This window comes from Syngnathus scovelli, chromosome 1 (assembly GCF_024217435.2).
Source record: "Syngnathus scovelli strain Florida chromosome 1, RoL_Ssco_1.2, whole genome shotgun sequence".
Classification (NCBI taxonomy): Eukaryota; Metazoa; Chordata; class Actinopteri; order Syngnathiformes; family Syngnathidae; genus Syngnathus; species Syngnathus scovelli.
Genome location: NC_090847.1, coordinates 12,055,842 through 12,632,557, shown reverse-complemented (window position 1 = coordinate 12,632,557; position 576,716 = coordinate 12,055,842). Strand labels below are relative to the sequence as shown.

The following is a 576,716-nucleotide window of genomic DNA, read 5'->3' as shown; positions in this document are numbered from 1 at the left end:
TTCCATCTCAGAACAACATGACCTCTGACGAGACAAGGATTCAGAGTATTTGAATGCTTCCTCTGAAGCCTTCCTCTTCCCGGCTGCCTGCCTCGGGAGGGAAGCAGACGTGTGTGTGTGTGTGTGTGTGCGTGTGTGTTGCGCGTGCGTGCGTGCGTGCGTGCGTGCGTGCGTGCGTGCGTGCGTGCGTGCGTGCGTGCGTGCGTGCGTGCGTGCGTGGGTGTGTGGGTGTGTATAGTGTATATGTATTAGAACTGTTCATGGATGGGTGATAATTTGTTCACTTTTACAATTGGGCATGGCAAGTTAATAATAGAATAATTATTTCCATTCGTAGAGGAGATGGTGTGATGTCATTGGTGTTGAGTCACCAAGGTGGTTTAAAGGCTCCTTGGTGGCTGAAACGCCCAGTGAGGTGTAGCATGGCGACCAAATCTTCAAACGCGCCGAACTAAACCACTGCCCCTGCACAAAAATGACGATGAGCGAGGGAGGGAGGGTGTTTCCTTCCTGAAGATGCATTGCCAGGTCTTCCCTTGTATCACCGTTATTTGCTTGTTTGTGGACCTACAATTTTGTCTGACTCCTCACTCAGTAAAATGCATTCCTTATAAGCTCGGGCTTAAACCTTTTCTGGGCCAGAGAACATCCAGTATTCCATTTAACAGCCTGTAATTATCATCTCTCAATACATCGTCTTACTTGTATCAGCAGTCATGGCATCAGTAGAGTAAAGCTCTTTTCATGAGTAGCCACACATAACGCCACTGTGTGACTGATGATGTGGTTTGCTTTGATTTGATTTATGTATTTTGGCAAGTACATAATCATCACTTCTTTCATCTTTGTTTGACATGACTTGTTGAAAATGGAGGCGTGTTGCAGCAATTTTGTTTATCAGAAAATTGACACAGGATAACATTCGATTTGAATACTGCAATGACAGGTTAACTGGAAGTTTGATAACAGTTTGATAAAGGTTTGATTTGGATACAGCAATGACAAGTTAACTAAGTTATAACAGATCTCAACAGTTTAATTTGAATACAACAGTACCAATTGAATCAATTTTGAGAGATTTCAAGTCACCACCGTCCTCAGCACCATGCAGCAATTGCACTTTGGATTATGCTCTGAATCTTTTCATTTGGAGTCGAGATGACATCGCTTTTGTCAATTAAAATAAGATGATTCCAACCCTCTTTTAATGTTTTCTGGCAATAGATTATTTGGTTATGTGGTTTATTGTCAACACTGCATTTACAATAATGACGTCGTCTTTGATTGTTGACATTCATTTCTTGAATTCCTTGCAATGGAAAAGTGTCATTAAAACAGCAAAGCCAGTGGCGGCGTGCCAACATTTTTCTTTATATCTAATACATCAATCACTCCTTTAAGCCATCAGTTTCTCATCATAGCTTCTCGTTAGAGAAAAACACCCCGAAGACCTAATCCCATCAGAACAAAATGGAATTCTCATAAAGCTTTTTCTTACAGTTCAATCAAAGCGTGGTCTTTATCTTTTATAAGTATATATTTTTGGTTGTTAATAGTCAGAGCATGTACGTATGCCAAAATGATTACACAATACATAACACTGAGACGTTTCAATTTTGCGACTTGAAATGATTGGTGAAATGTCAAAATCTCATATGTGGAGCCGGCCCATCAATGATAAAGTTGGTTAAGAAGGTTCTACCAGGCTGCTGTCGGACGAAAAATAAAAGACCTGTCAACTGTTTACCAATTTTGCTGGAATGAAGGCATGGCTTCTTGATAGATGTAGGGACTGACACAAAAAGCCCTCCAGGCAACTTGCTCCATCCTCGAGGTGTGTAACTAGTGCCGAGATGTTTAAGGCCACTCTTGTACACACACAATATGTACATAGTATACAGAAAAATAAAACTTCTCTCTGTAAATATTAACTGATGTCATCATATTGTCATCACAAAAAAAAAACACTGAGTGCAAGAACAAGGTTTTATTTCCCCAAAATAATATTCAACATTATTGTAGGCCACTGTAACATTATTAGAACATTAACTGTTCGCTGCATGTAAAAGTTGGAGATTAAGTTAAACCGTTGTTTATGGATCAACGTTTTAAAAGAAAAAAAAAGATTCAATATAAATGCACTGAACTTAAAAGTAAATTACAACTGAAATGTACGAGGCATAGAGGTTGCATACCACTTGTGATACTGACAATCTACCTCTCCCTAATATTCCATAGAGAAAACCGCCCAAGTCTTATGTGCAAAACCTTTTAAATATGACTTTTAGATATGAGCTGATCACACCATCAGCGATGGTACTGACCTCATTACTCTTCACAACTTCAGAGCAACAAACCGAGTAGTATGTTTAACATCCGCCACATATTGCGCATATGTGCTAATAAGGCCAGCGTGACAGCCTGCAACACTCAGAACCAATTATTGTTTCCCGGATGACGATGATTGTCAGAAATGTCTCAGGGATCAGGCAGTCGTCGCTCCTGTTGTTTAATTTGTTCAACATCACAGCAAGAGCTTTGTTAAAATAATAAACAACTCAAAGTTGAACATTTTGAATGTTCACATCAAGCCAACTCCTGACATATTAGTGCTAGCTAGTCGGCTACAACAGTGTATTGAAATGTTTTATTTTTTAATTAAAGTCAAAACATAGTGCACCATTGACACTGTTTTCAAGCTGATCTGTCGGCTGAAATGTGATTATTCTCAAAAATCTCATTAGTTGATTTTGCATGCACACTGATGGGCAAAGATGCATTTAATCAGGGTACGTAAAGAGTTGCAAGGGGTAAAAAACATTTTTAGCCAATACTATATCTCTCCGGATCGGGGATGAGATCCTGCCCCAAGTGGAGGAGTTCAAGTATCTTGGAGTCTTGTTCACGAGTGAGGGGAGGATGGAGCGCGAGATCGACAGGCGGATCGGTGCAGCGTCGGCAGTAATGCGGACCCTGTACCGGTCCGTTGTGGTAAAGAGAGAGCTGAGCCAAAAGGCAAAGCTCTCAATTTACCGGTCGATTTACGCTCCTATCCTCACCTATGGTCACGAGCTATGGGTCGTGACCGAAAGAACGAGATCCCGGATACAAGCGGCCGAAATGAGTTTTCTCCGCAGGATGTCCGGGCTCTCCCTTAGAGATAGGGTGAGAAGCTCGGTCATCCGGGAGAGACTCGGAGTAGAGTCGCTACTCCTCCACGTTGAGAGGAGCCAGATGAGGTGGCTCGGGCATCTTATCAGGATGCCTCCTGGACGCCTCCCTGGGGAGGTGTTCCGGGCATGTCCCACCGGTAGGAGACCCCGGGGACGACCCAGGACGCGCTGGAGAGAGACTATGTCTCTCAGCTGGCCTGGGAACGCCTTGGGATCCCCCGGGATGAGCTGGATGAAGTGGCTGGGGAGAGGGAAGTCTGGGAGTCCCTCCTAAAGCTGCTGCCCCCGCGACCCGACCCCGGATAAGCGGAAGAAGATGGATGGATGGATGGATGGACTATATCTTATCTTACACTTATTCAGCATATCAGCACACATATATACTTTTTTTTTAAGTTATTGCCATTTAGGTGTCTTCGTCAAACAGTCACAGGTTAGGAAATAGACATTTTTAAATGTAGAGCTTGCACTTATTTTCTGTCATGGTCTATGTTAAAATGGTCAAGTTGATGCCCTCTCTTATGTTTTATGTGATTGTACATTCCAAAAAGTACGACATCAAACATTTTATTTTGGGAAATACTTCATTTTTAACAAGTCATGCTAGCAATGGAGCTGCTTCGACATGACGCCTTGCCTACACATTATTAACCTGGTGCAATTTTTTTAGGCAGATTGATCTGATAGTTTGATTCTCTGAGAGTAACAAGTGGTTTGCACATCTATTCCGCATGTGAATCTCGGCTCTGGCCCTCCTGTGTGCTGTTTGATTGTTTTTGTGTGGGTTTTCTCCAGGTACTTTGACTTCCTCCCACATTCCAAAAGCATATAAGTGAACTGAAGACTCAGAATTTTCCATTGGTGTGAATGGTTGTTTGTCAATATGCATCTTGAGATTGGCTGGCGACCTGTCCAGGGTGTACCTTGCCTCTTGCCCAGAGTCAGCTGGGATAGGCTAGAAGTATTCCGTAATAGTACAACAGTGACTGATGAAGCGAACTACTGGAACATTTTTTTGTATGATCAAATACTGCCTGCCTATTTTGAGGGCCTGTGCAATGATTGGGACAGCAAGTGGTAGTTGTGTTTATTGCAATAGCACAGCCATTGCTCGTAATGTACAGCAACAATGCGCTTCGGTATATTTATGTTGCTACAACATACTTTACCTTTTATGGGCTGTGTGCAACACTATTCATCTTCTGATTTGCTTTACCTCTCTGGCCACTTTATGTTTTGTGTTGCTTCTGTGTCATTCGTCATCCTCCTTTACTCACTCATTCTGTTGCACTTTTTAGATCTGTAAAAGAAGTGTTTTATGTGGAACAAATAATCGGGTAGCAAACAGCATAATGCGGTAGTCTGCAGTTCCATCTGATGTTCTCTTCGAACTGCAATGTTATGAATAACACAAATCCCATAAAAGAATTGTTAACTCTAGTAGAAACAGCAACAAACAGAACATAATTGTTTTGTTTCCTGCCCTGCCCATGAAACATGTCAGCATGGTCACTTGATGCTAGGCAGATTTCCGATTTCAGTTTTGGTGCTGCAGTGTTAAAATGACACATAAGTTCTAAGTGAGCTCATGGCTGCACAAGATGGTACATGGGGCTTCATCTGGGTTAAGGGAAGTTGGGACGTACCTATTTCATATACTCCTGTTGCGAAAGATCACCCAATTGCTCAAAGGAAAAATCCAATCGTGTTTTACCAAGTAATTGAAAACATTTCCCACTTTTTACTTCATCCATTCATTTTGGAGGAATAATGAAATAACTACTGCCTTGAAAAATGCCCACTTTTAATGACGAATATTGCCACCTTCCCTCAGTGTCTTGGTCACGGGACAGACCGATCACACTGCCCACTTAAAATAATTGTAAATACATCGCTAACAATGTTAAAATAACAGGGATCAACCAGCCCCAAAATGTATTTGGACATTTCTACTTAGGCCCACTTCAATTTCTGAAAACTTCATAAAACAATTCAGCTTTCCATGGCTGACTTAAAAGAGCAAGAAATGAGCAGCCTTCGTGAAGCTGAGGTGCGGTTTCTGTCACTTCTGAATGTTTTCTTTGCTAAGTCACCAAGATACGTGACAAAACAAGCCAGGAAACAATATGCATTACACTGTCTGTCTTCTGTGACTTAGACAGGCTTAGATGAAAAAAAAAAAAAAAAAGGAAGTTGAGCTCCAAAAGTGAGTGGGCCAATTTGTCATAAATCTCATCCCAATGAAGCCTTTAAATCGCTGCAGAATCTTTTGGTGGTGTGCATTTTTGTACTGACATAATTTACAACGCTTACAAATAGACCTATTATCTAAATGTTCAGCCCACTGGAGTGTCCTTTTAAATGTTGAGGTGTTCAAAATGGAGCAATTATTGTCTGGTTGTTGTTTTTTTATTGATTGTCAGTAGATTGTGTACTAAATCTTGTGGCCAGTGAGTGTGAATTGATTTTAACTTTACCATATCTATTTGTTTGATGACTATCCCGTCTTTCCATTCAGTGAGTCGGCTACCGCATCATCAACATATCGTTGATTTTAGTGAGAAGGTATTTCAGCTCACATTCACAACTCACAAAACATTAAGGATTTTTCGGGTGAGATTTTACTTTCAACCTAAAATGCACTCTGACCTCAACAGGAGACCTTAATTTAACATTTAAACATGTCCAACTGTTTAGTAGGCTACCTTGTACAACTTGTTCTTGAACAAGAAATAGAGCAGCAAAAATTACAATAGGTCTTTAATCTGCAATCAACCACTGAATTTCCTGGTTCAAATAGAATTGGTATTTTAACAGTTTGAGACCAAGACTTCACCGAATGAAGTGCCACTGTTACATGAATGTATGTGCACATTAATGTATGCGCATGCAAAGAGGTACATGTGTCCCGATTTCCTCGCTAATACCTTCATACAGAAACATTTTCCAGTTTTCTTACTTCTGTGCTTTGCTTTTAACTTAAGATCTTGTTTCTCTGTGTATTAGATTATTTGTTGTTTAATTACGTCTTGCACGGCTGGATTTCTTCAAAATGGTTCTTTAGTTGGGCTTTCTTTAATTGTGGTTTATTTATTCTTGTTACCGTGTCAAGCTTGTGTTCTCTGCATGCTCATTTATAACAGATAGATGGCACATATGATGAGGCAGCATGGTGCCACAGGACATCCAGACTAATGAAAATGCAAAAAAAATAATTTCAGTAAAAGTATAAACGGAACACTTTTGTGGGTGCAGATTTATTTCTTTGTCATTTCCAGAAAATTACGCTAAGGCCATTCTCTGTTAGCTGTAGTGGATCAACAGAAAATGTGTCGGAATCAATTAAAACTCTACATTCCTCATGAAGCAGCAAATTATTTGCGCTACTTACACAAGTGTAAACTAAATTCCTCACATATTTTCTGCATGTGTGACTTGTAAATTAAAATATTAAAATATAAAATATAATATTAGCTGAGGGCGGCTCAGTGGTACACTGGTTAGCATGTCTGCCTCACAGTTATGAGGATGCGGGTTGGATTCCACCTCCGGCCCTCCCTGTGTGGAGTTTGCATGTTCTCCCGATGTCCGCGTGGGTTTTCTCCGGGCACTCCGGTTTCCTCCCACATCCCAAAAACATGCTTGGTATGTTGATTGAGCACTCCAAATTGCCCCTAAGTGTAAGTGCGAGTGCGAATGGTTGTTTGTCTCTGTGTGCCCTGTGATTGGCTGGCAACCGGTCCAGGGTGTCCCCCGCCTACTGCCTGATGACTGCTGGGATAGGCTCCAGCACGCCCACGACCCCTGTGGGGAGCAAGCGGTATAGAAAATGGATGGATGGATGGATATTAGCTGAATCATCAATCATACTTGTAACCCAATATGAATAAGAAGATATATTGAGCCTGTCTTTTCCAATGATTCTGTTCAGATTACAGACTATTTAGTGTAAAACATTTTGATTGGCCCGATGTCTTGCCCATGTACACTATGCCCATGTACACACCTGAGTATCTTGTTCTGTGGTGGTCCTAATCAAATGTGTGTGTGGGAGGGGGAAGGCCTGCACCACAGCTCCTAATCAGCTAGTTTTACAGGGGTGCTAATTTTAATGGACGCGGTGGTGAGATAATCAAGTGACTAATTGCACTGTGTGTGAGATGCACCACTGGGGGTGACTGCAAAACTATATACACATTTCTTCATTTGTTTCCAAGTTAATCAAACTGTATTTTTGAATTAGACCAGCAATATCCAGCAGATAGAGCTGCCGTCATAATTTCTTTCTTTTGTCCAGTATGTAATTTAAAGAGTTTTTTTTTATTAGTATTTCAAAATTCAGTCATTCATGGGTGTGGATGGGAACTCAACAGAGTTCATTCAAGGTCATAAATCTTCGCCACATGGTCGCCAACCGTTGTAGTGATTTTTCTTCTCACCAAGAAATTTTGAATCAAAATTCCCTTGTGACAAACAAAAATCACCACAACCGTTGTCAAACATCTGCCGTACGTTTTGCGAACAATTGTGACCTTTAACGAACCCTGATGAATTCTGACGTAAAAGCAAGATTCTCTTCCTTCGAAAACCCTCACAATTGTTAGCCGCTTAGTGAGAGAGGGGTTTCAGCATACCACAAACTTAAAGCAGAGTCCAAAGAGTTGATGCTAAATCGACTAAACATTGACCCTTTTCGACAACTGAAAGACACGACACATGACGAAAAACGCAGCCATGTTATTAAGACACCTACAAATTGTTTTAAAAGCGCAAATTAGTATAATAGCTACAGTACAATGCATCACGTTTTGCCTCAGCGCGTTTTTGCAGTTTGGGCAAGTACACACACTCTGCTGACTTTCAAGGAACATTCTTTAACTTGTTTCTTTTTTTAACACTATTAAAGTCAGAAGAATAATTGGAGCTTTCTTGTTCATCTTTATTTTGTTTATCTCCAATTTGAAGCTTGGAGTGTAGTTCATGGTTCAGTTGTCCCCCCCACCACCACCACCACATCCCCTTACTATTTTCTTTGTCATGGATTAAGTGGATTAGGAATCAGAAAGAGAGGGAATGATGGCCGGAGAGCGAAGCAAGCACAAGGGAGATAATGAAGAAAACATGGAGGACAGATAAAAGGCAACAAGAGTGTAAAACGAAGCATGGTCCCTGACATGTACAATCATGCCCACCCAGTGTCATAGCATGTGTGCGTGTGTGTGCGAGAGAGAGAGAGAGAGAGAGAGAGAGAGAGAGAGAGAGAGAGAGAGAGAGAGAGAGAGAGAGAGAGAGAGAGAGAGAGAGAGAGAGCAGTCTTTGAATTTGTATTTTCTTTTTTACCGCTAATTCATTTGATGCCTTTAATGGAGGCTGCACATCTATGTAGAATTACAATTGACTTTTATTTAATCAAAATTCCATATTGGTGGGAAGTAGTGGTTATTGTTTAATAAGCCTCATAACTAGCTCAATTTGTCACACACCCACTGGCCACAAAATTAGGTACATCTGCACAGTGTGACAAGATCAGTAAGATGATGCTAAACTTCAAGATACAATCGGGAATTTAAAAAATTGTCTCAGATTATGTTTCAGTGCAGTTTCACCAGTGTCAACAAAAATGATATTAATAATCATATCACTGAATGAAAAGGTCTCGGTGTGTCAATAAAAACTTAACTCTTTGCAGCTCCCCGCAACGTGATCCCATCTTCTGATAAAAATAATTTCATCTTGTGAACACTCCTTGCTAATACTGGCGACACTGATAGTAACTTGAGGGTATTTTCATTAATGTTTCGCTTTTTTTCACAGCTCCCCCTCAATGTATTTTTAGATCAGCCTTGCGGATAGTAGATGCTGATGAGGAGGAGAGTAGCGCGCCTGCAGCCATGCAGGGAATGTGTGTAATAAACCGAAATTACTGGTGCACTCGTCAGATGTGTAAACAAAGCTTTGGGCTGTGATTAAATTTCCCATGTGAAAAGCACACTGTTCCAAAAAAAATCTGCCATTTTGTAATTGTGCTTAATATTTGCATGTGGATTTTATATGGGCTACTAAATGAGATGTCTGTTATTTGTTGTCTATAACCTTTTTTTGTCTCGAGCATTGCATCTTATTCTGGAACAATCAGCCGATTTTTGTTTCTTTTTTTTTTTGCACCCTACATGTCTGTGGAAAATGTGAGGGTCATTACAGAGTGTCTGCTCACCCTTCTGTTGTGATAGAACAGGTGCAAATGAATATGAAACAGACCACGGGAGCTTTTAAGGTGGGCCCCTTTTATGTTAGAAGCGTCATGGAAGAAGAGTATGCCTGGCTTCTTTGTGTCAATTAGCACTCATGTCAAATCAAATACACAGAAAGAGAGGGACAATATCACAGTATGATGGAACCACAAAATTGCAACACTTAAGAGGCCTTCGGTTTGTGGTTTTAAATTGGACCAGCAAATTATTGCTATTGTCAAGTCCAGCTTTTTTTTCGGCAGTTGAGTAAGGTGAAGAGTCCTTTTTTCCTTACAACATTTAGAAACAGTAATTCATGCCTTCATTACATCTCAGATGGATTGCTGTAATGCATTTCATTTTGGAGCCAGCCAGTCCTCCCTCAAGTGTCTCTAGTTGACTAATTCGGTGCTGCTCGCCTCCTAACTAGAACTCGTTGGAGGGGATAGATAACATAATTTTTGGCTTCGCTTCACTAGCTCAAAGTACATTTAAGAGTTCATAATAAGGTTGTATTATTTGAGTCTTAAAATATCTTAAAATGCTCTTGCCCCACCTTACCTGTCTAAGCTCATCCACTCCTCTGGCACTGGTGCCTCGGGTCAGCGTATCAGATGAAGGTACGGAGGACTAAGCGGAGGCTCAGAGATTAAACTTTTTCCATTGCTGGTCCCTCACTTTGGAATGACCTCCCACTAAAAGTTGGGCAAGCCCCCTGTCTGTCCATTTTATCCTCTCTGTCTATCTGATAACTCTGTCTATCCGATAACTCGTCTTGAAAGAACATTTGGCTCAGCAGGAGATTCTCCGTTGTTTTAGTGTTTTATGTTATAATTTTTTTAACAGTCTGCTTTTGTAAGTCTATTTTTTAATATAAGTACAGCACTTTGTATGAAGCAATGGTTGGTTTTAAAAGTCCCCAATGACTAAAGTTGAATTGAATTGAGGTTTTCAGCTGCCACTGTGTGAATGGTTGTTGACTATCCTGTATGTGCCCTGCGGCTGACTGGGACCTGTGCATGATGTACCCCAGGGGTGTCCAAACTCGGCCCTGGGTAGCTGTCCTGCCTGTTTTGCACGTCTCCCCGCTGCAACAGACCTGATTCAAATGATCAGATCGTTATCAAGCTTCTTCACAGCTTGCTGTGGTTTGCAATGCCTGAAATTGATCAGGATTGTTATCATTCTTATTCAGAGCTTGCTCTGATTTGCAATGCCTGAAATGCATGGGCGACTGGGGGCGGGGGGGTTACTGAAGAAAGCATGCTGGGAAATAATTTATGCATATATTTTTGAAGAGCAAATAAAACGCTCGGCGGAGCTACACAGATTTCTGACAGGGCTATCCCTGCTGAAACGCGAGCTGCGGCTCTCTCTCTCTTTCTCTCGTTCTCTCCCTGTCCGATTTGTTTTTCAGCAGTTTTTATGGGTGTTTTTTTTTTGTAAACTGAAATAACAATTCCATAATCACTGGACACGAAACCTTCCAGAATTTAGACTTCCTACTCCCTCTTATGATTGCAGCGAGAGGCATTCCCCTCCATGGCCCAGCCACGAATAGCTCTCTCAGCATCCTCTTGTTACTTTGGAGAGAGAGCATTGGAGAGAGCAAGATTTATGTCTACTTTGTGACTTTACTGTTGCACATCCCTGTCAGGTGACACGCCCCTCTGTGACACAGACATACAGAACAGGGCGAAGACAAGAGCAGTCGACCTGCTCTCCTCATTCGGAGCACTAATAGCATCCACGTCCCCGTAGTTGTGCTGCCGAGGAGCTTGGAGAGAGGCAAGATTGGCGTGTCCTTCCTTCGCGCTCCGTATGTTGCGCGCATAAGCGCATGCTGACTTGTTGTGATGCACGCTACGACGCACAAGAAGCAATGCGCGCGATCGCTCACCGAAGGAGCCTCAAGTCGGTTCAAGATCACCACTACAATTTTTAGTAACTGCGATTTCTACATACTGGTCGGATTCTTTGGTGGATAATTGTTGCTCCTGAAACCGGATCAAAGTGCAGTTTGGTAGGTGTTTCTGCGTTTTTTTTCCCTTTTAATCCGACCCAGATACAAATGGACTGTGCAGGGCGCAGCGTGCAAGCAGTCGCACAGCTGCTTCTTCTCAACGCGTCCTCGGCGTGGCTTGTCGGCACCCTACAGAAAATCGACAGGAATGCTGAGCCCGCATTTGTCTTATCCAGTATCACCTGTGACACTCCCAGCAGTGCGCAACCACGTAAGTCTTTCTCGTGACTATGGTCACTATTATTTTCGTTGTCATTGAGGTTTTGGTAAGGTAACATTTCATGAAGACACATACAAATCTAGGGCAAGGTCCTACTGAAGCAAACCTAACATTTGATTTCAGAGCCATGTGTGAACATTTTTGTACATAATTGTCATGAAGTTAACACTGACCTTGAAAAACACTTTGTTGTTTGATTTAATTTTATTGTAAGATACTTTTAAAATTGTCGTTTTTTTTGAGGATGTATTAATTGGTTTAAAGAAAAAATATATCTATATATAGTATATATCATACAACTTTAAAATGCTGGGTTTAAAACAACCCAATTTGAGTTAAACGTTGGACCGATTCAGGATGTTGGGTCAATTTGACCCAAGTTCCTGGGTTGTTTTGCCCCAAACAACCCAAAAATTGTGTGTGCGTGTTATTTTTTTTTAAAAACAACTCGAAATTGGGCCAAATTCACCCAACTTCCTGGGTCTGTCCAATTTTTAATCCGACAGTTTTAAAGGTGTGTTGTGTTTTACCCAAAACAACCATTTTTTTGTACAAAACATCCCAACTTTTTTTTTTTCTTTCTTTGCATAACAACCCAAAGTTAGGTCAAATTGACACAATTTCCTGGGTCGGTCCAATTTTCAACCCAGCAGTTTTAAGTGTACTGCAGAACCACTTGAGTGCTCCCTGTCAATCTGGGTTCAAAATTAATGATGTCTAAAAAAAAACTGAAAACATAACTAACAAATTGAACCAGGAACGGCGCTAGAATGGGCTTGGGAGGTATCAAAAATCTGTGTTGCTCAATTAAACCTGTGCATCATTTATTTATTTATTTCGCATCTTGATGTAGTAGTTATTAGCTTATCTGCCTCACAGTTTTGAGGTATTGGCTTTGAATCTTGTCTGGATTTTGCATGTTCTCCTAGTGCCTGAGTGGGCTTTGTCAGGGTATACTTAACCTGGCAATCCATACGCACTAAGAAAGTGGGTTTAAAGACCAAGCCCTTCACGGCAATTCAAAACAAATCAGTCAATCAAATTTGTTAATTAGCTGTGACAAATCCTTTATGTGCAATGTCACTCTTGGAAATTTGCTTGATCAGACTACCAGCAAGACACAATCGCTGGGACAGCAATAAATTGGAATTTCCAAGCTAGGATATACAGGCTTCCTCCCACATTACAAAAAACATGAATACTATGTTCATTGAAGACTCTAATTTAGATATTATTTAGGTGGTGCTAGGCCTACACCTAGTGGTATGCGAGCTCCCTCTAGTGGTATACAAAGAATCGCTGAATTAAATGTTGAAACTGTGCGTAATACAGTATCGCAATGCTTTCTGAATCAATTACAGCACTGTTTTGTTTGACTTCATTTATTTTTAACCTTTTAGAAATATTTAATTGGCACCTGGTGAATACATTTAATTGAATCATTATTTAAGTTCAGCTTTTATTTTATGATAAATAGACTTGCTAGGAATAAAACCTTCCTTGTGTTTGATGAACACTTAGGCCGAATACACTAATATATTTTCATGTTGGCCATGAGGATGGTACTTGGATAGCTAGGTAGTATTTTTAGGTGGTTCTTGGTGTAAAAGGTCTTTGTTAACCACTGCTCTAAATGATCTATTATCGTGAATGCGAGCATAAATGGTTCTTTATTTATACTGCCCTTCCATTGGCAAGTGGTCATATAAAGTGTATCATGCCTCTCAGTTGGCTTTGGATCCAATTTACATGAGCTGTAGCCTAATGAACACAAGCATTATAGAAAGCTGAGTAGATGGACGATTATAGTAGTTATAGTGAATATAAAATGGGTTGGCTTTAATAACCAAGTATTGTACTTTTTAAAATACCTATTAAACATATCAAAACCGTGAGCAAGATTTGAATATTTCCTCACTTCACTAATCCCTTGAGTCTCTGACCAAAGCCACACCCTTCATTTACATGTACGAGCGCGATCCTCAAACACGGCCAATAATGATGGCATGCAATTTTGAGAGAGTATAGTCTTGATGGGGTGAGGTGTGAAGGGTTTAGGGTTAGGCCTTTTGACAAACATTTGCAACCTTGATTGAACCATTCGCTGCCTTCGAAAATACTTGCAATTTTTCACCCCTCAGTAAGATTGGACCTTAAAACTGTTGTCAAACGTCTGGCAGACATCTTTGTGACTGTGAACTTGAACAAACCTTGAAGAAAAAATAAAATTTACTTACAATCCCCAACAGTAGCAAAACTTTGCTGCTCAGTGGGCTTAAATGTATGTGGGTTGAAGTCAAATGTTTTTGTAATGTACAATGATAAAACTTTGGTGTAAAAATTTTAAAGGTGATAAAACTTAGGTGTCGACAAGAAATGTTACTAATTCTGTATCTGTGACTCCTCTCGGGTCTCTGCTTCTCTATGTCTTATACCCAGTTGTTTGGAAACAAGGGATTTACTTTTTTTTTAAAAAAACATTCCACAATATGTTTGCTCAAGTTAACAAATGAGTCTCATTGGTCATTAGTATATGCTTTCACTCTATGCTTCTGCAAGTCTTGACCTGGCAGTTTCGAAAAGTTCCAATGACTGGACCAAAACGCATCCTTAAGCAAGCAATAAACTTTACAGAGAATTTCTAAAAAGCACTCTGTGTGTTGTTTCCTCTCACCCCCAGTCAGCCGGTGAGGCCACATAGGTCATGCTGAGACAGGTCCTCCTCAATTCCACCAATACGCCACACCTTGACCTGGTGCTCATGGCCCAGTCTTCTACAAGCACCGCCACCTCTGTAAACGTATCTCATGGGGGCTTGGTGAGCGTGGCCGCCCTACTGAGACCAACTGCGAGCCGCGGGGGAGGAGGAGGAGGAGGGCTTCGAGATGGCGAGCTCCACAAACCGGACCTGCTCACCTACATAGTCATGTGCCTCCTGTTGTTTCTGCTGGTGCTGATCATTGTGTTCTTCATTAACTGTCAGCTGCGGAACTCTTTCTTCGCCTCTATGCCGTACGACAGGTCATTGAGAGAGGCCCGGACATCGTACAAGTAGCCCGGAAGGGTGAGAACTTGGATCTTTATTGGACCATGGACTCCCTCTTCATTTCATTTCACGTGAACAGTGGACTGTGTGAATAAAAATCCAAAATATCAGCACACACATGATCAGCGAGGGTAATTTTAAGTCAAAAGATGCAATGCTTCTCTCTTTCTGTCATTGAGCAGACGTTGGTATGTAATGTTTGAAGAGTGGTCTCACTGTGGGAGTAAACCCAATTATCGATATAATCTCGAATTTCCTACTGGGTAATGTTGCGTCTCTGAAAGCTGAAAAACGCTCATTTGTTTGCAACTTTGCTTTTATCATTTTCTTTTGACACATTTGCCTGTTTTATTCAAGTCTTCTGAGATGTCAGAAATAACTCTCAACAACATTGTGGGCGACCTTGATGAGCTATTGTTTTGTTTGTGAATCCACAAATGAAACTGAATATTTTTGTGAGCCTTGATGGTATTTCACACAGAGATCAGTAGATATGTAGATAATTATGCTATACACTAGTTTTCATGCAAAGCTAATTGGGTTAACAGTGGCATTTTATATAATCAATTATATTATTATTACATTACTAATCATAATTTCAACAGTTGTGGGTGATGTCAAATTAGTACATCTCGATGAATTTAGGGTACAGTTAACCTCCCCTAATCCGCGAATTTGTAGTCTAAGAAAATTTCTGACCTGCCAGATTTCTAAAATTCAGCATTAATAGTGTTTTAGCATTGCCTTGAACATTCTGTTTTGCAGTATAGAAATGTCTGACTTGTGCAGTGTTGCGACCAAGTCACATTTTGCCATCCTTCTGTCGATTGTACAATAGTGATGAAATGGCAGACTGCAAAACTACACCAAGACATAAAGATTTTGAAAACCTCTTAGCAGTAAAGTCTTTGTGTCGTCTGATGAATGAATGTCAGTGTTTTTGTTAGAGAGGTCACTGCTGTGATTTAATACAGCCTCATAGGGCATCTTCTGAAAGCCATCTGGCTGCCAGCTATACCATTTTTCACTTTTAATTAACCTTTCCCCAATTCATAGTGTCAATGTCCTGAGGAAGTAAGGCTTTGAGGCTGAAGTACAAGACAACTTGTGTGCAATAAACCAAACTGCAGCGCTGTCAGCTTCATTGCCACCAGTCATGCTCAAATCCTCTTCAGACTTGTTGTTGGAAACATCTTTCACATACCATGCCGGATAAACGTGTCTATCGGCATAATCCGGCGCAGACTGGTGTGTGTGTGTTTTTCAGAGGTAAGGCACGTTTGTATTTGACTCTGGGGCTTACAGAAAAACAAGAGTAATGGGCTTGCTGGCTTTCAACATGTATCCATTGTGCATGATCTTAAAGTGAATTTCACCAAAGTGGAATTAAACATGCTGGTTATTTTTTGTGGTGTAGAACTAGAACATTCACTGGACTTTATTGGAAAAGTACAACAAAACACAATACAGCATATGTGACCTCATCTGAGAGCTGGATTTAAAATGACCACCAAACATGATTAGTTTGGAAAACCAGTTGGGTAAAACATCTCAGTGCACCCACAGTACCACACAAACTAAAAAAAACAATTCACTATGTAAATAAACAACATATTGGGCCTATTACTTCTCGCTCCAATTATATTTCACAGTTAGGGTGCCACAAACAATTTTGAAACATCTTAACCGTAAAAATTAGAGAAACCCCCACGTATATTGAAATCAATTGTGCTAGTAGCACCAGTCGGCTGGCTGTTAGCTTATCTGGTTAGACCGTCGTGAGACAGGTTATTTTTACCCTACTGATAATGTGTCGTCGCAATAGCAATTCTATACCACAGCAGTTTAGCAGATGTTCATCATGGCTGTGGTGAACTCTTCTTGTCATTCTCAATGTGGTGAATGTAGTGTGAGACAAACTTTCAACCTAATGAAGACATATTTGTGACCATTTGTGAACCTGGACGTTTGTGAGCAGTCGCTCTTTTATTTTGTTGGCCTAATCAGAATTGTTGCCTACGTCATCTATGAACCTTCAAATCGCTTCTTAATTGGATAGCAATACTGTTTCATGTTACAATCACAGAGTCTGTGGCTCGGACAAACTTGATGTTGACCCTGACTACAAATGACAGACTGCGCCATCGTAAATAATGAAAAGTAACATTTACGATTGTTGGGCCCGACCAATTTGCCAACAGATCAGAGAAAAAAAAAAAAAAAAAAAAACTCAGGATGAGCTTAGTAGATAACCAAGAATTGGGCTTTTGCTGTCCTTGACGATGACAGCAATGATATATCTGGACCGGCCTTGACAGGCTGTGCAGTCTACTATTTAACCACCTGGTGGAGGCTCAGGTCTTTTTGTTGATTGCCTTGTGTACAAATACTGAACTTTTGAGTGAACTTATCCTAAAGATTCAGTTCACTTAAAATAACTGGACTGCACATCACTAGTCTGAAAGTTGCAAGATTCAATCAAAAGTTCGAGTTCAAGCAGCACAACCAGGAAGCAGTTCAGGTGAAGTTGTCTGACGCTGTCTCCGCCCCCCCAAACGCCTCGGGCGGACTGTCAGAAGAAAAGTTCAGGAAGACGACTGGCTCGGTATTCAAAGTTATCTCTTTACAGCTGTCATGCAGGAATTGAAAAATTGATAGTTACAGGCATGGACAATCAAGTGGACGCCTCGGTGGTGCCACGGCAACACTGACGAGGCACTCCCATTGCCAATTTCTGGACTTTTTAGTCGGTTACTACACCTAGTGTAGCCGGCAAAAGTAGCCTAGCTCACGCTAACGCTAGCTGTGTTCGCTCTGAACTTTGGTGAATTTAACTTATTTCCTAACTAACTTGTGTTTACGTTACACTCTGTTGCCGGTGGGGCGACTGAAGTGGTGTCTATCTATATATATATATATATGATAAATATGTTGGAATGCTCCTTCTGTGCAGTTCCCGACGACAATCTGCAGTAATTTGAATTTCCCTCCTTCTGGAAGACAGGCAGGCAAGCGGCTTAGCAAGGAGTTCGCTCGGTGATTTTGGCTCGGGACCAGATCATTAGCAACTCTGTGCTAATTGTGGCTAGTTAGCCGATTCGCCAACTCAGGCCCAACGAGATTATTATCATTATTATGACTTGGCCTCTATTGTCTAGGTAGTTCGCCAGATCAGTCATTTGCTTTGAGCGAGTGTCTCCACGCTGAGACTATTTTGACTCCCAGTTGAAGGAAAAGGATTAACTCCACAACTATGGATCCATCCACGGGATACGCCGCCTCTGCTCCTGGTCCCAAGAAAGACAAGAAGTCAAAGAAGAGCTACGAGGATGGAGAGGGCAAAAAGAAATTTGTGAGTATTCAATTAGCGTTATTAGCTGGCAAAATACATGTAGTTTGCGGTCATGATTTCGCCGCTCATGTCGCTTGTTGTTTTAAATTTGCGTTTTAAGTGAGACTACAAAGCCACCAAGCTGCTGTTTTGAACGTTAACACCAGCTCTGTTTGTACATATTATTATATTTATCATATACAAGAGGAAGTTTCAAAATAAAAGGAAGTACCTTCCCCCTTCGCACTTTGTACCCAGGGATCCTGTACTTTATGAATGTCAGTTTCTGTAAGTTTTGTTTGGAGATGTGTGTGTGTCAAAATAGACAAATGCATTATTATAAACTTGAGATAATTTCATTGTGTTTAATCACTCAATAATCAATGTCACAGTGTGAAATGAACTTATATTGGCAAGGTTAAATCATTTGACTTTTCTTCATTACCTCGTGTGGAGTGAGCATGCATGTGAGTCACCTGAGGTGTCAACATACCAGGCAAGGCTCACTTGTGTTGTAATTCATAAGTCATATCTAGCAATAGGTGGAAAGTGATAGCACGCACACACTGACAATCAGTAACCATAGAGAGGGGACACATGATCGCAAAGTAAACAGTCGTACCAAATATGCATTTTGGACTGAATACTGTTTTTCAGAACACCACTCATCCTCCCGAAGAGTCACCTTTTATTGTGTCTTTGATAAATGCTCCATTGCAGGAAGTATTTTTTTTTTTTTACTCTGTGTTTCCATTACAAAATAAGAAGCTAAAGCTACAGACATTACAGAATGTTTCAGGAATGCCAACATGCGCATATTTTTGATAGAAGTACGAGTAAACATGAGTCATAGACGAAATCTGTTGGGCCCAGAGCTAACACTGTGTACACCAGTTTGTGTTTGCATGACTATGGTGCCCTCCACAGACTTGAGTAATGTCCTTGATGCTGACACACTGATGTTTGAATCTGCTCTGCTAGAATTTTTATTATGCAGCATGCGCGCGTGCATACAACCGCACGTGCGCGCGCGCACACACACACACACACGCACACGCACACGCACACGCACACGCACACGCACACGCACACGCACACGCACACGCACACACTGCACTGTCTTACTTTATGTACAATTTTAACATTCATAACTGTTATACAAGTGTAAGAACAAGTTAATCGACGTATAATACAACTTTAAAAACACTACATTGCATCATCACACTTTTAACTGAAATGTGGCAATCATACATATTTCATCAGCACCCTACCACTATGTTGCAATAAGTCACTTATTTTAGAGAACAAAAAATTGAATGAAACCAAGACAAAAGCTGAAAGTGTCACTGTAAGTAGTGAAATATTAGCTGACAGGTTCAAAACAAAATACTACAAGGATACTATTTACAATTTTTATAACATACATCAGGGGTGTCCAAACATTTTGCAAGGAGGGCCAGATTTGATAAAGTGAAGGGGCCCGGGGGCCAATACTTTTTTCAGACATTTTTTAACTACAGAAATTTCATGCAAATACATACTGTTATGAAACAAATTTCATTGTCCCCATTGTCTTTATTTTTTGAATGACAAAATAACCAAATATAAGCCACTCAGGCAGATGTGAACAACTTTAAAAACACAAATTCTGCCTTTCATTCATATCGGAAGAGTCAGATAACATTGAACAAACTGTATGAAATAATTTAATTTACAAGAGTTTAAAATTATTTTTGCCTCATGAACATTTTAAACAGGAGTTATAAGTTATGCAAAGTTGTCTGTTATTATTAAAACTTAAAACAAGTGAATTTTGCTCTTGTCATTTACAATATTTTTCAGAAAGTAATAGTTTGTGTCACGTCTACAGGTTCATAACTTCAACAGTATTAACATGGTCACGTCGTAATATTTAATAAGTAATTTTTACTTTTGATTTACTTTTGACTCACAGCCCCACCTGATGAATCGCTGTTGTGATGCCAGTTCAGCTTGAAGCTGCTTCACTTTATCAGAGCGGTCACTCCCTGTTAGCTTGTCGTATGTGTTAGCATGTTTAGCCTGATGGTGTCTCTTTAGGTTGATATCCTTAAACAAGGCAACAGTCTCTTTACGAATTAGGCAAACACAATTGCCTTGATTTTCAGTGAAGAAGTATTGCAATTCCCATTTCTCTTGAAAGCGACGGCCCTCAATGTCAACTTTCCTCGTTTTCTTTGCAGTCGCCATGGCAGAAATGAGCAGAGAGCGCTGGTGCTGCCACCTTTTGGTAACAGGAGAAATTACAGTTTCAAGTTTCATGATTTTTTATTTTTTTTTTAAATTCAGTTTGACAGTGCAGGCGGGCCATGAATAATACATTATAAGACCGAAGCTGTGGGCCGTATGAAATATGACCGGGGGCCGGATTTGGCCCGCGGGCCGGACTTTGGACATGGCTGACATACATGGTAGATTTTCAAACACTTTGGAAAATTGAGCATATAACATTTAATATATTACTGATATTTCTATTTATTTCCATGACTTAAAAATGTCTTAGGGTACCAAATAATAAGTTTATTATTCGAGTTTGGGGGCGTTTAAAATCTCATTGAATATTTACATTTGAGATCACAACCACTAAACTGAAAGATGCAAGCCTAGTTATATGCTTTGGGTTTTTAACATACGTCATTAGATGGACCATTGATTGTAATTCAGTAAAATAGCAAGGTCTCATCATCTCTGATATTTGTGAGCTTTTAAAGATTTCACCAGATTTCACGTTCTGCCTTCTGTGTGCAGTCTGACCCCAGTGCGCGCACTGTCGAGCACTTGCTACACTCTACATTTGCCATGTCTTGGCCATTGTGTGCTAGAGCATCGAGCCATAGTACTGTACAAAGTGTGATACTACCGGGCAAAGCAACCAACAAGTTTCTATATGAAACGTGCATTCAAAAGTACTTCTCAATATGCCTGTGTTGTTTTTTTTTTTTTTTCAAACATGGAGCATGTGGTTCAACTCAACAATGATTGCACCCTCTTGTCAAGCATAAAATCTTGCCAGAATGTGCCTTTGTGCAACAGTGCATCCATTTCCTGAGGGACCCACCTCAGCAAAAGCCCAATTTAACATAATGACTCAACAAGTTTCAGTGAGGAGGCCTAGATAAAATGTAAATACTGTACATATAAGGCTGAACACTTGCAGGAAATGATTGAATAATAATTTTTCTGACATATTTATGAGTTTCTTCAAACCAAGCTCAAGTACAACATGTACAGTAACGTATTTCCATACAATTGAAACATTACTTTAATATTGCTAATCATACTAAAAAGGCAATGTGAGGGAGGCGGTAATTTTTCATGGTTTTGAAAATAGTTTGATAAAGCAAAACCTACTGTGCTTCAGTTTACGTGTCAAAATTGCACTTTGCGCCTCATTAAAACGCATTAAATCACATTAAATATCAAAACTTAGACCACAGATTTGAAAGTTTTTTTCACCAAGATCGGAGTCTCCGCTAGGCTGGACGCATACACGTTAATGTGGTGCAATGTGCTTACATCATCTACGCTGGGACGTCAGAGGTCGGTGCTACTTAAGCCACACTAGCTATCAATGAGCTTTAGCTAGCTAGATACCGTAATTTCCGGTGTATAAGCCGCACCAGCAAAAATTCGGGGATATTTTAGTTTTTTTTTCTTACATAAGCCGCACCGGACTATAAGCCGCACGTGCACACGAGTTTTTTACAAAGAAAGACAGTACACAGAAAGCCTTTTTGAAGTTTGAATAACGTGCTTTAACATGTCTTCTAAACATTGCCTGTGACACAGCAGTAGTACCGCAGCAACACGGAAGTGTGCACGCGAGTTATTAACAAAGAAATACTGGACACAAAGCTTTTTTAAAGTTTTAATAACATACTTTAACATTTCTTTCCAAACACTGCCTGTGACGCGGCAGTAATACCGCAGCAACACGGAAGTAACACAGCACTAACAGGGCTGGTTAAAGTAAAAGTAAAAAAATAGCTTCATCGTCTTCATCTTGCACTGAAACCGTCGAAGTTTTCCTCCTCAATTTCCGATTGGAATAGTGTTAGATATCCTTCGCCACACACTTTCTCAGTATCTCTTTCGTCGTCGTTTTTATCCATTTCTTCTAGCATTTTCCATGATGAGGGTCTGTTCATGCTAATCTTATTCATGCATGAAGCGCTAAATTACATTAAACTAGCGAGCGACACGTATAGAGCTCCAGAGTAGACGGGACCACGAAATAAAGAAAAGGGTGCCGCAACACAATGTCATCAACATGGACTGCCTTTAGCTTAAAAGCGGCATCATATGCATTTATTTTGTCCCCCATAATGACGGTTTGTGTATAAAAGCGTCCTTTCAGTAATGTCCGTCTTGATCGCGTTCTGCGTGATGCGCGAAATGTTGTAAACACAAACTAGCACGTCTTCTTCGGCGCATTATCTCTTCTTCGCCTGTCTTGCGCTTGCTTCCTGCTAGAGCGCCCCCTGGAGGCCGTAGGCCGTAAAAATCCATAAGTGCGCCGCGCCGTCATTTAAGCCTCAGGGTTCAAAGTAACCTTCTGAATAAAATGCATTAAAAGTTCACATTCATTACAACTTGTTTTTGGTGAGCAAAATGTCAGAAGAATTGAATTTAAATGCTGATTGATTGGGTTTTAATACAATGCAGATGGTCCAAACAGCGCCACTGCTTTGTGTAATCTCTGAGTCACATGGCAGAGTAAGAGAAAGGGTTTAGAGCACAGGTGTCAAACTCAAGGCCCGGGGGCCAGATACGGCCCGCCACATCATTCTATGTGGCCCGCGAAGACAAATTGTGCGTCAAATTCGTATGTCATTACTAGAATTGCAAATTGTCTTCACTTTTAATATCTTTTTTAAAAAATATTTAACCAGTTTTTACTCGTCTGATTTGAAAACGAGTTATTTGTCAGTTTGTTTTGTAGCTTTTACTGTATATAATAGTGTTAAGAGTAAAAGTGATCAAGTCATCACAAAAATCACGAAAAAAAATCTTATATAAGCCGCACCTGACTATAAGCCGCAGGGTTCAAAATTTTGGAAAAAAGTCGCGGCTTATAGTCCGGAAATTACGGTAGTCAGCTCGACACCTGCAGTTGCTTCTAAATCCGTAATGATCACCTCTGTGGTGAAGAATAAGCTACACTTCTGACTGTATGACTGCTGACACTTCTGAAGTATTCTCATGAAGGAATGACTAGATTAACTATGTTTACATTCAGTCAATATTTAGATTAAGGTCAGAAGAAGATGGATGGATTTTTGAAAATTAGCAAGGGTGCCTGAACTTTTTGGACCAAAATGATGCTCTACTAACATCTTAACACTATAAGTAGTATCTTTTAACATACTATTTGTAGAATTTCTGCTCCCTCGTCTGACTTTATTAGTTGCAGAATAGGGTGCATAATATGCGTCATCATTAGTGTGACTTATTAGGCTGCTGAGGTTGCAGCAGCATCTAAGGGTGGAATAGATAAATATTGAATGGCCTTTAATGTTTTAATTAGGTCTGCCTTCTTCCTTCATTATATTTCAACAAAGGTGAAAAAGCTGGAGAAAGGGCATTTGCTCTGTTCTGGCCATGTCTACCTTATGTATGTCGTCTTATCTTTAGATGTAAATGTTACACTGAACAAAAGAAGAAAAGTGGTTAGGTGCCAGACTCAAAATGAAAAGTAGTAAAGAAGCTCATTATTTGTCCTTGCACTTTAATTCTATTTCATTTGTTCTAGTTATGAGTTTTGTGAGATGTTTGTTTATATTTTGAAGTTATTTAATGTGATTTCTATCAAATTATAAACAGGGATCAGGGTTCTCACAGGACACTCAGACTTGATTTGGAATTCATGAAAAGCCACTGTATTGAAATTAGATGATCTGTCTTTTGTTTTCAACTGAAAGTCGACTACAAAGCTGTGACAAAACGAACCAAAACCCCTGTGGTGATCTCACTTGTGCTGCACTTCAAATATATTCATAGTCCTTCCCTTCCACCTTAGGGATTTCTTTGTCCTCTAGGGTTGGAAATTATTGCGGTAATACTGGTGTTCTGCTGTGTCTAAAAATAGCATTGATGTCATTTTCAATTCCACGAGAAAAAAAACAAACAGAAAAATCAACTGCAGTCCATGATGACCTAATAATATGAATTCATATTTTTGATCGCACATGAATGTGTAGTTGTGTTTTCAACTTCAAGCTGGGAGATAATTCAATATCAATATGAGTCGTGTTGGACACGTGATCGATGTCAGTAAAAAAAATTCCTTCGACGTAATGTTTGATATATAAAAAGAAAATCCAAGCACAAGCCCTGATTGCAGCATTATGTTTTGTAGTCAGCGCGAAGCTGCCTCCAAACACGAAGCAGCTAAACCCCCCCAAAGAATGCAGCAGTTTTTTAAAAAAAGTGGCCTTCATTCTCTCATTCCAACTCTTAGTTCTCTTAATAAACGTAATGTAACCTTGTAACATACTATCTGCGTGTATCTACTGTGTACATCTCATACAGTGGTTCCTTCCGCATACTGAGGAATGTTTAGTATTCTGTGCTTATGAATGATGGCAGAGGCCTGTTTGGATTTCTTTAGTGCTTGTTCTGACTGGACGTGAGAGCAGTGTTGCGTAATGAAGGTGCTGTTGACCAATTTGTTTGAGGCATGCGCTCCAAGGAATGCAGAGTCAAGTATCTTTACTTTGTACTCTGCTTTACCTGGTTTATTCTTTCGATCAGTTACGTAATCTCCTCAGGTAAATATAGTTTAAAGTTGCGGCTTGATGTTTTTCTCTTTGAATGCTTAGTGTTGAGAAAATCCACCACCAAACATTTAGTAATTCTCGTACCCACACTTCTAAACAAAATTCAGTCGAATTGTTTTCATGTATCTTAATTAGTTCTTTTTAGGCTAGCATATGCAAATGAGACATTTTAAATGTGTTTTCATTTTGCCAGCATGCGTTTACTGTAAATTTGCTGACAAAACATGTTCAGACTGCATAGTTATATATTCAAATTATTTTGTTTATATTTACTTTTGAAAACCAACACACTTGCATCAGAATTGTTTGAAACTGAATCTGCATTTTGTGGAGAGGCGTTAACGACCGTTGGCACAGTAATCAAACAATATTTGTAATATACTGTAATATACAAAATGTCGCATGGCCACAATGATACAGTCAGAATTCAACTGAGCATGTCTTTGTTATTCAAGAAAAAACATTACACCCATGCAAACTGTAGCGAATGTTCTCTTATTTAGCTATTATATATATATATATATATATATATATATATATATATATATATATATATATATATATATATATATATATATATATATATATATAATCTATTTATATATATTTATATATATCTATTAAACCCACAACTTGTTAATGCTACCGGTGTTGAGACTACTTGTGTGTATTGTGCACACAAGATTACACAGGCGCATGCGATATGACTGTGTTTTGGAAGGCTGTGTCAGGAAGTTGTGCAAAAATAGCAAACAGGATACATTCTTATTCTTCCCCATTATTGAATACTCTTATTGCTCTCCACTTACCCGTCCCTTGTGCAACGAGGTACTAGCAGGCAGCTAATAAATATGCTTACACTCGTTCTCTAAACTCTGGGGGTCAGAATGCTTGGTGTTATGAATGGATAATGTTAAAAACGTAGTGGATAGTTTTAGTACTTGACCTAGCGCCGGTTTGGAACTTTGAGGATCATACTCCTTAACAGTATTACTTTAATTAAAACGTTGTTTTTTTTTTAAATGCAAAATGCAGTTATACTTTTTCTGCGACACACAGCACAAGTCAAATACTATCTAACTGAACAGAATTTTAAAATTTCGATAAGAACACTTAAACATGTTTCACTGCACAAAAGTAATTTTGTAAAGCAAAGTACAAACCAAGCTGTTCAAACTTGTATAAGAATAAGGCTTTTAAAAGGTTAGAGGAGAACACTGTGATACCATGACACCATGGTTTACCAACAAACTGCACAGAAAACCCTCACTATCCTCTTTGTCATTTTGTGTTAGTATGTGTATGTGTGTGTGTTGCTTGTGAAAGTTAGAATCCATTCAGTAAAGTTTGGCAAAACTGTTGAATGACTCTATTCAACTGACACGTCATAGATAATGATGAAATAAAAGTTTGCTACAAATTTTTGTTTCATTACAGTCCATGCTCATTTTGGCACCCACTGGTTTACATTCTTTTTTTTTTTAAATTTTGTTTTATCTTTTGTTCTTCCCCCCCATTCCCTGTTATTCTTGGAAAATGCAAATTGAATGTTCATCAGTGTTTTTTTTTAAGAATTTGAAGAGTGAGGAAAAAATCTCCCAGTGCATTTCAATTCAGTTATATGGGCCGGTTCGCTCGCTAGCCCTGTGAATAGTGGGGGGTCAACTCTCACCTCTGCACGAGTATCACCATCTGTGTACAACTGAACGGAAAAAAAATCAACCAATTTACCGATTATATTTACCAACGTTAGAAGGGCTCTAATCAGTCAGGCCCTAATTACCTGTTGATTATCTATTAATTCCGACCACTGCAAATAGTGATCCAAACCTTTTGATATTTTCTACACTGTTCAACGTGAACCCCCAAATGGGGCATCGCTTGGCTATCAAAAATACCTTTTGCTTTTTTAATATGTACAACTAAATTACTAAAGACTTAATTTATTGCATACAATTATGTAAGGTGTATTGTGCATAAACACTCAACTGGATCGACTGAGCCTTACTGATAATGCGTTTGTTGTGTAACCAAGGGAGGTATTAGGTGAGTTTCAGTCTCCGTTGGCCAGATTACTGCTAATCTGACACTGTTGTTTGTAACAACACTAAGCCTATCTACCACACTCACCCCATTTTAGCCCGTTTATATTTGAAGGGAGGGAAACTAGTTTTAGTTAACATAATTTCCCTTTCTCAGCTCCATGTCTGTCTTGGTGTTTTTGATTGCCACTGAGGGAAATCAAATCAACGCATAGACGAACGGACGGACGGACAGACGGACACACAGACACACAGACACACAGACACACAGACACACAGACACAGACACAGACACAGACACAGACAGACAGACAGACAGACACAGACAGACGGACACAGACAGACAGACACAGACAGACGGACACAGACGGACATAGACGGACACAGACGGACACAGACGGGCACATACGGACACAGACAGACAGACAGACAGACAGAAAACTGTTTGATTATAAATCTTTATAATCTGGGCTGTGCAGTTTGTTGCTGAGAGTGTGGTGCTGAGTGTTGATGGTATGTCAAATACAGGGACTGTAGTTGTCTTCAAGCTTGTGTTGAATTGCTAGCAAAGCCTATTTTATTCTGACTGAATCACTTGTGAAGCCTGTTGTCACAAGGCCAGTGAGCCTAATGATTTCCACTAAAGTGTCATTTCGACAAAATCCAATAAAGTCTGCAAATGTTTGCTCTATTGGGTCTTTGTTTTGATATATTATTATTTCTTATGTTCTGGTAATTTTAGTAATTTACATTTTATTTCATAACTATGCTCTTATATCTTTAACTATCAACGCTTTTAATTGTTATATTTGTAACTATGCGAAGCACAAGTTTGATGAACTGTGCAATAAAAAGATGCCTTTCCTGGTTTATGGGTTATGAATCAACATTTTTAAAGAGAGGCACATTAAAAAAAATGTTTAACACAAAATAGAAGTGCGCACAGAAGTGTGTCATTTCCTGCTGTTCGGTTTGTTGAGGTGTGGCTGCGTCAAACCGTTTCCCTTTGTGTGATGTAATTCAGCTCACAGTGTTGCCATGGGAACATGGTAAGCAAACGAAACCCACATGGTTAGCTTGATGGCACAGTGAATCACCACCAGTCCACCACCATCTTATTCTCAGCCACAATGTTATTCTCAGCCTCCATCTCTGTTTAGAGTAGTCACGCCTTCAGAACCAGCTGGCAATCTTGTGTTCCTTAAAGCTTCTCGTATTTATTTTAATTCTTTGCACTTGACTACATTGCACTGACTAAAAAGTTATAGATATAATGCCCTCCATAATTATTGGCACACCGGGTAAGATGTGTTAAAAGGCTTAAAATTCAATAGTCATTTTGTTTCATTTTGTTTGCAGAAGCATTCTCGAATACTGAACATTATACGTGTAAGTGGTTTAGCAGACACAGAACCAAGCTCCTCCCATGGCCTGCTCAGTCCCCAGACGCAACCCCATTGAAAGTCTGTCAAGTGAGCTAAAAAAGCGATTGCAAAAGAGAGGAGCCAGGTCACTAGATGATTTTAAGATATGTTCAAAAATCCCTCTTTCTATATGCTCCCATTTTGTCAAGCAATAGAAAATTAGGTACTGTTTTGTTGTCAAAAGAATGTTTTTACAAAGTATTAACATCAGGGGTGCGTATAATTGCGGCATACATGAATTGGTGTAAAATAATTATTTCTCTATGAGAGATTCCCCCCATCCCAACTGAATAAATGCACTTGAAGTAAAGGTTGAAAGTTCCTCTTAAATTATAGTCCGATAGCATTTAAAAAAAAAAAAAAAAAACCTCCCTGAATTTATTAGAAGCTCCAGAACCTTTCTTAACCAGGTGTGTCAAAAATAATGAACAATGTATTTCCAATGGTATTTCTTTGGCCATTGGATGTTTGTTTTATTTTATTTTTTTAAAGTAATTTTTCCTCATTATGTGTGTGTGATTTCCAAATAAACACAAAACGGATCTTAGTTGACGTTAATTTCATGTTATTTTAAGGAAAAATGCTTTATTGGGATATATTGATTTTTACGTTGTATACACACACGCACACGCTTGTCCATATCGAACACCTCTAAAAGATAATACAGTATACATATATTTTGGTCATGTGGTTTGCAAAGTCAAGCAGTGCTGGTCTACATTTGTATGTAAATTTCTTGATTTGGGGTTTGAGTAAATTTCCACAATCAAATTTACTAATCAATTCAAATTGGGGACATTTGAGGTAAATGTCTGCCTTGAGGGAAACGTTTGTGACGTCAATGAGGCGCAGTCCAGATGAACATTTGTATGTGTAGCCTGACACCCTGTGGACAGGATTGGTTATTACGCACACACAAAATGCCCCTAATATTAATTACCATTAAGACACTCGGAGATCACTCTGGTGTGTATAATTGCCATTTTTAAGATTCTTTACTGTAATTTCAATGTATTACTTTCTACTTATGACTGTTTTTTTTAGATTTAACACTAGTGTAACCCTGTCACAAAGCCTCCACCTTTCAATCACTGAATGACTTAAGATACGAGTGTTTTCTGTATTCTTTCCTCGACAACAATGAATTCTGTCTAGTTGAAAATTTCTCCTTCTCTCACTCAATATGCCTCCCTTGTTGTCATGGTTTCCTTCTGACATCTGTTTTATCTTTCTTATCTCGTTTTATGGTGATTTCCTCCCTTTTGCCCCATTCCTCGTCCTTAGACACTGAAACGCCTGATTCCAGATGAGGTAGGTTTTCTAACTATCTGGCACCGACACCAGTGTGCTTGCGTCATTCATCTTGTCGTCTGTGAATAAACAAACTCATCTTGCCACTGTTTGTTTGCCACAATCTAATCCACAATGTATTAACACATGTGTTCATCAACATACCTGTTGTCGAGTGTGCTCATTTTGGGTGTGCATGCTTTTGAACGTGCACTTTAACTACTGGCAAGTTGATACAACTAATTTCCCAGCAGTCAACGATGCATACACTGTGTGCACGCAAGGGAAATTAGTACTTGTGTTTATTAACAATTGCTCTGCACTTGCATGTTCTATCAGCATATTGATTTTATTAGGCAGTTTGACGTGGTCAATGTTATAATCCCTAATCAATTTACTGAAGTTATTGAAATAAGATCATAGTTGACGCACAAAACATCCAGAAAGTTATTTTAACACATTATTGATATTTTTTTTACATTTATATTTACTGACAAAGTCCGTTGTGACATCATAAGTTGATTAGGGATTGTTTGATGGCAGCTTTTCATTCCCAACTCCCCAATGTAACTTGTGCTATGTTGCCTGCCAATGTAGTTGGAACGCTTCACCAGCATGAGGATGAAGAAGGACAAGGAGAAGCTGAGCCATGTACCAGGTCAGCGTCATTCTGCAGCCGCCAACTATGAAATCCACGCTCCCAGCGCCATGCTGCACGACCACACGGATGAATATGTCCTGGAACTTTTTGAACAGATGCTGGTGAGAAAGCGTGCCTCAATGATAAGTGTACAAAAGCAGCATATGGTGTCATGAACTCTAGTTTGGTTTATCTTTTGTGTCTACTATCTTTTAATGTCTTTTTTACTAAAATGTGACACCACAGTGTCATGTGATTGATCAATCTTGTTTATGTTGTTTAGGTGGATATGAACCTGAATGAGGAGAAGCAGCAGCCTCTCAGGGAAAAAAGCATTGCAATTAAACGTGAAATGGTCTCCCAGTACCTGCACACCTCTAAAGCGGTCAGTAAACAAACAAAATCAATTTCAAGTCAATTAATTTAATCAGCAGCTCTTGATCATTAAAATTCAATACAACTCTCAAAGTTCATCCTTTTTAATTTTCAACTTTTAAAATTGGCCATACCTAATTTTATTTTAGTGATTTCTCACCATTATGCAAATGATTGTGTTACAGTGAGCATTATTCCTCATTAACAGTAAATAGAGCGCAATATGTTTATCAGAACAAGAACTGGCTTCCACAACTGCACGTCTCCGGTAGAGTAAACATTGTTGGTTAACTAAATAGACTGCCACTGTTAGTTAGAATAAATTGTCATACACATCCCAAAAGTAGTCAAGGACAGTCATAGCCGCTGTTGCGCTTTCAGTCGCTTCAATGAACCAACAGCAACCAAATAAACATTGCACAAGCTTGTTCATGGATGAGCTGAGCAGACAGCTGCCAAGGCTGTGTGCTCTTTGACTCACAGGTCACACAACACGCCAAGCTCCTCCTCACTCATAGTCAATGTTACTAACAACAGTGTTGAATACGACAATTGCGACCTCATGTGGACAAAAGGCATACTTGCACCTCAAACACATTTTGTATTTCCATTATGTATGTAAAATCCATGTTTATGCATTTAGTCTAGAATTGATGGGATGATCACGATAAAATCAACCCTAAAAGTATTCAATACCTAATAGAAAGTGTATACTCTTTAAGAGTATGGGAAACGAACAAGTGAGTGTGGCAATGGTCATAAGCATTGAAATATGTTATTCAGTAAATAATAAAAAAATGTTCCGGTACCGTTTCTGAGGTGTTTGTCTGTTGCGGGGAAAGGGGGTTTAGAACATAACCCCTGCGATGAATGCATGACTGTCAGGCAAAAAAAAAAAAAGCTACTAAATTGATGGAATTACAAACTTACACAGATCAATTAAGTACACTATGGAATACATGATTGGTTTAGCCATTGTAGTTGTGTAATACACTCTCTGCTGAGCTATAGAAGAACTTGCAGATCCAAATGATGCTTATGAAATAGCTCATCTAGTCTTATTAACATCATAAGAAAGAATTTACATGTCATTTATTGCTATACTTCAAATGACTCCGTTATTGTTGAAAAATGCAAAGTTCAACCAGTTAGAACATTTGAATACACTGGTCTCACTGTCTCTTTTCTTGCCGTTTGTTCATCAGGGCCAAGACCAGAAAGAAAGCTCCAAGTCAGCCATGATGTATATACAGGAGTTGAGGTCAGACTACCGGGACTCACAGTTGCTGAGTTGTCTGGAATCTCTGCGGGTCTCGCTCAATAATAACCCTGTCAGGTGATGCGCCTATCTATACTTTTTGTGTCCGGATTAATTTGGTGTTTTTAACTACAATATAAATAATTGGACAAATACACACCGTATGAAATAAATGTTGCGAATCAAGTGGTATTGTGTCCTGTAGTTGGGTGCAGAATTTTGGAAATGAAGGCCTGGCGCTTCTGTTAAATCTGCTCAGAAGACTGCAAGAGGAGAAGGACGATAACTCGTAAGATTCACAAACCTCAGTGAGTTGCAAGTGTTTATGCAAACATTGTATGGATTAATATGTCATCCTCCTAGATCGATGGGAGTGAAATGTCAACATGAGATCATACGCTGTCTCAAAGCCTTCATGAACAATAAGGTAAGACTTGTTGTAGTAGGGTTGGCCTTTAAGTCAATAGAAGTTTGCCTTGCTATGAAACCATGATGGAACAAATAACGGTTGTTCTCTCAGAGGTGTTGTTTGGCATTTCCTCCACTGGAAGGTGCGATTATTCCAAATATAAAAGCAAAAATGTATTCAACATGTTCTCAAACGTTCAAAAAGTATTTGACTTTCATGGTACCATCTTAATAGAAAGACCATTTAAAACGAGTCAGAGATTTAATTCTTGCATTTTTTTTAATAATTATTAGTGTAACATGCTGTACCGTTTGAACATTTACACTGCGCAAATAGGAAGAAAAAATGCACTTAATGCTTGAATAAACAAAAAAGTTATTCAAAATTGCACCTGAATCACTGTTTAAAAATCTTAATTGCAAATTGTATTGTATGTAAAAAATTAATGCTGTCCTGCACCAGATGAAAAAAAAATACCATGCAATCAACATTTAAGTCATTGATTCTTTTGGTTCCCACGAGAGGGAGACTGCGTACCAATTGAGAATCACTACATCAATTGAAATATCAATTTGGTTGATTTATTTTTTTTTTTTCACTTGAGCTATAGTATTGGTCAGTCTGCACATATAGGTGTTTTTTCTTTCCCCCCTCCCTTACAATTATCGACTTGCATAATGTGTTCATAATGCCTTGCTCTCTTGGACAATGCAATGTTAATGGTTGAACAAACATGCCGATTTGGTGAACTCTTGAACAGTGATGATTTTGTGGTTACAGGGATTCCACCCAACACCAGTGATATGCAAATCTATTGATTTCACAACTATTCAGCTATCTCATTTGTTGTCTCCTTCTCTTTAGTACGGTTTAAAATCCATGCTGGAGTCAGACGAGGGCATTCCTCTGCTGGTCAGAGCCATTAATCCCAGTTTGCCTCATATGATGGTGGATGCTGTCAAGCTGCTCTCTGCCATCTCCATATTGGAACACTCTGATAATCTGTAAGAAGTTTGTATAGTACAGTATACGCATATAACCACAGATAGGAGCAAAATGTTTAATGTTTATTTTTCTGCAGTCATGAGCGTGTTCTCGAGGCCATCACAGAGGAGGCAGAGAAACAGGACATTGAAAGATTCCAACTTCTTTTGGCTGGCATGAACAGTTCCAGCATTGCCCTGAAGGTAGAAAAGTCAGACTTGCTTGATAAATGGCAATACACCACACCATAATGCATCTGCTACGTTGTGCGTGTGTGTGTTTTTGAAAGGGTTATTGACGCTTCATCTCATTGTGTATTTTTTTTTCTCCCAGGGTGGATGCATGCAGCTAATCAATGCACTGATCAGTCGAGGAGAAGAGTTGGACTTTCGGATCCATATTCGCTCTGAACTTCTAAGATTAGGACTCAGAGACTGTCTAAAGGTACACAAAGTACACTCACTCACTCACTCACTCACTCACTCACTCACTCACTCTCTCTCTCTCTCTCTCTCTCTCTCTCTCTCTCTCTCTCTCTCTCTCTCTCTCTCTCTCTCTCTCTTCTCTCTTTCTCTCTTTCTCTCTTTCTCTCTTTCTCTCTCTCTCTCTCTCTCTCTCTCTCTCTCTCTCTCTCTCTCTCTCTCTCTCTCTCTCTCTGCATTTTAAGCAAAAGTTCAGTTTTGGTAAACACATGAAATAAAATAAAATGTTTCATTTGACTTCTTTCACCTCTGCTTTTACAGGAGGTGCGAACAATAGAAAATGAAGAGCTGAAGGTCCAACTGACAGTCTTTGATGAGCAGGCCGAAGACGACTCAGAGGACCTTAAAGCACGCCTCGATGACATCCGCATTGAGATGGAATATCCTTTTAGGTCCAAGTGGCGTCAGGGCCTAGTATTGACTTTGCTAACAAAAGAGAGATTACTTAATCCATGCGATAATTGTACTTGTCCTTACTTTTTCAAACTGACTGTTCTATTCATAGACCAATGCTTATAGGAGTCACACTTGCTATAATTAGTCTAGCATGCTTTTTTACATTTAAATTGAGTCATGACATTTGCCATCCTGCAGGCATGCATTAGTCATGCAGCTGACCTGAAAGCTCACTGCCTCAAAAGTGTTAATCCGAAATCACTTCAATTACTCTTATTCTAGAAAGTAGTCTCTTGAATTATTTCAAATGGATACTCTGCTAAAAAATGCAGTCAAATCATGCTTGTGCACGTAAATATTTCTTGTTGATGGCGTTTGCTACAACTGGCAGTTACAGTTTTCAGCACCAGGTGTCTCAAATGTTCCCTTTATGATCTTAACATTTTTATTATTGTTACTTATCGGACTGATTATAATCCCTAAATCTGTAATTCAGTTTACAGTGCTGTATTTTTTGTTGCACTCCAGACACAATGCATCACATGTGATAAACACAAATTTAACTAAGAAGATGTGTGTGTGTGTGTGTGAATGTGTGCGTGTATGCTTGTGTGCTTGTGTGTGAGAGAGAGAGGTGAGAGACATAGATTGGATGAAAGCTCGAGTTTACTTTTCATAAATTTATTGCGAGTAGATCCATTTGCAGAATGAGCGTCTGACGTGACAATATAGAGATGTAGCCTTAACTGGATTTGTTTTAGTGATGTGAGGGAAGTGTTTGACATTTTGGTCAACACAGTGAAGGACTCCAAAGCTGAAAGCAACTTCCTGTCCCTGATGCAGCACCTCCTGCTGATCCGCAATGATTATTTGGCCAGGTAGTGCACACGTATACACACACACTTTTCACGGTCATACTCTCCTTGTTCATAATATGGTTCACACATCTACATATTAAAACTGTAATATTGTCTTTGTGGTAGTTTTTTTTTTAAACAAGAAGCCAGCTTTTGAAATTTCAGTTTGGCATATCAAGAGATCTGATATGAAACGTGGAATAGTGTTGTCATATTGAGCTGGGTGTGATTGCTGTGAAATAAACAGGAAGATCACGGCAGAAGCAACAGATCATAATCTCTGCACCTGCCAACCACCTGCGGCTGCATATTTTTTCTTCCCCTTTGTGCTGTTCCATCTAATACTACTCATGACCAAGTGGTCTTGTTTGCTTTTGTTATTGCTAACAGACTATGGTGTTTATGTATTTATTTATAATCCATTTTAAATGAATACATGTCCCAAGAGGTTCAAATGTTTATTAGTAGTTTACTTCTAAACTAACTTATGTCGTGATTTGTTTTATAAATTAGTTCATGAATTGCACACAAGAATCGGACCACACCCATGCAGGCAAGAACATTCCTTTAAACATTCCTTTCCCCCCCCCCCAAAAAAAAAAAAAACTATTCGAACTTCATATCCTTCACTGGCTCATCACAAAGAATGTAACAATAATTAGAAAAAAAACATCAAAGCTTGTAGTGTGAGAAAAAGAATTTGAATTTGAAGAGAAAAAAAACCCATCTTTTTTTGGGCCGTTATTCTAAACGTATGAAATTATATTCCAATTCCATTATAATGCCAATGAGCACCTATACACCCCCAAAATACTAATGCTGTTCTCTCTTTTTCCGAAGCTCTTACAATAAAAAGGTAGGGCAAAGCAAGATATAATTATTGATTGACACAGCAGATGTAGATGTTTTATTGCTGCATGCACGAGTGAATTACCAACACAAACAATTAAATACTGTGATTGAAATATTTCCTTCCAGGTGGCTCAGTGGAATGTAGCACAGGTGGGCTATATATGCGCCTCAAAAGACGGGGATTTAGGCTTGCGGGTGGCAGCTGCTAGTGTTAGTTTGTGGGAAATATACACTTCTTAATTACATTGATGAAAACAAAGTGCAGGTGGAGTGGAAGTACACTGTAAGGCAGACCCTTGGGGAGGAATGTCAAGACAGATGTCATATTAGTGTGATTCTGATTCTAACTACAGTTTTCAAAAAATGACACTAGGTGTCTCTCTCGCTCCACGCTTAAATCTGTAGTTTTGCAGAAAACACACATACACCCACACTGAAGTATAGCCACGGAGTGGAGAATATGTCTTGCTAAGACCGAGTCAATAAGAAAGGTAGGCAGACACAATAAATAACATATGGCTGCATGTAATGGGGTCAAGGAATAAGACCCTTCCAAAATGGAGTGTTGAAGTTGAGCTGAGTTGATGAGACGCAGTGCCAGCAAACACACCGCCAAAAAGTATACATAAAGTGAAACTGTTGTATGGTGGCACATTTCAATTCCCATTTGAGGGCAAAAAACAAACTGACACCTACGTTTCGCAAATGTTTGTACTTGCTCCTTCCAAGTCTGCTCTCAATTTCTATTGTTTGTCTCCATGCAGTAACTAACGAGGCCATACTGGGCTTATGAAAACCATCAATTCCAATAATTGTCATGAGATGTAGCAGAATCATGTCCAATTGCCAGACACTTTTCTACCTTCCCCCCCTTTAGAGTCTTTCCATTTCTTCTAATCATTGCTTTGTCAATCTGTCACTCTTTCCCTCAGGCCCCAGTACTACAAGTTAATAGACGAGTGTATTGCTCAGATCGTGCTTCACAGGAATGGAGCAGACCCAGACTTTAAGTGCCGCAATATCAGGCTCAACATTGAAACCTTAATTGGTAAGTTGTGAGAAAATGCACCACAAAACCTGCTTCTCCCTAATACATTTCTTGGGATAGTAATTTGATGTTGATGAAATGGACCGAGAACTTCATTGGAATGTGTTGACTGGCATTTATGCGTTTTTCACTTGCACAGTCAGATGTGAAATAACTCAAGGTTTAGAGAAACCTCATCAATCTTGAATTCAAGGCCGATTTGCTCACTCCAACTGTGGTGTCACTGTGTGAATTGTGCAGCAGCTCAGACACACCACACGGTGACACCAGAGAGAAAATTCTGCCACCGCAACACTTCATGTACACTACAGGGAAAAGTCAGTGTTACACTCAAATATAGCATAACTTGGTGTCTTGCAGTATTACATCTGCGACACACCTGGATAATTGTAACAAAGTTGTTATTGCTTTTTTAAGCATTTCTTGTAAAATTCTTCTCGCACATGACATGATCTCTCATGTATTTTCCCGAAAGAACAACTCCACACTCTCAATTGTTGGAGCTGACCGACATACTACTATATTTATTTTTTACAATACGTGGCACAGAGTTTTCTTTGAGTTTGCCGCAGTGGTATCATTATCACAGTATTGGGAGAAAACACATGCAAGCACAAGGAGACCATGAATGCCTCTCATTGGGAATCCAAAGCCTTAGGACTGTGAAGCAGACAGCCCAGCTAATATTAAAAAAAAAAAAAATGGAGTGTCATTATTAGCACTAATTGAGTGTGTGATTGCCATTTTTCTTAAATTATAATTTATAAATGAAGTATGCAAATATTTTCTGTCATATTGCCTTTGTGACCGTTTCAGGTGGGAAAATGGCACTTTTTAAACATGGCTCCTCAATATGCTGTCGAGGGAGGGAAACTGTCATAGTCAACAAAATAAGTGCAGCAGTGGAGCAGGCGATGAGTTCAATAGTCCTTTATGAGCAGGTCTCAGTTGTTCACTGAAGAGGGTCTAATTGCATCGCGTCTAAATGCGCACACACACACACACACACACACACACACACACACACACACACACACACATACACACCGAGCCTGTCTGGCCTCCTTTAAGGCTGCCACAGTTATTATCAGTGGAAAGCAGCCCAATTCTGCCCCGCATGCATTATTAAGTGTTTTTCTTTGAACTCTGAAACTCAGCACAGTTTCCCTCCCTACATTCTATCTCCCCCAGTGCTCTCTATTCGAAGTTTGTCCCATTTAGCCTTGCCACCATGACAGAAGAATCCCTCCTCCATTATATATCCAATAACCATGAAAAAAGCGTGACACAAATGTGCAATCTGTTTGTGGGTTGTTAAATTATTGTGATATTCTGACAAAATGTGTTTCCCATTTTGCTCTACCTTACTTGCACTGGATTAACTTGCACAGTTTCTTTTTACCCGGAAGCCATTGTGTCATTGCAGAAACGCTCCCACATTATGCACTCCCCATTCTGCATGCTTCATTTTTTTGTGCATTTATATAATTTTCCTCTCCATTTGAAGTTTTTACAGCGTGTCTGTCATTACTATCGGATTCATCCAGCTGTCTTTGATCCGGCCCCTCTAGGGCATTCATTATTCATATTAATTAGCCCTTTTACGGAACTTGTTCAATAAGTCCTTGAGCACTGAACCACCTGTAGACCCTGCAATTTATTCTTAGACGACCCTGCAATTTATTCTTTGAGGACCCTGCTAGTCACCCAGTGCCCTTCTCACCTCACTCTATAATTTATTTATCTTTTTAGATCAATCATTACTTTGACTCATCCACATTTATGTTGTCAGTTTAGTTTACCTTACGGTAAAAAAATTCAGTTTTATGAATATTAACTGTATAGTCTCTAAATGACCACATATTTTGTTGGTATTTCGCCTCTCTCACCTCCCCCTTCTGTTTATTTACAGACAACATGGTCGACCAAACCAAAGTGGAAACCAGTGAGGCCAAAGCTATTGAGCTCGAGAAAAAGGTGCAATGCACACGCATCAATTCGCATTACGTACAAGCAGAAGAAAATAGATTTCCTCCTCACCAATATTGTATAGCAGGATTTAATAACATTCTGTGCGGCTAGTATTGACTGACATCGTCTGACAAATAAGGGGGGGGGGGGGCAGAAGATGATAAAAGGAATGGAGTGTGTGCTCGTGCACGCATGCATGCACGCTTGACAGCAATTAGACACAAAAATACACCTAAAGACTAACATCACACACACCCTCGCATAAGGGGCTAAATGCTTTAATTGCGGTGTGCTGCTACGCTAATGTTTCCGTCCCAGTGACGGGATAATTGCAGAGGGAGCTGAAACTAGCTCTCATTCAGACTGTCACACACTGGATCATATGCATTGTACAAATCCACACACACACAGCACACATTTTTGTCAGTGGCCACCCACACATATTAGCTCTAAGTTGTGTGTATGTGATGGGTAATTGCAGTCGGTCTTTGGCAGGAATTAGGCATGAGGCTGTCAGGAAACTGACGGCCGGCCTAAAGGATCTGCTGCCTGCAAAGTGAACAGCCTAAGAGTTCTAATATTTTCATGTTTTTCCGTCGGTATTGTATGAACAAAGTGTCCTAGGAGTTAATATAAACACGGATTCTTCAATGTTTACAATATTAACAATTATATTTATTGGTAAAATTATTCTGGTTGTATCTCTGTATGTTTCTGCTGAAGCCTCCAAAGTCATTATGACAGGACCTGGACAAACTGCAGCAATCAAAGTGCATTTCTGCCATAACACGAGGCCTAAAGACTGTCCCTATCATTGCCTTTTGTCATGTGCATTAGCTGGATGCAGAGTTGACCGCACGCCACGAGTTGCAAGTGGAGATGAAGAAACTCGAGGGCGACTATGAACAGAAGCTGCAAGAGCTGAGTCAAGAAAAGGAACAATTGGCGTCTTCCAAGGATGAGCGGGAAAAGGAGAACAAGGGTCTGCAGCTACAGCTTAGCACTCTGCAGCAGCAGGTACACGAGGGCTCACTGACCTTTGTTGTCTTCGAGTGACAGTGATGAAAATGACATTGGTTTGGGATTTTAAAAATATTTATGCCAAAATTCATTTGTCATTTCCTCTCAGTTATGTTTCCTCTCAGTCGTCCTTTGTCATGTCTCGGTTCACTTTTTTTGGTCGAGCTCAGTGGTTCTTAACCTGGGTTCGAGCGAACCCTCGGGGTTCGGTGAGTCGGTCTAAGGGGTTCGGAAGAGCCTCCACTGCGGAGGTTCGAACACACCTGATTTATCGTGTAAATTCGTGATGAGTGGTCTCGCAAAGGCAACAGCAGAAGTCACACTGATTTGCAGGTATGTAATTTGTTGTTGTGATTTCAGGCATTGTGTTGGTTTTGTTCTTTGAACAAGGTGATGTTCATGCACGGCTCATTTTGTGCACCAGGAAAAAACAAAACGCCTATATCTTGAATTCGAAAAAAACTATTTAATTTTTCACTAAAGAGGGGTTCGGTGAATGCGCATATGAAACTGGTGGGTTTGGTACCTCCAACAAGGTTAAGAACCACTGGTCTAGCTGAATGGTGGATTTTAATTTTAGAGTCACAGAAATCTGGCTGTAAATGCATTACAGTGGAGAGTAACCAACTACGATCAGCAAATCAGTTTGCAAATTAATCATTGTGGCCTGTGTGGCAGCAAATAAGCTACCGTACATTTCTGAAAAGTATCATACAAAGGGAAGATGAGAAAAGATGGAGAAGCCATGCTATAAATTCTAAGATAACCTAAAATTGCTATGGCTAGGTCATTTAACAGCGCAATAAGTATTCGGGTCATTTAGAATACTTCTTAGATGTCTAACTGGAACTGCGATAAAGCATCCAACTTTGAAGCGCAAACCAGGTAAATTAAGAAGATTATGTTAAATAAGGGACGACTGTGCAGGTTCCAGGAATAGTTTGCCTACGTCAAAATGCTGCAAGTTTCTTATGCTACTGAGGATAATGGAATAGGTCTTTGCAAGCGGAAGCCAAGTCAATGTTCTCCACTTAAATTACTTTAATCCCTAAATTGTGAAGGCCGTGTTTTTGTGAAACCTCTTAAGTCGAGGCTGAAATTCTACAATTCTGTTGCTGATGTTATTTCAAGTGCATTGTGGTTGGGCAAGATAAATAATTAACATTTCTTCGTGTCTTCATTACTCATAAATAATGCCACATTTGTGATTGTAAAAATCGAGATAAAATCAAAAGTAATGGAGAACACTTACTGTGAGGTACATCATTTCAAACAAGGCCCTTTTGAGCTTAAATATACGTACACCACCAACCAATGGTTAATTTGTAAGAATTGACACTTTTTTTGTGCTCAGACAGAAGTAATGTTGTCGAGCTGTACTATCTGCCAAATGACTGCACCCACCTAAGGAACGAGCGTCCCTGCGGTTTTAAATGATTTACTCAACAATGACAAGTTTCTCTTGAAGAGCGGGGGCACAGTGAGAGGATGTTTTGAAGAGGGCTAAATCCAGCTAATTACAAGTGATACCCATGGAACAAAAATTACTTTTCTATATCCATCTGAAATCTCATTTAATCTTCCATTGTGGTTATAAGAGTTCTCCTCACACCAACTATTAGTGTGGCATGACTTGTAACGACTGTTGGGCTGCAAAATGGCACTTATTACTGGACAATGTGTGAAAACTTTTTTTTCCTGGCTGTCACTACCCCGCTGCTCGACCAGCTGTATTCTGCTGCACTCTGATACCCAATCTAGAATTCACTAACATTGCCAGTGACCCAGAACAATTTGATGCCGTGCTTGTGTGTGTCACCACATAATTTTCTTCCAGTGTGTCATGCCTTTGTGAGCCTTTATATTTGGACTCCAAAATGAGATTTATCCAAGTTTTCAGAGCCAGCAGAATCATCATCATGCCACTCAAAAGCCCAAACACGTGCACATGCTCACAGAGTTGTCCAACACATCAACATCAAACAGGCTTCTCAAACTAAGATGGCTCCCTTTTATTTCTGTTTGAGACACTGCCCACCAAAGATATCTTCATATTCAGACATCCCTCTGTTTGATGCGACGCCCAACTCTTCATCTGCCGCTTCATTATGGAAGCTTGCCTCAGAGGCTCTTAAAGTCTGTTACTGTCATCTATTCAAAATCTGATGAAACAACACTCTTCATCAAGCTGCCTACATTTTGACATGCCTCACATTCTGACATGTAAATAAATGTAGTATCATGACTTTCAGATATACACACTTGATTTGTTTTAACCTTAATTTTATCATGACCACACATGGACATGCATATGAAATCATCATTGTTTAGAAAATGTATTGAGTTTGTTTTAATCAGGTATGTTAGCATATTAGGCAAAAAGGGTTATTATTTATTATCAATTTATATTTGTTTGCCACCACCACCCCAACTCTTCATACTTTCTTTGAGGACTTAATCCCCTAGCCGTTTTCTATGCCTGTCCTCCATTCTCCTCTCATCTCTCTACACCCTGTTCTTCCTAGACTTTAATCCCTTTACATGTCAACTCTGTTTCTTTCTTTTGTGCCGCTTAATCTAATCACTATATTGGCATGCCCATCACTTGAACGCAGCAGAATTTGCCAGGAATAAAGATTTAATGGACTATGAAGCAGACAAGTGATAATTAAACATAATAATACATGGCTTAATACTAATGGTATTCATGATGGAGCATTCTTCCTTTCCTTCAGATTGAATCACTCTCCAAAGATCTAGAAGAGGCGAAGAACAAAGTTGTCACAGTTACAGTTCCTGTGCCAATGCCTGGCGTGCCACCTCCACCACCAGTGCCTGGCCAGATAGGGGGTATGCCTCCACCACCTCCTGCCCCACCCTTGCCAGGCCATGCATGCATGTCACCACCGCCACCTCCACCTCCTCTACCCGGACAAATCGGCATGCCTCCTCCTCCGCCTCCTTTACCAGGCATGCCAGGCCCTCCACCACCGCCACCCTTACCAGGCATGCCAGGCCCTCCACCACCGCCACCCTTACCAGGCATGCCAGGCCCCCCACCACCACCACCCTTGCCAGGCATGCCAGGCCCCCCTCCACCACCACCCTTGCCAGGCATGCCGGGTCCCCCACCACCCCCACCCTTACCAGGCATGCCAGGACCACCAGGGCCGCCACCTCCTCCACCCTTGCCTGGGATGGGACCTCCCCCACCACCTCCGCCTCCAGGTGGTCCTGGTATCCCTCCACCACCTCCAGGTCCTGGTATGCCTCCACCTCCACCGTTAGCCATGGGAGCCTGGGGGGGAGCCCCTGCACCAGTTCAACTGCCATTTGGCCTTCAGCCTAAGAAGGACTACAAGCCTGAAGTGCAACTGAAGAGAGCCAACTGGAGCAAGGTCATATTTAAGTCATTTATGCAATATTTATACACTACAAGTGTGCCTCCAATTAATAATATAATTCAAGAAGACACTCTCACAGGGCAGTTTTGTAATGTTATTAAAATGAAATTTACTAACAACACTATGCTCGTAATAAAAGGGGCAATGCAAGTAAAAAGTTGAACATTCACTGGCTAGATGGTTATTGTCATATTTATTTACTCACGGGAAGCATGTTCAAGTAAATGAATTCAATCCAGACTTAAATTGATTCCATCACAACATTCCAAATTATGATAAAATTATAAAGAAAAATTGAACAATATACTGTGTAGAGTAATACAACTGAATTGATCTACATTCTGCATTCGGGTTTGAATTACTGATTTTTGTTGTGGTCAATGCTATAGTGATGATAGTAATTGCTCCTATTGATAGATATATCTTTCGTGTTTTCTATTTACTGTGTGCATTTTCGCCCTGAAAATCATCTTGCTCACTCACTTTTCCAGCCGCCCTCAATTGCACTGATTCTACCCATAGACTCCTTCACCCACTTACATTTGAATATTTTCATGTCTTCGCAGACAGTCAGCATTCACTTAACAATTGGAGGGTTGCTACTGTCTTCCATCATATAATAGTAGTACTGGCATCTACCAGAAATTCTAGAGAACAACTCATTTTCACATTTTCCTAAAAAGTCATCCAAAATTGTATTGTACATATGTACGTTTAGGGGTAAATGAAAATTGCTCACATTGTATGGACATAAGGGTTGTAGAAAAAGATGTACTAGTTACAAATAGAGCTAAGGACTAATTAGTATGTTCCGCACATGTTTTTGGAAGGGATAATTGACACTACTGTTTCCTCAACTTCTGTTTTTTTAAGCTCATGCAGGTAAAGCATGTACTTTGAAACATTAACATTGAGCATTAACAATGAGCTTGAAGAGTGCACAGCCTTGCATACTTGTTGTATCTATCTCATGACTATACTTCATGCTCTGCACCCCCCTCTCATCTGTGATGGTTAAAACATCAAAATGGCCCTCTGTCTTCCTTTTAGCCTCAAGCTACTGTTTAATGGCTTCAGCAGACTTCATCAATGTTTAGCTTCCCTCTCTCTCCCCCTCGCCGCAGCTTGCTCAGTCTGGCGAGTGTTTGGCGAGGATGTCACAGAAATTGCTTTTTAATAAGCCTTCTTCTTGTAACTGCTTCGCTGAAAGATAATTAAATCGCAGCTAGAAAGGACCGTATTCTTTTGTAATTTAAATTAACTTTTTTTTATGACTCAACCTGCTTCTTGTGTGCTCTGTTGCTTTTTTGTGAGATCCTTTTGCTCATCCCTGTATTACTTTCTCTCCCCACCATTTGACCTTTTCCATCCTACTGCACCCCCTTTCCCTAAGGCTTTGTCCATAATGAAACGCCTGATATCTGCAAATTTACTACCCGTGCTTTCACTCTCGTATTTTCGTTAAAGAGAACACTGAGAAAGCGATGGAACCACATACAAAGTTAATTGTAAATGGTGACCAGAATAGAAAATGAAAAACAGAGGGGGTGGAGGAAAAAAATGCAGCCCTCTTTATTTCTTTAGACTTGCAAGTGAAGCTCTGAAGTTAAAGCTGCTTTGTGGTGCAGACAGTGTGCAGATTAGAGAAAATGAGTGCTTGTTTCCTCTCTTCCTCCTCCTTTCAGTCTTCATTCCTCTGTACTTTCAACCCCCACCCCCCCTTACTACAATGCCCTTGCCTCCTCTTTGTTATAGCTTCACTGTTTCTAACTCACAACTTGGCAGGTGCTCACATAAAAACTATTGTGGAATGGGTTTCTGAAAAATTCATGTTATTTGCATGTGGTGTCCCATCTGTCTGTCTCATATTAGTGTCTTAACATCGGTTTCTCCTTTTAGATTGGACCCGAAGACCTTACTGAGAACAGCTTTTGGACCAGTGCCAAAGAGGAGAAATATGAAAACAATGAGCTCTTTGCCAAACTCACCTTGGCCTTCTCATCACAGACTAAGAGTGAGTGTGTGTGACTTAATTTACATATTTGCTGTCATCATTTATGTGTAATCAGCGACAGCAGTGTTTTTTTTCCCCTGCTTCTCACTTCTCCCGCATTGTCCTCTCTTTTGTCCCCTCTGACACAATGCGTCCATTTGAATCCTCCTGCTGCTCTTCTTTCATCAGCTACTAAAGGTAAGAATAGTCGGAACCAGGTGCTCATTTCATTTCCAAACTCATTCTCAGCCTATCTCACTATTCTCCTCTGCATAGAGGACACACAACACACATTTGCATAGGTCTTGAACAGCCTGTCAAAACAATACCCCACATTAGTTCATATAAAAGTCACACGCAACGTGGCTGCTTATGGGATCATCCTCTCAATGACTTGTGATAGATCAGATACATTTGGAATTCAGGGGAAAGATGGACTCTGTACTGAAGGTGAAATGAGAGATGAGGAGAAGGTCGCCGATGCCCTTCATGCCACCTGCTGTCCTGGCGCAAAGCGCTGACACAGGGCTCCCCACTCACACAAGCACACCTGTCTAATAGCATCACCTTGTCACAGTGTCACTTAGCCTTCTGCTCTAACTCCTCCATATTCATATCATAATGAAAACACTATCAGCTCACGGCCACTGCGTGTACGTGATGCTGTTTTTGTTGGCATTCATCTGACCTTCATCTACTATAGACACACACACAGACACACACACACATCATGAATAAACAAATGGACACCTGCACACGTGGCCAATCGTATCACCTAATGTCAGTTAAAATGTCACAATTGGCAGCTGTCCAAACTACATTCACCTGTACGGCAACTCGTAACGTTCCCCTGTCGCACCTTAATTTGATAATACCGCCCACTCCCATTTCCATGACCCACATAGCACCACTTCCATTTTTATAGGCCAAGACAGCCGCCTATTCCAGATGATGTCTAATACCCTTTTCTGAGAGCTGACTATAAAGACACTGTGCCCTTTTCATAAGCCCCCACCTGTCTGTCTTTGCGCGCGTGTGCACGGTGTTGGCATTCTACGGTCTAAGAGGTCAGAAAACTGGAACTTTTGTTGGAACCAAGAATCTTATAATACTTACGGATGGGTTCAGGATACGTTCAGTCAGTTTGTTGTTTCCCCAGGGAATGTCAATGTCAACAGTGCCACATTTGAATGCTCTTGCAATAGAAGGAGGGAAAAAGAAAGTCTATTGTGAACAGGAGAAATGCAAACAAGCTTTGTATCTGTCCTTTTGCCTTATTACTTTCTGAATTTGTGTGTCTGCCTTTGAAAATGTCTGGAGGTTTTATTGAAGCGATTGTGTAAACATCTTTATGTAGAATGTGCTTTGAGTGCAAATGGATTGCAACCCACACATTTTATTGGCGTACATGTTTGTGTGGCCCTATAAGCAAAGAGCTCCAGTTATGCAGAGCGACCCTTAACCCCCCCCATCTATCCTTCTCTTACTTAAATGTACATTCCAAGGTTTAATGCATTCTTCCTCGACCTGCTTATTCTCTGTATCCCTCACCTTTGGGAACCCAGCTTCATTCCTCTTTATCCCTTCCTTGGTGCCCTTTCTCCTGCTCTCGCGCTTCCCTTTCCTCATTATGCCGCAAAGGCAGACAGACACTACACCAAGCCATCGCTCACCTTTACCCACCCTTCGTTCTTTCCATCACCAGGCGAACAGCTCACACTCCCACGCAGACAACATGCATGCTGGGGAATACTGTGCTCGGTGCAAGGTTATGACTTATGGACTTTAAACCTTTTGGAAGGGCAGCGATGGGATGATGACAGTCATGTCCACCACCTGAAGAGGTCTTGATAGACATACCACATAGGATGTACATGTACTATATGCTCAACGTATTTGGAGTACCAACAAGTATGTTGGAAAAAGGCCAAGAATACATACATTTCTGCTCTGATCGATCCAAATTACCGTACTATCACCAGACACACACACACACACACACAGGCACGCACGCACGCACACACACACACACACACACACACACAGGCACGCACACACACACACGCATACACACACACACACTTGACAAGAGCAAAATGTTGACAACCTCTTAGGTCTGGTTTGCAACACTTAAACTCCTCAGAGGCACAGATCATCCATTATATGGTGCGTGTGTAATTATTCTCTGAGCATCTAGAGAGAATCCATCATCAAGCACTTCCTAAACGTTGCGCAAGTTATGTGCGGTATTATGTTGCTTTAATTCTTCATTTAAATTCTATTAATATGCCTGATCTCATTAAGCTGCCGCTGTTGACTTTACACATGCACACACTCACAGATCATCTCCCGGTGTTTTCCGCTCATTCAAGGATGGCGCTCAGGCATTATTAGCAATATGTGTTTTGTTCTTTGTCATTAAACTGAGTGAGGTTTGGGGAAATAACAAACGCAAACGACTATGCTCTTCATCGGGTGGTCTCGAACATTCTCAGACATAATTGCAGACTTCATGCAGGTTGCTTCTTTGTACATGTACTTTGTGTGACTTTGGTAAACAATATTTTCCTCTGCGCTTTGTGGGTGTTTTGGCCTGTAATCAGACACCTGGTGTGAATCTATGTAATGATAAACAGCCCAGCTCACATTAGTACATGTGGCTGCGAGGTTGGAGTAAACTATTATGTATCGAAAACCTTGAATTAAAATCCCTATGTTTGGGATTTTTGTTGTTTTCTAATTTGCTATTCTACTCTATGTTCCCCGCCTTTTATAATGACAGTTATAGTCATTAGTTATAACGGAGAAAAAAAAAAAAGACGGTTTATTCCAGTGTGTGGTTTTCCATTCCCTATTTGCGTTACATAGCTGTTACCTTTTGAAGTCTGGACCTCAGCCATCACTCTTACCAACAGAACATGCGCAAAAGAAAGTGGTAGAAAAGCAAAACACTGAACAAGACGATGGCTTGGCTGCAGAAATGTTGGTGATTAATTTGACTCGGGAGACAAAAGCAGAGAAAAAGGCCAGGAGCATGTTAGAGATTATTAATCCTCATAATGGGAGGATCATTTTCATATCCCAATTCTCCAGCCTGTACGCTCTTTTCTTTCTCGTTGTCTCTGTCTTAATTACTACATTTCTGTGGTCTGTTGCAGTAAGTTGACCTAATTTTTCTTCACTGGCAGAATATCGCAACTCGAACGAGGTTTTATACTATATGGTTTCACGTGCGATGACAGCATCCTACTGTGTAATGTATAATCCTGTACTATACTGTTCGCCTTTGCAACCCAAATGGGTTTATTACAGAAGAATGCAATGGTTATTGGTGGAGGGGGTCCGCATGTTTGTGTGCTTTGTTCAACAGAGTAGGCGGCTCAGCTAAGCCACATTTGCAAAACAATTATAATAAGCCTTTTGATCTCCCCGTGTCCCAAAATAAATAAAAAAAAAAAAACTCAAATTCCTGGTTTTGTGTTTCGTGTAGCCTACTTGGTTTTCCTTTCAAGTCTGCCCGATTCATTTTTCACATTGAGGCAGTAATTGATAAATAAGGGCCCTTGTCTGATTGCAGGTGCACATGTTTCCCTTTGGCTTATTGGGGGCTTTAGACCAATCAGTTAAGGGGATGAGAGATGCAGCATATTAAAGGTCAAGGCGGTATGGACAATTATAGCCTGGTGGTGTTGATTAGATCATTACAGCATCTTCTTAAAATAATTAGCATTTGTAGACTCTGAACTGTTAGTGCGCTGAAGGGTATTCTTGGTCAAAGAAGATCACTGCTAATTAAAGATGTTAAGCAAACTCCATTCCTTCTTGATGGTCTTTTTAAGTGCAACAAATGCAATGTGCGATTCATACTGAAACATCACACGGGGGGAGGGATCTTTGGTCAGTTTGATTGCCAAATAATGTTTTCCATTTGTTTTAGTCCTGACATATTTATGTATTTTAAATAACTGAAATGTCACAAAATGTGCTAATCCCCGGCGTTTAATTTTCCTCGATCACGATAGTACCTGTATCAGAAGATAAAGAATTTGCTGGGGGGAGACATGATGGTGGTCGGCAGTCGTCAAGCGCCGAATCATAATGGTCGAGGGGGGCGTGTTCGGTAATTATCAACAAGCGTGGGCTGAAGGGGGGTGGTGGCAGCAGTTGATGGCTGTGTCACGCTCAAAGATAATAGTCGACTGGGGAAGGGGTGTGGCCATCAGGACATGAATTTGCCACCTCTGCTAAAATGTCATCAGTTATCTTTGACTAAAACTAGACTAAAATAGTCATCGACAAGTCTAACTTTAATTGAAATAAGAGTAAAATGCTCAGACTTTTATTTGACTAAAACCTGACTAGACTCAAACAAGTATGAAACTAAAATAAAAGCTTGTGACAAAGACGAGACTAAATCAAGCCGCCAAAAACAACATTAAGTGGAAGACCTTGTGAATAAATCATGAGGCATTCAGGCTGGAACAGAAGAAAGAAACAGGTTAATTCAAAGGTCACAAATGCAATAGCTGGGAAAATATACTGCACTTGACTTTCTCTGTGATCTTTTTTTGCTCATCCCCTTAGTTTGCATATCATTTCTTATTCTCTAACACTACCATTGTTGATGTTGAAGCAGTGCTGTGCTCTGAGAATTCACAAATGGTTTGAAAATCTTCCTTGACCTTTTTTTATTTTTTATTGTTATTGTACCTTTATTCTGAACTCTTCCAACACAGGAACAACATATCCACACCCCAAGAAAAAAACCCCACAACACCTTCCATTTTGTGTCCTCCGCCATTTAATCATAGTTCGTGTAAACATCGCCTAAAAGTATGAAAGTTAGAGTTTGCTAGTCCTTAGCATTGTCCACTCTCCTTAAGCAAAATCAATCATACCAATTCTTTCTTGGAATGAAATCATATTTATTTTAGCTGATCCGTTTTGGCATTTCTTCTTGGTATCTGCAATGACGACAGTATTTCCAACAACTGGATTTTCAGTTGCAGGTGTTGGGATGGTGATGAAAGGTTTGTGGTTTATCAGGTGCCTTATGGGTTTGTGTACCCATCGAGGTGTTTGTGTGTGCGCTAGTGCTCAAGTTTAAATCCCAAGTATACTGCTTAAGCCCCCTGATCAGTGGTGGTGCATTATTAGATTGGCTTTGCCCGATCTCTAAGCCTCTGTGTATTCTTGGTGTCGCAATTGTGAGCGCTCTCCTGTTCACCATCTCGTTATGATTGAGGAAGAACCACAAAGCGCTGCTCATTCATCAGGCCTTATCAGGTTGAAACACATCTGTGTGCCCACACAGTCACCCGCTCACACGCATGTGCATACACATATAAGCACATACAGATACCCACACGTACAAACAAGCAATTTTTGTCCCAGTCGTTCTCTTGACACCCTCGTTGCATCTCGACTGCTTTACATGCAGTCAAACAAAGTTTGCTCCTGCTGCAGCATCACCGCTTTGTTCCTACTAATCCCCTTGCTGTTTTTGTTCCTCCTCCTTGGAGATTATGTTTTTGAATTAGAAGAGACTTTCTTCTCTTCACTACTCTTTCTCTTCTACAGTAGACAGCCGGTCAATCAAGCCAACCAGTTTTCAAATCTGCAACATCCATTAGCATTAAATGTATTCCACAACATGACAGTTTAACTGCAGTTAAGAGCGTATGTGTCTGTGTATTTTGTAATCTGCATGTCTGCATTACATTGAGGCAATGAGTGATAGGCACAAAATCTTGTTACCGATGCTAAATATCTGACTTGTTTGCTGTTCTGTGTATTCAATCGTAATTCTATGAAGGTAAAAAAAAATATGTAGGATGGTAGGATATGAGAGTCTGAAGGAAGAAATCCATACATACCTCCTTCCGCCCACTCCTCTTTCACGTTGCGTTCTTTTGGTCATAGCAACGTTTTCTTATTCCTCCCACTCTCTTTTTATTATGCATGCTTTTTTCTATGTTTGCTTTGCTGCATCTATGAGGCACTGAGTGTTTGTCAAGGTAGAGGTGTTTTCATTTTGATATTCATGGCGTATCAAAGAAAGCTAAGCCATCGGTATGATTAGAATGCTCGCTCTTCTAGATGATGGCACCGGTCGTATCTCACTTTCTACTCAAAATACCAACAACGCTGCCGCCTTCCGGCTGAAGATTATTTAAAATTGCAAATAAAACAACAGTGGCATTGCTGCTCTATTTTAGTGCCATCACCATTTGCCTAGTATCCCAGCACACCCATCCCTGAGAACGGAGGCTTAGAAATAGTGCTGAACGCACATTCAGGATTGCTGAACATGACCTTGTACTTTTATCCGTAAATGCCACATGTATCAGATGCAGGGCGCAGAACCCTCACTCCTTTTTCAAGCCTCACCCCCCACCACCACAACCCCCTGACACCCACCTACACCCATGGGGAAGGAGATTTCGGAGTCTTACGTGTATATGTAGGACATAGCTCCACAGTACCCAAACGTATCAAGGCTGTTTGATACGTGAACTCTTGATAAATACCATCATCTTAAAGATGCAGAGCAATCACTGGCGAGGAACCGCTTAAAACATTGCTAGATTGCAGGCATCAAGAAATTGAATGCTGCCCTATTCAATTTTACATGAACAGACACTACATACACATTTATTTAACACAAAAAGTACTGTGCGAGCATTATCAGCAATATGTGAATTGAACTATTATTTAATATTGGCTTTAATGGGATATAGTACGTACGTACATATTTTCATGCAGTTCTGTTTACTTAGTGTCATAATATTAGTGTCATATCATTGTATGGTTGAAGACTGTAGGACAAGCACACAATTACACACGCACGTACGTACACGCATGCACTCACACACACACACACACACACACACACACACACAACTTTGATGTCACTGATAACACATAAAAAAATGGAGCTTTAAACAGCAATAACTTTAAAGATAGGGTTGAAAAACTAGTAGCATTAAACCCCCATTTGCTTTCCTCCATTTCATATGTCTACAGATTTACTCATCTCTCTTCTCTTATCTCTCTGCCTGATAGATAGAGATTCATATGAGGAAAAAAAGATGATCAACAAGGAGGGATTTATATGAGGGAAAAAAAGATGATCAACAAGGAGGGATTTATTGAGGGTTGTCACGATACCAATTTTTTTTTACTTTGACAATGCAAAAATAAAACTGACAAACTTTTTACAAAAATATTATTGATTCAAAACATTAGGACATGCTTAATCAGAAACATTTTAGACATAAATACTATACTGGTACTGGTGCAATCCCGTGCAATACTAGATATATCCATTGCAGATTGACTGGTTGGGGCAATCAATTTGGTGAATAGTAGTTCTCAGCTACTCATTTGAAGTTAGCGACACTAGACTACACAACTTCTCCATATTTTTAGTTCCATATTCATAGCCATTGCAAGATTTTGTTTTACCAGTGACGGCAAATTGCGGTGTAGTTTCTTGTTTTGTAGCCCCTGCAGTGCAAATATGGGTAACCCAGTGGCATTTACACGAGGCTATGCTTGCTCCACTTTCTGCCCTTAATCTGCTACATTCTGCTTATGGCATTTTACCATTCCCTGGTGTTCTCCCATGCCGGAGTTCTTGTGTTGTGCATTGAGCCAGTGTTTTACTTGAATGCACACATTTTATGATTGCTATTCTGTTGTGTCTGTGACAGCTCAGTTGGGTGTGTATGTGGCTGGATTTGGAGACGAAGCCTTGTTCTATTACGCGCTATCTGCATATGTCATGTTATGTGAGATGTAGGTTCTGCTTTGCCCAGAAGGCACCTTAATTTTTCACCATTCTGCTACACTACCCTGCCCTGTATGGATGTGTACTTCCACACACTCTTCCTATTCATCGCCCACCCCTGTCATCATCGTACTCCCCCGCTGCAATCACCACCCACCCCTTGCCACACACGTGCATGCATAATCAAAGCAGGGCGCTCTCTAGATTAATACTTCACAAAACTCCCTTCAGACATTCTCATATTTTGCCCAGTTTCAGGTAGCGTCCCTCCCCACGCTCTGCTCCCTACTCACTCCCAGCTTTGAATTTTTAACCTCCCCTCTGAATAAGATATGCAGCTGGCCTCATGGGGAAAGCGAAGGGGAATGGCGGAGTGGGCATGTACCATAATGAAAGGAGGAGGTAGGTGAGGAGGCTGAAGGGAAAAGGTTTTCCCTAAACGCGCTTTCACATCTATCCCCGTAAAACTTCACTCTATGTTCAATAATGCATGGCCATTTCTCAGTCATACACCCACCACTCCCTTTTTTTTTTTTTTTTTTTTTTTTTTACTTATTCTGCCCTTCCTTCATCCTCATTTTATCAGTTCCCCAAGTGCTCATCACTGTAACCTAGCAGATTAAATGCAGGGTGAAACTGAGACTGACGAGGCAGGGTGACGGTAGCGAGGCATTGGGGGACTACTAGTGGAAGACGGACATGCCTAATTTGTCATCCTGGGAAACAAGTTATAAGTTTGAAACTGTGGGAGTTGGCTTTGGAGTGATAGCAGTTCAGCGGGGCGCAAAAGCTTCACTGATCTTGAAAATTGCAGTTAACTTTAACAGAGCTTTTTTTTTTTTTTTCTCAAAATTGTTTTGTTCTTTTTGTTCAGTGTGCTGGACTTTGGAGAATTGCTACTTCTGTGTTTCATTGGGAATACGAGACTGCCCATTTCTGAACTTGTGTTGTGTTCGAAGTATTGAAGCTCAAGTAATTGCCTCCCCACTTAGATTAATACCACGTCTATTTGATTTATCGTGTGTTTCTTTTTTAAATCAGATTTTTCTTTTCAACCCACTTCTCTTGGCTGAGCTTGCCCCAGGACAAAAGAAGGGTTTTGTTACAAAGATAAATAGCTATACCAAATAGCTATACTTTTTTGAGCTCATTGGTGAGGTTATTGTGCTGCTATATCAATTTCTGATGTTGTTTCTATAAACTTAGCTGAACTTTACTGCTGGGTAGAGCTGCACATGTCAACTTGTTTCGGTCGTGTGACGCGAATATTAAATCCACAAGCTTGCAAAATGAGTCAAATAAACAGATGGATTTGGAAAGTTAATTTGCAATGGAGAAAAGGCCCAGTGAGGAGTCAACACAAGAGCCTATGCCCAAGAAAAAGAAAAAAGGTGCATTTCACAGACAATACTAGACAACACATTTGAAACATGAATTCTATGGCCAAAGGTGATTACCACGCACAAAGCCCAATTTGCGACGAGCAGCTCTCCAATGAGTCAATGCCAATTGCTGTCTTCTGATTCTGAAAACTGATTCGTCCACAAATGTAAGTGGCTTGAAAGTGTTACACTTGGTGGCTAACCCACGTTGCAAAGGTTAAAAAGGCATTTAATAATGGTGAGAAAAAAACTGTGGATTCGCATTTATTGTTGTATTAAAAAAAAAAAAAAGAATAGGTAAATCTGCAGATGCTGACTTTGCGGGTTCAGTCTATATAAACCTGCTGCATTCACTTAGTTGTTTGAGCAATGTAATTTGTAAGAAAGTTTGTGTATTTAGTGTAATTTGTTAAATCAAGGAAGATACCTTTGAGAGCTGGCTGATTAAAATGTGTTTTTCTCATTTCGTTTTCTTGCCTGTAGCAGTAGGTCTTAAATTGGCGTACTACTAGAAATAAACACAAATATGTATATGTTGGACACAACAATTACCGAGTGCCTCTTGTTTGCTACTATTGTTGGACAATACTTATGTAGGGCACTACAGTCAGGCTAGCTGAATGCTTTGCTTTTTGACCTTTCCGTTGGTGCTTGTATGCTTTTATTGTCTAAGAGCTTGACAACGGCACTGAAAAGCATTATTTCCACCTCTTGTTGTTTGCCACCACTCCACTCAACTCCCGCTCTCCAAATAGGTTATTTAGGTCTTGGTACTTAACTGTACACAGTTAATGGTCAGGCAACATGTGCACACGCACACACTCTCAGCCAATAGGACTCCTTAGAGATTGCCTGCTTAATACTTCATGGCACTTAAAGGCATCAAGCAGCCCTGTGGTGCTCCAACGAGGCATAACGTGCATGAAAGCCTGTTAATTTTTCCCAACTCATTCCATCTTCCCCTTTGTGATGTCCGCTTGCCTCAGGAAACCAATGCATGCATCAAATTCCAGTCTGTTTTCAACCTACTCTTCTTTAAGTATATTTACTACTAATACTGATAGTACGAGTAGTTGTACCACTCGACAATATATTTCAGTATTTAGCCGTGTTCATAGTTGCAACAAATTCATCTCACGGTCACATTTCTTGAATCGTTACCCGGTTAGCTGACATTTTAACCGAGGGCGGTTGCTTATCGTTGTAGCGGATTCATCATCACGACGCCGTTGTCACTTTTTAGGAATGATGGTTCTTGAAGTTCTGCTAATCGCCACTGTGTGTTGTGAGTAAGCATCTAGTCCTGCTGAGTTTTCACTTAAAATTTGTCACCTAATGACTGGACTTAATGAGGACTTCTTGACGCATACTATGAGATTTTGGGGACTCTTCAAAACCTATGACCTAGGGACTTGGGTATCTGTGGTAGTGTGCGACTAAGAAGGCATTGTTGAAAAAGTGATTTTGTCTCAATTTAGTTCTCGAGTGTGCCAGCTTTCATTTTCCAAAATGATGTTAGTGAGGACAGGGGAGAAAATCAGAAACACATGTCCTTATACATGTGCGTGCGCGCACACACACTCACACAGTCATCTGGGTGAATCCTGGCTTTGTCATGCTCTGTTCTGTAATCCAGTTTAGGAGGATTAATTAGGAATTAAGGAGTGTAATGTTATTGGTACTTGATCCATTCATACACATGCTCTTTTGCGCACACGCATTCTGTGTTTGAGAGTGTGTAGATGTGCAAAACTTTATTCACAAAATTGAAAAGCAATTTCCAGGATTTGTCTGACTTTATTGCTTTCTAATTCTTCTTCCCCTCTGTTCCTTTTCTTGTACTTTAATCGGAGCTGTGGAGCTAATCGAAAAAGGATCACAATATTGATTTGCCTCCATACGACTGGGCCCTTCGTTTTCTATTACATTTTGGGGAATTGGTGGAAGTCAAAGCACACCGGTTCCAATGAGTGCAGTGGCAGAGGGGGTTATGTTTGCTTTGGTGTACGTAACCTTACCTTGTGCTTGTGGGGCAAAATATATTTCTGGCAACATATCGCATTATCTCTCATGCTACTGTTCAGCATCAGATATCACTATCCACGTGTTGTTTCATGATGACATGTTTTGTAACATTTGCCTGCTTTGCTTCTGATGTCTCTGTTGGTTTACTTTGAGTAAAATTCAAAGCATCAATCACATTAGCTATGTTCACATAGACGCATTTAATCGGATTAAAAACATGATCGGAATAAAAATGCTTCATGCACCCTAATTGGAATATTCTGCCCCGATCAAGCCCATTCCGATTAAAATTTCAAGGGGTGGTTTATGTCAATTGATTATCTGATCAGCGTGCATAAAACACTTATTCCAACAGTTTGGAACAAACCACCTTTATCGCGGACGTCTGTGACGTCAGTATAAGCATTTCTGTAATTCCAAGTAGCTAGTAGAATCAGCGAGCAAAAGACGTAGCGGGTGTAAATGTCCTCCCGAATGATATATTACAGCTCCATTAGGAAGTATTAACTCGATGTAACAGCGTAACGCTAACGTTTAAAGTAGGAATGGACAGAGCGATGTTTTGTTGACACAGAAGTCACTACAGTTTCTTCTTGTACTGCTATTTCCGGTATATTTACCATCTGTGCATGTCAGAATGATTTGTGTGACGCATGAACACACAAGTCCTAATCAGAGCAATAGTTTTAGTGTCAATGAAGCGTGTGTCCTGTCATCATTTTCATCCGAACTCTGATCTGATTAAAGAAATTGTGTCCGTGTATATCAAGGCAATGATAACAGAAATATTTTACAATTTTAAATGTTAAACATGCAGGTACATCATCCATCTTGGTAGAGGGGGAACAATGATTATTTCTTAAATCAAGGTTTTTAGATTTTATAAACCACGTTGCAAAATGTATTTTTCGATTCCCCCTACATCTTTTCTTTTTACAGCTGCACTTGCTGCTCCTCATTTCCCCTGGCACTACCGGCAGCCTTGTTTCGAATAGGCATGTGCAAGTCACCCCACGTTTTTGTGGAAGACATTTCACCCCTTATTGAACAGTTTTTTTCTTTTAATTTCTAAGCGTATTAGTCAGAGCAGATACTTCATTAGTCATTCCAGATCATTAGTATGCCTGCTACACCCAGCGAGAGGAGCGGTAGTCAAGGCATTTTGCAGAGAAAAATCCCAATCCAAATAAATAAATGCATTAATAAACGACTCGTTGACGACTCCAATTAATTTTGATGATATTAATCGTCGACGTTGTTGTGATTAGTCGATTAATCTTGACAGCCCCAGTATGAAGCAGAACAAAGAGTGGCTTCCTTTTGTCCTTGAGTTAAATCTTTCAAGTCGTGTATTTCTTTTCCATTGCTCCACTTATTTAGCTGCTCGTTTATGCTCTACCATGTCCATACTCGAGTACTAAGGCTTTGAATGGAGATGGATTTACAACAGGAGGGGGGAAATAAATTTGTTTATGCTCATATGTGAGTTCTCAAGCTGAAATGCTTTTTGTGCACCAGTCTGTCCAGAAGCAGTGAGGTATGTTGATATTTGATATTGTTTCCATTCATGGCTGATTACATTTGCAGTATGTGACTCATGGAGCACTCAGTGGTTTATAGCAGTGTCCCCCTCTTTCAGTCATCAGGGTTTTAAACACACAAATATACAAGGCTGCCTCTCAACTCTCTCCTCCATTTTCTCATATAATGAGCTACAAAACATTCATTTGAGCAGCAGTGGGTTTCCAATTTTCATTCTGGGTCCACCACCACACTTAGACAATATTATCCATCAATCTACTAGTTGAAGCTCTGTTTATTAGTCTCCTTCTAGTAGCCTGCCTCCAATGTATTTTTTTCCCTTGCACATTTCCGTCTCTGTGCTGCTCCCTATTTCCCTGGCACTACTGGCAGCCTTGTTTTGATACGCAAGTCACCCCACTTTTCTGTCGAAGACATTTTATTCCTTATTGAACAGTTTTTTTTCTTTATTTTCTACACGTATTATTCAGGGCAGATACTTAATTAATCATTCAAGATAATTAGGCATGGGTAGTGGCTTGACTTGTGTCTGCAAAAGCCATACTACAATCTATAATGATTGTAATATGCTCAGTTTTTCTCAGTTTTTTTCTTATCGGTCTATTATTTTTTTAAATAATGGACGGTAAATGAGAATACGTTATTATACGTGATATTTGGGTCGTGCCTACATTGGAACTTAAAATCATTCAACTTCTATTATTATAATATAATCAATAGCCACTTAAAAAGGTGCCTGATATGATAGTATTGTTGGTTTGAGCCTCCATTAATACATCTGGTGATTGGGTTGGATTGATAATTAGTGTGCGTGCGTGTGTGTGTGCGTGTGTGCGTGTGTGCGTGCGTGTGTCTGTGTGTCTGTGTGTAGTATAAGGACTGTGAGCCTTCTTTTTTAAATTATTTTTTGTCAACAGAATACTTTGTCTTTTCTCAGTGAACAATATATGATTCTTAGTGACTACTTTTTGCAAATGTTTTATATGGTTTTCTGAGGTGTATAATTTGGTGCTGCTTTGGAAAAGTGCTGCTTTGCCAGTGATTACCCTTGCGATGTGAAAGGAAAAAATAACAAATTCATGAGTCAGGCTGGATGTATTTCGTTAATTTATTAACATGTCAGTATGTCATTATAATCTCCAGGTGACAGTTTAAAATTCACAATATTGTATTATTTGAAATACATGACGGTATTTGTTGTTGGGGAAAAAGTAAAAAATGAGTGAACAAGGGCAGCTCTTCCTCCAGGCAGTTTGGCCTTGAACACTCACCAGCCTGCTGGTGCTGAAACAGAGAACCTTCTGGCCCCCCCTCACACACACACACACACGCACACGCACACGCACACACACACACACACACACACACACACTGAAATGCCAGGGGCAAGTGCACAAGCATACACAAAGAAACTTGCATACATGCTTTCATCACGCACACAAAAGTTCTGTAAATCATCCTTCCTATCTGGTACTTTTTATCATCGCATCCCATCTTCTTTTAGTCGTCTCTCCAATCTGGTTCTGCCTCCTACCGACACTTTCTATTCCCATATCTTGCCTCGGAGACAAACTCCGCTTTTTCATACTCTTTCATTCTCTTCATCCTTATCTTGTTTCCTCGCTCCTTCACACATCCAGAAGCTTTAGGTTACTTTGAGGATGGTTCTTGTTCCCTCTCTCCTTTTTCATTTCCTACTCTCTTTATACACACTCATACACACCCTCGTCTTTCTCCTCTGTGCCCCATGTCTCCCTCTCTTTTCAGCTTTGGTTTTAATGCATTATGAAAACGGACTGAGGCTATGAAAGTGAAACAGAACAAGTTTGGCTGTTTAATGTGGCTCCTTTCACTCCTCATGTCTGCCTCTGTGTGCGTGTGTGTGTGAGTGCATGGTCATGTGACAATTTCCATGCTTTCGTAGTGGTTTTAGAGAGTGTGTTGCCACATTTGCAACAGCCTTTTGCTTTGTAATGTGTGAGCGTGTGGTGTACGGCGTTTTTGTCAGTTGGTCTTCGCGCATGTTCCGAGACATTGCCACTGTTCAATCTCCCCACATGCATACACTCTGGCCAAGCATTAAACTGCATGAATAATACAATAGACAGGCACGTTGCGTGAAACACATGTTACCCTGAGATGCGTGTTAATGGATAAGTGTTAAGCCATGGGTGAAGGGGAACGGATGCAGGGAAGGAGTGTCACTTCTCCCTCGCAGCGTACTTTGACCCGCTTACATGTCAACTCAACATGTCTTTTGTGCCTTCGCAGAATGGATTTGGGTGACCTGTGAAGTCTTAACCTGTACAGAATCATCATACTGTGAGGCCCCTTATTAGAGAAGATGGCTGAAAAGATAAATGGGTAGAGCACCCACTCGTAATGCTTGTAATCCTAATTTACATCAATATTAAATTGCACAGCTTCATAGATATCCAACCATGCAGATAGTGGAATATTCAGTGTTGTAAGCAATCTATTCCAGGAGGCTGGTTGAAACCCACTTTGTTCAGATTTCAAAACTATGTATTGGAAATTTAAATAATAAATAAAATAATGAAACTAATGAATAACAATTATAATAATGATAAAATAATAACATTTACCATATCCCATTTTTAGAACTGCCTCGACATCATCGCAGTCATGTTTCTATATAAGATAACGATCTGTACATGTACCTGTTTGGCTGCGTAACCCTTCTGACCATGTGACCACATCACAAGAAATACATTGAGAACTACGTAACTGGCCCCACATGATTGAAATGTGGCTCTTGAAAGCCCAAGTACTGTGCACAAAATGTTAGTAGTGCCAAACTACATAAGGAGTGTACGTTAATCCGTCCATCTATTTCCCAAATTGCTTCTCAATCCCTCGATCAAAAATAAAATAAAGAGACCAATGTGACTGACACGACGATTTGATCATCGACTCTCCAAACACACCTCGCGGTCACGGGTGCCTCCCGGGGCTATGCCGAACGCCACTTCACAATTAATCAGGCGAGAGGAGCCTTGCCCTGCTTCCTTGCATTGCCCCAAGTGCAGACCCGTAGCCTAGATGGGAATGGCTGCCGATTCGCTCTGCTTCAAGTAGCCACGGCTCACGGCGGTCGCGGATGAGCCTGCCTTCCCGGTTTTTAGTTCAGTTCATACAAAACGACCAGGCGAATCTAAGCATATCACCCCATAGTGGAATAAAAACATTGTGAGACAATATCATTGTGGTCTGTGGTACCGAGACATATACATACAACACAGCCAGCTCCTTTTACTGCCCGGCACCAGGACGAAAAAGGAGCAGGGTTGGAGCAAGAAAGTTGACTTCGGTAGTGGATTGACTTTTTTGCGGCTGTTGAACTGTCAATCAAGATAGTGTCTAGCAGCCAACACAGCCCAGTTCACGACGATTCTGGTGACGGACAAAAACCCGCCTTTGCCAGTGCTTAGTGCGTCAGTGTTTTTTAAGTTTTAAGTTTTCCGTCGTTCACCTGTAAAGCAAGTGTCTGTTGTTGACTGACTGACGGAATGCCCAGCTCTTTTGTAGATTGGCCTGAGCACAAAAACAGCACATGGAAGAGTCAGCAATATGCAAGGCTCATTGTAATGAATTCATTACTAAATTGATCATTGATGAGAATTAGCGCCATTGGATGGAATGAAGTTTCGATCTATCGCTGTAACCAGCAGAGACATTGGTGATTATGTCTCAACTAATGTGCAGTTTAAAGAACAACGGCATAACTATAAGAAATTGAAGTTGACCAATGGCAACTTCTTTTGGCAAGGGGGATTGTACTCAGTACAAATTCTGGAATAGAACCAGGTGCTCAGAACATGCAGAAAGAGGTTCTTTTTTTTCAAAAGGAATCGCCAAATGTTTCCACAGTCGAGGAAAGAGGAAAATGCCCACCCTTAGATCAGATTGGGTAGCCTTAACAAATGAATGGCGATGGAAATGTAACCTTGACTGAGGGAAATAGACTACTAATTAGTTGGGTAAGAATATGTTTGATATGATGAATAATACATTTTTGGAAGAATATCAAGTGTGGTCATCCGGTTACTATGCAGTTGGTCAACAGTTTTACTCACTGTGAATGTAGCAAATATTTTCACATCATTAGCCCACTTGCAGGGTAACTGGTGTTTGGTGAAAGCTTTTTGTGAGCTACAAGTTGATAGAACTTGATAGAATGGAAACATTGATGTATGATGCCTTTTGTTGTTTCTTGTTGTTTTTTCCCCACATTCCAAGCCTCCCCCTTCTGGCTTCCTGCCACCTCCACTCTGTCTGATGTAGTGCGCTTCTGGTGGCTGATGTGTACGCGCGTGTGGCTGTGTGCATCAGGGTTTAATTGCGGTGTGCATAGAAACAAGTGTAATTAGCCGGTGCTCCTTCCTTGCTGCCCAGATAACAACCAGCATACCCTCTGTGTCTGCTTTCTCTCTTCTTGCCTTTCATTTTTACCCCCTCCCCGCCACCTTCTCTGCCTCTCTGCGCTCTCTCTCGCCATGTGCAGTTGCTACAACGACGAGCCCCACTCCACCATTGTTCCCCGCTGTTCACCAAGAACAAAGGACGAGGCTATTAACTCCCTGTGAGTGCAGTGGTGGAAATGGAGAGGGATATGGGAAGAAAAGACTGCTGTAAGGGTGGCCTGATGACTCTGAGAGGGGAAGAATGAGTGCAGATGTGAGGGATGGGAAGTGACAAAGTAATGGAGGAAGGAAACAAGAGAGGGGAAGATTTAAGCAGAGAGAGAAGAAAGGGTTGAACGGACAAACCAAAATTTAAGAGATTTACTGAGGAGAAAGAAAGAAGTCTTAAGTCTTGAGCTCTGAAGACAAAAGATGGTGTTTACTTGTGCTTTTTCCCCCAATGACATCTATAGTGCTCTTCCTCTGATTGCATGTGAGCTTGCATTGTGCGTAATGCCGGCCTTCTGAATGTTAACTGCTTACAACGCAAAACAGAAAGTGAATTTGGTTTCCTGAGTAGAATGGAGCAAATTACACTTTTATAGCTCTCTGCCACTATGCTTTGCTCCCGCCATTACTCACTGTGCGTGTCTAAAGAGAGGAAGACGACTGCAGGGAGAGAACAAGTGATTGGAAAGATGTCCTTAGCGAGAAACATGGTGGAGGTGCGGTGGTAAAACCTGTTTATGAGAAAATGCAGTTGCAGCATTCTAAGTAGAAGGATAACCTCTGTCTTGCGCTGACCTTTTTCCAAAGATGAAGCTCGGGGATGAATGCCATGAGCATCCCTGGGGATATTTGTCAAGATTCCCATCTGTGTTTGTACTTTATGATGATTACATCTTCTCATGTACTCGATAGGTAGGTTTATATGTAGGATTTCAAGATGCTCTTGATATGTACACGTTCTTGATATCAAATGAAAGACAACAAAGGAAGCGTGGATTTCAAACCTTATATATAGTATATCCATAGCTATCTATACATATGTATATCACAATGTGCGTGTGTGTGTGTGTGTGTGTGTGTGTGTGTGTGTGTGTGTGTGTGTGTGTGTGTGTGTGTGTGTGTGTGTGTGTGTGTGTGTGTGTGTGTGTGTATTCTAAAATGTCAGTTTTATTTCACAGCGAATGCATAAGATGTATGTATGTAGTTATTATACATAAAACTCTGAGTAAATGAAATGTTGAAATGTTAGGTATGAGATATTTGACCTTTAGAAGCACTGTGAAGCATGATGGCTCTCAGTTGTATTCACATTCACATGTGACATACAGCCTTTTCAGGAATTTCCCAGAATTCCCATCATTCTAAAGGTGACTTTAATAAATATGCCGACAAACGCAAAGATAGACTGCATTCTTGTCCATATATGTACAAACAATGGAATATTTAATGATATAAATATTTACCTTTTGAAAATTTTCTAACACAAACTCAGTATGGTCATTTAACAAAAGGCTGACTGCTGGAATCAACATAAAAGTATAGTCTGCAACCATTGAGTGGAATCCTCGTTTTTCCAATTCAAGGCAAAAAAAAAAAAAAAAAAGCGTCATGTTTTTTTGAGAGACTAACATTGTGTTGTCGAAGAGAGCAAGCCATTTTAAACACTTAAAATTGGTCAGGAATTTCTAAAAAATAACAAACCCATGTAGGGACTGACTAATAACATACTTATGAAAAATATGAAGTTCACCAACTTTGGATGAACTTTAACTACAGTCCTTTTCGTGATACTGGGCACATTAAAAAACTCAATCATTGAGATCAAATTTAGTTTGAATGATTGAGTCCAAACTGCAGGCAATGCAAAACCCCAATTCCAGTGAAGTAGGAACGTTGTGTAAAATGTAAATTAAAATGGAATACATGACTTGCAATTTTTTTTCAATTTATATTAAATTGAATATGCTAAACTCACATGATATTTAATGTTCAAACATTTTTTTCTTTTAAACATTGACTCATTTGGATTTTAAAACAAAATTCTGACATGCCAGAGTATCTTTGTCGTGGTTCTAAAGCAGCCATGGGCAAACTACGGCCCGCGAGCCACATCCGGCCCATGGGGTCGTTTAATCCGGCCCGCCAGACCTGAATAAATTGTATTGTGAAAAATTTGTATTGTCATTTTCCCTGCAATGACTGTGTTTCCCCAGTAGATGGGGAAACGCCAGCCCGCACATTTACTCCCGGAAGCCGTGTCAGAAAGGTCTTTGCACACTCACAAGTGCGTGTACGTACTCAGTAGTACGGACCCGGCGCACTCTGCGCTCTATTTCTATCAATGCCGAATTTTGAATGTGGGCTGTGACGTTAGCATTCTCGTAATTCGCATGCTGAGCTTTCAGATACAGTTTTACGCTAAAGCCACCCACGCACAAACTTTCCCCTGGAATCCTTCCATTAAAATGAGTGGCCCAAGGAAAAGAAAGGCGGACACTGAGTGCCGAGTGTTTAAAAAGAGTGGCCAATTTGGCTCGATGTACGCGACGTGACGTTCAGCCACATGAACATCAACAAGCCCCGTCACAGATCTAGGTTAACGGACCAACACCTCGGCTCTATCCTAAGAATTCCCACAACAAATTTTACTCCAGACTATGATGCACTAGCAAAACAAGGGAGACCAACAACACTGTTCCCACTGAAAATGAATGGGAGTTTCTCTAGTTTGTTGTAAAAAAAAAAAAAAAAAGCATTTTGAAAATAATTTGTACAAATAGCAGGGATTGAAACTAGCGACCATTCTCATTTTCAAACAATGTAGGATGTTCAAGGACATTGATGCACCACCTGTTTGCGACTAATCTTAACTTTTAAAGGTTTTAAGGCCGACTTTAAGGAAGTGTTTGCCGTTTCCTCACCTCTGTCACCAGGTGTTTGTGAGTTAAAGCTCTGCTCTGATTTTCAGATATCCGTCACCGTGTTGCCGTTTTGATTCTTTATTACTTTATTTAGATGTATTCTTTCAATGATTCTTCAAGATGATGTATTTGGTCGGAATGTTTGCCGTTTTATGTGCTTTCGCCTTATTAGATAAACATCTTTCATAAATCTGACCTGCAGCCGCTGATGAAGGCGGAAGAAACCGCCGAAACATGTCAGGTGAATAACCTAAAACAATTTGTTTGATATAAAAGAAACCAGTGAAGTGATTAAAAAAGGAAAAACAAAATGAACTTAGTACAATTAAGTAAACATTTGTGACGTGTCTGTGGCATCTGAATCTGGCTACATTTGTGTAGTCTGAGCTCTGTATCATTTTAAAGTTAATTGTCACAAGCGGAAATTAATGGTCTTATGTCAGTCAGAAACAATAACACTCTTTAAAGACCCGCTTAATAATAAATTCTCATTTATAGTTTTGAATGAGTTTTACTATTAATATTCACACTTGAGTATCATATTAAAATAGTTCCATTTTATGTGATGCACCATCTGTAACTTCTGCCTTTGAATGTCAATGAGCACCCAGATGACCCTAGGCTAACTTAAATAAGAAAAAGAACTAAATTCATTAAAGTTTGATTTCCTCATTAAGGTTGACACTGCTCTTGCCCCCTAACTTAATGCATATCATGGCTAATTAATTAGTAGCTTTTGCCAGGCCTTTTAACACTGTGGCGTGTTTAAACATTTAAGACAAAGGTCATAGGTCACCATCACCATAGAACTCTTGATGAGATGTGGCTTTTATTTTTGGGCTTTTCACTCGTCAGCAGTCCTCTGTAAACTTTTGGAGTTGTACCGCAATATCCTGCACTCGCTATGACATAGCCCTGCAACGATTAATCCTATAACTCGAATAATTCAAACACAAAAGAAAGTTGTTTCAAAATCTCTGCCCTGAAGCTTCGCAGGGGTCGTTTTTCTACTGGGCTAATGCAGCTACAAATACGGCCCACCCTGAAGAAATATGTTCACGTGAGGCAGAAAGTGTTCATATCAGAAAATACCCCAAATTTGGTATCTTTTCTCCCCTTAAATTGCACTTAGTAATATATTTTTTTTATTCACTGAAAGTTATATCCGGCTAATGCAATAGCACAACTGTAATCATGGACACAAGGTAAAATGTCTAGTAGAGTAGACATCGTCGATGGAAACGGTTCGCTAGTTAACAGCCAGCCGCTAGCCTTAGCGCACAACCAACTTCTTTATTGGCTGACACTCACATCACTCACCAAGCCAGTCCCTGTGGTTTAAACCATGCACACACATTCAAGGTCACAGGTAATACAGCCGTAGAATGAAGGGTGGCGGCCCCGACTGGATGCACTCAGAAGCGAAATTGTGTGCTTTAGCAAATGTGTTTTTATCCTCTTACACGATTAGTCGCTGGGATAATTTATAGAATAATCAAATCTAAAAATAGAGTCGATAGCCCTACATTGAAGGTAACTTGGTGACAAAAAGAGATGGTGGTGGTTTTGCATTAAGAGCAGAGTTGAATTTGAGGGATACCTCAGTCAAGGTCGGCTCAAGGGCAACATTTCTCAAAACAGGCACTTCATGTTTTTGGTCCACATGCACAGAGGTTCACAGTACATCCTTATCTGAGGATTCACCTACCTGACCTATATTCCCCCCAGGAGGGATCTCTGGATTTTTTTTTGTTCTCCCTTGCGGTGTGTTGCATCTGATCAACAAACGTATTATGTTCCTTCCTCCTGGTGGGCGGTGCCCCCTGTCTCATTCTGTTTCTATTCTGCCCACTTACCAACTTCTCCCTCCCTCAGTTCTCTTCATTTTCTTCCTCTCCCTGAGCTGACATTTGCTGTCAGATAGCCTTATTATTCCCTTCTTCAGATTTCTGATTAAGATTCTCTTGCTTTCTGTCTGTCTAAGTCTGCTGTCTCTCTACTTCTCTCCTGACCCCCTCACTGGCTCTCCCCCATGAAGAACTCCCTCCAATAATGACTCTTCTGCCTTTGACTTTTTGCCGCATTCTGCTCAGCATAATCTAATTCAGTCTGTCCCCCACTGTCTCATCTCCACCTCTTTCATTTCTCAGCATATTTTTGTATTAGTTTGTATTTTCAAAGGTCACTTTTTGCTTTTCATTTCAATTCCCTTCCCTTCCCTGTCCCTGTTTTTTTTTTTCTTTCTACAGTCTATCCCAAACATTGTATATCTTCCGCATTAAACACATTTTTACTTCTATGCCCTCGTGGGTTGAGTGATAGGTAAAAGTTTACTGCCACTTTTGCTGTTTATTTTAGCAACACATTTTTTTCTGTGTGGGGTTTTTCCCTCTACACAAGTAGCAGAGTTCATCATGCAACCGGACAGTGACGGGAACAATAGAGGTGTTGTCATGGTGATAACCGCATACCCACTACTTGCGCCCCATTTATTTTCTCCACAAGTCCACATCCTGTCATCCTCTTTTTCCCTTTCCCCTTATTGCATCTTTCTTTTCTCTCCCTTTCTTCACCTGTCAGTCAAACCCTTTTCACTTGTTTCTCTGTCTTCGGTCTGTCTGTTTTTTTTTCCCCTCTCTTCCTTATAATGTCTTCTTTTGTCTTGCTTTTTCATGCACGCTCACTCCTCTCTTCTGTCCCCGTGGTCCTCACCTCCTGTCCAGCCGTCGAGGGATAGACGGAAGGAAAGGAATGCTAATTTTATCACCACAGCAACAGTGTGAGAGGAGACAGATGGAGAAAAAGAGGCAAATGTCACTCGTCAGAGGAAATGAGATGGCCAGTGCACGCTCTGCATGCTCCTTCACAGAAAAAGATCAGGATGCCAGATGTACTTTACTTTTATTCCACCTTTCAACATTTCCCTTTTGGAGACATGCATATGTATCTCGTATTTAATTCATTTTTGGGGGGTATGATGGATGTGGATTAATTTTTTTTTATATCCAATACAAAAGCTGTAGTCAGTCTTTTGTTCTTCAAGTCAATCATTTATTGAACACACACACACACACACACACACACACACACACACACACACACACACACACACACACACACACATGTCAGGAATGTAATCACGTCCAGAGCCTTGCCAAGGAGAAGAGGAGGGGTAGAGCGGGTGGGAGGTACAAGCAAAGTGGCGAGGAAACTGGCAAGAAAATTTGACATGAGCGCAAGGATAAGGAAGAAAAAAAACATGCGTGTGTGTGTGTGTTCCCAATTACCACTCCAGCCAGCCCAAAGTCACCTTCGTGGGGAATGTACGCTAGAAATAGCTGCCTTTTTCCTGTGTGTGCTTGCGTGCATGTGTGTGTCTGTGTGTAGTTTTAAGTCGTGTCTGATTGCAGTTGCACAAACACTTGCTGATTAAGGCCCACTGATTTCAACCAGACTCTGATTAGGTGTGTGCGTGCGTTTGTGTCTGTGTGTATGTGTGCAGGAGTCTGATTCAAGTTTTAGGCCTTTGAGGACCTAAAAGAGCATCTGTTTATGCTGATTATTTATCTTTGGTACAGATAAAATTGAAAAAATTGACTTGATGTTGTAATTGGCTTTAGATTAATATTTGAAGTAGCAAGGATCGGATAAGGCACGAGATGATGAGGACGAATGCAGGAGCGTTTCAAAAGCAAGGGTCCTTACAAATGCAAAGCAATGCAAATGTAATAAGTCCTTGTTAAATGGCCATTTTCCATCTTGATTGGTAATTAAGAACCCATAGGGCTCCAAGCGCCACCCGCGTTCCCACACTTTATGGGCAAGGAAATGACGGGAACGGCAGGAGAGACATGCAGGCAGACAGCACACGAAGGCACCAAGAAATGAAAAAGTGATGTGCCAAAAAGTATTCAACAGAAAGGAGGTTGGATTTAGAAAGGACAGCAAAAGAATGATTGCTTGTGGAGAAGTGAGAAGCCGAGTCTGATGGGTACTAGTTATAGAAAGTGTGGCTTTAGAGCGTGGCTGTGGGGGGGTTAGAATAGACTTATGTGCTATGAGGCCCACTCACATTTTCCATTTCCACTGCTGAATTGATGTCACTCATTTCCATAGCCGCCCATGCATCAGGTGTGTGCGGCTTTCCGAGTCGTAATCTGTTCCATCTTGTTTCTTTACTTTCCATCTGTATAGGATCTTTCGCTCCGTCGCGCCCCATCCCTCACTATCACATCTGACAGACTCAGGGGGAGCGATTTGGTGTGTGTGTGTGCGCGTGTGCGTGTGTGCGTATGTGAGTGTGTGAATGCGTATGTGTGATGGCATACATGCTAGTATATCCTTGTCTGGCTGCTTGCTCTGTTCCTGCCACTTGCTCGCACTCTCTCGCTTCCTGCCTCCCTTGTCAGTGAGTGGAGAAATAGTGAGTTAAATTTTAATGGTGCTGCCATCTCTCACTAGCTGCTGAACGTGGGCCAATGCAGGCTGACGCACTCAGTGAGCCATGAGAAGAGACAAGACAGTCAGCAGAGCGATAGCCATCTTGACATACCACCACATGCTTGCTCACAAGTGCTAAGCATACACAACAGGTGGAATAAAGAAATTATTAATTTAGTGTAACAGGGAGAATTTGGCGGGAGAGTTTTCCAACAGCATGGCTTCCTTAAGAGTAATTCTTGTCACCATTTGGTTCGGGGTTGTGTTCAGATATCAACATTGAGACATCCGGTGCAATAAGAGGTACATATGTTCAAAGGTTCTTCGACTGGTGTCAGTGTGTTCTAGCCTCTTTCTCCCAGGATCCTCCACAGCTCCGTCTTCACAGCCATCTTGATGTCATCCCCGTCTGTGACACAGGTCACCATGTTGACCCCTTGAATTGAGAAAGAGGAGGATTTGTGGGATGCTCAGTGTTGTGAGCTGTTTTGATGAAGCAGCCATGATGCCCTGTGTCTTGTGTCTACCTGTGCACTAAACGAAGCAAACATCTCAGGATAAACTGGTTAATTATCAGGCCCACATTGAAGGGGAACTTTGTTTGGGTTTGAAATATATTTTGTAAACCCAGTCCTAGAACCTTTCTAACAATTCTAATATTACTTAATTCCATCCATCTATTTTTGGTTGCGGGCGTGCAGAGCCTATTCCAGGTTACTCCCTGAAATAGTTTGCATTTTTTTTTTGTTATGCTGTTGTTTGGGTACAATCATATTTGCTGGCCAACGAGTTCATTGATCCAATGTCCAGGAGGAATGTTTGGCGATTCCGGCTGTCTTGAGCATACAGCCATGATTAGCCAGCTCATTACGAAAGCCAAGACCAAGTAAAATAAGAACAGGAAAGGGTCTTTTCTAAACTGTCCCTGTGAAGTTAGAGGAATATTAAATTCATATTTTGGTATTGTTTTAGCGTTAGCATCAAGATCCAGGATGAATGCCGTCCTGCTGTAACAGCTAATTTCCTCCAAGTGAGAAAGGTGCAGGATAGTAGGCCTACTTAGTCATAGCGGTAACCGTACTGCAATAATTCTGAGCACGTGTCATTAAAATCTTGACGCGTTTGATGGAGAGGACATAAAGCAATATTTTTTTCTGTGGCTGTGCTACTCCTGACATCAATCACGTAAAAAAGTCTCCCAGTCACAGAGTCCCTGTAGGACTGCATTTTCTCTGACTCTGCTAAGTCTAGTTGGCATCGTGTGTATGAATCTGAACTCAGACATGCGCCAGCACACACACTTGTCTGCGCCAGCCTGTGAGCCATATTGTGTGTTCCTTGATTGTTTTCATTTGCCCACCCGCACATAGCTGTCTGATTGGCAACACGTTCCCCGATGGCTCGCTAAGCACATGGTGGGATTAGGTGTGTACTTGTATTGTGTGCCTTTGTTTGTGTTTTTGTGTGCAGGCGTGTGTATCTTTTTGTCGAGCTCGAACACAGCCAACTCCTGAGAGAGGGCAACAGACAGATGTTCTCGGAGAGGATTTGCATTTATAACTCCCTCTTTAAATATCCGATCCTCTTGTTTAATTTATTTTGGGTTTTTTTTTTCCCCCGCCACTCTTGGGTATGGGGTGAAACTGATTTCATAACCTAGAAACCCTGCGGCACACCTGAACCTCTTTGATGAGAAACACTTTTCCCCAGGGTCCCACATTGAGGTGCAAGTTGTCAGATGAGGGTTATCAGCCCCTCGAGCTACTTAGTTTGGCTATGATCCAGCATTATTGATGTAGTTCAAACACCTGCAGAGCTTTCCCGGTGGCATTTGCAATGACAGAGATTCACCGATGCAAATAAGGCTTCATTGTTCTCTGTGTAATAGCGATTCCAGATTCGGAACACTTTTTTTTATTGGACGTTGTAAATAAAAGTCACTGTAATGTAGTTCATGGGAAGAACTATTATACGGAATTGAGTGCGTCTCTACTCAGTGTGTAAATCACATTCATGACAAGCTATCTCCTTTCCACTCATTACTCCTGCTTTATTGACCTCATCTTTTACCTCGCCTCTGAACCTTTTTGCTCCTCAATCTTCCGCACAATAATATCTATCCCTCACAAATGCTCCATTTTATAATACATCATCTTCCTCCTTCCTCTAACACTTTTTCTCTTTTAACTTTCCTTCTTCCCAGTGCTTCTCTTTCATTTTACGAGGCTTGATCATATTAGCAACGTTGCCTGGAAGAAAAACATCACGGCGAGCACCAGAAATCAGCCTGATCTGTACGCCTGTAGACACATACAGTTTCTCCAAGTGTCTGTGTGGTTTTTCCCTGCAAGCAATGGCTGACATTATGAAGGGCAAAATTCCCTCCACCTCTCCAGTCCCTTCGGTGGCTAGGGGGCTCGCTCAAGGATTAATTAGACCAAGCAAAACTGGCCCTTGTTGTCATCTTTGCCACATGCACACACACACACCAACTTTTAAGCATTAGTGTGTCTGTACTCGCTCCCGTGTGTGTTTGCATGTGAGTGCCAATCCTTCCACCATGCGGTCAAGTCACAATTACTAATCAGGCCTGGAAGCCTTTGCCTGGAGAGACTAAGAAGGAGGGAATGAGAGAAGGAGGTAGCAAACGAGTGAGTGCTTTTCTTTGTCCTCTTCATTGAAGCAGAGATAAAGACGGCTAACGGGATGGATGGCTGGGGACGAGAGCACAGAAAGTCAGGGATTAGCAGAGGATGAGCATGTCCGCCCCGTTCGACAACGGGCTTTTAACTGTCCTCCATAGCTCCATAGCATGACACTGTGATGACGTCCACTTTTCTCTGTCCGCCTTTCATCTCGTTTGCTTTACATAAATCCATACTCCTGGCATTGGAAGAGTGGGCTAATTTTTGTGGCTCTCCCATTCACTGCTCTCTTTCCCTTGTGGTGATATTTTAAATTTGACAGCTGACAGGCTCGGAACACCTAATCCTTTTTGTTCAGGGCAAAATGATTCTCACGGGGTGGATGTCTTCCAGGTCATCTCACGTTTTAATTTCATCTTTCCCTCAGTTTGAAGGTTATCGGTTCTTTCACTGCACACATTTAAACTGGTGTGTAGGTGTAGAATGGAAAGCTTCTGAGTTCTTATTGCCTCTCAGTATAGTCACAAGTGTAAATGGAAATCTTATTTGGCAACCATATTCTTATACAAACATATTCATGTCACTCCATTCCAGTGCAAAGTCAAATATCAATTATCAAAATAAACCACGCTTCAGTTGCTATTCACTCTCCTCCCGCTAGAGGGAGCGCTCTTCAATGAAAGCCCCTGCATCAAGGACGTTGACACTTCAATAATAGAAAACCAAAGTGGCACATAGCCGACCAGGGTGCCACAACATCTCTGCTGTGTCCCCAACCGCCCCCCCCCCCCCCCCCCCTCTCCCTCTCTCTCTCTCTCAGCGAGTCATTTTGTTAGTCAGTCACCCACTCACATTTGAAGTCAGACAAGGTTAAATTTTGTGTGCTGGCTTTGTGTTTTTGTTTACTCTGCTTGTGGCCTGGCCGCTTGTAAATCACTCAAGGTCACTTCTTCATCATCTTTGTCCTTTAAACGAAGTTTTCTGTATCTGCTACCCCCTCCCTGCTTTATTTTCCTCCTGCTCTTTGATTTGATTTCCTTCCCCTCCTTGCACTCTAGTTCTCCATCCTTCTCCTCTGCTCTCTCTATCTTCCCGCCTTGTAATTAGCTGGTGTAATTGCTGTAGTAAATCTTTTTCTGCTTTCCCAATGAGACTGGCTGATATAGGACTGATTTAATAAGGACACCCTTGCAGCTCACCTCACCCTGTGTGTGTGTGTTATTTGGAATGGGGATTTATGGACTTTTTGTGTGGTTTCAGCAAGTGCGGATTTCGAGTTCAAGGTGGTGTTGTATTGCTACGTCAAATGTAGTTGACCTTATCAGCGATTCAGCCCGCATATCACTTTGTGCGTGCGTGTGTGTATTTGTGTACGCGAGTGTGTGCGTGTTAACGTCGTGTGTCATCAGTAATTCTATAATATCATGTGCGTCATAGCTGAGGACCTTCATGGCCAGAAGAGCAGAGTGAGGTCACAACGGCCCTGAGAGAACAACACACTCACACTATCCAATTCTGTGTCCTCTAATTCTCCATCCCAAACGCTTACGTGGATGCCCTTTCTTGTCTGCCTCCCTTATTTTTTACTTCACCGGCAGCCTTTTACCCTTCTCTTCTCACTCGCATACGTCTTGGATGATGGAAAAGATCGAGAGTGTGGGTAATAAACGTTGTGTCGTGAAAGAGAGGGTTGGCAGACATGCAGCATCTATTTGCAGTACAATACTGTGTCCAGTTGAGGGCACTGTGGCTCCACCAAAAAACTGCAACTCACTCTCTGCGCCTCACTTTTTGTCTCCTGTATTGGCTTTTTTATCAAAGAAATGCACATTTGGTGCTTTGATGAGAGAGACGTTTACAAAAAAAGTCATTTTGCAGAGGTGAAAATGCCAATCACTAATTAAAAACATAATTATCAAACCAGTCAATTTAATTGCATTTATAGGTGTGGGTTTTTTTCTAGATAAAAACAAACACAATTCAGATACATTTTAAATTACACATGCTTATTGTTAAAGATGTATTGTATTATATTGTATTGTATTGTAGTATTAATTAGGAATGAAAACATTTTTACAGTATGAAATCTGGAAATGTTAACATTTCCACTGTATAACAATCAACCACCAGTGAAGCACTAAATGATTAATACATATTTTGTAAGAACTCAGGTAATTATACATAGTATTTTTATTTCAAACGTGAATCCATACAAACATTAAACAAAAAAAAATCTGAAGCGTTGATACTGTTTTATGACCTTTGGCGAGGTCCAACAAGCCAAGTCTGATCATCAGTGGGTAAAAGCATTCATATTAAACTAAAGTCAAGTACAGTCACCCTTTGACATTAACTAGAAATGAATGTATACCAATTTATTGCGTCAATTTTTATGATATCTCCCAAGTTATTGTATTTGAAATTTTTGAACTGCAGTTGCGCTTTTCATGCGCCAGGGGAGCGCAAGGGAGCACCGTCTTAGCCCCTCCCATAAGCCGTCCCCCTGCATCCTGGCCCTCCCACATCCTGCCCCCACACCCCCTCCCCTCTGCCCCACCCTGCCATCTGGTCCTTTTCACACAATCACGCGCACGTACGCACACACACACAGTCCAGTCTTTTCTTCCCGTTTCCTTTCAGGGAGAAAAACAGGATGAAGGGTCTCTTTCAGGCTCACAGTTACCGTGGAAACCCCCTTATTCTTCTTCTGTCAAACACACTTAGATTGCAACATGCACACACATCTATAGAGAGTGACAGCATGTTGGATATTTAAAGTTTAAAGGACCCAAGACTACAGCTGTTCCCCTGTCAGCCCTACTTCTGGCCTTTTGTTTACTTTACACAAAGAATTTGGTGCCTTTTTTTCGAGGCGCAAAGTTAACTTAGCACACTCAAAAGCACAAGTTTCCCCTTTTTGTTCCCTTCAAAAAAATAGTTGGCAAAATATTTGTTTGTCTTTTTATTTTCCTGAGCAGATTTTTCCAAAGAAGCTCTCATTGCACATGCACACGCACACACACACACACACACACACACACACACACACACACACACACACACACACACACACACACACACACACACACACACACACACACACACACACACACACACACACACACATTGAAACTTAAAACCTTCTCCTTCGTCCCAGTTACGACAATCTCCAGGCCTGGAACGCTTTCACGAATGGAGGGGTTAGTTAGAAGTTATATAAGTCTTAAAGTTGTGTTTTTTTCCCCCCATTGTGCCTCCCGGGGGCTCATGGAAAACTTTGCTGTGCGGCATTCAGTAACGCACGTCATCTGAAAGCTTTTAGCTGGTTAAAAATAAACTACTGGCAGCAGTGATGAAATGACGAACAGACCTGGTAGAATAAGAGAAAAAAGGGAAGAGGCCATGAACATTCTTATACTGTTCATCCAACTTTGTCTTAGTATCAATATGCCCACTTTTTTTCCTTTGTTCACACAAAGCCTGGCTACCTTTTTCTCCTTTTAAGGATAGAGGAAGAGAATAGAAAGGGGGGTTAGGGGCACATACTGCTCTGCTGACTAACAGACTCCTCTTTGTGTAAGTGCGTGTGCACACGCACACACACACAGACATATTGACAGAGACCTCTGCATGACTTGGCACCTCGTGATGTTGTACATCTTTCCTTTCCTCATCCTGCTTTTTTAGTTGTAAGAAAGAAGTAGGAAGCAGAAATGAGGAATGTAGTGTCTTTTTATGGCCCACACACGCATGACCATCCACACATTCACTGTCTACCCCACCCCCAAGTGTCCTCCCCATCACTCAATGCCAAGCAGCTGTTAGGCCAACTCAAGGAGACAACAGGGGAGCGTTTCCTGGAAAAGGTGTCTTTCTGATCAAGTTCATTTACAATATAAATGTATTTCCCCATTTTAACTGTACATTTTAGTCTATTCTGTGCTGGAGTAACTCTGTTTCTCATCAGCCTGTTCCTCTCCTCCCCCACAGTGACTAAGTGCATCATGGCGCAGTGCTCCATAGCCGCCACTAGAGGTGCCATTGGCTTACAAATGGAAGATGGCTGGGCATGTGGAAACCACAGAGCAGCCATTTTACAAATTCTATTACTCCAAACCCCCATTTCATGAATCAGTCGTGATGTCAGCATGTCTCCCTCTCATTCGATTGGCTAGCAAGCAGTGGCACTGTCGTTGATGTAACGCACACGCATACAGGCACATGGTCCCTCATCATTTTTAACACATTGACCTAGTGACATGATGAAAAGGTCCCCTCTCAGATTAACAGGGTTGTTTGCGATTATAGGTCACCCAGATTAGATCCTCATGTGTGCGTCTTCAAAGTCGATTTATGTGCAAAGTGCCCTTAATAATGAAAAATATTAAACCTGAAACTATATATTTAAAATCTCATTTATCGTATACTATTTAAATTGTGTTTATTATTCAGTTTTTTTTCCCCTCTGTGTCTTGTCATGTTTGTCTTTGTGTGATGGCCACTGTACGAGCAAAACAAACCAAATAAGTTCCTTCCTCTCAGCTGTGCGGATGCTTTATATATATCTTTGGCTTTGTGTCTGTGTTTGTCTTCCTGTTTTGTCATCCAACTCTCAGTAGGTTTCTGTATATCACTGCATTAGTGACATTATGTTGTTGAAAATACTAAATTATATTGTACAATATGGAATTGGACATCTATTAATTGTTATATGGCAACACATACATGATTGTCAAAGTTTGATGACGGGAAAATGTCAGTGGACCCTTACTGAGAAGTCTGTGTCTATCTCTGTGGCCAAAAGACGAGTTTAGAAGCTCATTAGGAGGCCCGGACTGGTGAACTGTGTGGCCTCTCGGGAAACAAAGCAGCATTTGACTAAACTCATAATGGGCTTGCTTGCATGGATGTGACAGTATGTCTGTATTTGTTGTACATAGAGACTGTTGCTGTATGATTTTAAAAAGCTTGACTGGCAGGAAACAAATATATTTAATAAAGGTCTTTTCAAGGGAGGAACATGTATAGATAGTTTTCACTCAATACATAAAACTTGAATTATAATTGTACTTAGTTTCATGTTGTACATATGTAATCGGACACCCAGACAAAAAGATTTGATAAGGTCAAGCAGTTTGGTTTGTAAAATCCATTGACTTCGCCTCACTAAAGTTTTTGCATGCGATGTGGGAAAGTCCAATGTGCTTGCTCATCTTTCAGGCCTAATTTTTGTCCGCCCCATGCAAAATGACACATCCTTAGTCACAAATCTGACCTTGTCCAAGCGCGTTAACACGGACGTGTTTGTCAAGTGTGAGTGTGTCATAAAGCGTACTGTATCTGCAAGCCAATTGCAAAAGTTAACATGCCTCATAGCTAACAAATGTCCGAGCACATTTAGCTGGCCGCAGGGACTTTTTAGCCGACATCATCTCACACCATGGTCTAACACATAAATGTCAGGGTTTTTTTGTGCAGTGAAGTCCTGATGGAAAATGAAAAATTTGGGTGGTGTTTGTATAAAGTGAGTATTGAATGGCTCGGTGAGTTGACTCAAACTAAGTCCGCAAATTGAGTTGAGCAGTACATTTGTGATAGTTGTGGACAGTGCTGTGAAAAAAATATTTGCCCTATTTCCAATATTTATTTGCATAGTATTTATCACACTTAAATGTTTCAAGTCCCCTTACTAATTTTAGCAGCTCTTAAAGACAACCAAGTAAATAAGAAACGTTTGTAAATGATGGTTTTATTTATCAAGGGGGTCAAATCTATGAGGCCCTGTTTGAAAAAGTAATTACCCCCTGAACCTAGTAATGTTTTTGCCACCGTGTCAACAATAACTGATATTACGGCATGGAAAACTGGTTATGAGTGTTAAGATTTTTTTTTATTAAATCATATCGGAGGGGTTTTGAGTATGAACTGCCTTTTTCGTTTCATATCACACTATCTGAATCTGATTTAAATCTGGACTTTGAGTTGGTCATTCCAAAAGATGATTGCTATTATTTCAACTGGAGGTAGACTTGCTTTTGTGTTTCACTTTGTTGTCCTCCTGCATAAACTGAGTCGTTTGAGCTTCAGGGCACAAATTGAAATGTTAGAACGTTGGCCTTCAGGGTTTTGTTGTAGACATTGTTGAACCTGTCAAACATGACCACAATATTTAACTATTGTCAGGATCTTCTTCACTTTTAATTACTATCATGTACTAAAATGTGGAGAAAAATATTTGCACAGCCGAGCGAGCCCATGAATTCCATCTCACACTTATCTTTTTACAACCAAAACGTTTTTGAAAGTTCTTCCCCATTTATGGGAGAAGTTTGTGGAAAATTCCTTGCTGTTCTGGCATGACAGTGTCCAAATTAAACAAAGGTCCATAAGGTTTCTATGAGTTTTGTTGTGGAAGAACGTAAGACTTTCAACCATGCCAAACACCATAGAGATGAACTAGTCACAGCAGAGATTAACATCACCTAGCTCAAGATTTGAAGTGAATTGTGTTTCAAACAAAGTCATTTAAATTAATTACTTGTCTTTGTCCTCATCCCCAGCCAAAAATGAACTAGAGGGTGCAGACGAAAAGAAGCAGATGCAGAAGAAGAAAGTCAAGGAGCTGAAGGTTATTGATTCAAAGTCCTCTCAAAACCTGTGTAAGTCCAAGTAACACATGCGTGCGTGTCCATACAGTTTCATACTTGAACATATTCAACGACATTATATTCCTGTACATACAAACTTAACTTTTCTGTGCGTGTACCTGTAGCCATTTTTCTTGGATCATTCCGTCTTCCATATGAGGAAATCAAAAACTGCATCCTGGAAGTTAATGAGAAAGTCCTCACAGAGTCCATGGTTCAGGTACATTTTCCATTCTCGTAACCAAAGCAACCCATTGAAATGAAAAAAAAAGAGAAACAATTGACACACTTGTAGCTGTTGTTCCTTTTCTAGCATGCAAAGTGCAGTGACAGGACACTTGCACATTTGAATAAGAACTAATGCAGGAGGAGATGTATTAACACTTCTGCTATTTCCAAATTAACAGTACTTTTAACAAGGTGTAATCAATTCAACAATACTTATTATTGGTATTGTGCCGCTCTCCATTATACTGGACGTTTGCCAAAATATTAAAACAACAAAAACAACAAAAGGTGTGGGGTTGTTTGTCTTGCTGTGTAGAACCTGATCAAACAGATGCCCGCACCAGAGCAGCTAAGTGTCCTTGGAGAGATGAAAGATGAATATGACGACTTGGCTGAGGCTGAACAGTTTGGAGTGGTGGTAAGGAGGCCCGCAGCAATATACAGAATAGTGCTTTTTGCTGGGTACTTGTAAACGACAAGGCATATGCATGTGATGCCATATTAGACATAGAATATTATGATATGCTGATAATCAAGTAATACCCTTGTTGATATATTCGTCACAGTAATGTTTCAGCTTACAAAACAGATATTGTTTTGTTTAACTGTAGAAGATGTGTCTAATGCCCGCCCCAAGTCATGCAAGTCCCCACACATCCGTCACCCATATCTTTTCCCAGATGTCTAGTGTGAAGCGGTTGGGACCACGGCTTCAGGCCATCCTGTTCAAGTTACAGTTTGAGGAGCAGTTGAACAATGTTAAACCGGATGTGGTGTCTGTGACGGCAGCCTGTGAGGAGCTCAGGAAAAGTGCCTCCTTCGCCGAGCTACTGCAGATCATCCTTTTTCTTGGCAATTATATGAATGCAGGCTCCCGCAATGGCAAGGCCTTTGGCTTTTCCATATCATACCTATGCAAGGTAAAGAAAAAAGAAAGAAAAACAAGTGACGATAGTGTACAAAAGGCCAGTTTAACACTAGATTGCTTTTCGATGTGTCCGCTTCTCAAATGTTTTTTTTTTTTTTTTTTTTAGAAACGTACTACTGAAAAGATGTGATAATATGAATTGCTGCTTTTTTAAATTGTATTTTTTTCAATTGATTCATTTATTTTTTACTCAACTCTTAATGGGCATCTTTAGCTGGGTGTTATGTCTCTTAAAGTGTTTTACATTCACAGTTCATATTAGACTTGAAGGCTTTATAGGTAAGAGGGATCCAATTTAGAGGGAAGAAAATGCAGCCTAATTCAGTTTAAGAATTCTTTCGAGGTGAAAGCATGCCTACTGCGGTTTAACAAATGGAATCGGGCTCATTCATTATATACTGCATACAAGTTCATTTAAAAATTATTTTCTATTTTACAACTGTGGTAGCACCAGTGACTGGTTAGGATCAATTTATCATTATCAGCTGTATGAATGGACTCTTAACTATATTTTCATCCAATCAGCTACGTGACACAAAAACGGCTGACCTGAAGCAGACACTGCTCCACTTTCTTGCTGATGTGTGCTTGGAGCAGTACCCGCAAGTCATGAGCTTTCCTGATGAGCTCATCCATGTTGAGAAGGCCAGCAGAGGTACACTGGACATCAAAGTGATCTGTGTTGTTCTCCTTTCCCATTCATCATTTGAAACAAACACAACAAAATGATGAGTCATATGCATTAAAAGAAATTGTCTTTTTCTTTTCTCATCATAGTTTCTGCAGAGACTCTTCAGAAAAATGTAGAAATGATGGGTCGTCAGATCAAGAACCTGGAGAAAGACATCGAAACCTTCCCTCCTGCACAAAATGACAAGGACCTATTTGTGGAGAAGATGTCGATATCCTTGTTATCTGTTAGACTAATCATTCAGCAGTTGAATCAGTCCTGAAATTGTCATAAAAAGGTATGGGGATGGTTATTATGTTTTCCTTAATTCAGTGTATTTACAATTTTATAAACGGTGCACGAGAACAGTATGAGAAGCTGGATCTGATGCTTAAAAATATGGAGAAGCAATACAACGACCTGGGAGAATATTTTGTTTTCGACCCGAGAAAAATATCTGTGGAGGAGTTCTTTGGGGATCTCAACAACTTTAAGAACATGTTCCAGGTGTGTTTTTATTCATACAAAGTGCCATTTGTGTTAACTGAACAGAGGAAGTGAGTTTACATAAATTTGAAAGTCTTTCGATTCTGCATCAACTGTGTCTGAAGCTTATTAACCTACCTGTACATCCTAGATTTGAAGTGTTGTTTCCCAAACCAATCTAAAAATATCTTATTTCAAACAATCAGAGATATTCTATGTCGAAACTATATATATATATATATATATATATATATATATATATATATATATATATATATATATATATATATATATATATATATATATATATATATATATATATATATATATATATGCTAATATGTTTTTCACTGTCCTTCATCAGCAAGCAGTGAAGGATAATCAGAAGAGGAAGGAAGCAGAAGAAAAGATCAAAAGGGCCAAGCTGGCAAGGGAAAAGGCTGAGAGGGAAAAACAGGAGAAACTCAAAAAGAAACAGCTCCTGGACATCAACACAGGTGACTTTAGAAAGAATAACATACTGTCTTACCTTGTTATTTCTTCTATCCTCCAGTTGGGGGCAGTCAGAGTCCACACTTCACTTCAGCATTCTTGTGTGTGTCCATGTATGTGTGTGTTTGTGTGAGTTTGACAAACAGATCACAATTTAAAGACCAGAGATAATCTAATGTGAATGACTTACTTTAAAAAGTATTAATAAAGCTTTTCAGAAAGCAAGTTCAAAGAAGGGTACATTATAAGGAAATTGCTTGACCTATTTCTAACTCTTGCAAACAACAAAGCTGCATTCACACAATATGTTTTTTATGACAGAAAAAATCTAGTGTGCTAAAAATATGTACAGCCATAGTCATCCCTTTGTCCACAGAAAGAATCCCCCTTGGCACATTCATACAGATACTCTTTCTCCCACTCTAATTGTGACCTAGTTTCATTTCATTCTTTCTCCGTGGCTCCACTTGGGCATCTCCAAGGAGTCCATAATTCCTTATACACTAATGCCCATGTCCATCCTTTTTATATAAATGCTGTGAATATCTGTGTGCACATATTTGTTTTGTAGACATTGTTCATAAACGGTGAACAGTTCTATCGAGCTTCCCCTCACTTTAATATTAATGTACATTAATATATTAAAATAATATATTCAAATATATTATATTAAAATATATGAATATATTAAGATTATGTATTTTGTCTGTACATAAAATAGCATTTTTGTCATACATCTACATAGGAAGTGTGTGATTTTTTTGTGGTCCCCAGTAGCACTGATGAAAAATTGTGACCCTCAACATTTAAAATGCCCTTCCCTGACCTAAAGGCTCCACATGTGATGTCAGCTGTGCAATAGACATATGAGGCTAAGGTTTTATTGTTTAAAACAAGAGTATTAGCTTGCATTGTTCCTCGATCTAGCATGTGAGTGGCAAATAATAGAGCTTGAAAAGTGTGTGTGCGTGCGTGCGTGCGTGTGAGTATGAAGGTTGGAGCTCATTTAAATACAAGTGGCATATTTGAATTCCTTGGGTCACCTAACCACCCCCCGCCCCTTGAATTCAACCACACACAAATACACACACCTGCTCTTTGTGCTGTATTTGTTTATAACCCTCATACTGGATGGCTACGACACAATGGTTGCTTTCAGCAATGACACATTCGCATGTTCCCTTTGTCCTTGTTTCCTTCTATTTTTTTTATCACTCTTGTCTACTATTATAGTCTTATCTCATGAAATCACTGAATGTTCTTCTTTCACATTCACTCCCTATCTCTGTCTGCATAGCACCCCTGTTGTTGATTAAACCCTGGAAGGTCAGGTTGTGACTTTGGATTTGTTTTAACAGTCAAATAGTAGTGAAGGCTGTGGATGATGGTTAAAACACACACACACACCACATTTGTGCATGTGTGTGCGTGTAGCATATCAGTCCTCTAAATTATATGTACTTAAAGCTGATGAAAATAACTTCAGATCATATGTGCGCGGATCAGTACCAGGGAGAGTCCACAATATCGTCAATGCGCTGACATGGAACTTTCCACATGTTGTGGGAAAAACAGTGGTCTCATCCCAACATTGCAAATAGGTTGTGTCGTATTCCTGCAACTAGGTGTCAGTAGAATCTGCAAAAGCTACTGCATGGGTTTGAAAGGAAGGGGTGTGTGCATCTGTGACCTACACGCCTACTCAAATACTGGTATGGGAACCACCGCTGGGAGTGCTCATGCTCCACGCAAGAGCTTGAGTGGCCAGGATGGGGGAGGGTATGGAGAAGCGGAGATTGGAGCAGCTGCTCTGTTGAGGCTTACACACACACACACACAGATTTGTCTCTTGGTGTAGAGGTTAGAGGGAGAGGTTGAGGCGAGAACAAGATGAAGGCACGGGTGTAAAAGGGACTTTGATGACGAAAATCCCAATCACTCCACAATTTATTGTACTGTGCTATTCAGCTTGTCTCTGATTTTCACCAACTTCTGAATGATCGACAACCAGGGGTCTATTGCTCCATGCAGGACCCTAACCCTCACATTTTGTATGTGCTAGATTGTATTTTTGTCAATAGATTGGCTTCAGACAGTCATCTTTTACAGCTCTCGTGGACTAATGCTATTACTCAGATTAATCTGTATTTTGTTCTTAGCGGCCTCAGGCAGGATCTTAAGAACAAGACTTTTTTAGTGCATATGTGGACATGTAAAAAGCTTAAACTGTGGCCATGACTTTTTATAATCCCTCTTCTTCATGTTAACTGGATGGAACAGTGAATTAAAAGAGTGCATGTTTATTATCATGTACTGGAATAATTAGACCGATTGTTGACCCTTGAGAAAGCAAATAAAAGCCTCCATTCAGTGAAAGAAAGATGTCTTTATCTAAGAGTTTTGCTAAAGGCCAGACAGCGCCTAAACAACTGTGTTTACACTGCCATGCAATGCTTTTGCACTGGTGGTTTAAAGCAACCATGTGATTAGTCTAAGCAGACTTGTGTCGAATCTGCTTCCCTCCAAGGTGGAAAAACATGGCCTACATCACCATGAAGCATCAGTGTAGTTTGTGGCCATCAGCACTGGATGGTGTATGTGAGCCATTGAAAGGAAATGTGTGAGGCGTCCTCTGACGTGCCAGTGGAAGCCGCAAGCCATCTGCAGCATGGCTTATGGCGAGATTTGTGTGTGCATGTCTGTGTGTGTGCACGCATGCAACTGTGGGGGTTGGAGGGTGGCGACATAAACCTTTAACCCCACTGCCTTCTTCCTCTCGTCCTATTCAGAAATAATTTAAACCATCTGCCCTCCCTGCAGAGCTGTGCCACTAAATCCTCACACTGACACACATTTTTACACCGTTGAGGATCCGTCAAAAACACACACTCGCATACAGCCTGATTGAGATTTATTAAAAGATACAAATAAATCTAAATTGCATCTATGATTACTTTTCAGCCAATATTGTAACAAATGTAGACAACCCTTATTCCTTTCCCAGTGTTTAGAGCTTTGTCAGTATTAAAAAAAATATATATATTGAACTTTCTTCTACCAGCAAAATATATTATGAAGCTGCAGTTAGAGCACAGCACATCATTGAGGTCAATGCCTATCTGGGTTAATGTGGCGCATCATACAACATGGCCGCCTGGTTGGAAAACTAACGTCCCCCTGCCCACGTGGTTCCCAGATTACTGAAAGGCAGACAGCATAGCAAAACTCCTCAAAATTAGAATGTATTTGTTGTTTGCAAATGGGATGAATGTGGGAAAAAAAGTGCATTTCCTCAGTAATTTTTTCTTGATGCATAGCTCATGTTGGGTTTTGATGTGCTTTCAGAGGGTGATGAAACCGGCATAATGGATGGCCTCTTGGAGGCACTGCAGTCTGGCGCTGCTTTCAGGAGAAAGAGAGGACCCCGGCCAGCAGGTATACTTCTGTGCACATGCATCTTTTTGTTACTTTGTTTCATGGTTGTCTTGTTTATGTCTATTGCTGTTTTTATCATTTGTTATCTGGGGATCTTTTTCGGGTTTTTAAAAACTATTATAAGCACATTCAGGTTTTTGTGGATGTTTACATGGCCTTGCGCAGCCAATGTTACGTTTTTAAAAGCATTGTTGACTGCATATAAACGTAAAGTGTGAAGCGGCCAAAAAAATGTTAGTTTTGCGGCGAATTTTTTTTGTATTGTAGCATCTTTTTTGAGATAGCGAATGTTGCTGTAGAAACGACAGAAACAGAATTGCTCAGGCGTACACAAATATTCCGCCATTTTAGATTTGACAGTCAGCAGGAGTGAATGGATAAGATGGTGATTGCTTTAGTTCACGATAGCTGCACCAGCTCAGCAAAACATTGCTTTACATATCTTGTCACTACAAGGATCCAGCCTTTCTGGGTCTATAAGCACCAACACATATGAGAACATTGCCACCATAAATGGTGCTTTGCTGTATGTTCAATTTTTTTACACCGAACTTCACCACAAAGTAATTCTTCACCACCCGAATTATTAATGTGTACGTACAGGTCCTGTACCTTGGGTACCTGCATGTTTAGCTCTAAGCAGCATTTTTCTTGAGCTCATAATTTATATTTATGCTTTGAACAATTAATATAGACACATTTTATGACTTTTAGGGTCACATCAATTATTTGCACTGTTGTACTTTATTCTGAAGTTTTCGTCTAGCCATTGTTCAGTCTATAAGCCCAAAGTTAGCAAGCTTTGAAATATGAGTCATTAAGTGCCCATTGTTGAAAATAGCCCAAGTACTTGTGTGTGCGTGCGCGAGCATTCACACACACAATGGTATGAGTCTGTGCAACTCTATCCCACCGTCAATAAAAGCCAGATGTGAAGCGGTGCCTCAGTTGGAGGGTAGACTGCATTCTTTCAGCCTTCTTGTTTTGTGTGCTTAGCAAAGAAGAGCAAAATCAAAATGAAATGTACGTTAACATCACAACAGTTGCTGTTGCAAGAGTTTATTTGTTGTCTACAATGACAATTGGATAAGTTATTTTACTGAAAAGATAGCAGCCAACCTGACAGAAATGAAAAACATAGGGAGTAGATTGGCTAGCTGTATAGCCAGTCCCCCATAATGTTGTTTTGCTGCCTCACGTCTCACAAGAAAAAGCAGAATATGTGTAATAGACACAGAGCGTGCATAGCTGTGGTGGGAAGAAGAAAAAATTGTCGACGGAGATCACATTTCGTCTTAAACCCTCCCTAATTTCTCACTTTGACCGTGAAGTTTAACCACTGGTCAGTAATTTCCATGCCTTTATGGGGGCGGTGTTATGTGTCGGCTTTGCCCAGTGAACGTAGCTACTATTTTACAACAACTTGCAAGTACTTCTCATCTTGTTGACTGTGTGGGAGTTGCTGTTTACCATAAAGAGTAGGCTTTTCCTTTTTGGCTTTGGCAGAGTGCGGGTCAGAGCGCTTCATTTAGCAAAAGTGACTCAGGAGGTTCATTCGGTCTTTGGCTCAACTGATATGTATGGGACACCACCGGAACCACAGGCTTCCTCCCTCAGTAAACTTAAAAAGCTCCACTGTGTGCTTATGATCATGGAAATATGAGTATAAATATATTGTTTTATTGTGCACCTACAAAATACTTTGCCTCCTGTGCATACCCCTCTGCAACAAACATCCCAGTGTGAGGTTAAAAGACCTAAGTGAGGTCCCAGCACTGTGACTGAATGTGAAGCCATGAGGCTGTGCAAGCTATATAGTCTTCACCTTTGACCTGTACCTCACCTCACTGTGGGTATTTGTGCTGCTTGTATGGAAAGAGTGGGCAGCCTAGGGTACTCCCAGCTGTCTAACCCCCTCCCTCTGCCCACCGCTCAAACACAAGCAGACAAAACACACCCAGCAGATGTCTGCATGCCAACACAAAGAGACACATGTGTGTTGGAATACCAATAGGCCCTCTTTGTCATATTGCACAGAGCAGATACCACTGTATGTTTTTTCCAACTCTTATAGGTCTCTTCGGGTTGTTACTTCACGGTCTGTTAATGTCATGTGAATACCGACCTGCAACTTAATTTAATGCAATATATTAGCTATGTAGAGGAATGCCTCTAATCACTCCTCACCAAGCCATCTGCTCGGTCATGACCCGCATCCAATCAGTGCGGCGACCAGTTGACAAAGCACCAATCGACACAAAGCAGCACAGCCGATGCGGATGGCAACAATGGAGGCACACGCTGCCTCTGCACACTGTCTGGCCCTATAGAAAAGCCATTCTCTTTCATAGACGTTCACACAAGGGAAACAATCGAGTTCATTGGGGAGCGCCTTCATTGATCATCCCATTGTTAAAGCAGGCGTGACATCAGACACACTTTTAACACCCACTAACACAATCAGTGAATATACAGTGTTTATACAGTTGACGCATACCTGTTGAGGTTTTTTTTTATATCAAAGGGAAGTCACGTAAAAAAAAAAAAGTCTTGGCATGGTCAATTATTTACATTTTTAACATTTTCTGTCTTTTCTCCCATTATCGCAATTTCCCTTCTCTGTAAAACAAACGTAAGCGCGTCGTGCCACATTAATGACAGTTTCACATGTTTGTATGAGACAAAATATCCAATGAAAGTCTGTTTATTTCTAACTTTGAACTCAATCGAAAAACTGAAATGATGTGAATACATAGATATGCACACCATCTTTGTCTGAGAATATTTAGGATTGATTAATCAATCGCATTCAAACTTTGGCAAAATAGTAGCCGGCATACACCTGCCACCATTCAAAGTGCCTCTGATTAACGTGAAATACATTCCAATTATTCTAGCATGCGTTTACTATTTTTTCCCCTTTTTTTGTAGTAGAAGCCTAACGGTTTGTTGCATGCCAACACTGACAGGAACATATGTAGAACAGTTCATAATTCCATCCACCCCCCAGGAAAAATAGCACCCCAAATTTATTTGCAACATTTTAGTAGGCTGCCACCACATATTAGTTGTTTATAGTTGTTTATTTTTAATCACCCCCTCTAACATGTCTTAAATAATATACAAACATTTGAGTTGCGGAAGTTTCTCGGCCCCATTAATGGTAGAAAAACCTTTAAAACAATTGATCTTGGTCTACTTTGTTTGAGACATGACATAAGCCTAGCGTTTGAACAGGGGTGTGTAGACTTTTTATCCAAGCACATGCATGCACTAGCACTGACCATGTTTGCTGATGTCACTGCTGAAGCTACGTGTTACACAGTGGGGCCAGAGGAGGGGGCTCCAGGTCCCCGCTAAACTAGACATGTGTATGGACAATACATACTGTACTCAAATCTGACTCTGGCTTTACCATAGTTGCTGCTCTAGTACAGATGGATGCTTGTTTCCTTTTTTCAGATTTGGTAGTCTGAATATTGCAGTGGCTTACTTCACACCTCATCAGCACTTTATAGATATATCTTCTAATCTTTTTCCCCTCGCCTTGCGTCTCCCGGACTATAATGTGTTGCAGATGGTCTTTTCCCATTAGTCCCCTCCAAGCTACCCTTCAGTGTTCAGACAAACCCATATAGTGGCCGCACCCACATGTAGACTAATCTTTTGATCTGAGTCTCGACGTCCCAGTTCACGCTTGCTGCGCAACCGGGCGTCATGCCAAGTCAAAGCACCAGCTACTTTGGTGAGTAAGACATTCTGAGGACATCCTCTGTTTGTAGCGCCACTTGTTCAAAGATTTGGGAAATAATGTAGTACTTCATTCGTCCAACTATCCCCCTGACCCCACAGGAGGCGTCTAGACTGTAGGAGCACAATTATCACGCTGAGTACGCTCAACCTTTTGCTCTCATGTAAAATCAGAGCTAACATACTTTAAATTTTCCACTTGATTCTAAATGGTGTTTCATCAGTTCAGTCAATTCATATTGTATCTTCTACCATGTGTCCAACAGTGATTAAGCATCACTCAAAAATGGTGTTCTGAACAAGTGGCCTGTTTTGCACAAAAAAATACTAACATGATATATAATGTACTGCAAAAACCAAATGGCTGTCTCGCAAAATGAATTCTATCGTAATAAAGCTTGAACTTGAGCTGTTAATGACTTAAGCAAGTCAACTCTGAAGATGGCTCTCATTCTGAAACTTTCTGCTTTTAGGTGCTTCAGAATGAAATTGCACTTCCAACTTTAAATGCCACCTATCACTCAGGTGCTCCTGCTCAAGTTACTTGCTGTAATAAAAGACATTTTGCAAATCTACTCGCATTCTTTCACTTATCACTCTGCAAGCAGTTTGTGAATATTCTTCCCTTTTCCATACAGCCCTCTCTTCCCGAGTTGTATCCGCATACTCCATGGTGTCCTGTTATCATCATCTTTCTTGTGAGAGATGAAGAGGGGAGCAGAGTTTTGCTCTCCCCCTGGATTTTCTATCACTGACATGAAACACCACCCAAACTGACCCATACGATCTCTATTTTTTGGGTCATGCATATATATATATGTACAGTCTGGAGGAGAGAATGCTTTTTCAAAATGTGCTGCTGTACTTATCATTAGTAAAGTGATTTGTAGGGAGAAAAAGAGTGTATGAGGAAATAGACGCAGCTCAGTGATGACAATGAAGATTTCTATTTTGAAACATCTCACAATGCTTCTCTCCTCTTTCCTTCCCAGACTCCATAGTGTCTTTATCGCAGCTTATTCTGGAGACGTGATCGGTAACTGGGTTTTGTTATTTAACCACCATAGAGTAAAAACGACAAGTTTGGTTTTGGGGTGACGTCTGTGTTACCGTGTTTCATTTTGCATGTGGGGTTTGCATCGTCACAACACTGACAAGAGTTCCTGTGATAAACTGTGTGACATAAACAAATATAAACACTCCAATGCAATCTCCCCCTGACCTATTTAATTCAAAATGGCTGCTGCTGTTGCGCCGCTGCCCGAAGAGTGTGTGGGAGAGCAGGTAGGAGAAGAGACGACAGCTTTTCTTCCTCAAACTCGTTTCTAAACTACTCCCTACCCTCTGTCAGCTCTACAACGACTTAATTCTGTCATCCATGATGGATCCGCACCACTTCTCACTCCTTTTACTCTCCATTTATCTTTGGCATTAGTAATCCACACATAAAAGTGTGCCACTAAGCTTTCCGGTATGTGTTTCATGATAATAATGCATGTGCTAGTGTGTTGTCCACGATACTAAAACTCTATCAAAGCAGTTTTACAAGACTAGACAAGATATTAGATAGTGTTCTTTCTACTTCCAATTGGGAATAGGAATTAAAAAAAGACTTATTTTAAGTTTTAAAAAAAAATTACAATTACAGATTATCATCATTCAATTTTAGACTCAGTTAAAAAAAGTCTAAATTTTAAAAATGAGCCTTGAGGTTGACTTAATTTTACTATTTTATCGGTCGTATGATGAGTATAATAAAGCTATGTTAGCTTATTAGCCATTGCAGTCTGTCAACGGATACTGAATCACACAATTCCTTGCACACATTTGTTGAGAAGAATGAAAAGAATGTTCGTGATTTGCCCCAACTTCGCATCAAGTGACAATGCATGATTAGAAACATGCAACAAGCAGATTACACTTCTGCATAATATATTAATGAACATAATAAATTAAGTGCACTCTGATTGTGTCAGTCAAAACTGAAGTAAATGTTAATGTTGTAGCAACACCCTAGCATGTTTGCATCCACGTGTTTGTGTGTGTGTGTGTTTGTGTGTAGCGCATATGTTAAAATGTTGAGCAGTGAAACTGCTTGAACAGTTTGCAGTGATGAAAATCGTTTGTTTCATAATGACAGAAGACAAGGTGAATGTCGTTAAACGACACTTGTGTCATGCCTGCATTGACTTGTTATGACTTCAACAATAGTTCTCACGGCCTGCATGTTTTCTGATGTCACTCGCTCACGTCGTGTTTGCTGCTCTTTTTCAGGCAACCACAGAAGAGCCGGTCATGCGGTGACCAACATCCTGGCCAAAGAACTGTTACAGGAAGACGATCTTTCATCAAGCATGTCACCCATCAAGATGGGGAAGTTTGATGAGAAGGATGAGCACAAGATAGAAGCGGGGGATTCATTAGAGGAGCTACTGGAAGCTGCGTCTCCTCGCTCCAGTTAGACTATTTGGGCACATTTTTTCCTTTGTTTTCTTTTATGTGTGATTGTCACATGTATCTAAGCAAGTTTGCTTCTCATTGCTGGAGACTATATTGATGTAAAATCGAAATTAACCATCATCACACACTTGCTGTAATCGTATGGGATGATAAATGCCCCTCATTCTGCCAATGGAGTTTTGCCACTTTTGTAAAGTTTTTGATAACATACACCGACCCGCACTTGTCTATACATTTTGTTTCTTCACCGTAGTTCTTAATCACTTAATTCACAGCTCGATCGTTAAAAGATCGTCTCAGAGGAGGGATTCACCTTTATTTCCCAAATTTTCTCAAACAACGTCAGGCACATAAGAGCTGCTTCAAATGATTAGTTTTGAATGCGCCATGAATTGTCTATAATAGTTTTTGTAATCTTGACATGATTTTGCTGTATATTGTTTGATGTATTCTACATTGCTGTTTGTAAATGCCGATGATTCCACCGTGTTGCTGGAAAAAGTGCCAATGAGTTGGAGTCCAGTGTCATTTCACTCAGTCACAGCTTGCCCAGTAGCAGCTCTCACAGTTGGTGAATTATTTTGTTCTTTTTTTTTTTCTTCATGAAAAAATCTATAAGGGATGATGCACCTAAAGGAAACTAGCACAGTCGAATGATATAAACATTCCTTTCAATTTGCCCGCTGTGTTATTAAAGAAAGTTCTTGCACAGAGTAAGCAAATTCCAAATGTCTTTGCCTTGGCCACATTAGTTTGGAAACACCCTTTCAAAAAGCAGTTTACAAGCTCGTGTGCTTTTTTGACTGTGTAATGCGAATCTTCTATTTTGAGTTCCCACTTATGTGTGTTTGTGCATGTTTTCTGTAATTGTGGCACCCACCACTCTGTCATAAATTCCAGGTTGCTAATGATAGAATGATGAATGAATAGACACCACACCCAGCACTCGACTACTCACATTGAGACAACGGAAAATATGCAATGTCTGTTATATTCCTATGCAAACAACTACTGTAATGTACTTTTGCCATTTTCTGATGACTTCCAACTGGACGGACTGATATCAACTTGCTGATTCTAGCTCTCACTCCTCCACAAGTCAAAGCTAGTTTACAATTGGTGACATGGAGGAGTGGAGATGACAAAGGTGATATTGGTGTTCAGGTAGGTAATCCTTGTTGTGGTCACCTGCTGGGGTTCCTCTTATTTGCACACTTGTAATGATAATGACACACCGGGTCTCACCGAAGAATCTAAACCTGCACTAACTGGTGTTCAGCTCTACGTCGGTGTGTGTGCAAGATACTGGAATGTGGCTTGTTTCATCATTAAAGAGAGGGACATACAATAAAAAGGAAAGCATCACTGGAATGTATGTTTTGTTCTAATTTGAGTCCCCCTTACCTATTTTAAACAGATTTGTTGTTTAATTTTACAGTTGATTATTTTTTTATCTTGTGAATTACATGTGCTTTGCTTTTTTTCCCCAGAGATTGCTTTATGTATTTAGAACGATGCACATTTCTGTTTGCTACACAGAACAATTAAAATGTCTTCAAGTAATTCATGTTTTTTTGTTGTTTTTAATCCTACTTTGATTTAGGGACCATACATCAACAAACATCTTATGGTTGCTTATTTAACTTATTGTCAATTTCAACTACCGTATTTTCTGGACTATAAATCGCCGGGTTTTTTTTTCATAGTTTGGTATGACTTATACTCAGGACCGACATTGATGTGTGAAATTATTAACACATATAATTTCACATGTTATTTTCACACTAAACCGCAAGGGGACGCTCTAGGTCTGTAGAATAATTGGAACTGCAACTGACAATGAGTCTGACGGAAGCGTAAAAGAGCATCTTCTACTTCCGGGGTTAGCGGAGCTGTTTATAAGTGACACAGAGGATGAATATTTCGTTAGATTTAATGATTTGGAGTGACACAGATGGTTCGATAAACTTGTTCGAATGTTATTTATGCTACAGTTATTCGAATAACTCTTAATATGTTACGTCAGGCACGTTCTCAGTTTCTCCTTTGTGTTTATGTAATGTAAATGTTACATCAGGCACATTCTTAGTTCCATCCATCCATCCATTTTCTGAACCGCTTAGTCCCCACGGTCCTTGTTTATGTAATGTTAGCATACCGTACCGTTCAACCTGTTGTTGCCTATTCTATTTTTATTTTAAATTGCCTTTCAAGACGACATGTCTGTTCTTGATGTTGGATTTTTTTCTTCTGTATTATGTATTTTATGGCTGGTGCGACTTATAGACCAGAAAATACGGTAAATTCCACTTCATCTGGAGTCTTTTTAGTGAGGCGATCATGTATTGCTCAGTCTCCTCTAGTCGCCTCTAGTCATTTTGGGAGTGAAAATGGCAGAAAGTTACTGCACTCTGCAAAGCCATCATTTTATTGCCAGAAGACAGCGGAGGAATGTATAAACAGTGGAAAGTACTTTCACAGATGCATTCCAGGCTCACTGCAGCTCCAAAGATTCCAAATGTTTTTTCTCCAGCATGAACTCTCTTTCACTGGCATGTAATGTTATGTGTGTATGTTTCACTTAATGCTAGCATTTCTCTTCACCTTCATTCATCCCATTTACTTGCCTTTTTGTGCTTCCAGTTTGTGGAAGCCTTTTTAGAAACATGGTCCATTATAAATGTTACTTGAAGTATAGCTGTCTTCTATTTTCTTCAGTGCATATTTACATATTGCTGTGGTTGCCAAGTGTCCCAATACTTCTGTCCGTATCTGGGGTACAACTCACGCTCACTCATGCAAGTCAACCAGTCATTTCCTCCAAGGACTGAGCCAGTCTTCTTCCTGTCTTGGAATATGTCAGCAATTCCACGTTGTGTCACTGAAGCACTGCACCAGAATACCAGCAAAACCATCTGGAGACTCTCCCTGACCTCAATGTCAACTGAGGTAAGAATGCCTCAACAACTTTTGGAAGAGGGAAACTAGTCCGTGTTTTTAGCAAGAATAATTATGTTGAGGGAGGAAAGATGGCTCCCTGGTTAGCACACCTGCCTCACAGTTCAGAGGTGCGGGGTTTGATTCCGGCTCTGGCCTTCTGTGTGGGAGTTTGCATGTTCTCCCCCTACCTGCGTTGCTTTCCTCCGGGTGCTACAGTTTCCTCCCATATTGCAAAATGCAGTGGCCGATTGACCACTCCAAATTGTCAGTAGGTGTGCGTTTGAATGGTTGTCCGTCTCTTATGTGCCCTGTGATGATAAAATGAAATGTACATATATATTTTTATTTTTTACTATTTTATATTTTTGTTTATTATGAATCTTGGATTTTTTTTATATTTCCTTTCTAAGAAAAAAATTCTCAACATCAAAACCTTTAGATTTTTGTTTTTTCCAATGATAAAGGTTTTTGGTCATTCAAATATAATTTTTTTTATGTTTTTTGTTTTAAGAAAAAAATATAGAATAAAAAATTGAGAGAAAAATACAACATATTTTGATATATTTTAAATAGGGTGTTTTATTTTTAAAGATTGAAAAATTACAAAGAATGAAATAAAATGAAAAGTACACATCTTTAATATTACTTTAAAAAAAAAATTCCCAACATTAAAATCTTTTTATATTTTTGTTTCTTCCAATGAAAAAACAAAGATATTTGGTAATTCAAATATAAATTTTGTATGTTTTTATTTTAAGAAAAAAATTGAATAAAAAACAAAAAATCTGAGCAAAAAATACAAAATATATTTTAAAAACAAACAAAAAATGTGTTTTTTTTTCATGAATTTTCATAAAAATAATTAAATCCAAAACATAAGGGAATAAAATACATTTTTATGATTAATTGTATTTCTTAAATTTTTTTACGCAAAAAAATAAGAAAAAAATTAAACAAAATCAAAACAAAAAAGTTTTTTAATCATTTTTATTTATTGTTTAGTATATTTAGTATTTTTAGTAAAATCTTTCAATGAAAATGATTGAGAAAAATATATAAATAAACAGTTTATATTGTGAGGACACTGTTAAGTGAAAATTCTTCCCACAAAGATCACATGCATTCTTCGTAGAAGCTTTTGTTTTGAATCTGTTTATATTGTATCTCATCAAGTGTCCTAAATATTATGTCTAAAAACAAAGAATGTCATACATACTGTATAACGCTTTTTTTTTCTGTAGCAGTATTTCTGTTGAGAGATGGGTTTTGGATAGTGTACAAATGCTGATTTGTCCTGATGAGAAAATCTGATTAAAAGCAGTGTAATCTGTCTGTAACGTGTTTGCTAAAAGAGGATATGCCCCTCCTGATTTCCCAGAATGCACCAGTCTGATGTTGTTGTACTATATTCTGGGTAAATCTGTGTGTATTTGTATGCATGTGTGTGTCTGACCTTATAGTCTGGAAGGGATGTCTGAACAAAGAAAGAGGGGCAGTATTATGTGCCAGACTACACAATGACACGGCCATTGATAGCAGAGGCAGGTGACCAATGGAGGCGCACAATGATGTTTTTCTCAGCCTCTGATTGGTCGGCCTGAGCAGGCTGTCGGTCTCCAGGTAGCAAAGTGAACCTCTGGAGGAGGAGAAGATGGAGGGAGGGCAGAAGAGGAGACTTGTCCTCAACTGTGGATGAGTAAAAACAATAAATCCACACATCATTTAAATAATTTGGACCTTACTCCCGCATGTTTTTTCTTTCTTTTTCAAATTTATATTTGTGTGTACATACCTTTTTCCTTTCTTTTTAAAAATTATATTTCTGTGTAATTTTTTTTTTTTTTTGGTGTTGGCAGCAACTGTGATATAAAAGGTTTTGTTTCAGCTTTAACTTGGCTGTAAACTCCTGGACTATTCTCTCTCGCCTTTTCTCTTTCAGACAAGTTTGGATGCAATCCTGCCCTCATTTGTTCACATTGGACACTTTTCAACTTTCCAGCAGGCCCAGGGAAGAACACAGTTCTTTAAAAAGAGGCCCGGATACTGCCAATGGACTTTTATTCTTTATTGAGAGATACATAAGATGTGACTAAATAACTTAATTTGCTTCCAAGACTGAATGTATTCACACACCTGCTCCCTGGTCATCATATCTTAATGTTGTGCCCTTGATCAAATGACATGGCTGCTTGTATGACAACCTATGTGTGACATGCTATTAGACAATTAACACGGACAACCAAAGTGTCAACTGATCGGCTGTGCTATCACGCTGATAAGTAATGTCTCCATCACAATAGCCATGTTCCAAGAAATTTTCTGATGTTTTTTTTTTCTCTATTGCGGTCGCTTGCTGCAGTATGTCTTCTTATCTCTGGTTTACCATCCAAATGTATCTGTCATATTCTCTTCATGTCATCAGTAATTTGTACATGTACAATTTACCAACTCTGCTAGCCTGTACACGATTAGAAACACTGACCATTCACAGCCCAAATTCTGTGTACAGTAGAACCTCTGACTTTGAACGTCTCCAGGTTCGAACAAATCGGAGTTCAAACCAAAAATTCGAAACTCTTGAACCCCCGAAACCGAACAAAACACAAGACTCCAAACTGCTTTTCAAGCCGGGTCAAGGCTAGTCAATGACATCCCCGCATCCCTGAAGCAATGTTCGGTTCGGCTCGACAAAGCGCGTCTCGAGAGCGGAAAGCTCTGGAGAAGACATGACCCGGAACAAAAATGCTGAAAAGGATGACGCAACAAGATGTCATCAACAATAGCCCAGTGTCCTCTCGTGGCCGAAAGAAACCTCTACAGTAGCTGCAGCAGCTCTATTTTCTTAGGAAATTAGTTTACGAGAACAGCTAGATATTTTTTGCTTGGGTGGGGTTCATTGTCATTAAAATGTTGCATTTGAACAATGACGTGTAGACTTTTTATACATACCCAGTCTATGTGTAACATACTGAATCTCATTGCTTTCTTCATCTTTTGGATGTAGAACATTGGGTATCTTTCTTTGTGGTATCACCTACATCCAACCCCCGGGCAAATATCGCTGTCTGGCAACCTGACCCACTTCATGACATCATTCTTTTTTTTCAATGTTGAGATCTAGTTTTTGACGTTTGTTTGTGTGTGGGCCATCCCTACTGTGTCTGTCTGTCTGTCTGTCTGTCTGTCTGTCTGTCTGTCTGTCTGTCTGTCTGTCTGTCTGTCTGTCTGTCTGTCTCTCTCTCTCTCTCTCTCTCTCTCTCTCTCTCTCTCTCTCTCTCTCTCTCTCTCTCTCTCTCTCTCTCTCTCTCTCTCTCTCTCTCTCTCTCTCTCTCTCTCTCTCTCTCTCTCTCTCTCAGACTGATGGCCTCACTGGGCAGTAAACAGTCAATTGACCTACATCTTGATGAGCCTACAGCAATCTGATATCCTCTGGGAGCACCCCTCTTCTGTATTCCCGTGAGGCGAATACACGGAGGGGGTGGGCGAGGGTCATGCAAGATGCTGCATCACAGTGACATTTGGACACTCAAATTGCTTCTAGGAGACATTTAAAACTCATAAAGTGCTTCTGCTTGAAGAGATTGATTTTAATTGATAGCAAGGAGGTTCTGTGCTTGGTTTGATTAGGGCTCAATAAGTAATCTGAAGATGTCGCATCTGTAACAACTGTTTTTACTAAGCAGTAAAACATTTATGTATTTTGTCATTGAGAAAATAAAAGCCTTTTTTATGTATTTTTTAGATTTTACTCTCGAAGATTCTGACCCAAGAGAGTTCCCATTTTTCTCCTGGTGGGAGACAATAAAATGCTGAGGGTAAAGACAGAGGCAATGACATCATTCTTTTGCTCGGTTACCATGGTTACACTTCCATCCAGCTGGGGGGGGATGAGATACTTGCAGCAGCATTCCTGGATATTTTCCTCCTTTGTCTTATGGTTAAATTGAGGCTTGTTAAAACCCCACAGACCATCCACAGTCATCTTACAGATGTTCCTTTCAATCATGTGATTTCTATTCACTTTGGCATGCAGAATGGCAAATGTGATGAGAAGAAGGCGGGGCTAATAAACAAGGGCTGCACAGAGGAGAGAGGCACAGCTGCACAGTCCAGCCTAGCCTACTTGCGACCCCACTAAGACACAACATTAGGTACACCTTCACATTTGAACTCCTTCAAGACTGAATTCCTTACGAAAATAAGTGACACAGTATGTGTTTAATGTGGTGAGTGAGTGCTTTTGGCATAAGGGGTGAATTACTGTGATTGAAATGTCTTCCAGGTCGGAGATGTAAAGATGAAGATAAAAGGTAAAAGAGGCCATGTTGAATTAAAGCACTTTTAGCAGACATGCTTGATGGGTGGGTGGGGGTCTACCGATGGTAAATGGGGAGTAGCAGAGGCTATTGTGCAGCAGTATTAGAGTAAGCAGCTTATGGTGGCTATGTGGGGCTGCTTAGACAAACAGACAGGAAAGAACGTGCCTACTTCCACTATTTGGATTCCTTTTATTCACTATTTATTTCACTTTGATGATGCGTTTATTTGTTTCTTTTAATTTTCTATGTGACCCCCTGCTGCTAACTCAGATGCTGATGCGTCGCATACACATCTCCAGAGAGGTGCTGCTGCGGCTGCCACCAAATGAGTCGGGCAGGGGAGGGGGTGCGGATGGTGGTTTCCATGGAAACTGGCAGTCTGCTGTGCCCCGGTGCAGACATCATCTTTTGTTGAGGGGTTCTGAAGAGACGCATGAATATTTGACATTCATGGACACAGACACAGTGACACACATGATTGCTGACCTCCTCCTGCATTTCCCGAGTGAAGCGGGAGGAGATGATGAAGGAAGGAAGGAGTGGCAGACCTCTACATCTTTTTTTTTTTTTTTTATCTAGGACATATCTGGGTTGTACGACAGTAGTGCAGATGGAGTCAGTATGAGAGTAGGAGGTGGGAAAAGATCAAAAGTATTATTATATGTGTTTGCAAACTGGAGAGACAGAAATGTGGAGTGGGGGACAAAGGGGAGGGGGTGTAAAGAGGTAGACTAAGTTGTCATGAAAAGCTGTAAATCAGGTCACAAGCTTGTTTTCCTTTTCACTCCTCAGAACATTCCACAATATTTTCTAATTGATCATCACACTCACGTGTGTGAGACATGGAAGACTGAGCTTTTTGAAAAATGTGGTGTGATTTACATCCTGGACACAAACCATAAACACACCTTCCATGTAATACCAGGGAGAGTTCCATAGTCTAGTGGTTAGTGCTCTGGACTCTCTCCCCAGTGACTTTAGTTCAAAACCCTGTGAGACTGAAAATACTTTATCATGTAAAAATTTGCAACACAGTTGCTCATGTACTGCCCCATAAAACCAGACACTTCTCTAAGGTTAGGGTTGGGTCTAGGCTTAGGGTTGGGTTTAGGGCTAGGGCTGGAGTTAGGGTTAGGGTTACGATCCATTCACATCGACAAATATGCTCACATAATTCTCTCCATGGTCTTCACCACTATTTTCAAGCACAAATTCTATTCCCATTTGTGCCTCCATTGGCGGCACCACTAAAGATAACCCTTCAAATGGCTCTGTCCCAGAACCCGTACGACGTACCTCTTAGTGTTGGCTCGTGAGTGAACGATTCGATCAAAAGAACGAATCTTTTCAGTGAACGAGAGTGAACGAATAACTTAATAAAGTGATTCGTTCTTTTTTCAGTTCATATGACTTCAACCAGTAGGTGTCGGTAATGCACATCGAAGCTGGTGCCACCTCGCCGTAAAACAAAATGAAGAAGAAAATGACGTAACTTCCCGTTCACGAACGAGTCGTAAATTGCATTCCCGTTCACCAACTGAATGGATCCGTGAGTGAACGAGTCAGTGATTTGCATTTCCAGTTCATCGCGAGAACGGATCAGTGATGGAACGAATCCTGACTTTCCCGTTCGCGAACGAGTTAATGGGTGAACTGCCTTCCCATGCATCAACGGATCAGTCAATGAACGTGTGTTGTCTCCTGGCGTGAACTATGTAAGCCAGAATGTGGATTTACGATTTGCCAAGGAAAGAAAGAACCACTCACTGAAACACCACTTCTTTTATGCACGTTTTCTCCAAGTTAACGGCTAACTTTATTGCATGAAGGGATGCGCCGTTATGCAACAACGGGGACATTATGCTTCTCTTTGGGTAATCTTGATTTTATAACACTTATAGTAGTTTTTAAATAACATGTATGCATATATACGCCTAAATATTGTTATCCAATATATTTACTGCAATTTCACATTAGATTGCTGGTTTGAAATGTACTTTTATTACTATTATTTTAATAAACACTTGTTAAAACTTGTGTGGTGTTTTATTCCTTGTTTTTATATTCGCCAATTAAAATATAAAAATCAGACATTTGGTTAACTGCTTTATATGACAATATGTAGTATGTGTTTTACGTTGTTATATGAGTTGGTGTCCCCCAAAATAACAAATGTCGGCATAACAGATTTTTTTTTCCAACCTTTTATTCAAACACATTCGGTATAATAACACCATCAACTACAGTCCAACAAATAAAAAATTAAAACATCAATGTCGGCATAACGTGTGTCGGCTGGCATAGCAGCAACGCTGTCTGTCACGCACTCGTGAATCTTTGCGAACGAACCTGAAAATGGCGGTGTACCTAATAGAGTGTCCAAATGACGTCACAGATCAAACAGCCAATCAGAACGTGGGGGTGAGGGCGGGTGTGGCCAAAAACTTTTCACGCAGGTGCGCTTAAAAAAAAGTACACCGACATTTGTTATTTTGGGGGACACCAACTCATATAACAACGTATAACACACACACACACACACACATATATGTATATACCGTATTTGCCGGTGTATTGGTCGACCTTTTTCGATCCAAAATCGACCGAAAAAAATCGACCTCGACTTATACACCGAGTCATAAAATTTAACTTCGTATTCATCGCTTCAAATGTGATGGTAACCAAGGCCGTTTCTCATGCATCTCATTGTGCGTTGCACTTAGAAAATTTGAACCGGGCGGCGTGCGCGAGTGCGCGGCCCGCTGGAAGTCCAATGAGGCGCCGCGATCTCCTGCGCGGTGCTTATAAAGTGCCGATCCGCTCGGCTTGGAGCTATTTCCGACCTCCCGTTGGTGCCGGGCGGCGTGCGCGAGCTCGCCGGCCGCGATCTCCTGCGCGGTGCTTATAAAGTGCCGATCCGCTCGGCTTGGAGCTATTTCCGACCTCCCGTTGGTGCCGGGCGGCGTGCGCGAGCTCGCCGGCCGCGATCTCCTGCGCGGTGCTTATAAAGTGCCGATCCGCTCGGCTTGGAGCTATTTCCGACCTCCCGTTGGTGCCGGGCGGCGTGCGCGAGCTCGCCGGCCGCGATCTCCTGCGCGGTGCTTATAAAGTGCCGATCCGCTCGGCTTGGAGCTATTTCCGACCTCCCGTTGGTGCCGGGCGGCGTGCGCGAGCTCGCCGGCCGCGATCTCCTGCGCGGTGCTTATAAAGTGCCGATCCGCTCGGCTTGGAGCTATTTCCGGCCTCCCGTTGGTGCCGGGCGGCGTGCGCGAGCTCGCCGGCCGCGATCTCCTGCGCGGTGCTTATAAAGTGCCGATCCGCTCGGCTTGGAGCTATTTCCGACCTCCCGTTGGTGCCGGGCGGCGTGCGCGAGCTCGCCGGCCGCGATCTCCTGCACGGTGCTTATAAAGTGCCGATCCGCTCGGCTTGGAGCTATTTCCGACCTCCCGTTGGTGCCGGGCGGCGTGCGCGAGCTCGCCGGCCGCGATCTCCTGCGCGGTGCTTATAAAGTGCCGATCCGCTCGGCTTGGAGCTATTTCCGACCTCCCGTTGGTGCCGGGCGGCGTGCGCGAGCTCGCCGGCCGCGATCTCCTGCGCGGTGCTTATAAAGTGCCGATCCGCTCGGCTTGGAGCTATTTCCGGCCTCCCGTTGGTGCCGGGCGGCGTGCGCGAGCTCGCCGGCCGCGATCTCCTCCTTATAAACAGCCGCATGCGCACGGCCTCCCGGAATTTGAACACATTTCGTCAATAAATTTCGCATATTGAATTTTGAAGTTTAATATAATGCAACAATTGAGCTCGACTTATACAAAGGATATATCATAAAATCGTAAATTTCCGTCGAATTTTAGGGGGTCGACTTATACACCGAGTCGACCTGTACACCGGCAAATACGGTATGCGGGGCCGCATTCCAACATGTTTTCCAAGTGACCCTCGTTAAGCGCACCTGCGTGAAAAGTTTTTGGTTACTTTCATGTTCTGCAGGAACTAAAACTTTTCACGCAGGTGCACTTAACGAGGGAATCACATGGACACTCCATTAGGTACACGGCCATTTTCAAGTGTACCTAATAACAGGCCACTTTATTAGGGAAATATCATGGTCACAGGTCACAGGTGTCAAGCTCTAGCCTTGGGGCCGCGTTCCATCATGTTTTCCAAGTGACCCTCATTAAGCGCACCTGCGTGAAAAGTTTTTGGTCACTTTCACGTTCTGCAGGAGCTAAAACTTTTCACGCAGGTGCACGTAACGAGGGAATCACACGGACACTCCATTAGGTACACCGCCATTTTCAAGTGTATCTAATAACAGGCCACTTTGAGAAATATCATGGTCAAAGGTCACTGGTGTCAAGCTGTAGTCCTCGGGGCCGCGTTCCAACATGTTTTCCAAGTGACCCTCATTAAGCGCACCTGTGTGAAAAGTTTTTGTTCACTTTCACATTCCGCAGGAGCTAAAACTTTTCACGCAGGTGCACTTAACGAGGGAATCACACGGACCCTCCATTAGGTACACCGCCATTTTCAAGTGTACCTAATAACAGGCCACTTTATTAGGGAAATATCATGGTCAAAGGTCACAGGTGTCAAGCTCTAGTCCTGGGGGACGCGTTCCAATATGTTTCCAATATGTCCATTGGTTTGCTCCTCCAACTTGGGGGCAGGGCCACTTTATGTATTTACACATAAAAACTTACATTTGTTTGCATATGCATACAAACCAAGGTTCCAATTCTAAAAGCACATGTAAGTATATGCTCACACCTGGACTCGAACCAGGTTCTTAGCAAGAGAAAACCCGCGTCACTAAGCAGTCAGCTATTTCGACCTGGCAGTCCTTGGCAGTCTGTACTGTTTTGTACTAGTGATGTGCATTCCAGTTCTCAAGTGAACTGAAGCTTTAGAATCGGTTCGCTCAAAAGATTCGTTCAAAAGAATCGTTCACCGAATCGTTCGCTACACTTTCTTATTTATTTATTCTTTTTTTTTTTTTAACCTCGTGTAGTGTACCTATTGAAGTGTCCATGAGGTGTACCTAATCACAGGCCACTTCATTAGGGAAAAAGCTTAAGTGAAAGTGAAAAGTGCCACACCCGAATGAGTCGTGAATTGCATTTCCCATTAATGATTTTTCCCTAATGAACTGGCCTGTTATTAGGTACATCTGAAAATGGCGGTGTACCTAATGGAGTGTCCGAGTGATGTCACAGATCAACCAGCCAGAAAGTGGGGGTGAGGGCTGGTGTGGCACTTTTCACTTAAACCAGTGGTGTCGACCTCCAGTCCTCGATGGGCCGCATTCCAACATGTTTTCCAAGTGACCCTCGTTAAGCGCACCTGCGTGAAAAGTTTTTGGTCACTTTCATGTTCTGCAGGAGCTAAAACTTTTCACGCAGGTGCACTTAACGAGGGAATCACACGGACAGTCCATTAGGTACACGGCCATTTTCAATTGTACCTAATAACAGGTCAATTTATTAGGGAAATATCATGGTCAAAGGTCACAGGTGTCAAGCTCTAGTCCTTGGGGCCGCGTTCCAGCATGTTTTCCAAGTGACATTCAGAATAATAACACCATCAACTATATCCAATAAATCAACAAATACAAAATTAACACATCAACGTCGGCATAACGTGTGTTGGCTGGTATAGCAGCAATGCTGTCTGTCACTCGTGAATCATCGCGAACAACTAATCAGCAGCGAGCGATAGATGGAGGAGGGAATTTACGAGTCAGTGACAGTTTATTCCTTACACTGTCTAAAACCTTTTTTCAAAAACTCACTTTCATAAAGAAAAGAAATACAATTTAAAGAATATTTAGTATTTATTTTTATTCAATTATTCAACTCTCCATACATACCGTATTTTCCGGACTATAAGTCGCTCCGGAGTATAAGTCGCACCAGCCATAAAATGCCCCAAAAAGTAAAAAAAAACATATATAAGTCGCTCCGGAGTATAAGTCGCATTTTGGGGGCAATTTATTCGACAAAATCCCACACCAAAAACAGTCATGAACGAGCAACAACAGGCTAAACGATAGCAACAACAGGCTAAACGATAGGTATGCTAACGTGACAAACACAAACAAAGAGCTGAGAACGGGCCTGACGTAACATATAGAGTGATTAAGGACAACTATTACATGAATAACATGTTTATAAAACCATCAGTGTCACTCCAATTCATTAAATAGCAACAACAGGCTAAACGATAGGTATGCTAACGTGACAAACTCAAACAAAGAGCTGAGAACGGGCCTGACGTAACATATAGAGTGATTAAGGACAACTATTACATGAATAACATGTTTATAAAACCATCGGTGTCACTCCAATTCATTAAATCCATCGATCGTTCTTTGTCAACAATGGGTGCGCGCGACTGAGGGCGCTTGCACTTCAAAATATTCCACAGGCTCATATAACGATAGATAAACTATATTTCAAATAACTATAATATAAGCCAATAATATTATCAAACCATCCGTGCACTTTAAATCCATTAAATCCATCGGTCAAATTCCTCGTCCTTTGTCAACATCGCCGCGCGTGCGCCCTGACGTCAGCCTCGTCTTTATTCCACAGATCTAGTATATAACTATATTGTAGCGTTAACAAAGTACAAGGATAGACGTGGGTTTGGTATACGGCTCTTTATTAAACAAAACAAACTTCCAAGCGTGTGGCGGCGTGGACTTCCAGACACGAGAGCTCCATGGCATAGGACCGGGCGTGCGTAATGGCCATGTCCGAGCCCCGCGCACCGTTCAGCGGACAGCCACTCGGCCGAGCGTCGGCCCCCGACTCAGTAGAGACCGGGCGTGCGTAAAAGCCATAATAGTTTTTCAAACCTTCTATGTCACTCCAAATCCTTAATTCCTTCAAACTCTTTGTCCTCCGTGTCACTTAGAAATGATCACCGCTAATGATGGTAGTCCTTGTGTGGGCACGTTTGTATGTAAACAACCGGCGCGCCGCGCTACTGACGTCACTTGAAATAGTAATCCATTGGTACATCATGGTTCTCCAAACTTTCTTTCTGCTGCTCGATTACTGTTTTCAGCTGCATATTTTACAACTTGAAGTTTGTAACCTGCAAAATATGAGTTTCTTTTTGGTGCCATTTTTCTTAAGCCCACCCAGTTGATGAGTCACGGCCAACGGTAAAATTTAGAGCGCCCTCATCCAGTTTCGTCTGAAAATATAATTTTTTTTGGTTGTTTTATCAAAGTCAAAGTCTGCTTTATCGTCGATATATTTTTTTATATACTAAGACACACAAAGAGATTGAAATTACATTTCCACTATCCCTCGGTGAGATAGTACACATATGCATACAAGCAACACAAAAAAACCCCAAGAAGGCACTAACAATGAATAAATAAGAGTATTGAATAAATGATAAATAAACAAATAATAATAAATAATAATAATAAATATAAGAGGAGCAAAAATGGAGCAAGTGTACATACAGCAGACAGTGGACTTGGATATGGTGCTTTAAAGTGTTAATTGCTTTATTTGATGTTTTCTCTATTTTTTATGTTTTGAATATGTTCAAGATAAAGAAATAAAAGCATGTGAAGTGATCAACTATACTAAAAATAACATGGGAAGTGGTCAACTATACTTGTAAGTGATGTCTTAATGATCAAGTAAAAATTTGTGAAAAAAAAACATATATAAGTCGCTCCTGAGTATAAGTCGCCCCCCCACCCAAACTATGAAAAAAACCGCGACTTATAGTCCGGAAATTACGGTATATAGGAATAGAACTTTACGTCTTTTGTTGTAATATAACTGATTTTAATATAGAAGCTGGTGTAACACTTAACAGATTTTTGTTGGTGGTGTGTCTCGAGATGTTTTCCAATGAAAAGGTATGCCGTGAATGAAAAAAGGTTGGGAAACACTGGTCTACTGTATATCTGAGCCACAGAAAAGTGAAGGGGTTTATGCATGCTTACTGGTCCGAAATGTCCATGCGGCAGCTGCACCATTTCCGCGGCAACACCTGTCACCTTGGCACAGAGTTGTCCACATGCTTTTTTCTGTGTCACTGTCTGCTTGGCGCACAAGCACATTTTCATGGCTTGCATGGGGGAATTTTAGGTTTCCATGACAACGGCAGCAGTGAAGAGAAGCTGATGAGATACTTAGCACTGTACTGGGGGTGTGGTGGCTGCAGGGGCTGAATGTGTGTGTGTGTGTGTGTGTGTGTGTGTGTGTGTGTGTGTGTGTGTGTGTGTGTGTGTGTGTGTGTGTGTGTGTGTGTGTGTGTGTGCGTGTGTGTGCGTGATTGCAAGAGGGATTGGGGTTATTGTGTGTGGGCAGGGTGGGGGTAGAGAATGCCAAAAACCTTACTGCACCAGATGGACGGCCTTGATGCCCCAACACAGGGGTCGCCAAGCTTTTGTTGCATCACAGACCCTTCCCACATCAAACAATATTTTCCCTGACTGCATAAAAAAAAATCAAAAAGCATTATTTTATTTCACTCTTTCTATCTCACATTTTACTGTATTTTAGGATAGACTTGCAAAAGGTCTTATTTTTGGTCAAGTATTTCCACACGCTTGTAGCATTCATAAAGCCATATAGAATGCCAATGTCAGAGTCATAACGTTACAAGTCTTGCAATGTCGATGTTTGTTGTATCAAATATCTTGTATGTGTTTCACGTTATGCCAATGCCTTGGTCCCAGAATACTTAAAGCTAACAAGTCTAATTGTCATTCTCAGCCACAAGCAGCGCCTCCAGACTGGTTGTTGGGGACTATTGAATCAGCATTGACTTGCTGGAGAACAAAGAATATTTGTGTTGTTGATTTTTCACACTACCAATAGATCACGCGACTTTGTGCACACAATGTGACTTAGTATGCCATTACACCTTCAGTCATCCCTCTTTTGCTTCCTTGCTAGCTCTTTGCATGTCTCTCCCTCGTCTTTCCTGTCTCTCAGTTGCTCTCCCCTTGTCTGCTTTCCAAACTCCCATCTGTAAAATAAAACAGCGCAAGGGCTCTTGGCAGAGGTGATGAGGCCAGACGATGACTGCAGTAAGAAAGACCAGAGTGGGGCCTTTTCACATCTAGAGGGGAAAAGAGCTTTGAAAGGGAGCATTGTGCTCTTTACTCCGATTCAGTCCAGTCTGTAGCCAGCGCGTCACTTTAAATCAGGCTAGTTTTAGCCATAGCAACATTCAGGCTCCAGTGCTCCAGTTTAATTGGTGCCAAAGACAAATTAGTAGAATAGTGTGTGAGAAAGATGCTAAATTTGGTGATAATGACTAAACCAAGGATGTGAGGAGACTGCGGAACGTCCTAAGTCATGCCATGTGATACTTTCGGACAGGAATTGTTTTAACAAAATGATGATTCTTATCTTTTTAAATGTTATTGTAATGAAACATTATTTATAATAAGTGATCACTGTTTCTTTAAAGGAGTAACTGATGTCATGCAGGATTTTCAGAATCTATTTTTGGAGATGGCTCAGTGAGATAGGATAAAATTGGTTCTTCCTGTTAATTTTTTATGAAGTACATCCATCCAAAGAAATCGAGTGCATCCTTCATCTTCTTACTTGCAGTCAATGATGGCATTGCAAACAACACACATCAAAAAGTTATTCCATCGGATGAAGTCAGGTGTGTCTGTCGGGAGTAAATCCAGCACATTGAGCAAGCACAGAGAAGCACTGTGTCCTCCCTTCAACATGTGTGGAGGCACCATGACACACAGCTGCAGCAAAGCGAGGGGTGGGGGGTCAAGGGAAGGAAGAAGAGAGGAAGTTTGCAATAGAGTAGGCTCCTTCCTTTGTATAGGGATTGTAGGGAAGGAGGTGAGAAGGGAAAATGCGCCAACTTCCTGTCCTGCCATGACATCACATCCTTCTCTTTACTAATGAAAATCAGATGTTACCCTCAGTGGCGGGAAATGAGCTGCTGTTTTCTTTTTTTTTTTTTTCTCCTGTGGCTGCTGAACAATGAATGTAGAGGTCATTCATTTTGCTACACAGTGCTTTTGGCTTTGCTTATTTAACTTTTATGCAGTTAAAATAATTATAATGAAGGAGAGTTCTTTGCTAAGAAATAAAATACATACAGACAAGTAGTCATTTTCCAAAACAGACTTATTTACACATTCACATCGGTGAAAATTTTTTGAGTCCTTAATGATGGTCATGGATGTTTTTGGAAATATGGGGGAAAATCCAAGTACCTGGAGAAAACGCAAAAGCAGATTATTGAAACGCCACATGGGAAGGCCTGACCTAAGATTTGATCCCAGAACATTTTGACTACTTTTGCCTAATTAAAAAATGCTTGTAATTGTTCTTCTTGATTGTGTTTTTTATTTTCTGAGTAATGTTATTACAAGGGAAAGCGGTCACCTATGATATTGGATAATTCAGCTATATGTCACTGCATTTATTTGTTATGTGTTGCTGTGTCTAATGAGTGGGAATGTGCTTAATTAGGCGAGACAGAAGGGGGCTGTAAAAAGGCCACGAGAGAACAAGCGCTTCTCTATTCTCTGTTGCCACATTCAGGAACTTGGGACACAACCAGTCTCTGTGAATCATCATCTGATGAAGTGACTTTGAAGCTATACATTAGACGGACCACAATAAAGATCCTTTCTATCCCCCTTGTCACTTCATGTGCAACTCTCGTGTATGAGCTGCAGTGCTCATGGGTTAGGTGGACAGGAAATTATATTTCAGATTCAATTGTCAAATGTCATTCTGTATTGTGTGTGATTTTATTAACAAATTAGAGACACTGTTTTCATGTTCTGACTGCATTTAATGAGACAGCAACATGTCACTGTTGTTGGTTTACAACAGTTATGTAAAACCTGTCCATTTGTAGATTAACAAAGACCCACACATTAGTCAGTCAGACTGGTCATCCACTTTAACTTTACTTATTTTTACACACAGGTATGCAGAAAGAACAGTGATTTATAATCAACAAGCAACCATATAAGTTAAAGCAATAATTTCATGGGTAAGCGTTAATGGCATTTACACATGTTTGTTAGTCAAAATGTTATTTAAAAGTTGCCTGTAAGGCGTTAACATGGCAGTTTGACGGAGTAAAGACGTCAAATGAGATAAACTATGGATTTTCTTCCTTCTAAATCTGAATTTTAAGTCTAGATTATGCTACAACATCAACATTCCACAATACCAGTGATAAAACTAGGCCACAGTGCTTTACTATGTGTGATTCATCTGTGTGTGCGTGTGCATCCTTGCATGTGCGCCTTTCCTGTAGTTTGGGTCTTACTAAAGGTTCAATGTGTTTGTCTTCCTGCAGCTCAGCAGGACCACGCCAACATGGCTGCTGCAACAGATTTAATGCAGGGAGGGGAGAACGGCGTGCTCACTGGGGCTGACAGTTACCATGGCAACCACAGAACACAATGACAGAGAGGTAGGGAAAGGGAGCCAGGCATTTTGGGTATGCAAATGGATGTCTCTAATGTTCCTATGTTGTTGTTGTTGGTCTTTTTTAAAGCAAGAGAGGATACATTACTTTGGAGTTTCAGAAGATTTGTTGATATGAAAATGATTTTCATCATAGATGGATTTCTGTCTCTCACACTTGCTGACTTGCTCATTAGTGACTAATGACTGACTACTGCAGACTGTTGAGGTTGTTTGTGATAAGTGGGAAGTTGCTATGTAACTAACAAAGTGGATGAGTGAGTCAAGCCTGAGATAGGAGAAAAATATAGTCGCCAGAGTATAGTCCATGATTATGAAGGTCACGATTTACACGTGTATAAATGCAAGAATAATGCATCATTCAGGTCACTGAGATATTATTGAAGTCATATGAACCCTGCCATTTGTTTGTTCACACATTTAAGCCTTTTAAACAAGCCTTTTAAAAACACCTCCCTCACTCCACATCTCATCTGTGCTTCCATCCCCCAACATCTGCAGCATGCAGCAAGTCAGAGCCCGCTCATTTGCTCCTGCACAGTGACGTCTCAGGAGGCTATTTATAGCTGCCTATGTTATTGTGTAAGTCAAAAAGATCCTAGGAAGGTTTTATGCTCCTTGCAGTGGCCACCAAATACAATATGTGTATCTCTTAAGAATTTTCTCTGCATTATTAGGCTACATGGAACGCACAATTTGAAACTCTTACCCTACTTTGAAACCTCAACCCTACTTTAAAACCGTAGTTTGAAACCACAACCCGTTTGAAACCCTAACCCTAATTTGAGACCCTACTTCGAAAGCATAACCCTAGTTTCAAAACCTCAACTCTACTTTTAAACCCTACTTTGAACCCTAACTCTAATTCTAAACCCTATTTTAAACCCCTAATCCTAGTTTGAAACCCTACTTTGAAACCCTAACCCTAGTTTAAAACCCTACTTCAAAAACCTAAGCCCATTTTTAAACCATCGTTTGAAACCTAACCCTAGTTTTACTATGTCATTTTGTTTTCACTTGTCAATTATTACCTGGTTCTTTTATCACAAACAAGATGTTTAGGTTGAATTACCTGACATGTTTCGGCTTGTACTTCCGCTTTCATCAGTGTCACTAGTGTAGTTGTGACACGGCTTTATCAGCTGAAGGTGTGGCTCACTTGTCAGATTTGACAGGTGAGTCAAATCTGACAGGTGAGCCACACCTTCATTCATCAGCTGATAAAGACGCGTCACAACTACACCAGTGACACTCCGATGAAGGCGGAATAAAAATCACTAACCCTAGTTTGAAACCCTAACCGTAGTTTAAAAATGTATTATCAAACCACAACCTTTGTTAAAAACTCTGATTTGAAACTCCAAGCCCAGTTTGAAAACCTACTTTGAAACCGTAACCTTATTTAAAACCTTTATTTGAAACCCTAACTTGAGTTTGAAACCTGAAATTTTTGGGACAGGGAGATATTTTTGATTGATGAAGATAGAAAATCATAACCCTTTTTGCTCAACTTAACAGTCCCATATTTCACACTGAGTCAATTTGGCAGTAAATGTAGATGAGGTCATCAATATTTTAGTGTACTTCTTTTTTGAAACATTTTTGTTTAGTAGTGTGCCATAAGAATTTCCTGATGTAATGTGCTTTGGCTCAATGAAGGTTGTGAAACACTGTATTAGATGTATGGTAATTGCATAATGGTAAGAAAACAAGGCAAAGATAGCTGATTTCATAATCTTTTTATTTGAAATGTCAGTGTTCAAGAGAAAATAAAACAGCAATATAAATATTAGCATAAAAATAAGAGTAACACAGGGATAAAGCGTGGGGAGGGGAGGGGCTAAGCATTTGATAAGAAAGATAATACAGCAGGGTAGAGTAGTATTAATTCAGCTGCGGACGAACATACACATATATAATATTTATAGTCATTTGTTCATATGGACAGAAAGAGAATGCACGAGATCAAATCACCGCAAAAAGAACATTGAGAGGTTACAGAAGGATAGAAACATATTCATATTTTTTGTTGTTTCTTTACAGGGTGATAAAAGATCGAAGAGAAAATGAACACAAAAATATGCGCAACACATATCACAAGTTAACTAGTCTACGTGTGTCACTTATCTAAAGTTATCTTTTGTTTTATTTACACTGAAGAGTTAGTTGGCATGGTGCTTAGTTACTACATTGCAACACAAACTGTTGAAGAACATCTCAAATTTTCATTTATAATTTTTTTTTTTTTTTTTTAAATCTGTGGTTTTCTTAATTTTCTTGGAAAACAAAACGCAACACATTCCAGTAGTGAGCCACGCTTTTGTGGAGAAGGACTTGATTTTGGAAAAGGTTGGACGGCGGGAGTCCCTACAACACAAACACCTGGCTCATACCATCAACAGAACTTGTGTTTATTTACAAGTGAGCGGATGGGGGCGGGAGAGGATTTTTGATCGTGGCGAAGGACGAGTATGATGAGTGGTATCGCCTCGCTGAACCCTTGACCCTAGCCTGGGCCAGTGTATTTGAGCTAGTGGTGGGTGGGGCAACGGTAGGTCCTCTGTACATTCAGCGGTTGGAGTCCAGGTTGCCCACCCTGACAAGGATTTGGTAGCAGTCACCAAAACCCCCAATCATTCCCGCTGACCAGACGGACTTCATAGCTTAGGCGTACAATTTTTCCATTGCAGCATGCAAAATAATGTCAACAGCGGGGGCAAATACTTCATCTGAATGTGATTTACACCTTACGTCAGTGCAAAACTTCAGGGCTCTCAATGTCGGCCAGTGAGTGGTTGGGTTGGGGGAAGGGAGGAGCCAGCCGGACACCTCACATTGTGGATACATGCTCAGGTCATTACAGGAAGTTAATGTCTTACTTTTTGAAACTATGGTTACAAAAGTCATTTTTTGCCAGGTAAATGCTACATGTGCATTCTGTTTACCAGCGATTTGGCAGGGGGGGTGGGGGAGGGGGCGTGCCATCCTCCTCTTTTGCTTTTGCGATGCATAGTTAGCAAATCTAAACTAGAACATTGTGGTTTGAACCTTTAAAGAGCATGCAGACAAGTTTGTAATAGCGGTAAAAGAGCAGCCTTATCTCCGCAAAAGGTATGCTTGAAGATCCTGCAAAGGCCGAGCCTACATTGAAATATCATGGCGACTAGCGTACTCACAACAGCTGAATTTCCGCGTGAGGGAAAGAGCACAATAAATCCAACATGAGAGACAAAAACATTTCTCTGAATACATCACTTGTCAACCTTGGGAGGTTTCTTGTCTTAGTCAAAAGAAAAGAAAAGGAAAGGATAAGAAATCACAATAACCCCCCATACCCAGCCAACAAATATCGACTGATTACATGCAGAAGTATTCGGCATGTTCAGACTCCTGAAGGCCTTCAGGACACTTCCAAACAACCGTCAGAAGTGTTCATCATGCGATACTTCATGGTGGGGTGTGGGGGGTTGAAACCTCTCGTCAGACCCGATGGCGCAATCCTCCTCCTCCCTTTCTACTTCTTCTCCTTCTTGGTGGACTTCTTCTTGGAGGCGGGGGTCTGGGCGGCTTTCGGGGGCTCGGGCTGGCCGGGCTGGGGCGGGGGTAGCGCCTGCTGGCTGGCCTGCTGGGCCATGGCCTGCTGCTGCTGCTGCTGCTGGGGGTTGGAGGTGAGCGTGGCCGTGCTGCCGGGGATGTACACATTCTGCCGGTAGTCGGGCACGTGCTGTAGGGTGAACTGGGGGCTGTAACGGGTGCTCAGGCCCATCGTGCCGGGTCCGAGGGTACCGCTCGCCTCGCTCACTGAAAAGGGAAAAGGGTGGGGTGAGGGGATGGAGTGTTTAAGGGAAGAGGGAGAGGGAAAGGGGAACATAAAATTGTTTAAAAGCAATCATCCAAAAAGTGAGGGAAAGCAAAGATTTTTTGCTTTGTGTTGCGAGCCAACATTGGGACTACAAGTGAGCTTCAGATATACTGCCATTAAGGTTAACTGAAAAAAATAAAAGAGAGTGAGAGTGGCTGATGCACTTTCAACTAATTATTTTAACGCACAGACGATCAAACAAATACAAAAGGAAAACAGTCAAACGGAGCAAGAAATAATTTACACTGAATTAATGGTCAACCAGAGCTGCTAGGCCACACCCCAAAATACTTTATCTCTCTTGAAATTTCAATATAAATTAAAACAATCATGACTATTATTTTTTCCATAATTGCCCAGCCCAATTATGAACTATCTGGAAATGTACCAGAATTTACTGATTCATTTGTCCTCTGCTCTGTGTGCATCACTGCTCAGCTCATAATTCTTCCTCAGCCTCTGCAATGCAGAGCCACAAACGCTTGCCCCTTCCCCCAACCCCACCGATTCAGTTGCTCCTTTACGTAAACATGGTGGGAAAACACCTTGTGCTTACTTCCAGAATAAGTGCAACATCCCTCTTCCTATCAGCGATTTTAGAGATGACCTTCACCGTTCTTTTCCTTCCTAACGACATAGACGGGGCCACTCGAGCTTATTTTGTGCTGACGTGGGTACAGCTGAGCACAAGGACAGATCATTTTTTTCCACGCCACTGACAATGGGATGAAAAGAGCAGTTGATTTGAAAGCTTGTTTGCCAAAGAGCTGTTCCCTCCTCTGTTTCTGTTATTTTAATTAAAGCATTGCTTTTATAGTCCACATTAAGCTTATTTTCCAAGTGAGTCACAGAATGTGTGGGCTCTGTTTGAGTGCAATAGAGAGAGAACATGGGAAGTGCGGACGCGCAGACCTACCTTGACTTAGTGCAGTCTTAGTGTCACCCAAATGCTCCTTTTGTTTTTATTCTTTATTTGTTTGACTATTTGTCCTATTTAACAAACTATCTAAAATCGTTTTTTTTTTTTATTTCACTTCACTCTCACAGAACCTCTCTCGTGAAGAGTGTTTTGGCTCGCTACACAATGCAAAAAATAATAATAATAAAACAATCAGGTGAAAAATCATTAAACTCATACTCTTTATTTCTTAGCAATAGCTGCATTGAGAGAGGAGAGTTTCCAATGAGTATCTTACTCACCATTAGCCGCAGCCATCAGGGCCTGGAGCTGCTCAGCTTCAGTTGGGGGTTGGGGCCAGGGTCCGGTTCCCATGGCAACCTCAGGTCCTCCGGCAGCCCTGTGCGTGTAGAAAGGGGAAAGATGAAGGTAAGCCCGACTGTAAATAGGCAGTGGGTCATGCTTGACATTTTCTGTGTTGGTGACAAAAGCAAAGTGGAGTGGTGATGCGTCACAGTGGCAAGCGTGTTGGAACCTTAACACAAAGTCGCACACACAGTATGTGCATGCTTGCCGTTGAGCAACCATTGTTCAATAATGTTCAATTATGCTGAGGCCGTCGTCAGCATGGGTTGATGCAAACTGATCATTTCCATGTGGGCAAATTCCAGGCAGGCTTGTTTATTCAAAGAGTGCCATTTGCGTGTGTAGGGAACAGAGCAGACCTACCATCTATTACTTTTCACATAGTCACACTAGTGCCGCACGAACACAAGCTGTGCCATTAACAACTGGGTCAAGCTGATTTGTAATCTGGGTTATACTGGTGATGCACAACAACATACTAGATCTTCATAAACACCCCTGCGGTTCAGAAGAATTAAACTGAAAGAAGATTAACTTGGCAAAAAATGGGGCTTGTGCCCCGACACCTGCATTCCAAAATTCGACAATGTTTGTTTCGCCACCAGGCCCTGCTTTGAAGGGACCATCTCATCACTAAAGATAAAGAGCGAGCGCTTCATTTAGTCTAAACGAGCCTCTCACTCATCGCCGTCTGTGGCTGTTGAGCTCTTCCTGTGGTCAGTATTATCACTTCCTGTGGGCAAGATCGCGACTTGCGGTCCAGAGGGAGGACACCCGGCTCGACGAGGCCGGTGTTTATATCCTCGAGCTGTGTTTTATTGCCTTGCCGGGGACATTTTAGGCACATCCAGCCTCAGTCGGCATATAATGGCATGTTGACCTCAAGAGAGTTTCAAGACATATCTTATTGACTTTATGGCAGCCTTCCCTGCCGTCCATTTGATAAATTGCATGAAAAGCCACATGTGATACTGTTGGGCTGCAACCACAGAGCACACACAAACATTTAGGCAACACAGTAAAGCCTGAGGAAATTAGACAAGCTTTATTTTGTTTGGTTTTGCACACATATATATGGCACGACGACACTGCACGTAAAAAAAGTGCCACAGTCCTTCCTACGCCACAGCAGGCATTGTGGCCTAAAGGCACACAGCTCAACAAACCCCATCGAACTTTTAGGGAGACTAACACAAGCTCTATGAGGTATTAGAAACAGCTACACACACACTCAGCCTGGGTGCACTATCACAGGAAACTCTCCACCCTTCTAAACCAATCAGGCCCATTTCATTTTCACAATTGCTGGTCAGCTACAAAGGGCAGAGAGTGGCCAGTTTCTACAGTAGGTCTAAATTAGTACCTTGTGCCACTCTTCGGCGTCCATCGTATATGAGTACCGTATGGCATGTGGGGACTAAAAACACAACATGTTATACAGTCTGACAGACATGTTTACTTTGTGCATGTACACTTGCACAGTCCAATGAGGGCCTAGACAATGAGGGTTGCTTAAAAGAAGATAATATGGCTCAGTTTTCACTGACTGATTCATTGTGGTTGTAGCGTGTTGTGTTATGCGGTTTCTAATAGTTTTCAGTTTCTACATCTCAAGCAGTTGAATATTGACGTTAGGGCTGCCATTAACAATTATTTTAGTAATCGATTATTCTGTCAATTATTGTGTCAGTCGATGAATTAAAAAAAAAAAGGAATTTCCATCTCTATTCAGAAATGGGATATTACGTATTTCACAATGATAGTGGAGCAAACATGAAATATTATTTATTTTATTTTTTATTTTTTTTCCCAATGATCATCGTCACACACACATCTGGGTGTGGTGAAATTTGTCCTCTGCATTTAACCCATCCCCATGTGATTTTAATCCATCCCCTGGGGGAGAGGGGAGCAGTGAGCAGCAGCGGTGCCGCGCTCGCGAATCATTTGGTGATCTAACCCCCCAATTCCAACCCTTAATGCTGAGTGCCAAGCAGGGAGGCAATGGGTCCCATTTTTATAGTCTTTGGTATGACCCGGCCGGGGTCAATAATTTGGTTCGTCACATGTTAGAAAATAGTTTATTGGTGTGTGTGCCTGCGTGTGAGCGTTTCTATGTATGTGAGTATATGTGTGTGTGTCAGGGTGATCGGGTGCCATTAAAAGACTTCTACATTTGAACCCTGGTAAAATATTGTACCACAGCTTTTGCTAAAAAAAACATGATTCATTATTGCCATGACCTGGGTGGAATTACATGGTTCTACTTCATTTCAGAATAACTCATGAATCCTCAAGTCAATGTTTAGACCTACAAAAAGTGGAGATCTATAATGGACAATTCTTCGCTTAACTGTTCAGTTTTCATGGAGATCTGCTCCATTGTGACATTGTCGCTATTCTACTAAGGGCAGAATGTTTGCTCCAACTGCGGGTTAGAATCTTATCCGTGCCCATTTACATGTCAGGCATGGGAAGCAAGTTTTGCTTGATGTAGCATTTCTCTCAACAGCTTTCTCGCTTGTTTCATTCCCCCAGCTAGTCTTTTAAGGGCTAATACTGTACAGCACCGTGTTGTGCAACAATCATTGAGAAATGTTACCCATGACACGGAGCAATAACAATACGTGCCCGAAGGTGCAACCAGTAGTAATGATCGCCCGCTGTCCAAAAAAGCAGAGTTTGAGTGCAAATACATCCCTTGGTGTCAGCTTGATTAGAAACACGCTTCAGATGTCAAGAAAGGAGAAGAGAACAACTGCATCCTCTCCTTCCCTCCCCCACTAGCTCTGGCCACCATCGCTCATCTGCAGTACTGAAGCAAGCAGAGAGGAGAGGAACGCGAAAGGGAGGGGGAGAGGAGGCTGCGGCAGCCATTTTAGAAAGCAGGGATGCATCGCTGAGGAGTGTGTGAGGGTGAAAGACTACCTCCCGTACGTAACCACAAGGTAAAGCGTTATGATGGCATCCTGAGAACTATTTCTCATCCTTCTTCATCATTCTGTGAGTGTGAGTAAGAGGAGTGCGGGTTGACTCACCCGCTGGGTCCTGGTCTTGCTCCCTGGTTAAAACGCCAGTCATTGTTGGGTGGCTTTTGCTGCAAAGAGAAAAGAAGTTGCAACATGAACCGCACATTCAAGATCAACAAACCTGATGAGGTTTTCACTGGATTTTATGTGATGTTGCTTTTGTGGCTGACACATCTGTGCATATGCGTGTGTGGATATGTGTGTGTTGGCAGTTTTGCATCAAGACCAGACAAACATCTGTACGCTATGTAAAATGAGCAACACTAAAGGAAGCGGTATCTGGACCACCATAAACCCTCAGACAAAATGGAAAATCGTAATGGGAAAATGAAACAAGAAGAAGAGAAGACATAAATAAGCATCAGATGGAAAACTTGACAAAGCTCCGTTTTTTTCCTCATGTCTCTAAACATTCATGTGACTCTATTAAATGTTTCACAGTTAAACACGGTGGAAACTGAGTGAAAAGCTGAAGATTGTATTAGAACTAGAGAGAGACTACAGATACTCTGCTTCAACATTTCTGTGTCATAAATTGCATTTTAAGGGAGTTAGGAACATTTTCCGTTCATAATTGCAGCTTTTAAATCAGATGGGCTACAGCTTCCCTGAGACGTTGAACTGCAGTACAGTAAATGGATGGATGGCCGATTTTCTGTCCTTTACTTTTCATTCAAAATCTTATTAAATTTTGCATGAGAACAGGCCACACAGAACGAGCCCTCTAGTCTTGACTGTTGATTTCTTTCCCACCTCTTCCCGGCTTCTCTTGTTGTGCAATGATGCAGTGAACGGAGGCTGGCTGAGCTCCATGTTGTGTCCGCTTAATCGACACAAGAGCTTCCCGGAGCGAGAGGACGGGAAGGTGATGCGGTACATTATTAAAAGAGATGTTCAACCCGCAGAGTATGATTGAAAGCTAAAACATGGCCAGAAAAATCTTACAATTGGGACAGTAATGTTCAATTGTGACATTCATTGAATATGTCATTATGGTCTCCCACGTCATGGCAACAAATAAGGCAAAAATGAAGCGAGTTCAGCATCCATCCCAAAATTAAACCACATTATCTGTGAATGAGAGTAGGATGGTGGACCTCAACCCTCGGCCACAGCTTGGCTCATGATTCTAAAGTCTACTTCTTTCATTCTAAAAATGGATGCCTCTGCTCAATGTGGCATGTGTGTTTTTCTGATAAAAAGCGATTGAGCCACGAGTGAAGGCAAACATCCAGGAAGAGGCCCGGCATTCCAGCTGTGTGACCGACTCTGGCACACAATGTCGAGGTCATGGGTAAAAACTACGACTGTGCTTGGATAAAAGGCTTCATTACACATTGATGTGATATTCCAAAAGCATTTACATGTTGTCATAAAGTGGTATGAACACATCCTGCGCCAACGTTAGCTACACCAAAGCTGATCTGACAACTCGAACATCTCATCCAACCAGAGGGTGCATTTGACCTTTCATACCAGCGTAAAACACTTTTAATCTGCATCTGCCACATATTTGAGTGAGACAAACAAATTAGGACCTGCAAAGCAAATGAGAGCATCTGGCGAACATCTGTTTTGCTAAAATAAAACAGACAACATAAAAATACCGAAATACGTTTGTGATTGTGTATGAAGCATCATTCAACTGGTACAACTAGATTTTTTGTGCAGACAAAATATATTTCCTTCCATCTGGTGTTTTTTTTGTATTTTGGGAGGCACAGATGATAAACTGTATGATGGTTAAAATAGTTTGGCTGGACAGCATCTGGCGCTTTAACTGAAAGGAGGAAGTCATTTTTTTGCTCTGTTGGTCTGACAATCTCTCTCACACATATACAGAATAGGTTGTAGAATTTCTCATCTATTCCTGCTCAGCTCAATGGCTGCTGAAAGGAAGAACACACGCAGTAGGAAACGTGGCGTGCGTTTAATTTTATTGAACAAACACAACCGGTTAACTGACAAAACCCTAAGGACATTTTCCCACAACTGCATGAGCCAGTTTGGTACATGTAATGCTTCAATGTCCAAACGAGTGTGCTGTATTTGCCTAACAACCTGACTAGCCTGCACATAAACAAACTATGAACAGCTAACAAAACACACGACCTTGATATTGATTACTTTAACACTTCCAAAACGGGGATGCTTTCAATGGTGAGCAGACGAAAGGAAGGACATTCTATTTTTAAACATTGCTGAGGGCATATTCAACCAAGTGTTCCGGACAGCTTGTTACAAAAGAATGGCGTTGGAAGCGAGGGAACATTAGTCACTAGGGCTCACGGCTCATTTCTAAATATTTCCTGCTACCGTGGGGCTCTTTGTGTGTCCCACTTATCACTCGCAACCTCAAGCACGGCCACGCTAATGTGATGGCGGCCCTTCTAAAAGCATTAAAGAAAGCCCCGGCTGTTGCCGTGTGTGTAAAGCCACCCATCCCTTTTCTCTATCTTCTCCTCTTCCTCACTAGTTCTCTTGTCCTCATTGCAAGCACGTGTCACGTGGGAACACTGCGACAGATGGCACCCTGCTGACCTGAGGGCAAAGCTAATTCAGTGTAGAGGAAGAATGTCCAAAAGCTTCATGAAAAACGACATGGCTGCTAAAGCATATGACGGGAAGTACACATTGTTTTGTGCTGTATAGTATGACTTCACTTCAGGTTTAATGAACCATATTCTGAATAAGGATGATTCATACTTTTGAATCTTAAGAGAGGCACCATTTTGACCAAGGAAGTAAGAACAGAGTGCTGCAACTATTCATCAGCGGTCAACAGGAAGTCAGGGGCCATACATATGACCCCGTGACTTCCTGTCTGCACCATAGTGTGTTTTTTTCTTCCATTCCTTTGAGTATTTTTTTCCTTTGCCTGCCTTCCTCTCCTTCACGACCCATCTTTCTCTGTTGTCTTTTTCCTCTCAGCTTTCTCGCGACTAAGTCAATATAAGAGAAGCATTTCTCCTTTTTTTGTTTTTAATCTGATGTCTCGTTCTTACCATCTGCTAGAAGCACTCAAGATTCCTCAATTTGACACACTCTCTATTAACATGGTTGTTTAAAATATTGGAACCAGCTAGTAAAGACCCGAGGAGATTCCAAATTGATTAAGAAATGTTCACTAGCAAATCTAATACAATCCAACTAAAGAACCACAATTCTGCCTTTAAAAATAAAATGTTTTTTTAAAATTGTGCTACATCAGTTGCCTAACAACAGAGGTGCCACATCAATGGCTTTTAATTTGTTACACTGATTTAGTAACAATTATGCTAACACTCTTTAACTAAGATAATGGTATGTGGTTGTACACAATTTGAGAATTGTAAATGCTCTTATAATCTGTGAGTAACTGAAGCTCACCCGAATAGCTTTGCAACTATAAATGCCACAAAATGGCATCAAAACATTTTTCCCTATCTGATAAAGGTACAACCCGACAAAATGAAGCTCCTCCTGGACATCAACGTAGTTCCTTGGCCGCAAATCAAGAATTTCAATACTAGACATGTCATCTAACCATAAAAACAGCAAATCGTTTTTTTTCAGTAAATAACAGCGCATACATTGCCCTTAAAATATCCACAAATAGGCAAATTTGTGGAGTTTCACTGTAAAAATGCCACTGCCACTAAACGATTTGAATGAGTAAGGCAGATTTTGTAGGACAGGTGTGCCTAAAGTTGTGGCCAGGGAGTATAATCCGCTGAGAAATCTTGTGGTTCCCCCCCAAACCCAGTGTTGTCTCCTCACCTCACTGGCCGAGTTCATAAGGTGCTTCCTGCTGAGAGTGGTGTTGAGCGTGTTGTTGTGACTCATCATTGGCGTCTTCATGAACACAAAGTCACTCCTGCTGGATATGGTGGAGTAGCAGGGCCTGTAGGTGCGCGTGTGCGGATCCTGGGGGCCTCCCACCACCTCCATGTAACGGATGGGCCCGTCTGTGTTGAGCTGCAGGTGCAGGTCCTTGCCGGGCCTTTGGTGGTAGCGGCCGGACCGCTGATTACTATAGCAGCAGTAGCAGCAGTCCGAGTCGCCCATCCCGTGCCCGCGGTGCCTCAGGCAACGTACCATCAGGATGGCAAAAGTGATAAAAGACACACCTGATACACAGGCAAGAGAGATGATGAGGTACAAGGTGATGTCCGACATCCCACTGCGCGGCGAGAACGGCGTGTGGTGAGGTCTCGCCGGAGCATCATCCGCTACTCCCTTCTCGTCCACGGTGATCGTAATGTTAACCCGGCTGGACCTGGGCGGCTCACCATTGTCTTGGATGATGACCACAATGTCATAAGTGGAGCCTTCTTCCTCTTCAGCCCACTTGCGGGCTGTACGGAGGTCGCCAGAGTGCGCCCCGATACGGAACATGCCGGCATTCGGTCCCGGGGCGATGGAGTAAAACAACCAGGCATTGTGCCCGCTGTCCGCATCCACCCCCACAAGTTTGTTTATGAGATACCCCGGTCCAGCTGATGGGGGAACACTGAGCTGAAGTCCTTTGTCTGGTGGAAACGCAGGGTAGACTATCATGGGTGTGTTGTCATTCACATCCACTACAAACACATGGACAGTGACGTTGACGGCCCGAGGTGGCGTCCCAGCGTCACGGGCCTGGACTTCGATACGGAAGGCCTTCAGCTGCTCGTGATCCAAGGAACGCATGCTGAAGATTTGGCCGCTCTCTGGGTTGATGTAGACGTAGGAAGAAATGGGGGAGCCCTGCACCATGCTTGGAAGAATAGAGTAGGTGATGCGAGCATTGTCCCCCAGGTCCGGGTCAGTTGCAGAGACAGCTGTAATGGGGGCACTCGGGGCGTTATTCTCAGGGATGTCCACCGAGTAGGAGTTTTGGGAGAAGGTGGGGGCGTTGTCGTTGACGTCGGAGAGCTTTACCACAAAGGTGGTTTGCGAGGACAGGGGGGGCAAGCCGCCGTCGGTGGCCTTGATGACCACCTTGTACTCGGACTCAAGCTCACGGTCGAGCGGCCCTGCCGTGGTGAGGCTGTAGTGCATGCCAAAGGCTGAGTTGAGTTTGAATGGCAGACCTTGTGGAATGGTTAAACTAACCTCACCGTTCTTGCCCGAGTCCAGATCTCGAGCACTGATGAGGGCTATCACCGTCTCAGGGGCGGAGTTTTCTTGGATGGGGCTTGTGAGTGACGTCAGAGTGACCTCTGGCACGTTGTCGTTGACGTCGATGACGTCCACGAGGACGTTGCAGGAGCCCTCCATCGCTGGGGAGCCCCCATCTCGGGCCTGCACCGTGATGTGATAAGATGTACCTTTCTCATAATCCACCTCGCCGTTCACACGAATCTCCCCGCTCTTCGTATCCACGGTGAAAAGTTTAACGACACGCTCTGGCGTGTATTTACTAAACATGAATGATATTTCTCCATTGCGACCCGAATCCGCATCCGTGGCGTTCAGTTTCGTCACTAAAGTGCCCAGTGCCACATTCTCCAACAGGCGCACTTTTTTAACAGACTCCTCAAAAATAGGCGCGTTGTCATTGACGTCTAAAAGTTTAATGAGAAGCAGCGTGGAGCCAGATTTTTGCGGCTGCCCCCCATCCACAGCCGTAAGCAGCAGCTCAAACGAGCCCTGCGCCTCCCTGTCAAGGGGTTTGTCCACCACAAGCTCTGGAAACTTGCTGCCGTCACTTTTTGCCTCGACATTCAATATAAAAAAGTCATTTTCTGCGAGGTGGTATGTGCGTAGTGAGTTGGTCCCCACGTCGGGGTCGTGCGCACTCTCCAAGCGAAACCTTGTTCCTTGCGCGGCTGCCTCGGACACCTCCAAAGACACGCTGCTGGTGGAAAATTTCGGAGCGTTGTCATTCACGTCCACGATGTCCACCACGACTCGTTGGATCTCCAAAGGATCCGACAAAAGTATCTGAAGGTGTAGTGAGCAGGTCGAGCTCAACTCGCACATCTGCTCTCTGTCAATCTGCTGCTTAATCACCAAATCGCCGCTCGCTTGCCTCACCTCAAAATACTGAGTGCCTGATTCAGACACCACACGCAGACCCCTTTGCACAATGGCCCGAGTGCTCAGGCCTAAATCTTTCGCGATGTTCCCCACGATGGATCCCGGACTGAGCTCCTCCGACACGGAGTAGCTCAGCTGGGCGAAGGCGGAGGAGAGGCAGGCCAGAAAGCACAAGAGGCGCGACAGCTGGCTCCCTCCTGCGGGGCGCTTCCTCTGCCTCCACTCCATTGTCCAGGAAAACGCTGAAACTTCTTCCCTCACCGTTTTGTATCCATTATTGTTTTGGGTTAAGACGAGTCCGTCCAGTTCGGTTGGGAATATATCCGCATGGCGGGAGGGATGGCAAGTTTTGACGCGATCATGACCGCTGACTTTCACGGGAAAACGAGGCCGAAAAACTCAACTTCGCCCCCCTCCACTCCAACTTCGCTCTGGCTACTTTCTCTCCTGCCTCGCTCCACTCGTGGGCGTGGAGATGACACAAGAGGCCTCCCCCTCATTGCTGCACACTCACTCACAGGCGCAACAAACGTCTCTCACTCACAAGCACACGCTTCCCCGCGCGCACAAATACAGTACGCTGCAAACATTTTTTTCATTGACTCCCCTTTCACTAACTCAATAGAAAATAAGGACGTGCAAATATAGCCTACTATGTAAAAAATGGGGGTTCTAGTTGCGAGTGGTGGGGCAAAAAAGTTCGGAAAATATTTTCACCCATAAGGGGGAGCCATATCCAAACGAACCGACCTCACAAATTGTACAAGAATGCCGCACAAAATAATGCAGGTCAAAGTTTTTTTTTTTTTTTTTTTTAAAGTTGAATTTACTCCGATATATTTGGTCAAGTACTTATTCCACTCAAAATTGGACTTTTGGATGAACCTTTTTCCAATTTAGAGGGTCATTTTCGTATAAGTGAAGACCTGCATGCCTGATTAAACCTTACTTATCGAGGTTTGCAGTCAATTGGGATGGCTTGTCCCATCTAAATTAAGCCAAAAATAGATGATGTGGGGGGAATGAACAACACAGCCTAACGTAGCGCTTCAGTGTATTCAAGCATTGCCTGATTTTATTTGCTGCTATTATTGTGGTTATTATTTATCAAACAATCTACTGTGTACTGCTGTAACACGTTAATTGTCTTTTGAATCATTACATTACGCAAGTACGACATATTGCTTGATTATTTTTGCAGCAAAACAAAATAGCCTACCTGTGTAATATGTCAGACGGAAACGGTGCCATTTACTAAAATGTATTCACAACAATGACCTGAATTCTGAAATCATGTCACTTGATTTGACAGTTATCTGCTCACCTGCTGGCTCTCAAAGGTCCAGGTGCTGTCAGGCAAAGAAGCGTCCAGGACGCTGATAACCTCTTTAAAGTCAGTGGTGCTGCTGGGCTTGACCAAAGTGAAATCACTGTACTCCGACATGGGAGACATGCATGACCTGAAGGAGTGACTCTGAGACATGACGTCACCTCCCAGAACCTCCACGTACTTGATAGGTCCATCAGTGTTGAGCTGAATTTGGAGATTTCTGTTGGGCTTCTTGTCCTCGTCGGAGTTTGTCCGCCTCATGCAGCAAGTAGCGCCGCTCGCGCTGCTCCGCATGCATTTGACGGCCAAGACGAGCAAAGTGAGCAGAGACAGCACGGACACCGAGGCCAGAGACACAATCAGATAAAGCGTGATTGTGCCGCCTTTCTTGCTGGGCTCGGGCGCCTTGTATCTCAGCTCCGACACGAGCTCGCTCACGCCGTCCTCCAGCAGGATGGACAGCGTGACGGTGGCCGACTGGGCCGGTTGCCCGTCATCCTTGACCTCTATGATCAGCCTCTGAGAGGAGTCGTCATGCTCGGACACGGCGCGTTTAGTCCTCACCTCCCCCGTGTACAAACTGAGCATGAAGAGAGAGGTGTCCGTGGCCTCCACCACTTTGTACGAGACCCACGCGTTGTGGCCCGAGTCGGCGTCCACCGCCGTCACCTTGGTGAGCAGGTGGCCCGCCTTGGCCAAGCGGGGCACCCTCAGGTGGGTGGCGGCGTGGGGTGAGGGGTATATGACGGAGGGGGCATTGTCGTTTTGGTCCAGGATGAAAACATGGACAGTGGCGCTACTGCTGAGCGAAGGCGAGCCCTGGTCCTTTGCCTCAACTAAAACTTGAAACACTTTGACTTTCTCGTAGTCGAACGAGTGCATGCTGTAGATGCTGCCGTTCTCGGAGTTCACGTAAACATATGATGACACAGACACGTCGTGCACTTTAGAGTCCACGATAGAATAAGACAATTTGGCATTTTTACCGGCATCCGGGTCACTTGCGGACACCGAGTACAATATAGAGCCTGCTACTCCGTTCTCCTTCAAATAAACATTATACAAGCTCTGAGAGAATTGAGGAGGGTTGTCATTAACATCAGTGATGCTGACAGCGATCACTTTCTTGCTAGAGAGAGGAGGAGAGCCTGCATCAGTGGCTGTAATCTCAATGTTGTACACAGACACATTCTCTCGGTCTAAAGCGCCACTAGTCACCAGCGCATAATTATTAGAAAATGAGCTTTTTAGGGCAAATGGGCATCCCCTTTTCAAGTGTAACGTCACATTACCATTATTACCTGAGTCGAGATCACGAGCACTAATGAGGGCAACAACAGTTCCACTCTGGGCGTCCTCACGAACAGGCTTTGGCTGAGAGGTGAGGACAATTTCAGGAGTATTATCATTGAAGTCCATCACATCAACCTGCACTCGACAATGACCCTCCATCTCGGGGCTGCCTTTATCTTTAGCAGTTATGTCAATGCCATATGACTTTGCTGTCTCATAGTCTAATTCTCCCTTTAAAGTGATCTCCCCAGTAATGGGATTTATAGCAAACAAGGACAACGTGGAATCGGGAGTTGCAGAGCCAAATGAAAATTCAATGTCACCATTCAAACCTTCATCTGCATCTGTTGCTTTTGGTCTGACAATGACAGTCCCTTTTACAGCTTTTTCTCCCACGGTTACCTTGTAGAGATTTTTCTCAAATACTGGGAAGTTATCATTGTTGTCAAGTACATTTATGGTAATTTCGGAAGTGCCTGATCTAGCCGGACTACCCCCATCAAATGCAGTTAATAATATTTTATGTACAGCCTTTTGCTCTCTGTCTAACGACTTATCCAGCACGAGCTCTGGAACGGGTTTTCCACCCTCTATTTCTTTTATTCTAAGGGAACAGCAGTCGTTTTTACTGAGAATATAAGATTTTATTGAATTGCTTCCCACATCAGGGTCTGTTGCGCTCTTCAAAGGAAAATGCGTCCCCACAGCAGCAGATTCTGCTAATTTTAAAGATTGCTCAATAGAAACAAAATTGGGAGAATTATCATTAATATCTCGTATTTCAACCTCGATTCTATGCAATTGCAAGGGGTCCTCGATGACGACCTGCAGGGGGAGCACGCAGCTGGCGCTTTGTCCGCATAAAGCCTCTCTGTCTATTCTGTCGCTGACCAGCAGCTCGCCCTTCCCCGCATCCACGCTGAAATACTGCTTGCCAGCCTCAGCGGCGACACGCAGCTTGCGCTCAAATATCTCAGACAGACCCAAAGACAGATCTTTAGCCAGATTTCCCACCACCGAACCTTTTTTGAGCTCCTCTGGGATGCTATAACGAGTCTGTGCATGTACTGTAGTCCACAAGAAAAAATGCCACAAAAGAGCTTGCCATCTCCAGTCTCGGCATCCTATTGTCTTTGTCATCCCTGTCTCAGTAAAATGCATCACTTCCCATCCACAGAACACGATACCATAAGGACATAATCCATATTCCGAGGACGTGACACAATAAAAAAATATCCATCCATAGTCAGGAATAAAATAAAATGAAGTATAATGGCACTACATGCCAGATATACACCCTCTCCTCCCTACACTGAGCATTGTGGTTGCGGTGCTCGTTCGTATGGGGGAGGGAGAAGATCTCTTTGTACAGTTCAGATTGCTATTGGCGCATAGCATCCATCTGCTCGGCCAATCAGAGGCGATCACGGCATCACTGTTACACACCAACATTCTCATCTGTGTTCAATGGAGTCAATGGAGAGCAATTAAAGCGTCAGAGAGAATATATCAACAAATGGTTTTTTTTAAAAGAGGTGCGTAAAAATATTCCCTTTAAAAATATAATAATCAAATTTGAATGAAAGACAGAAAATGCTTTAAAATATAATTATTATATGGGTGTAGTGAAAAAAATGCAGAACTGCACTGTACCATATTAAATGTTTTTCTGCTCCCTTTAAATATAAATTTTAGTTATAGTGTACGTACATGGGGGAGTAAAAAAATGCGTCTCAGTGCATTGCAATCCATTGCGCTGGTGTACCTAATAATATGGCCAGTGGTATTTAACTACGACAGCACAATAGTCATTTTACAATGTGGAGGAAATACCAACCATTTCAACTGGCATTTGTCAGATTATTATTTTTTTTGTACATTTAGATATGTGAAAGCACACTGCACATGTATCAAAATATACTTCATGAGTAAAAAAAAAAATGCTGAGAGCCAACAAATTCTGGTTTCACAAGCACAAGTAGGTTTTTCCTATTCTGAGCTTTGACGTTGAAAATTATTCTTTTTTTGGAAAGTGCGTTATAATTCTGCTCACCTGCTGGCTCTCAAAGGTCCAGGTACTGTCAGGTAAAGAGGCGTCCAGGACACTGATAACCTCTTTAAAGTCAGTGGTGCTGCTGGGCTTAACCAAAGTGAAATCACTGTACTCCGACATGGGAGACATGCACGACCTGAAGGAGTGGCTCTGAGACATGACGTCACCTCCCAGTACCTCCACGTACTTGATAGGTCCGTCGGTGTTTAGCTGAATGTGGAGATTTCTGTTGGGCTTCTTGTCCTCGTCGGAGCTTGTCCGCCTCATGCAGCAAGTAGTACCGCTCGCGCTGCTCCGCATGCATTTGACGGCCAAGACAAGCAAAGTGAGCAGAGACAGCACGGACACCGAGGCTAGAGACACAATCAGATACAGCGTGATTGTGCCGCCTTTCTTGCCGGGATCGGGCGCCTTGTGTCTCAGCTCCGAGACGGGCTCACTCACGCCGTCCTCCAGCAGGATGGACAGCGTGACGGTGGCCGACTGGGCCGGTTGCCCGTCATCCTTGACCTCTACGATCAGCCTCTGAGAGGAGTCGTCATGCTCGGACACGGCGCGCTTAGTCCTCACCTCCCCCGTGTACAAATTGAGCGTGAACAGAGAGGTGTCCGTGGCCTCCGCCACTTTGTATGAGACCCACGCGTTGTGGCCCGAGTCGGCGTCCACTGCCGTCAGCTTGGTGAGCAGGTGGCCAGACTTGGCCGAGCGGGGCACCCTCAGGTGAGTAGCGGCGTGAGGGGAGGGGTATATGACGGTGGGGGCGTTGTCGTTCTGGTCCAGGATGAAAACATGGACGGTGGCGCTACTGCTGAGCGAAGGCGAGCCCTGGTCCTTTGCCTCAACCACAACTTCAAACACTTTGACTTTCTCGTAGTCGAACGAGTGCATGCTGTAGATGCTGCCGTTCTCGGAGTTCACGTAAACGTACGACGACACGGACACGTCGTGCACTTTAGAGTCCATGATAGAATAAGACACTTTGGCGTTTGCGCCGGCATCCGGGTCACTTGCAGACACCGAGTACAATATAGAGCCTGCTACTCCGTTCTCCTTTAAATAAACATTATACGATCTCTGAGAGAATTGAGGAGGGTTGTCATTAACATCAGTGATGCTGACAGTGATCATTTTCTTACTGGAGAGAGGAGGAGAGCCCGCATCAGTGGCTGTAATCTCAATCTTGTACACAGACACACTCTCTCGGTCTAAAGCGTCATTTGTAACAACCTCATAATTTTTGGAGAAAGATGGCTTGAGGGAGAACGGTGCACCCTTATTAAGATGTAAAGTTACTTTACTATTATTGCCAGAGTCAATGTCTTTCACACCAATCAGAGCCACCACTGTGCCAGATGGCGCATCTTCTTGTACAGGACTGGGTTTAGAAGTCAGAACAATTTCGGGAGCATTATCATTTATGTCTTCTATATTAAGCTGCAGTCGACAATGCCCTTCCATTTCGGGTACACCTTTGTCCTTTGCAATTAAATCAATTAGATAAGACGGGGATTTTTCAAAGTCCAGTTCACCCTTTAAAATTATTTGCCCACTTTGTTCATCAATGTCAAATATTGATAAAACAGCTTGTGGAGTACGAGAACCAAAAGAATATTTTATTTCACTGTTAAAACCATGATCAATATCCGTAGCTTTTACTTTCAATACATATGTTCCCTTTGTGCTATTTTCCTTCAAGGAAACTTTGTACTCCTTTTCATCAAAAATAGGAAAATTGTCATTATTATCAAGCACATCTATTATAATTCTACATGTTCCGGATTTTACAGGGTTACCTCCATCCAGCGCTGTTAAAAGCAACTGGTGAATGGAAATATTTTCCCGGTCCAATGATTTTTCTAATATCAATTCTGGGGCACTCATACCATTTTTTTCGTTTTTAAATTTTAAAGAGAAATATTCGTTTTTGATTAGTGTGTAACTTTTCAAAGAATTACCAACAACATCAGGATCATCTGCAGTCTCCAAATGAAAACGTGTACCTACTGCAACGGATTCTGGTATTTTAAGGTTTATTTCTTGCGTTGGAAAACGAGGGGAATTGTCGTTAATATCCTTAATTTCTACTTCAATTCGATGCGACCGCAAAGGGTTTTCAACCACCACTTGTAGCGGAAGCACGCAGGTGGCGCTTTGTCCGCATAATGCCTCTCTGTCTATCCTGTCACTGACCAGCAGCTCGCCCTTCCCCGCATCCACGCTGAAATACTGCTTACCAGCCTCGGAAGCGACACGCAGCTTGCGCTCAAATATTTCAGGCAGCCCCAAAGACAGATCTTTAGCCAGATTTCCCACCACCGAACCTTTCCTGAGCTCCTCTGGGATGATGTAACGAATCTGAGCAGTCACTGTAGTCCACAAGAGAAAATGCCACAAAAGAGCCTGCCATCGCCAGTCTCGGCATGCTATTGTCTTTGTCATCCTTGCTCCGTTATAACGCAAGCATCCTCATCAGCATCCTCTTCACGGCAATTGTAAAATCCAAACAAAAGGCGGATATTTCCACAATAAACACCTCAAGCCATATGAGCAGAAGTACTGATTTCGATTTGTTTAAATGGTTAAGAAAATATACAGCGGATTCCTTTCTGTCCGTGCTGAAGCGCAGTGCATTCTGCGTGTTCGTATGAGCTACGTGGGGGCTGGGACCCGATTGCTTTGTACAGTCTTCAATTCTATTGGTTTTCTGCCTGCGCTTCCACCGGCCAATGAGAAAGAATCTGATCTCCATTGCGTCTTAAAGTCATACCATCGCTTCACCTCCCTGGAGTTTTAATTGTTTCAGTGTGACATACAGACAACTGTTTGCCGCACTCAAAACAACATAAATGACAATTCCATAAGAAATCGAAAGTGCAAATAATCCTAATAATAATCCTGATAATAATCCTGATAATAATAATAATAATAATAATAATAATAATAATAATAATAATAATAATAATAATAATAATAATAATAATAATAATAATAATGATAATAATATAACAATAATAATAATAACACCGTAATAACAACAACCACTACTATGACCAATCATAATAATAATAATTTAGAAAACTATACAGTATTTTGTAACAACAGTCATTTGTTTAATGGAAACAAATAAAATTAAATTATGACATGGTGAGTAATATTTTAAAGCCGCTGTCCAGACTCAACGTGCTGGGTTTCTAATGTATGAGAAGTACTGAGTTAAAGTCTAAGACAACAAACACGTTTCTTTCTTTTAACACTGCTGTGGCTAAATGTCAAGATAATCACGCAATAGAAAATTCTCCGTATTTAATGATGGAATATGTGTTAATTTGGCACTTTCTGAGTAACATATAGATCATCATGTGGTCCTTAACACGTCCCCTAGATTACTTATTCCCAAAGTCACAATTAAACACTTGATTAGCCCGTTGCTTTTTGAGACATTGTAGTCTTTGACTTTTAAAAATATTTGGAATGGTAACTCGTGTTTCGAGTGTGTTTAAAAATAGGCGCCGATGTTGTGATGCTGGTTGAACGAATTCAGTTTCGTTTACTTAATGCTGTTTCGGCAGATAAATTAAGTCATTTCAATGCCCCCAAAAAATAATAATGCCCCCAAAAAATAATAAAAGTAACAAAAATAAAGGGGGGGGGGGGGGACTTGCGCAATGAAAGCGGCAAAATACGTAGGATGTATTTGTTAACACATCATAGAGAGACAGACACCGAGAACGGTAAAATATGTTTGTATAACTTGAAGCTCATATTATAATAAAATTAAGCCGTTTTCGTTTCCTGGAAATAAAGTTTTTTTTATTTTTATTCAGACGAGAAGGTTTTGTTTTTTGGCCGATGATTTACAATTTTGACTATTGAAAGCCTATGCATACTGATAAAAAGTTATGTTAATAGTTGTCCAATAATCATGCAATTGTATATTGAGGCATTGTGTATTGTAGCTACAGCACGTCGATCCGCTTGATAGACCTATTGATTGGACATACAATTTTCTACTTATATTGTTAGACGGTTCATACTTTCGAAAAATACCTAAAAATAAATTTCAGTGTATGCCTTCTTAATGGTTAATATAGTTTTGGATAATAAATAAATAAATAAATAAATAAATAAATAAATAAATAAATAAATAAATAAATAAATAACCCATATCACACTGTTGCATTGTTCCCGTGTAACACTTATGAAACAGTTTTTGACAAAACACTATATGCTGGACCAATAGCTACGTAAGAAAGCAAAAAAAAAAAAAAAAAGTATATAGGTGAAGGATTCATTCGAACACCGCTCATCATCCCATTAACAACTGCGCGATTAAAGTCACTGTCCGCTGCTGTGGTGCTGATGTTTTTTCAGCGTGACCGCTGTAATACCATACTATTCTGGATCAAATAGCTTATTGCAAATGCAACTTGAAGATATTTCAACTTTCAAAAGCTGAGCGTCACTGCTCGAAGACAATTTGTTAATAAGTGATCGTGTAATAAGCCGAATTTAAAGAATAAATCACGAATAGTTTGATAAAAAATGTGACAAGGTGCGCGGAACGAGGAGACAGAGTACTGCAATTTGTCCTTGAGTTTAAACAAAAGCAGCGCTCACCTGCTGGCTCTCAAAGGTCCAGGTGCTGTCAGGCAAAGAAGCATCGAGGACACTGATGACCTCCTTAAAGTCAGTGGTGCTGCTGGGCTTGACCAAAGTGAAATCACTGTACTCCGACATGGGAGACATGCACGACCTGAAGGAATGACTCTGGGACATGACGTCACCTCCCAGAACCTCCACGTACTTGATAGGTCCGTCGGTGTTGAGCTGAATGTGGAGATTTCTGTTGGGCTTCTTGTCCCCGTCAGAGTGTGTCCTCCCCAAGCAACAAGTAGTACCGCTCGCGCTGCTCCGCATGCATTTGACAGCCAAGACGAGCAAAGTGAGCAGAGAGAGCACGGACACCGAGGCCAGAGACACAATCAGATAAAGCGTGATTGTGCCGCCTTTCTTGCCGGGATCGGGCGCCTTGTGTCTCAGCTCCGAGACGGGCTCACTCACGCCGTCCTCCAGCAGGATGGACAGCGTGACGGTGGCCGACTGGGCCGGTTGCCCGTCATCCTTGACCTCTACGATCAGCCTCTGAGAGGAGTCGTCATGCTCGGACACGGCGCGCTTAGTCCTCACCTCCCCCGTGTACAAATTGAGCGTGAACAGAGAGGTGTCCGTGGCCTCCGCCACTTTGTATGAGACCCACGCGTTGTGGCCCGAGTCGGCGTCCACTGCCGTCAGCTTGGTGAGCAGGTGGCCAGACTTGGCCGAGCGGGGCACCCTCAGGTGAGTAGCGGCGTGAGGGGAGGGGTATATGACGGCGGGGGCGTTGTCGTTCTGGTCTAGGATGAAAACATGAACGGTGGCGCTACTGCTGAGCGAGGGCGAGCCCTGGTCCTTTGCCTCAACCACAACTTGAAACACTTTGACTTTCTCGTAGTCGAACGAGTGCATGCTGTAGATGCTGCCGTTCTCGGAGTTCACGTAGACGTACGATGACACGGACACGTCGTGCACTTTAGAGTCCACGATAGAATAAGACACTTTAGCGTTTTCACCAGCATCCGGGTCACTTGCGGACACCGAGTACAATATAGAGCCTGCTACGCCGTTCTCCTTTAAATAAACATTATACGATCTCTGAGAGAATTGAGGAGGGTTGTCATTAACATCAGTGATGCTGACAGTGATCATTTTCTTACTGGAGAGAGGAGGAGAGCCCGCATCAGTGGCTGTAATTTCTATTTTGTACACAGACACACTCTCTCGGTCTAAAGCGCCACTAGTCACCAGCGCATAATTATTAGAAAAAGACGGCTTAAGAATAAAAGGGGACCCTTTCGGTATCTGCAGCGTTACTTTGCTATTATTACCAGAGTCTGTATCACGTGATGTAAGTAGAGCCACAACAGATCCACTTGGTGCATCCTCCCTAACCGGCTGCGGTTCCGATGTGAGGATAATTTCTGGAGCATTATCATTAATATCAATAACATCAATCTGCACACGACAGTTACTCTCCATTTCAGGGATCCCTTTGTCCTTAGCAGTCACTTCAATTTTGTAGGATGAAGCTTTTTCATAATCTAAATCTCCTTTTAAAAACATTTCACCCGTTTGCAAATTTAATTTAAACACAGACAACACAGAATCGGGTGTGCGAGTGCTAAAAAAATATTCTACCTCTCCGTTTTGTCCCTCGTCTGCATCAGTCGCAGAAATTTTAAGTACAAATGCATCTTTTGCCACGTTCTCTTGTAAGGATGCTTTATATACATTTTTGTCAAAAACGGGGAAGTTGTCATTAATGTCAAGCACTATAACAGTAATCTGTGTAGTACCAGACATAACTGGATTCCCTCCGTCTAAAGCAGTCAGTAGGAGCTGATGAGAAGATTTCCTTTCTCTGTCCAGTGGTTTTAGTAACACTAACTCAGGAACTAATTTACCATCCTCTACCTCCTTCATTTTTAATGTGAAACAATCGTTTTTAGCCAAAGTATACGTTTTTACTGAATTACTTCCAACATCTAAATCTTCTGCGCTTTCCAAAGGGAAACGAGTTCCAAGTGCGGCTGATTCTGCTATTTTTAATGAGAGTTCGTTTGTATGAAACTGAGGTGAATTGTCATTAATGTCTTCAATGTCTATTTCAATCCGGTGCAAATTTAAAGGTTTTTCAACCACCACTTGCAGAGGAAGGACGCAGGTGGCGCTTTGTCCGCATAAAGCCTCTCTGTCTATCCTGTCGCTGACCAGCAGCTCGCCCTTCCCCGCATCCACGCTGAAATACTGCTTACCAGCCTCAGGGGCGACACGCAACTTGCGCTCAAATATCTCAGAAAGCTCCAAAGACAGATCTTTTGCCAAATTTCCCACCACCGAACCTTTCTTGAGCTCCTCTGGAATGCTGTAACGAGTCTGAGCAGCACCCACTGTCGTCCACAAGAGAAAATGCCACAAAAGAGCCCGCCATCGCCAGTCTCGGCATCCTATTGTCTTTGTCATCCTTGCTCCGTTATAATGCAAACATCCTCATCAGCATCACGACAATTGGTCCAGCCATGCAAACGGGGATATTTCCAAAGTGAACAGCTCAAGCCATCCGAGCAAAACAACAAATTTATATCCGTTTGAATGTTAAAAATTACCAGCTGATTCCTTTCTGTCTGTGCCGCAGCTCAGTGCTTTCTTGTGTTAGTGAGATGAAGCTGTGTGGGGGCAGGGACGAGATTGCTTTGTACAGTCTTCAATTCTATTGGTTCACGGCTGCATTTCCACCCGCCAATGTGGAGCCAGTTGATCGACATTCTCTCTTAAAGTCACAGTATTATCTATTTGAAAGCAGTACTGCTTTCACTTAGAACGTATTTATGATCTGTGAAAAAAATCATCTTTGTCTATAACCATGTTTTGACTCTAATTTGAAACGTGATATATCACGTGATATGATGTTTTTCTTGCATTTATTAGATAAAATATTTGTATTGACCCTCAGCACTGTCCAAATTTAAGTATACATATTTGGTTGTTTTCAAGGGCCTTTTCACTTTCAAAAAGAAATTAATTTAATCTAATTATACACCAGTAGGTGGCGGTAGTACGCCATTAATGACAAAAGCTGCTTTCACCGATACCGCCTTGAGACAGGAGTATGTAAAATATAATTTTCACCAAGACGTAAGGGTCATTAAAACAGAATCTAAGTCATACATTTCAGACAAAATGTCAATCTAATGGGAAGTATAAAAATATATTCAGAAAATATTCGTTTTAATTCAACAGACTGTTGACGCAAAAGTCGCTGACCATGGTGCTGAATACTTTCTATATAAGGAATTAGCGTGACTGACACACATACAGAAAGCTGAATACGCTTTGCGGGATTTTAATTTACCAATTACCATAATAAAAACTATTTATACTCTTAAAATGTAAATGAACAGAGCCTGTTTTAGAGCCAAAGTCATTTAAAATTTTGGAAGGACATTATGGGGAAACTACTATTTTTAAACCAAACACTCCGTTCAGGTACATTTCAAAGTTCTACACATCATTTTGTTTTATTGTTTCCACGAGGAGCCGAATGCAGCTAAGTAAAAACTAAAATTATTCCCAGTGACATTTTTTTCCCTTCCATTAATTAGTGCTGTGGTGACGGATATTGCAAAACCCTGCCCTCACTGTTACACCCTAAAACAAACTATTATATTCCATCATTGTTTGGCTGTACCTTAATCCGAAGCCACCATTCACTATCATTGGCCTTAATTGTAAGTTATTCACCTGAAATACGTGTGCAGTACATGCATTTAAATAGCATCACAATGTGAATACAGCAACCAAGAGGCTGATTAGCAAATGGAAAAACTGGTCAACTAACAACTGAAAACAATCAGTGACAAAGTGTGCATGACAAGGAGTCAGTTACACAAGTTGTCCTTGAGGTCAAACAAAAGTAGTGCTCACCTGCTGGCTCTCAAAAGTCCAGGTGCTGTCAGGTAAAGAAGCATCCAGGACGCTGATGACCTCCTTAAAATCAGTGGTGCTGCTGGGCTTAACCAAAGTGAAATCACTGTACTCCGACATGGGAGACATGCACGACCTGAAGGAGTGACTCTGAGACATGACGTCACCTCCCAGAACCTCCACGTACTTGATAGGTCCGTCGGTATTGAGCTGAATTTGGAGATTTCTGTTTGGCTTCTTGTTCTCGTCGGAGTGTGTCCGTCTCACGCAGCAAGTAGCACTGCTCGTGCTGCTCCTCATGCATTTGACGGCCAAGATGAGCAAAGTGAGCAGAGACAGCACGGACACCGAGATCAGAGACACAATCAGATAAAATGTGATTGTGCCGCCTTTCTTGCCGGGCTCGTGCACCTTGTGTCTCAGCTCCGGGACGGGCTCGCTTACACCGTCCTCCAGCAGGATGGACAGCGTGACGGTGGCCGACTGGGCCGGTTCCCCGTCGTCCTTGACCTCTACGATCAGCCTCTGAGAGGAATCGTCGTGGTCCGACACCGCACGTTTAGTCCTCACCTCCCCCGTGTACAAATTGAGTGTGAAGAGAGAGGCGTCTGTGGCCTCCGCCACTTTGTATGAGACCCACGCGTTGTGGCCCGAGTCGGCGTCCACGGCCGTCAACTTGGTGAGCAGGTGGCCCGACTTGGCTGAGCGGGGCACCCTCAGGTGTGTGGCGGAGTGAGGGGAGGGGTATATGATGGCAGGGGCATTGTCGTTCTGGTCAAGGATGAAAACATGGACAGTGGCGCTACTGCTGAGCAAAGGCGAGCCCTGGTCTTTTGCCTCAACCACAACTTGAAACACTTTGACTTTCTCGTAGTCGAACGAATGCATGCTGTAGATGCTGCCGTTCTCAGAGTTCACATAGACGTACGATGACACGGACACGTCGTGCACTTTTGAGTCCACGATAGAATAAGACAATTTGGCGTTTTCACCAGCATCCGGGTCACTTGCAGACACCGAGTATAATATAGACCCTGCTACTCCGTTCTCTTTTAAATTAACATTATACGAGTTCTGAGAGAATTGAGGAGGGTTGTCATTAACATCAGTGATGCTGACAGCTACCATTTTCTTACTAGAGAGAGGAGGAGAGCCCGCATCAGTGGCTGTAATCTCAATGTTGTACTCAGAGACACTCTCTCGGTCTAAAGCGCCACTGGTGACCAGCGCGTAATTATTAGAAAATGATGGTCTAAGAGTAAAAGGTGGGCCCTTGGGAAGATTCAAAGTCACTTCTCCATTTTTGCCAGAGTCAGGGTCACGTACACTCAGCAAAGCTACAACCGTTCCAATTGAAGAGTCCTCTGGTACCAAACTCGGTTCAGATGTTAATAATATTTCTGGTGCATTGTCATTTACATCTAACACATCAACAAGCACACTGCACCGACCTTCCATTGTGGGGAAACCTTTATCTTTTGCAGTAATTTCAATTCGATAAGAGGACTGTTGTTCATGATCCAAATTATTTTTTATTAATATATCTCCACTAATAGGGTCAATGTGAAACAATGCCAGCACTGATGGTGGTGTGTGTATTCCGAGAGAGTACTCTACTTCACCATTTGGACCATCATCTATGTCTGTCGCCTGTGTTGTAATGACAAAAGAGCCATTTGGGCTGTTTTCTTGGACAGATATTTTATATGATTTATGATCAAACAAAGGAACATTGTCATTAACGTCAAGAACTTTTATTCTAATTTTTGAAGTTCCTGATTTGACAGGGTTGCCACCATCAAGTGCTGTAAGTATTAAATTATGAACAGCTTTTTTCTCACGATCTAATGATTTATTCAACGCTATTTCGGGCATTTTTCTTCCATTGTCAATGTCTCTAACTTTTAATGTAAAACATTCATCTTTGCTGAGCGTATATGTCTTTACTGTATTGCTCCCAACATCAGGGTCTTCTGCATTCTGCAGGGGAAAATTTACACCAACAACGGTGGATTCAGCTATTTCTATTACATGTTCACTTTTGAGAAAACTGGGAGCATTGTCATTGACGTCTTTTATTTCTACTTCAATTCGATGCAATTGTAAGGGATTTTCAACGACGACCTGCAGAGGGAGCACGCAGCTGGCGCTTTGTCCGCATAAAGCCTCTCTGTCTATCCTGTCGCTGACCAGCAGCTCGCCCTTCCCCGCATCCACGCTGAAATACTGCTTACCAGCCTCAGCGGCGACACGCATCTTGCGCTCAATTATCTCAGACAGACCCAAAGACAGATCTTTAGCGAGATTTCCCACCACCGAACCTTGTTTGAGCTCTTCTGGGACGCTGTAACGAGTCTGAGCATCCACTGTAGTCCACAAAAGAAAATGCCACAAAAGAGCCTTCCATCTCCAGTCTCTGTATCCTATTGTCTTTGTCATCCTTGCTCCGTTATAATGCAAACATCCTCATTTACATCCTCTTCACGGCAATTTGTCCATCCATTGGGGATATTTCCACAAAAACATCTCAAGCCATCCGAGGAAAAGTAGTGAATTAAATTCGTTTTAATGCTAAAAACGCAAGCTGATTCCTTTCTGTCTGTGCTGAAGCGCAATGCATTCTGTGTCAGTATGAGCTGCGTGGGGGCTGGGACGTGATTGCTTTGTACAGTCTTCAATTCTATTGGTTCACGGCTTGCACTTCCACCAGCCAATCAGAAGCAAAGTGACCATCATTTGCTCTTAAAGACACATTACATCTTCCACTTTTCAACCATTTTAAGGGGTTTTGGGGAGGTATTCCAAAGATATCATCATACAGTATGGGCCTATGTTGATGTAAATAAATTACCCTTTAAGTCACTATAAATGCAACATGAGTAATCATCAATGTCTGAAATATTTAACAGATGTGTTTACGTTTTAATATCAGGCTGAAAAAGCCTTAGCTAAATGGGTTATTGCTGGAGTTCAGCGTCGCTGTCCACACTTTATGGTGCTGAAACTTTTCGGAGAGGATTACAACACCAAACGATCTACATTTGCTGCCATCAAAGCAGATGTAATGAGTGCAAAAAAAAAAAAAAAAAAAAAGAACCGAGAAGGGTATAGTCAAACACAGTGGCTCAAAAAATGCTCAGTTCTTAAAACATGCAGTATTTAAGATTTGTTCAAAACTACTACTAATGCAGATTAAGCGTTATATCAAGGGAATTGAGAAGTCATACAAATTAATAAAAACATAACAATAATAGTGTAAAGAAAGTGTAAATTCTCAGCATTCTATACGAAATTAAGGCAACACAAATGAGGCAAAAAGTCACCACAAACAACACGATTAATTTATGGGGTAGTTGGCAAAATATTAAGAAATCTTAATCATACTAAGGGAATGGAATAAAACATTAACTGTGTGTAATACTGTTGAATTATTCCAATGCACACAGCAAGCATATTTGAACGTACTATACTCCAACCACGATTGTGATTTCAACAGTAATGAGCAAACTTCATTAATTCACTGATGCATGTCAACCTAAAGTTGTTGATCACAGCTAGTTGAGCAAGGACAGTAAACGTTAGTAAGTGTTAATGGCGAGAAGGTATAGTGCTGCAAGTTTTCCTTGAGTGCAAACAAAAGTAGCTGCTTTATCATATAGGCTCACCTGCTGGCTCTCAAAGGTCCAAGTGCTGTCAGGCAAAGAAGCATCTAGGACGCTGATGACCTCCTTAAAGTCAGTGGTGCTGCTGGGCTTGACCAAAGTAAAATCACTGTACTCCGACATGGGAGACATGCACGACCTGAAGGAGTGACTCTGGGACATGACGTCACCTCCCAGAACCTCCACATACTTGATAGGTCCGTCGGTGTTGAGCTGAATGTGCAGATTTCTGTTGGGCTTCTTGTCCTCGTCAGAGGGTGTCCGCCCCACACAACAAGTACCCCCGCTCGCGCTGCTCCGCATGCATTTGACAGCCAAGACGAGCAAAGCGAGCAGAGACAACACGGACACCGAGGCCAGAGACACAATCAGATAAAGCGTGATTGTGCCGCCTTTCTTGCCGGGATCGGACGCCTTGTGTCTCAGCTCCGAGACGGGCTCGCTCACGCCATCCTCCAGCAGGATGGACAGCATGACGGTGGCCGACTGGGCTGGTTCCCCGTCGTCCTTGACCTCTACGATCAGCCTCTGCGAGGAGTCGTCGTGCTCGGACACGGCGCGCTTAGTCCTCACCTCCCCCGTGTACAAATTGAGTGTAAACAGAGAGGCGTCCGTGGCCTCTGCCACTTTGTACGAGACCCATGCGTTGTGGCCCGAGTCGGCGTCCACGGCCGTCAGCTTGGTGAGCAGGTAGCCAGTCTTGGCCGAGCGGGGCACCCTCAGGTGGGAGGCGGCGTGAGGGGAGGGGTATATGACGGCGGGGGCGTTGTCATTCTGGTCCAGGATGAAAACATGAATGGTGGTGCTACTGCTGAGCGAAGGCGAGCCCTGGTCCTTTGCCTCAATAACAACTTGAAACACTTTGACTTTCTCATAGTCGAACGAGTGCATGCTGTAGATGCTGCCGTTCTCAGAGTTCACGTAAACGTACGACGACACGGACACGTCGTGCACTTTAGAGTCCACAATGGAATAAGACACTTTAGCGTTTTCACCAGCATCCGGGTCACTTGCGGACACCGAGTACAATATGGAGCCTGCTACGCCGTTCTCCTTTAAATAAACATTATACGAACTCTGAGAGAATTGAGGAGGGTTGTCATTAACATCAGTGATGCTGACAGTGATCATTTTCTTACTGGAGAGAGGAGGAGAGCCCGCATCAGTGGCTGTAATCTCAAAGTTGTACTCAGATACACTCTCTCGGTCTAAAGCGCCATTTGTGATTAGTGCGTAATTATTAGAAAAAGACGGTTTAAGTGAAAAAGGCAAACCTTTAGGTAATTGTAGTGTTACTTTACTATTATTACCAGAGTCAATGTCTTTGACACTAATCAAAGCAACCATCGTGCCACGAAGAGCATCTTCTCGTACAGGACTGGGTTTAGAAGTCAGAACAATTTCTGGAGCATTATCGTTTATGTCTTCAATATCTAACTGTAACTGACAGTGCCCTTCCATCTCAGGTACACCTTTGTCTTTAGCGGTTATGTCAATTATATAAGATGCAAATGATTCATAGTCTAATTCTCCCTTTAAAACAATTTGTCCAGTTTTTTCATTAATTTCAAATGTTGACAAAACGTTTTCTAGGGTGCGGGACCCAAAATAATATTTAATTTCACTGTTAACGCCATCATCTGCGTCTGTAGCTTTTACACTCACTACAAATGTTCCTTTGGTGCTGTTTTCTTTTAAAGAGACAGTATACTCTTTTTCATCAAATATAGGAACATTGTCGTTAATATCAATAACGTCGATTATAATTTTACACGTTCCGGATTTAACAGGGTTTCCCCCATCCAATGCTGTCAGTAGTAATTGATGAGTGGACAATTTTTCCCTGTCCAGAGATTTCTCCAACATCATTTCAGGAACAGTTTTGCCATTTTTTGCCTCCTTGAATTTCAAAGAAAAATATTCGTTTTTAATTAGTGTGTATGTTTTCAGAGAATTGCCTCCAACATCAGGATCGTCTGCACTCTCTAAAGGAAAACGTGTACCCACTGCAACGGATTCTGGTATTTTAAGGTTAATTACTTGTGTGGGAAAACGAGGGGAATTGTCGTTTATATCTCTGATTTCCACTTCAATTCGATGCAATTGTAAGGGAATTTCGAGGACAACCTGCAGGGGGAGCACACAGCTGGCGCTTTGTCCGCATAAAGCCTCTCTGTCTATCCTGTCGCTGACCAGCAACTCGCCCTTCCCCGCATCCACGCTGAAATACTCCTTACCAGCCTCAGCGGTGACACGCAGCTTGCGCTCAATTATCTCAGACAGACCCAAAGACAGATCTTTAGCCAGATTTCCCACCACCGAACCTTGTTTGAGCTCCTCTGGGATGCTGTAACGAGTCTGAGCATCCACTGTAGTCCACAAAAGAAAATGCCACAAAAGAGCCTTCCATCTCCAGTCTCTGTATCCTATTGTCTTTGTCATCCTTGCTCCGTTATAACGCAAACATCCTCATTTACATCCTCTTCACAGCAATTTGTCCATCCACTGGGGATATTTCCATAAAAACATCTTAAGCCATCCGAGCAAAATTAGTGAGTTCGTTTGAATGTTAAAAACAAGCTGATTCCTTTCTGTCCGTGCTGAAGCGCAGTGCATTCTGTGTGTCAGTATGAGCTGCGTGGGGGCTGGGACCCGATTGCGTTGTACAGTCTTCAATTCTATTGGTTCATGGCTTGCGCTTCCACAAGCCAATGAGAAAGAAGCTGATCCTCACTCACTCAGTCAGAGCATCCCGTTTCAAGTGTTTTATGGGTTTTGGGGAGGAATTGTAATAATAATAATAATTATATATTATTATTTTTATTATATGTATTAATTATATTATTATTATTATTATTGACAATTAATTACTTACTATGCAGCACAAATAGTTATTAATACCGCAAATATTTTAAAGATGCATTTAATTTTCAAATAAGACAATATAACTCAGCAGTCAAAAACTGGGGCACAACTGCACCCGTGCACACGCACACACACTGATTTATCACAGGCTCACCTGCTGGCTCTAAAATGTATTTACAACAATGACCTAAATTCTGAAATTCTTGATTTGACAGTTATCGGCTCACCTGCTGGCTCTCAAAGGTCCAGGTGCTGTCAGGCAAAGAAGCATCCAGGACGCTGATGACCTCCTTAAAGTCAGTGGTGCTGCTGGGCTTAACCAAAGTGAAATCACTGTACTCCGACATCGGAGACATGCACGACCTGAAGGAGTGACTCTGAGACATGACGTCACCTCCCAGAACCTCCACGTACTTGATAGGTCCGTCGGTGTTGAGCTGAATTTGAAGATTTCTGTTGGGCTTCTTGTCCTCATCAGAGTGTGTCCGCCTCACGCAGCAAGTAACGCCGCTTGCGCTGCTCCGCATGCATTTGACAGCCAAGATGAGCAAAGTGAGCAGAGACAGCATGGACACCGAGGCCAGAGACACAATCAGATAAAGTGTGATTGTGCCGCCTTTCTTGCCGGGCTCGAGCGCCTTGTGTCTCAGCTCCGAGATGGGGTCGCTCACGCCGTCCTCCACCAGGATGGACAGCGTGACGGTGGCCGACTGGGCCGGTTCCCCGTCGTCCTTGACTTCTACGATCAGCTTCTGAGAGGAGTCGTCATGCTCTGACACGGCACGTTTAGTCCTCAACTCCCCCGTGTACAAATTGAGCATCAGCAGAGAGGCGTCCGTGGCCTCCGCCACTTTGTATGAGACCCACGCGTTGTAGCCCGAGTCGGCGTCCACGGCCGTCAACTTGGTGAGCAGGTGGCCCGCCTTGGCCGAGCGGGGCACCCTCAGGTGGGAGGCGATGTGAGGGGAGGGGTATATGACGGCGGGGGCGTTGTCGTTCTGATCCAGGATGAAAACATGGACAGTGGCGCTACTGCTGAGCGAAGGCGAGCCCTGGTCCTTTGCCTCAACCACAACTTGAAAGACTTTGACTTTCTCATAGTCGAATGAGTGCATGCTGTAGATGCTGCCATTCTCGGAGTTCACGTAAACGTATGACGAAACGGACACATCGTGCACTTGAGAGTCCACGATAGAATAAGACAATTTGGCGTTTTCACCGGCATCTGGGTCACTTGCGGACACCGAGTACAATATAGAGCCTGCCACTCCGTTCTCCTCTAAATAAACATTATATGAGCTCTGAGAGAATTGAGGAGGGTTGTCATTAACATCAGTGATGCTAACAGCGATTATTTTCTTACTGGAGAGAGGAGGAGAGCCTGCATCAATGGCTGTAATTTCAATGTTGTACTCAGACAACGTCTCCCTGTCTAATACTCCACTGGTGATCAGCGCATAATTATGAGAAAAAGATGGTTTAAGGGCAAATGGATATTTTGAATGGAGTTGTAATATTGCTTTGCCATTATTACCAGTGTCAAGGTCTCTAGCACTGAGCAAAGCTACCACGGTCCCATTTGGAGAATCCTCTCGAACTGGCTTTGAATTTGAGGTCAGTATTATTTCTGGAGCATTGTCATTTACATCTAGAATTTGAACATGGAGAGTACAATGGCCCTCCATTCGAGGATTACCTTTATCCTTTGCACTGACGTCTATTTCATAATTTGCAGCTGTTTCAAAATCCAATATTCCTTGTAAAATTACAGTGCCAGCTATATTATCAATAGTAAACAGAGAGAGGATGTGCTCTGGTGTGTGTGCACCAAAAAAATATTCTATTTCTCCATTTTGTCCCTCGTCCATGTCTGCTGCTTTTGTTTGCACAATTGTCGCACCTCTTTCAAGATTTTCAGGCACAGATACTTTATATAATGTTTTCTCAAAAGTAGGAACATTATCATTATTGTCAAGAATCTTAATAGTTATCCGGGACGTCCCTGATCTTACAGGACTGCCTCCATCCAAAGCTGTCAGTAAAAGCTGATGAACAGACTTTTTCTCTCTATCTAATGGTTTAGCTAAAACCAATTCGGGGACTTTCCTCCCACCGGCAACCTCCTTGAGTCCAATATTAAAGCATTCGTCTTTACTGATAGTGTAAGATTTTAGCGAATTAGCACCAACGTCTGGATCAACGGCACTTTCAACCGGAAAACGGACCCCTGTAACAGTTGATTCTGCGAGCTCTACTATGACGTCATTCGAGGGAAACCGGGGCGCGTTATCATTAATGTCCTGTATTTCTACTTCCACACGGAAAAGCTGCAAGGGGTCCTCGATGACGACCTGCAGGGGGAGCACGCAGGTGGCGCTTTGTCCGCATAAAGCCTCTCTGTCTATCCTGTCGGTGACCAGCAGCTCGCCCTTCCCCGCATCCACGCTGAAATACTGCTTACCAGCCTCAGCGGCGACACGCAGCTTGCGCTCAAATATCTCCGACAGCCTCAAAGACAGATCTTTGGCCAAATTTCCTACCACGGAACCTTTTTTGAGCTCCTCTGGGATGCTGTAACGAGTCTGAGCAGCCACTGTAGTCCACAAAAGAAAATGCCACAAAAGAGGCTGCCATCTCCAGTCCCGGGATCCCATTGTCTTTGTCATCCTTGCTCCGTTACAACGCAAATATTTCCCTCGATTTTGCATGAAAAATACTGTTAGTAGTCACCATTACGAGTAAGAATCCTTTGTACCATGGTCCACAATCACGGAGCATGGCTTTAGTGATTGTAAATAAAATAAAAAAATAATAATGAGCCGTTGCGCAGACACGCGCGCAGACCCTCGCTCTTGCTCCGTCTCCTCTTTCTGTTTGAGTTACACAAAGATGAAGCTGCATTGGGGCGGGGACTAGATTGCTTCGTGAACTTCTAAATGCAATTGGACCGCAGCAGAAGACCCTGTTCACCAATGACAGCGAGGCTGTACCTTCTCTCCTTCAATTCCATTCACCACACACGATGCAGGCACTTTTAACGTAAACGAGCAGTGTTCATCTCTAGACCGCATGGCCGAAAATCACTTGCGCCTTGATCGCTTTAAAGACAATTATATTTATACAGATCCGAAACACAAAATGATGCCAAGTTGGGGCGGGTGGGGGGTCGATATAGTATCGATATCGATATAGTTGCTTCTAATCCGGCATATTTCATTCATTTGGTTGAAATTGAATAAAAGTTATTACGTTAATATTATTATTATTATAATAATAATAATTATTATTATTATTATCATTGTTGTTAAAGCCCGGGATTTGTAGGAAGGTAATGGACGAAATTTGTGCATTTTCAATTTACCATTGCAGTAATCCGTTTGATGAGGTCCAATTTACAATATTTAATATATTTTAACCTGTACAACAACCCTATAGCTAAATGATCAATCATTACGTATATTTTGCAAATTACAAAACGGACTTTTTATCAACTTTAAATATGATAGCTTACGACATTTCGTTAAATTGGGGGCATCGTTCACATATTTAATTTTTTTTTTACACTTTTTCAAAGAAGTTAAGTTACTGTAGCCTACTTTTTGAATTAAAAAAGGGTGCGTTTTCCTTGAATATATTCGGGGTACACGAATCAATCCATGGCAGGCGATATAATAACTACAAAAACAGCAATAACTTAACTGCTAAAGAAAAATACGTAAATAAGAACCTTGGTCACCACATTAATTATTCAATAATTTTTCCATCAAACATTTAGAATAAAGCCGTCAAACGTCGACTCACGTTTGTTCAACAAACAGCCACTTGTAATGTGAGTATAAAAGAAAGTTTTTTTTCTACATGCATTATATATGCAGTATTTATTGACAACAAACGCGCACGAGCGCACACACGCACACTGCTTTGTCAATGGCTCACCTGTACGCGCGCGCGCAAACACACGCACACACATTCCTTTATCACAGGCTCACCTGCTGGCTCTCAAAGGTCCAGGTGCTGTCAGGCAAAGAAGCATCGAGGACGCTGAGGACCTCCTTAAAGTCAGTGGTGCTGCTGGGCTTGACCAAAGTGAAATCACTGTACTCCGACATCGGAGACATGCACGACCTGAAGGAGTGACTCTGGGACATGACATCACCTCCTAGAACCTCCACGTACTTGATAGGTCCGTCGGTGTTGAGCTGAATTTGGAGATTTCTGTTGGGCTTCTTGTCCTCGTCGGAGCTAGTCCGCCTCACGCAGCAAGTAGCGCCGCTCGCGCTGCTCCGCATGCATTTGACGGCCAAGACGAGCAAAGTGAGCAGAGACAGCACGGACACCGAGGCCAGAGACACAATCAGATATAGCGTGATTGTGCCGCCTTTCTTGCCGGGCTCGGGCGTCTTGTGTCTCAGCTCTGAGACGGGCGCGCTCACGCCGTCCTCCACCAGAATGTACAGCGTGACGGTGGCCGACTGGGCCGGTTCCCCGTCGTCCCTGACCTCTACGATCAGCCTCTGAGAGGAGTCGTCGTGCTCGGACACGGCACGTTTAGTCCTCACCTCCCCCGTGTACAAATTGAGCGTGAACAGAGAGGCGTCCGTGGCCTCCGTCACTTTGTACGAGACCCACGCGTTGTGGCCCGAGTCGGCGTCCACGGCCGTTACCTTAGTGATCAGATGGCCTGCCTTGGCCGAGCGGGGCACCCTCAGATGGGTGGCGGCGTGAGGGGAGGGGTATATGACTGCGGGGGCGTTGTCGTTCTGGTCCAGGATGAAAACATGGACAGTGGCGCTACTGCTGAGCGAAGGCGAGCCCTGGTCCTTTGCCGCGACCACAACTTGAAACACTTTGATTTTCTCGTAGTCGAACGAATGCATGCTGTAGATGCTGCCGTTCTCGGAGTTCACGTAAACGTACGACGACACGGACACGTCGTGCACTTTAGAGTCCACGATAGCGTAAGACACTTTGGCGTTTTCACCGGCATCCGGGTCACTTGCAGACACCGAACATAAAATATGGCCCGGAGCGCTATTTTCTTTTACATAAATGGTATAATGTGGCTGCGAGAAAATTGGTGGGTTGTCGTTTACATCTAAAAGTTTAACTATAATTATTTTCGCACTCGACAGTGGAGGTTTTCCATAATCAGTGGCACGGATCTCCACATTATATTGGTCATTTTTTTCACGATCAAGCGGCCCGTTTGTCACTAATGAGTAGTGGTTGGAAACAGGCGGATTTAATTTAAAAGGAGATTCGGGTGGCAGCCGCAATGTAACCTTGCCATTGTCTTTTGAATCGGGATCTCTCGTACTTAGGAGAGCAATAACAGTTCCAATGGCTGAATCTTCCGGCACCGGACTCGTTAGAGACGTCACAATTATTTCCGGCGCATTATCATTAACATCAATTATTTTTATTTCAACGCCACTGTGCCCCTCCATTTTTGGATTGCCCTTGTCTTTTGCTGTAATGTCAAACCTGTGTAAAGAATTAATTTCATGGTCTAACTCTCCTTTAACTGTAATATCTCCAGTAGCAGCTTCAATGTTAAATAATGATAAAATGGCCTCTGACGTTTGCTCTGCAAAACTATATTCAATTTCACCGTTTAGCCCTTCATCTGCATCCGTCGCTTTTACTTGTAATATTTGCACGCCCGGACTCGCCTTCTCGCTGACATTTGCTTCATAAAGCTGCCTCTCAAATTGGGGTGCATTATCGTTATTGTCAAGGACTGTTATTGTAATTTCGGACGTGCCCGACCGAACCGGGTCGCCACCATCCACAGCCGTGAGGATGAGATGATGGACAGGCAGCCTTTCTCGATCGAGAGGTTTTTCAAGCACCAGTTCGGGGATTTTTCGACCATCTTTTTGGGTTTTGACAGCTAATTTAAAATTGTCATTTTTACTGATAACATAAGAGCGTACAGAATTAGGGCCGACATCAGGATCTTGTGCACTTTCTAAAGGAAACCGTGCACCTGGATTAACCAGCTCTGCTATTTTTAATATTTTTTCCTTTGTGGCAAAACTCGGAGAGTTATCGTTAGTATCCAATATTTCAATCTCTACCCTATGCAATTGCAAGGGGTTGTCTATAACCAGCTCTAAAGGCAACAGGCATGCCGCTCTTTGTCCGCACAGCTCCTCTCTGTCTATTCGATCAGTCACCAGCAGGTCCCCCTTCCCGAGGTCCACACTGAAATACTGCTTACCAGCCTCTGACGTTATCCGCAGTTTACGCCGATGCAGTTCAGAAACGACCAAACCTAAATCCTTTGCGAGATTCCCCACCACCGAGCCCCGTTTTAACTCCTCCGGGATGCTGTAGCGGGTCTGTCCGTCTATTGTACTCCACAAAAGGGAGAAATGATGACACCAACAAAGCAATTGCCACACGGGCAATTTGTGCCACATTATTCCAATGAAATACAATATATCCAGCGAAATCCTTCACAGATGATGCTCAAACAGAAAAGTCTGAAATCCAGCGAAAAAACGTCCTCGCATTTATGAGCGCAAAAAGGGATAGTCATGCTTTGTGTGCACAAAGCCCTCCCCCGGCTCGACAGTGTGGAGGCAAGTGCGATGAAGCTGCGAGGCGACGAGATCTCTTTGTACACCCTTCACTATCATTGGTGGACAGTGAGAATACGTTAAAGCCAATCAGCAATGCCCCTATGGTACAATGACGTCACGCAACATGCACGCACGCAATGATTATGCCACTCAAATACATACTATACAACATGCAGTATAAGGTGTAATTAATGGCAATTGATATTTGTAAGAAAAACCAAACACACTAATGCATATTATAATATTATAATATATTATAATGCATTATTAACATACTACAACATACAAATCAAAAATAAAACATGTTTAAATATTGAAACGAATTAATACATTGTTTTGCTTGATTTTGATACATAGGTAATTGATACTTAACACATTTAAACGTGGTATATTACGTCCCAACGCCCTTCACAACAGTTTTATGTTATATTATTAACGAACAATGCCCGTTTAACAACATGCATCATGCATTTAAATATCATGGCAATTAATATTTGTACAAAATACAAAAATGCAGTAATGCATATTTTTTATTTTCAGCAGTGGATGCGCGATGATTTATATTATTTCTTCTAAAAACATATTTGGAAAAAATTGTAGGAAATACTCAAAATGTTATATTGACAATTATATCGAAATTATTTATTATTATATTGAAAAAAGGTTAAATTCGTATCCATCAATACAGCAATCCCTCGTGTTGCGGATAATTGCTTCCAAGACCACCCGCGATAGGTTACAATCTGCGATGTAGAGAAAATATATTGTTATAAGACTTTTATGAACCTTTATTGTATTATTAAACACTGTATTGTACTTTTAAATGCTTTTAAATAAGAAAATAAAGAAAATTAATAAGAGTAAATCCATACATTGTTACAATATCCACACAAGACCTTTATATTAACATGTTATAAAATACCAAATTAAATTGTGGAAATGACAAACATATTATCGAACAAAACAAATCGCAAAATCATTCATTTTAATATCTATTTAAAGGCCATTAATATTTACACTAAATACCAAATAGTGTATTTTTAATTACAACGGATACGAGACCAATTTTATAGAGTACAAAGACAAAGTATAAATTCTGAAAGTGAAAAAAGTGATAATGGATATTACAGTACTCTACTTTAATACATTTGTTCAATTAAATTGAATACACTGTAAATTCTGTTATATTGAAAAAGAGTAAAATAGATAAATACAAATTTGATATTACAGTACTTTTTTAAATTCAATATATGTATTCATAAAGACATTGTAAAATTGCAATTCAAACGTGGTACCCATCTACCCATTATTTAAAGTTAATATTTAAACAATTGCCATTAACACTCATTTAATTCTATTTATAGCACACACGCATCCTCTCCACCTCACATAGCTGATCATCGCCTTCCAGTGGCTCGAGAGAGTAAATGCAGCCTTTGCTCATCCTCGCTGCTTGAACTAATCCTGCCTGCCACGCGACCACATCAAATACCCGGATGTAGGTCTGTAGAGCAAACCAAAGGAAAGGGGAGGGGGGAGCTCAAAATGCGAATGAGCTATAAAGAGGCGTTTAATACTATTCTAAACGATACAATTATTTCATACTATTTCCATTTTTAAACACTAGTATGTATAATGTCAATTACCCACTTTGCGTCTCTCAGCTATACAAAGACTACAATGTCAAATGCAAACAGATCCGGATTGTGTTATGTTACTGTATATTAAATTAACGTTACTAAATATGGAGACTGTAGATAAGGTGCATCATCAAGACGTATTTTATTATTTTTCGTCTGCTACACAGCAATCTGGGCGAGAGAGGGAGATAAAGAGAGCCAGCCAGGGAACTGCGAGGGTGGTGGTGGGGAGAGTCAGGGAGCTGCTTTCAGCACCACGCGAGTGGACAGCGCCACACAGGCGGCCAACTGCTGCATCTACAACTTGCACCATTCAACAGGACAAATATCACCATGCTCGACGCACTGTTTAGCTGCGGTAACTGGTACTGCGGCCGTGTTCACTAAAATGTTATGATTTGTCTTTTTAACTAACTTTAGGGGAAACATTCATCGCTATCAGGTGATAAGTCAAAACATCAAGACAACGTGTACACTAATAGGTCACAACATTAGGTACATCTGCGCAATCCATTTGTAATCCATGAACTGCAACAGTAATTTAAAAAACATAGATCAACATTTACATTATTGTTGTAGTTCAATGTAAAATAAAAGACTATTCTGTATCTTGATTACTTACAATATAGCGGATGTACCTACAAGATAGCGGCTGTAGGATTTAAAACCATGCAGAAGGAGGAAAATACAATGCACTTCATCAAAACAGTTTATCATTTGAATAATAATTATTATTTGTGTTACTATTGAGTATTGCGTAGTGCTGTCCACCGTAATTGCGGCATAAATGCAGGTTTTAAAAAAATACATTCACAGCTTCTCGAACGAGATGTTTTATCATAGCTTCACAACATTTTCATCAGCAAGCATTGATGCTCAGTGATGAAAATTATCAAAAGGATCATGCGGATGGTACTGGTTAGTAAAATGATCCAAAACAATTTGTTAAGTGCTGCATCTTTTAGGCTGTCATTCACACAAGTGTCCTTTGACAAACATACTATTAAGTGAGTAAAATTTGATATTATGAGAGGATGTGCTGCAGACATTGCAGCTACAGTATCTGGGAACCTTGCTATTTATTAATAATGGAAATCTGGGGTTAACAGCAGGTAGCAGCCCGCCCAAGGACTACATGAGTAGCCCGTGGGCTGGTTCTAAAAATAGTTCATCATGGGCCAATGTGATTGTCTGTTAATGTTGTAGAAAGGATCATTTGAAAATGTAAACACTGGCAGTTTCATGGAAATAAAGTGTTGTATATTGATATGTTTCCTAAACACTGTGAGATATTATTAACTTGATGATTGCCTTCATATAATCATATAACAAGTAAAAAGGTTGGTGACTTCTGATGTAAATTCTGCAAGTTCTATATCACCGCATTTAAAGTCTCTCACAGTGGTTACTGATGACTTGAAAACCTTGTTGAGCACAGTTTTGATGGTTTCTCAACAGAACCCGTTTTAATAGGTATGGCGTATTGTGGTGTCTGTTCCATTCCATCACAGCTTGAACAAGACATGAAAACGGCCGACGCTGTTTCAGTGTCATGAAATATTTGTGAGGGATGTGAACAGATGTGTCAGCCAAAGTGGAAATTCAGAATAAATATGCTGCTAAAGTATGTATACAATTATCTACAGTAGATGTTGATGTGTCCATACTTTGTTTCTTTATGTGCTGCATAAGCGTGCGATAAATAAAGAGAAAGACTTTCTTACCTTATTTGATGAGAGATGGTTGAAAAGGAGTGAAGGGTGCAGGGATGGGTAGTAGTCAAGAGGAGACATGAAAAAGAAAAAAGACAAGCAAGAGAAGAGATATTGGTCAGCCTGGTCGTCAAAATAGTAACTCTGGACTTGGCAGGCTTGACAACCAACATACTTACCATGTGATTCACACAAAAGTGTGTCGTCATACGTGCTCTTATTGACACCAATGTGCTTCCATTTGTATCAATATTCGATATAATGAACTTGATATAAAGATTAACAGGCAAAGATGCCAATTAACAACACTGTATTCAACTGCAAACTAATACACATAATTATATGGAATACAACTCTTTGCGTGATTAAAATATATTAAATAGATAATAAAAAGCACATCCACATGCAAACAGTACTACTCCAGTACTAATGCATCATTGTGTTTTTTTTTTTTTAAGGGGGAGAATATAATCAGATGATATAAGTAATCTTGTACAGAAATACAGATACTCAGTTGTGACCAAACACAAAATAATGCTCATCATGACAATCAAAGTGAATATGTAAACAAACTACACACTCAGACATGTTCCAAGCATCCTCGTCATCCTGCGACGGTGGCTCACAAAATCAGTTCCATGAAACTGACAGCAGAGGGCCTCGAGGCGATGGCCAGTGAGAAATGTTTTATTAATGACATTGCTCACATGCCAATCAATGCTGACTGCCTTTTGTGCATGGGAGACAAAAAAAACCAACAAAAACAACAACAACAACAAAGCAATATAACTGAACATCACACTTTGGAATAGTGTGTGTAAAACATCAATTGAGATGTAAATATGTTTTTGTAAGGTAAACTAAACACATTAAACGTTTCACTGCAAACATCTCCAGGCAACTTAATCACTGAGGTTTGATGGAACTAGGACAAACTGCCCAAATAGGGCAGCTACAGCATCACTCAACAAATCTGAAAAAAAAAAAGGAAGCCATGATCACCCTCCCCCTTCCATCCTCCTCTTCCTCCTCCTGGTTATCAGCCAGCCACCCCCTACTGTTGTGAGAATGCTGCACCTCCCTGCCCCAAACAGGGGTGCCTGTGGTCCTCTTAAGCTAGGCAGCCTGCACACACACAAGGGCTGCCACTGCTGTTCACCCCTACCGCTCAAAATGGTAAAGCCCTGTCAGTGAGTCAGCTTGTTGCCATGGTAACACATCCAACCTCTTGCATCCCACCCTGTTTCCTATACTGGCTGGCAATCATGGCAGCGATGGAAAAACAATAAGGCAGATAATAATTGCCCTGGACAATGTGGGTGTCCTTCAAGACAAAAAAAGAAGGTAATCAACTATTACAGGAGAAAACTGGGATAAACGTCATCTACATTAAGCATGAAATGGCAACATATGGCCTTTTGTGTGTTTTACTCGACAAAATAGATGTCTCATCGAGCAATCTCCCGTTCTCTCCCTTTCTCTTTGCTGCAGTGTGGTGCAGCTGGAGCGGGGGAGGGGTGGGTGCAGAAAAGCAGATCAGGCGCACAAGGGGAAGGAAGGAAGTCTTTGCAAAACTAGAATGCTTAATGCACAGTGGCCATCCTTTACATTAAGATTGAGTGTAACCACCATCATCCAATCACTCGTGTGACATTCTAAATTCTCAATAACACATTTTATCACATTTGTCACGTTAATGCTTAAGATGAATGAAATCTGCCGGCATAATATTCAAAGAGATAAGAGAAGCATCATACCATAACAAATGTCATCTCTTATTCAGAATAAAACAAGCCTGTCAGCTAAGTAGAATCAAAGAATACCATTGTGTCATGTAGTGACTTAGCCAAATTAGAGTTATACAATTAGATTTGCCATATAAGAGTGTCTGTGTGCTTAACACAACTTGACCAGTGTCCCACATTAGACTGCCCTGGCTAATCTTGAATGTAATCCTGTGCAGTGGATGAACTCTATACAAATCTATAGCATCTACTCACCATCCCTGCACACAATAATAACATTTGCTACCTTCTCAGTGGCTACCCTACTGCAAATTAAAATTTAGTAAACATAATCACTTCTTATTGGTGTTAGCATATCAACATTTAGCAAAAACCTTTGACACAAAAATTGAATATTTGGCATGCCACATGAAATATGCACAATGGCAGCAGACAATGGCAGTATGGTAATAAGCCTATTGTCACCGAGCATGAGCAGACTGTAAACAAACTCATACCAGCGCCAATGACTGTACTCGAGTTATTTCCACACATTAGTTTTGCAGTCTGCACTGATTAATGTATTGGTTTATTAATTTATTAGCCATGTTGGCTGCCTTGCACTACTCCTTCTGTACTTTTGCGCTATATACTGACTGTCTGCTGTGTGCACAATTGCTCCGTTTCAACCATGTTGCTCTTATTTATTTATTTATCATTTATTCATTGCTCTTATTTGTTCATTGTTTGTGCCTTCTTGTTTTTACTTTTTGTATTGTTTACTTACAAGAATAAGAGCAATGAATAAATGATAAATAAATAAATAAATAAGAGCAACATGGTTGAAACGGAGCAATTGTGCATATATATATATATATATATATATATATATATATATATATATATATATATATATATATATATATATATAATATTTAATATGTCGTGTCACCGTGGGATAGTAGGAAACGCAATTTCGATCTCTTTGTATGTTTTGACGTGAAGAAATTGACAATAAAGCAGACTTTGACTTTAGTGTGTCAGAACAATAAAATAAAGCAAGGAACACAGCATGCAAACTAATTCTATATGCTCTTTAAACAAGTGGCAACAGAAAAAAGAAAATGAAGTACACTAGGTTTTAGGGGAAAGAAAAGCTAAATGTGATGCTTTCAACATTGATGACTCACTACCACACACAAGATCTTCCTACTTTTTTTTTTAAATCATCCATGTGGCAATACATTAGGTGGACCAAGTTCAAAATCATGAAGCATGATGAATAATACCAGCATAAACAGGTTTGAGGGCTTTCTGATAATTCTGTACATCAAACCTGACTGTATAAATTAAAAATGATTACTAAGGAACAAATTCATTAAACTATAAAGTATACAAGTCTGAACTGCACACTCACTGTTCTTGATAATAATGATATCCAATAGTTGAACTGCCTTTACAAATGAATGCTCAGTTTTATTTACATTTACAGCTGTCCATGTTTAGTATTATGAACACTGGGACATGGCTTTCACCCATAAAACTGAGCATTATCATCCATGTAACAACAGTTCCTGTATAACTTTTTAACGAGTTAGAGCCCTTGAGCATTTATTCTGAGAATATGTGTCATAACAGCAATTTGAGGCATCATTGCACCACACAACACTTTGGGCATAATGTCCACAGAAGTAGCACACACAGGCATCTTGAATGTGTTTCTGCCCAACACCTCACTGACAGCGTTTATGTGATGGCACATTCATCCTCCCTGCCCTAGTTTATACATCCACTCATATTTTGTTACATAACCTCTCTCCCTCTATCCTATCTCTTTGCCTTTCAGTCCACCACTTGAAATATCTCACACAGCCTCTGCCAATCACAGAGCAGGCAGCCTAATATAACTGTTGCCACGCACGCAACACATTTTCTCATTTCGATGCACAAAGACGACTGCGGAGCAAAATGGCTGCCGCGCATCACAAACAAGTGCTGGATGGTGGACCACACGCCTCGTCCCCTCCCCCGCTGCCTCCCTCTGTCTGCCTCTCCATCACTCAGCTTTCACGTTGCTCAATCCCTCCAGAATCAGCACTGACTCTTCTGTATACAACCACGTTAAAACAAGATTACATCACACTTTGCACTGTAAACTGCCATTAGCTGTGTCCATCCCTGTTCTTTTGTCACCATGTGTGGCTGCATAATGCATGCAAGGGAAATAGGTCACTGGAAAAGTAGTACACTGCATGCCTGCCTGTGTGTGAGGCATCAGTGGCAAGGTTTAGCAAGGATGGAAAGCTCATTTCACTAGAGAATTTGTATTGATTTAAAATCTGATGACGATGCTCTCTGATAGGAACAAATATGTGATGCGCCTTCTGAGATCGACGCAAGAATATGTCTGGACATAACTACACATAAGAAAAAAAATAATGTACCAAAAGCTGGATGGATGTAACTGAGAAAAGAAATACATAACTGATGTTCCCTTACAATGCAAATACTACAATAAGGCAACAGGTCGATTTAAGAGCACGTTTGACTCTAGAATGACCCTTGAGCACCTGCTTTTCTCATGCACGTAGTACACTTTGCTACTGTGTTGCATGTATCCCTACACAAGCTGTATCTTAGTGCAATTATCATATGTTATCATGATATTCTTATTTTGATGTACAATGAATGAGCAACTAAAGTTTCTCCAGTTCACAAGTATTTATTCATCAATTGAGACTTATGCAAGTATGAATGTATTAAATTAGATTAATTGTGAAAACTTTACAAACAACAACAAATGGAAACCAGTATTCATCTACACGGACTACAGTATGTTGATTAAGGAGATAGTGTACAAAATTGAGAAGAGCAACGGGACCGAGAGGAGGGATATATGCATGCATTAGCAGGACAATGTAGCAAATGAGCACTAATTAAATCATATTAGGTCATTCGCAATACATTGTTTTAATGCAAAGAAAACTGCTTTGGGGAGCTGTATTGACCAGATCTGGAAGAAAAAAAATTACACTTAAAGTTTGGGATTTTGAAGGAGCATAATAATGATTTGAACACTTTTAGAATGATGCCGCAATTTTTTTTTTATATATATATACGAGTCGTAAACACAATACATAAAGAAAGGTTGCGATACATTATTTAGGTTTTAGCAGGGCAAGTCTTCCAAGTGATGAGGTTGTGTTAAAAATAAAATGCAAATAAAGTCACTCTAGCCACCCTATGGTTGACACAATCATGAAAAAACAGGACACAATTTACTGACACTGGCTAATAAAAACAATGCCGTATATGTTGCACGAAATGCTTGAACATAAAGTGCAACAGAAGTGATGTTTCATACAAGTAGTTGGTAATCAGCATCTCAACAGGGGAAATGAATGATCGAATCTCACCTCTGCCACCAAGGTTTCTGCATCTGCTTTGGCCCTCAGTACTGTTCTACTATGGTCACCACTCAGGGTATTTTGATTGAGTTGGTGGGAAAACATCAGGTCGCTCTTCCTGGAATCGGTAGTTCCACATACATCATAGCTAAACGCTTGCTTCAATGTACCGGAGCCATCTACGTCAGCGTAAAGGGGCGGGTAATAAGGAATAACCGGAAGATTGCCATTTGATTTGAAAAAAAGGCGCTCTTGACGCCACTTGTACACTTTGATGGATATGATGAGCAGCAAGCAAGTGATGAAGAGGAAGGAGACCACGGCCAGAGCCAAAACTAAGTAAAACGTCAGCTTGTCATTATACTCCTTGTCGTGCATACTCAATTCAGTGAACTCCGAGAGCACTTCAGGGAAGCTGTCGGCCACCGCCACGTTCACAATGACTGTGGCTGAACGAGAGGGCTGCCCGTTGTCCTCCACCACAACAGTCAGTCTTTGTTTGACAGCATCTTTATCAGTCACTTGGCGGACTGTTCGGATTTCCCCATTGTGGAGGCCCACTTCAAACAGCGCCCTGTCTGTGGCTTTGTGCACTTGATAGGAGAGCCAGGCGTTCTGGCCAGAGTCCACGTCCACGGCCACCACTTTGGTCACCAGATAGCCCACGTCTGCCGAACGAGGCACCATTTCGGCCAGCAGTGAGCCGCCCGTCTGCACCGGGTACAGCACCTGAGGGGCGTTATCGTTCTGGTCCTGGATCAGGATGCGAACGCTTGCGTTGCTACTAAGAGGAGGGGAGCCTCCATCCTGCGCTCTGACTCGGATGTAGAACTCTTTAGTTTGCTCATAGTCAAAAGAACGCACAGCCAGTATCTCCCCAGTCTCTGCATTCACCGTAAAAAAAGCAGAAGCTGACATCCCATTAAGTTTGACGTCTTCAAGGAAATAGGAAATGCGCGCATTGTTTCCAGAGTCTTTATCGTTGGCTTTGACGGCAAGAAGCGGCACTCCAGGGGCGTTATTTTCTGTTGTGGAGGCTGAATAAGATGCCTGTTGAAACACTGGGGCGTTATCATTTACATCTGATATTTTCAATTGGATAGTCTTGTTAGTCGAGCGGGGCGGGGTGCCCTCATCTATTGCTGTTATTGTTATGTTATATTCCGGCACAGTTTCTCGGTCCAAAACGTCATCAGACACCAAGCTGTAGAAATTAAGTGATGACAATTTGATTGTAAAGGGCAAATCTTGGCTAAGAAAACACTTAACTTCGCCATTTTTACCAGAGTCCAAGTCTTTAATATTTAGCATGGCTATTGTTGTTTCGAGGGGCGAATCCTCTGCTATTGGATTGGACAATGAAAGGATGCTTATGACAGGTGCATTGTCATTTAAATCCCCCACTTCGATTAACACCTTACACGTATCCCGAAGCCCCCCTTTATCTGTTGCCTCGACGTCTATTTCAAACTGTTTGACTTTTTCGTAATTGAGCTCACCCATCACGGAGATTTCCCCCGTATTTTCGTGGATGTTAAACATAGACGAGGTCACGTCGCTGTTCTGCGAGAATGAATATACTACCTCCCCATTTGCTCCTTTATCTGCATCGGTTGCAGTAACTTGTAAAATAATCGTTCCCCTCGGTGCGTTTTCAGGTACAGATACTCTGTAACGAGGTTGACTGAAAACTGGTGCATTGTCATTATTATCCAATACAATGATGTTTATTTTTACAGAGCTTGATTTGGGAGGGTCGCCGCCATCATATGCCGTGAGAGTCAATTTATGCGCCTCCTGAATTTCTCGGTCCAATAAAGCATTAAGGATCATTTCTGCGTATTTGGTGTCATCAGGGCGAGAGAGTATATTTAATTTAAAATGATCTGTGGGGCTAAGTTTATACGTATGCAGAGTATTGGACCCTACGTCTGGATCTTTGGCACTATCGAGTGAAAAACGAGCCCCCTTAACAGCAGACTCACTGATTTCAAAATTCATTTCCCTCTTCGAAAAAACGGGAGCGTTATCATTTATGTCAAGAATTTCTACATCGACATGATGGAGCTCCATGGGGTTATTTAGGATGATTTGGAAATGCAGAGAGCAAGGAGACACTTTGCCGCACCTCTCCTCTCTGTCTATTCTCTGCTTAATTTCAAGCGTTCCTTTGTCCAAATTGAGAGCAATGTACTCACTGCTGTCCTCTGTAAATATTGTGGCCCGCCCAGATTTCAGTCTCTTCATATCCAAACCGAGATCCCGCACGATATTTCCAACAATAGATCCGACAGTCATTTCCTCGGGAATGGAATAACGAACGTGAGCGACGGCCACATCCGCGAAAAACAGGCAGAAAAAAAGCAGCTTCCAAAAGAAAACCAAAAGCCCCAACATCGTATTTTTTTAAATCCTTATACAAATGAAGTGGATCGAGTTTGTGGTTAAAGAAAGGAGCGGTTCTGTCGAGGCGTCTTTGGACGACACAAAATGAGAATGACTGAAAAATGCAGACTCTCACTCAGATGTTTTTCCCCTTCTAATCGGTAAATTGACTTAGAGCGGCACCTAGAGACAAAAAGAGGGATTTCACTTTCTGGACAGCATTTAAATGCATGTCGCTACAAAAATGTCATTTAAGAGAAGAGTGGCAAATATTTGACATTAAAATATTTTAAGTGCTCAAGGAGAGTCAGGTTTGTTCATGATGTCCCTCACCCACCCCACAGTTAAGAGCTTGCACAAAATCATGATCTCATACATTTTAGATTGTCAGAGAAATGATAAAGGATATAAGTTTGGATAATATTAATAGAGGCATCAGTAATGCAAGTGGGAGAAACAAAAGATGAAAAGGAGGCGCGTCGCTCTCCGCGGTCCTGAAACAAGTGACTTGTAAGCCCCCAAACACTACACGCTTAAAAGACCAATAGAAGTCGTCTAAAGTGTAAGAAGGCGGAATATCTTCCTCAAGAATAAAATCCACAATCAAGGAGCCCCTAAATTCAAACAGATGAGGTATGGAATAAAGTTAAGTGTTGATCAAAGCCACCATTGAAGAACAGGATCGCCAGATCAGACTTTGCTACAAACAAATGCCTTCAATGTTCTAGAATATAAATCTTTGAACGGACTCAACCATGGTGAAGTTTTAGAATGATGCACAAAGGGAAGCAAGAACAAGGGAAGTTACAGCCCATTTTTCAAAGGATATGGCACCATGTTTTAAAAAGCAATAAAGTTGAACTGCATTAAGATGTGTTAAATATGTTGGAGATATAATATACATATATAGATGTAATAATAAAGAATTGTCATTATATACATATTGTCATATATATATATATATATATATATATATATATATATATATATATATATATATATATATATATATATATATATACCAATAACAAAGTCTAACCTCTATAGGAGAATCAGGTTCATCCAGGATGTTTTTTTCACTTTGCATCTTCTGCATGGTCCCTGTAAAATGGGGATCCATTGCCATCACATTGTGACTAGCAGCTCTGTCCAATTTAAAGTCACTTTTTCTGGAGTCGGTGGTCCTGCACACCTCATAATTGTACACGTGCGGGAGGGTCCCTGTCCCCAAAGTATCCGAGTACCGTGGTGGATAGTACGGGATGACGGGCAGGTTGGAGTGGTACAGGACGCGAGACTGTCTCCACCTGTAGACTTTGACTGCTATGATTAGCAGCAAGCAGGTGATGAAGAGGAAGGAGACCACAGCCAATGCCAAGACTAAGTAAAAAGTCAGCTTGTCATTGTACTCCTTGTCGTACATGCTCAAGTCAGTGAACTCTGAGAGCACCTCAGGAAAGCTGTCGGTCACCGCCACGTTCACAATGACTGTGGCTGAACGAGAGGGCTGCCCGTTGTCCTCCACCACAACAGTCAGTCTTTGTTTGACAGCATCTTTATCAGTCACTTGGCGGACTGTTCGGATTTCTCCATTGTGGAGGCCCACTTCAAACAGCGGCCTGTCTGTGGCTTTGTGCACTTGATAGGAGAGCCAAGCGTTCTGGCCAGAGTCCACGTCCACGGCCACCACTTTGGTCACCATGTAGCCCACGTCGGCCGAACGAGGCACCATTTCGGCCAGCAGCGAGCCGCCCGTCTGCACCGGGTACAGCACCTGAGGGGCGTTGTCATTCTGGTCCTGGATCAGGATGCGAACGCTCGTGTTGCTGCTGAGAGGAGGGGAGCCCCCATCCTGCGCTCTGACACGGAACTGGAACTCTTTCAGTTGCTCATAGTCAAAAGAGCGCACTGCATGGATGACTCCACTTTCAGCACTAACAGACACATATGAGGAGACTGGCACTCCGTTAACTGAGGAGTCCTCTAGGATGTACGAAAGACGAGCATTCTCGTTCCAGTCAGCATCACTGGCTTTTACGGTGAATACGGCGAGACCTGGTGTGTTGTTTTCCACAATGTAGGCCTCATATGAGCTCCTCTCAAAGATAGGCACGTTGTCATTCACATCCGAGATGTGCAAGCTGAGTGTGACACTGCTGGAGAGAGAGGGTACTCCTTCATCAGAGCACGTCACTGTGATATTATACTCAAAGGACCTCTCTCTGTCCAAATCACCGTCTGCTACAATACTGTAAAAACTACTTGTGGATGTTACTTTAAAAGGTATATTATCATTAATAACACAACTCACTCTACCATTTTCTTCAGAATCTGGATCACTTACACTCATTACTGCTATCACTGTGTTGGCAGGTAAATCCTCCTCTACTGACGTGGATGACGAAATAATTTTAATAACAGGAGTATTGTCATTTACATCACTTACATCAATAATCACTTTGCAGGAATCAGACAGGCCACCTCTGTCAACTGCCTCTATATCAATCTCATATTTCTGTGCCTTTTCATAATCTATAGGGCCTTTTAAAACAAATTTTCCATCGTCAGTAATGTGAAATAATTTGGAAATGCTGCTCATGCTGTTTCCAATCACATAGCTCACTTCTCCATTAGAGCCTTTGTCTGCATCAGAAGCACTAACTTCAGTAATAAGTGTTCCTGAGGGAGAATTTTCCCTTAGGCTCGCTTTGTAAACATTTTGTGTGAAAACTGGAGCGTTATCATTAGCATCTAACACTTGAATTTGAATCTGCATTGTCCCTGACCTTTGTGGCTCTCCTCCATCATGCGCTGTTAAGAGCAATGTTAAAAAATCTTCCTTTTCTCTGTCTAAGGGCTTCTGTAAAATCATTTCCACTTTCTTTCCACCGTCAGACTGTCTGTGTAATTTAAGCATAAAATTATCATTAGGCTTAAGTGTGTAGCTCTGAAGCCCGTTTAAACCTATGTCGTGGTCTATTGCTTTCTCTAACATAAATTTGGAGCCGACAACAGCCGACTCGCTGATCTCCAACAACCTACTTTCCTTTTCAAAAACCGGATCATTGTCATTAATATCCGTGATCTCAACAGTCACGGGTAATATTTCTATCGGCTGCTCCAGCGCTATCTGAAAATGCAACGCACAAGGCGTTGTCTGGCCACAAATGGCTTCTCGATCTATTCGCTCCTTAATAAGCAGCACGCCTTTTCCCTTGTCTAGCTGGACGTAATCAGCGCTGTCTCCCGTGTGGATGCGAGCTCTGCCCGATTGTAAGCGTTTAACATCCAGTCCCAAATCCTGTGCTATGTTACCAATGAAGGATCCCTTGGCCATCTCCTCGGGTATAGAGTAGCTGATATGTCCGAGCACGGCTGCAAAGCAGAGCACGCAGACAAAAAACTCCGCTTGCCGTCTCATTGTTCAACGAGATGACTCCACCGAATCTTTGAACGGCAATCCTCTTTCACCGTTTGCAATTCAAGCAAAAATGCAACAACTCAAAGACCAATGTAATAAAAATATGCCAAGAAAATATTCCAAGGGCGGTATTCCATCTAACGTGCGTCGTGCGATACGTTTCTATGTCCTTGCTCGACTGAGCGAGCACAGGAGATGTGCTTGTGTAAACGTAGTATTTAAACTTAGACAAAGGGCAACAGCGGCCCGTGGAGTTCACACCATGCAACTACACGTAGTTAAGACAATTATTTTTAACCACACTTATTCTTTGAGCTCCCACCACGAAAAAATGAAATATAGTATATGGAAATAAGCATAGTATTATTAGTTAAAATATAACTGGTACTCATAGAGTAAATTATGATCGAAACAAACTATTGTTTTCATAACAAAAACAGAACTAACAAAAAGAACACTGTGCCTGGAATGTTGAAAGAATACAAAGCATTTCCCAGGCACTGAGTGTAGACGGGAGGAAAAGAGGCTTTTTGTCGCTCTCCATAGTACTGAAACGGGATGCAACCCACAGTACCGCCTCGAAGAGGGGAAACACAAAATAGTGGCATTTAAAATATTCAAACCTCTAAAGGAGAATCAGGTTCATCCAGGATGCTCTTTTCACTGTGCATCTTCTGCATCGTCTCTGCAAAGTGGGGATCCATTGCTAGCACGTTGTGGATTGCAGTTCTGTCCATTTTACAGTCACTTTTTCTGGAGTCAGTGGTCCTACACACCTCATAATTGTACACGTGCGGGAGGGTCCCAGTCCCCAAAGTATCCGAGTACCTAGGTGGATAGTACGGGATGACGGGCAGGTTGGAGTGGTACAGGACGCGAGACTGTTTCCACCTGTACACTTTGACTGCTATGATGAGCAGCAAGCAGGTGATGAAGAGAAAGGAGACCACAGCCAGCGCCAAGACTAAGTAAAAAGTCAGCTTGTCATTGTACTCCTTGTCATGCATGCTCAAGTCAGTGAACTCTGAGAGCACCTCAGGGAAGCTGTCGGCCACCGCCACGTTCACAATGACTGTGGCTGAACGAGAGGGCTGCCCGTTGTCCTCCACCACAACAGTCAGTCTTTGCTTGACAGCATCTTTATCAGTCACTTGGCGGACCGTTCGGATTTCCCCATTGTGGAGGCCCACTTCAAACAGCGCCCTGTCTGTGGCCTTGCGCACTTGATAGGAGAGCCAGGCGTTCTGGCCTGAGTCCACATCCACGGCCACCACTTTGGTCACCAGGTAGCCCACGTCGGCCGAACGAGGCACCATTTCGGCCTGCAGTGAGCCGCCCGTCTGCACCGGGTACAGCACCTGAGGGGCGTTGTCGTTCTGGTCCTGGATCAGGACGCGAACGCTTGTGTTGCTGGTGAGGGGAGGGGAGCCTCCATCCTGCGCTCTAACAAGGAAGTGGAACTCTTTCAGTTGCTCATAGTCAAAAGAGCGCACTGCATGGATGACTCCACTTTCAGCATTAACGGACACATATGAAGAGACTGGCACTCCGTTAACTGAGGAGTCCTCCAGGATGTAAGAAAGACGAGAATTCTGGTTCCAGTCAGCGTCACTGGCTTTTACAGTGAGTACAGAGAGACCTGGTTTGTTATTCTCTACAATGAAGGCCTCATATGAGGTCCTGTCAAAGACGGGCGCGTTGTCATTCACATCTGAGATGTGTAATGTGAGAGTGACGCTACTGGAGAGAGAGGGCAGGCCATCATCAGAGCACGTCACTGTGATATTATACTCAGATGCAGATTCTCTATCCAAGGTTAATTCTGTTACCAGACTATACAATCCATTCATTGTGTTCTGTATTTTAAATGGAATGTCATTATTAATGTGACATCTGACCTCTCCATTGCTGCCAGAGTCAGGGTCACTCACACTTAACATAGTGACAACAGTATTCTCTGCAGAGTCCTCTGAGATGAAATCTGACTTGGAGAGTATTTTCATTTGAGGACTGTTGTCATTTACGTCAATAACATCAATCATGATCTTACTTGAATCAGACAATCCTCCATCATCTACAGCCTCAATATCTATTTGTAATATTTTTGATTTCTCATAATCAATTTCCCCAATTAAAATAACATCCCCAGATGAACTATTTATTTGAAATAGATCTGATAATCTGAGTTTGCTTTTTGATATTACATAAGATATTTGTCCATGTGAGCCACTGTCCTTGTCCGAAGCACTAACCTTTATAATACTGGTACCTTTTGGTGCATTTTCCCTAATATTTGTCTTGTATAAGGTCTTACTAAACACAGGAGCGTTATCATTTGCATCCAATACATGAACAATAATCTGCATTGTTCCTGACTTGCGTGGTTGTCCGCCGTCAAAGGCTGTTAATAACAATAAAATCTTCTCCTGCTGCTCTCGATCGAGAGCCTTCTGTAATATCATTTCGACCTTCTTCTGCCCATCGGCTTGATTTTCTAATTTCAGCTGAAAATTATTGGTTGGGCTGAGCGAATAGCTTTGCAGTCCATTTGCAGCAATATCAGCGTCGATTGCTTTCTCCAGCACAAATTTGGAACCAACAATGGCTGATTCGCTGATTTCAAAACGTTTGCTGCTAGATTCAAAGCTGGGTGCATTGTCATTTATGTCAGTGATTTCTATAGTGATGCGAAACATTTCCATGGGATTTTCCAAAATCAACTGCAAATGCAAAGCACATAGCGTCGTCTCACCGCACAGCGTCTCTCTGTCTATCCTCTCCTGCACAAGGAGGAACCCTCTTTCTTTATCCAGCGCGATATACTCCGCGCTGTCCCCAGAATGAATGCGAGCTCGACCAGATTTCAGCCTTTTAAGGTCCAAGCCTAAATCTTGAGCCACGTTTGAGACTAAAGAGCCTTTTTCCATTTCCTCCGGGATCGAGTAGCTGACTTGTCCAAATACGAAGGGTGAAGAAAGTACCAAGACGAACAACAGCGGGACTCGTTGCAGCGTCATCGTTTTAAATAAATATTCTACGAATCTCATAAATCCATTAAAAAAACCTCCGTGTAAATCCAGTTTAAAGATGAAGAAGATGGACAACAGCCATCCACGTCCACGGTTAGCGAGTACTGTCTGGAAATGACTGCTTATTCTCGAAAGCGTCATTGTGTAAAAGGGAGTGACTGAAGCCCTGTCGTAGACTGCCACACTCTGGCCACAAGCGGCCTTTTCTGTTCTGCACGTAACAACAAAGTCTCGCACATATTAAACGAAAGTTAACTGGAAATGGCAAAACATGACTTTTGCTAGATCTCCTTGAAATAATATATACCTAATGTACTTTCAAAATGAGCAATGGATCTTCATGAGTTTAAATAACATATTTACAAACACAAATACGAAATTCACTTGTAGGCTTGCCATCCCATGTAGTATACTTACTGTACAGGACTTATTATTATTATTATTATTATTATTATTACTATTATTGTTATTGTTATTGTTATTATTATTGTTATTATTATTATTATTATTATTATTATTATTATTATTATTATTATTATTATTATTATTATTATTATATGCCAGTAGATAAAGTTTTAGATGTATACCGAACATTGCCTAACAAGAAGAATATTTGGGATTTCATTCAGTACAAATCAATCATAGCCTACTAATGAAATGAATTATGCCATTACTTATTTACTCTTAATGTCTCATAGAATATTTGAGATTTTATTTCTGACTTGTGGCGTATTATTATCATCATTCTTATATTATTATTATAAAGATGAGTTTTTATGGTTATTATGAGAATGATTGAAGAACTGTAAAATATAGTTTATGGCAGAATTTGTCACAAAAACCGTGAACAATGCGTTGTCGGCTACTCTTATTATTCCAAACTGGCAGTTATGAAAATTGTAAGATACCATTTACATTAACTGATTGGTTACTTTGATATTGAATAATTGTGATTAGACTTCCTGTAATGCCACTGGATAAAACAGATACGATTATGTAAATAATTGAAATGTCAACTTATTGTTGAATTGTGTATCATTTTGTATGTTTTTTTTAAGTTATATAAAACATGGCCAGTACTGATAATTGAAACACAGAACTTAATTTAGCTCATCAGTCACAGCATGGACCTACATTTTGTCCAAGGTAACCCTGTTCAATAATTGCAACTGTGAAGGTCCTTATTAAAAAAAAAGGGACCAACCTCTAGAGGGGAGTCAGGCTATTTGTCGCTCTCCATAGTACTGAAATAGGATACAACCCACAGTTCTGACTCGAAGAAGGGAAACACAAAATAGTGGCATTTAAAATATTCAAACCTCTAAAGGAGAATCAGGTTCATCCAGAATGCTCTTTTCACTGCGAATCTTCTGCATTGTCCCTGCAAAGTGGGGATCCATTGCTAGCTCGTTGTGGCTTGCAGTTCTGTCCATTTTACAGTCACTTTTTCTGGAGTCAGTGGTCCTGCACACCTCATAATTGTACACGTGCGGGAGGGTCCCAGTCCCCAAAGTATCCGAGTACCGAGGTGGATAGTACGGGATGACCGGCAGGTTGGAGTGGTACAGGACGCGAGACTGTCTCCACCTGTACACTTTGATCGCTATGATGAGCAGCAAGGAGGTGATGAAGAGGAAGCAGACCACAGCCAGCGCCAAGATTAAGTAAAAAGTCAACTTGTCATTGTACTCCTTATCATGCATGCTCAAGTCAATGAACTCTGAGAGCACCTCAGGGAAGCTGTCCGCCACTGCCACGTTCACAATGACTGTGGCTGAACGAGAGGGCTGCCCGTTGTCCTCTACCACAACAGTCAGTCTTTGTTTGACAGCATCTTTATCAGTCACTTGGCGGACTGTTCGGATTTCCCCATTGTGGAGACCCACTTCAAACAGCGCCCTATCTGTGGCTTTGTGCACTTGATAGGAGAGCCAAGCGTTCTGGCCAGAGTCCACATCCACGGCCACCACTTTGGTCACCAGATAGCCCACGTCGGCCGAACGAGGCACCATTTCGGCCAGCAGTGAGCCGCCTGTCTGCACCGGATACAGGACCTGAGGGGCATTGTCGTTCTGGTCCTGGATCAGGATGCGAACGCTCGCGTTGCTACTAAGAGGAGGAGAGCCCCCATCCTGCGCTCTGACGCGGAAGTGGAACTCTTTCAGTTGCTCATAGTCAAAAGAGCGCACTGCATGGATGACTCCACTTTCAGCATTAACAGACACGTAGGAGGAGACTGGCACTCCGTTAACTGAGGAGTCTTCCAGGATGTAAGAAAGACGAGCATTTTGGTTCCAGTCAGCATCACTGGCTTTTACGGTGAATGCGGAGAGACCTGGTTTGTTATTCTCTACAATGAAGGCCTCATATGAGCTCTTCTCAAAGACGGGCGCGTTGTCATTCACATCTGAGATGTGTAATGTGAGAGTGACGCTACTGGAGAGAGAGGGCAGGCCATCATCAGAGCACGTCACTGTGATATTATACTCAGATGCAGATTCTCTATCCAAGGTTAATTCTGTTACCAGACTATACAATCCATTCATTGCGTTCTGTATTTTAAATGGGATGTCATTGTTAATGTGACACTTGACCTCTCCATTGCTGCCAGAGTCGGGGTCACTAACACTTAACATAGTGACAACAGTATTCTCGGGAGAGTCTTCAGAAATGGAATCTGACTTGGAGAGTATTTTCATTTGAGGACTGTTGTCATTTACATCAATAACATCAATCAAGATTTTACTTGAATCAGACAGTCCTCCATTATCTACAGCTTCAATTTCTATTTGTAATATTTTTGTTTTCTCATAATCAATTTCCCCAATTAAAATAACATCCCCAGATGCACTATTTATCTGAAATTGATCTGATAATCTGAGCTTGTTTTTTGATATTACATAAGATATTAGTCCATTCGAGCCACTGTCTTTGTCAGAAGCACTAACCGTTATTACACTGGTGCCTTTTGGTGCATTTTCGCTAATAGTTGCCTTGTATAAAGTCTTAGTAAACACAGGGGCGTTATCATTTACATCTAATACATGAACAATAATCTGCATTGTTCCTGATTTGCGCGGTTGTCCGCCATCAATGGCTGTTAATAACAAGGAAATCTTCTCCTGCTGCTCTCGATCAAGAGCCTTTTGTAATATCATCTCCACTTTTTTCTGCCCGTCAGCTTGATTTTCTAATTTCAGCTGAAAATTATTGGTTGGGCTGAGCGAATAGCTTTGTAGCCCATTGCCACCAATATCAGCGTCGATTGCTCTCTCCAGCACAAATTTGGAGCCAACAATGGCTGATTCGCTGATTTCAAAACGTTTGCTGCTGGATTCAAAGCTCGGTGCATTGTCGTTAATGTCAGTGATTTCAATAGTGATGCGAAACAATTCCATAGGGTTTTCCAAAATCAACTGCAAATGCAAAGCACAGAGCGTCGTCTCACCGCACAGCGTCTCTCTGTCTATCCTCTCCTGCACAAGGAGGAGCCCTCTTTCTTTATCCAGCGCGATATACTCCGCACTGTCCCCAGAATGAATGCGAGCTCGACCAGATTTCAACCTTTTCAGGTCCAAACCTAAATCTTGAGCCACGTTTGACACTAAAGAGCCTTTCTCCATTTCCTCCGGGATCGAGTAGCTGACTTGTCCGAACACGGAGGGTGAAGAAAGAACCAAGATGAACAACAGCGGGACTCGTTGCAGCGTCATCGTTTCAAATAAAAATTCCATGAATCTCATAAATCCATTAAAAAAAACCTCCGTGTAAATCCAGTTTAAAGATGAAGAAGTTGGACAACAGCCATGCACGTCCACGGTTAGCGAGTACTGTCTGGAAATGACTGCTTTATTCTCGAAAGCGTCATTGTGTGAAAGGGAGTGACTGAAGCCCTGTCGTAGACTGCCACACTCTGGCCACAAGCGGCCTTTTCTGTTCTGCACGTAAGAACAAAGTCTCGCACATATTAAACGAAAGTAAACTAGAAATGTCAAAACAAAACTTTTGCTACATCTCCTTGAAACAATATATATTCAATAAACTTGCAAAGTTAGCAATGAAGCTTTATGAGTTTCAACAACATCTTTACAAACAGAAATACGAAATTCACCTGTGGGCTTACCGTTCCATGTAGTATACTTACTGTACAGGACTTATTATTATTATTATTATTATTATTATTATTATTATTATTATTATTATTATTATTATTATTATAAGCCAGTAGATAAAGTTTTAGACGTATAACGAACATTGCCTAAAAAAATAATATTTGGCTTTAGTTTCATTCAGTATAAATAAATCATAGCCTACTAATAATCCCGTAGATAAAGTTTTAGACGTATAAAGAACATTGCCTAAAAAAAGAAGATTTGGCTTTAGTTTCATTCAGTATAAATAAATCATAGCCTACTATCCATCCATCCATCCATTTTCTGAACCGCTTAGTCCCCACGGGGGTCGCGGGCGTGCTGGAGCCTATCCCAGCCGTCATCGGGCAGTAGGCGGGGGACACTCTGAACCGGTTGCCAGCCAATCGCAGGGCACACAGAGACAAACAACCATTCGCACACGCACTCACACCTAGGGACAATTTGGAGTGATCAATCGGCCTACCAAGCATGTTTTTGGGATGTGGGAGGAAACCGGAGTGCCCGGAGAAAACCCACGCGGGCTCGGGGAGAACATGCAAACTCCACACAGGGAGGGCCGGAGGTGGGATCGAACCCGCACCCTCCTAACTGTGAGGCGGACGTGCTACCCAGTGCGCTACCGAGCCGCCCATAGCCTACTAATAAAATGAATTATGCTATTACTTATTTACTCTTAATATCTCATGGAGTAATTGATATTTTATTTCTGACTCGTGGCAGATTATTCTTATTCTTATTATTATTTGATGATGATTTTTTTTTATTGTTATGAGAATGATTAAACAACTGTAAAATATAGTTTATACATGATTAGTCACAAAACCGTGAACAATGTGTTGTAGGCTACTCTATTATTCCAAACCGGCAGTTATGAAAATTGTAAGATACCATTTACATTAATTGATTGTTACTTTGATATTCAATAATTGTGATCAGACTTCCTGTAGTGCCACTGGATAAAATAGATACGATTATGTATAATTGAAATGTCATCTTATTGTTGTTAAAGTGTGTATCATTTTGTATGTTTTTTTTAAGTTGTATAAAACATGGCCAGAATTGATAATTGAAACACGGCACTTAATTTTGCTCAACAGCCACAGCATGGAACTACATTTTGTCCAAGGTAACCCTGTTCAACAATTGCAACTGTGATGGTCCTTATAAAAAAAAAAAAAAAAAAGTGACCAACCTCTAGAGGAGAGTCAAGCTATTTGTCGCTCTCCATAGTACTGAAATTGGATGTGACCCACAGTTCTGACTCGAAGAGAGGAAACACAAAATAGTGGCATTTAAAATATTCAAACCTCTATAGGAGAATCAAGTTCATCCAGGATGCTCTTTTCACTGCGCATCTTCTGCATCGTCCCTGCAAAGTGGGGATCCATTGCTAGCACGTTGTGGCTTGCAGTTCTGTCCATTTTACAGTCACTTTTTCTGGAGTCAGTGGTTCTGCACACCTCATAATTGTACACGTGCGGGAGGGTCCCAGTCCCCAAAGTATCCGAGTACCGAGGTGGATAGTACGGGATGACGGGCAGGTTGGAGTGGTACAGGACACGAGACTGTCTCCACCTGTAGACTTTGACCGCTATGATGAGCAGCAATGAGGTGATGAAGAGGAAGGAGACCACAGCCAGCGCCAAGACTAAGTAAAAAGTCAGCTTCTCATTGTACTCCTTGTCATGCATGCTCAAGTCAGTGAACTCTGAGAGCACCTCAGGGAAGCTGTCGGCCACCGCCACGTTCACAATGACTGTGGCTGAATGAGAGGGCTGCCCGTTGTCCTCCACCACAACAGTCAGTCTTTGTTTGACAGCATCTTTATCAGTCACTTGGCGGACCGTTCGGATTTCCCCATTGTGGAGGCCCACTTCAAACAGCGCCCTGTCTGTGGCTTTGTGCACTTGATAGGAGAGCCAGGCGTTCTGGCCAGAGTCCACGTCCACGGCCACTACTTTGGTCACCAGGTAGCCCACATCGGCCGAACGAGGCACCATTTCGGCCAGCAGCGGGCCGCTCGTCTGCACCGGGTACAGCACCTGAGGGGCGTTATCGTTCTGGTCCTGGATCAGGATGCGAACGCTCGCGTTACTACTAAGAGGAGGAGAGCCCCCATCCTGCGCTCTGACACGGAAGTGAAACTCTTTCAGTTGCTCATAGTCAAAAGAGCGCACTGCATGGATGACTCCACTTTCAGCATTAACAGACACGTAGGAGGAGACTGGCACTCCGTTAACTGAGGAGTCCTCCAGGATGTATGAAAGACGAGCATTCTGGTTCCAGTCAGCATCACTGGCTTTTACAGTGAATACGGAAAGACCTAGTGCGTTGTTTTCCACAACGTAGGCCTCATATGAGCCCCTCTCAAAGACAGGCGCATTGTCATTCACATCTGAGATGTGCAAGCTTAGTGTGACACTGCTGGAGAGAGAGGGCACCCCCTCATCAAAGCACGTCACTGTGATATTATACTCAGCTGACCTTTCTCTGTCTAAATCACCGTCTGTCACTAAACTGTAGAAATTACTATCAGTCGACTTGAGAAGGAAGGGACTATTCTGATTTATTCTGCATTCTACTTTGCCATTTTCACCATCATCTTGGTCTTGAACGTTAATTATCGTTACAACAGTTTCACTTCTGACATCTTCAAATATGACATTTGTCTTTGACATGACACTGATCAACGGGCTGTTATCATTCACATCCACAATGTCAACTACAACCTTGCAGCTGTCTGTTAGTCCCCCATCATCACTTGCACGCACATTAATTTGATAGTTGCGAGCTTTTTCGTAATCTATATTCCCTTTTAGAGTGACCTCACCATTGTCTTCATTTATATTAAACAAATGCTTTACATCATCCATTTTGTGTCTGATTGAATACTTTAGTTTACCATTGGCTCCGTGATCAGCATCCGATGCGCTAACTACAGTCAAGACGGTGCCTTTAGGTGCATTTTCTGCAACAGTAGCTTTGTATACGGGCTTTGTGAAAACGGGTGCGTTATCATTGGCGTCTAAGACAGTGATAATAATCTGCATTGTGCCCGACTTCTGCGGCTCTCCTCCATCCACTGCCGTCAACACGAGATGCAAATGTTCCTTTTTCTCTCTATCAAGAGCCTGCTTCAACACCATCTCAACACTGCGGGAGCCGTCTGCTTGATTGTGAAATTTTAACGCAAAATTATCAGACGGTTGGAGGAGATACGTTTGGAGACCGTTTATTCCAACGTCGAGATCCACCGCCTGCTCTAAATCGAATTTCGATCCTATCACGGTAGATTCGCTTATTTTGAATTTAATGTCACTTTTCTCGAAGGCGGGGGCGTTGTCATTGATGTCGACAACCTCCGCTATTATTTTGTAAAATTCGATGGGGCTCTCTAAAATAATCTGGAAGTGCAGTGCGCACAGCATAGACTGTGCACAAAGCGCCTCTCTGTCGATTCGCTCCTTGATGAGGAGGACGCCCCTGTCTTTATTCAGCTCGATGTATTGCTTGCTATCACCAAAATAAACTCGAGCACTGCGCGACTTCAGATTCTCCACGCCAATAGCCAAATCCTCGGCTATATTTCCCACTAACGAGCCGACATGCATTTCCTCATCAATGGAATAGTTGATTTGTCCGAATGTAGCACTGATGAATACGAGCGAGGTGAAAAGCGTTACTTGCCGTCCCATTGTTCTCCTTTCCCTCATGTTCAAAATAGAAAATCACAATTGGGCAGCATTAATAGAAATAAAAAGACAAAAATCCCACTAATGAGCAAATCAGCTCGGACGGTAATTCATCCAAAAATGTCACAAAATAGTTCCAACGAGAAATACGCTCCAGTCCAGACAGCCTCTCGTATGGTTTGCCTTTTTTCCCCTCTACGTATTAAGATGTACAGGACGCACCCCGACCGCATAAGGCACATCATGGACAATAGCGTCCCTGCGAGTTCAAAATGGAAACTGCAGGACGAGTGGTACAAAATGAATGGATGATTACAACAACAAAGCTTAATTTATAGTAACCTAAATGATCCACGAATCCAAATTGACCACGAAAGCATGACAGTGAAGCAGATAAAGTGTTTGACCGCTCCATACTAGTTAAATAATAAAATTATTTACAATAGTTGCCACATTAACATAAAATGTAATGCAATATATTGGCAATGTATCATTATGACAGAAAATTAGTTAAGCTTTATACAACGTTCTAAAAAAAAGTTAAAAAGGATTACATGTTGTATTGTACTGTAGTATTTGCATATTGTTGTATTTATTTTCCAAAAAGTTAAATTAGTGCCTTCGTAATGCAAAGCTTAGGGGTCCTGATGTATGATACAGTAAATATTTCATGTTCAAAATAAATCACCTTACCTCAAATCAAAGCACGGCTGAATAACTTAACTAACAAATAATTCTTCACATTAATTTAAAGACGACAGGTGAAACACACTTTAGTCTACATATAATGTCACTCATCATCCTCTTTATCTGTGGTGCTGAACCACTGAATCTACAACAAGGGACATATTATTGCATATATGATGAATGCATTCACAATCAAATTTTAATAAAGGCACGGAGCGTTAACTAAGAGTTTGTTACACTACAGTTGTGTAAACACAAAGACACTTTGCAATATGATGGTAAGATAAGTATGACCTAACTGGGAGTCATTTCAAGTGACCAACCTCAAGAGGAGAGTCAGGTTCATCCAAGATGTTCTTTTGAATGTGCATCTTCGGCATCGTCCCTGTAGAACTGGGGTCCGTGAACAGCACATTGTGACTACCAGCTCTGTCCAATTTACAGTCACTTTTTCTGGAGTCAGTGGTCCTGCACACTTCGTAATTGTACACGTGCGGGAGGGTCCCCGTTGCCAAAGTATCAGAGTACCGAGGTGGATAATACGGGATGACGGGCAGGTTGGAGTGGTACAGGACGCGAGACTGTCTCCACCTGTACACTTTGACTGCTATGATGAGCAGCAAGCAGGTGACGAAGAGGAAGGAGACCACAGCCAGCGCCAAGACTAAGTAAAAAGTCAGCCTGTCATTATACTCCTTGTCGTGCATGCTCAAGTCAGTGAACTCTGAGAGCACCTCAGGGAAGCTGTCGGCCACTGCCACGTTCACAATGACTGTGGCTGAACGAGAGGGCTGCCCGTTGTCCTCTACCACAACAGTCAGTCTTTGTTTGACAGCATCTTTATCAGTCACCTGGCGGACAGTTCGGATTTTCCCATTATGGAGGCCCACTTCAAACAGCGCCCTATCTGTGGCTTTGTGCACTTGATAGGAGAGCCAGGCGTTCTGGCCAGAGTCCACATCCACGGCCACCACTTTGGTCACCAGGTAGCCCACGTCGGCCGAACGAGGCACCATTTCGGCCAGCAGCGTGCCACTCGTCTGCACCGGGTACAGCACCTGTGGGGCGTTGTCGTTCTGGTCCTGGATCAGGATGCGAACGCTTGCGTTGCTACTAAGAGGAGGGGAGCCTCCATCCTGCGCTCTGACAAGGAAGTGGAAGTCTTTCAGTTGCTCGTAGTCAAAAGAGCGCACTGCATGGATGATCCCACTTTCAGCACTAACAGACACATATGAGGAGACTGGCACCCCGTTAACTGAGGAGTCTTCCAGGATGTATGAAACACGAGCATTCTGGTTCCAGTCAGCATCACTGGCTTTTACTGCGAATATAGAGAGACCTGGTGTGTTGTTTTCCACAATGTAAGCCTCGTATGAGCTCCTCTCAAAGACAGGCGCATTATCATTCACGTCTGAGATGAGCAAGGTGAGAGTGACGCTGCTGGAGAGCGAAGGCACGCCCTCATCTGAGCATGTCACTGTGATATTATATTCGCATGCCCGCTCTCTGTCTAAATCACTGTCGGTCACTAAACTATAGAAATTATTAGATGTAATTTTTATCGCAAATGGATTATTTTCACCTATAAAGCAATTAACCTGTCCATTAGCATCAGAATCAGGGTCACTGACACTCATTAACGCTATCACAGTTCTGGCTGGCGCATCTTCTGGCACTGAGTTAGATGATGAGATCATATTCACAATGGGACTATTGTCATTTACATCAATTATATCAATTATTATTTTGCTGGAATCAGAAAGCCCCCCTTGATCAATAGCCTCTATATCAATGTGATAATTTTTCTCTTTTTCATAATCTACTAGACCATTCAGGATGACATCACCTTCTCTAGTAATGTGAAACAGCTTCGACAGAGTATCCATGCTATTCCCGATCACATAGGTCACTTCTCCGTTTGATCCCTTATCTGCGTCTGTAGCACTCACTTTTGTAATAAGTGTCCCTATCGCCGAGTTCTCAGTGATGCTTGCTTTGTACACAGCCTTATTAAATACTGGCGCATTATCATTTGCATCCAGAACAGTGACATGGATCTGCATTGTTCCCGTCAGCTGTGGCTCTCCTCCATCCTCGGCCGCCAGAATCAAAGATACGTGCTCTTGTTTTTCTCTGTCTAGTGGTTTTTGCAAAACCATTTCGACCTTTTTGCTGCCATCTGACTGACTGTGCAGTTTAAGCACAAAACTGTCGCTCGGCTTCAGGGTGTATCTCTGGAGCCCATTCAGTCCTGTGTCAGCATCAAATGCTTTTTCCAGCACAAATTTAGAGCCCACGACTGTATATTCGCTTATTTCAAACCTTCTCTCCTCTTTTTGGAACACTGGCGCATTGTCATTAATGTCCGTGATTTCCACCGTGATGGGGAATAATTCCAACGGATTTTCAAGTGTTATTTGGAAATGCAACGCACAAGGCGTCGTCTGCTTGCAAAGTAGCTCGCGGTCTATTTTTTCTTTGATAAGGAGGACTCCTCGTTCCCTGTTCAGCTCGATATACTGAGCGCTGTCTCCCGTGTAAATGCGTGCTTTGCCCGCCTTCAGCCTCTTGACGTCTAAACCTAAATCTCGGGCTATGTTACCGATCAAAGATCCTTTCCCCATCTCCTCCGGAATGGAATAAGTGACCTGCCCTATCACGGAGCCGAGGCAGAAGATGAACATTAACAGTACTTGCCGTCTCATTGTCCGAGCTGATTCCCCAGCTGCACAAAAGACACGGTCCTATATTCCCTTTATGTAAGCCACTCCACTGAAAATAGACACCGCCCAAAAAAGAAGGTAAATGATTTTGAATCCAAATATGAGAATCGAGTTTAGACCCAGCGTGAAATATCCGTTTGCGATGCAGCGCTTCCACAAATGACGCGGATGTGCATAGACGAAGGGGGAGTAAATGTGACAAAAGGTTTGAAATGGCCAACCGAAAAATATTAGCCAACAGCGTCCCGTAGAGTTCAAATTGCGCAAGTGCAACTAAAAAAAAATGTTTAAAGCCATACAGTAGTCTATCTTATTTCAATATTAAATTGATCCAAAAACAGCATAATAAAGATAATAACAAAATATATTTAAAAAAAAAGGAACGGTAATACCACTGTCATTATGCTGACTAAAAGTGCAATGACATCATATAATTGAGAGATTTGGTCAAGTGATATTAATTTCTATTGCGGGCTATTGAGGATATTGCAGAAAAACAAAACAAAACAGGAACAACCGCTGAAAGCAAAGAGAGAGTTCCAGCTGTGCAGCAGTGGCCTAACTGTCGCTGTCCATGGTGCTGGAAACTCACACACCCCATTCACGCAGAGATGCTCTATTTTTTCTCGCAAAACACATGAGAAAACCTCCCACAAGAAGACGCCTTCATTTATTGGGGAGATCAGACGTCATAATTGGAAAGGAAACATATTTAAACGATTAAACACGTTGCTGCCCAAGCCACTGATGCAAGAGAATACGTAGCTTACTAATAAAAGAAACAGCATGGTCAAACTAATACGCTGTTAAAAAAATGCTGGGTTAAAAATTGGACCCAGCCAGGAAGTCGGGTCCATTTAACCCAACTTTGAATTGTTTTTCCCCAAAAAAAAAAAAAAAAATGAAATGAAATGGTTTGTATTCTGTAACAAAAATGGTTTTGTGCAACCCAACAAACAACCCAGGAAGTTGAGTCAAATTGGGTCTTTACAATTTTTTAAGGGCTTACTGACTTCTAATTCACTGACTTATTTAACTTGTTTTGTATTCTGAAAGTTACTTTGGGTTCAATAAAGTGTCTATCTGGAAGCCAGTGATAATATCCAGTAAATTTAATTGTTAGAAGGATGAAAGCAGGTGGCTGGCTCTAGTATGCAGTTACACAAACAGATGAAAAGTGCCTGCTGCCTAGTGGTTATGTGTTCATCAACAATCATGAATTTGCATTCATGTCAAATGTAATAATTTACTGCAGAGTGCAAATGAAGCACAATCGACCAACCTCAAGAGGAGAGTCGGGTTCATCCAGGATGTTCTTTTGACTGTTTATCATCTGGATGGTTCCTGTCAAACAGGGGTCCAGCTCGGTGTGATTAGCAGTTCTGTCAATTTTACAGTCACTTTTTCTGGAGTCAGTGGTCCTGCACACCTCATAATTGTACACGTGCGGGAGGGTGCCAGTCCCCAAAGTATCCGAGTACCGTGGCGGATAATACGGGATGACAGGCAGGTTGGAATGGTACAGGACGCGAGACTGTCTCCACCTGTACACTTTGACTGTGATGATGAGTATCAAGCAGGTGATGAAGAGGAAAGAGACCACAGCCAGTGACAAAACCAAGTAAAAAGTCAGCTTGTCATTGTACTCCTTGTCGTGCATGCTCAAGTCAGTGAACTCTGAGAGCACCTCAGGGAAGCTGTCGGCCACCGCCACGTTCACAATGACTGTGGCTGAACGAGAGGGCTGCCCGTTGTCTTCCACGACGACAGTCAGTCTTTGTTTGACAGCATCTTTATCAGTCACTTGGCGGACAGTTCGGATTTCTCCATCGTGGAGGCCCACTTCAAACAGCGCCCTGTCTGTGGCTTTGTGCACTTGATAGGAGAGCCAGGCGTTTTGGCCAGAGTCCACATCCACGGCCACCACTTTGGTCACCAGGTAGCCCACGTCGGCTGAACGAGGCACCATTTCAGCCAGCAGCGACCCGGTCGTCTGCACCGGGTACAGGACCTGAGGGGCGTTGTCGTTCTGGTCCTGGATCAGGATGCGAACGCTCGCATTGCTGCTGAGGGGAGGGGAGCCTCCATCCTGTGCTCTGACAAGGAAGTGAAACTCTTTCAGTTGCTCATAGTCAAAAGAGCGCACTGCATGGATGACTCCACTCTCAGCACTAACAGACACGTATGAGGACACTGGCACTCCGTTAACTGAGGAGTCCTCCAGGATGTATGAAAGACGAGCATTCTGGTTCCAGTCAGCATCACTGGCTTTTACAGTGAATACAGAGAGACCTGGTGTATTATTTTCAACAATGTAGGCATCATATGAGGTCCTCTCAAAGACAGGTGCGTTGTCATTAACATCTGAGATGTGCAAGCTGAGTGCGACGCTACTGGAGAGGGAGGGCTGACCATCATCAGAGCATGTCACTGTGATCACATACTCAGATGCAGATTCTCTATCCAAAGCTAACTCTGTTACTAAACTATAAAATCCATTCATTGTGTTTTCCATTTTAAATGGAATGTCATTATTGATATGACACTTGACCTCTCCATTGCTGCCAGAGTCGGGGTCACTAACACTTAACATAGTGACAACAGTATTCTCTGCAGAGTCCTCTGAAATGGAATCCGACTTGGAGAGTATTTTCATTTGAGGACTGTTGTCATTTACATCAATAACATCAATTAGGATCTTACTTGAATCAGACAGTCCTCCATTATCCACACCTTCAATGTCTATTTCTAATACTTTTGAGCTCTCATAATCAATGTCACCAGTTAAAATAACATCCCCAGTTGCACCATTAATCCGAAATAATTCGGATATGAGGGTGTTTTCGGATATTATATAAGATATTTGTCCATTTGAGCCACTGTCCTTGTCTGAAGCACTAACCGTTATAACACTGGTGCCTTTTGGTGCATTTTCGCTAATAGTTGCCTTGTATAAAGTCTTAGTAAACACAGGGGCGTTATCATTTACATCTAATACATGAACAATAATCTGCATTGTTCCTGACCTGCGCGGTTGTCCGCCGTCAAAGGCTGTTAATAACAATGAGATTTCTTCCTGCTGCTCTCGATCCAGAGACTTCTGTAATATCATCTCCACCTTTTTACGCCCGTCTGCTTGATTCGCTAATTTCAGCTGAAAATTATTGGTTGGACTAAGCGAGTAGCTTTGCAGGCCATTAGCACCAGTATCAGCGTCGATGGCTTTCTCCAGTACAAATTTGGATCCAACAATGGCTGATTCGCTGATTTCAAAACGTTTACTACTAGATGCAAAGCGTGGGGCGTTGTCGTTTATGTCAGTGATTTCTATAGTGATGCGAAACATTTCCATGGGATTTTCCAAAATTAACTGCAAATGCAAAGCACAGAGCGTCGTCTCACCGCACAGCGTCTCTCTGTCTATCCTCTCCTGCACAAGGAGGAGCCCTCTTTCTTTATCCAGCGCGATATATTCCGCACTGTCCCCGGAATGAATGCGAGCTCGACCAGATTTCAACCTTTTCAGGTCCAAACCTAAATCTTGAGCCACGTTTGACACTAAAGAGCCTTTTTCCATTTCCTCCGGGATCGAGTAGCTGACTTGTCCAAATACGGAGGGTGAAAAAAGAACCAATATGAACAACAGCAGGACTCGTTGCAGCGTCATCGTTTTAAATAAAAAATCCATGAATCTCATAAATCCATTACATAAAAAACTCCGTGTAAATCCAGTTTAAAGATGAAGAACATGGACAACAGCTATACACGTCCACGATTAGCGAGTACTGTCTGGAAATGACTGCTTTATTCTCGAAAGCGTCATTGTGTGAAAGGGAGGAACTGAAGCCCTGTCGTAGACTGCCACACTCTGGCCACAAGCGGCCTTTTCTATTCTGCACGCAACAACAAATGCTCGGACATAAAGTGTAGAATATGCAAATATTGCCATGAAAATGCATCTGTGTATCAAAGCACCACAAAAGTAATCCGATTGGTTTATTTTATATTTTTTTCGTGGCAAATCTGAGTTTGTTTTATGAATTAAAATATATAAAAGCACACGCAAATGAATACAGGACTTTTGATCACAATAGATATATATGCAAAAATTCATGTATTTTTTAACATTTAATTTTGGGCAGTTTATATGGCCATATTAAGATGCCCCAAAACAACGAAGTATGCTTAAATTTTAGCCATTAAACATGCATTGTCATTGGTCTTGTTTGCATTACCAATGAACGATTATAGTTCAGAAAACCAACTGGTCTGACACCTCACAATTATTATTATTAGTAGTAGTAGTAGTAGGAGTAGTAGAAGTAGTAGGAGTAGGAGTAGTCATAGTAGTAGTAGTAGTTGCAGTGGTAGTAGTAGTAGGAGTAGTAAAAATATGATGCAATTATTTTTATTAGTATTATTCTTATTATTTGGTCGTAAATCTTAAGCAATGCGTACTGCAACATAAATAAAGCAGATGCAACTTCCCTTTGCTTATCATATACAATGGTGATGTATGGACTCCGACATAAAATTGTAATTGTGGCGCTTTTGTTCACTGACAAGGGGAAAAGTTATCTTACAGAAAAACTCAAGTAACCAACCTCAATAGGAGAGTCAGGTTCATCCAGGATGTTCTTTTCATTGCGTCTCATCTGCAAGGTCTTTGTTAGACTGGGATCCATGACCAGAACGTTGTGATTCGCAACCCTGTCCAATTTACAGTCACTTTTTCTGGAGTCGGTGGTCCTGCACACCTCATAATTGTACACGTGCGGGAGGGTCCCCGTCCCCAAAGTATCCGAGTACCTAGGTGGATAGTACGGGATGACGGGCAGGTTGGAATGGTACAGGACGCGAGACTGTCTCCACCTGTACACTTTGACTGCGATGATGAGCAGCAAGCAGGTGATGAAGAGGAAGGAGACCACAGCCAGCGCCAAGACTAAGTAAAAAGTCAGCCTGTCATTGTACTCCTTGTCGTGCATGCTCAAGTCAGTGAACTCTGCGAGCACATCAGGGAAGCTGTCGGCCACCGCCACGTTCACAATGACTGTGGCTGAACGAGAGGGCTGCCCGTTGTCCTCCACCACAACAGTCAATCTTTGTTTGACAGCATCTTTATCAGTCACTTGGCGGACTGTTCGGATTTCTCCATTGTGGAGGCCCACTTCAAACAGCGCCCTGTCTGTAGATTTGTGTACTTGATAGGAGAGCCAGGCATTCTGGCCAGAGTCCACGTCCACGGCCACCACTTTGGTCACCAGGTAGCCCACATCTGCTGAACGAGGCACCATTTCAGCCAGCAGCGAGCCGCCCGTCTGCACCGGGTACAACACCTGAGGGGCGTTGTCGTTCTGGTCCTGGATCAGGATGCGAACGCTCGTGTTGCTGCTGAGGGGAGGGGAGCCTCCATCCTGCGCTCTAACCAGGAAATGGAACTCTTTCAGTTGCTCATAGTCAAAAGAGCGCATTGCATGGATGACTCCACTTTCAGCATTGACGGACACATAGGAGGAGACTGGCACTCCGTTAACTGAGGAGTCCTCCAGGATGTATGAAAGACGAGCATTCTGGTTCCAGTCAGCATCACTGGCTTTTACGGTGAATACAGAAAGCCCTGGTGTGTTGTTTTCCACAAGGAAGGCCTCATATGAGCTCTTCTCAAAAACAGGCGCATTATCATTCACATCTGAGATGTGCAAGATGAGTGTGACACTGCTGAAGAGGGGGGGCACACCCTCATCAGAGCACATCACTGTGATATTATACTCGCCCGACCTCTCTCTGTCCAAATCTACCTCTGTAACTAAAGTATAAAATCCATTCAAAGAGGTTTGTATCTTAAAGGGAGTTGCATCATCTTTGACACATTCTACTTGTCCGTTATTTTCTGAATCTGGATCACTTACACTTAACATTGCTATAACAGTATTAGGAGGTGAGTTTTCTAAAATGGTGTCGGATTTGGAAACAACATTGATAACAGGGCTGTTGTCGTTCATATCAATCACGTCAACAACCACCTTTGTTGAATCAGACAGACCTCCTGTGCCAACCACTTCCACATCCATCTGATAGGAAGTTGCCATTTCATAATCTACGTCACCTACCAGCGTGATAATACCAGTTTGCTGGTTAATATTAAATATGTCTGTCAGAAGGCGTTTGCCGGGAGATATTAAATATGATACTTCACCATTTACGCCAATGTCTTTATCAGATGCACTCACAGTTGTTACACTGGTGCCCTTGGGTGCATTTTCAAGTATCTTTGCCCTATAAATACGTTTTTCAAAAGTAGGTGCGTTGTCATTGGCATCTAACACATTAACAAATATCTGCATAGTGCCTGACAGTTGTGGCTCACCTCCATCAATAGCAGTTAATAAAAGCCTTATATAATCCTGCTTTTCTCGATCGAGGGGCTTCTGCAGCACCATTTCTACCTTTTTACTCCCATCAGCCTCATTCTCTAATTTTAAGGCAAAATTATCAGCAGGAGTAAGTACGTATTGTTGTAAGCCATTTATCCCTATGTCCAAATCGATTGCCTTCTCTAATATGAATTTGGATGCTATGACGGCTGACTCGCTAATTTCAAAGCGCTTTTCAGAGTTGGTGAAGCTGGGCGTGTTATCATTTATGTCGGTAATCTCCACCGTCACTCGAAACATTTCCATTGGATTTTCCAGAATGATCTGAAAATGCAAAGCGCACGGCGAGGTCTCTGCACACAAAGCCTCCCTGTCTATCCGCTCTTGGATTACGAGGACTCCTCTTTCTTTATTTATGCCGATGTACTCCACACTGCGGCCGGTGTACACACGAGCCTTGCCAGATTTCAGCCTCTTGGGATCTAAACCTAAATCATGCACTATGTTTCCAAACACAGAGCCTTTGGGCATTTCTTCGGGGATGGAATAGCTGACCTGGCCAAGCACGGAGCGAAGGCACACAGCCGAGAAGAACAACAGTACTTGCCGTCTCATTGTTTTGTCCGTGGAGCTTGTTTTCATTCAGCAATTAAAATCCTACAATCCCGACTCCATTAGAAAACATGCTCCGAAAAAAAGCAGAACTCCACAGTATTTTCTATAAAATCCAGTAGAATCGTGAATCCTCACTGTTTGCGTCAAGAGACGACTGTTTAGTATATGCTATCACCAACACAGCAGCGCAAAAGGCAGGGACAAAGAATAGAGGAGGAAGGGAAAAAAAAAAAAAAAAAAACAGCAGCCTTTAAATTTCACCAGGCATGCCAACAGCGCCACTTTGAGACGAAAAATATAAACTACAACAGAAAGTTAAAAAAAAAAACAAGGGGGGAAAAATAACACATGCCACCAAATCCAACTGGCAGAAACCAAAGTACTAAAGTTAAAATGTGACAACTAAAGCAGAACTAAAGCTAAAATATATGATGATTATAAAGTATGCATATATCATAAATGAATGCTTATTTTAATTATTTGGTAATCAGTAAATTACATGCAGATAACACAATGGATCACTTGCAGTAAATAGGGGCAATGCGCACTGCAGGTCATTTAGCCAACACGACTGCTGTCCATGGTGCTGAAACAGCTGCTTTGGAGCTGCTGTAATCAGGTCTAACTTCAGCCCAAACTTTTTGTTTTCTTGACAGTAATGGTCAACCTGTTCAGTGGACATTATTTCACGTTATATATTCATGCCGTTTTGTAAAGTTAAGCATTTTAACTGAAATATTGCAAGTACAGCCAGCATACACTGCATAATTATTCTCATATTTGACTTGGAAAAATAGCCACCATTAAGATATGAATGACAGCAAATTGCCATTTGATGACATTCAACTTTACAGGAGAAGGTAAGTCACACACTTTCACGAGGCAGCTGTATAGTATCAAAGCCAAATGGCAGATAACAGCTGGAATACATGGTGGCCATTTATAATCATGCATTTTTGCTATTGCCTGCATACCAATTTTTCAACATTTATAAGTTTCAAGACACCAACCTCTAGAGGAGAGTCAGGCTCATCCAGGATGTTCTTTTGAATGTGTAGCTTCTGCATGGTCCCGGCTGAACTCGGGTCCGTTACCAGCATGTTGTGACTGGCAGCTCTGTCCAATTTACAGCCACTTTTTCTGGAGTCAGTGGTCCTGCACACCTCATAATTGTACACGTGTGGGAGGGTCCCCGTCCCCAAAGTATCCGAATACCGAGGTGGATAATACGGGATGACGGGCAGGTTGGAGTGGTACAGGACGCGAGACTGTCTCCACCTGTACACTTTGACTGCTACGATGAGTAGCAAGCAAGTGATGAAGAGGAAGGAGACCACAGCCAGCGCCAAGACCAAATAAAATGTCAGCTTGTCATTGTACTCCTTGTCGTGCATGCTCAAGTCAGTGAACTCTGAGAGCACTTCAGGGAAGCTGTCGGCCACCGCCACATTTACGATAACTGTGGCTGAACGAGAGGGCTGCCCGTTGTCCTCCACCACAACAGTCAGTCTTTGTTTGACAGCATCTTTATCAGTCACTTGGCGAACCGTTCGGATTTCTCCATTGTGGAGGCCCACTTCAAACAGCGCCCTGTCTGTGGCTTTGTGCACTTGATAGGAGAGCCAGGCGTTCTGGCCAGAGTCCACATCCACGGCCACCACTTTGGTCACCAGGTAGCCCACGTCTGCCGAACGAGGCACCATTTCAGCCAGCAGCGTGCCGCCCGTCTGCACTGGGTACAGCACCTGAGGGGCGTTGTCATTCTGGTCCTGGATCAGGATGCGAACGCTCACATTGCTACTAAGAGGTGGAGAGCCTCCGTCCTGCGCTCTGACAAGGAAGTGGAACTCTTTCAGTTGCTCGTAGTCAAAAGAACGCACTGCATGGATGACTCCACTTTCAGCACTAACAGACACATATGAGGAGACTGGCACCCCATTAACTGATGAGTCCTCCAGGATGTAAGAAAGACGAGCATTCTGGTTCCAGTCAGCGTCACTGGCTTCTACAGTGAATACAGAAAGACCTGGTGTGTTGTTTTCCACAATGCAGGCCTCATATGAGCTCCTCTCAAAGACAGGCGCATTGTCATTCACATCTGAGATGTGTAAGGTGAGAGTGACACTGCTGGAGAGGGAGGGCATGCCCTCATCAGAGCACGTCACTGTGATGTTGTACTCACTCGACCTCTCTCGGTCCAAATCACCATCTGTGACTAAGCTGAAGAACTTTTTAGATGTACTTTTCATCAGAAATGGCATATTATCTCCAATAAAACATGCAACATGGCCATTTTCTGCCGAGTCAGGATCTTGTACATTAAAGATAGTGACCACCATTCCTGGTGAAGAATTCTCTGATATGGAACTGGTTTTAGACATGATATTTATAGACGGGGGATTATCATTTGTGTCAGTCACTTCCACAATAATTCTACATGAATCTGTCAGCCCTCCATCATCACTAGCTTGCACAAATATTTCATAGTGAGCCACCTTTTCATAATCTAGTCTTCCAATTAAAGACACGGCACCACTTTTTTCATCAATTTCAAAAGTAACAGGAACGTCATCCGCTGTGTTGGTTATTGAATAAGACACTCTTCCATTTGAGCCTTCATCTGCATCCACAGCACTCACGGTGCACATAAAAGTGCCTTTAGTGGCAGTCTCCATCACAGTGACCTTATATATTTCCTGCGTAAATACAGGAGTGTTGTCATTTGAGTCTAGCACCACAATTTCTACACGCATTGTTCCTGTCAGCTGTGGGTCACCCCCATCAGCCGCAGTGAGAACTAAAGAGAGATGTTCTTTAGCTTCTCTATCTAGAGGTTTCTGCAGGATCATCTCCACGCTTTTGCTACCATCTTGTTGATTTTTTAATTTTAGATGAAAATGATCAGAAGGCTTTAACGAGTAGCCCTGCAACCCGTTCACACCAACGTCTAAATCCACAGCCCTCTCCAGCACGAATTTTGCTCCAATAACATTGGATTCGCTTATCTTAAACGTCATTTCATCCTTATTAAAAGTGGGCGCATTGTCATTAATGTCATTAATTTCGACTGTCACCGTGTAGAATTCAATTGGATCTTCCAGTGTGATCTGTAGATGTAACGCGCACGGCGTTGTTTGTCCGCACAGCGCCTCCCTGTCGATCCTTTCTTTAACAACGAGCAGCCCTCTGTCTCTGTGCAGCTCCATGTAATCTGCATTCCCCTCCGTGTAGATGCGAGCTTTCCCAGATTTCAGCCTTTTCACATGCACGCCCAAATCTTGCGCTATGTTTCCAACCAAAGAGCCTTTGGTCATTTCCTCGGGAATGGAATAGGTGACCTGCCCTAGCACCAATCCGACGAAATACGCCCAAATGAACAATAGTACTTGCCGCTTCATTGTTCCATTCGATGTGCTATGGTCCAAATTAGAGATTAAAAACATGTAAATTCCTCTTATCCAAATAGGGACTCAAAAAGAAAAATATCGTGGGGGATGAGATGAATTTTTCCTTAAAAAAACAACAACCACTGAACCAGCAGATACGTGCGCGTTCCCTCTTCTGTTGGTTTAATGTCGATGTGGCTCATTGTGTGCAGGGTACACGGATAAAGATCGGGAACATTTCTGGTCAACAGCGTCCCTAAGAGTCCAAAATTGTGTACTGCAGGATATCATATCTAGGGCTCCGCCTAATGCAAAACAAGCGGGCCTATAATAAAAAGCATTTTCAGTCATCCACAAAGTCATCGTCATATATTAAGAGGGAAATTAGGGTTAGTGTTAGGCTACTTATTTGTTAGGGGCTCTAAAACGAACTCTAAACTACAAATCCAAACCAATTGCCAAACAATCATCTACTTGATAAAATATTCTACTCATCATTTGGACAACAAATGGAAAAACACACCCACCAAAAAATGTTTTTTTAAGAAAAATAAAGAACTCATGGAGAAGGGTGATTAATAGTCAATATATAATATCTCTGCAATATCCCTCAGTGATTCATCTATTTTGTTATTCCACATGCAGCAGCTGATTGCAACAAAAATAAATCAAGGTTATAGGCATTGCCATCCATTTTTCAATATGTTTCTACTATAAATAAACACTGAGGAGATTGATGATCTAATTACAAAGATGATTAATTTTCATTAAGGTGACGGCAGCACAAGTAAATATGTATAATCTCTTAGGTCGTGGACAATTACACAGACATTTGCTGGTGATTGAGCACAAGATAACACCAATATGTAGCACCAGTAGCACACACGTTGGCTACTTTTTGAGTCATCAAATTTCTCTAGTGAATAACTACAGTATTGACACAGCAGTAATATCTTTGGTAAAAACTATTTGACGTGCAGTCCCTGCAAAAGCATTTGCAATAGCAGAAAAAAAAAAAAATCCACTTCCGGCAAGACAAGATATAATTCCAGTCAAATGCTAGACAATGAAAAAATTATAAAATATGACAATGAGTTGCAGTAAGCACCATTTACAAGTATTTGTAAATGAGCTCTCCTTGCAACAAACAAAACGTGGCTTCAACAAAAGTCTGTGAAGTCACATGTTGAAAATTAACACTCCTGCTAAAAGGTTTACAAAATGCATTTGGTTTTGTCAATGTATTCGTGATGTCCATTTCTACTAAACAAATTCCATTCTGTCTTTCACATGACGTATGAATGACATCAGTGGAAGCCGCAAGTAAGGAGACACACATAATATCTTTAAAAGCGCCAACATGTGTAGAACCCATGCAAATGTCAGAGGAAGGTTGACACATCGCCGCCCAAAAACAATTTAATATACGCATTATTTAGTTATTTGAAACAATATGATTGTCTAATTTGATACTTAATCGAGTTCAATTTCTATAACTTAATAACGCTTTACAATCAAGGGCGCCTAAATTATACACATGCAGTTAAAAAAACACATTTGGTGTTTGGCACCCTTTTGTCTCTGACCATGGTTGTGATTCACATGGCATGTATTTTGCAAAGGGAAAATGGTTAATTCTAACCTCTATAGGAGAGTCGGGTTCATCCAGGATGTTCTTTTCATTGCGTCTCATCTGCAAGGTCTTTGTAAGACTGGGATCCATGACCAGAACGTTGTGACTCGCAGCCCTGTCCAATTTACAGTCACTTTTTCTGGAGTCGGTGGTCCTGCACACCTCATAATTGTACACATGCGGGAGAGTCCCCGTCCCCAAAGTATCCGAGTACCTAGGTGGATAGTACGGGATGACGGGCAGGTTGGAGTGGTACAGGACGCGAGACTGTCTCCACCTGTACACTTTGACTGCTATGATGAGCAGCAAGGAGGTGATGAAGAGGAAGGAGACCACAGCCAGCGCCAAGACTAAGTAAAAAGTCAGCTTGTCATTGTACTCCTTGTCGTGCATGCCCAAGTCAGTGAACTCTGAGAGCACCTCAGGGAAGCTGTCGGCCACCGCCACGTTCACAATGACTGTGGCGGAACGAGAGGGCTGCCCATTGTCCTCCACCACAACAGTCAGTCTTTGTTTGACAGCATCTTTATCAGTCACTTGGCGGACAGTTCGGATTTCTCCATTGTGGAGGCCCACTTCAAACAGTGCCCTGTCTGTAGCTTTGTGCACTTGATAGGAGAGCCAGGCATTCTGGCCAGAGTCCACGTCCACGGCCACCACTTTGGTCACCAGGTAGCCCACGTCTGCTGAACGAGGCACCATTTCAGCCAGGAGCGAGCCGCCCGTCTGGACTGGGTACAGCACCTGAGGGGCGTTGTCATTCTGGTCCTGGATCAGGATGCGAACGCTTGTGTTGCTACTAAGAGGAGGGGAGCCTCCATCCTGCGCTCTGACCACCAAGTCCACTTGTTTAATTTGCTCATAATCAAACGATCGAACGGCACTGAGAACACCGGTTTCAGAATTTAAAGAAACAAAAGCAGACACAGGACTGCCACTTATGTGTGTGTCCTCTAAAAGATAAGATATTCTCGCGTTTTGATTCCAATCAGTGTCTCGAGCAGTGACAGCAAATATGGAAATGCCTGGAGAATTATTCTCTGCCACATAAGCTGAATAAATATTTTTATCAAATATTGGTGCATTGTCATTCACGTCTGATATTCTAAGATGTAACTTTGTTGAACTAGAAAGTGGAGGTGTTCCAAAATCAGTGGCTGTAATTGTTATATTATATTCTGAAACAGATTCTCTATCAAAAAATTGATCTGAAATTAAATTATAATAGTTTGTTAGAGATTTGTCTAATTTAAAGGGGAGTTTTCCATCTATGGAACATTTTATTTGGCCATTTTTATCAGAATCTAAATCTTTGATGTTAAGAACTGCAACTGTTGTACCAGGAGCTGAATCCTCAGACAGTGGACTTGAAAATGACATTATATTAATGACTGGTGCATTGTCATTGACATCAATAACATCAAATATAACTCTACTGGTCCCACTCTGCCCACCCTGATCTTTTGCTTCCACCCTCACTTCATATTTTCTGTTCCTTTCATAGTCTATTTGACCAAACACATAAATGATTCCAGTGTTTTCATCAATATTAAATATACCTGCTGCACTTCCTTTCATTTTCGACAAACTGTATGTGATTAATCCATTTGAACCACTGTCAGCATCTGTAGCATTTACCGTAATTACACTGGTGCCTTTCAGTGTGTTTTCCATAACATAAGCTTTGTATTCTGATTGATTAAAAACTGGCCGGTTGTCATTTACATCTAAAACGTTTATTTCTATATTTACGGTGCCAGATCTTTGTGGAGTTCCTCCATCAAGTGCAATTAATTTTAATGACAAATGGGGATGTCGCTCTCTGTCTAAAGGCTTCTGGAGCACCATTTCAACGTACTTACTGCCATCAGGATTTGCATGCTGATTTAGGATAAAATGATCGTTTGGTGACAAAATGTAATTTTGCAACGCATTTTGTCCCTCATCGAGATCCTCGGCACTCTGTAGTAGAAATTGCACTCCAACTGCAGTCCCTTCACTTATTTCAAATAGGAGAGCTTCATCTTTATTTTGAAATATAGGAGCATGATCGTTTATATCCAAAACTTCAACAATTATTCTGTGCAGCTCGATCGGATTTTCTAAAATGATCTCAAAGTTAAAGCTACATGGCGTCACATCTCCACAAAGCTCCTCTCGGTCTATTCTGTCATTGACGACTAGCAGGCCTTTGTCTGTTTTCAGCTCCGTGTATTGAATGTTTTCTCCCGTCACGATGCGGGCCCGCCCTGCAACCATCCTTTTTATATTCAAACCAAGATCTTGTGCAACGTTACCGATCACGGCGCCTTTCTTCATCTCCTCCGGAATAGAATAACGAATATGACCAGCCACAGTGGCAGCTAAATAAAACAAGAACAAAAGTGATCCAATTTGCTGCCGTGGTCCACAAAACAATCTCCATCTCCGGCGCGCGTCCACGAAGCATCTTCGACGTGCCATATTTGCCAAAATAATCAAGTATTATTCCACAAATAAAATCACAGGTTCACCTTTGAAAAATCCACTTCGGTGAGATTAAAAAACAACAACACATCAACACTAACAATTTAAATCCGTAAAACAAACGCTCAGAGGGGCGCTCTGTCTCTTACGTGTCCTCCTCATCAAATGAAAAGAGCGAGTTGCATGACTGCGCAGGCGATCTGGGTCTGAGTGAATAGAGGAAAAACCTTACGTTGACCAATAGCGTCCCTTAGAGTAGAAATAGTGAATGTCATGTGTATGTGTTCAAACCCTGCACACTGACAATAAATGCCAAAGGAAAAAAAAAATCGATTCATAACGTTCTCATCCGTAGTAACAAACGACCGCAAAATCAAAACACCAGACCACTGTAAATCAACGTTCAAATACTAATTACGTGTTTATACTGAATTACAACAACAATTCTCATCTTGCTAATTCATGCCACAAAAATATAGCTATTGCAAAACGCTGGCTACTATTTTCTGACTTACTTTGTCACTTCAATACCTGACGTGTCACACCCTTTTCTTACAATGTTTTATTGAAGCCACAAATGAGCATTAAAAAAAAAAAACTAATCAAGCAGTGAATCAATCAGCTTCAACCCCCAGAGTCTGCTCAATTTCTGTTTGTCGCTATAATTGTCCATAAGAACTAGTAATAAAATAGTTGTTTTGTTTTTTCCTTTGTTGTTAGTGGTTATTTTTGCTTATTTTACTGCGTCAGTTTGTGTCATTAGTTTAAGATACATCCTTATTTTTAGTTTTAACCTTTAAAATTAAAATTTTGAGTTCATGTCGGGTGTCTAAACAGTTTGCTTTTTAAACATTTCAGTTTATGCAATAATTCAGTTTACAAATTATTGCCTATGGTCAGCAGAGGGTACGCCAACTTCGACAAGAGCAATGAGCTGGATTGCTCAAAGTGAGCAAAGGGAGCAAACCTCTTTGCGGGTGATTTCGTTAGGGTTTAGCATTTTAACATGGCTAAAAGCGTAAAAGAGTTCATTTTGCATGATATGAGTCTTTTGATGACATTTCTTTGAAACCTCATGAATTCTATCCTCACTATCACAATTGTTTATTTTGAAGATGTCGGGGTGTAAAATGTTAATTTTACCTTTGTGGGCAGGAATTTCAGGGATACTTTTGTTGGGTTGGTGGAATAACATCAAGATAATAAAAATAAAAATATATAGAATATGGACTTGACTTAAAACTGAGCAAAATTACAAAGTCCGTTAAACATTGACAAAAGTTTCAACAACCAAGTTGAAAGTTACCAGAACTATATTAACTTCAGAAGATGAAACTTTCAGCACCATGAACAGCACCAACACATACATACACAAACCACAAAAGCAATTGAAATGATCAAAAAGAAAGGGAATGGTGAAACAGTTTACTCACCAATGTTGACATCTGAGAAAAGTCTCCTGACATCTGCTTGTTGCCATTCGACATATCAACATCAGCTTCATCCACACTCACTAAACTTTGACTCATAGCTTGCATGTTCTTCATGTCACTTTTTCTAGACTCGGTGGTCCTGCACACCTCGTAATTATACACATGTGGGAGTGTCCCCGTCCCCAAAGTATCCGAGTACCGTGGCGGATAGTACGGGATTACGGGCAGGTTGGAGTGGTACAGGACGCGAGACTGTCTCCACCTGTACACTTTGACTGCGATGATGAGGAGCAAGCAGGTAATGAAGAGGAAGGAGACCACAGCCAGTGCCAAAACTAAGTAAAAAGTCAGCTTGTCATTGTACTCCTTGTCGTGCATGCTCAAGTCAGTGAACTCTGAGAGCACCTCAGGAAAACTGTCAGCCACCGCCACGTTCACAATGACTGTGGCTGAACGAGAGGGCTGCCCGTTGTCCTCCACCACAACAGTCAATCTTTGTTTGACAGCATCTTTATCAGTCACTTGGCGGACCGTTCGGATTTCCCCATTGTGGAGGCCCACTTCAAACAGCGCCCTGTCCGTGGCTTTGTGCACTTGATAGGAGAGCCAGGCGTTCTGGCCAGAGTCCACATCCACGGCCACCACTTTGGTCACCAGGTAGCCCACGTCGGCCGAACGAGGCACCATTTCGGCCAGCAGCGAGCCGCCTGTCTGGACTGGGTAGAGCACCTGAGGGGCATTGTCGTTCTGGTCCTGGATCAGGATGCGGACGCTCGCGTTGCTGCTGAGGGGAGGGGAGCCTCCATCCTGCGCTCTGACAAGGAAGTGAAACTCTTTCAGTTGCTCATAATCAAAAGAGCGCACTGCATGGATGACTCCACTTTCAGCACTCACGGACACATATGAGGAGACTGGCACTCCGTTAACTGAGGAGTCCTCCAGGATGTACGAAAAACGAGCATTCTGGTTCCAGTCCGCATCACTGGCTTTTACAGTGAATACAGAAAGACCTGGTGTGTTGTTTTCCACAATGTAGGCCAGGTATGAGCTCCTTTCAAAGACAGGCACATTGTCATTCACATCTGAGATGTGTAAGGTGAGAGTAATGCTGCTAGACAGGGAGGGCACGCCCTCATCAGAACACATTACCGTGATGTTATACTCAGACGCCTTCTCTCTGTCTAATTCGCCGTCTGTCACTAAACTATAAAAATTATTTTTTGAGATTTTCAGAACAAATGGAATGTTTTCGTTTATAAAGCAATTCACGTTTCCATTTTCTCCTGAATCTAAATCTTCTGTATTGATCATAGTGACAACAGTATTTATTTCAGCATCCTCTGATATTACGTTAGATTTGGACATAATGTTAATTACGGGCTTATTGTCATTTATATCTTGTACATCAATAATTAATTTACAAGAGTCTGTGAGGCCTCCATCATCACTTGCAAGTAAATGAATTTGAAAATTTCTAGACTTCTCATAATCTATATTGCCAATTAATGAAACCTGACCATTTTCTTTATTTATATCAAAAATAGTTTTAACATTATCGAGGGTGTTTGTTATTGAATACGATATTTTAGAATTCAATTCTCCATCTGCATCAGCAGCAGAAACAGTAGCCACGATTGTCCCAGCAGGTGAATTTTCATTAACGATTGCTGAGTATGTTGGCTGTGTGAAAACGGGGGCATTATCATTAACATCTAACACTGTAATAAGAATCATCATCGTTCCTGACATGGGCGGCTCTCCTCCATCTACAGCCGTTAACACGAGAGACATCTGCTCCGCTTTCTCTCTGTCTAAATGCTTCTGTAAAATCATTTCCACGTTTTTATTTCCATTTGCTTTATTTTGCAATTTGAGAGCAAAATGATCCGATGGTTTTAAGCCGTAATTTTGAAGGTCATTAATTCCAACATCAAGATCGACAGCCCTATCTAAAACGAATTTTGCGCCGATGGTCGCACTCTCACTTATTTTAAATTTCATTTCGTTTTTCTCAAAGCTAGGTGCATTATCATTTATGTCTGTAATCTGTACAGTAACACTGTAAAATTCCATTGGATTTTCTAGAATAATTTCTAAATGCAGCGCACAAAGCGCGGTGTGTGCGCAAAGAGCCTCCCTGTCAATCCTCTCTTTAACAAGGAGGACTCCTTTCTCTCGGCTCAGCTCGATGTATTCTTCATTGTTCCTCGAATAGATCTTAGCTTTGCCCGTAATCAGACGTTGAATTTGTAAACCTAAATCCTGTGCGATGTTGCCCACTAACGATCCTCTGGTCAATTCCTCTGGAATAGAATAGCTGGCCTGGCCGTACACTGCATCGAGGGCGAAGAGGGACACAAACAGCAGCGGTACTTGCCCATTCATTGTTCCCTGCAATTCTCCCCAGCGGAGCTCCACTCTGCATATATTCCACTAAAAAGACTCTCCTCACAGTCTAATGCCGGATGTAATCCACTCTTAATCGCCGTAAATAGTGTTCAGGTAAAAAATTCTCTATTTTTTAAATTGACAAGCACGTCAAATGATCCGTTCTCCTCCCGTCGCTTTATCACAGTGTTATGTCGACGTTATACGGAGGAGCAGCTCCAGTCCTGACCCAGTCATTTACTTTTTGGTCTACAGCGTCCCTAAGAGTCCATATTGCAACACTGCAGGGTGGAAGAAGACAAATCCCTTTCTCCAGCAATAGCGTACAAGATAGAGAAAATCTGTTCGTAAAACAGACCCTACTACATTAGTGACTGCACGCAAACATTAGTAACACACGCCACCGTCACTCTATAACAGCTGAAACACTGAAAAATATTAAATTAGCAAATGTATGCTTTCTAGTAGTCCCAATTTAACGTCAATATTATGTTTCACCTCTGTAACAACACGGGCATCTCTGAAAATACTGACACATTTTTACAACTTTGCTAAACTTGCAGGGATTTTCTTCCTTAACTGAGATTAATTCCTCTTGTTTAACTAGGCACACAAACACAAAAGGTAAATGTAGCTGCGTTAATTGTACATGTTCTATTGAAGCTGTTTACAAATAAATATTTTCAATGTTATGTCACTATGTGTGATGGTTTACCTGGCAACCATTAAAAAACATTATGTACGGACGTCAAAAGGTGCAAATTCAAGTTCGTAACATCAAAGATAAAGGCTATAATCGTAGATGTGCACCATTCATGCATCCTTGGCTCCACAATTTGTCTTCAATAAATACTCATATAAAAGACCTACGTCAAAATAAAGACACACTGGCAATTTTTAATCTGTCCCCAAAATGTTTTTTTTGCGATAGTTGTGCATTATCTTATTTATTTGGAATTATTGGACATGATAGGAAGGCAGCTGAGTTCAAATGTCAAAATTAAACAATTTTAAAAGTAATGTTTTCAAATGTTCTCCAATATGCAGTTACTTATAGATTGATAACTATGATGGCATATAGGGAGAGGTGAAAGTTTATCGTAACTCATTGTCAAAAGTTTTTTTTTTTTTTAGCATAGCAATGCCTGACAGTCCATGAAACAATATAACTTAAAGTTGTGCGGAAAATGGTTTGTGAGCAAACAACATCCAGTGGAAGTATACGCAATCATATATTTTAACAGTCTTGACCCCTGTATGTTCTAAAATGTATCTGATATGGTGGCAGAGGCGATTAAGATTCACATTTAAACCAGTTTCTGTAAGCAAACGGTTTTGACGAAGCTACAATCTCATACAACCAATCAAATACAACCTTAATGAAATGGAAGATTTCCAAGAAAACCTGATTCAAAATGGGAAATGTCAAAGCAAGAGCAGAAATAATTTAAATTCTCGCTGTGAAAAAAAAAAAAAAACAGACAACCAAGTCAAGGTAATTTTTAGATCTGGGGAAATGTCAAGCAAGCCCATGAGAGATTAGGAGACACAAAACCAATCATTCCGCCATGCATTTCATAAATTGCTTGTTTGTCTCCATTAGGTTCGCAGGGAACTGGAGTCGTCCGAGCTGACTTTGGACGAGAGGCGGTTTACACCAAAAACTGTTTGCCAGTCATTCACAGCCAGTCATGTTTATACAATCAACTATTCACACTCACATATACAAAGTGGTAAAAATCACCTTGAGTCAACCGAACAAATGTTTTTGGAATGTTGGAGACATGAAAGAACAGGGAAGACAAGCAAACTTCATGTAGGGATGTTCAAACTATGAATCGAAAATGCATCAACTGACTACAAGGAAGATGCGCTAATTACAAATCTGCCAAGAAAAGTAAGATGCTTTTTTTGGTAAACAAGGGAAAATGTAGGCTACATGTTTTCCAGGGCACTCTACCCATTGCAGTGTTTAACATATTAACTTTATTTACCCATCCATGCATTTTCCACACATCTCATCCTTTTCAGGTTTGCACGCTTATTAACTCACTCGTAATCAGTAAGAACTCATACAAACTGCAAAACGTCAACAGTTCAAGGGTAATCAAATCCGACTCTTCTAATGGGGATCAGTGGATAGGGAAAACATCTTCATGAGGGTATGGATGAAATAAAATGTTAAAGAGAGGTGTGACCAAATTAAATTTAATGTAACAATTTATATAAGAAGGACATTAAATAAGATATTTTATTAAAGACATTTGAACATGAAATTGATAGTACTAAGGCATTGTATTAAGAGTCGGGTTGAATAGAGTATAATACAATGTGAGTTTATCTATTCAATAGTTATAGGAATGAGTCTAAATAGTAAGCTCTCGATAGTGGGAAACCTTCCTTTTGAATATGATTCTCAGGGAGCCACTGAAACTAAGTAAAAAAAAAAAGAATGAAAGCTTGTCAAACATTAATATTCGTGCTTGATCAAAAATTGGAGCCCTTACATTGCTGATAACAACTAAGTCATGAACCAAAACGAGACGGAGAACTCCATGGGACAAAGTTATGAACTAACCTCAAGAGGAGAGTCAGGTTCATCCAAGATGTGCTTCTCACTATGTAGTTTCTGCATGGTCGCTGTAAAACTGGGGTCCATTGTCATCATGTTGTGACTACCAGCTCTGTCACTTTTTCTGGAGTCGGTGGTCCTGCACACCTCATAATTGTACACGTGCGGGAGGGTCCCAGTCCCCAAAGTATCAGAGTATCGCGGTGGATAGTACGGGATGACGGGCAGGTTGGAGTGGTACAGGACGCGAGACTGTCTCCACCTGTACACTTTGACTGCTATGATGAGCACCAAGCAGGTGATGAAGAGGAAGGAGACCACAGCCAGCGCCAAGACTAAGTAAAAAGTCAGCGTGTCATTGTACTCCTTGTCATGCATGCTCAAATCAGTGAACTCTGAGAGCACCTCAGGGAAGCTGTCGGCCACCGCCACGTTCACAATGACTGTGGCTGAACGAGAGGGCTGCCCGTTGTCTTCCACCACGATAGTCAGTCTTTGTTTGACAGCATCTTTATCAGTCACTTGGCGGACAGTTCGGATTTCTCCATTGTGGAGGCCCACTTCAAACAACGCCCTGTCCGTGGCTTTGTGCACTTGATAGGAGAGCCAGGCGTTTTGGCCAGAGTCCACGTCCACGGCCACTACTTTGGTCACCAGGTAGCCCACGTCGGCCGAACGAGGCACCATTTCGGCCAGCAGCGAGCCGGTCGTCTGCACCGGGTACAGGACCTGAGGGGCGTTGTCGTTCTGGTCCTGGATCAGGATGCGAACGCTCGCGTTGCTGCTGAGGGGAGGGGAGCCTCCATCCTGTGCTCTGACACGGAATTGGAACTCTTTCAGTTGCTCGTAGTCAAAAGAGCGCACTGCATGGATGACTCCACTTTCAGCACTAACAGACACATATGAGGAGACTGGAACTCCGTTAACTGAGGAGTCCTCCAGGATGTACGAAAGACGAGCATTCTGGTTCCAGTCTGAATCACTGGCTTTAACACTGAATACAGAAAGACCTGGTGTGTTGTTTTCCACAATGTAGGCCTCATATGAGCTCCTCTCAAAGACAGGCGCGTTGTCATTCACATCTGAGATGTGTAAGGTGAGCGTGACACTGCTGGAGAGAGGGGGCACGCCCTCATCAGAGCACATTATCGTGATGTTATACTCGGATGCACTCTCTCTGTCTAAATCACTGTCCGTTACTAAACTATAAAAATTATTTTCAGAGGTTTTGAGCGTAAATGGAATATTTTCATTGATAAAGCATATAACTATTCCATTTACTCCTGAATCCAAATCTTCTATGCTGATAACAGTGACAACAGTGTTTATTTCTGCATTTTCTGATATCACATTTGACTTGGACATAATATTTATTTCTGGTTTGTTGTCATTTACATCTTGTACATCAATAATCAATTTACACGAATCCGTGAGTCCTCCATCGTCACTTGCGAGTAAATGGATTTGAAAATTCTTTGATTTTTCAAAATCTATATTTCCAATTAATGAAACTTGGCCATTTTCCTTATTTATCTTAAAAATATTTCTAACTCTTTCTAGGCTGTTTGTTATTGAATATGAAATTTTAGAGTTCAAGTCCCCATCTGCATCAGAGGCAGATACAGTCGCCACAATTGTTCCTACAGGTGAATTCTCAATAACAACAGCTTTGTACGTGGGCTGTGTGAAAACGGGGGCATTATCATTCACGTCCAACACTGTAATAAGAATCATCATCGTTCCCGACAAGCGCGGCTCTCCTCCATCTACAGCAGTTAACACGAGGGACATCTGCTCCGCTTTCTCTCTGTCTAAATTCTTCTGTAAAACCATTTCCACGTTTTTATTTCCATCTGCGTTATTTTGCACTTTAAGAGCAAAATGATTTGGTGGTTTTAATTCGTAATTTTGAATGTTATTAATTCCAACATCAAGATCGACGGCCCTTTCTAAAACGAATTTTGCGCCGATGGTCGCAGACTCACTTATTTTAAATGTCATTTCATTTTTCTCAAAGCTTGGCGCATTATCATTTATGTCTGTAATCTGTACAGTAACACCGTAAAATTCGATTGGACTTTCCAAAATTATGCGAAAATGCAGCGCACAAAGCGCGGTGTGTGCGCAAAGAGCCTCCCTGTCGATCCTCTCTTTAACGAGGAGGACTCCTTTCTCTCGGCTCAGCTCGATGTATTCTTCATTGTTCCTCGAATAGATTTTGGCTTTTCCAGAAATCAAACGTTGAATTTCTAAACCCAAATCCTGTGCGACGTGTCCCACTAAAGATCCTCTGGTCATTTCCTCCGGAATAGAATAGCTGGCCTGGCCGTACGCTGCATCGAGGGCGAAGAGGGACACAAACAGCAGCGGTACTTGCCCATTCATTGTTCTGTCCAATCCTCTCCAGTAGAGCTCCTCTCTGTATATATTCCACTAAAAATGATCCTTTTCACAGTCTAATGTCAAATATTATCCACTGTAAATCGAAGTAAATATCGTTTTCTGGTCCAATCACGTATTTTGTTTGCTACCCATTTGAAAAGCACGGCAAATGATCCGCTCTCCTCCCGTTGCTTTGTCACTGTGTTATGTCGACGTTATATGGAGAAGCAGCTCCAGTCCTGACCCAGTCATTTACTTTTTGGTCGACAGCGTCCCTAAGAGTCCATATTGCAATACTGCAGGATGAATCAAACCAGATATTCACAATACACGTGCCTCAACGACTGAACACCAATATGACTGACTGCACCCTATAATAAACATACCAAATACGTACGTGTCACAAACAGTCTATGCGTGTTTTTCACACTGCCACCACGTCCACGTAGGTTTAACAATATTACCACATTTAAAGAAAATTGCAAAACATTTAGAGATTATCTTTCATTAACCGAGCAATATTTTTTTTATGATTGATTTCTGATGATATGATTGCACATATAACTTTGCTACCGTTTACAAAGAAACATTTACAATGTTTTGTCACAGTGTGATAATTAACTTGCAGTCATTTAAAGAAAACTATGGAATTTAACGAGTGCAGATCGACTCAAGTTTCCAATGTCAGTGATTAAAGGATATATTGATAAATGAGTATCCCGGGCTCCGTAATAAGTCTGTACAAATATTATAGACCAAAATAGAAGTAAAGGATTATTGGTAAATTTCAATTTCTCTTCAAAATGGGGAATGTCTTTCAGTAATTTTGCAATTAGTATATTTATTTTGAATTATCAGACATGAAAGTGTCAGGGGAGGGCAGCTGAGGTAAAATGTCAAATTCACATGAACTCTTGAAACAATTTTCAAAGAGAAAAAATCATATGCACTCCAATATTAAGATACTTAAAGGAGGCTAACTATGATGACATATAGGGAGAGGTGAACGTAGTATATATTGGCCACTCATTATCAAGAGTTTTGATTTAAAAGAACAACTATGCATGATAGTCCAATGAACAACTAGACAACCTACCATTTGTCAGAAAAATGGGCTAATCCACACGCTCTACAATTACACACAAGCGCACGCGACTCGCACGGACACACATGCATGCACACAAAAACAACATTCAGGCGAAGTTCTATTATTTTTAACAGTCTTGACATCTGTTCACTATAACTTTTGTCTGATATTATGGCAGAGGCACCTGGGATTCATATACGTTTCTAACCAAATTGTTTTCACAAAGCATCATGATAGAGACATGTACAAATAAGATAAAATTAGATATTTGAAAGTCAATCTGCTTGAAAATGGCAAAATAATTCATAGAAATGTTCAAGGGCAATTTGTCGACGCAAGAACATAATTTTAGGAGTAGCTAATGGAATAATACAAGAAAAATTTGGAGGGATAACATTTGCCCACCAGTCTAACCATTTTATATTTTGCTTGTGCATGAGGAGGCACATTTGGTGTGGTTAGGTTGTTTTCAGGTTGTTTTGACCTGAGAGATAAAGATGCTCGAACAAAGATTTGGATGCACATCGCCCTCATTATGCAGGTAGGCGTGCTAAGCGCAAATCCAACATGTTTAAAAAAAAAAAAGAAAAAAAAGAAAATGCTTGAGGTAAATAAGCCTTTTTTTAATCCAATCAAATGTACTATACTGCACATCTCAGTACTCTAGTCACAAGAGTGTTTTACGCCATTAGTTGATCCATTTTGAATATCTTTTTTTGGGTCACGAGCTACTTATTACCACCACTTATTTGCTAATCAAATATTGCAATTTTAATGTATAAAACAACTTTATGAAGATATGCATAAACACAACCGTTACCAAACATACAGAAAAGTATTATTGAATGCAAGTGTTTCTATTTAGTTCAGGTAGATTCGATATTAGATTGCAATGACAGCTTGAATATGAACTTGACAGCAATGAAGTAAAATAGCAATGGATAGTTGGAATGGAAAATAAGGATACATTTCAAGTCTGAAGAATTCAACACCTAACAAAGAAATTAGCCCATTTAAAAAACTATCCATAGTTCTGAAATTGCACTCAACTATAACTCCTTATATTTCTTTGTTTTAAAATCAGGGGGATTGAAACAATGCCTATCATCTTCAACATTTACACTTAATTGAAGTCATAGGATTATAACTGAGATATACTACGTTACTAATAACAAATAGGTCACTAACCCAAAACAGGACCAGGAACTTCACAAGAAAATGTTACGAACTAACCTCTATAGGAGAATCCGGTTCATCCAGGATGTTCTTATGACAGTGTATCTTCTGCATGGTCCCTGTGGAACTGCGGTCCATGACTAGCAAATTCTGACTAGCAGCTCTGTCCATTTTACAGTCACTTTTTCTGGAGTCGGTGGTTCTGCACACCTCGTAATTGTACACATGTGGGAGAGTCCCCGTTCCCAAAGTATCCGAGTACCGTGGTGGATAGTACGGGATGACGGGCAGGTTGGAGTGGTAGAGGACGCGAGACTGTCTCCACCTGTACACTTTGACTGCTATAATGAGTACCAAGCAGGTGATGAAGAGGAAGGAGACCACAGCCAGCGCCAAGACTAAGTAAAACGTCAGCTTGTCATTGTACTCCTTGTCGTGCATGCTCATGTCAGTGAACTCTGAGAGCACCTCAGGGAAGCTGTCGGCCACCGCCACGTTCACAATGACTGTGGCTGAACGAGAGGGCTGCCCGTTGTCTTCCACCACGACAGTCAGTCTTTGTTTGACAGCATCTTTATCAGTCACTTGGCGGACTGTTCGGATTTCTCCATTGTGGAGGCCCACTTCAAACAGCGCCCGGTCTGTGGCTTTGTGCACTTGATAGGAGAGCCAGGCGTTCTGGCCAGAGTCCACGTCCACGGCCACTACTTTGGTCACTAGGTAGTCCACGTCTGCTGAACGAGGCACCATTTCGGCCAGCAGCGAGCCGCCCGTCTGCACCGGGTACAGCACCTGAGGGGCATTGTCGTTCTGGTCCTGGATCAGGATGCGAACGCTCGCGTTGCTGCTGAGGGGAGGGGAGCCTCCATCCTGCGCTCTAACCACCAAGTCCAGTTGTTTAATTTGCTCATAATCAAATGATCGAACTGCACTGAGAACACCGGTTTCAGAATTTAAAGAGACAAAAGTAGACACTGGACTGCCACTTATCTGTGTGTCCTCTAAAAGATAAGATATTCTCGCATTTTGATTCCAATCAGCGTCTCGAGCGGTGACAGCAAATATGGAGATGCCTGGAGAATTATTCTCTGCCAAATAAGCTGAATAAATATTTTTATCAAATATTGGTGCATTGTCATTCACGTCTGAGATTCTAAGATGTAACTTTATAGAGCTAGAAAGCGGAGGTGTTCCGAGATCAGTGGCTGTAATTTTTATGTTATATTCCGAAACAGATTCTCTATCAAAAAATTGATCCGAAATCAAATTATAATAGTTTGTCAGGGATGTCTCCAATTTAAAGGGAAGTTTTCCATCAATGAAACATTTAATTTGTCCATTTCTATCAGAATCAACATCTTTTATGTTAAGAACTGCAACTGTTGTACCAGGAGCTGAATCCTCAGACAGAGGACTGGAAAATGACATTATATTAATTAATGGAGCGTTGTCATTTATGTCAATAACATCAAATATAACTTTACTGGTCCCAGTCAATCCACCTTGATCTTTTGCTTCCACCCTCACTTCGTACTTTTTGTTCTTTTCAAAGTCCACTTGACCAGACACATAAATTTTGCCAGTGTTTTCATCAATATGAAAAACCTCTGCTGCACTTCCTTTTGTTTGAGACAAACTGTAAGAGATGAGTCCATTTGAACCGCTGTCAGCGTCTGTAGCATTTACCGTAATTACACTTGTGCCTTTCATTGTGTTTTCCATAACAGTGGCCTTATAGACTGATTGGTTAAATACAGGTTCATTATCATTTGCATCTAACACATTTATTTCTATATTTACAGTGCCAGTTCTCTGCGGTGTTCCTCCATCAAGTGCAATTAATTTTAATGACAAACGAGGATGTCGCTCCCTGTCTAAAGGCTTCTGAAGCACCATTTCAACGTATTTACTGCCATCCGGATTTGCATGCTGATTTAAGATAAAATTCTCGTTTGGCGACAAAATGTAATTTTGCAATGCATTTTGCCCCACATCTTGATCCTCGGCACTCTGCAGAGGAAAGCGCACTCCGACTGCTGCTGATTCACTTATTTCAAATAAGAGAGTTTTATCTTTATTTGAAAATACTGGGGCGTGATCATTAATATCCAAAACCTCAACAATTATTCTGTGCAGCTCGATCGGATTTTCTAAAATGATCTCAAAGCTAAAACTGCATGGCGTCACATCTCCGCAAAGCTCCTCTCGGTCTATTCTGTCACTGACGACCAGTAGCCCTTTGTCTGTATTCAGCTCCGTGTATTGAATGTTTTCTCCCGTCACGATGCGCGCTCGTCCAGCTATGAGTCTCTTCATATCCAAACCGAGATCTTGCGCCACGTTTCCAATCACGGAGCCTTTTTTCATCTCCTCCGGAATAGAATAACGAATTTGACCACCTACCGTGGTTACCAAACGAAGCAGAAAAATAAGCGTTCCTACTTTCCGCATCCATCCACAAAACAACCTCCATTTTGTCCGTGAGAAAGAAAGATGTCCGTGATTATCCATGATTACAAAAAAAGAGAGGCGTTATGTCCTTGTAATGGATTAATACTATGTTTACTGATCAATTCACCTCTTTACACGCAAACCAATGTGAGGCATGAGATTGCTATTCCTTCACTTGCCCTCACCACTAACAAAAGACAAATTCTCTTCCAGTGCCTCGTCAATAGGGAGGACTGCATGACGACAACACCGGGAAAATCATATCCAAGCCAACAGCGTCTCTTAGAGTCTAAAACGTGTAAGAACGAGCGACGCACAACAAAAGTAATGGCCACTCATAACTCTCAAAAGTAATTACAATATTGCCCTTGATTCGTTTAAAAATATGTACAGAAAACACCCATAAACAAAAAACATCCAAAATTAATAACGTCTTTGAAAAAAAGACAAAACAATAATTTATTCTAATCGTCTTGTTAGCTATTCATGGGAGTTTAACAGAACAGCTTAAAAAATGGCACCAGGTGTGATTATTATTATTATTATTATTATTATCATTATTATTATTATTATTATTATTATTATTATTATTATTTGGTAGTCGTATTTGTCATTGATTTGCCCAATAATATTTTTTAAACTTTCTGAAGACGTCTTGCAACAATGCTGCACTGTAATGTCAAACTGGGCGACGGTGGGGCGCCTGAGTGGTCCCTAACAAAAACAGAAACACTTCCAGCACCGTGGACAGCGACATTGCAGCTCTTCTCAAAGACTATATTTTGGGTACTAAACATGATTTCTTGACTTGTGGATTTGCAGGCCGTGACCCCATTGTATAATTGTGGACCCATGCTGACTGCCATATAACAGATTAGGAATGTTGAAATCTTCACTCACCAATGTTGACAACTGTGAGAAATTTCCAGACAGCTCTTTATTCCCATGTGGCAGTTCACCATCATCTCCATCCACACTCACCAAACTTTGACTCATGGCTTGCATGTTCTTCATGTCAGTTTTTCTAGAGTCAGTGGTCCTGCACACCTCGTAATTGTACACATGTGGGAGGGTCCCAGTCCCCAAAGTATCCGAGTACCGCGGTGGATAGTAGGGGATGACGGGCAGGTTGGAGTGGTACAGGACACGAGACTGTCTCCACCTGTACACTTTGACTGCGATGATGAGCAGCAAGCAGGTGATGAAGAGGAAGGAGACCACAGCCAGCGCCAACACTAAGTAAAAAGTCAGCTTGTCATTGTACTCCTTGTCGTGCATGCTCAAGTCAGTGAACTCTGAGAGCACCTCAGGGAAGCTGTCGGCCACCGCCACGTTCACAATGACTGTGGCTGAACGAGAGGGCTGCCCGTTGTCCTCCACCACAACAGTCAGTCTTTGCTTGACTGCATCTTTATCAGTCACTTGGCGGACCGTTCGGATTTCTCCATTGTGGAGTCCCACTTCAAACAGCGCCCTGTCTGTGGCTTTGTGCACTTGATAGGAGAGCCAGGCGTTCTGGCCAGAGTCCACGTCCACGGCCACCACTTTGGTCACCAGATAGCCCATGTCGGCCGAACGAGGCACCATTTCGGCCAGCAGCGAGCCGCCAGTCTGCACCGGGTACAGCACCTGAGGGGCGTTGTCATTCTGGTCCTGGATCAGGATGTGAACGCTCGTGTTGCTGCTGAGGGGAGGGGAGCCTCCATCCTGCGCTCTGACACGGAAATGGAACTCTTTCAGTTGCTCATAGTCAAAAGAGCGCACTGCATGGATGACTCCACTTTCAGTACTAACAGACACATATGAGGAGACTGGAACTCCGTTAACTGAAGAGTCCTCTAGGATGTAAGAAAGACGAGCATTCTGGTTCCAGTCAGCATCACTGGCTTTTATAGTGAATATGGAGAGACCTGGTGTGTTGTTTTCTACAATGTAGGCCAGGTATGAGCTCCTCTCAAAGACAGGCGCATTGTCATTCACATCTGAGATGTGCAAAGCGAGAGTGACACTACTGGAGAGGGGAGGCACGCCCTCATCGTTACACATCACTGTGATATTATACTCACGTGACCGCTCTCTGTCTAATTCACTATCTGTCACTAAGGTATAAAAGTTATTTGTTGAGGTTTTTAATGTAAATGGTATGTCTTCATTTAAGAAACAAACAACATTTCCATTATCTCCAGAGTCTTTATCGTCTATATTTATCATGGTAACAACGGTATTGATCTCTGCATTTTCTGAAATAATATTTGACTTTGACATAATGCTTATTTTAGGCTCATTATCATTGAGGTCTTGCACATCAACGATTATTTTGCACGAATCTGTGAGGCCCCCTTCATCACTGGCGAGGATATTTATTTGATAGTTACGAGACTGCTCAAAATCAATTATTCCTATCAACGTCACTTCACCAGTTTCTTTATTGATGTCGAATAGGCTTCTAATATCATTTTGGGCATCGCTTAAAGAATACGATATTTTGGCGTTCGAGCCCTGATCTGCATCAGTCGCAGAAACAGTTGCCACAATTGTGCCTACAGCAGAATTCTCCGGTACAATAGCTTTGTATGTGTGTTGTGTAAAAATTGGGGCATTATCATTAGCGTCTAACACTGTAACAAGAATCATCATCGTTCCCGACATACGAGGCTCTCCTCCATCCACAGCAGTAAGCACGAGAGACATCTGCTCCTCTTTCTCTCTGTCTAAAGGCTTCTTTAAAACCATTTCCACATTTTTATTTCCATCTGCGTTATTTTCCAACTTAAGAGCAAAATGACCCGAAGGTTTTAATTCATAATTATTAACGCCGTTAGTTCCGACGTCAAGATCTACAGCCTTCTCTAAAACAAATTTAGCTCCAATGACTGCTGACTCGCTTATTTTAAATTTCATTTCGCCCCTGTTAAACGTTGGCGCATTGTCATTAATGTCAGTAACTTGAACTGTAATGCTGTAAAATTGCATGGGGTTTTCTAAAACAATTTGAAAATGTAAAGCGCAAGGCGTCGTCTGTCTGCAGAGCGCCTCTCTGTCAATCCTTTCTTTCAACAGGATGACTCCTCTGTCTCTATTCAACTCAACGTAATTGTCACCATCTCGGTTATAAATGCGCGCTTTGCCGGTCACCATACGTTTGGTCTGCAAACCTAAATCATGAGCTATGTTTCCAACGAGAGATCCTTTGGGCATCTCCTCCGGGATGGAGTAACTGACCTGCCCGAACACTGAACCGACGGAGAGAGAAAAAATAAAGAGCAGCACTTGCCTTGCCATTGTTCTATAAATTCGACTATTTTCCTGCCAAAAATAAATGAAAAACCATCTCATCAAATTAATACTAGTTTGATTAAGGTAATGAATTCCTCTGCTAAATATCCATAGGAAAAAGGTAAATCCAAATGGTTGAATCGCGCGTTTTCCAAGTGTGTGATGGCTCGAATGCGCGTTCTTTGTCGTTGTCTTCTTCTAATATGTCCAAATAACATGGGTGGTTACAGCAGAAACCATCAGAGCCAGCCTGCCGCAGTTTGTGGTCTACAGCGGCCCTAAGAGTCCATTCAGTCAAACTGCAGGCCCCCAGCATTTATTTATGGTAGAGGCAATTCCTTATCAGTCGCCTGTGTATTCCAGCACTTTTATAATACAGTTACAAAAAAAAAGATGAAAATCAAGTGTTTTCCTAAATAGAATAATTTAGATTATGACAATGTATTGTCATTAAATCTTTGACATTCTGTAACACACAGCTGCACCTATACTAAGGTCCTGAAGAATATATAACAGCCACATGCATTGCACCTATACAAAGGTCCTGAAGAATATATAACAGCCACAAGCACTCTGTCACATATGAACCTAAAAAAATATTTTAACACAAACCAAGGTCCAGGCGACCAATCTATAAACACCAAACACACCCTCTGCTTGACGTTTGATGATGTTAATTTATATTTTGCAACCTTGAATGGGTTACATATGCAAGAGTTTAAAATTATATTTGTTTCTTTGGGAAAACATTTTATAATCATATTTTGCCAAATAAAACAAGAAAGAATGCATAAGATTGTGATATGGTTGACCGTTGCCAAGAAAGAAAAAAAAAAGCTCTACGTATTTGATACGTATTTTAAAATGAATGCTACATTAGTGGTTGCAAATATATGGTCCTTGTGTAAGATATGCATACTTGTTTTATTTTATTTGACCGACAATTAATTTTCAATATTATTTTACGGTTTAATTTTATGTATATCCTTCTATTCATATTCATTTTATGGTTAGTCTTGAAATTATACGTTTTGTTTTATTTATTCCGATTGTGGGACCTTTGACTTCATCAAGATGTCACTTCCTGTTTTTGCCGAGCTGTCGTGTCGTCAGCCTATGATAAAACTGCAATACCCATGTTGGTCGCGCCAGCGTAAGTATCGCATACGCATTGTAATATTTTTCTTTTCTTCGAACGTTTGCATGACTGACAAATATACTGTTGAAGTATTTTTTGCATTGCTATACGCAGACTGCTGTGCAAGAAAGTAAATACTTTAATTTAAGTAAATACCCTTTTCCAGATGGACAAAGAATTTTTGTGCCTTGCATTTCCATCATCTCGCACAAAAGAGAAAAACCGCAGAGTCGCTTTAGCCGGTGTCAGCTCGGACGGGCTACCATGAACGTTGAAAAGTTAAAACAAGGTGTACTGATTTTTATCTAGATATTATTTGTAAATTGAAGTTGTCATATATATTTTTTTAACATTTTGGTACAGGCTACCTCATGCAATTATTAAATGTGGAACAGTAAAAGATGTTTTTTATGAACCCCCAACCTCCTTCCAGAAAATTAGTGTCTCAAAAGAAGTATTGGATTTATCTAGTTATTTGTCACAATTTTAAACTCGTTTCTTTAATTATTAATATGTTTATCTTGCATAATAAGAAGTGCCTGAAGTTATTATTTAACACACGCTTTAATTATTCACAAAACTACACTTATTTGGCCTTATGCACCACAAGAGATTTGTATTTAAGATGCCATCCAATTAAAAATAAGTTGATGGAAATGAACCGCTGAGAGCAATACATATATAAGATACAAAAACAGCGAAAGAATGGTGTAATACTAACTCACCAAGGTTGACATCTGTGAAAAGTTTCCTGACAGCTCCTTGTTCACATGTGGCGTGACAGTGTCAGCTCCATCCACACTCACCAAACTTTGACTCATGGCTTGCATATTCTTCATGTCACTTTTTCTAGAGTCAGTGGTCCTGCACACCTCATAATTGTACACGTGCGGGAGAGTCCCCGAACCCAAAGTATCTGAGTACCGAGGTGGATAGTACGGGATGACGGGCAGGTTGGAGTGGTACAGGACGCGAGACTGTCTCCACCTGTACACTTTGACTGCTATGATGAGCAGCAAGCAGGTGATGAAGAGGAAGGAGACCACAGCCAACGCCAATACTAAGTAAAAAGTCAGCTTGTCATTGTACTCCTTGTCGTGCATGCTCAAGTCAGTGAACTCTGAGAGAACCTCAGGGAAGCTGTCGGCCACCGCCACGTTCACAATGACTGTGGCTGAACGAGAGGGCTGCCCGTTGTCCTCCACCACAACAGTCAGTCTTTGCTTGACAGCATCTTTATCAGTCACTTGGCGGACAGTTCGGATTTCTCCATTGTGGAGGCCCACTTCAAACAGCGCCCTGTCCGTGGCTTTGTGTACTTGATAGGAGAGCCAGGCGTTCTGGCCAGAGTCCACATCCACGGCTACCACTTTGGTCACCAGGTAGCCCACGTCGGCCGAACGAGGCACCATTTCGGCCAGCAGCGAGCCGCCCGTCTGCACCGGGTACAGCACCTGAGGGGTGTTGTCGTTCTGGTCCTGGATCAGGATGCGAACGCTCGTGTTGCTGCTGAGGGGAGGGGAACCTCCATCTTGCGCTCTAACCACCAAGTCCACTTGTTTAATTTGCTCATAATCAAACGATCGAATGGCACTGAGAACACCGGTTTCAGAATTTAAAGAAACAAAAGTAGAAACTGGACTGCCACTTATCTGTGTGTTCTCCAAGAGATAAGATATTCTGGCGTTTTGATTCCAATCAGCATCTCGAGCAGTGACAGCAAATATGGAAATGCCTGGAGAATTATTCTCTGCCACATAAGCTAAATAAATATTCTCATCAAATATTGGTGCATTGTCATTAACGTCTGATATTCTAAGATGTAACTTTGTTGAGCTAGAAAGCGGAGGCGTTCCGAGATCCGTGGCTGTAATTGTTATGTTATATTCTGAAACAGATTCTCTATCAAAAAATTGATCTGAAATTAAATTATAATAGTTTGTCAGAGATGTCTCTAATTTAAAGGGAAATTTCCCATCAATGAAACATTTAATTTGTCCATTTCTATCAGAATCAACATCTTTTATGTTCAGAACTGCAACTGTTGTACCAGGAGGTGAATCCTCAGACAGAGGACTGGAAAATGACATTATATTAATTACTGGAGCGTTGTCATTTACGTCAATAACGTCAAATATAACTTTACTGGTCCCAGTCAATCCACCTTGATCTTTTGCTTCCACCCTCACTTCATACTTTTTGTTCTTTTCAAAGTCTATTTGACCAGAAACATAAATTTTGCCAGTGTTTTCATCAATATGAAAAACCTCTGTTGCGCCTCCTTTTGTTTGAGACAAACTGTAAGACATGAGTCCATTTGAACCGCTGTCAGCGTCTGTAGCATTTACCGTAATTACACTTGTGCCTTTCATTGTGTTTTCCATAACAGTGGCCTTATATACTGATTGGTTAAATACGGGTTCATTATCATTTACATCTAAAACATTTATTCCTATATTTACAGTACCAGATCTCTGTGGTGTTCCTCCATCAAGTGCAATTAATTTTAATGACAAACGGGGATGTCGCTCTCTGTCTAAAGGCTTTTGAAGCACCATTTCGACATATTTACTGCCATCCGGATTTGCATGCTGATTTATTATAAAATTATCGTTTGGTGACAAAATGTAATTTTGCAATGCATTTTGCCCCACATCTTGATCCTCTGCACTCTGCAGAGGAAAGCGCACTCCGACTGCAGCTGATTCACTTATTTCAAATAAGAGAGTTTTATCTTTATTTGAAAATACAGGGGCGTGATCATTAATATCCAAAACTTCAACAATTATTCTGTGCAGCTCGATCGGATTTTCTAAAATGATCTCAAAGCTGAAGCTACATGGCGTCACATCTCCGCAAAGCTCCTCTCGGTCTATTCTGTCTCTGACGACCAGTAGCCCTTTGTCTGTCTTCAGCTCCGTGTATTGTATGTTTTCTCCCGTCACGATACGCGCTCGTCCCGCTATGAGTCTCTTCATATCCAAACCGAGATCTTGCACCACGTTTCCAATCACGGATCCTTTTTTCATCTCCTCCGGAATAGAATAACGAATTTGACCCCCTACCGTGGTTACCAAACGAAGCAGAAAAATGAGCGTTCCTACTTTCCGTATCCATCCATAAAACAACCTCCATTTTGTCCGTGAGAAAGAAAGATGTCCGTCATTATCCATGATTACAAAAAAGAGAGGAGTTATGTCCTTGTAATGGATTAATACTTCGTTTACTGATCAATTCACTTCTTTCCACGCAAACCAATGTGAGGCATGAGATTGCTGTTCCTTCACTTGCCTTCACCACTAACAAAAGACAAAATCTCTTCTCGTGCCTCGTCAATAGGGAGGACTGCATGACGACAACACCGGGAAAATCATATCCAAGCCAACAGCGTCTCTTAGAGTCTAAAACGTGTAAGAACGAGTGACGCGCAACAAAAGTAATGGACACTCATAACTCTCAAAAGTAATTACAAAATTGCCCTTGCTTCGTTTAAAAATATGTACAGAAAACACCTATAAACAAAAAACATCCAAAATGAATAACGTTTTTGAAAAAAAAGACAAAACAATAATTTATTCTAATCTTCTAGTTAGCTATTCATGGGAGTGTAACAGAACAGCTTAAAAACGTTGCACCAGGTGTGATATTATTATTATTATTATTACTATTATTATTATTTATTATTATTATTAGGTAGTCGTATTTGTCAATGATTTTCCCCCAAATTATTTTTAAACTTTTTGAAGACGTCTTGCAACGATGCTGCACTGTAATGTCAAACTGAGCGACGGTGGGGCGCCTGAGCGGTCCCTAAAAAAAACCAAAAAAACCTTCCAGCGACCTTCCGTGGACAGCGACATTGCAGCTCGACGATTGGGATAACACGGAAACGTTAAATAATTATGGTTGTCAAAAGTTTAAACTGCGTATTACCACGTTAGGCTCGGTGGCGCACTGGGTAGCACGTGCGCCTCACAGTTAGGAGGGTACGGGTTCGATTCCACCTCCGGCCCTCCCTGTGTGGAGTTTGCATGTTCTCCCCGGGCCTGCGTGGGTTTCCTCCCACATCCCAAAAACATGCTTGGTAGGCCGATTGAGCACTCCAAATTGTCCCTAGGTGTGAGTGCGAGTGCGGCTAGTTGTTTGTCTCTGTGTGCCCTGCGATTGGCTGGCAACCGGTTCAGGGTGTCCCCCGCCTACTGCCCGTTGACGGCTGGGATAGGCTCCAGCACGCCCGCGACCCCCGTGGGGACGAAGCGGTTCAGAAAATGGATAGATTACCACGTTGATATATATATATATATATATATATATATATATATATATATATATATATTTTTTTTTAATTTAATTAACAATCACACCTGTATACTACATCAAATATTTGTGCTTAGAAGAGGATCCGTTTGTATGCTGGTGGTTCTATGATACGAAAATACAAACAAATATATTTTAAATAATTCACTGTTTACACTTTTATTTTGAAATTAATTTCCTTTTGAAAAACGCATTAGAATGCAGCGTTCAGAACGTCCTGCTGTGGTTATTGGACTGACACAACGTTTTAAAATGTTGATTGTAGCAACTAGGTGACTAAAACCAGCTCAGTGGCCTAGTAGTAGAGTGTCCGCCCTGAGACTGGAAGGTTGTGGGTTCAAACCCCGGCCGGGTCATACCAAAGACTATAGAAATGGGACCCATTGCCTCCCTGCTTGGCACTCAGCATTAAGGGTTGGAATTGGGGGGTTAGATCACCAAATGATTCCCGAGCGCGGCACCGCTGCTGCGCGCTGCTCCCCTCTCCCCCAGGGGATGGATCAAAAATCACATGGGGATGGGTTAAATGCAGAGGACAAATTTCACCACACCCAGATGTGTGTGTGACGATGATCATTGGGACTTTAACTTTAACTTTAAAAGAAAGCGTTTGTGACATTATTTACTGACAGTTTAAGTTATACATGCTGTTTCCGTAGCATATGGGATATTTTACAGAATGGGGTTGCTAGCCATGTCATTCCTGACCAGTTGGGGTGGGTGGAGTTGGGTTGTTAGTCCTCTCCCCTACATCTCTCCAGGAAAAGACAGATAGACTTCAACACTACGACAAGCAGGTTGCACTAAGCATAAACATCATTCAAACCAAAGTCATGCCCATCAATACCTATACACCAACACATTTAACAATAGGTGAGCAGATCCTAGAGAATACAGATGACTTCACATACCTCGGGAGTATAACTCACTATGATGGAGGAACAAGTGACAATATCCAAAACCGGATCACCAAGGCATATGCAACTTTAATAAGGCTTAAGGAAATATGGAAGACAAACCAATACAGCAACAAAACAATACTCTACTTAAGCTGAAAAGCTTGAAATTCAAATAAACAGTAGTCTTAAGCTCTATAACATGCTCTGAAATAAGAGTTTAAAATGACATTTTATATTTCCATTTACATTCAACTTATGTATCTTCTCAAAGACTATATTTTGTGTACTAAACAAGATTTCTTGACTTGTGGATTTGCAGGCCATGTGACCCCCTTGTATAATTGTGGACCCATGCTGACTGCCATGTAACAGATTAGGAATGTTGAAATATTCACTCACCAATGTTGACAACTGTGAGAAATTTCCAGACAGCTCCTTATTTCCATGTGGCAGTTCACCATCATCTCCATCCACACTCACCAAACTTTGACTAATGGCTTGCATGTTCTTCATGTCACTTTTTCTAGAGTCAGTGGTCCTGCACACCTCGTAATTGTACACATGCGGGAGGGTCCCAGTCCCCAAAGTATCCGAGTACCGCGGTGGATAGTAGGGGATGACGGGCAGGTTGGAGTGGTACAGGACGCGAGACTGTCTCCACCTGTACACTTTGACTGTGATGATGAGCAGCAAGCAAGTGATGAAGAGGAAGGAGACCACAGCCAGCGCCAAGACTAAGTAAAAAGTCAGCTTGTCATTGTACTCCTTGTCGTGCATGCTTAAGTCAGTGAACTCTGAGAGCACCTCAGGGAAGCTGTCGGCCACCGCTACGTTCACAATGACTGTGGCTGAACGAGAGGGCTGCCCGTTGTCCTCCACCACAACAGTCAGTCTTTGCTTGACAGCATCTTTATCAGTCACTTGGCGGACAGTTCGGATTTCTCCATTGTGGAGGCCCACTTCAAACAGCGCCCTGTCTGTGGCTTTGGGCACTTGATAGGAGAGCCAGGCGTTCTGGCCAGAGTCCACATCCACGGCCACCACTTTGGTCACCAGGTAGCCCACGTCGGCCGAACGAGGTACCATTTCGGCCAGCAGCGAGCCACCTGTCTGCACCGGGTACAGCACCTGAGGGGCGTTGTCGTTTTGGTCCTGGATCAGGATGCGAACGCTCGTGTTGCTGCTGAGGGGAGGGGAACCTCCATCCTGCGCTCTGACCACCAATTCAACTTGTTTGATTTGCTCATAATCAAATGATCGAACGGCACTGAGAACACCGGTTTCAGAATTTAAAGAAACAAAAGTAGAAATTGGACTGCCACTTATCTGTGTGTTCTCCAAGAGATAAGATATTCTCGCGTTTTGATTCCAATCAGCATCTCGAGCATTGACAGCAAATATGGAAATGCCTGGAGAATTATTCTCTGCCACATAAGCTAAATAAATATCTTTATCAAATATTGGTGCATTGTCATTAACGTCTGATATTCTAAGATGTAACTTTTTTGAGCTAGAAAGCGGAGGCATTCCGAAATCAGTGGCTGTAATTGTTATGTTATATTCTGAAACAGATTCTCTATCAAAAAATTGATCTGAAATTAAATTATAATAGTTTGTCAGAGATGTCTCCAATTTAAAGGGAAGTTTTCCATCTATGGAACATTTTATTTGCCCATTTTTATCAGAATCTAAATCTTTTATGTTCAGAACTGCAACTGTTGTACCAGGAGGTGAATCCTCAGACAGAGGACTGGAAAATGACTTTATATTAATTACTGGAGCGTTGTCATTTATGTCAATAACATCAAATATAACTTTACTGGTCCCAGTTAATCCACCTTGATCTTTTGCTTCCACCCTCACTTCATACTTTTTGTTCTTTTCAAAGTCTATTTGACCAGACACATAAATTTTGCCAGTGTTTTCATCAATATGAAAAACCTCTGCTGCGCTTCCTTTTGTTTGAGACAAACTGTATGTGATGAGTCCATACGGACCACTGTCTGCATCTGTAGCATTTACTGTAATTACACTCGTGCCTGTCATTGTGTCTTCCATAACAACGGCCTTATAGACTGATTGATTAAATACGGGTTCATTATCATTTGCATCTAACACATTTATTTCTATATTTACAGTGCCAGATCTCTGCGGTGTTCCTCCATCAAGTGCAATTAATTTTAATGATAAACGGGGATGTCGCTCCCTGTCCAACGGCTTCTGAAGCACCATTTCAACATATTTACTGCCATCCGGATTTGCATGCTGATTTAGGATAAAATGATCGTTTGGTGACAAAATGTAATTTTGCAATGCGTTTTGCCCCACATCTTGATCCTCTGCGCTCTTGAGAGGAAAGCGTACTCCCACTACAGCTGATTCACTTATTTCAAATAGGGGAGCTTTATCTTTATTTGAAAATATAGGGGCGTGATCATTAATATCTAAAACCTCAACAATAATTCTGTGCAGCTCGATCGGATTTTCTAAAATGATCTCAAAGCTGAAGCTGCATGGCGTCACATCTCCGCAAAGCTGCTCTCGGTCTATTCTGTCACTGACGACCAGGAGCCCTTTGTCTGTCTTCAGCTCCGTGTATTGAATGTTGTCTTCTGTCAAGATGCGAGCTCGCCCAGCTATGAGTCTCTTCATGTCCAAACCGAGATCCTGTGCCACATTTCCAATCACGGAGCCTTTCTTCATCTCTTCTGGTATAGAATAACGAATCTGACCACCTACCGTGGTAACCAAATGAAGCAAAAACATCAGCGTCACCGCTTGACGTCGCCATCCATAAAACAATCTCCATTTTGCGCACGAGAATGGGCGAGGTCCTATATTATCCATTATCAAAAAAAGAGCGACCGACCCTTGTGCATGAATCCGTTTGCTGCCCACCAATTCAACACTTAATATGAAGCCGAGACCGTTGTTCTTTCACTTGCTCGCACCGCCAACAAAAGACAGAAAATCCCCCCCAGCGTATCGCCAATAAGGAGGACTGCATGACGACACAGAACATTTATATACAGGCCAACAGCGTCTCTCAGAGTCGAAAATGTGTAAAAACAGGTGCTGCGCAGCACTCAAAACTGAAAGTAATATACAGTACGTACAGCTGAAAGCAAACTAAATCCCAGTGCGTGCAAATTTAACAACAATTATTGTGCAATAAAGCTCCACTGAAAATTGATATACAAAATATATGAAATAGAAAACATCGTCCAGTTTTAAAAACAAATGAACACTTCACCCCCCCTAAATGAATAGAAATGGAGGAAGAAATCCCTGCTCGCCTATATTACATTTGAATCTAAGAAAAAAAGGGTCATAACTAAAGTTTTAAATTAAATTGCAGCCACTGTAAAATACGAATCAATTTCATCATCACTACTGAATGAGAAAGACAAAAGCACAAATGTGTACAAAAACAATTTCAAATGAGGTTCACCAGTTATGAAATTTTAACAATGATTCTTCAAAGTTATAATCATCATCAGGCTTCGAAGTACAAGGCATTCAAATGACCATAATTAACTATCAATTAGTAATAATCATTCATCATTTACTTTATATAACTCATTGACAAGTACAAGCAAATGTACTGTAATATCAAAATGAGTTATCGTCTTGGACAGTGAGAGGCATAAATAATCTAAAACAGGCATTGGTACCATGGACAGCGCCTAAAACCTCGGAACGCAATGGAAACTTTCTTCTATTTTCGACTTAAAGAAAAAATGTGAATTTGTGATTTTTACATCAAGAGGGTAATCAAAATACTTGAGTGATTTTTCTTATCTTAATTTTAAAAACTGCTATCATTAAATATGTGTTAATTACATAAAAAACACATTCTCAAACAATGCGTCACAAACAAAAATGACATGATGCTCGAGTTCCAACAGGAACATACATTTTCAGGCAAAAAAAGCAAAACAACGAATCCTAAATATTACCCAGATTTCTTAAGTGTTTATCTTCCCGCATTGAGAATTAAGATTGATGAAAATGTCCTTGCATGTGATGTGTAAACTACAGCACTATTGTTGTTTAAATTCCAAGCAGTTTTATGTGTGAATCATTTCTTTGAACTTGTCACTTCTTTCTAAAACGTCAGATTTGTTTTCTACAAATTAAATATTTTATTGAACAATTCACTCTGAAATTCCTTAACGTTTTCTGAAAAACATGACTAAAAGCTATGTTTATGTTTAACATTATTGTTTACATACTTTCAGATAGGTTAATATTGGAATATGTGGTTCGTTTAACAGCTATAAGAGTTGGTTATGAATTCAAGACAATAGTGCGACTTGAGAACCTATTTTTCCACAAAAGTGCAGAAAGTTGAAAACAACATCAAATGAAAGAAGAGAAAATGATTGGTGAACATTTTTAACTCACCAATGTTGACATCTGCGAAAGGTCTCGTGACATTTGCATATTCTCCTGTGGCATATCAGCATCAGCTCCATCTACACTCACTAAACTTTGACTCAATGCTTGCATATTCTTCATCTCACTTTTTCTAGAGTCAGTTGTCCTGCACACCTCGTAATTGTACACGTGCGGGAGGGTCCCCGTCCCCAAAGTATCCGAGTACCGTGGTGGATAGTACGGGATGACAGGCAGGTTGGAGTGGCACAGGGCGCGAGACTGTCTCCACCTGTGCACTTTGACTGAGATGATGAGCAGCAAGCATGTGACGAAGAGGAAGGAGACCACAGCCAGTGCCAAGACTAAGTAAAAAGTCAGCTTGTCATTGTACTCCTTGTCGTACATGCTCAAGTCAGTGAACTCTGAGAGCACCTCAGGGAAACTGTCGGCCACCGCCACGTTCACAATGACTGTGGCTGAACGAGAGGGCTGCCCGTTGTCCTCCACCACAACAGTCAGTCTTTGTTTGACAGCATCTTTATCAGTCACTTGGCGGACCGTTCGGATTTCTCCATTGTGGAGGCCCACTTCAAACAGCGCCCTGTCTGTGGCCTTGTGCACTTGATAAGAGAGCCAGGCGTTCTGGCCAGAGTCCACATCCACAGCCACCACTTTTGTCACCAGGTAGCCTACGTCGGCCGAACGAGGCACCATTTCGGCCAGCATCGTGCTGCCCGTCTGCACCGGGTACAGCACCTGAGGGACGTTGTCGTTCTGGTCTTGGATCAGGATGCGAACACTCGCGTTGCTACTGAGGGGAGGGGAGCCTCCATCCTGTGCTCTGACAATAAATGTCAGCTCTTTGATTTGCTCATAGTCATATGAGCGAACAGCACTGATAACTCCGCTTTCTGTATTAACAGACACAAATTCACTAATTGGATTTCCTCCAATTTCACTCTGCTCCAACATGTAGGAGACACGAGCATTCTGATTTTCATCCAGGTCTTTGGCAATCACTCTTAAAACAGAAATTCCTGGCGAGTTGTTTTCTGCAATGTTTGCCCTATAAATGCTGACCGGAAACACTGGAGCGTTGTCATTTACGTCTGACACTTTCAAATTAAAAGTTATTTTTGTGGAGAGTGGAGTTGAGCCGGTATCCGACGCAACAATTGTTATGTTATATTCTGACACACTTTCACGATCTAAATTTGCGTCAGTCAGCAATGCAAAATAATTTCTCACATTGGATTTGATCCTAAATGGAACGCGGCCTTCAATCGCGCACCTCACGTGACCATTTTCACCAGAATCCAAGTCTTTTACATTGATGATACCAATAGTGGCGCCGACGGGGGAATCTTCTGACACAGGACTAGTAAAGGACATTACATTTATGACCGGAGCATTATCATTTAAATCAATTATTTCTATTTCGACTTTTGTGGACTCAGTAAGCCCACCTTCATCTTTCGCTTCAACCATGAACTGTATTGTTTTGTCTTTTTCATAATCTATTTGTTTTGCTATAGCAATGCCCCCTGTCAACTCATTAATAAGAAATAAATCCGCTATTGCAGCTTTTGATTTTGAAAATGAGTATGTTACTTTTCCATTCGAGCCGCTGTCAGCATCTGTGGCATTGACGGTCAAAACGTGTGTGCCTTTTGGTGTATTTTCATTCACTTTAGCTTTATATAAAGTTTGATTGAAAACGGGAGCATTATCATTCGCATCTAAAATTATAATTTCTATATTTACTGTTCCTGATCTCTGTGGATTTCCGCCGTCTACTGCCAATAATTTTAAGGCGAGTCGCGGCCGTGCTTCTCTATCTAAAGCTTTCTGAAGCACCATTTCTACATGTTTTTCTACCCCAGGACTGGCGTGTTGTTTTAAAAGAAAATTATCACTCGGGGTTAAACTGTAGCTTTGCAAGCCGTTCACACCCTCATCAGCGTCATACGCACTTTCCAAAACAAAACGGGAGCCAAGCGCAGCAGACTCACTGATTTCAAATTCTAAATGTCTATTTTCAAAAGTGGGAGCATTGTCATTTACGTCTAACACTTCGATGGTCACGGGATGCAATTCCATGGGGCTTTCCAATAAAATCTCAAAGGTGAAGCTGCACGGCGTCACATCTCCACACAGCTGCTCTCGATCTATCCTCTCGTGGACAACCAGAAGCCCTTTGTCCGCCCTCAGCTCGGCGTACTGGACGTTGTCCCCTGTCACGATGCGGGCCCGCCCAGAACGGAGTCTTTTCAGATCCAAACCGAGATCTTGGGCCACATTTCCAATGAGCGAGCCTTTTTTCATCTCCTCTGGGACTGAGTAGCGGATTTGTGCCCGCGTTACATTGAGAAAAAAACACCAAAAGACAAAGAGGGAGGCCGCCCGTCGCCATATTCCACGACGGTTTGGATGAATATCCTTCCACTCCATATTAAAAGAAAATTATTCCAATGAAGTGAACGGATCGAAAAAATGACGAGGCACAATATCAGCCGATTTTAGCTCATGTGTTGTACGTTGTTCATGCACAGCTCTCCTGTGCCGAATGGCAGCTACAGAGGAGGGAGCCGCACTTCAACAGAGCACGAAATATCCATTTACCATGTAACGGCGCCCCTTAGAGTCCGATATGTGAAATGTATCCAGTTGAATTAAAGTACTCAATGCACAAACTCAATGCACAAACATAAACATTGTATAGCTTAATTAAAAATGACTTTACTAAATTCACACAAAAAGACAACACACAATTAATTAGCCCTGTTTTAAGTTGCAACATACACAACCAGTCAATCATCGCACTTGCAGGAGTGTAGTTAAGTAATATAAGTGATAGAAATAATGATTTTTAAATTCAGCGTGAGAGCTGTTCAACAATTCCAGTGAAGTTGCCTTCAGCACCACGGACAGAGATAAAGCCATGCATGGCGCCACTTGCTCACTTTGGGTCAACGTGCAAACTCCACACAGGGAGGGCTGGAGCCAAAAGTCAACCCACAAGCTCTGTGAGGTGGACATGTAAGCTGCTGCACCACCATGCAGCTCTACATGATACTCATTTGATGTAAAATATAAATGGGTGTATTATACACTAGTGGCAACAATTAATCTTTTTTCAATTGTTCAGTGACATCATATCTTGACTATAAATACATTAGCCCGTTTTAGCATTTGAACGAATTCCATAGCATGTGGGCATAAGTCCACCAATTTCAAAATTAGAGCCATGTACTCATAGTACTTCAAAGTTTGGAAAAAACATGTGAAAATCATCGCAAATGAAGAAGTGATGTAACATCTGAAACAAACATTTCTGTCTAGGATGATTAAGTGACTTTCAAGTCTAAGTAATGGAAAATAACCACCAATTTGGGTGGACTGTACAGACTGTATCTTTTGAGGAAAATTGTGCATGATTAAAGGTTATGGTTTACTTTAGAAATATGGATTACAAACTGGGATTAAAGGGGCCTTAAAAATCTTGAACAAGAAACTCCTCAGCCGGATTTGTGACAAGTCTGACAACTCCCGAATAGGTTACAAACGACAACACCAAGGAAACAAGTGAGGGACTCAAGAAGAAGCACTTTGAAAACGTTCACAAATTTATATTTCTACGTTTCAATGGGAGAAGAAAACCACTATTGAGTAACATAATTTTCAAGAGGTTATTAACTTTACAAATCATCATGGAACAAATAACCTATTACTTCACACACTTTTCACTACAAAAACGTAAATACTATGATTTGACAATGATATATTTTTAAATCCTGGGAGCAGCATACGCATGAAAAGGGATGCAACTCACACGACCTGAACCTGGCAATTGTGAGACTTAGCAGTGAAAAAAACACATTGAAAAGTCAAAAAGGTGACTCACCAAGGTTGACATCTGTGAGATGTTTCCTGATATCTGATTGTTGTCATTCATTATATCAGCATCAGCTCCATCCACACTCACTAAACTCTGACTCATGCCTTGCATGTTCTTCATGTCACTTTTTCTGGAATCAGTGGTCTTGCACACCTCGTAATTGTACACATGCGGGAGGGTCCCCGTCCCCAAAGTATCCGAGTACCGAGGTGGATAATACGGGATGACGGGCAGGTTGGAGTGGTACAGGATGCGAGACTGTCGCCACCTGTGCACTTTGACTGCGATGATGAGCAGCAAGCTGGTGACGAAGAGGAAGGAGACCACAGCCAGCGCCAAGACTAAGTAAAATGTCAGCTTGTCATTGTACTCCTTATCGTCCATGTTCAAGTCAGTGAACTCTGAGAGCACCTCAGGGAAGCTGTCGGCCACCGCCACGTTCAAAATGACTGTAGCTGAACGAGAAGGCTGCCCGTTGTCCTCCACCACAACAGTTAGTCTTTGTTTGACAGCATCTTTATCAGTCACTTGGCGGACCGTTCGGATTTCTCCATTGTGGAGGCCCACTTCAAACAGCGCCCTGTCTGTGGCCTTGGGCACTTGATAAGAGAGCCAGGCGTTCTGGCCAGAGTCCACATCCACGGCCACCACTTTGGTCACCAGGTAGCCTACGTCGGCCGAACGAGGCACCATTTCGGCCAGCATCGTGCTGCCCGTCTGCACCGGGTACAGCACCTGAGGGGCATTGTCGTTCTGGTCCTGGATTAGGATGTGAACTGTGGCCACAGAACTCAGCGGAGGAGATCCAGAGTCGCGGACAGTCACGTTAAATTCAAAGGACTTGATTTGTTCATAATCAAATGATCTGACTGCGTGGATGACACCATTCTCAGAATTGATGGAAACAAAAGAGGACACAGCTACTCCATTAACTTCTTTCTCCTCCAGGAAGTAAGACACTCGGGCATTCTGGCCCCAGTCTGCATCACTCGCACTGACAGCAAACACGGAAAAACCGGGAGAGTTGTTCTCTGGTAACGTTTTACTGTAATCTGACTGATGGAATTTGGGCGGGTTGTCGTTTACATCTGATATTTTAACGTTGATATTTTTATAACTAGACAGAGGTGGAGAGCCTTGGTCGGACACTGTTATGGTCACATTGTATTCAGGGACACTTTCCCGGTCTAAGAAGTTTTCAGTGACTATGGTGTAGTATCCTGTTAATGAAGACTCAATTCTAAAAGGGATGTCGGTGTTAACGGAACACTTTACGACGCCGTTGACATCAGAGTCTTCATCATTTACGTTAAACACAGCTACAGTCGTACCTGGGGGAGAATCCTCAGGTATGGACTGAGAAAAGGACATTAATTTAATAGTGGGGACATTATCATTCTCATCAATTATGTTAATAAATACTTTACATGTATCTGTATATCCTCCATGATCTCTAGCCTGAACATTTAACTGATAAGACTTCAATTTTTCAAAATCCAATTCACCTAAAACTTTAATTTCTCCTGTTTTGCTATTTACACTAAACAACTGTTCTGTTCCTTTGGTGGCACGTGTGGAAAACGTGACGTCACCATTTAGGCCCGAATCAGCATCATTTGCACTAACAGTCGTGATCAATGTTCCTGAAGGTGAATTTTCAGGCACATCTACCTTATAAACAGGTTGAGTGCACACTGGGGCATTATCATTTGCATCTAGAACAGCAATTTCAATTCTTACTGTCCCTGATCTGTGTGGCTCCCCACCATCTGATGCAATCAACATGAGAATGAGACTCTCTTCTTTTTCTCGGTCTAAAGTCTTCTGCAAAACCATTTCCATGAATTTTGCTCCATCTGGTTGGCTTTGTATTTCCAATTTAAAATGATCTGATGGTTTAAGAAGGTATTTATATATATCATTAATACCAACATCAGAATCATCCGCATTTTCGAGTGAAAAACGAGAGCCCACAGCAACATTTTCAGTTATTTTGAAATTAATTTCTGATTGTGGGAAGGACGGACTGTTGTCATTAATGTCCACAACCTCCACTGTTACTCGATAAAGCTGGATGGGATTTTCTAAAATGATGTCAAAAGTGAAGCTGCAAGGCGTCGTCTTACCACAAAGCTCCTCTCGGTCGATGCGCTCTTTAATTACAAGTGTGCCTTTGTCTCGCTTTAAATCAACATACTGTCTATCTTCTTTTGTAATGATACGAGCTTTACCTGCCACTAGTCTGCCAACATCCAAGCCCAAATCTCTCGCGATGTTTCCAACAAAAGAGCCTTCCGCCTGCTCCTCCGGTATGGAATAGCGAGCCTGTCCAGTCACGGAGCCCAGCTCGCAGAGACAAAGAATCACAAACAGTGTGCGCCATCGGCCTCTGACAGCGCGCATCCGCATAAAATCCATCGTGTATTCCAAAATAACAAGATCACTTTTTCAAGTAAAACCAACGCCCACTCAAAAACGTCTTGAACAAACGAGACTCCAAAGAAAATGTGCCTCTTCAAAATACCACTGGACCGTCGTGTTTATGAGCAATGACGCTCTAAAATGAGCTCAAGAGGAGGACTCCTGCGCGGACGCGTTTCATTCTCACTCAATGACGTGTCACCAGCGGCGCTCAGAGTATTTTCACCGAACTACACCTCTAATTTTTTCGCCCTTTCTCAACTTAGAGACCGCACAAAGCATATTGATAGAGGGCCCTATAAATTATGATATTACATGCAAAGAATAAAAACAAGTTTTACAAGTAATTTTTGGAAAAAATCAAATAATATTTCCCATATTATGACAGTATTAGTTAAATTTGCTAATGAAGGACAACAGACAATATAAAAAACTTTCGTATAAAATCATTGATAAGCCTGATTTTTAACAACATAATCAACAAAACAATTTAGTCCTTTAATATACAAAGGCTGATGTTATTATTGTGTGCAGACTACGTTTTTTTTAAATTATGAGCATATTTTGGGTTGAAAATCCAATCAAATTTTAAGATTACAATCATGAAACTTTACTACAAAATCATACTAGAATCTACGTAGTAGTATCTAGTAACTAGATGCATATAACCGATTGAAATATTGTATATGGAGCCATATTGTTTTGTGTAATTAATAGTAACAACAATAATAATAGTAATAATAATAATAACAATAATAAAAATATTATTATTATAACAATAATACTATTCAATTAAAATAAGTTCATATAAGTATTAATTAATAGATTCAAAGTGTTCCAATCAAATAAGCAATTAAAGCCAGCAACGCTTTCAGCACCAAGGACAGCAACATTGGCCGTCGACCTCCAGAGAATATAAAAAAAAACATCGCAAAGGTAAGCATTTTTGTTAATGATGTTGTACGCGATCTACATGTTCACTATAATACAATCTATTTATCTATTAAATTTGACAATAATTGGGTAAAACTAATAAATAAAATATATTATATACTATTTCAGAAACTGATATGGTGTATTGAATTAAAAACAAGGAATTTCTGGCAGCAACTCAAGGGGACCAATACCTTCACATCTTCATAGAGTTTTGACCCACTATGTAGCCAAGTAAAAATATATGTACTTTAAAAAGGAAAATGCAATCACACATCCACAGCCACATCTTTTGAAAACATATCCTGCTTATGCTAAAAGTTGGAGATATATAATGAAAACAAAATCGGCAAACAGCAAATGGGAAAGATGGTGAAACACTTAACTCACCAAAGTTGACATCTGTGAAAAGTTTCCAGACAGCTCCTTCGTCACATGCAGCATGTCAGCATCAGCTCCATCCACACTCACCAAACTTTCACTCACAGCTTGCATGTTCTTCATGTCACTTTTTCTAGAGTCAGTGGTCCTGCACACCTCATAATTGTACACGTGCGGGAGGGTCCCCGTCCCCAAAGTATCCGAGTACCGAGGTGGATAATACGGGATGACGGGCAGGTTGGAGTGGTACAGGACGCGAGACTGCCTCCACCTGTACACTTTGACAGCTATGATGAGCAGCAAGCAGGTGACGAACAGGAAGGAGACCACAGCCAGTGCCAAGACCAAGTAAAAAGTCAGCTTGTCATTGTACTCCTTGTCATGCATGCTCAAGTCTGTGAACTCCGAGAGCACCTCAGGGAAGCTGTCGGCCACTGCCACGTTCACAATGACTGTGGCTGAACGAGAGGGCTGCCCGTTGTCCTCCACCACAACAGTCAGTCTTTGTTTGACAGCATCTTTATCATTCACTTGGCGGACTGTTCGGATCTCTCCATTGTGGAGGCCCACTTCAAACAGCGCCCTGTCCGTGGCTTTGTGCACTTGATAGGAGAGCCAAGCATTCTGGCCAGAGTCCACATCCACGGCCACCACTTTGGTCACCAGGTAGCCCACGTCTGCTGAACGGGGCACCATTTCGGCCAGCAGCGAGCCGCCCGTCAGGACCGGGTACAGCACCTGAGGGGCGTTGTCATTCTGGTCCTGGATCAGGATGCGAACGCTGACGTTGCTGCTGAGGGGAGGGGAACCTCCATCTTGTGCCCTGACCACCAAGTCCACTTGTTTAATTTGCTCATAATCAAAAGAGCGAACTGCGTGTATTGTTCCACTTTGTGCATTTATAGAAACATAGTCTGACACTGGAGACCCACCGATATTTGCATCCTCAAAAATGTATGAAATGCGAGCGTTTTGACTATCATCGGGGTCTTTAGCATTAAGAGTCATAATAGAAATGCCAGGAGTATTATTTTCTGAGATAATCGCGCTGTAAGCAGCACGTGAAAAAAACGGCGCATTGTCGTTGACGTCAGAGACTTTCAAATGAAAACTTTTTTTAGCCCACAGAGAAGGAAATCCTGCGTCTGTGGCAATAACAGTTATGTTATATTCTGACACACTTTCACGATCTAAAGGCGCATCTGTTAATAAGGTGTAATAATTTCTCAAATTGGATTTAATTTTGAAAGGCGAATTTTGCTCAATTCTACAAGTCACCTGTCCATTTTCAGCCGAATCAATGTCTTTAACGTTAATGATACCAACAGTTGTCCCAGGAGGGGAATCCTCTGACACAGGACTTGTGAAAGACATCACGCTCATCGTGGGAGCGTTGTCATTTACATCAGTGACGTCAACCATTACTTTGCATGAGTCCGTCAATCCTCCCTGGTCCTTTGCGTCTATTCTCAGCTCGTATTTCTTATTTTTCTCAAAATCAATAGCGCCCTTCACAGAAATAACACCACTCTTTTCATTAATGGCAAACACATCACGCATGCTGCTGTCCATGTCTGAAAAATGATAAGTCACTAGGCTATTAGACCCAAAGTCTGCGTCAGTGGCATTAACAGTGACGACAAAATGGCCGAGGGCAGCATTCTCCATTACGGCAGCTTTGTACACGGATTGGTTGAATACAGGCGCGTTATCGTTCGCATCAAGAACAATAATATTAATATTCACTGTACCAGACCTTTGTGGGTTGCCGCCGTCCACTGCTATTAATTTTAAAGACAAACTGGGGAGCGTTTCCCTGTCCAGCGGCTTCTGAAGCACCATCTCCGCATAATTCTTGCCATCTGTATTTGAATGCTGCTTCAGCACGAAATAACCATTCTCTGTTAACAAATATTCCCGCAGGCTATTGAGACCCACGTCTGGGTCCTCGGCACTTGTGAGGGAAAATCGAGCGCCAGTGTTTGCAATTTCACTGATTTCAAAACGAATTTCGTTTCTTTTGAACGTCGGCGAGTGGTCATTTATGTCTGTAATTTCAACAGTCACGTGATGGAGCTCCGTGGGGTTTTCCAAAATCACCTCAAAGCTGAAACTGCACGGCGTCACATCTCCACAAAGCTGCTCCCGGTCGATCCTCTCATTCACCACCAGAGTCCCTTTGTTTGCCAAAAGCTTGGTGTACTCGACGCTCTCCCCCGTCACGATGCGGGCCCGCCCGGACAACAGCCTCTTCACATCCAAACCGAGGTCTTGTGCTACGTTTCCAATCACAGAGCCTTTTTTCATCTCCTCCGGAATTGAATACCTTATATTTCCGTCGACCGATGGGATGAAGAAAAGGAGAAATGACAGATGCCAGCAGACGATGTGCCGTTTTCTATCCAATGTCCTGGGAGGGATTCCGTTTGCCATCGTAAAATATACCCCTCAAAATTATCCCAATAAAAGATGCGTTGCCTAGATTTATAATTAAAGTCCTAAACAAAGGAAAACAATGGGTTTATACCCCCTCAGACAACAAGCGAGTGAGAGCGAGTCCGTGTCTCTCGCCGCCAGCCCAAATGATGCACACCGCCCCACTTCCCCTCATAGTCCTCACTAGTAAGAAGATAGAGTGGAATACAGACCCACCGATGATTTGACCTACAGCGTCCCTCTGAGTTCAAATTGAGTAATGCAACTTATTTTCTCATCAATGCTGTATGATGCTTGTGCTTGTATCAAATTCATGCTTAAACTAAGATTAAAAACACCACATCTAAGGAAATGATTAATGTGGCAGTTTTGATGAGACAAAATTTAAAAAAATGCTTGATTATCACAAATCAGTAAAAATGTATTAATGTTGATTTCAGTTATTTGGTTTATTTCAAATTGACGTACATTTTATTAATAAATCGGGAAGCTTACGGAATATATTTTATATGTAATTTGGATTTTTTTTGCAATTTTTGGTATTGACGTTGTGATGATGAAAAACTGTTCACTGAAAAAAAAAACATGCCAAGTGAAATTCAGACTGTGGTGCTAAAACTGCAAGACTTGGGAAATTCAAAGAAAAAAAATATCACTCAAAAATGGAAACAAACCACAAGTAAAAGTGATTACAACCAAATAAGTTCCAGAATAAACGTTGTCAGTTTGAATTGCACGAAACACTATGACAATGGGTCATCCAACATGACATGGCATGAAGAAGGAATTAAGACCACTAAAAAAAATTATTTTATAGTAATTGGTGATGAGATTCCTGTCATTGTGACAATAAAACAGCTATATTAGTTTCAGACTGTAGAAGGAAACATCCAATAACTGATTCACTAGGCTTGCTTTTTCGTTATGGAGTTTTACTCATAAAAATAAAAATCTCAAGCAGTATAGAGACCAGTGAGGAGAGACTAACGTTCTCCTGTGAGGCTGTGAAAGTGATCAGATTAAAACAAAAAATAAGAGCAAAATAATACTGAGAACTTTCACTCACCAAGGTTGACATCTGTGAGAAGTGTCCTGACAACTCCTTGTTCACATGTGGTGTTTCACCATTATCTCCATCCACACTCACTAAACTTTGACTCATGGCTTGCATGTTCTTCATGTCACTTTTTCTTGAGTCAGCGGTCCTGGACACCTCGTAATTGTACACGTGCGGGAGGGTCCCAGTTCCCAAAGTATCGGAGTAACGAGGCGGATAGTACGGAATGACGGGCAGGTTGGAGTGGTACAGGACGCGAGACTGTCTCCACCTGTACACTTTGACTGCGATGATGAGCAGCAAACAGGTGACGAAGAGGAAGGACACCACAGCCAGCGCCAAGACTAAGTAAAAAGTCAGCCTGTCATTGTACTCCTTGTCCTGCATGCTCAAGTCAGTGAACTCTGAGAGCACCTCAGGGAAGCTGTCGGCCACCGCCACGTTGACAATGACTGTGGCTGAACGAGAGGGCTGCCCGTTGTCCTCCACTACAACAGTCAGTCTTTGTTTGACAGCATCTTTATCAGTCACTTGGCGGACAGTTCGGATTTCTCCATTGTGGAGGCCCACTTCAAACAGCGCCCTGTCCGTCGCTTTGTGGATTTGATAGGAGAGCCAGGCGTTCTGGCCAGAGTCCACGTCCACGGCCACCACTTTGGTAACCAGATAGCCTACGTCGGCCGAACGAGGCACCATTTCGGCCAGCAGTGAGCCGCCCGTCTGCACCGGGTACAACACCTGAGGCGTGTTGTCGTTCTGGTCCTGGATCAGGATGCGAACGCTTACATTGCTGCTGAGGGGAGGGGAACCTCCATCCTGCGCTCTGACAATAAATATGAGCTCTTTGATTTGCTCGTAGTCATATGAGCGGACTGCACTCATAACTCCACTTTCTGCATTAACGGACACAAATTCACTGATTGGACTTCCTCCGATTTCACTCTGCTCCAACATGTAAGAGACACGAGCATTCTGATTTTCATCCGGGTCTTTGGCAATCACTCTTAAAACAGAAACTCTTGGGGAGTTGTTTTCTTCAATGTTTGCGCTATAAATGCTGACCGGGAAAACAGGAGCATTGTCATTTATGTCTGACACTTTCAAATTAAAAGTTTTTTTTGTGGAAAGGGGAGGCGAGCCACCATCTGACGCCACAATTGTTATGTTGTATTCTGACAGACTTTCACGATCCAAATTTGCGTCAGTCACCAATGCAAAATAATTTCTCACATTGGATTTAATCCTAAATGGAATGCGGCCTTCAATCGCGCACCTGACGTGACCATTTTCACCAGAATCCAAGTCTTTTACATTAATGATACCAATAGTGGCACCAACGGGCGAATCTTCTGACACGGGACTGGTGAAGGACATTACATTTATGGCTGGAACATTATCATTTAAATCAATAACTTCTATTTCGACTTTTGTAGAGTCACTCAACCCACCCTGATCTTTAGCTTCCACCATGAATTCTATTGTTTTGTATTTTTCATAATCAATTTGCTTAGCTACAGATATGCACCCTGTCGCCTCGTCAATCTGAAACAAATCTGTTATTCCTGGTTTTGATTTTGAAAATGAGTACGTTATTTGTGCATTTGACCCACTATCAGCATCCGTGGCATTTACAGTTAGAACGTGTGTGTCTTTTAGTGCGTTTTCAATTAATTTAGCTGTATACGAAGTTTGATTAAAAACGGGAGCGTTATCATTAATATCTTGAATGTTAATGTCAATAATTACTGTACCCGATCTTTGTGGATTCCCACCATCTACAGCCACTAATTTTAAAGAGAGTTGCGGCTGTTCTTCTCTGTCCAAAGCTTTCTGAAGCACCATTTCTGCATGTTTACTGCTCCCAGGGCTTATGTGTTGTTTTAAAACAAAATTATCACTCGGGGTTAAAATGTAGCTCTGTAGGCTGTTTGCGCCCACATCAGCGTCATACGCACTCTCCAAAACAAAACGGGAGCCAAGCGCTGCCAATTCACTTATTTCAAATTCTAAATGTCTATTTTGAAAAGTGGGAGCATTGTCATTTACGTCTAACACTTCGATGGTCACGGGATGCAATTCCATGGGGCTTTCCAATAAGATCTCAAAGGTGAAGCTGCACGGCGTCACGTCTCCACACAGCTGCTCTCGATCTATCCTCTCGTGGACAACCAAGAGCCCTTTGTCCGCCCTCAGCTCGGCGTACTGGACGTTGTCCCCTGTCACGATGCGGGCCCGCCCAGAACGGAGTCTTTTCAGATCCAAACCGAGATCCTGGGCCACATTTCCGATAAGCGATCCTTTTTTCATCTCCTCTGGGACTGAGTAGCGGATTTGCGCCAGCGTTGCATTTAGAAAAACACACCAAAAGACAAAGAGGGAGGCCGCTCGTCGCCATATTCCAACACGGTTTGGATGAATATATTTCCACTCCATTTTAAAAGAAAATTATTCTAATGAAGTGAACGGATCGAAAAATGACGAGGCACATATAATATAATAATATAATATTAGCCTATTTTAGCTCAATTGTTGTACGTTGTTCACGCACGGCTCTCCTGTGCCGAATGGCAGCTTCAGAGCAGGGAGCCGCACCAAATCACGGAGCAGGCAACATCTATTTTACATGTAACAGCGCCCCTTAGAGTCCGTTATGTGAAATGTGTAAAGTTAGTCTAATATGGTAGACATGACTGAAATAAAAAAAAAATAAAGAAATGAAACATTGTATGCCTTGATTTAAAAAAAAAAAACACGTTGAAAGTCAGATAAGGACAAGACAAATTTAATTATCCTTGTTTAAGTTATAACTTGCACCAACAGTTAACCAACACAGTTGCATGAGCACTATTATAAAAGATATAAAAATAATGATTTTAAATCTTCTGACTGAGCGCTGTTCAACAAATCCAGTAGAACTTGGTTTTCAGGACCACGGACAGAGACAAAGTCACGAAAGGCTCCAATGTTCACTTTGGGTCAATTAGGCTCAGGATCAGTATAAGTACAATTATAACGAATGCATTGTACTCGTTCAATGTGATTTATAAGTGTATATATATCATAGATATTGTACACTAATCGTTTTTCCGATGTTCGGTGACATAATATTGACACAACATAAAGCTCACAGAGTATACTAATGAATGGTGTGAACACTGCATATCTGTATGATATTGAGACATTAAATGGAGTATGAAAAGACACTAAGCAAACAGGCACCTTTACTGCTCAAAACGAGGCAAAGAGATATCTTGGCTTTAATTTTGAAATTGGAAGAGTTGTACATCATACTTTAAAGGCTGGAAGAATTATTTGAACATCATCCGACTGAAGAAGAGATGTAACCTCTGAAACAGATAATGTTTTCCAGGATGATCATTTTAAGTGGCTACAAAATTACTTTTAAGTTAAAAGAAAAATAACCAACAACGTTTCTGGGGGCTCAGCATCTTTTATGAGAATGAGTAAAGGTTAACGTTTATGATTCAAGACAAGCTTGGGTTGAAAGAGGCCACACAGATTTTAGACAAGAAACTCCTCAGCCAGAAGAATTACGACAAGTCTGAAAGATAACAAAAGGGCTACAAACTATATAACCACAGATGCGGGGCTCCAAGAACCAAGTTGAAAACATATTTACAACAAATCAATGCAAAAGAAAAACACAAGAAGCTGACAGACTTTCCTATGAACTTTACAGTCAATGAACAAAAAAGATGTTACTACACACTGCTTTTCTTCCCAAAAGAACTTAGTATAGTGATAAGGCATATAAGAAATTCACCCTGAGCCTGAAAACTGTGAGAAAACCATCACTCACCAAGGTTGACATCTGAGAAAAGTCTCCTGCTTGTTGACATTCAACATATATTTAATGTTAATTGAATTAACAAGTATATGGAAATCTCTCACTGAGAGCAGCAGACGTTATCAGGTACAAAAACAGCAAAAGAATGGTGAAATACTGACTCACCAATGTTGACATCTGTGAAAAGTTTCCCGACAGCTCCTTATTCACATGTGGCGTTTCCCCATCAGCTACATCCACACTCACTAAAGTTTGACTCATGGCTTGCATATTCTTCATGTCACTTTGTCTAGAGTCAGTTGTCCTGCACACCTCATAATTGTACACGTGCGGGAGAGTCCCAGTTCCCAAAGTATCCGAGTACCGCGGTGGATAGTATGGGATGACGGGCAGGTTGGAGTGGTACAGGACGCGAGACTGTCTCCACCTGTGCACTTTGACTGCGATGATGAGCAGCAAGCATGTGACGAAAAGGAAGGAGACCACAGCCAGCGCCAAGACCAAGTAAAAAGTCAGCTTGTCATTGTACTCCTTATCGTGCATGCTCAAGTCAGTGAACTCTGAGAGCACCTCAGGGAAGCTGTCGGCCACCGCCAAGTTCACAACGACTGTAGCTGAACGAGAGGGCTGCCCGTTGTCCTCCACCACAACAGTCAGTCTTTGTTTGACAGCATCTTTATCAGTCACTTGGCGGACTGTTCGGATTTCTCCATTGTGGAGGCCCACTTCAAACAACGCCCTGTCTGTGGCTTTGTGCACTTGATAGGAGAGCCAGGCGTTCTGGCCAGAGTCCACGTCCACGGCCACCACTTTGGTCACCAGATAGCCCACGTCGGCCGAACGAGGCACCATTTCGGCCAGCAGCGAGCCGCCTGTCTGCACCGGGTACAGGACCTGCGGGGTGTTGTCGTTCTGGTCCTGGATTAGGATGCGAACTGTGGCCACAGAACTCAGCGGAGGGGATCCAGAATCGCGGACAGTCACGTTAAAGTCAAAGGACTTGATTTGTTCATAGTCAAAAGATCTGACTGCGTGGATGACACCATTCTCAGAATTGATGGAAACAAAAGAGGACACAGCTACTCCATTAACTTCTTTCTCCTCCAGGAAGTAGGACACTCGGGCATTCTGGCCCCAGTCTGCATCACTCGCACTTACAGTAAACACGGAAAAACCGGGAGAGTTGTTCTCTGGTAAGGTCTTACTGTATTCTGACTGATGGAATTTGGGCGGGTTGTCGTTCACGTCTGCTATTTTAACGTTCATGTTTTTACTACTCGACAGAGGTGGAGAGCCTTGGTCAGACACTGTTATGGTCACATTATATTCCGGGACACTTTCCCGGTCTAAGAAGTTTTCAGTGACTATGGTGTAGTAGCCTGTTAATGAAGACTCAATTTTAAAAGGGACGTCGTTGTTAATGGAACACTTGACAACACCGTTGACGTCAGAGTCTTCATCATTCACGTTAAACACAGCTACAGTTGTACCTGGGGGAGAATCTTCAGGTATGGACTGAGAAAAGGACATGACTTCTATGTTGGGGACATTGTCATTCACATCAATTATGTTGATAAAAACTTTACATGTATCTGTATAGCCTCCATGATCTCTTGCCTGAACATTTAACTGATACGTCTTGGATTTTTCAAAATCCAATTCACCCAAGACCTTAATTTCTCCTGTTTTGGTATTTACACCAAACAACTGTTCTGTTCCTTTGGTAGCATGTGTGGAAAACGTGACGTCGCCATTTAGGTCGGCATCAGCATCGTTTGCACTAACAGTCGTGATCAATGTCCCTGCAGGTGAATTTTCAGGCACATCTACCTTATAAACAGGTTGAGTGCACACTGGGGCATTATCGTTTGCATCCAGCACAGCAATTTCAATTCTTACTGTCCCGGATCTGTGTGGCTCCCCACCATCTGTGGCAATCAGCATGAGCGTGAGACTCTCTTCTTTTTCTCGGTCTAAAGGCTTTTGTAAAACCATTTCCATGAATTTTGCTCCATCAGGTTGGCTTTGTATTTCCAATTTAAAATTATCTGATGGTTTAAGAAGGTATTTATGTATATCATTAATACCAACATCAGAATCATCCGCATTCTCGAGTGAGAAACGAGAGCCCACTGCAGCATTTTCAGTTATTTTTAAATGAATTTCTGATTGTCGGAAGGACGGACTGTTGTCATTAATGTCCACAACTTCCACTGTTACTCGATAAAGCTGGATGGGATTTTCTAAAATTATGTCAAAAGTGAAGCTGCAGGGCGTCGTCTTGCCACAAAGCTCCTCTCGGTCGATGCGCTCCTTAATCACAAGTGTGCCTTTGTCTCGCTTTAAATCAACATATTGTCGGCCTCCTTTGGTAATGATACGAGCTTTACCTGCTACTAGCCTGCCAACATCCAAGCCCAAATCTCTCGCAATGTTTCCAACAAAAGAGCCTTCCGCCTGCTCCTCCGGTATGGAATAGCGAGCCTGTCCAGTCACGGAGCCCAGCTCGCACAGACAAAGAATCACAAACAGTGTGCGCCATCGGCCTCTGATAGCGCGCATCCGCATAAAATCCATCGTGAATTCAAAAATAACAATAGGACTTCTTCAAGTAAAACCAATGCTCACGTAAAAAACGTATAAAATAAACCGGACTCCAAAGAAAATATGCCTCTTTAAATTAGAAGCATGCAGACCGTCGTGTTTGTCACCAATGAATCTCTAAAAGGAGCTCAAGAGGAGCGCTCCTGCGCAAACGCGTTTCATTCTCATTCATTGACGTGTCACCAGCGGCACTCAGAGCATGTTCACAGAACTGCACATCTATTTTAATCGCCCTGTCTAAACGTAGACAGTACAAACCGTTTTGATTGGTATGGTGCCACTTCAAATTATAATTTTACATACAAAAAATGCAAACACATTTTATGACTAACGTTTTAAAAATATGCATTTTATGTTTCAATCATGACAGCACTGGATTATAGTGATTATTTTTTACATGCAAAAAACTAAAAACATTTATGACTAACGTTTGGAAAATATATACGTTTATATTTTGATTATACCAGCACAAGATCATAGTGACGTTAAGTAAATATTTGAAAGTACAGACCAGTAACTAAGTAAGAAGGTAAGAAAATCAAGACCTTCTAATATATCATTAATCGGTCTGTGTCAACTTAATTAAGAAAACATTACATTATTTTAAAATACAAAGGCTATTGCGTCCAGACGTTTTTAAATTATAAACAGCGATTCAGTTTTAAAATTCAGTTGATTTTTAAGAAAATTACAATCATGATAATGTACAACAAAATCATTTAGATCCAGATAGTCGACTTAAATATTGTATCTGGAGCCGATCGATTTTTTTCCCGTACTATTGACAAAGTAATAATAATAAGAATATAATTGTACATTAAATTTTAAAAAAAAAAAATTCTCCCAGTGCGTATTGTACAAATTATTAGATCAACACTGGTCCAAAAAAGTGATAAAAATGAGCAACAATCTTCAGCACCACGGACAGCAAAATTAAACATCCACTTCATGTGCAGTGTTGAGACTACCGGCGCTATAAGTAACGGCGTAAGTCACACCGTTTTAGATTTCCAGTATTGGATACTCCTTTACTATATTGATTGTTATAACTGTTATCGTTATTAACAGTGAGATGTGGGATGTTACTTATTTGGGACGCGTCGACGTGCAACGCAAAAACGCTTCCGCCCCTCAGCGGATTAATTTCTGAGTCGCCACGTCTCGCGTCAGCCAATCAACCTCTGGAATGTGTCATGTGATCATTGTTTTGTTTTTGTACAAAACAAAGATCATCGGCACCGTCCATGCTCATGCCTCGCTGTACATTACTACTTTGTACCTATACCGGCACAAAACAAAACAGGAACATGCATGGAGGACTTTGAGTTCGAAACTTGGCATACCTGGATTGTTTTTTTGGCTGTCGAACTGGACGAAGACGCAACATTGTTTACATTACCATATAGCAAATTGTACGCCACTGCGAGCGACGGGTTTTTTCTCTCCCATCAGAAGAGTATTGGGAAAAGAAAGCTGTTGGGTTTGTTCAATTTGTACGTATTTATTTCTAGAACTTCCTCAGCATTCAACAACATCGGCATGCTCGCTACTCGACCCCCTCGTGTCATATGTCTCTTTCCTTTTCTCCACTCCTGTCCTCTATCTGTATAGTACTCCTAGTGGCAGGACCACCACACCACAGGGGTTTTGCCGTAAACAATGGCAAAGTATGCTTGTGTGTTGGTGTGTTTGTCTCAGGGAGCAAACAATTAAAACTTCGCACTGTATTTCTGCGTCAAGTTACACTTGGTTATCTTTTTACACAGCTACTGTACCAGAGATGAGGCTGTAGCCCCCCGCATTCAGTAATATATATGTTATCTAAAAAAGCACCCCAAACTTTTTAAAACATTTCAGCCCCCACATTCAGTAATATACATGTTAACTAAAAAAGCACCCCAAACTTTTTAAAACATTTCACTCACCATTGTTGACATCTGAGAAAAGTCTCCGAGCATCTGCTTGTTGTCATGCGTTGTATCAGCATCAGCTCCATCCACTCTCACTAAACTTTGACTCATGGCTTGCATGTTTTTCACATCACTTTTTCTGGAGTCAGTGGTCCTGCACACCTCATAATTGTACACGTGCGGGAGGGTCCCAGTTCCCAAAGTATCCGAGTACCGAGGCGGATGATACGGAATGACGGGCAGGTTGGAGTGGTACAGGACGCGAGACTGTCTCCACCTGTACACTTTGACTGCTATTATGAGCAGCAAGCAAGTGACGAACAGGAAGGAGACCACAGCCAGCGCCAAGACTAAGTAAAAAGTCAGCTTGTCATTATACTCCTTGTCGTACATGCTCAAGTCAGTGAACTCTGAGAGCACCTCAGGGAAGCTGTCGGCCACCGCCACGTTCACAATGACTGTGGCTGAACGAGAGGGCTGCCCGTTGTCCTCCACCACAACAGTCAGTCTTTGTTTGACAGCATCTTTATCAGTCACTTGGCGGACAGTTCGGATTTCTCCATTGTGGAGGCCCACTTCAAACAGCGCCCTGTCTGTGGCTTTGTGCACTTGATAAGAGAGCCAGGCGTTCTGGCCAGAGTCCACGTCCACGGCCACCACTTTGGTCACCAGGTAGCCCACGTCGGCCGAACGAGGCACCATTTCAGCCAGCACCGAACCACCCGTCTGGACCGGGTACAACACCTGAGGGGGGTTGTCATTCTGGTCCTGGATTAGGATGTGAACGCTCACGTTGCTACTGAGGGGAGGAGAGCCTCCATCCTGTGCTCTGACAATAAATGTCAGCTCTTTGATTTGCTCGTAGTCAAATGAACGAACTGCACTAATAACTCCACTTTCTGCATTGACGGACACAAATTCACTAATTGGACTTCCTCCGATTTCACTCTGCTCCAACATGTAGGAGACACGAGCGTTCTCTTTTTCATCTGGGTCTTTGGTAATCACTCTTAAAACAGAAACACCTGGCGAGTTGTTTTCTGCAACATGTGCACTATAAATGCTGACCGGAAACACGGGAGCGTGATCATTCACGTCTGACACTTTCAAATTAAAAGTTATTTTTGTGGAAAGGGGAGGCGAGCCGGCATCTGACGCAACAATTGTTATGTTATATTCTGGCACCCTTTCACGATCTAAATCAGCGTCAGTCATCAATGCAAAATAATTCTTCACGTTGGATTTGATTCTAAATGGAACGCGGCCTACAATCGCACAACTCACGTGACTATTTTCACCAGAATCCAAGTCTTTTACATTGATGATACCAACAGTGGCACCGACGGGGGCATCTTCTGACACGGGACTAGTAAAGGACATTACATTAATGACTGGAACATTATCATTTAAATCCATTACTTCTATTTCGACTTTTGTGGACTCAGTAAGTCCACCTTCATCTTTCGCTTCAACCATGAACTGTATTGTTTTCTGTTTTTCATAATCTATTTGTTTTGCTATAACAATGCCTCCTGTCAACTCATTCATAAGAAATAAATCAGCTATTTCTGTATTGTATTTTGAAAATGAGTATGCTATTTTTCCATTCGAACCACTATCTGCGTCAGTGGCATTCACAGTTAGAACATGTGTGCCTTTTGGTGCGTTTTCAAATACCTTTGCTTTATAAATAGTTTGATTGAAGACGGGAGCATTATCATTCGAATCTAAAATTATTATTTCTATATTTACTGTACCTGATCTCTGTGGATTCCCACCATCTACAGCCACCAATTTTAAGGAGAGTCGCGGCTGTGCTTCTCTGTCTAAAGCTTTCTGAAGCACCATGTCTGCATGTTTTTTGCCCCCCGGACTAGCATGTTGTTTTAAAACGAAATTCTCACTCGGATTTAAAATGTAATTTTGTACGTTATTTGCATCCACGTCAGCATCATGTGCACTTTCTAAAACAAATCGAGACCCAATTACAGCAGACTCGCTAATTTCAAATCGCAAATAATTGTTTTTGAAAGTGGGAGCATTGTCATTTACGTCCAATACTTCGATGGTCACGGGATGCAACTCCATGGGGTTCTCCAATAAAATCTCAAAGGTGAAGCTGCACGGCGTTACGTCTCCACACAGCTGCTCTCGATCTATCCTCTCGTGGACAACCAGGAGCCCTTTGTCCGCCCTCAGCTCGGCGTACTGGACGTTGTCTCCTGTCACGATGCGGGCCCTCCCAGAACGGAGTCTTTTTAGATCCAAACCGAGATCTTGGGCCACATTTCCGATGAGCGAGCCTTTTTTCATCTCCTCTGGGATTGAGTAGCGGATTTGCCCCTGCGTTCCATTTAGGAAAAAACACCAAAAAACAAAGAGCCAGGCCGACCCTTGCCTTTTTCCTCCTCGGCGTGTATGAATTTCTTTACACTCCATATGAAAGCAAAATGTATTCAAATGAAGCAATCGATTAATGACTATAAAAAAATAGACGCAATTATTTCATCCGATATCAGCTCAAAGGCGATCGATACGTTGTATACGCTTAGCTCTTTTGTGCCAAATGGCAGCAACAGAGGAGGGAGCTGCACTATGTAGTCAGCACCAACAAATCCATTTATCAGGTAACAGCGCCCTTTAGAGGCGGATAGGTGAAATTTGTAAGGTTAAAAATATTAAGACAAATAAATCATTAAATGCGACGTATTTTGTTTAATAGCGGGGAAAAAAAACATTAAAATGACAAATCACAAAGATATAACCCCATTCACACACCCGGAAAGAGTCATGATTTGCACACACAGAAAATCAACACGGTTTCGTGTAGTGACAGAATAGAAAATATCTAAACGATCACTAACCCTTCAGAGTGAGCGCAGGTCAAAATACCAAGGGACCGCAGTACTTCAGCACCACGGACAGAGACAAGGCGACAGGTTTTGCGCGCACTTTGAGTCAGAGATCACCAAAAGATGCACAATTGCAATGTATTCATCATACTAATTTATGATAGAGTAAACTTTAAATAGCTTTTTAGATGTTCACTTCCAGAATATGTGACGGTGACTATGGTATAGGGCATGAACAATTGTGCATTGTGCATATTTTTGAGACGTGACACTTAACGACCTATGAATAAGGTACAGAAGCAAAATCTGAAAAAGTAAAATCTATAGAGCAGAGTCACTATCATTCGTTCAGTTCAAATACTAGGAGAATATCAATAAAATATAGCAGAATAAATGTTGCCTAAAAAAAAAAAGAGAGCTCATTATGTACAATACATTCCTGCACAAGGATTTTCTCATCCAGAAAATGGGAAATAGTCTTTTAAAATGACCACGGCCTTAAACAAAAGCAACACAAGTCAGTGGCTCTCAGCCCACTGATCTTAGTCTCCGTTTGTCTTCTGCCCCTCTTTATTCAAAGACAAAACCATAATGGGTAGGCTTAAAAAAATGTCAGGGAGCAAATAATTATTAATACCTTGCACTGTATTTCTGCATCGAGTTACACTTTTTATCTTTTTACACAGCTACTGTACATGAGATGAAGCTGTAGCTGTTCAGTCGTAAGTGTGATGAGAAAAAACACCCCAAATTCTTTAAAACATTTCACTCACCAATGTTGACATCTGAGAAAAGCCTCCTAACATCTGCTTGTTGTCATGCGGCGTATCAGCATCAGCTCCATCCACACTCACTAAACTTTGACTCATGGCTTGCATGTTCTTCATGTCACTTTTTCTGGAGTCAGTTGTCCTGCACACCTCGTAATTGTATACGTGTGGGAGGGTCCCAGTCCCCAAAGTATCTGCGTACCGAGGCGGATAGTACGGGATGACGGGCAGGTTGGAGTGGTACAGAACGCGGGACTGTCTCCACCTGTACACTTTGACTGTGATGATGAGCAGCAAACAGGTGACGAAGAGGAAGGAGACCACAGCCAGCGCCAAGACCAAGTAAAAAGTCAGCTTGTCATTGTACTCCTTGTCGTGCATGCTCAAGTCAGTGAACTCCGAGAGCACCTCAGGGAAGCTGTCGGCCACCGCCACGTTCACAATGACTGTGGCTGAACGAGAGGGCTGCCCATTGTCCTCCACCACAACAGTTAGTCTTTGTTTGACAGCATCTTTATCAGTCACTTGGCGGACAGTTCGGATTTCTCCATTGTGGAGGCCCACTTCAAACAGCGCCCTGTCTGTGGCTTTGTGCACTTGATAGGAGAGCCAGGCGTTCTGGCCAGAGTCCACGTCGACGGCCACCACTTTGGTCACCAGATAGCCCACTTCCGCCGAACGAGGCACCATTTCGGCCAGCAGTGAGACGCCCGTCTGCACTGGGTACAGAACCTGAGGGGCATTGTCGTTCTGATCCTGGATTAGGATGCGAACTGTGGCCACAGAACTAAGAGGAGGGGATCCAGAGTCACGGGCAGTCACGTTAAAGTCAAAGTACTTGATTTGTTCATAATCAAATGATCTGACTGCGTGGATGACACCATTCTCAGAATTGACGGAGACAAAAGAGGACACAGCTACTCCATTAACTTCTTTCTCCTCCAGGAAGTAAGACACTCTGGCATTCTGGCCCCAGTCTGCATCACTCGCACTGACAGCAAACACGGAAAAACCGGGAGAGTTGTTCTCTGGTAAAGTCTTACTGTATTCCGACTGATGGAATTTGGGCGGGTTGTCGTTCACGTCTGCTATTTTAACGTTGATGTTTTTACTACTAGACAAAGATGGAGAGCCTTGGTCAGACACCGTTATGGTCAAATTATATTCAGGGACACTTTCCCGGTCTAAGAGGTTTTCAGTGACTATGGTGTAGTAGCCTGTTAATGAAGACTCAATTTTAAAAGGGACGTCGGTGTTAATGGAACACTTGACGACACCGTTGACGTCAGAGTCTTCATCATTCACATTATACACAGCTACAGTTGTACCTGGGGGAAAATCCTCAGGTATGGACTGAGAAAAGGACATGAGTTCTATGGTGGGGATATTGTCATTCTCATCAATTATGTTAACAATAACTTTACATGTATCTGTAAATCCTCCATGATCACTTGCATGCACATTTAATTCGTAGCTTTTTGATTTCTCAAAATCTAACCTACCAGCAATTTTGATTTCTCCAGTTTTAACATTTACATTAAAAAGCTGGTTTTCCTCTTTCGTAATGTGAGGAGTGGAGTAGGTGACGTAACCATTTAGGCCTGCATCAGCATCGTTTGCACTAACTGTTGTGATCAGTGTCTCTGCAGGTGAATTTTCAGGCACGTCAACCTTATAAACAGGTTGAGTGCACACTGGGGCGTTATCGTTTGTATCCAACACAGTAATTTCAATTCTCACTGTCCCTGATCTGTGTGGCTCCCCACCATCTGAAGCAAATAGCATGAGTGTGTGACTCTCCTCTTTTTCTCGGTCTAAAGGGTTTTGCAAAACCATTTCGATAACATTTCCTCCGTTTCGTTCATTTTGTACTTCCAATTTAAAATAATTTAAAGGTTTTAGAGTGTATCTTTGAATATCATTTATTGCAACATCAAGATCGGCTGCATTGGCGAGTGAGAAACGGGTTCCTACTGCAGCATTTTCAGCTATTTTTAAATTAATTTCAGATTGTGGGAAGCACGGACTATTGTCATTAATGTCCACAACTTCCACTGTTACTCGATAAAGCTGGATGGGATTTTCTAAAATGATGTCAAAAGTGAAGCTGCAGGGCGTCCTCTTGCCACAAAGCTCCTCTCGGTCGATGCGCTCTTTAATTACAAGTGTTCCTTTGTCTCGTTTTAATTCAACATATTGTCGGCCTCCTTTGGTAATGATACGAGCTTTACCTGTTACTAGTCTGCCAATATCCAAGCCCAAATCTCTTGCAATGTTTCCAACAAAAAAGCCTTCCGCCTGTTCCTCCGGTATGGAATAGCGAGCCTGTCCAGTCACAGAGCGCAGCTTCAACAGACAAAGAATCACAAACAGTGTGCGCCATCGGCCTCTGATAGCGTGCATCCGCATAAAATCCATCGTGAATTCAAAAATAACAAGATGACTTCTTCAAGTAAAACCAATACTCAAATTCCAAAATAAACACGAGAATCCAAAAGAAATCTGCCTCTTTAAATGTCGAGGTGTCCGTCGTGTTTATCAGCAATGAAGCTCTAAAAGGAGCTCAAGAGGAGGACTCCTTCACGGACATGTTTCATTCTCATTCATTGACGTGTCACCAGCGGCCCTCAGAGCATTTTCACAGAACTGCACCTCTATTTGATTCGCCCTGTCCAAACGTAAAGACAGTCCAAAGCATATTGATATGGTACCACTGTAAACTATATTTCTACACGAATAAAAGTACAGATACAACTTTTGACAAAATATAGGTTTAAATTTTGAGTATGACAGCACAGAAATATAGGGAAGTTAAGCAATTAATTCAAACGACAGACCAGTAACAATTAATAAAATCAAGACCATATGAAATCATTCCTCTGACTAATTTATAACAACATAATTGAGAAAATACAATATTTTAAAATACAAAGGCCGACGTTATGATTGCATACAGATTTTTTTTTTAAATTATGAACAGAGATTCAGTGTAAAAATTCAATAGATTTTTAAGAATATTACAATAACAGTAATGTCCAACAAAATCATCTCGACTTAAATATCGTATCTGAAGCCAGACAATTTCATTTTATACTGCTGACGAAACAATAATAATCATAATCATCTTGAGAATAATATTGAGAATACGAATAAGAACGAGAATAAGACTGAGAACAAGATTTTTTTTTTCCCCCAGTGACTATTATACGAATTAATAGATTCAAACTGGTCCAAAAAAGTGATAAAAATCATCAACGCAGTTCAGCACCACGGACAGAAAATACAGCAAATGATAATGATAATGAAAGACATGACTCACCAAAGTTGACATCTGTGTGTCAGCATCAGCTCCATTCACACTCACTAAACTTTGACTCATTCCTTGCATGTTCTTCAAGTCACTTTTTCTTGACTCAGTGGTCTTGCACACCTCGTAATTGTACACGTGTGGGAGGGTCCCCGACCCCAAAGTATCCGAGTACCGAGGCGGATAATACGGGATGACGGGCAGGTTGGAGTGGTACAGGACGCGAGACTGTCTCCACCTGTGCACTTTAAATGCGATGATGAGCAGCAAGCAGGTGACGAAGAGGAAGGAGACCACAGAGAGCGCCAAGACTAAGTAAAAAGTCAGCTTGTCATTGTACTCCTTGTCGTGCATGCTCGAGTCAGTGAACTCTGAGAGCACTTCAGGGAAGCTGTCGGCCACCGCCACGTTCACAATGACTGTGGCTGAACGAGAGGGCTGACCGTTGTCCTCCACCACAACAGTCAGTCTTTGTTTGACAGGATCTTTATCAGTCACTTGGCGGACCGTTCGGATTTCTCCATTGTGGAGGCCCACTTCAAACAGCGCCCTGTCTGTGGCTTTGTGCACTTGATAGGAGAGCCAGGCGTTCTGGCCAGAGTCCACGTCCACGGCCACCACTTTGGTCACCGGATAGCCCACGTCGGCCGAACGAGGCACCATTTCGGCCAGCAACGAGCCGCCCGTCTGCACCGGGTACAGCACCTGAGGGGCGTTGTCGTTCTGGTCCTGGATCAGGATGTGAACGCTTACGTTGCTGCTGAGGGGAGGGGAACCTCCATCCTGTGCTCTGACAATAAATGTCAGCTCTTTGATTTGCTCGTAGTCATATGAGCGAACAGCACCAATAACTCCGCTTTCTGCATTAATGGACACAAAGTCACTAATTGGACTTCCTCCAATTTCACTCTGCTCCAACATGTAGGAGACACGAGCATTCTGATTTTCATCCGGGTCTTTGGCAAGCACTCTTACAACAGAAACACCTGGCGAGTTGTTTTCTGCAACGTTTGAGCTATAAATGCTGACCGGAAACATAGGAGCGTTGTCATTTACGTCGGACACTTTCAAATTAAATGTCATTTTTCTGGAGAGGGGTGGCGAGCCGGCATCTGTCGCAACAATTGTGATGTTATGTTCTGACACACTTTCGCGATCTAAATTTGCGTCAGTCATCAATGCAAAATAATTTCTCACATTGGATTTAATCCTAAATGGAACGCGGCCTTCAATTGCGCACCTCACGTGACCGTTGTCACCAGAATCCAAGTCTTTTACATTAATGATACCAATAGTGGTACCGACAGGGGAATCTTCTGACACGGCACTGGTGAAGGACATTACATTAATGAGAGGGGCATTATCATTTAAGTCCATTACTTCTATTTCGACTTTTGTTGATTCAGTAAGCCCACCTTGATCTTTAGCTTCAACCATGAATTCAAATGCTTTGTCTTTTTCATAATCTACTGGTTTCGCGATTGATATACCTCCTGTCACCTCATCTATAAAAAATAAATCAGCAATTCCTGCTTTTGATTTTGAAAAAGAGTAAGTTACTTTTCCATACGAGCCGCTATCTGCGTCAGTGGCATTCACAGTAAGAACATGGGTGCCTTTTGGTGCATTTTCATTCACTTTAGCTTGATATAAAAATTGATTAAAGACGGGAGCATTATCATTCGCATCTAAGATGACAATTTCTATATTTACTGTACCTGATTTCTGCGGATTTCCACCATCCACAGCCACTAATTTTAAGGCGAGTCGTGGCTGTGCTTCTCTGTCTAAAGCTTTCTGAAGCACCATTTCTGCATGGGTTTTGCCCGCCGGATTGGCGTGTTGTTTTAAAACAAAATTATCACTCGGGATTAAAATGTAGCTTTGCAAGCCGTTCGCACCCTCATCAGCGTCAAACGCACTTTCCAAAACAAAACGGGAGCCAAGCGCAGCAGACTCACTGATTTCAAATTCTAAATGTCTATTTTGAAAAGTGGGAGCATTGTCATTTACGTCTAACACTTCGATGGTCACGGGATGCAATTCCATGGGGTTTTCCAATAAAATCTCAAAGGTGAAGCTGCACGGCGTCACGTCGCCACACAGCTGCTCTCGATCTATCCTCTCGTGGACAACCAGGAGCCCTTTGTCCGCCCTCAGCTCGGCGTACTGGACGTTGTCTCCTGTCACGATGCGGCCCCGCCCAAAACGTAGTCTTTTCAGATCCAAACCGAGATCCTGGGCCACATTTCCGATAAGCGATCCTTTTTTCATCTCCTCTGGGACTGAGTAGCGGATTTGCGCCAGCGTTGCATTGAGAAAACAACACCAAAAGACAAAGAGGGAGGCCGCCCGTCGCCATATTCCACCACGGTTTGGAAGAATATCTTTCCACTCCATTTTAAAAGAAAATCATTCCAATGAAGTGAACGGATCGAAAAATGACGAGGCACAATATCAGTATTTAAGCCCAATTGTTGTACGTTGTTCACGCACGGCTCTCCTGTGCCGAATGGCAGCTTCAGAGCAGGGAGCCGCACTCCATCACGGATCACGCAATATCTACTTTACATGTAACAGCGCCCCTTAGAGTCCGTTACGTGAAATTTGTCGAGTTAGTCTAAAATGGTCAACATAACTTAAAAAAAGAAGAAATTAAACATTTTATGACTTGATAAAAAAAATCACGTTAAAAGTCACATAAGGACAAGACAAATTTAATTATTCTTGTTTGAGTTATAACTTGCACCAACAGTCAACCAACACAGTTGCATGAGCACTATTAGAAAAGATATAAAAATAATGATTTTAAATCCTCTGACTGAGCGCTGTTCAACAAATCTAATAGAATTTGTTTTTCAGCACCACGGACAGAGACAAAGTCACGAATGGCTTCACTGTTCACTTTGGGCCAATTAGGCTCAGGATCAGTATAAGTACAATGATAAAAAAAATGCATTGAACTCGTTCAATGCGATTTGTAAGTATATATATATGTATATGATAGATATTGGACACTCATTGTTTTTTCTGATGTTTGGTGACATAATATTGACACAACATAAACCTCAGAGTGTACTAATGAATGGTGTGAACACTAAATCTGTATTATATTGAGACATTAAATGGAGTATGAAAAGACACTAAGCAATCAGGCACTTTTACTGCTCAAAATGAGGCAAAGAGATACCTTGGCTTTAATTTTGAAATTGGCAGAGTTGTACATCGTACTTTAAAAGCTGGAAGAATTATGTGAACATCATCTGAACTGAAGAAGAGATGTAACCTCTGAAACAGATAATGTTCTCCGGGATGATCATTTTAAGAGGCTGCAAAATTACTTTTAAGTTAAAAGAAAAATAACCAACAATGTTTCTGGGGCTCCATGCAAGACATTATCTTTTATGAGAATGAGTAAAGATTAGGTTTATGATTCAAGTCAAGCTTGCGTTGAAAGTGGCCGTACAAATTTTAGACAAGAAACTCCTTAGCCAGAAGAATTACGACAAGTCTGAAAGATAACCAAAGGGCTACAAACTACATAACCACAGATGCGGGGCTCTGAGAACCAAGTTGCAAACATACGGGGTTTGCTATTTACCTACAAATCAATGCAAAAAGAAAAACACAAAAAGCTGACAGACTTTTCCTATGAACTTTAGTCATCAAGGAACAAAAAATATGTAACTCCACACTCCTTTTCCTCCCAAAAGAACTTAGTATAGTGATAAGGCATATAAGCAATTTGCCCTGAGCCTGAAAACTGTGAGACTTAGTGAGAATATCAAATGAAAAATGTGAAAAACATCACTCACCAAGGTTGACATTTGAGAAAAGTCTCCTGACATCTGCTTGTTGACATTCAACATATACTTGACGTTAATTGAATTAACAACAAGTATATGGAAATCTCTCACTGAGAAGCAGCAGATGTTATCAGTTACAAAAACAGCAAAAGAATGGTGAAATACTGACTCACCAAAGTTGACATCTGTGAGAAGTTTCCTGACAGCTCATTGTTCACATGTGGTGTTTCACCATCAGTTCCATCAACGCTCACTAAACTTTGACTCATGGCTTGCATATTCTTCATGTCACTTTTTCTAGAGTCAGTTGTCCTGCACACCTCGTAATTGTACACGTGCGGGAGTGTCCCAGTCCCCAAAGTATCCGAGTACCGCGGTGGATAGTACGGGATGACGGGCAGGTTGGAGTGGTACAGGACGCGAGACTGTCTCCACCTGTGCACTTTGACTGCAATGATGAGCAGCAAGCAGGTGATGAAGAGGAAGGAGACCACAGCCAGCGCCAAGACTAAGTAAAAAGTCAGCTTGTCGTTGTACTCCTTGTCGTACATGCTCAAGTCAGTGAACTCTGAGAGCACCTCAGGGAAGCTGTCGGCCACCGCCATGTTGACAATGACTGTGGCTGAACGAGAGGGCTGCCCGTTGTCCTCCACCACAATAGTCAGTCTTTGTTTGACAGCATCTTTATCAGTCACTTGACGGACAGTTCGGATTTCTCCATTGTGGAGGCCCACTTCAAACAGCGCCCTGTCTGTCGCTTTGTGCACCTGATAGGAGAGCCAGGCGTTCTGGCCAGAGTCCACGTCCACGGCAACCACTTTGGTCACCAAATAGCCCACGTCGGCGGAACGAGGCACCATTTCAGCCAGCAGCGAGCTGCCCGTCTGCACGGGGTACAGCACCTGAGGGGCGTTGTCGTTCTGGTCCTGGATCATGATGCGAACACTCGCATTGCTACTGAGGGGAGGGGAGCCCCCATCCTGGGCTCTGACAATAAATGTCAGCTCTTTGATTTGCTCGTAATCATATGATCGAACTGCACTAATAACTCCACTTTCTGCATTAACGGACACAAATTCACTAATTGGACTTCCTCCGATTTCACTCTGCTCCAACATGTAGGAGACACGAGCATTCTGATTTTCATCTGGGTCTTTGGCACTCACTTTTAAAACTGAAAGACCTGGCGAGTTATTTTCGGCAATGTTTGCACTAAAAATGCTGACCGGAAACAAAGGAGCGTTGTCATTTACGTCTGACACTTTCAAATTAAAAGTTTTTTTGGAGGAGAGGGGAGGCGAGCCCGCATCTGAAGCAACAATTGTTATGTTGTATTCCGACACACTTTCACGATCTAAATCAGTGTCAGTCATCAATGCAAAATAATTTCTCATGTTGGATTTAATCCTAAATGGAACGCGGCCTTCAACAGCGCACCTCACGTGACCGTTTTCACCAGAATCCAAGTCTTTTACATTAATGATACCAATAGTGGCACCGACGGGGGAATCTTCTGACACAGGACTAGTGAAGGACATTACATTTATGACCGGAGCATTATCATTTAAATCAATTATTTCTATTTCGACTTTTGTGGAATCAGAAAACAGACCCTGATCTATAGCTTCAACCATGAACTCTATTGTTTTATCTTTTTCATAATCTATAAGTTTTGCTACATATATACAACCTGTTGTTTCATCTATGTGAAATAAATCTGCTATCCCTGCATTTAATTTTGAAAATGAGTATGTGACTATTCCGTTTGAACCGCTGTCAGCATCAGTAGCATTCACGGTCAAAACGATGGCGCCTTTAGGTGCATTTTCAATTAATTTAGCTTTATAAATTGTTTGATTAAAGACGGGGGCATTGTCATTTGTATCTTGAATTTTGATACCTATACTGACTGTACCCGATCTTTGTGGATTTCCACCATCTACAGCCACTAATTTTAAAGAGAGTTGCGGCTGTGCTTCTCTGTCTAAAGCTTCCTGAAGCACCATTTCTGCATATTTTCTTCCTCCCGGACTGACGTGTTGCTTCAAAACAAAATTGTCACTTGGTGTTAAAATGTAGCTCTGCAGACCATTTGCGTCTACATCAGCATCATGAGCGTTCTCTAAAACAAAACGGGAGCCAAGTGCAGCCGACTCACTTATTTCAAATTCTAAATGCCTATTTTTAAATGTAGGAGCATTGTCGTTCACGTCTAACACTTCGATGGTCACGGGATGCAATTCCATGGGGTTTTCCAATAAGATCTCAAAGGTGAAGCTGCACGGCGTCACGTCTCCACACAACTGCTCTCGATCTATCCTTTCGTGGACAACCAGCAGCCCTTTGTCTGCCCTCAACTCGACGTACTGGACGTTGTCCCCTGTCACGATGCGCGCCCGCCCAGAAAGGAGTCTTTTCAGATCCAAACCGAGATCCTGGGCCACATTTCCAATAAGTGATCCCTTTTTCATCTCCTCTGGGATTGAGTAGCGGATTTGCGCCAGCGTTCCATTTAGAAAAAAACACCAACAGACAAAGAGGCAGGCCACCCGTCGCCATATTCCACCACGGTTTGGATGAATATCTTTAGACTCCATATAAAAAGAAAATTATTCCAATCAAGTGAACGGATCGCAAAATGACGAGGCACAAGATCAACCGATTTTTAAGCTCAAGTGTTGTACGTTGTTCACGCACAGCTCTCCTGTGCCAAATGGCAGTCGTAGAGGAGGGAGCAGCATTGCAACACGCATCACAGAACAACCATTTAACATGCAACATCGCCCCCTAGAAACTAATTTGTGAAATTAGTCCAGTTAATCTCAAATGGTCAACAATTTCTTGGGGTGTCGGGGATAGGAATCTATAAATAAGGCGTGTCCTGTTTACCAATCCCATTAAAACATTAAAAAAATATATATAAAGTTGTAAATTGTACTAACATCCAAACAACAAACTTGCGTGATGGATGTTGTTGTGTGAGTAAGATTCAGATGGTATCGATAGTGAGCATTGATTTTATTCCTTCCAAGTGAGCAATGCCCAACAAATCCATTGAACGCTGTAATTCAGGACCATGGAGAGAGATAGACTACATAAGAAGCTCACTGTCAAGCATATCAGTAAAACTATCACGATGCCACAGTGAATTTGGATATTCATCCTTAAACAATTCCTGGTTATAAATGTGAACACTGATGCACTATGGGTGACTTTACGTCTATTAATGTCTAATTTCAGAATACAAAAAGACCCTCGTGTGTATTGATGGGGCATTTGAAGGCACATTGAGTCATTAAAAGCCAATTGACTGCAAGCACATACACAATGATTGCTGCTGAAAACATAAAATTTGACAAAACCCTCACAGGTGCACAAGCACTAAGACTGAAGAAGTGAAGCAATCTCCGGAGCAGAGTAACCTTTTTCCAAGAAGCTTGATTTAAGCACTAGGGAATTACTCCAAATAGTAGCAAAACAAAATAATCACAAATCTTTCTCAATACACTGCAGAAGATATTTTTTTTAAATATGGAAGATTAGGAGAAAGAATCAGAGCAGAACTTTCAGAGGTATCATTACAAAAAAAAAAAGAAAAAAAAATATTACATTTTTCACTCACCAATGTTGACATTTGAGAAAAGTGTCCTGACAGCTCCTGGTTGGCAGGCGGCCTATCAGCATCAGCTTCATCCACACTCACTAAACTTTGACTCATGGCTTGCATGTTCTTCATGTCACTTTTTCTAGAGTCGGTGGTCCTGCACACCTCGTAATTGTACACGTGCGGGAGGGTCCCAGTCCCCAAAGTATCCGAGTACCGAGGCGGATAGTACGGGATGACGGGCAGGTTGGAGTGGCACAGGACGCGAGACTGTTTCCACCTGTACACTTTGACTGCTATGATGAGCAGCAAACAGGTGATGAAGAGGAAGGAGACCACACCCAGCGCCAAGACTAAGTAAAAAGTCAACTTGTCATTATACTCCTTGTCGTGCATGCTCAAGTCAGTAAACTCTGAGAGCACCTCAGGGAAGCTGTCGGCCACCGCCACGTTCACAATGACTGTGGCTGAACGAGAGGGCTGCCCGTTGTCCTCCACCACAACAGTTAGTCTTTGTTTGACAGCATCTTTATCAGTCACTTGGCGGACAGTTCGGATTTCTCCATTGTGGAGGCCCACTTCAAACAGCGCCCGGTCTGTGGCTTTGTGGACTTGATAGGAGAGCCAGGCGTTCTGGCCAGAGTCCACATCCACGGCCACCACTTTGGTCACCAGATAGCCCACGTCGGCTGAACGGGGCACCATTTCGGCCAGCAGCGAGCCACCTGTCTGCACCGGGTACAGGACCTGAGGGGCGTTGTCGTTCTGGTCCTGGATCAGGATGCGAACACTCACATTGTTGCTGAGGGGAGGCGAGCCTCCATCCTGCGCTCTAACCACCAAGTCCACTTGTTTGATTTGCTCATAATCAAATGATCGAACGGCGCTGAGAACACCGGTTTCAGAATTTAAAGAAACAAAAGTAGAAACTGGACTGCCACTTATCTGTGTGTTCTCCAAGAGATAAGATATTCTTGCGTTTTGATTCCAATCAGCATCTCGAGCAGTGACAGCAAATATGGAAACACCTGGAGAATTATTCTCTGCCACATAAGATGAATAAATATTTTTATCAAATATTGGTGCATTGTCATTCATGTCTGAGATTCTAAGATGTAACTTTGTAGAGCTAGAAAGCGGAGGTGTTCCGAGATCAGTGGCTGTAATTGTTATGTTATATTCTGAAACAGATTCTCTATCAAAAAATTGATCCGAAATTAAATTATAATAGTTTGTCAGCGATGTCTCCAATTTAAAGGGAAGTTTTCCATCAACTAAACAATTAATTTGTCCATTTCTATCAGAATCAACATCTTTAATGTTCAGAATTGCAATTGTTGCACCAGGGGGTGAATCTTCAGACAGAGGACTGGAAAATGATTTTATATTAATTACTGGAGCATTGTCATTTACATCAATAACATCAAATGAAACTTTACTGGTCCCAATCAGTCCACCTTGATCCTTTGCTTCCACCCTCACTTCATACTTCCTGTTTTTTTCATAGTCAATATGACCAGAAACATAGATTGTGCCAGTTTTTTCATCAATATTAAATATATTGGCAGCACTTCCTTTTGTTTTAGACAAACTGTAAGAGACGAGTCCATACGGACCACTATCAGCATCTGTAGCATTTACCGTAATTACACTGGTGCCTTTCAGTGTGTTTTCCATAACATAAGCTTTGTATTCTGATTGATTAAAAACTGGCCGGTTGTCATTTGCATCTAAAATGTTTATTTCTATATTTACGGTGCCAGATCTCTGTGGTGTTCCTCCATCAAGTGCAATTAATTTTAAAGTCAAACGGGGATGTCGCTCTCTGTCTAAAGGCTTCTGGAGCACCATTTCAACATATTTACTGCCATCCGGATTTGCATGCTGATTTAGGATAAAATTGTCGTTTGGTGACAAAATGTAATTTTGCAATGCGTTCGGTCCCACATCTTGATCCTCTGCACTCTGCAGGGGAAATTGCACACCAACTGCAGCAGATTCACTTATTTCAAAGGTTAAGGATTTTTCTTTATTTGGAAAGACAGGGGCGTGATCATTTATATCCAAAATCTCAACGATTATTGCGTGCAGTTCTAAAGGATTTTCTAAAATGATCTCAAAGTTGAAGCTGCATGGCGTCACATCTCCGCAAAGCTGCTCTCGGTCTATTCTGTCACTGACGACCAGTAGCCCTTTGTCTGTCTTCAGCTCCGTGTATTGAATGTTGTCTTCTGTCAAGATGCGAGCTCGCCCAGCTATGAGTCTCTTCATGTCCAAACCGAGATCCTGTGCCACATTTCCAATCACGGAGCCTTTCTTCATCTCTTCTGGTATAGAATAACGAATCTGACCACCTACCGTGGTAACCAAATGAAGCAAAAACATCAGCGTCTCCGCTTTACGTCGCCATCCACGAAACAACCTCCATTTTGCGCACGAGAAAGGGAAGGGTTCATATTTATCCATGATGACGAAAACAAAAATAAATCGCAAGAAATAAGTCCTATAAAGCAATCAAGTCCCTGTATACGTCAGCTCTCAACAAGAAATTCAATACGAGGTGGAGATCGTTGTTCTTTCACTTGCCCTCTTTGCCAACAAAAGACAGAAAATGCCTCGACAATGGGGAGGACTGCGGGACAACACGGAAATTCATATCCAAGCCAACAGCGTCCCTTAGAGTTCAAAATGTGCAAGAACGAGGACTGAGAAGCAGTGAGGGGGATGAACGCACAATTAAGGCAAAATGGAAGTATAGTATAGTATAGTATAGTATAGTATAGTATAGTATAGTATAGTATAGTATAGTATAGTATAGTATAGTATATGTATATGTATATGTATATGTATATGTATATGTATATGTATATGTATATGTATATGTATATATATATATGTATATGTATATGTATATGTATATGTATATGTATATATATATATATATATATATATATATATATATATATATATATATATATATATATATATATATATATATATATATCAAAAATACTATATCAATAATTTGGGGGTAAGATGGCTGCGTTAATGTCACCCCGAATTATTTGTTGTTGTTGTTATTTTTTTATAAGAAGGAAAAGAACTGTTAGCGAGATGATAGTGACCTGGCTCCAGTAGTGAAAATTGGGGCTTGTATATATTCTATTGTTTTTTTTTCCTGTTGGTTTATCGGTTATTTAAATGCATGCACATATGCTGTTTTCCTTTCGTTTCTGTTTAACGCTACATGAAACGTAACTTGTCAATTCTGTGCAGTAACCTTTATTCAATTTAACTTATCTCCTTTGGTCGTTTATGTGGTCAATTATGCACTCTGCACATGATTTTTCTTTTGGGGGGGGGGGGGATTTATGTTTAAAATGACTTGTTTTGGGGGAAAAAAGTTTGACATTTGTGAGCACGCAGTTTTTGTTCATAAGTGATGTGTCAGCAATTGTAATTGTTCAAACTATTGTATTTGATCGCATGCAGAGTCAAGTCAGCTTCAAACATTTCCAGTATCATGGACGACAATAAACGTCCGATCTCATCAACTTATCTTAACTAATCTGATCAAACTCATAGAGCACATTTTTTTTATGTTATGAAATACTTCAATAAGATTACTTAAGTTATGACATGCATGTTAATTACGTGTGTTGCCAGTTAATAGGAAACCATTCTGATTCAAAACAAAATTAAACTGCATCGTTTTCAATTTCTGATTTGACTGAAAAACAATGGTGAACCTTTCAAGGCTCTCGTTACATTGCATGAGACACTATCAAATGAAAAAGGTGATAAACATCACTCACCAAAGTTGACATCTGAGAAAAGTCTCCTGACATCTGCTTGCTGCAATTAGACATATCGGCATCGGCTCCATCCACACTCACTAAACTCTGACTCATGGCTTGCATGTTCTTCATGTCACTTTTTGTAGAGTCGGTGGTCCTGCAAACCTCATAATTGTACACGTGAGGGAGGGTCCCTGTCCCCAAAGTATCCGAGTACCGAGGTGGATAGTACGGGATGACGGGCAGGTTGGAGTGGTACAGGACGCGAGACTGTCTCCACCTGTGCACTTTGACTGCGATGATGAGCAGCAAGCAGGTGATGAAGAGAAAGGAGACCACAGCCAACGCCAAGACTAAGTAAAACGTCAGCTTGTCATTGTACTCCTTGTCGTGCATGCTCAAGTCAGTGAACTCCGAGAGCACCTCAGGGAAGCTGTCGGCCACTGCCACGTTCACAATGACTGTGGCTGAACGAGAGGGTTGCCCGTTGTCCTCCACCACAACAGTCAGTCTTTGTTTAACAGCATCTTTATCAGTCACTTGGCGGACAGTTCGGATTTCTCCATTGTGGAGGCCCACTTCAAACAGCGCCCTGTCGGTTGGTTTATGCACTTGATAGGAGAGCCAAGAGTTCTGGCCAGAGTCCACGTCCACGGCCACCACTTTGGTCACCAGATAGCCCACGTCGGCCGAACGAGGCACCATTTCGGCCAGCAGTGAGCCGCCCGTCTGCACCGGGTACAACACCTGAGGGGCGTTGTCGTTTTTGTCCTGGATCAGGATTCGAACGCTCACGTTGCTACTGAGGGGAGGGGAGCCTCCATCCTGCGCTCTAACAATAAATGTTAGCTCTTTGATTTGCTCATAGTCATATGAGCGAACTGCACTAATAACTCCGCTTTCTGAATTTACAGACACGAATTCACTAATTGGACTTCCTCCTATTTCACTCTGCTCCAACATGTAGGATACACGAGCATTCTGATTTTCATCTGGGTCTTTGGCAATCACTCTTAAAACAGAAACTCCTGGGGAGTTGTTTTCTGCAATGTTTGTGCTATAAATGCCGACCGAAAACACAGGAACGTTGTCATTGACGTCTGACACTTTCAAATTAAACGTATTTTTTGTGGAGAGGGGAGGCGAGCCAGCATCTGACGCAACAATTGTGATGTTATATTCTGACACACTTTCACGATCCAAATCAGTATCAGTCATCAATGCAAAATAATTTCTCATATTGGATTTAATCCTAAATGGAACACGGCCTTCTATCGCGCACGTCACGTGACCGTTTTCACCAGAATCACGGTCTTTTACATTAATGATACCAATAGTGGCACCGACGGGGGAATCCTCTGACACGGGACTGGTGAAAGACATTACATTAATGAGAGGGGCATTATCATTTAAATCCATTATTTCTATTTCGACTTTTGTAGACTCGGTAAGCCCACCTTCATCTTTAGCGTCAACCATGAATGCTAGTTTTTTGTCATTTTCGTAATCTATTTGATTTGCTACAAATATACATCCTGTCACCTCATCAATATAAAACAACTCCGTTACGTCTGCATTTGATTTTGAAAATGAGTAAGTTACTTTTCCATTCGAACCGCTGTCTGCGTCAGTGGCATTTACAGTTAGAACGTGTGTGCCTTTTGGTGCATTTTCAAAAACCTTCGCTTTATAATTAGTTTGATTGAATACGGGAGCATTATCATTCACATCTACGATGGTGATTTCTATATTTACTGTACCTGATCTCTGGGGATTTCCACCATCCACAGCCACCAATTTCAAGGCGAGTCGCGGCTGTGCTTCTCTGTCTAAAGCTTTCTGAAGCACCATTTCTGCATGTTTTATGCCACCTGGACTGGCGTGTTGTTTTAAAAAGAAATTATCACTCGGAATTAAAATATAATTTTGTACGTTATTTCCATCCACGTCAGCATCGTGAGCATTCTCTAAAACAAAACGGGAGCCAAGCGCTGCCAATTCACTTATTTCAAATCGCAGATGGTTATTTTTAAAGGTAGGAGCATTGTCATTTACGTCTAACACTTCGATGATCACGGGATGCAATTCCATGGGGTTTTCCAATAAAATCTCAAAGGTGAAGCTACACGGCGTCTCGTCTCCACAGAGCTGCTCTCGATCAATCCTCTCGAGGACAACCAGGAGCCCTTTGTCCGCCCTCAGTTCGGCGTATTGGACGTTCTCCCCGGTCACGATGCGGGCCCGCCCAGAACGCAGTCTTTTCAGATCCAAACCGAGATCTTGGGCCACATTTCCGATGAGCGAGCCTTTTTTCATCTCCTCAGGGATTGAGTAGCGGATTTGCCCTTGCGTTGCATTTAAAAACATACACCAAAAGACAAAGAGGCAGGCCACCCGTCTGCCAAAATATCGCCGTCGTATTCCATCTCTGAAATGATTAATTTCAAACTCCATGTCCAAAAAAAGAAGAAAAAAAGACAACAATTATCAATCCGAAAAAAAGAAACGAAAATAAGACAGGCGTTGTATCGACTCAAAGGTCCACCGTTCACTCAGGATCTCATTTGTCAAATGGCTGGCTCTCACTGACTTAGGAGCTGCACCATCACGCAGTACAGACATATTCATTCCCCATGTAACAGCGCCACTTGGAGGCTGATATGTGAAATTAAAGTAGTTTGACCCAAAGAATTTTTAAAAATCCTCTTTGTATGATCACAAGTAGAAAATCAGAAAAATCATTTCTTAGTTTTGCAAAAAATCTATTTTGCAGTTATGAAGTAAATAAAATGGCATATCTGTGGCGATAGTCTCTACAGAAAATGCATGGACAGTTGCCCAAAAAAAGATGTGTGACTTCAGGCCAATAATTTTACAGCCTTTCGTGGCTTCAGCTTTATTTCAGCACCATGGACAGCGAAAGAGAACTCCAAATTCTCATGGTTATTTTTTCCAAACAAGAAATTCAACATAAGTGAAACTAGCAGTTGTTGTTCAGTCTTGTCATACTTGGCCAGTATTAACTACACAGCAAAGTAAACAATAAAAGTCCAAGATTAAATAATTAAACAAAAGAAGAATAAAAGGGCTTCAAAAAATAAGTTTGGACCGATGCTGCATGCTTTGTTCACATCCTCGAAATGCTGACAGAAAATATCAAATATTATTTTTTACTTTTTATACTTTTTTATTTTAGATTTTTTTTTGCATCTCAGTAAAGAGTTGTTGCCAATGGTCAGTTGTTCAGACACTTTTATAAGATATACTAATATACCAAATATATGACTGCTACGTATGCTTTTCAGATACGTAGATCCATTTCTTTGCCAAACCCTCTAATGTTAATCAAATCACCACCCTGCACGAGTGTCTCATTCCTATGAAAGAATGGATGTCCAAAAAAGTTCTTCATTTGAAAAATGACAAAACAGAAGTTCTTTTAATAGGCCTTTGAATCTGTGTCACCTCTACTACACAGTGTAGTGTGGTCCCCTGCACTAGAACCTACAAAACCTACTAATTTGCTCGCTCACTCTCTCGCTCACTCACTCATTTGTGCGCTCACAGATTTCTTTTAGGAAAAGCTGAAGCATGATTGTTTGCACCTTGTATCGATGGTGATAGAAAATACCTCAAGTGGGTCTTCCAGGACAATTTCCATAGCAAAGCTACTTGAGAACACATAAGTACTGGCTGTCTTCATCAATAATAAGCCAATCTCGAATGCAGAAACCAACATTTACACATCCAAGTGTTTGCAACGTTCTCTACAAAGACCTCCTTCCTCGTTTTTTCTGGAACATATTTGTCTGGTGACCAAAGCTATAATGCAGAAAAACAAAATGGAGATGCTTTAATGCACCTTCAATGTGTTCATTGTTACTTGGGAGAAATAATCAAAAATACTGAACTATAGGAAAAGTGCCTTTTAACATTAAACTATGTTTGTTAAACATTGTTCACACAAGCTCATGACAAATGCAGCAATATTCTAACGCCTCTTTCAAGTACTTGCCTTAAAGGGTCATGGACTGGTTGAGGTGCTTTCACAGCTGATGCAACAGCACCACCAACAGAGATTGAGTAAAATAATACACCAAGCAGCGCTCCAAAGTTGCAGTACAGTATACAAGTAAAATATTCATAATGAGTTATTTGTTATGTTTTATCAATCAATATTATTAATAATATAATATTATATACTAATATATATATATATATATATATATATATATATATATATATATATATATATATATATATATATATATATATATATATATATATATATATATATATTGTTGTTTGTATTATAAATTAACAATAATAACATTAATAAGAATAAGAAAAAGAAGATAGATAGACAAACTGACATGTTACAGGACCAATATAGAGGTAGCGCTGATCGGAGAGCAGTGACCTACATTCAGAGGAATTAACATTCAGCTGGAAATGAACAAGCAGCCATACACAGTGAAAGTCTGCTGACAATATTTTTGCAACACTGAGCCAGAAAAGGGAACCATGGCAGAGCCTCCCATTCCTGTGTGCTCTCCATTTCAGCATACTACTGCAGAGCACACCCTTGTGCACATCATGATTGTGCATTATTAAAGCAGAGTCTGCACAGCAACAGCAGGCAGAGTTATTAATATTCATGTAGCTTACACTGGGAACACATTTTCGCCCAATAGGATGACTTTTTCTGCATACGTTACATCACTGCAAAGGGTGACTTACAGTCAGTGTAATGCTTGTGATGGAAAAATTCTGCTCTGGATGTGATGACTGATAAACATGTTTGCTGGCACAGTGAGTAGTGTGAAAAAAAGGCTCGAGCAAAAAGATTGCACAGATGGAAGCACATTCTGGGTCAACTGTATTCTATTGAACGTGTCAGCTAATCAATACTGTTGATGAGGCTGACACTTGTGTGATATTTTAACAGGAGCAGAATGCATGTGAGTGCTGAAATAATTGAAAATGTGCTTACCTGTGGGTCCACATTGGAAGGTTCATTGCCGGGAGAGACAAAAAGAAAAGAGAGAGGGGGAAAAAAAGCATTAGTATTAAGCCCAATGACGACTTCTACATCAAAAAATAATGTCACATGAAATGATGCAGACAGAAAAATCACAAACAGTGGAGGTGTGAACATTCTGTGTTGACCTTAAATGTTAGATAAGGGGTAAACAGGATTAAGGTCTTCAAATGAGTGTTTTACGTTTACAAGACTGTTTTCCTTTAACTTCACATGTTCAATATGTATATACTATGTGCTGTAATGAGAGGAAGTAGTAACCATTAACAATGCTTATATTGTACATCAGCGATCATCAACTGGAAGTTGCAAAATCTGAGACTCTAAAAGCTCAATTTGCCTTCAGGTTGTGATGAAATAGAAACAAGATACAAACAATAAACATCAAATCATAATGTTATGCCATTTTTTAATTTTTTTATTGACTTATCATTTTTATTTGAGGGTCTGGCCCCCAAGGTGACTGCCCGGTAAAATTCTGACCCTCTGACAAATATAAATATAGTTAGTGACCCCTGCTATACATTTACTTTGTAAATCCCTAATGCATTGGAAATAAAAGATGGAGTTGGTTTACTTCACAAGTCACAAAAATGTCAACTAATCGCCTTGTGTTGACTTAAATGTGAAACTGAATTTTGGGCAAAACATTAAAAGTTTTCCCAACTTTTCATCAACCTACAATCCTCATATCAGTAATGCAGCATTTCATGAATATGAGCCAGATAATTCAGAAATTGGTGTTTTTGTTTTTGCTTGTTTTTTTTGTTTTTTTTCCACAATCTAACAATAGCTTAATTTGGAGCACATGTGCAAGCAACATGACTACGCATGAGAACATTTCTCTCTGCTTCATTACCCTGGCCACACAGACTTTGATAACACACAGCATGAACAAACACAACACGACATGAATCTGCCATATTACACTTGAAGCACATATGAAAGTGAGTGTTAACTTTAATCCTCAACCTTTAACCAATATCAATATGACATTCTAATAATTTTTGGCGTTGTGTGTAAGTTGTGTTGTATGATACCTTGTTGAAAAGAGTCACAGACATCTTTTTTTTTTTTTTAGAAAATCAAATTTTATTTAAATATTTATTCAGCTGTTAAATCACTATTACAATATAATAATAAAGCATAACACAACAAATACTGATGTAATTTGATGCATTATTATGGGTCAAGATTTAAAAGGTAACAGCTCTGACCTGTGTGCACAAGACAAGGCTGAGACAAAAAGACTGAGACATGCTAAAAAGTGGTCATTACAAAATGAGAAGGGGGGGGGGGGAAGATATTATATTTTGTATTTGTAAAGGACGAAAAAGGAGAGTTGGAGTCTGGTGAACTTGAAATCACAAGCTGTATCATGCTGGTAGAGGAATCTTTTACAGGTCTGACAGTCCACTCACATGACACAATGATTTTTATTGAAGTAAATGAGATAAAAATAGAAACAATTGTTGAGAAAATATTGCAGCAGAGACCTCATCTTACTGCCATAAAAGATCAATAAAACCTGACTAGCATTACAAGAAAAAAAGTCATCAGTAGCACGGTACTTAATTAACAAACACAACACAAAGCAATTATGACTTATAATTTGAGACTATTTTAGTTGATTGTTTCATATACTTATTTTCAAGATGAATAAATCCATGCATTAATACAGAACATAATTCCACGTATTAAACATATTTAAAATATTTTATGATGCCATGTCATATCTTAACAGTTTGTGATCACAATTTGCATACACAGGCCGCACCTCCAGAATTATTGAATTTACAATACTTTTGTTATGGCTGCAGTTTGTAAAGATGTTGAATTGTACTGCATCAAGATGTCATGCATAGTTTAGGATCATAGAATAATGTATTTATATAAGTCATATATAAATGTCTAACACTAAACGGTGTGTAGCCTCAATTAAATGGCCAGCGAGTGCCTTTTTTTTCTCATTTTGTTCACAAAACAGAGGCAATACAAAATGTCTACAAATCCCTCTATAAACCCAGATTTTAGATAAATCATTTCAAAATTTTATCCACCATAAATGTGATCTGTACAATGCAATTGGACAAAAAATGTGAGGGGAAGTAAATATAAATTCTGATAATATGGTTGCACAAGTGTGCACAATTCAAAATCCCTCAGATTAACTACAAATAAAGTTCAGATGTTCAAGTAAGCGTTTCCATACATCTTTCTTTCTAGCAGAAGCCTCAAGTTTTTCTGTAAAGAAAACTACTCATAATTCCCTCAACGTTGAAAATTGGCAAAAACAACTTTTGGACTGATTATCTTGGTCTTAATTTTGATCACAGAAAACCTGTCATTTCAGCATGGGTATTTAGACCTTTTTACAACTGCTGCACATGCAATAATTGCAGTCAGTTTTCAAGTGATCACATAACAAGGATGTGAGGGACCGGCCCTCACCTTTAGAGTAGATCTGTCGGCACTCGTGCGCCTAAGTGTGTTCTTTTGATAAGCCGCGCTCCTTTTCTTTAGCGTGTCAGTATCCGTGTTTGAACCAAAGCGGAAGTCACCTCTCCATGAGCCGGTGGTCAAAAATGGATCAAATCGATCGTCTTTCAGCAATGTCCCACAGCGACTAAAATCTGTAAAACTAGGTGGATAGTACGTGGTGGGGAAAACAGGGAGGCTGGCACTGGTCGAACGGTACACGTAGCTACGGCGACAAAGCTTGTAATAAAACACTCCGATGATTAAAAGGATTAAGAGAAAAGAAACGGTGAAGAGAGCAATTATCAAATAAAGCCTCAAGCTATCACTGCCCTGAGATTCATCAGCCAGCTCAAAGAGTTCATGTAGAACTGGCAACCCCTCGCCAATGGCGATGCTAACGGTGGCCGTGGCAGAAAGAGACACCAGCCCATTATCCGTTACCACAATAACGACTGTTTGTTTCGGTTCATCAAGCTCCATAAAGGCTCGCGTGGTTCTGATTTCACCTGTGTGTAAACCCACCATAAACAAATTTGGCTGCGTTTCTTTGATTATTCTGTAAGATAACCACGCGTTGTGACCCGAGTCAGCGTCTACGGCCACCACCTTGGTCACTAAATAACCTCTTGGCGCTTCAAGGGGAACTACATCCTCACCAATGAAGGATTGTACAGGATATAGGACAACTGGCATGTTGTCATTTTGGTCTTTGATAAAAACATTGACAGTGCAGGTGGTGGTGAGTTGGGGGTCGCCTCCGTCTCGGGCCTCCACCTTGATTTGGAAATAAACTGACTGCTCATAATCGAAGAGCCGCGATGTGAAAAGCTCTCCTGTTTCCATGTTAATGGTAAGAAAGGAGGAAACTTCCAAATTTGTCTCTTTTGATATTTGGTAATTTAATTTAGCATTGGACGGATCGTCCATGTCCTGGGCCGTTACTTTCATAACAAACGTGCCAACAGGTTGGTTTTCCAATATGTTGGCAGTGTACTCGCGCTGTGTAAAAATTGGAGGATTGTCATTTACATCGGTAAGCACGATTGCTAAAACTTTTTTGCTCTCCAGTGAAGGAGAGCCTGAGTCAGTGGCAGTTATGGTAATGTTATACTCCGATTGAACCTCTCGGTCTAGTTTCCCAGCTGTCACTAACATATAATAGTTTTTCACTTCCGATACAATTTCAAATGGGACATTGTCAGGAATGGAACATGTGACGTGTCCGCTATTTCCCGTGTCCATGTCATAAATATTGATGAGGGCCACCATCGTTCCAGGTTTGGAGTCTTCCAGTATGCTAGCTGACGCCGACTTGATTTCAATCACAGGTTTGTTGTCATTGACATCGATGACATCAATGATGAGTTTGCAGTGGGAGGCCTGGCCGCCTCCGTCTTTAGCTTGCACGTCCAACTCGTGAGAACTCGCCTCCTCGTAGTCAATGACACCTGCCACCCGAACTTCACCACTCCGTGGGTCAATGTCAACAACTCCTCTGGTCTTGTCCGTCAGGTGACTGAAAGAGTATGTTATCTCTCCATAGAGGCTGTCATCCAAGTCTGTGGCATTCAGTTGTGCTATTAAAGTCCCTGTGACAGAGTTCTCTGGTACAGATGCTCTGTAAAGCCGCTGGCTGAACACTGGGACATTATCATTGGAGTCCAAAACACGGATACGAATAGAAGCGGTCCCAGTTCTAGCTGGACTTCCCCTGTCGATGCCATTGATTTTCAACACATGTTCAGCTTGTGTTTCTCGATCTAACGCCTTTTTCAGAACAAGCTCTGGATATGAGTTGCCATTTATTTGGGTACTCATTTCCAGGCCAAAGTGATCGTTGGGACTCAGTTTATATTCACTGACGGAGTTTGTGCCCAGATCAGGGTCATGCGCACTCTCCAGGGGAAAACGTCTTCCAAGAACGGTGGACTCCACCAAATCAAGGTTGATCTCCTCTGCAGCAAACACTGGAGTATTGTCGTTTATGTCCGCAATGTCTAAAAGTAGACTGAATGCTTGAAGAGGATCCTCAAGTAAAAGCTGATGTTGGATGGTGCACACGTTGCCTTGCGCACAGAGCTCCTCTCGGTCAATCCGTTGTCTGATCAAAAGATTGCCCGATGACAGGTCCAGTTCACACAACTGACTGGTTCCGTCTGCAACAACACGGGCACGGCGAGCATTGAGCTCCCTCACTTCCACACCGAGATCGCGCGCAATGTTCCCAATCACAGAACCCGGCTGCATCTCCTCTGGAAGGACATAACGCACCTCTCCAGATGATACAGAAAAAATCAGACAAAAAAAGAATAATTCCCTCCAGTGTTCAAAGTTGATTCTCCGGTCCATTTTTACAGATTCTCTCCGATGCTCATAAGCCGTCGAAAACAGAGCTAAATCTAAATACGCTCCTGAAAATGTCGAACTGAAAATTGTGCTGCAATCCGACGCTTTCCTGCGTCTCTAGCCGAGTTACTCATGCTCTATTAGGGAAGCTGTCAGCTTGGATTCTCTCTTTCCATTTCATCTCTCTCTCTCTCTCCTGCTTTCTCTCTCTCCCTCTCCAAACACCCACTCATGTATTTTTTCTCTCTGCCTCTATCACACACAAGTGCACATGCACGCACACACGCACAAATGCACACACGCACGCGCGTGCGCACACACACACAAACACACACACACACACACACTCACACACTTTTCCTCTGCCTCCATCACACAAACATGCACATAGAGACACATACTCGCAGCCTTCAGCTCTCACCCATTGCTCCAGTTTCACTGACACAGTTACAGCAGAACACACCATAGATGACTCAAATATTCAAAGAGCGTCGCCACGAGGTCGAGTGGGACAATTACAAGAGCAATGCAGAATGTTTGCACCACAGAGATGACTTCCTGGTCAACAAGCCCTCAACTGCAAATTTATTGCAAAGTTAGTTAGTAGATGATATGGATCTTCTACAGCCAATAAAATACCGTAACAATGTAGAAAGAGGTCATGGATTGAATGTATAAAATCAAACAAGAAAGAAATATATGAATGGGATGATGAAATGTTTTATTTGTAAATCTATCATCACAGTCAAAATGAGCTATCGAGCTCTTGGATGAGTGAATGAGTGAATCCGCCATCCATTCATCAATAGCTGATCTTGCAACACAACTAGTATTTTATGACCTTGTATTTGAAACACCACATTCAAATATAATCCGTAAACATCTAATATATTATTTTAAAGGTATTAGCAGCCCTATCTTAATGTGTACACAGTGGATAAAAAAAGTCTACACACCACTATTCAAATACCAGGTTAATTTTGTATGTGTGTGAATGTATGTATGTATGTATGTATGTATGTATGTATGTATGTATGTATGTATGTATGTATGTAGTGTATGTAGTGTATGTAGTGTATGTAGTGTATGTATGTATGTATGTATGTATGTATGTATGGATGTATGGATGTATGGATGTATGGACATACACTTGTACGTACGTGTGTCTGTGCGTGCGTGAGAGACATACAAATAAGACAAGGTAAATTATTTGAAAAGTTTTTCCATCAATAATATGATCTACTATACAGTATACCTTGAACAACTCATTCATTCATCATCTGAACCGCTTATCCTTACTGAGGGTGCCTATCCCAGCAGTCTTTGAGTAGTACACCCTGAAACATCAACAAACATCCACGCTCACACCTACAGGCAATTTGGAGTAGTCAATCGGCGTACCATGCATGTCTTTGGAATGTGGCAGGAAACCGGAGTACCCGGAAAAAATCCTCACAGACATTGGGAGAACATGCAAACTCAACAGACAAAGGCAGGAGACGGAATTAAACCCTGTACCTCTGAACTGTGGGACAGTCATGCCGTCCCTTGGAAACTCAGTCAAAAAAAAAAATCAAGAGGGGAAGTAAAGACAAGTCTTTGATGATGTCCTAGCAGGTTTTATGCTGACATTGACTGACGTTTAGTTTAGTTGATAATTCCCTCCGCCTTGACAAAGGTTGCAGCTGAAGAAAAACAGCCCCATGAAATGATGCTGACAAGACCATGCTTCACTGGAGGTATGATGTTCTGGCAATGAGAAGTTTTGAAAAAATAATTGGCTGACAAGTTGGCACATTTTTAACAATTATATGAGCATAAAGTGACAAAATTAAAACTAATTTTGATTGTCTGTAAGCCTGATACCTTCCTTCTACAGGAACCTTTCTTTTACAGGATTTCGGATTAAAACATTTCAGCAAAAACAATGTTAAGGCATTTTGAAGCTTGTGTTCAAAAGAATCTTGAGTGAATTTCTCATTTGAATTCATTCCCTACTCCTTTCCTAGAAATGGCAGAAATGTAAATCGGACTTGGATTGATGGAGGAATAAAAATGGGAAAATATTATTCATAAATGATTATTTGTACCTCTGGTGATCCTTGAGCATCTCCAAACATCTCATCAAAGTGAGACGGACTTTTCTTCAGAGTCTGGTCAGCAGGCAGCGTGTTGTCATTGTAAGACGACACAAACTTAAAGTCACTGGTTCTGGAGCCTGTTGTCAAGTAGGCGTCATAGTTGTATGTGCTGCGTAAAGTTCCCGTGCCGTCCACATCTGCGTAATTAGGAGGCAGATACGCGCTGGGGATGGCAACTGCTCCATCAAACAACAGTCTGGGCTTTCTTCTGCGACAAAACCTCACAGCCAGGACCACCATGATGAAGGTCAGGAAGAAGGTGGACACGGACACCAGCGCGATGATCAGATAAGAGGTCAGCTTGGAGTTCTTCTCGTCGTAGGATATGTCCTTCAGCTCTGGCACCTCGGCCAGGTTATCTGAGATGAGCAAATACATGGAGCAGGTGGCCGAGAGAGGGGGCTGTCCGTTATCTTTCACGGCCACAATCAGGTTCTGCTTCATGCTGTCCGACTCGGAAATGTCCCGCTGGGTCCTGATCTCGCCGCTGTGGAGACCGATGGTGAAAAGTCCAGCATCTGTGGACTTGAGGATGTGATAAGACAGCCAGGCGTTCTGTCCCGAGTCGGCGTCTACCGCGATCACTTTGGACACCACAGAGCCTCCGTGCGCAGCTTTGGGGACCAGCTCGGTCATGAAAGAGTTGCCCTCCGGGGCGGGGTACAGGATCTGAGGAGTGTTGTCGTTCACGTCCCAAATGAACACGCTGACGCTAACGTTGCAGCTCAGTGGAGGAGAACCGTTGTCTCTGGCCATGACGTAGACTTGGAAACTCCTCAGGTGTTCGTAATCAAAGGACCTGACGGCGTGGATCGCCCCCGTGTCTCCGTTGACAGATACGTAGGAGGACACCGGGGCGCTGTTCACCTCAGTAGGTAAGAGGGAATAAATGACAGTGCCGTTCTGTCTCCAGTCGGGGTCTCGAGCACTGACAGAGCATAAAGTGGAACCAGCTTTGTTATTTTCACTCACATATGTGGTGTAGGACTGTTCCTCAAACACGGGCGGGTTGTCGTTGATGTCTCCCACAGACAAGTGGACGCTTTTTGAGGAGGACAGAGGAGGAGAGCCCTCGTCAGTGGCGCTGATTGTTATGTTGTAGTCTGACACAAGTTCGCGGTCAAGAGGCCCAGTCGTCACCAGAGAATAATAGTTTTTGATAGAAGGAACTAACTTGAAGGGGACGTTTTGTTGAATAAAGCAGCGAACTAGCCCATTTTGCTCAGAGTCCCTGTCCTGCACATTAATGATGCCCACCTCTGTGCCAGGTGACACGTTCTCTGCCACTGAATTAGAGAGTGACTTTAAATTGATCTCAGGGGCATTGTCATTCACATCATTGATGGAAATAATCACGTTTGCATAAGAAGACAGCCCAAGCCCATCTTTGGCTTTCACACGAAATTCATATGATGTGCTTGTTTCATGGTCGACAGGGCCAGTTACAGCTATTGCACCGATTTTACGATCAATGCTGAATAACTTCTTTACATCTTCTGTAACATGTCCAAAATCATAACTCACATTTCCATTCACCCCGTCATCTGCATCTGTTGCACTAACATTAATCACGATTGAACCCGGGGCAGAATTTTCAGGCAGACTGGCTTTATAAACGGCTTTGCTGAACACTGGGGCGTTATCATTAGCATCCAGCACAGTGACATGTACAGCTACTGTGCCTGATCTCCGAGGAGAGCCGCCATCTAAAGCAGTGAGAAGCAAATTCATCTCACTTTGCTTTTCACGGTCAAGTTCTTTGTCAAGTACGAGCTCTATTGTGTTACCACTGACAGACAAAATAAAATTATCATTTTTCTTCAGGATGTATTGTTGCACTGAATTTTGTCCTATGTCTGCATCGTGCGCTTCCTCTATCACAAAACGAGCTCCTTTAACGGCTGACTCCTGTATCTCCAACTCAATTAAGTCATCATTAAACAACGGCGCGTTATCATTTATATCTTGAATGTGCAAATTAATTCGATGGAGCTCCAGTGGATTCTCCAGGACGATTTCCTCTTTGAGGACGCATGAAGCCTTATTGCCACAAAGCCCCTCTCTGTCAATTCTGTCAGCCACAATCAGCTCTCCGTTTTGCGCGTTTAAATCACAATAAAGCTTCCTGCCCCTGTCGGCGTCGATGCGCGCTTTTCTGCTGGACAGCGCGCTCGCCTCCAATCCGAGATCCTTGGCTAAATTCCCAATCACCGATCCTCGTTTCATCTCCTCGGGAAAGGAAAAGCTCACGTCTCCGATTACAGGATGCAGCAAAAAGAAAAGGAAATAAAACGTGCGCGATGGCAACATTTTAGAATCCATCATGGAACCCTCCCGAACGGAATGCAGAACAATGTGGACTACAAAATCACCCACACGCATGCACAATGTCAGTCCACCGCAAATGAAAAAGGGCGTTCAACAATTTAAAGGCTGGTCTATTGCGCCACCGTGAGTAGAAGTTAATGTAAACACAGACAATATTTTTTTAATATACAAATGGTAATTACACCGTGTGTGTATTAAATATCACAAATGCAGACGCTAAATGGTGGTAGTCACTAAGCATAGATTAAATAAATAAATAAATAAATAAATAAATAAATAAAGTCCCTTAACTATAAATGTAAGTGGATCTCTTAAAAGAGTGAGGGGGTGCACTTACTCTTACTCTATAGGATATTTTTACTTGTGTTACGATTATTAGTAGTATTGTCATTGTAAAGGGGTTTCACACTTGTTCATAACTCAGAAAAGTTATCAGGAAATATGACTCACATTTATCGAGCCTTAAACTGTTCAAATACTGGTTTGTTATTTTCATCTGATGACATGATGTTAATACAACCACTAGGAAACCACAATTCAGTGGATTTTTTTTCCGACTGAGATCAGCCACACAACAAGAGCCAATACAATGAACACATCTATTAAATTACTGTTGGCTATAAATGCAGTAGGTGTAGTATTTTCAAGGCAGATAGTCAAATCCATAATTTTACCAGACTACATCACAAGATTTACAAAGTCATCACTAACAAACAAAGGAACTGCCGGGGATTTGGGACCCTGTGAGACAAAAACCCTTTGGGGCCTGTCACTTCACTGCCACAAATTGAAAATATCAATTATAGGCCCCCTGTCAGCTATGGGCTTCATCACAGTTTTCCACTTTATGGCACCCGAGATTGAAAACAAACAAAATTATACACTGCTTTTAGTATCTTTCAAGGATGACTGTATGATATACAGTACAACACAAACTGAGCAAACCATTGCATAAAACATGATAATTTTCTGACATTGAACAGATGCTCAACATCAGAAATATAGGAATGGGTCTCCATGCCAGATGTTTGAACTTAATGCAGCACTTGGTTTATTTACAACTGTTCTACACCACAATGGAGGAAATACTTTGCATTGTGAAACTAAAATATATGAATTTCAAAGTTTTTTTTCCAATGTGTGTTTTTAAATATCACTCCTAAGGCCAGATGGCAAACCCTGGACGTGTCATATCTCTGAAAGAACTTGTGGGTAATGTAAAGAAACCAGAAGAAAATAAAAATATAAAGACCTTAGTACTAGATCTTTACCTTGAGCTGCATCTGACTACCTCTGAAATATTCAACACCAATACAAGCTCCAACTTTGCTACGTCCACAGATCACAACTTCAACATTTTTACTGTCAAAGCAACCCCATATAGTCCCCAAATCACACAGCGACTCAGGCTATCTGATCTTATTTACCAAGGAACCTGACGTCAAGCGCAGACATTTGGCAGAAGGACATACTGTAAGAGTAACAAGTGCTATCAGCAGCCAAAGTTGGTGTGACGTAAAGATTATCTAGTGTATGTTAACAAAACAAACACAGTAGCACCCCATTTCCATTATCAATGTACAATAAAGGCAAACAACAAAAGTAAAGGTCATATCAGTTTCAAAAGACTAATTGAATAAGTCACTGACGTCTTGTAGGAATAATATTTCAATTCCTGTAGGGCTGGGTAAACAATATGAAAAATGAATAAAGTGGATATGATTGTAGCAAACACTATATGCCACTACATGTGTTGATAACCATCTGAAATAAAATGTTCACCAAATTTGTCTCAAACTTCATCTCACAAAAGAATGAAAAGAAGAAAGCAGATTATTGTTGTTCAAAATCTATCTATATTTTTTTTTATTAATGCCAGGTTTTCTAACTGGGCTTATAAAGGTCCAAAGAATCATGTCTTCATAAAAAGCAAGAAAATGCATAGCCTGCAGATAAAAAAAAAGAAAATGAATGCTGTGATAATGTGATGCTGTCATTAATATTGTTGTGATGAAACATGGACTATTAGTGGGGAACCAATGTTATTAATCTTATGAGCTCAACAATGACAACAAGTAAAGCCATGAAGCGAACATGTGAATGCCAACAAGGGTGGTGGCAAGTGGCAACAGTCAAATGAATGGGAAGAAATAGTGATGACAGAGTAGTCACCAATCCTGTGAACAGTGTGAATTTCACCCAACCAAGTTGGGATAAACTCCAAAAACCAGAGTGGCAGGAGCGCAAGTGAAGTAAATTTGACAAAGTGAAATGGGACTGTTGCTCATACCTCAGGGGAACCTTCAACATCTCCAAACATCTCATCAAAGTCACTTGGACTTTTCTTCAGAGTCTGGTCAGCCGGCAGCGTGTTGTCGTTGTAAGAAGACATAAACTTAAAGTCACTGGTTCTGGAGCCTGTTGTCAAGTAGGCGTCATAGTTGTACATGCTGCGTATAGTTCCCGTGCCGTCCACATCGGCGTAATTAGGAGGCAGATACGCGCTGGGAATGGCAACTGCTCCATCAAACAACAGTCTGGGCTTTCTCCTGCGACAAAACCTCACAGCCAGGACCACCATGATAAAGGTCAGGAAGAAGGTGGACACGGACACCAGCGCGATGATCAGATAAGAGGTCAGCTTGGAGTTCTTCTCGTCGTAAGAAATGTCCTTCAGCTCCGGCACCTCGGCCAGGTTGTCCGAAATAAACAAATACATGGAGCAGGTGGCCGAGAGAGGGGGCTGTCCGTTATCTTTGACGGCGACAATCAGGTTCTGCTTCATGCTGTCAGACTCGGAAATCTCCCGCTGGGTCCTAATCTCTCCGCTGTGGAGGCCGATGGTAAAAAGTCCCGCATCTGTGGACTTCAGGATGTGATAGGACAGCCAGGCGTTCTGTCCCGAGTCGGCATCCACTGCGATCACTTTGGACACCACTGATCCTCCGTGTGCAGCTTTGGGGACCAGCTCGGTCATGAAGGAGTTGCCCTCCGGGGCTGGGTACAGGATCTGAGGAGAGTTGTCGTTCACGTCCCAGATGAAGACGCTGACGCTCACGTTGCTGCTCAGCGGAGGAGAGCCGTTATCCCTGGCCATCACAAGGACTTGGAAACTCCTCAGGTGTTCGTAATCAAAGGACCTGACGGCGTGAATCGCCCCCGTGTCACCATTGACAGACACGTAGGATGACACTGGGGCGCTGTTCACCTCAGCAGGTAAGAGAGAATAAATGACAGTGCCGTTCTGTCTCCAGTCGGGGTCTTGAGCACTGACAGAGCATAAAGTGGAGCCAGCTTTGTTATTTTCACTCACATATGCACTGTAGGACTGTTCCTCAAACACGGGCGGGTTGTCGTTGATGTCTCCCACAGACACGTGGACGCTTTTTGAGGAGGACAGAGGAGGGGAGCCCTCATCAGTAGCGCTGATTGTAATGTTGTAGTCAGACACTAGTTCACGGTCCAGACGTCCAGTCGTCACCAGAGAATAATAGTTTTTGATAGAAGGAACTAACTTAAAGGGGATGTTTTGTTGAATGGAACAGCGTACCTGTCCATTCTTTTCAGAGTCTCTGTCCTGCACATTAATGATGCCCACCTCTGTGCCAGGGGACACATTCTCTGCCACTGAATTAGAGAGTGACTTCAAATTGATCTCAGGGGCATTGTCATTCACATCAGTGAGTGAAATGATCACTTTTGCATAAGAGGACAGCCCAAGTCCATCTTTGGCTTTCACACGCAATTCATATGATGTGCTTGATTCATAGTCAAGAGTGCCAGTTATAGCTATTGCACCAATTTTACGATCAATGCTGAATAATTTCTTTACATGATCTGTAACGTGTCCAAAATCATAACTCACATTCCCATTCACCCCTTCATCTGCATCTGTTGCACTAACATTAATCACGATTGTTCTCGGGGCAGAATTCTCAGGCAAACTGGCTTCATAAACAGCCTGGCTGAACACCGGGGCGTTGTCATTAGCATCCAGCACGGTGACATGTACGGCTACTGTGCCTGATCTCCGAGGAGAGCCACCATCTAAAGCAGTGAGAATCACATTTATCTCACTTTGCTTTTCACGGTCAAGTTCTTGGTCAAGTACGAGCTCTATTGTGCTGCCACTGACAGACAACACAAAATTATCATTTTTCTTTAGGGTGTATTGTTGCACTGAATTTTGTCCTATGTCCGCATCGTGCGCTTCCTCTATCACAAAACGAGCTCCTTTAACGGCTGACTCCTGTATCTCCAACTCAATTAAGTCATCATTAAACAACGGCGCGTTATCATTTACGTCCTGAATGTGCAAATTAATTCGATGGAGCTCCAGTGGATTCTCCAGGACCACCTCATATTTTAGGATACATGTAGCCTTGTCGTCACAAAGCTCCTCTCTGTCAATCCTGTCGGCGACAATCAGCTCCCAATTTTGCGTGTTTAGATCACAATAACGTTTTCTGCTCCTGTCGGCCTCGATGCGCGCTTTTCTGCTGGACAGCGCGCTCGCCTCCAATCCGAGATCCTTGGCTAAATTCCCAATCATTGATCCTCGTTTCATCTCCTCGGGAAAGGAAAAGCTCACGTCTCCGTGTGCGGAATGCAGCAAAAGAAAAACGAAATAAAACGTGCGCAATGGCAACATTTTAGAATCCATCATGGACACCTTACCGAACGGACTGGAGAACAATGTGGTCTACAAAATCAGCAACCTGCAAGCAGAACGCCAGTCCACCGCAAATGAAAAAGGGCGTTCAACAATTTAAAGGCTGGTCTCTTGCGCCACCGTGAGTCCAGTTTGTTGACGAGAAAGCCTACTTTTGAATTTTATATTTCTTCAAACAAACCTTCGTTGTACCCAATATGTTATCAAATTATTCTTTAAAGAGTAGTGTAATATAATATAATATAATATAATATAATATAATATAATATAATATAATATAATATAATATAATATAATTTGTTTTTACAACAGACCTTATACACTTTTATCTGTATGGATTAATTTCTGTAACACTAAATGAAGAAATTTTTACTTGTTATTTCTGAGTGGCATATATAATGAAGGCTTTTATAATTAATAATGTCTTATTGGGAACTTATACTGAATAATAATAATAATAATAATAATAATTACTTGTTTAGTTTTGTAAAACCCACACAGCATATAACAACATGCACTGGACTAATGCGTTAAGGGATATTAGCAATGCAACAGCAGCTAATTTTTAGTCATCTTCAAGAAAATATACTAAAATACTTTAAGATAAATTTCAAGGTGCTCAGACAAGGATTTACATGAGAACTGTTGTATAATTAACGCCACACAACTGTGAAATTTATTCTCAAGATGCGTGTAAAAAGCAGAATAAAACAGCATTTACTTGGAACGTGTTTTTTTTTTTTTTTTTTTTTTTTACATCAACACTTCATAAATAAGACAGTATAAAATGACTAACGTGGATCAAAACTTCCTTGTCTGTATACACAATTTCTATGTGGAAACGTCATTGCGAAGATCAGACTGCAACACCTAGCTGTTGGAGCACATGTAGATATTTTTTTCAGGCGAGGTAATGAGACTACAGCACAACGGCTAAAGCAGATTGTTATAGAGTTTCTATAATGAAAAGGCAAACAATCTTTAAAAAAAAAACTGTTTCAGTGTCTGTGCCCTTTTTCCCCACAAGATTCAAATATTCATTATTAAAAAGGTTGTACAGATCTCCACAGGGCTTCAAAGCATTTACTCACCATTTGTTAGTTCAGGTAAGGAGGTCAGGAGCCAGGTTATATGGATGGTGGATAGGTTCATGATTTGATAATATATCAAGTATCCTGATCTTTCAAGCTTCAAGTAACATAGAATGTCAAATAATAATTTGAAAAACTCTGCTCATTGTCAAAACACACCTGACTTAAGGCAGCCATCTTGGTTTTACCCGTCCCCCCCTGCATGGAGTTCACAACTCTAAATACAATAGCCATACCTGGCCAGTAGGGGGCATTTTAAACAAACACACAAAAATCCCTACTGTGTTCAAGACTTCAATCACAGACCTGAGCTACAATAAGATACAACATCTGTTATCTTTATTTTAAAAAATCAATAACTTTTTCTTTCCATAGACAATAATGTAAGTAAGGGATGCCCAGGTCCGGTCCTCGGGAGCCCCTATCCAACCTTTTCTAGATGCGTCTCCACTGCAACAAACCTGATACAAGTCATTAGGATTATTATCAGGCTTCCCCAAAGCTTGTTGATGAGCTGATCATTTGAATGAGGTGTGTAGAAGTAGGGACACATAGGGGCTCCTGAGGAGCAGACTTGATATAGGTGATTCATACAAAATCGCACAACTCCTTTCAGAGATAATGATACAACACTCAGCTCTACCTTATATCGGACCCCAACGACAAACCATGCAAAAAACACTTAAGTAGCCGATGCAGAACTTATAGCATGTATCAAGGCTTTACAACAGCATGACCCTAAGAATGAGGTCTCAAGGTGAGCATAAATAAGAGCAATAGAAGTATAAAGAAAAATGTAAGATAAATAAATAAAATAAGGTAATGCGGGTGAGAAACAAACACTGGACATCTGTATTGAGTTACTCAAACCGCTTATCCTCTCGAGGGTTGCGGGTGTGCTGGAGCCGATCCCAGCATGCAGGGCACAAACAGACAAACAACCATTTACACTCACAATCACACAATTTGGAGTGATAAATCGGCCGATGATAAATGTATTTGGAATGCGAGAGACAACCAGAGCACCCGGAAGAAACTCACACAGGCACGAGGAGAACATGCCAACTCCACACAGAATGGTGCAAGCAGGAATCGAACTCTGCACCGCTGAACCGTGAGGCCGACATGCTAACCAGTGCTCCACCGTGTCACCCTATAAAGTTACCAAAGAATAACATGTAAGTGAACACAGACTAATATGAGCCAAAGCCTTTAGGAATATTAAATTTGTGCGAGGATAAATAAATAACAGACACAAATAAAAGAAGTAAACTTAATATTTTCAACATGTTTATTACTACACATACCTTTTAAAGCGCTACTATTCAGCCACTGCAAAACGAATCCAGAACTGTTTCAGGTCACTTCATTGAGAAGTGATTACTGCAAACTACTATTCAAAATAAATGCTTTTAATCAATGTCAAACTAACCAAGTTGAAATGGCAGCAAAATTGAGAGAAGCCTGTCTCGTGATAACGAAAAAAACGATAAAATACTACCAGTAGTATGTTTGTGAAGAAACAACATGAAGCGATGAACAAATCTGTACTGGGCTTTCCATTTGTGAAATAAATCATCCATGTGTGCTATCAAATTTTACGAGACGACCAACATCAAAAAGTGGAGCCATGAATAAATACAGAAGGAATTGAGGGTCCCAAGAAAGGGGGGAAACAGTCAAAGAAGTTGGAGGGTTTCTGTATAATTGCATAAATACCAAGCCGCAACTCCGTGGCCTGCCTTTAACCAGCAAGTAGCTAGGATAACCTCCAGGATACAAGTGACCTTGAACAACATACATGTTGTAAAAAAAAATAACGATGGTTACACCCGGTTGTTCCGAATGCTGAAACAAATACTCAATGAACAGGATGTCTTAAGGAAATAAGTAAAAGAAAATCAAATAGCACTGATGCCTACCTCTGGGGAGTTTTGTGCCTCTCCAAATATCTCATCAACAAAGTCACTTGGACTTTTCTTCAGAGTCTGGTCAGCAGGCAGCGTGTTGTCATTGTAAGAGGACAAAAACTTAAAGTCACTGGTTCTGGAGCCCGTTGTCAAGTAGGCGTCATAGTTGTAGGTGCTGCGTAAAGTTCCTGTGCCGTCCATATCTGCGTAATTAGGAGGCAAATACGCGCTGGGGATGGCAACTGCTCCATCAAACAACAGTCTGGGCTTTCTCCTGCGACAAAACCTCACAGCCAGGACCACCATGATGAAGGTCAGGAAAAAGGTGGACACGGACACCAGTGCGATGATCAGATAAGAGGTCAGTTTGGAGTTCTTCTCGTCGTAAGAAATGTCCTTCAGCTCAGGCACCTCGGCCAGGTTATCCGAGATAAGCAAATACATGGAGCAGGTGGCTGAGAGAGGGGGCTGTCCGTTATCTTTCACGGCCACAATCAGGTTCTGCTTCATGCTGTCAGACTCCAAAATGTCCCGCTGGGTCCTGATCTCTCCGCTGTGGAGACCGATGGCGAACAGTCCCGCATCTGTGGACTTGAGGATGTGATAGGACAACCAGGCATTCTGTCCAGAGTCGGCGTCTACCGCGATCACTTTGGACACCACAGAGCCTCCGTGCGCAGCTTTGGGGACCAGCTCGGTCATGAAAGAGTTGCCCTCCGGGGCGGGGTACAGGATCTGAGGAGAGTTGTCATTCACGTCCCAGATGAACACGCTGACGCTCACGTTGCTGCTCAATGGAGGAGAGCCGTTATCCCTGGCCATCACGTGGACTTGGAAACTCCTCAGGTGTTCGTAATCAAAGGACCTGACGGCGTGGATCGCCCCCGTGTCTCCGTTGACAGACACATAGGAGGACACTGGGGCGCCGTTCACCTCAGCAGGTAATAGAGAATAAATGACGGTGCCATTCTGTCTCCAGTCGGGGTCTTGAGCAGTGACAGAGCATAAAGTGGAGCCAGCTTTGTTATTTTCACTCACATATGCGCTGTAGGACTGTTCCTCAAACATGGGTGGGTTGTCGTTAATGTCTCCTACAGACAAGTGGACGCTTTTCAAGGAGGACAGAGGAGGAGAGCCCTCGTCAGTGGCGCTGATTGTGATGTTGTAATCAGACACAAGTTCACGGTCGAGTGGCCCAGTTGTCACCAGAGAATAATAGTTTTTGATGGAAGGAACTAACTTGAAGGGGACGTTTTGTTGAATGGAACAGCGCACCTGCCCATTCTTTTCAGAGTCTCTGTCCTGCACATTAATGATGCCCACCTCTGTGCCAAGTGACACGTTCTCTGATATTGGATTGGACACTGATTCTAGATGTATTATTGGAGCATTATCATTCATATCAGTGATAGAAATGATAACCTTGGCATATGTTGACAGTCCAAGACCATCTTTGGCTTTCACACGCAATTCATATGATGTGCTTGTTTCATAGTCAACAGTGCCAGTTACAGCTATTGCACCGATTTTACGATCAATGCTGAATAACTTCTTTACATCTTCTGTAACATGTCCAAAATCATAACTCACATTACCATTCACCCCTTCATCTGCATCTGTTGCACTAACATTAATCACGATTGTACCCGGGGCAGAATTCTCAGGCAAACTGGCTTCATAAACAGCCTGGCTGAACACCGGGGCGTTATCATTAGCATCCAGCACGGTGACATGTACGGCTACTGTGCCTGATCTCCGAGGAGAGCCGCCATCTAAAGCAGTGAGAAGCAAATTCATCTCACTTTGCTTTTCTCTGTCAAGTTCTTTGTCAAGTACGAGCTCTATTGTGTTACCACTGACAGACAAAGCAAAATTATCATTTTTCTTTAGGATGTATTGTTGCACTGAATTTTGTCCTATGTCCGCATCGTGCGCTTCTTCAATCACAAAACGAGCTCCTCTGTCAGCTGACTCCTGTATCTCCAACTCAATTAAGTCATCATTAAACAAGGGCGCATTATCATTAATATCCTGAATGAGCAGATTAATTCGATGTAGTTCCAGTGGATTCTGCAGTACAACCTGATGTTTCAGGACGCACGAAGGTTTGTCACCACAAAGCCCCTCTCTGTCAATCCTGTCGGCCACAACCAGCTCGCCATTTCTCGCGTTCATATCACAGTAAGGTTTCCCACTCCCGTCCGCGTCAATGCGCGCTTTTCTGCTGGGCAGCGCGCTCGCCTCCAGTCCAAGATCCTTGGCTAAATTCCCAATAATTGTTCCTCGTTTCATCTCCTCTGGAAAGGAAAAACTCACGTCTCCGTGTGATGAATAAAACAAAAGGAGGAGGAAATAAAATGTGCTCCCCTGTAACGCGGTGCACCTTGAAGCCATCATTGAATATATCCGTTAAAAGGGACGTGAACATGCAGTTGATACAACGAACTCTTCAAAAATGTAATTCTACGCGTAACAGCAACGACAATTTGGTGTTATCCTCCCTGCAGTCAAAATGTTTGTGCGGCCAAAACACCCTTCGACAAAAGAGAGAATGACTGGTCATTTCAAGACTGGTCTATACCGCCACCTGGAGTCGATTTGCTCCGTTACAAACAGAACATTATTATTATTATTATTATTATTATTATTATTATTATTATTATTATTATTATTGATCATAATACTAACATTACAAACAAATTCACATTTCCAGTGTTCGTACCTCGGGCTGAGTTGAATTTAAAACAGCCAAACCTTTTTTTACACAAACAGTTAATACCTTACTTATAAAGATTAAGAAAACATACAACCAGCAGCTTTCAATCTATAAATACATCCGATCTTTTGTTTTGGGATCAAAACACCAGACCTACTAATTTATCAGTCATCGTCCACAAAGTTTTTTTTTCTCAATAACCGAGATTGTTTCCTTAAAAGAGGTCTAATAGTTTGTTTTCCAAGCACTTTTTCCTCGCACTGTGCCCTTGCAGAGAAGCGTTAAGTAAATGTCACTCGCCATTTTTATAGCGTATGTCCCCTCTGCCATCGTTCCTCGACACAAACTTTTTATGTATTAAAAAATTAAATTACTTTATTTAACAAACATCGAACACTTTTCGAGCTAGTTTTGAATGCATCTCAAACGGTCCGCGCACACACAGAGCAGGAGCCAGTGATGAAATGTTCAGCAGAGCAAACCAGTTTACAAAAGGCAAAACGCACGCACAAACACAAACGCGCGCGCACAAACAAACGCGCGCACACACGCACACATACACTTTGAAATGAAACCAGCAAATCGCAATTTAGAACGTGTACTTATGGATTTACAGCATGCATGTAGTGGTTATCATTGCTAGAATAGCACTATTTTATAAACATCTGCCTCTTTTACTGATACTTGTGTTTTACTGCAGTCTTCATTTTGTCTCAGCAAGAAAGCAAAGGTCTTTTGATATCACCCAAACACGAGATATGTATCATCGGAAAAGCTATGTCCTACACTGGGCACACCAGGACTTAAATAGAGTAACTGAAATGAGTCAAAAAGAAATATACCAAAATCCAATGTCCATTAATTCAGACACAAATGATGAGGCATGGTCTCAGGACGATTTATTAAATCACATCCAACTTAACACATGCATAAATCTAAAACGAGGCCATACCTATTATGGATGACAATAGTTGAGTTTAGCTATAAAGGAAAACAGAGCTAAAGAACAAGTAGGCATTGGCGTTCTGTCCGTGCATGTGTGTCGTGTTAATGGCATATTCTCGGTAGTAATGATTGTTATCAACTTCTTTGCAACAGTCCTAGAAAATATATTCCCCCCAAATAATGTAGCAAACTACAGAATATTGACAACCTAAAGACTGTAGATAGATGTTCTCGAAAAAGGAAGGGGTCATTCAATCACAGGTCCAGTAACAATGAAAAGCAGGCAGAGCGACTTGCAAATCATGCAAAAGACGGAATTTTCGTACTGACAAGTAGACTAAAACATCTAAAAGCCCCAAGTATCCACCTTTATAAATTGTTTCACCCAAGCAAGAAATGCGTGACAATTTCTCTTAATTTCGATTAATTACCCACACCCCAAAAAAAATAAAGAGGGTGGCAACTGTTAAAATGACAACACTTCCAAGAGTAATGCTGAACTATTAGTGAAAGAAACTATACCTTCGCAAACAGTCACGATATAAATAACCACATTAATCAATCAACAAACAACATCAATCAATCAATCAATCAATCAATCAATCAATCAATCAATCAATCAATCAATCAATCAATCAATCAAAGATGAAGAAATAAAGACCGCTTTTACGCATGTCAAAATAAGATTCAAGTTAACCAAATAAGTCGTATAACCTCATATGATTAAAAATATATGTGACACTTAACTGGATGAACAACAAAGTTGAGTGTCGCTCATACCTCAGGAGAACTTTCAGCATTTCCAAACATCTCATCAAAGTCACTTGAACTTTTCTTCAAAGTCTGGTCAGCCGGCAGCGTGTTGTCATTGTAGGAAGACACAAACTTAAAGTCACTGGTTCTGGAGCCTGTTGTCAGGTAGGCGTCATAGTTGTAGGTGCTGCGTAAAGTTCCCATGCCGTCCACATCTGCGTAATTAGGAGGCAGATACGCGCTGGGGATGGCAACTGCTCCATCAAACAACAGTCTGGGCTTTCTCCTGTGACAAAACCTCACTGCCAGGACCACCATGATGAAGGTCAGGAAGAAGGTGGACACGGACACCAGCGCAATGATCAGATAAGAGGTCAGCTTGGAGTTCTTCTCGTCGTAGGATATGTCCTTAAGCTCCGGCAGCTCGGCCAGGTTATCTGAGATAAGCAAATACATGGAGCAGGTGGCCGAGAGAGGGGGCTGTCCGTTATCTTTGACGGCCACAATCAGGTTCTGTTTCATGCTGTCTGACTCCAAAATGTCCCGCTGGGTCCTGATCTCGCCGCTGTGGAGACCGATGGTGAAAAGTCCCGCATCTGTGGACTTGAGGATGTGATAGGACAGCCAGGCGTTCTGTCCCGAGTCGGCGTCTACCGCAATCACTTTGGACACCACAGAGCCTCCATGCGCAGCTTTGGGGACCAGCTCGGTCATCAAGGAGTTGCCCTCTGGGGCAGGGTACAGGATCTGAGGAGAGTTGTCGTTCACGTCCCAAATGAACACGCTGATGCTCACGTTGCTGCTCAATGGAGGAGAACCGTTATCCCTGGCCATCACGAGGACTTGGAAATTCCTTAGGTGTTCGTAATCAAAGGACCTGACAGCGTGGATCGCCCCCGTGTCTCCGTTGACGGACACATAGGAGGACACTGGGGCACCGTTCACCTCAGCAGGTACGAGAGAATAAATGACAGTCCCGTTCTGTCTCCAGTCGGGGTCTTGAGCACTGACAGAGCATAAAGTGGAGCCAGCTTTGTTATTTTCACTCACATATGCGCTGTAGGACTGTTCCTCAAACACGGGCGGGTTGTCGTTAATATCTCCCACGGACAAGTGGACGCTTTTTGAGGAGGACAGAGGAGGAGAGCCCTCGTCAGTGGCGCTGATTGTTATGTTGTAGTCTGACACTAGTTCGCGGTCAAGAGGCCCAGTCGTCACCAGAGAATAATAGTTTTTGATAGAAGGAACTAACTTGAAGGGGACGTTTTGTTGAATAAAACAGCGAACCAGCCCATTTTGCTCAGAGTCCCTGTCCTGCACATTAACGATGCCCACCTCTGTGCCGGGTGACACATTCTCTGCTACTGGATTAGACAGTGATTTTAGTTGTATTGCAGGGGAATTGTCATTAGTGTCAATCACGTCAATAATTAAGGAAGAATAAGAAATTAATCCTAGGCCGTCTACAGCACTTAAATGCATTTCATGTGATGTTACTTTCTCATAATCAACAACTCCAGCCACTCTCACTTCTCCAGTTTTGGGGTGTAAAGTGAAGACATTACTAATGTCATCAGATGCATGGTCAAATGCATATGTGATTTCACTATTTATTCCTTCATCTCTATCACTTGCACTCACTATGATCACCAATGTATCGAGAGGTGAATTTTCAGGCAGACTGGCTTCATACACTGTCTGGCTAAACACAGGGGCGTTATCATTAGCGTCCAGCACAGTGACGTGTATTTGCACTGTACCTGATCTCTGAGGAGAGCCGCCATCATATGCAGTCAGCAAGAGCATCATAACATTTTTATCTTCTCTATCTAACTCTTTGTCTAAGACCAATTCACAATTCTTTCGCCCGCCTGGTTTTGTGTTTACATTTAATTTGAAATTGTCATTGTCCTGCAAAGTGTAGCTTTGAACAGCATTTTCTCCGATGTCTGCATCGCGTGCTTCTCTCACAAGAAAACGCTCCCCCTTGTCTGCCGACTCCCGAATTTCTAATTTGAGCACGTCTTCATTAAACTGTGGTGAATTATCATTAATATCTAGAACACGAATATTAATTCGGTGTAACTCTAATGGATTTTCCAGTACGAGTTCCTGTTTTAAAACACATGATGCCTTTTTACCGCAAAGCCCCTCTCTGTCGATCCTTTCCTGCACAATCAAGTCACCCGTGCTGAGGTTGACGCCACAGTGCTGGATGTTGTTATCCTCTGGATCAATGCGTGCTTTGCGAGCAGAAAACTGGCCCAAATCAAGTCCCATATCCTTGGCTATATTCCCGATTACAGATCCACGTTTCATTTCCTCTGGGATAGAGTAGCTCACGTCTCCATTGATGGTGCGGAGGGAAAGGAAAAATAAAATAAGGCGGGACCTGAAAACAGCAATTCCTTTGCTCTCCATTGCACAGCAAGTAAACCAAACTAAATTTTGCAAAACATAAATAAAAAATATCAATGTAATCTTCACGGATATCCACAGTTTTTACAGCGCAGTCTCGTCACTCGTCTCGAGCAGAGCAACACAATGAAAATCCGGGTTGTGTCGACATCAGATGGGAGTTTCAATATTTTTTTGTTCATGAGCGCATACTGACACCTAGAGTACATTTCTTGACATAACACTAAGACAAAAAAACAGTAGATTATCACACTGATCGCGTTGCATGAGCGTCCATTTTTTAAATCGAAGTGTTATATTGTCACAGATTTCCCTCCACCCATTTTCTATATTTTAAATTAAAAATATTAAAGTAGTATTTAAAATGACTGTTCCTTGGAGAAAAACCAATGGACTCAAAAAAAAAAATGAGTTTGCTGACTACACAGAAATCAGAATAAAGACTTCCCGAGTCAGCAGAGAAACGTACAAAACTCATTTCAGCACCATGGACAGAGTCAAACCGCCCCAGAAAGAGTCACGGTGGATTGAAAAGTCGAACTCATATAAAAACGAGTGCATGACATTTTCTGAGCAATGCAGTGAGCTAACCAGAAACCATAAGGAATATTGCATGAAGAGAACTCACGCAAGCCAAGGAGAACAGGCAAATTCTACATGGTGATAGTTCAATGGCGATTCAATGACAGGTTTCCTGACAGTGAGGCAAATGTGCAAACCAGTAGAGCACCTTTCAGTGACTCTCAAAGATGATTCAATTCATTTCATTGAGGTTTTACAGTATAAGGACATAACCTACTTCATTAAAAAGGCTTCACCTAACATGTTTTTGCATTTCCTCACATTGAGGCACCTGAGTTTCTTTGCTCTCGTGAATAAATTAATTAAAAAACAAATACACATATGTTTCTGAAGCAGTCTTTATAGTATATAACCGTTTACCGAGTAAGATCAATTACAGCCTAACAATATTGGCAGACACTTCAATAATAAATTTATTTCTGAGTCATTGCTGAAACTATCTGGTATAATCAATTTTCATCAATACAAATACATACACAATATAAAAGTCCGAATTTGTAGAGAATGCCCATTCTCATGACTACCACTGTGCGCAAAGCGACATCCATCAAAGTACGCTTGGATTAGGTTGGTGTGGAAGAGCAAGCGGGTACTGATCACGACCCATCAAAGACCTCAGGAGAAAACTTCAATATGTACTTTGAGTCACAAACACTCCCTCAGGGCCAATGTCAGTCACCTCTGACCTAACAAAAACAACTGCAGCTAAACAGGGGTAAAGACTCGGTGCACTTTATCATCCATTTTCATTTAAAATAAATATCAAGGTCAGATGTCTAAATAATTCAATCTTGAAAAAAAAAATCCATTCAAAAAATAGCCTAACCCAAAGTTAAACTCATTCGTTATTTAACTTCAGGACCAATACTTGTTTTTTAACACCTGTCAACATTCTGCATGAGTCATATAGAACTAAAACCAATTCCATCTGACTTTGGGCAACAGTCAGAATGGACACTTGCCTAGTCAGAAGTCAGACAGGGCAGAGACAAATATTTAATGGGAATCTGCCACACTGATAGCGTGATAGTCAGTTGTGTTCACCATACCACTATCAATAACAAGGGATTGATAAAAGCAACAAACCCAAGAATTTGCTTCTCAAACTGAAAATTTAGTTGATTTCTGTTTAAAGCAGAGCAGCACACAAAACAGTCAAAATTATTGTACTGTTTTAAATAACTAAAACAGGGTAAGAACAATTGCGCTGTGAAATTTTTGGATTGAACAAGATATAACAAATAGATAGCTAAAAATGTTTTGCTCAAGGAAAATCAGAAAACAATGCTAGTGCCTACCTCTAAAGGGTCAAAAGAATCATGAAGCTCATCAACAAAGTTAGACGGACTTTTCTTCAGAGTCTGGTCAGCAGGCAGCGTGTTGTCATTGTAGGAAGACACAAACTTAAAGTCACTGGTTCTGGAGCCTGTTGTCAAGTAGGCGTCATAGTTGTAGGTGCTGCGTAAAGTTCCCATGCCATCCACATCTGCGTAATTAGGAGGCAGATACGCGCTGGGAATGGCAACTGCTCCATCAAACAACAGTCTGGGCTTTCTCCTGCGACAAAACCTCACAGCCAGGACCACCATGATGAAGGTCAGGAAAAAGGTGGACACGGACACCAGCGCGATGATCAGATAAGAGGTCAGTTTGGAGTTCTTCTCGTCGTAAGAAATGTCCTTCAACTCCGGCACCTCGGCCAAGTTATCGGAAATAAGCAAATACATGGAGCAGGTGGCCGAGAGAGAGGGCTGTCCGTTATCTTTGACGGCCACAATCAGGTTCTGCTTCATGTTGTCAGACTCGGAAATGTCCCGCTGGGTCCTGATCTCACCGCTGTGGAGACCAATGGTGAAAAGTCCCGCATCTGTGGACTTGAGGATGTGATAGGACAGCCAGGCGTTCTGCCCCGAGTCGGTGTCCACCGCGATTACTTTGGACACCACTGAACCTCCGTGTGCAGCTTTGGGGACGAGCTCAGTCATGAACGAGTTGCCCTCCGGGGCTGGGTACAGGATCTGAGGAGTGTTGTCATTCACATCCCAGATGAACACGCTGACGCTTACGTTGCTGCTCAGCGGAGGAGAGCCGTTGTCTCTGGCCATCACGAGGACTTGGAAACTCCTCAGGTGTTCATAATCAAAGGACCTGACGGCGTGGATTGCCCCCGTGTCTCCGTTGACAGACACGTAGGAGGACACCGGGGCGCCGTTCACCTCAGCGGGTAAGAGGGAATAAATGACGGTGCCATTCTGTCTCCAGTCAGGGTCTTGAGCACTGACAGAGCATAAAGTGGAGCCAGCTTTGTTATTTTCACTCACATATGCGCTGTAGGACTGTTCCTCAAACACGGGCGGGTTGTCGTTGATGTCTCCCACGGACAAGTGGATGCTTTTTGAGGAGGACAGAGGAGGGGAGCCCTCATCAGTAGCGCTGATTGTAATGTTGTAGTCAGACACAAGTTCACGGTCGAGTGGTCCAGTCGTCACTAGAGAATAATAGTTTTTGATAGAAAGAACTAACTTGAAGGGGACATTTTGTTGAATGGAGCAGCGCACCATTCCATTCTCCTCAGAGTCTCTGTCCTGCACATTAATGATGCCCACCTCTGTACCAGGTGACACATTCTCCGGTATTGGATTTGACAGAGATTTTAGCTGTATAAATGGGACGTTGTCATTTACGTCACTTATATGAATAATTACTCTTGCCTCTGAAAACAGACCATAACCATCTTTTGCCTCAATAAACACTTCAAATTTTGATCCCTCTTCAAAATCAATGTTTCCCATTACTTGCAATTCACCGGTTTTGTGATCGAGTGAAAATCGATTTTGAGATTTATCGGAAAGTCGGCTGAACTCGTATGTAACTTCTCCATTTATTCCTTCGTCTGCATCTGATGCACTCACGGTGATGACTGGGGTTTTGGGGTGTGCGTCTTCCCTTACTGATGTTGTATAAACAGCCTGGCTAAAAACTGGGGCGTTGTCATTAGCATCAAGTACAATCACATGAATGACTACTGTACCAGATCGCTGAGGAGAGCCCCCATCCATTGCTGTAAGCAGCAATTTCATTTCCTGCTCAGCTTCTCTGTCCAATTCCTTGTCTAAAACGAGCTCACCATATTTACTACCATCAGTTGTCGCCTGTATGCGAAACACAAAATTGGCATTTTGTTGCAAAAGATAACTTTGAACAGAATTTTGACCTATATCAGGATCTTGCGCTGCATTAATGCGATATTTAGCTCCTTTGACAGCGGACTCACGTATTTCCAGCTTTATAATATCTTTGGGGAAAACAGGCGCATTATCATTCACATCTTGAATTTGTAACGACAACCGGTGCAATTCCAAAGGATTCTCCAGCAGGAGGTCAAATTTGAGAACACACGAAGGCTTCTCCCCGCAGTGCTCCTCTCGGTCAATTCTGTCAGCCAACGTCAAATCCCCTGTGCGGAGGTTTATTCCGCAATACTGCTTGTTGTTATTTTCCATATCCACACGAGCTTTGCGAGCAGACAGTTTTCCCACCTCCAACCCTAGATCTTTGGCAATATTTCCAATAACAGATCCACGTTTCAGCTCCTCTTGAACAGAATAGCTGAGGTCTCCATGCGCATATCCGACCAGAACAAAGAAAAGGGGAAAACTCCAATATCGGACAATATGACGTGTGTGCGCCATTCTTTGAAAGTAATGCACACACCACATCACGGTAGTTTTATCTATTAAAAAAAGAAAATCCCCGACATGAGCCGTTTTGTGTTTGTCCTCCGAGGTATGTCGACAGAGTGCGTCGATGTGTCTATTTCAACAACCGGTGATGAGCAAATTTCCAAGGCTCGGAACCCTGAGTCTATACTGACCCCTTGTGTACAACTTTGAATAAACGCCTTGAAATTGAGCAAGAAAAATCCCTACTCGTTAGAAAAAGTCTTCTTTTTCTAATAAATTTCAGGGAAACAGATCATCTGCTATTTTCCCCTATATAGACACAATAATTCTAAAGTACTCTTTCAATATGAGACAGGCAGAATGTTCACCAAAATTAAGTTTGCACAACTTTCACTTTTACATCCCTCACTGCGCTGTGTAATTATCTGATATAAATGTACAAAATAGTGAGTTCAACTATGCCATATTAGCCCAGAGTGTCACTGGGACAGCCGCACAATGGACTAAACAACATGGCTCATAAGGTGCACATAATAAACAGCTGTTCATGTGTTCAAAATTGTGGTTAGATGATGTCACCACATCTGCACATCTGTTCTGCGCAAAAAAAACATGCAAATCAAATACAAAAATGACAACAACACAAAATGTCTCAGTGAGGAGTCAAGTGTACCTGAGCTGCCATATATAAGTGATGTTATCACAGAAATACAAATCTGAAACTTTTATACTCAGAGGCAAACAATCTGAATGTATCTTAAAGTAGCAACTACTATAGCACAACACAGATTAAAACTCATATAAACAATCCATAAGGAACGGAACAAGAAATACACATAGATGTTTCCATGAAAACACAAGCACTCCCATGTCAAGTGGGCTACCTGATGGGCCAATAAAAAAGGGAAAAACTTTTTTTTCCTTAAATGTCTTTTAGAATAAAGTTTTGGCTTTTCTCATGCAAGAACAACACTTTGTCAGCCAACTCAACAGGCAGGTAAGAGCAGAGCAGAGCAGAGCAGCAATATGAACCACACTATGTAACAACATCTTAGCCAAATGATAGTCCTTCCATCCATACCAAAGTGCAATACACCAAGTACAACTTCCCCAGATGCAGCGACATGAAGACCATTCACTCAGGCAAACAAAAGCAATGTCACATTCAGCATATTGGTTGATAGGTGAGTTTTGTTTGGAGAAGATCCCAACCTACAACTACTTTCTTTTTTCAATTCAGCTCCAGGTTACCAGTTTACAAGTCTTACAAAGAACATTTGAAAATTGTGCTTTCTAACCTGCTGCCACAATAAGAGCGTTAACAAATTTTATTCTGTGTTTGAGTCATTTGTTGCTCAAATACATGGCTTTTTAGGATTCCAGTTTCTTCTGCTACTAATCGGCCACTTTCATTGTCAAATATAGTTTCATACAGAAGAAGCAAATTCAAGATTAAGGAGGAGAAGAAGAAACTACTCGAATGAAATTGCATGAATGGAACGTATCCGACAATTTTTTTTAAAAACTATGAATGGTTTGGTTCTGCAAATGCATCACAACGGGATCAGCGGTAAAAGATCCAAGACCTAGGTCAATATTGATTAGCTCATTAGAGTGCGAAACAGCAACCCATCAAATGGTTGACTTACAAATCAGAAGAAACGTGGAACTGTTTACAAAAGGTAAATGACAAACTGATGTACAACATGCATCATAAAAATAACGAAAATATCTTTCTTTTTGTATTATAGGGAAACAATCTAACCTCAAGTGGGTCGAATGAATCATGAAGCTCATCAACAAAATCGGAAGGGCTTTTCCTCAGTGTCTGGTCAGCAGGCAGCGTGTTGTCATTGTAAGAGGACACAAACTTAAAGTCACTGGTTCTCGAGCCCGTTGTCAAGTAGGCGTCATAGTTGTACGTGCTGCGTAAAGTTCCCGTTCCGTCCACATCTGCGTAATTAGGAGGCAGATACGCACTGGGGATGGCAACTGCTCCATCAAACAACAGTCTGGGCTTTCTCCTGCGGCAAAACCTCACAGCCAGGACCACCATGATGAAGGTCAGGAAGAAGGTGGACACGGACACCAGCGCGATGATCAGATAAGAGGTCAGCTTGGAGTTCTTCTCGTCGTAAGAAATGTCCTTCAGCTCCGGCACCTCAGCCAAGTTGTCAGAGATAAGCAAATACATGGAGCAGGAGGCCGAGAGAGGGGGCTGTCCATTATCTTTCACGGCCACAATCAGGTTCTGTTTCATGCTGTCAGACTCGGAAATGTCCCGCTGGGTCCTGATCTCGCCGCTGTGGAGACCAATGGTGAAAAGTCCCGCATCTGTGGACTTGAGGATGTGATAGGACAGCCAGGCGTTCTGCCCAGAGTCGGCGTCCACCGCGATCACTTTGGACACCACTGAACCTCCGTGTGCAGCTTTTGGGACCAGCTCGGTCATGAAGGAGTTGCCCTCCGGGGCGGGGTACAGGATCTGAGGAGAGTTGTCATTCACATCCCAGATGAACACGCTGACGCTCACGTTGCTACTCAGCGGAGGAGAGCCGTTATCCCTGGCCATCACAAGGACTTGGAAACTCCTCAGGTGTTCGTAATCAAAGGACCTGACGGCGTGGATTGCCCCCGTGTCGCCGTTGACAGACACGTAGGAGGACACCGGGGCGCCGTTCACCTCAGCAGGTATGAGAGAATAAATGACGGTGCCGTTCTGTCTCCAGTCGGGGTCATGAGCATTGACAGAGCATAAAGTGGAGCCGGCTTTGTTATTTTCACTGACATATGCGCTGTAGGACTGTTCCTCAAATACGGGCGGGTTGTCGTTAATGTCTCCCACGGACAAGTGGACGCTTTTTGATGAGGACAGAGGAGGGGAGCCCTCATCAGTGGCGCTGATTGTAATGTTGTAATCAGATACTCGTTCACGGTCCAGAAGTCCAGTAGTGACCAGAGAATAATAGTTTTTAATAGAAGGAACCAACTTGAAGGGTACATTTTGTTGAATGGAGCAGTGGACAAGCCCATTTTTTTCAGAGTCTCTGTCCTGCACATTAATGATGCCCACCTCTGTCCCAGGTGACACATTCTCTGTTATGGGATTAGACAGTGACTTTAGGTAAATAACTGGGGCATTGTCATTAATGTCAATAATTTCAATAATTAAGGTTGCATATGAGGCCAACCCCAGACCATCTTTGGCACTTATCTGCATTTCATATGATGATTCCTTTTCATAATCTATAGAACCTGCTACTTTGACCTCTCCAGTTTTAGGACTGAGAGAAAAAACTTGATCGTCATCGACATGGTCAAATCCATAAAAAACATCCCCATTTATTCCATCATCAGGGTCAGTAGCACTCAGTGTTATCACCAACGTATCAAGAGGAGAGTTTTCAGGCAGACTAGCTTTATAGATTGTCTGACTAAACACAGGTGCATTATCGTTAGCATCCAGCACAGTGACATGTATTTGCACTGTACCTGATCTCTGGGGGGAGCCGCCATCATATGCGGTCAACTTAAGTATGATTTCATTTTTGTTCTCTCGGTCCAACTCTTTTTGGAGTATCAATTCGCCATATTTTCGTCCAGTTGCTTTTGTTTTGACATTTAATGAAAAATGTTCATTTTTCTGAAGTGAGTAGTCTCGAACAGCATTTTCACCAATATCTGCATCATGGGCCTCATCCAAGAGAAAATGTGCACCTTTGTCCGCAGATTCGTGGATTTCCAATTTCAGGAAATCTTCCTTAAACTGCGGTGAATTATCATTGATATCTTGAACACGAATATTAATACGATGCAGTTCAAGCGGGTTTTCCAGAACAATATCCTGTTTTAGAACACACGACGGCTTTTTTGCACACAACGCTTCTCTGTCTATCCTTTCCTGGACAAGCAAGTCTCCGGTATTTAGATTAATTCCGCAGCATTTTACGTTGCTATTCTCCGTGTCGATGCGGGCCTTGCGAGCAGCAAGCCTACTTGGTTCAAGCCCCAGATCCTTCGCAATGTTCCCGATTACAGATCCACGTTTCATCTCCTCAGGAACAGAATAGCTCACATCCCCGCCGACGTAATGAAGGACGAGAAAGACAAAAGCAAGTCCAAAACGCAGCGCCATTCTGCCGTGTCCCATTGCGTTGCAGGGACTGTTCGGTCAATAGTAAAATCCACTTGCCCAAAATGTGTTTAAAATTAAATGGGTTATTTTTCTATAAAAATAATCACCGCAGTCATACATGTATGTGCATGGATAACAGCACAAAGCAGACTGAGGAGGCAGATTCATTCACAAAGAAAGCGAGTGAACATGTTTACCCGTCTGTTGGTACATACTGACACCGCGAGTACACTTATGGTAACGACGCCTCAAAAAATATTATTAAAATAACATTTTTTTTAAAAAAAGAAACGAAAAAGAAACTAATAGACAATAAATACATTTGCTCTGCTAAGAAAACAATTGTGTACCTAAATCTTTAAAATATTTTTTTTGCTGACATTTACTTTTAACTTGTGATAAAAAATATATATAAACAGAAATTAAAATCAACATGTTTGGATCGTATTATTATTAAAAATATCATTATTATTATTATTATTATTTATTATTATTGTTGCAGAAAAGACGCAATTAAATAGGTTAAATGCCAGCCGCGCCCCGCTGACGCTAAAAACATTTGTTCCTACTACGAATTTAAAGGAACATTAAAAAAAAGTGGAACTTTTAGTCCAGTAAACTGCCAAATTCGGGCACGAGAATAACATTTCACGGTATGATGCATATAGCGCTACAAGTAATGTTTCTAGCGGACTCATTATTTAATTTAACGTCATCCAGGAATTCAAAGTGTCTGTATCCACCTGTGTAATAAGAGAAACAGATAATGAACCATGATAATAATAATAATCAACTATGGAGGACTCGCATACTAAATTGTAAAAGGATCGTCATGAGGCAGTACGAAAAATGAATTTGTCAAAGACTATTCTATAGGACAACAGGTAAGCCGATTAATTGCGCACCTTTTTTTAAACTATTACTATCATTGACTTATAGTATTACTATGACTCCCAGGAGAGTCAGGACATACGTCGCAGTCGCACGCCGTGCTTATATATGAGTCATTTTGTACACGCATGTCATCGTATAAGTCAAACCTGATTCCAGTTTAAAAAAAAAAAAAAAAAAACAGGACACAACGCAGGGAAAAGGTGCCTGTGCCAGGGTTACACTTACACGCAAACCCTTGTGGTGGAACAGTAAAACTACAGACATTAAGAACAAGCCGAAATGAGACTAACTGTTGGAGCCATAGATTATTTGCACCCACTTTTCAATAAAAGCACCATCATACAACATATTCAGTTACGTAAATGTAATGCAAAAATAATCTATATAGCCTTGAAAATACTGGGTTAAAAATTGGACTGACCCAGGTTGTTTAAAAAAACAACGCACTTTTTTGGGTTGTTTTGTACAAAAAAAAATTGGTTGTTTTGGACGGTCCATTGGGGTTGATTTTAACCCAACATTTTTAACGTATGATCTTTATGGACTGGAGCAATTATTGCACGATTAATTTATCCATCCATTTTCAACACTGCTTATCCTGTTCAGGGTCGCGAGGGGGCTGGAGCCTGTTGTTGGGTGAAAGGGAGACTACACCCCAAATTGGTCGCAAGCCAGTCGCAGACGAGCAACCAGACACACCCACATGCACACCGTCAGAAATCGGGACTCGACCCCACGCTGCTCGCACACAAGGCCTGTGTACCCCGACACCATCAGCAACTACAATTCATCCGTTCTACTGAAAATATATGAAGCTGTGCTCCAACAAGAAGCTCACAGGACAGAATGCGCGGATGTATTCATTCATTCATTGCTGATACTATGAATGTTAAATAGGAGGTGCGTTTCAATGTAAATAACACCAGACGTGTGAGAGTGTGGCAGCATGCACATGCATGTAAGCAATCTTACAGGTGTGCGTGAGACAGAGGCGTTTTTGTGTGTTCTTGTACTTCTGCAAGCTCTAAACTTCAATTTAGAACATATAAGCATCCTTTGATAAATGAGGTCCATGGACTCTAGCCAATTGTGGCGTGCTACTCCAATTGATTATTGTTATTATTATTTTGTTGAGTGGAAAAAACATGGTGGCTGCACTTTGCATTTTGGATAGAAATGGTCATATAGTCAGTAAAGAGCTTTTTGTCATCCGTCACCTTTTAAAATTCTAAATTGAAATAAAAAGACTGAAAATAATTTTGGTTTAGTTGAATTACATTTTAAAGATAAGATTAAGTGTCAGAGGAATTATGAAGTAATACTATAGGCTAGTACTATAATGACAATCAAACCACTTTAAAGAAAAACTGATCTACCTCAAATAGATCCAACGAATCATGAATCTCCTCAACAAAGTCACTTGGACTTTTCTTCAGAGTCTGGTCAGCAGGCAGCGTGTTGTCGTTGTAGGAAGACACAAACTTAAAGTCACTTGTTCTGGAGCCCGTTGTCAAGTAGGCGTCATAGTTGTAGGTGCTGCGTAAAGTTCCCATGCCATCCACATCTGCGTAATTAGGAGGCAGATACGCGCTGGGAATGGCAACTGCCCCATCAAACAACAGTCTGGGCTTTCTCCTGCGACAAAACCTCACAGCCAGGACCACCATGATGAAGGTCAGGAAGAAGGTGGACACGGACACCAGCGCAATGATCAGATAAGAGGTCAGCTTGGAGTTCTTCTCGTCGTAAGAAATGTCTTTCAGCTCTGGCACCTCGGCCAGGTTATCCGAAATAAGTAAATACATGGAGCAGGTTGCCGAGAGAGGGGGCTGTCCGTTATCTTTCACGGCCACAATCAGGTTCTGCTTCATGCTGTCAGACTCCAAAATGTCCCGCTGGGTCCTGATCTCGCCGCTGTGGAGACCGATGGTGAAAAGTCCCGCATCTGTGGACTTCAGGATGTGATAGGACAGCCAGGCGTTCTGGCCCGAGTCGGCGTCCACTGCGATCACTTTGGACACCACAGAGCCTCCATGTGCAGCTTTGGGCACCAGCTCGGTCATGAAGGAGTTGCCCTCCGGGGCTGGGTACAGGATCTGAGGAGAGTTGTCATTTACGTCCCAGATGAACACACTGATGCTCACGTCGCTGCTCAGCGGAGGAGAACCGTTGTCTCTGGCCATCACGTGGACTTGAAAACTCCTAAGGTGTTCGTAATCAAAGGACCTGACGGCGTGGATCGCCCCCGTGTCTCCGTTGACAGACACGTAGGAGGACACCGGGGCGCCGCTCACCTCAGCAGGTAAGAGAGAATAAATGACGGTGCCATTCTGTCTCCAGTCAGGGTCTTGAGCACTGACAGAGCATAAAGTGGAGCCAGCTTTGTTATTTTCACTCACGTATGCACTGTAGGACTGTTCTTCAAACACGGGCGGGTTGTCGTTGATGTCTCCCACAGACAAGTGGATGCTTTTCGAGGAGGAAAGAGAAGGAGAGCCCTCGTCAGTGGCGCTGATTGTAATGTTATAGTCTGACACAAGTTCACGGTCGAGTGGTCCAGTCGTCACCAGAGAATAATAGTTTTTGATTGAAGGAACTAACTTGAAGGGGACGTTTTGTTGAATGGAGCAGCGCACCTGTCCATTTTGCTCAGAGTCTCTGTCCTGTACATTAATGATGCCCACCTCTGTACCCGGTGACACGTTCTCTGCTACAAGATTAGATATTGATTTTAAATTAATTACAGGGGCATTGTCATTTACATCAATTATATCCAAAATTACTTTTGCCTCAGAAGAAAGGCCATAACCATCTTTGGCTTCAATCAACACTTCATGGTTTGATGCTTCTTCATAATCTATCGCACCTACCACAACAATTTCCCCAGTTTTCTGATTAAGGGAGAACATGTTTTTAGCTTTATCAGACAGTCGGCTGAACTCGTATGCAACTTCTCCATTTATTCCTTCATCTGCATCCGCTGCACTCACGGTGATAACTGGGGTTTTCAGGGCTGCATCTTCCTTCACAGATGTTCTATAAACATTCTGCGTAAAAACTGGGGCGTTGTCATTAGCATCAAGTACAATGACATGTATGACTACTGTACCAGATCTCTGAGGAGAACCACCATCCATTGCTGTAAGCAGCAATTTCATTTCCTGCTCAGCTTCTCTGTCCAATTCCTTGTCTAAAACAAGCTCACCATATTTACTACCATCAGTTGTTGTTTTAATATGGAAGACGAAATTGGAGTTTTCTTGCAAACTGTAGCTTTGAACAGAATTTGTTCCGATATCCAAATCATGCGCTGCATTAATGCGATATTTGGCCCCTTTGTCAGCGGATTCACGTATTTCCAACTTCACAAAATCTTTTGAGAAAATTGGGGAATTATCATTCACATCCTGAACCTGGAGAGACAGCCGGTGCAATTCTAAAGGATTCTCCAGCAGCAGGTCAAATTTGAGAACACACGAAGCCTTTTCCCCGCAGTGCTCCTCGCGGTCAATCCTGTCAGCAACCGTCAAATCCCCCGTGCGGGGGTTTATCCCGCAATACTGCTTGTTGTTATTTTCCATATCTACACGAGCTTTGCGAGTAGACAATTTCCCCACCTCCAATCCGAGATCTTTGGCAATATTTCCAATAACAGATCCGCGTTTCAGCTCCTCTTGAACAGAGTAGCTGAGATCTCCATGCACATATCCGACCAGAACAAAGAAAAGTGAAAAGCTCCAGTATCGGACAATGTGCCATAAACGCGCCATCCTCTGATAGAAACACAAAATACTGCAAAAGAATCAGAATCTCATTCGATCAGGCTCTTTTCCACCCTTTGTCTTCTGCTCTTTACGCCCTTAATGAAGAACACTGGATTCGTGCTGTGGCGTCTAACACACTCCCAACATTAGATAAATCCTCTGCTGGTCTATGGTGACACCAAGTGTTCAATTAAAATACTGCGATTGTAGACTTCAGGGGTCTGTTTTGATATTCTCTTTTTACATCGGTGCGTTAATTTAAGTAGGCCAACTCTGCGCGTACAAAATTCCTTTTAAGAATATCTTGAAGTATTTAACTTTGCTGTCACTGTCAAAAATTAAACAGGAATTCATTGTCAGGTATTTAGGAGTGAAGGACCAAAACGCCAAAATAGTTCCATCAAATCCCTCGAAAGAGAACACTTTATTTAAATAACTAAATAAATAATAATATAATCATAATACAGCGTTCCCAAAGTGAGCGCATTATTTTATGATTTCAAAATAACAATAAAAATTCCCCGAATTCCCATTAGTTTGTTCTAAAAGTTTGTATTAGATGACAGTGTGGACAAACATATTTTTTTTACAATAATTCAAAAAAAATAAATATTTGTTATAGAGTAAAGTGATGTGACAAAAACGTTTTTTTTTCTGCAAGGGGTAATAATTTCTTTGTGTGGAACTCTTTATTGGCTATATTAATATTTAAATTGCCTGAGAAAAAAACAGCCAAGCCGCTGTCGCAAGGTACCATTTTACTCAATCCCTAGCCAACTGAAACTAAGCGCTTTGCACTTCAATCTAAAAAAAAGGCGTGTCAAAAGATCTGCTTTCTCCTCAAAATGACATTGGAATTAATGTTTGTAGGTTGTCTATTTAAAATAAAAATGTTACGGTTTTATATAACCAACTAGATAAACATGTTTAAAAGTCACAAAAAAGGAAAGCAAGATCAAATGAGTAGACAGTAAAAATACATCTAAAGAACCATAGCAATTTTCAGCACCAAGGACAGAGTTGTGACTACTGCAAGCTATTTTATGTACTCCTCCAGAAAATGACAAGACTAGTTGTCCAGGTTTCTCTATCAGGGACAATAGAAGAAACAACTTGAGCAAATATCTGGGAAAATAACTAAATCTGCATTGTTAGCTTCTCTCTACAGATGCAATTGAGGCAAAATGATCCCAGTTGTTAACCAATCAAGCTGAAATTGTCCAACCACTCATTCATCAATCCATTTGTATACCACACTTTCTACTTGGGTTCATGAGAAGACTGCAACCCATATCAGCAAAAGCAAGTAAATTAAAATAATTTGACAAACATCAACTGTATATTGATCTCCTCACCAAAACCATCAAAAACCAACTGCCAAGACCTAACGACAGGTTGAAGGCAATAAAGAAGCATCGATGAAAAACAAATCCCCGATAATTCTTGTCATTAAGACACAAGCATAAGCAAGAAAATTACCAAGTGTTGACAGAAACAAAGGACAGAGGTCAACAACAGCTTCCTCCGTTAATAAAGTTGAGTAGAATGGAAATGTGAAGATGAGGCAAAAGATAACTTATCAAGTTTTTGAAAGCCTATAGAAAATGTTGACATATTCTGTGTCTAACAAACAAAATAACTGCTTTCAAATCTAGCATAGCGGTCCTACCTCCAAGGGGTCAAACGAATCGTGAAGCTCATCAACAAAGTCACTTGGACTTTTCTTCAGCGTCTGGTCAGCAGGTAGCGTGATGTCATTGTAGGAAGACACAAACTTAAAGTCACTGGTTCTGGAGCCTGTTGTCAAGTAGGCGTCATAGTTGTACGTGCTGCGTAAAGTTCCTGTGCCGTCCACATCTGCGTAATTAGGAGGCAGATACGCACTGGGGATGGCAACTGCTCCATCAAATAACATTCTGGGCTTTCTCCTGCGACAAAACCTCACAGCCAGGACCACCATGATGAAGGTCAGGAAAAAGGTGGACACGGACACCAGCGCAATGATCAGATAAGAGGTCAGCTTGGAGTTATTCTCATCGTAGGAAATGTCCTTCAGCTCCGGCACCTCGGCCAGGTTATCCGAGATGAGCAAATACATGGGGCACGTGGCCGAGAGAGAGGGCTGTCCGTTATCTCTGACGGCCACAATCAGGTTCTGCTTCATGCTGTCGGACTCGGAAATGTCCCGCTGGGTCCTGATCTCTCCGCTGTGGAGACCGATCGTGAAAAGTCCCACATCTGTGGACTTGAGAATGTGATAAGACAGCCAGGCGTTCTGGCCGGAGTCAGCGTCCACCGCAATCACTTTGGACACCACAGAGCCTCCGTGTGCAGCTTTGGGGATCAGCTCGGTCATGAAGGAGTTGCCCTCCGGGGCAGGGTATAGAATCTGAGGAGAGTTGTCATTCATGTCCCAGATGAACACACTGACGCTCACGTTGCTGCTCAGCGGAGGAGAACCATTGTCTCTGGCCATGACGTGGACTTGGAAACTCCTCAGGTGTTCGTAATCAAAGGACCTGACGGCGTGGATCGCCCCCGTGTCTCCATTGACAGACACGTAGGAGGACACCGGGGCACCGTTCACCTCAGCAGGTAAGAGAGAATAAAGGACAGTGCCGTTCTGTCTCCAGTCGGGGTCTTGAGCACTGACAGAGCATAAAGTGGAGCCAGCTTTGTTATTTTCACTCACGTATGCGCTGTAGGACTGTTCCTCAAACACGGGTGGGTTGTCGTTGATGTCTCCCACAGACAAGTGGATGCTTTTTGAGGAGGACAAAGGAGGTGAACCCTCGTCAGTGGCGCTGATTGTTATGTTAAAGTCTGACACTAGCTCGCGGTCAAGAGGCCCAGTCGTCACCAGAGAATAATAGTTTTTGATAGAAGGAACTAACTTGAAGGGGACGTTTTGTTGAATGGAGCAGCGAACTTGCCCATTCTCCTCAGAGTCTCTGTCCTGCACATTAATGATGCCCACCTCAGTACCAGGTGACACATTCTCTGATACTGGGTTGGATAATGACTTTAAATTGATCACAGGGGCATTGTCATTTACATCAATAACATGAATAATTAGTTTTGCCTTATTGGAAAGTCCATAACCATCTTTGGCTTCAACAAAAACTTCATGTTTAGCACCATCTTCATAATCTATTTCACCAACCACAACAATTTCCCCGGTTTTCTGATTAAGGGAGAACATGTTTTTAGCTTTATTGGAAAGTCGGCTGAACTCATATGCAACTTCTCCATTTATTCCTTCATCCGCATCCAATGCACTCACGGTGATGACTGGGGTTTTGGGGGCTGCGTCTTCCCTCACTGAGGTTGTATAAACAGCCTGACTAAAAACTGGGGCGTTGTCGTTTGCATCAAGTACAATCACATGAATGACTACAGTGCCAGATCTTTGAGGAGAGCCACCATCCATTGCTGTAAGCAGCAATTTAATTTCCTGCTCAGCTTCTCTGTCCAATTCCTTGTCTAAAACGAGCTCACCATCTTTACTACCATCAGTTGTCGTCTGTATGCGAAACACAAAATTCGCATTTTGTTGCAAAAGATAACTTTGAACAGAATTTTGACCTATATCAGGATCTTGCGCTGCATTAATGCGATATTTAGCTCCTTTGTCAGCTGACTCACGTATTTCCAGCTTTATAATATCTTTGGGGAAAACGGGTGCATTATCATTCACATCTTGAATTTGTAAAGACAATCGGTGCAATTCCAAAGGATTCTCCAGCAGCAGGTCAAATTTGAGAACACACGAAGGCTTCTCCCCGCAGTGCTCCTCGCGGTCAATTCTGTCAGTAACCATCAAATCCCCCGTACGGGGGTTTATTCCGCAATACTGCTTGTTGTTATTTTCCATTTCCACACGAGCTTTGCGAGCAGACAGTTTCCCCACCTCCAATCCGAGATCTTTGGCAATATTTCCAATAACAGATCCGCGTTTTAGCTCCTCTTGAACAGAATAGCTGAGATCTCCATGCGCATATCCGACCAGAACAAAGAAAAATGCGAAGCTCCAGCATCGGAGGATGTGCCATAAACGCGCCATTCTCTTATAAAAACTCAAAATACTGCAAAAGAATCAGAATCTCATTCAATCAGGCTCTTTTTGCCCTTTGTCTTCTGTTCTTAACACGATGAACCACACTGGATACGTTTTAATGTGTGACGTGTAATATCCACCTAACGTTATAAATCCTCTGCTGGTCTATGGTGACACCAAGTGTCCAATTAAAATACTGCGATTGTATTGCACATTACCGTAATTTTTATACTTGCGATTTTATTTACTTCAAGTGGACATGATCACTTCTAATAAATGCTTGCAGTGCTTAGCGTTTCTGTCACTACACAATCCGTAGTCAAGAATGGGATCCAATATAAGTCCATCATTCAAAACAGTAGACGAAGAATGCAGCATAAATCCACTCAAAATAGAATAACTTTAAAAATATAACATAAAAATAATGTATGTTTGTCATTCAAATAAGTACATATAAAGAAGGAAACATTATGATTGAACTTGAAGAGTTTTTACAATAAATGGAAAAAACGTTTTAACCATTCAGCCTAAAAAAAAGGAGGGATTATTTTACAATGAGGGTTAATCATTTCTTAGTCTGAACCTCTTTGGTTAAATAAAACGTGTTTTGCCAGAGCAAGAAATAGAAAGAAATATCACTCCACTGTTGCCGTGTTGTTTTACAACATCTGTTGCCCTGAAATTTAACACTTGGTATTTACATAAAAAAAGTATCTAAACAAAGGGAGAGTCAACAAATTTTTGAACGCTGCAAAATTCAGCACCAAAGTCAGTGGTTAGATGTGTGAATTAGAAGCTTCTTCTATAAATATGTAAATATACAGACAACTAAACTGTAAACTAGCGGCCCACTTTTCCCATGAGAGATCATGTCAGAAACAATTTTAAGTAAATGTTAAAAATAACTACATCTACAATGATGTTGGTCTGATTCGGAAGATGTAAGATAGTCAAGCTACATATGCCAACTTGGTTCCATCCATTCACCCAAGTATCCATTTTGTTTTGAACCATACCATGTTTAGGTTTATACAAAGGCTGCAGCGCAGGTCACAGAACTGAGTATTCAATGCAGCAGACAGTTTACTGATGTAGAAACATCTGCATTGACCTTCATCACCAAAAAAAAAAAACAAAGTATGTTTACCACCTCAAAATTGGTTTACACACACCTTTGAAAACAACAGAACCTTGAAAACTCTTACATCAAAATGCAAACCTAAGGAAGCAATAAAATTCCAAACTGTTGACAGACTCAACAACAAAGGTCATCAATATTTGTCTTCTAGAGTAAAGCAGTGAGTGGCTACCGTGCTGTCATGGAATACAATGCCACAGATATTGACGTAAGCATTGCAGTTAGTATGTTGGTCATTCCATGGAAAATGGCTGGATATTAAATTCTTATGAGCTATCTTTGTTGTCATTATACCATTTGTTCAAAGGAAAGATTTTCTCGTACCAGGCATTTAAAATCTTCAAGGAACCTCAAAAACAAGGGTGATCAAATATTATTTTCCATGACTGTGAGCAAAAACAAAATAACAACATTCATATATGGCATAGCGGTCCTACCTCCAGAGGGTCAAATGAATCGTGAAGCTCATCAACAAAGTCAGATGGACTTTTCTTCAGAGTCTGGTCAGCAGGCAGCGTGTTGTCGTTGTAGGAAGACACAAACTTAAAGTCACTGGTTCTGGAGCCTGTTGTCAAGTAGGCGTCATAGTTGTAGGTGCTACGTAAAGTTCCCGTGCCGTCCACATCTGCGTAATTAGGAGGCAGATACGCGCTGGGGATGGCAACTGCTCCATCAAACAACAGTCTGGGCTTTCTCCTGCGACAAAACCTCACAGCCAGGACCACCATAATGAAGGTCAGGAAGAAGGTGGACACGGACACCAACGCGATGATCAGATAAGAGGTCAGCTTGGAGTTCTTCTCATCGTAAGAAATGTCCTTTAGCTCCGGCACTTCGGCCAAGTTATCCGAAATAAGCAAATACATGGAGCAGGTGGCCGAGAGAGGGGGCTGTCCGTTATCTTTGACGGCCACAATCAGGTTCTGCTTCATGCTGTCGGACTCCAAAATGTCCCGCTGGGTCCTGATCTCTCCACTGTGGAGACCGATGGTGAAAAGTCCCGCATCTGTGGACTTGAGGATTTGATAGGACAGCCAGGCGTTCTGTCCCGAGTCGGCATCCACCGCGATCACTTTGGACACCACAGAGCCTCCGTGTGCAGCTTTGGGGACCAGCTCGGTCATGAAGGAGTTGACCTCCGGGGCGGGGTACAGGATCTGAGGAGAGTTGTCATTCACATCCCAGATGAACACGCTGACGCTCACGTTGCTGCTCAGCGGAGGAGAACCATTGTCTCTGGCCATCACGTGGACTTGAAAACTCCTAAGGTGTTCGTAATCAAAGGACCTGACGGCGTGGATTGCCCCCGTGTCTCCGTTGACAGACACGTAGGAGGACACCGGGGCGCCGTTCACCTCAGCAGGTAAGAGAGAATAAATGACGGTGCCATTCTGTCTCCAGTCAGGGTCTTGAGCACTGACAGAGCATAAAGTGGAGCCAGCCTTGTTATTTTCACTCACATATGCGCTGTAGGACTTTTCCTCAAACGCGGGTGGGTTATCGTTGATGTCTCCCACAGACAAGTGGATTCTTTTTGAGGCGAACAGAGGAGGAGAGCCCTCGTCGGTGGCGCTGATTGTAATATTGTAGTCTGACACTAGTTCACGGTCCAGAAGTCCAGTAGTGACCAGAGAATAATAGTTTTTGATAGAAGGAACTAACTTGAAGGGGACGTTTTGTTGAATGGAGCAACGCACCTGCCCATTTTCCTCAGAGTCTCTGTCTTGTACGTTAATAATGCCCACCTCTGTACCAGTCGGGGTATTTTCCGGAATGGGATTTTTCAACGATTTAACAAACATTAACGGGGCGTTGTCATTGACATCAATGACGTCAATTATTAATGTACAAGATGACACCAACCCGAGCCCATCCTTGGCTGTAACTTGCATTTCATACAATGGTACGTCCTCATAATCTATGGACCCACTCACACTCACTGCACCAGTTTCTTTGTCAAGATCAAACACACTATTAGTTTCATCAGAGATGTGATCAAACTCATATGTTACCTCACTATTGATTCCTTCATCAGCATCAGTGGCACTGACATTAATCACTATTGTGCTAGGAGGAGAGTTTTCAGGCAGACTTGCTTTATAAACAGCCTGGCTGAACACTGGGGCGTTATCATTTGCATCCAGCACAGTGACATGTACAACTACTGTCCCTGATCTCTGAGGTGTGCCACCGTCTGTTGCAATAAGCACAATCGTGAGCTCCTGTTCTTGCTCTCTGTCGAGCTCCTTTTCAATTACTAACTCTCCATACTTCCCTCCAGCACTCTTTGCAACAACATCTAATTTAAAGTGTTGATTTGTTTCGATTGCATAGCTCTGTATAGCATTCTGCCCCACATCTGCGTCGTGGGCCTCATCTAAACGATAGTGACTCCCTTTAACAGCAGATTCACGTATCTCCAATTTAATTGCATTCTTTTTGAACTGCGGTGAATTGTCATTAATGTCGTGAACGTGAATATTGATCCGATGCAATTCTAAAGGCTCTTCTAAAACAAGCTCCTGTTTCAAGATACAAGACGGCTTCTTGGCACAAAGCCCCTCTCGGTCAATCCTGTCTGCAACAAGAAGCTCTCCAGTGTTCAAATTCATCTCAAAATACCGTTTGCTGTTGCCGTCCCCATCAATCCGAGCCCGTCGAACAGACAGTTTTCCCACCTCTATTCCGATATCTTTTGCTATATTTCCAACAACAGATCCGCGCTTCATTTCCTCTGGAATTGAATAGGCCACATCTCCGCGCACAGTTTGTAGCGCAAAAAGAAAAAAGCCCAACAAAGCCACCGCGTCCAACAATGCGCATCCCTTGTTTTTCATTTTCCCAGAAAAAAAAAAAAAAGATGCTGAATGAGCCGAAAATGCCTTCAAAAAATAAACATCCAACGAAAATGATATGTTCTCGAATGGTAACGCACGGAGGATGCGTGAATGTGCGCCTCTGACGCGTATGCCAAATTGTGGTCAAATATGAGGAAATGTTGATGTCCATGAACGTACATCTCATTTAGCTGGTGGACAGCGCCACTAGGAGCACGTTTTGAATATTACAAATAGTTTATGCCGGGATATTCTCACCTATCCGAAAATCAGACTTCAAAGTTAGTAAACTATGATAGTTTTGTAGTTCCCTGTTTGCACGTATGGGATTGCTGCAGCAGGTTAATATACAGGTTGGAGATAGAAAAAACATGGTTGCAATTTTCTTTTGCCAGCGAAAATACAAACTTCACAATGTGTTTGTGTTTCTGTCTTATTTTATGACATCAAGCTACAATTGTGGTCAATGAATTGTTCTATGACACCACTGTTACAATTGCAAATTATCAAAGTTGTTTTAATAATAACAATAATAATGAATAATTTAGTAATTGCAAACGCAACGAGGTTGATTCGGAAAGAACGCCCATGGGAAGTGACGCAAGCTAACAACAGCGTCATTTGTTAACCATACAACGAAATTATTTATTGTCATGGGATATAGAAGAGTGATGGGATACCATTTTTTGGAAGAAAAAACTAACAGTTATCCTGGAAAAAAAATGGTGTGCTGAATTCGCAGAATTTTATTTCATCAAGTGGTTGCACGAAATAAAATCATTTGGATCCAGACACATTTTGAAGTAGAGTATACATATAATTTAAAAAATGCAACTAGATCCGAGTGATTTTATTGTATGGAGCCACTTGACAAATTAAAACCGAATGAAATAGTGTGTGAAATTTACGCTGAATACTTTGACCAGCACAGGGCAACACGGCACACTACTTCATGAATTACAAGCTCTTATAAAGCAAGTCGAAATAAAATCACAACTTCAAATTATATTTGGGGGGGGGGGGGAACCCTATCCCTTAGTATTGTTGGCTCAAATGGGCTAATCCATTAAATGACATTAGTTACAGAATAATTTATGGTAATGTTTTCTGCGTATCAATAACATCAAAAATATGTGTTCTAACTTACTGGCTGTTGGGAAGAGGAACACAATCAAAAGAGTGATCCCAAAAAATGTTTCAATAAATGAATGCCTAGAGTGAATTTGACCAATTTAAATTTCGCCAAACAATGTGGAGTTTGCTTGTTTTTGTACATTTAATTTTCGTGGTGGAAACTATAAAAGTTTATTTTTAAAACGCAAAACCATTTACTCAATGCTATATTGAAATGTTTGACAACATTGACCTATACTGTATGTCGAGAAACTTATTGAAAACAATCACATTCGTGAAAAAGCAATAATGAAGAAATTATGATTCTCACAATGAGCACCAATAAATATTAAGAAATTCCTCCAAAATCTTAAAGAGTGCATACCTCCAAGGGGTCGAAAGAATCATGAAGCTCATCAACAAAGTCAGACGGACTTTTCTTCAGAGTCTGGTCAGCAGGCAGCGTGTTGTCATTGTAAGAGGACACAAACTTAAAGTCACTGGTTCTGGAGCCTGTTGTCAAGTAGGCGTCATAGTTGTAGGTGCTGCGTAAAGTTCCCGTGCCGTCCACATCTGCGTAATTAGGAGGCAGATACGCGCTGGGGATGGCAACTGCTCCATCAAACAACAGTCTGGGCTTTCTTCTGCGACAAAACCTCACAGCCAGGACCACCATGATGAAGGTCAGGAAGAAGGTGGACACGGACACCAGCGCGATGATCAGATAAGAGGTCAGCTTGGAGTTCTTCTCGTCGTAGGATATGTCCTTCAGCTCCGGCACCTCGGCCAAGTTATCCGAAATAAGCAAATACATGGAGCAGGTGGCCGAGAGAGGGGGTTGTCCGTTATCTTTCACGGCCACAATCAGGTTCTGCTTCATGCTGTCAGACTCGGAAATGTCCCGCTGGGTCCTGATCTCGCCGCTGTGGAGACTAATGGTGAAAAGTCCCACATCTGTGGACTTCAGGATGTGATAGGACAGCCAGGCGTTCTGGCCCGAGTCGGCGTCCACCGCGATCACTTTGGACACCACAGAGCCTCCATGTGCAGCTTTGGGGACCAGCTCGGTCATGAAGGAGTTGCCCTCCGGGGCTGGGTACAGGATCTGAGGAGAGTTGTCATTTACGTCCCAGATGAACACGCTGACACTCACGTTGCTGCTCAGCGGAGGAGAACCGTTGTCTCTGGCCATGACCTGAACTTGAAAACTCCTCAGGTGTTCGTAATCAAAGGACCTGACGGCGTGGATCGCCCCCGTGTCTCCGTTGACAGACACGTAGGAGGACACCGGGGCGCCGTTCACCTCAGCAGGTAAGAGGGAATAAATGACGGTGCCATTCTGTCTCCAGTCGGGGTCTTGAGCACTGACAGAGCATAAAGTGGAGCCAGCTTTGTTATTTTCACTCAGGTATGCACTGTAGGACTGTTCCTGAAACACTGGCGGGTTGTCGTTGATGTCTCCCACAGACAAGTGGACGCTTTTCGAGGAGGAAAGAGAAGGAGAGCCCTCGTCAGTGGCGCTGATTGTAATGTTGTAGTCTGACACAAGTTCACGGTCGAGTGGTCCAGTCGTCACCAGAGAATAATAGTTTTTGATTGAAGGAACTAACTTGAAGGGGACGTTTTGTTGAATGGAGCAGCGCACCTGTCCATTCTCCTCAGAGTCTCTGTCCTGTACATTAATGATGCCCACTTCTGTACCAGGTGACACATTCTCTGATACTGGGTTGGATAATGACTTTAAATTGATCACAGGGGCATTGTCATTTACATCAATAACATGAATAATTAGTTTTGCCTTATTGGAAAGTCCATAACCATCTTTGGCTTCAACAAAAACTTCATGTTTAGCACCATCTTCATAATCTATTTCACCAACCACAACAATTTCTCCAGTTTTCTGATTAAGGGAGAACATGTTTTTAGCTTTATTGGAAAGTCGGCTGAACTCATATGCAACTTCTCCATTTATTCCTTCATCCGCATCCAATGCACTCACGGTGATGACTGGGGTTTTGGGGGCTGCGTCTTCCCTCACTGAGGTTGTATAAACAGCCTGACTAAAAACTGGGGCGTTGTCGTTTGCATCAAGTACAATCACATGAATGACTACAGTGCCAGATCTTTGAGGAGAGCCACCATCCATTGCTGTAAGCAGCAATTTAATTTCCTGCTCAGCTTCTCTGTCCAATTCCTTGTCTAAAACGAGCTCACCATCTTTGCTACCATCAGTTGTCGTCTGTATGTGAAACACAAAATTGGCATTTTGTTGCAAATTGTAGTTTTGAACAGAATTTTGACCTATATCAGGATCTTGCGCTGCATTAATGCGATATTTGGCTCCTTTGACAGCGGACTCACTGATTTCCAGCTTTATAATATCTTTGGGGAAAACGGGTGCATTATCATTCACATCTTGAATTTGTAAAGACAATCGGTGCAATTCCAAAGGATTCTCTAGCAGCAGGTCAAATTTGAGAACACACGAAGGTTTCTCCCCGCAGTGCTCCTCGCGGTCAATTCTGTCAGTAACCATCAAATCCCCCGTACGGGGGTTTATTCCGCAATACTGCTTGTTGTTATTTTCCATTTCCACACGAGCTTTGCGAGCAGACAGTTTCCCCACCTCCAATCCGAGATCTTTGGCAATATTTCCAATAACAGATCCGCGTTTTAGCTCCTCTTGAACAGAATAGCCGAGATCTCCATGCGCATATCCGACCAGAACAAAGAAAAATGCGAAGCTCCAGCATCGGATGTGCCATAAATGCGCCATTCTCTCATAAAAACACAAAATACTGCAAAAGAATCAGAATCTCATTCGATCAGGCTCTTTTTTGCCCTTTGTCTTCTGTTCTTAACGCGATGAACAACACTGGATACGTTTTAATGTGTGACGTCTAATATCCATTTAACGTTATAAATCCTCTGCTGGTCTATGGTGACACCAAGTGTCCAATTAAAATACTGCGATTGTATTGCACATTACCGTAATTTTTATACTTGCGATTTTATTTACTTCAAGTGGACATGATCACTTCTAATAAATGCTTGCAGTGCTTAGCGTTTCTGTCACTACACAATCCGTAGTCAAAAATGGGATCCAATATAAATCCATCATTCAAAACAGTAGACGAAGAATGCAACATAAATCCACTCAAAATAGAATAACTTTAAAAATATAACATAAAAATAATGTATGTTTGTCATTCAAATAAGTACATATAAAGAAAGAAACATTATGATTGAACTTGAAGAGTTTTTACAATAAATGGAAAAAACGTTTTAACCATTCAGACTAAAAAAAAGGAGGGATTATTTTACAATGAGGGTTAATCATTTCTTAGTCTGAACCTCTTTGGTTAAATAAAACGTGTTTTGCCAGAGCAAGAAATAGAAAGAAATATCACTCCACTGTTGCCATGTTATTTTACTCCATCTGTTGCCCTGGAATTTAACACTTGGTATTTACATTTAAAAAAATGTATCTAAATATAGGGAGAGTCAACAAATTTGTTGTCCTCTCAAAGTGATATAGGGATTAGCGTTCTCAAGATGTTGTTGTTGTTCGATACATAATGTGCCTTTGTTACATAATTGAAAAATAATGACAAAAACAAGAAAACTGGAAAACATTTCTTTCAACACCATTCCATGAAAGCTGCATAATTCAGCACCAAAGTCAGAGGTTGGTTGTGATTCTTCTATAAGTATGTAAATATACAGACAACTAAGCTGTAAACCAGTGGCCCACTTTCCCCGTGAGAGATCATGTCAGAAATAATTTTAAGTAAATGTTAAAAATAACTACATCTACAATGTTACTGGTCTGATTCGGAAGATGTAAGATAGTCAAGCTACATATGCCAACTTTTTTCCATCCATTCACCCAAGTATCCATTTTGTTTTGAACCATACTTTCTGTTTAGGTTTATAGAAAGGCTGCAGGTGCAGGTCACAGAACTGAGTATTCAATGTAGCAGACAGTTTAGTGATGTAGAAACATCTGCATTGACCTTCATCACCAAAAAACAACCAAAGTATGTTTACCACCTCAAAATTGGTTTACACACACCTTTGAAAACAACAGAAGCTTGAAAACTCTTACATCAAAATGCAAACCTAAGGAAGCAATAAAATTCCAAACTCATTGACACACTCAACAACAAAGGTCATCAATATTTGTCTCCTAGAGTAAAGCAGTGAGTGGCTACCGTGCCGTCATGGAATCAAGGGAGAAAAAAAATACCATATCGTTTTTTTTTCTTACTTGTTCATTTTAATGCCAGGTGCGACCAGAGGCGTATCACATGACTGGTAGAAAAGAAAAATTGACTAAAATAATCTTGGCAGTACAATGCCACAGCTATTGACGAAAGCATTGCAGTTAGTATGTTGGTCATTCCATGGAAAATGGCTGGATATTAAATACTTATGAGCTATCTTTGTTATCATTATACCATTTGTACAAAGGAAAGATTTTCTCGTACCAAGCATTTAAAATCTTCAAGGAACCTCAAAAACAAAGGTGGTCAAATATTATTTTCCGTGACTGTGAGCAAAAACAAAATAACGGCATTCATATATGGCATAGCGGTCCTACCTCCAGAGGGTCAAATGAATCGTGAAGCTCATCAACAAAGTCAGACGGACTTTTCTTCAGAGTCTGGTCAGCAGGAAGCGTGTTATCGTTGTAGGAAGACACAAACTTAAAGTCACTGGTTCTGGAGCCCGTTGTCAAGTAGGCGTCATAGTTGTAGGTGCTGCGTAAAGTTCCCGTGCCGTCTACATCTGCATAATTAGGAGGCAGATACGCACTGGGGATGGCAACTGCTCCATCAAACAACAGTCTGGGCTTTCTCCTGCGACAAAACCTCACAGCCAGGACCACCATGATAAAGGTCAGGAAGAAGGTGGACACGGACACCAGCGCGATGATCAGATAAGAGGTCAGCTTGGAGTTCTTCTCGTCGTAGGATATGTCCTTCAGCTCAGGCACCTCGGCCAAGTTATCCGAAACAAGCAAATACATGGAGCAGGTGGCAGAGAGAGGGGGCTGTCCGTTATCTTTGACAGCCACAATCAGATTCTGTTTCATGCTGTCGGACTCCAAAATGTCCCGCTGGGTCCTGATCTCTCCGCTGTGGAGACCGATCGTGAAAAGTCCCGCATCTGTGGACTTGAGAATGTGATAGGACAGCCAGGCATTCTGTCCCGAGTCGGCATCCACCGCGATCACTTTGGACACCACAGAGCCTCCGTGTGCCGCTTTGGGGACCAGCTCGGTCATGAAGGAGTTGCCCTCCGGGGCGGGGTACAGGATCTGAGGAGAGTTGTCATTTACGTCCCAGATGAACACGCTGACGCTCACGTTGCTACTCAGCGGAGGAGAGCCGTTGTCTCTGGCCATCACGAGGACTTGGAAACTCCTCAAGTGTTCATAATCAAAGGTCCTGACGGCGTGGATTGCCCCCGTGTCTCCATTGACAGACACGTAGGAGGACACCGGGGCGCCGTTCACCTCAGCAGGTAAGAGGGAATAAATGACGGTGCCGTTCTGTCTCCAGTCGGGGTCTCGAGCACTGACAGAGCATAAAGTGGAGCCAGCCTTGTTATTTTCAATCACATATGCGCTGTAGGACTGTTCCTCAAACACGGGCGGGTTGTCGTTGATGTCTCCGACAGACAAGTGGATGCTTTTTGAGGAGAACAGAGGAGGAGAGCCCTCGTCGGTGGCACTGATTGTAATGTTGTAGTCTGACACTAGTTCACGGTCCAGAAGTCCAGTAGTGACCAGAGAATAATAGTTTTTGATAGAAGGAACTAACTTGAAGGGGACGTTTTGTTGAATGGAGCAACGCACCTGTCCATTTTCCTCAGAGTCTCTGTCCTGTACGTTAATAATGCCCACCTCTGTACCACTCGGGGTATTTTCCGGAATGGGATTTTTCAACGATTTAACAAACATTAACGGGGCATTGTCATTGACATCAATGACGTCAATTATTAATGTACAAGATGCCACCAACCCTAGGCCATCTTTAGCTGTAATTTGCATTTCATACAATGGTATCTCCTCATAATCTATGGATCCACTCACGCTGACTGCACCAGTTTCTTTGTCAAGAGCAAACACACTATTCATTTCATCAGAGATGTGATCAAACTCATATGTTACCTCGCTATTGATTCCTTCATCAGCATCTGTGGCACTGACATTAATCACTATTGTGCTAGGAGGAGAGTTTTCAGGCAGACTTGCTTTATAAACAGCCTGGCTGAACACTGGGGCGTTATCATTTGCATCCAGCACAGTGACATGTACAACTACTGTCCCTGATCTCTGAGGTGTACCACCGTCTGTTGCAATAAGAACACTCGTGAGCTCCTGTTCTTGCTCTCTGTCGAGCTCCTTTTCAATTACTAACTCCCCATACTTCCCACCAGCGCTCTTTGCAACAACATTTAATTTAAAGTGTTGATTTGTTTCGATTGCATAGCTCTGTATAGCGTTCTGCCCCACATCTGCGTCGTGGGCCTCATCTAAACGATAGCGATTCCCTTTAACAGCAGATTCACTGATCTCCAATTTAATTGCATTCTTTTTGAACTGCGGTGAATTGTCATTAATGTCATGAATATGAATATTGATCCGATGCAATTCTAAAGGCTCTTCTAAAACAAGCTCCTGTTTCAAGATACAAGACGGCTTCTTGGCACAAAGCCCCTCTCGGTCAATCCTGTCTGCAACAAGAAGCTCTCCAGTGTTCAAATTCATCTCAAAATACCGTTTGCTGTTGCCGTCCCCATCAATCCGAGCCCGTCGAACAGACAGTTTGCCCACCTCTATTCCGATATCTTTTGCTATATTTCCAACAACAGATCCGCGCTTCATTTCCTCTGGAATTGAATAGGCCACATCTCCGCGCACAGTTTGTAGCGCAAAAAGAATAAAGCCCAACAAAGCCACCGCGTCCAACAATGCGCATCCCTTGTTTTTCATTTTCCCAGAAAAAAAAAAAAAAAAGATGCTGAATGAGCCGAAAATGCCTTCAAAAAATAAACATCCAACGAAAATGATATGTTCTCGAATGGTAACGCACGGAGGATGTGTGAATGTGCGCCCCTGACGCATGCGCCAAATTGTGGTCAAATATGAGGAAATGTTGATGTCCATGAACGTACATCTCATTTAGCTGGTGGACAGCGCCACTAGGAGCACGTTTTGAATATTACAAATAGTTTATGCCGGGATATTCTCACCTATCCGAAAATCAGACTTCAAAGTTAGTAAACTATGATAGTTTTGTAGTTCCCTGTTTGCACGTATGGGATTGCTGCAGCAGGTTAATATACAGGTTGGAGATAGAAAAAACATGGTTGCAATTTTATTTTGCCAGCGAAAATACAAACTTCACAATGTGTTTGTGTTTCTGTCTTATTTTATGACATCAAGCTACAATTGTGGTCAATGAATTGTTCTATGACACCACTGTTACAATTGCAAATTATCAAAGTTGTTTTAATAATAACAATAATAATGAATAATTTAGTAATTGCAAACGCAACGAGGTTGATTCGGAAAGAACGCCCATGGGAAGTGACGCAAGCTAACGACAGCGTCATTTGTTAACCATACAACGAAATTATTTATTGTCATGGGATATAGAAGAGTGATGGGATACCATTTTTTGGAAGAAAAAACTAACAGTTATCCTGGAAAAAAAATGGTGTGCTGAATTCGCAGAATTTTAGTGGTTGCACGAAATAAAATCATTTGGATCCAGACACATTTTGAAGTAGAGTATACATATAATTTAAAAAATGCAACTAGATCCGAGTGATTTTATTGTATGGAGCCACTTGACAAATTAAAACCGAATGAAATAGTGTGTGAAATTTACGCTGAATACTTTGACCAGCACAGGGCAACACGGCACACTACTTCATGAATTACAAGCTCTTATAAAGCAAGTCGAAATAAAATCACAACTTCAAATTAAATTTTTTTGGGGGGGGGGGGAAACCCTATCCCTTAGTATTGTTGGCTCAAATGGGCTAATCCATTAAATGACATTAGTTACAGAATAATTTATGGTAATGTTTTCTGCGTATCAATAACATCAAAAATATGTGTTCTAACTTACTGGCTGTTGGGAAGAGGAACACAATCAAAAGAGTGATCCCAAAAAATGTTTCAATAAATGAATGCCTAGAGTGAATTTGACCAATTTAAATTTCGCCAAACAATGTGGCGTTTGCTTGTTTTTGTACATTTAATTTTCGTGGTGGAAACTATAAAAGTTTATTTTTAAAACGCAAAACCATTTACTCAATGCTATATTGAAATGTTTGACAACATTGACCTATACTGTATGTCGAGAAAATTATTGAAAACAATCACGTTCGTGAAAAAGCAATAATGAAGAAATTATGATTCTCACAATGAGCACCAATAAATATTAAGAAATTCCTCCAAAATCTTAAAGACTGCATACCTCCAAGGGGTCGAAAGAATCATGAAGCTCATCAACAAAGTCAGACGGACTTTTCTTCAGAGTCTGGTCAGCAGGCAGCGTATTGTCATTGTAAGAGGACACAAACTTAAAGTCACTGGTTCTGGAGCCTGTTGTCAAGTAGGCGTCATAGTTGTAGGTGCTGCGTAAAGTTCCCGTGCCGTCCACATCTGCGTAATTAGGAGGCAGATACGCGCTGGGGATGGCAACTGCTCCATCAAACAACAGTCTGGGCTTTCTTCTGCGACAAAACCTCACAGCCAGGACCACCATGATGAAGGTCAGGAAGAAGGTGGACACGGACACCAGCGCGATGATCAGATAAGAGGTCAGCTTGGAGTTCTTCTCGTCGTAGGATATGTCCTTCAGCTCCGGCACCTCGGCCAAGTTATCAGAAATAAGCAAATACATGGAGCAGGTGGCCGAGAGAGGGGGCTGTCCGTTATCTTTCACGGCCACAATCAGGTTCTGCTTCATGCTGTCAGACTCGGAAATGTCCCGCTGGGTCCTGATCTCGCCGCTGTGGAGACCAATGGTGAAAAGTCCCGCATCTGTGGACTTCAGAATGTGATAGGACAGCCAGGCGTTCTGGCCCGAGTCGGCGTCCACCGCGATCACTTTGGACACCACAGAGCCTCCATGTGCAGCTTTGGGGACCAGCTCGGTCATGAAGGAGTTGCCCTCCGGGGCTGGGTACAGGATCTGAGGAGAGTTGTCATTTACGTCCCAGATGAACACGCTGACACTCACGTTGCTGCTCAGCGGAGGAGAACCGTTGTCTCTGGCCATGACCTGAACTTGAAAACTCCTCAGGTGTTCGTAATCAAAGGACCTGACGGCGTGGATCGCCCCCGTGTCTCCGTTGACAGACACGTAGGAGGACACCGGGGCGCCGTTCACCTCAGCAGGTAAGAGAGAATAAATGACGGTGCCATTCTGTCTCCAGTCAGGGTCTTTAGCACTGACAGAGCATAAAGTGGAGCCAGCTTTGTTATTTTCACTCAGGTATGCACTGTAGGACTGTTCTTCAAATACGGGCGGGTTGTCGTTGATATCTCCCACAGACAAGTGGACGCTTTTCGAGGAGGACAGAGGAGGAGAGCCCTCGTCGGTGGCGCTGATTGTAATGTTGTAATCAGACACGAGTTCACGGTCTAGAAGTCCAGTAGTGACCAGAGAATAATAGTTTTTGATAGATGGAACTAACTTGAAGGGGACGTTTTGTTGAATGGAGCAATGCACCTGTCCATTCTGCTCAGAGTCTTTGTCCTGTACATTTATGATGCCCATCTCTGTACCAGGCGAAACATTCTCTGGTATTGGATTAGTCAAAGACTTTAAATTAATTACAGGGCCGTTGTCATTTACATCAGTAAGTTCAATGATTAATGTTGAATAAGACACTAAACCAAGACCATCTTTCGCACTTATTTGCATTTCATAAGATGAGACTTTCTCATAATCAACAACACCAGACACTTTCACTTCTCCAGTTTTGGGGTGTAAAGTAAAGACTTTGTTTTTGTCATCAGACGCATGGTCAAATGCGTATGTGATTTCACTATTTATTCCTTCATCTCTATCACTTGCACTCACTGTGATCACCAATGTATCAAGAGGTGAGTTTTCAGGCAGACTGGCTTCATACACTGTCTGGCTAAACACAGGGGCGTTATCATTAGCGTCCAGCACAGTGACGTGTATTTGAACTGTACCTGATCTCTGAGGGGAGCCGCCATCATATGCAGTCAGCAAGAGCATCATGTGTTTTTCATCTTCTCTATCTAATTCTTTGTCTAAAACCAATTCGCAGTATTTTCGTCCACCCGCTTTAGTTTTTATATTTAATTTGAAATAATCATTGTCCTGCAGAGTGTAGCTTTGAACTGTATTTTCTCCTATGTCACCATCATGTGCTTCTCCAAGTAGAAAACGAGTGCCTTTGACTGCCGATTCCTGAATTTCTAATTTCAGTGTTTCTTCATTAAACTGTGGTGAATTATCATTAATATCTAGAACACGAATATTAATTCGGTGTAACTCTAATGGATTTTCCAGTACGAGTTCCTGTTTTAAAACACATGATGCCTTTTTACCGCAAAGCCCCTCTCTGTCGATCCTTTCCTGCACAATCAAGTCACCCGTGCTGAGGTTGACGCCACAGTGCTGGACGTTGTTATCCTCTGGATCAATGCGTGCTTTACGAGCAGACAACTGGCCCAAATCAAGTCCCATATCCTTGGCGATATTCCCGATTACAGATCCACGTTTCATTTCTTCTGGGATAGAGTAGCTCGCGTCTCCATTGACGGTGCGGAAGAAAAAGAGAAGAAAAACAAGGCCGTAGCCAAACGACGCACATCTTTTGTTCTCCATTCCACTGAAAATATTTGTAAGAATCACTTCCATTGTGACCGGAGATGGACACTAACGTCAATATGATTGTCCTTTGGTCAATCCACAGCTTTTACAGTCCAACATTTAGACCACAGCTCCACAAAACTAAAATCGGGTTTGCGCGTCGACGGAATGGGTGGGAAACTGAGCTGCTTTTGTTCATGAGTACATACTGACCTCTAGAGTGCATTTATCGACATAACACCTACAAATCATTCTCAACATAACGAGGATAAGCTTTTCATATACTGTAAAAACACATTTGATTATTTATTTATTTTTTTACAAAAAAGACAACCACCGTGAATAAAAGCAGTTGTATTTTTACAAATAAATTCAACTTCAAGTATAGCCTACTTCTAAAATATTGTAATGACCGATTTTCTAAATTACAAAACCTAAATCGAAGAAAAAGCTGACGAGTCAGTGGAGAAAAAAAAAGTTCGAGTCAGTTCAGAACCATGGACAGCGAGAGAGCCAGCGGTTTTCCCAACCGGCCTTATTTACCAACGTAGCATAAATTGTTGTAAATATATGAAGCTTCTCAAGCAAAAATATTGTGATTTACAAAGTCTTTAAAGTCCAAAGGTCTTTTAGTTAAACTAAGTAAGTAATTGTGACGATGTAATTGCAAAGTATATATTATTTAGAACAATTAATTTCTCAATTAGGTCTAGTATTATTAGCCAATAAAAGTCGGACTACGACAGAGAGTGGTTGTCAACCAGTCACGTGGCACAGAAAGAGAATAAAAACCATTCTCACTTAATTTCGCAGTGAGTAAGAACTGAAACTACTTTTCTTGCATCAAAGTCAGGCAATGCACCACCACATCATTCATCACTTCCCCACTAACACCAACATCCATTTTCTATACTGCAGATTCTTACAAGTACACTGCAACTCCAACTGACTTTGCGAGAGAAGCAGGGTACACAATAAACAGGTGAGGTCACCAGCCAATCACAGGGATTTTTTTTTTTTTAAAAGAAAGGAAGTACTGTCAAACACTGCACACATTCACACCGGTCCATTTTTAAAGAATGTAGGTTCTGCATGTCTAGGAGAAAGCCAAGTATCTAGAGGTGAGGGAAAAAAAAAACACCTCAGCACGGGATAACACGGAAAAGAGAAAGGATGGTGCACAGATCCAAACGCACATCCTAAATCCTGTATTTAAAATATTTATTATAGTCTTTTATTCACATTGCAAATGTGTTTACGTTCACTTGAACGCTTTTAATAAAGTGGTATGAAGTTTTCTTGCCTCATTAACCAAAACAATTGTATGCAGTATTACAGTATGCATTCCTTGAAAAAATGACTTTTGTGTCAGGGTAAATTTAGTTTGGCATGTTTGTGAATTTGGTCGCCCGTGCTATGTGTAGTTATGCTGCGCTTTGCATGGCTCAAAAATAGGGCCCAAATTTTTTTAAAAGCAGTAATATACAGAGAACCGATACAAGTTTTACTTGGATGATACAAATTCTGTGTCCCAACTAGAGCGATACATTATAAGTGGAGCAGCTACGTTAAAGCTGTAAGCAGCTGTAGTTTAAAAGCCTTGAGAACTGCCCAACAATGAAACTTAACCGTGTGTTTGTCACCAATTCATTGACCCAGACCCAAACATAATACTGTGAACATTAACACACCTATCAAATAAAAATACTCAAAACACTTGCAAAGACAAAGATTAGCCAGATAATCAACTTCATTGGTCAGCCATGTTAAAATCCACATAGCATACATTGAGAAATTAGGTTTTCCTCAAAGGGGTCCACTGGAAATCAACTAAGTCTCAATGAAAAGATGATGACAGTTCTTTCAGAAATTAGGATTGATAGTTTAGATGAGTTGGATTGAATATGTGTGCTAGAAGAAAAATTAATTGTTCAAATTTGATCATGAAATATGATCAGAACACTTGTCAGGGCAATAAAATTGTTGGGCAGTGACATATTCTTAATGCATAGAAGAAGCTATTATGGGTATTTATGTATCAAAAGCTGCCTACCTCCAGGGGGTCAAACGAATCATGAAGCTCGTCAACAAAGTCACTAGGACTTTTCTTGAGAGTCTGGTCAGCAGGCAGCGTGTTGTCATTGTAAGAGGACACAAACTTAAAGTCGCTGGTTCTGGAGCCCGTTGTCAAATAGGCATCATAGTTGTAGGTGCTGCGTAAAGTTCCCGTGCCGTCCACATCTGCGTAATTAGGTGGCAAATACGCGCTGGGGATGGCAACTGCTCCATCAAACAACAGTCTGGGCTTTCTCCTGCGACAAAACCTCACAGCCAGGACCACCATGATGAAGGTCAGGAAAAAGGTGGACACGGACACCAGCGCAATAATCAGATAAGAGGTCAGCTTGGAGTTCTTCTCGTCGTAGGATATGTCCTTCAGCTCCGGCACCTCGGCCAAGTTGTCCGAAATAAGCAAATACATGGAGCAGGTGGCCGAGAGAGGGGGTTGTCCGTTATCTTTCACGGCCACAATCAGGTTCTGCTTCATGCTGTCAGACTCGGAAATGTCCCGCTGGGTCCTGATCTCGCCGCTGTGGAGACCAATGGTGAAAAGTCCCACATCTGTGGACTTCAGGATGTGATAGGACAGCCAGGCGTTCTGGCCCGAGTCGGCGTCCACCGCGATCACTTTGGACACCACAGAGCCTCCATGTGCAGCTTTGGGGACCAGCTCGGTCATGAAGGAGTTGCCCTCCGGGGCTGGGTACAGGATCTGAGGAGAGTTGTCATTTACGTCCCAGATGAACACGCTGACACTCACGTTGCTGCTCAGCGGAGGAGAACCGTTGTCTCTGGCCATGACCTGAACTTGAAAACTCCTCAGGTGCTCGTAGTCAAAGGACCTAACGGCGTGGATCGCCCCCGTGTCTCCATTGACAGACACGTAGGAGGACACCGGGGCACCGTTCACCTCAGTAGGTAAGAGGGAATAAATAACAGTGCCGTTCTGTCTCCAGTCAGGGTCCAGAGCACTGACCGAGCATAAAGTGGAGCCAGCTTTGTTATTTTCACTCACATATGCGCTGTAGGACTGTTCCTCAAACACGGGCGGGTTGTCGTTGATGTCTCCCACGGACAAGTGGATGCTTTTGGAGGAGGACAGAGGAGGAGAGCCCTCGTCGGTGGCGCTGATTGTAATGTTGTAGTCTGACACTTGTTCACGGTCAAGAGGCCCAGTGGTCAAAAGAGAATAGTAGTTTTTAATAGAAGGAACTAACTTGAAGGGGACATTTTGTTGAATGGAGCAACGCACCTGCCCATTCTCCTCAGAGTCTCTGTCCTGTACGTTAATAATGCCCACCTCTGTACCAGGTAACACGTTCTCTGCCACTGGATTAGACAGTGATTTTACTTGTATCACGGGAGTGTTATCATTTACATCAGTGACGTCAATTACTACTTTACAGTGTGATGAAAGTCCATAACCGTCTTTAGCATCCACCCGCATTTCATACTTGGAATTACTTTCAAAGTCAAGAGAGCCAATGACTTTAATCTCTCCAGTTTTACTATCGATCGAAAATACTTTTCTAGCCTTTTCAGCAATGCGACTAAAATCATAAGTAATTTCACCATTGACGCCATCGTCTGCGTCCGTTGCACTCACTGTGACAGCAATAGTTTCCTGCTCTGCATTTTCTGGCAGGCTGGCCTTGTACACATCATGACCAAACACTGGGGCGTTATCATTTGCATCAAGCACCGTGATATGCACTTGGGCCGTTCCTGATCTTTCCGGCTTGCCCCCATCACTGGCAGTAAGCACCAGGCTTAAAGCTTGTTCTGTTTCACGGTCAAGCTCTTTGTCTAACACCAATTCAAGATTTTTTGATCCATCTGAATTCTCTCGCACCGATAAAACGAAATGTGCATTGTTTTGTAAGAAATATTGTTTAACAGAATTCTGCCCAATGTCAGCGTCATCTGCTTCATTCACGCGATATCGAGTTCCCTTGACAGCGGATTCGCTTATTTCCAGCTTTATTTCATCCTTTGGAAAGACGGGGGAATTGTCATTTACATCCAGAATGAGTACCGTAATACGATGCAGCTCCAACGGGCTTTCTAACACCAATTCATATTTAAGCATACATGTCAAGGTTTCTCCGCACAGCTCCTCTCTGTCGATCCTCTCCCGAATCACAAAATTTCCCGTTTTGACGTCTAAGTCGCAGTAACGGACATCACCGTCAACAGTGTCAATCCGGGCCTTACGAGAGATCAATGCCCGTCCTTCTAGTCCGAGGTCTTTGGCAATATTCCCAACAATGGATCCGGGTCTCATCTCCTCCGGAACAGAGTAGCTGAGCTCTGCAATGGCGATGTCAGCACAAAAAACAAAGCCGTGAAAAAAGATAAGGAGCAGGTGAGCTCGGTGATCCATTTTCACTAAGTAACTATAGAAATTAGGAGTTAAGACGGGGGGAAAATGTACACGTCTGAAAAGAAGTGCAGATCGCTAAACAATAGCTGGTCTGGTTGAATCACGCCTGCTTCATGTGGAGGAGGAAAAAAAAAATCCACAACACAGTATATACGAGTATAGAGCGACATCTTGAGTCTACTTTGAATATTGCGCGCTAATCTGAGAAGAGAATTAAATATTGCCATTTTCATGACTGTCTATCAGCCCCGTAATTGCTAGTAAATTAAGGGCGGCAACATAAATCAGCACCAAGGACAGCACCGGTGATGGGGAGACCTGGCCGTTTGGTCTACAGATTTTTCTATTCACAAATGCAGATGTAACCCAGTGACAAAATATGAAAATATACCATCAGCATATTCCTTTCCATATTTTAAATATCTTCTCTTTATTTATTATTCTGAGAAAATTGGCTCTTGAGATCAAAATTAACCCAGAAGTGACAGGTGAAAATGAGGGCCTGTTAAGTCATGAGTGTTTGCCTGTCCGACTGAGCTGTAACAACTTAACCGTTGCCACTAGTAGTCCGAAAACCACAACCAATCGCCACCAAAATTCATAAGCACATTCCTTCTACTGTCCACTTCAACCAGTAAAAATAATGTTTAAAATGTGACACAAGGGTCGTCACTCCATGTTATATTTTAACATTTATGATCGTGAGTTCACTCACATATTCACTGTTTTTTCACGTCCATTCCTACATAAAACCTCTAACCTGCGTTTTCAAGCGAACACACTGGATCTTTTTTTCCTCCAGCTAAGCTATGCACCAATAACGCCACATTGTTTACAAACTCTATGAATTCTTTATTCATCAAAATATGAACCCTTCAAATAAGCACAAATTGAAAAGTGTGCTCACTGACTAAAAATGAAATTAAAACAATATGTTGGTCCATGTGTGCAGTGTGCGAGGGTCACAAATTGAATGAAATAATGACATGTCTCGTCGGATTATTGTAAACAAGCATAATCTCTGTAGGCCAAGCCCGATTTTAAAACAAATGCTACAATAATGAACACAAGCACCGTCAACTTTTTGCTTACCAGAAAATAATAATTCAATTACTCTGTTGTTCCTAAAGACCTGTGCAACTATTTTAGAGCTGTATGAATGAGAAAACACTACCATATTAAATTGACATGCATTCATGGTGATAAAAAGGAATTTTCTATTGGAAATACACAGGCCGATTTGTTCTCAAAGACATCACACATTCAGAAATAAACCCAATGCATCAATATGCACTGAAAAGTGATCATCAGTTTCATTTTGGAATTTGTTTATATATTGTACACATACGTTTTTTTTACTTTTCTAAAGGAACAAGCTGATTTACCACAATCTATTGGGTGATGGACGTTAAACTGTTGATTGTACAGGTGGACCCTACCTCTGGCGAATCGCGCAGCTGATCGAAAACCTCAGCAAAGTCACTCGGGCTTTTCTTCAGAGTCTGGTCAGCAGGCAGCGTGTTGTCATTGTAGGAAGACACAAACTTAAAGTCACTGGTTCTGGAGCCTGTTGTCAAGTAGGCGTCATAGTTGTACGTGCTGCGTAAAGTTCCCGTGCCGTCCACATCTGCGTAATTAGGAGGTAGATACGCGCTGGGGATGGCAACTGCTCCATCAAACAACAGTCTGGGCTTTCTCCTGCGACAAAACCTCACAGCCAGGACCACCATGATGAAGGTCAGGAAGAAGGTGGACACGGACACCAGCGCAATGATGAGATAAGAGGTCAGCTTGGAGTTCTTCTCGTCGTAAGAAATGTCCTTCAGCTCTGGCACCTCGGCCAAGTTATCCGAGATGAGCAAATACATGGAGCAGGTGGCCGAGAGTGGGGGCTGTCCGTTATCTTTGACGGCCACAATCAGGTTCTGCTTCATGCTGTCGGACTCGGAAATGTCCCGCTGGGTCCTGATCTCCCCGCTGTGAAGACCGATGGTGAAAAGTCCCCCATCTGTGGACTTGAGGATGTGATAGGACAGCCAGGCATTCTGTCCCGAGTCGGCATCCACCGCGATCACTTTGGACACCACAGAGCCTCCGTGTGCAGCTTTGGGGACCAGCTCGGTCATGAAGGAGTTGCCCTCCGGAGCGGGGTACAGGATCTGAGGAGAGTTGTCATTCACGTCCCAGATGAACACGCTGACGCTCACGTTGCTGCTCAACGGAGGAGAGCCGTTATCCCTGGCCATCACGAGGACTTGGAAACTTCTCAGGTGTTCGTAATCAAAGGACCTGACGGCGTGGACCGCCCCCGTGTCGCCATTGACAGACACGTAGGAGGACACCGGGGCGCCGTTCACCTCAGCAGGTAAGAGAGAATAAATGACGGTGCCGTTCTGTCTCCAGTCAGGGTCTTGAGCACTGACAGAGCATAAAGTGGAGCCAGCTTTGTTATTTTCACTGACGTATGCGCTGTAGGACTGTTCCTCAAACACGGGCGGGTTGTCGTTGATGTCTCCCACAGACAAGTGGATACTTTTCGAGGAAGACAGAGGAGGAGAGCCCTCATCAGTCGCGCTGATTGTAATGTTGTAGTCTGACACTAGTTCACGGTCCAGAAGTCCAGTCGTCACCAGAGAATAATAGTTTTTGATGGAAGGAACTAACTTGAAGGGGACGTGTTGTTGAATGGAGCAGCGAACCTGTCCATTCTTTTCAGAGTCTCTGTCCTGCACATTAATGATGCCCACCTCTGTGCCAGGTGACACGTTCTCTGGTATTGGATTTGACAGTGAATTTAAATATATTACAGGGGCGTGATCATTTACGTCAGTAAGATCTATAAGGACCTTAGCGTACGAGTTCAATCCCAGTCCATCCTTCGCTACAACCCTCAGTTCAATTATATTTTTCTTTTCAAAGTCTGTCATGCCAGTTACAACAATTTCCCCTGTTTTACTGTTAATTGAGAAAGACTGCAAATCAGCCTGGGAAATAAGTCCAAAATCGTAAGTAACATTGCCATTGATCCCATCGTCTGCATCAGTCGCACTGACTTTAACTACCACAGTATTTAAAGGGGAGTTTTCGGGCAGACTGACTTTATAAACATTTTGCGTAAACACAGGGACATTATCATTAGCATCAAGTACAGTGATTTGGAATACTGCAGTCCCTGATCTCTGTGGAGAGCCACCATCCACTGCCTTAAGAAGCAAGCTTATTTGTTGTTGCTTTTCTCTATCAAGTTTATTCTCTAAAACAAGTTGCACTCCATTGCCATTTTCCACAAGAGTGAAGTATTCGTTCTTTTCCAAAATGTATTTCTGAATTGAATTTTTACCAATGTCTGCATCATGAGCTTCTTCAATTAAGAACGGAGTCCCCTTTTCTGCTGATTCCCTGATTTCCATCACAATTACGTCCCTTTTAAACTGAGGGGCGTTATCATTTATGTCTTGAACATGTATATTTATTCGATGTAGTTGCAATGGATTCTCGAGCACAAGCTCCTGGGTTACGACACACGTTGGTTTAGGGCCACAGAGGCTCTCTCTATCAAGCCGCTCGGCAACATTCACATCACCAGTTCTCAAATTGAGGGCACAAAAGCGGTCGTGATTCCCTTCACTAAAGCGAGCCTTGCGCGCTGACAGTGTATTTACACCCAGACCGAGGTCTTTGGCTATATTTCCAATCACAGTTTCCGGTTTCATTTCCTCAGGTATGGAATAACTGACCTCGGCAGATATAAGATGAAGCACAAGAAGAAAGACGACAAAGCGCGTAGACAGGCCAAGCCTCCTCAAAAAGACCTCGAGATCCATCCTTTCAGATGAAAATGTAATCCAAAAGGGAGAACGGATATCCTGGTTAATGTCCCCTTCAAATTGATAATTATGAGTTTTCTGGAGAGCTGAAATGAGACAAATGCTCGACTAGAAACCAACACCGTGATTCTGCAGCCACAGAAGCACAAAGCGCTGGAGCAACGGGCGGAGATCTGCAACGAATATTGCAACAATACCGATAAATTGTTAGACAGCGACACTCCGCGTCCATTTATAGAGAGCATGTGAATAAATGGCAAGGGCGACACTAAAACGGTTCAAAACTACGAATTAATACAAAAAGCACACAACTGCAGTAGCCTAGACGAATAAAATCGTAATTGAATTATAACCCCCGATGGCGGAAATGGCTTTTATCAATCGATATTGTAAAACGCGAGGGGCAAATTTTAAAACAATACTGAATAAAAAAACTGCATTAATATGTAGCTACCTTTAAATGACCAACATCATTTCGATATATATTTTTTATGCATAAGCAGCACGATGCACGAGGGCCTTTTAGCTCATTGGAGCACGGCTGGTCTGTGCGTCATGACGTCGTGACTTTTTTATTTTTTGGGTCATTCGTACACACATTCATACTGTCACTCACACACAAACATTCATACCGTCATATGTGGGTATCTAACTCACGATGTCGGCACACAAGACAAGCGTACCCCCACACCATCAGCGACTCCCAGATATAATCCTTTACTATCCCAAACCATGAGAACAAAGATGATATTTGCAGCACAAATCTGCACCATTTTTTTTTGCGATAACAGGGGTATTTTTTCCATGTCACACATGGCAAAAATTTCTAATAATCCGATAACAACGTGACATCACAAACCAGCATAGATGGGATTTAAACGAATGACAGCATGGTTCCTTGTTCCTACAATCAGAGCAAGTTATTGTTTTTTTCCGATTGTCATTTTTATGATCTAATATACTGTAACTCAAAAATCATGAGATCAAAAATGATAATATTTGTAGCAGAAAACAAGCACAAATACCATTTGGTCTCTCTGGACTATCCAGCAGGCTGGGTGAACATTTTAAAATCTCAAAAAAATAAAACAGCACAAAGACGATTTTAGCGACACAAACCCCAGCCTAAAAAGCACCAATGACAGTGAGTAGCCTATTTTATCATTGGCTTAGGGCAGGGGTGTCCAAACTTTTTTTCCAAGGGGGCCAGATTTGGCCTGATGAAAATCTATAGAGGCATAGAGGTTGACCATTCGGACTGACATTCCTCGAACCATTATCCATTGTATCCATTATCCATCCATACAATAACCATTGTAAGTTAACTTGTAAACATATAACTTATATCCTTTGCTGTGCTGTCTGTAGATAGGTTAATATTGCAAATGAGAATCTATTGTCAGTTGCATTACCTGGACAGTTAAAGATTAAAATAATAAATTCAATACAAATGAACGATTTTATGAAAGTTGAATGATTTTTTGCAAGTAAAAAACTTTCAACGCATGAAATTACAAAACAATAAATCATGTTTTTTGCACCACTTTGCCCTCCATGCATTAAATTAAAGATCATGTTTACCTGTCTAATCACGTATTCTAAGCATTTTTTAGCTTATTAAATCATGAACTATAACACAAATTAATATTTTAAATACCAATTGTATCATGTCAGAATTTTAATCCAAATGAAATAATTCTCCGCTTTGTCTTTGTTTTAAATTTCATCCACAACAAAATACTTCGTAATCACAAAATATGAATCGATAGTTTTGTCTTTGTTTGCAGTCACTGTGAGTGGGCGGCGCGGACGCGCAGTAGTGTTTGTGGAGTTAGTGATAAGTATAGACAGAGCTCTCACCAGTCTTTTGCCTTTCCCTGTGCAGCGTCACTGAAAGCGTCTCAGATTTTAGAGTCGCCTAGTCCTTGGACTGCGGACATTTGAATGAGAAAGTGTCTGTGTTCTTGATTATTTTGCAAACTGGCACCTGTGTGCGCGTGAACTGGGAAGGGACCGGGGAGAACGCGCTCGCACCCGATCATGAGCGCTCGCTCATGTGCGCGTTCCCGTTCGGACGAGTTTAAATTCCGTCGCTCGCTCTGGGGCGCGCAGGTCCCCGCGGGCTACTTATTATTGATTTTATGACACAATGCTTCGGGCCGGTCTAAATTTAGACACCGGCCGGATTTGGCCCGCAGGCCGGCCTTCGGGCATGGGCAAGTTTAGGGAGTTAAAGTCACGCATATATAAAAAAATATTTCCCGTTCAAAAATGCAGGATCATATTGGATGCGTGAATCATGAGGAAACATTCAATCCCAGAGTACAGCTGTCAAAGTGATAACCTCACAAAGTTAAACGTCTCATAGAACTGAAAGGACTTCTATCAAGTATCAACTATGTCCAATGTGTGATGTTTTGAAACCATAAGGAAATAAAACACAGGATTTCATCCATCCATCCATCCATCCATCCATCCATCCATCCATCCATCCATCCATCCATCCATCCATCCATCCATCCATCCATCCATCCATCCATCCATCCATCCATCCATCCATCCATCCATCCATCCATGCATCCATCCATCCATCCATCCATCCATCCATCCATCCATCTTCTATACCGCTTGCTCATTTAACAATATTCTTAATAGAAGGATATGAAAAAATATTTTATGGACTGTGATGAAGCAAATATTTGTAATAGCATATAATGTCTTTTCTTGTCTAGCATATATGGATATATAGTTTTGACCACTATAATATCGAGCTGAGGCAATGAACAAAAATTTATCGAATATATGCATGTTCAGACTTTTCACTAATGGAAAGTGTGCTTTTGTTTTTGGTTTAATTGTAATTAAGCCTACCATCTAATAGTACGTGGGTAAAAGATAAATTTAGTATTCCTACCTCGTCAACATCACCAAAAGCCTCAAGAAATTCTGTTGAACTTTTCCTCAGCGTCTGGTCAACAGGCAGCGTGTTGTCATTGTAAGAAGACACAAACTTAAAATCACTAGTTCTCGAGCCTGTTGTCAAATAGGCGTCATAGTTGTAGGTGCTGCGTAAAGTTCCCGTGCCGTCCACATCTGTGTAATTTGGAGGCAGATACGCGCTGGGAATGGCAACTGCTCCATCAAATAACAGTCTGGGCTTTTTCCTGCGACAAAACCTCACAGCCAGGACCACCATGATGAAGGTCAGGAAGAAGGTGGACACGGACACCAGCGCGATGATCAGATAAGAGGTCAGCTTGGAGTTCTTCTCGTCGTAGGATATGTCCTTGAGCTCCGGCACCTCGGCCAAGTTATCCGAAATAAGCAAATACATGGAGCAGGTGGCCGAGAGAGGGGGCTGTCCGTTATCCTTGACGGCCACAATCAGGTTCTGCTTCATGAGGTCAGACTCCATAATGTCCCGCTGGGTCCTGATCTCTCCGCTGTGGAGACCGATGGTGAAAAGTCCCGCATCTGTGGACTTGAGGATTTGATAGGACAGCCAGGCGTTCTGTCCCGAGTCAGCATCCACCGCGATCACTTTGGACACCACAGAGCCTCCTTGTGCAGCTTTGGGGACCAGCTCAGTCATGAAGGAGTTGCCCTCCGGGGCTGGGTACAGGATCTGAGGAGAGTTATCATTCACGTCCCAGATGAACACGCTGACGCTCACATTGCTGCTCAGTGGAGGAGACCCATTGTCTCTGGCCATCACGTGGACTTGGAAACTCCTCAGGTGTTCATAATCGAAGGACCTGACAGCATGGATTGCCCCTGTGTCTCCGTTGACAGACACGTAGGAGGACACCGGGGCGCCGTTCACCTCAGCAGGTATGAGAGAATAAATGACGGTGCCGTTCTGTCTCCAGTCGGGGTCTTGAGCACTGACAGAGCATAAAGTGGAGCCAGCTTTGTTATTTTCACTCAGGTATGCACTGTAGGACTGTTCTTCAAACACGGGCGGGTTGTCGTTGATGTCTCCCACGGACAAGTGGATGCTTTTTGAGGAGGACAGAGGAGGAGAGCCCTCATCAATGGCACTGATCGTAATGTTGTAATCACTCACTAGTTCACGGTCGAGTGGTCCAGTCGTCACCAGAGAATAATAGTTTTTGATGGAAAGAACTAACTTGAAGGGGACGTTTCGTTGAATGGTGCAGTGGACAAGTCCATTTTTTTCAGAGTCTCTGTCCTGCACATTAATGATGCCCACCTCTGTGCCAGGTGACACATTTTCTGCTACTGGATTGGTCAGTGACATTAAATTGATCAAAGGGGCGTTGTCATTTACATCAGTAATATCTATTAAAACTTTGGCATAGGAAGTCAATCCCAAACCGTCTTTAGCTTCCACTTTAATTTCAAAAGAAGCAATTTCTTCAAAATCAATCAAACCAGTTACTTTAATTTCCCCAGTGGTGGGATCAATAGTAAATAAATTATGTTCATCAGATTCATGGCCAAAATCATAACTCACATTCCCATTCACCCCTTCATCTGCATCAGTTGCACTAACATTAATAACTATTGTACCCGGGACAGAATTTTCAGGCAGACTGGCTTTATAAACAGCCTGGCTGAACACCGGGGCGTTATCATTAGCATCCAGCACAGTGACACGTATGGATACTGTGCCTGATCTCTGAGGAGAGCCGCCATCTAAAGCTGTGAGAAGCAAATTCATCTCACTTTGCTTTTCTCGGTCCAGTTTTTTTTCTAAGACAAGCTCAACTTTATTGCTGTCAACAGTGAGGATAAAATTGTTATTTTTTTGCAGATCATACCTTTGAACAGCATTTTGGCCTATATCTGCATCATGCGCCTCCTCAATGGAAAAACGACTGCCCTTATCAGCCGATTCCCATATTTCCATTTCAATCAAATTACTTTTAAATTTTGGAGGGTTGTCATTGACATCTTGAATGTGGAGATTTATGCGATGAAGCTCAAGAGGATTTTCTAACACCAAATCCATTTTAATAGTGCAAGATGGTTTCTTCCCGCAAAGGCTTTCTCTATCTATTCTCTCCGATGTGATCAAATCTCCCGTGCTCAAATTAATCTCACAACATTGCTTACGTGTCCCGGCAACATTAACACGGGCATTTCGTGTAGAAAGCGTCCTCGGATCAGCACCAAGATCTTTTCCTATATTTCCAACAACCGACAGACGTTTCATCTCCTCAGGAAGAGAATAGCTCAGATCCCCGTAGACGAGTTGCACCGGAAAAAAGACGGCAAGCAGAAGGATCAGACGACACTTTGAGAGGTCGAGATGTCCCATGTTGGTGAAATCTGCCCAAAAGAGGTCGCATAAAAATATTCCACGCCGGTTGACGTCCTGCACGCATAAGTATATCGGCGCAAAAATGTCTAGTTCTGTTTTAACCACCAGCAGCAGAACAAAGCAGTCTGAGGCGTGAGAGAGGATGGTTCGCCTTATACAGGTGAACAGCGACACCAGGAGTTGACTTTTATCATTGCCAAACAGTCCTAATAAAGCTGAAAAATATTAAAAGATGTTTAGGGGGGAAATCCTTTTCATTTGTTGTACTTGTGGAGTGAAAACGTAGTGTATTGTGTAATCGTCCATTACTGCCATTATGTTATCAATATCTATTCTGACTCAATTTCAGAAATAACGATAATTATAGTAATTAAACAACCACACAACAGTTGAATAAAACAGCAAGAACTGGCAAGAAACCTGTAATAGCTGTGTGACAGAAACTACAATATTGTGAGTAAGCTCCACGGACAGTTACATCCATATTTTGAAAGAAACGCGTCACAAACTAACAGGAAAGTTTTACCGCCGTGCAGTATAGGCAGCAAAAACAAACAAACAAACAAACAAACAAACAAACAAACAAACAAACAAAGAAAATACAACATCACATCCTGAGAGTGGATGACACAAAAACAGACAATTCAACTCTAATTATCCGACACCAGCTCAGTGGCCTAGTAGTAGAGTGTCCGCCCTGAGACTGGAAGGTTGTGGGTTCAAACCCCGGCCGGGTCATACCAAAGACTATAAAAATGGGACCCATTGCCTCCCTGCTTGGCACTCAGCATTAAGGGTTGGAATTGGGGGGTTAGATCACCAAATGATTCCCGAGCGCGGCACCGCTGCTGCTCACTGCTCCCCTCTCCCCCAGGGGATGGATTAAAATCACATGGGGATGGGTTAAATGCAGAGGACAAATTTCACCACACCCAGATGTGTGTGTGACGATGATCATTGGGACTTTAACTTTAACAAGTTGCAGTGAGTGGACAGGCTACTTCACACCATTGAAAATGAAACTTAGTTGAAGCCATATCGTGAAGATATTTGCTATTAGACTAAAATTGACTATGCAACAATTAAAGTAAAGGTAACATATTCATTTTTTATTTGAAAGACTTGTGTATTGGAATGCAGTAGGGGAACAATACCCATTATGCATACCAGTCACTTTCAAGCTGCTTAATCACAAGGAGCTCACAACCAGAACCAACACTATCCCACAACAAAGATCAAGATTTCTACAGCTTCAACAAACACAATTCACCAATGAAGAAAAAAACGAGTCCTGTTTTCTATACAGCTTTTATGCACATGATTCACCAGTGACTTGAATTTACCCCAGTTGACTTTGCCAGTCTACAACCATTCACACTCACCTCCACAGTTCATGGCATAGACTTTGAAATAACCCAAACCCAGTAAGTATGGCTCCACAATTCCCAGTGAAACTGGTCCCTTAATTCACAAATAAGCCACAAGAATCCACGGTCAAGGAAAAACAATGCGAGTGCAATGCCTATGATGCCGGTTTTCCTACAACTCACCAAATAGTCGAATGAGCTCATTTCTAACAAAGGTAAAACACAGATCATGCAATGCTAAAAACCAAAACATTAACTGCTAATCAATGCTTTGAGCAGTGACAAAAACAGGTTTCTGGTTCAAAACTTGTCTGAGCCTAAGTCACTTAATCGCTAATGCTGCATAATTTTCCATCAGCTGGGGTGAGGTTCAGCTACCTACGACTCAGCACGTGGTAAATGCTAAACATATAGCACAAAGTGGTCTTCCAATTCACCACTGTTAACGTATGCAGATATTTTAAAAAATAGTTTCTGATGTGTGTTGATAATTTGTCAACAAATAGCAGTGATGACCAGTGGTCAAGCATGGAGGGAAAAAATGTTACACTCATTGTGACATACAATATTTTACCAGGCCAAATGGTAAACAACCATTCATGGCCATTCTGCAACAATATATTAAGTGCAAGTTTAATATTGCAAATCGACAGAAGTGTCAGAAAAAGTACAGAAAATGTACTTAACTAAAAATCTTGACGAAACAGAGAAATATTCTAAAATGAGTGCATCAAGATGAAGTGAAAAAGACAAAAAAAATTAACAGTCTTCATTAGAATGACTCCTACCTCTTCAGAGGACCCAAGATCTTCAAAAGGATCTGCAAAATCTGATGGACTTTTCTTTAGAGTCTGGTCAGCACGCAGCGTATTGTCATTGTAAGAGGACACAAACTTAAAGTCACTGGTTCTCGAGCCTGTTGTCAAGTAGGCATCATAATTGTAGGTGCTGCGTAAAGTTCCTGTGCCGTCCATATCTGCGTAATTAGGAGGCAGATACGCGCTGGGGATAGCAACTGCTCCATCAAACAACAGTCTGGGCTTTCTCCTGTGACAAAACCTCACAGCCAGGACCACCATGATGAAGGTCAGGAAGAAGGTGGACACGGACACCAGCGCGATGATCAGATAAGAGGTCAGCTTGGAGTTCTTCTCGTCATAAGAAATGTCCTTCAGCTCCGGCACCTCGGCCAGGTTATCCGAGATGAGCAAATACATGGAGCAGGTGGCCGAGAGAGGGGGCTGTCCATTATCTTTGACGGCCACAATCAGGTTCTGCTTCATGCTGTCAGACTCGGAAATGTCTCGCTGGGTCCTGATCTCTCCGCTGTGGAGACCGATGGTGAAAAGTCCCGCATCTGTGGACTTGAGGATGTGATAGGACAGCCAGGCGTTCTGTCCCGAGTCGGCGTCCACCGCGATCACTTTGGACACCACAGAGCCTCCTTGTGCAGCTTTGGGGACCAACTCGGTCATGAAGGAGTTGCCCTCCGGGGCCGGGTACAGGATCTGAGGAGAGTTGTCATTCACGTCCCAGATGAACACGCTGACGCTTACGTTGCTGCTCAGCGGAGGAGAACCATTGTCCCTGGCCATCACGAGGACTTGGAAACTCCTAAGGTGTTCGTAATCAAAGGACCTGACGGCGTGGATTGCCCCCGTGTCTCTGTTGACAGACACGTAGGAGGACACCGGGGCGTCGTTCACCTCAGCAGATAAGAGAGAATAAATGACGGTGCCGTTCTGTCTCCAGTCGGGGTCTTGAGCACTGACAGAGCATAAAGTGGAGCCAGCTTTGTTATTTTCACTCACATATGCGCTGTAGGACTGTTCTTCAAATACGGGCGGGTTGTCGTTGATATCTCCCACAGACAAGTGGACGCTTTTCGAGGAGGAAAAAGGAGGAGAGCCCTCATCAGTGGCGCTGATAGTAATGTTGTAGTCTGACACTAGTTCGCGGTCCAGAGGCCCAGTAGTGACCAGAGAATAATAGTTTTTAATGGAAGGAACTAACTTGAAGGGGACATTTTGTTGAATGGAGCAGTGGACAAGTCCATTTTTCTCAGAGTCTCTGTCCTGCACATTAATGATGCCCACCTCTGAGCCAGGTGGCACGTTCTCTGCTACTGGATTGGTCAGTGACTTTAAATTGATCACAGGGGCGTTATCGTTTACATCAGTAATGTCTATCACAATTTTAGCATATGATGTGAGCCCTAATCCATCTTTTGCTTGCACTTTCATTTCATAAGAATTACTTTTCTCAAAATCAATCTCATTTGATAGCTTGATTTCACCACTTTTGGGGTCAATTGAAAACACATTTTTGTCATTATTCGAAATGTAGCCAACATTGTATGTCACGTCCCCGTTTACGCCTTCGTCAGCATCAGAAGCGCTGACATTAATAACAACTGTATCTGGAGGTGAGTTTTCAGGCAGACTGGCTTTATAAACGGCTTTGCTGAACACTGGGGCGTTATCATTAGCATCCAGCACAGTGACATGTATGACTACTGTGCCTGATCTCTGAGGAGAGCCTCCATCTAAAGCTGTGAGAAGCAAATTCATCTCACTTTGCTTTTCTCGATCGAGCTTATTTTCAAGAACGAGTTCAACCTTGTTGTTGTCAACAGCAAGAATAAAGTTTGCATTTCTTTGTAGAATGTAACGCTGAACAGCATTTTGACCTACATCTGCATCGTGGGCCTCCTCGATTGCAAAACGACTGCCCTTTTCTGCCGACTCTCTTATTTCCATTTCAATTAAATGGTCATGGAATTCAGGAGAATTGTCGTTTATATCTTGAATATGAAAACTTACACGTTGAAGCTCCAAAGGATTTTCTAAAACCAGATCAACTTTTATGACACATGAAGGTTTCGTTCCACAAATGCTTTCTCTGTCAATCTTCTCTGATGTGAACAGGTCTCCGGTGCTCAGATTGATTCCATAATAACGTTTGCGTGTTTCCTCAAAATCAAATCGAGGCTTCCGGGCTGCAAAAGTCACCAAATCCGCTCCAAGATCTTTTGCTATATTTCCGACAACAGAGCCCCGTTTCATCTCCTCCGGAACGGAATAACTCAGGTCTCCATAAACGAGGGGCACCATTGCGACGAAGGAAACAAAGCAGATCGGAAAAAGCACGGAAAATCCTTTGCGTCCCATCTTGACGCAAAACACGTCCGATGATTAGGCAAATGGAAGTGCAGCTCCAGCGGAAAATACTACCCAAATAAATCAACAATTTTTGCCACAAAACATCAGCGAATACGGTCTGCAAAAATAAAAGCCTATTCACGACCGTGAATCCGGTCAAATATGCCTGCAGTAATGGGTGGAGTGGTGCATCTACGTTCTGCAAGCCGAGAGCGACATCATCAGTCCATTTTTTTCTTACACTCATAAGAAATAGTTATACAGCCAATTTTATTCGGTAAGCGTTGTCTTATGAATATTTGAATAAATAAAGCGATATTGGTGATGTGCAGAAATGAAAAGGAAATGTCAAAACATACGCGTGTAACACGTGATTTAGTCACCAATTGGTATTTTGAATTTTATATATCATTTTAGGGATTATAAATTGTTTCATAACATTTATTATTGTCTTAACATGCTGTAATGATGTGCACATTCATGTTGATCCTGTTTACGTTTTGTTTGTGAATTGCTCTGATACGCCCTTTTTGTGGGGGCGGGTGAAAAGAGAAAAGGAGGCAACGTGAGGGTGGAGTTGGTGGGAGAAAAATAATAAAGGGGTTGCTGAATTCAAGTATTGTCGTGTCGGTATTTATATAGCAAAGAAGGCACCAGAAAGGTACAGCACTGGTACCTCATTGTATTCCGCCACACTACGGCAAGAACAACAGCATTTAAGGATTACACGTTTTCCAAATTCATAAAAGTCCGTGCAAATTAAAAGGAGATTTAGAACGATCAATAAGAACTTGTTTAACATTTTTAATTCTGCTTCATAGTGTTACTCCAGAGATTGAAGCTGTATAAATATTATTAGATAACTCATGGCCAAACTTTTGTTACGATTTCATGTATGGTAAATGAATAAATAATTTGATGACATGTTAGAGATTTTCTTGCAGATGGAACTGCACTTTTGTTTCTTTACAGCTAAGTTAAACAAACGTAAACAACGAATATGGTTAGATGTATCGGAGGGGGAAAGTAAATGTGGCCAGAATAAAAATAGATGGAGAAAGAAGAAAACAAGACATATTGATAGGCAAATATAGTACGGTGAATAGGTAGTGTTAGATGCAAAAGTGGTTAATTAAACCATCATACTTGACACGTATAAAATTAATTCATTATGAAAATGGCTATCCTTTCAACAAGACCGGTCCGTCATAGAAGAATTTAGGTCTGTCAGCCTTCAAGACAAGTTCTGAATTTGTCCTACCTCTGAGGAAGTCTCCAGATCTTCAAAGGGATCCGCAAAATCACTTGGACTTTTTTTCAGAGTCTGGTCAGCAGGCAGCGTGTTGTCATTGTAGGAAGATACAAACTTAAAGTCACTGGTTCTGGAGCCCGTTGTCAAGTAGGCGTCATAGTTGTAGGTGCTGCGTAAAGTTCCCGTGCCGTCCACATCTGCGTAATTAGGAGGCAGATACGCGCTGGGGATGGCAACTGCTCCATCAAACAACAGTCTGGGCTTTCTCCTGCGACAAAACCTCACAGCTAGGACCACCATGATGAAGGTCAAGAAGAAGGTGGACACGGACACGAGCGCGATGATCAGATAAGAGGTCAGCTTGGAGTTCTTCTCGTCGTAAGAAATGTCCTTCAGCTCTGGCACCTCGGCCAGGTTATCAGAGATAAGCAAATACATGGAGCAGGTGGCCGAGAGAGGGGGCTGGCCGTTATCTTTGATGGCCACAATCAGGTTCTGCTTCATGCTGTCAGACTCCAAAATGTCCCGCTGGGTCCTAATCTCTCCGCTGTGGAGACCGATGGTGAACAGTCCCGCATCTGTGGACTTGAGGATGTGATAGGACAACCAGGCATTCTGTCCGGAGTCGGCGTCCACCGCGATCACTTTGGACACCACAGAACCTCCTTGTGCAGCTTTGGGGACCAGCTCGGTCATGAAGGAGTTGCCCTCCGGGGCCGGGTATAGGATCTGAGGAGAGTTGTCATTCACGTCCCAGATGAACACGCTGACGCTCACGTTGCTGCTCAGCGGAGGAGAACCATTGTCTTTGGCCATCACGAGGAATTGAAAGCTCCTCAGGTGTTCGTAATCAAAAGACCTTACGGCGTGGATCGCCCCCGTGTCTCCATTGACAGATACGTAGGAGGACACCGGGGCGCCGTTCACCTCAGCAGGTAAGAGGGAATAAATGACTGTGCCGTTCTGTCTCCAGTCAGGGTCTTGAGCACTGACAGAGCATAAAGTGGAGCCAGCTTTGTTATTTTCACTGACATATGCGTTGTAGGACTGTTCCTCAAACACGGGCGGGTTGTCGTTGATGTCTCCCACAGACAAGTGGATACTTTTCGAGGAGGACAGAGGAGGAGCGCCCTCATCAGTGGCGCTGATTGTAATGTTGTAGTCTGACACTAGTTCACGGTCCAGAAGTCCAGTCGTCACCAGAGAATAATAGTTTTTGATGGAAGGAATTAACTTGAAGGGGACGTGTTGTTGAATGGAGCAGCGAACCTGTCCGTTCTTTTCAGAGTCTCTGTCCTGCACATTAATGATGCCCACCTCTGTGCCAGGGGACACGTTCTCTGGTACTGGATTAGATAGTGATTTTAAATTGATCACAGGGGCGTTATCATTTACATCAGTGATATCTATGATAACTTTACTATAGGATGTAAGCCCCAAACCATCTTTAGCTTCAATACTCATCTCATATGAAGTTTTCTCTTCAAAGTCAATTAAACGCATTACTTTAATTGCACCTGTGGTAGGCTCAATAGAAAATGCATCAATATAATCATCTGAGATGTGGCCAAAGTCATATGTCACCTCTCCATTCACTCCATCATCAATATCAGTTGCACTAACTTTAATTACCATTGAATCTGGAGCAGAGTTTTCAGGCAGACTGGCTTTATAAATGGCTTTGCTGAACACTGGAGCGTTATCATTAGCATCCAGCACAGTGACGTGTATAACTACCGTACCTGATCTCTCAGGAGAGCCACCATCTAAAGCTGTGAGAAGCAAATTCATCTCACTTTGTTTTTCTCGGTCTAGTTTATTTTCTAAGACAAGCTCAACCTTGTTGTTGCCAACAGCAAGCATAAAGTTCGCATTTCTTTGTAGACTGTATCTTTGAACTGCATTTTGGCCTATATCTGCATCATGAGCCTTCTCGATGGAAAACCGACTTCCCTTTTCTGTCGACTCCCTTATTTCCATTTCAATCAAATTCTTTTTGAATTTTGGATAGTTGTCATTGACATCTTGAATATGAAGATTCACGCGATGAAGCTCAAGAGGGTTTTCTAAAACCAGATCCAATTTTATCACACATGAGGGTTTTTTGTCACAAAGGCTCTCTCTGTCAATTCTCTCCTCTGTGATCAAGTCTCCCGTGCTCAGATTAATCACACAATATTGCTTACTTGTCCCTTCAACATCAATACGAGCATTTCGTGCAGACAACGTCCTCGGATCCGCACCCAGATCTTTTGCTAAATTCCCAACAACAGACGAGCGTTTCATTTCCTCTGGAAGAGAGTAGCTCAGATCTCCGCCGACGAGGCGCGTTAGAGCAATGACGACAAAAACATACATCAGACGGCGAAGAGAGAAATCCTCGACTCCCATGTTTAGAGAAATAATCCAAAAGGTGTCAAGATCAGAAAATGCAACGCTGCACTCAATTCCAAAATCCACAGTAGTCGACGCAAAATATTCTCAACGTTCGAACCATCCGCAGAAGGACAAAGCAACAAAAATCCGTGCATTAGAGGGGGACTTCATGCGGGTTTCCGTTTCATAGGCCAACAGCGACGCCAAGAGTACATTTTTGTCCACAACACTAAACGCGTGCATGAAAATCATTCTTTTAAATGTATTTTTATTCAATGCTTGTCTTCTCTGAATTAGCCATTCAAAGGTTTCACTTCCCCAGTGCGTCTTTAATGCAAAATAGCAATGGTCTTCAGTTTTGCAAATATTATGTCACAACGTATGCAAGGCATTTTTATTTCCATCGACTGGTATAATACAGTATGCACCTGTGTCCGTTAGTCATACGTCTTGGAGTGTATTATAACACATGAGTCAAAGGTGAGTTATTTACTTGGAATAAATTGATAATAGATACAGTTATTTTGAACTAAATACGCAATGTTACATTCTTGACGTACAATGTTATGGCCATAGGTTTGATAATAACCTATTCCTCATTTGTAGGATTCCTACAAACACAATTAAAGTGCCGTTCATTGCGACTTCTGTTCCAGCACCATGGACAGTCACCTTGAGTTTTTGACACCTTGGAAAAAAAAAAAGAAAAAAAAAAGGGGGGGGGGGAATCTTAACTGTTCTTATCGAAACCTCCGTTTTTCTATGGACACCAAGTCACAAGAAGCAAGCCAAGTAAACCTATTGTTAAAAATTAAACTTCCAAAACATATGCATACCTTTATTTTTAACGCACAAATCCCATAGTTATAAACAAAAATGAAGAGCATCAGATGAAGACTGAGAATTAAAGTAAAATTACAATATATTTGGGCAGATGAAGGTTACAAACTTCGACAAGTATCACCCAATTCTACACTCGGAACAAACACCAAAATGACAACTCCAGAAGACTATGTGGTAGTGACGCGTGTATCGGTTGAGAGAAAAAGACCTTAGAAAAGGTAGAGTCAGAAATCATTTAAACAGTAACACACGGCGGTGTCAAGTTGGAAAGAGAAAACGAAGAAAGAAGATAGATTAAAGGAAAATAAGACTAATTCCCTTGTTTGGACATTGCACATTTGTAACAGTCAGGTATTTAGTGTAACAAATATGTCTATTTTTTACGATATCGATTTTGTATGCGTTAGAAAGGCTTTTAGGTTGATGCTGGACATAAATATTTTGTGTTGATTACTGTTCTGTACGTATTTGATCATTTACCGTCGTGCTAACGTTACGTCACGGCATCTAACTATCGCGTAAATTGCCTTCCAGTGATTGTCACTACTTGTTGCGCAGCAGTAATGTACCCTGGATTTCGATGCTGCTAACATTGAACGTGTTCAGTGCTGCTGTGGGTCTTTGACACAGCGTGAGCACACTGTATTTGTATCACATTTATTTCAGCCCTTGGACAAAGTGTCTGAAAGTTGAACATTTTAAAATTGCCATGAGTTGTCTTTATGAACCACACTAACAAATATGAAAGTTGCCCATCCAATGAGAAGGAAAAAACAAAGTGTAGTATAAAGTAAGAAAAGCAAACTGAATATGAATCATTGACCCAATGTGTTCCTTAATTGTGAAAAGGACACCTACCTCTTCAGTCGCAACAATATCTTCAAAAGGATCAGCAAAATCACTAGGGCTTTTCTTCAGTGTCTGGTCAGCAGGCAGTGTGTTGTCGTTGTAAGAAGAGACAAACTTAAAGTCACTGGTTCTGGAGCCTGTTGTCAAGTAGGCATCATAGTTGTAGGTGCTGCGTAAAGTTCCCGTACCGTCCACATCTGCGTAATTAGGAGGCAGATACGCGCTGGGGATGGCAACTGCTCCATCAAACAACAGTCTGGGCTTTCTCCTGCGACAAAACCTTACAGCCAGGACCACCATGATGAAGGTCAGGAAGAAGGTGGACACGGAAACCAGCGCAATGATCAGATAAGAGGTCAGCTTGGAGTTCTTGTCGTCATAAGAAATGTCCTTCAGCTCCGGCACCTCGGCCAGGTTGTCCGAAATAAGCAAATACATTGAGCAGGTGGCTGAGAGAGGGGGCTGTCCGTTATCTTTGACGGCCACAATCAAATTCTGTTTCACGCTGTCGGACTCCAAAATGTCCCGCTGGGTCCGGATCTCTCCGCTGTGGAGACCGATGGTAAAAAGTCCCGCATCTGTGGACTTGAGGATGTGATAGGACAGCCAGGCGTTCTGTCCCGAATCAGCATCCACTGCGATCACTTTGGACACCACAGAGCCTCCGTGTGCAGCTTTGGGGACCAGCTCGGTCATGAAGGAGTTGCCCTCCGGGGCCGGGTACAGGATCTGAGGAGAGTTGTCATTCACGTCCCAGATGAACACGCTGACGCTTACGTTGCTGCTCAGCGGAGGAGAACCATTGTCCCTGGCCATCACGTGTACTTGAAAACTCCTCAGATGTTCGTAATCGAAAGACCTGACGGCATGGATCGCCCCTGTGTCTCCGTTAACAGACACGTAGGAGGACACCGGGGAGCTGTTCACCTCAGCAGGTAAGAGGGAATAAATGACGGTGCCATTCTGTCTCCAGTCAGGGTCTTGAGCACTGACAGAGCATAAAGTGGAGCCAGCTTTGTTATTTTCACTCACGTATGCGCTATAGGATTGTTCTTCAAACACGGGCGGGTTGTCGTTGATGTCTCCCACGGACAAGTGGACACTTTTTGACGAGGACAGAGTAGGAGAGCCCTCGTCAGTGGCGCCAATTGTAATGTTGTAGTCTGACACTAGTTCACGGTCCAGAAGTCCAGTGGTCACCAGAGAATAATAGTTTTTGATCGAAGGAACTAACTTGAAAGGGACATTTTGTTGAATGGAGCAGTGGACAATTCCATTTTTTTCAGAGTCTCTGTCCTGCACATTAATGATGCCCACCTCTGTGCCAGGGGGCACGTTCTCTGGTACTGGACTGGTTAGTGACATTAAATTGATCACAGGAGCATTGTCATTTACATCAGTAATATCTATTAAGACTTTGGCATAGGAGGTCAGTCCCAAACCATCTTTAGCTTGTACACTAAGTTCAAATGAAATTTCCTCCTCAAAATCAACTAAACCAGTTATTCTAATTATACCTGTTAACGGTTCAATAGAAAAGACAATCAGCTCATCATCAGCTGCATGGCCAAAGTCATATGTCACTTCCCCATTCACTCCTTCATCAACATCAGTTGCACTAACTTTAACTACCATTGTATCTGGAGGAGAGTTTTCAGGCAGGCTGGCTTTATAAACGCCTTGGCTGAACAACGGGGCGTTATCATTAGCGTCCAGCACGGTGACATGTATGACTACTGTGCCTGATTTCTGAGGCGAGCCGCCATCTAAAGCTGTGAGAAGCAAATTCATCTCATTTTGCTTTTCTCGGTCAAGTTTTTTTTCAAGAACGAGTTCAACTCTGCTGTTATCAACAGAAAGAATAAAGTTTTCATTTCTTTGCAGAATGTATCTTTGCACATCATTTTCTTTTATATCTGCATCATGAGCCTTCTCGATGGAAAAACGACTGCCTTTTTCTGCCGACTCCCTTATTTCCATTTCAATCAAATTATTTTTGAATTTTGGCGAGTTGTCATTTATATCTTGAATATGAATATTAATGCGATGAAGCTCAAGAGGATTTTCTAACACCAAATCCATTTTAATAGTGCAAGATGGTTTTTTCCCGCAAAGGCTTTCTCTATCTATTCTCTCCGATGTGATCAAGTCTCCGGTGCTCAAATTAATCTCACAGTACTGCTTACGTGTCCCGGCAACATTAACACGGGCACTTCGTGTAGAAAGCGTCCTTGGATCCACGCTCAGATCTTTTGCTATATTTCCAACAACAGACGAGCGTTTCATCTCTTCTGGAACAGAATAGCTCAGATCTCCGTCGACGAGGCGCATTTGAGCAAGGACGACAAAAACATACATCAGACGGTGAAAAGAGAATTCCTTGACTCCCATGTCTACAGAAATAATCCAATACGTGTTCAATCTCCTGTTCAAATAAAACAGTCCGATGCTCCACAAAATTCCCACTTTGAAGCTGGTCTACACAAAAATATTCACGAGGTTCCAATCATCCGCAGAAAGACAAAGCGACCAGAATCTGTGCAGTAAGAGACGGGCTGGGTCCGGGTTTGCGTTGTCCAAGCCAACAGCGACACCTAGAGTCCATTATTATCAACAGCACTAAATGCATCCATCCATCCCTCCATTCATCTACCCATCCATCCATTATCTGAACCGCTGTATATCACCACCCCTCAGTATATATAAAAAAAAAACATTGCAAAGTACCCCACACACGTTAATAAACATGCATTTAAAACAGTTGTGCCCTGTGCATTAGTCAATGACAAATGTAACAGGGGAAACAACTTAATTTCCTAGCATCTCCTTATTCAAGCTTATGTAGCCTTCAGGTTTGAAAATCACGACAGTATTTTCAAGGACTAATACAATATTTTGTATATCATATCTCCCGATGTGTGCTATACTGGCAAAATATAAAGGGTGAGTAATTTATCTATAGAGTTGTTCAAAAATGGAATGAAATAAAACTGAATTGTGGATCAACTATCTTGATTCTTTTGCATGTCTGAGAACAAAATTGAAGTACCGTTCAGTCAGTTGTAACCGGGATTTTCAGCACCATGGACAGGTAGCCAACGCTTGAGTTACGGTCGAGTGCATTAATGTGGCAGCACAGGGGCTCACTCGTAGCTTTGAACACATGCAAAGTGCATTTCATAGATCGGAATTGGAAAAAAAAAGTATAAATTTAACTGTAAAAATGGGGGCAAATTAGCTTATTTTATTTCTGAATTCACAACACAGAGAGAAGAAAACATAGTAACACGTAAGGAATAAAATAGGAAATGCTAAGAATAGACGAAATAAACGTGACAACATCAGACAATATCAGGGTACAAACTGAGGAGGAAAGGAACATCTCCCCATCCATCCATTTTCTGAACCGCTTAGTCCCCACGGGGGTCGCGGGCGTGCTGGAGCCTATCCCAGCCGTCATCGGGCAGTAGGCGGGGGACACCCTGAACTGGTTGCCAGCCAATCGCAGGGCACACAGAGACAGACAACCAATCGCACTCACACTCACACCTAGGGACAATTTGGAGTCTTCAATCGGCCTACCAAGCATGTTTTTGGAATGTGGGAGGAAACCGGAGTGCCCGGAGAAAACCCACGCGGGCCCGGGGAGAACATGCAAACTCCACACAGGGAGGGCCGGAGGTGGAATCGAACCCGCACCCTCCTAACTGTGAGGCGGACGTGCTACCCAGTGCGCCACCGAGCCGCCTGGAAAGGAACATGTTAAGTAAATTAGTTAAATGCTCATTTTGCTTTGTGTCTCATATTTGGGGTTTCTTTTTGCAGAAAACATTAAAAAAAAAAAGTCCACGTTATACATAATTACTCTTTGTCAGGAATGAGTTGAGCCAGGGTGACCAAATGCAGCTTGAATCAGAATTTATCGAAGGGAAAGGGACTTGGAAGGGAGGGAGGTGGGGAACCGAAGACACGGACAGGATAGAGACTCACGGCCAGCAAACAGACAGACCGATCGACAGAAGTCCACTTGGACAAGGTTAAAATTCTGACCATGAAACGCCAGACAGATCAGGGGAAAACCAGACGACAGGAACACTGGGCACGGACAGGGACGGAACACAGCAGTAGACACCAACAAGGAGGAACACACGGGCAGGGTTTAAATACATCAGATAACAAGAGAGATCAGGTGACAAACATGACGATAACGAAGGGGTGTGGCTGAGGGAAGTTGACGGCCGAGCGTGCTCTGTCACGGGCATGACAATCTTGCCTTATTGGCGTAGAACAACTCTGCAGAGGGGCGGTTTACATGCATTTGCCTTTCAAAACAAAATGATTACAAGTCATCTTAAATGACTGAGCTGCTCTTTTAATAAATTAATTGCAGACGGACACCCTTGAACTACAGTGGTATGGGTACTATACAAGAGTATCGTAACGCAGAAGACAGTGAACGTGCACTGAGTATGTAATACAAATGTGTAAGAAACTATCCTTGTTGATAGGGGCAACACTATGTATTTGTCAAAGAAAAATAATGTGTGGGGGGTGGGGGGGAATGAGTCTGCACCATTGTTTTAGACATAATATTGACATTTCTTTTGCACACCAGGAGATTAAATACGAAAGTTGAGAACCAAATGAGAAAGAAAAAGGGGAATGAACACAGAAAGACTAAATGAATTTGTATTATTGAGTTAATGGAAGTAGATGTTTTTATGATGTCAAAGAGAACAAAAGAGTCTGACCTCTATTTCCTCGAGACCTTCAAAAGGATCAGCAAAGTCACTTGGACTTTTCTTCAGAGTCTGGTCAGCAGGCAGCGTGTTATCGTTGTAAGAAGACACAAACTTAAAGTCACTGGTTCTGGAGCCTGTCGTCAAGTAGGCGTCATAGTTGTAGGTGCTGCGTAAAGTTCCCGTGCCGTCCACATCTGCGTAATTAGGAGGCAGATACGCGCTGGGAATGGCAACTGCTCCATCAAATAACAGTCTGGGCTTTTTCCTGCGACAAAACCTCACAGCCAGAACCACCATGATGAAGGTCAGGAAGAAGGTGGACACGGACACCAGCGCAATGATCAGATAGGAGGTCAGCTTGGAGTTCTTCTCCTCGTAAGAAATGTCTTTCAGCTCTGGCACCTCGGCCAGGTTATCCGAAATAAGTAAATACATGGAGCAGGTTGCCGAGAGAGGGGGCTGTCCGTTATCTTTCACGGCCACAATCAGGTTCTGCTTCATGCTGTCAGACTCGGAAATGTCCCGCTGAGTCCTGATCTCGCCGCTGTGGAGACCAATAGTGAAAAGTCCCGCTTCTGTGGACTTCAGGATGTGATAGGACAGCCAAGCGTTCTGGCCTGAGTCGGCGTCCACCGCGATCACTTTGGACACAATAGAGCCTCCGTGTGTAGCTTTGGGGACCAGCTCGGTCATGAAGGAGATGCCCTCCGGGGCGGGGTACAGGATCTGAGGAGAGTTGTCATTCACGTCCCAGATGAACACGCTGACGCTCACGTTGCTGCTCAGCGGAGGAGAGCCATTGTCTCTGGCCATGACCTGGACTTGAAAACTCCTCAGGTGTTCATAATCGAACGACCTGACAGCATGGATTGCCCCCGTGTCTCCGTTGACAGACACATAGGAGGACACCGGGGAGCCGTTCACCTCAGCAGGTAAGAGAGAATAAATGACAGTGCCGTTCTGTCTCCAGTCAGGGTCTTGAGCACTGACAGAGCATAAAGTGGAACCAGCTTTGTTATTTTCACTCACATATGCACTGTAGGACTGTTCCTCAAATACGGGTGGGTTGTCGTTGATGTCTCCCACGGACAAGTGGACGCTTTTGGAGGAGGACAGAGGAGGAGAGCCCTCGTCAGTGATGCTGATTGTAATGTTGTAGTCTGACACTAGTTCACGGTCAAGTTCTTCGGTAGTCACCAGAGAATAATAGTTTTTAATAGAAGGAACTAGCTTAAATGGGACATTTTGTTGAATGGCACAACGCACCAGTCCATTCTTCTCAGAGTCTCTGTCCTGCACGTTAATGATGCCCACCTCTGAGCCAGGGGGCACATTCTCTGCTACTGGATTGGTCAGTGACTTTAAATTAATTACAGGAGCGTTGTCATTTACATCAGTGATGTCTATTAGAACTTTAGCGTATGACGTCAGCCCTAAACCATCTTTAGCTTCTACTCTCATTTCATATGAGGCTTTCTCTTCAAAATCAGTCACACCTGTGACTTTAATTTCACCTGTCGTGGGATCAATAAAAAATACATTAATATTATTACCAGATACGTGTCCAAAATCATAAGTCACAGCGCCATTTACTCCCTCATCTGCGTCAGTAGCACTAACTTTAATTACAGTTGTATCTGAAGGTGAGTTTTCAGGCAGACTGGCTTTATAGACGGCTTTGCTGAACACTGGGGCGTTATCATTAGCGTCCAGCACGGTGACGTGTATGGCTACTGTGCCTGATCTCCGAGGAGAGCCGCCATCTAAAGCTGTGAGAAGCAAATTCATCCCACTTTGCTTTTCTCGGTCGAGCTTATTTTCTAGAACAAGCTCGACTTTGTTGTTGTCAACTGAAAGAATAAAATAAGAATTCTTTTGTAAATTATACATTTTGATATCATTTTGGCCAATATCTGCATCATGGGCCTCTTCAATTGAAAAACGACTGCCCTTTTCTGCCGACTCACTTATTTCCATTTCAATTAAATTCTTTTTGAAGTGCGGCGAGTTATCATTTACATCTTGAATATGGAGACTCACGCGATGCAGCTCAAGAGGATTTTCCAAGACCAGATCCACTTTTACAACGCATGAGGGCTTCTTGTCACAAAGGATTTCTCTGTCAATTCTCTCCGCTATTATCAAATCTCCATTGCTGAGATTCAAATCACAATAACGCCTTCGAGTATCCTCGAAATCAATCCGAGCTTTGCGTGATGATAATGTCCTCAAGTCCACTCCGAGATCTTTGGCGATATTTCCAAAAGCAGACAAGCGCTCCATCTCCTCTGCAAGAGAATAGCTGAGATCTCCTTCAACGCGGGGCAGCATCCAAATAAAAGCAAAAATGCAGACAATCGGGCACAGCACTGAAATTCCTTTGTTCGCCATTGTTGCGCAAAAAAAACAACAGACACCCAGGTCTGCAAAACACAATACACAAGAAAATTGCGTCAGAAATCGAAATTAGACAGGGATCCTACATTTGACTTCGTCGACACGAAAGGCGGTGGAATTAAATGATTTTTGGAACGGGTGGAAAGCAAAGACGTGGAAGTGCTGTTTGTGTGAGCTCACAGCGGCACCACGAGTCGTTTTTCGCTCTTTACATCTGCATCCTGGAATTGATCATATCTACCATCATCATCATCAGTCTTTTTAAAATATTTAGTATAGCCTATAACGTTCCGTATAGTTGCAATTAATAGCCGCAACGAGGGCGATGAACATAATATACAGCAACAGTAATTTGTGTGTGTTGCAAATGGTAGAAGGCTTTTTCGTGCCATGTTTTATATTAACGAGGACAAATAAATAAATAAACAAATAAATAAATTTTTAAATTTGCCTTTTAAAAGCTTTCACAGTTAGATTATAAAAAGATTGTAAAACATTGCTGTAATATTCCACTGCAAAATTGTGTGGAGTCTTCTATTTTCATCTTTATTGGAAAAAAAACAGATTAGATTTTAGCAAATATCAACACAAACATATGTAATACCAAAACAGTCACTTTGACAATCAACAAAAACAAATATTAAGGACAGAGAAAAAAAATACATTCAGTATGTACAAGAATGCACACACACTAGAGTCACACAGCCTTGGATCCAGATAGACCAAGTGTTTAATGTTCAGCCAGTGAGGTGCATAATGAGATGCAGACACCTGGCAGACGTGTTTACCAAAAATGTATTTCTGCACCACGGTTAATCATTTTGGACTCAAGGTTTGCATGTTTGGCTATTTAGAGGTGAGATACCTTGGTCTGTCAGCCTAAAAGTAGCTAACTCCTGTAAAGATGCTCCAGGTAAAGAACACAATTGTTCACTGAGTAGTCAAGTCAAGTCAAGTTTATTTGTATAGCCCTAAATCACAAGCAGTCTCAAAGGGCTTCACATAGACAAATAAATTGACAATTATTCTCAAAGCATCCCCTGATCTTAAGCTCCCAAAAGGGCAATATATATATATATATATATATATATATATATATATATATATATATATATTTTAAATTCATTCAGCAGAATAAAATTCAACACTCTCACATGGTTCATCTGATGAGGTTCTGTTCTCTATTTAAAGGATAGTTCAACATTTCGTCACATAGTCCCACTGTGATTGCAGTAGTTTACTGCACATTTGCACATCTGTTCAAAGTAAGGGAAGAAAAGAAAAGAAAATTCTTAGCTTCATAAAATATTTTGTAACAGAGCTATGCTGTTTTGTTTCATTCACAATCAGCATAATTTGCAAAGCAGCAAATGAAAAACACATTATTAACTGTAGAAACATTTTATAACAAAATACAGTATTATTTATTTTCAGGTATTTATTAATACTTTGTAATTGTATAGATTGGGTTCGACTACCCATGAGTCCTTCACTTGTGGGCCACACGCTAAAGGTTTCTGTGTCCAGTCCAGCAGTACCACGCGATGCCCATTTGAGGCGCTGCTGTTCCCACTGAATATGAGCTGTGCACAGTGTGCAGTCTTCCAGAGGAGGAGGAGCTCTGAGTCACTCCAGACCTGTGTGCTTCAGAAAATCACTCCCTGGGCATACATCCTCAGAATCTATTATATTTGATAAAACTGTGATCGATATGTTGCTCCCCCACCTCATCTATTTTTGGGGGTAATTCAGATGAAAATTTTCTCTTTGGCCTCTTATGTTCCCTTTCTCAGTTTCCAATCATGTTGCTTAGATGTGCTGTGATATTTTGCCCAGGAGATGGCGCCTTCTACTCACGACCCCTTCAAATGGGACTTGCAGCTTCATGTTACTTGTTTCCTGTCACCAGCTCGCTTGTGCATAAGGTGGTCGATAGTTTCAGAAAATCTATGTGAAATCTATCCTATAGATCAGTCTGTGATAAAATGTCCTACTCGTGCATTTTAGTACAACCGTTCTAGCACATCACTCATTTCAACAAGGCACAGTCAAAAAAGTAATGCAATACAGTATAATTCTATATGGCAATCAATCAATGGGTGCCTTGTATAATTAATGACATACAAAGCCGTTTTTGAATGGCAGCCACCTTTGTATCAACATTGGCATGCAGTGTGCAGAGAGTAGATTTAGGTCACCTATTTCCAGTTAAATGGTGATTGCTTGAAATCAATTATTTCACAATTGTGAGCATGCCTTTTGCATTTAATGACCGGTCCCCCTAATGAATCATTGTGTCAAAGCTGATTAAAAGGAAATGAAATACTGACACAACGCATTCTGTTCATGCATATCAATATGTTTTATGCATGCACAGAATAGCTAAATGTGGAGACTAAATGTGGACCTGGTAGGAAAAGACAATTGTGAGGTCTTCTCCAACAAGCCAACAGATCTAATTCATCTCATCATCTTCATCCTTGCTGTTCAATGCTTATCCCCTTTGTCTTCCACAGCAGCTGGATAATGTTTCTGTGAGTCACTGCAGATGATGTCACCCTCCACTTATGTACAAAAGGTTAAACAGATGGACTTATCTTAAATCACACCTTCCTTCTATTGTATGTGGTTTATATATTATACTTTGGAAGACCTAAATAAATAAATAAATAAATAAATATATATATATATATATATATATATATATATATATATATATATATATATATGCCAAAACATATACTTTCAAATTCATTACAAATTATAAACACCACAGGATAATTATCTGTCAACAGTTTCCCTGTTTATTTGTTTGTTTGTTGATCAGTTAAATTGGCCACATCTAGAAAGACAAGGGCGCATTTTCCAGTTACTCATTACTTGTCTGATGTTGCTCTTAGCAAAATGCTTTGTGGAAGCTGTGTAGTCATGTAAAAAAAAACATAGGCAGACGAATGTGTCAAGATGATTTACACATTGACACAGTGGAACGTAGTGGCTTACAATGAAAACAGAAGAGATGACTTATTACAGACATTTTGAGCATTGGTTATTGTTACTTGGATCACTAGATGTGCCGCTTATTTAATTGTTACTGTGGGGGCTGCTGTGTGTATGTTTAAGTGTGATTACCACTCCCACAAAGCAACAACACATCATCTGCCCAGTTGACATTTTGTTTGATATTGTGCCTCTTACATACCACGGTAAAATAAGCAAGTCAACATTCTTTCATCCTTATTGTGTTGTTTAAAATGTTTCAAGTTTCTTCAGCCTAATTCAAAAGCCTAGGCAGACGAATGTGTCAAGATGATTTACACATTGACACAGTGGAACGTAGTGGCTTACAATGAAAACAGAAGAGATGACTTATTACAGACATTTTGAGCATCTTTCCTCTCATATTGCAAACTTGAATACATCCATTTATCCATCTGTCTAAAAAATTCATCAAGACAACTGTCATTTATGTATAATTTGTCTTCTTTTAATATTTTAACCATTTTAATCCCAGTCGTGACTGATTATTCAAAATTTAAAAATAAATGATGTTCTGCCATAAATTCTGAAATACAATTCAGGTGGCATTCAGAGTAACAGGATTGATTATGCCTTATTTAGGGCAGCAAGGCATATATTTGCATTTCATTTGCAGCAGATATCTTCTGGGATCCAATAAATCTATTTAGCCATTGTGTGTAATTTGCTCTTGTACATGTGGAAGCTTCCATTCCCAAGGGAATGTTGGGACCATGTGTGCCCATGGCATTAGACCAGGGGTCGGCAACCCAAAATGTTCAAAGAGCCATGTTGGCCCAAAAAAAAAAAAAAAAAAGCATGCCTGTCTGGAGCCGCATAAATCTAAGTCTTTTATAAGGCAACATAGACTGTCAATACATAAGCTGCATGCATGTCTACTATTAAAGTAATTAAGGAGGCTACAAATACAAAATGAACATTCACGATGAAATGTTTATTTTCCCTGCAGCGCATCCCGGAGAGAATTACGCACCGCGTGACTACTGATGTACAATAGGCCTATTGCTACTTCAAGTTTAGCCGAACTTCCATTACAATATTAATGTCTTGTGTTTTGTTGCGGCCCATTAGAGTTCACGTACCTGCATTGCTGCAAAGCAGAGGCGTCTGTTCGACATCGGTCACGTCACACGACTCGTCACAGGCCATTGAGAAAAGGGGGAGCCGAATTGATGGCCTTGATTTGCTGATATTGTTTGCCGTTTTAATTACCCTTTCCTTCGCTATTTTTGCGGCGAGGGGCATGCCTTTAATTTTCTGAATGATCTCGGTTTTGTTTTTGAAGTCCAAAAATAGGCACCAAAAAAAAAAATCACAGTTAAGACTTGCAATTTCAAGTTTGGGGTAATCTGCCAATTTAAGATTGTTCATGATTGTTTAATGAATGAATCCTTCATGTACTCACCATCGGCAAATGGTTTTCCGAACTTTATTAACTCCCGGGCTGCAACAAAACTTGCAGCAGTAGTAGAGTTTGGAGATGCAATCCACTTCTTGAAACCTTTTTCTCGGTCCTCAAATTTCTCCACCAACACTGCAATTGCACCTTTCCTTTCAGTTCCAACTGGGTGATCGGCAGCAAATTTAGCATGCTTTAGCTGAAAATGTCGCTCCAAATTCTTCTTCTTGTGATTTGACAACTTCTCATTGCCAATCAAACATGCAGGCAATCCTTCGGCATTGGCAATGAAAGCAGATGGTTCAGTCCGGTCTTTCTTAAACCCTCCGTTTTCATCAGCAATCTTTCTCTGTTTGACTTTTGAATCCATGGCACATCACTCTCTGACACCCCTGTTCGTTAACAACTCGCCTGTGCTGTGTCGCAGGCTATGACGCAATTTGGCTATTTGATGCCATTCTGGAATTCGGCATTTTAATACATTTACAACTACATACATTTTTACAGCATAAGAAAGTTTATGTCATGATTAACATCTAAAAACCATATTTAAAAAAACAAAACAAAACACCAACAGCAACAAAAAACATATTTTTCCATTTTCACGCATTTTTGCAAAAGCTCCAAGGAGCCGCTAGGGGTGGGGGGTTAAAGAGCCGCATGCGGCTCTGGAGCCGCGGGTTGCCGACCCCCGCATTAGACAAAGGATAAATGCAGCAGACAATTCCATTGGGCTGCAGCTCTCACCTCTGCAGGAAATGTCTGCGTTAGCTTGAATTGATTTTACTCTTTTATAGTTCAAATTGATATTGTTTTTATACGATAAAGTAATTAACCTCACTGAAGACGATTTGGGGTAAAAAAATGTCCCGTCAGTTTGAAATCACCTTTTTTGAAATAACTTAAAAAACACGCGTTCTTGTTTTGATGTAGAAATCAAAATAATCACAAACTTCAGCTCTATTAGTGTAAAATTGTTAGCGTGCACGTTTGACTGGAAGAGAATGACAGATTACATTCTACTTGCATTTTGATCTGGATCAGTGTGTTAATGACTTGTTTTCATTTTGCTCTCAAATCATACTATAAAATAGATTTCAATTGGAATATTTAATTAATTGAGATTTTGGGCATGCCATTTATTGTGTGTGTGTGTTTTCAATGGCACTGTGTGTACTCTTCTTTTCCACTGCATGTTTAAATAACAGGGCAGTGTCTCATCTTCCCAAAGGCAATGACTTCAACATGATTTTTAAGAAAGAAAACTTTATTTGTGAATTAAAAACAAAACACATTACCACTGTTTCCATTTAGGTCAAATAAAAGGCAGAAAGGGAATGAAGGTAAATGAAATTCACTATTTCACGGTCACAATGGCAGGTGTACCCAAAAGGGGAAAAAGGGGGTGGGGAAGGGGGGTTAAAACAGATCTTGGCTGGTCCTCACTTGGACTGCACATTGCCACCAAAGTTCACCACCATACACTGGGAAAAAATGACAGCATGAAAGCTCACTAAATACAAGCATACACTACAGGTACATATACTTTTTCCCCACTGTTTTTTTTTTTTTGTATATTTTTTGCAAGAATGATAGGGAAGTGGTAACTCATCATAGGATCATACATATTTCACTTACAATATTACAGTGTTAGTTCATGTCAAAGCCGGACAGAATTTTTTTTTGTCTTTTTTCTTTGCTTGTTTTCAAAAGCATAACTCAAAATTTGGGGAAAATGCATTAAAACGTATATTTCACACTATAGCATTACAAATATTGAAAGAGGTTTAGTGGATGCCATAACACATCGGTAGAGCGTGACAATTGTAATACATTGATGTGTGGCATAGACAAGAGAAGTACATACAAATAGATCCCGTGTGAATAATGAAGAGAAAAAATGATAATACAAAAAAAATAAAATTGTTGCTATCTATTTATATATATATTTCTCTATATAGTATGTGTTTCCTTAGAGCAGTACATGCAGCAGCCACTTAATGGAGTGACATCATACTGAGCTGCAAAACCTTGGGGGAAGGTGGTAACGAGTTACAGGCAGGGGAGGGGGACCAACAGAAGCATGGAGGCAGGTTTCAGCCTCGTAATTATTGCCCCATCAGAGGACTGGTGGGATTTAGCTGTTATATTTCAGATGCCATTTTGTATTTTTAGCCGGTTCAATTACTAGTGTAGAGACAATCAATCAAACGCTACATTTACAGCGTACGTAAAAGATAGTATGCGACTCCATGATCATAAACAATCAATCAATCTTGCAAACTTGAGGGGGGGAGGGCCAGCCCAAGGCACCCGGGTCCTCGCTTCCTGTCCGGTCCTGTGCCCCTGTGATTTATCTCAATCCCACCCGATCCCGTCTCACAACAGCAGCGAAGTGAACATCATCGTGTAGTATTCACATGTTAAAAGCACTGAACCGTTTTGCACTTTTCGAGACAAGAGTTCACGGTGTAGGGCCCTCCCCGCTCCACTCCACCCCCTGATGGGCCACATCCACATTACTCCATGCTGTTCTCAGCACACCACAATGTTCAGAGCAGGCCGTTTTCACAGGAAGGGTCCTGAGCAGGGGGTGTGGGGCATCGTCTGAGGGTGTAGACATGCAAGAATCTGAGGAGGGTGGTGGTGGGGGCGCGGGTCTCTACATAAAATGGCAAAAACATGTACTGTGAATCTCTTCAGAGAATTAAGGAAAGTAGGTTTACTTCATCTTGACTCGAAGAGGCAGTCAGTGGGGTTAGGGGGGGGGGGGGGGGGGACATAGTTTGTGGTAGCATGGGGGAGCACAAGCAGGTGGAAAAGGTAAGGACTGCTTGCTACCAAACATTCAAAGCAGAAAGCTTTCAGCTTTTGCTGCAGCATGGGGACATAAGAAGGGGCGTTATCAAAATCTCAAGATTCTACGAATAATATTCTGCTCATTTTCTTCAGAGTCCACCAACTGATAGACGGACTCTTCCTCCTTGGTGATCCTCAGGAGAGTGAGGGATCTTCGCATCTCCCCAACTTGCCGGTGCTCTTTGACTTGAGTTTCCGGCTGGAGCAGTAGCTCTCTTGGTCCGTTCAAAGCAGGAAGCAAATGCAGAGTGATAGCAAAAGGATGCTCCTTCCATCCTGAGAGTTGATACCCCATCGGTGACAGAAAGCTTGCTGTGTCGAATTTTCAGCACATTATTTTCTCCCTCTCGGTCTTTTTTAAACTTTTTTTTGAGTGCTGTCGGTGTCCACATCGCAAAGTTTGTGTTAGCATGTTGGACTGTGTGAGCATGCATGTAAGTATGTGGATTGTTTGAGATCACAGGAAACACTGTTGGTAGTAAGCACTCTGCAGCAGACTGTTGGCCTTTGTTTCGGTGACTCTCCCCAGTGCTATTTACAGGTTGCGTGGATATATGCGTGTGTGTTACATGTGTTTGTCCAGCCCCAGATTGTATACATCTGACTTCTTTTCCTTGGCTGGCACAAAGTTATTTGTCCACTCTCACAGAGCATGATTCATCATTGTTGGGGAGGGGGTAATACAGAGGTGCCAACATGCCCAATGGGTTAAACAATTAGGACTGATGTTGCGTTTTTGCTAACAACAGTATAGTTAAGTCGGGGTGTATAGGCACATGGGGGCATGGGTGAAAATCAATCGTTTTATTTTTTGTCAAGGCAAGAAAATTTACCTCAGTAAGGAACTGAAGGTAAAGGCCAGGTTACAAATAAACCCAGTGGACTTTGGTTGGTACCTCTGTTTTAGCAACACCCTTCTTTTTTCTTTGCCAATTTTCACCTCTCGCTTCTTTACTCGTCATCATCTTTTCCCTTATCCTTTTTGTCCTTCTTGTCCTTCTTCTTCTTTTTCTTCTTCTTGGCCTCCTCCTTCTTTCCAAAGGTGATGAAGTCGCTCTTGTCGTCATCTCCCTGGTTCTGCCTGATGGATATGATGGCGGGGGAGCCAGGGATGATGAACGCTTCTGGGGGAACCTCGCCGGGCTTCAGGTGCTGCGGGGGTGCACCGGGACCCCCGGGGCCGTAACGAAAGTGCCAGCTGTTACTGTCGACTCCGGCACCCATTGGGGGTGAGACCTCTCCCCCTTCAGCATCTGAAATGAGAAAAAAAGAACAAATGTCATTGTTTGCTATTCCTTTGACTCATGCGGAAAAATTGTGATTTGAAACTGGTGCCTTCATCATATTCAACGTCACTCAGTGGAAATGTCTGTTTTACTAAATGCGATTTTTTTCACTTTAAATGCACCCCTGATAGTCCTTAACATGCCATAAAGGGAAACACTGATTAGTTTGAGGCCTGTGGCAGGTCAAGGGGCGCAAAGTACATATTTAATGAACTGCAAGCAGACCTCCACAGGCGCTTGATACAAAGTTGGATCATAGGGAGTTGACAAATCTGTGAAGTGACCACTTGGAGACCTCCTTCCACCCGGATCATACATGTTTTTTGTGTTGGAGAAGGAGACCCTCCTCTTTTCTGCCAAATCTACCCCCGTGTTGTTAGCCCTTGTGATGTGGTATTTCGTGATGGTCTGAACCTATTACACTTGCACTCATCTGCACTGTCTACAAATATCAAGCCCTCTGTCTTCAATATTAAAGTGCATGACGACTCGAATGCATTTCTTTTTGTCTTGATATTCTTGGTTGAATATCACACTTGCGCTCACTCAAAAGTCAGGTCTGCTTACTGGGCAAATGATTCTGAATCTAAATCTGTTCTTAACATGACATGTCCCACTGGACAAACAATCCTAATCTGTCAGAGGCACGCAAAGTCACTATTCAAAGCACACAATTGAGGAGGCAGAAGCACTAGTTTATAAAGGTCAAACTCTGCAGTTAAAAAAATCTTTATTTGGGCCACACAAGGTGATAAATGACTATTTACGTACCCTAAATGTAAGACAGACACTGACAACAAAAGACCAAATAAAAAAAAAAAGCCACCAAACTGTTTTACAGGTTACGCTTCAACTCGGTTTAGCAACTTGACGATGAGAACAAGTTGAGACTTAATGATTATTGTCCTCATTGTCCAAGGGAAGAAAAACACTACAAAATCCAAATCAATCGGAGGTCGACCAGCGTCCCGGAACGGATTATGTTCCGTGCGGTGACATCAGACTCGCCTCATTCAAAACTAATCCTGACCCAGCCTTTGCAGCTTTGATAACTGCTGCAGAGCAAAACTCTCTCTTTGCCGCCCTCCAATCTCTCCTACCCATCCTTTCCCATCATGCAGCTGTTCTGACCTTTCATGCAGTCTACCGTGAAAACACAATAGTTGCACAGATAAAAGTCTTAATCTATGCCATCATTGTTGATTGTCAGTGTGATTGAGTGGCGTTAACGCCTTGCATCACTTCATGATGTGCACATTGCAGATGAGGATAGCCACCTCATTACTCTTTCCCTCTGCACAAAAAATGACTGCCTGCGACATCCACTGCCACCCAAGATTTTTACAGCTGCTTAAATCAGCCAAGCTCTATTTGGCCAAGTCTACTTAATATTTTTTCTTTGTCAGACTGCTGGACAGAAGAACAGCGCAGTGTTACATAAAGTGAGGATGAAGAAGGAGAATAATGACGAAGCGGGATTTTGATGAGCAGATATGAAACATGAATCACGAGGAAAGAAGGTCACTTCATCAATCCATTTTTGTATTGCTTAACTGCAATGGCTTGTGACTATGTGACAGAATGTAGAGTACACGGGGGGCCACACCCTGTTTCAAAATGGTGCCTGAGCAAACAAAACAATGATGCTGCTTACATCATGTCAACCGTGTGTGCCAGGCTGGCTTTCACACGTGTTAAGCATGGTGATTTAGTTCTGTCACCCTTCATGTCTGTCATCAGAAACAGCATACAGGTACAGCCAGACACAACTTATACGACCTTTTTGACCTAATTTTAACCTTTTAATATACAACCAAAAAAAACACCCTTAAGGTTAAACCATTTGTGTTAAGATATGAGTGGAGCAGGGCAACCAAATGCAGCTTGAACCAGGGTTTATTGAAGGGAAAGGGAGTTGGAAGGGAGTCAGGTGGGGAAACGAAGACACATACGGGACAGAGACTTACGGCCAGCAAACAGAGAGACAGAAGTCCACTTGGACGCGGATAAAATTCTGACCTTGAGCCTCCAGACAAGACCGGGGGAAAACTAGACGACGGGACAGGACCACTGGGCGCGGACAAGGACAGATGACAACAGTAGACACCGACAGGGAGAAACACACGGGCAGAGCTTAAATACACAAGGTAACAAGAGGAAGCAGGTGACAGACATTACGGTGAAGAAGGGGTGTAGCTGAAGAAAGCCGCCGGCCGAGCTTCCCTGGCACGGGCGTGACAATTTGGAACATGACAAACATTTTTTAGAAAAATATTAAGCCTCTAAAGTTGCACAACACTTCAGCGTTCGGACCACAGAGATACATGACGCACACAAATATCTGTCATTTTGTGCCAACCGTTATACCCTTACAAGATGGAGCAGTTTGAGAAAAGATGAAATTGCTGTAAACTGTGTGAGTGCTTCATGGTTATTATTTTATTTTTACACTTGTAATATGTCAACATATCACATCAGGCGGTTCTTGTACAGGTTTTATGACGGCAACAGTTTCCACAAGTTTCAATGGGAGAATATTTTCCAAATGTGAACACATGAGGGCAACCAGCCTCCCACAATGAAATGTGTTCAACTTTACCGGTCGTATTTCTGGATACCATCTCCCTGCATTTAATATTTTCTTTTAACAAAATTAATTTTCTTATATTGTTATGGTGTAGATTAGACGTGAGTGCGTGACGGATGATAGAAAAAGCATCGAGCATTCATCCAGGTCTGCAGTGTATTTGCTCCCTTGTGAATGTAGGTCATTTTCCTGCTATTTTCCTCCCTTTCCACTTCATACCTGCAGTACTTTCCCGCTGCAACATGCCCATTCTTCCCGTTCTCTCTGCAAACGCATTTCACCTCCCTTTGTCCTTCCACCCTCTTTCAGCATGCTTGGGCCAACACCATATGTTCACACCTCCCTCCATCTGACAGCTCCCTCTCCCTTCTCATCGATAATTGGGGCCCATGAATGGTTGCCATGGCAACAACATCCTCCGGTAAAGCAGCGGGACACTGGTAGGACTCACGGTGACAGCGGCTGATAGAGAATAATGCTGCAAGCGCTCGCTCACCCCTGCTTTCTTTCACCGTCTGTCCTTCACTGACACAGCAAGAGTCGCTGCATTCACCATCTCATTTCAGTCAGCTTGTCAAATCACCACATTTTGCATGAATATGTTCATTTTCTCACTGTCTTGGTCTCACCACCGGGCCTCGACTTGTTTCTCCTACCGAGGGTTGTGCACATCTTTCTGAATCCCTACATGCCCTTGTTACAGAACGAGATAGAGAGAGTCAGCACAACACTGATTCTATTTACGTGGATCTGTTAAGCTGGGCGTGGACCATGCTCCCATCTGTCACACAGGCGCAGCATACGACGTAGGCAGCCCAAACCCTCTCAAGCCCCCACACGCATACAACATACACTAAAGCACACACACAACACTAATGCACTAATGAATATCAAGAAGTAAATCTAAACGTGATAAAATACTACGATTTAAGGTTTTGTTGGTCTTCGTGTCATCACACATATTGATTCAAGTGTATGGCTGGTCTCCACCTGAGGGTTGCTGCTTGCCTGACAAACAAGACAGCTTAGTTATAAATAGCAGCACCTATGAATCATGCTGATGTGGCAGGCCACTTTCAATCAATATGTCATTCCCTCTCCTACCTGCGATACATTTGAGAGTGTTCTTTCTGCATACCATATCACATTTTTTTTCTCCCTCAAGCAAGGCCAAGCAAGGTCTGCTCTTTAAATCTTCTGCCATACTCAGCCTGAACGTTTTGTTCATCCAATCGTAAGCGTATTTAACTCGAAGCTGGCTTTCGAGATAGCAATGATTAAAAAAACTAAAAACGATTTAAAGGCAAATCAAGGTGAACGTGTGCACGATGAGTCATTCCAAAATGGTGTAGGTATAAAACGTACAATTTTTATATGCAATTCTCGTTTGTGCGGCTATACCTTATTGACATTGCAATAGTCTGATTTGCTGCTTCTGTTCAAAACCAAGTCACTATCTGTTTCTCTTCCTTCATGCGTTGAAGTGCAACCATGCTGCAGAAAAATCGGCATATGTGTGCATAGGAAGGACCGGTAGTTAGGGCGTGGGCAGCGTCATTCCCCAACCAATTGCCTCTTCCACAGCACACCAGGTCACAGGGATGTAAGCACAAAAGTTTGCCTTTACATCATGACTGTTGAAGCGTATTAGCAATAAGCATTGCGTTCTAAAAATTGGCAGACAAACTGAAGATTTCCCCCGCAATAATGCTATATTTGACCATGCTTCCATTTAGGATTTCACAAGATTAGGATTTCCATTCATGAACTCGACCGTAGCCTCTGCAAAGGTTGATTAGGTGAAAATGGGCCGAGTGATTCTCACCAGCAGCGCTTGATGCTGTGGGCCAGTTCTGAACCAGAACACCTTGGGCTCCTTGCATCACAGAGGACTCCTCCATATGTACTGAGCTAGAACACACAAATAAACATGTTCAATACATCACTACACAAATTATATAATAAAGTCAATGAACATTCACTGAATTCTTCATCAAAAACAAAAACATTGGGTGCATCTTTCAGACTGAGATTTCTGAATCACTCCAAAATTCACACATTATTTAGTGGATTATGGAATGTTACACATAGCTCATGCAAATTAACACGTTATTTTGGATTTTGTCACCATCCCCTTGATGAAAGCCGAACGCGAAAGAGAGGCATTTTACAGCATTCACTTGTAGATGACTTTTAAAACTGTGCTAAAATTGGGTTGTCTAACTAATTATGTTTTTAATCGTTGGGAACTATTTAAAAAGTTACTGCGCCCACGGATCTGGTCTCCTTAATTATAATACATGCAAGTGCTACTTACAGTCGCTAGACCAGCACCACACTAAACCTTTTCAAAGTCACCTATAACTAACTCATTGATTATCTCATTAACATGATCTCAACACTGACAACCAGAAAATCTACTAAACTAGAACACTTTATTACTGTCAAATCTAAATGAACGATTTCAAATCTAAATCAGCACAGGGAAATTATGATTTAATATTCTAAATATAACGTAATGCATGGGATTACATGAAATAGGTCAGTGCCATCATGCAGCGATTGGGGTTATCCAAAATCTCAGTGCGACTGCATGACCATTCAGGGAGAAGTCGCTAAAATACATAATAAATGCAGAATACATTGATCCGATTTACACAAGCAAATCCTTGCTGTAATTATGAGGAGGTCTGCTTAATATTAATGATAACTGCTGTATGTAGGCTTCCTGGTTTTAATCTGACCCGATAATTACAGTACACATTCAGAAATACAAAATGTTAAAAAAAAATCTGCTTCATGCTGGAGTAGCAATATGCTCTAATTTATTATTCATTCATTTGAGTGAGGTTCATAGTATTATTTGGTAATGTGTTTGTTATTTTCTAAGCTTTTATAAGCTTCAAAACAAGCTCCTAAAAAAAAATGATGATTCATGATTATGAAACAAAGAAAGAGCAAAAGGAAGGACAGCAAATGCTTGAGTGCTTACCTCTGCATTACACCACCTGCTCTCAGGGAGGCTGAATATCTCCAGTCAGAATTTGGCGCCTTTGGCTGTAAAGAGAGTGAGAGGAATTGAGTACAGAAGAAACCTAATACTGCCACATTAATAAGTCATGGCAGGAAGTCAGAACAGCTACTGTGGTCCTGTTGTTGAAGGAAAATGAGTGATGAGCTTTTGGAAGGTGCATTCAACTTGGACTCCAACTATGACCTTTAAAAGTCATGGCAGGACAACGGTGACATAAGAATAACACAAGATATATACACCTTTTTCCTCGTACACCAGCTCAACATGTTGACCGTCGTTACTCTGCATAGATAATACAGTGCTTCAAAATGAATTCATTTTCTGCACAAATTCCCCTTATTTTTCATTATATTGAGTTTTTCATTTCTCCTCAATATTTTATCCGATTGCTGCAACCTTCACCGCTTAGGTCATTTCTCTCATCAAGACCACAGATTAGACAAGAACACCGCGGCAACTGCAGCAACAGAGCCACATTTAAGCCTCCACACACTACCTGCTTAAATTTACTGCTGTCAAAACAAAAACCAATACAACTGTAATTTTCAAGCAACGTACACCTAGTCATCATCAACAATAATACATACATACATCACACACTGAAATAACACTTTGGTTACTCAAACCATGATGTGGCCTCACCGAAATTAATTTTAATTTCATCTAACCGAGTCTTCAGATTGGGGACAATTATTAATTATCAAGAATTTTGGGCCCTTGTGAATAAGGTATCACTTCTCCAAGCAGTGAAGAGAAACCCAATTTCCTTTCAAACAGACAAGATATGCACTTGCTATTGAGGCTGCATCGACATTTGAGTCCGTGGTTGTTATATTTTGGTGATAATGAAAGAAGTCCGGTACCACTCCAAGTATTTTGAAAGGAAAGATGACAACAGGGCCTACTGTAGTGTATTTGCCAGAAGGGTGACTCATTTGGATAACAGTTATTACATTTACTGATGCAAAATATCCTAAAAAGAAAAGAACAAAAACAGCAGTGTTAAATTACTAAAAGAGACAAAAATGAATTTTGAGGCCAGATTATTGACCAACATGAAAGAGCATGACTAAATGTTTGTCCTGCTGCAGCATCGACATCGCTGAGGGGAGGCTGGTCTGTCTAGCTTTCAAATGTTTTGGAAGAACACACTCACACACACACAATCACAAAAACACAGCCGATAAACATGCACATGCATTTTTTGAATATCACCACGAAATTCTATGAAGGGATGTAAAATAGAGAACAAAAACAGTTTTAAGGAGCATGAGTGTATCAACTGTTATGAGGCATATTGATTCTTCTTTGGGCATTCAAGTCTTATTCTGCCTTTTTTCCCCTCTAATCTTCCCTCTCCGGTGTATGAACGCCTCTCGCATGGATACAAGGCTCACACCTCCGCCATCAACAACGCGTCCAATCACATTTCACCCCCCGCCTTAGCTGCTTGGAGCCAACCAATCCGCTTTCAGCACCTATTGCTATCAGTTAATAACAGATCTGGAGCAAACTTGACTGGCATTTAATGAGGAGCGACTGATAACCTTTATTTATTCTATTTGTTGTCCTTTGTCTTCTCCACAGACAACGAGAAGCTCGGAGGCTGCTATGTGGGTGCAACTGTCTCGAAATATATCGATGCAGGCTGCACTATTCCCCACATTATAGAAATGACCACTGAATTCCCTTTGGAGTGACACATTTGAGCACACTGGCACACAGCCCAGAGCAAACTAATAATGCTACTTGTGAGGGGTCAAAAGCTCAAATTGTTTCTTGTGTGTCACTGCGGCAAGAATAAGTAATAAACTTCAGATAGAGAGGCCTAATGGAATATATTTCAGCATGCAGGCACTTGGACGTATCACACTCGGAAAGATCATTAATAATTCAATCAATGTCAAAAAAATGAGCAAACTTGAAAAACAAAATCCAAACTCCACTCGAAGAAATAGGGTTCCCTGCCTGCCCAGAGAAAAGACACGTCAATATGGTAATATACGGTTAATGCTAATGTCAAAATATATATTTAACTTAATACAGACATTTTGAAGTTGCTCAGTTTGCCAATTCTCGTGTCAATTTAGTTCAAAATTGGATGAAAAGCCCTGTGCAAGCTGAAGAATCACGATTTTGAATTGAAATGGCGTTGCCTTGCTATCATCTCCAATAGCAAGCTGAGGTCAGAAGTCATTAATAAAAGTAAATAAAAAGTCTTTTAGAAGCAACCCCAAAACTGTCAGTTGAGTAGTTACAGTGCAATATTGCATGAGAAGGTAAGTAACATTTCTAGTTTTCAAGTTTTCTATTCACAACTGGCATATACTAATAAACTGAGAGATTGTACAACCATACAGGAAAAAAAAAAAAAAAAATTAAACAAAAGCATGGCTTTTGCCTGACGACAACAATTCACTCTTACATTTACGGGAGAAAATCCATAGCTATTGTTCGAAGTGTTGACTACAGGACTACTGTAAACAGTATTAAAGCAATTTAAAACACTTACAAGGGAGTGTCTTGTTTTGTTTTTGTTTGAGACACAACACAACACACACGTCAAAACAGGCACACACCTGAATGGCAGTGGCATCTGGCATACTGAGACGGCGAACAATTATCTGGCTGTGTCCGCTGTGGCTGGTGACATAGCTGGAGCCCCAGGTGCCACTGTGGGGTCGTCCCGTATTGTAGAACATAAACGTGTCGCTTCCGGAAGTTGCGGTCAGGCATGTTTTATAACAGTATGTTTTGGTCACGGACCCGTTGCCCCGCACTTCAATGTAATGCGGTTCTACTTTAAGATCTCGGCGCAGGGCCACGTTGGCACCGGTCTGACCTCGCCCTGATGGGGGTCGTCCTCCGCCTCCACTGGCGGTTGCGGCGCTACCCTCGGGCCGACTCTCCTTGGATACACAGCAAGGGGAGCAGGAACCGGGCTGGGTGCAGTAGGCATGGCAACGCACGATGGCCAGCACGCAAACAGTGACCAAGAACACAAAGGTGGTGGCACACAGGGCGATGATGAGGTAGATAGTGACATGGGAAAACATCAAGGGGCTTTCGGGCCTGATGATGCGCTTCGGGTCGGGGGTCAATTTAGGCATGAGCTCCATCACGTGCACATGGATGGTCGCGGTGGATGAGAGTGGTGGCAGGCCATTGTCACGCACCAGAACAGTCAGAGCAAAGGAGGTGGAGTTATCCTCAATGACTCGCCTCGTGGTGCGGATCTCGCCAGTGTGCTCGTGCAACTTGAAGAGGTCTAACTCCATGTGAGGCGGTTGAAAGGCATATAGCAGCCAAGCGTTCTGCCCTGCATCCCCATCCCACGCCACCACCTTTGTTACCAACACTCCAGCCTCTGCGTTCTTCAGCAGGGTCTCTGAGGTGCGGCTCCCGTTGGCAGGGGGGTACACGATCCTTGGCTTGTGGTCGTTCTGATCCATAATGTAAACATAGACAGTGGCCACGCGGCTTAGCGGTGGCATGCCATTGTCCTGTGCTTTAACCTGAAAGTGAAACTCTCTCAGCTTTTCAAAGTCAAAGGTTCGCAGGGCATAGGCCTCACCTGTGTGGGATCTGACGCTGACATAGCTCGCCACAGGGATGCCGTGATTGTTGTCATTGAGGACAGTATAAGTAATGCGAGCATATTCTCCCGCATCAGCATCCGTGGCTTTAACCGCACATAGTGGCGAACCTGGTGCATTGTTCTCCGTGATGTAAACGGTGTACGATGTTTGTTCGAATCGTGGCGGGTTGTCGTTTACATCTGCAACGCCTACTTCAAAGGTCGTTTGGGATGACAGAGGGGGCGTTCCTCCATCTATGGCACGTATGGTGATGTTGTAGGATGAGATAGTTTCACGGTCCAGAAATGCAGAAGTGACGACGGTGTAGTGGGTACGGAAGGATTTGATTTTGAAGGGAGTTGGCGGCATGAGATCCAGCACGACTTGCTTGTTAGGTCCAGAATCTCGGTCGTTTACGCTAATCAGAGCAACAACTGTGTCTGCGCGGGCGTCCTCACGTACAGGAACGGAGAGAGATGACAGGACAATTTCAGGGACATTGTCATTAACGTCTATAACTTCTACCACTACTTTACAGTGCACTGCCACAGCGGCCGGCCCCTTGTCCATGGCCTGAATGTAGATTTCATACGAGCTCGTCTCCTCATAGTCTATATTGTTTGTCACTGTAATCTTCCCTGTGTCTGTATCCATGGAAAACATCTGTCTGACCCGTTCTGGAGTGTAACTGCTGAAGGAGTAAAAAACATCCCCGTTGGAGCCCTCGTCAAGGTCTGTAGCATTTAATTGAATCACAAGGGTTCCCTTTGGGGTGTTTTCATACACTTTGACTTTATACACCGAGCTGTCAAAAGCAGGCACATTGTCGTTTGCATCAAGGATGCGTACATTGATTTTGGCTGTGCCACTTCTCTGCGGGATGCCTCCATCCACTGCTGTCAGGATGAGCTGATCAGATGGCGTCTGTTCACGATCAAAAGGCTTTTTGAGAATAAGCTCAATGTGCTTGTTATTAGAGAAGGGCTTAACAGAGTCCAGCGTTAGATGCTGGTTGGGGCTGAGGCGGTACTGCTTCACAGAGTTGGAGCCATCATCTGGATCTTGAGCGGCCTCGATGTGGAACTTTGATCCAGTTAGAGCAGATTCAGACACTTCTAGCAGGTACTCCGAACGCGGGAAACTTGGTGGGTTATCGTTAACGTCCAGAATGTCCACCTCTACGTTGTGCACTTCCACGGGGTGGTCCAAAATCACCTCAAGCCTGAGCACACAGGTGTCACCCACTTTACAAAGGGTCTCCCGGTCTATACGGTCACTCACTATCAACTTGCCATTTTTGTGATTAACGGTGAAATATCTCTGTCCACTTTCAGGCGTCACACGGATGCGACGTGTGGTAAGTTTCCTCAGGTCCACACTCAAATCACGGGCAATATCACCCACCTGTGCGCCGTTCTCCAGCTCCTCTGGAATGGAGTAGTGAATCTGCCCCCTCGCACAGCCACCGTATATTAAAATAATCAAACATAATCCGTAAGGCGCCGTTGTTGCCATCATAGGGAGGCAGTATGTGGAGGAAAAAAATCGGGCTTTTTAAAATCAGATGCGTGTCTTCCACCACGCTGAGAGCAAGAAAATAGCCTGCATGACTACGTGCAGAACGCCGCCTGCTACCTCGCTGGTGCCCATTTCGCTTTCTTTCGTTCCTGTGTGTCCATGTTTGCGTTGTTATGGATGAAAATGTTTGCCCTCTGAGCCAGACTGATTTCTCTCCTCCTCTCTCTCCTCCCTGTGCAGTGTTGTTGCTCTGTGGGCAAAGGGAGGGTGGGAGGGGGCTCGCTCGCTCAAACGATGCAGCTTTCATTTTGATTCTGAAAAAATTATCTAATAAAGAAAAATAAACCTAATTGTCGAGAGAGTTTGTTTTTAATGACATAGCTTTCGATCAAGGTCATTACTGGGCACCCAATTCCCATCTGCAACTGACTGTTGTGAAATGAATCCGACAAAATCTTTTCCCTCTCCTCGACTCTCTTTTTTTTGGCAGCGCCACCGCCCTTTCCAATGCATGCACCGGGAAACCAATTTATGAGCAAGTCAAGCGACCAGGCTTCTGCTGTTATTCAAGCACGCAATTACTGCCTGTATTTATAACCTACGGTAGCACGTTAAGAAAACCGGAAAGACAAGGAAAAGAGAATACATAAATGTAAAAAAAAATCTGGGTGATAATGAATTAAAAAAACAAATATCAAATGACCCCCAAATCACGTTTTGGTTTCCTTTATCCTTTTACTAACCACCAATTTGCCAACACAAATACACAGTAAAATGAATATCATTAGAAATCAAGATGGTCAGGCTTAAATCCATCATCATATTGCAAATGAAAATATATCGAGTTTAAATTTAGTAGTAACACACACTGGCCACACGTTAGCTATACTGCATACAAGAGATACATTAAGAAAATTTGGTTAACAATTTAGTTGTTATCATCGTTGTAGTTTGCAGAAAGTGCAGTGGTGTTGAACCCCACTGAATAGAACTGAAATGTGTCATTTAATAATTTCACCCAACTGTTTTGATAAATGGTATATGATTAAATCACCTAATAATTAAATGCAGTTTTTTTTACACTCGTGACACTTACTAATCCAAATTATAAATCAATTATAAATGTATCAATTAAATTATATTGGACATTGAAGTAAAGCCAAAAACTGATCGAGGAACCGAAGTCGAGAAACAGCAGCAACAAAAACACATTCAAGTGATACATATATCCAATATAAGTATTTATTTATTTATTTATTTATTTATTTATTTATTTATTTATTTATTTATTTATTTATTTATTTATTTTAATTTTGCTGTGAATATCCACCTGTCTTAGTGCTCTGACCACAAAGCTATATGTGCTGCAGATATTGTTCTCCTTTTCTGGAGTGCCATTTTCTCCCACACACATGCAGACTGCCCACAGCAATAATAACACCCATCATTGGCGGGGATATGTGAGGGTGAAGACAGTGACTCACTCGGAAGCTGGGAGTGGACGAGTGTAAATATGGAGTGACTCAAGTCAGCAAGCAGGAAGAAGAGCAGGCGGAGGAGTAGGAGGAGGAGGTTGATGCTGCAGAAGCCGGATAAAATGTTTGGAGAAGGAATGCAAATAACATGCATAACAAGTGTGTTCTGCAGCCTCGACCTAATTAACTGCTTTGTGATATTGCTCATCATTAATACTTGAAAACAATCCAGTGCAGATGTTGTACTTGTTGGAATACATGATTCCATGTTTCTGCAGAACCAATAAATATACACAAAAAACACACACGCATTTGCTCTCTGCATGTACGCCACTGTGCATTGGGCATAAAAGTGGCCAACAGTCTGGGATGGCTTTGCACGGACAATCAGTCACACGATCAGTGACATTTAGCAGATTTTCCCAGAGGGCCGTGTAGAACTGCTTGCTTGGCACAGGCACACAAAAATACAGAAAAAGGTTTATCTCACGCACGAAGCTGGATTGACACACAACATTTTCCATCTTCCGCTCTCCTTTTTATACCGCTTTGGGATGTTTTTCATCGTCATACATCACACGCAATTATTACATCTGCCCCATCTTTAATTGACCGCAACAGAGTGACAGTTTGTTTTACACCTGGGTGATGCATATCAAGTTATCAACATGTTGCTTCAAATGACAGATGCCTGATGCGCATCAACAAGCATAGAGATGCACAGGCTAATTGCTATTCCTTGTAAAATGCAAGCTCGTCTGAAGCAACCTGCAAAAACTCTAATCTTGAATCTTGATGCAAATCAGCCTTTATCTAATGCACAAAAAGTATTGTTCAAAACTAAAGCAAGAAACTTTTGAAGTTGTAAAGTGAGGCCTAAATGTTCATGCTAAAGAGAAATTATCTTTCACTCTGTCATAACATGAAAATCCCCCATTTCATTAATGATGCAAAAAAGCCCGTGTATTAAGGACATTTTCATTCCCCAAGACCCAACGTCATTAATACTGCAAGCGGTCATTATAAAAGCCATTTATATCATCTCTTCTCTGGCATATGGAGTTTGTTCATTTTTAGTGCTCCAATACATTATCTGCACAGAAGCAGGTCGGTATGATGCAAACCTCCTTACATGACAGCATCATATTTTCTACAGCATATACACAAACTGAAAATACTACTTTCTCGGTCTACTGTCAGTTGGGCACTTTTCTCCCTTCACTACGCACTGGATGCTTGTGCACGATCCCCCCCCCCAGCACACACACACACACACACACACACACACACACACACACACACACACACACACACACAAACACACACATATTAATGAACAGCCCTTTCCAACAGTCCGCATTTGACAATACTCAAATCTGCATCTGATCTAGAGAACGTAAGTCATATCACATCCTGCCCACATCTTCAGTAGTCTATGTCATTTTATATTTTCTAAAAGGTCACCTTTGAATGGCAGCCTAGGCAGAGCAAAGGCAGAGGAAACAGTGAAAGTGGGCCCTCTGTTGGAATAAATTGGTACCACAAGTGGTGGACACGTGATCATCACCCCACTCCCAATCCGCTGGGCTTTTTCATTAAGCCAAAGCTCTCTAAATCATAATCCCTGCTATGACTAGGAAGCAGTTGGAGCCAGAGAGCAAGAACTCATAGGGTACATCTAGGGCAGTCATTTTAATTCATATTTCCATGTCAGTGACCCAAAACTGATCATGCATGCTGTAAGGCAAGAAGATAAGGGATATTTGCTGTAAAAGCAACAACACACGACACAAAATGCCAAATTTATCTGAGCTCAGTTCACACAGCATATCCCACATTACACCCATTCGCACCAGCTAAAATAAATAAAGAGGAACGTACTGATACCATTTCTTTCACACTAGGTACGAGTAAAACTTACAATTGACTACTGGCGGAATACATGAAACAATACAAGATAATGTCGTATTGCAGTGATGACAATACAAATTTTCCTCGAGCATGGCATAAATTTCACTTACTTTTTAGAGTAAAAACGTTTCATGCTACTGCATATTTTCTAACAGTCTTACCACACATTTGGCTTGAATCAGTTATGTGGTCTCTTGGTCTGAACACGAGGGGCACTATCTAAAGGTACATGGATAAAGAGATGAAGAAGAAATAAAAGACCAAAAACAACATTGTATAACTGTGTGTTAATTACAAAATCAGGTGAGCAAAAAGCCTTGCATGATGCTTCTTGAGGTTACCACAAGCTAGAAAATAAAACTGTAACAGGACATTTCTATCACTCCAATCAATCACTTAGATCTCCGTGTTTACCTTAAAATACCTCCACACCGATGAACATCTCTTACTTCACTCTCTTATACTCTTATATGCCAGACTGGTAAAGTGTATCGGTGTTGTGGTATTGGGACTTTTTTTATGAGTACAAAAGTACAGTATTAGCACGGATATCAATACTGGTATCAGTACCCCCACAATCAACATAGAGGAATAATTGCAAAGACCAGTCTTAGTATAGATCAACACATGCACAGCATTGTAATGTAATTTATTGCACAATATAAAGTGGTGCGCACATTGCATAATTTTCTCCTGATTGCAAAATCTAACATTTTCAGTCTCATGGTAATCCCATTACACAGGTGGACAAGAAACATTTCTCTGATTATGTTTGGGCTCATCCTCATCCCTTGTGGACGATGCTTTCAAAAATAAAGGTTAGGCAGAGAGAGAACTAAAAGGATCACAAATCCCTCTTTCTGGGGTTAAACGGTGCCTTCCTCCCAATTTAGCCACTGCATAAATCAAACAGACACTGAACAAAGCTATCAGGAAATGCAGGCAGGCTTTGGACATTTCCCTCTTTGGATGTCTTGGCTCTTTATCCTCACCATATGGGATGAGAGTGGAAGCTGAGGTTGTGAGCATGACAAGCTAATCTAATGACAAAAACATCCCGATGCCACTCCCAAGAGAGAAGGGAGCACATGCAAGGAGGACAAATGCAAGGAGGACAGGCTGGGGGAAACAAGTGGGATGAAAAATTCTCTCCTTTAGCTGTGACCAATCGGAAGATTTTCCCACTCAGCTGCAAGGCATCTATTTAATGTGTTTTCCCCCATCTTGTGCTCAAAAGCCACTTTTCTTACAACAGACTCAAGCTCCGACTGCTGATCCTCCGCTCAAAAGACCCCATTTTTCTTTATGCTTTCACATTCTCCTCTTAATCCTTATAAAAAGTGATTTGGCATTTTTGCTCATGATGAAACTGCACCCTTGTATGTCTTTACAATGTTGACCTGTTTTCATTTGAGTTCACATATTCTGCACATGCTAAAAAAAAATGCCTGAGTGGAGGCGGGTGCATCCAGGCAGCTCCTAGGCAACAGAAGAGTACATGATTTCATTAAGGCTGAGAGTAGTCTCCATGGTAACCGCAGAAAGCAGCGTCTGCCTCACTTGCGCAGAGGACACACCCTTGTGAGAGTAGAAAAACAGGAAGTGCTCTACAAGAGATTACTGACAAAAAAAAATATCACAGATGGATGCTGCTGCTTCATTTTACAGAACTCGATAACCTCTTCTATAGGACACACACATCAAATCAAATATCCACATCAACATCATGCTTTTTGTCAGTGAACCACTTTGCAGTGAGCTTCATGTAGTATGATGTATTGAAGAATAAATAATTGAATGCATTCTGCAGCATTAAGGGAGCTTTCATAAGGCACATGCTGATGTCATCATTTTATGGACATCAGCATATTCGTGTCACACTCTTGCACCTCTACTGACCGATAGACATTGAATAGACATTGTAGCATGAAAAAAAATATTGAATATTCTGATGGCTGCATATATAAAAGCCTCTTCTCATTCGAATCAGCCTCACAGGCCACACACTTGCCCTGCCCTGACATTAGGTGCTGTCCACCTCGCCCCACCCTACCCATGCGCAAAGTAAGAAGGCTGAGCTGAACTGATAGCGTGGTCGGTGCTGAAGCTGCAGTAGCAGCAGCGGGGAGCGGAAAATTACCTACCCCTCCCCCACTCATATTCACAGAGAGCTGCGGCGTGCAGTACAGGCACTCAAGCACTTTTATGCAGGGAGGGGACCTCAGGCATTGTTTAGGGAAGCACAGCATAGGGAGGATATTGGAAGGGGAAAAAAGAACAAAACAGCCCACTGCAGGGCTCATGGAGCAAGCAGCCATCTTTATATCACAAGATGACCCACTTGTACTCTCACACGCGCATACGAATCCTCTGCTGCGTGTAAGCACACAAAGCCTCGATCAAATCTCCCTCACACTGAAGCGAGGGAGATTCGGTAGTCACATTGGACAGCGCTTGTTTGTGCTGGACCACTCCCTGAAATGAGGTCATGTCGTCTGAGTGACTCACAGCATCACAGATTCGACGCGTCACAGTGCTGAACTGAACTTTACTGTCATTATTCAACCAATTTAGGAAAAATAACATTTTCAATCCATAGAAATACAGCAGCAGCATTCCCACAGTGTAAAAGAAATATTGAATATTGAAATATGTTGTCTGTGCCTTGCTTGACTGTACCAGCAGTGTACACATCAGGAATGCTAATGAATATATATATATTAAATCATGTTTGCAACGTTCCGGGGCTGATAGCACACATGTCTGCAGCGATGGACATTAACTCCCTGTTAGTTCCCTCAGCTGCTCCCTTCCTCAGAAACTGGCGGTGAAGGAGAGGGGGGGATGGTAAAGCAGAACATGCACTGAGAGGGGGAGAGGAAGAAGCAAGCTTTAGGTGAATAATATATGCATGCTGAGCATCAGGAGGAATGGGGATGCGACCGGCAGGAGTGAGGAAATAAAGGTCAAACCTCATTAATGACAGAATTCCTTGTACTAATTGCACAACCTAATTTGGTGGAGCTTGCTGTTCAATAAACATGTTTGTGAGAGCCTATAGTGAATAGCAAGCTACAAAACACAAAAATCACCTATTTTGTCCATGCTGCATATACTGTTGGTACAAATAAACAAAACACGAATGGCAAACATTACGAGACAATTTGTGACGTTTACATGCTCATCGCTTTGCCACAGTTGTGTATCAACATGATTTAAAATAAATAGTATATTATTTATAGCTGCTTCCAAGGAAGGTAATTTTATGACATTTAATACAAACATTTCCCAAAATTGGATGGCTCCTAAGACATTAGCACATTGCAGGGCATATGTGGAAACATTTAATAATTTACTTCCAAGGTGAAAAGTAAATTCTCAGTCATTTCATTAGCTTATCAGAAAACTGGTATGTATGCACTACAACTAGTTTCCCGGCGAGACAATATTCTGCAGTGGCACAGCTGGGCCAAAATCACAACAGCCGTGTGTCAACTCAAGTTTCCCACTAAAGCTAAAATGAGCGATGAAAACAAAGCTGCTACAGTAACTCTGAAATTATATTTCATGTGTTTCTTTAAAAAGAGCACCTTGGGGAGGGAGGGGGTGGGGGTTTAAAAGAGTTATATGTCAAGAGGCAGATTATTTTCTTTATTTTTAGTTTTTATTGTTTATTGACAAGGCAAAATATGTGTGTGTCTGTTTCATTTCAACAACAAAAAATAATTAAGAATTAAACGATCAAATTTAGCAGATTTTTTTTTTAATATCAGTTGTGTTGCGTTCTAATTTTGGAGAATCATTAACAGGTATGAGGTACACGAGCCAAGAAAGGTTGGGAACCACTGGACTAGAGGACCAGTAAAATGCATTTTATCATCTACTATTGACATAGTATTATTCAAAAAAAGAACATTACTCGCTGTACAGCATTAACATGAAAACCTTCAAGTGAGTCACGATTATGCCATCATGATAAACTAATATGATGCCCACCTGCAAAGAGCAGGTAGCAATGCAAACCCAAACTAGATTGTGGTGGCCCCACATCCAATGCTAAACTTAGAGTGATAACACAAATTGGCTACTGAACTATTGACAAAATATCAGCCAAGCAGCTGAGTCTTCATCTGCGCAATCAAATGGGATAAAAAGCGAGAGCTAAATAATAAAGGCTATCTTTGAAAAAAAAAGACAAAAATTGTCTTTTTGATTCAGCTGTAGTTAGTATTAAGACAACATCATTCTGGAAAGTGCAAATAGTCAATTCAGAGTGTTTTGTGAAACTCGCATATAGTTATTACAGACGAGTCATTGCCTCAGATTAGGAACAAAAAGAAGACTTACTCAAGAGCAAATAAAAGGCCATTTGGCCTTGAGATCACGCATGCTAATGCTAACTGGTCAAGATATGGGACTGCATAGACACCTCTGGCCACAACTAGCCCAGACATTCTGATTATTGATATTTTAAAAGAGGAAAAAAGAAGCCAAATCAGGTTGACCGAGGTGTTGCAGGAACATGTTCAGCTCCTTTTGAAATTTTATTGTAGCTCAGTGAAGTGAAGCTACATTTATTGTAAAATAGCTTGAAGCTTAGTAGATTTGCCAACATTGGCAAAACAGAAATATTTTAAACTGCGCTGCTGCAGTCGATTTGTATGAGCCTGCTCTCTGTCAGCACCATGGACAGCGCTTCTGGCTCTTCAGAACAGACACTGGATGGAAATCTCAATTCAGGGGAAATATTATTGATTCCAGGTCGTTATAACTCACCTTCTCGCTGTTGGGAAGAGTTTGAGTCCTGGTAAAGGTGTCCCCTCCATTAATACTAATCAGTTCTGCTTCTACAGGCGGAAAGGGTGTGGGAAATACCACCATGTCACTCTTGAGCGTGTCTGAGCTGAAGCACACGTCGTACTGCTGAGTCGCTTTGGAATAAGACCAGCTGCCGTCAGGGTGGGTGGTGATCATCGGGGCGCCGTACCTGTCGAAATGTCCGTCCGCCTGTCTGTGGCATTTGAACACCACTAAAGTGACCAGACTGAGCAGGAAGACCAGCGACACGGCCACAATGGCGATGAGCAGGTACAAGTTCAAGTCGGAGAAGCTCTCCTCCTTGATAGGCACGTGTCTGAATTGAGTGTGGATATCAGCTGTGCTTTCAAGCACCACCACGTCAAGAGACACAGTCGCTGACAGGGAGGCTTCGCCGTTATCACACACTGACACCACCAAGGGGTGACTTTTCAGGTCATTGTCACTCATTCGCCTCTTGGTGCGAATCTCCCCGGTGCTGGTTCCTATCCGGAAGAGATTGTTGTTGCCTTTGGGCTCAGACAGGTGATAGGAGAGCAGTGCGTTGTAGCCAGAGTCTGCATCCACTGCCCTGATCTTGGCTACAAAGTATCCCACCTCAGCAGAATAGGGGATGCTCTCGCTGTTGACAGAGCCATGCTCAGAATAGGGAGCCAAAATGGCCGGACTGTTGTCATTCTCATCCAGGATAAAAATATTCACAGTCACGTTGCTGCTGAGTGGAGGAACACCAGAGTCTGTAGCCTGAACTTTAAATTGAAACATCTTTACCTTCTCATAGTCAAAAGATTGTAAAGCCACTATATCTCCACTCTCCGAATTGATGTTAATGTTTGACATTACCGCGTCATCTTTGCGATTACTGATAACTGAAAAGGATATTTTTGCATTTCCACCCACATCTGGATCATCTGCATTCACAGTATAAATAACTGTACCAGCGGGACTGTTTTCTTTCACAAAAATATGAATTACGGCTTCTCCAAAACGGGGTGCATTGTCATTGATATCAGAAACATGCACAGTTATTACAGTTGTACTGGACAGCGAAGGAACACCTTCATCAGACGCCTTAATTGTAATATTATATTTAGAAACCTGCTCTCTGTCCAGGGCACCGTCTACAACCAAAGAATAGTGATTTTTGTACGTGTTTTTTATTTTAAACGGGACATGCTCAATTATACGTACATTAACGACACCGTTTTTGTCTGTGTCATTGTCTTTCACCGTTAAGAGTCCCACCATTGTGTCGAGCGGTGCATCTTCCCTCACCACGTCGACTAGTGACGTCACTGATATTTTGGGTGGGTTATCATTAATGTCAATGATTTCAACGAGTATTTTACAATGTGATGCTCTTGAGTTCATGCCTTTGTCTTTTGCTTGCACTCTGATTTCAACAGCATTGCCCTTTTCGTGATCCAATTCACCATTTACTGTAATTTCCCCTGTCACTGAATTAATCGCAAATTTGTCAACGTCATTATCACCGTCATGATTGATAAAAGAATACACAATTTCTCCATTATCGCCTTCATCTAAATCATGAGCATGCACTGATAGAACGCTTGCGCCTGGCGGAGAATTTTCAATCACAGTGGCTTTGTACAAAGCGTTGTCGAATATTGGAATATTGTCATTAACATCCTGCACAACAACTGTGACTTGTAACGTCCCCGATTTAGCAGGTTTTCCTCCATCCAGAGCTGTTAACGTGAGCTCGATCACCGACTGTTTCTCGCGGTCCAGAGCTTTTTGCAGCACCAATTCAGCAGACATAGATTGCTCGCCCGCATTCTGCACATCCAATGAGAAATGCTCATTTTGGCTCAGTTTATAGCTCTTAACTGAATTACTGCCGACATCTGCGTCGAAAGCTTTTGGTAAAGTAAATCGTTCTCCAGTAAAAGCCGACTCAGAGACATTCAGAACAATCTCAGGTAGTCGGAAAAATGGGACATTGTCGTTTACGTCCACAATTGCAACCTCAAAACGATAGAGATTCAGAGGCGCGTTTGCAATGGCTTCCACTTCCAAAGAGCACTTCACACGGCGAGAGCAGAGCTCCTCTCGATCTATTCTGTCCTTTACCTGAAGTATTCCTGTTTTAGCATTGACTTCCAAATACCTGGCACTCGGTCCTGATATTTGCAAATCTCTCAATTCCAAATCCTGGCCATCGAGGTGTAAGTCCTTTGCCAAATTGCCCACAGTGGTTCCAGGGTTTGATTCTTCCGTGATTGAATAAACAATCTGTGCCGATGCCACGCTCCATAAGTAAAACAAAGGCAAGGAAAAATAGATCCAAAGACAAAAAACGTCGTCCAGTTTCATTCTTTTACTGGCTCGTTAGACAGATGTCACTGAAATAATAGTCTGCATCGGTAACATTTTAACATGTCCGAGTCAGAGAACCAACGATGACTATAACAGCGAACAAAGAATTACTATACACTTCTAAATATGGAGGAAAAGGAGGAGCGTTTTACGCTTGGCATCTGTGGGCCGATGAGGACATCTTGTGGTCGAAAATTATAATTTTTCTATCAGGTCAAAACGCCAGAAAGTTACACTAAAATCCACATTCATCATTAAAAATAAGAATAGCGTAAACTTGCGTGAATACCATACCGCCACTCAATTCAAGTCAGGACCATAATTACTTTTTAGTTGATCACCAGTGCCGATGACCTAAGACAAATTAATTCATAGCTAAATTTCAATTCTTTCCCCCAGCCTTTATTGAGGCAAATACCCCATCTTATTTTGGGAGAAAAACTCCCAGCATACCAACAGCAATGAAACAAAACGTATAAACACTAAATTAATGACATCGTCTGAATTTAATCGCAATTGGACTTAGAGGGAAATTTAGGCCTTTTTTTTTTATTGAACATAAAACCAAATATAGTCAAGCACTTTGTCATGTGAATCGCAACAAAGGTTTAGTGAACATTCTGTCAACTAATGGGAGAGCATCTAAGATTGTTCTACCTGACCACAATGCACCACTGGCATAGATGAGAATGAAAAACAAGTAAAATGTGTGATTTATAAATAATTCTCTGACAAGCTAAGTGAAATTCAAATGTCACCACAACCCCTGATATCGTCTCTTCCTTGGTTGGGAGTCACTGCTCTACCCATCATCACAATTTATTATTTCATTAATGCATAAAGATTGATCCAGTACAGCCTTGCCTATCCTATGCATATGATTCCAAAGAAAATGGTAATGAAGCAAATTGGATTGTTCAATACCAAATAAAAACACGATAACATATACAACAAATCACAAACAAACACTACTATGTGTCGGTTAGGCCTGTCAGGTTTGTGGCATCTACATTACCTTCTCACTGTTAGGTAAAGTCTGAGTCCTGGTAAAAGTGTCTCCTCCATTAATACTGATCAGTTCTGCTTCTACAGGCGGAAAGGGTGTGGGAAAAACGACCATATCGCTCTTGAGCGTGTCTGAGCTGAAGCACACGTCGTACTGCTGAGTCGCTTTGGAGTAAGACCAGCTGCCGTCAGGGTGGGTGGTGATGATCGGGGCGCCATACCTGTCGAAATGTCCGTCTGTCTGTCTGTGGCATTTGAAGACCACTAAAGTGACCAGACTGAGCAGGAAGACCAGCGACACGGCCACAATGGCGATTAGCAGGTACAAGTGCAAGTCAGAGAAGCTATCCTCCTTGATGGGCACGTGTCTGAACTGAGTGTGGTGGATGTCAGCTGTGCTTTCAAGCACCACCACGTCAAGAGACACAGTTGCTGACAGGGCATCTTCTCCGTTATCACACACCGACACCACCAAGGGGTGACTTTTGAGGTCATTGTCACTCATTCGCCTCTTGGTGCGAATCTCCCCGGTGCTGGTTCCGATCCGGAAGAGGTTGTTGTTGCCTTTGGGCTCAGACAGGTGATAGGAGAGCAGCGCATTGTAGCCAGAGTCCGCATCCACTGCCCTGATCTTGGCCACAAAGTATCCCGCCTCAGCAGAATAGGGGATGCTCTCGCTGTTGACGGAGCCATGCTCAGAATAGGGAGCCAAAATGGCCGGACTGTTGTCATTCTCATCCAGAATAAAAACGTTGACAGTCACGTTGCTGCTAAGCGGAGGAGCACCAGAGTCTGTGGCCTGAACTTTAAACTGAAATGTCTTTAACTTCTCATAGTCAAAGGACTGCAAACTGACTAGATCACCACTCTCTGAATTAATGTTCATCACTGATGTTATTGGAATGCCATTTGCATCTCCCAATAATGCATACGTTACTCTTGCGTTCACATTCATATCCAAATCTATTGCGGCTATTCTGTGGATACTTGCTCCCGTAGGACTGTTTTCTTTGACATAAATATTAATAATGGGTTCAGAGAAACGTGGCGCGTTGTCATTAACATCAGCCACTTGAATGGCAATAATGCTTGTGCTCGATAGAGGAGGACTCCCCTCATCATTTGCTACAAGAGTGACATTGTAAAACGAATACTCCTCCCTATCAAGTGAGCCATCCACAACGAGAGAATAATAGTTTTTATAATTGGAATTAAGCTTAAAAGGTGCAGAGCCACTTAGTTTACACTGAGTGTTGCCGTTTTTCCCTCCATCTTTATCAGTCACAGTCACTAAAGCCACGACACTTCCAATCTCAGCGTTTTCTTTAATGGGGTTCATGAGTGACGTCACCACAATTTCTGGAGCATTGTCGTTCACGTCGAGGACTTCCACCAATAGCTTCGCATTTCCTCTCCGAGGCGACAAACCTTTATCAGTAGCCTGAACATGAATATCATATGCTGCTTGCGCCTCATAGTCCAAACGGCCCTTTACAGTGATCTCACCCGTGTCTGCATCTATTAAAAACACGTCCGCGGGGTCAAAATGTGCACGTTTAACAAAAGCAAATCTTAGCCTCCCATTGTCTCCTTCGTCTAAATCTGTAGCACTTAACTGAATCACTAAAGACCCAGGCGGCGCATTTTCTTTCGCGCGAGCCTTGTACAGCGCTTGACTAAATGAAGGCGTGTTATCATTAACATCCAGAACATTTACATGCAACAGTAACGTGCCCGTTTTTGGGGGTTTTCCCCCATCAACGGCAGTCAGTGTTAATTTTAGCGTGGCTTGTTTTTCTCTATCTAAAGCTTTTAGTAACACCAACTCAGCAGACACACTCTGTTCTCCACCGCCCTGCACATCTAGGGAAAAATATTCATTTGTGCTCAGCTTGTAAGTCTTTACCGAGTTTCCGGCAGTATCAGCGTCAACAGCCAGTGGAAGTAAAAAATGCTCGCCCGTGGGTGAGGATTCAGACACGTTAATTGAATGCGACTCCTCCACGAAACGAGGTGGGTTGTCGTTTAAATCATCAACCACCACTTCGATTCGATTAAGCACCATCGGGTTCCTCAGTATGGCCTCTAAGTTGAGAGTGCATTTGATCGCCTTTGGACATAACTCCTCGCGGTCTACTCTCTCGGCAACATAAAGCTCCCCCGTTCGAAAATTGGCCTTGAAATATTCCTTACTGTAAGAAGACACGACACTTAAATCCCGAGTTTGCAAGTCCCTCACGTTGACATTTAAATCCTTCGCAAGGTTGCCCACCACGGTTCCTTTGTCCACCTCTTCGTTAATAGAGTAGGAAATCTGAGCAGCGCAGCAGTGCCATAAAACGAGAAAAAAGAGCCAGCAGAGGCTTGCATGTTTGCGTCCAATGCCCATTGCCATTTCCACGGATTCCCAAGTAAAATGACAGCGTTTCATCCACAGAACACCGCCCGATCGTCCATAATGCCATCCACTCTCCTGCTCCTCCGAATATCTTTCGGGGTGCGCACGCAATGCGATCAGTCTGATGACGTTAAAATGGACCGCGGAGACAGTGAGCAAAGTGGTGGTCTGATGCGACACCAAGCGTTCACACTTGGTATAAACATGCGACCTCATACGAGGCAGACAGTACACGTATGAACTTGTTGAAGCGGTTATGTTGCTGTTATAAATTACGAAATTATCAGTTTTCATTCACATTTGATTAACTGCCTGCTCCCAAAGAGTAATGGTAATTAAATAAATCTAAAAAATATTTTCTTGCAAATATAGGAATTAGATTATGGAATTGTGAAACAAACAGCAATCCTGATCAAAAAGCAAAACGTTAAAAGACCCGTAAAGTGTATCTTGAAACTGTATAAAGATATAAAGATCTTGAAACTATATAAAGGTAAATTAAGAAAAAAAATCCACAAATTACTTTGCGTAGAAATGAAGACATGGTTATCCTAATTTCAACAAAGGGATTAGCCACAGATTATAGCCCAAACGTTGCTATCTGATCGAAAAACCACTATCTGATTGGTAACTTGTGTCAATATTTTTATACAATTCAAGAGCATGTGATACAGTACTGCTTTGGGCATAGGACGAGTGATGTTTAAGTGAAAATCAAGAAAGCACTTTGCCCATTAAAACAACATTCAGCACCAAGGACAGAGAAGTCCCTTTCCTTGATGGTTTATCAATAGGCCTGTAGTCTATCCCTGCTGACTTGATGTAAAACGCAGATTAAAATGCAGACTCTACTCTTGACCAGGTAATAGCAGGTTTTGAATTGATCCCACAACAAGTGCATAAAAAACAGCTATGTCAACCACTACACTACTATGGCGAAAGAAAGAGCCACATTTCTAGAACGAAACCATCAATGTGCATCACATAAATTGGCATATATGGCTTCTGATTCAAATACAAAATATCCAGCCAACCTGTTTAGTCATTGCTAATTCTAAAAAATGAATGCAGTTAAAAAGTTACGGATTGAGTGCAACCATAAAAAAGAAAATCACCAAATGTTAAAGCCTACCTTCTCAGTGGTAGGTAAGGTCTGAGTCCTGGTAAAAGTGTCTCCTCCGTTAATACTGATCAGTTCTGCCTCTACAGGCGGAAAAGGTGTGGGAAAAACCACCATGTCACTCTTGAGCGTGTCTGAGCTGAAGCACACGTCGTACTGCTGAGTCGCTTTGGAGTAAGACCAGCTCCCGTCGGGGTGAGTGGTGATCATCGGGGCACCGTACCTGTCAAAATGTCCGTCCGTCTGTCTGTGGCATTTGAAGGCCACTAAAGTGACCAGGCTGAGCAGGAAGACCAGCGACACGGCCACAATGGCGATGAGCAGGTACAAGTGCAAGTCGGAGAAGCTCTCCTCCTTGATGGGCACGTGTCTGAACTGAGTGTGGTGGATGTCAGCTGTGCTTTCAAGCACCACCACGTCAAGAGACACAGTCGCTGACAGAGAGGCTTCGCCGTTATCACACACCGACACCACCAAGGGATGACTTTTCAGGTCATTGTCACTCATTCGCCTTTTGGTGCGAATCTCCCCGGTGCTGGTTCCGATCCGGAAGAGGTTGTTGCTGCCTTTGGGCTCAGACAGGTGATAGGAGAGCAATGCGTTGTAGCCAGAGTCTGCATCCACCGCCCTGATCTTGGCCACAAAGTATCCCGCCTCAGCAGAATATGGGATGCTCTCACTATTGACGGAACCATGCTCAGAATAGGGAGCCAAAATGGTCGGACTGTTGTCGTTCTCATCCAGGATAAAAACATTTACAGTCACGTTGCTGCTGAGTGGAGGAACACCAGAGTCTGTGGCCTGAACTTTGAACTGAAACGTCTTTAACTTCTCATAGTCAAAAAATTGCAAACTGACAATGTCTCCACTCTCTGAGTTGATGTTAAGGAGTGACGAAATTGGAATATTTCTGTGACCGTTATCTAACAACGCGTATGAAACTTTTGCATTTGCATTCAAATCAGGATCAACTGCATTTATGGAACAAAGCGAATATCCACTTGGGGTATTTTCTTTGACGTACAAATTAATAACAGGTTCCATAAAACGAGGTGCATTATCGTTAACATCAGAAACATGAACAGTAATGATTCTTCTCGTGGACAGAGGTGGACTTCCGTCATCTGTGGCTAAGATGGAGACATTATAAAGAGAGACGTTTTCTCTGTCTAGTGCTCCATCAACTACTAAAGAATAATCATTTTTGTAGTTAGATTTCAGTTTAAAGGGAACAGATCCAACAACCTTACATTCGGTTACACCGTTGTTCCCACCATCCTTATCACTCACTGTAACCAAAGCGACAATTGTGCCCAATTCTGCGTTTTCTTTTACAGGCGTCATCAGTGATGTCACTGTTATTTCAGGGGCATTGTCATTCACATCTACTATCTCTATAAGCAGTTTAGCATTTGCACTACGAGGAACGGGGCCTTGATCCATTGCTTGAATCCTGACTTCGTAAGCAGGAGTCTCTTCATAATTTAAAGGACCTTTTACAGTGATTTCTCCCGTTTCTGTATTTAAATTAAAAACATTCGATGGATCATTTTGGCTCATTTTTATTATCGAATATGTGATCTTACTGTTCATGCCTTCGTCCATATCTGTTGCATTTAATTTAATCACGACTGAGCCCTGCGCGGCATCTTCGCTCAGACGCACTTTATAAAGCGACTTACTAAACGTGGGCATATTGTCGTTGACATCGAGCACATTCACGCGTATCTGCAACGAGCCAGATTTGGGAGGTTTACCCCCGTCAACAGCGGTGAGCGTGAGCGTAACAAATGATTGTTTTTCTCGATCTAAAGATTTGTGCAGCACCAATTCTGCAGAAACACCGTGGTCTCCTCCGCTCTGCACATCCAGTGTAAAATGTTCATTGTTGCTTAGCTTATAGCTCCTCACTGAATTACTGCCAAAGTCTGCGTCCGCAGCCACCGGGAGAAAATATCGCTCCCCCGGTAAAGCAGATTCAAAAATGTCTAACGAGTATGCATTTTCTATAAAAGCTGGCGAATTGTCATTTATATCCAAAATAATGATCTCAATGCGGTGTGCCGTCATCGGGTTGTTTAACACAGCTTGTATCCTCAACATACATTTTGCCACGTTTGGACAGAGCTCCTCCCTGTCTATTCTTTCTTTCACAAATAAGTTACCGCTCTGTAAATTTACATTGAAATACTCTTTACTGTAGCTGGAAACCACACGCAGATCTCTGGTGTCCAATTCATGCACGTTGAGGTTTAAATCATTGGCGATGTTGCCCACAGCAAAGCCTTTGTTCGCTTCCTCGTTAACCGAGTAAGACAATTGCGAAGCGGACGGGCCGTAAACACAAAAAAGCAAAGCAAAGTAAATCCAGAAATTGTATCTTTGTTGACGCATCCTCATCGTCGATGCAGCAAAAATAAACAGAATGTCGTCTATTATTCATCCACAGAGAGAAATTTTACTCCAATGCATTACTGAAGCTAGGTAACTGTGCGTCTTTGTGCGCCTCATGCGCATGAACTGTTGGCTGATGACGATTTCTTTTTGCCGGAGCAGGGCGGAGTAGAACTATTGAGTGGGCCACCAAATCACCACATTCGTATCTACGGTCTCGTGCGACCCCGTGTGGTGAATTTAAGGCAAGTCTCATGACAATCACCGAACATGCAAAATTGCCGATGACCAACAGCAACAACAAAAACCTTTTTAAGAAAAATTCAGATGTTTGGCCTGACATCTGGTAACGCTAGGAAATGCGGAATCCCGCTTTCTCTTTAAAAGGTATAATGCTATTTTTAGAGCGTTCGAAAACAACAACACTAATATTTTCTATAAATATGTTATGGTGGCTCTGACATGAATCAAGCCAACAAAACAGCAAACACCGAATAGTACACGTTATATAAACTCTACCATTAATACTAACAGTACAATGTGTAATAATGCTGAACGTGAAGTCGCCAATGGTTTGAATGTTCACTCGCCTAGCTTCCACACAGGCAGTGTGCAGTTCCCACTCAAGTGACAGTGTGAATGTGACTGACTGCAAATAGTTGTCTGTTTCTCTGCCCTCGTGACTGATTGGTGACCAGTCCGGGACGTGATCCACCTTTCGCCCTAGGATAGGCTCCAATGACTCTCTACAGCAGGGGTCACCAACCTTTCTTAAACCGAGAGCTACTTCCTGGGTACTGATTAAGGCAAAGGGCTACCAGTTTGACACACACTTCTGAAATAGCCAATTTACTCAATTTAGCTTTCACTTTGTTATTATTGTTATTTCCAGTTCTCATGTATGTGATTTTAACAAGAATAGCAAAAATAAAGTCAAACCTTGGTTTTCGACCACAATCCGTTCCAGAAGGCGGTTCGAGAAGCAAATCGGTCGAATTCCGAATCCATTTTTCCCATTATAAATAATAGAAAAAATTTTAGTCCGTTCCAAGACTAAAAACCCCCCCCTTTTTTTTTTTTAACATTTTATTCATTTGCGCATTTTTCTCCGATCGCGCAACTGCAGCGCACCACCGAACGCGCAACCGTACCGCGTCGCCGACCGCGCAACTGCACAGCGCTGGTCGCATTATTGTGACAGAGCCGTCGCTGAAATTTAGAAAATATTTTTAAAGTCCTGATGTACTTTCTAAAATTTAAGTGGACTTCAGTGCGCGGGGAGCTTTATTTGGTCCGATCGCGCAACTGCAGCGCGCCGGGCGCTCAGTGTCGCATTGCTTTAAGAGCGTCTTTGTGTTTTAGGACGGCTTTTCTGCTCCCACTTGCTTTCTTTGGAGGCATGATTAGGGGCTAATACAATCCTCAAAGTAACGAAAATACAATAACTACTGATTCAGTCGGCATCCGGGCCGCGCGGTCGGGTTTTCTCGGGTCCTCCCGGCTCATCTCGTGAGGTTCGACCTCCGAATTTTGTTCAACAACCGAAGCAAAAAAAAACTCGAATTTTTTGTTCAAATTACGATTTCTTCGAGAACCGGGACGTTCGGAAACCGAGGTTTGACTGTAAAATAAATAGATGCAGCTCACTGACAAGTGCCGCTATTTGAGCTAATTTTAGAACAGTCCTGCGGGCGACTCATGGGGTCCTCACGGGCTACCTGGTGCCCACGGGCACCGTGTTGGTGACCCCTGCTCTACAGCCTAGAACCAGACAAGCAGTATACAAGAAGGACCGATGGATACTTAAGCTAATATATGATATGATGACCCCCAAAAAGCGCATCTCCGATGTTTTCAGCACAACGGACAGCGGCATTTAGAGTTGAGGTGTTCACCCCCAAACAGTACGGAAAAGCAAAATTGCAAATGTCGAGTAAACAAATAATTGTAAATACGTTTAAATGCATTTGCAACTTACGTTGCAGATATATTTGAACGTATTTAAGAATGCGTTCAAACGTAAAGTTGAAGATTAAATGCCAAAAAACTTCCCACAATGCCACGGGGTATTGACTTGCGCATGCATTTTTGACAGGAAATACATTTTATCCCTTTTGGCCTAAATAAGACCAATTCATTAGAAAATCAGCTAAGTAGGCATTTTCTGTAATTTTTATGATGTATTATGTCCAAAGTTAATGATTTCCGTTCGGCATTCTTTTCCACCATTCCACGGGTTATTGACTTGCGCATGCGCCAATTGAGAAAAAGGCTTTGTAAGCATTTGGGCTATATTATACCAATACGTTCAAAAATTGGGGCAGTAAACATAGTTTATTTCTCATTTTTATAAATCTATAATTATGTCTGCAGTATTTCAACATATGTTTCCTGTCATAAATCAATGTTTACTCCACACTGGCAGTTGAACGCTTCCGTAAAGGGGAAAGTAATCGACCTACCATGTGAAATTAAATAATGCGAGTTTAGCAAATGTCGCCAAAATTACTGGGAACACACAAAGTGTCAACTATTAAAACAACGCTGGGGGTTCAGCACTATTAAATCTAACAAAGTGCAGACTATGTACAAAACCACACTGATCACTCCATCAACCGAGTGATTTACATTGTTTATGCTTTCCTTGCAAACTATTTCCCAAGACCTTCCAGACATGTTCTACTTGACCAATATATTATCACATTAATGTTAACATATACATAATATGTTTGTTTTTATTTGCTTTAGTATATAATCAGCTATACACGTTGCTTGCAACTAACAGCCAGTCAACTTGAGAGCATAAAATAATTGTCAGCCTACCTTTTCAGTGTTAGGAAGAGTTTGAGTCCTGGTAAAGGTGTCTCCTCCGTTAATACTGATCAGTTCTGCTTCTACAGGCGGAAAGGGCGTGGGAAATACCACCATGTCACTCTTGAGCGTGTCTGAGCTGAAGCAAACGTCGTACTGCTGAGTCGCTTTGGAGTAAGACCAGCTCCCATCAGGGTGGGTGGTGATCATCGGGGCGCCGTACCTGTCGAAATGTCCGTCTGTCTGTCTGTGGCATCTGAAGACCACTAAAGTGACCAAGCTGAGCAGAAAGACCAGCGACACGGCAACAATGGCGATGAGCAGATACAAGTGCAAGTCGGAGAAGCTCTCCTCCTTGATGGGCACGTGTCTGAACTGAGTGTGGTGGATGTCAGCTGTGCTTTCAAGCACCACCACATCAAGAGACACAGTTGCTGACAGGGGGGCTTCTCCGTTATCACACACCGACACCACCAAGGGGTGACTTTTCAGGTCATTGTCACTCATTCGTCTCTTGGTGCGAATCTCCCCGGTGCTGGTTCCGATCCGGAAGAGGTTGTTGTTGCCTTTGGGCTCAGACAGGTGATAGGAGAGCAGTGCGTTGTAGCCAGAGTCTGCATCCACCGCCCTGATCTTGGCCACAAAGTATCCCGCCTCAGCAGAATAGGGGATACTCTCGCTGTTGACGGAACCATGCTCAGAATAGGGAGCCAAAATGGCTGGACTGTTGTCATTCTCATCCAAGATAAAAACATTGACAGTCATGTTGCTGCTGAGTGGAGGAACACCAGAGTCTGTGGCCTGAACTTTAAACTGAAACGTCTTTAACTGCTCATAGTCAAAAGATTGCAAACTGACAATGTCTCCACTCTCTGGGTTGATGTTAAGGAGTGATGGAATTGGAATATTCCTTGGAGCATTATCTAACAACTCGTATGAAACTTTTGCATTTGTGTCCAAATCAGGATCAACTGCATTTATGGAACAGAGCGAATATCCACTTGGAGTATTTTCTTTGACATACACATTCATAACAGGTTCCATAAAACGAGGTGCATTATCGTTAACATCAGAAACATGAACAGTAATGATCCTTTTAGTGGACAGAGGGGGACTTCCTTCATCTGTGGCTAGGATGGAGACATCATAAAAAGAGACGTTTTCTCTGTCTAGTGCTCCATCAACTACTAAAGAATAATCATTTTTGTAGTTAGATTTCAGTTTAAAGGGAACAGATCCAACAACCTCACAGTTGGTTACACCGTTGTTCCCACCATCCTTATCACTCACTGTAACCAAAGCAACAATTGTGCCCAATTCTGCATTTTCTTTTATAGGCGTCATCAGTGACGTCACCGTTATTTCAGGGGCATTGTCATTCACATCTATAGTTTCTATCAGCAATTTAGCATGTGCACTACGAGGAACGGTGCCTTGATCCATTGCTTGTATCCTGACTTCATAAGCAGGAGTCTCTTCATAATTTAAAGTGCCTTTCACAGTGATTTCCCCCGTTTCAGCATTTAGATTAAAAACATTTGATGGATCATTGTTGCCTCGTTTAATAAAGGAATACGTGATCTTACTGTTCATGCCGTCGTCTAAATCCGTTGCATTTAATTTAATCACGACTGAGCCCTGCGCGGCATCTTCGCTCAGACGCACTTTATAAAGCGACTTACTAAACGTGGGCACGTTGTCGTTAACATCGAGCACATTCACGCGTATTTGCAACGAGCCAGATTTGGAAGGTTTACCCCCGTCGACAGCGGTGAGCCTGAGCGTAACAAATGATTGTTTTTCTCGATCTAAAGATTTGTGCAGTACCAATTCTGCAGACACACCATGGTCTCCTCCGCTCTGCACATCCAGCGTAAAATGTTCATTATTGTTTATCTTATAGCTACTCACGGAATTACTGCCTAAATCTGCGTCCACAGCCACCGGGAGGAGGTACCGCTCCCCCGGTAAAGCTGATTCAGAAATGTTCAAAGTGTATGCGTTTTCTATAAACGCTGGCGAATTGTCATTTATATCCAAAATAATGATCTCAATGCGGTGTGCCGTCATCGGATTGTTTAACACAGCTTGTATCCTCAACATACATTTTGCCACGTTCGGACAGAGCTCCTCCCTGTCTATTCTTTCTTTCACAAATAAGTTACCGCTCTGTAAATTCACGTTGAAATACTCTTTACTGTAGCTGGAAACCACACGCAGATCTCTGGTGTCCAATTCATGCACATTTAGGTTTAAATCCTTGGCGATGTTGCCCACCACGAAGCCTTTGTTCGCCTCCTCGTTAACGGAGTAGGACAATTGCGAAGCGGACGAGCCATGAAAACAAAGCAAAGCAAAGAAAATCCAGTAACTGTGCCTTTGTTGACGCATCCTCATCGTCAATGCAGCAAAATTAACAGACCACCGTCCATCATACATCCACATTGAGAAAATGTAATCCTTTTTAGCATTACTGTTGAGAGGTTGCCGTGCGTTCCCGTGCGCCTTCTGCGCATGACGATTTCTTTCTTCTTTTTTTTTTTCCCGTACAGGGCAGAGTTAGATGGTTGAGGGGCAGTCTCGTCAAGGTATCAAATCTACGGTCTCTTGCGACCCCGTGTGGTGAAATTAAGGTAAATCTGTCATAGCTGACACCGCGCAAAAACAATGTCCTATGAGCAAAAATTACCTTTAAAAAAATCACATGAATAGGCCTGACACCTGATAACGCTAGAAAATGTAAAATGTCATAAGTCACTGTAAAGTTATTGTAACATGTTTTTAAAACACTACACAGCAAGAGTATAAACATAATTTTCTACCCTCATTAAATAGTTGCTGACATGAATCTGCCTGACTGTCATGCAGCCGGTGTCCAGTTGCCATTTAGTGACAGTATGAATGTGACTGACTGTGAATGGTGATCTGTTTCTACATGTAACCTGTGAAAGATGGCGACCAATCCGGCGGTCGTGGTCCATCTTTCTCGCCAAATTTAACATAGGCCAACACTCTCCTCGGCTCTAAACTGGATAAGCAGTATATATACATATAATTGACGGCCGGTTTCCTAATCTGATGATACCCATGCATGAACGTGCATAACATAAGGTTCAGAACCACGGATAGTGACATTTCAGACTTGCTTTTTTTTTTTTTTTTTTTTTTTTTAACAGCCAAATACAAAATGGGTGGCTATATGAAGTAGAGTAAAAGTTTAGTGCCACTGATAGAACCACAGTTGGTCAGTATTAGAAGGAACACACAAGGCTTTCGTCTTAAACCAACACCGGCAGGCCGTATAGCAGCACTACGGCCTTACATGAAGCGAAAACTGCAGGAGAAAACCACGGATTCCTCCACTTGGGAGTGGTCCTCATTACTTGCTCTTTGTATAACATTTGCTTTAAGAACATATCTTTGTTTGAGTTGACCAAGAGACTGTGAGTATATGTTTGCCCCCCCCTGCCAAAAAATGATTGTTCAGGCTTCACATCTCTTCAAAATTAAGAAACAAAAAAATACAAACTGTCAGCCTACCTTCTCAGTGTTAGGAAGAGTTTGAGTCCTGGTAAATGTGTCCCCTCCATTAATACTAATCAGTTCTGCTTCTACAGGCGGAAAGGGCGTGGGAAAAACCACCATGTCACTCTTGAGGGTGTCTGAGCTGAAGCACACGTCGTACTGCTGAGTTGCTTTGGAGTAAGACCAGCTCCCATCAGGGTGGGTGGTGATCATCGGGGCGCCGTACCTGTCGAAATGTCCGTCTGTCTGTCTGTGGCATTTGAAGACCACTAAAGTGACAAGGCTGAGCAAAAAGACCAGCGACACGGCCACAATGGCGATTAGCAAGTACAAGTGCAAGTCAGAGAATCTCTCCTCCTTGATGGGCACGTGTCTGAACTGAGTGTGGTGGATGTCAGCTGTGCTTTCAAGCACCACCACGTCAAGAGACACAGTCACTGACAGGGAGGCTTCTCCGTTATCACACACCGACACCACCAACGGGTGACTTTTCAAGTCATTGTCACTCATTCGCCTCTTGGTGCGAATCTCCCCGGTGCTGGTTCCGATCCGGAAGAGGTTGTTGTTGCCTTTGGGCTCAGACAAGTGATAGGAGAGCAACGCATTGTAGCCAGAGTCTGCATCCACTGCCCTGATCTTGGCCACAAAGTATCCCGCCTCAGCAGAATAGGGGATGCTCTCGCTGTTGACGGAGCCATGTTCAGAATAGGGAGCCAAAATTGAAGGGCTGTTGTCATTCTCATCAAGAATAAAAACGTTTACAGTCACGTTGCTGCTGAGCGGAGGAACACCAGAGTCTGCGGCCTGAACTTTAAAATGAAACATCTTTAACTTCTCATAGTCGAAAGATTGCAAACTGACAATGTCTCCACTCTCTGAGTTGATGTTAAGGAGTGATGAAATTGGAATATTCCTTGGAGAATTATCTAACAACGCGTATGAAACTTTTGCATTTGCATCTAAATCAGGATCAACTGCACTTATTGAACAAAGCGAATATCCACTTGGGGTATTTTCTTTGACGTACACATTAATAACATGTTCCATGAAACGAGGTGCATTATCGTTAACATCAGAAACATGAACAGTAATGATTCTTCTCGTGGACAGAGGTGGACTTCCGTCATCTGTGGCTACGATCGAGACATTATAAAGAGAGACGTTTTCTCTGTCTAGTGCTCCATCAACTACTAAAGAATAATCATTTTTGTAGTTAGACTTCAGTTTAAAGGGAACTGATCCAACAACCTTACAGATGGTTACACCGTTGTTTCCACCATCCTTATCACTCACTGTAACCAAAGCGACAATTGTGCCCAATTCTGCGTTTTCTTTTACAGGCGTCATCAGTGATGTCACTGTTATTTCAGGGGCATTGTCATTCACATCGATTATTTCTATCAGCAATTTAGCATGTGCACTACGAGGAACAGGGCCTTGATCCATTGCTTGAATCCTGACTTCATAAGCAGGAGTCTCTTCAAAATCTAATCTATCTTTTACGGCGATTTCTCCCGTTTCTGCATTTAAATCAAAAATGTTTTCATTATTGCTTCGTTTAATCAAGGAATACACAATCTTACTGTTCATTCCTTCGTCTAAATCAGTTGCATTTAATTTAATTACAACTGAGCCCTGCGCTGCGTTTTCACTCACACGAACTTTATAAAGTGACTTGCTAAAAACAGGAGTGTTATCATTTACATCCATGACTACTACTTTGATATGCATTACGCCCGATCTAATAGGTTTTCCTCCATCTAAAGCAGTAAGAGTGAGTTCATGAATAGGCTGTTTCTCTCGATCTAACGCTTTGTGCAGCACCAGCTCTGCAGACACGCCGTGTTCGCCACCATTCTGCACATCCAGCGTAAAATATTCATTTGGACTCAATGTGTACGTCTTTACTGAATTGCCTCCCGTATCTAAATCCACTGCCTCTGGGAGGAAATATCTTTCACCCGGTGCTACGGATTCAGATATCTTTAAGATGTGTAAATCTTCCTCAAATTTTGGCGAGTTGTCGTTCACATCCAAAACATGAACGTCAATGCGGTGCACACTCATCGGGTTGCTCAGCACAGCCTGTATTCTCACAAAGCATTGCGCCGCGCCGGGACAAAGCTCCTCCCTGTCTATTCTGTCGTTAACAAAGAGGTTCCCCGTCCGTAGATCGACCTCAATATATTTCTTACTGTGACTAGAAACAATACGCAGGTCTCTGTTGCGCAGCTCTTGCAAATTGAGGTTCAAATCCTTGGCGATATTCCCCACCACCGTGCCTTTGTTCATCTCCTCGGAAATGGAGTAAGAAAATTGTGAAGCAGCGCAATCACAAAAAAGAAGCATGGCAACGATGTAAATCCATAACTCCTCCGTCCCCATTGTTGTACAATAAACAGCAATCCGACTAGTAATGTAGTTCCAGTGTTTGCATATCCGACACCAACAAAAATCTCCGACGATTACAGCAGTTCTTCTCGGCAAATGAAACCCGAGTGACTGTCAAAACGGCAGCCAATGACAGTTTTACCTCGCCCGAGTGAGGAGCGATATGCATTTACTTATCTGTGGTCTTAGTGCGACATCGTGTGGCCAATTATTGCTGAACATTAAAACGGCAACATGTTTTGAACGACCAGTGTGTAAAACACGTGTAAACAGTATTGTTGGTTTATAGCTATAGTGAAATAAATAAGTAAATATATGTTGCTATATTTTGCACCCAACCACAACTATATATGGTCCTGTTTGGATAATCTATTGCTGTGACCAGTGATGTCCGATTTGGAATATTTACCACTTAAAAACCTTTTATTGTTCTGAAGCTTTTAGAAATATAATATTTGGTGATGTATGTCTATCAATTGAAAATGTACTGTACAGCCAACAACCACCAGTGTTCAGATAGTATCATTTGTAAATACAACTGAGAATAATATACACACAATAAAATTGTGCATCCAATGATCTCCCCAAACATTCACAGGCTTTATAAAGACACATTTTACTCTTCAAGTTCCATGGAAAGTGCTACTCTAGCAAGCGGGGAAATAACAGTACTTCAATCACCCATTCATACGAACGTAAACCACGACCAATGGCTCATCTGCCCCCTTCCACAAACAAGCAAAAAAAAAAAAAAAAAAAAAATCATAATGGGCATGAGTTCCCTTCAACTTTTAAAACATCCGATAGAAGTCATAACTTTGAGCAATTAGATAAGTTGATGGGAAATTAACGGTTTTCATTTCGATAGATATTTGTCGTCCTTGCTACTTGACCGCAATATCTTGCAAGAATTAGCATAAATGACAAAAACAAAATAATATGAATAGAAAAATAATCATCGCTATACTTAATCAACCTGCATATTCTCTAAGACATAAGCAACATATACTTTTGGATTGTACGTTACTCGCTTCAAAACTGGGCTAACAACAACATTTTGGGGTTAAAAATTAATACAACTTCTTGTGTTGTTTTGTACAAAACAACCCAACATTTTTTTTTTTTGTAAGAGTAACACAAAGTAGGGTCAAACTGACCCACCTTTCTGGGTCGGTCCAATTTTCAATCTGAGAAAGATTTACAAAAAAAATAAGGGTTTTGAACAGGGGTGTGTAGACTATTTTTCATATGAAATGTTTAAGTACGCAGTATGAATACATTATAAATCTATAAGTACACAAATCTACATTAATAAATGTTCAGCCTACCTTCTCACTGTTAGGTAAAGTCTGAGTCCTGGTAAAGGTGTCTCCTCCATTAATACTGATCAGTTCTGCCTCTACAGGCGGAAAAGGCGTGGGAAAAACCACCATGTCACTCTTGAGCGTGTCTGAGCTGAAGCACACGTCGTACTGCTGAGTCGCTTTGGAGTAAGACCAGCTCCCGTCAGGGTGGGTGGTGATCATCGGGGCACCGTACCTGTCGAAATGTCCCTCCGTCTGTCTGTGGCACCTGAAGGCCACTAAAGTGACCAGACTGAGCAGGAAGACCAGTGACACGGCCACAATGGCGATGAGCAGGTACAAGTGCAAGTCGGAGAAGCTCTCCTCCTTGATGGGCACGTGTCTGAATTGAGTGTGGATGTCGGCTGTGTTTTCAAGCACCACCACGTCAAGAGACACAGTCGCTGACAGGGGGGCTTCGCCGTTATCACACACCGACACCACCAAGGGGTGACTTTTCAGGTCATTGTCACTCATTCGCCTCTTGGTGCGAATCTCCCCGGTGCTGGTTCCGATCCGGAAGAGGTTGTTGTTCCCTTTGGGCTCAGATAGGTGATAGGACAGCAGCGCATTGTAGCCAGAGTCTGCATCCACTGCCCTGATCTTGGCCACAAAGTATCCTGCCTCAGCAGAGTAGGGGATGCTCTCGCTGTTGACGGAGCCATGCTCAGAATAGGGAGCCAAAATGGCCGGACTGTTGTCGTTCTCATCCAGAATAAAAACGTTTACAGTCACGTTGCTGCTGAGTGGAGGAACTCCAGAATCTCTCGCCTGAACTTTAAATTGAAACGTTTTTAACTTCTCAAAGTCAAAAGACTGCAAACTGACTATATCTCCACTCTCTGAGTTGATGTTTATCAGTGAAGCTGTTTGTGTAGTTTTCAAAGGACTATCAATCAAGTGATAAGATGCTCTTCCATTTTCAAGTAAATCAGCATCTGTAGTTGTCAAAGTGTAAATAGTTGTTCCGACTGCACTATTCTCCTTGATGTACACATTAATTACAGGCTCCATGAATTGAGGTGGATTGTCATTGATATCAGAAACTAGAACGGTGATTACGTGTGTAGTGGACTGAGGCGGCGTTCCTTCATCAGTAGCTGTAAGCGCAACAAGATACTGAGAGATGGCCTCTCTATCAAGAGGCCCGTCAACTAACAATGAGTAGTAATTCTTATAATTGAATTTTAATATAAATGGCACATTGCCAACAATTTTACACTTTGTTTGGCCATTTTTGCCCCCATCCCTATCAGTAATCATCACCATGGCAACAGCAGTGCCGATCTCGGCGCCCTCTTTCACGGGACTCATGAGAGATGACACAGTGATTTCCGGGGCATTGTCATTCACGTCAATGACTTCCACTAAAACTTTGCTGTGCGCCAAGCGAGGAGGAACGCCTTTGTCCCGCACTTGAACGCGAATCTCATACGCTTGAGTTTCCTCATAATCAATATCACCTTTAACGGTGATTTCTCCTGTATTTTCATTCAGGGCAAACGTGTTATCAGGGTTAAAACGCCCTCTTTCTGCAAAAGAAAACGTGAGTTGTCCATTTACGCCATCGTCCAAATCAGTAGCAGACAATGTTAATAACGCAGTGCCAACATCTGCATTTTCAACAACTTGGACCTTGTAGAGAGATTTGCTAAACAACGGGGAATTGTCGTTGACATCCAGGACATTTATTTGGATTTGTACGGTCCCTGACTTTGGAGGCTTTCCTCCATCAATAGCAATAAGCGTGAGGTGAACTACAGCCTGCTTTTCTCGATCTAAAGCTTTCTGCAGTAATAACTCGGCAGACACGCTGTCGCCGTTATTTTGAACGTCCAAAACAAAGAATTCATTCGGGTTTAATTTATAGTTCTTAACGGTGTTGACGCCGACGTCTGCGTCATGTGCCAGTGGAAGTAGATGCCTCTCCCCGATTAAATAATTTTCAGATATGTCTATCGCTGTAATCTCTTGATTAAAAACCGGAGCGTTGTCATTAATATCGTTAATAACAACCTCAATTTGGTGGAGCCTGCGTGGGTTACTTAATGCAGCCTCTATATTTATAGAACATTTCAACACATTCGGACACAGCTCCTCTCTGTCTATTCTCTCGCTAACAAACAATACTCCAGATTCTAGATTAACGTCAAAATATCGCTTTTTGTATGCGGAGTTGATGTGAAGACCCGTTGACTGGAGTTGCTGCACGCTGAGGTTTAAATCCTTAACGAGATTTCCCACCGCGGTCCCTTTGTCTACCTCCTCCGAGATGGAGTAGGAGATCTGAGCTGTGGTCGAGCCGCACAGACAAAGCAGAGTGAAAAACAGACCCCGGACGGTAACCCATTGGTCCCGAGAAGAAGCCATTCCTTTTCAAATACGCAACATCAATCCCGTTTTGTCTTCGGTATGTCCACAGGAAAATAAAAAATACAAATCCGTTTATGTAGACCTATCTTTTGCCACTTATACGTTCCCCTGGTGTGGCTGCTTATAATTGTGTTGACTCGACGCTGAACACTCCCCATTTATGACGTTTTTTTTGTCAGATGAGTTTCTGCACACCAGACACATTTTTAGTACGGTCTCCAGCGTCATCTTGCGACCGTTGTGGTGAAATGCAGTTTAAGTCACGTGGAAGATTTTTAAATATACATCCTTTCCTGATAAGTTAAGGAAACTGGCCAGCAAACCAGCTTTGTGCACGAGGAATGTATAACGAGTACAATAAATTAAGACAGTAGGCTACATTGTGTGCTGTTGTTAAAGAAATCAATAATTAAATTGTATATTACACCCCTAAAATAATTATATTATATTAATTTGACCCGAATTTTGCTTGCAAAAAGAAAAACAAAAAATTGGGGATCGTTTTTTTTTATTTTTTTACAAAAATAGAAGCTGGGTCAATTCGACCAATTGTTTAAATTTTAACCGAAATTGGGGCGTTTTAGACCCAGCAGTTTTAAGAGTGTAATGTACAGGATATCATGCACTTCAGAACCACGGAGAGCGATTCAACAGCCTTTCTAAACCTATTTTTAAAGCAGAGGTTTGAGAACCCAAAAATTCTACTCAGATGTCAGCACTTCAGTTTTGAGTCAATCAGTTGATTTAAATAGCAATTTTCATCCTTAAGTATACAATGCATTATGTAATACTTTATACTACAGGTGTCCAAAGGCGAATGACTCAAAGCTTGCCCTGTTTACAAACACAACATAAATGAACCAATTGAAGACCTTAATAATATCCTCCAAAAATATTATACATTTATCTAAATAACACATTGAGAGCTCCCTATAACTTATATCCGTGATCTCCTGCAGGCCCCTCCCGTACTTCTGACCACATTTACTGCTAACACAGAGTAGCAAAGCCAGCAACACAAAAGTGAAGCATACTGATGTGTCAGGCAGGGGACAAGGCGAAGGACTCGGATGCAGAGTCGTATCTATCTGGGATTTATTCCAGCAAGCACTCAGAGCAAAAGTACAAAACAAAGCGCCTCTTGCGAGGGAAAACACGGGGCAAAAAGTACAAACAAAAGGCGTCGCACTGTGGCGAGTCAAAAGGCGAAAAGTACAAATCAAAACGCCTCTTTCGAGGGAAAACGTGTAGCAAAAAGTACCAACAAAAGGAGTCGCACTGGAACGAGACAAAAAGGCGCTGGAGACCCAGGCACAACCAAAAGCGTCGCTCGGCGGCGAGACAAAAAGGAGAGTTCTTTCAGAGAGTTCGGACATCAAGGAATCGCTGGTGGTCGGGACGAGGCTAGACACACTGGCACAAGACAAGGGGAAGACACGGACTAAATACACACAAACGGGCGGGGACACAGGTGATGACAATTAGTATCGATTACGCGGGTGCACACAATCGGGATCAGGGAAGACAAGACAACCAACACCGAGGAAGGAAACACGAACTGAAACGGAAGGAATGACAAAATAAAACCGGAAGTAAAGTTACGACAATTGACGAGACAAAAAACTGAAAAAATAAACGCGACCGCATGACATGATGTTCCACTAAGGTTTTAACTGCTTGCAGATGCCTTGTTTTTATTGTTGGATATAGGTAAAAGCAACAGCATAAAACAAATGGGAGTCCCTAAAAGTAGACAAATAGCATAGCAACTTTAGCCGTAAATGTGAAAACGTGAGCTACAACAGAAAGCCATCATCTACATCAGTACCTTGTTCATGTTCGAGCTAGGTGCCTACAAAGGTCTGCTGCATCGGACAGCAACAACATAAAACTGCTTGTCAATCAGTAACACATCAAATCAGTGACCCTTTTTTTTTTTTAGAATGGGGAAGCCTCTCCCTATTGTCAAGTACTTCTTGTGGTTATGCACTTCAAAAACTACCACAAAAGCACTAAAATAAAAGCACGGGGCAGAAAAAGTATGAGTAAAAAAAAATAGAACATGGCGAGAACTGGATTTTACCATTAGAAAAGGTTGTCATATTAAAATAAATAGATGAACATTGTTTAATCCTACAAAAGCAAGGACAAGCCTATACATATCGTACTACTAAATATAGTTGCTCTTACTAGTGTATATTTAGGGTACCTTATTTTGTATCTTTAGATATTTTATCATTTTTAAAAAGGAACACCTAAATAATTGATATTTGAATGTAAAAAAAAAGCTGTGAATATCCCTATTTATTTAAATTGGTGAAAATTTCTTACCTTCTCAGTATTAGGTAATGTTTGAGTCCTTGTAAAGGTGTCCCCTCCGTTAATACTAATCAGTTCTGCTTCTACAGGTGGAAAGGGCGTGGGAAAAACCACCATGTCACTCTTGAGCGTGTCTGAGCTGAAGCACACGTCGTACTGCTGAGTCGCTTTGGAGTAAGACCAGCTCCCGTCGGGGTGGGTGGTGATCATCGGGGCGCCGTACCTGTCGAAATGTCCCTCCGTCTGTCTGTGGCATTTGAAGGCCACTAAAGTGACCAGACTGAGCAGGAAGACCAGCGACACGGCCACAATGGCGATGAGCAGGTACAAGTGCAAGTCAGAAAAGCTCTCCTCCTTGATGGGCACGTGTCTGAACTGAGTGTGGTGGATGTCAGCTGTGCTTTCAAGCACTACTACGTCAAGAGAGACAGTCGCTGACAGGGGGGCTTCTCCGTTATCACACACCGACACCACCAAGGGGTGACTTTTCAGGTCATTGTCACTCATTCGCCTCTTGGTGCGAATCTCCCCGGTGCTGGTTCCGATCCGGAAGAGGTTGTTGTTGCCTTTGGGCTCAGACAGGTGATAGGAGAGCAGCGCGTTGTAGCCAGAGTCTGCATCCACTGCCCTGATCTTGGCCACAAAGTATCCCGCCTCAGCAGAATAGGGGATGCTCTCGCTGTTGACGGAGCCATGCTCAGAATAGGGAGCCAAAATGGTCGGACTGTTGTCATTCTCATCCAGGATAAAAACGTTGACAGTCACATTGCTGCTGAGGGGAGGAACACCAGAGTCCGTGGCCTGAACTTTGAACTGAAATGTCTTTATCATTTCATAGTCAAAAGACTGCAAACTGACAATGTCTCCATTCTCTGAGTTGATATTTATCATTGTAGTTACTGGCACAGAGTGTGTCGTACTGGGCAAAAATGAGTAAGTCACATGACCATTTTGATCAACGTCATCATCCAATGCAGTCACTTTATGTATTACTGCCCCTGGTGAAGTATTTTCTCTGATGTAAACATTAATGAGAGGCTCTGAGAAGTGAGGTGCATTGTCATTAACATCTGAGATGTGCACACTTATAGAATATGTGCTGGACAGAGGTGGAGAACCTTCATCTATCGCAATAATGCTGATATTGTAAACAGATACGCTCTCTCTGTCAAGAGGACCACCAACAACCAATGAATAATAATTTTTATAATTTGATTCAAGTTTGAAAGGCACATCATTAGTAATTTTACTTTGCACATGACCATTTTCCCCTCCATCTTTATCTAGGACTGAAACAAGAGCAACAGCAGTGCCAATTGTTGCATCTTCTTTCACTGTGTGTAACAATGATGTAACTGAAATTTCAGGGGCATTGTCATTGACATCCAAAACCTCAATCAATAATTTGGCATGTGATGTTTTAGGAAAACCAGCCCCATCGCTGGCTTGTACTCTTATCTCAAAATTGCTCCTCTCTTCAAAATTTAAATTCTTTATGTTGGTAATAGTCCCGCTTGTTTTATCTATTGCAAACAAATCATTCTGATTTCCTCGGCCCACCTCACTGAAGGAGAAAAACACTTGTCCATTTTGTCCTGCATCTAAATCCGTTGCATTTAATGTCATTATTGACGTGCCGATCTCAATGTTCTCACGTACGCTAGCTTTGTAAAGGCTTTGACTAAAGACTGGAGCATTATCATTAATATCCAGCACATTCACCACAATAGTCATTGTACCCGATTTAGCTGGTGTTCCTCCATCAATAGCAGTCAATGTGAGTCTGATCACGGCCTGCTTTTCTCGGTCTAAAAGCTTTTGAAGCACTAATTCTGGCGTCACACTCTCACCTTTCTGTGCCTCAAGAGAGAAATGTTCATTTGGGCTTAATTTGTATGAATTGACCGTATTTTTACCAACATCTGCATCATGAGCTGGGTAAAGGGGAAACTTTGTGCTCAATTCGGTGTTTTCCGTAATATTTAATACCTGTGATCTGCTTAAGAATGTTGGATAATTGTCATTCACATCTAATATTGTTATTTCAATGCGATGTAATTTTAACGGATTATTAATGACGGCTTCAACACTGAGTGAACATTTGACTTCATCTCCGCACAGTTCCTCTCGATCTATTCTCTCATTCACATAGAGAAGGCCAGTCTTTAAATTTACCTCGAAATATTTCCTCTTAGCTCCCGCAACAATTTGAAACATGCGGGACTCCAAATCCTGGACATTCAAGCTCAAGTCCTTGGCAATATTTCCCACAACGGTCCCCACGTTCACCTCCTCCGCCACCGAGTAAGAAAGCTGGCCGCTTACGACTTCCCAGTAACAATCCAGCAACACGAAGAGCAAATACGTCCGCAAAGCGCCCCATCTGCCAGGCGCGTGCATCTTTCCATACATCCTCTTAAGGTAAAAAAAAGAAAAAAAGAGAGAGATAGAAATAGTGCAAAAAATGACAACACTCGCCACTCGGTATGACGAAAAAAACAGAACAGACGGAATTAATTTTGCCGTCGCATCAGTCTCTTTCACCGCCTGAGCTTCTTTGTTCGAATGACGAAAAACAGCACGTACTTTTGGGAGGAGCCCGGCGCCGAGGATGAAAGTGCGTCAATGCCACGGTCCACTGTGTCCTCTAGCGGACATTTGCAGTAACTACAGTCAAAATCACACGACTATAATGCATAGACCGCGAATATTCACTAAATAACTAAACTATAAAATAAAATTTTTGAAATACAGTTTGACCGCAGAGTGTGATATAAATACCTGTCAGTTCAATCTTGAAATACAACTGAATAGGAAGGTGCAACAAAATCTCCTCCAACAATTTAGTCACTCAAATAGTGTTACTTTCTTCAAGACAAACAAATGATTGTCTGGAGTTTTCCGAATAGCCTCATGCCTTTTCCACCGCCATGTATCTATGAAATGACGTGTACTTAATTCTACAAAATGCAAATGTATATGTATAGTTCCCTGAATAAACGTATTCACATTTAACTCTGACAAAACGCTGTTTCATAAAAATGCGCCGTGGCTGAAAAAACTGCGCAACACGCAGAATATAGTTCACGTTTTTACTGAACTTCCAGGCACACGTTCACACTGCACACTCTCTGTACAGGTTGTGGTTCCTCTTTTCTAACACGAATCCTGCGTACGCCCTCTAGGGGTAAACTCCGAAAACAACATATAACACAGGCATCAGCACTAAGTGCATTCTTCTGGAAATCATATACTTCTGAAAGATTTATATAGGATGCGAGTATACCACACATAAACACCAATGAAAACATTTTGTTCAGTACCATGGACAGCACATCTCAAAATACAAGACGAAGAAACTTGAGCACTAACTTTTTTTTTTTTTGTATTTCAAGAAGTAAAAAATTCTATAGATGGGTCAATGCTGATGAATAAAATAAACACCCTTTTAGTGCCCCAACAAACTCCAATGTCAATTCCTCAACAGGGTATTACGTTTACCTTACCAGCATACAAAACGTATATGTACAGCATACTCAAAGCACCACACGTTTTCCTTGTTTAAGACATTTCTTAATGATATGGACTGCATAGTAAGACAACAAAAGCGTTTTTTCTAGCATAAGACAACAAAAGCGTTTTTTCTAGCAAACTCCCAGACTTCAATTATTGCATCATTACTAAACTCAGTGTTAACCCCTTACTAGTTGTTTTTGAAAAGACCATCATAACTTAAAAGTGTTGAGCAGTTTTTTTCATAAATGCACAAAACAGCTAGCAACAAATACAATAAAGTGGCCCTGAAGTACAAAGATATGTACAGCCTACCTTCTCAGAGGTTGGCAGTGTCTGAGTCCTGGTAAAGGTGTCTCCTCCATTAATACTGATCAGTTCTGCTTCTACAGGTGGAAAGGGTGTGGGGAAAACCACCATGTCACTCTTGAGCGTGTCTGAGCTGAAGCACACGTCGTACTGCTGAGTTGCTTTGGAGTAAGACCAGCTCCCGTCAGGGTGGGTGGTGATCATCGGGGCGCTGTACCTGTCAAAATGTCCGTCCGCCTGTCTGTGGCATTTGAACACCACTAAAGTGACCAGGCTGACCAGGAAGACCAGTGATACGGCCACAATGGCGATGAGCAGGTACAAGTGCAAGTCGGAGAAGCTCTCCTCCTTGATGGGCACGTGTCTGAACTGAGTGTGGTGGATATCAGCTGTTCTTTCAAGCACCACCACATCAAGAGACACAGTTGCTGACATGGAGGCTTCGCCGTTATCACACACCGACACCACCAAGGGGTGACTTTTCAGGTCATTGTCACTCATTCGCCTCTTGGTGCGAATCTCCCCGGTGCTGGTTCCGATCCGGAAGAGGTTGTTGTTGCCTTTGGGTTCAGACAGGTGATAAGAGAGCAGCGCATTGTAGCCAGAGTCTGCATCCACTGCCCTGATCTTGGCCACAAAGTATCCCGCCTCAGCAGAGTAGGGGATGCTCTCGCTGTTTACGGAGCCATGCTCAGAATAGGGAGCCAAAATGGCCGGACTGTTGTCATTCTCATCCAGAATAAAAATATTGACAGTCACGTTGCTGCTGAGCGGAGGAACACCAGAGTCTGTAGCCTGAACTTTAAACTGAAACGTCTTTAATTTCTCATAGTCAAAAGATTGCAAACTGACAATGTCTCCACTCTCTGAGTTAATGTTTATCATTGTAGTTACTGGCACAGCGTGAGTCGTAATGGGCAAAAATGAGTACGTCACATGCCCATTTTGGTCAACGTCATCGTCCAATGCAGTCACTTTATGTATTACTGCTCCTGGTGGACTATTTTCTTTAATGTAAACATTAATGAGGGGCTCTGAGAAGCGAGGTGCATTGTCATTAACATCTGAAATGTGCACATTTATAAAAGTTGTGCTGGACAGAGGTGGGTTGCCTTCATCACTTGCCATAATGCTAATATTATAAACAGATATGCTTTCTCTGTCAAGAGAACCACCAACAACCAAAGAATATGAGTTCTTGTAATTTGACTCAAGTTTGAAAGGCACATCTGTTTCAATTTTACAGTGTACCAAGCCATTTTTACCACTATCTTTGTCTAACACAGAGACAATAGCAATGGCCGTGCCAATCATTGCATCTTCTTTCACTGAGCTCAATAAAGATGTAACTACAATTTCAGGGGCGTTGTCATTGACATCTAAAACTTCTATTAGCAATTTAGCATGAGAAGTTAAGGGAGAAGCCCCTCCATCGCTGGCTCGTATTCGAAGTTCAAATGCATTTGATTGTTCAAAATTAATGTTTTCCCTATTTGTTACTGTTCCTGTTTTTTCATCAATAGAGAACATGTTTGTCTGTTCCTCTCTCCCTCCTGTATTGAAAGAATATAACACCTTTCCATTCTGTCCATCATCTAAATCAGTCGCATTTAATGTTATTATTGATGTGCCAATTTTAATATTTTCATATATGCTAGCTTTGTAGAGACTTTGACTAAATACAGGTGCATTATCATTAATGTCTAGCACATTCACAACAATAGTCATCGTGCCTGATTTTGGTGGTGTTCCTCCATCAATAGCAGTCAATGTGAGCGTAATGACGGCCTGTTTTTCTCGGTCTAAAAGCCTCTGAAGCACTAACTCAGGAGTCACACTTTCTCCTCTTTGTACCTCAAGAGAAAAGTGTTCATTTGGGCTGAGCTTGTATGAATTGACATTATTTTTACCTACATCTGCATCATGAGCTGGATGCAGAGGGAATTTTGATCCTACTGCTGTTGTCTCACTAATGTTCAGCACCTCTTTATGACTAGAAAATACCGGGTAATTGTCATTTACATCTAATATTGTTATTTCAATGCGGTGCAATTTCAATGGATTGTTAATCACAGCTTCTACACTGATTGAACACTTGGCTTGCTTTTTGCACAGTTCCTCTCGATCGATTCTCTCATTCACATAGAGGACGCCGGTCTTTAAATTTACCTCGAAATATTTTCTTCTAGTTCCTGCAACAATCTGAAACATGCGGGACTCCAAATCGTGAATATTAAGGCTCAAATCCTTGGCAATATTTCCGACAACGGTCCCCACGTTCACTTCCTCCGCCACCGAGTAAGAGAGCTGGCCGCTCACGGCTTCCCAGTAACACTCCAGCAACCCGAAGAGCAAATACATCCACAAAGAGCTCCTTCTGCTCGACGCGCGCATCTTTCCCTATGTCCACGTAAGGCATAAAAGTAGAAATGGTGCAAAAACGTAGTAGATACGGATGGAAAATCGAAAGAAATTGAATGAATTCTTCCGTCTATTCACGCCGGGTACATTAGACCCATTCTCTGTCTGAGCTTCTTTGTTCCAATGACGAAATACAGCTCGTATATTTGGGAGGAGCGCCGTCCGCGGATGAAGATGCGTCAATTTCATGGTCCATTGCGTCCTCTAGTGTTTATTTGCCTGAACTACAACTAATATCACACGACTTTGATGCATATTGGCAAAAGTAAGTCCATTATAGAACTACTATATGTATAAAATCTCATTTTAAATATGCAGGGCTAGACTGCAGAATGTGATATGAGGTTTCCATACGTCATATCAATCTGAAGAATATACCCGAATGGAATGATCATAACATAACAAATGATTTAATGGGTTTACAACCCAACAGACATGTCGCTCTGATAAATGTACCTTTTCAAGACAAAAAAAAAACATAGTGAAAGTATCATGCCAAAAGAATACCACATTCCCATTCCTGTCAACCCGAGATATATCAATGATACTGAGTATAGGCAAGATTAAAAATGAGTAACTTTGAATGGATATAGCTTACTCCTGAATTAATTTTTTCATATTTAATTATGGCAAAATGCTAATTCATGAACCCCCATAAAAATGTGCTCAGAACCACGGACAACACATCCCAAAATCCAAGACTGTCAGCAGCTACTGCAAGACAAACGTAAATACGGTCATATTTTCACTTGTATTTCAACAAGTGCAAACTCTGACATGTGACAACACTGATGGATAAAATAAACACCCTCTAATGCTCAACATTACAACATCAGTTCCTCAACATCGCTAGTAGTAACATTTACATTATCATTGATACAAAAAAATAATGTACCGCATACTAGAAGCAAACCACCATACTCCTGTTCCTTGCTTGAAACATTATTTAAAAGAAGCTATGAAATCTAAATCTGAAATTAAGACATGCTTTTTCTAGCAAAACACCAAGATTTCACTTAATGCATATTCCTATTATGGGTGCATTGACAAGTTGCGTTTGAAAAGACCACCATAACCCAAAATAGTTGCCGACATGTATTTGTAGAGTTATTTTCTTTTTTGAGTGAAGAGTAGAGTGACATTATAAAGCAGTCCAAAAAGTACAAAAAAAAAAACGTTTATCCTACCTTTTCAGTGTTAGGAAGAGTTTGAGTCCTGGTAAAGGTGTCCCCTCCATTAATACTAATCAGTTCTGCTTCTACAGGCGGAAAGGGCGTGGGAAAAACCACCATGTCACTCTTGAGCGTGTCTGAGCTGAAGCACACGTCGTACTGCTGAGTCGCTTTGGAGTAAGACCAGCTCCCATCAGGGTGGGTGGTGATCATTGGGGCGCCGTACCTGTCAAAATGTCCCTCCGTCTGTCTGTGGCATTTGAAGGCCACTAAAGTGACCAGACTGAGCAGGAAGACCAGCGACACGGCCACAATGGCGATGAGCAGGTACAAGTGCAAGTCGGAGAAGCTCTCCTCCTTGATGGGCACGTGTCTGAACTGAGTGTGGTGGATGTCAGCCGTGCTTTCAAGCACCACCACGTCTAGAGAGACAGTCGCTGACAGGGGGGCTTCTCCATTATCACACACCGACACCACCAAGGGGTGACTTTTCAGGTCATTGTCACTCATTCGCCTCTTGGTGCGAATCTCCCCGGTGCTGGTTCCGATCCGGAAGAGGTTGTTGTTGCCTTTGGGCTCAGACAGGTGATAGGAGAGCAGCGCGTTGTAGCCAGAGTCTGCATCCACTGCCCTGATCTTGGCCACAAAGTATCCCGCCTCAGCAGAATAGGGGATGCTCTCGCTGTTGACGGAGCCATGCTCAGAATAGGGAGCCAAAATGGCCGGACTGTTGTCATTCTCATCCAGGATAAAAACATTGACAGTTACGTTGCTGCTGAGCGGAGGAACACCAGAGTCTGTGGCCTGAACTTTAAACTGAAACGTCTTTACCTTCTCATAGTCAAAAGACTGCAAACTGACAATGTCTCCACTCTCTGAGTTGATATTTATCATTGTAGTTACTGGCACAGAGTGAGTCGTACTGGGCAAAAATGAGTAAGTCACATGACCATTTTGATCAATGTCATCGTCCAATGCAGTCACTTTATGTATTACTGCCCCTGGTGGACTATTTTCTCTAATGTAAACATTAATGAGGGGCTCTGAGAAGTGAGGTGCGTTGTCATTAACATCTGAAATTTGGACGTTTATAAAACTTGTGCTGGACAGAGGTGGGTTGCCTTCATCACTTGCCATAATGCTGATATTGTAAACAGATGTGCTCTCTCTGTCAAGAGGACCACTAACAACTAAAGAATATGAGTTCTTGTAATTTGACTCAAGTTTGAAAGGCACATCATTTTTTATTTTAGTGAGCACTATACCATTTTTACCATCATCTTTGTCCAACACAGAGACAATCGCAATGGCCGTGCCAATTGTTGCATCTTCTTTCACTGACCTAAATAAAGATGTAACTGAAATTTCAGGGGCGTTGTCATTGACATCCAAAACTTCTATTAGCAATTTAGCATGAGACGTTAAAGGAGAAGCCCCTCCATCACGGGCTCGTATTTGGAGTTCAAATGCATTTGTTTTTTCAAAGTCAACGTTTTCGTTATTTGTTACTGTTCCTGTCTTTTCATCAATAGAGAACACATTAGTTTGTTTCCCTCTTCCTCCTGCATTAAAAGAATAAAATACTAGTCCATTTTGCCCTGCATCTAGATCAGTTGCATTTACTGTTATTATTGATGTGCCGATCTCAATATTCTCACGTACACTAGCTTTGTATAGATTTCGATTAAATACAGGAGCATTGTCATTAATGTCCAAGACATTTACAACAATAGTCATTGTGCCTGATTTCGGTGGTGTTCCTCCATCAATAGCAGTCAATGTGAGGATGATGATGGCCTGTTTTTCTCGGTCTAAAAGCCTCTGAAGCACCAACTCAGGAGTCACACTTTCTCCTCTTTGTACCTCAAGAGAAAAGTGTTCATTTGGGCTGAGCTTGTATGAATTGACATGATTTTTACCTACGTCTGCATCATGAGCTGGATGCTGAGGGAATTTTGATCCAACTGCTGTTGTCTCACTTATGTTAAGAACCTCGACATTATTAGCAAATAATGGATAATTGTCATTTACATCTAATATGGTTATTTCAATGCGATGTAATTTTAACGGATTGTTAATGACAGCTTCTACACTGAGTGAACATTTGGCTTCATCACCACACAGTTCTTCTCGATCTATTCTCTCATTCACATAGAGAAGACCAGTCTTTAAATTTACCTCGAAATATTTCCTCTTAGCTCCTGCAACTATCTGAAACATGCGGGACTCCAAATCGTGAACATTAAGGCTCAAGTCCTTGGCAATATTTCCGACAACGGTCCCCACGTTCACCTCCTCCACCACAGAGTAAGCGAGCTGGCCGCTCACGGCTTCCCAGTAACACTCCAGCAGCACGAAGAGCAAATACATCCGCACAGAGCTCCATCTGTCCAGCGCGCGCATCATTCCATACGTCCACATAAGGCTTAAGGGTAGAAACTGATGGGTGCAAAAATATAAGATTCTCCACACAAAAAAATCCAACAAGCCGTTTTAATTCGTCCGTGAAAAGATCCCAGTCGCATCGCTGTCTTTCACTGTCTGAGCTTCTTTGTTCTAACGACGAATTCATCAAGCACGTTTGGGAGGAGCCCAGCGCCGTGAAGTCAGTGAGCTCTTATGCCACGGTCCACTGTGCCCTCTCGTGAACGTTTTAGTGAACTACAACCAACATCACCCAACGTGAAGACCCAGAATCCAGATAAGTCCATTCAAATGTTTAAGCACGTCATACAAACGGGCAATGTGACCACACGGTCTGTAATATGATTCTCTGTCATAATCGTTGTATCCAGATATAAACTTGAATGTGAGCCAATAAGATAATTCATTTCAACAAAAACAACAACATTTTTTTGTTTTTTTAAATCCCCTACCCCTAAATACATCTGTCATTTAAGTGTGCAATTATCAATTATCAAAGTAACAAAACATAAGTGTCAATAAATTTGAATGGTATTGTTAATTCCCAACTGCGCAATAGAAAATGTCTTCAGGAACCATAGACAGGGAATCACAAAAGACCATAGGCCTCATCACACAAAACTAACTATACATATTATTAAAGGGATACTTTAATACTATCTACTGTATGTAAAAAAAAAAAAAAGTACAAACTCTTGATGATGGAAGATGTCGTCAACTCAGATACCCAAGTCTCTTATACTAATCATCTCAATATCATGTCCTTGTAACACAACATACACTTGAATCTCAAGATAAAGTAAACCACTTCACTCTTTGTCATCATTTGGCACTGCTTCATAAAAGATGATGAACTTCTATGAAACTATTAATAACAAGTCATAAGTGGTATTTGGAGAAACCTGATTCAAATTATTGCATCATTAAAACTATCAGAGATTGTTTTTACTCCCATCACAATTAATATAAATAAAATCCAAAATTTCATCACAAAAATATTCTGTCCTCTAGAATTATTATGTGGATGATGAGGGTAATAATATGTGTTAATTATATAGCACTTTTCTATGTTCTGAAGCTTTAAATTAAAAGAATAATCACCAGAAGCAGTAACACGAGCAAGCATTACAAGATAGGATAGTAGTGATAGCTGTTAAGTTAAAAAATAAACATAATGACAATAATAAAAATAATACAAAAACTACTCTGTGCAATGCGCTACATTTGAACAATTATGAGAACAACATCCCTTCCTGTTGGTGACATATTCAAATGCAAAGTAGGCCTACTCAACATTACATGTACCTTGTTATTGTTCCACAACAAACATGTAAAACAAACTGCTATCAACCCACTTTCCTGCTTTTCTTAACCCAAGACAATGTCACATATGTGTGATGTTCTGACTACAAAGACATCATAGGTGCTGTTCATACTAAACCAGCTTGACTTAAACAGTAAATAATTACAATTTTGGGGGCATAGACTGCAAGAGTACTTTTCAAAAAACAAAATGTTTTATAATAACCAAGCTGTTGGCTATATGCAAATGCATATAACGTCAACATTACACTGGTGAGACAAGGCAACCAAAGAAATGTAGCGCCTACCTTTTCAGTGTTCGGTAAAGTCTGGGTCCTGGAAAAGGTGTCTGCCCCATTAATACTAATCAGTTCTGCTTCTACAGGCGGAAAGGGCGTGGGAAAAACCACCATGTCACTCTTGAGCGTGTCTGAGCTGAAGCACACGTCGTACTGCTGAGTCGCTTTGGAGTAAGACCAGCTCCCGTCAGGGTGGGTGGTGATCATCGGGGCGCTGTACCTGTCGAAATGTCCCTCCGTCTGTCTGTGGCATTTGAAGGCCACTAAAGTGACCAGGCTGAGCAGGAAGACCAGCGACACGGCCACAATGGCGATGAGCAGGTACAAGTGCAAGTCGGAGAAGCTCTCTTCCTTAATGGGCACGTGTCTAAACTGAGTGTGGTGGATGTCAGCTGTGCTTTCAAGCACTACCACGTCAAGAGACACAGTGGCCGATAGGGAGGCTTCTCCGTTATCACACACCGACACCACCAAGGGGTGACTTTTCAGGTCATTGTCACTCATTCGCCTCTTGGTGCGAATCTCCCCGGTGCTGGTTCCGATCCGAAAGAGGTTGTTGTTGCCTTTGGGCTCAGACAGATGATAGGAGAGCAGCGCATTGTATCCAGAGTCTGCATCCACTGCCCTGATCTTGGCCACAAAGTACCCTGCCTCGGCAGAATAGGGGATACTCTCGCTGTTGACGGAGCCATGCTCAGAGTAGGGAGCCAAAATGGAAGGGCTGTTGTCATTCTCATCAAGAATAAAAACGCTTACAGTCACGTTGCTGCTGAGCGGAGGAACACCAGAGTCTGTGGCCTGAACTTTGAACTGAAATGTCTTTATCTTTTCATAGTCAAAAGACTGCAAACTGACTATGTCTCCACTCTCTGAGTTGATATTTATCATTGTCGTTACTGGCACAGAGTGAGTCGTACTGGGCAAAAATGAGTAAGTCACATGACCATTTTGATCAACGTCATCATCCAATGCAGTCACTTTATATATTACTGCCCCTGGTGAAGTATTTTCTCTGATGTAAACATTAATGAGAGGCTCTGAGAAGTGAGGTGCATTGTCATTAACATCTGAGATGCGCACACTTATAAAACTTGTGCTGGACAGAGGTGGAGAACCTTCATTGATCGCAATAATGCTTATATTGTACACAGATTCGGTCTCTCTGTCAAGAGCACCACAAACAACCAAAGAATAATAATTTTTATAGTTCAACTCAAGTTTAAAAGGCACATCATTTTTAATTTTAGTAAGCACTATACCATTTTTACCATCATCTTTGTCCAAGATCGAAACAAGAGCAACAGCGGTGCCAATCGCTGCATCTTCTTTAACTGCGTGCAACAATGATGTAACTGAAATTTCAGGTGCATTGTCATTGACATCTAAAACCTCAATCAATAATTTGGCATGTGAAATCATTGGGAAAGCTGCTCCATCACTGGCTTGTACTCTTATTTCAAATAGATTTTCATCTTCGAAATTTAAATTTTTTATGTTTGTTACAGTGCCAGTTGTTTTTTCAATTGCAAAAAGGTCGTTCTGCTCCCCCCTACCGACTTCACTGAAAGAATAGAAGACTTGTCCATTTTGTCCTGCATCTAAATCCGTCGCATTTAATGTTATTATTGATGTGCCAAGCTCAATGTTTTCACGTACGCTGGCTTTGTAGAGGCTTTGACTAAATACAGGTGCATTATCATTAATGTCCAGTACATTCACAACAATAGTCATTGTGCCTGATTTTGGTGGTGTTCCTCCATCAATAACAGTCAACGTGAGGATGATGATGGCCTGTTTTTCTCGGTCTAACAGCCTCTGAAGCACTAACTCAGGAGTCACACTATCGCCTCTTTGTACCTCAAGAGAAAAGTGTTCGTTTTGGCTGAGCTTGTATGAATTGACATTATTTTCACCTACGTCTGCATCGTGAGCTGGATGCAGTAGGAATTTAGTTCCTGCTGCTGTATTTTCAGTGATATTTATCATCTGTGATTTGCTCGTAAATAATGGATAGTTATCATTTACGTCCAATATAATTATTTCTATACGGTATAATTTTAATGGATTATTAATCACAGCCTCAACAATCAATGAACACTTGGCTTGCTTTTTGCACAGCTCCTCTCGATCTATTCTCTCATTCACATAGAAGACGCCAGTCTTTAGGTTTACCTCAAAGTATTTCCTTTGGGTTCCCGCAACGATCTGAAACATGCGGGACTCCAAATCGTGAACATTTAGTCTCAAGTCCTTGGCAATATTTCCGATAACGGTCCCCACGTTAACCTCCTCCACCACCGAGTAAGTGAGCTGGCCGTTCGCGGCTTCCCAGCAACGCTCCAGCAGCACGAAAAGCAAATATATCCTCAAAGAACTCCATTTGTCCAACGCGCGCATCTTTCCATGCATCCACATGAGGCATAAAGGAATAAATGGTGCAAAAACAGATTTGTGATTCGATAGGAAGAAAAATCCAAACAAAATAAATTATAATGCTTCCGCGGAACGATCCCCGCCTCTTTCACAGTCTGAGCTTCTTTGTTCCAATGATAAAAAATGAAATCCGCACGTACAACTGGGTGGAGCCCCCGCTATGGACCAGGGTGCTCAAATGCCACGGTCCATTGTGTCCTCTAGTGGACAATTTCTTGAACTACAACCAAATTAACAACTACGATCAAACAATAAATCCATTATAAAGTACAACGTCTCTTACAAACAAATGACAATACAAATCACTAACATTTAATAGTACTCTCTTAAACATAAATACCAGCAATACATTTAACAATTTTTTTCCCCAAAACAATCAAATATGCAACGAGCGGCATATCAGCAGCAACACCGGAATGAAAATACAGAACATGTAAATATTTCCTCGCATGTATAATTCTGAAAATACGTCAAGAAAAAAGACATTAACATCAGCACCATGGACAGCGAGAACCGCACCACTGTAAAAACAGTTTCAAAAATGCCAATGAAGCAGTCTTCAAACTATTTCAAATTCTTTGATCATAAAAAGTATAATGTTGGAAAACATTTTTCCCTTCTAGTAGTCAACAGACTACGATTTTAAATACTCAAGTTGCCTATTTACCAAGTAAACATTAACGTCAAATATTCTGTATGTAAATACTTCTTTTGTTTGGATGAAACGTTTTGTGCAATTATGGAGCAAACATACTTTATTCAAACCAGTGAATATTTGGTATTTTGACTACAGTATTGACATTTCAAAAGACAGTTATAAAGCTATGTGAAGAAGTGCACAGCCTACCTTCTCAGTGTTAGGAAGAGTTTGAGTCCTTGTAAAGGTGTCTCCTCCATTAATACTGATCAGCTCCGCCTCTAGAGGCTGAAAGGGTGTGGGAAAAACCACCATGTCACTCTTGAGCGTGTCTGAGCTGAAGCACACGTCGTACTGCTGAGTTGCTTTGGAGTAAGACCAGCTCCCGTCGGGATGGGTGGTGATCATCGGGGCGCCGTACCTGTCGAAATGTCCGTCCGCCTGTCTGTGGCATTTGAAGGCCACTAAAGTGACCAGGCTGACCAGTAAGACCAGCGACACGGCCACAATAGCGATGAGCAGGTACAAGTGCAAGTCGGAGAAGCTCTCCTCCTTGATGGGCACGTGTCTGAACTGAGTGTGGTGGATGTCGGCTGTGCTTTCAAGCACCACCACGTCAAGAGACACAGTCGCTGACAGAGCGGCTTCGCCGTTATCACACACCGACACCACCAAGGGGTGACTTTTCAGGTCATTGTCACTCATTCGCCTCTTGGTGCGAATCTCCCCCGTACTGGTTCCAATCCGAAATAGATTGTTGTTGTTGCCTTTGGGCTCAGACAGGTGATAGGAGAGCAGTGCGTTGTAGCCAGAATCTGCATCCACTGCCCTGATCTTGGCCACAAAGTATCCCGCCTCAGCAGAGTAGGGGATGCTCTCGCTGTTGACGGAGCCATGCTCAGAATAGGGAGCCAAAATGGTTGGACTGTTGTCATTTTCATCCAGAATAAAAACGCTGACAGTCACGTTGCTGCTGAGTGGAAGAACACCAGAGTCTGTAGCCTGAACTTTAAACTGAAAGGTCTTTACCTTCTCATAGTCAAAAGATTGCAAACTGACAATGTCTCCACTCTCTGAATTAATGTTAATCATTGTCGTTATCGGAATCGAGACAGTTTTACTTTGCACAAAGGAGTATGTCACTTTCCCATTTTGATCAATGTCATCATCGACTGCAATCACTCTATGAATGACTGCTCCCGGTGAGCTGTTTTCTTTGATATAAACATTAATGAAGGGTTCTGAGAAGTGAGGAGTGTTGTCATTTATATCAGAAATATGAACATAAACTACACTGGTGCTGGATAGAGGTGGGTTTCCTTCATCACTTGCCATTATGCTAATATTGTAATGAGATATGCTCTCTCTGTCAAGAGGACCACCGACAACCAAAGAATATGAGTTTTTGTAATTTGACTCAAGTTTGAAAGGCACATCTGCATCAATTTTACAGTGCACCAAGCCATTTTTACCACCATCTTTATCTAACACAGAGACAATGGCAATGGCCGTGCCAATGGTTGCATCTTCTTGCACTGAGCTCAATAAAGATGTGACTGCAATTTCAGGGGCGTTGTCATTGACGTCTAAAACTTCTATTAGCAATTTGGCATGAGAAGTTAAGGGAGAAGTCCCTCCATCATTAGCTTGTATTCTGAGTTCAAATGCATTTGTTTGTTCAAAGTCAATGTTTTCCTTATTAGTTACTGTTCCTGTTAGTTCATCAATAGAGAACATATTTGTTTGCTTCTCTCTTCCTCCTGCATTAAAAGAATAGAATACTAGTCCATTTTGCCCGGCATCTAAATCAGTTGCATTTACTGTTATTATTGATGTGCCGATCTCAATATTCTCACGTACACTAGCTTTGTATAGATTTCGATTAAATACAGGAGCATTGTCATTACTGTCCAAGACATTTACAACAATAGTCATTGTGCCTGATTTTGGTGGTGTTCCTCCATCAATAGCAGTCAATGTGAGCGTGATGACGGCCTGTTTTTCTCTGTCTAAAAGCCTCTGAAGCACTAACTCAGGAGTCACACTTTCTCCTCTTTGTACCTCAAGAGAAAAGTGTTCATTTGGGCTGAGCTTGTATGAATTGACAGTATTTTTACCAACATCTGCGTCATGAGCTGGATGCAGAGGGAATTTTGATCCTACTGCTGTTGTCTCACTAATGTTAAGCATCTGTGTGTGACTAGAAAATAATGGATAATTGTCATTTATATCTAATATTGTTATTTCAATGCGATGTAATTTTAACGGATTGTTAATGACAGCTTCTACGCTGAGTGAACATTTGGCTTCATCTCCACACAGTTCTTCTCGATCTATTCTCTCATTCACATAGAGAAGACCAGTCTTTAAATTTACCTCAAAATATTTCCTCTTAGCTCCCGCAACAATTTGAAACATGCGAGACTCCAAATCCTGAACATTCAAGCTTAAATCCTTCGCAATATTCCCCACAACGGTCCCAACATTCACCTCCTCCGCCACCGAGTATGAGAGCTGGCCGCTCACGGCTTCCCAGTAACACTCCAGCAGCATAAAGAACAAGTATATCCGCACAGAGCTCCATCTGTCCAGCGCGCGCATCTTTCCATGCATCCACATGAGGCATAAAAGAATAATTCCGAACAAATGGTGTAAGACTGGACTCGATGTGAAGGGACGATCAAAACAAACTGAACCTAACGATGCCCGGTGCACTTATCTCTTTCACTGTCTGAGCTTCTTTGTTCCAATGACTCAAAACCGCACGTATTTGGGAGGAGCCCCACGCCGCGGACAAGTGTGCGCAATATGCCACGGTCTATTGTGCTCTCTAGTGGATATATTCTTGAACTACAACCAGCGTCACAGCCGGGCAAAGCAGAAAAGGACTGTACACTATGACTAGACAATCTAATTTTATTTTCAGACATGTCAATTCTATTAAGAAATAGTGAAACACAATAAAAATATAGTTGAGTGATTTTACTTCATTTGAACATACATGTACAGTGGCTGCACATAAATAAGAAGTAAATTAAGCAACGGGGAGCAACAAGCTCAGAAGCATGCAGCAAGCAGCCTCAAGATTGGATAGTTGCCACAGCTATTGAGTAAAATAAAAAATCGGAATATAAATTGTATTTAAATAAGAATAAATGCTTTAGAAGCCTCAAATGACAACCGATTCTGATCACTGGGCAACATTTTTTTTTTACTTTTTGAATGTTGTCTTGATTTTTACAAGTGATTTAGGGTAGCTTTGCACTGCTGAATCAGGAAATAACATCCATTTGTCTCCATCAGGTCAGGTTTTTGTGCCAAGTTGATTTGAAAAAATGCCTTGCACACTATGTGTGGTGCCCAGGCTTTATCCTGGTCACCAAGTTTAATTCCTAAATATGCATGGTAAGCACACGTGGCCATATCTCAGAAACTTGACCTGATTGAGCAAAACCAATGTGATTTTTGGATTCAGCTAAATCAGCTGAAAAAACTCAGACAACAAATTTGTTGTTGACCTGTGTTATCAAAGGCTCATGGTTCATCAACATGTACAACATTGTGCAAATAAACCACTTCAGTCTTTTGCCTTATAACTGAGGTAATGTTCCGTCAAGATTCCTGTTTGTTTTGGCTCCCAATAATGTAAGAGGAAACAGGTGCTAACCAGCTTTCTAAGAGGAAACAGGTGCTAACCATCTTGACTTAAAATCAGACCGTTTTTACAATAGTGGGTCTTTTCACTACTTAGAAGTTGCTTTTTAAGAGATCATTCCTTAAATGATTGAGATTTTGGCTACATGGGAATGCATAATACAACAGCGTACCATTAAAGCAACCAGAAAAAAAAACATGTTCATCCTACCTTATCAGTGTTTGGTAAAGTCTGGGTCCTGGTAAAGGTGTCTGCTCCATTAATACTAATCAGTTCTGCTTCTACAGGTGGAAAAGGGGTGGGAAAAACCACCATGTCACTCTTGAGCGTGTCTGAGCTGAAGCACACGTCGTACTGCTGAGTCGCTTTGGAGTAAGACCAGCTCCCGTCGGGGTGGGTGGTGATCATTGGGGCGCCGTACCTGTCGAAATGTCCGTCTGTCTGTCTGTGGCATTTGAAGGCCACTAAAGTGACCAGACTAAGTAGGAAGACCAGCGACACGGCCACAATGGCGATGAGCAGGTACAAGTGCAAGTCGGAGAAGCTCTCTTCCTTGATGGGCACGTGTCTGAACTGAGTGTGATGGATGTCAGCTGTGCTTTCAAGCACCACCACGTCAAGAGACACAGTCGCTGACAGGGAGGTGTCGCCGTTATCACACACCGACACCACCAAGGGATGACTTTTCAGGTCATTGTCACTCATTCGCCTCTTGGTGCGAATCTCCCCCGTACTGGTTCCAATCCGAAATAGATTGTTGTTGTTGCCTTTGGGCTCAGACAGGTGATAGGAGAGCAGTGCGTTGTAGCCAGAGTCTGCATCCACTGCCCTGATCTTGGCCACAAAGTATCCCGCCTCAGCAAAATAGGGGATGCTCTCACTGTTGACGGAGCCATGCTCAGAATAGGGAGCCAAAACGGTCGGACAGTTGTCATTCTCATCCAGGATATAAACATTTACAGTCACGTTGCTGCTGAGCGGAGGAACACCAGAGTCTGTGGCCTGAACTTTGAACTGAAATGTCTTTAATTTCTCATAGTCAAACGACTGCAAACTGACTATATCTCCACTCTCTATGTTGATGTTTATCATCGTAGTTATTGGCACAGAGTGATTACTACTCGGTAAAAATGAGTAAGTCACATGTCCATTTTGATCAATGTCATTATCCAGTGCAGTTACTTTATGTATTGCTGCCCCTGGTGGACTATTTTCTTTGACGTAAACATTAATGATGGACTTTGAGAAATGAGGTGCATTGTCATTAACATCTGAGATCTGAACAAAAACAACACTGGTGCTGGACATGGGCGGAGTTCCCTCATCAGACGCAATAATCGTGACGTTGTAGTGGTCCTTAGTCTCTCTGTCAAGCGGGCCATTTACTGTTAATGAATAATAGTTTTTATAATTTGTGTCCAATTGAAATGGATTCTTATTTGCAATTGCAACTTTGACAAATCCATTCTTTCCTCCATCCTTGTCCAGTACAGACACAAGAGCAATAGCAGTCCCGATCTCAGCATCCTCCTTCACTGTGTTTAGTAGTGACTTCACACTAATCTCAGGAGCATTGTCATTTATGTCCTCTATCTCAACAAGCACTTTACAATGAGTCGACATAGGCGGATGGCCTTTGTCAATTGCCTGTGCATGAATTTCAAAGGCAGAATTTTCTTCATGGTCAATCTTGCCTTTGACAAAAATCACTCCTGTTTGAGGAACAATCTCAAATAAATCTAAAACATGATCCTGTCCTTTCTTTCTTAACGAGTATTGTATCTCACTGTTTAAGCCATCATCTGCGTCTGTTGCATTCAATGTGATCACAGCGGAGCCATTTGGTGCATTTTCTGGGATTTTGATTTTGTATAATGATTTACTGAAAACAGGAGGATTGTCATTGCTATCCAAAACATTAATATTAATTTGTGACGTCCCTGACCTGGATGGGGTGCCTCCGTCGACTGCAGTCAGTGTGAGCAGTATGACAGAGTCACGCTCGCGATCTAATGCTTTCTGCAGCACCAACTCGGCAGACACACTCTCCCCCCCTTTGTGAACGTCTAAAGAAAAATATTCGTTTGCACTGAGTTTGTATGTATTAATGCCGTTCTTTCCAACATCCAAATCCGTTGCCTCAATTAAGCCAAATTTAAGCCCCGGTAATGTACTTTCTGCAATGTCAAGTAACTGGACATCCTCTGTAAATACGGGCGAATTGTCATTTATATCTATTATATTTACTTCCAAGCGATAAAGATTTAAAGGGTTATTGAGCACAGCCTCCACATTTATGGTACATTTTGGAGCCTTTGCGCACAGCTCCTCCCTGTCTATTCTTTCACGGACAAAAAGAACACCAGTCCTTAGATTGGCGTCGAAATATTTTGTTTTAGAATTACTAACAACCTGAAACAAGCGAGATTCTAAAGTCTTCACGTCAAGATTGAGATCCCTGGCAATATTTCCGACGGAAGTCCCTGGGTTTACCTCCTCTGAGACCGAAAAGGAAAGCTGTCCACTGGCCGCTTCACACAAACATTTCAGGAGCAGTATCACACAATATATCCAGATACACGTAGTTTTGCTTAAGAAATACATCCTCGTGTCCATCCAATGAAGGGTACCATCCAATTCAAACGACGTCAAGTGAAACAAAAAAAACAAATACATACATTCCTTGAGAATTTGATTAGAATAAACTGAGGCATCATTTGTTCACCAAAATACACATTTGTATTCCTTCTCCCACCGCGTCTCTTTGTCTCCAACAGCAGCGAGGCATAATCTGCCGATTTTTTTCTTTCCCTGGGAGGAGTCCTATATCGCTGTACACTGAACCGACTCCACAATGCCATGGTCTATAGGGCCTCCGTGTGGCAAAAGAATGTAACTGCAAACAGTTTTATGACTCTTTTACCCATTGCATTAAAAACGTTGCAAGTTTTGTGCAACGATCTGACAACATGAGATGGATCCTGTATATTAAACGCCTTCACAAAATAATTGCCAAGTGATTTTCTTTCTCCAAAAATGAGATATAACAGAACCAAATACTGAATAGGCTATATATACAATGTATCGATAGATAGATAGATAGATAGATAGATAGATAGATAGATAGATAGATAGATAGATAGATAGATAGATAGATAGATAGATAGATAGATAGATAGATAGATAGATAGATAGATAGATAGATAGATAGATAGATAGATAGATAGATAGATAGATAGATAGATAGATAGACGATTTGAGTGAATTTATATGAGCTGACCAGCAACATGAGCTGATGAAGGAAACAAACAAAAAACGGTGCATTGTTTTGGGAATGTGACAATATGTAAATTGTAATTGAGTAACTTTCACAATGCAACAATTTTCATTAAATTAACGCATCGGTCCTTATGTTGTTTGAACCACAACATAATTACAGCCTTACTTCAGCACCAAGGACAGATACGTTCTGACCATTGCCTGCGGAATTGTTCGAAAGAAAAAAGCTTTCAGCTCCACCAATACCATTGACCAGAAAAATAGAAACAGCCCACTTTTATACTATATGTTCTTACCTTCTCAGTAGTCGGTAAAGTCTGAGTCCTGGTGAAGGTGTCTCCTCCATTAATACTGATCAGTTCTGCCTCTACAGGCGGAAAGGGTGTGGGGAAAACCACCATGTCACTCTTGAGCGTGTCTGAGCTGAAGCATACGTCGTACTGCTGAGTCGCTTTGGAGTAAGACCAGCTCCCATCAGGGTGGGTGGTGATCATCGGGGCGCCGTACCTGTCAAAATGTCCATCCGTCTGTCTGTGGCATTTGAAGGCCACTAAAGTGACCAGGCTGACCAGGAAGATCAGCGACACGGCCACAATGGCGATGAGCAGGTACAAGTGCAAGTCGGAGAAGCTCTCCTCCTTGATGGGCACGTGTCTGAACTGAGTGTGGTGGATGTCGGCTGTGCTTTCAAGCACCACCACGTCAAGAGACACAGTCGCTGACAGAGAGGCTTCACCGTTATCACACACTGACACCACCAAAGGGTGACTTTTCAGGTCATTGTCACTCATTCGCCTCTTGGTGCGAATCTCCCCGGTGCTGGTTCCGATCCGAAAGAGGTTGTTGTTGCCTTTGGGCTCAGACAGGTGATAGGAGAGCAGAGCGTTGTAGCCAGAGTCTGCATCCACTGCCCTGATTTTGGCCACAAAATATCCCGCCTCAGCAGAATAGGGGATGCTCTCACTGTTGACGGAGCCATGCTCAGAATAGGGAGCCAAAATGGCCGGTCTGTTGTCATTCTCATCCAGGATAAAAACGTTGACAGTCACGTTGCTGCTGAGCGGAGGAACACCAGAGTCTGTGGCCTGAACTTTAAACTGAAACGTCTTTAACATCTCATAATCAAAAGACTGCAAACTGACAATGTCTCCACTCTCTGAGTTGATGTTAATCATTGTAGTTATCGGCATCGAGACAGTTTTACCTTGCACAAAGGAGTACGTCACTTGCCCATTTTGATCAACGTCATCATCAACTGCAGTCACTCTATGAATGACTGCTCCCGGTGAGCTGTTTTCTTTTATATAAACATTAATAAGGGGTTCGGAGAATCGAGGAATGTTGTCATTTATATCAGAAATATGAACATAAACTACACTGGTGCTGGACATAGGTGAAGGGCCTTCATCAATTGCTATTATTGTAATGTTATAGTTGGACTGAGTCTCTCTGTCAAGCTGACCATTTACAGTTAATGAATAATAGTTTTTATAATTTGTTTCCAATTTAAATGGAGTTCCATTTGCAATGGTAACTTTAACGACACCATTCCTTCCTCCATCCTTGTCCAGTACAGACACAAGAGCAATAGCAGTGCCGAACTCAGCATCCTCCTTGACTGTGTTAAGCAGAGACGTCACAGTAATCTCAGGAGCATTGTCATTTTCGTCCTCCACTTCAACGAGGACCTTACAGTCAGTAGACATTGGAGGGTGGCCTTTGTCAGTGGCCTGAGCGTGAATCTCAAAGGCAGAATTTTCTTCATAGTCTATCTTTCCTTTAACGGAAATCACACCTGTTTTAGGATTAATTTCAAATAAATCCAAAACATGGTCCTGCCCTTTACTCCTCAGTGAATATTCTATTTCACCATTCAGGCCATCATCTGCATCGGCTGCATTTAGTGCGATGACTGTTTTATTTAGTGGTGAGTTCTCTAAAATCCGCGTTTTATACAGAGAACTGCTAAACAAAGGGGCATTGTCGTTGTTGTCTAAAACATTTATCAAAATTTGACATGTGCCAGATTTGGGTGGATTTCCGCCATCCAACGCAGTCACTGTAAGTGTAATAGAACGTTGTTTCTCCCGGTCTAAAGGCTTCTGGAGCACAAGCTTAGAAACCACACCTTCCCCTTTATGGGACTCAAGAGAAAAATAATCATTAGGACTAATCTTGTAGGCAGTCACGCTGTTTTTCCCGACGTCGTGATCTGATGCCCCGATGAAACCAAATGTCCCTCCGGGTAAAGTATTCTCAGCAATGTTAAGTGTCTGCAGCTTCTCGATAAAATAAGGTGCATTATCATTAATGTCGGCTATATTTATTTCTAGTCGTTGCAGCTTTAAAGGTTTGTTCATAACCGCCTCAACATTGACGGTGCATGCTGCAGCCTGAGCACAGAGTTCCTCTCTATCTATTCTCTCACTCACATAAAGAAAGCCAGTCTTTACATTCACGTCGAAATATTTCCTTTTTGATCCACTCACGATTTGAAACATACGCTCCTCCAAGTCGTGCACATTTAAGTTTAAATCCTTGGCCACATTTCCAACAAAGGTCCCCACCTTTACCTCCTCCAAAACAGTGTAAGAGAGCTGTCCATATGCTGCCGTGCAACAACAATCCAACAGAACAAAGGCCAAATAAATCCTCAATGAGCTGCGTGTCCTCCTCATCAACATATTTGTATCTGCAGTGAATCGTTCAAAAACGTAGCTTCCTCCACACCCCTGCGATGATTCTTCATGGAAGTAAGATAAGAGGATTGAATTTTAAAAGACAACGAGAGACGCGCTCCTCCATTTGCTCTTCCACCTCACGGTTCTATGACAAAGCCTAAAAACGCTCGAATCTCTGTCATTTGGGAGGAGTCCGAGGGCGTTAAACATGTACTGGTCTCGACTGCTCTCGTGTGGCCATTTGAATTAACTGCAAGAGCTGCAAGGACGACCAAATATGGGTGAACCTCATTTCAAAGTTCACATAGTTGCACGTCACCAATTATCTCAACCAGTCTGTTTCTTCTTTTTTTTTTCAAAGATAAAAATTAGGAAAAACACCCAAAACCAACTAGACATATAATTATACCGTATAGGCTGCTGTTTTAAGAAAATGTCTGAAAAAATATAGACTACTTAGGAAGTTTAAGCAGGAACTATGGCAGGGTTCGCCAAGTCCTGTCCTCTAGGGCGCCAATCGAGCCTGTTTTAGATGGATCCCCACTGCAACAGGCCGGATTCAAATCATCAGGATCATTGTCAGGCGAGCTGATCATTTGAATTAAGTGTGTTGAAGTAGGGCTGCACCTAAAACAGGCTGGATTGGCACCCTTGAGGGCCAGACTTTGTGACCCCTTAACTACGGGCTTATTTTTGTTTTGGTCAATGCAACACAGACACGTCAGGACCATGGACAGGTACGTGCGTGCATGTACGTGCTTGGGAACTAGGAACAAGGTAACTGCTCCATTAGCAATATGATTGCACCTTTACCCAGTGTTTACCAAGCTTTTGATGAGACAAGGCACCCCTCCCACACACACACACACACACAAACACACACAACCTCAGCAAACAAAACTATGTGTGAATATCAGTTTCAGTTCTGTTTAAATTTCAAAGGTTAGATGTTGTATACTTGTTGTCAAACGCTTATCTAAAAACACTGTGTACAGCTGTTTCTCATACCCTTTTGAAGATGGACGTAGAATGTCCAAAATGGAGGCAAGCAGGCAGAGGGAAAGAGGCAATGGCAGGTAGGCAAGAGTGTAGGTCAGGCAAGGGGGGAGGGGGAATGGCAGGCAGGCAGGCAGGCAAGCAGGTGGCACACAGGTGCAAATCCAAATTGTTTGTAATCCAACTAAGGTTTCAAAATAAGAAGTAAACTAAAGTTTGTTTTCTAAGTTCAAAGTTTTCAAGTCCCAGGAAAATACAAGCTTGGAACAGGCTTGAAGTAGTTTGAAGCGGCCTTTGAGCGGTAAAAACCTATATCACTACTATCTTCTTTCTTTGTCTAACTGAGACCGACTACCAAGTGGGAGCAGCCAGCTTTACCTGATCAGGTGACTGGTCAGGTGACTAACCAGGTGACCAAAGGCTTTGTCAAATGTCAAATAAAAGTCCATGGCTCAAGGCCAGCAAATCTTAAACAAAATTAAGAATTTAAGCCAAGGAAACTAAATTGTCTCCAACACTATGTAAATGAAAAATGTATTTTGTTTCAATTCCTTGCAAACTTAATTAATATATTTTTCTTACCTTCTCAGTGGGTAAAGTCTGAGTCCTGGTAAAAGTGTCTCCTCCATTAATACTGATCAGTTCTGCTTCTACAGGCGGAAAAGGAGTGGGAAAAACCACCATGTCACTCTTGAGTGTGTCTGAGCTGAAGCACACGTCGTACTGCTGAGTCGCTTTGGAGTAAGACCAGCTCCCGTCGGGGTGGGTGGTGATCATCGGGGCGCCGTACCTGTCGAAATGTCCGTCCGTCTGTCTGTGGCATTTGAAGGCCACTAAAGTAACCAGGCTGAGCAGAAAGACCAGCGACACAGCCACAATGGCGATGAGCAAGTACAAGTGCAAGTCGGAGAAGCTCTCTTCCTTGATGGGCACGTGTCTGAATTGAGTGTGGTGGATGTCAGCTGTGCTTTCAAGAACCACCACGTCAAGAGACACAGTCGCTGACAGGGAGGCTTCTCCATTATCACACACCGACACCACCAAGGGGTGACTTTTCAGGTCATTGTCACTCATTCGCCTCTTGGTGCGAATCTCCCCGGTGCTGGTTCCAATCCGGAAGAGGTTGTTGTTGCCTTTGGGCTCAGACAGGTGATAGGAGAGCAGCGCGTTGTAGCCAGAGTCTGCATCCACTGCCCTGATCTTGGCCACAAAGTATCCCGCCTCAGCAGAATAAGGGATGCTCTCGCTGTTGACGGAGCCATGCTCAGAATAGGGAGGCAAAATGGCCGGACTGTTGTCATTCTCATCCAGGATAAAAATGTTGACAGTCACATTGCTGCTGAGTGGAGGAACACCAGAGTCTGTGGCCTGAACTTTAAACTGAAACATCTTTAACTTCTCATAGTCAAAAGATTGCAAACTCACTATATCTCCACTCTCTGTGTTGATGTTAATGATTGTAGTTATCGGCATGGAGTCAGTATTACTTTTCACAAATGAATATGTCACTATCCTATTTTCATTAGCGTCATGATCAATTGCAGTCACTCTATGAATGACTGCTCCCGGTTGACTATTTTCTTTGATGTAAACATTAATGAGGGGTTCTGAGAAGTGAGGCGCGTTGTCATTTACGTCCGATATGTGAACATGAACGACACTAGTGCTGGATAGAGGTGGACGACCGTTATCTTTGGCAACTATGGTGATGTTGTAGTGCGGTGCACTCTCTCTGTCTAACGGCTCATCAACTAAGAGAGAATAATAGTTTTTGTAATTTTCTTCTAGTTTAAATGGAACTTTATTTTGAATATGTACTGTAACATGACCGTTCTCACCACCATCTTTATCAAAAAGCGACACCAGTGCGACTGCGGTGCCTACAATGGCGTCTTCTGGCACGCCGTTGAGCAGTGACGTCACTGTGACCTCAGGAGCGTTGTCATTGACATCCAAAACCTCAACCAGCACTTTGCAATGAGCAGACATGGGAGGGTTTCCTTTATCAGTGGCCTCCACCCTTATCTCGTATGCTTTTTTTCCCTCATAGTCAATATGACCTTTCACCTTAATTAAACCAGTTTGATTTTCAATTTCAAACACATCCAATACGTGATCTTGATCTTTGCTTCTTAATGAATACACAATTTCACTGTTTAAACCCTCATCAGCATCTGTGGCGTTCAATGTAATGATTCCAGTGCCTAATGGTGAATTTTCTCTTAGTGTTGTCTTATACAGAGATTTACTAAATGTCGGGATGTTGTCATTGTTGTCCAAAACATTAACTATAATTTGAGAGGTGCCTGATCTTGGTGGGCTTCCTCCATCTACAGCAGTCAGCGTCATGGTAATGAGAGGCTGCTTCTCTCGATCCAAACCTTTCTTCAGAACCAGCTCAGCAGACACGCCGCCGCCCGCCTTATGCACTGCCAATGAAAAATGCTCATTTGGACTTAATCTATACGTGCTGATGCTGTCTTTACCAACATCCGCATCACTGGCTTCAGACAATGCAAATTTAACCCCTGGCAATGTGCTCTCTGCGATGTATAAATTTTGCATTTTGGTAGTGAACAAAGGAGCGTTATCGTTAACATCTAAAATGTCTATATCAATGCGATACAGTTTTAAAGGGTTGTTTATGACAGCCTCCACACTGATGGAGCATTTCACCTCCTCTGTGCAGAGCTCCTCTCTGTCTATTCTCTCATTTACATAAAGCGTGCCAGACTTTAGGTTTACCTCAAGGAATTTCCTCTTAGTGGTAGCAACAATTTGAAACGAACGAAATTCTAGGTCCTGTACGTTTAAATTTAAATCCTTGGCGATGTTTCCAATGACAGTGCCGGGGTTTAACTCCTCCGAGATGGAATAAGAAAGCTGTCCAGATGCTGTTTCCCAGTAACACTCCAGTAGAAGAAACCCCAAATAGATCCCCAAATAGCTCCATCTGGAAGGCATGTTTATGTCCAATAAGAGCAAAGCATGAATTAAAAAAAAAATCCTTATTTGAGTGTGAGCCCTGTGTTTGTTCCTCCGTCCTCTGCCTCTTTATAACAAAGACTGAATGGATCTCTCAGGCATCTGAAAGCGGGAGGGGCTTCAATGCATAGAAGAGCGGCTCTTCCTCTGATGGATAAAGAGCGACGCTTGGTGGTGAAAGTGGTTATGCGCAGGGGCGAGTGAACCCATCCTGCTGCTCTCATACGTACCAGTAATAATAATAATCATCCATCCGTCAATAATAATAATAATAATAATAATAATAATAATAATAATAATAATAATAATAATAATAATAATAATAATAATACCAAGCATAGGGAACTAATCATCTTCACTGAGAAAGACAAACATTGAATATTTTTCCTGACCCTCAAAACAGAAAGTACTATTAAACAACACCCTTCTTTTTCCATAACAGTGTTGAAATATATATTTTCTCCTCACTGGCACCTCGTTAATCTTGACGGTAATTAATTAGATGGATTGATTGAACACATGAGACGATTCCCCCCGGTGCTGTAGTGTGTTTTGGTGCTCCTCCACAATTTGCCATCAATTTGTATGAGCGTCCCCTGTTTGCTAATCCCAGGATTAATCCTCGGCTTCATAAACTCCCGTCCTATTTTCCCCCATGTGGAAAACATGATTTTATTTGGACAATATATTAATAATCATCACACACGGATCCACAATCATCTCTCAGGAATATGCATTATTTATAATACCTCACTATGCAGAGTTTATAGATGACAACAGTCTAAGCATGGTCAAGTGAGGTGTCTTTTATTAGCAGCACATTGTGTGTGTATGTATCTATAAAAAAGACCTTTCCCATCACTTGATGGTGATTCACATATTACAGTGAGGATTATCAAAACCAGTCTAGAATCCTGGATTATCTTCCTCATAAAATCTACATCACACATACTAATATTACTCAGCACAGTAAAGCCAGAATTTATCTTTTAAAAGCACATTGCTTATCACAGTTCTGCCCAGCAACCTGCTGACCTCTTAACCTTATTTGCTGTTGATTTTAGTTCAAAGCTCTTCCGCTTTCCAAGAAATTATAAGGCATGCCATAGTTGTTTTTACACTTTGAATTCATGTAGGCTCTGGCTGTCATATTAAATCCAGCTGCAGAAACTAAAATTATAACCCACCTGCTTTGTTAATTTGACAGTAAACATTAATCTAAGTATATTTCTTGATGAAGTAAAACTGCCTTAGAAATTACTGTAAAATGTATATGAACAAATAAAGGTTAAAAATATACTCAAAATTCCTTTATTGAATATCTTTTTTGTATTTAAATGAAGGTGAGTATTCAGTTTACAGGAAGAGAAAAGAGTTAAAGGTGGCAGGACAAGGGCAGGGGGAGTGTGTTGTATTTTTAGTGTGCTCGCTTTATTATTAAAGAGTTAGCACCACATATAGTAGCTGTGTTATGTGTGCGCGCTTGTGACAAGCACGTTAAAGGGTGCACACTCTCAGTGAGCGGTGGAGTGGGGGTGCCATCTTAACCACATGCTCCAAGGCGAGCCAGCACTCCCCCTCCTCACTCTCTTCTCTCCCTTTTATGTTTCCATAGCAACACCATCCCCGGCATACACGATGCATGTGTGCACACAGACACACACATTGAGAGCGCAAGCCCATGGGTGTATTTTACTAAATACGTACACTGGAGTTTTTGACCCACTTCTGAATATTCATCAACTCACATTGATGGATTTTGCCCTCACTGAATGAATCAAAGCACATCAGGCTTTGAGCGCATACACAAATGTACACCAAAGCAAACAATGCGTACTCTGGAATGAACGAGTCTGTCAACAGTTGCATCTGGGTTGCTCATGCATTGCTAATGTCGTACTGCTCGAGCAGATTCATTATGACACTTCCACTGCAGCACCTTCTTCTCCTTTCCGACCTCCCCATCACATTGAAGAGATCCTGACCTTTTCAATCACCCCCTGCACAGCCCACAGTGCCCTTGCTGGCCCAAGGCTCTGGACACCACCCCCACTCCTCCCTATGAGCTGCACACTTGCTTTTCATGTGATGCAACACATAGCATGAGCAGCCTGTCTGCAGAACATCTCATCCTAGATATATGTTATTTTAATATTTAGCTGTGATGTGCCTGAAAAGACTTCAGTGTGCATTCATGAGACAAGAAAAACATACAGCAGAGGCTAAAATATTTACATTGTGAATCATAGGGTGTGATGAAGGGTGACATAGCAAGGAAAATAAAAATGTGAATTGGGGGAAGAAAAAGAATAGCCTTTGGATCATTGAGAATCAATGTGCGTGTGTGTGTGAGTGTATGTGTGCGTGTGTGTGGAGAGGTGGGTTATACAATATTTAACATTCTTTTTTTAGTTGATGACGTCGCAGACACGCTTGCAAGACAGCTCGACTCTCTGCACATAAAAAGCTACACATACTAAAGTACAATATGATGAATAGCTGAAAATAATCCACCTTAATCATTTATTTTCCAATTTCAATCTGCTCTCCCTCCATTGGTTGGAAAAATAGGACAGGGGAGCATCCAGCAAGAACATGAGCCAGGACATGGCAATATGGAGCATGCTCATGCACATGCGCACACACACGCACATGCCACTGAAATAGACTCCCAAACACATTGTTCACTCATTTGGAAAGCAATGGACAATTTCCCCAAATTACTTAATTAGCTACTCTACTGTAAAAACAACGGGCAGGCTATTGTTGATAGGGATGTGTTCCTGACAGCATGTCTCATGAGAGGAGTATTTAAAAATAACTCTTTCTCTCACTTTGTAGTTTTGCTTGCTCCGTGTCAAAGACAATTGTGTATTAATGTGATGCTTTGGCAAAAATACAAGTGCTGACAAAATATAAAGTTGTGAATGTGGCTTGAGTGTGTGTGAAAGATAATGTATATTCAGACATGTGAAGTGTGCAGGGGATGCTTTAATTTAGTGCCTTTCATCAAAGTTCCAAACTAGCAAACACATTTTGACCACAGTATTACACATATGGATTCACTTTACAACAACAGACACATTTTTCAGTTTTGCTCATAAAAACAGACATACAATCTAAACTGTCGAGGGGGAAAAAAACACCATCCAATTGGTTTGGTCAAAGCGATGGAGCAGCCCTGGACTTTGCTGATTGGTTCATTGCACGTAGCGACAAAGGCGGCGTCCGATAGCTCTGTTTCCACTGGGAGCAACCATAATTGATTCATTCACTCCTCTCCTGTTACCATAGCGACACAGATGCAAGCCTCCTTTAGCACCACTCCCTACTTCCTGCCCCTCCTTTGGACCTTTCTTTGTGAGGAAACAGGGAAAGAATTGACTGTCAAAATGTATATATTTATCTGTCATCCAAGATATATTTTATATACTGTACATACAGACAACGTAAATATTCTCCCTATCCTTAGTGAATCCACACAGAGGGAAGAGAGATGCAGCCAGAATGTAACAATTTTTTCCTGGGATTAGGAGTAAATCTGGCTCTATAGTCAATCATGGATAACCTAGATTTGTCAATCAAATGGTTTGTCAAAGGCAGAGGGTGTGGAACAACCAGTTATGAGTGGCGGGAAATGGGACGCCTACCCGTCGATCAATACTAACACATAAACTCAATCGTGAAACCACTGAATACACCACCACTTTTGGAGTGCAATGACCGGCTAAATAATTGACAGTATTGACGCACTGAGGACATTAGGTTCTACTTTTTTTGCCACAAGAGGGCGCCTCTTTTCTCCCCTTTCCACACGCTCAGACTTGATGCCTTCTGATAGATTAGCGATGTCACACTCAGAAAAAAAAAAAAAAAAAGTGTATCATGTGGCACAGATACTCTCGCAGCCTTGATGTCTGATTCCCATTCACTGTGTCTTCAGGAAATGAAAACGCCGCATGGGAAGGAACTGTATTAAACAAAGAGAGAAAGATGGGGCGATATACTTGAGGTGTAACTGATTGGGAGAGAAGACTCCTTGCAAGTTATTAAATAACGCGACAATACTGTGCTGCAGCAAGGGAACCAGGAGAAAGGGATTCATATAACATTCAATACATATGCTGTCCATTTATTGTAAAAAAAAAAAATTCACACGTATTTTCTATATACATTTCTCCCACATTAGACACACGTTGCAATTTATTTTCAATACAATCACACATTAGACCAGTATAAGCGTTGTGTAATGTCTATTTTTACAGTGATATTAGTCATGCTGAAGTAAGTGTCCGCCCACCACTACAGCATGCATGTGATGAGTAGCTATGGAGGAGCGGACCTGCTGCATGCGCTCAAGCTTGGCCCACTTCCTTCAAAAAAAAAAAAAAAAAAAAAAAAAAAAAAAAAAAAAAAAATGGAGGGAGTGAGTCTGAATAATAGAGGAGAGTGGTGGCCTGTAGAGAGCCTGATGTTGGAAGTGCAGGCTGGAATGTTTTTTGTGAGGTTGCTCCACTTTTCTTCCTAACATGACTACAATATTGTGATGTGACTATTGTGCTGTGTGTTTCATTCATTTTCATCAACTCTTAAATCCACCACTAGCTACCAGCCTCCTGTCTCAATAGTATGAAAACTTAAATAGCTACAATGACAGCAGACTCCCATGAGTGTATTGTACACAGTATGAATTTGCATGAGTAATGAAGAAGTCCTTGAGTCGACAGGGCAATGTTCCTAGATGCCAATTTATTAGATGCAACTAAAATGAATGTGCATACTACCACAAAACTATCCAATCCATAAGAAAATATCATTAAACACATCATTACAACAAGACACAAAATTGTGTGAGTGGCATGTTTAGTTTCACTTTCTGCTGCCTTCTTTAAGCTAGTCTTCGTGGCATGATTAAGATGATTCCACCTAATCGCATTAGAGGCGTAATGGGAGAATTATCACTTGACACTCTTTACAGAGGCCTTAATCCATGTAGTGCAAATTGGAATATTGACATTGGTAGTAGAATTGAAGTTAAAACACAAATTTGGTACCAAAAGTTAAGAATATCAGTAATTTGTGAAGTTCAGTTTTTTTCCCCCACAATATATTCAAGTCTTGGACATTTATTTTGAAAGAATCAAGGTATTTTAGATAAATAAATATGTTTATACTAACAATACTACAACTACTATTATTACATGCATATATTGCACTGCACAAGTATCCCATACTTTCTCCTCTAAACTAGTGAGCACAATGCAAAACCGGTTTCCTCCCGATGATTGGTTAGACAGTACCCTAACCCTGCAAAAAAAAAGAGAGAAAAAAAAAAAAGATACTTTGGCAAATTTATTGTTGTAATCCATGCAATTTTATTGTACAGGGGTACCTAATGTTGTGGCCGGTGCAGAAGAAAACAAAGCAATTACATTTTGTAGGCTGCACTCCAGTGAACTTTAAATTCGACTCGATAAGTGCATCATCGTGCCAATTAATATGACAATATATTCTGTCTCATCCCTCTTGCTGGTTACTGCTGTTATATTTATTGTTACTCTTGATCTAAAAGGATCTCCTTGTGCATACTGGTGCATACTGAATATTAATTAGAAAATTATGAAGAATAGTTGTAATGTTCATCAAGAACAAAAAAGAAATATCATTCATTGGTCTTTTTCAAAGAAAATCTAAAACCAAAGAAAATTGCTGTAAACAAGTCATCCTTTCAGTTTGAAGATAGGACAAGCTAATAAATAATTTTAATTTTTTATATTACGAGTTTATTCCAATAAAATACTGTGTTTGTGGATTTAGAATAGTTCCTGTTTTAAGAAAAAAATAATGTTAGACATATAATACACAAACAAAAGAGGGGTTCCTCTTGTAAAATATGAGAAAGAAAAAAATACTACGAGTCTTTCAGCAGTATTTGCTGTTGAGCTTCCTCCAAAATGAGGGCACAATGTACAGACGAGAGGCTGCCTGAGACTAGAAATAGCATTTGCTGGCATGGTGGATTAAGAGGCAAAATTTGAGAGAGGTCACTTCATTGGACAATTTTCTGTTTTGAAACAACAGGACTAAGCAACATCAAATATTAAAGAGCTGCTTACAAGGAAAAATAAAGTGAATTTGGTGATAGCAAGCTTTTGCATCCGCTTGCATCCATACAGTCAGACAGGAGGGGGCACATGTGAGCGCATGAGCTATACGACAAGACGAGGAGGAAAGAAGTATATTCGCAGTGTGTGGATATATGGATGGACAGGACGGGTGAGTAAAATAATCCAGTTTGAGGTGACGACCAAATGGACGTATAACGAGGCTGGAAAAGAGTGGGGTCGACTGTCGAGAACAAACCCTGCACTGGAAGACAGACGTGGGAGTGGGAGTGGGAGGAGAGGGAGGGATGTGCGTCAGGCGCATTAACATTTGCCTTACACACCCTAGCTCATTGTTTGTCATACGCTGCACACACGACTGCAGGAATACATGTAACATACCTTCATTACTAAAATAAACATAAATGTGCAAAATACGTATGCGTGACAACCAGTCATTACCACAAAATATGTCCTTGACATTTATTACTTAACAATCATAAGGGTAAAATCAACACGTCTCTGCTTTTGTTTTTTCCTGACAGATGGTCTTCCTAAAAATAAACAGAGTTGAAAAATAAATAAATAAACATCCACATGTGGCACTAAGATGACTCATCATCACAGCTGCTTACTGCAGGTTTACACACACAAAGATGCCCACGGAGTGGCATTCAACTCATTTTTATCACAGTACTTCTTGAACTTATAACATCCGAATAAAATCAGACGATACATTCCGAACATAATGCAGATTTTATTGTGTTTATTGAAATAGTGAATTATTCCTTGCCACTTTCTCGATGGATATTGTTGCAATAATAAACGAGAAAGAGGAAAATTTCTTTATTGTGGCTCAACTTTTCCATGAGGGTAATAAAGCCATATTCAATTAGCAAAACTGTCAGAATAGGAGGAAATGCTGTAAGGGACATTATATGGTGCCAAGCAGAGGTCAGAGTCTGAATCCCTCTCACAGACGTCTGATCCCATTGATGCTCAGTCCAAAATAAATACAACATACGGTCCTCATCACAAGAGTGTGAGGACACAGTGGTCCTAGGCCCAGCCCAAATAGCCAACAGTGAGCAGTGCAAGGATACTGTGCTAAGAAGGCAATCCTCTTACGAAAGGCGGCATCCTCTGTCCAAACAGCTGATTTCCTTCTCTTAAACATTCACTAAATCAAACTTCACAACACCAAAAGTCATGCCTTGTTGTTTTCCCTATCTTGATTGCAACAAGATAAAAGCCAGTTGCGCTTTCTTTCGCCCTACTCCTTTGCCACTATGAGCCTAAGTTGCAGGGAGCCTTACACTATCCTCAATCCTCCGGGCATGCAGCGGTGACCTGAGCACTGCAGCAGATGTTGTGGCTGTATGAACGCTGATGCCAAACAAGAGCAGTGCAGGCCATCTGTTCTGAACAGTTAATTCAAAAAAAAAAAAAAAAAAGTAAAAAAAGATAGAAAGGAATAACAGCAGTAGGCAAATAAAAAAAGCACCTGCATTTAGACTACAATTAATATTACTACTATTAATAATAATTGTAATCATACAGCGAATAATGTGTTGATATTATACTCTTAGAAATAAAGCAAGCTTGTCACCTAGCGAGTGTCCTCGTTTTGAATGAGTGTGCAGTAAGAGTGGCAAGGTTGAAATTATAGCCCTCTCCCACAGAGTCAATGAAGTACGACACAATGAAAGTGAGGGCTTATATAACTACTGGAGTAGCGGAGGGGTGAAAGGGTCAGACACGCTCATGTAAATTTCCTCATGAAAAGCCCAGTTCTGAGACACAAAATGATGCATATGTTCAAAGAAATGGCACAGATACTACACGTGTATCTATAGTACATGGAGGAATGAGCTTTGACCCAAATTTGTGACAAGCGTGGGGCCAACCTGCATGAAAGCCACACATGGCTATAAACCAGCCTTGTCATGTAGCACAAATGATAGACGCAAAAGGAGCTGTGCCAGGGAGCCTTGGCCTCGAGCTGTAAGTGCTGCCCACCCACACTTTACACGCTTTGGCCTACTGACTCCCACTTTGCCTTAGTAACGCACAGGGACAGCAGGGAGAAAAAAAAAATCATGCAATTGCACTATATATAGCCATCAACCCATGCACCTATCCATCAACTCAGCCAGACACCGAAACCAAAGTGTGCAGTGACTAGATAACTGGAGGAAACTATAACCAAATATTACGACAGAGGTCATTCTGTAACATCAGAAAAAGTACACGTGAGCCCAGAGCATCCTGGGCAACATCAACTGTATGCAATTGGTGACCATCAAGGTCAAAGGTCAGTATCATGGCATTCATTGTCACTGTTAATTGTCACATCCTGACATAATCCGCTGAAATTAATAAACATTTCAATGGCATGTCAGTTCATTGAGATGCACCTTTATATTGAGATGCAATGAAAGAACACAAATTCTGCCTTTGCAAATACATTATTGCTCGCTTTTGATTGACGCCATCAGAGTGTTGTTCATTTCCATTTCATTTCCGAGTCATTATAGTTTGCAGTGGTGTGGAAGAGCACTGCATCATAGTAGAACAAACACGCTGAATCAGATAGGTGCAAAATCTAATTATCATTGAAAGAGAGAGCTTATCTATAGGTGAATGGCTGTTAATAACGGAGCAGTGAGCACTAAAGCATAGGTGCACATTGTCAAACTCTTTTCATTGAGGTCTTAATGTCAGTGTGAATGGCTGCTGTGTGTTTGTGAGAGAGAGATTGTGTGTGCATGTGTGTGTCAAAGACCTAAAGATAGTAGTTGGTGCGCGTGTCATAACCTACTACTGTGTGTTTAAATTAGATTATCATCACTGTTGTTGCTGACCCCAATGTGAGTGGAGCCGTGTGGTCATCCTGGAACCACATAAGAGACAATGTGCCCCAGTGACACACAACACCACATGAAGCATCACACAGCCACAGCCCTAAAGGCAAGATGCACAGTGACACACACACACACACGGCTCTAGAGCGTGTGATAGAATTTTAAGATTCAGTAAAGAGAATGGACATGTCCGGGCAACAGAACACACTGGCACACGGAAAGAGGTAGCCAAGGACATTCAGATAGAAGCGGCAAAAGGAGGGCATGAGTAGACTGGGGGAGGGGGGAGAGGAATGAAACATGGAGGATGAAGAAGAAGAGGGTGTAGCAGCAGCGTAGGAAGAAGCAAAATACACCAAGAAGGCAAATAAAACAATGTCTGGAAGGAATTGCAGTTAACAGTTTTCACTTTCCAACTGTCTGCATTTCATCAAAAGCATGCCTCCATACATGTATCTGCCACCTGACAGATCCGCTCTCCTTGTGACACCTGAGGTGCTTTTAATGAGGAAGAATCTCGCAACCACTTGTGAAAGACAACAGACAAGTTGCAGTGCACTGGAAATAATGTCAGAGTAGACAGTTAGCATGCAAACACAATTGCACAGATGTGCTTGCATGGCCAGCCAAGCAGACAGACAAAGCCACTGGCACAAACAGCCACACCCCTACACAAAGCAGCACAGATACAAATGAAAACACAGTACTGACTTGACTGTTTTGTAATCAGCTGCAATCAACCGACGAGAAATCATGCCAGTCGAATTGATCAACAGTCTAATCAGAATTTAGAATGATATTGGGAACAAAAGAGAGAAGTGCACTGTGTACACCAGCACTAGGGTCAACAACTTGGTGCCACATGGGTAGCACATGTATGTGATTGCTATGGCTGATAGGTGTAATTGTGATTTATCCACATTAGTGTCAAAAGTTGTCATTTCACGACAAGCCGCAATGACAAATGTGATCCACTCATATCACCACGCGCTTGCTCGCTGCATTCCTTTTGAATTGCATCAAGACATCTCATGGGGGCATTTGCTGTCCAGGCACAGCTTAGTAGTGCTGCCGCAGCCACTGCGGAACGCACACATGTGGAACATATGCATGCATGAACACAACAAGTATAAGGCAAGTTGGTCAAAACAACTGCAGAAAACCTTTGGCCTTATTTCAGGCTTAGTTTTTTGTGGTATAGGAATTTTAAGACTGACCTACTTCTTAGCTAGAAATGATAATCTCTATACCATAACAGCTAATTATGAGCTCAGGCATCTCTGCCTTTGCTTTTGTTTATTTATTTGCACCATCTGGTGCTTAATTCTAAGGTGGATAATTTCTTGAAATGTACACGTTCGATTGAAACGGACGCATTTTCATGAAATATTGCGAGTCGCCTATGGAGGCTTCCACCACCCATCCCCCTCCTCCTCCTCCTTCTCCCTTCTCCTCATGCTCCATCCTACAGTGCCGGCTGCTCGTCTCTACCCCCTCCCTCCCTTGCCGTGTTCCTCTGCTGTTGCTAAGACTGTTGATCGTTTGCTAGTCTCTTCCGATAGGTGGATTTCCGTGCACGTTGCTATGGGCAACACACAATATTCCACACAGAGTGAGTCCAAAAGCAGAGCATGCAGATTGCACATGTGATACACCATGACCTATTTAGGCAGATACAAAAACGCAAACATGGTCATTGTACTATTACATTTCGTAATGCCATTGTGAACTGTTACACAAATCAAAAGTCCAAAAGGCAGAAACATAGTGTGAAAGAAAGAAATATAATTGTAATGAATGAACATCAAAGCTGATGTTCAAAAGGACAATCCCCAATTGACTCGGGATGACTTGTGAGTCACGGCACGCCAGCTGCAGGCGCTCTGTCGCTTCCCGCTTTACTTTCAGACATTCATGCTTCATTGAATCAGCTGAAGTGCATTCACATTAGGCATGCTTACAAACACTAGTAAAAGCACACAGAACCTGTCGATAAACACGAAAAAGAAGGTGAAACTTTCCCTGCTGCTTCATTACGTTTCAAAATCAACAGCACAACCAGTTCCTCTAAGTCATTTGACAAATGTGTCACAATTAATAAGATGTTTTAGTCACAGAGGCACCTGTCTATGAAAAACATCTCTTACACAACACAATCCAGTATTGTTTTTATCCATTATTCTTGCTTTTCATTTTCACTTTTCACTTTTCACTTTTGCTGGACATCAGAAGCTAGAAGAGTCTCTTTGAGGCCCACAAGAGCCCTTAATGACACACAAAAAATTTACCAGTAAACCATCCAACAAGAGGAATGAATACTGAACCGGTTTTACACTCATAAGGGACATATGAGGCCCATGCATCATAATAAAGAACATCAACATTATTCATTTTTTTCTCCTCAGCATATTTCTGGGAAGCAAATTCAGTTTGCACATTGGGAAGCTTCGACTTATAATGCTTCAGGACCACAGACAGCGACGTTTCAGTATCCAGTGGTCAAACATACAATCGTGCTTGGATGTTTGACAATTTTCAAATTTCAATAGTGGTGAACACAATATCTCAAGCCCACACACCCATATGGAACATAACTGTTGAGTTACCATGTCTTACCTCCCCGGAAGTGTGTCTCCTGTCAGGGAGCACCAGAGTGTTGGCGTGGCTGCCTGGGACGATGGTGGAGCCAATACTCATTCTGGGTCCAACTAACATGTAGCGTTTGTCTCCCGATCTGTACTGGATGCTGTGACACAGTGTGCCATCATAATTGGTTTCTTGCAGATATTTAGAAGTGTACGCGGTGGATTTGGAGCACTGCATGGCGATCAGCACGATGATGCTGATGACAAAAAGGAGCGACACCGAGCCCAAAGTGATCATCAGGTAAAAAGTCATATTGTCCTCCTCGTCCACCGTGGCCGCACTTTTCACGTCAGAAGCCGCAAAAGCCTCTTTGGGCTCCACGAGTTTGACAGTCACCGTAGCTGTCGCCGAGAGCGACACGTTGCCGTTGTCTTTGACCAGGATGAGCAGGCAATGCTCGGTCTCGTCTGTCTCCGTCAAGGAGCGAAGTGTTCTGATTTGGCCCGTGTAGCGGTCCAAAGAAAACAGACTGTGGTCGCTGACTCGCCGCAGCGAAAAGAGCAACCAGCCATTATAGCCGATGTCGGCGTCGTAGGCTCGAACTTTGGTCACCAAGTCTCCCGCTTTGATGTTGCGGGGAATCTCCTCCACACCTTGGGCAGAACCGTTGGAGCTGACCGGATACAGGATGACTGGAGCGTTGTCGTTCTGATCCAGAATGAACACCTTCACTGTCACGTTGCTGCTCAGGGGAGGATTCCCACCATCCCTGGCCACCACTTGGAACTGGAAACTTTTCAGCGCCTCAAAGTCAAAACTTTTCAGTGCTGAAATTTGTCCATTTTCAGAGTTAATGCTTAGAAACGATGTCATTGTTTTGTGTTCATCCCCATTTCTCACAATATTAAACGATATGACAGCATTATCACCCTCATCACTATCGTGAGCGCTGACTGAAAACAAAAAGGCCCCTGCAACATTGTTCTCGTTGATGTAGAAAGTATAGAGATTACTTGAAAACTTTGGACTGTTATCATTTACATCTGATACAGTCACGCTGATTGTTTTGTGTGAGGAGAGAGGCGGCTCACCGGCATCCTTTGCAACTATTGTGACATCATACTTGGACTGATGTTCTCGATCCATATGAGATTTGGTGATAAGCGAGAACATATTATCTTGTAAAGCGGGTGTTAGCATGAAAGGTATGTCACCCATAACATGACACGTGACCTTTCCATTGACACCCGAGTCCTTATCATTCACACTTATCAATGCAACAGTGGTCCCAGGTTTGGAGTCCTCTGCAATAGCACTTGAAAATGAAGTTACTTCAATTTCAGGTCTGTTATCATTTAAATCCACAATAGTTATTATGACACTTTTCTCTGTTTCTAGGGGGACTGGTCCTTGATCAGATGCTTTAATATCTATTTCATACTTGTCTTTTGCTTCAAAATCTATTGGACCTTTAACTGTAATTTCTCCAGTAATTGTATCAACATCAAAAACTTTGCGTAATTTACTATTAACATTATTACCAAAGGAGTACACCACCTCGCCATTGAGACCGTCATCTAAATCTGTTGCGTTTACTTGCAAAATAGTTGAGCCGATTGGCGCATTTTCCCTTAGCACTGCAGAATATGACTCTGAGGTAAAAACTGGCATGTTGTCATTTACATCTAAGACATTAATTAAAATCTCCGTGCTTCCTGATCTCGCGGGTTTACCACCATCGAGTGCTGTCAGCAGCAATTTATGACTCTCAGCACTTTCTTTGTCCAGCGCCTTATGCAAATACAAAACCGGGATTTTCCCGTCTTCCCCTCGGTCTTTAACCTCCAAACGAAAATGCTCATTTTGACTGATTTTGTAAGAGTGAACCGAATACGCGTCGCTGTCTGGGTCGTGGGCGCTCTGCAGCTGAAAACGCGCACCAGGCAAAGCAGATTCCGATATCTCCAAACGCGTCTGATTGTTGGGGAAGGTGGGGGTGTGGTCATTTACGTCCAAAATCTCAATGGCGACGTAATGGACCTCCAATGGGTTTTCCACAACGATCTTAATGTTGACAACACACGGGCTGATTCGCTCACAAACCTCCTCTCTGTCTATTTTCCTCTTCACCCGTAACATGCCATTGTTTGTTAGTACAAACAGAGGCTCGGTGGTCCCGGAAACGACCCGGAAACCTCGAGCGTTTAGTCCACTCAAATCCAACCCCAAATCTTTTGCAACATTTCCAACAAGGGCGTTATCCATTCCTTCCTCGGGAATAGAGTACCGCAGCTGCGCCGTGGTGAAAATAAACGTGAAATCCAAACAAAAGATGACAACCAGCAAGCGCTGCGTCCATGGCGCGCGTGATCGTCGAGACATACTGGACCGGTTGTTAGCGCAAACTGGAGTCCAAGCGAAGGAAACAATAGGATAAATTGGGGATGAAGCAAAAGGCAAAAACCAAACACGCAATATTGACGATGCGAACTGGCAACGAGGTGAAAAAACGCCTCGAAGTGCAAGTGCACACTCACGCGCAAGCGCAGTATACCAAACCGCTGACGCTTTACACCAAAACTTGCCTCACAAGCAGTGACACCAAGCGATCAGAACTCAACAATGCATATACTCACATTTTATAAAAACTCAGTGAAAGAAATATTCCAAAAAATAGTCGTGGTATTTTTAAAGAGTCAAACCTGCTCGTTGCTGTCGATGTCAAAACACTTGTAACTGCTTCTGTTCCAAGAATGGAATAAAGGCATCTGTCCCGCCTTCACCTGGCGTCGCTCACTTGATTCAATTGTAAACACGGGTGACATTCACCGGCAACACCACGTGACCCAAATTACCGAAAGTGTACGAATAAGCAACAAACCCCAAAACATGTTCTATAAACAAAACAAAACAAAATTCAAATTTAATATGCGCTTTCCAATATTGCTCAACTATATAATGAGTTCCGAACGGGACTATGCACAACATATTTTCGGCTGATTGTAGATGGGTTGGAAGTATGGGACATATTCTCACCGTAATCATGGTAATAATACAATATCAAATGAAGAAGCGAAATCTATAGCAGCTTTCAAACGACAAACTTGGGGCGGCCTTCAGCACCACGAATAGCACCACCCCCGCTGAGTTTGCCAAAACACAACTTTAAATTCCACCACGACCTGAACAAGCTAACCAGGATAAAAGTGTCACAATTTTTGCATGCAATGTCAGAAAATATGTTGAACTGGTTAAAAATCAATTCAGCAATTTTTGCATTTGATAGTGGCATATTTCTTCAACTTCATAATTAAATCATACGTTAATGAGCCTTACCTCGCCAGAAGTGTGTCTCCTGTCAGGGAGCACCAGCGTGTTGGCGTGGCTGCCTGGGACTATGGTGGAGCCGATACTCATTCGGGGTCCCACTAACATGTAGCGTTTGTCTCCCGATCTGTACTGGATGCTGTGACACAGCGTGCCATCATAATTGGTTTCTTGCAGATATTTGGAAGTGTACTCTGTGGATTTGGAGCACTGCATGGCGATCAGCACGATGATGCTGATGACGAAAAGGAGCGACACCGACCCCAAAGTGATCATGAGGTAAAAAGTCACATTGTCCTCCTCGTCCACCGTGGCTGCACTTTTCACGTCGGAAGCCGCAAAAGCCTCTTTGGGCTCCACGAGTTTGACGATCACGGTAGCCGTCGCCGAGAGTGACACGTTGCCATTGTCTTTGACCAGAACGAGCAGGCGATGCTCTGCCTCGTCAGTCTCCGTCAAGGAGCGAAGTGTTCTGATCTGGCCCGTGTAGCGGTCCAAAGAAAACAGACTGTGGTCGCTGACTTGCTGCAGCGAAAAGAGCAACCAGCCGTTGTAGCCGATGTCGGCATCGTAGGCTCGAACTTTGGTCACCAAGTCTCCCGCTTTGATGTTGCGGGGAATCTCCTCCACACCTTGGGCAGAACCGTTGGAGCTGACTGGATACAGGATGACGGGAGCATTGTCGTTCTGATCCAGAATGAACACCTTCACTGTCACGTTGCTGCTCAGTGGAGAACTCCCACCATCCCTGGCCACCACTTGGAACTGGAAACTTTTCAGCGTCTCAAAGTCAAAACTTTTTAGGGCCGAGATCTGTCCATTTTCACTATTTATACTTAAAAATGAAGACAGTGTGTGATCATTTCTGAGAATGTGATATGAAATGACAGCATTCTCATTGTCATCCGGATCAAAGGCTTTGACAGAAAAGATGGCGGCGCCTGCATCGTTGCCCTCGGTGACATAGAAAGTGTAAGGACTGGATGAAAATTCAGGACTGTTATCGTTCACGTCTGAAATGAAAACACTGATTGTCTTTTGAGACGAGAGTGCAGGTAGACCGGCATCTCTTGCAGCTACTGTTATATCATAGTGGGATCTTTTTTCCCTGTCTAAAGGTGATTTGGTCACTAAAGAAAACATTTTGTCTTGTAATGATGGTGACAAAGTAAAAGGAACATCCTCATTTATGGAGCAAATTACTTTTCCATTTAGACCAGAGTCCAAGTCATTCACACTGATTAGAGCAACTGTTGTTCCAGGTCTGGAATCTTCAGGAATGGAACTGGAAAATGACGTGACTTCAATCTCAGGTGCATTGTCATTGACATCAATTATCTTGATGAGGACACTTTTTTCTGTTGTTAATGGGAGGGAACCTTTATCTGATGCTTGGATTTCAATCTCATATTTATCTTTTTCTTCAAAGTCAATAATTCCTTTCACCGTTATTGCACCTGTCAAATGATTAATTTCAAAAAGATTTAATAATCTGTGACTCACACTGTTGCTAAATGCATAAACAATCTCACCATTTGGACCTTCGTCTAAATCAGTTGCATTTACTTGAACAACAGTTGTGCCTACAGGAGCGTTTTCATAGAGTGTCACAGAATATCCATCTGACGAGAAAACAGGCGAGTTATCGTTACTGTCTAATATATTTATTAAAATATTAACATCGCCTGTTTTGGGAGGTTTTCCACCATCGAGTGCAGTTAACACTAATGAATGACTTCTGGCTTCCTCCCTGTCCAAATGTTTTTGCACAATCAATATAGGAATTTTTTCATTGTCTCCTTTATCTTTAATTTCTAAACGGAAATGATCATTTGCGCTAAGTTTATACTGCTGGACAGAGAAAAGACCACTGTCTGCATCTCGTGCCGCTTTGAGTGGAATTCGCATTCCAGGTTGCACCGACTCAGGAATGTCCAACGTCTTTATTTCCACGGGGAAACTGGGGGAATGGTCATTTATATCCACGACTTCCACGGCAACATAATGCACCTCCAGGGGGTGTTCTAGCACCGTTTTCAAATTAATTACACATGCAGTGCTTCGCTCGCATACCTCCTCCCGGTCAATTTTCCTGCTTACGTACAAGATACCGTCATTCTCCCCGAGGTGGAAAAGAGACTCCGTTGCGCTCGAAACAATCCGATATTTGCGTTCTTTCAAAATGCTCTTGTCTAATCCCAAATCCTTTGCAACATTTCCAACAATAGTTCCTTCTTTGATTTCCTCGGGGACTGAATATCTCAACTGAGCGTAGGTGACACGCCAAAAAAGCACAGCAACCAGGCAGCAGACCCACCGCATTTGCGCGCTCCTCGCCGCGCATCCTCTTTGTTCCATGATGAAACACAACTACGTTACGGGTCGCGTGTTGCTGATACACTACTGCATTGTAGTGAGGCAAGAGTCCTTCAAAAATATTACAAGATGCCAAAAAATGCAGGTCAAACGCAGCAGCGATCGAATCAGTCAGCTCACACAACTGCGACTACAATGACGAGGAGGAACCTGACGGCAGCAGACTAACCACCACTTTTATCATCACAGCGACACCCTGTGTTGACATTACTTCCTACAAGTATATAATTGTTTCAATTAATATACGTATACAAAAGTCAATTTAAATCTAAACCAAATATATTGAGGAAATACCGCACAATCTAGCCCGGTTTGGCTGTTATCAGGCAGACAGAAGAACAATATCATTAAGTTCAAAACTATAAAGACTATAAAAATGTCTGATGGAATGTGGCGTCTATCTAAATAAAGTGATGTACGTAGGTGCATTCCGAAAATAAATAGTCCGTCTGTATTTCTCTGTATAGATGTGCGGCAGCAAGTGCCTCTACGGATCCAGAACCATGGACAGCGGACGGGACGTATAGCACAAGTGGGCACAACTGCAGGAGGGCATTGAGGTTTTCTCATTTCTTTTTTAGTTCCACCTTCGGAAAGTAAGGAGACCCAGTTAGTCAATGTACGTAGTAAATAAATTATCTGCCAAATGTTTAGTTTTCATTTTCATTTGAAAGGTTTAGTATTATTTTGCATTATAACGACTTGCTAATATCATACATGCAGGCAATCTGCAAACAACTGGCCAAAATGAGGAGCATGCCCTTACATCATCCATACCACCATCCATTATCTATACCGCCAATTCTGTTCAGGGTCACAAAGACCTACTACTACCCATCCCAGCTGACTTGAGGCAAAAGTCAAACTCAACACTGGACTGGTCAACATTCAGTCGCAGGACAAATATAGAGACAGACAATAAATCACGCAATCACTGAGAGGGAGTTAAACCTACGCTACCTGTTTAAAGTCAGGGAACTACACTAAATCAATCAGTGACTCCACTTGAACAATTTTGAATTACTGAATCACATTTAAGGGAATAAGGCACCCGTCACTGAAACAAAGCCCTGAAAACGACTGCTGTAAATGAACAACAACAAAAAAAAGTGTGTGACCTTGGGCATATATTAAAATAATGAATGGGAAATTAGGTTATTAAACTTTGCAGATGGTCATTAAAAGGCACTGTCAGGTGGAATATGAGACAACACATTGCAAAAAGGGTACAACACAAGCACAAGTTAGCATGGATCTCAAATAATGCTATCTTATCAAGTGCAATCAATTTGAAAATGCAGACAAAATGCACACAATGTGTGTGTCTTAAAACAGATAGTCTATCAAACAGGACACATTCAACATCAATATCAGCAACAATAAAATGAAACGACAATTGTTCTACAGACAATTTAAAATAATTTGTGTATGCTGCTCGTGCAGAAAAGCTACAATCATTTAAAAAATTGTCTTACCCCACCAGAAGTGTTTCTCCTGTCAGGGAGCACCAGCGTGTTGGCGTGGCTGCCCGGAACTATGGTAGAGCCAATACTCATTCGGGGTCCAACTAACATGTAGCGTTTGTCTCCCGATCTGTACTGGATGCTGTGACACAGGGTGCCATCATAATTGGTTTCCTGCAGATATTTGGAAGTGTACTCAGTGGATTTCGAGCACTGCATAGTAATCAGCACGACGATGCTGATGACAAAAAGGAGCGAGACTGAGCCCAAAGTGATCATCAGGTAAAAAGTCACATTGTCCTCCTCGTCCACCGTGGCCGCACTTTTCACGTCGGAAGCCGCAAAAGCCTCTTTGGGCTCCACCAGTTTGACGGTCACGGTAGCCGTCGCCGAGAGCGACACGTTGCCATTGTCTTTGACCAGGACGAGCAGACGGTGCTCGGCCTCGTCCGTCTCCGTCAAGGAGCGAAGTGTTCTGATCTGGCCCGTGTAGCGATCCAAAGAAAACAGACTGTGGTCGCTGACTCGCTGCAGCGAAAAGAGCAACCAGCCATTATAGCCGATGTCGGCGTCGTAGGCTCGGACTTTGGTCACCAAGTCTCCCGCTTTGATGTTGCGGGGAATCTCCTCCACACCTTGGGCAGAACCGTTGGAGCTAAATGGATACAGGATGACGGGAGCATTGTCGTTCTGATCCAGAATGAAAACCTTCACCGTCACGTTGCTGCTCAGTGGAGGACTCCCACCATCCCTGGCCACCACTTGGAACTGGAAACTTTTCAGTGTCTCAAAGTCAAAACTTTTTAAAGCTGATATTTGTCCATTTTCACTATTTATACTTAAAAATGAAGACAGCATGTGATCATTTCTGAGAATGTGGTATGAAATGACAGCATTATCATTGTCATCCTGATCAAAGGCTTTGACAGAAAAGATGGCGGCGCCTGCATCGTTGCCCTCGGTAACATAGAAAGTGTAAGGACTGGATGAAAACTCGGGACTGTTATCGTTCACGTCTGAAATGAAAACACTGATTGTCTTTTGGGACGAGAGTGCAGGTTGACCGGCATCTCTTGCAACTATTGTTATATCATAGTGGGACCTTTTCTCCCTGTCTAAAGGTGATTTGGTCACTAATGAAAACATTTTGTCTTGTAATGACGGTGACAAAGTAAAAGGAACATCCTCATTTATGGAGCAAATTACTTTTCCATTGAGGCCAGAATCAAAATCGTTCACACTAATGAGAGCAACTGTTGTTCCAGGTCTGGAATCTTCAGGAATGGAACTGGAAAATGACGTCACCTCAATTTCAGGTGCATTGTCATTGACATCAATTATCTTGATGAGGACACTTTTTTCTGTTGTTAATGGGGGGGAACCTTTATCTGAAGCTTGAATTTCAATTTCATATGTCTCCCTCTCTTCGTAGTCTATCAGACCAGTGACAATTATCTCCCCCGTTGAGCGGTTAATGTCAAAAATTTTAAACAAAGTATTACTCACACTGTCACCAAAAGAGTAAATAACATCTCCGTTTTGACCGTCATCCAAATCAGTTGCATTTACTTGTACCACTGTGGTGCCCACTGGAGCATTCTCCTGGAGCATCACAGAATATGTATCATGGGAAAAAACAGGAGTATTATCATTAACATCTAACACGGTTATTGAAATATTCATATGTCCAGATTTTTGGGGCTTTCCTCCATCAATAGCAGTCAGCACCAGGGAGTGGCTTCTTGCTGCTTCCCTATCCAATGATTTTTGCAACACTAATACAGGTATTTTACCATCTTGTCCTTTGTCTTTGACATCCAAACGAAAATGATCGTTTTCACTCAGTTTATAATTTTGCACGGAAAACGGGCCACTATCAAGATCACGTGATGGTTTAAGCTGAAAGCGAGCTCCGGGCAAGACAGACTCAGAAATGTCCATTTTTCTCTCCTTCTCTTGGAAACTCGGAGCGTGGTCATTTACATCCAGCACGTCCACTCCCACGTAGTGGACCTCGAGTGGGTTTTCCAGCACAGTTTTCAAATTAATCAAACACGTCGTGCTCTGTGCACACACCTCCTCTCTGTCAATTAGTCGGCTTACATAGAGGTTGCCATCATCCGGATTCACGTGAAAAAGAGGCACAGCGTCGCTAGAAACGACGCGATATTTCCTTTCTTTCAGCGTGACTTTATCCAGTCCAAGATCTTTGGCTATATTTCCGACCATTGTTCCTTCAATGAGCCCCTCAGAAATTGAATATCTCAAATTTGCAGAGGCCAAGCCGCACAAAATTGCAGCGGCCACCAAGCGGGCGCAAAAACATCGCCCACTCCCCGACACGCACCTCCTTTGTCCCATGACTACTCAGAAAAATACTCACAAGAAAAACACAGCAATGCGGCTGTAGAACACACTGCTTCGATGAACGGCAATGTTCATTCTCTTCCTGCAACTGCAGATGTGAAAGCAAGTTGAATATTTCCAGAATGAGCCGCAAGCTGCCGAGATGCGCCCGACGGAATGAGACAACGAGGGGTTGATACAATTGATGACGAAGCGCCCATGCGCGCAGGATTGTACTGTTACACTGACACCACGCGATCGAAAATTTCCATACACTGTACGAGAATATTGGTAAGAGGCTTTTTTTTTTTTTTTAATGAAAATACAGCAGGCACATAAAAAGTCCAGGTGTTAAAAACCCAAAACAACGTGGATTATCGTCCACACTGTGCTGATTTGAAATTACGGAGCAAAACATTCCAGAAGGCCAAACAAAAATTTTCATAAAATAATTACCACCGCCTGTGAATCCGATTTTAAAAAGTGCAATCCATACTTTTACTGCCAAGGTGCACACCAAGGTGCACACTGCATGTGCGTCTATGTAAATAAAGGTGCATTCCTCAAATAAATTGTACACTGTACAAAGATCCACATTTTTAAACACCTGAGTTGTATTTAGGACCCGCCGGGATGGTTCTGAATTGCAGCAAACTCATGTGATGATGGTAAACGGCAGGACATTTCCGGTGCATGTCTTTTTTTTTTTTCAAATTAAAGGCTCTGAGACGGAAAATCCATGTACGTATTCGCCATACTCGACTCAACCGCAAGATAATCAAACACTTAAAGCACCGACAACACAAATCTGTCTGACTGTGTTAATCACAACATATGATGACAGGGTTTCAAACTATATTCTCACCATAATATAAAATATCAGGGGAATAATACAATATCAAATGAAGACGCGCAACCTATAGCAGCTTTCAAATTGTTGTCCTTGTTCCCAAGGCACATGTTGTGTTTTGTAAGTTAACACGTACACACAGGGAAGCATTCTCACAAAACAACTGAGTTATTATACTGTACCTCGGCAGAAGTGTGTCCAAGTCAGTATTTTTCAATGCGTACAAATATGAAATCACTGAGCTCCAGCAGGACAACACTCGGGGAAGGGGTGGGGGTCAGGACTACGGATAACACCACTCCCGCTGAGTTTAACCAAAACTCGACTTCAAATTCGACCACAACCTAAAGATGCTAACCAGGATCAAAGTGTAAATATTTTTGCATACAATGTCAAAAAGTATGCCGAATTCGATAATCAGTAATCAATTCCGCAATTTTTGCATTTGATAGTGGCATGTTTCTTCACATTCATAATAAAAAGTCATACGTTAATGAGCCTTACCTCCCCGGAAGTGTGTCTCCTGTCAGGGAGCACCAACGTGTTGGCGTGGCTGCCCGGGACTATGGTGGAGCCGATACTCATTCGGGGTCCCACTAACATGTAGCGTTTGTCCCCAGATCTGTACTGGATGCTGTGACACAGCGTGCCATCATAATTGGTTTCTTGCAGATATTTGGAAGTGTACTCTGTGGATTTGGAGCACTGCATGGCGATCAGCACGATGATACTGATGACGAAAAGGAGCGACACCGAACCCAAAGTGATCATGAGGTAAAAAGTCACATTGTCCTCCTCGTCCACCGTGGCTGCACTTTTCACGTCGGAAGCTGCAAAAGCCTCTTTTGGCTCCACGAGTTTGACGGTCACGGTAGCCGTCGCCGAGAGCGACACGTTGCCATTGTCTTTGACTAGGATGAGCAAGCGATGCTCGGCCTCGTCCGTCTCCGTCAAGGAGCGAAGTGTTCTGATCTGGCCCGTGTAGCGGTCCAAAGAAAACAGACTGTGGTCGCTGACTCGTTGCAGCGAAAAGAGCAACCAGCCATTATAGCCGATGTCGGCGTCGTAGGCCCGGACTTTGGTCACCAAGTCTCCCGCTTTGATGTTGCGGGGAATCTCCTCCACACCTTGGGCAGAACCGTTGGAGCTGACTGGATACACGATGACGGGAGCATTGTCGTTCTGATCCAGAATGAAAACCTTAACTGTCACGTTGCTGCTCAGTGGAGGACTCCCACCATCCCTGGCCACCACTTGGAACTGGAAACTTTTCAGCGTCTCAAAGTCAAAACTTTTTAAAGCTGAGATCTGTCCATTTTCACTATTTATACTTAAAAATGAAGACAGTGTGTGATCATTTCTGAGAATGTGATATGAAATGACAGCATTCTCATTGTCATCCTGATCAAAGGCTTTGACAGAAAAAATGGCGGTGCCTGCATCGTTGCCCTCAGTGACATAGAAAGTGTAAGGACTGGATGAAAACTCTGGACTGTTATCGTTCACATCTGAAATGAAAACACTGATTGTCTTTTGAGACGAGAGTGCAGGTTGACCGGCATCTCTTGCAACTACTGTTATATCATAATGGGACCTTTTCTCTCTGTCTAACGGTGATTTGGTCACTAAAGAAAACATTTTGTCTTGCAATGATGGCGACAAATCAAAAGGAACATCCTCGTTTATGGAGCAAATAACTTTCCCATTGACTCCAGAGTCCAAGTCATTCACACTAATTAGAGCAACTGTTGTTCCAGGTCTGGAATCTTCAGGAATGGAACTGGAAAATGACGTCACTTCAATCTCAGGCGCATTGTCATTGACATCAACTATCTTAATGATGACACTTTTTTCGGTTGCAAGAGGAACAGCGCCATTATCTGATGCTTGGATTTCAATTTCAAAAATGTCATTTTCTTCATAGTCTATCAGGCCTTTTACAACAATTTCACCAGTTTTTTGTGTGATCTCAAAAAAATCAACAATATTTGGATTCATACTCTTGCTGAAAGAATAAACTACTTCTGCATTTGGGCCTTCATCTAAATCAGTTGCATTCACTTGTATAACAGTATTTCCAATTGGAGCATTTTCATTAAGGACAGCAGAGTAAACATCTTTTAAGAATATAGGCGCATTATCATTAATGTCTAGTATATTTATTGAAATTTTCATATCACCTATTTTTGGAGGTTTGCCCCCATCCATAGCCGTTAACACTAATGAAAGATGCCCCGTTGTTTCTCTGTCCAATGACTTTTTAACAACCAGGACAGGAATTTTGCTATCTTTTCCTTTATCTTTAATTTCCAAACGAAAATAATTATTTTCACTAAGTTTGTAGTGTTGAACAGAAAATTGACCAGTGTCTCCATCCACAGAAGCTTTTAGCTGAAATCTTGCACCAGGCAACACTGACTCTGAAATATCTAGCTTTGTTTCTTCCTCGGGAAAACTGGGCGAATGGTCGTTTACATCCAGCACCTCCACTCCAACATAGTGGACTTCAAGTGGGTTTTCGAGCACGGTTTTTAAGTTGATCAAACATGTACTGCTTTGCGGGCACTCCTTTTCCCTGTCGATCTTCCTGCTGACGTAAAGGACGCCGTCGGTCTGACTCACGTGGAAAAGAGGCTCCGCAGTACTTGAAACAATCCGAAATTTGCGCTCTTTCAGCGCATTTCTATCCAATCCGAGGTCTTTTGCAACATTCCCAACCACAGTTCCTCTATCGACCTCCTCGGAGATGGAGTATCTTAATTGCGCCGAAGTCACGCTGCACAAAAGCACCGCAGCCGCGTACCAGAGAAAACAGCGGCTCACCCAATCCTGCGCGCCCCTTTGTTCCATGCTGATGCAAAAAAATATCACTGCAGGTCCATTCTAAGAAAATCCGTTGCCCTTAAGTAAACTACAAAATTTTAGTGCATCAAAGCCGTCTTCCACTAAGACAACTGCCTGAGAAATAAGGACAGCAAGACAATTGACACCGTTGAGGCAGCCACAGTGATCATGTCAGCGCGAATGTTACCAAGAGGTGGTGGGCAGAGCAACCACTCACTATAAGTCACGTGAACATGCAATGTGTACGTGTCCTCACACTGACACCAAGAGGCCAAATTTTATATTACAGAACAGGCGAGGCAGGTGATCTGTTTCCATTTACGGCATGCAAAACAAAGCTTCAAGTTAAACCAAAGGTGTCCAAATACGAGCTTTGTTTCCCGTTATACGGAACCCGAAGGGAGCCAAGACATCCTTGACTTTAGTAGCAGACAAAACCGGTCCATCCTACATTACACTCGTGTGGCCTATATAAGTTGAAATTCATCTTTGCCTTCCTCCGTGATGCAGATAAAAAAAAAAAAAAAAAAAAACATATGCTGGCAAAACCACGTGACTTGTATTGTCTGACATCCGTGATGGGAAAAGTTACCCAACACTATGAAGAAGAAGAAGTATATTTATATTATATTTATTCGTTATTTATTCAGCACGCTGTTGTTTTACTTGATTGTCTATTGTGTGCCATGTCTTGTCACCGTGGGATAGCGGGGAACGAAATTTCAGTTTCTTTGTGTGTCTTTGGCATGTGAAGAAATTGACAATAAAGCTGACTTTGACTTTGACTGTTACATAGAAAAATTGTATGTATATGTTATCATGCGTTCTCTAATGAGTACTTATTCATAATGTTACTGTTCAGTATGCTTGCTGCTTTGCCTTGCTTATTCTTATCTTGTACAACAGAACAGAAGGATTACGGCTGGGTCAGGGGCGAGATGACGGTTGTGTCAAACAAGATATTTACAAGATACTGCTGACATCTCAGCGTCCACCAGAACAGATCGTGAAAACAACACGTCAAACGATGCGTCATGAACCTTCTAATCTTCCTTAAAGAACGTCACTTTCTCTTCTCATCTCTTGGAATATTGCTTAAACTGTTTTGCTGATATAGCCATATCTGCACACAACACTTAGTGCGTCACTTTTTGTTTCTTTTCTTACGAGACGAAGCTACAATCTTTGTAAGTTTTAAGGTTATAAATTTGAAATGGTAGGAACCATTTTTTATGGAAAGCAAATCTTCTGGACAAGAGTGACCATATCAGCAAACTACAATGTAGATAACTGAGTTGCAGACCAAGTCTGTAGTATCGCTCTTTTCACACAAATAGAATCACTGACCACTGGCATAACATCAGCACCACGGATAGCACCCAACTCTCAGGCAGTTTAAGGGAAACAACAGCCCAGTTAAACAAAGGCTATCTATACTTCCATCAAAACCGAAACATGATCACCAGGATCAGAAAATCACAACTTTGGCAGTGTCAGAATGTGCCAAAGTAGTTACAATTCAATAAAGCAACTTGCATTTAAACGTGGGATCGATTCTCACATTTGTAATAAAATGTAATATGTTAATGAGCCTTACCTCGCCAGAAGTGTGTCTCCTGTCAGGGAGCACCAGCGTGTTGGCGTGGCTGCCCGGTACTACGGTGGAGCCAATACTCATTCTGGGTCCAACTAACATGTAGCGTTTTTCTCCCGATCTGTACTGGATGCTGTGACACAGCGTGCCATCATAATTGGTGTCTTGCAGATATTTGGAAGTGTACTCGGCGGATTTGGAGCACTGCATGGCAATCAGCACGATGATGCTGATGACAAAAAGGAGCGACACCGAGCCCAAAGTGATCATCAGATAAAAAGTCACATTGTCCTCCTCATCCACTGTGGCCGCACTTTTCACGTCGGAAGCAGCAAAAGCCTCTTTGGGCTCCACGAGTTTGACTGTCACCGTAGCCATCGCCGAGAGTGATACGTTGCCATTGTCTTTGACCAGGATGAGCAAGCGGTGCTCAGCCTCGTCCGTCTCCGTTAAGGAGCGAAGTGTTCTGACCTGGCCCGTGTAGCGGTCCAAAGAGAACAGACTGTGGTCGCTGACTCGCTGCAGTGTAAAGAGCAACCAGCCGTTATAGCCGATGTCGGCGTCGTAGGCTCTGACTTTGGTCACCAAGTGTCCCGCTTTGATGTTGCGGGGAATCTCCTCTACAACTTGGGCAGAACCGTTGGAGCTGACCGGATACAGGATGACTGGAGCGTTGTCGTTCTGATCCAGAATGAAAACCTTGACCGTCACGTTGCTGCTCAGTGGAGGACTTCCACCATCCCTGGAAACCACTTGGAACTGGAAACTTTTTAATGTCTCAAAGTCAAAACTTTTCAGTGCCATTACTTCCCCAGTTTCTGGGTTGATGTTCAGAAATGAAAACAATTTAGAGTCTGCACTTCCCTCTCTGAAAATATGATAAGAAATGAGAGCATTGTCAGCTTCATCCTTATCAGAAGCTTTCACTGAAAACACAGAGGCTCCTGGTGTGTTGTTTTCAGTAATATAAAATGTATAAGGGCTGGATGAAAATTCTGGACTGTTGTCATTTACATCTGACACAACAACAGTTATGGTCTTTTCGGTTGAGAACACTGGCTCGTTTGTGTCCTTTGCGGTGATGGTGACCTCATATTGAGAAACATGCTCCCGATCCAGTTGGGATTTTGTGACTACAGAGTACATGTTTTCTTGTAAAGATGGTGATAAAGTAAAAGGAACGTCTTGTTTGATGGCACACAGCACTTTGCCATTAATTCCAGAGTCTAAGTCACTGACACTAATCAGAGCTACAGTGGTTCCTATCTTTGCATCTTCCTTTATGGAGTTAGAAAAAGACGTCACCTCTATTTCGGGCACATTATCATTAACATCAAGGACAGTTATCAAGACACTCTTATCTGTTCTAAGTGGAGCTTGTCCCTTATCAGATGCCTGTATGTCAATTTCATAGCTTTTACTTGCTTCAAAATCAAGGTGACCTGTCACTTTAATTTCACCAGTGCTTGAGTCAATACTGAAAAGCTCCATCACTTTTAAATCCACCTCCTTACCGAATGAATAGACTATTTCACCATTCGCGCCCTGGTCCATATCTGTCGCATTTACTTGAATCACGACAGTGCCAACTGGCACGTTTTCATTCAGAGAGGCAGAATAAACCTCCTTGTCAAACACAGGAGAGTTATCATTCACATCGAGGACATCTACAGTTAATTCTATGGAGCCTGACTTGGGGGGCTTCCCCCCGTCTACTGCTGTCAGACGCAGACGTTGTCTCCCTGTTGTCTCTCTGTCTAACTGCTTGAGCAGGACTAAAAATGGCACTTTACGGTCCTCGCCTCTGTCTTTTACCTCAATACGAAAATATTCATTTTGACTGAGTTTATACTGCTGAATGGAAAACTGGCCCACATCGGGGTCTCGCGCCGCTTGGAGTTGGAAACGAGCCCCTGGCATAGCTGATTCAGATATTTCAAGCTGTTTTCCTTTTTCGAGAAAAGCAGGCGAATGGTCGTTGATGTCTAATATTTCCATGGCAACATAGTGCACCTCTAGTGGATTTTCAAGCACTGTTTTCAGGTTGATCACACACGGGCTGATGCGTTCACACGCCTCCTCTCTGTCTATCCTTCTCGCCACATACAAGATGCCGTCGTCCTGGTTCACCTCCACAAAGGGCTCAGCTGTTCCGGCCACGATGCGGTATCCTCGCCCTTTAAGCGCGCCCTTATCCAGCCCCAAATCCTTCGCTATGTTCCCGACCACAGTTCCCTCTTGAACCTCCTCTGGTATGGAATATCTGAGCTGTGCACTTGCTCCATTGCACAGAATAAGCACCAAAGACAGCCACCAGCGTCGCTCCCTCCTACCCCCGCATCGTCTTTGTTCCATGCCGTGCAGATGACAAATTATCCTTCTGATTTGCTATGTCCAACAAAAACCAAGTGCGTGCTAATTCTAATTAAGCCACTAAAATATAACTAAGCAGTTCCAGTAAAAGGCTTTGAGAATAAAAATTGCAATTCGCCAATTTCGACACTGCACCGCCCAGGAAGCATTCGAGAAATAACACAAACGAGGTGGTCGGCTCTGAAAAGGGACCGTGACGTAAAGTACCGCTATACGAGAAGTTATATTGGGCTAGGCTGACCCCTACTGTCGAATAAACGTAACATACTATCACACTATCATGAATAACACGTCTCAAGCAAAATGCTGTAAATGGTTTAAATGCACTGTTTTCTGCAGGAGTACGCACAGCACTTCCGCTCTAAATTAATTAGTCAATTTGGAAACTACACAAACAGACAGAGGGAGACAAACCCTTTGACAAATTCCAACACTTGTATGTTATTCTTTGAAACTATAGCAAATGAAAGCGCAATTTTTCCTAATCGGGTGGTAGCAGCAAAACACTAATGACCCACACAGGCAATGTAAGAGGCCAACAAGGAAATACTGTAGTTCAGGGGAAACAATAGTCTGTTCTTTTTGTGTAAATCCGCAAAAGGAAAAACACATTTTCATTTACAAACAACTTGAATGTAAACTTTTGAACCATTTCTCATTAGGCAGCAAGTACTGCTTATCAAACAAGTTATATCCTTCACATTCTTCCATCTAGAGATTCTACATATCTGATTACAACAAAAAATATATGTACATAATAGAGTTCAGCACTATACGCAAATCGGGATTCAACTCATTGAGGAAACACATTTGCATTTATGCCACTTTCTAATCATGTTAATTTTACCAACACGCATCCATAACTCTATGAAGAGTATGACCAAGCAGATTTATAGCTATCCAAAAAGCAATGAAGCAATGCCATGAAAAACGCTGCAAGTGAAAAAAACCTTACCTCGCCAGAAGTATGTCTCCTGTCAGGGAGCACCAGCGTGTTGGCATGGCTGCCCGGTACTATGGTGGAGCCAATACTCATTCGGGGTCCAACTAACATGTAGCGTTTATCTCCCGATCTGTACTGGATGCTATGACACAGCGTGCCATCATAATTGGTTTCTTGCAGATATTTGGAAGTGTACTCGGTGGATTTGGAGCACTGCATGGCGATCAGCACCACAATGCTGATGACAAAAAGGAGCGACACCGAGCCCAAAGTGATCATCAGGTAAAAAGTCACATTGTCCTCCTCGTCCACCGTGGCCGTACTTTTTACGTCAGAAGCTGCAAAAGCCTCTTTGGGTTCCACGAGTTTGACGGTCACGGTAGCCGTCGCCGAGAGCGACACGTTGCCGTTGTCTTTGACCAGGATGAGCAGGCGATGCTCAGCCTCATCCGTCTCCGTCAAGGAGCGAAGTGTTCTGATTTGGCCCGTGTAGCGGTCTAAAGAAAACAGACTGTGGTCGCTGACTCGCTGCAGCGAAAAGAGCAACCAGCCGTTATAGCCGATGTCGGCGTCGTAGGCTCGAACTTTGGTCACCAAGTCTCCCGCTTTGATGTTGCGGGGAATCTCCTCCACACCTTGGGCAGAACCGTTGGAGCTGACTGGATACAGGATGACTGGAGCGTTGTCGTTCTGATCCAGAATGAAAACCTTCACTGTCACGTTGCTGCTCAGTGGAGGACTTCCACCATCTCGGGCCACCACTTGGAACTGGAAACTTTTCAGCGTCTCAAAGTCAAAACTTTTTAGGGCCGAGATCTGTCCATTTTCACTATTTATACTTAAAAATGAAGACAGCGTGTTATCATTTCTGAGAATGTGATATGAAACAACAGCATTCTCATTGTCATCTACATCAAAGGCTTTGACAGAAAAGATAGCGGTGCCTGCATCGTTGCCCTCGGTGACATAGAAAGTGTAAGGACTGGATGAAAACTCGGGACTGTTATCGTTTACATCTGAAATGAAAACACTGATTGTCTTTTGAGACGAGAGTGCAGGTAGACCGGCATCTCTTGCAACGACTGTTATATCATAGTGGGACCTTTTTTCCCTGTCTAAAGGTGATTTGGTCACTAAAGAAAACATTTTGTCTTGTAATGACGGTGACAAAGTAAAAGGAACATCCTCATTTATGGAGCAAATTACTTTTCCATTGAGGCCAGAATCGAAATCGTTCACACTAATTAGAGCAACTGTTGTTCCAGGTCTGGAATCTTCAGGAATGGAACTGGAAAACGACGTCACTTCAATTTCAGGTGCATTGTCATTAACGTCAACTATCTTGATGATGACACTTTTTTCTGTTGTTAGCGGTGCAAGGCCTTCATCTGATGCTTGGATTTCAATTTCAAACATGTCATCATCCTCATAATTTATCAGACCTTTCACCACAATCTCACCGGTATTTGCTAATATGTCAAATAAATGCATTATATTTTGATTATTTTTGCTAAAAGAATAAGTGACTTCTCCATTTGGGCCTTCATCTAAATCAGTTGCATTTACTTGTATAACGGTCGTTCCAATTCCAGCATTTTCATTCAGTGTCACAGAATAAACTTCTTGGGAGAAAACAGGTGCATTGTCATTCACATCTAACACATTTATTGAAATCTTAATTTCACCGGTTTTCTGAGGTTTACCTCCATCCAGTGCAGTTAACACTAATGATAGATGCCCTGTTTTTTCCCTGTCTAAAGATTTTTTCACAACCAGTATGGGAATTTTTCCATCTTTTCCTTTGTCTTTAACTTCCAAACGAAAGTAATCATTGTCACTAAGTTTATATTGCTGAACAGAAAACTGACCAGTGTCTCCATCCTCAGAAGCCGGCAGCTGAAATCTTGCACCAGGCAGCACTGACTCTGAAATATCTAGCTTTGTTTCTTCCTCAGGAAAACTGGGCGAATGGTCGTTTACATCCAGCACCTCCACTTCAACATAGTGGACCTCAAGTGGGTTTTCGAGCACGGTTTTTAAATTGATCAAACATGTACTGCTTTGCGGGCACTCCTTTTCCCTGTCGATCTTCCTGCTGACGTAAAGGACGCCGTCGGTCTGACTCACATGAAAAAGAGGCTCCGCAGTACTTGAAACAATCCGAAATTTGCGCTCTTTCAGCGTATTTCTATCCAATCCGAGGTCTTTTGCAACATTCCCAACCACAGTTCCTCCATCGACCTCCTCGAAGATGGAGTATCGTAATTGCGCCGAAGTCACGCTGCACAAAAGCACCGCAGCCACGCACCAGAGAAAACAGCGGCTCACCCAATCCTGCGCGCCTCTTTGTTCCATGCTGATGCAAAAAAACATCACTGCAGGTCCATTCTAAGAAAATCAGTTGCCCTTGAGTAAGTAAACTACAAAATTTTAGTGCATCAAAGTAGTCTTCCACTAAGCCAAGTGCCTGAGAAATAAGGACAGCAAGACAATTGACACCGTTGAGGCAGCCACAGTGATCATGTCAGCGCGAATGTTACCAAGAGGTGGTGGGCAGAACAACCACTCACTATAAGTCACGTGAACAAGCAATGTGTACATGTCCTCACACTGACACCTAGAGGCCAAATTTTATATTACAGAACAGGCGAGGCAGGTGATCTGTGTCCATTCACAGCATGCAAAACAAAGCTCCAAGTTAAACCAAAGCTGTCCAAATACCAGCTTTGTTTCCCGGTATACGGAACCCGAAGGGAGCAAAGACATCCTTGACTTTAGTAGCAAACAAAACCGGTCCATCCTACATTGCACTCGTGTGGCCTATATAAGTTCAAATTCATCTTTGCCTTCCTCCGTGATGTAGATAAAAAAAAACATATGCTGGCAAAACCACGTGACTTTTGTCTGACATCCATCCATCCATCCATTTTCTGAACCGCTTAGTCCCCACGGGGGTCGCGGGCGTGCTGGAGCCTATCCCAGCCGTCATCGGGCAGTAGGCGGGGGACACCCTGAACTGGTTGCCAGCCAATCGCAGGGCACACAGAGACAGACAACCAATCGCACTCACACTCACACCTAGGGACAATTTGGAGTCTTCAATCGGCCTACCAAGCATGTTTTTGGAATGTGGGAGGAAACCGGAGTGCCCGGAGAAAACCCACGCGGGCCCCGGGAGAACATGCAAACTCCACACAGGGAGGGCCGGAGGTGGAATCGAACCCGCACCCTCCTAACTGTGAGGCGGACGTGCTACCCAGTGCGCCACCGAGCCGCCCTGTCTGACATCCGTGATGGGAAAAGTTACCCAACTATATGAAGAAGAAGTATATGAGGACAAATAGCACAACCATAGCAGTATTTTAACATTTATTTGCTATAAACTGTTTTCATATTTTATTCCCAATATTTATTTTCTTGATAAGAACTAACATTTTCATGTTTCAGCACCAACGACAGCGACATTTCGAATTATTTGGACAGACATTATCACCTGTTTTGTCCATCCATCCATCCATCCATCCATCCATCCATCCATCCATCCATCCATCCATCCATCCATCCATCCATCCATCCATCCATCCATCCATCCATCCATCCATCCATCCATCCATCCATCCATCCATCCATCCATCCATCCATCCATCCATCATCTGTACCACTTGTGCCCACGGGGCTCGTGGGTGAGCTGGAGCCTATCTCAGCAGTCATAGGGCAGTAGGTTACAATTAGATCATAATTAGATTGTGGGAGAATTTTGCAATGAGAAAGGGTGTCGACAGAACGAGAAGAATACAGATCCTCTATACCATAAAAGTGCAACAATGCCAATAAAAATAATATGTTCTGTATAGCTTTGTAAGAAGTATGCTATAAAATTCATTCGTGACAAAGTGTTGCCGTGGAGGATTGAAAATGATTGGTATGTCACAATTTCAACATTAATCCAAGATCATAATCTTTGAATTGTTCAAAATCACATGTCAAGCAAATGTACTGGATTCCAAATGTATATGTGAGTTTTAAGGTTATAAATTTGAAATGGTAGGAACAATTTTTTATGGAAAGCAAATCTTCTGGACAAGAGTGACCATATCAGCAAACTACAATGTAGATAACTGAGTTGCAGACCAAGTCTGTAGTATTGCTCTTTTCACACAAATAGAATCACTGACCACTGGCATAACATCAGCACCACGGATAGCACCCAACTCTCAGACAGTTTAAGGGAAACAACACCCCAGTTAAACAAAGGCTATCTATACTTCCATCAAAACCCAAACATGACCACCAGGATCAGAAAATCACAACTTTGGCAGTGTCAGAATGTACCAAATTAGTTGCAATTCAATAAAGCAACTTGCATTTAAACGTGGGATCGATTCTCACATTTGTAACAAAATGTAATATGTTAATGAGCCTTACCTCGCCAGAAGTGCGTCTCCTGTCAGGGAGCACCAGCGTGTTGGCGTGGCTGCCCGGTACTACGGTGGAGCCGATACTCATTCGGGGTCCAACTAACATGTAGCGTTTGTCTCCCGATCTGTACTGGATGCTGTGACACAGTGTGCCATCATAATTGGTTTCTTGCAGATATTTGGAAGTGTACTCGGTGGATTTGGAGCACTGCATGGCAATCAGCACGATGATGCTGATGACAAAAAGGAGCGACACCGAGCCCAAAGTGATCATCAGGTAAAAAGTCACATTGTCCTCCTCGTCCACCGTGGCCGCACTTTTCACGTCGGAAGCCGCAAAAGCCTCTTTGGGCTCCACGAGTTTGACGGTCACCGTAGCCGTCGCTGAGAGCGATACGTTGCCATTGTCTTTGACCAGGATGAGCAAGCGGTGCTCGGCCTCGTCCGTCTCCGTCAAGGAGCGAAGTGTTCTGATCTGACCCGTGTAGCGGTCCAAAGAAAACAGACTGTGGTCGCTGACTCGCTGCAGCGAAAAGAGCAACCAGCCATTATAGCCGATGTCGGCGTCGTAGGCTCTGACTTTGGTCACCAAGTCTCCCGCTTTGATGTTGCGGGGAATCTCCTCCACACCTTGGGCAGAACCGTTGGAGCTGACTGGATACAGGATGACTGGAGCGTTGTCGTTCTGATCCAGAATGAAAACCTTGACCGTCACGTTGCTGCTCAGTGGAGGACTTCCACCATCCCTGGAAACCACTTGGAACTGGAAACTTTTCAATGTCTCAAAGTCAAAACTTTTCAGTGCCATTACTTCCCCAGTTTCTGGGTTGATGTTCAGAAATGAAAACAATTTAGAGTCTGCACTTCCCTCTCTGACAATATGATAAGAAATGAGAGCATTGTCAGCTTCATCCTTATCAGAAGCTTTCACTGAAAACACAGAGGCTCCTGGTGTGTTGTTTTCAGTAATATAAAATGTATAAGGGCTGGATGAAAATTCTGGACTGTTGTCATTTACATCTGACACAACAACAGTTATGGTCTTTTCGGTTGAGAACACTGGCTCGTTTGTGTCCTTTGCGGTGATGGTGACCTCATATCGAGAAACATGCTCCCGATCCAGTTGGGATTTTGTGACTAGAGAGTACATGTTTTCTTGTAAAGATGGTGATAAAGTAAAAGGAACGTCTTGTTTGATGGCACACAGCACTTTGCCATTAATTCCAGAGTCTAAGTCACTGACACTAATCAGAGCTACAGTGGTTCCTATCTTTGCGTCCTCCTTTATGGAATTAGAAAAAGACGTCACCTCTATTTCGGGCGCATTATCATTTACATCATTGACAGTTATCAAGACACTCTTATCAGCTGTCAAAGGAACTGGCCCTTTATCAGACGCATGTATATCAATCTCATAGCTTTTACTGTCCTCAAAATCAAGGTGGCCCATCACTTTAATTTCACCAGTGTTTGAGTCAATACTGAAAAGCTCCATCACTTTTAAATCCACCTCCTTACCAAATGAATAGACTATTTCACCATTCGCACCCAGGTCCATATCTGTCGCATTTACTTGAATCACGACAGTGCCAACTGGCACGTTTTCATTCAGGGAGGCAGAATAAACCTCCTTGTCAAACACAGGAGAGTTATCATTCACATCGAGGACATCTACAGTTAATTCTATGGAGCCTGACTTGGGGGGCTTCCCCCCGTCTACTGCTGTCAGACGCAGACGTTGTCTCCCTGTTGTCTCTCTGTCTAACTGCTTGAGCAGGACTAAAAATGGCACTTTACGGTCCTCGCCTCTGTCTTTTACCTCAATACGAAAATATTCATTTTGACTGAGTTTATATTGCTGAATGGAAAACTGGCCCACATCGGGGTCTCGCGCCGCTTGGAGTTGGAAACGAGCCCCTGGCATAGCTGATTCAGATATTTCAAGCTGTTTTCCTTTTTCGAGAAAAACAGGCGAATGGTCGTTGATGTCTAATATTTCCACGGCAACATAGTGCACCTCTAGTGGATTTTCAAGCACTGTTTTCAGGTTGATCACACACGGGCTGATGCGTTCACACGCCTCCTCTCTGTCTATCCTTCTCGCCACATACAAGATGCCGTCGTCCTGGTTCACCTCCACAAAGGGCTCAGCTGTTCCGGCCACGATGCGGTATCCTCGTCCTTTAAGCGCGCCCTTATCCAGCCCCAAATCCTTCGCTATGTTCCCGACCACAGTTCCCTGTTGAACCTCCTCTGGTATGGTATATCTGAGCTGTGCACTTGCTCCATTGCACAGAATAAGCACCAAAGACAGCCACCAGCGTCGCTCCCTCCTACCTCCGCATCGTCTTTGTTCCATGCCGTGCAGATGACAAATTATCATCCTTCTGATTTGCTATGTCCAACAAAAAACAAGTGCGTGCTAATTCTAATTAAGCCACTAAAATATAACTAAGCAGTTCCAATAAAAGGCTTTGAGAATAAAAATTGCAATTCGCCAATTTCGACACTGCACCGCCCAGGAAGCATTCGAGAAATAACACAAACGAGGTGGTCGGCTCTGAAAAGGGACCGTGACGTAAAGTACCGCTATACGAGAAGTTATATTGGGCTAGGCTGACCCCTACTGTCGAATAAACGTAACATACTATCACACTATCATGAATAACACGTCTCAAGCAAAATGCTGTAAATGGTTTAAATGCACTGTTTTCTGCAGGAGTACGCACAGCACTTCCGCTCTAAATTAATTAGTCAATTTGGAAACTACACAAACAGACAGAGGGAGACAAACCCTTTGACAAATTCCAACACTTGTATGTTATTCTTTGAAACTATAGCAAATGAAAGCGCAATTTTTCCTAATCGGGTGGTAGCAGCAAAACACTAATGACCCACACAGGCAATGTAAGAGGCCAACAAGGAAATACTGTAGTTCAGGGGAAACAATAGTCTGTTCTTTTTGTGTAAATCCGCAAAAGGAAAAACACATTTTCATTTACAAACAACTTGAATGTAAACTTTTGAACCATTTCTCATTAGGCAGCAAGTACTGCTTATCAAACAAGTTATATCCTCCACATTCTTCCATCTAGAGATTCTACATCTCTGATTACAACAAAAAATATATGTACATAATAGAGTTCAGCACTATACGCAAATCGGGATTCAACTCATTGAGGAAACACATTTGCATTTATGCCACTGTCTAATCATGTTAATTTTACCAACACGCATCCATAACTCTATGAAGAGTATGACCAAGCAGATTTATAGCTATCCAAAAAGCAATGAAGCAATGCCATGAAAAACGCTGCAAGTGAAAAAAACCTTACCTCGCCAGAAGTGTGTCTCCTGTCAGGGAGCACCAGCGTGTTGGCGTGGCTGCCCGGTACTACGGTGGAGCCGATACTCATTCGGGGTCCAACTAACATGTAGCGTTTGTCTCCCGATCTGTACTGGATGCTGTGACACAGTGTGCCATCATAATTGGTTTCTTGCAGATATTTGGAAGTGTACTCGGTGGATTTGGAGCACTGCATGGCAATCAGCACGATGATGCTGATGACAAAAAGGAGCGACACCGAGCCCAAAGTGATCATCAGGTAAAAAGTCACATTGTCCTCCTCGTCCACCGTGGCCGTACTTTTCACGTCGGAAGCCGCAAAAGCCTCTTTGGGCTCCACGAGTTTGACGGTCACCGTAGCCGTCGCTGAGAGCGATACGTTGCCGTTGTCTTTGACCAGGATGAGCAAGCGGTGCTCGGCCTCGTCCGTCTCCGTTAAGGAGCGAAGTGTTCTAATCTGACCCGTGTAGCGGTCCAAAGAAAACAGACTGTGGTCGCTGACTCGCTGCAGCGAAAAGAGCAACCAGCCATTATAGCCGATGTCGGCGTCGTAGGCTCTGACTTTGGTCACCAAGTCTCCCGCTTTGATGTTGCGGGGAATCTCCTCCACACCTTGGGCAGAACCGTTGGAGCTGACTGGATACAGGATGACTGGAGCGTTGTCGTTCTGATCCAGAATGAAAACCTTGACCGTCACGTTGCTTCTCAGTGGAGGACTTCCACCATCCCTGGCCACCACTTGGAACTGGAAACTTTTCAATGTCTCAAAGTCAAAACTTTTCAGTGCCATTACTTCCCCAGTTTCTGGGTTGATGTTCAGAAATGAAAACAATTTAGAGTCTGCACTTCCCTCTCTGACAATATGATAAGAAATGAGAGCATTGTCAGCTTCATCCTTATCCGAAGCTTTCACTGAAAACACAGAGGCTCCTGGTGTGTTGTTTTCAGTAATATAAAATGTGTAAGGGCTGGATGAAAATTCTGGACTGTTGTCATTTACATCTGACACGACAACAGTTATGGTCTTTTCGGTTGAGAACACTGGCTCGTTTGTGTCCTTTGCGGTGATGGTGACCTCATATCGAGAAACATGCTCCCGATCCAGTTGGGATTTTGTGACTAGAGAGTACATGTTTTCTTGTAAAGATGGTGATAAAGTAAAAGGAACGTCTTGTTTGATGGCACACAGCACTTTGCCATTAATTCCAGAGTCTAAGTCACTGACACTAATCAGAGCTACAGTGGTTCCTATCTTTGCATCCTCCTTTATGGAATTAGAAAAAGACGTCACCTCTATTTCGGGCGCATTATCATTTACATCATTTACAGTTATCAAGACACTCTTATCAGCTGTCAAAGGAACTGTTCCTTTATCAGATGCATGTATATCAATCTCATAGCTTTTGCTGTACTCAAAATCAAGGTGGCCTATCACTTTAATTTCACCAGTGTTTGAGTCAATACCGAAAAGCTCCATCACTTTTAAATCCACCTCCTTACCAAATGAATAGACTATTTCACCATTCACGCCCTGGTCCATATCTGTCGCATTTACTTGAATCACGACAGTGCCAACTGGCACATTTTCATTCAGGGAGGCAGAATAAACCTCCTTGTCAAACACAGGAGAGTTATCATTCACATCGAGTACATCTACAGTTAATTCTATGGAGCCTGACTTGGGTGGCTTCCCCCCGTCTACTGCTGTCAGACGCAGACGTTGTCTCCCTGTTGTCTCTCTGTCCAACTGCTTGAGCAGGACTAGAAATGGCACTTTACGGTCCTCGCCTCTGTCTTTTACCTCAATACGAAAATATTCATTTTGACTGAGTTTGTATTGCTGAATGGAAAACTGACCCACATCGGGGTCTCGTGCCGCTTGGAGCTGGAACCGAGCTCCAGGCATAGCTGACTCATATATTTCAAACTGTTTTTCTTTTTCCAGAAAAACAGGCGAGTGGTCGTTGATGTCTAATATTTCCACGGCAACATAGTGCACCTCTAGTGGATTTTCAAGCACTGTTTTCAGGTTGATCACACACGGGCTGATGCGTTCACACGCCTCCTCTCTGTCTATCCTTCTCGCCACATACAAGATGCCGTCGTCCTGGTTCACCTCCACAAAGGGCTCAGCTGTTCCGGCCACGATGCGGTATCCTCGCCCTTTAAGCGCGCCCTTATCCAGCCCCAAATCATTCGCTATGTTCCCGACCACAGTTCCCTGTTGAACCTCCTCTGGTATGGAATATCTGAGCTGTGCACTTGCTCCATTGCACAGAATAAGCACCAAAGACAGCCACCAGCGTCGCTCCCTCCTATCTCCGCATCGTCTTTGTTCCATGCCGTGCAGATGACAAATTATCCTTCTGATTTGCTATGTCCAACAAAAACCAAGTGCGTGCTAATTCTAAATAAGCCACTAAAATATAACTAAGCAGTTCCAGTAAAAGGCTTTGAGAATAAAAATTGCAATTCGCCAATTTCGACACTGCACCGCCCAGGAATCATTCGAGAAATAACACAAACGAGGTGGTCGGCTCTGAAAATGGACCGTGACGTAAAGTAGCGCTATACGCGAAGTTATATTGGGCTAGGCTGACCCCTACTGTCGAATAAACGTAACATACTATCACACTATCATGAATAACGCGTCTCAAGCAAAATGCTGTAAATGGTTTAAATGCACTGTTTTCTGCAGGAGTACGCACAGCACTTCCGCTCTAAATTAATTAGTCAATTTGGAAACTACACAAACAGACAGAGGGAGACAAACCCTTTGACAAATTCAAACACTTGTATGTTATTCTTTGAAACTATAGCAAATGAAACCGCAATTTTTCCTAATCGGGTGGTAGCAGCAAAACACTAATGACCCACGCAGGGAATGTAAGAGGCCAACAAGGAAATACTGTAGTTCAGGGGAAACGATAGTCTGTTCTTTTTGTGTAAATCCACAAAAGGAAAAACACATTTTCATTTACAAACAACTTGAATGTAAACTTTTGAACCATTTCTCATTAGGCAGCAAGTACTGCTTATCAAACAAGTTATATCCTCCACATTCTTCCATCTAGAGATTCTACATCTCTGATTACAACTAAAAATATATGTACATAATAGAGTTCAGCACTATACGCAAATCAGGAGTCAACTCATTGAGGAAACACATTTGCATTTATGCCACTGTCTAATCATGTTAATTTTACCAACAGGCATCCATAACTCTATGAAGACCATGACCAAGCGGATTTATAGCTATCCAAAAAGCAATGAAGCAATGCCATGAAAAACACTGCAAATGGAAAAAACCTTACCTCGCCAGAAGTATGTCTCCTGTCAGGGAGCACCAGCGTGTTGGCATGGCTGCCCGGTACTATGGTGGAGCCGATACTCATTCGGGGTCCGACTAACATGTAGCGTTTATCTCCCGATCTGTACTGGATGCTGTGACACAGCGTGCCATCATAATTGGTTTCTTGCAGATATTTGGAAGTGTACTCTGTGGATTTGGAGCACTGCATAGCAATCAGCACCACAATGCTGATGACAAAAAGGAGCGACACCGAGCCCAAAGTGAGCATGAGGTAAAAAGTCACATTGTCCTCCTCATCCACCGTGGCCGCACTTTTTACGTCGGAAGCTGCAAAAGCCTCTTTGGGTTCCACGAGTTTGACCGTCACAGTAGCCGTCGCCGAGAGCGACACGTTGCCGTTGTCTTTGACCAGGACAACCAGGCGATGCTCGGCCTCGTCCGTCTCCGTCAAGGAGCGAAGTGTTCTTATCTGGCCCGTGTAGCGGTCCAAAGAAAACAGACTGTGGTCACTGACTTGCTGCAGCGAAAAGAGCAACCAGCCGTTATAGCCGATGTCGGCGTCGTAGGCTCGCACTTTGGTCACCAAGTCTCCCGCTTTGATGTTGCGGGGAATCTCCTCCACACCTTGGGCAGAACCGTTGGAGCTGACTGGATACAGGATGACTGGAGCGTTATCATTTTGATCCAAAATGAACACCTTGACTGTCACGTTGCTGCTCAGTGGAGGACTTCCACCATCTCTGGCCACCACTTGGAACTGGAAACTTTTCAGCGTCTCAAAGTCAAAACTTTTTAGGGCCGAGATCTGTCCATTTTCACTATTTATACTTAAAAATGAAGACAGCATGTTATCATTTCTGAGAATGTGATATGAAACGACAGCATTCTCATTGTCATCTTGATCAAAGGCTTTTACAGAAAAGATGGCGGTGCCTGCATTGTTGCCCTCAGTGACATAGAAAGTGTAAGGACTGAATGAAAACTCGGGACTGTTATCGTTCACGTCTGAAATGAAAACACTGATTGTCTTTTGAGACGAGAGTGCAGGTTGACCGGCATCTCTTGCAACTACTGTTATATCATAATGGGACCTTTTCTCCCTGTCTAAAGGTGATTTGGTCACTAAAGAAAACATTTTGTCTTGTAATGACGGTGACAAACTAAAAGGAACATCCTCATTTATGGAGCAAATTACTTTCCCATTAAGGCCAGAATCCAAGTCATTCACACTGATTAGAGCCACTGTCGTCCCAGGTCTGGAATCTTCAGGAATGGAACTGGAAAATGACGTCACTTCAATCTCAGGTGCATTGTCATTGACATCAACTATCTTGACGATAACACTTTTTTCTGTAGTTAGAGGAACAGGGCCTTTATCTGATGCTTGTATTTCAATTTCAAACATGTCATTCTCCTCATAGTCTATAGGACCTTTTACAACAATCTCACCAGTATTTACCACAATTTCAAATAAATTTATTATATTTTGATTGTTCTTGCTAAAAGAATAAACCACTTCTCCATTTGAGCCTTCATCTAAATCAGTTGCATTCACTTTTATAACTGCTGTTCCTATTGGGGCATTTTCATTGAGCATTACAGAATAAACATCTTTAGAGAAAATCGGTGCATTATCATTAACGTCCAACACGTTTATTGAAATATTCATTTCACCGGTTTTTGGAGGTTTACCTCCATCCACTGCAGTTAATATTAATGAATGATATCCTGTTGTTTCACTGTCTAGAGATTTTTTAACAACCAGTATAGGAATTTTTCCATCTTTTCCTTTGTCTTTAACTTCCAAACGAAAATGATCATTGTCACTCAGTTTATATTGCTGAACAGAAAACTGACCAGTGTCTCCATCCTTAGAAGCCGGCAGTTGGAATCTTGCACCAGGCAACACTGACTCTGAGATATCTAGCTTTGTTTCTTCTTCGGGAAAACTGGGAGAATGGTCGTTTACATCCAAAACTTCCACTCCAACATAGTGGACCTCAAGTGGATTTTCGAGCACGGTTTTTAAGTTGATCAAACATGTACTGCTTTGCGGGCACTCCTTTTCCCTGTCGATCTTCCTGCTGACGTAAAGGACGCCGTCGGTCTGACTCGCATGAAAAAGAGGCTCCGCAGTACTTGAAACAATCCGATACTTGCGCTCTTTCAGCGCATTTCTATCCAATCCGAGGTCTTTTGCCACATTCCCAACCACAGTTCCTCCATCGACCTCCTCGGAGATGGAGTATCGTAATTGCGCCGAAGTCACGCTGCACAAAAGCACCGCAGCCACGCACCAGAGAAAACAGCGTCTCACCCAATCCTGCGCGCCTCTTTGTTCCATGCTGATGCAAAAAAACATCACTGCAGGTCCATTCTATGAAAATCAGTTGCCCTTGAGTAAGTAAACTAAAAATTTGTAGTGCATAAAAATATTCTTCCACGAAGCCAACTGCCTGAGAAATAAGGACAGCGAGACAATTGACACTGAATAGGCAGACACAGAGATCAGCCAGCGCGAATGTTATCAAGAGGTGGTGGGCAGAACAGCAGTTTACTACGTGAAGTCACGTGATTAACAAAATCGTACGTGTCCTTACACTGACACCTGGCGACTCAATACCACACTGCAGAACAGGAGGCCAAACGAGAATTTGAAAGATGCTGCAAAGTTCTGATACACTGCAACGATGCAAAACATTCTGCAGTGTACACACGTTACTTCAAAATTAAAAAATGTCAGTTCCTTCCTCCATCCTATTTTCATGTATTCTTAATTTAACGTGACAATATTTATCTGATTTGTCGCTTTATTGTATTCATAATGCATGAGAAACATATGGCAGTGCTGATTTAAAATGACATTATACAGAATACTTGGACAAATCTTACAAATTCAACCTGTGAATCATTCAAAATCAAGAGTAGAGCTAAACTTTTTTTTTTAAATTCTTTGCCTTGCCTTATGAGATGTGATTTTGACATCTATTCTGCTGGATCCTGTTAGCAAGAAAATAAACCTAATTATTTGTCCCTTAAGTTTGTATCAAAAGTGTTACGGTTCATTTCAATGTTAAGTATACACAATAGTGAACATGTGAAGTAAGTACTAGAACTGTAAATAAAAGACTCACACCACAAGTCAAGTCAATATTATACTTTGCAAACAAATGCAAAATCACGAAGCACAGACAGGACTTCAGCACTGGTATGGTTTCAGCACCACGGTTAGCACCACTCCCTCTGAGCGTTCAACCAACACTACTTACGACTTGTGTCCTTTGAACTCCACAACAACTTGAACATGCTAATCAGGATAAAAATGACACAACTTTGGCATGCAATGTCCATCCATCCATCTTCTATACTGCTTGACCCCACGGCAGTCACAGGCACGCTGGAGCCTTTCCCAGCAGTCATCGGGTGGTAGGCGGGGACATCCTGAAGCAGTTGCCAGCCAATCGCAGGGCACACAGAGACAAACAAATATTCGCACACACACTCACACCTATGGGCAATTTGGAGTGACCAATCAGCTTATCAAGCATGTTTTGGGGATGTAGAATGAAACCAGAAAAGACACGGAGGCCCGGGGAGAACATGCAATGTCCATACAGAATGGGCCGGAGGTGAAATCAAACTCGCAACCTCTGAACTGTGAGGTGGATGCGCTAACCAGTGCACCACCCAGCCGCATGCAATGTCAGAAAATGTTATTTGGGTTACAATTCAATCAACCAACTTTTGCATTTTAATGTGGCATATTCGCTCATAGATGTTAGGGTTTTCCAGGTTATCTTTATCATAGGATTATGTTGGAATGTAGACTATAATGATTAAACAATCTTGTCTTGCTCTCACAACACAGTAAAATAAAGTGGTTGCATTCTCTGCTTGATTGACCAGCTGCAGAGGAAGCAATCAAAGTTGTTCTGTTTCCCACAACATCGTAAAACACCCCCTGCTCTGATCTTACCAGAGGCCGGGGGTTCACCAAACCTGTCCACTCTCACCCCCACTCTGTTCCTCCTAATAAATATGCCCTTGCAGGAAGGAGGGTTCAGACTTCATTCCTTGAGCGAGTGAACTCTCCACCTGCAGGTGTCTAAAAGGACTTGCTTGTCTCCCATGTGGTTCTTGCAAAATAAGTTGGAGTGAGCAAATCTCTAACAATAGTCATAATAAAATGTAATACGTTAATGATTCTTACCTCCCCGGAAGTGTTTCTCCTGTCAGGGAGCACCAGCGTGTTGGCGTGGCTGCCCGGTACTATGGTGGAGCCGATACTCATTCGGGGTCCAACTAACATATACCGTTTGTCTCCCGATCTGTACTGGATGCTGTGACACAGCGTGCCATCATAATTGGTTTCTTGCAGATATTTGGAAGTGTACTCGGTGGATTTGGAGCACTGCATGGCGATCAGCACCACAATGCTGATGACAAAAAGGAGCGACACCGACCCCAAACTGATCATCAGGTAAAAAGTCACATTGTCCTCCTCGTCCACCGTGGCCACACTTTTCACGTCTGAAGCCGCAAAAGCCTCTTTGGGCTCCACGAGTTTGACGGTCACCGTAGCCGTCGCCGAGAGCGACACGTTGCCGTTGTCTTTGACCAGGATGAGCAGGCGGTGCTCGGCCTCGTCCGTCTCCATCAGAGAGCGAAGTGTTCTGATCTGGCCCGTGTAGCGGTCCAAAGAAAACAGACTGTGGTCGCTGACTCGCTGCAGTGAAAAGAGCAACCAGCCGTTATAGCCGATGTCGGCGTCGTAGGCCCGGACTTTGGTCACCAAGTCTCCCGCTTTGATGTTGCGAGGAATCTCCTCCACACCTTGGGCAGAACCGTTGGAGCTGACCGGATACAGGATGACTGGAGCATTGTCATTCTGATCCAGAATGAACACCTTGACTGTCACGTTGCTGCTCAGAGGAGGACTTCCACCATCCGTGGCCACCACTTGGAACTGGAAACTTTTCAGCGTCTCAAAGTCAAAACTTTTCAGTGCCAGAATTTCTCCCGTTTCAGAATTGATATTCAGAAATGATGTGTGCCCATTTTCCTTTGCTATGTTTCTCAGAATGTGATAAGATATTTGGGCGTTTTCCCCTTCGTCACGATCAAACGCTTTTACAGAAAATACTGAATCCCCTGGTTTGTTATTTTCACTAATGTAGAAAGTGTAAGGACTCAATAAAAATTCTGGGCTGTTATCATTAGTGTCTGAAACAAAAACACTGATAATCTGTTTGGAGGTTAGAGCTGGTTCACCCGAGTCTTTAGCAATTATTGTTATATCATATGCCTGTTTTTGTTCCCTGTCAAGCTGGGACTTAGTAACAACAGCATACATGTTATCCTGCATTGATGCAGTCAACATAAAAGGAGACTCTTCCGAAACATGACTTATTATTTTGCCGTTAAGGCCGGAGTCTAAATCTGTAACACTTATGAGAGCTACAGTTGTCCCGGGTCGAGAGTCCTCAGAAACTGCACGAGACAAAGACGTCACTTCTATCTCTGGAGGATTATCATTCACGTCAATAATTTTAATAATTACACTTTTATCCGTTTTGAATGGAATACTTCCTTTATCTGATGCCTGGATGTCAATATCATAACTGTCTTGCTCCTCAAAATCAACGTTACCTTTCACAATAATCTCCCCAGTGACAGGATCAATGTTAAATAATTGCCTAATTTTATCTTTGACGTCACTTCCGAACGAATAAACAACTTCCCCGTTGGAGCCGAAATCAGAGTCTGTAGCGTTAACTTGAATGACAGTTGTACCCAGGGGGGCGTTCTCTTGCAGCGTTACAGAATAAGTCTCTTTAGTGAACACCGGCATGTTGTCATTCACGTCCAGAACATCGATGAGGATTTCAACCGAGCCTGTTTTGGGGGGTGTACCCCCATCAATGGCTGTCAGCACCAGTTTATGGTTGCGTTTGGTCTCTCTGTCAAGCTGCCTCTGCAACTGCAAAATTGGCGTTTTGCCGTCTCGCCCTCGATCTTTTACCTCTAAGCGGAAGTGATCGTTCTGGCTGATTTTGTACTGTTGCACGGAATTTACACCGCCGTCCGGGTCATATGCATTTTGCAGCTGATATTTAGCACCCGGTAAAGCAGACTCGAATATTTCCAGTCGTTTTGTCTTCTCCGGGAACGTGGGGGAGTGGTCGTTTATATCTATTATTTCCACTGTGATATAATGCACCTCCATTGGGTTGTCAAGTACGGTTTTAATATTAATCAGGCACGCACTGCTCTCCTTACAAATCTCCTCACGATCAATTATACGGTTTGCATAAAGGGCCCCGTCGTTCTCATTTACCTTAAAAAGGCGTTCACTCGAGCTGGACATAATGCGGAATCCCCTCTGCTTTATTGAAGCCAGCTCTATTCCTAAATCCTTCGCAACATTCCCAACAAAAGTCCCCTCATTGAGCTCCTCGGATATAGAATATCTGAGCTGTGCGGAAGCAGAACGGACGAATAAAAACAGCGCCAAGACTCCGAGCAAAGGCCGACGCTCCCGTCCTCTTTGTTCCATGTTGTACGGCCAAACTAGAAATCCAAACATGTCCAAAATGTCCCCGTTTTTCTAGAATATCTTCGTCATTACAGCCCGAAAATATAATGGCATTATCAGGGCCCTTCTTTCGTTTTTAAATTGAAAAGGAATGCAGGGATATTAACAATCGTAAAATGATCTCCGTGGGTTAGTCCAAACGTGTCAGCTGAATACTGTATAAGCACCAAACTGAATAGTGAATGGGCGGACTGAATCTGCGCGCATCAACGTTAAATGCCTTATATGGTAACATACTGCCTCCTAGTGAATGTGTGGGAAAACACTTTTAATTTACCTCTGAAAACGCTTAACTCTTGCAAATGCTGACAAACGTTTGGAGCATTGAGCTCCACAAATTTATATAAAAAATAAACTGTTATCAAACTACTATGACTAAATAATATGGATTAACTTGCAATCTGATGGAATACCAAGACAGCAAGAGAGGTATTTTGTATTTTGTTGAAGGAAAATTAACGTCCTTTTGATAGCTTACAAATATAACTGCTTATTCACTCATATCCCTCCTTGAAGAATTTGTGATCAGTAGCTATTCCACAAATATCCACAACCTTGCAGGCCATGCACGAGATACAACAGAAAATAAACCACTAGCCATCACAGCATAGGACACCAGGTGTAGAAACCACACTTTAACATTTAGAATAATTCAACAAATATGCACGCCAAATATTCTGATCCACACGTGATCCTCGTCAGCACACAAACATACGACACTCCATCATTTTAAGTGAAAATATACGAGCCCAAAAGCATAACAGGTGTAATGCAATTAACAATACTGAATTATTGCACAATACTTAATTATTGCACTGTAAGCTTATGCTAATATGAGATGTTCTCTTATTTGTACCGCATATAATCTGTGGATATAAGACGAGATGTTTCCAGCACCATGGACAGCAACACTGCAGTGGAAGTGGGCTTGATGACAGTAACCACTTTTTGTTGCCTCATCTTTGTGTTTTCTGCATTCTTGTAATGTGGTGACCCAATAATGTTAAATCTACTTCATTATAGATGGTATAATGTATGTCCAGTACTTAGCCATCCCAATCGTTTACCTCTGTAAACGATCTGCAAAATGCAGCAGCAAAATGTAATTCTTACTGCCTCGCGTTTTTTTAAGCATACTTCAAACCACAACAATAACACAATTTGCTCAACATTTAGATACTATTATTATCTAGAAATTACAAATAATGTGTGAGACTTCGTGTTGGGGGATAACATACTTCCAGGTAAGTTTAGATCATGGCATGGTCAATGAACCTATTAGCAGTGATGTTCCTAGTATTGCTTTCTTGCTTTCACTACTATCCATTTTACATTCCTATTAACAAGAGACAAGCTTTATCAATTGTAATAAAATAAAGGTCAAAAGATAGAAAAAAGATAAAAAGACAGATAGAAAGATAGAAAGGTCATGTATCCCATCTCCCAAACAACACTTGTGACAATCACTGTAAACTACAACTATTCAACAGATGAACTAACCACAGCAGTAAATGTTGCCGGAGACTACAATTCTTAGAAAAACTGTCTTACCTCGCCGGACGTGTGTCTCCTGTCAGGGAGCACCAGTGTGTTGGTGTGGCTGCCTGGTACTATGGTGGAGCCGATACTCATTCTAGGTCCAACTAACATGTAGCGTTTGTCTCCCGATCTGTACTGGATGCTGTGACACAGCGTGCCATCATAATTGGTTTCTTGCAGATATTTGGAAGTGTACTCGGTGGATTTGGAGCACTGCATGGCGATCAGCACGATGATGCTGATGACAAAAAGGAGCGACACCGCGCCCAAAGTGATCATCAGGTAAAAGGTCACACTGTCCTCCTCGTCCACCGTGGCCGCACTTTTCACGTCGGAAGCCGCAAAAGCCTCTTTGGGCTCCACGAGTTTGATGGTCACGGTAGCCGTCGCAGAGAGCGACACGTTGCCATTGTCTTTGACCAGGACGAGCAGGCGATGCTCTGCCTCGTCCGTCTCCGTCAAGGAGCGAAGCGTTCTGATCTGGCCCGTGTAGCGGTCCAAAGAAAACAGACTGTGGTCGCTGACTCGCTGCAGCGAAAAGAGCAACCAGCCGTTATAGCCGATGTCGGCGTCGAAGGCTCGGACCTTGGTCACCAAGTCTCCCGCTTTGATGTTGCGGGGAATCTCCTCCACACCTTGGGCGGAACCGTTGGAGCTGACCGGATACAGGATGACTGGAGCGTTGTCGTTCTGATCCAGAATGAACACCTTGACTGTCACGTTGCTGCTCAGAGGAGGACTCCCACCATCGGTGGCCACCACTTGGAACTGGAAACTTTTCAGTGTCTCAAAGTCAAAACTTTTTAAAGCTGATATTTGTCCATTTTCTGAATTGATATTCAGACTGTGCAAGTAAACGTGTTCCTTATCTCTTCCCTCTCTTAAAATCTGATATGAAATGAGGGCATTACCGCCTTCGTCGTGGTCATATGCGCTCACAGAAAACACTGATTGGCCCGGAGGATTGTTTTCAGTAACATAAAATGTGTAAGGGCGTGAGGAAAACTCTGGACTGTTGTCATTCACATCTGACACAACAATAGTTATGCTTTTGTCAGAGGACAAAGACGGTACACCTGCATCCCTTGCAACTACTGTAACCTCATAAATGGACTGCTGTTCTCTATCCAATGTCGATTTTGTAATTATAGAATACGTGTTGTCTTGAGTAGAAGGTGACAATGTAAAGGGAACGTTTTTACTGAGTGAGCAAATGACTTTTCCATTCAGACCAGAGTCTTTATCAAGAACACTAATTAATGCTACGGTGGTTTCCGGTCTCGAATCTTCTGCTATTGCTCTGGAAAATGATGTCACCTCTATCTGTGGAGTGTTGTCATTCAAATCAATTATTTTTACTAGAACACTTTTTTCTGCCTGTAAAGGAGCAGATCCTTTATCCGAAGCCTGTATGTCAATTTCATAGCTCTCCTCTAATTCAGAATCAATCCAACCTTGTACAGTGATTACACCTGAATGGAGATCTACACGGAACAGTTCACGTATTCTGCTATTTACATTATTACCTAATGTATAGATAATTTCACTGTTACTGCCCTCATCTAAATCAGTGGCATTCACTTGGATAACAGTTGTGCCAATTGGAGCATTTTCATGAAGAAGCACTGAATAATTGTCTTCAGTGAAAACAGGCATATTATCATTAACATCCAAAACATGCACCCATATTTCAGCAGTTCCGGATCTACTCGGTTTTCCTCCATCAACGGCTGACAGGAGCAATTTGTGTTTGCTCTTTGTTTCTCTGTCGAGCGACTTGAACAGCACTAAAATTGGTATTTTACCATCTTTTCCTCGTTCTTTAACTTCCAAACGAAAATGGTCATTAGCACTGAGTTTATACTCCTGGATGGAAAACGGCCCGACGTCAGGGTCGTGTGCAGCTTGTAACTGGAGGCGCAATCCTGGCAAAGCAGATTCTGAAATTTCCAGACGTGACGCGTTCGCGGAGAAGCTTGGAGAGTGGTCGTTAATGTCCAGCACCTCTACGCTCACGTAGTGGATTTCCAGCGGGTTTTCCAACAATGTTTTGAGTTGGATCACACACACGCTGCTCCGCTCGCACACATTCTCCCTGTCGATGACTCGGTCAACATACAGCAGCCCGTCTCCATTGTTGAAGCTAAAAAACGGCTCTGATGAGCCCTCCGCGATGCGGTATCCTCTCTCTTTCAGCGTGGCCTTGTCGAGCCCCAAATCCTTTGCGATGTTCCCCACAACACTTCCTTCTTTCACCTCTTCCGCAATGGAATATCTGATCTGGGCGTAACCTCTGCTCCACGACAAAATGAAGGAAGCAATAAAAGCAAATAGTCGCCTTTGTCCTCCAGTTAAGCCGCGTCCTTTACATTTCATCATGGTGAAGCAATGGTAGCCGTGTGGACAAAAATATACATTTGCCGAATCGGAATATATTCTAACTATATAAGTCTTCAAACAGCACTGACTATAGCCACCGTGTGCGCCCAGAATGCGCCGAGCACTATTGTGTAAAAACCCACTCCACGAAGGGGAGGATCATTTCTGACAAAGAGATTCTCACGGCGCACATTTGTGCGCGCATACTGACACCAAGTGATCGCCTCCAGAAAGTGGGATCAATACATTTCAGTCGTCATCTACATCAAACACAAAGCCGCCAAAAATCGGAAATTAAATAAGATTTCGAACGAATGAATGAATGAATAAATAACTTTTAATTATTCTTAAAAATAAATAAATACCGCACGTAGGCCTACAGATGTGGGTCGCATTATTTTACGCGACAATTCTTTCTAATGTCTCTTCTATTCTTCGATTTTTGAGTTGACTGATTGTTAAGCCTCTGCTTCCATACACACTTTATTTTATGTTTTATTTGGGAAGGCACAGGAAACTCGCGGGATGATTTCTTTCTTTTTTTTTTTTTTTTTTTTTGCAGTGAACATGCGACGTCTTGACGCTGTGTGCTGAGGTTTGGAGGACTGATCGCAAAGTGTAAAAGTGGGTTCATTGTGGCTTTTTTCACACTTAAAAACATGAGAAACTGATATTTTGCTGTTTTGGTATTAAATACAGACACTGTAAGTGGAATTGTTCATCTATAGAAGTGCGTTTTTTAAGTAGGCCTGATCGCAAAATGTAAAAGTGGGCGCAATGTGGATTTTTTTCCACACATAAAAACATGAGAAACTGATCTTTTGCTGTTTTATCTATATCTTCTATTCATCTATAGAAGTGCATTTTTTTAGTACGCAACTGGAAAAAATAATTAATCGCTTAATACAATCTGAGCCCATGAAAGTGTGACCTGTTGGGAAGCCTGATTACTGGGAACTAAAATAGAAGCAAACTTCATACAGCTTATTTCCTCCTAGCTTTAAGGATCAAATTCATCAATCAAATCCCATGTCAGCATGGAATTTATAACAGCAATAAATGTATAAATAAAGAGCAGCAAACTGAAACAACATGTAAGTCCAATATGCAAACTCCTTTTTATAACAATATTCAAATCTCAAAATTCTTACCAAGGTCACTTGGTATTCAGCATTTTTAAAATACTCTCGAGAATGACATCGCTTATTGCAAACAATCAGCAGGTAAAAAATTATATCTATCTTACCTCGCCAGAAGTGTGTCTCCTGTCAGGGAGCACCAGCGTGTTGGCGTGGCTCCCTGGTACTATGGTGGAGCCGATACTCATTCGAGGTCCAACTAACATGTAGCGTTTGTCTCCCGATCTGTACTGGATGCTGTGACACAGTGTGCCATCATAATTGGTTTCTTGCAGATATTTGGAAGTGTACTCTGTGGATTTGGAGCACTGCATTGCGATCAGCACGATGATGCTGATGAGGAAAAGGAGCGACACCGACCCCAAAGTGATCATCAGGTAAAAAGTCACATTCTCCTCCTCGTCCACCGTGGCCGCACTCTTCACGTCGGAAGCGGCAAAAGCCTCTTTGGGCTCCACGAGTTTGACAGTTACGGTAGCTGTCGCAGAGAGTGACACGTTGCCGTTGTCTTTGACCAGGACGAGCAGGCGATGCTCGGCCTCGTCCGTCTCCGTCAAGGAGCGAAGTGTTCTGATCTGGCCCGTGTAGCGGTCCAAAGAAAACAGACTGTGGTCGCTGACTCGCTGCAGCGAAAAGAGCAACCACCCGTTATAGCCGATGTCAGCGTCGTAGGCTCGGACTTTGGTCACCAAGTCTCCCGCTTTGATGTTGCGGGGAATCTCCTCCACACCTTGGGCAGAACCGTTGGAGCTGACCGGATACAGGATGACTGGAGCGTTGTCGTTCTGATCCAGAATGAACACCTTGACTGTCACGTTACTGCTTAGGGGAGGACTTCCACCATCGGTGGCCACCACTTGGAACTGGAAACTTTTCAGTGTCTCAAAGTCAAAACTTTTCAAAGCTGTGACATCTCCATTTTCAGAATTTATATTCATAAAAGATGATACTGGCTTATCCTTCTGGGCTCGAGCTATTTTGTATTGAATAACTGCATTTTCATCCACATCATTATCAGTTGCCGTTAAGGAGAATACTGATGCTCCGGCAATGTTGTTTTCTATCAGGTAAAAATTTAACAGGCTTTGTTCAAAACGTGGACTGTTGTCATTCATATCAGATAACTCTATGTCAAATGTTCTAGAACTAGACAGAGGGGGATCTCCACAATCTGTAGCTTTAATTGTTATTTCATAATGAGAAACCTCCTCACGATCCAACAATCCCTTAGTAACAACTGAATAGGTGTTTTCCTTATAGGAAGGTTTCAATTCAAACGGTACATTGTCGGTGATGTGCAAAATGATTTTGCCATTCACACCAGAGTCTTTATCCATAACACTAATGAGGGAAATAACTGTACCAGGCTTTGAATCCTCTGACACTTTATTTGAGAATGATGTCACTTCTATTATAGGGGGATTATCATTGACATCTTTTATTTTTACAACCACACGACACCTGCTTGTCAGTGGAGGTGTTCCTTTGTCAGAGGCCTCAATTTCTATTTTATAAATCTCTGATTCCTCGTAGTTCAGAGGGCCTTTCAACTTAATTTGGCCACTCAAATGATCCATTTCAAAAATATCAGACATTTTGCTTGCCAAAGTCTTGCTGAGGCTGTATTCTATTTCACCATTTGTACCTTCATCTGGGTCTGTTGCATTGACTCGTGCAACAATTGTACCACTTGACACGTTTTCATATATTTCAACATTGTACGTGTCTTGACTAAACATGGGTCGATTATCATTAATATCAACCACAATAATGGAAACATTGAGTGTGCCAGACTTTGTAGGTTTGCCCCCATCCACTGCAGCAACAAATAGGAAGTGCTTATTTTTCTGTTCTCTGTCTAATGACCGTTTCAGGACTAAAAACGGTATTTTTTCATCGTCACTCTGAACAATATCCAGTTCAAAGTATTCATTAGACGTTAGCGTGTATGCGCGCACAGAGTTCATTCCAGCATCTGGATCTCGGGCTGCATGCAGCTGGAATCGTGTTCCTGGAGACGAATGTTCAGCTATTTCAAAAATCTGTTTCTTTTGAGAAAAAGTAGGACTGTTATCATTTACATCGGTTATTTCTACCACTACATAATGCACCTCGAGAGGATTCTCAACCAGGACCTTGAGTTCAATTGAGCAGGCGCCGCTCCCCTGACAAAGCTCCTCCCGGTCAATTTTGCGTCGGACCTGCAGGTCACCATTGTCTGCGTTTACCTCAAAATATGCGTCCGTGGCTCCTGACACCACCCTGAAACGCCTGTCACTCAGTGAGCTTCTGTCCAATCCGAGATCTTTTGCAACATTGCCCACAACAGTTCCAGTCGCCATTTCCTCTGGAATAGAGTAGCGTAGCTCTCCCAAAGCCCGCTCCCCGAAAAACAGCAGCAGAGCCGAATGTAGAAAAAATACAAATAAAAAGCTCCTCGTTTTACATCCTCGTTTTCCTTTCATTGTTGTTCAAGAACGATGAAAGCTAAATATAAGACAACAACAAAAATCGTACAGCTCCACCGCTGTGTTTTATGATTACGGAACCAAACTGCACTGCCCAGAATGCCGGAACAAATGAATGCTCTCTTCCAATTGCAGACAAAGCCAACAGGACGGCCTGGTTTCTCATGGCGTTATTGGTGTCAAAGCGACATCTACAGGACATTATAAGTATTCGCATAATAAATGATCATGCCCTGTATCATGTGACTTCAATCATCAAGCAATTGAAAATTCTGAGAAAAATATGACACATATAGCAAGAAGCAATGGGCAAGTGAAACGTATTAATGCTATTTAGGGGATGGCACTGATTTGCTACTAAAGCAACAACATTCCTTTCATTTATACTCGTGAAGTGTAAAATGTTCAACAAAATGAATGACACGGTTCCCTTTCGTTTTGCGAAAGAGGCACGTTGAAATTTCAGCACCATGGAGAGCAGCACGGTCAAATCCCCATTTTGTGTTTAATCCCGTCTTTGTATAAAGCAATACTTTTGGGCATCCAGCAAACAATTATAATAAAGCTCATGCCTACATTGGTTACAATGGGGGGAGGGGGGTATGAGACACGGAGTCCCGGGAGATTCATTTACAGAGATTTAAAATGCATCAATCCACGCATGTGTCAAATACAGAAAAAACACATTCATTTGCAATGTGAATGTATCGCATAGCCATCAACAGTGAAGTGCAAAACTGTGCACCCATGAGCAATATTGCTTACCTCACCAGAAGTGTTTCTCCTGTCAGGGAGCACCAGAGTGTTTGCATGGCTTCCCGGGACTATGGTGGAGCCGATACTCATTCTGGGTCCAACTAACATGTAGCGTTTGTCTCCTGATCTGTACTGGATGCTGTGACACAGCGTGCCATCGTAATTGGTTTCTTGCAGATATTTGGAAGTGTACTCGGTGGATTTGGAGCACTGCATGGCGATCAGCACGATGATGCTGATGACAAAAAGGAGCGACACCGAGCCCAAAGTGATCATGAGGTAAAAAGTCACATTGTCCTCCTCGTCCACCGTGGCCGCACTTTTCACGTCTGAAGCCGCAAAAGCCTCTTTGGGCTCCACTAGTTTGACGGTCACGGTAGCCGTCGCCGAGAGTGACACGTTGCCGTTGTCTTTGACCAGGACGAGCAGGTGATGCTCGGCTTCGTCCGTCTCCATCAAGGAGCGAAGTGTTCTGATCTGGCCCGTGTAGCGGTCCAAAGAAAACAGACTGTGGTCGCTGACTCGTTGCAGTGAAAAAAGCAACCAGCCGTTATAGCCGATGTCAGCGTCATAGGCTCGGACTTTGGTGACCAAGTCTCCCGCTTTGATGTTGCGGGGAATCTCCTCCACACCTTGGGCAGAACCGTTGGAGCTGACCGGATACAGGATGACTGGAGCGTTGTCGTTCTGATCCAGAATGAACACTTTCACTGTCACGTTGCTGCTCAGTGGAGGACTCCCACCATCGGTGGCCACCACTTGGAACTGGAAGCTTTTCAGTGTCTCAAAGTCAAAACTTTTTAATGCAGATATTTGCCCATTCTCTGAATTGATGTTTAGAAAAGACGTGACATCATTTTCAATCCCTGCTCTAACAATACTGTAAGAAATAGCTGCATTTTCATTCACATCATTATCTGTTGCGCTAACAGAAAATATTGATTGCCCAGCAAGATTATTTTCCAAGAGGTAAAAGTTAAGTGGATACTGGGCGAAATGTGGCCTATTGTCATTCACATCTGATATTTGAATATTCAAAGTTTGTAAGGTAGACAATGGAGGGTCACCACAATCCGTAGATGTGATGGTTATTTTATAGAATGACACTTGCTCTCTATCTAAATATTCCTTGGTAACAACTGAGTAAATGTTTTCTTTGTAGGAAGGTTTTAATTCAAATGGGACATCATTGCTAATCTGTGAAATAATTTTACCGTTCACACCTGAGTCTTTATCAGTCACACTAATCAGGGATATGACTGTACCGGGTTTGGAGTCTTCAGACACTTTATTTGACAGGGATGTGACTTCTATTTCAGGACGGTTATCATTGACATCTTTAATTTTAACAATGACTCGACACCTCCCAGTTAAAGGAGGCTGCCCTTTATCAGATGCATGAATATCAAGTTTATAGATCTCAGAGTCCTCAAAATCAACAGGACCTTTCAACTTAATGAGTCCACTTAGCTTATCAAGTTCAAAAATGTCGTGAGCCTTGTTTAATGTTTTGCCAAGGCTGTATTCTATGTCACCATTTGTACCTTCATCGGGATCTGTGGCATTTACCTTTGCAATACTTAAACCAATTGGAATGTTCTCTTTTATTTCCACAGTATAAGTATCTTGACTAAAAGTTGGGCGGTTATCATTACTGTCAAGAACAATAATTGTCACATTAAGTATGCTTGATTTTTGTGGCTTCCCTCCATCGACTGCAGTAACCAACAGCACATGTTTTCTATTCTGTTCTCGGTCTAATGGTCTTTTCAGTACTAAAAATGGTATTTTCTCCTCATCATTTTGGCTTACATCCAGTTCAAAATGTTCATTAGTCGTTAAAGTGTATGTGCGCACAGAGTTCGTTCCAGCATCTGGATCACGGGCTGCTTGCAGCTGGAAACGCGTTCCAGGGGACGATTGTTCGGCTATTTCAAATACCTGCTCTTTGTCAGTGAAGCTCGGGGAGTGATCGTTCACGTCAGTAATTTCCACGACAACGTGATGCATTTCCAGCGGGTTTTCAACGAGAATTTTCAGCTCCATGACGCACGCACCGCTGCCCTCACAAAGAGCCTCTCTGTCGATTTTCCTGCGGACCTCCAACGCACCATTTTCCGGCCTGACGCGGAAAAACGTCTCTTTCGATCCAGACACTACACGAAACTGTCGAGCCACCAAAGAGGATTTTTCCAAGCCAAGATCCTTTGCAACATTTCCAACAACGGTTCCCTCTTTCACCTCCTCTGGAACGGAGTAACGAAGTTCGGCCCAGGCCTGTTTTCCCAAATATAAATGCAGAGACAAAACAAAAGCCAGCCAGTGCGTGCAGTCTTTTCCGCTCCCCATCGTTCAGATAGCCTGTTAAAATACGATATCCTTATAATTAAAAAAACAAATCTGCGATGTAAGTCTCGCGAAAAGCACAGGCAGACCCTCCCGGCCGGTTCACATACCGATTCTAAATGCTGAGGTGTATCAAACAAAGGATGTTCCAAGGGTGGTACAGCGTCCTTTTCGCCTTTGCTGATATTACAGTGACACCAAGAGGGAGGGAATATGAATGGCGTGATTCGTAGGCACAACCCGTTAAAATATTATTTCCAGCCGTCAACCAAAACTAAGCGCAAATGTTAATGAAAGAGACAGCACGCATATCCACAAAGTGCTGTATTTTCTCAAGACGTGGTAGGCCTGCAAACAGCTGCAGTTCATAATTGAAAATGTCTGACCAAATTGTGAGGTTGGTATCAAGGATCATCTTTAAATGACGTTTGAAACAAAGTTGCTTCATTTTTCCAATGATAAATTATTGTTTTGGAACATGTTTTTCCACTTTTACTTAAGTGTCTGAACAATTACAATTCTTGTCATAAGTCAAATAAAAAAGTAATAATAATAATAATAATAATGATAAAATGCACCCCATTTTAGCTACTTTGCATTATTCAATGCATGACAAGGAAATACAATAGACATTACTCTTAATGGACCAACACAGCCACAAATAGAGCCGAAAGGTACCAAGTGATGTAAGCACTATAATGTTGAGTTAAAGAGCTGAAGTTGCAAGTTACAAAAACAGAGAGAAGTGAGAAGTTTCATTAAATTTGCTTTGACACAGCTAAAACGTTTCTATTTTCTTTTTTTTTTTTTTTAAGTATAAAAAGAAAAAGGAAGTGAGGTTTACACAGATGACCAGCACGGGCCCAAAGTGTGTAATGGTTAATGCAGAAGACCAGCAAAAGGGTGTTCCTTTTGCTTTAGCACTTGTCTCCAAAAGTCACACGTGCAGTTAGACGTCAAACAAGAAAGAAAGCAAATAATCAATACTCTTACCTCGCCAGAAGTGTGCCTCCTGTCAGGGAGCACCAGTGTGTTGGCATGGCTGCCCGGTACTACGGTGGAGCCGATACTCATTCGGGGTCCAACTAACATGTAGCGTTTGTCTCCCGATCTGTACTGGATACTGTGACACAGCGTGCCATCGTAATTGGTTTCTTGCAGATATTTGGAAGTGTATTCGGTGGATTTGGAGCACTGCATTGCGATCAGCACGATGATGCTGATGACAAAAAGGAGCGACACCGAGCCCAAAGTGATCATCAGGTAAAAAGTCACATTTTCCTCCTCATCCACCGTGGCCACACTTTTCACGTCGGAAGCCGCAAAAGCCTCTTTGGGCTCCACGAGTTTGACGGTCACCGTAGCCGTCGCAGAGAGCGACACGTTACCGTTGTCTTTGACCAGGATGAGCAGGCCGTGCTCGGCCTCGTCCGTCTCCGTCAAGGAGCGAAGTGTTCTGATCTGGCCCGTGTAGCGGTCCAAAGAAAACAGACTGTGGTCGCTGACTCGCTGCAGCGAAAAGAGCAACCAGCCGTTATAGCCGATGTCGGCGTCGTAGGCTCGCACTTTGGTCACCAAGTCTCCCGCTTTGATGTTGCGGGGAATCTCCTCCACACCTTGGGCAGAACCGTTGGAGCTGACTGGATAAAGGATGACTGGAGTGTTGTCGTTCTGATCCAGAATGAACACCTTCACTGTAACGTTGCTGCTCAGGGGAGGACTCCCACCATCCGTGGCCACCATTTGGAACTGGAAACTTTTCAATGTCTCAAAGTCAAAACTTTTTAAAGCAGAAATTTGTCCATTCTCAGAATTAATGTTCAGGAAAGATGCAATGTCATTGGTTTTCCCATATCTCATTATTTGATATGAAATGGCAGCATTTTCATCCATGTCTTTGTCTGTTGCAGTTACGGAGAATACAGATGTTCCCGCAATGTTGTTTTCTAAAAGATAAAATTCTAGTGGGGTTTGTTCAAAATGTGGGCTATTATCATTTACGTCAGCCACTTGAATGTTTAGCGTTTTAAACGCAGATAAAGGAGGCTGACCACAATCTATAGCTTTAATTGTTAACTCATAATGTGAGACATCCTCTCGATCTAAAAATGTTTTCGTGACAACCGAGTAAGTGTTCTCCTTGTAAGATGGCTTTAATTCAAATGGTACATTATTTGTTATTTGTGAAATAATTTTAGCATTCACGCCTGAGTCTTTATCTGTGACACTGATGAGGGATATAACTGTACCGGGTTTGGAATCTTCAGGCACTTTATTTGACAGTGAAGTCACTTCAATTTGTGGAGCATTATCATTGACATCTTTTATCCTTATTATAATTCTGCATTCACCTGTCAGCGGAGGTGTCGCTTTATCTGATGCATCAACATCCAGCTCATAAATGTCATTTTCTTCATAATCAATTTTTCCTTTCACACGAATCTCTCCACTTCCTTTATCCAGTTCAAAAATGTCATAAACGTCTCTATTTAATGTTTTTGAAAAATTGTATTCAATTTCTCCATTAGTTCCTTCATCTGGATCTGTTGCATTCATTTGAAATATGGCCGTGCCAATTTTAATATTTTCTGCTATTGTAACTTCATAAATATCCTGGCTAAAAATGGGTCTATTGTCATTGATGTCAAGGACAACAATGGACACATTTAGAGTGCCTAAAAGTGGAGGTTTACCTCCATCCACTGCTGTGACCAGCAACCAATGTTTGTCCTTCTGCTCCCTGTCCAGAGATTTCTTCAGCACCAAAAATGGAACCTTCCCCGCATCGCTTTGCCGGATATTGACTTCAAAATGATCATTTTGTGTCAATGTATACGTTCGGATGGAGTTGACGCCCGCGTCTGGATCCCGGGCTGTGTGCAATTGAAACCTCCTCCCTGGCAAAGTGTGTTCTGCTATTTCGAATGTCTGCTCGGCTTCAGGGAAGCTCGGAGAATGGTCGTTCACGTCGGCGATTTCCACCAACACATAGTGGATTTCAAGTGGGTTTTCCACAAGGATTTTGAGCTCCATGAGACAAGCAGCAGCGCCCTGGCACAGCTCTTCTCTGTCAATATGTTTGTTCACGTACAGAGCTCCATTGTTCTGATTTATCTCAAAGATAGCCTCCTTGGATCCAGACACCACGCGGAACCGTCGATCAGTCAAGCTGCTGATGTCCAACCCGAGATCCTTGGCAATGTTTCCCACCACCGTTCCGTCTTTAACCTCCTCAGGAACAGAATACCTAATCTGAGCCCAAACATGCTCTCCAAACAAAAGCAGCAGAGCCACATAAAAGCCAAACCAGGGGCTTCCCTTTTCCCAGTAAGTACCGTTCCCCATCGTTATCCAAAACAAAACAGAACGCTGTTACAGGACCAGACACGTTCGATCGGACACACTGCAGCATTTGATCTGCTCTGCTTCCTTTGCCATCCAGACAAAAGACACGTAAGAGGAGCACTAAAGCTGTTTGTGGTATCATGATGTCATAGCGACACCAAGAGGTAGCAAATATGAACTGGTTTTACTACGTCTTCACTATTTCCTCAAGTATTACCTAAACACACTACAGTTTTCTGCAGTGAGGAGAAGACAAATAAGCCCCATTCTCTCAAAACAATAAAAGCTAAAACTACATTAATTTCATAAAATGAGGCTAAGTCTCTCAATAACATAAAATCATGAAATGATTCAGAACTCATAAAAAGAAATAATTTTGCTAAGCGGCAAGATTGGTGGCAGTTTATTGCACAACATGCACACAAATATCGCAATGTCAATACACATAAAATTCTATGCACACACAATGCTTTTTTGTAATGCAGTGTTGCTAAAATCATAATAATACTTCAATAATATACAACTCACGACTTTGTTTAAAAAAAAATCGGAAACATGAAAGTTACACCATATAAAGTACAATATAATGCCCCGGATCAGACAGACTGTAGCACAATTAAATATGGCGTATACAGTGGGAGCTAGAGCCTTGCTTTAAAAATTAACCAAACTAAATTGACAGGCAGGCAGTCAGGAACCTAAACAGGTAGGTTGGTAGGTTTTCTAATCCGTAAAAAAATAAAAAAAATAAAAACGTGAACTGTCAAAGCCACAACTCCAGTGCTATCCAAACAACTCTGACAAAATGCTTGTCAAATTGCAGACCCCTATTTCCGTTTCTCTACAGATGCACACAAAACTACTACAGCGTCCTAAACACTACAAATTCCACGCACACATTGACTTTTAATTGTACTAAGTTCATCTTGTTTTTCCTTATTTTAATCACTTCACTGGTTTCTTTTATATCAAACAAATTGTTTTAGGTTCTTTACCTGACATATTTCGGCAGTTTCTTCCGCCTTCATCAGAGTGTCCATTGACTTTTGTATTCTAAGGCCACACAAATGATGATATTTGAGAAGAATGTGTATGACACTCACTCAATACGTTTATAAAATAAATCCAAAAACAAAAGTACACCTGTTTTAATTCCAAAATACTATGTCTTGGAGTCCATATAGTAATTGCACAAAATTGGTCTTATGCAGTCAAAAAGATACAACCTCTGCATTTCATGAAATTGACTTATCACTAGAGTGGGTGTGCTAAGCCCCCAACGGCTGAACTAGTACAAGTGTCTGTTATCTCGGACTGATTAGGGATGCTTTGGAATATGTATGGGTTAAGAGCAAGAGAATAAAGTGCCAAAAAAATAACCCAACTGAGATCCAAGCATTTCAGATCATGTTGTTTGAGGAAAGGTGAGGTCAAACATCAGACCACCAATTGTATGACAATGAGAGCAAGTGCCATAGTGCATCCAGCAAAGTCAGCAAAAAGAATGGATCAAGGTAGATATTGACAGGAAAAAATGTCTTTCAGAAAGTACATAAAATAAAATAAAAAACAAAAGTAGAAAGAAAGAAATTTGTTTGTTGTCTTACCTCGCCAGAAGTGTGTCTCCTGTCAGGGAGCACCAGCGTGTTGGCGTGGCTGCCCGGGACGATGGTGGAGCCGATACTCATTCTGGGTCCAACTAACATGTAGCGTTTGTCTCCTGATCTATACTGGATACTGTGACACAGCGTGCCATCATAATTGGTTTCTTGCACATATTTGGAAGTGTACTCGGTGGATTTGGAGCACTGCATGGCGATCAGCACCACGATGCTGATGACAAAAAGGAGCGACACCGAGCCCAAAGTGATCATCAGGTAAAAAGTCACATTGTCCTCCTCGTCCACCGTGGCTGCACTTTTCACGTCAGAAGCCGCAAAAGCCTCTTTGGGCTCCACTAGTTTGACGGTAAGAGTAGCCGTCGCAGAGAGCGACACGTTGCCGTTGTCTTTGACCAGGATGAGCAGGCAATGCTCGGCCTCATCGGTCTCCGTCAAGGAGCGAAGTGTTCTGATCTGGCCCGTATAACGATCCAAAGAAAACAGACTGTGGTCGCTGACTCGCTGCAGCGAAAAGAGCAGCCAGCCGTTATAGCCGATGTCGGCGTCGTAGGCTCGAACTTTGGTCACCAAGTCTCCTGCTTTGATGTTGCGGGGAATCTCCTCCACACCTTGGGCGGAACCGTTGGAGCTAACCGGATACAGGATGACTGGAGTGTTGTCATTCTGATCCAGAATGAACACCTTGATTGTCACGTTGCTGCTCAGGGGAGGACTCCCACCATCGGTGACCCCCACTTGGAACTGGAAACTTTTCAGCGTTTCAAAGTCAAAACTTTTCAAAGCTGAAATTTGTCCATTTTCAGAGTTAATGCTTAGAAAAGATGTGATGTCAGTATGGCCACCCTGTCTTACCATATGATAAGACACCGCAGCATTTTCGTCTAAGTCTTTATCAAAGGCACTGACTGAAAAGACAGAAGCACCCGGTTCGTTGTTTTCCGTCAGATATAACTCCAAAGGATTTTGTGGGAATTCTGGGATGTTATCATTTACATCTTTGACTTGGATGCTTACAGTTTTGAGTGACGAAAGGGGGGGTTCACCACAGTCCGTGGCTGTGATTGAAATGTCATACTTCGATTTTGTTTCTCTGTCTAAACTGTCTTTTGTTACTAAGGAATACATATTTTCCTTGAATGAAGGCTTTAATTCAAGCGGGACATTTTCTGTCAGACTGCAGATAACTTTACCATTTGGGCCGAAATCATTATCAGTGATACTGATGAGCGCAATCACAGTCCCATGTTTTGCATCCTCAGGGACCATGCTAGTAATTGATGTCACTTCGATCTCAGGTTTATTATCGTTGACATCTTGAATCTTTATGATGACTCTGCAATCTGTTGTCATGGGAGGCTGACCTTTGTCAGAGGCCTGCACATCCAGCTTGAAAACATTGTTTGTCTCAAAGTCAATTTGCCCATCAACTCGAATTTCACCCGACTTTTTATCTAGACTGAAAAGACGCCTCATTTCTGTACTCATGTCCTCCCCAAATTCATATTCCACCTCCCCATTTGCGCCCTCATCCAGGTCAGTGGCTTGCACTTTTATTACAGTGGTACCTAATGCAGCACTTTCTTGCAATTCAACAGAATAAACCTCTTTCAAGAAAATAGGTCGATTATCATTGATATCAAGAACATGTATAGTCAAATTAAGGTGTGCAGATTTTGATGGTGTCCCTCCATCGATAGCAGACAAAACTAGGCTATGGTTAACTTTATGTTCCCTGTCTAGCTGCGTTTGTAACACTAAAAAGGGGATTTTATCTTCCCCCCTATCCCGAATTTCAAGTTGAAAATGGTTATTCTGACTTAGTTTATATCGTTGGATAGAATGAATTCCAACATCTGGGTCTCTTGCGCCTGGTAATTGGAACCGTGCACCAGATAAAGTATTTTCGGCAATTTCTATGATTTTCTCCTTTTCTGCAAAGCTTGGTGCGTGGTCGTTGGCATCGGTCACTTCCACGGAGACATAGTGGATCTCCAGTGGGTTCTCAACCACAATTTTGAGATCCATCACACAGACAGCGTTCCTGTCGCACAGCTGCTCACGATCGAGGCGTTTATGCACCAAAAGAAGCCCATTGTTCGGGTTTACCTCAAACAGCGCGTCCTGTGCACCGGACACAATGCGAAACCGCCTGCTCGTCAAAGTGCCGACATCGAGGCCTAAATCTTTTGCAACATTCCCAACAACAGAGCCCACCTTAAGCTCTTCTGGAGTGGAGTATTTTAGCTGGGCTGAAACCCGCTCCCCGTAACAAAGCAGCAGGGAAAAAAGCACAGGGCGCGTCCAATGCATATTTATCCGTCTTCTTCCTTTATCTTCGTTCGAGTAAAACAATTAAAAGCCCATGTTTAAATAGCAATGGATATTTTCCGAATGCATCCCGTGGTTAGAAACAAAGGAACAGGCTGGGTCAGACAGCGAAAGCTCCTCGTCCAAACCCGAGCGATTGAATTTCGAGTCCAGCAATGACGCTCTTTAATAAGAACAAATCATGACGCACCATCCACGTTTTAACACTGACACCTAGTGGACAATCATGCGCAGCAATTTAACACCATATACTACTTGCAGACAATCATGTGGAACCACACTGCGTCATATTGAGAGGTGTTTCTGTTACCTTGGCCCTCTGTCACGTAGGTCTAAAAAAAAAAAAGGTGACCAAAAAATAGCACTATGTCTCGTTGCAGCGCACTCCACTTCAAATGTCACAAAATAAATTATGAATACCTCAATAAGAGTGACCAACAAAGTAGAAGATGATTGTCTTTTATAAGGAAAATAGCATTATATATTTTTTGATAATCAGTCTAACACTATCAATAATGGGCAAAGATACCAAATCCACATTTGCTTTGCATATAAAAACAACAACAAAGTAGTGTATGAACCAGCTGTGTTGGTCTTTTTTGTCACACAGCAAGTGAGCAATGCGAACTGATCACTGAAATTCACTGGAAAATTGTATGTTCAGCACCACAGACAGCGCAAGACATTGCATGAGTGACGAAGTAGAATCCAACAGCATTCACACAATTCACACAAAGACCATGCACACTGTAACATATTCAGAGGAGTTTCTATTATCGTGACTCTCTGTCACGCTTAGCTATAGTATTAATAAGAAAAATAAGGTGAACAAATATATCTCAGTTTAAGCCCACTCCACTGCAATCCAAACCTGACGTCACTAAATGAATACTTCTACAAGAGTGACCATCAAAGTAGAAGAGAGTTGTCTTTTTAAAAGGTAGATTGCAAAACATAGCTTTAGTGGGTAGAAAGAATAAAGATGCCAAATCCACATTTGCTTTGAATATGGAAATAACAACAACAACAACAGCCACAACAACAAAGTAGTGTACGAACCAGCTACTGTGTTTGTTACAGAGTCATTGAGGAATGCGTACTTTTCGGTAATATAGATCATACGTTCAAGACCACAGATAGGCCCTAGCTTTGCATTACTGATGAAGAACACAATCATTCACATAATTGATTTAATAATAACAGAGCTGGCTTAACATCAATACGGTTTGTCTGTGCATGATAAGTAGAAACAGATTAAAAGAAAAAAAAATGACAAAAGTGACAACAAAATCAGTCTTACCTCGCCAGAAGTGTGTCGCCTATCAGGAAGCACTAGAGTGTTTGCGTGGCTGCCCGGGACTATGGTGGAGCCGATACTCATTCGGGGTCCAACTAACATGTAGCGTTTGTCTCCCGATCTGTACTGGATGCTGTGACACAGCGTGCCATCATAATTGGTTTCTTGCAGATATTTGGAAGTGTACTCGGTGGATTTGGAGCACTGCATGGCGATCAGCACCACGATGCTGATGACAAAAAGTAGTGACACCGACCCCAAAGTGATCATGAGGTAAAAAGTCACATTGTCCTCCTCGTCCACTGTGGCTGCACTTTTCACGTCGGAAGCTGCAAAAGCCTCTTTGGGCTCCACTAGTTTGACGGTCACGGTAGCCGTCGCCGAGAGCGACACGTTGCCGTTGTCTTTGACTAGGATGAGCAGGCGGTGCTCGGCCTCGTCCGTCTCCGTCAAGGAGCGAAGTGTTCTGATCTGGCCCGTGTAGCGGTCCAAAGAAAACAGACTGTGGTCGCTGACTCGCTGCAGCGAAAAGAGCAACCAGCCATTATAGCCGATGTCGGCGTCGTAGGCTCGAACTTTGGTCACCAAGTCTCCCGCTTTGATGTTGCGGGGAATCTCCTCCACACCTTGGGCAGAACCGTTGGAGCTGACTGGATACAGGATGACTGGAGCGTTGTCGTTCTGATCCAGAATGAACACCTTGACTGTCACGTTGCTGCTCAGGGGAAGACTCCCACCATCTGTGGCCACCACATGGAACTGGAAACTTTTCACCGTCTCAAAGTCAAAACTTTTCAAAGCTGAAATTTGTCCATTTTCAGAGTTAATGCTTAGAAAAGATGTAATGTCAGTATGGCCACCCTGTCTTACCATATGATAAGACACCACAGCATTATCGTCTAAGTCTTTATCAAAGGCACTGACTGAAAATACAGAAGCGCCCGGTTCGTTGTTTTCCGTCAGATATAACTCCAAAGGATTTTGTGGGAACTCTGGGATGTTATCGTTTACATCTTTGACTTGGATGCTTACAGTTTTGATTGTGGAAAGTGGGGGTTCACCACAGTCCATGGCTGTGATTGAAATATCATATTTTGATTTTGTTTCTCTGTCTAAACTGTCTTTTGTTACTAAGGAATACATATTTTCCTTGAATGACGGCTTTAATTCAAGTGGGACATTTTCTGTCAGACTGCAGATAACTTTACCATTCGGGCCGGAATCAATATCAATGATACTGACGAGCGCAATCACAGTCCCCTGTTTTGCATCCTCAGGGACCATGCTAGTAATTGATGTCACTTCGATCTCAGGTTTATTATCGTTGACATCTTGAATCTTTATGATGACTCGGCAGTCTGTTGTCATTGGAGGCTGACCTTTGTCAGAGGCCTGCACATCCAACTTGAAAACATTGTTTGTCTCAAAGTCAATTTGCCCATCAACTCGAATTTCACCCGACTTTTTATCTAGACTGAAAAGACGCCTCACCTCTGTATTCATGTCCCCCCGAAATTCATATTCAACCTCCCCATTAGCTCCCTCATCCAGGTCAGCGGCTTGCACTTTTATTACACTGGTGCCCAATGGAACATTTTCTTGCAACATAACAGAATATCCTTCCTTTGAAAAAATGGGTCGATTATCATTGATATCAAGAACACGTATAGTCATATTAAGGTGCGCAGATTTAGATGGTGTCCCTCCATCTATAGCAGACAAAATTAGTCTATGGTAAATTTTCTCTTCCCTGTCTAACTGTTTTTGCAGCATTAAAAATGGAATTTTATCATCATCTCTATCGCGAATTTCAACTTGAAAATGTTCATTCTGACTTAGTTTATATCGTTGGATTGAATTAATTCCAACATCTGGGTCTCTTGCGCCCGGTAATTGAATCCTTGCACCAGATAAAGTATTCTCTGCAATTTCTATTATTTGTTCCTTTTCTGCAAAGCTGGGTGCGTGGTCGTTGGCATCAGTCACCTCCACGGAGACATAGTGGATCTCCAGTGGGTTCTCAACAACTATTTTGAGATCCATCACACAGACAGCGTTCCTGTCGCACAGCTGCTCGCGATCGAGGCGTTTGTGCACCAAAAGAAGCCCATTGTTCGGGTTTACCTCAAACAGCGCGTCCTGTGCGCCGGACACAATGCGAAACCTCCTGCTTGTCAAAGTGCCGACGTCGAGGCCCAAATCTTTTGCAACATTCCCAACAACAGATCCCACCTTAAGCTCTTCTGGAGTGGAGTATTTCAGCTGCGCCGAAACCAGCTCCCCGTAACAAAGCAGCAGGGGAAAAAGCACAGGGCGCGTCCAATGCATATTTATCCGTCTTCTTCCTTTATCTTAGTTGGAGTAAAACAATTAAAATACCATGTATAAATAGCAATGGATATTTTCTGAATGCATCCCGTGGTTAGAAACAAAGGAACGCGCTCGGTCAGACAGCGAAAGCTCCGCGTCCAAACCCGAGCGATTGAATTTTGAGTCCAGCAATGACGCTCTTTTAATAAGAAGAAATCTTGACGCACCATCCACGTTTTAACACTGACGCCTAGTGGACACTCATGCGCAGCAATTTAAAAGCATATAATTGCAGACAAGCATATGGAACCACACTGCGTCATATTGAGAGGTGTTTTTGCCAACTTGGCCCACTGTCACGTCACTCTAAAAAATATGATGACCAAAAAATTAAAGATGCCAAATCTACATTTGCTTTGCATATGAAAACAACGACGAAGTAGTGTATGAACCAGCTGAGTTAGGCTTTTTTTGTCACACAGCAAGTAAGCAATGCTTACCGATCGCTGAGATTTCCTGGAAAATGTTATGTTCAGCACCACAGACAGCGTCAGACGTTGCATGAGTAAACTCTATCACCATTCACACAATTCACATAGACCTTGCACACTGCAGCATATTCAGAGTTTTTATTATCGTGACTCTCTGTCACACTTAGCTAAAATATTAACAAGAAAATAAGGTGAACAAATCAGTTTAAGCCCACTCCACTGCAATCTAAGCGAGACGTCACTAAATGAATACCTCTACAAGAGTGACCATCAAAGCAGAAGAGAATTGTTTTTTTAAAAGGTAGGTTGCAAAACATGGCTTTAGTGGGTAGAAGGGATAAAGATGCTAAATCCACATTTGCTTTGCATATGGAAATAACAACAACAACAGCAACAACAACAACAAAGCAGTGTAGAAACCTGCTACTGTGTTTGTTACAGAGCCAGTGAGGAATGCATACTTCTCGGTCATATAGACGTATACACGTGCCACTGACATACGTTCAAGACCACAGACAAGCCCTGACTTTGCATTACTGATGAAGAAAAAAACATAATTGGTTTAACTGGCTTAACATCAATACAGTTTGTCCATACATGATAACTGGAAACAGATGAAAAGAAAAAAAAAAGACAAAAGTGACAAGAATAGAATAGAAAGAAAATCATCAAAAATTGGTCTTACCTCCCCAGAAGTATTTCTCCTGTCAGGGAGCACCAGAGTGTTTGCATGGCTGCCAGAGACTATGGTGGAGCCGATACTCATTCGGGGTCCAACTAACATGTAGCGTTTGTCTCCCGATCTGTACTGAATGCTGTGACACAGTGTGCCATCATAATTGGTTTCTTGCAGATATTTGGAAGTGTACTCGCTGGATTTGGAGCACTGCATGGCGATCAGCACCACGATGCTGATGACAAAAAGGAGCGACACCGAGCCCAAAGTGATCATGAGGTAAAAAGTCACATTGTCCTCCTCATCCACCGTGGCTGCACTTATCACGTCGGAAGCTGCAAAAGCCTCTTTGGGCTCCACGAGTTTGACGGTCACGGTAGCTGTCGCAGAGAGCGACACGTTGCCGTTGTCTTTGACCAGGATGAGCAGGCGGTGCTCGGCCTCGTCCGTCTCAGTCAGGGAGCGAAGTGTTCTGATCTGGCCCGTGTAGCGGTCCAAAGAAAACAGACTGTGGTCACTGACTTGCTGCAGCGAAAAGAGCAACCAGCCGTTATAGCCGATGTCGGCGTCGTAGGCTCGGACTTTGGTCACCAAGTCTCCCGCTTTGATGTTGTGGGGAATCTCCTCCACACCTTGGGCAGAACCGTTGGAGCTGACCGGATACAGGATGATTGGAGCATTGTCGTTCTGATCCAGAATGAACACCTTCACTGTCACGTTGCTGCTCAGAGGAGGACTCCCACCATCGGTGGCCACCACTTGGAACTGGAAACTTTTCAGCGTCTCAAAGTCAAAACTTTTTAGAGCTGATATTTCACCATTCTCAGGGTTGATGTTTAGAAATGTTGACATTTGAACTTGGCGTCCTTCTCCTCTGTTAATGTGATAAGTCAGCGCCGCGTTGTCATTCAAGTCTTTATCAAATGCAGTGACAGAAAAAATTGATTTCCCTGGCTCGTTATTTTCCAGCAAATAAAGCTGGATTGGACTGTGCAAGAATGTCGGAACATTATCATTAACGTCTGACACGTCGACATGCAGAATTTTAAAAGTAGACAGAGGAGGCTGACCACAGTCTGTAGCTATGATTGTGATGTGATATTCCGCCACTAATTCACGATCCAGTCTGTCTTTCAGAATCAGCGAATACATGTTGTCTTGAAATGATGGTTTTAATTCAAATGGGACATTTTCTGAGAGACTACATTTGACTTTTCCGTTCAAGCCGACGTCTTTGTCGGCAATGCTAATAAGGGAAATGACTGTCCCAGGTTTTGAATCCTCTGCTACCGTTTTGGAAAGAGATGTCACGTCTATTTCAGGTTGGTTGTCATTTTCGTCAAGTATTTTTATGATCACCCGGCAATAGGTGCTCAATGGTGGGTGTCCTTTGTCTGTGGCGTGGACATCTAATTTGTAAACATCTACCCTCTCAAAATCAACTTGGCCCTTCACCCTTATTTCTCCAGTGTTTTTATCCAAACTGAACATTTCATACATTTTGGAATCTAGTTGTCCTCCAAAGTAATATTCAATTTCCTTGTTTAATCCATCATCTAAATCGATTGCTTCGACCTGAATGATGCTTGTGTCAGGCTTCACGTTTTCAGATAAAGGTACAGAATAGACATCCTGCGAAAATGTGGGATGGTTATCATTTGAATCCAGCACTTTCACTGTGACGTTGAGAGTTCCAGATCTTGGTGGATTTCCACCGTCAACTGCACTGAGAATAAGTCTGTGCTCAGAATGTTTTTCTCGGTCCAGAGACTTTTGTAATACCAAAAATGGCACCTTGTCCTCACCTATTTCTCTAATTTGTGCACTAAAATATTCATTGATATTTAATTTATACACACGCACTGTATTTGTGACAACATCGGGGTCGCGTGCATTTGGTAACTGAAAGCGTCTACCCGGAAGTGTGGACTCGGCTATTTCCAAAATGAATTCTTCGTCTTGAAAAGTGGGTGAATTGTCATTAATATCTATAATTTCTACGATGACGTGATGTATTTCCATGGGGTTCTCAGCGACTAATTTCAGATTAACTAAGCACGGTGAGACGCCCTCACATAGCTCCTCTCTGTTGATGGTTTTACTCACAAAGAGGACGCCATTGTGCACATTTACCTCAAACTGAGCCCCCTCTGTGCCTGATACAATGCGAAAATGTCTCTCCACCAAGGTGTTGATGTCCAATCCCAGATCCTTGGCGACATTCCCCACCACCGTTCCCACTTTGACTTCCTCGGCGATGGAATATTTGATCTGCGCTGCAACGTGCTCCAGACAAACCAATACGATGCAGAGAAAGAGACCTCGCCTTTGTCCTACTGCTCCCATCGTCTCAGCTTGGATTATAGCATCTAAATCCTGATTCCACTCCAAAAAAGTGAAGCCTCCAAATAATAAAATTATTTGTCTTAAAAGTATTCCAAAATAAAAAAGGATCCAGGACTCATCTGACAACAACATCCATCTCTGTTGAAGGTTCCATCTCCTCTGATGCCTTGGACAAAACGGTTCTTGAAGGGGAAGGACCACCTAACACTTATCACTGTATGATGATGTGACACTGCCACCTAGTGGTTGTTATTTTTTATGAGCACAAGATTAACAGCCCTATAAAATGTGCACCAGTGTGCACGTGAGTTGCTGTTCTGTAGTTCTTGTCCCACACAAAGACAAACTTTCTCTGCAATTATTATGGCAGAACTCACTGAGGTTTGTCTATCATGGTCAATTTGAAGAATCTATTGGGTGCTCTACAATAAATACTGCACAAGCCCCTATTAATGCATTGCTTTTGATTTAAAAGGAGAACCATTAAGTTCTTAGGTCTCTCAAATACGAACAATACAACAGACGGCAGCCTTCGGAACAGTACATTGTGTGCGACATATACGTAAATAGAGAATGAACTTAAAAAATACACTTAGTTTTAATGTTGCACTCCAGCAAACACCACTCATAAACACAACACGCAACAGTCCAATCACATTACTATGCAGCCGCAGTGAGATAGTCACAGAGACACCATGAAATATTGCTGCTATAAATAAACCAGACCTGTTAAAAATAAAATGAAAAAAATCAATAGGAAAAAAAACATCGTAAAATGTGCCATTTACCTCCTTTTATGTAGAATGGCATTCATGGACTATTTGGAGTTTAAGATCAGGGGATGTTTGAGAATAGTTGCCATTTTTCACATGTCGTGAGTGTTGTTGTTAGTCACCTAAATGTTGAACAGAGGCTGTGATTTACCGAAGTCAAATTCCTTGTTTGGCACGCTCAAACATGGCGAATAAAAACTCTTGAATCTTGAATTGTAGAATGCTCAAAGCTTGTATACCGCTCTTCTTAAAGTGAACTTTAACAATGCTCAAAAATCACAGCAGCCGAAAGCTTGATAAAGACATGATTGTGGATCTTAAATATCATCAGGATAACCATCAGAATTCAGAAACCACAGAATTCCAACATCTAAAACAACTTACTGTCAGTCCAAAAATCATTTAGTTAATGTATACAGAACAACATTCATTGATGCTGTTACCAGGCAACAATTGTAATATGCATAAAGATGCGCATACAGAACTTAGTACTTGGGACAAACATCACATCTATTGTAATAAGTATTCACCAAGGTAAAAAAAAATTGTCTTTCTTACCTCACCAGAAGCGTGTCTCCTGTCAGGGAGCACCAGAGTGTTTGCGTGGCTGCCCGGGACAATGGTGGAGCCGATACTCATTCGGGGTCCAACTAACATGTAGCGTTTGTCTCCTGATCTGTACTGGATGCTGTGACACAGCGTGCCATCATAATTGGTTTCTTGCAGATATTTGGAAGTGTACTCGGTGGATTTGGAGCACTGCATGGCGATCAGCACAATGATGCTGATGACAAAAAGGAGCGACACCGCACCTAAAGTGACCATCAGGTAAAAAGTCACACTGTCCTCCTCGTCCACCGTGGCCGCACTTTTCACGTCGGAAGCCGCAAAAGCCTCTTTGGGTTCCACGAGTTTGACGGTCATCGTGGCCGTCGCAGAGAGCGACACGTTGCCGTTGTCTTTGACCAGGACAAGCAGGCGATGCTCGGCCTCATCCGTCTCCGTCAAGGAGCGAAGTGTTCTGATCTGGCCCGTGTAGCGGTCCAAAGAAAACAGACTGTGGTCGCTGACTTGCTGCAGCGAAAAGAGCAACCAGCCATTATAGCCGATGTCAGCGTCATAGGCTCGCACTTTGGACACCAAGTCTCCCCCTTTGATGTTGCGGGGAATCTCCTCCACACCTTGGGCAGAACCATTGGAGCTGACTGGATACAGGATGACTGGAGCGTTGTCGTTCTGATCCAGGATGAACACCTTTACTGTCACGTTGCTGCTCAGAGGAGGACTCCCTCCATCGGTGGCCACCACTTGGAACTGGAAACTTTTCAGCGTCTCAAAGTCAAAACTTTTTAGGGCTGATATATGTCCATTCTCTGAATTTATGTTTAGGAATGACATAATGTCATTCCGGTTTCCCTCTCTCACAATATGATATGAAATAGCTGCATTGTTATTTATATCTTTGTCTGTTGCACTGACTTGGAAAATGGAATTCCCAGGTGCATTGTTCTCTGTTAAATAAAACTCAATTGGGTTCTGTTCAAAGCGTGGACTGTTATCATTCACATCTGATATCTGAATCTTGAGAGATTTTACAGCTGATAAAGGAGGCTCACCGGAGTCAGTGGCTTTTATTGTGATTTCAAAATGAGACACCTTCTCTCTGTCCAAAAATTCTTTAGTCACCACTGAAAAGATGTTTTCTTTGTAGGATGGCTTTAATTCAAAAGGAACACCATTCGTTATGGTGGAGATAATTTTGCCATTAATACCAGAGTCTTTATCCTTCACACTAATGAGGGAAATAACTGTACCAGGTTTTGAATCTTCAGGCACAGTATTTGAAAGTGACGTCACTTCTATTTCTGGAACATTATCATTCATGTCTCTTATCTTTATAATGACTCTGCATTCACCTGTCAAAGGTGGTGTTCCCCTGTCAGATGCCTCAATGTCTAGTTTATAAATGTCATTTTCTTCATAGTCTACTTTCCCTTTTACTTTAATCACCCCTGTTGCCTTTTCCACTTCAAAAACACTGTAAACGTTTTTCTTTAATGTCTTTGCAAGGCTATATTCAATTTCCCCATTAATACCTTCATCCGGGTCTGTACCGTTTATTTTAAATATTGAAGTACCAATCGGGATATTTTCTGCTATTGTAATTTCATAAATATCCTGGCTAAAAATTGGTCTATTGTCATTGATGTCAAGGACATGTATGGACACATTTAGAGTTCCCGACCGTGGAGGTTTCCCTCCATCCACCGCGGTGAGGACCAGCGAGTGTTTTGCCTTTTTTTCACGGTCCAGAGATTTCTTCAGGACCAAAAATGGAATTTTATCTTCATCACTCTGGCGGACATCCACTTCAAAATGTTCATTTAACGTCAAAGTGTACGCTCGGATGGAGTTGATCCCTGCATCAGGATCATGCGCAGCATGCAGCTGGAATCGTTTACCAGGCAACGTGTGCTCGGCAATTTCAAACGTTTGCTCTTTTTCAATAAAAACGGGGGCGTGGTCGTTCACATCAGTGATTTCTACAACGACATAATGTATTTCCAAAGGGTTTTCCACGATTACCTTAAGCTCAAATAGGCAGGCGCCGCTTCCCTGACACGAGTCATCTCTGTCTATTCTCTTGTTCACGTACAACACCCCATTGCGCTGGTTTACCTCAAAGAAGGCCTCCTTCGATTCGGATACCACTCGGAACCGCCGACCAACCAGAGAGCTTATATCAAGGCCCAGATCCTTTGCAATATTCCCAACAATAGTTCCGTCTTTAACCTCCTCGGCAGTGGAGTAACGAATTTCTCCCAAAGCCCGTCGTCCAATTAACAGAAGCAAAGCAAATGGAAAAAGCGCACTAGCCTCCATCTCCCGACAGCAAAATGCAACTTAAAATTGCGATGAAAAATTATTTAAATCCAAGTCATTTCTGTACCAAAAATGACGCCGCTCCAGCACACTGTAAGTGGACCTCAGTCGAAATGCCGCCCGAGATTTTGTCAGGCTCAAACAAAAGATATCCAGGGGAGGGACATTGTCCATGATTTTTAATGTGATACTGACACCAAGAGGACAGACTGGCGGCTGCTTGGGAGCCATTAACAATTTCGTCATTAAAAAAAACCGCATACAATTCTTTACACCTGCCTTTCAACCAAATACAGTAGAAAATAAATAGTCAGACAGTTACAAATCTGCACCCGCTCAAGGTATGTAAATAATTCGATTCAAACGGTAGGCTATTTATAAACAACATGATTCAGGTAAAAGGAACAAATACACGCTACCTACCGTGACCATAAAGTACAAGCCCCACGATGCACCGCGCTTAGACGACATCCGGCACGTTAGTGACAAATGTTTCAAGCCGTTTATTTGAATATGTAACAATTACGGTGAAACCCCAAATGAGCAGAAAACGGGGAAAAAAAGTATGTTGCAGACACCCTTGAAAATACCTAGTTAAAATTTAAACCGAAATAGGAAGTTGGGTCAATAATAATAATAAATATCGCAATACAAACAATTGTTCTATTTAATGTTTCTTTCCGACTTAAACTTTCAGTTATTACAAAATTAAATTTGTATGAAGAAAAACGGGATGTGGCGAGTTATGAAGTGTACTTGGGTGGAGAGACAAGAACCGGAAAGAGAAGAGTAGTTTGGCAAGAGTGAGAAGCAGATGCAGAGAGTCGACATGGATAATAGGCTACTTTCATTTGTTACATGCGCATGTGTTATGCCGCTGTGTTTTGGGGTAAACTAAAGCCCCATCTGACACCTAGCACACCTCCTCAGCCTTTTTCCACCACGCCGACAAACCGAATACTTGCAGGACCGAGAAGTGCAACCAGCCACGTTCAAATGCGGTCAGTTCGCTCTTAAAGATAATGATCCAATACTACATTAAAAAAGAATATCTACATAATGCCTACACACTTTTCTGACTTAGCTCAAAGCCATCTCCGAAGCTTATGTAGCTCGAAATCAAAGATGAAACTTACCCAACCTTTACTTTTAATCATCAAAATGGAACATTTTGACAAGCAAAATTGAGCAACACGGAAAGCAATGAAAACATAGTGTTCTCAACTTCTAAAACAACTTCACATTTTTTTAAAAGACAACGTGATATTAAAAAAGGCTATCATTTTGAAGGACACACCACATCATTTTTTGTTCGTAACAGATGCACAAAAAGGCAAAGATGGATACTTCATCACTTTTGTACACAGCTCTAGGGTATTAAAAAGGAAATGGTCTTTCTTACCTCGCCAGAAGTGTGTCTCCTGTCAGGGAGCACCAGCGTGTTGGCATGGCTGCCCGGTACTATGGTGGAGCCGATACTCATTCGGGGTCCAACTAACATGTAGCGTTTGTCTCCCGATCTGTACTGAATGCTGTGACACAGCGTGCCATCATAATTGGTTTCTTGCAGATATTTGGAAGTGTACTCGCTGGATTTGGAGCACTGCATGGCGATCAGCACGATGATGCTGATGACAAAAAGGAGCGACACTGAGCCCAAAGTGATCATCAGGTAAAAAGTCACATTGTCCTCCTCGTCCACCGTGGCCACACTTTTCACGTCGGAAGCTGCAAAAGCCTCTTTGGGCTCCACGAGTTTGACGGTCACGGTAGCCGTCGCCGAGAGCGACACGTTGCCGTTGTCTTTGACCAGGATGAGCAGGCGATGCTCTGCCTCGTCCGTCTCCGTCAAGGAGCGAAGTGTTCTGATCTGGCCCGTGTAGCGGTCCAAAGAAAACAGACTGTGGTCGCTGACTCGCTGCAGCGAAAAGAGCAACCAGCCATTATAGCCGATGTCGGCGTCGTAGGCTCGAACTTTGGTCACCAAGTCTCCCGCTTTGATGTTGCGGGGAATCTCCTCTACACCTTGGGCAGAACCATTGGAGCTGACTGGATACAGGATGACTGGAGCGTTGTCGTTCTGATCCAGAATGAACACCTTCACTGTCACGTTGCTTCTCAGTGGAGGGCTCCCACCATCCGTTGCCACCACTTGGAACTGGAAACTTTTCAGCGTCTCAAAGTCAAAACTTTTTAGAGCTGATATTTCGCCATTCTCAGGGTTGATGTTTAAAAATGTTGACATTTTAACTTGGCTTCCTTCTCCTCTGTTAATGTGATAAGTCAGCGCCGCATTTTCATTCAAGTCTTTATCAAATGCAGTGACAGAAAAAATGGATTTCCCTGGCACGTTGTTTTCAAGCAAATAAAGTTGGACTGGACTGTGCAAGAATGTCGGAACATTATCATTAACGTCTGACACGTCGACATGCAGAATTTTAAAAGTGGACAGAGGAGGCTGACCACAGTCTGTAGCTGTGATTGTGATGTCATAATCCGCCACCAATTCGCGATCCAGTCTGTCTTTCAGAACCAGCGAATACATGTTGTCTTGAAATGACGGTTTTAATTCAAATGGGACGTTTTTTGAGAGACTACATGTGACTTTTCCATTCAGTCCAACGTCTTTGTCAGCGATGCTAATGAGAGAAATGACAGTCCCAGGTTTTGAATCCTCTGCTACCATTTTTGACAGAGATGTCACGTCTATTTCGGGTTGGTTGTCGTTTTCGTCCACTATTTTAATTATCACTCGGCAGTCGGTGCTCATTGGAGGTTGTCCTTTGTCTGTGGCATGGACATCTAATTTGTAAACATCTACCTTCTCAAAATCAATTTGGCCTTTCACACTTATTTCACCTGTGTTTTTATCCAAACTAAATGTTTGATATATTTTAGATTCGAGTTCCGCACCAAAATTATATTCAACTTCTCCATTTAATCCTTCATCCAGGTCAGTTGCTTCCACCTTGATAACACTTGTACCCATTTTCACATTTTCAGATAAAGTCACGGAATGTACTTCTTGCTTAAATATTGGGTGGTTATCATTTGAGTCAAGCACTACAACTGTGACATTAAGATTTCCAGATCTTGGTGGATTTCCACTGTCAACTGCAGTAAGAAAAAGTCTGTGCTCACTGTCCTTTTCTCTGTCCAGAGACTTTTGTAATACTAAGAAGGGAATTTTATCATCTCCTCTCTCTCTAATTTGAATATTGAAATATTCATTCAGATTTAATTTGTATGCACGGACTGTATTAATGGCAACATCTGGATCATATGCACTTGGTAATTGGAAGCGTTTTCCAGGAAGTGTGGACTCTGAGATTTCTAAAATTTTCTCCTCCTCTTGAAAAGTGGGTGAATTGTCATTAATATCTAAAATTTCTATGATGACGTGATGTATTTCCATGGGGTTCTCAGCGACTAATTTCAGATTAACTAAGCACGGTGAGACGCCCTCACATAGGTCCTCTCTGTTGATGGTTTTACTCACAAAGAGGATGCCATTGTTCACATTTACCTCAAACTGAGCCCCCTCCGTGCCTGAAACAATGCGAAAACGTCTCTCCACCAAAGTGCTGATGTCCAATCCCAGATCCTTGGCGACATTTCCCACCACCGTTCCCACTTTGACTTCCTCGGCGATGGAATATTTGATTTGTGCTGCAACCTGCTCCAGACAAACCAATGCAATGCAGAGAAAGAGACCTCGCCTTTGTCCTACTGCTCCCATTCTCTCAGCTTGGATGACAGCATCTAAATCCAAATTCCACCAAAGAAGTAAACCTTCTCAATGGCAAAATATGTAGCTTGAATGTATCCCCAAAATGTAAGGAAATATAGCAGTGAAACGACAGCAACATCCGTTTCTGCTGGAAGTAACGTCTCCTCCGTTGGCTGGAACAAAACGGTTCCAGGAGGGGCTGGACGCCTCATGGTCATTGAATATTGATAAGACACTGCCACCTAGTGGTCACAGTTCACGATGGAGCTGGAGCGAAGTAAATGACTATCAAATGTGCATCAGCGTGATTTAGAGTTGCTGTCACGCCGTTTTTGTAACACTGGACAACATTAAAAAAAATATCTATAAAATTCGTTTATTTAAAAGAACCCATAAATCGTTAATCTCACTCGGTCGAAACTCTTATCCATAGATTCCTGCCCTCAAAACAATATAAACAATTCAAATCCAAACATTATTGTGTTGAATACATTCAGTTATCTATATATGTTTAAATGTATCTAATATCGACAACACAGCCGTTGGCCACTAAATTATAAATTCAACAGCATTGGCGATCCCGCAGTTTCAGGACCATGGACAGTGGCGAACTCGTGCCCTTCAGAGATCGTCTAAGTTTAGGGAAGTAAATGTTAGAACGTTATGTGTACGTTCTTTGTTGCTAATAAGAGCTTATTCATTCACATTTACAGGGATATAAAAAACGTTTATGGTTAACGGATGACAATTCATATATATTTGTAATGTTCTCTCTTTTATTTTATCGAGCGTTGCTCATGTCCTCAACATTTCTGATTTCTGTTTGTTAGTCAGGCCTGTTCTGTTTCCCAGGGGTGGGGTTTGTGTTTACCCCATCTACTTTTTTACCTAGTTATTTTCCAGCCCTGTTCGTTTTTAATTACAAACTCGTATTTTGTTGTCGTTATTTTAATGGCCGTCGTGGGTTGTTGTTTTGTACTCTGTTGTTTTGTTGTAGACTTAATTTGCTTAAAATATCACAACATTGAAGACAGCACCCCAGTCACACCACAAAATGACGTACACAATATGTGAATGAATGAAAGAAAGAATCAATAAATAAATACATAAATAAATGTGGGTAAAAACATCTAATACTCTATATGTAGAGATATGGCATGGCTTTCATTGACTATTGTATTGGGCTCGTTGGCAGAAATTGCTCTAATCAACGTGAATCTTATTCACAAGCAAACATAGATGTCAAGAGCTTGATGATGAAATCATTTTGTAAGAATTATCAAGCTTTTCCCCAGAATTCAGCACCACCAACAAATGTGGATTTACTTAGTTTTCCTCAGCTACACAGCCTAAAAAAGGGACCAATGTGGTGGACGTTGGCACCAGCGAGCTCCTAGGGACCACATGAGTAGGAACTGTTGTCATCCCTCATCAGTGATGGGACAATGTGATTTTCATAAATGTTATAGAAGTGATCATTTGAAAATGTCATAATTGAAAATGCCATAAGTGTTGTGAGAAATAATCAATGATCAGTGACTTCACACAAATTATTAATATCAATGATTGCTAATGACAATATTACAGGTCATTTAAGCAAAATGGTTGGTGATACCTGGTCTAAAACTATTACTTTAAAGGAATGACATGATTTAGTATCTGTTAACATGAAAAGATCGCTGCTGTTAACAGGCATAAAAGTTAAATGCGGATCAAATTGCACCAACACACCAAAAGCTTTAGTGTGCACATCATGACCATATCAACACTTCACCAGAGTAAAAAAATATTTTTTTCTTACCTCGCCAGAAGTGTGTCTCCTGTCAGGGAGTACCAGCGTGTTGGCGTGGCTGCCCGGTACAATGGTGGAGCCGATACTCATTCGGGGTCCAACTAACATGTAGCGTTTGTCTCCCGATCTGTACTGGATGCTGTGACACAGCGTGCCATCATAATTGGCATCTTGCAGATATTTGGAAGTGTACTCGCTGGATTTGGAGCACTGCATAGCAATCAGCACCACGATGCTGATGACAAAAAGGAGCGACACCGAGCCCAAAGTGATCATCAGGTAAAAAGTCACATTGTCCTCCTCGTCCACCGTGGCCGCACTTTTCACGTCGGAAGCCGCAAAAGCCTCTTTGGGTTCCACGAGTTTGACGGTCACGGTAGCCGTAGCCGAGAGCGACACGTTACCGTTGTCTTTGACCAGGATGAGCAGGCGATGCTCAGCCTCATCCGTCTCCGTCAAGGAGCGAAGTGTTCTGATCTGGCCCGTGTAGCGGTCCAAAGAAAACAGACTGTGGTCGCTGACTCGCTGCAGAGAAAAGAGCAACCAGCCATTATAGCCGATGTCGGCGTCGTAGGCTCGAACTTTGGTCACCAAGTCTCCCGCTTTGATGTTGCGGGGAATCTCCTCCACCCCTTGGGCAGAACCATTGGAGCTGACTGGATACAGGATGACTGGAGCGTTGTCGTTCTGATCCAGAATGAACACTTTCACTGTCACGTTGCTGCTCAGAGGAGGACTCCCACCATCCCTGGCCACCACTTGAAACTGGAAACTTTTTAACGTCTCAAAGTCAAAACTTTTTAAAGCTGAAATTGTACCAGTGCCCTCATGAATGTTCAGAAATGATGTCACACTTTCACTTTTCCGTTGGAGTGAGTATGTCACAGCTGCATTTTCTTCCCCATCTGCATCGTTGGCGCTTACAGAAAACAAAGAGACTCCTGCTTTGTTGTTTTCCATCACATAAAAAGTATATGGGCTTTCAGTGAATAAAGGCCTATTATCATTCACATCCAGTACATCTACACGAATGACCTGAGTCGAGGACATAGGGGGTGTCCCTAAATCTTTTGCTGTTATCGTTATATCATACACATGCTCCCTCTCTTTGTCTAAATAGTCCTTTGTGACAAGAGAGTATGATTGTCCATCTGGAGATGACTTGAGGACAAAGGGCAAGTTTTCTGGCAGGCTGCAGACCACCTGTCCATTCACACCTGCGTCCATATCGTGAACGCCCACCAGCGCCACCACTGTACCAAGGGGGGCGTCCTCTGCAATACGACTCACCAATGAGGTGACGTCTATTTTGGGCCGGTTGTCGTTCACATCCTCCACTCGGACTACCACGTTGCATTGTGTGGACAGCGACACCGCACCTTTGTCCGCAGCCAGTACCTTTATCTCATAGACTTGTCTCTCTTCAAAATCGAGATCTTCTTTTACTGTTAGTTCTCCAGTTTTTTTATTCAACTCAAATGGCATGCTGGTTAGTCCTCTTAATTTGCTCCGTAAAGAATATTCAATCTCACCGTTCAATCCCTCATCTGAGTCTGATGCTTTGACTGTCAGCAAATAAGTCCCCACTGGTGCATTTTCCTTCACATTGATGGAGTATTTCTGATGTTCACATACTGGTGCGTTATCATTTACGTCAGATATAATAACGGTGATGTTAATCGTACCTGTTTTAGGTGGTTTGCCCCCATCTGCAGCTGTTAACAGTAATTGGTGCTGTGCTGCGTTTTCTCTATCCAAAGGTCGCTGTAGCACAAGAAAAGGCACCTTCCCCTCCTCACCAAAGTCTTCAGTTTCAAGGTGAAAAAACAGGTTGTGGTTCAGCCTGTACATCTGGACAGAATTCAAGCCAACGTCCAAGTCTTGGGCTCCCTCCACTTGGAGTTTGGATCCAACCACAGCCGATTCCAGCACCTCTAAAGTGCAGTTATCATCAAGGAATCTCGGCGAGTTATCATTCACATCCAGGACCTCAACAAGGATTTGATGCATCTCCAGAGGGTTTTCTACAACAACTTTGAGATTAGCGATGCATGGCACGCTGTTCCCACACAGGTCCTCCCGGTCTAATCTCTGATGGACAGATAGAACACCATCTTTCTGGTTTACCTTGAAATGCTCCTGCTTTGTTCCTGACACCACACGGAGGTTTCTCTCCAGCAGCCTCCCGATTTCCAGTCCTAGGTCCTTGGCGACATTTCCAACTACTGTTCCCACTTTTACTTCCTCTTGGATTGAATATCTTACTTGAGCAGAGATTCCTTCTGGGTAAATAACTACCAGCAGTGGCAAACACAAAGAAATCCATGTCTCCGGCCATTGTCCTCCGATGCTGCATCTTGCCATTGTTAATCAGGGATGATTGCTAACCACAGCTATAAAATTTCCCTTGTAGGCTATATTCCCAGTAGTTCATAACTGATTACAAGCAAAAACTCAGGAGCATAATCATTCTTTGCGGAACAACGATCGCTGTCTCTCGTCCGCTCGTCCACCTCTGTCGGTCGACGGTGAAGTCAGAATAATGACGCTCCTCACACCCATTCCCATTATATAGTCAAACAGCGCGGTCTACTGTCAACAATATGAAACTGCGGCGTGCGAAAATAATGTATTCAACTATTTCATGTTGCCTAACACTCCACGTTCTCAAGGTCAAGTTTGTATATAAACATGAAGCCGTGGTAGTAAAAAAATAAATTGTTCCCATCCCATTTTGACTCCAGACTATACTATTCAAATCCTACAGTTCTTTGATGATCATGTTTATACACGTCCTTTGAATGTGCTTTTATTCCTGATTCACATCATTTGTGTCTATGTTTTTGACATCTAACTGGTCCTATTTATATAGTGTGAAACAGGATTGAAGCCCTTATAAGTAATTCTTGACCAATCTTGACTAAGAATGTTTTGACGTTACAGTGCAATAACTTGGGGGCGGAAGGACGGCTATTCACGTTATATTAGGTAGATAATAAGTTTGAGCTTCGGGGACTTGGATTTGTTAAGCACCTAAAAAAAAAAGGTCTAATAGAATTTACATTGGGTTTACTTAACAGGGTGAATTTGTCATTTTACATCTGGTCAGAAAAAAACTACCTCAGTAGCTAACGGGTTAGTGTCATGATTTATGCTTTATCTACAGTGTATTTCTTATGATTTGTTTTCTTGTCCTGTCTTGCTTGTTTGATCTTGGCTTTCTACTTTTATGTAATGATGTTTTATTTCCTTCTTTCAGAAAATTGTAAGTGTTTTTGATTGAGTTTTCCACAGTACTGTCAGTTTTCTTGGAAGTAAATTATTTTGTTGGATACATTCAGTCCTCAATTATCTCACCAACCATGACACAATAGAGAGTTACTAAAAGTTAAGTTCCAGTTAAGTTAAGATCCCAAGTTTTACAAAACAAATAAAAAACAAACAAAACAGCTAAGATGACAGATGTTTTCATAATGGATGTTTTATTTACTTTGAGTAAAAAAAAATGTTTGAATTGCGACAGAAAAGGCACTTGAAACCATGGAAATCTACTTTTATATAACCATAATTTATCACAGTAAAGCAAATGAGAGCAGATTCGCAATTGTACTGCCCCCTGTCAACAATGAAAATCTTACCAACCGATATGAGGTTGTCAATATTAGTGTATGACATACAGTTAAATATTTCAAATTTGTCACTCCTATTTCCATCAATGGTGTTATATAAGTATTATTTTCCCCACACATTTATTCCCAAACCTGGGACCTTGATAAGGAGAAGCGGGACCCAAAATTGATGGATGGATGTACTCCTAATAAGAGTGTGAGGACAGACCGACCGACAGAACTCCACTTGGACAAGGTTAAAATTCTGAGAGTGAGCCTCCAGACAGACCGGGGGGAAACCAGATGACAGGAACAGGAACACAACAGTAGACACCGACAAGGAGGAACACACGGGCAAGGTTTAAATACATCAGGTAACAGGTGCAGGTGACAGACATGACGATAACGAAGGGGTGTGGCTGAGGGAAGTTGACGGCCGAGCGTGCTCTGGCATGGGCGTGACATACCTTGGAAAAAGTGCCCCCCCCCCTTTTTTTTTATCCGTTTTTCTTCTTTTTTTCTGAAAAATCCAAAATCCCCCTTCAAATGATGTAGAGAATATTCTAATATACAGGACCAGATATGGCATGTGATACATGATTATTTCTCAATGTGCTCCATCCAGTACCCTCCCACCATCATCCTCATACAGAGTGGACAACAGTGACCTCTTTTGGAGAATATCTGAACCTGCCACTGTTACACGTCCATTCACGTCTGCTTGATTTCTCTAAAAACAGTGTCTCCACAATAATTATTAAATTTGGCGTGCGTACAACATTTTATTTACATAGATAAATTGATCTCGTATGTGCAAACGTAAAAAAGAAAGAAAGAAAGAAAGCAACAAACATTTGACACACCCCTCTCCTTAATTGCGTCAAACTTCTGGATATAGGCCAAATCAAGCTGCGCATGTCCAAGCGCTGGTGCATATTATAACGTAAAACCTCGCCCATCCCTCCCTCTCCACTTCCCTCCCTCCCTCCACACTGCACCAATTTGAACAAACTCTATACGATTGCAACTGATTGCCATTAACACTCAAGAGAAAGGATGTGTTGTCCGCACGAGCACGCTAGCGTGCGTGCGCGTGCGCGAGCATTGTGTGTATGATTGAATATCAAATGGCAGGCTGCGTCAGAGCACCAGGCACAACGCCCTTCAGGGAGCAGACAGCTCGTAGTCATGGCAACGCAGCTCCTTTCCGCAGGTCACCGCTGAGGAAGGAGATGGGGGAGGGATGCTGTGAATGCTGCAATCAAAGCAAATCGTGATGCACACCAATTTTTTTTTAAAATGTGGACGGTGTGTTCATATGAATTCTTATGTACTGAGTTTATATAAATATCACTAACATTTAGAGATGAAAATGGTATGTAACATCCCGACTTACGTGGCAAAATGACAAAGCCTTTCTTCCTAAATGTGCCTCTCTATATTAGAGCTCATCTCCCTGGAGACCAAGCAGGAGGCAACACTGAGGCAGGCATGAATTCTGGACCTTTTGTCTAATTTGCTGCTTGGTCAGGCCTAATAATGACGTGATGTAAGCATTCACTGACAAAAATGTGTCTGGTGATGAAGTGCATCACTGTATCAACACAAACAGTTGACATAAATCGAATAGTATTGTTCACTTAACATCACATAACAACCCATTAGTTCCTGTTGTGTTTTTATTCAGTCTGTTATACAATAAGATCACATTACACACACACTCAACTATATATTTCACTGTCAAAGCACCACTGTACAAATGCACTTTTTTAATGTACTTGCTTGTAAAACATCACAACTTTGAACATGTAAGCTGCAGCCACTCAAGTGTTTGCCCAGAATAGATTATATTATTTACTGGATGTGTTAATGTGCTTGGCACTGAAAGGATGAATATGACATCATTTTTGGGGCCACAATATTCAGCTCGAAGGCGTTTTATCACATTGTATAGTCTTCTGTGTTGATTAACTCGTTTATGGCTCCATTAAGTCCAATGTTTTTTCTTAAAATTGTGTGCACTCTTGAATATAAACATTTATCCCCAGGACAGAAGTGGGAAAAGTCTAAGAATTGCATTTCAAGGAAAACATCACCATACACTTGTATAGTATGTAGTTGTGGTTTTCTGTACATAACTTCCATGTTGTATTGCAGGTCAAGTAGTCAGTGAACACCTGAGCACAGGTTTTATTTGGTGACAAATACACAATTCTGGTATTGTAAACATTTTGAAATGTATAATGAACCATGTTACACAACTTTAGACAAGCTTGATATTAAGGGACGACAGTTTTCCTTCTTAAATGCAAATGTAAACAATATGATGTATATTTTGTGATATATACAAAGAGGGTATTTATGGTCCTCAGCTCAGTAAATCAGAAGAACACTTGTATTTATTGTATTCATAATTATAATCAATAACACTTGTATTTATTGTATTATTGAAGGAAAATGCATGATACTGTACACAACTGTCCAGTTCTGAGAGGATGATTATTGTTGATACAGAAAATGGGTTGTACACTATCTAAAACTATGACGGTTATTCCATGCAATAAAAAAATGAAAGTGGGTGAACACTGACAAAATGACTCTCATTTCTGCATTTGTTGACCTAACAACCCAACTTGTTTACATGAAATCATTTTGTAGCAAAGGTTAGGCACCACATTACAGCTGCAGTGGCTAATTTTTACCATTGGAATGTACAGTACATGTGCTAATATACTTATTTTTCTATAGTTGACCATCATTTCAAGACAATTTGAACTAAGTAGCAATGGGCGCGGTTTGTTTTCTTAAACCACAATGTTTTAAATATTACAAACAAATCATTATTCCTTCAACAACTTTCGTGAAATTCTCAAGACGGTAGGTTTGTTAAGTCACCCAAATCATTCTTCACACTCATTCAAAACTGGGGGCTTTGCTCATGATGACATTTGTCACTAAGTATAAAGTTCCAATCTCATTCTTGCAAACCACGTTGTTGCTTTTTTAATATAATGTGCCGTTTCCATTGATGATAATGGACAAACCAGAAAGACAACGTGGATAAAAATGTAAAACACTGTACACATTATGTTTGGTTGGTCCTAAGAGGCAATACAGTCTCATTTAGGCAATACCACATCCAATTGTCCACTCACATTGTTCCTGTTTTGGCCTTTTGGACTTCTCATGGTCCAGTCTGTTTCTTGGCAAATGACGTCTCTTATACATTAACATATTTTTGGGATGAAGTGTGGTTGAAGCCATGCGGTCATGCCGTGCACACTGAAAACTTTTAAAAAGGCTTAGATTGGCTTTTCATGTGCTTAAAGAATAGAGGACATTGTAAGAAGGGTTGGGAGTCCTTCACCGCAGCATTCAGTGGATGTCAAGTACGAGGAACCAGGCTGAGCATGACGGGAATGAGAGTGATGTCAATTCCGGGTTATCTCTTTTCCTCTGGAGGTCTCCGCTCATGACTGGTCCTAATTTGCAAATGGGGCAGTTCTGGCCTTCATGTGGATCGAATGCTGCTGGTTGTAGATGCCTGTCAATCAGACCAAAATATAGTTTGAAAAATTAGAGATAATTAATTGACTGGTTACTTGAAGCTGAGATGCATTCTGAGATAAGAAGGGGAGGTTGCAGGCTGAAGACACAAATAATGGGCCAGATCATTGAATGTAAATGCTATGACAAACACCATGCTTGAGAAATATGAGAAGGAGCATAGTTGCTAGGAAACTGGGTAACTGGGCTCATTTTGCACATCCTGCATACACAAAAAAATAGGTCAAACAAGCAAAGTGTGAAACATTTGAGTCTGTTTACAACTGTAACTAAAGCAATGTGGGAGAAGCAACACAAAGTCCAATAACAAAGTTTTATAATGAGAAATATTAGTTCAGAATGATTTGTTGGAGCTGTCGAGGGAAAAACATGCATTCGTAACAATGTGAATATTGTTGTAGTTTTTGCAGTTATGTCAGCAAGTACACTGAAAATATAAATGCAACATGTTCCTGCTCCCATTTTCGTTAGCCAAATTTTTTAAATATACACAAATGGCCTAATTCACATTTGTACAGTAATTCGTCTACCGATATGCGAGTGAGCACTTCTTTGCCATGATGGTGCTATTACCCATCAAGATTATTGCACTGGTGTGCCATAGGTTGGCCCAAATAATAGGCCACTTTGAAATGTTACTCTATTGTGCTTCAGAAAAATAGACGGCGCCTGGTACGACCCTCATTTGCATGATGCAGTGCAAAGCAGTAATTGCACCTTAGGCTACCTACAATAAAATGTTACTAAAATAGATGAGCACTAATGTGTGGCATTTATAGTTGTGTCCAGTAGCAGAATGTAAGAAGTATGGTATAGGTTAACAGGTGTATTCAAGGACTGGCTGAAGTTGACCCACAAATTTGTGCACATGCTGTATAATATCAAGCATGCGTCACTTATGTTGTAAATAATCTAATTGTGTCACTCTCAACAACAAATTGTCAAATGAGCCACCACTGCTTGTGGTTATTATAGCTAAGATTAGATGATAAACTGATTCCCTTTTTTTTGGCATGCATTTGGGGTGATGGTATCGATGTGATCAAGTGCAGACAAAATATGGACATGAACAGGTGAACAATGTGACTTTGTGAGGAAAGAGAAATTCAACAGAAATAGCACCAACTGAGAAAAAGCACAAAAAAAACACAGGAACAAACAAAAGAAGAGAAGACATCTTTTCTTGAAAGTGAATCTGCTGAGAGTGACGCCTGCATACCTCCAAGCTGTTGAGTGGCCTTCCCTCATTTCGGGTACTTTAGAGAGGGAAGAAAAAGAAAAAAGTAAGGTGGGGTCATTACAGAGCTCATAAAAACAATTGATTGTTAATGTTATACTGTGGTGAGCGTTTCAATTCAGAGACAATATGAACATAGTTGCCAGATTCAGCAGCTGAGGCGCTGAATTATAGACATACTATATTTCATTACAAACAAAAATACATTTAACATTGTTTCTGCTAGATCTTGTACTTACTGGGATGTGAATAACAGACAGTGTAATAAATGATGGGACGTGTCAGGAATGAATTGAGCCAGGGCGACCAAATGCATCTTGAACCAGCATTTATTGAAGGGAAAGGGAGTTGGAAGGGAGGCAGGCGGGGAACCGACGACACAGACGGGATAGAGACTCACGGCCAGCAAACAGACAGACCGACCGACAGAAGTCCACTTGGACAAGGCTAAAATCCTGACCGTGAGCCTCCAGACAGACCGAGGGAAAACCAGACGACAAGAACAGGAACACTGGGCACAGGAATGGAAACAACAGTAGACACCGACAAGGAGGAACACACGTGCAGGGTTTAAATACATCAGGTAACAAGAGGGATCAGGTGACAGACATGACGATAACGAAGGGGTGTAGCGAGGGAAGTTGACGGCCGAGCGTGCTCTGGCATGGGCGTGACAGAACGTCTGCAAAGCAATTTTAATTGATTTAGTTTCGGTTTAATTTCAGCCTAGTTTTGTTTAGTTTGGGGTCTGTTGCTTTGTAAAACTCAGAAAAAACATGTTTGCTGAATTTAAGCATAATGGAAGCATCAGTTGTTGCCATCAACTTATATTAAATCTTTATTAATTTGTGGTGATATTACAAAAAAGATCAGTAAGTGGTTTTGTACATGATTTTATGTTTGTATTTTCAGTCATGAACTTTTAGAATGTAAACCTATATAAATACCCACCATGTCCACTCTTGTAATTAATTATATTGTAGGATAATGACCAAACCAGTTTTGACATCAACAGCAGTAGCTGCAACACAATTTGAAGGCTGTTTCTAAAACCATTTCATGTTTTGTTTTGTTTGTTTTAGGCATATCACAAGATCCAGTCACACATAGAAACCACACATGCACGAATGTATCCAAGAAAATATCTCAAAGCATTATAAATAGTGTGCACGGAATAACGCAACAGCATAATCGGAACATTTGTAAAAAACGCACATTTGTAAAAAGTCCACAAATCCAGAGCCTTAAAAACTAGAACATTAAAATTTTTCTTCAATTAGGTTCACAAATTGGGAGACTTAAAAATTAGAACATTAAATGTTTTATTCAATTAATCTTCTAGTGTCTAACCTGCAGTTTGTCATAGTTTTTAAAATAAAAAAAATGCTACACAGTGACTGTATTACTTTTCATTCTTCATCGCTGCAGTGACATCTGCAAATAATTTTACCTGCAAGGTGGAAGGAGCGGAGTCGCTGGTCTCAGACACACCTGTGCTCCTGGGAATACTGGACACGATGTACCTGGAGCCCTTTGGCATAGGCTGCCTGACCACCAGCTTTCCTTTCCTGGTCTCAGCCAGAAAGAGACTGTACCAGTAGGCATCGTTGGACACCAGAGTGGAATCTGCGATGGTGGAGTTCCGCTCGCTGATCACGCTGTTCCTGCAGGGAGGAGCCGTTTTGCTGGGATTGACCTTTTGACACTTGAGCACGATTGTGACCAAAATGGTGATGAGCAGCAGGAAGGACACCGAGCCCAGACCGATGACCAGATACAGGTTGAGGTCGGAGAAGATGTCGTATTCCATAGGCACCTCGGTCATGTCTGAGTAGGCCTTGACGGCCGTCTCCACTGTGGACAGCTTGATGGTGACTGTCGCCGAGAGAGCCGGCTCCCCGTTGTCCTTGGCGACCACAACCAGTCTCTGGTGGCGCGAATCCTTGTAGCTGAACATCCTCATGGTGCGGATCTCTCCATTGTACTGGTCCAGACTGAACAAAGAGGCGTCCGTCACCTGAAGGAACTGGTAGGTGACGCGAGAGTTATGCACGGAATCCACATCCAAGGCGATCACCTTGGCCACCAGAGAGCCTTTGTCGGTGGATCTAGGGATCTTCTCCTCCACCACCGAGCCATGTGCACGCCACGGAGAGACGATCATGGGGGCGTTGTCGTTCTGATCCACAATGATGATGTGGACCGTCACGTTGCTGCTGAGCGGAGGAGAACCCGAGTCTCGGGCCTCGATGTGGAAGAGGAACTCCTTCTCCATCTCATAGTCAAAGGTCTTGAGAGCGTAAAGGTTCCCATTCTCCGGGTTGATGGAGAATAGCATGGACATGGAGGTGTTGGCAATCTCCTTCTCTAGGATGAAGTAAACCAGGTACTGGTTCTCGTGGAGGTCAGGGTCAAACGCGCTGAGGGAACTGAGCAAGGCGCCGGGAGCGTTATTCTCCATCACGCGGATGGTGTAAAAGGACTGAGGGAAGTGCGGGACATTGTCATTGACGTCCAGCAGCTGCAAAGTCATAGTTTCATTGTCACTTAAAGGAGGGGAGCCCCTGTCTGTGACAGTGAAGGTGATTTCGTATTCCGGAACCTTCTCGCGGTCCAATGGCTCAGAAACCACTATCTTATAATAGTTATCCGGAGACTCCCTCAGTTTGAAAGGCATATTTTGTGGAATATGAAGGTCCACCACGCCGTTATTTCCAGAGTCCTTATCACTCACGCTGACCACTGCTATCACTGTGTCAACAGCTATGTTTTCTTTAACTGGGCTTTGAAAGGACTTGATAGAAATTTCTGGATGGTTGTCATTCATATCTATCACCTGTATATTCACTTTACACTGGCCAGACAAGGGGTTTAGCCCCTTATCACTAGCAATGACTTCCATTTCATAAGATTTCAAATCTTCATAATTAATCATCTCCTTCACTCTGATTTCACCATTTTCTTGATTTAAACTAAACACATTTTGTGTTCTTTCCGACGTGTATAAACTATACGAATAAAAGACGTCAGAATTAGAGGCTTCATCTAAATCGGTGGCATTTAATTGAATCACCAGGCTACCAATAGGGGAGTTCTCCATCACATCTACCAAATATGTGTCTTTGTCAAAAGATGGGGCGTTGTCATTGACATCCAGGACTCGAACAATTATGCTGGCCGTGCCCGTGCGGGCCGGAACACCTCCGTCCACAGCAGTGAGGATGAGATGATGAACAGCCTGCTGCTCTCTGTCCAGCACCTTTGTGAGAATCAAATCTGCAAACTTGGTGCCGTCTCTCCCCGTCTGAATTTCGATGTTAAAATGTTGGCTGGAGCTCAGGCGATAGTTTTGCACAGAATTGTCTCCAACATCTGGATCCACTGCATTATTCAGGGAGAATCGCTCTCCAACCGGGCTGGACTCGGAAATGTCCAGATGCATGGTGCCTCGCCGAAAATGAGGAGCGTTATCATTAATGTCCGTGATTTCCACTTCAATGTTGAACATGCGTATGGGATTTTCAATCGTTGCGTCCAATTTCAGAATACAATACGTCGTTGCCTTGGAGATACACAAAAATTCTCTGTCAATTCTCTCCAAAATGAAGAGCTCTCCCGTGTCTTTGTTAATGTCTAGATATTTTTTATTTGCGACCACATCGATGCGCATTTTCCTCTTGTTCAGCGTCCTTACGTCTAAGCCCAAATCGGACGCCAAATTAGCAACCACTGAACCTTCCTCCATCTCTTCAGGAATCGAGTAGTGGGTGACAGACAACACCATGTCCACCAGTGTGCACAAAAAGAGAAGCAAGACAAGTGGGCGCGTCTCGACTAACTTACAGAAGCGGTGCATCATGTTGATGTTAAATTCCTTTAAGCGTTGCGAAAGGTAGAGGAGACGATCTCCTATTAAACGACTAAGCACAACGAGGATGTTAAAACAATTCTATTTTCTCACCGCTTGTGTCCCGTGTGACGTCACTGGTGAACGTCTCTCTAGTCCTCCTCCAATGAGAATTCGCGAGACCGAAAACGTCACCAGTGGGAGATTTTGTGGACAGCAGCGACGAAATTCGTTTTTAAGAATCCTTACATTTTAAAAACGACTGATATTCCAACGTTTAATTATTAATTTAAAAAAAAGCTAATCTGTTTCGCGACAAAATAACAGCCAATGTTTTCAGACCCACACCGACATATATCCTAACTTAAGTTATTTGACAAATACAAACTTCAGCACAATAAGTGTTTACAGTGTTTAAAAAAATAATAATACAAGGTATAGGTATCCATTTGCAAGTCTTTTTTAAAATCGATTTGTTCTGAATAAATTATCAATTTTATTATGAACTGTAAAGTTATTAATCAGTTTGTTGTGTTGGTATAATAAACTTAATGTATAAAACTAATGTGTGATACGTCCTAAAATGTTTTATTCTATTTTATGGAATCCTTGTTTTTAGAACATAATGCAATACTTTTTCAGAACAATGAGTCGCATTTTCAGTATAGAGTCTAGTGGTTGTAAATGGTAGGCACAAACCTAATCACACTCATTCTCGTGACACTGATTTATTTCTCTTAAAGCCTACTGATAACGTCATTTATCTTCCTCTGTAAGTCATCCATCCACCAATCTAGTAATTGATTTGTAAACGCAGCGCTCGAGGTGAAGGGCATTTATGTTCCCCCGTTATCTTATATCCTAAATCCGAGATGCACGATAAACTTCAACATGCAAGTGTATAAAATGTGTCAAATTTAAAGCATTATGGTGTACTACCTCAAATATGTTGATTTCTTTTAAATCAAATAATAGGCCTAACTTAAATAAAAGAATGCAAAGTATCAGCAAATAGTGAGAGCAAAACATTTGTAAGCCAACGAGCAGATATAATTCAATAGTTCATATAATTTAGGCTAATTTTGATGCAAATCTCATGGCAGCATGTAAATAACAGCAACAACATTGTGAATGACTTGTCATTTAAAAAGTTCAAAAACCAGTACACCTAAAAAGCTTCAGTTGTGTTAGCGCCAACATGGTCAGGGTGCCAAACCACTCAACATTGCAATGTGTCAAACAGGGATTTAAATACAAACATGCAACAACATAATAAAACTGAATATATGTAAAAGTCTTGATTTTGAGTCTTACCATGTTTTAAAACTTTTGGCCAATACTATGCAATTGCTTGTTTGTTATATGTAAAACTGTGATTCTTAGCCAGGGAGCCACCGAAAAATCACTTAATTACAATGTATAAATTACAGATTTGTTCATTTATCTATGCTAGTTATTATTACAGTGACAAGCAGAATAGAAATGCGCCACCACAAGATGAAGAAGATGCGAAATCCTTGTATGCACTTGTTGCCATTCATGAAACAAAATAAGTCCTGTGAGTATATCATCTTTGACTTGCTCAGATAAAACATGGACTCTAATTTTTCTGATGCATTCAGACCAGATCATTTTTTTCAATTCACCTCGTTTTGTGAATAATTGTTAGGCAGTGGGCGGCTCGGTGGGGCACTGGGTAGCACGTCCGCCTCACAGTTAGGAGGGTGCGGGTTGGATTCCACCTCCGGCCCTCCCTGTGTGGAGTTTGCATGTTCTCCCCGGGCCCGCGTGGGTTTCCTCCTACATCCCAAAAACATGCTTGGTAGGCCGATTGAGCACTCCAAATTGTCCCTAGGTGTGAGTGCGAGTGCGGATGGTTGTTTGTCTCTGTGTGCCCTGCGATTGGCTAGCAACCGGTTCAGGGTGTCCCCCGCCTACTGCCCGTTGACGGCTGGGATAGGCTCCAGCACGCCCGCGACCCCCGTGGGGACGAAGCGGTTCAGAAAATTGATGGATGTTAGGCAGTGTGAAGTGCATTATCTATTAGGTGTCTTCGTCCAATAAGAGTTAGGAAACATTGCTGTAGATCATTTTGTTACTTTCAAATCTTATATGTACATGAATAACATATTTTGAATCATTTTCATCTTTATGTAAATGAACATCAACTTAATATCAACTTTCTGCCTCATTAACTCTTCCTACACTATGTTTCTATAATGTAATAAATAAACAATAAAACACATCATTTAGTTCCCTTTCCATAGGAGTTTTATTATTTGAGTTTAGGGCAGAATGTTGACAAAAAAAGGACACAAGTTTACATTATTTGGTCTATGTCATAATTACACTTAACTTTGAGATGCATATGATTAAAATGTGGTTCATTGATGTATTTTTTTACGATAATATCCTAATGATTCATGTTAATTGAACACATTTTAATCCTGTGCAACTGATATGTATATTTCGTTTAAGATTAAATGCTATCAAAAATATACCGTAATTAAACAGCTATCATAACACAGCAAGGTAGTGGTGCTCTGGTTAGATAGGCGCACTTGACATAGAATCACTGAGGCTCTTAGAACACTGCAGATGTTTGACGGATGTGTCGTCATACCTGCAAGGTGGAAGGAGCGGAGTCGCTGGTCTCAGACATGCCAGTGCTCCTGGGAATACTAGACACGATGTACCTGGAGCCCTTCGGCATGGGCTGCCTGACCACCAGCTTTCCTTTTCTGGTCTCAGCGAGGAAGAGACTGTACCAGTAGGCATCGTTAGACACCAGAGTGGAATCTGCGATGGTGGAGTTCCTCTCGCTGATCACGCTGTTCCTGCAGGGAGGAGCCGGTTTGCTGGGCTTGACTTTTTGACACTTGATCACGATGGTGACCAAGATGGTGATGAGCAGCAGGAAGGACACCGAGCCCAGACCGATGACCAGATACAGGTTGAGGTCGGAGAAAATGTCATATTCCAGAGGCACCTCGGTCATATCCGAGTAGGCCTTGACGGCCGTCTCCACCGTGGACAGCTTGATGGTGACTGTTGCAGAGAGAGCCGGTTCCCCATTGTCTTTGGCTACCACAACCAGTCTCTGGTGGCGTGAATCCTTGTAGCTGAACATCCTCATTGTGCGGATCTCTCCGTTGTACTGGTCCAGACTGAACAAGGAGGCGTCCGTCACCTGCAGGAACTGGTAGGTGACGCGAGAGTTGTGCACAGAATCCACATCCAAGGCGATCACCTTGGCCACCAGAGAACCTTTGTCGGTGGATCTGGGGATCTTCTCCTCCACCACCGAGCCGTGCGCTCGCCACGGAGATACGATTACCGGGGCATTGTCGTTTTGATCCACAATGATGATGTGGACCGTCACGTTGCTGCTGAGCGGAGGAGAACCCGAGTCCCGGGCCTCGATGTGGAAGAGGAACTCCTTCTCCATCTCATAGTCAAAGGTCTTGAGAGCGTAAAGGTTGCCGTTCTCTGGGCTGATGGAGAATAGCATGGACATGGAGGTGTTGGCGATTTCCTTCTCCAGGATGAAGTAAACCAGGTACTGGTTCTCGTGGAGATCAGGGTCAAACGCGCTGAGGGAACTGAGCAAGGCGCCAGGAGCGTTATTCTCCATCACGCGGATGGTGTAAAAGGACTGAGGAAAGTGTGGGACATTGTCATTGACGTCCAGCAGCTGCAAAGTCATAGTTTCATTGTCACTTAAAGGAGGGGAGCCCCTGTCGGTGACAGTGAAGGTGATTTCGTATTCCGAAACCTTCTCGCGGTCCAATGGCTCAGAAACCACTAATTTATAATAGTTATCCGGAGACTCCCTCAGTTTGAAAGGCATATTTTGAGGAGTATGAAGGTCCACCACGCCGTTATTTCCTGAGTCCTTATCACTCACGCTGACCACTGATATCACTGTGTCGACAGCTATGTTTTCTTTAACTGGGCTTTGAAAGGATTTGATAGAAATTTCAGGGTGGTTGTCATTCATATCTATCACCTGTATATTCACTTTACACTGGCCAGACAAGGGGTTTAGTCCCTTATCACTAGCAATAACTTCCATTTCATAAGATTTCAAATCTTCATAATTAATCATCTCCTTCACTCTGATTTCACCATTTTCATGATTTAAACTAAACACATTCTGTGTTCTTTCTGATGTGTATAAACTATACGAATAAAAGACGTCAGAATTAGAGCCTTCATCTAAATCGGTGGCATTTAATTGAATCACCAGGCTACCTATAGGGGAGTTCTCCATCACATCTACCAAATATGTGTCTTTGTCAAAAGATGGGGCGTTGTCATTGACATCCAGGACTCGAACAATTATGCTGGCCGTGCCCGTGCGGGCCGGAACGCCTCCGTCCACAGCAGTGAGGATGAGATGATGAACAGCCTGCTGCTCTCTGTCCAGCACCTTTGTGAGAATCAAATCTGCAAACTTGGTGCCGTCTCTCCCCGTCTGAATTTCGATGTTAAAATGTTGGCTGGAGCTCAGGCGATAGTTTTGCACAGAATTGTCTCTAACATCTGGATCCACTGCATTATTCAGGGAGAATCGCTCTCCAACCGGGCTGGACTCGGAAATGTCTAGATGCATGGTGCCTCGCCGAAAATGAGGAGCGTTATCATTAATGTCCGTGATTTCCACTTCAATGTTAAACATGCGAATTGGATTCTCAATCGCAGCGTCTAATTTCAGAAAACAGGACGTGGCCGTTTTCAAAGGACATAGTAACTCCCTGTCTATTCTCTCTTGAACAAAGAGCTCCCCCGTGTCCTTGTTGATCTCAAGGTATTTTTTATTTGCGACAACATCAATGCGCATTTTCCTCTTGCTCAGCGTCCTCACGTCTAAGCCCAAATCCGATGCCAAATTAGCAACCACAGAGCCTTCCTCCATCTCTTCGGGAACAGAATAATGCGTGACGGTCCACACAGTGTTCATTATGGCACAAATACAAATATATACTCCAACATACCGTTCCCACGAATGCCTGAGAGACGCACGCGCCATAGTGAGTTTGAAGATCCTTAGTGTAAAATGATAGAATATGACGTTTAGTGCAAATTCGTCTTTTCTGCATCAGAGAAAAATCATATTCCTGGTAGTGTCATTCTTCTCTTCGCTGATACGGAAAAAAATACGCCCCTCGTCCTGAACCAATAGAATACGTTTTTAGAAATGACTTCATCACCAATCGAGGATTTTTTATTTGTGGGGAGCAGCGACCTGAACAGCCCTTTGTTAACACCTGCAATTTGTGGACTATATAAATCCAATATATTCTTTTAAAATATTATTACTGTATTTGTGACAAATGTATCCTGTTCATTTAAAAAGGTGCGCTTTAATTTTATAGTGATTATTTTTGTGAGTCCTTATCTTGACGCAAAGCTTTTTTTCTTGTTTGTATGCGTTTTATTTTTCTGGAATGTGTTTTAACTATCTTACAATTTTCAGTTCAAAATATGTACCCTAGCATTGACTTTTTAATTCTGTTTTGCTTCGAACTTTAAGCAACCCCAAATTTTTCACTTTTCCAAGAGTTTCTCTGTAGGACCCAGAGGGCACTTTAAGTGATTGTGAGCCGCCGGAGTTTGAGGCTTGTTGGACAAAGTACCTGATTTGCATATGCTAGTTAGCAGCAACAGTTGCACGGCAACATGTATCATGGTCATAAAAACATGAATTTTAACAACAAAGAATTAGGAATGATAACTCCATTTCACAGAATGAATCAAAACACGTTTTACATGTCGTTCCTCCCCTTAGGTTTTGCAACCAAGCCCACTACACAGTCTACTTAATGAAAAAAAAAAGAAATAATGATAACATTCTCAATCACGTATGATAATGTTAAAACAAATCCTCCCCGTGTGTGCAAACAATAACAGATTATAAATGACTGCAAAGATCACAGTCAGGTAACCTCCAAATGCATTACAGTTACACTGCAGTTGCTACTGTAAGGTCAAAAGAAATGAAACTATATCTTAGGGAGAGCTTATCTACAATCATCATCGACAACATTTTATAAGAACTCTATATAACTTTAAGAAAGTTCTATTGTGCCAAAGTTGTATGATTGTTTTTTTCTGATGGCAGCTGATGAGCATGTGGAGCATGTCTTGTGATAAGATTTTGTTCCATGGGAAGTTTGATGATATATATCTAATATATATAATTCCTGCAGTGTTGATACAAATATAACAACGAGTAAAGGTTGTAGATTTAATTGTTCATATACTGTTGGATCACTGCTGTTAGGTGTTTGTGCAGAATTCGTGCAAACAAAAAAAAAAGATTTATGTGCTTTACAGGCCTAAGCTGTTTGAATCTAAGCACTATATATGGTCAGGATACAGGACAAGTTACTGATTAATTTGCTCATCTTCATACCTGCAAGGTGGAAGGGGCCGAGTCGCTGGTCTCAGACATGCCAGTGCTCCTGGGAATACTGGACACAATGTACCTGGAGCCCTTCGGCATAGGCTGCCTGACCACCAGCTTTCCTTTCCTGGTCTCGGCCAGAAAGAGACTGTACCAGTAGGCATCGTTGGACACCAGAGTGGAATCTGCGATGGTGGAGTTCCGCTCGCTGATCACGCTGTTCCTGCAGGGAGGAGCCGATTTGCTGGGCTTGACCTTTTGACACTTGAGCACGATTGTGACCAATATGGTGATGAGCAGCAGGAAGGACACCGAGCCCAGACCGATGACCAGATACAGGTTGAGGTCGGAGAAAATGTCGTATTCCAGAGGCACCTCGGTCATGTCCGAGTAGGCCTTGACGGCCGTCTCCACCGTGGACAGCTTGATGGTGACTGTCGCCGAGAGAGCCGGCTCCCCGTTGTCCTTGGCGACCACCACCAGTCTCTGGTGGCGCGAATCCTTGTAGCTGAACATCCTCATGGTGCGAATTTCTCCGTTGTACTGGTCCAGACTGAACAAGGAGGCGTCCGTCACCTGCAGAAACTGGTAGGTGACGCGAGAGTTGTGCACGGAATCCACGTCCAAGGCGATCACCTTGGCCACCAGAGAGCCTTTATCGGTGGATCTGGGGATCTTCTCCTCCACCACCGAGCCGTGCGCTCGCCAGGGAGAGACTATCACGGGGGCGTTGTCGTTCTGATCCACGATGATGATGTGGACCGTCACGTTGCTGCTGAGCGGAGGAGAGCCCGAGTCTCGGGCCTCGATGTGGAAGAGGAACTCCTTCTCCATCTCATAGTCAAAAGTCTTGAGTGCGTAAAGGTTCCCATTCTCCGGGTTGATGGAGAACAGCATGGACATGGAGGTGTTGGCGATCTCCTTCTCCAGGATGAAGTAAACCAGGTACTGGTTCTCGTGGAGGTCAGGGTCAAACGCGCTGAGGGAACTGAGCAAGGCGCCAGGAGCGTTATTCTCCATCACGCGGATGGTGTAAAAGGACTGAGGGAAGTGTGGGACATTGTCATTGACATCCAGCAGCTGCAAAGTCATGGTTTCATTGTCACTTAAAGGAGGGGAGCCCCTGTCGGTGACAGTGAAGGTGATTTCGTATTCCGGAACCTTCTCGCGGTCCAATGGCTCGGAAACCACTAACTTATAATAGTTATCTGGAGACTCCTTCAGTGTGAAAGGCATATTATGTGGAATGTGAAGGTCCACCACTCCGTTATTTCCTGAGTCCTTATCACTCACGCTGACCACCGCTATCACTGTGTCAACGTCAATGTTTTCGCTCACGGGAGTATGAAAAGATTTGATGGATATTTCTGGATGGTTGTCATTCATGTCCTCAATTTGAATTTTGATCGTACATTGCCCTGACAAACTAGTGACACCTCTGTCTGCTGCTATAACTTCCATATCATAAATCTTAAAATCTTCATAATTCAGCATTCCTTTTACAGTAATCTCGCCAGTAGAAGGATTCAAATTAAAAGTGTCTTGTGTTTTCTCTGGTGTGTATAAACTATACGTATAAGTTAAATCAGAATTTGATCCCTCATCCAAATCAGTAGCATTTAAATCAATAACAAGGCTTCCAATTGGAGAATTTTCCATTATTGTAACACTGTAAATAGATTTGTCAAACAGAGGGGCGTTATCATTATTGTCTAAAACGTGAACAATAATACTCGCTGTACCAGAACGCGGGGGTGTACCGCCATCTACTGCCGTTAGTATTAAATTGTGCACAGCCTGCTGCTCACGGTCTAAAACCTTAGTCAATATTAAATCTGCAATTTTTCTTCCTTCCCTCCCTGTCTGAACTTCAATATTAAAATGCTCACTTTCACTAAGATGATATGTTTTAACTGTGTTACTGCCAACATCCGGGTCGACTGCATTGCTGAGAGAAAATCTCTCTCCTTTTGATGTCGATTCAGAAATATCCAAATGAAAGGCATCTCTCCGAAATTGTGGGGCGTTGTCGTTCATATCCATTATTTCCACCTCGATGTTAAAAATCCTTAACGGGTTTTCCAGGATCATCTCTAGTCCGAGATAACAAGAACCTGGTGATTTTGTTGGGCAGATGTGTTCCCTGTCTATCTTCTCAACAATATACAGCTCCCCGGTGTCTTTGTTCACGTCCAAATATTTTTTGTTTGAAATTATGTCCAGGCGCATCTTCCTCTGATTTAGTGTTTTAACATCCAATCCCAGATCGGTGGCAAGATTAGCAACGACGGATCCCTCTTTCATTTCCTCGGGTATGGAATAATGGGTCACCGAAGTGGATATTTGATTAACGGAACAGAGAAGAATAAAAATGACGCACAATGCGTACCTTTGTCGTGGCTGCGAAACTGAAACGGACCTCATTGTTCTTGTGAGCGTTCACTGCACCTCAGTATAGGTCCAAATGCGAGTTTGTCAGGTCCGCTTCCAGGATACAAATATATCCACAACGCGCAATTGTAAATGTATTCCGGATTGTCCACTTTGGCGGACGGTTATTTCAGCACTGCAAGTCGTCCAGTTTATTTCATCACCGCCACATGACCGGATGACGATGCGAATGAGCTGTCATTTAATACAACAAACAGCGCCACCATAATATTTTTAATCCCATGACAACTCATGTAGCCTATTTGTTTATATATAAATCGATTGAGCCCTTAAATATATATATATATATATATATATATATATATATATATATATATATATATATATATATATATATATATACATTTATTACTACATTTCTACCACAAGTTGTAAGCAATGTGGCCTATACTAAAAGGTACCAAGTGCCTAGCTCAAATCTGTAAAGTGCCCTTGAGCAGGGCACTAAACTCCCCAATATTTTCCACAGGTAAGAGAATACTCTTCACTATTGGGGTTTCATTCAGACACTAAAAAGGAGTTACATAAAAATGGGAATGTTGGTGGCACACATTAAAATCATGTTTCATTAACAGTGTAGAAAATATAATCATATTCATGTTGATTAAAAATGATTTGAATGTCTGCAACCAATGTCCATATTTTTCAATTTAATTTTTTTCACTCGTACAGCGTGTAATATAATTATTTTTAATGGGGTCAGAAATCAAGTGTGCATGCAGACAAATCAAAAACTAAGTACAAATCGGTAAATTCTTTTGAAAAATTGTGTATGATAATAATCTTGGAGTGATAGTTGATGCAAAACTACGCTGGAAGTCACACTCTTAATACTGATGGGTCAAAAACAATCAAATTATTATGTTGACCCAACTTCCTGGATTGTTTTGCACAAACAATCCCATTTTTTGTACAAATCGAGCCGACAAATTGGGTAGAATTTACCCAACTTCCTAGATTGCTCCAATTTTTAATCCAGCAGTGTTGAAGGTGCACATGATATGAAAAGCAAGAATTTAAGTATTTAGTAATTTCCAATAAATCCAAGTATGCTGTGACTGACATTATTTATTTTTTTAGATAAAACAAAACATGCACAGCTACAATACTAAATACTCAGACTATAAAAAATCAAGCAATACCTTATCAATTCAAATACTCAAATTGCATAACTTTAATTAAAAATAGAACAGATGACATACAAAATACACCATCATTTACTTTACTACAGTATTCAGAAACTATTTTAACAATGAGCCTTATGATCTGTGTAAACAGATGTTTAGAAAAAGCATGTAAAAAAAAATATCTAATTGTTTTATATTTGGGTGTGCCTCTTAATCGCCGTTATAAGTGTTGATTTACAGAATAATTATGAAATTTGCTTAAAATGTTTGGCTCACTTGCTTTGTTTAAAAATATGTTTATAAATATATATATATAGAAATCAGGTAAAAGAAAATTGAAAATGGAACTTTTGGCTAGGTTAGCTTAACTGATGTCTGTTCATGGTTGTATGGTCAAATAAAACATCATCATTTAAATGACACCAACGAGATAAAACTCTTCAAGTGTAAGGATAACCAACATGGCCTGCGATTTTCTGGCGACCAGCTCAGGGTGTACTCCGCCGACCACTCAAAGGTGGCTAGGATAGGCTCTGGGATGCCCATGACCCTTATGAAGATAGTTGGTTTGAGAGATGCATGAATGAATAAACCAGCATCGTGACACACTGCAATAAACTCAGAAATCCTGATCACATTTGAAATCAAAAGGGTCCACTGACCACTCATACCTGTAAGGTAGATGGGGCAGAGTCACTGGTCTCAGACACGCCGGTACTCCTGGGAATACTGGACACGATGTACCTGGAGCCTTTTGGCATAGGCTGCCTGACCACCAGCTTTCCTTTCCTGGTCTCGGCTAGAAAGAGACTGTACCAGTAGGCATCGTTGGACACCAGAGTGGAATCTGCGATAGTGGAGTTCCTCTCACTGATAACGCTGTTCCTGCAGGGAGGAGCCGCTTTGCTGGGCTTGACCTTCTGACACTTGAGCACGATGGTGACCAAAATGGTGATGAGCAGCAGGAAGGACACCGAGCCCAGACCAATGACCAGATACAGGTTGAGGTCGGAGAAGATGTCGTATTCCAGAGGCACCTCGGTCATGTCCGAGTAGGCCTTGACAGCCGTCTCCACCGTGGACAGCTTGATGGTGACTGTTGCAGAGAGAGCCGGTTCCCCATTGTCTTTGGCTACCACAACCAGTCTCTGGTGGCGTGAATCCTTGTAGCTGAACATCCTCATTGTGCGGATCTCCCCGTTGTACTGGTCCAGACTGAACAAGGAGGCGTCCGTCACCTGCAGGAACTGGTAGGTGACGCGAGAATTGTGCACAGAATCCACATCCAAGGCGATCACCTTGGCCACCAGAGAGCCTTTGTCGGTGGATCTGGGGATCTTCTCCTCCACCACCGAGCCGTGCGCTCGCCACGGAGAGACGATCACGGGGGCGTTGTCGTTCTGATCCACGATGATAATGTGGACCGTCACGTTGCTGCTGAGCGGAGGAGAGCCCGAGTCTCGGGCCTCGATGTGGAAGAGGAACTCCTTCTCCATCTCATAGTCAAAAGTCTTGAGTGCGTAAAGGTTCCCATTCTCCGGGTTGATGGAGAACAGCATGGACATGGAGGTGTTGGCGATCTCCTTCTCCAGGATGAAGTAAACCAGGTACTGGTTCTCGTGGAGGTCAGGGTCAAACGCGCTGAGGGAACTGAGCAAGGCGCCCGGAGCGTTATTCTCCATCACGCGGATGGTGCAAAAGGACTGAGGGAAGTGTGGGATATTGTCATTGACATCCAGCAGCTGCAAAGTCATGGTTTCATTGTCACTTAAAGGAGGGGACCCCCTGTCGGTGACAGTGAAGGTGATTTCGTATTCCGGAACCTTCTCGCGGTCCAATGGCTCGGAAACTACTAACTTATAATAGTTATCCGGAGATTCCTTAAGTGTGAAAGGCATATTATGTGGAATGTGAAGGTCCACCACTCCGTTATTTCCTGAGTCCTTATCACTCACGCTGACCACTGCTATCACTGTGTCAACGTCAATGTTTTCACTCACAGGAGTATGAAAAGATTTGATGGATATTTCTGGATGGTTGTCATTCATGTCCTCAATTTGAATTTTGATCGTACATTGCCCTGATAAACTAGTGACACCTTTATCTGCTGCTATAACTTCCATATCATAAATCCTAAAATCTTCATAATTCAGCATTCCTTTAACAGTAATCTCCCCAGTAGAAGGATTCAAATTAAAAGTGTTTTGTGTTTTCTCTGGCGTATACAAACTGTATGAATATGTTAAATCAGAATTTGATCCCTTATCCAAGTCAGTAGCATTTAGATCAATAACAAGGCTTCCAATAGGAGAATTTTCCATTATTTTAACATTGTAAACAGATTTGTCAAACAGAGGAGCATTATCATTTGTGTCTAACACTTGAACAATAATTTTGGCTGTCCCAGAACGTGGAGGTTTGCCACCATCTACTGCCGTCAACATTAAATTGTGCACAGCCTGCTTCTCTCGGTCTAACATCTCTTTCAGTATTAATTCAGCAAATTTGGAGCCATCCCTTCCAGTCTGAATTTCAATGCCAAAATGCTCACTTTCACTTAGACTATACGTTTTTACTGTATTACTTCCAACATCCGGATCAACTGCATTGCTGAGAGAGAATCTATCTCCTTTCGATGTTGATTCGGATATGTCCAAATGAATGACGTCTCTCCTAAATTGAGGGGCGTTGTCATTCATATCCATTACTTCCACCTCGATGTTAAAAATTCGCACGGGATTTTCTAAAATCACCTCTAGTTTTAGATAACAAGAAGCTGATGACTTACTCGGACAAAGAATTTCCCTGTCAATTTTCTCCACAATATACAGTTCACCAGTGTCCCTTTTCACGTCCAAATATCGCTTGTTTGCAATTATATCCAACCGCATCTTCCTCTTGTTTAGTGTTTTAACATCCAAGCTCAGATCGTTGGCAATGTTGGCAACTATTGATCCTTCCTTCATTTCTTCAGGAATTGAATAATGTGTGACTGAAGCAGGTGCTCGATGAACAAAGGAAAAAAACACAAAGAGCAGCACGTACCTCTTAAAAGAACACATCAGTAAAACGAACCCCATTGTTGTGTGCGGATCCGTTCAATTTCAGCTCGGATAAAAATATTAGTAATCCAAATGATCGTTTGATTCCTCTAACTATCTTGTTCTCCAATATCCGCTCGTGCGTTTCACCCCAATAAGCTGCAGAACGGTAACTGGTTATGGATCTAATTCAGGTGGCCGTGGTATCGGCCTGAACCATTGTGGTGTGTGTTTTTTTTCGTCTGCCCGAACAGCAACGTTACACCAATCACTGCGTCACGCACGGACTATTTTATTGGTCAAGCAGCGCCTCCCTCTGGTTTCTTACCGCTGAACATAGAGCAAAAGTCAAATGGGTTATGATTTACTGTATTTTGAGTCATCATTGATTCAATACGCTGAAAATACTCCATGTTATGTGATTTGTGAGGTTGTTTGTGATTTAATTGAAAACTGCAATCAGAAATATGTTTTCACTATATGAATTAGTAGGTTTTAAGTAAATTACTCATACCTGCAAGGTGGAAGGAGCGGAGTCGCTGGTCTCAGACACACCCGTGCTCCTGGGAATACTGGACACGATGTACCTGGAGCCCTTCGGCATAGGCTGCCTGACCACCAGCTTTCCTTTCCTGGTCTCGGCCAGAAAGAGACTGTACCAGTAGGCATCGTTGGACACCAGAGTGGAATCTGCAATGGTGGAGTTCCGCTCGCTGATCACGCTGTTCCTGGAGGGAGGAGCCGCTTTGCTGGGCTTGACGTTCTGACACTTGAGCACGATGGTGACCAAGATGGTGATGAGCAGCAGGAAGGACACCGAGCCCAGACCGATGACCAGATACAGGTTGAGGTCGGAGAAAATGTCATATTCCATATGCACCTCGGTCATGTCCGAGTAGGCCTTGATGGCCGTCTCCACCGTGGACAGCTTGATGGTGACTGTCGCCGAGAGAGCCGGCTCCCCGTTGTCCTTGGCAACCACCACCAGTCTCTGGTGGCGTGAATCCTTGTAGCTGAACATCCTCATGGTGCGAATCTCTCCGTTGTACTGGTCCAGACTGAACAAGGAGGCGTCCGTTACCTGCAGGAACTGGTAGGTGACACGAGAGTTGTGCACGGAATCCACGTCCAATGCAATCACTTTGGCCACCAGAGAGCCTTTATCGGTGGATCTGGGGATCTTCTCCTCCACCACCGAGCCGTGCGCACGCCACGGAGAGACAATCACGGGGGCGTTGTCGTTCTGATCCACGATGATGATGTGGACCGTCACGTTGCTGCTGAGCGGAGGAGAACCCGAGTCTCGGGCCTCAATGTGGAAGAGGAACTCCTTCTCCATCTCATAGTCAAAGGTCTTGAGAGCGTAAAGGTTCCCGTTCTCTGGGTTGATGGAGAACAACATGGACATGGAGGTGTTGGCAATCTCCTTCTCTAGGATGAAATAAACCAGGTACTGGTTCTCGTGGAGGTCAGGGTCAAACGCACTGAGGGAACTGAGCAAGGCGCCTGGAGCGTTATTCTCCATCACGCGGATGGTATAAAAAGACTGAGGAAAGTGTGGGACATTGTCATTGACATCCAGCAGCTGCAAAGTCATGGTTTCATTGTCACTTAAAGGAGGGGACCCCCTGTCTGTAACACTGAAGGTGATTTCGTATTCCGGAACCTTCTCGCGGTCCAATGGCTCGGAAACTACTAACTTGTAATAGTTATCCGGAGACTCCTTCAGTGTGAAAGGCATATTATGTGGAATGTGAAGGTCCACCACTCCATTATTTCCCGAGTCCTTATCACTCACACTGACCACCGCTATCACTGTGTCTACATTAATGTTTTCACTAACAGGAGTATGAAAAGATTTGATGGATATTTCTGGATGGTTGTCATTCATGTCCTCAATTTGAATTTTGATCGTACATTGCCCTGATAAACTCGTGACACCTCTGTCTGCTGCTATAACTTCCATATCATAAATCTTAAAATCTTCATAATTCAGCATTCCTTTAACAAAAATCTCGCCAGTAGAAGGATTCAAATTAAAAGTGTTTTGTGTTTTCTCCGGTGTATATAAACTATACGTGTATGTTAAATCAGAATTTGATCCCTCATCCAAGTCAGTAGCATTTAGATCAATAACAAGGCTTCCAATAGGAGAATTTTCCATTATTTTAACATTGTAAATAGACTTATCAAACAGAGGGGCATTATCATTATTGTCTAAAACGTGAACAATAATACTGACGGTCCCAGAACGTGGAGGTGTACCGCCATCTACTGCTGTTAGTATTAAATTGTGCAACGCTTGCTGCTCTCGGTCTAACGTTTTTTTCAATATCAAATCTGCCAATTTGGATCCATCTCTACCTGTCTGAACCTCAATATTAAAATGCTCACTTTCACTCAGACGATATGTGCTCACTGAATTGCTCCCCACATCAGGATCGACTGCATTGCTTAAAGAGAATCTCTCCCCTGCTGGAGTGGACTCAGATAAATCCAAATGAATGGCCTCTCGTCTGAACTGAGGGGCGTTGTCATTCATGTCTAGTATTTCTAATTCTATGTTAAAAATTCGTAGTGGATTTTCCAGCGTCACCTCTAGCTTGAGATAGCATGATGATGTAGATTTTGTCGTGCAAATATGTTCTCTGTCAATCTTCTCCACAATATAGAGTTCCCCAGTCTCTTTGTTCACATCCAGATATTTTTTGTTGGCAATAATGTCGACACGCATTTTTCGTCTAATCAGACTTGCAACATCCAAGCTGAGATCATTAGCAAGGTTGGCAACAACGGATCCTTCTTTGAGCTCCTCGGGGATGGAATAATGAGTCACGGAAGCCAAAACGTGGACCGTGTACAGCAACACAAGGAGGTGCACGTACCTTTTGTTTGGCCTCATTGTCTCTGAGAAGTCCATTATTTCCAAATCGCGGCACGCTATACTGAAGGTGATGAAACGGGCTTGCCTTTACTGCCAAAGATGTACCCGCAAACACTATGTAAACAAGTTTAATCCGACCGAGACTCCAACATACGCGTGACCGTTTCCCGTGTTGATTTCAGCACCAGGGAGCTGTCCCTTTCTTCCCCTTCCCTCTTCTTTACGATGCAAAAAAGAAATCCGCCGCTGTCCTCGTATTTCCGATCAGTAGGTCGTGTTATAAAAACAAGGCTAGATAGCGCCACCCTCGGTCTTAATGTGCAGTATGCTGTATAACACGAAGCAGTGTTTGAATTACTGTATTGTGTTCCATAATTCTAGTAGGTTAAAGTTTTTATCCGATTCCTTTTTTTTAATATTTTCGAGTCAAGAGTTCCTTGGTTATTCTTACATTACATTTTATTGACTTTGATTGATGGCCTCATAAATGACATCACAATTACAATTATATTCGTGCAGAAAATCTACATTATTATTAATATTATTATTAGCCACCAGTTTTCTTAATTTCTTGTCAAGGTTATGGGAAAGCTGGAGCCTCTTCCAGTTGACATGCAGCAAAAGGCAGACTGGATTGGTCACAATTCAAGCTACAGTGCATATATAAAGACAGACAACCATTTTCACTCACATCCACACCATCAGTGAGTAGAAACTGAACCCGTGCCTTTAGAGAGGTCAGAAGAAACGCCCACTACACAGTGGTCAACTACTGAGTCATAGTAGGCTACTACGACTCGTGGTAGGAACATTACAGTGCTGTGTGTTGTTTGTGTTATGGTAATAGTTAGTGTTCTATATTTTCATTTCTATGAAAGAGAAATTCTGTATCTGTATTTAAAAAATACAGGACTTTGTTTTCAACCCAATAAGAAGCTTGATCATTTTAAACAACATTTAACAAGATGAAAATTAATTTACCTGCAAGGTGGAAGGTGCAGAATCGCTGGTCTCAGACACGCCGGTGCTCCTGGGAATACTGGACACGATGTACCTGGAGCCCTTCGGCATAGGCTGCCTGACCACCAGCTTTCCTTTCCTGGTCTCGGCTAGAAAGAGACTGTACCAGTAGGCATCGTTGGAAACCAGAGTGGAATCTGCGATGGTGGAGTTCCGCTCGCTGATCACGCTGTTCCTGCAGGGAGGAGCCGTTTTGCTGGGATTGACCTTCTGACACTTGAGCACGATGGTGACCAAAATGGTGATGAGCAGCAGGAAGGACACCGAGCCCAGACCGATGACCAGATACAGGTTGAGGTCGGAGAAGATGTCGTATTCCATAGGCACCTCGGTCATGTCTGAGTAGGCCTTGACGGCCGTCTCCACTGTGGACAGCTTGATGGTGACTGTCGCCGAGAGAGCCGGCTCCCCGTTGTCCTTGGCAACCACCACTAGTCTCTGGTGGCGCGAATCCTTGTAGCTGAACATCCTCATGGTGCGGATCTCTCCGTTGTACTGGTCCAGACTGAACAAGGAGGCGTCCGTCACCTGAAGGAACTGGTAGGTGACGCGAGAGTTGTGCACAGAATCCACGTCCAAAGCGATCACCTTGGCCACCAGAGAGCCTTTGTCGGTGGATCTGGGGATCTTCTCCTCCACCACCGAGCCATGCGCTCGCCACGGAGAGACGATTACAGGGGCGTTGTCATTTTGATCCACGATGATGATGTGGACCGTTACGTTGCTGCTGAGCGCAGGAGAGCCCGAGTCTCGGGCCTCGATGTGGAAGAGGAACTCCTTCTCCATCTCATAGTCAAAAGTCTTGAGTGCGTAAAGGTTCCCGTTCTCCGGGTTGATGGAGAACAGCATGGACATGGAGGTGTTGGCGATTTCCTTCTCCAGGATGAAGTAAACCAGGTACTGGTTCTCGTGGAGGTCAGGGTCAAACGCGCTGAGGGAACTGAGCAAGGCACCGGGAGCGTTATTCTCCATTACGCGGATGGTGTAAAAAGACTGAGGGAAGTGTGGCGCGTTATCGTTGACATCCAGTAGATGCAAGGTAATTGTTTCATTATCAGATAATGGTGGCCTTCCTGAATCTTTGACTGTTAGTGTGATTTCATAATCAGGGACTAATTCACGATCCAAAGGTTTGGACACAACAAGCTTATAATGGAACGGTCTGTCTGATGACTTATTTAAAACAAAAGGGATTGAGTCATGAATGAATAAATGGACTTTGCCATTATCACCCATGTCTCTGTCTCTAATATTTACCAGGGCAATGACAGTGCCAACAGGCACGTCCTCATTTACTGTGTTTTTAACAGACTGAAGGGTGATTTCAGGATAATTGTCATTCATGTCCGTAACATGGACGACCACTTTACACTGGCCCAGAAGTGGGTATATGCCTTTATCCCTCGCCTCAATGTGCATCTCATAAAACTTCATGTCTTCATAGTCAATGGTCCCCTTCACTGTTATTTCCCCAGTGTTGGGGTTGATTGCAAACACGTCTTGGGTTTTTTCTGACGTGTAAAGTGTGAATGAGTACACGAGCTCTGAATTTTGCCCCTCGTCGAGATCTGTAGCATTTAGCTTGATCACGGTGGTTCCGATGGGGGAATTCTCTGTCATGTTAACTGTATAAATCTGCTTGTCAAATCGAGGCGGGTTGTCATTTGTATCTTGCACTTTCACAATAATATTAGCAGTGCCGGAGCGCACTGGATTCCCACCGTCAACTGCTGTTAGTATTAAATTATGAACTGCAGTCTCCTCTCGGTCCAAAGACCTGGTCAAAACTAAATCCACATACTGTGTCCCATCAGTACCTGTCTGGATTTCAATGGCAAAATGCTGACTGGGGCTGAGCTTGTATGTTTTAATTGTATTAATACCCACATCGGGATCCACTGCATTGGGAAGGGAGAATCTCTCCCCTGGTGTCGCAGACTCAGACACATCCAATTCTACCCTATCTCGTCTAAAATATGGCGCGTTGTCATTGATATCAGTTATTCCAAGCTCAATATTAAATATGCGCAATGGGCTTTCTATTATTACATCAAGTTTAAGCAGACAAGAAGCTGGTTTGGAGGGGCAAAGATATTCTCTGTCCATTGTCTCCACGATGAGCAGTTCACCCGTCTTCTTATTCACATCCAGATATTTTTTGTTGTGAAAAATATCAAGTTTTACCTCTCTTTGTGCCAAGCCTCCAGGTTCCAGTCCCAGATCGGCCGCAAGATTGGCCACCACGGAGCCCCTCTCCATCTCCTCGGGGATGGAGTAACGTGTCACGGACAAAGCAGCCGGCCATGCTGCAAGCAACACAAAGAGCCCCATCCAAAAATCCATCCTTTGTCCATCATGGCACATGACTGGCATGTTTTGGGGAAGGCAAAACACCATTTATATACAAAATGTTTTAAAGAATTCCTCAAGGCATGTCTCAGAGAAGCAAACTGTTTCAAATAGCAACATCGGATGGGAAAGAAAGATGTCTCCACCCTTTACAACGGGTGTGTCGAGATTTAAATGTCGATCAGATGAATTATGCTACACAGTAAAGGGTAATAGCGACACCATGTGGCCAAAAAGGCACACTGTAGCGTTACAAATGACTGGGCAGGTGAACATTCCCATTGCATTTATTAGCCATAAATCTATTTACTGACAAAATTAAAAAGCAAACGGGGAGATATGAGAACCTAGAATCATTGATCACAAAAACAATCCAAATATAATTTGGATATAATTCCAAAAGGTTGCACACCAAACATCTCATCAACAAAAATAACATCATACCTCATGAAGCTTCATGGTGCCAGAATCTTGTTTGAGGGCAGTGTTTGTTTTTTTCCCCCAGCCAGAACTCAGGTCTTAGACAAGGAGTCAAGTGTTACCAGGAAGATTTTGCTTCAGGCTTCTGCTAGAAAATAAATTGTGAACAAAAGCCAACAAGACCATTTAAACTTCATCGGGGCTTAATCTAAGGCACTTCAATTGGTGACAGGTGTGTGCCGACTCCCATTTAACCTGAGTTTGGAGGTGAATGGCTAACACTGATGGTATGCAAATCCCAGCTTTCTTTACATCTGAATTTATTTATTTACTTCCTCCCTCCCAAATATTACAACAATAATGTAATTATGTTGTTATAGGTTGTGGTAATAGGAATAAAACGTTTTGATATATTTTTTTCAACATCAGAAAAACCAGAAATTTGAATAGGGGTGTGTAGACTTTTTATATCCACTATATGCCACTGTCCCTGTTTGTCCATGGCCTTTCTTTTCATTTTTGCATAAGTTATGGTTGTTTTCATGCAGTTTTATCATTGGCTTAGTAAATTCATACTTTGATAAATTGTTGTTATTGTTTTATGTTTTTTTATGAACTACAAATTAAAATTAAAAAATATATTACACACAACCCTGCTGACTATTTGCTGTTAATTCTGTTATTAATTTATGCTGTTAATAATTAATGGTGATTTTGTTATAGATGCCCCCCCCCTCCTTCAGTTGACTATTTCCAAGTATGGGATAAAAGTTGATTTAGCAGCCAAAATAATGGATTGAATCCCTGATGACTGACTTGTGTGTGGGCAGCATGGGTTGAATTATTGCATGCAGGTTGAAATAGTTCATCATGTTTATAGGTGCCTGTGCCTGGCTGCCAGTTCAGGTTATAGTCTACTTTTGTCAACTGGGATATGCTCCAGCACCCCACATGACCCTAAACTGGATAAACGGTGTGGAAAATGGATGAATAAAAATCAGGACTGCATGAAAGTAATCCTTGATTTTTTATTTTATTGTTATTTTTATTTTTTACAATAAATTGATACTACGGGTAAAATGTGTGACATTTTTTAGAATTGTGTCAATGGAAAAACAACACACACACACACACACACACACTCGTGGTGTGTTTTATAAACTATCCCATTGACCCCATTAAATCCCCATTTATTAATTCACATAAATACAACTATTTGGACTTTATCTGTTAATTTCTCGCGATTTCTTGTGAAAGGTGAAACTGCTATACAGTAGTGTGAGAATCTTGCTCTACTGCGCCATCTGCTGTCTGTACTGTAGGCTACCTTTTGATGTTGTGTTTTGTGTACTGTACAAGTACAAGTGCATTTACCAACGTGAAAATAATGTAAAGCAACTTTGTCCTCTAATCCTGTACTCCCCAAGTTTATACTTTATATCTAAAATATATATTTTAGATATAATATTATACCTCTTGGATTTAGACTGAGAGTGAACACTTACAGTTAAAAGTGCTGCACATATGACTTAGACTTAGACTTAGACTTAGACTCAACTTTATTAATCCCTTGGGATTACTCTTTCAGGGAAATTCTGTGTCCAGTAGCAGTAAAATACAAGATACACAAGAAAAACACAAGAGATCAAGATATACAGAAGATGCCGAAATACACACAGTGCAAGAGATAGCAATGAAATGTGAAAGAGGCCAAAAGATAAACTAGGCAAGAAAATCGAGGGAGGTAAAAACACTACACAGTAGTTGCCATAATATTGCGCATTGTATATTGACGTGAAGAATGTGTACAGAATATGTCCCTGTTCATGTCCATGTCACCTCCTCCCCAGTGAGGAGTTGAATAGCTTGATGGCTTGGGGGACAAAGGAGTTCTTCAGTCTGCTTGTCCTACAATTGGGGAGGAGCAGTCTCCCACTGATCCGGCTCCTCCGATTAGTGATGACAGAGTGCAGAGGGTGACTGACATTGCCTATAATGTCCAACAGTTTTTTCAGTGTCCTTGCCTCTGCCACCGTCTCCAAATGTGGATTCTACTTGATTTCTATCTTTTCTATCTTAACAAATTTCATTTCTGACATGTTTTAATTATCTTAATGCGTGTTTGATAGGTGAACTCGCTTGTCAGTTCGTCTCACTTGCACTTCATTGAATGTTGAACACATTCGCCCTCTGGTGGTCGAGCTGAGGCACAGCGTGTCAAGAAAAAAACGACCACTCGGTCAAACTTCAGCACCACAGCAATGGACAGCTTTCTTGACCAATAGGATAAAGACCAGGGAAGTGGATTTTAGAATTTACATTACAAAACAATAAATGCATATGTAATTGTTTTACTTTTCATAATTCCTGTCATATTTCATTAAAACGAAAATATGTGATTCAAGAAATAGATCAAGTAGAGCAACAAATTGCAAGATAAAAGTCATTTCTTGATGCCTAAACTCTACTGGAGCTCAATGTATTTCACTTCATCCTATCTGACCTATAAACGGTGCCCCTTCTGGATCACCTTACCCCAGAGAAGGTGGCCCTGCTCCCTCCACTGTTCTCTACGGACCCCCTTTTCCTTATTAATGAGATTATTCTCAGTCTGAGCCAAACAACGACCTAATTAAACCAGCTTTGTTCCTGGCCAGTAGCCATCTGTAATCTTCTGAACAATTTCCCAAAGAATTAACAAGCAAAAGGGCATGGCGAAGGAAGAGAAAGAAGCTCTGGGCCCCCGAGCTCCCATCCAGGTGTGGCATTTGGAGCAGTCGAGTCGACCCGCTCCCCCGACACTCGTACGTGTGTGGTCGTGCTCTTAATTAAAGTGATATTTTCGAGAGAGGAGTTTTTGTTTGTTCAGTAAATGAACTCGCACCATCCTCTACGGGCAAATGGAAATGCAAGTGCTCCAATTAGCATATGTTAGCATTTTACTGTGTTTATTCATTTAGGTGGAAAATGGCTTGCAAGGCAAAAAAGACTGTAAAAGCTGTACCCTTCTCACCCTGAAAATAATTGACTCAAGCAAATTAAATCTGGATGAAGAAAACTTACATCTGTATGCATGTACCACATACTTAGTATTTGCCAACTTGAGCCTGGGTAACAACGATGCACTCTCTTTGTTTTATAGACACTTGGTAAAGAAATGTAATGCAAAAAATACTTTATTTCCAATAATGTATTTACAATACATGTGTGAGGAGTGTTCCCCATCTTTTTTGCCTGCGTATACAGTACGGCATGACGTTTTTCACGTTAGCAGACGAACAAAAAAAAAAACACGCACTTTCTATATTCTAACCCAACAATATGATTTCATACTTAAAGATGTGCAAAACAATTGCCTACTGATGCTTATCATAGAGTTTGAAAGTCACATCTCCACCTCTGGTTTGATTGTCTAAAAATTAATAGCAATAATAATAGTAATAAAAAAATACATTGAGAAACATTGTCACATAAATAACCACAAAAATTCACTTCCCTCCAGGTTTCATTATTTCTCCTTGTACCGACCTCCCATTTAGCTCACTTATTAAGCTACTCACAAGCCAAGTGTTCATTAATTTATGTAACAAATGATCCTCATCTCAGGTTATCCATCACTCAAACCATCCACTCAGGCAGTCAGTGGGACGTCAGTCATTGTACAGATCGTTATTGATCATAGCAGCCTCTCCCTGGGGGGACATCTGGAGGCGCCGCTTCTTGCCAAAGGTGGAGAAGGAGTTATGGACGTCCAAGTCGCTACGCTGTGCCACAGGCCTCAGGGTGCAAAAGCCTGATGGCGTCCCGGGAATGTACACGTTGTGATGGTAGTCAGGCGGCGGGTGCGGGTGTGGGTGAGGGTGTGGGGGGTTGGTAGGTTGCTGCTGCTGGGGCGGAGGGGTGCACCGAGGAGTCCAGGGCCGGGAGGTAACGCCGCTGGGTGATGGAGACATTTTATAGTCTGCGGGAGAAGATATGAGGGAAGGGATTATGAACCATTCTTTAGTTAATTTGCATAAGTCAGGATGTACTACAGTATCTAGTTTAATATACACACTCATGGGATACAATACAAGAGTTGCAGCAATGAGTTACAAAAATAATGCTCAACTCAGCTTGACAAATTAATTAAAGTATTCTCATTTAGCAATACAGTATGAAAACATTTTTAGAACCAGGTGTCATCTTAGATTTTGATAGAGATACCTAATAATGTGAATTAAAAATGTGCACAATAAGATTTATTCCCCTCACGTTCAGGTTGTCTTGTCGTACCCTTTGTGCCTCTCATATGAGTGCCCCAAGTCCAGTACTGTCCAGGAGCCATGGACGTGACGTAGTTTTCTGGGTCGGCATGCATGGCCTTACGCATTAGAGTTCCATCCATATTAATGGAATTGTAACTAGAGAGAAAATGGAAATCCGGTCACTGTTGGCTTGTTGATCTTGTACATGGCCAGACACATCACCAGATGAAGTTTTCTGGTCAGAAGTGTTACCTTTTGATGGAGGAGTTCTGGTTCTTTGTGAGAGTCCAGTCTGTGTTTGGCTGCTTCAGCTGCAAAAACAAAGAAGATACCGTGTTGTCATGTCAATTATGAATCTCATTTACATACTTTTTGTTTTTAACTTTGGAGTATATGATGAAGTTTGTAAGAAATTAAATTAAATGTATAACCTCTCTGACTATTTCAATCAAAACTGAACTGTATTATTTCGTAAGGGCAGATTTTTTTATTCAGTACTTGCCTTGAACTCATTCGAGCAGGTGTGTGATACAGTATGGATCAATTACAAAGTGAAATTTTAGATTTGTATTAGCTAACATAATTCGGGTAGCAGTAGGTATAGTATGCTTAGATTACATACCAGGGTATGCTTTCTTTCTTTTTCTTCTGCTTGCGTGTTTTTTTTTTTTTTTTTTATATAGTATCATGGCATCTTCCTATTTTAAAACAATGCATGAATTCAAAATTTTCTGTAGTGTAGGTGCAAAGTGGCCATGTGAACAGGTTGTCTTTATATGCCCTGATTGGATCGCAACCGGTCCTCAGTGCACCACATACGTATATATATATATATATGCTGCCCTCCTGTGGCTATCTGCTAGAAATGGCTTTTTTTCTGAACTGAGGTTGCATTTTTCTTTCATTTAAATATATACACACACACATCTTGCTGTCGAGATAATAATAATTGAATACTATTATTATTATCTGTATTCTAAGCGTGGAAACAGAACTCGATAGAAATCATTAAAGAGAAAGCTCCCTAATGACAAAATGAAGAAAATTGTCATTCTTTTTCTTCATTATTTCTGCATGCACTTTAAATGAATATTTGACAGCCTGAGTAACTTGAGGTCGTTACAAAAAGCTCATGCACGCCATCCATCTGCCTAATTCGCTTCACTCCATGCAAGCCTTCAACGTGTGCGTGCCTCATCCTGTCAGTAGAGTTTGTCATTGGATGATGTGTACTCTGACCTCTCTCTCTCTCTCTCGCTCTCTCGCTCTCTCTCTCTCTCTCTCTCTCTCTCTCTCTCTCTCTCTCTCTCTCTCTCTCTCTCTCTCCCTCTCTTGGGGTTGTGTCTGTGGGTTCCAGAGCATGTGTGTGATGGGTGAATTCAGGGCCCAATTAACGATTAAAGAGGGACACACTCTCCTAAAGGACCTGCGTAATAACCCCCCGTGACCTCATCGACCCAACCCTCTTTCCCCACCACCACCCCTTCCTGTGGCCAAAAGTAGTGTGCCCGTGACCGAAATGACATTTGTCTGTCTGCCTGGTGGAGTTTGGTGTCACACACACACACACACACACACACACACACACACACACACACACACACACACACACACACACACACACACACACACACACACACACACACGCACACACACGCACACACGCACACACACACACACAACACTCCACACACATACGCACGCACGCACGCATGCACGTACATTAACGGTCTATTGCCCCGTCTGCTAGAATTAGAAAACACTCCTGCCTCCTTTAATTCCCCCTCTCCTTGTGCACCCCCGCCTCCCCACCAAACCCCCCTCCAACCCACAGGCTTATCCTCTCCCTCCCCCGCTGATAAATATGACTTCACATCTTAGTCTCTCCTTGCACCTAGAGGACATCGCAGGGACCCATCTACAGGCGGGCCACGTCTCAGTCCAGTCGTCCTTGCGCACCCCCCAAACCACCCCACCCCACTCCACCGCACCCTCCCATCCTTCCCTCGTGTCCTCTCAAAAAAACAGAACATTTGCCATTTTTCATCAATAATGGACAGCCCTCCCATCGCGAATACGCCACATTGTGTTGAATATAATGGTTCTGTCCATGGTGCCCTTGAGGGATGGCCAGAAGGGAAATTTGTCCTATATAAATTGTTAGACGTCAACGCCTTGCCTGCACTAAAATGAACGGAACCTTGGACAAATGAGTCTAAACTGTCATTCACCTTGTCCATTACCCTTGACTTGTTGTTCACACTCTGTTGTGCAGGGAGCAATTTAGTCTGCCCACCTCCCTCCTCCCTTATAGCTACTCCAGAGCAGTGGCGCTGATGGAGGAGGCATTAACATGATTTATATGTTTTCGTGAAATTAATCATGATTTCATGCCCCGAGCCTATGTGCAAATGTCGACTTCCTTCCACATTTCACTTAATTCTCCATGTGCACACGCAGCATAATTATGCTTCATGGAGCATTAACATGTCAATTAAAAGCTAATCTGCAGGCATCTTTTCATTTCATTTCCGCGTGCAAATCATCACAGAGCCGTACAATGTGCTACAACAAATACATACTACATACGCAGAATCGTCCAACAATCCGTGATAAAAGGGATGAATGTGACCTTTGTGATTTAACCTTTGAATGTGTATTTTTTTGCATACCTCATTAGGGGTGGTCGCTCCGTTGTTGACAGACGCGCCCCACGAATGTTCCGCGCTCTTGGCCTCGTTGTTGCGCGGCGTGCTGGTCGGGCTGCACGGCTTCAAAAACATGAAGTCACTTTTGGACGATTCTGGGCTCAAGCACACTTTATAACAATAAGGCTGTGTCAGGCTGCTGCTTCCGTTCACTTCCATGCAGTTGGTGGGCACCTTATTCGCTGTGGAGGAAATCTGCAGGTTGAGGTTGGATTTTTTGAACACCTCCGGGGGAGGCTCGGGCTGAAAGCCGCCGCAGCAGCAGCACGCGAAGGGGGGCAGATTGTAGCCACTCAGGGTCTCCCGGTCTTTGTAGCACTTGACCGCAGCCAGGACGATGATGGCCACGAGGAAGATAAAAGATATGGTACTGAGTGAGACGATCAAGTAGAGGGCGAGGTTAGAGGGGGGCTGGGGGCTGAGCGTGAGGTCTCCGTGGTCGGATAAGGACTCGGGGATGCCGTCCACCACCGTCAGGACAACGGAGACGGTGGCGGAGAGAGGAGGCTGCCCGTTGTCTTTCACCAGTATAACCAGTCTGTGTCTGGAAGCGTCTTTGTCCACCAGTCGACGAATGCTCCTAATTTCTCCCGTGTACAGCGCCACGCTGAACAGCCCCGGGTCTGTCGCTTGCATCACCTGATAGGACAGCCGCGAGTTTTGCCCCGCGTCTGCGTCCAGCGCTGTTACTTTGGTGACCAGATAACCGGCATCAACAGAGCGGGGCACCACCTCCGTGGCAACGGTGCCGTTTTTGGGCAGTGGGGACACAATAATCGGCGCGTTGTCATTCTGGTCCAAAACAAAAACATTAACAGTCACGTTGTTGGCCAGCGGTGGAAAACCTGCGTCCTGCGCTTGCACGAGAATATGAAAGTTTCGAAGTTGCTCGTAATCAAAGGAGCGCAGTGCGTAAATGTTGCCATTATCTGAGTTAATGGACACGTACGTGGACACGGGCATGCCCTGAATTTGACCCTCGAGAATAGAATAAGACAGATAGGCGTTTTGGTTGGAATCGGGGTCGAAGGCAGTCACGGTGCAAATGGAAGCGCCCGGGGCGTTATTCTCGGTCACATAAACAGTATAGGACGGCTGTGAAAATCGTGGGGGGTTGTCATTAATGTCAGATACTTGTACCACGATAGTTTTCCTCGTGGAAAGCGACGGGGAGCCCAAATCACGCGCCGTGAGTGTGATGTTGTACTCGGACACCACTTCCCTGTCCAAAACCTCACTTGTCACCAGTGTGTAATAGTTTTTAAAAGAGGAGTGCAGCTGAAAGGGGACGTTGTTGGGGATTTGACAGTCCACGTTGCCGTTTTCCCCCGAGTCCCGATCCATGACACTGATAACGGCGATAACGGTGCCCGGCGGTGCGTCCTCCTGCACGGGCGTGGACACGGACGTGAGGATTACTTCGGGGGTGTTGTCGTTCACATCCACGATGTCGATCAGCACTTTGCTGTGTACGGCCACGGCCGAGGGTCCCCTGTCCCTCGCTTGCACGTACAGCTCGTACACGTTCGCTTTCTCGTAGTCCACAACACCCTTTACGCGGATCTCTCCCGTGTACGGATCCACGCTGAACAACTCGCGCACTTTGAGAGGCGCGTGTCCGCTAAAGGCGTACGTCACCTCCCCGTTCGAGCCCTCGTCCAAATCGGTGGCGTTCAGCTTCAGCACGAGCGTCCCCCTCGGCGCATTTTCCACTAGTCGTGCCCGGTACACGGAGCGGTCGAACACGGGGACGTTGTCGTTCGCGTCGAGCACCGTGATGGTGATCAAAGCGGTTCCGGAGCGTTCGGGTGACCCCCCGTCAAAAGCTGTCAGAACCATCTCGTGCTTTTTCTGCCGCTCCCGATCCAAAGGGTTGTCCAGCACCAGCTCCGCAAACTTGCTTCCGTCGTTGCGCGTCTGGATGTTGAGAATGAAGTGTTCGTTTGCGCCAAGTTGGTAGGAGCGCAGAGAATTAGTGCCCACGTCCAAGTCTTGCGCGCTCTCTAACGGAAAGCAGGAGCCGGGCGCAGCCGACTCCGTAATGTCTATGTTAAATTCGCTCCAAGGGAAACTGGGGGAGTTGTCATTCACGTCTAAAATCTCCACTTCCACTCTGTAGAGTTCTAAAGGATTTTCGATGACAACTTGCAGATGTAAAAAACAGCTGGGGCTGCGCTCACAAAGCTCCTCTCTGTCTATTTTTTCATTCACAAACAAAATTCCGTTCTCCAAGTTCACCTCTAAATATTGCTTCTTGGCCCCTGACACGATTCGGAAGCGACGCGCGGACAACTTGGCCACATCCAAGCCCAGGTCCTCCGCAATGTTGCCTACGAAGGCTCCGTGCTCCAGCTCCTCGGGGATGGAGTAGCGAATTTGAGCCAGCACCAAGTCCACCACACAGGCGCACAGAAGCAGAGAGATAACAAGCCCTGTCATCGGCACCCAGCTGCATCTGGAGAGCCTTTGATCCATTTTAGAGCCTTGCGTAAAAGTCACCTCTGCTGGACATAATAGAAAATACGCATATTCACTATTTAAAAAAAACAGCCCAAAAAATCCAGCGTGGTCATCGTATGCAACTCTGTGGCATATTTACAAGTGACTAGATTGTGTGAGGAAAGATAGACCACCTGTCTCTCCTTCCACTGTGCTCCATGCGCGACTCAGGAGGTGTGCGAACTGGGAAGGCTCACACTTTGATTTTCCACTGTATTAGACACCCGGAGGAGCCGGCTGGGAGGTGTGCGCGACAGAGAGGGAAGAGAGAGAGAGAGAGAGAGAGAGAGAGAGAGAGAGAGAGAGAGAGAGAGAGAGAGAGAGAGAGAGAGAGAGAGAGGCGGTGAGCACTGAGCGAGGGAGAAAGCGGGTGGAGGTGCTTGGAGCTCCTTAGTGCTCCGTATTGGCGGGTGCAGAGGATACGACTATAATTACTGTCGACGTTTAACCATTTCCCACCCTCGTGTCACTTCCAGTGGCCTATTAAAGAGACGAGAAGGCGTAAATCTGACACCAGACGTCAGAGCCAGATTTGGATTAAGGAGGGCAAATTGTGTTGTGGGTGTCGTGGTGTGTTTTTCAGGCTATTTGTGAGAAGGAAATTGTCCAAGAATGACACTTGACGCATTGAATGGACGAGGATCCCATTCCTGATATCGCATAATTCCTTCCACACTCTCTTTCATCAATGAAGGCCTTTCCAGCCCAAACACGCCAAACGATTACAAAGGATATCGGCCCTTAATCATAATTATGTCTACATGTCTGAGCTTCGTTTTGGATGTAATGAAAGTGACAGTGAGGAGGAGGTGGGCTATAATACTCCATGCGCTACAAATGCGCATTACAAGATTTTAATTCACATAAGCAGGCATGGACATGTATCAACATAATCAACATAAAAGCCACACCATGAAGATGTAATCATATTTATGTCCCTAATCAGGTATTATTGTTGGGATTAGATAATTCATTAGTGATGTGTTTATACTTTGTACATGAGGTTAATGTTGTTCAGAACAGTACAAAGAAGAAGAAGAAAACTGGAGTACACATTTGCAGGGATCCGATAATGCTGGTCAGTTCGGGAAGCACTGAACCACAGAGACCAAGTGAGGGGCAAAGCAAAAGGACGCCTTTGTGAATCAACACAGACACGAGTGGCATCCTAATGTAAATGCGTGGTCGGCTTAAAATCTCTTGAAGTCTCTTCTCGAGACTGACGACACAGGCTTGGGCCCTGCAGGCAGCTCGAAGCTCGTTAGTCGCTAAAAAGAAGAAGAGGGAGATGGTGGATATTAATCGGCAGGAAATAAACAACACTTTGTTCTTGGGGAAGATACGTAGATGTCTGTCAACATGTACCCAAAGTGCTTAACAGAATAACTCGAGTTGCTTTCAAACAAATGACAACAGAAGATATCCTGGAACTAACCTCCCCCCAGCCCTCACACCCACCATTTTATGAAAATCTCCAATCCCCAGGTTTAAATAAGCAGAAAACACAATCTGCTTGCAGATTTAACCTCAAGCAGATGGTTAAGCTTCTCCAGAAATGATTACATTTCTGGAAAAAGAGGAGAGGGAGAAAGCGGGGAAAGCACCAGTTCCATTGCTTTGCCTTCTTTTTTTAATTAACGGAGTGAAGGATTAGTGTGTAGCTATCCGGGATCAACGGTTCTCCGACGGAAGAATACAAATGTTTTGGGATAAATAATCCCGAAGCGCTGTGACCGGCGCTCCCCCGGTGCCGCGTACATTAACATGCATTACACGTACGGAGCATTAAGACGGTTTCACCCGCCCCTATTGCCTCGCAAAGCCCCCCATTGTGAGACTGAAAGACGAGTATTACTTTCTCTTATCCATGTAGGCACCTGACCGAGACCCTGAGCTCTATACGCTGGAAGTAGTATCATACCTTCATAAAATGGCCAAACACAACATAGTGCGTCATACCCGAAACATTTTACATTACATAAAATTTGTCTGATAATTAAGGTTGATTTTTGCAATTGTCTTCATAAAGTTATCCCCTACTTACCACATCATTTTGACAAGCGCACTAGTAAGAGAAACTTAGTTATCCTATGGCGCTCTCTAGTGGCGCGTATTATGAATTACAAGCACATAACGCTCGTATGTACTGTCGCTATTTGAACGGTCATTTGCAAATAAAACACTCATTGTTGTACTTGTCAACCAAAATTTCGATATACTACTTACAGCATAGTGGTCATACTTTGCACAAACTGTACACATATTACTGTGGACAATACTATATTCCTTAGCCATTACTTACAATAAACCTCCTTTGGCCGTCATTTATTGTCCTCAGAGCAATGCTTTTTTCATCTTTGGTCTAAGACCGCCATCTCTTGGCAAAAAAAGGGTATGGCAACCTCTTACACGATGACGTCATGTAATTGTTTATTATATCCTCGAAAGCATAAATCTTTGTTCTCGTGGCTCATGTGCTCCACGAAAACCACGTTCGTTTTTCAGATCCAAGGCAAGGGCTGCATAACAACGAAAATGAGTGATTTTGACTGTCGATGTCAAATGTTTTTGCTTTAAAAAAATTTTTTTCCATTGAACTGTATTATAAACCATTGTATACAGATGAGTGTCAGTATTAAATTAAATTATTGTTGTTTTTTGGGGGGGAATGACTTTAGTAAGTAAAAACAACAAAACAATATAATACGAGAGAAATTGATGTTGTACTCGTCAACCTTTTAGAAACAGATTCAGAGATTCACTTCACTGGTGATGTGTGATAAAGACGCGTCACTATCACATCTGTGACACTCTGATGAAGGCGGAAGAAACCGCCGAAACATGTCAGGTGAATAACCTAAAACAATTTGTTTGATATAAAAGAAACCAGTGAAGTGATTAAATAAGGAAAAACAAAATGAGATTCAGAGATTGGTTGTCATTATTTGCCAAAGGAAAAGCAGATGTTTGAAAATGTCTTCATTTTTAATTGAACAAAAAACAACCAGTCTGGTTCTGTTAAAGACTACAGAAACCAAAGAATGATTTCTGTTTAGAGGCTGCAATCAGGGGATTTGTGCAATTTCCAAGAAAATGGCTCTAAATGATTATTCAAATCCAAAAATCTGTTTGCATTAGTTTAGAATAATTTTGCCACCTCTAAATTGTAGAGCTCATGACTTGCATACATGAGTGGAGTATTTATTTGCAGCAATGTTTATATGCACCCATGGGATAACTACCGTGTGCAGTGCCTTTATTGTCACCATAAGAAATGCACATGAACCTCATGTTAATGCAGAAACAGTGATGAAAAAGTTTGTTTTCAAAAGATACTTCAGGTAACATGAAGTCTTACAACACTGACACACTTAAGTCCAGCAATAGTCTCTTTAACACCTTTCTCTCGTTAAAAAAAATTGCAATTCATTTTATCCTAAAATCTAGATGAATGAACCCTGAACTTTCTTCCAATGAAATGTGGGTTTTTGCGCTGACGCCAGAATTACGCTAGAGGGAGCTAAACACTAGGAGAAGAAAGTCTGGGACCGTCACGTTGAGGACTGACTGACTGAGTTTCACATATGGTTAACAGACATTGCTATCTTGTCAGTGTTTTTGTATAGTACATAAAAGGCTGTGGGTGTCACTCACAGACTATTTTGATGACCTTGGCAGACATGACTATGAGATAGACGGTCTGACTTGCAAATCAATCCTCCCTGCAGTTTCTTAATAAACATCTGCAATCTGTCTTAACCTGAAGAGAAAACAGGCCCATATATTGCGAAGACTTGCGGAAAGAAGACAAGCAGAAAACAGGAGTGAACAGAACCTTGTGAAGGAGTCAGTAGCAGAGCAAGTAGCAGAGTGATAGGAAAATGAAGCGCAAGGATCGGGTAAAAGGAGAGGGAAGAAAAGACGGGAAAATGGAGAGAATGGAGGGTTTGGTCCACATGCACCTCAGCTGTGTAAACTGAAGGTCTCCGCCGCTTCTCGGATTCCCTCGAAGAAGGGGGGATATTAATAGGAGGCTGGCAGTGGCAGTGAATGGACCCTCGCTCTGTCACACCCACTAATATTATTATTATACTTTATATGCGCAAAAATGGAAAATGTCAGCAACCCGAGAGGCCTACAGAGACAGTGTGTGCATGTAGTGTGTTTTTTGCTTCTGCTAAGTATGTCTGCCATATGTGAGAAACCGTCTGTCGCTGAGCTGGCATAACACTTCTGGGCAAAAGAAAAGAGGCGCAGGATGGAATTGGGGAAAGAGGAGACAAACAGGAAGCAGTTGGCATGTTCGGAGGGGCGTACGATCCGCCGCACTTATTGGATCTGTCAGAGAGTGAGAACACAGAAGGCGGGGGGGAGCAATCAGACACAGACATGAGCACATATTCAGTTCCAGATTATAAAAAAAATTCCCGCAAGTTGCAGACGTGTTGAAACAGACTGCACACACATACACGTACACACACACACACACGCACACACACTCACACACACACAAACACACACCAAGGAATACATATACACAGGTTTCTCCTCCACCGGGCAACAGATGCAAAAGCCGGGCACACATGCAGAAACCTAAACACTCTGATAGACATAACAGTCGTGCACACGCATGCACGCACACTCTGGCGAGAGGAGCGCATTCCTGAGGAAACAGGTGGGAGTGGTGATGGCAATCTATCAGGATGACTTTGATCCTCCTCATTGGCTCCATCATAACCAGATCAGGATGTTCCCCACTTCATTACAATCTGCACCTAGAAAGACGTAATAGTAACAGCACAACACATTCAGGAAAAATTTTGCGTATTTCAACGTGCGTTCCTGAGTTATGCAACGATGACTGTTGACCCCAGCGTTCTTTCCAAACTCGGGATTGATGATGCCTGTTGTGGATTTTGGAGGAAATTACCTAATGGGGGGCAGTATTGAGAGAATTTCTACTGTATAAGAGCTGGGTTCATCTCATTTGACTCAGGGTGTGGGGCCAGGCACACCTTGCGGAGACAGACAACTCATGACGTTTAGGGTCTTAAACTCATGTCCACTGCAAATAGCGCAACGCGTCCATGGCTGGCATTTTCTTCTGGTATTTTTTGGAGCTGTAGACGCCGTTTTGGGAGTGAACACAGTCGACTTGATTTCAGGCCAATCACAACGGCTCCACTCATTAAATTCTGCACAGATGAGAAAGCATAAAGGACTCTCTCGCTGGATTCCACGCAGGAGATCGCCATGTGCAAAGTACGTTTAGAAGCGGCAAGAATATGTCCACAGTTGGCCACTATAAAGTTGGCTGCCCGTTTTCATGCTGAGCATACGAGTATATGAAATTAGATCTCTCACAAGTTAGCACAGTGGTTCTCAAAATTTCAGTACAACATTTCTCAGGTCTCTAAATGCCACCATACAATGATCAACTTTAGGTCCATCTAAAACACGACAAATGTTTTAATCCTAAATTTATTTAACATGATTGTAAGCCACGATAACATGATGCAGTCTGAACATACACATTGTACCTAAATATAGCAACATTAGCATAATTAACATGATCATTCAATTAAAGTGTACTGCATGTATAGGCCACGTTTGTGCAAAAAAAGTTAAACACAACTGAACTCGACTTAGGTAGTGATTCTTTTTTGTGCCACTACAGGGATCCTTCAGATCAATAACAGTATTCATTACACACTAACTGATTTAGAGGTAAAGTCAGTAAATATGACTTTATTTTTAACTTTATTAGACAAAAATTGCAAAGCGCTATTAATATGAGCCAAAAGTGCGAGCGCCAAGGCGGACAACCCCTGCCTTAGGGGACACAACACACTTGAGTGACATGTTACATGAACATGAATGTGCCTGTTTAACGCCCTCTCATCAAATTCTCCTCCTGCTCCTTGCTCATCACAGCTTCCTTTTTCCCTCTCTTCCTGCCCACAACAAATTCTCTCCATCTCTTAATGTCTCTCCACCTAATTACTTTCTTTATAGCCCCAAAAGTCATGAATGGGGTTGTGCCCATGAACAGGTTTTCCAATAAACACATTGGTCAGCTCACAGAATGTGCGCTGAGGCCAAAACATGAGCAAGAAAAGAGAGGGGCGGTGGGAGTAAATTGTGACGGAAACCATCAAATTATTCATTTCCCTCCTTTTTTATGTTTTCCTTGTGCTGACTGTATTCCCCTCCCTCTCCCGTCTCCGTCTTTCTCTCTCACTCTTTCCTCTCACACATTCCACTCAGTTTTACATATCTATGAACCCCCCCAACACTATACCTCACCACTTAAAATAAACGCCACTCTTTTTCCCTTTTTCTCCCCTCCTCATTGCCACCCCCTCACTACCTGACATTGTGGCTCCATGCCCAATGAGTCACACCTCTGCTAAAATCATCAGAGATGGCAAAAGGAGGGCGGAGGGAGCAAAAAAAAGAAAGAAGGAGTCAAGAGAGAGAGAGAGAGAGAGAGAGAGAGAGAGAGAGAGAGAGAGAGAGAGAGAGAGAGAGAAAGCAGGAGGGTATGACAGAGAGAAAAATATAGAAAATAAAATGGGAAGAGGGGAAACATCAAGAGAGTGAGAGCAAGCGTGAGAGCGCCTCAGGGGAGTGAAAGGAGCACAGAGTACATTTAACTTTTTGACTCCAGTAGTCAACGTGTGCTTGTCAGCAACAGTTAGCCTGTTGACAACAACATTTTCCACACATTGCTTGGGTGTTTGATACACACGCACACCTGCATGCACACACACACACACACACACACACACGCACACACACACACACACACACACACACACACACACACACACACACACACACACACACACACACACACGCACGCACACACACGCACACACACACACACACACACGCACACACGCACGCGCACGCACGCACGCACGCACGTACGCACGCACACACACACGCACACGCACACGCACACGCACACACACACACACACACACACACACACACACACACACACACACACACACTCATGCAACAATCAAGCATGCAAACAAATCAGAGGAGAAAGTGTGCGGCTGCAGCCTTGCCTCTCCACATCAGCCTACCCCACCCTCGCTTGCCATTGTCCTTGGATACGGTAAAAACACTCCCTGTTGGGCAAGCCCTGGAGTCAGGAGAGGACGTACGTGGGTCACACACAACACCTCCCTCGAGGCAAGTTTGAAAGGATGTTGTCAGTGCACACGTGTCTGTTTGTGCAGTTTATTGGACATGAGTGACAGTTCTGTCATGTTTTTGTGGAACTGCAGGGGGAAAAACAGAGGATGATAGAATTACGCCCTTAATGAAATAAACAGGGCAATAAAGTGCAGCAGAATCTCAAAGGTCAAATGATGGTTAGCCTTTTTTTTGTTCAGATTTTGCTGCCGTCAACTTCCCAATTGGTAAGAATGAAAATAGAAACGATCGTTTCCATGTAGAGTCAAACTGTTGCCATCATAAAACTTTTATTTGTTGCACAGGTAATGGTTTAAGAAGCCTCATGTCATAAGAATAAGCTGCAGGGCTTAATATCAAGGAAGACATATTGTGCAGTAGTGGTACGCTGCCTTACAATTCTAATTCATCCCATGACTGAGTTTGTAACTGAATTTTCTATCAAATTGTTTTTCCCCATTAATATGAATTGAAATGCAGTTAATCCGTTCCAGCCTCTATAAATACACATACGTTTTTGTTAAATGTTTTCAAAACAAGTAAATAGCAACCTTCCATGAGTTTTGCTTATCCCGTTGAAGGGCATAGTGAGTTGGAGCCTTCCCCAGCTGACATCAGGCAAGTTCCGTGCGAAACTCACAGAGACAGACAACCACTCACAATGTTTTCATTTTATGTGTGATTGTTTCTCCCTTTTAGTCAAATGCTTTGAGTGCTTTGGTGACTGTTGCTGGTAACTGAAGCTCACGTGTAATTAAAAATTTGCCTAACAATGATGAGAAAAACGAACTTGTAAATTGGGGCACGCTTATGTTCGAGGGACCACTGTATTTCACAATTCAAAAGTGTTTCTAAGTTTTCCCATTTTTCTCTGTTGTCACATATTTCATCTCACCAAAGCATTTCTGTTTCTTTTTGGAATGAGTAAAAAAAATAAAAAATACATACGTATATATATATATCTCCAAAGAAAAACAAAACAAGCTTGCGCAGAGTTAATCCCTTGATGTTTGCTGAACTGAGGGTGTACTGTGTGATATGTTGACATGTTGGTTGACATCATAAGTGGAAATGGTCCATCTTTTTGAGTGATTGAGACTGAAAATACAAATAAAAGCCGCAATTCTAATGAGAACGAGAGAAAATAAATCGCTGCTGGAAATTTAATCGTTGCGAGGACAGCTCTTGCGTTTCTCTTCTCTTCTAATGACACCTTATCTTTGAACTTTGACCTCATCTTGCTCCTCTGGCGATCAGACCTTTACCAGTTTTTGTGATTTATGACCCTTGAGGGTGCCACATGCCACTTGATGTCTGCCAGACCAACGTTGTCTTCCTTGTGTTGACCCGCTAAGTCATTATTGTAGTTGTTTTTTGTAAAGATCCTCAGGTTGAAAAGGAAGGTGTTAGTTTCATGTAAGCGTTATCTTAGATTTTGCATGGAAGGATTTGTCGCGATTTTAGGTAAACCAAAAGTCTACAACTGGAATATTCTTGAGTAGCTCACAGCTTTGATGGGGTCAATCCTCGTCAAAGCTGTGGGTTTAGGAAGCGCAACAGTCCTCTGCCCACAGAGCTCATGTTTTTAAAGCCATACCAGTCAGCCACAAAGCTCCTTTTTGCCCTTTGTACAGATCTCACCAGACAAAACCTTGGAAGGCATCCACAGCAGAGCACATTCCCAAACTATTTCTTTTTTTTTTCTTTTTTAAACAAGTGTGGGATGGGGTCGAACAACAATTACGGTAAAATGTGACTAATATGTCACAGACACGCTGCTTGGTGTTTTTTTCTGACCTCCTCTGTTTTTTCCCCTCCCTTTTCCATCCATCATCTTCTCTCTTCTTGAAAATTCTTCACTTCAAACCTCTGTAATTGCAAACAAAAGCTCTGACTCCTCTCCAGCTGAAAGAATGATAATGATGGAGAGTAGTGAGTGTGCGCGTGTTGTGTGCACGTCTTCATCAAAGTAGCGATGACGTTGATGGGCGTAGAGAAAAATGTTCATAGGACAGAGAAGAGGAACACAATCTGGGCATTAAGCCTCACAGTGAATTGGGAGCGTGTGTGTGTGCAGGCGTGCATGCGTTTGTACACACGTTGCCCCTGTTCTTGATGTCAACAATGCAACCCGAGCTGCTCTCCGAACTTAATGGCCAGATTCAGGAGCAGCAACGAGCATGCACCGGCCCGAGTGCAAGCACCACTAGAGAGCGTGTGTTGCTGCAGTATCCAGGCTACATGTATGCATGCTTGCGAGGTAAGAGAGAGTGTACGGCCTGGTTGTGTTTGGAGCGCGCCCAGGCCAGAGGAGCTCAAAGCACTGAATGTCATCATCAGAGCTGTCGGGGAGCCAAGCAGTAATCACACCCAGATCACCTACACACTCACGCCAACTTACAGCACCAGTCACCCCAGAGCGCGCGTGTGTGTGTACGTGTGTGAAAAAGAGTCTGATTGAGAGAGAAAATGAAAGACAAGAAGTATATGTGCATACAGCAACTATGTAATGTGTGTGTGTGCGCGTGCGCGTGTGTGTGTGCGTGTGTGTGTACGTGCGTGGTGTGCATGCGTGCGCACACATGCAGACGTTACATGCGGTCATACTGTGAGTAGTGAGTGAGTGAAATGTGTGTGCTGGAGAAGAGGGTTTATTTTTTTCTTTCTCCTCCTCCCCTCGCTCCATGTCATATCCCACCCCTCTATTTTCCATTTTTACATGCAGCTCCAGATGTGAAGGCAGCAAAATATTAAATTACAGAAATGGGCTTGTTTCTGCACTTTGGTCATATCAAAAACAAGCCAGCAGCCTGTGCTCTCTCCTGATGTGACATACACAGCTTTGCCATATGTGGAAATTACAGTGCAGGTGATTGCCTCTTTATGGACAATCTCAATGTACTTGCTTTAGTTTTGAAGGTTGCTGGCCTGTCACTCACTGCGCTGCTGTCAGCTTATTATAGTTAACAAATACCCCCAAAAAACTGAAAAACTAAAACTGAAAAAAAGTGAACAAAATGATCTATTTTCTTCCTCTCTTTTATTGTCGTTTTTGCCGTGTCCATTGTTATATTGTCTATCTGTTTATTTCTGTATTTAACTGCTGGCAAATGAATTTCCCCCGTGGGGATCAATAAAGTTTCTATTTATCTGCCCATCTATCTATCTCTAAGAACTAATTACAGCTAAGTGAAATAAAAAAAAAAAAAAACATCAAAAAGAAATGAATGCCAAGTCACAAACTATTATAATCCTGTACTGTCAAACTCGTTATTTTTAAATATAAAGCAACATTTATTTCGAACCACCAGATCTGTACTCGTGTTGTGCACAGCTGGGCGTTCTTGCGTAAGTGCTGTAAGGCCACTCTTGCCTGGAATAAAAAAATGTAGCGCTACCGAGGCAACAGATCCTAACAGTAAATTCAAAGTGAGCATAAAATTAAATCTCATTTCAATGAATGTGTTCTTAGTTTCCATTGTATTACGTAAAAGTCAAATACAAAAATAAAATATCAAATAGTGCCGCTTAAAGTTTAATGTTGTTGTAAAATCAAATAGCCTTATGAGTGTTGTGGTAAATGCAGTACAACCGTCATGTTTCTTTTTTATTACCTCCAGCCAATGAGAAAGCACAAAAGGCAAGCGGTGTTGCTGTTATTGCCGTTTGTTTGGTTGCAGGACTACACAAAATGTACACTAATGCCAAACAAATTGTGGAGGGGAAGCTCATGTAGCAAACAAACAAAAACATAACCGGTGACAATTTAAGCTGCGTACCTAACCAAAAAATCAGTATACCTAAACAGAAGTGAGCATGGGTTGGTCTCACAAAAACACAGATTTCTGACCAAAAGATGGAGAAAATGAAACACGTCGAGCAGAACTGTGAACATGATGCTAATATTTTTTGGGTTTATGCAACTTTGAATTTAGAACAATAAATACCAGCCTGAGAAAGGGCTTGTGATGGTAAAATAACAGTTTATTTACAGATATGCAACAATGAAATACTCAGACTTACTACATGGCTCAAGTTGAACATCAACGTCATCCCCTCCATGAACTATTTTTATGATTTTGACACACACTTTCTACAACCTGTTTATACCATACATGTACATCTGCTGTTCACTCGAGGTGCCACATTCATCCAACTTCAACCTCATAATCAAGGTGACAAGCCGAGGTCCACCCCAAATCCTTTTCTTCAAACAAGCTGGACGAGATTCCCAGTGAAAAACGTACTTACATATACATGGGTGGCAAAAAAAAAAAAAACGGTTGGATTAAGAATAAAACTCCAAAGGAGTGAATGAGTTAAACGATATTGCCCTACAAATGCTATCGATACTTCCTGCTACTTTCACACAGTCACCTGGCCACAAAACGAGGGGTCAACTAAGAAGCATTTTAATGTCTTACGTCAGATGACTAAGAAATAACACAAGACAATGTTTTTCCGTAAATAACATGCTTTATAACTTGACGTCATGTTTATATATGTAACTATGTGAGTTAATCTTGTGCTGTTGTGAACTATTCTGTTAAATAACACAAGCTAACATCCAATAATGTAATGTGAAACAGTTGTAGCTGCTTGGCATCTAAAGACGATATTTATGTTTAGTGGATAATTAAAAGGTTCACTATGTTTCACTAATGTTGAAAACATTCTGGAATGTAAGTGCAGCATTAAATGCGTTTTGTCCCTTTTCATTTTTTTGTTGTTAACATGTTCATGCCAGTCTTAGATGTGAGTACAAGTGAAGGGCATACGGACTCATTCACATGTCTGATTACACCAGCAGCTGCACAGATGCGACAACTTAAGAGCAGCGTGACAAACTTCTGACAGAACCATATACATATATCCCAATTTTAATATATTGCTCTCTGGAGCCAAACTCTTCATTTTAGTGTCATCTACACACACCAGATTCCACTGGGTAGAGCACACAAGGGCTACAACAACAGCAACAATGAACGTACGATAGTTAAAATGTCATTTAATAGGGAACAGATCTCTGCCAAGGCCCCGCGATGAACAAAATGTGGCATACTTTATTTTGACTCTGATTTTCCATCTTTGTTGATTGGTTGCGTCATAGTTAATAGAGAATGATGTCATTTGATGACATTTATGAATGGATGATTGATGTCTATTTGATTTTGAGGTAGACCTCCTCCTCTGACACATTTCTGGATCACACCAAAATGGAACTCAGTAAAATAGTTTTGGATATTTTTCCTAATTAACCGACCATCCACCAATCAGATTCATACACAACATTCAGCTTCACTCGTGGCAAAGGAAACATTAGTATTAATTCACACAGTATGATTTATAACTGTTGGTTGGGTTGTAAAATTACCTGTTAAATGTCAGAGATGTATTATTATTATTAGTGGCATATGTATAACCAGGGATGGGCAGGTAGAGAACATGATGGGAAATACCCCAGCTGTCGAGATCTATTGCAGCATAATTAGGGATGATCCTGGACAAGCCCAAGCCAGCCTCAATTATTGCAGGAACTTTATCAAACAGGGTTTTTTCAGCCCTTCACATGTTTAACAATACTAGAACAGAACTGGTTCCGTTTGATTGCTTACTCCCAGGGGTGTGATGCCAATCGGGAAATTTGGGACAAAAACCACAATGGCCCTTGCATTCCAAGATGACATGACCTAGCAATTTATTATTATCATTATTTTTATTATTATTATTTAAACAGGCTCTAATTGCTGTATAATTTCAAATACACCCAGCCATCTTTTGACAAAACATAATTACAGACTACTGTTCAACAATTCCGGGATGACTAATAAAGTAGCTTGCATGCTCAGGCGGCCGCACGTTCATTGGCTGCGCAGGCACACTAAGACTGGCTTGTGGTCGGGGTGCCCTCGACCAGAGTAGAACTCTATCAGAGATGACAAAAAAGTAAATCTACAGGTTGTAACATTTTTATGCTTCGTTATATTGTTGCATATAGTTGTGCAACCAACTTGGCAGCAAGCCCTGGAGTTACCATGGAGTTACTCCCATTTTTGCGCCAAGCGCACGGCCACAAGATAGAGCCTCGGGTCTTCTTTAACAGACAATCATTTTTGTTGACTGGCTTTCAGTTCAAAGGGATTGCTTTTGGATGAACCTTGGAAAAAAAATCCTTGGTGAAGTTAAAAGAAAGTCACACTTTGACAGCTAAATGTGTGCATGTCAACACACCAACGTACATCAAGGTGTCTTTTTAAGCTTCTCCTTTAAACATCAGCAAGCATAAAGACGCTACAGCAACTCCCAAATCTATCTGTGTGTCCTGCTGTCCTGGGAGCCCATTCACACTTTCTTTAAAAAAAAAACTTAGGGATACACACTGGACGAGTGGCGACAAGCTGATCGCAGTTTAGAATCACAGCAGAGTTAACACACTGTCAAATGCCCTGCAATGAGCATTTCAATCGGGAATGGATGGATGTGTCACATGTACTGTATGATTGTACGTCTGCAAACTGTGTAAAAGTGTCAAATGAGAGAGAGAGAGAGAGAGAGAGAGAGAGAGAGAGAGAGAGAGAGAGAGAGAGAGAGAGAGAGAGAGAGAGGGCTACCCTGCTCAGGGCATTGACCGAATTGTTTCCACATGTGTCTTATAACGCAGCAGAGTTCTGGGCGGGTTTGGAGGACAAGAAAAGAGGAGCGGGGGCTGCCATAGTTGATGCTGAAGGGAAAAGAGGGGTGGGGGGGTCGGGTTTCATTGTACCGTGTTGCACATCTGTTCCCGCAACTGAAAACACACAGCACACAAGATTGTCCGCACATTGATAAACCGCATTGTGTGTACAAACAGTTGCAAACATGGTTCACACGGGACTTCATTTTGGATTGAAGCTATGCGAGTGCCGCTAACTGTATTCAACTTCTTAACTGTGCTCTGTTTCATCATTGTAAAAACAGATACACATGCGCACACTCAACACTTCTCTGGCACAGCTGCCTTGAATGCTGCAGGCATACGGGCATTTCATTGGCAGAACATGTGGAAGGAAAATCTGAATGTTTTCTTGTTAATCATTTCCCTGTTTCACTCAGAAAGGGAGGAAGATAGCAAAATGGTGACCTCCAGCAGGTGTTGAAGGGTGAACATAGCAGGAGGTAATGTGAGCGTCAAAGCTAGAAGGGTGGAGGAGAAAGCGATAAAGGCAGGTGAGAGGCTAACGGACATGAGAGAATGTGTGGGAGAGAGTGAGAAAGAGACTTCAGAGTGGGATGGGATAAACGGGGGTATGCCAGCACCATAAATGTTTAATTGCCAGCAGGTTTATTCATGTCGAGAGTGAGACAGCGAACTCAAAATGTGCCTTAAACTCTAATTTACACAACAAATAGAGGCGAGAAAAGAAAGGACAAAATGAAAGAGAAGAAAGGGCAAAAAAATGCTAATTGGCCACAGTTGGGCATGTCTGGCCCGAGAAGAAAGAAGAAGAAAGAGAGGACATAGAATTAGTAAGTAGAGGGAGCGAGAGATGAGAAAGAACGCCTCCCCGGGGAGGATGGATGGCAACACTTTGTGCACCGCACAAACTTTACTATTATGGAGGCTTTTGTTCGCCAAGTTAAATGAGGAAAAAAAACAATGTGCTGACATTTGCTCCGTATGACTACACTACTATTGAAGGGCAAGCCCGCACTTCAGTAGAAACAGTAACACATTTGAAAATAGAATGAGAAAAAAAGTGTGACCAACCCTACTTGACCTTAAACTTACCCTTACAACTCTATGCAAAGCCTCCAAGGCAGCTATGCGGCTACTGTATCTGCTTTCTGGAAAACTAAACATAAAGCAAAGCGCAATACACATTGTGTATTCAAAGCAAACACCAGGTAATGATGTGATGAAATGCGGCTGACTTAACGCTAAACAAATCAAAACACCATAGACAGGTTAGCAAAACGAGGAAAGATGTTGCTGTGTTCTAACCCTTTTGACATCAGTTATTTGAACAAAAAAGGTGCAGCAACACATGTAGACAGACAATATAACAATACTTTTACCCAAAAAAATGTCACTGATGTTGCTGTGTTCGAACCGTTTTAATATCAGTTATTTGAACAGGTGCAGCAACACATGTAGAAAGACAATAACAATACGCGTATTCTGTATCGTTTACAAAAAAACTATTACTGCAGCTTACTGCAGTGGCTGTCTTCTTTGAGTCTATACAAGAAGGCGCCGCACAATGACCGCATGAAATCATGATGCACAAATTGTTTAATTCTTTACAATATATTTAATGAAGTTATTCCTGTATGTTTTTCTGAAGTGTAAAGATGTTTAACAAAAACTGTTGTCTGCAACATATTAAAGGCTTTTCCATTCATTTAAATAGGAAAAGGTGATTTGAGATATAAGAGTTTTGACTGTTGTCCGAGAAGGGAATGACAATGCAAAAAAAAATGTTCATCCTAAAGTGCAATGACGAAGCACATCTCCAAATAATACCTCAATATTGCTTGCAATTGAAATTTGTAGGAAAACATGACAAACATTTAAATTTAACCTGAGCTGGACTCCCTGTGCCCCCCAAAAAAATCACAATGAAAATTAGTAGTTGTTCCTCAACGCAATGTGTAAACACACTTCAACAATTTGCTGATTACAAAACTGAGTCTTAAACATTATACGGTACTGACTTTAGATGTTCCACTGAAACCGTGAAGAAAAAGGCTCGTTATAGTGTATTCCAAATGCTAAATGGCAGTGAAATCCCCACTCGACTCTATAATTTTAAGTAGCCAGCACTAAACAACTGGCCAGACATTTTAAGTGTGAGAGGAGGTCCTGATGATGTGTGTTTTATGCATATTTGTGAATCCACCTTAGTCTTGAATCTAACAACCTACCTTTAGTTCCCTATGCAATTCCAGAACTCTCTTTGGCTTTAGATGTTGCTCTTTCTCCCAACTCAGGATTTTGCATAAGTATGTATTTTTGTCTATGTCTGCAGCTTAGTGCCACTTGAGCCTTGTGACTAAATTGTGGAAAGTTATGTCTTTTATGTCTTGAATAAAAGTTGTTCTTTCTACCTTGTCATAACTCTGTTCCATGAAGTACTTTTTTTTTCAACTCTAAAAAGGAAAACCTTGTAACATAAATCATGTGATGTGAGAGTACGTGACCATCATATTGGATGAGAGAAGTTGGCCTGCGCATTTGCAGTCGTATTTACACCGAAGCACTATTTCTCCTTCTGTGGACTTTGAAATGAGTCAGATTGGACTTTCCCAGCTGTGCTGAGGTTTGGCATTGTTTGCTCTGCTGGTGCACTTACATTGGAATTTTTATCTCTTGAGAGTCTGTCTTTTATTGAAATAACACGTAACTGTAACTAATGCCCAATGGGCTCACAAGTCTGCTAAGCCCTGTTTCCACCATGCACTGCACTTTGGTATGTCATGCATTTGTTTTTAGGTTTTTTTTTTTTTTTTTTTCAATGTCAAAAGATATGAAGGGAACCAAAGTATTGAATCTAAAAAATATTTTTGGGCACCTCTGTTTGGGGCACTGACTGTTTGGATGGGCAGAGATAGAAGAGTCATTGCGTCCTCCATTGAATGGTCAACAAAGACTTGTTAGTTTTAACCATAGCTGCCTTTTTAGAGTTGAGCTCCTTCTTTCTGTTGACTCATTTGCATGGTTAAACTGTTGCACATCTGTTCTGATCTTGTTCAGGATCTTAGTCAAGGCAACAGGCTAGAAATTAAAATTGCATGTTTTATTAGCTGGGGGGAAACCAGAGCAAACTGAGAATACCCACGCATGCATCAGGAGAACACGCTTACTCCACAGAGAAATGCCTCAATGTTGAGTATTCAGAGTCAAACTGGGAACATTTTGCTGTGCAGGAGCCAAACCTTAAAATCCCTGTGAAGTGAAAATAAATATTTTTTTCTACATCTGACACACCACAGTGAAGAGTGTTGTTAACAACTCTGCAAAAATGTGAATGATTAATAAAGCTGCCAAGTAGGTGCAGTAAAATGATACTTCAAAACTGCAAAAAATCAGTCCATTCCCTCCGCTCTCAAACGCTGGGACGAGTCCACCGAAGTTGCTGAAAACACCCCCTACTCACCTGGAAAATTTGAAGCAAGCGTCTTATTTTTGAGCGGGATGGATATCCCAGCGTCAACTCCAAGCTTTTCCACTCTGCGACAACGAGGCACTCTAAAGCTATGATGTATTTAAACATATATGAATTCACTTTACAAGGCAAAAAGTGTACTACAACTTGAACTCATCACCACCAGTCAGCCAAACTGTCTGTCATTCACCCTTTATGAATTGGCAGGAATCGATCCCACGCGAGCTGCACACACATCTGCTACGTGAACCACTACGGAACCACTGGCTCTATCGCAATGTATCCCTTTCATTTGTTTTTCTTCATCTTGTATCATGCACACAGTTGAAACGCCGCCATGAAAACTTGATACTGACTCAATAGAATAGAGAAAGGTTAGTGTTTCTTGGCTGTGAGCAGTCTTTGGCACTATTAGATGAGGACATGTGCATGAGCAGCACAAAGTAGTGATGGGACATTCTTTAAAATTCTTTCCCTCTTTTCTTTCCCTCTATAAGTCAGACCTACAGTATGTCTTCAGGCTGATGTAGCATCTGTGCTCTGTTAGCTGTCCGGGGAAAGGGACAACAACACTTGCTAGATTGTTTATTGAAGTTAAAAGTGCAGTGGATTATGTTGCTTGTGAGCAAGTCAACCATTCTTTGTGGAAACAAAGAAGCATTGGAAAGACAAATGAAGCCAAACAGGCCACCGGTGGGTGGCGCGCTTGCCTTTGGTGCTTACCTGACTGCTCACCTGATTGAGTTTGGATTCTGACCAGAACGTCGTCAGGAAAGCAGGTCATCGGTACTGTTTTGAGGAGGATCGGTTTAGAGTCTTGTCTGTGTGTGTTTTGGGGTTTAGCATAGTTAAGTCAGTCTCCGATTTGCAAACATTTAAGGCCCCGTGCTGTTTCATTTTTCATTTAGTCGCAGCCCAAGGCCATGTCCCGGCTCACACTGCCTCGCTCGCCTCGACGCTCCCCTCCTTTTCGTCTGGTCTGGTCTGTGGAGATGAGGACCTGCTGGTGACCCCGCAGCTTGCAAATCTCACACACACACACACACACACACACACGCACACACACACACACACACGCACACACACACACGCACGCACACACATTCTTGTAACTTTCTATATGCACCCTCAGACACGCACACCCGCCAAGAAAACACAGACAGGCAGACCGAACCCACACATGCAGACAGCATGCGGAACAGGCCATCTAAATCCATTAATGCAAAAAAATCTCCAGAGGCAGAAAGGTATGACACAGCAGCCACAACAAACACAAATGCAGACGTCGCACGCTCAGCAGGGCACAAGTTCCATGTTTCCAAGCACGCCACACACGCACGATGTGATAACCATACACACACTTGTGCCACAGTCCCCATAAAAGTGGTCACACCAAAAGAGAAATGCGCCCAAAGTAGACAGACGTCAACACACACCTGTGGCTTGGGGCCACAAAACAGCAAAGTCTTTGGTCTTGGAGCTGTCTGTCTCACTTAAAGTGAGCTCGGCTTGTGAAGAGGAGCCGACAAAAAACACACACGCGCACACACGCATAGCCTACTGTGATGAGCACACTCTTGGAGCAGAAGACCTGACTAAGCTGAATTCCCCCTGATCCCCTTTCCTATTTTCCATCTGCCTCAGCGTAGGAGAACCTGCACTGGGGAGAACTAATGCCCACCATGCACGTCACACTTTCACAGCTCAAACTTGGACACGCAGTTTAAACACACGATAACACACTCACTCAACCACTTCATTTTCACTTCACTTTAAAAACAGATTTCTTTTTCATTTTGCACCCTTGTGCCTCCACTTCCCCAGCTAGACTTGAAGCCTTATCTGCTTTTTTAATACACCCACTCCCCTTCATCCTTTTGTCATGTCTGTGGTGCTGTGTGGTTGACCAACAGCCAGTCTGAGACAAGTGCAGCGAGTGTGCGGCCAGACTTTCCTGCCACTCCACCTAAATTACATGGGACAGTCCCAATTACCCTGTGGCCAACCAAAGCATTTCCTGGGTTATAGTGCTCTAGTGATGCGTGCACCCCCCACCCCAACACACCCTCCCTTTCCCTTCTTTTGCTGTGGTTACAGGGGGTGTCATTAGACGCTTGTTTTACTGTAACCCCAAGAACGTAGCCGCCGGCCGCATCCACACCACAGGAAGTGCCACTGTAACGTTCCAATAACTGGGATGCATGACAATTGGGAGTGTTAGGGCTAACAGCGCTCGTAGTAAATTCCAGCCGGGTCCAGAGGGAGATGGGAAGGCAGCGTTGCAGGGAAATTCTAGACAAGCTGCTGTGGGAGACAGATAAGCATTAGCTGTAACATTTTATGGGGTTGTACGCGTGAGGAGAACGTTTTGGACTGAACAAGGTGTAAAGTGCAGATATGGATGAAATAGCTGATTTATGGCGACAAGTCTAACAGTTGGGAATATGAGTTTACAGTAAAACTTTCACCCACAACAAATAAAAATATTTGGAAGACATAATAGATTTGACGAAAAAAAATGGCCGTTTATGAGCTGACTCACGTGCAACAATGACATGTTTTATCCTGCATTTTTATTTAATAAGCCCCTAAATGCCTTCTCCGCTAACCTTTTCACATTTTATTCGCTTTATGTGACAGCTGTGCAAACGTCTGGCCTTTGTGCTTTTGCAAATATGCAATAATTTTGGTGATAATGTCACAGCGGGGTGTCCACTGCATTGAAGCGTTCCAACAGTAAAAGTTACTTCTGTCAACACTGCTTGTGACACAAGGCAGACACTGCAGTCTGTCATGGACCCAATTTCCACGCTTTTTTTTAACTGAGGGGGCGGGGGGTATAAATGAGAAGAAAACAAGGGAGTAACTAACAACGTGGGAGAAATATGACTGGAGCTTGAGTGACGTAATGGATGACAAAAAAGCGGGATTAGCTGTGAATAAAGAGATGCGCTCTGGTGTCACCTGTCTTCACTCTGACTCCGCCCACAAATCACTTTTCAGTTGCATGCGTGTAGGGTGTGTGATGCTACAAGTGTCTGCAATCAATTTGTTTGGATTATTTCAAAGTGTGTTTATTCACAAAAGGAGATCATACAAATGAACATTTCCTCTGTCGAAATAGATGTCCGCCAAGCACTCTGCCAAACTGGTGTCTTTTGCTTGCTGCAACTCTCTCAAAGCAAACGTCATTGTTTTCTAATCCAAGTCTAAATCTTTTGAATTAAATAAATCTTTCAACTTGTAATGATCAAAAATGCTGTTAGACCAAAGAACAGACACCAGAGTGTACACACTGCAGCATGACTATACACAAACCTTCACCCACCCGCCTCTCTTGCTGTTATTCTTCTTTTGACAGAACGAAGCTGGAAAATGACCATTTGCTCTACTTTGAGCTCACTGGCTTACAGCCTCCTTACACTGTCTTTGGGGGGAGGTGGTGGGGGTAAAGAAGTACAATAGCAGGAGTAGGAGAGCAAAAGGTAAGAATACCAAGATGAAGACGAGCGAGCCAGAGCTTGACTGGTTGAGTTTGTCAAGTAACAAGTTGTGGTTTGGTCCACTGCTGCATTTTGCTTTTGCTTTATGTGGCCTAGGAAGAAATGAGCAAGGAGACAAACCTGATAAGGAGATTAAAAAAAAAGTAGATGAGTTCACTCAGAACACTTGAAATCATGTTAAAGTGCTTAATAAACTTATCTTCCAAGGGATTTTGTCAATGTTGAGGTTGTGTAAGCATCTCATGAGATGAATTAAGGTTCACCGCAAGTATTTGAAATATTCCGAGCCATATTTATGTTTGTCCATGTCTGCTTGACGGAGCGCTCTGCCCTGCCCAGTCTGATTCTGGCCCGGGCTGCCGGGGCTTGGTTCAGGAGCAGAGTGTCTTTCCAGCCAGTGGGACCACACTGGGTCCAGTTCCAACAAACTTATTTACATTTAGGGGAAAATGTGCTTTTTCAAATATGCCCTACAAGACCCTTTTAGCCAATGAAATATTTCTACACATGTAAACAGGACAAATTGTCAAGCTAACTTTGGCGTGATTCCTCTGGATGTGGTGGATTACACTCTGATTCGAGCCCAGGTTGTTCCAGTTTATCCAACAAAACAGGCCTCTCTTCAACAAGATGTTTATTTGAACCCGCTTGGGAAAAGCCAGGTGTTGCCAGTGTACACAGGACTAATGTGGTTTGAGGGAGTTTACCTCAGAGTGCAGGTGCTTGTAGGAGTGTGCCGCAGTGTTCACAAGATAAGACCTTGCAGTAGAGAAGTGTGCAGGCGATGACCTTTTGACCCTTCATCCATGACAAGTTTCCAAAGTGACCAGGCTGGTTTCTGTATTATTGGAAAAAAAATATTTGATGATTCAGTTCATCCTGCGGATTAATTTAACATTTTCCTTTTTTTTCCAATTTTTGACAGTGTCATTATCATTCAAACGCGTCCTCATGCTTTTTTTCCATGTATGGCTGAGTGTATCCATGACAAATCCAAATAATTTGTTTTTGTTGAGAATAAATCATTTGCATGACCAAATGCAGCTTGAACCAGGGTTAATGGGGGAAAAGGTAGTTGGAAGCGAGGATAAGGGGACAAAGCAACAGAACCAGCAAACTAACATAACTTCCTAACAAAACCAACAACAGGACTGACCGACAGACTGGATAATAGAAACGGAACTGACTGACAAACACGTGAGACAAAAAGACATCAACGAAGTGACGGGAGTGAGGGGCAGACAGGATTTAAATACAAGACAGGTAACAAGAGGCAGGTGACTGTGATTACATTGAGTGAGGTAACACAGGAGGGGAGGGGCAACGCGAACAGAAGCCATGGTAACATATAGACATAATAAAGCAACCAGGGACGAGTCGTGACAACGATATTTTGTTTGTTGTTTACTATGTTCTTGTCCTTCTCTCTCTCTGTCTCTCTCTGCCTCTGTCTGTCTCTCTCTGTCTCTCTCTCTCTCTCTCTCTCTCTCTCTCTCTCTCTCTCTCTCTCTCTCTCTCTCTCTCTCTATATATATATATATATATATATATATATATATATATATATATATATATATATATATATATATATTGTCCTATCACTGAAGCGAGATAGTCCGTAATTGGGACGCTTTTGCATGAGGCAGATGATAAGTGCCTGTCCCTGTGTAGATATTTGGATTCGTCATGGATACATAGCTATATACAGCAGTTCTTTGACGAAGAAGAAATACCGGTAGGTAGACTCTTCTTAGAAAGCAGCCATCAGATTGGGTTTACAGTTTTTTACTCAACAGTTAAATGGAATAAAATGGAAAGCAATTCTATGCATCGGACTATGGTATTATAATTTAGAAAACTTAGATAAAACTTAGATAAACTTAGATAACTTCAGTACAA

General features: G+C 42.2%; 14 protein-coding genes and 2 long non-coding RNA genes across 101 annotated transcripts; 3 read left to right on the top strand and 13 right to left on the bottom strand.

The window, feature by feature from the left end:
• Nucleotides 1-17,155: 17,155 nt before the first annotated feature.
• On the top strand, nucleotides 17,156-52,462 carry LOC125965704 (protein diaphanous homolog 1). 4 transcript variants are annotated; one of them, XM_049732175.2, is made up of 19 exons: nucleotides 17,156-17,297; nucleotides 17,918-18,044; nucleotides 29,592-29,618; nucleotides 30,195-30,359; nucleotides 30,521-30,622; nucleotides 31,818-31,948; nucleotides 32,076-32,159; nucleotides 32,234-32,297; nucleotides 33,144-33,283; nucleotides 33,361-33,466; nucleotides 33,597-33,707; nucleotides 34,007-34,125; nucleotides 34,903-35,019; nucleotides 36,783-36,898; nucleotides 38,811-38,875; nucleotides 39,707-39,886; nucleotides 42,625-43,287; nucleotides 45,193-45,307; nucleotides 45,476-52,462. In XM_049732175.2, the coding sequence occupies exons 2-19, from the start codon at nucleotides 17,946-17,948 to the stop codon at nucleotides 45,586-45,588; spliced, it is 2,517 nt and encodes an 838-aa protein (XP_049588132.1). In that variant the 5' UTR covers nucleotides 17,156-17,297; nucleotides 17,918-17,945; the 3' UTR covers nucleotides 45,589-52,462. The 4 variants fall into 4 exon arrangements, with proteins under 4 accessions (XP_049588132.1, XP_049589537.1, XP_049582729.1 ...); XM_049726772.2 differs by having other exon boundaries at nucleotides 17,183-17,297; nucleotides 17,851-18,044; XM_049733580.2 differs by lacking the exon at nucleotides 29,592-29,618.
• Nucleotides 52,463-62,016: 9,554 nt separating this feature from the next.
• LOC125977610 (protein diaphanous homolog 1) lies at nucleotides 62,017-93,125 on the top strand. The gene is made up of 11 exons (XM_049734784.2): nucleotides 62,017-62,020; nucleotides 79,025-79,125; nucleotides 79,239-79,333; nucleotides 79,658-79,759; nucleotides 80,022-80,261; nucleotides 80,795-80,924; nucleotides 81,047-81,172; nucleotides 81,283-81,446; nucleotides 81,790-81,922; nucleotides 85,263-85,352; nucleotides 91,377-93,125. Exons 2-11 carry the CDS (start codon nucleotides 79,065-79,067, stop codon nucleotides 91,562-91,564), a joined length of 1,329 nt encoding a protein of 442 aa, XP_049590741.1. The 5' UTR covers nucleotides 62,017-62,020; nucleotides 79,025-79,064; the 3' UTR covers nucleotides 91,565-93,125.
• On the top strand, nucleotides 85,361-89,677 carry LOC125978863 (uncharacterized). Its single transcript, XR_007485192.2, has 2 exons — nucleotides 85,361-89,097; nucleotides 89,576-89,677. It is a non-coding gene; the product is annotated as an uncharacterized lncRNA (long non-coding RNA).
• An 18,885-nt stretch (nucleotides 93,126-112,010) lies between the features above and the next one.
• LOC125988574 (protocadherin gamma-C5) lies at nucleotides 112,011-351,441 on the bottom strand. 50 transcript variants are annotated; one of them, XM_068650693.1, is made up of 5 exons: nucleotides 348,968-351,441; nucleotides 118,451-118,509; nucleotides 116,776-116,829; nucleotides 115,349-115,446; nucleotides 112,011-114,087 (listed from the first exon to the last, which is right to left on the bottom strand). In XM_068650693.1, the coding sequence occupies exons 1-5, from the start codon at nucleotides 351,347-351,349 to the stop codon at nucleotides 113,801-113,803; spliced, it is 2,880 nt and encodes a 959-aa protein (XP_068506794.1). In that variant the 5' UTR covers nucleotides 351,350-351,441; the 3' UTR covers nucleotides 112,011-113,800. The 50 variants fall into 50 exon arrangements, with proteins under 50 accessions (XP_068506794.1, XP_068506792.1, XP_068506793.1 ...); XM_068650691.1 differs by lacking the exon at nucleotides 348,968-351,441 and adding an exon at nucleotides 344,226-346,756; XM_068650692.1 differs by lacking the exon at nucleotides 348,968-351,441 and adding an exon at nucleotides 340,158-342,660.
• On the bottom strand, nucleotides 317,955-322,855 carry LOC125985842 (protocadherin beta-16-like). Its single transcript, XM_049749044.2, has one exon. It carries the CDS (start codon nucleotides 320,856-320,858, stop codon nucleotides 318,417-318,419), a length of 2,442 nt encoding a protein of 813 aa, XP_049605001.2. The 5' UTR covers nucleotides 320,859-322,855; the 3' UTR covers nucleotides 317,955-318,416.
• Nucleotides 351,442-357,039: 5,598 nt separating the features above from the next.
• Nucleotides 357,040-507,138, bottom strand: LOC125985658 (protocadherin alpha-C2). Of its 29 annotated transcripts, XM_049748913.2 has the most exons (5): nucleotides 402,210-402,857; nucleotides 398,172-401,592; nucleotides 365,518-365,582; nucleotides 364,351-364,436; nucleotides 357,040-359,905 (listed from the first exon to the last, which is right to left on the bottom strand). In XM_049748913.2, exons 2-5 carry the CDS (start codon nucleotides 400,554-400,556, stop codon nucleotides 359,604-359,606), a joined length of 2,838 nt encoding a protein of 945 aa, XP_049604870.1. In that variant the 5' UTR covers nucleotides 400,557-401,592; nucleotides 402,210-402,857; the 3' UTR covers nucleotides 357,040-359,603. The 29 variants fall into 29 exon arrangements, with proteins under 29 accessions (XP_049604870.1, XP_068508342.1, XP_068508325.1 ...); XM_068652241.1 differs by lacking the exons at nucleotides 398,172-401,592; nucleotides 402,210-402,857 and adding an exon at nucleotides 504,700-507,138; XM_068652224.1 differs by lacking the exons at nucleotides 398,172-401,592; nucleotides 402,210-402,857 and adding an exon at nucleotides 501,032-503,526.
• LOC137840710 (protocadherin alpha-8-like) lies at nucleotides 467,617-470,759 on the bottom strand. Its single transcript, XM_068652246.1, has one exon. It carries the CDS (start codon nucleotides 470,757-470,759, stop codon nucleotides 468,318-468,320), a length of 2,442 nt encoding a protein of 813 aa, XP_068508347.1. The 3' UTR covers nucleotides 467,617-468,317.
• LOC137840709 (protocadherin alpha-8-like) lies at nucleotides 471,637-475,919 on the bottom strand. The gene has a single exon (XM_068652245.1). The coding sequence runs from the start codon at nucleotides 474,091-474,093 to the stop codon at nucleotides 471,643-471,645; it is 2,451 nt and encodes an 816-aa protein (XP_068508346.1). The 5' UTR covers nucleotides 474,094-475,919; the 3' UTR covers nucleotides 471,637-471,642.
• LOC137839564 (protocadherin alpha-3-like) lies at nucleotides 482,774-486,610 on the bottom strand. The gene has a single exon (XM_068652248.1). It carries the CDS (start codon nucleotides 485,846-485,848, stop codon nucleotides 483,482-483,484), a length of 2,367 nt encoding a protein of 788 aa, XP_068508349.1. The 5' UTR covers nucleotides 485,849-486,610; the 3' UTR covers nucleotides 482,774-483,481.
• Nucleotides 493,583-497,530, bottom strand: LOC125987357 (protocadherin alpha-8-like). Its single transcript, XM_068652247.1, has one exon. The coding sequence runs from the start codon at nucleotides 496,228-496,230 to the stop codon at nucleotides 493,840-493,842; it is 2,391 nt and encodes a 796-aa protein (XP_068508348.1). The 5' UTR covers nucleotides 496,231-497,530; the 3' UTR covers nucleotides 493,583-493,839.
• A 1,255-nt stretch (nucleotides 507,139-508,393) lies between the features above and the next one.
• On the bottom strand, nucleotides 508,394-510,908 carry LOC125990440 (protocadherin alpha-8-like). Its single transcript, XM_049757671.1, has one exon. It carries the CDS (start codon nucleotides 510,761-510,763, stop codon nucleotides 508,394-508,396), a length of 2,370 nt encoding a protein of 789 aa, XP_049613628.1. The 5' UTR covers nucleotides 510,764-510,908.
• A 1,182-nt stretch (nucleotides 510,909-512,090) lies between these two features.
• Nucleotides 512,091-515,140, bottom strand: LOC125985983 (protocadherin alpha-8-like). The gene is made up of 2 exons (XM_068652667.1): nucleotides 512,556-515,140; nucleotides 512,091-512,147 (listed from the first exon to the last, which is right to left on the bottom strand). Exons 1-2 carry the CDS (start codon nucleotides 514,908-514,910, stop codon nucleotides 512,091-512,093), a joined length of 2,412 nt encoding a protein of 803 aa, XP_068508768.1. The 5' UTR covers nucleotides 514,911-515,140.
• Nucleotides 515,141-517,815: 2,675 nt separating this feature from the next.
• Nucleotides 517,816-543,915, bottom strand: LOC125980119 (protocadherin alpha-C2). Of its 4 annotated transcripts, none has more exons than XM_049739218.1 (3): nucleotides 541,699-543,915; nucleotides 520,941-520,977; nucleotides 517,816-519,698 (listed from the first exon to the last, which is right to left on the bottom strand). In XM_049739218.1, the coding sequence occupies exons 1-2, from the start codon at nucleotides 543,841-543,843 to the stop codon at nucleotides 520,966-520,968; spliced, it is 2,157 nt and encodes a 718-aa protein (XP_049595175.1). In that variant the 5' UTR covers nucleotides 543,844-543,915; the 3' UTR covers nucleotides 517,816-519,698; nucleotides 520,941-520,965. The 4 variants fall into 4 exon arrangements, with proteins under 4 accessions (XP_049595175.1, XP_068507435.1, XP_049595147.1 ...); XM_068651334.1 differs by lacking the exon at nucleotides 541,699-543,915 and adding an exon at nucleotides 531,224-533,597; XM_049739190.1 differs by lacking the exon at nucleotides 541,699-543,915 and adding an exon at nucleotides 527,429-529,796.
• On the bottom strand, nucleotides 534,816-537,831 carry LOC137839560 (protocadherin alpha-C2-like). Its single transcript, XM_068651336.1, has 2 exons — nucleotides 535,464-537,831; nucleotides 534,816-535,342 (listed from the first exon to the last, which is right to left on the bottom strand). Exons 1-2 carry the CDS (start codon nucleotides 537,756-537,758, stop codon nucleotides 535,304-535,306), a joined length of 2,334 nt encoding a protein of 777 aa, XP_068507437.1. The 5' UTR covers nucleotides 537,759-537,831; the 3' UTR covers nucleotides 534,816-535,303.
• Nucleotides 543,916-547,664: 3,749 nt separating the features above from the next.
• On the bottom strand, nucleotides 547,665-554,191 carry si:ch73-233f7.1 (uncharacterized protein LOC100537710 homolog). 2 transcript variants are annotated; one of them, XM_049748539.2, is made up of 4 exons: nucleotides 551,426-554,191; nucleotides 549,006-549,064; nucleotides 548,761-548,909; nucleotides 547,665-548,467 (listed from the first exon to the last, which is right to left on the bottom strand). In XM_049748539.2, exons 1-4 carry the CDS (start codon nucleotides 553,934-553,936, stop codon nucleotides 548,157-548,159), a joined length of 3,030 nt encoding a protein of 1,009 aa, XP_049604496.1. In that variant the 5' UTR covers nucleotides 553,937-554,191; the 3' UTR covers nucleotides 547,665-548,156. The 2 variants fall into 2 exon arrangements, with proteins under 2 accessions (XP_049604496.1, XP_049604497.1); XM_049748540.2 differs by having other exon boundaries at nucleotides 548,782-548,909.
• Nucleotides 554,192-574,362: 20,171 nt separating this feature from the next.
• On the bottom strand, nucleotides 574,363-576,064 carry LOC125981394 (uncharacterized). Of its 2 annotated transcripts, XR_007485929.1 has the most exons (3): nucleotides 575,974-576,064; nucleotides 575,525-575,655; nucleotides 574,363-574,937 (listed from the first exon to the last, which is right to left on the bottom strand). It is a non-coding gene; the product is annotated as an uncharacterized lncRNA (long non-coding RNA). The 2 variants fall into 2 exon arrangements; XR_007485928.1 differs by lacking the exon at nucleotides 575,974-576,064 and having other exon boundaries at nucleotides 575,525-575,683.
• Nucleotides 576,065-576,716: the final 652 nt, after the last annotated feature.

Bases quoted from the DNA above. Each gene is read 5' to 3' on its own strand.
- LOC125988574 (XM_049753916.2), bottom strand. From the start codon at position 168,213: ATGACGCTTTCGAGAATAAGCAGTCATTTCCAGACAGTACTCGCTAAC. The intron at 118,510-165,666 runs GTTTGAATATTT...TTCTCTTTGCAG, and splicing joins AACCTGATTCTCCTTTAGAG to CAAAAGCCACCCAACAATGA. The intron at 115,447-116,775 runs GTACTAATTTAG...CTACACGCACAG, and splicing joins ACGCCGAAGAGTGGCACAAG to GGCTGCCGGAGGACCTGAGG.
- LOC137839564 (XM_068652248.1), bottom strand. From the start codon at position 485,848: ATGAAAGGAAAACGAGGATGTAAAACGAGGAGCTTTTTATTTGTATTT.
- LOC137840710 (XM_068652246.1), bottom strand. From the start codon at position 470,759: ATGGAACAAAGACGATGCGGAGATAGGAGGGAGCGACGCTGGTGGCTG.
- si:ch73-233f7.1 (XM_049748539.2), bottom strand. From the start codon at position 553,936: ATGGATCAAAGGCTCTCCAGATGCAGCTGGGTGCCGATGACAGGGCTT. The intron at 549,065-551,425 runs GTATGCAAAAAA...TTGTTTTTGCAG, and splicing joins GAGCGACCACCCCTAATGAG to CTGAAGCAGCCAAACACAGA. The intron at 548,910-549,005 runs GTAACACTTCTG...TTTTCTCTCTAG, and splicing joins CAGAACTCCTCCATCAAAAG to TTACAATTCCATTAATATGG.
- LOC137840709 (XM_068652245.1), bottom strand. From the start codon at position 474,093: ATGTTTTTTTGCATCAGCATGGAACAAAGAGGCGCGCAGGATTGGGTG.
- LOC125985983 (XM_068652667.1), bottom strand. From the start codon at position 514,910: ATGGCAAGATGCAGCATCGGAGGACAATGGCCGGAGACATGGATTTCT. The intron at 512,148-512,555 runs GTAAGAAAAAAA...TGTGGTCCCTAG, and splicing joins GGAGACACACTTCTGGCGAG to GAGCTCGCTGGTGCCAACGT.
- LOC125985842 (XM_049749044.2), bottom strand. From the start codon at position 320,858: ATGGAAGTGATTCTTACAAATATTTTCAGTGGAATGGAGAACAAAAGA.
- LOC137839560 (XM_068651336.1), bottom strand. From the start codon at position 537,758: ATGAAGGAAGGATCAATAGTTGCCAACATTGCCAACGATCTGAGCTTG. The intron at 535,343-535,463 runs GTATGAGTGGTC...TATCTTCATAAG, and splicing joins CTGCCCCATCTACCTTACAG to GGTCATGGGCATCCCAGAGC.
- LOC125990440 (XM_049757671.1), bottom strand. From the start codon at position 510,763: ATGGGAGCAGTAGGACAAAGGCGAGGTCTCTTTCTCTGCATTGCATTG.
- LOC125985658 (XM_049748623.1), bottom strand. From the start codon at position 370,655: ATGATGGCAACAACGGCGCCTTACGGATTATGTTTGATTATTTTAATA. The intron at 364,437-365,517 runs GTAAGCACTCAA...TGTGTGTTCTAG, and splicing joins GCAGGTGGTGTAATGCAGAG to CTCAGTACATATGGAGGAGT. The intron at 359,906-364,350 runs GTGAGAATCACT...TTCTCATTTCAG, and splicing joins CACAGCATCAAGCGCTGCTG to ATGCTGAAGGGGGAGAGGTC.
- LOC125987357 (XM_068652247.1), bottom strand. From the start codon at position 496,230: ATGCATTGGACGCGCCCTGTGCTTTTTTCCCTGCTGCTTTGTTACGGG.
- LOC125965704 (XM_049732175.2), top strand. From the start codon at position 17,946: ATGGATCCATCCACGGGATACGCCGCCTCTGCTCCTGGTCCCAAGAAA. The intron at 31,949-32,075 runs GTGATGCGCCTA...TGTGTCCTGTAG, and splicing joins CTCAATAATAACCCTGTCAG to TTGGGTGCAGAATTTTGGAA. The intron at 33,284-33,360 runs GTAAGAAGTTTG...ATTTTTCTGCAG, and splicing joins TTGGAACACTCTGATAATCT to TCATGAGCGTGTTCTCGAGG.
- LOC125980119 (XM_049739190.1), bottom strand. From the start codon at position 529,768: ATGAACACTGTGTGGACCGTCACGCATTATTCTGTTCCCGAAGAGATG.
- LOC125977610 (XM_049734784.2), top strand. From the start codon at position 79,065: ATGCAGAAGAAGAAAGTCAAGGAGCTGAAGGTTATTGATTCAAAGTCC. The intron at 79,126-79,238 runs GTAAGTCCAAGT...GTGTACCTGTAG, and splicing joins AAAGTCCTCTCAAAACCTGT to CCATTTTTCTTGGATCATTC. The intron at 79,334-79,657 runs GTACATTTTCCA...CTTGCTGTGTAG, and splicing joins TCACAGAGTCCATGGTTCAG to AACCTGATCAAACAGATGCC.